The sequence below is a fragment of the Strix uralensis genome, chromosome 5, assembly GCF_047716275.1.
Source record: "Strix uralensis isolate ZFMK-TIS-50842 chromosome 5, bStrUra1, whole genome shotgun sequence".
NCBI lineage: Eukaryota > Metazoa > Chordata > Aves > Strigiformes > Strigidae > Strix > Strix uralensis.
In genome coordinates this window covers 71,625,774-72,191,792 of record NC_133976.1, presented here as the reverse complement: position 1 = coordinate 72,191,792, position 566,019 = coordinate 71,625,774, and the positions used below count along the sequence as shown (strand labels likewise).

General features: G+C 41.6%; 6 protein-coding genes and 3 long non-coding RNA genes across 25 annotated transcripts; 3 read left to right on the top strand and 6 right to left on the bottom strand.

Annotated features, from left to right (window-relative positions):
* Nucleotides 1-24,585: 24,585 nt before the first annotated feature.
* On the bottom strand, nt 24,586-58,136 carry SINHCAF (SIN3-HDAC complex associated factor). 4 transcript variants are annotated; one of them, XM_074871581.1, is made up of 7 exons: nt 43,107-43,217; nt 39,928-40,014; nt 32,617-32,764; nt 30,488-30,587; nt 29,389-29,515; nt 27,825-27,975; nt 24,586-26,939 (listed from the first exon to the last, which is right to left on the bottom strand). In XM_074871581.1, exons 3-7 carry the CDS (start codon nt 32,742-32,744, stop codon nt 26,777-26,779), a joined length of 669 nt encoding a protein of 222 aa, XP_074727682.1. In that variant the 5' UTR covers nt 32,745-32,764; nt 39,928-40,014; nt 43,107-43,217; the 3' UTR covers nt 24,586-26,776. The 4 variants fall into 4 exon arrangements, with proteins under 4 accessions (XP_074727682.1, XP_074727681.1, XP_074727679.1 ...); XM_074871580.1 differs by lacking the exons at nt 39,928-40,014; nt 43,107-43,217 and adding an exon at nt 58,045-58,136; XM_074871578.1 differs by lacking the exon at nt 39,928-40,014 and having other exon boundaries at nt 43,107-43,250.
* Nucleotides 58,137-62,156: 4,020 nt separating this feature from the next.
* DENND5B (DENN domain containing 5B) lies at nt 62,157-179,839 on the bottom strand. 5 transcript variants are annotated; one of them, XM_074871572.1, is made up of 24 exons: nt 179,668-179,834; nt 132,052-132,117; nt 125,319-125,428; nt 119,806-120,472; nt 107,502-107,689; nt 103,574-104,110; nt 101,936-102,167; nt 101,046-101,132; nt 99,689-99,839; nt 88,363-88,456; nt 87,259-87,369; nt 84,833-84,964; nt 83,873-84,025; nt 83,281-83,359; nt 81,367-81,448; nt 76,363-76,491; nt 74,929-75,050; nt 73,161-73,306; nt 71,382-71,500; nt 70,010-70,197; nt 68,278-68,360; nt 67,973-68,099; nt 66,986-67,160; nt 62,157-66,123 (listed from the first exon to the last, which is right to left on the bottom strand). In XM_074871572.1, exons 1-24 carry the CDS (start codon nt 179,777-179,779, stop codon nt 65,940-65,942), a joined length of 4,074 nt encoding a protein of 1,357 aa, XP_074727673.1. In that variant the 5' UTR covers nt 179,780-179,834; the 3' UTR covers nt 62,157-65,939. The 5 variants fall into 5 exon arrangements, with proteins under 5 accessions (XP_074727673.1, XP_074727674.1, XP_074727675.1 ...); XM_074871573.1 differs by lacking the exon at nt 132,052-132,117 and having other exon boundaries at nt 179,668-179,839; XM_074871574.1 differs by lacking the exon at nt 101,046-101,132.
* A 14,923-nt stretch (nt 179,840-194,762) lies between these two features.
* ETFBKMT (electron transfer flavoprotein subunit beta lysine methyltransferase) lies at nt 194,763-203,077 on the top strand. Of its 2 annotated transcripts, none has more exons than XM_074871569.1 (4): nt 194,763-194,818; nt 197,621-198,049; nt 201,300-201,430; nt 202,152-203,077. In XM_074871569.1, the coding sequence occupies exons 2-4, from the start codon at nt 197,730-197,732 to the stop codon at nt 202,514-202,516; spliced, it is 816 nt and encodes a 271-aa protein (XP_074727670.1). In that variant the 5' UTR covers nt 194,763-194,818; nt 197,621-197,729; the 3' UTR covers nt 202,517-203,077. The 2 variants fall into 2 exon arrangements, with proteins under 2 accessions (XP_074727670.1, XP_074727671.1); XM_074871570.1 differs by lacking the exon at nt 194,763-194,818 and adding an exon at nt 196,464-196,548.
* A 671-nt stretch (nt 203,078-203,748) lies between these two features.
* On the bottom strand, nt 203,749-230,187 carry AMN1 (antagonist of mitotic exit network 1 homolog). Its single transcript, XM_074871571.1, is given in 8 exon segments — nt 203,749-206,905; nt 207,543-207,654; nt 210,726-210,782; nt 214,809-215,026; nt 217,091-217,235; nt 220,890-221,022; nt 229,871-229,975; nt 229,977-230,187. Coding segments are annotated over 8 exon segments (897 nt in total). The 5' UTR covers nt 230,030-230,187; the 3' UTR covers nt 203,749-206,831.
* A 5,734-nt stretch (nt 230,188-235,921) lies between these two features.
* LOC141944643 (uncharacterized) lies at nt 235,922-246,799 on the bottom strand. Its single transcript, XR_012629296.1, has 2 exons — nt 246,608-246,799; nt 235,922-237,084 (listed from the first exon to the last, which is right to left on the bottom strand). It is a non-coding gene; the product is annotated as an uncharacterized LOC141944643 (long non-coding RNA).
* A 13,352-nt stretch (nt 246,800-260,151) lies between these two features.
* On the bottom strand, nt 260,152-275,654 carry LOC141943809 (uncharacterized). Of its 2 annotated transcripts, none has more exons than XR_012629061.1 (4): nt 275,565-275,654; nt 275,352-275,424; nt 265,406-265,545; nt 260,152-260,728 (listed from the first exon to the last, which is right to left on the bottom strand). It is a non-coding gene; the product is annotated as an uncharacterized LOC141943809 (long non-coding RNA). The 2 variants fall into 2 exon arrangements; XR_012629060.1 differs by having other exon boundaries at nt 260,152-260,715.
* Nucleotides 275,655-297,971: 22,317 nt separating this feature from the next.
* On the top strand, nt 297,972-336,055 carry RESF1 (retroelement silencing factor 1). Its single transcript, XM_074871557.1, has 6 exons — nt 297,972-298,187; nt 301,226-301,301; nt 325,485-325,568; nt 326,882-332,296; nt 333,581-333,655; nt 334,822-336,055. The coding sequence occupies exons 4-6, from the start codon at nt 326,923-326,925 to the stop codon at nt 334,962-334,964; spliced, it is 5,592 nt and encodes a 1,863-aa protein (XP_074727658.1). The 5' UTR covers nt 297,972-298,187; nt 301,226-301,301; nt 325,485-325,568; nt 326,882-326,922; the 3' UTR covers nt 334,965-336,055.
* Nucleotides 336,056-347,837: 11,782 nt separating this feature from the next.
* On the bottom strand, nt 347,838-373,495 carry LOC141944640 (uncharacterized). Its single transcript, XR_012629295.1, has 2 exons — nt 373,230-373,495; nt 347,838-349,852 (listed from the first exon to the last, which is right to left on the bottom strand). It is a non-coding gene; the product is annotated as an uncharacterized LOC141944640 (long non-coding RNA).
* Nucleotides 373,071-556,286, top strand: BICD1 (BICD cargo adaptor 1). 8 transcript variants are annotated; one of them, XM_074871559.1, is made up of 10 exons: nt 373,071-373,380; nt 468,821-469,033; nt 501,956-502,108; nt 505,648-506,085; nt 511,719-512,813; nt 521,325-521,476; nt 528,181-528,498; nt 529,458-529,648; nt 543,818-543,893; nt 550,446-556,286. In XM_074871559.1, exons 1-10 carry the CDS (start codon nt 373,168-373,170, stop codon nt 550,531-550,533), a joined length of 2,937 nt encoding a protein of 978 aa, XP_074727660.1. In that variant the 5' UTR covers nt 373,071-373,167; the 3' UTR covers nt 550,534-556,286. The 8 variants fall into 8 exon arrangements, with proteins under 8 accessions (XP_074727660.1, XP_074727662.1, XP_074727659.1 ...); XM_074871561.1 differs by lacking the exon at nt 529,458-529,648 and having other exon boundaries at nt 528,181-528,388; nt 543,808-543,893; XM_074871558.1 differs by lacking the exon at nt 543,818-543,893.
* Nucleotides 556,287-566,019: the final 9,733 nt, after the last annotated feature.

Sequence of the window (566,019 nt, the reverse complement as noted above, 5' to 3'; positions counted from 1 at the left end):
GTTCGAAACACAGGGCCCAGACACACCCGGTCACTAGCGTGGGTTGGGTGGCCATGGAACAGTAAGAAATGTTGGTCTGTGGCTGTTTAAACCAACAGAAGGGTTCCTCTGGGCCTGTGCAGAGCCCCTGTAGGAGATTTACAGGACTGTGTGTCATCTTGCGCAACAAAAGATGTATGTCCTGTATAAATTCAACCCAATCATGTAAACACTTCATAGCTAGTAAAAGCACTTAAGTCCATTGAACATGCACAATAAAATAATTGGAAACAAACTTTTGTTAACTTCTAATAATGGCATCAGTGCTGCACAAATTATCAAAGGTTGGAAGACTAGAGAAAACAGACCTTCCAAAGACCAGAGGACTAAGCTGGAATTATGTTTACTGTGTTTCTCTTTTTGTAGCCATTACCTCAAAAAGCAATAAATAATATAGCACGTTTGGAAAGATTTTGAAAGTTGTGAAAGTTATGAAAATAGAGGCATTTCAAATGAGACAAAAATGAGTCAGTAAGGAAGGATTGCAAAGAGAGGTTTTACAGAACACAAAAGGTGCTTATGTAGTACACAGGATGGATGAGAGAACTGGAGAGGAAGGGCTCATACAAAAGTATGCATTTAAAAGTAAAACCAAGCAAACAAGTGAGTCAAACAACAAGGAGAATTCACAGAGCGTCACAGGATCAGATTCAACCACATGGAACCACCTGTAGCATCCAAAATCTTGCCACTTCTCCTGGTTTAATTGCAAGTCTCAAAATACTCTTCTTAAAGCCCTAGCTCCTAGAATGAGGTCACTCTGTGGGGCTAGTTTTCATGACTGAGAAGAAATGCTAATGAGTAAGACAGAGCTTGTGTCTAGGATCAGCAATGTACACTGGAAGTCCTTCCAGTAGATTTCTGTTCTTTGTGTGGTTTTGATCAAAGCTAGGACTGATGGGCTAGATCCTTGCAAAGTAATTGTAAAATGAATAATCAATTAATGCATATATTAATAATAAGTCATAATTAATATGCAGACACCTGGGACTTCTGTAAGTCATCATTATGGCTCTCAAACTACTTCATAGTGCACTTTTACAATTAGGAAATTGTATAGGAGTGGAAAAAATTGAAAGAAAGTTTCATACAAGCCACATCCATATTTTAAAGTCAAAGGATATTTGAACTTCATTTTAAAACAAGTACAGAAGAACTATTTGAGACTGGTGCTATGTGCATTTACAGTATATGTATGGTCTCTAGAGTACTTTAAAGAGCATTATTAATGTGGCAAGGTCAAGCACACCAAAGTCAGGAAACGCCAGGAAGCCTAAATTAATTAGTTTTATGTCATATTGCAGATCCATTGTGAAATCATCTTTAAGTAGATGATCATAGGTTATCATAGTCTACGCACACATCGATCATAGCCACAGAGTCCTAGACTCTCAGCATTCCCAACACAGGGATCTGTGCCTTTTACTCCAGGATCAGAAGGGGATTGTACTCTAATGGCTAAAGAAAAATACGCTGTTCATTTTTTCACATTTGACTGATTCTGCTTACACCCTCCAACTGGGACTGCCCAGACTTTTCCCAGTCCCAGCAGTTTATCCCACTCTCATTTTTCTTGCATTCCTATTTCCACTCCTGAACCCCAGGCTCGGTCTTTCCACCCAGGTCTGCATGTTGTCCAAGTCCCAGGCTCCTCTGAGGACCAGTATCTCCTTTGCAGACAGTTCCAACCCTTTGCCTGACTACTTCCACTTTTCCACACCTGACTTTTCATCCAGCCTACCAAAACCCTTCCTAAACCCCGTGACATCCAGTGTCAGCCTGCCTCCCTCCAGCTACAGTGGTCCTACGCCCAGGCAGCCCTGGTGAAGACTGAGATCAGGTTCCCACTTTCATTCCCTGCCATCCCTTTTACTATTGTCTTGTGAAACTTCAGAAAGTAAATGGATGTGTAGAATAAGATCAGCTTCTTAATAACTTTAGGAGAGAAAGACATACAGTAAGCCTGTTGCAAAGATTATGCAGTGATGGACTAGAGAAGCCTGCTTCAGTCATGGAATGTCTCTCAGAAAGAAAGAAACCAACAGGGGATGAATACATTAGATCTCTCATAGAGGAATATTAGTCAGAATTACACGCTATTTACTGGAAGAACCTGAGGATCTCAGGAAATACATTGCTGCAAGGCTATGCTATGCTGCAAGGAGTTCTTTCACATATATACCCTGTGGCTACCTGTCTGCTGTTCATAACTCAGAGCCAATGAGTCTGGTGAAAGTGTGCTTCACCCAGCATTGCCTTACACAAGCTGCTGCACACCACAATGATTTCTAACCAACGTTGCAAATGTTTCTTAAAGATACAGTTCTCCCTCTACACTCCAGCTCCTTGTCTTCCGTGTTTTCTTCACAGGATCCTAGTTTCAGTTTCCTTCCTTTTTACCTCCGTGTTCAATCCTGCCTAGCAAACTGCTAACATTCCTGCTCTTCTTGTGCAACCAGTGCCAGGCACCCGTTCCAATTCCCAGCCAGGTTTAATCTCAGCCCTCACCTCACCAGAATTCTTGACTCTGTTGACTCCTTTCCATTCCCCTCATTTTGCTTTCACCCTCTGCCACTTTCTGCATTTTCTTCAGACATTTTATTCTTCTATAATGTTCAAGGAAAAGAAGAAAGGGAGCCATGAATGTAAGCAGAAATAGTTACGGTGCCTGGGAGGAGCCATTACAAGCTTAGTCAAATTTCACCTATGTAGCTCCAGGCCAAACAAAGTATGTTTAATTAAAGCCCATGTTAACGCTTATAAGATCTGCAAGAGAACTGAGTTATATTCCCTGGCAAAAGCATCTTTGGAGAATTTACAAGTTCAGCTGAAAGAGCTCTCTGTGGAATATGTGCCAACTGCCTGCATATAAGCATATTACACAAAAGCCACTCCTTGACAGCAAAGTTGAAATTCCTGTTCCCAGGCTTCAGGTTTCCAGAATTTCAGTGAAAGTGCAGAAAGGACCCTGTAGACTGCCTGTTTCTTCAGTCCTGTTCTTGAAAATGGCTGACTTAGTGGGTCTCAACTCAGTTTGAGGCAGACACTTAGAATGGAAGAGTTCCTCTGGAACTGAAAAAGCTGTTAAAGCAAAAGCAAATTAAAAAAATAAATTGGAAAGTCCTGGGCAACCTTAGTAATGAAAGGGACCAGCTGAGGAGAAAGGTGTTGTGGTCCAAGCAGTGCAAGCAGCAGCACCTGCTTCTGCTAGTTTCTCTGTCCTCGCTTAGGACCTCATCAAACCTCAGCTGCAAAAGGGGAAACATTGCTGAGCAGGCGTTCATATGGGATTTCTTTTTTTGTGTGTGCATGAGTGAAAATTGCAAAATAAATGAACAAATTACCAAGGGTGAGATTAAAGGGAATGTGTGCCCGTAAATGCTTTGCAATAGGGACTGGCATGTGAAAGTGGATTTGTTACTTGTGTCAGAAGCATTTCTTTCATTGACCCTATGAAAAAAGTTTGCCTACTTGTAAGTTGCAATTCACACCTGTGCATGTTAGGTGTTTTGGCAGCTAAACTCTCTCCAGAGTTTACGTGTAGAGAACATGCAGACTGTAAGGCTTTGAATGGCCGCTGTGCTCTGCTGTGAGGACTGCCCTCATTTTCAGGATGGGAATAGTACTTCTACGTTTCCTGTGTTTCTGCTATTGAGCACATGGGCAAGAAGATGCTTAACTCAGTTGCAGAGGAAATAAAAGGGAGGAGGATAATATATGGGACAGAAGAGTAGTCTGAGTGATAGACTACTGGGGAAACTTTGGAAATTTGGTGCTAAAATATTAGTAAGCTTGTAAAATTAGGCACTGAAAAGTTAGAAAATAGAAGTAAATTTTCCTTTAAAACCAATATTAATTCAGATCATTTTATGTATAAATTGATAAATTAACACATTTAGAGTGTTATTTTCTCCATGAAACCCCTCCCTTCTCCCTCTTTTGTTCTGTTTCTGGCATGGATGTGACCTTAGAACAAAACTGGATCATGCACACACAGTTGATAAGTTCAGGACTCATACCTAGTTTTTGCAGGATTTAGAAGACTTACAGTGAATGAGCAAAATAACTGCAGGAAAATATGTTTTTATGGATAATGCAAGTGAGCACTGACCTTTAAGCTAAATTTATCCCTATCTCTGCTATAAACTTCTGAAGAACTTTACATGAATACGATCTTCATTTTCTAGATGGCTTAGGATCTAGTTGGAGATACGGAGCATTCACAGCTGCAACTAGCATAAACAGGGGGGATAATATAGTCCCTTGCATACAAAGTATTCTGGAGAATGAGGCATTATATGTCTCAAATTATGCACTCAAAGTTAGTAACATCTGTGACTTTTGCCTGTAGAAAAGGGGAATAATCCTGCTTCCACCATTCACAGGGACACTGATAAAAAGCTACCCTATGTATTTCCCCATTCAAAACCAATGCTGTTTCCAAAACAGACCTTTATTATTTAGTTTTGTTAATTTGTGCAAAAATGTTTTATTTTTCCTAAACATAAAGGACAGTTCTGTGGTGGAAAGAGTTTATTATGAATAGAAACTGTAGAACTGCACCTGCTTACTGTTCTGCACAGGGAGTAACTACGTGATGCTGTGAGTGGGGCGTCCTGCCCTCATCTGCTCCTCTGGCAGAGCCCAGAGAGTCTAGTGCTTCTTTGCTTCCCAAGAAGTAGCTGTAAGTTGCTCAGAGACCCTGTCCTTCCATCACAGCCCAGAAGAGCCCTTCGATGCTGCAGGCCTCCATTAGAATATTATTCTTATGTTGTATTTCTCTGCTAGAGCACTTCTTTTGCTACGGTTTTCATCTCCATTAAAGTAGCTTCCCAACTGTTTTTTAAAACCTTTCTCAAATGTCTGGGGTCCTTCTTTTTCAGATTTCTGAGTTCTTACACAAACACATTTTCTTCTCGCAGAATTTGATTTGCTTGCTTGTCCACTGACTCAGCTGCTGGATCCTTAATCGCTAATGGCCCTGGTCTCTGTAACAGAGGATCTCCTGGCATCTCACAAGAGTGAATCTCTGGCTGGCTGTACCCTTATGACCATGGTGCATGGCTCAAAAATGTTTAAGTCAGATAGGTCTTAAAAATATAACTACAGCCTGACTTGGTTGTTTTCTTTATCCAGTTGGTCATTTTAGTAATGATTTGGACAGCTTGGAAGCTTTCATGCTTTTCATCCTATAACCAGCAACCATAACTCCTCCAGAGAAGCTAATGGCTTTTTGTTATTCCCAGGGAAATACTAATGACAGATTTATTTCCTTCTTATTGCCACCTAAACACCTTTGATCTCAGGCTTTTGAGGTAGACCTGTAGAAAATATTTTCACTTGTGTTTCTCTTTGAATCTTACTAAGTCACAGCTGCATTCTCAATTAAACTTAATTTTAAAGTCTGATTTCAGACCATCGCAGACTATCTCTGCAGTCGGGTACCTTTCTCTGCATCATTACCCAACATGTTGTGAGGAAAGACAAACATAGGCTTCACTTTCTGACTTTTTCTCATTAGAAAGAAAGGATGAGTGGCAGACAAATTGACATTCCTGAAATCTGTCTGTGACCTGAACTCAGGACTCAATTTCTGTGTCTTCTTTTTTTTTTTTTTCCTGCAAGTTCTGAGCAATTTCATATGCAAAATGTTATGCACTTGGATGTAATTGAATAAAAAGAGGGGCAAAATTGGGCAACTTCATGAAATGCTATTAAGGAGATTCAGTCAGGGGAAAAAACCCATCCAAAATCATTAGGGAACAAATCTTGAAGACTTTAGAGATTTTTATTATCAGTTAGCTTATTTCATTAACCTGTGTTCCTGTAAAAACTTAAAATTTACATGAGATAATATAGTATTTATGTGGAGAGCATGATAACAGAAGTTTAAAATGCATGGTAAATAGAAATTATAGGAAAAAATCATAAAGCAGAGACACAAAACAGCCCTTCGATAGCTTTAATAAAGTGGAGAGGTGTTTTCTAAAAAGATACATGTGTATGCTTAATTTTATGTTGCCCATTATCTCACAAAATAAAACAATACTGATCATATGAATGCAAATAAACACAACTTTAAGTATTTATAAGACAGGGCCTCTGTTTCTTGAAGACCTCCAATGATTCCTTGTAGAATGCAAAGTATGAAAAACAATTTTGATCATAGTCCTTCATTTTCCTACCTTTTAGTAAAATCCAGGCTGTTTATTAATTTGTATTCTAAACAGATCTTATATTTTTATTGCAACCATGATTTTCTTAGACTCACCAGCAAATAAACTGCTCATAAATCTATCAATATCTTTTAAAAAATAGCAGTTGATTTTTATAACAGATAGGAATATTGTTGACCATTTATAACAGGGCTAAAACCACCCCAACAATTTCATAAAACTCTTATTAGATAGCCAGCAGCATGCATTTATCTAGGGATTCTGACAACTTGGGTCTTAATTTTTTTATGCTATTAAAATGAATTAAGTATTGGACATTGTTTTAATTACCTGCCTCACCTAAGTCCCATTTTCATTTACTCTCAATACTTGTTATGAACAGTAGGTCAAACACTCCCTCTTAAAATGTCTGCATAGAAACTAATCTGTTTTTCTCTTACCTTATTAAGTTTTGCCATAAGAAGCAAGCTTTCACTTGGAACAATTTGATTAAGTACTTTGCATTTTTATGTTGGCTGTGTTGATATGAGTGCAGCCATTCACACAAGTGTCAGAACACAGCAGCCTGGAGCCACAGGGAGTATAGACAGCAGTTGAGCCTGCAAATTATTTTTTTCTTCAGGACCCTAATTAAACATGTGCATAAACCCATGCTTTGAGCATTTGACTAATCCCACTGACTTCATTAAGACAATATACTCTACAAATTTAATTTTTCTTAAAAATTCATATTGGAAAGCATGGGGGTTTTTTTGCATTTGCTGTTTTTCCTGCTCTCAAAAATTGTGATCTTAATGGAATGGTTCATCTTCTTAAAAAGAAGCAGTAAGTGCTTCCTTGAGATAAAAATCTTGACAGCTTTCCAGCACAGTATTTGTATGCTAATGGAAAAGTGACATGAAAGAATTTTACTTAAAGTGTTTATGAATAATTGTTTACTCTCTGTATTATTCATTTAATTCAGAAACATATGTATTATTATGTTTTAAAAGTTATGAATACTGCTCAATTCAGAGATCCTGATTAAAAAAAGGAAAACAAAAAACTAGTGTTTCTGCAGCACTTTGAACATGCAGAAACGTAGTTATGAAAAAGCAATTAATAATGTTGTCAAAAGCGTACCACTGTTATACCTCCTAGAGCCAATGGAATATGAGGAATGTTTTCTGGTAAGAAAAAACAGAACCAGTTCTGCAGCTTGCCAGAATATAGCAGAATAGTTTCTCTAAATTATTTACAATTTTCCAGTTTTTCAGTGAACCGTACACTAGCACAACTGAAGAAAAATCCTGTGAACCGATCAGAGCCGTCAGCCTCCAGTCAAGTTAATGGCAGCAGAGTGTTTTCAGGTCCTCAGAAAAGCAGATCAGTATTATACTCCTGCACCGCTATCACTGCTGATAAGAAAACAAAGAGCCATGGGTGAGCCTGGGAGAGAGACAGAGATTTAGTGACCATCCTACAGCTTGGAAGGAAAACCATAAAAACCACAACAAAGCACAACCTTGAAATCTTCTCTTACAGTAAGGCTGAAAGGCAGCATAAACAGATGTGGTTATCTTCATTTTTCAGTGATAAATAAATATGCATTAATTTCACAGACTAAAATGACCTAGATTGACTCAAGAGTCAACAGCATGATACACAGGATTGTTAACACAAATTGAAAAAAAAATTTCCCTTTTGAATGCTGCCTTGTCTTACACACCTAGGTTATGGCCACATTGTCCTTGCCACCAGCACGTCAACAAGAGCACAAAATCCTGGGCCACGCTGGATGCCTGGATCGTGGCCACACTTCAAGAGTCCTTTGAAACCACTTGAATTATTCAGTGTTACGTGTAGGGGTGTGAGCTGATGAGCGCTAGTCTGTTTTGCACTCGTGTTTCATTCCTGAGATAGCCAGTTGCACGCACCAGGGCGTAGGCTGGGCGCACCCCAGCTCAGGCTGTGTGACTGGTGAGTGGATCCGGTCTCAGGTGCAGAACCAGGATCCAGTCCATCTTAACACCTTTCAAGTCCCCTGGGGTAGGCAGGACTCCTGGTAGCCCTAGACCAAGTAGACAACTCTGTAGCTAAAAGCCTCCACTTCCAGAAATGCTGAGCCACTTACAGCTCCCTCTGACATCCATGGTAACCAGAAATGCTCAGCCACTCTGAAAATAAAGCCAAAAGCCCCTGGGTCTGTAAATATTTGTTCACAAGTTTATCTTTAAGTACATAAGTAATCCTGCAAGACAGCATCCAGCCTTCATTGAAGCCATTGGAAATACTGCTGTGGGCTTCTTGGAGGTCAGTATTTTGCCCCTCACTTCCACTGGGCTTCTCATGTATTCAGTGGAGGCCTAAATTTGACATATGTGCTCACAAAAAATCCCCCACCTGAATATTTGGTTATATTTTATGAGAGAGATTTTAATTTGAAGTCCTCCACATTCCCCCTTACCTTGCCATAAAGCCTACCCATGATGCTGCTGTTAGTTTTACACTGCCAAAGGTTTACTAGTTTCAGCTTTGCATTTTAGTTTGCTCCTGTCAAAAGTTTCTTTTGCTGTGTAGTTCAAATATATCATACCATTACAGAAAGGTCCCTAAAATGGTGCCTGACTGCAGCTAGGTGGATATTTCTGCTCTCTGCAGAGAAACAGAATAGAGAAATGTACAGTAAAAACTCAGAGGATCTTAAAAATCCATTAGAAAATTCATTACTCACCTTGATTTTATAAAGAAGATACTCAGATATGATGGCCATATGAAATGCCAATATAATTTATAACTGTTCTTATTTATTTATTTATTTATTTGTCTTACTTCAGTGGCTCGTGGGCTGAGTCTCAGTCTCAGCTTAATAGTTGTGGGGTTTTTTCAAATGACACAGGGGACCCACAGACCGGGAACATCCCCAAGTATAAAAGGGCTCCACACAGGGCAATACAGTCCAGCTCAGCTCCTCTTCTGCTCTTTGCTTTACATAGTGGGATGTAGCAGAGAAAACTAAACATGCCAAACCATAACAATTATGAATGACCCTCAGGGCAGAACCTAAATTAGTTGCCTGAATTTCCAATGCAACTTAAAGAAAATACCTTTACAAAACTTCCCCCTTACCTCCAGCCTCTCAGCAAATGACCATTCTCTCAGATAATCAGGATATGATTATTTACTCTGAAATTCTATATACAGACTTCATCTTCAAGTAGAAAAATTATAGCAGTTTACTGGGCTACAGAACATTTCTAACCTTTTTTTTTTTTTTTTTTTTTTTTTTCTCTTTCATGTTTAGCTGATGTTACTGTTGCAATTAAGAACACTACTCAAGCCTGCAGGTCTAGTGAACAGAACTTCACGTGGGAACTTCCCCTGAAAATCAGCACCAAGGATAAAAAATTATGTAAAGTAGCAGACTGAGTTTTAGCAAGTTGACCAGATGCTGTCTCAGCCTTCCGAACAGCCTGCCCTTCCAAATATACAGAGAAAGAAGTTGCTATTCTTTTACATTGCAATTATCAGAAGAGGAACATGTGCTCCACTGTGTGTGTGGAAGGGGGGAGCTATTCACATGTGGTAGATTGAGAAGAAACAAGGTTATTTCTGAGTAGATGATTTTATGTGATCACTATGTTGCCAGTCCAGTAAAGCACGGACTTAACTGCACAAGAAATTCATTGACTCCAATTTAAACACCTTTTTTGTAAATTTTAAGTGTCTTTAGACTTTTAAAAAGTATACTGGTTAGCTAATAAGTGGATTGTTAGGCTCATGTTAATCATTCCAGCAAATCCTGTAAGTGCAACATTCAGGAGCTCAGTTAATTTTGTCCAGCACCTTTTATGGAAATCTCATGGTTGTCCGGAAATTTCCCACCCTGGGAGAGAACGCTTGTGGTGATGGGTACCATCCTGCTGAGGGAGGGAAGCTAGACTATTCTTTTTAATCATCTGTTGATTAGTTTTATCATGATTCCTTTTCTATTCTCCAAATATTCCATTGTCCTTAGGGAGTAACACCTGTGTTCAACATTTTTTTCATTGACGCTTCTTCTTTCTAATAGCCTCAGGCTACCTGCTTCCCTTCTTCATCAGACAATTACACAATATGAAGTGTGTAGCATGCAGCTGAAGTGTTGCAAAGGAAAGGATGTCTTGAACTCATTATTTGGAGAGATATGTAACAATGAATTATTTGTGATGCTGTTGGAATAACATATGAAATAAATTAAGTGGAACTGACTTTGCCATTTTGCATATGATAATGGAGAGTTTAAAAGCAATGTCTTAAAAAATTATGAAGTTGATTGAAATTATTATACATTTATTTTCTACCTCATACGTTAATAAGAGAGTTGTGACAGTGATTTCTAAATAGATAATAGAGAACAGTGAACTAACACACATGCTTTAAAACCATGGTTTGAAAATTTCCCACTCTGTTGCATAGTCATGAGGCCTGTTACTTGCACATTTAATTTCCTTTGAATACTTTTAGCTCAGTGAATGATTATAATTATTAAATGAATGTACTGAAGACTGAATCATTTTTTATTTTTATTGCTATCTAGATACTAAGGCAGGTAGAAGTGATGATGAATGTGTGGTTCTTTTTAAAGCCACATGTTTTATTTATTCTGTTGGGAATAAATTTTCAACTAATTTGAAAATTTAAATGAATTTACAGCTTACAACAGATGACAGAAAGACAGTCCTAAAAACAGAAATCTCATTTTCCTTGTGTTAGGTTGCTTACAACAATGTATTTAAAAGGACTATGGCTAAAAGTATGCAGAAGTGGTCAGCTAATATCCACAATTAATTTGTATGTTTGTTTTGTTGTTTGTTTGTTTGTTTTAATTTAAAAACCCTCAAGCTTTTAGAACACCTGAAACAGAAAACAAATTTTGAAATTAGGTACAAATTCCAAGGGTTCCAGAGGGTCTCAAGTACTGGATGATCCTTTACTATTTAATCTCACATTACTGCCAATAGCTGTTACTGACAAGCCATTTTACTTATGTTGATTTTAAGACATTTCCATAAATATTTTAAAGCGCTGTGCTAGACAGCTCTAATTCTGCAGATATTTAGAACTGGGTATGAGGCCTGACCCATGATTACACATGGAGGCTATGATGTGTTTCGAGATTCAAGTCCTAAATTTGGTAGCTTTAAAGTTAGTTGTTGTAACAAGCAAAATACTGGAAAAGTCAGGACAGAAATGACAGTACAGTGTCAGTCAGTCATTCCTGTGATTACCAAGCCAGAACTGGGATGGGACCTTCTGTGTGTGCTGCCACTGCTGGGTTTCCCCTCCCACAGCCTTCTCCCGCAGTAGCCTCACCTCCGGCAGATAAACCATGACAAATAGCTTGTAACAAGCTTGTAATGACTTCCCAGGCAGTAACATCTCAACTCATCTGTTCACCAATGCACATGCATCTAAGCCCTAACAAAGCTGTAAAAGTAAAAATACATAATTAGAGTGTACAACCTACCAAGTATCTGCTTGCTGTGTTTTGGTGGGCTTTGTTTGCATGGACGTTATGGAAGTGGCTAAGACAAACTGAAATAACTCATTCTTGTAACACAGCAAGAATGCTCTTTCAGTGGGAAATGTCATATTGTTATAACTCTATTGTATTTTTAGATATGTTATCCTAGCCCTTGAATAACTCATGCTCTCAGACATAGATGCAATCAAGGGCAAAGGAACTAATGAGAAAGTTCAAAGTTGGGGGGACAGCTTTAAAGTTAGCAAGGGCCCTTGATAAACTCCCATCCTGTGCATATATGCATATAACTTACACCATTGCTGCATTGCAATAGTGGGCCCTGCGCACATAAATACTCATTTACTATCTGTAAATTTTACATGTACATTTACAGCTACTTTAAAGGCTGTGTTGTCAGTACAGGGTATTGTGACCTGAGTATAAACAGAAATCAGATTCTTGGTCTTTCTTGACTTTTCAAACAGCTATTCATCTTCAAAGACTGTAAAAGGAGACAAAAATGTGAAACAGAAAGAAGCAATTCTCACTTTGTTTCAGTTTAGACAAGGGCAGAGGTTACAGCATAATTTTTGAACTCTCTTCTCAGTAGGTTTGGCCAATAACTTGGCAGTAACTGGCCAAACCACTCTCAACAAGGAGGCAGGTAATAAATTACAGTTTAAAATCCCATCTCTGGTCTCATTACAGAATATAGAGCTGGGAGGGATGTCCTGGGTCATGGAGTGGGTTCCCCTGTAGCCACAGGCAGCCAGAAAGCATAATCCGTCATACAAACACTGCCCTTTTATTTTGGCCAACTCATAGGTACGTAATCTCCAAGTTAGAAAACTAAGAGAAATCTACCTCATGGTTCACCGCTTGCAAAAACTGCTGCTTTTAACCTAATTCAAGCAATGTAGGAAACCATAAAGAATTAATGTGAAAAGGAAAGACTTGACTTTCCTGAGATTTCTGTATTAGAAAATCAAACCTAATCTAGCTACATATCAGACTGCCAGAACCATCTTCCAAACTCCATGGCAGAAATTTCACCTCTGTAACTTCTCCCTTGCCCCTCAAAGACTACAAAAGTCTGAATTACACTTTCCTGCATGGATATTAAATCATTCCTATGTAGTTTTAGTTTCTTTCTGTTTTCCCTGCAGGTAAAAAGGGGTCTGAGGAATCTACACAGGTCACTGCGGATAGAGATTTTGCTCAAGGGGGGACATGTGGGAAGCCAGCTATCTCCGCGCTGTTACTCCAGTGGATCTCTGCTCGGCTGGGTGCCTTCTCCGCAGCCGTCACTGCGCAGCCGTCTGCAGCTCACAAGCTTCCCATCTAAGCCTCGGAGCCGTACATCTCGTTGTACAGAGCGCTATTCACATAGGCACAAACAATAGCTGAGGGTTAGCTTGTATAAACGATGAGAGGTGATGCAGAGGGGATGGGCTCTTCACTCACCCGCCTTCAAAAGAGGAGAAAGTGCCTGCCTAGCAAACAGCCTGTCTCACATGGAAAGCTGGTAATACAGATGAGCCGAAGCTCCTGCTTCCTGTCTGCTGACAGAGGCCTTCCAGAAGGAAAAGAGACAACAGATGGTTACTGTATGTTAGCTGCTGAAAATCTGTTCAGGTCCTGATATTTCTCAACTCTCCTTTTATTCCACACTCGCATGTATTTCCATATTCTCTCAGACCTTTCCTAAAAGGCACATTCCTCACCTGCAACAGCAACCTGTATTATACTAGTGCCACTGCTTACATTTAGAAAAATTTTTCCTTCACTTAGAAAACTTACTTTTTTCCATTTCTTCCTTAAAAGACATGTTTGCTCGGTCTTCCTGTATTGAAATCCACTTGGATACTGTCTGTTCCTATTTTCCATTTGACCTTTGTCTTAAACATTCAACTCAAATCAGGACTCCTGTCTATTCCCAAAGGTGCAGAGTCAGCCACAAAACCAATATAATTAGTTATTACTCAGACTCCAAACATGTGTCCAACAGGCTAGACAGAAATGACAGAAACGTTAAAAGAGACAAGGTCGAGAGAGAGAGAGAAAAGGAGGGGCGATCAGACTAAGAAGGTAATGTTACTTAAGGCAGTCGGTATATAATGTGATTAGATTTTACTCAGTTTTTCTTTCGAGGGTACCTTGACCTCTGTTCATGACTGTTTTCAAATTTCTAGAAGCTCTGTAACTTCTGAAGATTAAATATAGAAAAAGGAGCAAAGAGGTTCCCATATTCCTGTTTTATTTCAGTCCAACATAAAGGAGGACTAAATCTGCTGCCCCTTCAGGACATAAAATGGCATGTTAATTCCAGTCGTCTCTACACTACAGCAGCCTCAGGAACAATTGCTGGTCTTGTTTCCTCCCCTGTCATTTCTATCCCTATGGCTGCTTCAGCAGGAGCCCGTGGACTGGCTGCATGGCACTCGGGGCACGTACAGGACTGCTGCGCCCCTGGCACGCTGAGGCGTGCACACACATAGCGCATTCCCACAGGTGTACCCTGTCACACTGGTACACTTGCCATCTGCACAGCCGCCATCCCATCCAGCACTGCCTTGCAGACCCTGCCGAGGCCCCCAGCGTGGTTCTTTGGCACAGAGTCCCCTGATCCCCAGGGGTGCAAAGGGATCGGACCACAGGGATTTTGAAAAATCAGACATAAAAAGGAGGCTGCATTCACTGTTGATTATTTACATAGATCAAATTAGCTCCTCATGAACTCGCCCTGTGCCACCATTACAAGGTGGTAGCCTTTCTGTAAAGGATTCTGACCATGGTTTGCTCTCCAGTTGCTCACAAGATGGCCTTGCCATGAAAGCAGTCCTTGCAAAGAGACATCCATGACTGATCTGTGATGTTGCACCTGGATTCAATCCACTGAGTTTTTCCAATTACTTAGGTTTCTCAAGCAGGTGGAAGACCTCCTCATACTGGATCAAAACTCTGCTTCGGTATCAAACTGCTGTGGAATGCCATGGCCTAATTAAGGCAGCATTAACAAGTAGCCACAGCACATGGCTGTGAAATCTCGTTGGCGTGGAACAAAAGTTGTTGATCCTAGTTATATCATGTTTGAGAACCGGTGTAAAATTCACAGCCATTTAATTTTCCTCTGTTCTCAGATGAAAGAACAGGGTCTTTTGACTCAATTGAAACGGCCTGCATTCTTGAACAGGATCTGGCCCTTGATGCTTAGTGGACTCTACAAGCGATAAATGCCATGTGTGCCTCCTGCATGTCCTACACTTTCACTTCTTGAAGATAAAATCACAGAAGGTATACCAGCAGTTTAGGGGCAATGAAGAATGCCAGAACCTCTTGATCTAGCAGCAAAGCCCACCTACTGGTCAATGTACTTGATATGTACTCTCTCTAAAGCAGAGTTGAAAAAAGACTATAGGTGGGTGTAAGATCTGTTTCTCTCACTGTTACAGAAAGTGGGGCAGAGGTCATGGTGCCTGGTCAGCTCCCTTTCAGGCAGAAGGGAAGCCCAAAGATCATCTCTTGGAGACAAACACCACGGGTCAAACTGTGCCAGGTCAGGCAGAGTCATCAGGGAGCAATTATTTCCTGTATGTCAGAAGGTGAAACACTCATGAGATGCAGCATTGCCAGTCACTAGGGCACCATACTGTTTCACAGTTCAAATACTTGGGAACAGACCTGGCAGCAGGGAAGCATGTCTAGCATCTCTAGCCCAGCTTCTAAGAAAATTGCCCATCGCATGTACCAGCTTGCAGCGACACTGGGACCGTGGCCTATTTTGCTGTGGAGGATGGCCAAGTGGAGCACTGCTCTCACAACCTTGCAGGGCTGCCACATACTGAGAACAACAGCATCAGGGGCCAGTATGACCGTGAGCATAGCCACTGTTCTTGCATTGCAACACAGCACTCTGGCAGCGATGAGAAAAGACAAACATGAGCATCACCTGCTGAGCTGCTTTTCCTGCTAAATGATCCTACTAGCAGTAATTCCTCTGCACCCCTTATAGTCTCAAACTACTTTTAGTGGGCCAGATTGTTAACTGGGGCCACCTGGCTTGGATGAGACAATGACACCAATTTACACTGGCTGACAACCAAGCCCACCGCTTCTGTATTTTGAATCTGTATCATATTCTGGGGCCTGGTGGTTTGCCAGTTGCCTGCTGGGGGAGCACATTTACTAGCACGTGCACCGTTCGGGAGGAGTGCAGTCCCCGTGCTGCTTCCATCTCTGCACTCTGGAAGCTTTGCAGGGGAGTGTGTTAAACCATGCTCTGCTTCAGGTTGAATTACCGTTTTGTTTTTTTTTTTTCTGTAATGATTATTTTCTAGCAATAAAGAATATACCCCTGGGAATAGTAAGGGTGCTTTGTATCACTATGGCAGTGTAAGATTCCTCAAGATCAATGCATAGGTAACAATCATCCTAAATTCTGTAAACTAGCCTAGAACAGCTGAAAGTTCAGGTACCTCCATAGAGTTTCTTAACCAGAGTCTTTCCTTTTTCCCTCTCTTCCTTTTCATCATATGCTAGTAAACTCATAGGACTAAAACCTGGCTGCTTTTGACATAAACCCATAATTTTAAATACTGGCAATATAAACCTTTACACCTTAACAATTACCCACACTACCTTTCAATTCAGCAGAAGGACATTTGGGATGTGATTCTTCTGACTGGTTTTAGATCTCAGGATAATTCAGCTTGGAAGGAATCTCAGGTGATCTTTACTCCAGGGTCAGATGTGAGGTCAGATCAGGTTTTTGAAAGCTTCGTCCAGTCTTGTCTTGAAAATCTTCAGAGATGGGGACTGCACAGCCTCTCTGGGCAACCTGTTTGACTGCCTAGCTGCCCTTATGGTGAAACAATTTCTTCTTATTCCCAGCTTGTTTCAATTTATGCTTCTTACTTCTTACCCTCCCATCACACACCACTGGGAAGAGCCAGGCTCCATCTTCTTGCTAACCTTGGGAAGGCTGCTGCTAGGTCTCCCCTCACCTTTGTCTTCTCCAGGCTAAACAAGTCTAATTTCCGCAGTGTTTCCTCACAAGGAAGATAACCATCTTGTTATTCCTCTGCTGAATTCGCTCCAATTTACTCATGTTTTTCTTGTATCAAGGGGGTTCAAAACTGCACACAGTATTCAAGTACCCATAGAGACCTTTGTGACCATGGGCAGAGGTCCTGTGTGCTGCCTCTGGGCAGGACTGCCTGGGCCCAGGGTGACAGCCGCCCTTCCCTGCCCCACCTGAAGCTGCCAGTCTCAGCGTGTGCACAGCCAGGCACCAGCCCAGCCCAAAGGAAACCAAATCAGAGCTCAGTTCCTTGGGACCAGAGGACCAGACCAAAAGAGAAAACATGGCAAAGAAGGGACTGGGATATGCGATCAGTGTTGCTGGTGATTTTTTAAAGGGATCCTTTTTTATTTAGACAACATCCCATAACCATCTTCTCATCTCCCCCCAAACATAGCATCTTCTATTTTAAACCTGTCCCCTGTGCTATTTCTCAAGCCCTTGTGGTGCCTGAGGAGTACACCCCAAAGCAGCGAAAACTGTAATTATGACTTTTTATGTCCTCTTCTGATTTATAGGTTTTCAAATTACGCTACATCCAAAACTTTTATTTCACTTGTCATAACAAAATGGGAAGTGCTATCCAGCTTAATAAGAGTGTCATTTCCATTCAAAAATGATTCCTTCCTGTTTGAAGAGGTTATTTCAGAAATGAACATCATTGGGAGGTTTTCAGTTTCTCACAGGTGACTGCGAGTCAGGAAGGAAGGTTGCAGTGTTTGAGTCTTCTCATTCAAGGCAGGTTCGTGGTTGGATCCAAGAGGTATTTAGAAAGTAATTTCTTGACTGTTTTCAATACAGCTTCATTTTTGGACAAACATTTTCAAAATACCACAGAAAGAATTTAAAAAAATGTATATAAATGTCTGTCCATCAGACTGCTGAAATGATTTTGAAAGAGACCTCACACTGGAGAGGGGCATCAGGGTGGCCTCTGTTTGGGGACCTTGTGCATACCCAAAGGAATCCCAGTCTGGTGCTCCTCAGTCATTTAAAAGTTATAGCTGGGATTTTCACAGGGACTTGCTAGAGCTTCCCAAGGCAATGATCCCTTTGTAGTTTTCAAACTGGACTCTCCATGGCCTGGGCATTCCCTTACTCAGATTGAGCATTTTCTATTCCTCCATGAGGTGAGACCCTGAGAGCATACTGAAATAAGCACAGAGGGGGTCCTCTAACCAACTCCACCAATCTAGGCACTTTCATTGCTGAGGTAGCAGGCATGGGGTGTTTTCAGGGTGGCCTTGATTGATGCCATACAGAGGTTTTTTTGAAATGTACCTGAGGGGTGGACACCCTTAAAATGTTCCCAAGATGGGATTTTTGGTGTATTTCCTAGAATTGCCTCCTTCAGATAACAGTGCCTAAACTGAGATAGCTATAAATGAAGTCTAGCGTCACAAGGAAATGTGCATGTTGTAGAGCTCTGCCTTTAAACAAATTAATTTTATCCTCAGTTTCTTTACAGCACAACTAAACATGTTCATCATAATCCTTGTTCTCTTGGGATACTACAAATACTTCACTATATGAGCTTTTGAGGGAAGCAAATAGAAAAATTTGCCAGGAAAAGTTTATCTCAAGCTATGAACAAGTGTGCAAACCCCAGATTTGCAATGGATTTTCACCTAGCTGCAAACATTCTTTGTTAATGGTCTTTTTGTTTCATGGCTCTCAATGTTTTTTGTGCTAGCCCTGTACATCTGTCTGTCCTATCTCCATACCCTTCCCCTACTAAAAAGGCTTTCCTATCATCCTGAAAACAAGAGGCTGGGCTTCTGGTGGCTCCTCATCATCCATCAGGATTAGATCTGTTTTAAGGCAAAAAAAAAATTAAGGTACCAAATCAAATATACTAGTTGTCCATTTGCATTGAGTGTGCACATTATAAATAATTTCACTCAACCACTCTGTAAGGTGCAGACACTGTGGAGGGGAAAAAAAAAAAAAAAGCAAATTCAAATTAGAATATCTAGGAGGATTTTTAGGACTCTGCTTTAACCAGAAATTTGATTGACTGAAGTGCTGATAGTGTTAAACCTTAAGTGCCTGGTGTCAGCAAGGAGGTGAAATTTATGGCTGAGTTTTACAGTCTGAAAATAAAGAGTTTATGTGAAAACATGCGAGAGGTCCTTAATGAAAGTGTCATTGCCAGGCACTGTTATAATAATACTAATGCTTCTGTGTTCTTACTTTTGAGCTCCCTACTAGTTAGACATAAAGGTGCCAAGAGAGAAGGTTTGGTACGGCACAGGAATTTTGGATGATGTCTCTCAAAAACGATGGGGTTTTTATAATAGGGCCCCTGGTCCCTCCAATTTAAAAAAAAAAAAAAAATCTGTGTATTTCTTTTATCTATCATCTCATACACATCAAAAGCTAGATTGTAGATAGGGGCAAAGAGTGCTGTGGTGGCACCAGCCTCTTCAACAGCTTACCTCTGGGCAGGTGACAATCAGGAGACAGTGTCCAGGGGAAGAAAGAGGCTGCCCAACTTGTGCCCTGTAACAGGTAACAGCCTGGCAAGGGTGCCAAACCAAGACCAATCATGCAGATGACCAGGGAACTAAAATGGAAGGAGAATTTATATCCAAAGGAGAGGGAGCCTAGAAGGGTGGGAAGGGCACAGGGAATGGTTCTTGGAGAGTTTCAGCTGGTTTACTTTTCTTGGTTCCTAAGTGGTCATTTAGCAATACCCAAGCAAAGGGTCTGTGAAGGTGTGAAGTCTGGAATTTTACTCTCCCTCTCCATAGTGGAGAAACAACCTATAATTTAACACCCCTTTTTCTAGCAAGGCATTTAAGGATAGGCATCTCCATTTCCATACAAAACACAAACCCCCTCACCTTAAAGCGTTCTTAAGCCCATCTCATTCTGCCCCAAGCTGCCCTCTAGAAGTGGGAGGCAATGCTGGGAAGGTGGCGCAGGGAGATAAGAGAGGGGTTGAGGAGAAGCTGCTCCATATCCACCACACAGATCAGCTGAAGTTACCCAAACAAAATATCCAGCCACTTCCTTCCCTGACACACAAGCTTTTCAGTCTTTTCAACAGACTGGAAGAACTGTTCCTTTCCTCTCCCCCTCACCATGTTCTAGTTCTTAAGCTGTAGGAAAGGGATGAAGGGCAGAGACAAGACCAGGCCAGCAGGAGCATGCTCAGGAGGGCATGGTGGCTCTCTGACCTGCTTACCGCTACTCCAAACACCTGCACGTCAATTAGTCAGAGCATGCAACACTGAGCCCGACTGAACAGTCAGCATCTTGTGGTGTCCAAAATCATGCTGGCTAACTGGGATCAGCCCTTGATCTGAGCACTATCTAGGCTCATAATGCTTTCTGCTCCCTCTTCACCTCTACTCAAGAGCCTTGGAGCAATGATGATGCTCGCAATAAAACCCACATAAGGCACAACTGACCATTATTAAAAGAGAATACAAAGAAACAAGTAATTAAACTAGGACGTGAACAGTTGTTTTATTCTGCTGATGTCAGGTAAAATCTCTGAGGCAACAAAGAAGCATCTCCCATAGACTTGAAGCTGCTGTCAGAGCTTCTTAATAGCCACCACAGGTGTATGTATAACTCTGGCAATATTACCTATGGCCACAGTGGAGCCTTTCTGAGCCAGGCTGGTACTCTTGGTGATACAAGTGGTCTGAAACTCCCTGTGGCCAAAGAGGCTCAGATGCTGCCTATTCCTTGGCCTCTTGCCCTCGCTCCTTGTGTGCCGAGCTCTGGCTGGCTGCCCCTCCTCAGAAACGGGCCTCACATCCAGTACCTCGCCCAGACTCCCCTCTGTTTAAGCACACCAAGCGGCTATTCTTCACAGGCAAGAGATTACTGAGACAGATTAAATGCTTTGCTGAGGCATGCTAATCCAAGCAAAAGAAGAGCTGCCTGTACCTACATGATGTTCTGCCTCTGTTTCCCCATTTCTCTTCTTCAGGGTTTGGCACGCAGCCTTGCTGGGATGCACTCTTGCATACTTTTCTTAACCTGGTCAGCAAGGAATAGCTACAAACAGCCAAGCTCAGCTTTCTGCAACTTCCAGCCCCATCCGCCAGCTGATTTGCCCAGTTGGCTTCAAACCGCCATGAAGTGGTTGGAGCCCCACAACGGTACGATTTGCCAGCCAGTTCTGAGCCCAGCCATTACGTTTTCCCAGGCAAAAACACTTTGACTTATTTGTTCATCCACTAACTCATCACTGAGATGGAAAATATTTAAAGAACCAGCCTCATGTGCTCCTGCCACGGCAGAGAGGAGCACCGGCTCCTGCCTGCGCACACGAGGGAGGAAGAGGAGGAGGTGGTTGATGCTCATTTTTTGTGTGTCTCGCGAGCAGAGCTGGCAGCCCGTGTAGGTGCAGTATGGAGAGCTCAACACTACCGGGTGACTCCGCTTTTGCCAGCGCCCGCGGACGCAGGGGCCACGGCCGAGCGAGGGCAATAGGAGCTCGATCCCCGGGGTTGAGCAGGGCACTCCCGCAAGACGCCGCGGCGGCCACCCGGGAAAGCGGCGCTGCCAGCGGCGGCAGCAGCGGGCCGGGGGCGGACCCGCCCGGCGCTCAGGGCGGAGACCCGGCCCACGACGGCCGCCGCCCGCCCCAACGGCCCCGGCGGGGCGGAGCCAGCGCCACCTCGCGGCCGCCGGGAGGGGAGGGGCGGGGCCGCCCCCAGCGTGGGGAGCCGCCGCCCCGCCGCCTCTGCCGAACAAGGAGAACGAGCAGCGGCTGCGACAGGCCGCTGCCCCCTCCCCGGCGGCGGGTTGCCGGGAGGCCGCTTTGCCCCCCCGCCGCCGGGGCAGCTCCTTTTCCCAGCTGGGGCGCAGCTTTGACTTACCCGGGCTGGGGAGAGCTCCCGGCAGTCACGTACTTGGCGTAGCAAGGCCCGGGTGAGGCGGCTGCCGGGCGCGGGGCTGTACGGGCTCAACAAAACCGACGACGGCGTGAGGTAGCGGCTCTGGCGGCTTTGCCAGGAGAAAATTGTGGCATGAGAAGGACATAACTGCACTGGCGAGTTGTAAGGGTCAGGTGTTCCACAATGCCTTTGGGTCCTGAGGCTTTTAAACCTCCTCCTAAGCATCAACTTTTTCCCCGGTATCATCAGACCACCTTGTAGAGGTCAGCAATAAAAGCCACCTGCACCACACCTCTTTGCAGCCCCCAAAGTGCCCGATTCCCCCTTTCTAAGAAGTCTCACCCACAAGCACGTTCCCCAGTCCATCTCCAGCTCTCCCAGCACTGTGTTGGGCTTCAGCAGAGACCCCGGGGCCAGGTTCTCGCGGAGGCTGAAACTGCTTGAAACAGTGTCTGTGGTGAAGTCTACAGCAATGGCAAGAGCAAGGGCTGAGCGGGATCACGAATGGACCTTTCCCATGCCCAGAACTGAAGGCTTAGGACACCTGGACAGTCTGTCCCTTTCCAGTCAGTCTACTGGGCAGGAGGATAGGGCAAAGCAAATGTCAGTGTCGCCCGTGGTGATAACCTCTCTCTCAGATACATTAGCAAATATCCTCCAAATAACTCTAACAAAAGAAAAACAAAACCTAAATTTTTTATGATAAATGGCATGAAATGTTAGTGTCACATTCCCTTCAAATATCTTCAGGATTAGGAAGTACAGAAGTGTTTCGCGTACCCCTTTTCTCCCAGGATACGTCACTTCTCCTCTGTAGGCCTGTAACTTAACTTACCTGCTCCTCACCAACAGAATTCAAAGCCATTGCAGGTCAACACAAACACAACTGCAGCCACTCCTCCAAACAGCAAAATGGGGTTTGCTGAAAAGGCTAGATTTGCTACATGATACCCATTGCAACCAAATAGATACCTCACCAGCTTTACAAACCCTATATATAGTTATCCTATATCCCAAGGGAGCACAGGTTTTGTGTTTGTTTACTGTGGACTGTTTATATCGAGGAACCCAGCAGCAATTCCCTGGTGCCACCTCCAGTGTCTGAAAAAGTCGACCTGAAGATGTGCTCCCTTTCCCTCTTGTGATCAGATTCGCACAGGAAGAAAACAAAACAAGAGCCAAAAGGGAGCTGCCTCTGATATGGGCAATCACAGGACCAGGTCTGCAGAATACACAGCAGACTGCTCTTACTCCTCATCTGGACAACCTAAAAATGACATTATGTGCCACAAGAACCATTTAGAAGGAGCTTCCGTTTTTCTTACATTATATTGAAACTAAATGTTTATATAACTTCGGAAGAGTTTTAACTGCTTAGTCACCGGGGCTGGATGGCACCATCATCTGCTCAGAAAGCAGTTTATAGGTTCAGTGTTGTAGAAGTCACAGAGAAAGAAATTTCAACGTACAAATCAGAACTACTCTTCATGGGGCACTGTACAAAAGCAAACAGAGTCTGCCATTGTGTGCTTCAGCAGCAGCACTGGGCACTCAGCTCAGGCTTTGGAAATCATTGATCTGCTCCCTGTCCATTGGTGACCTCAGCAAAGTACCTTGTCACAAGCCTTGTTTTCTCATCTTTTGAGTATAATACGATCCTCTGTAAAGCATCTTTATAATCCTTGCACTGTAAGGTATTTTAATGTCATACCCATCATTGTGACAGCTGATGCAGGTGAAGCACAGGAGGGCTTTAGCCAGGATTTTGTCTCCTGATTTCATTTGACATTGCTCTGAAGACAGCAAGTCCTGCCTCCCCAATGTTCAACAGGAGCTTCCTCCTTCACAGCAGTAGCCTCTATTAGGTTATCTGCCCCACGAAAAAAAGCCCTCTGTCCATCAACATGTGTTCTCAGCACCCAGGGGTTACCCAGACAGTATCTATAGTCACCAGCATGCTGCAGCAGTTTAAGAGAAGAAAAGGAATTCTTTATTTGAAAAAGGGTGGAAGTTGTGAAGGGTGGGATACACTGTAGGTTACCTGCTTTAAACCACCTTTTGGTGCACCTGTTTCTCTTCAGTGACTTTACATAGTTTTTAATTTTAGGTGAACCGAATCATGCAAAAGGTATGTTTAGGCATCTACAGCAGATAATGTAAATATGTGCAAAATAGATGCAATTGAACTAAAATCATGTGGTCTTACAGGCTATGCAGAGCTTTTCACTGAAACGATTTCTACATGAATCCCTGGATATCATCATGCTCAATTTAGAAGAAAGCAGCCAGTACATCAGCAGGAATAAATCAGTCTCCACTAAAGTCCAAAAGTCTCTTGCAACAAGTCATCATGCTTAAGGTTGCAATGTTTTCCCTATTATCAGGGAATAGCCTCATATTCTTCTAAACTCAGTTATTCACTGCCATCTCCTGTCAGAGACCTTGCTCCCACCATTCTGCGGGAACTTACCCAGCTGACTGTACCTGTCGTGGGAAGAAACACTCCAGGCTCCAGCTTCAGTAGAGGAGCACTAGTCTCTTCCACTGACTCCACCAGATCTGGAGAGGGATGTTTCCACATGCTGTCAGCACCAACCCTTCAACACTGTTGCTTCAGCTGGCCTTTGCTGAATGCCGGTGAGCTAGACAGAGAGCAAGCTCCCTGGGAACACCAAATGTCAGCATCACCCATTCCCAGTAAAGGAATGCCCGAGACACACAGTGCCAAGGGAAAGCCTGCCCTGAGAGAGCTGCCTATCATAATAAACACCATCTCTGTCTCTTGCTCTGTGCTTCTTTCCAAATTAAATAGGAAGATAATTATCTCACCCCCCCAAACAAAGGTCTTGAAGTCTTGTTCAAATAGAGACATGGGTTGCCTGGGCTGGGTTCAAATATTGAGTCTAATTAACAGAACAGAGCTGAAATAAACAGAGGAGAAGTTGTTTATGTTCTAAATAACTCTAAATTTATTCATTACCCTAGTAAAAAAAAGGTTGGATTACAAGTGTCTGAACAGTATAAAAGTACAAAACAGGTTCCATAGATTTCTAATACATTAATACAAAGTGCATGACTACATACAGTTCATTTTGCATTACTACTGGGAATGGAAGAGGTGGGAGGGAGTAGGGGAAGCAGTTGGTGGTTGAAATCTAGTAATAAATAAATAAATACAGAAGAGATGATCCGTATCAGAGCACATCCTACCACCAATACTGCAGCCTTAGGTGTACAGAATTACTGATGCTGAAAACACAAATTCAAATGAAAGCAGATGTCTGCAAAAACAGCTAGGACTCTTGCTCAAGCCCTTATTAGACATGACCAACCTAGTTAAGCTGTTATACAAGCAAGTATCCATTATATCTGCGGTTGCACTCAATGATCTTAAGAGGTCTTTTCCAATCTAAATGATTCTATTTGGTTGCAGATGAGAGCAAGGTAGGCAGCTTTGTCCTCCCTTTAGAATCTCAGAGAGTTTAAGAAAAGTAAAATAAGACCAATGAAAGGGAGGAAAAAAAACCCCAAAACTTTGAGGATTGAGGCTCCTCTTAAAACCTGCATATATTTCCCTACCTATATTTTCATTTGCTAAGCATTCCCATTTCAGGAAGTGAGATTACATGGAAATCCAGTCCTAAGCCCTACCCACCACAGTATTATGCCAATGACTCTCACAGAAAGGAAAGCTTGTAGCAATCCATTGTAGAATATCCTAGAAGAGTAAGAAAAAAAAATCCCCCCTCCCCCCAAAACCAGAAATAAACAAAAAAAAGCAGAATTCCCAACTTACACAAGTTAAACCTTCATAAAAGGAACATGAAGCAATTGGGAGCTAAAACTGCAGCACACTCTTCCAGCAAGCTGCTTCCACCCTACAAGCAAAGTGGAGTTAGGAGGAGTGTCACAATGGTTTGCACGCAAGTTTGGGAATCCATGTAAGAAATACTATCTTTTGATGACGGATGCAAACAGAGCTGCCTCAATTCAGTACAGCACCATTCTTAACAAAACTTTTCATACTCAGAATTCACAAAAGCATTGCTTTGGTGGTTGTTTAAACAACCAAAACCCAAACAGAGAAGCACCGCAGGGGAAGGGTTCAAAAATAGCAATCATGAATCCAGACCCCAGGCTACAATCAGATTATGTCCCTGGACCAGAGCCTGATTTGCTTAGCAAGGGGTTTGGTTCTATGTCAGGTCCAAAACCAGCAGAAGTCTGATCTGTGGTCACATTTCAGCTGCACTGGGCCAACAGATAGCAGTTACTCTGTTTTGGCCATCATCTACACCTAGCTTGGCCATAAAGATGTTTTCTTGGTCCATCTCTAATCACCAGTCAGTTACTACATGAAGCCCAGGGTGTCTGCTGCTGGGTTAAAACATAGTCGTCCCCCATTTCACTCTCTTCAATTCTTAGGTAAATCTTCCTCCTTAGCTAAGGAGGAGAGCTCTCCCACCCCTTCTGAAGAGCACTTTATGTTGAGGGCCTTCTTGGATAACTACCACTTTTAGTAGAGATGTCTGCAGTTTACCAGTCTGTGTCACATAGGAGGGATGAAATACTTGTCTTTGTTACGTCAGTAGTATAGGGTGAAATCTCCACACCTTTAAAAAAATATATATTTATATAACTAGAGAGGTGACTTATAGCATTTCTATGTATTAGTTCATCTTATTGACTCATACATGGCTAACAATGAAATATTTTCTTGGGGATTTAAGGAAGGTTACCAACCAACTTTGAAAAAAAAAAAAAAAAAGCCTTACAACCACTGCTTCTTTCAATACAGAAACATGAACTACATATACTTTAATATACAGAACCCCATCCTCATACTCACTTGTGAAGCAAGTGGGGGGCAGGGAGGGGTAGAGGGAAGATTAGACAACCTTGCAGCAGCATTCAGCTTTGCTAAGTGTTCCATAGCATCTTAAATATTATGTACAGTCTTTCTGAAAGGATACAAACTGGCTTCAGAGTTTGTGGAATTGTAGCAGTAAAACCCAAAACAGTTCTAGGGAATAGTCTTTTGGCAGCATAGCAGGTGTCCAAAGTGAACAGTCACTTTTCTAGTATTTTTCCAGAGAATAAGAGGATCTATATAACCTTCTGCAGCTATCCAAGAAAGTCACCACTCCTCCTGGGTGGAGATTGCTGGAGACTGTGGTCCTTCTTGTTCTGGCTTTTCAGTGGCAGACTTTTTATTGCTACAGCAAGGTTTGAAGAGATGAGTGTCTATGAGGACTTCCCCAAAACGCCCTTTGTAAATAATTCCACAGCAGACCTTTTGCCTGAAACAAATGGCAGGGAGAGAAATAGTTTGTGTGTTTAGAATATACAGAATTTACAGAAATGCAGAACATCAGTTTGACCCAAGACGCTACTTTTCTGAGCCTCCAGCTCAGAGGATAGGAGGGAAAAGGCTGCTCAAAAAGAGAAAACAAGTCTGTGTCTAAATCCACAACACTGCTTTAAGGGAAGGGGGGAAAAAAAGAAAGAGAAAAAAACCCAACCAAACCCATGTCAATACAAAACTAAGTCTCCCATTTTGCTTTACAGAGAAGTTTCAAATACACAGCTATCTGGGCTGAACTAACCTTGACAACAATGCACTTGCAAACACTATTTGAGAGGAGGCAGCAAAGTCTCAACAATTTCAGTAGAGCAATTAGCTAAACAAGGCATTACTGTGCCACAACAGGCAATACAAGATAACAAGCTCGTCAGCTCCCAGAAAACCATGTGATTTTCCTCCCACTCCAGATTTTTTATTTTTTTAAAATTACTACCATCACAGGTCAACCAAATCAAATGCTATGTTTTGCTGGCAAGCTGAGAGCACTGTTGTACTTGGTAACATATCACATCTACAGAGTATAGTTTTAAGACAAGATAATGACAGTCAGGAATATTATCAGTTACTCCCAAAAACGTAAAAATATTTTCTAGCACCTCTATTAGTATTTAGGGAACTGGAGAGAGATAAGGGAAAATGTCTTAAACATATGGCATTTCTTTCCAAAAACAGACAGATATTGTATAATACCCCGTGACTTAAGTTATATCCTTAAAACAAATTACATGCAGCAGCAGCAAATTACTGAAGAAGCAGAATCAATCACTGTGTACATGAAGAGAACTGCTGTCTGCACAGAGTGCATTCTGTTGCTTTTTACCTTTTCCAATATGTGAGATCTAAAAAGGAGAAAACTGGTGTTCTGCTGGACCCAGCGCTCATCTCTGTGTCAGAGCCATCGTCAGACTGGTTACTGTAACAGGGTGACTGAGCTGGGGAGGCGCTCGAAGTGGTGCTGTGGGCATCGGAATCTGCAAGGGAAAGAATAAATGCAAGATCAGGACATGTATCCAATGACTTATCCTCTTCCTGACTTTTTACAAGTCACATGTGGATTGGAAACAGAGTGACAGACTATTTTTAATTAACAAGAAAAACCTAACAATGACAACCCATTTTTCACTTGCCTCTGCCGATTTCGAGAGAGATTATCTGTCAGCATTTGGGAGACAGACCTCAGAACTGGAGGGGGTCCTTGTACACGAGGGACTGCAAAGAGGTTCAGGATCAGCTTCAGTTACCGTCTCTCTAACATAGCCTGTACAGGCCATGCTTTGGACAAGATCCTAGTCCCACTTTGGAATCACTGGCAGATCCTTGAGGACAATGGGGATCTGTGCTTCAGACCTAGTACCTTCCCCCTTACTGTAAATCTCCTTTCTTACCCTTCCAGTTAAAGTCTTGCAAAGCTCTTTTCATTAGTGCAATGGGTTAGGTAGTATTGAGCTTTTGCTGGATTGAGACTATGAACTATTGACTCAGTACAGACACACACCTTAACAGAGGGCCTACTAGCCTACCTTTTTGTTATCATCTCTAGCACCTACAGTTACACAATTAGATTAACTATAGCACACTGAATGAGGAGATACATGCTCTTTGGGTTAGGGCCTTTACTGATTCTTTGGGGAGCTTTTCCTTCAGGTCAGGTAGGATAATTGAAAGAAGACCAAGTCAGCAACAGTTAGGAAGGTTTGCTTTAGAGGAAAAACCGAAAGTGCTGACATATATTTAGAGCATAACTGACAGATGGCTTTGTTGGAAAACTATGGTCCAAATCTATTTGAAGAGTCTAAGTGCTAGTGAAAGGAAATCACTGAGACCAGCAGAGGAATGTGTAAGGAAACTATCCAGAGGAAACATGTTAGTAACTTAAAGGGGGGGAATCATCTAAGCTAAATAGGTAGCCTAGATTTTTTTTTTTTTTGGTTGAATACATGTATGGAAGAAAAAGACCGATAGCGGTATCAACAGAACAGTGCTTCTTGGGAAAAGAAAGCTGAAAATGGCCATAGCACGTTACTGAGAGCAGAGGGAAACCTTTTAACTTCAGTTTCAGTGAGGGTCATGCCCAAGAAGTTTTTCTTTCTAGAAACATGTCATTTAAGCGTAGGACATAAGCTACAAGCTTTCAAGCCAGGTTCCACACTCCCCCACACCACTTCCCTACATCTGTCTCATAGCCCACCCTGCACACCAACTCTTCCTCCTCATTCCACCCCCTCCCCAAGTCCTCAGAGGATGAGAGGTTGTGAAAACAGGGAGCGCTCAAACGTGTGAGTGTACAACTGAATCTAGATGGTGATTCAGCTTGGCCAGTTAACAGTAAGCTATGTTAGGGGGAGGCCAAAGTTTATTGCCAAAATCTCTTTGGATCCACTTACTGTGCCGCTTGAATTCCTTTTGCAGTTTGCTGATTTGATTGCTCTTTATTCTGCTTCCAGAGAGAGTTTTCATTTTCTTTGGTTTCAGTGTTGTTTTAAGACTGGGTCCAGCCCTGGCATCTACCACCTAGAACACAGAAAATGCATGCATAATACTTCCGCATCATGCCCAGATACTGCCCTAGTCAAGGTACCTGTACTGACTTAGCTGAACGTGTTCCAGTTTAGTTAAACCAATGCAGTTCTATGCAGACACTCTTATGTTTCATTTAAATCTGGTTTGTAAGAGTTTGTAGGAACATTGAGCAAACTATTTTAAAAAGCACATTCAGTTCAACTTTTGCCGCCTTTCTATTTTTGACAAATTGTTTTGTAGACAACAGTTGTTTAAGCCCATACAGGTTCAGTTAAGAGTGTCTGCCAAGCATTTGCCTTGAGTTTTGGTTGCTTTTTTTTTTTTAAATGATCGGTTTAACTTCTGAATAAAGCTAGTGGTAGTAATAACCACAGTTCTGGATTCCATTACCATCAAGGCTTCCTGAATAAAGATTATAACATACACAAAGAATCCTGATCATCTTCCCAGCCCTAGGCCCAAACTAAATTAGATGTATCAAAACAAAATATATGAGTGGGAATAGCTGCGAGATATTAGTATTGTAATTATCTGACTAAATGACATTGATTTATGTGTTGCTTGAGCAAGTCACCTTGCTTGTTCAAACTCTTGAAAAAAAAACAAGCTAAAAAAAGAGCAACCAATTTTGGATAGAGGCCAAACTTGAAATGTTTTGAGTGTCATAAGAGACTTTTGGACAAAGTTATGAGCTTGTGAAAACAAGGAATTACAAGGTAAGTTAGTCTGTGACTCCATCCCAAGCTTGCATAATCACCATTTGCACATAAGCCAAAGAAAAGACAGGTAAGAGCCATGTAACAGGAAGTATTCCAGGAAGGATTTAGAGGTGCTGAGGGTGGGAAGGGAGAATGTAGGGGAAATATCAAACCCCAAATTCTTGCCAGCACCTCCCCTCTCTAGCAGGATGGACTAAGGCAGAGATGAGTTAGTTTTGGGGTGGAGGAGAAATAAATGACTAACATGATTCCAGTTTTTTTTGGATCCCGCTGGCAATTTTTTCCATCTTTTCACCAAAAGGACACAGGCATTGCAAATATCTCCTGAGCGGGCCTCATGGAGCCTGGTAAAAACAAAAGCAAAAATCACTTGACAACAGTTAAAAGCACCCCCCCACTTGATAACAAAAGAAGCATAAAAACTGATGGAAATGAAGGGTTCTCAAGTTCTGTTTTTCAGGCATTACACTTCATCTGGGGTGCTCAAACATTGCCGTTTAAAGACCAGGTCTCACTTTCAGAAAGCACTCTTCCATATAGAAATAAAAGGTGTTGTAATCTGCCTCCAGAGGGGCACTAAACCAAACAGTCCCATCACCTTCAGTTGGTTTTGTTTTTTCTAAAAAAAAAAAACCCCAAACACTAAAAACACTAAAAAACAACACACAGTTCCAGCAGGTTGGTTGGTTTGACTGGAGGAGGAGGGAAGAGGAATAATCATATTCCTCAGATGTACATTTCGGAACAGACCTCAGAGGTCCAACAAAAGCTTATTCAGTTCTTAACTTTCTCACAGAGCTTCAAGGATGAGTAACAAATACCACCTGAACACACTCCCACATAAGCGTAGGATAAGGTTTCAGAGACAGCAGTTGCTGGAATGACAACAATACTCACTCCCTTTAACCAGCTTTCTTCAGAAATCATCTCTACTGCTAATCCATGCTAAAAGAATTATAAAGGAGATACAGCGTAGAATTTTTCAGCTGTTTAAATGGGAAAACTTTGAAGCAATTTACAGATTAATGGGGCAGGCTCAGATAAGCCCTTATTTGCTCAGTGTTAAGACTGCATTTTTACCTTGTCAAACATATTTCAGATAGCACAAGACCAAAGGCCCTGGTATACTGCAAGCTTCTTTACTGCAGTTAACAAAAAAGAAAAAAAGGCAACGGGTCTTCACACAGTCTTTCCACTGCCAAGGACAGTAGCCAAGAAATATGATAAGGAAAATTATCATATCAGCACCAGATTTATGTACAAAAATCCATGGTAAATACAAAGCACTATAAAGCTGTATGTGAAAGGAGTGTTTCTAGAAAAAGTGAGGGGAAAGAGGGAAATACTTCTAAAGATTGCAAAGATGTACACATACAGTTAAGCACTGGAGTCGAGAGTTGCAATACTGATATGTATATATAGTTTTTAAAATGATGCATGAAGGTTCCACTTGGGCCTACAATTTTGATAAGAGGTAATCCAACAAGACTGGAAAAAAAAAAAAGCAGAAAACATCTATCGACAACACAGACTTTTCCCAGGGGAAATAATTTCATGGACAACTACAGCATAAACGAGAAATTCTTATTGTCTCAGAAAAAAAATTCAAAATAAACAAAGTAAAAAATTACTACAAGCTATCACGGAAGAATATGCTTTGCTGACAATTCAAGGACACAAGTTTATACAGAATTTCAAAGTTCTTAAGAAAGTATTTCAAAAAAGCTAAAAGGTCACAGCAGCTGGTACAAGAAATCACTGGTATTTATAGCTTTGCTTACCAATGCCTTCAAGTAACATTACATGCAACATTATCTAATTGGAAGGCTAATTACTTGATGCTTATTTTCCATCAGAATGGGCTTCCAATGAAAAGTTTTATTATTTAATAATAATTTGAACAAAGGCACCAATACCTGAAACAGGGTACTCCGCATAAACCCGCCGGAACTGCTAAGTATTTACTCATCAAGTTTTGTCCAACATTCTTGAATCTTCAGAGCCACAGAAAACCTGTTTACCATCTTGTGTGGGAATGTACACCTCTAAGGAACAAGTGCAAAACGCACAGTCTGAGAGGTGTCTAAATCCTTGCGTGTGCTGTGAGGTAGGAGACACACAAGCCTGACCCTTCACTGGCATGAACTACAGCAGCTCTTCATTGGCAGCAACAGCAGATCGACAACCAAATGGTACCATACACAGCAGCAGAGGGTCCAGACCCTCCTGGCCTGGCCAGAAAAGTGAGGAAGCTGAAGCCAGCCTTCTCCCACCACCCACCTCTGCTAACCCAATCTTTCAGTCTTTCAGAGCAAGAAGGACGGCATGTCAGGTTCGTGGCTTGCACGATGTTGACTAAAGAAAGAATCTTACCCAAAACAATTCTGGAAATCCTTTTCATAACGTTTGCTGTCAGTGAACCGAGAACTGGAAGACTTAGCTCTGCAAATACAGCAGCCCTCTATACTCCGATACATCTTCGGTTTGTGAAAGCCAAACATCTTTTCCTCACGGCTGTAGCCTGTGAAAACAGACAGAAACTGGTGTTACTTACCACTGTTAGATACTGAAAGAAAAACCCAGGCAATGCACTGGGCAGACCAGAAGTAAACTATGATTCAGGATAGGAAACTGCCAGATTAGGCCATAGCTTTAACCTGCATTGCTTCAGAAGGGCAGATGCACCTAGAACGCGCTTTCTTACTAAAACAAAAAAACCCCCAACAGCTGGAATATTAAGCAATACCCAGCAGGACTCATGACAAGCTCACTTCTGCACAATTCTACTCTAAGGGCACATCTGCAACAGCACAACCCAGAGGTGTGAATGCAGCTGACTTGGCTAATGCATGTATGTGTATGTGGCAAAACAGGCTGCAGAACAGGCCGTGTGAACCTGCCCGAGCCCCTGGATAAGCAGGCTAAGTAGTTGGCAGCTGAACCCTGGGTCACTGGCAGTACCTCGTCATCATCACCGGCGTTTGTTAGAAATATCCCTGCCAAACTTTGTTGAAAGTGAGTAGGAGTCATTTTAAATGAGCTGCAGTCATACCTCTAGGGCTGTAGGGCAGACATACCTGAAAAGCTGCCCTAAAAACAGCAGGGTGGAGTCCCACCCAGCCCTCAATGGCCAGGTCTGCACTGCGGGACCCAGGAGCACTCCTCAATTCTCAGGCCTGGGTGCGCATCCCAGCCACATCCCAGCTCTGTGTCAGCACAGGCTCAGTTCTTGCACTCCCACCTTCCCCGCCCTGCTTTCCATGGGAAGGAAGCCTAGAGAGAAAAGGCCAGGGAGCAGGATCCTGGGGCACATTTCAGCATGCGCCTACCATACATCCCAGCCACCGCCAATGACGCCGGAGCAAAAGGTACTCCGTTTACAGGGAAGTTGTTTCTTCTTAACCACCAGCTCTGCAAACTCAGCGCCAGCTCAGAAAGCCAAAAGCCAAGCTGCTTTTAAGAGGTCTGTCTATCCTTTTCAGTACACCTGGGCTGGGATTTGCTATCAGAGCAGGTAACACACAGTGGAGGCGTTTTCCAGGCAGAAACTTTTTAAGTTAGTTACAAGTGGATTTACTGCAGTCACCACAACAAAGACCCCTTAAACACATGACGTCCCCACCACCAAATGAGTTCTCCCCAGGCACCAGTTACTCCCCAGCGCAGACTCCTGTTATGGACGGTCTGACATAGCATGAAAAGCTGTCAAAGCAAACAGAGCTCCCACAGCGCTTCAAAAAAATAAACCAACAACTGAACAAAACTGGTGCTTTCCTGGTGCTGGGCCCAGACAGTGGCACCACAAGCCCTCATAGGACACACAGCATCTGTCTCGTAACACAGGGGGGGAGGGTTCCAAGACGTTCTCTTTTAAATAGACTACGGTGCAAGGTTTGCCTCAACCACCTGCTGCAGGGAGTGAGCAGCCATCCCTGCTGTTTATCACACACTAACTGCTCAGAGAGGGCACAGGCCACTTGCTGCAGGAAGCTCCATAGAAATAGGCTCCCACTGCTGAGAACTTCTGCTTTTAAAAAATTAAAATTAGATGGAGCCACACAAAAAACACAAGATTTCCCCTTCTTCCCTTAACAAAAGGCCAAGTTGCTATATTCTTGCATCTCCACCACTTGTGAGCAAGTCTGGTGAGAGGGAATTTCCAGTCACTTCTCAGTCCCAGGCATTGCCAAGTCACAGCAACCAAACTCGGGTTACTGGTGAATGTATGTGGCATAGGGATCTGTCCCAAAATCTTCCACCTGTGGGAAGGTAAGGAATATCATTCTAATATCCAACAGAGGGACAGAAAAAATTAACCTGAAATCTTCAGTCTATAGCACCAAGACTTGCCACATCATTACAGCAATAAAATAATTTGAAAAACAGGTTCAGGTGAGGTCAAAACTATGCTTCCACAAAACAACCATCATGCTTACCTTACTGACAAAGATTGCATGCAAGGGAAAGAGATCCCAGGCATTTTTGCAGGACCACAGCAAAAGCTAGTGAACCACCCAGGCGCAGTCACAGTCCTCCACACAGAGGTAAAAATATACCCCCCCACCCCAGAGGGGAAGACCAGAGCATGATAGAACTGCAAAATAAACACACAAGGCTCTGCCCAAGTTTCCCAGGCTCCTGAGAACAACAGAAAAGCAAAAATCTTATCTATTATTGTTGGTTAATATTCATACACAAATCCATGAAGGAACCCATACCCAGCTGAAAGCGTGCATGTTTATACATTTCAGTCCAGCATACTATAATACAAGACCACTTGGTGCCCACTGTCTCCCTGCAACTGCTACTGCACAGACATGTAGAAAGGCACAATTCAACTCTCCAAAAAGCTTGTCTTGACCAAACCCCTCGCACAGAGCCTGTTGATGGCAAGGGACTTGGACAAGCTGAATGCTAAGGAGGGCCTCCAGGCTTAGGACAGAGATAGAGGGGATAGGTCTTTCCTTCCCTCCTGTCCCAACTCACACTGTTTGCCACAGGCTTGAAGTGCTGTATTCCTTTCTTCTTCAGGCATATTTGCAGCACAAAAGAACTCACCGAGGGCTAGGATCTCCCAAGGATGATTTGTGCAAATATCCAGCACAGTCACCCCAAATGCTGCCAGGCTTCTTAGAAGGTTCACTGCTTCCTCTGTTAGCATAGCATTGGCCTGGAGGCCAGGAGCAGCTGTAGCAAGTAAAAGGTATCCAACTAGTGACCTGCTGAATGGGCTTGTTGAGGGACAATTAGACTCAGAAGTCCTCCTTTGCTTCTGCTTGGGTATGTTTTCAGGGACACGTAGCAAGTGAATGCACGACCAAATCAGGTTAGTATCCCTGGACTGTCAAGACAAATAAACAAGAGTGTCTACACAAACCCTTAAGAGTATGTATTTTGTTTCTTAGCATCCCATGTGCTTCTTCAAGAGACAGTCTCTTGAGGACATTGTTTAACAAGCCTCTGGAGACCCAACAGCATGTTCACCTGGGAAATTTTCAGCTACCAAACAGCAATTTTAGATTTTGACTACCCCACTGTTAAATCCGTGGTCTGGTGCTTTTCTTTAGAAAGTCAAAGACTAACTGCAGACACTTAAGCAGCAAGAACATCTTGACTGTTACAGGGCAATACACAGAACTGCTATCAACAATGTGATTTACTTTCTAACCTGGTTTCTTCCAGAAATCCAGATGCTGATGAGATGATCTCTGTCACCAGCTGGTATTTATACCATGGTAGAACAAAATGCACGTTTTACAATTAATGTTCTGGCAAAGACTGGCATCAGACACATATTTTGAAAATATTTTGTTTTGCATCATTGCTGCCATTCGCACAGGAGCAGCCTTTCAACACCATCTTTCAATACAAGGGAAACTAGTGCCATCTGTTTCCCACTTGATGAATGGTCAGCAACAGTATTACCATGTACGCCTGAATGGGGAAGAGCTAGACGCAAAACCACAAGTGAAACAGATTTCTCTGACAACTGCATCGAAGTGCAGTTATAAATGGAAGGCGTCAGTCCAGTTACACATTTAATCCTAAACAGTTGCCATTTGACTATTATACAATAAATATTCTGTCAGCTGGAGAGCTTAATAGCCAACATGTACTTAGAAGAACATATGACTGTGCCCTTTAAAAAGTTTTACTTGAAAGCTTTGCAATTTAGATCTCAAACTAGAACCAGGGAGTTAGACTGCCAGTACTGTAACACCTGAATCTTAGCTGTGCAAGTTTAACCACATGAAATTTGGGACAGATAAAAAGATGGCAAGTAGGAATGAAGTAACTTCCATAGAAATTAAAAAGCATTACACAGGATAATTTTGCCAAATTTAAGCATGTTATTAATGTTATTTAAGCATGTTATATTTGCCAAAAATAAGCATGTTATTAAAATATATGACATCTTTTAAATCAGCAGTTGCACAGAAGTAAAAGGGACGGCTCACCATCAAAGAAATCAGAAATCCTAGTGGAGGGTATCTGTCATTCTGCAGAAACGGAGATTTACCTGCACTAGTAGGGGAGCACTATTCCCCCAAGTCAGGGGAAAAGCAGTCCTTCTCCATGGTCTCCCTGCAAAAGGAAAAGTTGCTATTCCTCCGAGTTCTACTTTAAACAACTGCTTTAGCAACTTGAATGGTCTCAGAAAAGACTGCAGGATAAAGCTCTCTCCATCCCCTCTGCCCTCTCACTTTTGGAAAAGCAGCACCAAAAATAGAGACTCATCTTGCAAAAAAAAAAAATTGGAGTCAAGCAGAGAACAGTAAAGTAGGTGGGGAATAAAAGAAAAACCACACACACCCTGCTTATTACATTTGTGAAAGGCTGATACAAAGCAGCATGCATCATATGTGTGTGAAAATGGTTTCGTGCTTTCATTACCTGTCAGGACTAGAATTTGGTGCTTAGTTTTCTTTGCAAAATTTAATCTAAATTCAAAGGAGGTATTGCTTCAGATCCTCATTAAGTTTTCAAGTTAAGGAAGAACTTCTGAACTTTTAGATTTTAAAATAAGAAAAGCTGAGCCACTTTCATTTGCTTTTCCAGATTCCTTCTGCATTCTTTCTGATCACCCAAGAAGAATGAAAACCCTTTATAATAGAAAGGAAGGAATTCCTAGAAGGCAGGCATGTCTCCCTTTGTAACACAATTATCAGACCAGTCAGGAGAACATGCTCACCTGCTTCTCACAAAGCTGAAAAAGAAACATTCCCCGGGGTTATGGGAGAGCAGAGGGATGCCAGTCCAACTACTCAATACCTTCCTCTCTTCCCATCTCCTCACTCTGACCCTGGATCATCCACCCTTTGTGCAACCCAAAACTGTCAGTACATTGTCAGAGAGGAGGAGAACCACTGCAAATAATCTGATTTCCCCTTCTGTGTATGAAACAGCCTTGGCACAGCCTCCCCGAATTTGGGCTACAGAAAAATACGATCTAGCCTGCATATGTTGATGCAGCCGGTCCCTGTCAGTAACCATCTCACAATGCTCATCTCTACAGCATTTCATTGGAACTAAGAAACATAGCCAAAATGGTGAATTTTTTTTCTTTTAAAGGAAAAGAAACAGATGCCTTAATATAGAAAGAACAGATATGCTCTAGCTTTTACATCTGCAAGTGCATACACCCAGGCACATGCACACACACGAAAAATGCTTCCAGAGCTGTCTATGGCGCCAGAAGCAGAGTTGCCTGTCTCACTAATAAATTCTTGGGCCTGTCCCTCTGCTGAATTAAAGTGCAATACCTCTACTGAAAATCAACTGTAGGACAGAGAATTGCAGAGGAGCTGATCTACATCAGAGACTCAATGTAAACATACCTCCCCCCTGAGTTTACATGCTGCAAAAAGAAACTTTGGAATAGAAGTTAAAATTTGACCCCAGAAAACCATATTTTAACATGCCCAAAGCCAGAATATTCCAAGGAAGTAAGAGACCAAGCTAATTGGAGTCATCTGAAAATGCAACTTCAGTATCTGCAAAAACATCTTTTACACTGTCATCTGTCCTTATAGCTCAAGACAGAGTGACTAATTTCCAACAACCATAACCTTAGAATTGTGCATACTGAACACTCTTCTGGTCCCCTATATCCTCAGATTTTCCTTCCACTTCCCTTCCTCTCTCCACCCAGAACAACTTTACTTGGAGGAAAGCTGTATTTGGCCACTACAGCCCAGGCACAGCATCCTGTGGAGTTTTCACTTGATGAGCTGAGCAAAACCAGTAAAAGGTCAAAACTACATCTTCAGGAATCTTTCCTCTGCCAAAATAAGTAACTTGCTCTTTTGCTGGTAGTTGTTCACAGCTACTGTCGTGCTCTCAGTGCTCCAGTGAAATCTTAGCACACCAGATGCAACTGGCAGCCACAAACAAGCACATTATCAAACTGGACACTTTTTTTCCCCACGTTTGAGCCTCCACAGCATCCTGGCTGGGTCAGAAGCAGTCAAGTCACCAAGGAGCATACTTACCTGCTGATCTTCAGTGGGAAATAAGTACCTAACCCATTTAAACAAAAGTAGTGAAAGGCTAAGCCACTTGGGTGTTCCTCTAAACTGCCATGTGGTTAGTGCTCACAAGGGATACGCCAAAGCACGAAAACAGTAATCAGTAAGATTTGCATAGGGGAAGAGAAAAAATCCCAAACCTGTCCCACCTGCAGACATTCCATCTTGAAAGAGGACTTCCCTCCGCCCCCCCGAAACTCCTGTTGCATAACTAACACCATGCTCAGCCTGATGAGAAGCCTTGCAAGGAAAACCTGGGATCCTCTCAAGCAAGTGCTGGAGTTCAGTCTGCGATGCTTATCTGAGTACAGTCACTGCCGTTGTTATGATGCTGTTTGCAACCACCTGCTACTGAAAAAGCATCACAGACACCAGAGATCATGAGACACTGAACAGTTTTGGTTTGGTCGGGGTTTGTTTTTAATTTTTTGTTTTTTTTTTTTCTTTTAAACAGGGTAACGCACCTGATGGGGACTTGAACAGAAGTAGTAGTAATTATTTGACAGAATAGCTGAAGTGACTCAATTAAAAAGGATAAGTTTCCATGTCCTTAAGTAATATTACTGGTCATTTCACTTGGACTTTGGACTGAGTACATTCTACAGAAATGCAAAGGCTTGAGTCATGAAATGGAGTCCCGCCCATGTATTCTGCTTAACCACTCGGTTTTCAAGCCCCAGCTCACTAGCTGCTTCTTTCTGTTAAAAAGCAAGTTCTACATGGGGTGCAAGTCTCAAGAAGCTGGTTGTCAAGGACTGTGCCCGTCGTTCATTATGAAAGAGGTACAAAGCATCAGGTGTTAAGAATCAATGCAGAGAGTTTGATAACACAGAAAGAGCTGTTTAGCATGAATAAGACAACTAACAGTCACAGTTTTAATATTTTTAATGTTTTTAATCTGTGTGAATTTCCTTCTACTAAGAAGGATGTTTTCTTTTTAAAGAAAAGACTGCAAACATAGGCAATTAGCTCCTCTTTGAGGATCTCCCGGCTGGAAGAGAGGAAGAATTTTTCCCAGAGGCTCTGGCACTCAATCCCACCTACTTTCAGAGGGAGCTGGATGCTGCATGCCTGTGGGTGTGTTTGAAAATCCCACGACTTGTTACTTGCAGATTCTCTACCATGGATCACAGATCCCAAGAAACCTGGAATTTACCTGGGTGCCAAAGGAGGTCAGTGTCCACTGGTGTCAGCAGGAAGGTCTCCAGTTCACTGTCTGCCCCTATGCTGCAGTTCTTGCAATCTTTTTATTTAAAAAAAAAAAGCTGTGAACTACACCATGAAGCCTGGCTATGTGCAGACTGGGGTGAAGGGGGTTTCCACAGCACACGCCCTGCACGGTGCTGACAAAACAGTCTCACCTTTGGAAACAAGCACATGGTATTAAAGGGGTTTGCTGAGAAACCATCACCCTCCTAGCTTGCCTTATAAAAGGGGTTAAACAGATGTCTCTCCATGGCTTCCACCCTACCACCTTCCACCAGCGCCGGATTAAAATTCAAAATGAAGAGAGCACTGCAGTTAGGTTGTGCTCAAGTATGTCACTCAGCCTCCACCACAGACGTGATGCTGTTGAAGTTATGCGCTCAATCCAGGACACTGGGTCTTCTCCCCACCCAGGAGGGGAGGGTGGCAGGGGCCCTGCCCTCGGCCCAGCCAGCACACACGTGCTTTAGGCACACAGCGGCAGGCTGAGGGGCAGCATCCTGCGCCAGCTGCCCAGGAACCACAGCGCCGGGGCGCAGCTCCGAACTTTTTTTTTTGCAGTTGTAACGATTATTGAAGAATCTGGGTCCAAAGAAGTGCCCGCTAGCAGACTGACAAGGACAAGGCTCTTTCCTGGCGGGAAAGAGCCTCTGGGGGAGCGCCGGGGCAGGCAGGATCCAGCCCTGCTCCCCACGCGAAGGCACAGCCGGGTAAACACCGGGTCTGGCAGGTCCCTTTAAACGCCTTCAGCCACACGCAGCCGGAGACGAGTGTACGAGAGAAGACGGCAACTTTTCTCTCATGAAAGGGAGAGCGCGACTGGGAGCGTTTCCCTGGCGCAAAAATAAAAGTTGAATTTTTTTTTTTTAAAAAAAGAAAAAAAAAACACAAACCACAAATAATAGTGATAAAAGATGCCCGAAAAGGCAGAGGCTGGTCGCGCCGCTGCCGCAGCCCCCGGGACCGGCGCAGTGCGGGAGGCGGCGGCCGCTTTTCGCCGAGCACCGCGTGGCGCGGGAGAAGCGCCGGCCCAGGCACGGCGGGGCGCCCCGTTACCGCCGGCGGGGCGGCGGGCTCGCTCCGCTGGAGGCGCGGCGGCGCCGGGAACAAAGACCCCCCCCGGGGCGGACGACCTACTTTCGCGGGCGGCCCCGCCGGTCAGGTGGAGCCGCGGGAGCACACACAGGCGGGCGGCCGGGCGGCCCCGGCTTCCCCTCCCCGGGGCTGCCAGGCGTTCCACTTGCCGAAAGACGAATAAAATTGAAAATAAATTAAAGCAGCGCAGGAAGGGGAGGGCGGCGCGCCGGGGAGGAAAGCCCCGAGCGCGGAGGTGGGCGCTGCGCAGCGTCCCCCGCGCTGCAAACACCGCCCCACCACGCGGTCGCGGTGCAGCCGCCCCATCCGGGGGGGGGGGGGGGGGGGGGGGGGGAGAGCGGCGGGAAGCGGGGGTCGAGCCCCGGCAGCTCCACCGGGCACCCCGAACCCTGCCCCGGCAGGGTGACGGCCACCTCCCGCCCCCCGGTCCCGTGCCGTCCCCCCAGCCCCGCGCTGGTTCCTCATGGCTCGGCCCTGACGTAATTCAAACATGGCAACAGTTGCACTTCAAAGGGCCGTTGTAGACCTCCCGGCAACGCGGGCACGCCGCGGCGGGGGCGACACGGACCCCACCCCACTCCCCCCCAACCCTGCGGCAGCTCCGGGAGGTGGGGGGGGGGGGGGGGGGGGGTCCGGCGGGGCTCGCCTGCTCGCCCGCGCACACCACCGCTGTGCGCGCAGCGCGCTGCCGAGGGGAGCGCGTGTGCACCCAAAGTTTCCTCACCCCTCCAAAGTCCTCCCAAACCGGCAGCCAGCCGCTAAAAACCACCACCCCCCCCACGGGACAACTTTTACCCCACCGAGCCCCCCCCATCCCCCGCGCGGAGGACCGCGTTCCCCCGGCGCCCGCAGCACATGCGAGCCCTTTGTTTTCCCCGCAGCCGGGCGCTGCCTACGTGCCGCGCCGGGGGCACCGCCGGCCGCTCCGCGCAACCCCCCCGCCCCGCCGCGCAAACCCCGCGGAAGGCGGGAGTTAAAAAACTTGTTGGGCGCCGGGCGCGGGCACAGGCTGACGGGGACGGGAGCGACTTTCACTCGCGCTGCGAGAGCGGCAGAACGCCATCGGCGCCCGGTCCCCGCCGCGCACCGGGGCCGGTGGCAGGGCGCCCGCCGTGGCGGGGAAGGCCCCACGCCGCGAGCCGTGCGACCGGCAGCACGTGTGGCGCCAGCCCGCAGCCGCCCGCTTCCACCGCCTCGGGGCGTGCACAGACCCCGACCCCTCCGCAAACACCGGTGATAACTACAGATAAAAACAGCTGCCCCCTCTCCCCCGGGGAAACGCGGCGGGGGGGACCGCGGGCCCTACCGGGCCCCTCTCCCCTCCGCCAGCCCGCTGGCTCCAACTCGTGCGCGCCGGCGCTACAGGTGTGCGGTGCGGGGCTGCGGGGCGCGCCGGGGGCCGCACCTGCGCTCCCGCGAGGCACCGGCGAGGCACGGCCGGTGGGGCCGCGCCGCCCTTCCCCGCGGGACCGGCGGAGCCTCGCAGCCCGCGTGGCGAGGCCGGGCGGCCGCGGCCCGGGAAGGGCGCCGGGCAGCCCGGTTTCCCTAACCCGCTGCGCAGCGCTTCTGGGAGCTAAATCGTTTAACGTGGCTGCGCTTCCTCCTAGAGACTTGGGGCTTTAACCTCGCTCGGAGTGGAGGTGGTGGGGGGAAAGTCAGAGTTCTCGGGATGGGTCTGCAACAACGCGGGAGGCGTTCGTTGCTCCCCACCAGCACCTCCTTTTAAACTCCACTAATTGAAGAAAAGGAGAAAACGCCGCGCACAGGAACCATGCGTGTCAAACTCTTTCAGGCGGCAAAGTCTTTTCGCCGCGGCAGAACAGAAGACAGGCTCCGGGATTAACTTGGGTTTAACAGAAATCACCGACTGCTGCAAAAATACCCAACAACAACAAAAACCCCCGAACAAGCAAAAAAAAAAAACCACCCCAAAACAAAAAACCCACCCCGGTTTCCCGGTTTAAACCTCCCGTTCCCTGCCGGCTGTACTTTTCTTTCCTCCCCCCTAAGCCGAAAGAAGAAGAAATCACTCACCGCCGTACTGCGCTCACCAACAGACGTGCGGTGCGGTGCGCGGCGAAGCCCCGCCGCTGCGCGCCCTCCCCGTGCCTCCTCGTTCTGCCAGCCCGCGCGGGCGCGCGAGCCCGCACCCCCCCCACCCTGCTCTCTCCGCCCCCTCCGCTCGGCGCCCGCCGCTCTGCGCATGCGCCGTTCCCACGGCCCCATTCTCCTCAATCAAACGCTCCGGCTTTGCGCGCCCCATTGTCCTTTTAAGGCAGAAAGGCCGCGCGGGAAGCCGGGGCGGGGGGAGGTGCTGCCCATTGTGACGAGCGAGGTGACTTCACGCACGCGGCCCCTGCCCCGCCCCGCCCGGCGGTGGGCGGCTCCCGGCCCCAGCACCGGCCCCCGCCAGCCCGGCCCGGGCACCTGCCTCCGCGGCGGCGCCGCGCGGCGCGAGGGCGGGGCCACCGCCCGCCCCGCCCCGCTTCCCGCCCCGCTTCCCCCCCCCGCGGCGTCCGGCGCCCCGCCGCCGCCGCCCAAACAAAAACAAACGGACAAAACAGCGCCCGGCGCCGCGCGGGCACCATCCGCCGGTCCCACGGCCCCCCCGCACGGCCAGCGGGAGCGGCACCGGCGCTCAGCCTCGGGGCGCGGGCGGGCGGAGGGGCGCGGCCTCCGGGAGGAAGAGGGCAAGTCTTTTGCTGGCCCTGGGTTGTTTCTTCGCTTCGTTTTAACGTGTTTTAAAAGTCATCAGCGGCTCATACAATTTTTCCTGCTGCGTTAGAATGAGTGAAAAATTCACATCATCGCAACTTTTGGTTCACGCTCTTCGTGCAGTTTCGGAAGAGCTGCTTCACGAAAACAGCTGGTGGCTTATGGTGAAATAGATTTCCTTTAAAAACAAACGATGTCAGAAGGCTTAGCATGCGGCACACAAGGTAGCAGTTACAACAGCACCATTACAGCCTGTAACTGCAATAACGCTGCCAGCCGCTCCCTCCCAGGCTTACACTCAAACGAAGCCCGAATACTGAATGCCTTCTTTCGAACTATTTAAAAAGTTTCACACCGAATTGACAGCAGCTCAGGCACAGCGTGCACTTGTTATTTAATATCTAAAATACTAAAATAACGAGGAGGAGTATTTCTGTTACAAATTATTTTCTCCTGGTAGGGATCTTTTCGGTCTAAACCCAAGTTAGACACAGATTTACCAGCTCACTGAGAACTCTTGCTGAAATGATCCCTCTGCTTCCAGCAGCAGCGCTAGCTAACCTCGAGGGATTTCCAGGAGAGCAGGACAGCCTGCTTTTCCTTGCCTTAGTATGAGCACCTCGCATCACCTCTACTTGCTTGTAAATCCTTGGTAATTCTACACCATTTCCTTCCGCAGTGCTGCCAAACCAGTCAATTTGGGCACAAAGTGCAGGAGGATTTCTCACAAGGAAGCCTTCAGGTTTATCTGTGGGGTTGTTTGATTTTTTTTTTTTTTTTTTTTGAATGATCATAGTGTGCTGCCTTTGTTAACGGTGCTTCCTTCCAGACACAGCTAAACCAAATCACATTCAACTTGTGAGACAGGAGTGTATAATGCTGAATAATAATGCTGAATAATTTCTCAAAATACATATAAAATTTTCCAGTCTAGGGAACTGTAGCAGCTCTTTTGGCAACTCTTGTTTGCATATAACATGTGTCTGGTTTTATCTGCCTATTTCTTTTTTGGTTTGAGGGAGTGATTCTCCTGGATTTTCTCCTATTCCCATTTTTTCTTCTCCATGCTTCTCAAGGCCCCTCAGTGACATTCCTTTTAGTCCAGTGCCCTCTAGTATCATATTTAAATCCCCAAATGAGAATGAAATGGCATTTTCAAGGAGAATCCTCACAGGTATCAAGCAATGTGCTGCTTCAGTTGAACAAAACTGATGTCCTGGTGCCTGTCAGTTGCTGCCCTCCCTTACCACCATGCTGAACATTAACAGAATGGCTCAGGATAGGCTTAGTCGCCTACAAACCAGGGTCAGGACAACTGCTCAGGTATTTATTTCACAGCTTTACATCCTTACACTTCAAACCTCATGCAAGCCCCAAAGCTCAGTGGAGAGCATAGGTTTCTAACTTACAATAATGAAAACAACTGATGCCATAACCTGGGGAACATTTGAGTTTCCAAACACTGTACTGCTCTGGCCTGCAAACAGCTCGGCTGTTCCTGCCTTCGCAGAGGAAAACAACTTCTATCCACAGAAGTCAAAATGGCAATGCATAAATGAAAAACACAGTCAAAACCTTCATTTCTGAAATGTTTCTGGTTTCCTTGAAGCATCTGCTGATGACATTTCAGGGCTACCTTGTAACTCAACAGTGGTTTGAGTTTTCATTTTTGGCCAATATCCAGCCTGCAAATAAAATGAAAAGGCACTTAAATAGCTAACAAGCTTTCATCAAGGTTCCTCTAGTCCCGTCCCCTTGAGCAAGCTACTTGCACGCCCCACACCATCAGAGGGGCACCTTGTCTGACCTCACTGTGTGGAAAGCGGGTGAAGAAAAACAGCCCTGAACCTGGAACAAGCCTAAGGAGTTTAATTCAGAAAATGCAGAAATCTGAAAAAATGCATGCACATTTACACCACAAGTAAAGCCTCATTTGACAAGGCTCTGTTTTAAAAAATTAAGCATCTTCATTTCCACTCAGAGCTTGGTATAAAGGAGGAATATGGGATTTCATGGAGATCACAGGTGACCTGGAATACGAGCTTTAGACCAGAGGATTTGTTCCCATCCAGGTCAGTTCTAAAAAACGTTTACTTTAAGAATGCCTGCGCTCTCTGAAAAACTAATGGGACCATTGCTGTGTTCCAGTTAAACTTTTTAGCTGGGAACCTAAATATGTCAGTGGTGTAATAATAACGCTAACCACAAGGGGCTTTTAAATATAAAACATACATGTTTCATGAATGCTGAGGCAGAGGCGCTAACACAGAGGAAAAGTAGGGCATTTGCCAGCTAAGACATCTGATCCTATTGTGTTATTTTTCAATATTAATGAATAAGTAAACACAAATAGGCTACTTGTTGTTAGGTGAAGAGCAGCTGTCAAAACCAAACCCAGGCAGCTGTTGTTGCTTTGAGAGTTCACTGTAAAATGTTTTTTACAACTGGAGTAATTTGAAAGTTTGCTTTATTGGCTAAATGCCTGGCCAAAGGATTTTGAAAAAATTACCAGGAGTTCTTTCAAGGAGAAAAATGTTGATTGACTTACAGTTGTAAATAAGATTTTGCCAAGGAATACAATTTCAGAGGGAGATATCACCAACAGATCTGTTCCTTAGCTCCTGCTTGCACCTGTTGTCCATACAAGTAACAGTGTATTAATTTTTTGAAGGTGCAAATGCTCACAGAACTGGTAGTTTAAAGCAAACAGGTTAATAAAGAAACGTGATTTCCCCCTCTGTTTTATGTTTTAGGCGAAATGACAGATGGCTGCAAATAAACAGTCACAACAAAGTTTGATGATAATAAAAATAGATATACTATGTTATTCATGCTGCCAGAATTAAGTACTCAAGTCATGTGGCTCAGAGAGACAGGACCTGGAACTGGTTTACTCCTAGAAACAAGGCAGATCATTTATAGCCCAGCCTAAGAAAGAAATGCATCAGGGCTTAACAGAGAATAATAACTTTTCCGAAGAGTTTTTAATTGATATTTCTGATTCCTTAAGAGGAAGATAATTCTCTTAAATTCTTAAAGATTGCTCAAATTCTATAGCTAAATGATCATTTTCTATTACTGCTTAAACACTTTTAATGCAGCTTCTCAAGTGCTACTAATTTCTTTGCAGCACTATTGCTTTCATCCCTATTAAAGCTGATAAGACTATGCTATGAGGATTTATATTAAGGTGATTTGAAGATGTCATTAAGAAGATCAGCCCCCTCTGCCTGACAGGCTTTTTCCTGTCAAGAAAGTTATCCCCCCCTTATTTTGTCATTTGGGACAGCGCTGAAAACGGAGACCAAGTATTTGGAAAGCCAAGAGATCGCTCCTCTAAACCAAGACCACCATCTTTCCCAACAGTGTGGGGAGAAGTTCCAGATTTTATACTGTCAATTTCAAAGTAATCTTTTAGGGAAGAGAAAGTTATGAACTTCTTTGGAGAGTGTTGTCTAGGCTTGGTCTCACACAAAATCATTTAGGGGACAGAATTTCCTCTTTGAAACTTCTTACTGAACCTAAGAGTCCTGACCAAGTTCATCCATGCCCCTAACCCTGTTTGCCATTGCAGGGCCCTGAACACAGGCACAGCTGGCTAGGAAAGAATAAAAACAAGGGTAGGTAGTTGGGAGAGCATTCATAGTGGCTAGAAAGCAATGCTTCAGCATGACAGGCTGCTTCTCTTGACCTCTTTCTCATCAGGAATCAAGCAGATAAATATGGATTCCTGGGAATAGAAAGTCCTAGGGAAGCTAATTGATTTTTGTCATGTTTCAGGAATGAGGTCATACCTTGAAGCCTGAAATCCTCTGCTAGGGAACAACCAGCATGGTCCACATGGGGGGCAACAGGACTCCTAAGGAGAGCTGCCAGGAAGGGTTTTCTTACAGGTGTAAACATTGCCCAGAACTCTGCTAAATAAAAACAAGCAACCTGAGGCAGCATCTTTCCAGGTTAAAGCTTCACCCACCACCATTCTTCTTTGGAGATTTTCTAGCCTACAGGTCTGTTCTCAGTGACACTGCTCTTTAATCTACAGTACCAGCAGACACAACAAAGGTCCACAGGTTCCCTTTTTAGTAAAAAAGAAAAGAAAAGAAAAAAAAAATGTTCCCAGATCAAGGAGGAGCTAGCTGAAGAATTAGATCAACCTAACAGTGAGATAGTCTTGGGAAGAAAAAAGGTACTTTGAGGAGGTGATAGTGTTTCAGATTTAAGACTTTGACTGCAGAGAGCCTCAGAAACTATGGAGAAAAGACGTCTCTCTGTGGGCAGAGATTTTACTCAGCCAAAACAAGACAGAGGATAGTGATACAAACCTCACCAAGCTCAAGTACAAGTGATTAGTCTCATGAGGAGATAGCATCTTGCTGACCTTACTGCCAAGCTGCCAAAGACAAACACGGTACTTACAAGTCTTCTGGCAAGGAAGAAGAGCTGTGGGCAGACTTGGCTAACCAGGAGAAGGAGGCGGTGGGAGGAGGTGGTCCCTGAAGAAAACCTGGAGTCCTGATCACAGACTTTGAACAATCAGCCAAGAACTAAGTGGAAATCTACCACCAAGATCTGGAGGGAGGAGCTGGAGGCAAAAATTTTTGCAAGGGTAAGAGGGAATGGAGTTGGCTAACAAAGTCACCACATTACACAGATAACTTCAGATAGCTTAATTGGATTGAATCAGCTAATTGGACTGCAACAAATCAACCAAATTTGACACTCAACATCCTCTAAAAAAACAAGCCAAAGGCAGATAGAGGAAAAGGGCAGGCAGGGAGAAAGCAGCACGAAGGGAGGAGGCAGTAGAATACATTTTCCTTCCTCAGGGCAGAGGCACCCCATTCTGAAAATGAAAAGAAGATAAGGAAAGGTGAAAGGCTTTCCAGAAGAAGCCACGTAGTTAAGGGGAAGGCAGAAGCAGGATGGGCAAGCTTCAGGTACAATTTGAGCAGATGTTAATCACAGGGATCCCCAAAATCAAGCTGGGTCCCATAATGAATGTTCATGGTCAGGAATTAACTCTACAGGGTGATGAAAGAAACTCAAATAAGCTCAAACCAGGACACACATCTGACCTTAGTGACTTCCCTCAAGTCTGACTGCCTGTTCATATTGCAAATTACAGCATGCAGAGGAGTCAAGGGACCCAGATGCTGCCTCCAGGGCAGAATTCTGTGGCAGAGCCCGAGCCACAGAGCTAGTGTGCAGCACATGCCCTGTGCTACACAGGCAGTGAGTGATCTGATAGACATCTCAGGGCCAGCAGGAAAGTTCCTCTGTCTTCACTGACCCTGTGACACAGAGACCACCAAGGAAGCTAGCACCAGTGCCATGTGGGTGTGGGAGAGAAGGGATGCAGGAGGGTACTGGCCCTGCAGGGCCATAGGAGATATTTTGCAACTTATCTACATCACCAGGAAAGATATATGAAGCCTCTCAGCAAGGAGAGGACAGTTTTTGAAGCAGGAGGGTTTGGGACTTCCATGGCATATACTTCTCAGCTCTTTGGTTAGAGCCACAGCTGACCTTCCTCCTTCCCTCTGGGGCGACTGGGCTTATCTGGGAGGGGTTAAGGCTGAATATGTGCTGTGGGAGCAGAGATACTCCAGCTGGGACTGAGCTCACCTGAGCAGCAGTGTCCTGAAGCATAGGGGATGTGTGGAGTGCCCAGCCTCCGTGCAAGAAGGCAGGTGAGCATGTGTAGGGTGGCTCCTTGAGTGATGGCATCCCTGAGTGATTTCCTGCTCCTTTATGAGTCCCAGGAGCTCCTTGGGAAGCTGAACAAGAGCAGCTTGCAGGAATAGCAGGGCCATGAGGAGGTGCTCTGGGATGGCATTGTCCTTCAGGCATAAGCACTTTTTGAAAAGCAGCTAAATAAAGTGATTGCTATTTATAAAGTAACGAGCTGGCCAGTCAGAGACTCTTCAAAACCTGGCCTTTCTAAAACCAGCTAGCAGTGTGGTTTTTGAGATGCTATTTTCATCATGCTGTCAAAACAAATCTCTATCCATAGCTGAACTGACTGACTCTTCTTGTCAGGACAACTACCCTTAGCAGTGGCTGAACCAGTCCTAACTCAAGGTTTCAAAAACAAGAGCAATATTTACTGGTTGATTTGCCTTATCTGTAGGAGGGAAGTGGGAAAACTGGATAGCTATGAAAGTGACCTCTTGAGCTGATCCTTCTTTGTCCTGCGAATGCTGGGGCTGAGTATTTGCACTCAGAGTTGCTGGGGAATCACGAACATCTAATTCACACCATGTAATTAAAAAATGAAAAGTTGGAGCAAGGGCTAAATGCCTCCTGCTTAGGTCAATTGCTAACTGCTTGATGGTGAGCAAAACAGGTCAAGTTTTCAGGCACTTTTCTCTGTGATATCTAGTACTAGCCATGGTCCCAAACAGAGCCAAGTCTTCAGGTCTGACTGACCTGGTGTCTCTTCTACTTCTAGATGCTTCAGCTATTTCAGAACAGAGAGGCCCGACACATTTAGCCACACAAAGAAGGCAGGAGGAGTGGCTCAACTGCAAACCACAGATGCAACGATGTTGGTCTGTCAAGCAGAGATGCATGTGTGCTGTGAAGGCGCAGGTCTTCCCCAGCTCTGTGTGTAAGTGTTCAAATGCTTCTCACTTGAACAGTTGGGCCAAGTTTACCCTCTTATAAAACATATCCTGCTGTAAATTAGAATAAGTAGCCATTCACAGGAGGCCTGCAAAACAGGAGGGGTTTTGTATATGTCATTCTTTAAGGCAGTAGCAGCCCTTTAAAACCTCTTTTATAAGCTGTGCCAAATCAGCTCCCAGCATGCTCCTTACTCTGAGTCAGCATGTAGCCGGTGAGTGGGCCACTGGAAGCAGCATTTTGGGGGTGTGCTGAGAGGTCTGAGGGACAGATACCAGTTGCTATGCTCAAGAGTCCACTTCAAGTCTGTGTCACCTTTCTATCTAGCCCTAGATAGATGGGGATGTCAGGTGTGAACCTTGTGCAGGCACAGCATGCCAGGGACTCAGCTTCTTGGGGACTGACTCTGAAATACGGTCAGTGCCATAGTTCACTTTCCTTCAAGCCTGCTGCATGGGTCCCCATGTCCTTAAAAGCAGACTATTTAGCTCTGGTAGATACCACATTGCTTCGTAATCTCTGTGCCATGACAGCCCCCTCCCATGCCCATGGTCCCAGGCTCTCTCTGCCCTTCCCTTAAGTCTGTGATGCTCCTGTGCTGGCTTATACCCCCTTCCCACCTCCTGTGGGACAGCAGGGCTCAGCTATGCCTCCACAACTTTTTGCCTTCCAAATATTTTGGCGTGTCTTCATGCTGGCCAGCTTCTGCTCTTCAACAGTACACGTTCCTGCTAGGTTTATATAATCCACCATTATCACTGCTTCCTGCTCCGTGTGTTTTTAATGCTTTAAATGCAGAGAAAGACACAGACTCCCCTCCAACAGGTACATGCAGTCATGTTTCAGGCAAGCCCCACTCTAACTGATCCAGGTCCCTTTACAAGGCAGCTGTTACAATAGCAGTTATTCATTTTCCGTTCTCAAAGTCTGTCATGGTAAGTAGACAGGAGCAAAAAATGTCATCTGCCTGTGTGAAATTCATATAGGGTCCTTTCCAAAACACTGAGAGTAGCCAAGCTACAGCATCTTAAGAACATTCCTCATAGAAATTTAGACTGAGTTGCTGGAGTGCAATCTGTTATTGTCAATGTGGAAGCCCTACTATGAGGTTAGTCTGACATAGTGGGGTAACAGCTGCTTTAGACTTGAAAACATCCGTAAACCTGTTGATGAAGTATGATATGTTCTCTTCACTGCTAATTCTCTGTTGGCGTTGAGGGCTTCTAAAACTCACTTATATTCTATGTATGGTCCTAAGAAAGCAGGCATTTCCCTCTCCATAAAGGAAAGGGGAATACCCAACTTATCTGAGATCAGTCAATAACCTGTTGCTGGAAAACTCTAGTTTCTCTCTCAGGTAGGAGTGATAATGCTCAGAATAACACCAGCCACAGGAAATTAGAAACAGTATTGAGATCTAACCAATCGCGTAGTATATGTACCATAAAATGATCTTACAACAAAACATCTTCCAAAGTATTTGTCAAGTGAGTGACAGTATGCATTCCACACAGTTGTCAGAAGAGCTACAGGATCACACACGGTGTCTGAAGCAGAGCGAAGAGTCTCCTGTCCTGGGAAAGTAAACTGCATCATTGTGTCCAGCAAAACACCCCTGGTCTCTTATCAGGAAGCTGAGGCTGGCACAGAGGCCATCCCTTGTTCTCATGTTGTGGGGTGTCTCTGACCAGCATGACCACGTCTAGGGTGGCTAAAGTCAACAGGGATTAGCTTCTGAAGATAGAAGAAAGCAGTACCTGTACATATGCAGATCAGTGCTAGCACAGAGCAAGCAAAGTGCACTCTGGTTATTCTCTGTTAAGGAATTGGAGACTGCTCTGGGTGAAAACCACCTGGTCTAGATTGTATTGGGTGTAGCTTAGTAAGAAGGCCATAAAACACTTGCCAGCTTTTATGTCTTGTCTTGTTCACCAACACAGGATGCTCAAGGTGTGATGGAAAGTGAGAGTGATAGAAAGAGCAAAAGTCACTGATAACTACTACCTGATATGCTTCTGGACTGTGCAGCTTGTAGCTCCATGAGCAGCTTACTCTTTATGGGCTCATGTTGGTTGTAGTGCAAATTCTGAGCTCTAGACAACGCTGGATTCAGACCAAAAAGTAACATCTTGGACCAAAGTTTTTCACTAGACACAAAGACAGAATCTTCTTCCACACTAAAACTGTGATTCTTGATTTGACAAAGGAGTACAATGATATCTTTGGCCCTGGTCTGATTGCAAGATGGAAAATATATTGACTCAGTAGTACTTTGTATCAGAGCCACAAGCACTGTTACATTGGGACAAGTAACTTGAACTGAAGTCATATGATGAGATAAACTCCTAGGTGATTCAAAGAAAATAAATTTTAAAACATCTGTTCTTGTGTTTAACTTTTCCAAATCCTTTATGAATTATTTGTTTCCAAAAGTGTGCCAACCATAGGAGCATACAGGCTCACATTTACCTGCCTGCACAAATCCTGCAAGCCTGTTCAAAACAGAGAGAAGTTGCCTCTTAAATAAGTATGTGGGCTTAATGTTTGTTAATGCTACAGAGGCTGATGCTAGCTGTCTGCTACCATCTTGGAGACTTCAGTGCTTTGGGTGATTAAATGCTTCCTATTCAAAATAAATGATATGAAGTTGAATCAACCTATCAGGACAATAGCAGAAGCCTAACCCAAAAAGCCCACAGCTGAAGGGCTGCCAATCTTCTCTCACCTCCCAGCTGGTAGCAGGTGTCAGAGCAGCACCTCCCTCACTGATGATGTGACTACCATTAAGAATCTACATGAGCTGTCTGTACTGCAGGGTTTTGACACTGGCCTTTCAGCAGAGTACAGATCTGGTCTATGTTACTGATTGCCCTTGTGACAGACCATGTCACATTGTGATGGGAAGAATGAAAACAAATGGGTAGTAGGACCAGGAAGTTCCTTCCATTAGAAGCTCCTCTTCTTCCTGCACTCTTGGGTCAGCTGAATTGTGAAATGATGCTAGCTCTAGTACAGACTTAGTTATTTCAAATGTAGAGTAGCATGTGTGGCTCTGAATTTGAGGGGGTAGAATAACCTTCCTGGCTAAGACTGCAAATGTGTTTGTTCTGGGCTGAGCTCATGGCTGCTCTGTAAGGTTGAATTACCCCCCCAGACTCCCAATGAGCCAAAGCATTCCAGATTCCTGCTTAGTCACCTATTGTCTTGGCGGACTTTTAAGTCTGGTTTTCTCTTTGCATTTCAAAGGTTTCACTTACATGCTGTTCTGCTGCTCAGCCATTAGGAAAGAAATATAAAGGTACATTCTCACTCCAGCTCTCTCTTCCTTCTCAAAGGGGCCGCCACCACCTCTGTTGACATGCTGTTGTGGTCTCTGCTGCACTGTTGCAGCTCTCAGCAGTACTGCTGAACAATGAGCAGCACCGGGGGTGCCATGACAGACCCTTCTTCCCCACGGCCAGGCCTCTGGCTTCTCCTCCAGCCACACCTGCCTTCACTGAGGTCTTTGACTCACGCTTCAGCACAGCAGCAGAGAGTGAGCACCAGCGTTTTGCCTGCTCTCCAGGCACCGCTTTGTTGCCCCTTGCCTTTTTCACCTTAAAAACGTTGTGGGAGAGTGTTGATTGTCCACCTGTGAGCCTTGGCTCCCCACAAACCCCAGCCTCCTCTGTGCCATCCCACTAGCTCTGACAGCCATGTTGGTCTCCAGGCCACACCGTGAGGCTCGAAGCACAGCTCACCTATCACACTATAATGTGAGATGGCAGGACCTTTTATCAGATGGAAAAGGTTTTGTTTCAGCTTGACAGGGCAGTTTGCTAGCAGCCTTAGTGGGTGGTTTCTTCAGGCTGGAACAGGGCCTGGAGACCCCCTGCTCCACTCCCCAGGGGCTCACAGGTTATCAAGACTGTGGCCCCTTTGCTACCTTGAAGATGTTATGGCTCTGCTTTCCCCCAAGTGTTCACATAGTCCCTGTCATGGCCTCACAGGTGTCTGCTGGCTGAGGTGAGCCAGTGGAGTATGCAGGGCGGCATTCGAGGAAGAGGAGGCAAATTCTTTGTGTTCCATTTGTTGTTTTGCTCACAGGCCCAAGCTGCTGCCCCCTGAGCCTGCGCAATCCTCTCTATCCATGGCTTGCTCAGCTCTCCTTCTCTTACTATTTATTTTTATCCTGTGCCAACCTCCAGCTTTTTTTTTTTTCCAATTTTTAAAAAATTTTATTTTATACCTTTGATACCTGCTTGGCCATCCCACTTCTTTTGCAGCCCTTCCTCATAATATTGTTGGTGAGCCACGCTTAAAAGCAGAACCACCTCTCTAAATGTCTCCATGATTTCCATTTAAGGAATGAGGTGTCTAGGATTGCCACGTTCCAGCCCATGCTGTTCAGCTCAGCAAAGCTAAAGCATGCACTTGGCTTTACATGCTCATGTAATTCCACAGAGTTCTTCATTTAGTCATCTTTAAAGTCACTTTTAAAGGTTTTACTGATGCAGATTAGAGGGCTCAGAAGTTGGATCTAATCCTTTCAAGCCAGTCTGGCATTGCCGCAGCTGGAGAAGAATTAAATCAGGCCTGTTCTGTAGCATCTTTATCAGGTGCAGGGAGCAATCAAGAAGTTTCACTTGCTTGTTTTTACCCCAAGGGTTCATTTTGTGCTTGTACAAAACATGCTTGGGTTTTGATATAAATGTGAATACAAAAGGGCTCTGTGTCCTTATACTGGACTCAACTGTTCTTGGCTTCACATTCACATTTTGTCCTTTTATTTTACGTTATGGCAAATCTGCTCTTGAACACGCATTGTGCATTTAGCCAGAGGTGCAAGAACAAACACTCTCCTGTCTCATCCAAGCTTTCTTCTCCTGCTTTAATGTGTTTTGTCTTTCCCTTTCCTTGCTACTTGTGCTAAGAACACAATGCCCTTGGAAAAATCTTGTTTCGCTGCATATACCACACCCTTTGTATCTGTGCTAACTCTAGAGACAGGTAAAACACAATGCAAAGGTGTTCAGACAGCTTTGGCCCTTGCCAGCTGTTTGTCTTTGTGCATTTCATGCATTTTTAATTGTACACACTTCTGTTTGTCCCAATCTTAATGCTTTCATGAAGCAAGCATGGCATTCACTTGATTTGCAGCCATCAACTTCTTCACAAGCAAAATCCTGTTTCCTAACAGCCTTTCTGTAACTTGGGTGCTGGTTATACCACAGAACAATGTTTTAATAACTGTGATTTACATTTTTCAGGGTAGCTAGAGGGGTTTTGGTTTTAATTAGTAGAGTAAGAGAACCATGAGTGATTATACAGACACAAACAGAGCTGCTACCATCATCTCCCAGCTCCTTACACGTGGTCCTGTGCCAACATAGCTAAAACAAGGGGAAAATAGTACAGGTCCTTGCAGGCAAATATTTTTTGAAAGAGGAGGAGGAGAAAATTGATGAAAATGTTACAGTGTGTATTGTGCCTGGAGTCCTCAATAGTTTTTCCTTACCTGATTAATTGCCTCAGCCAGTGGCAGGAAGTCTCTTCTAGGTTTGTGTGGAGCGAAGGGAGTGTCAGCCATCCTGCCATCCTCCCCCAAGCAGTACTTTGGCAGGGGGGAATCAGGAGGTTCTTGTATGGAAACACTGCCTGCTGAGAACCATTTCAATGAACTATGGGCTCCTTCCTCCCCCATCTTGCTGCTGCTTCCCTCTCCTTCCCTTCCTAACCCTTATTCTTAGCAGAAAAATACAAGTCACTCAGAATCCCCCTGCTTATGAAAGGAGCAAGGTCCAAGGGGTAGAGAGGCATGCCAGAAAGTTCTTTGAGGAGGGACTTTGCTCAGTAGCTCAGCTTAGGACATCGCCAGGAACATGGCTAGCTTGGATGGCAACAGAACCAGACAAGGCATTGGGCTTGCAGTGCTTGGGAAAACTTGCTAGTAGCCCTGCATCATTTTTTGGATGAAAACTTCCCAACACTTTGGACGTTTGCAGGAGCTGGTCCCACTGCAAACAGATTTAACTTCCAATGTCAAAGGAAAGTTTCATTCGTCTGCAGGCCAAGTGCGAGTAAAAGACTGATTCATGCAGGCTCTATCTGGCAAAGTGCTTCTGGTAACTACAGCCTGGAGGGGCTGTGGAGGGAAAAAAAGGGGCATGCTTATACTGTTGCCTTGTACTGCTGGGTCCTGCTCTACCGAGGAGAATGGGGTTTCAGATTTCCCCACAAACATAATCTGTGATACTAGGCTCAGCTGAATCTATCCAGGACATCCTGCACTTAGTGATAAGACAAACCATGCTGTTCACAACTCTACCCAGAGTCAACATGGGCAATCTTCACAGTCAATCTCCTGCTTGTCAGACACTGTGTATTGCCACTACTCTCTTCCAGGCTATCTCTAACCAAAGAGATGAACACAAGGCTTTTGAATATCTTCCCTAGCACAAGCCTGTCCCTTCACAGAGATAAGCATTTGTACTTAAAATGCTGAGGTCACCTAGAAACAAACTCTTATGTGTAAAAGTGAGACTGGCTTAATAAACATCGTGTGTTGAAAAGCAACAATAGTCACTTTATTATTTTCCCAGAAGAGAGTTGTTTCTCTTTTGTGCACAAATAGGTTAGCAGACTACAGTGCTCATGAATGCCTGTCTAAACTCATCACTTTTAGGAACTTCCACTGACTTCAGCAAGCCATGGTGGATCAACTTGTATTTGCACTTCCTAGGACACACATTTGAATTGAAGATCAGCTAGTTCATTCCTCACTTCTCAGCATTGTGCCAGTTAAACACAAATGACTAAGCCCAGAACAACTATTCTATTTCTCACTGATCACAGCTACCCACACTACCCCTGTCTAGCACAAAAACCTGCTGACATCTGAAATTCTCTTCTAACAAAGTCCATGCAGAGGATGAATTAAATAGCTTCTCTGGTCTGCAAGTTTTTCCTAGTTCTCCTGTGTTCCTGTTACCATGAATGGAAACCTTTTCCACAGCTTTAAGAATGTGAAAGCTGAGTAGAGCCATAGGGTGATGTTTCCACTTACATTCCCTAAATGCAGTTTTTCTGAAAGTCACTTTTCGGGGAGCGGGCAAATGTCCTGTGCACCACACCCACTTTCAGCCAGCTTCATACTATTTATACAGTCCAGAACCACAGACCATCTGCAAGAGGTTTAGATCTCAGGCAAGCCAACAGCCACACTAATTCCAAGCTGGTGGGTTCATATTACATGGTCTGATTTAGGGTACATCCTATTTATCTCATGGGGTAATGACAATTCTAAAGCTGCATGTGTGCAAGCAGGTAAACTTAATTCAGGTGAGAGCATTGAGCAGAACAAACAAGCCAAGGAGACTTAATGGAAGAGGTCACAGCTATCTCTAGTCACAGGAGTCTTTGGGCAGACTTCCCAGTTCATCTGAAATTTATTCCATGCCTTTTTAAAATAACCAACCAAACAACAACAGCAGCAAAGGTGATTCTCGGGTATACTGACCATTTCTGACTACTCTTGGAAATCTCTTGCTAGTACTTCATATGTCTTCCACCATGTGTTTTCTGGTATGGGTGATGATCTATTTGGGCTTGCAATGAGCAGGGACAGGTTGTGGGGCAGAGGGGGCAAGATTACCTTGACGTTAATGGATGGCTGTACCTCCTAGCAGAGCTTTGGACTCGGGATGAAAAGCCAGGGAGACTTGCTCTTGCAAAGCATCCATTTTCTCTTCCTTCTTTTGGTAGGGAATCAGTTGCCATCCTCACACAACAGCCAAGCAAGTATTTATATGCATTTCTGTAGTGCTTAATCACATTGCAGATAGTAACCATAATCATTGTATTGTAGTTAAGTATGAAGAAAGTCTGTTCTTCTGTCGCAATGGTTACAAAACTCTCTAACCATACACAGCTAGACAGACTTGCATATGCCCACAACACCACAGATCAAACAGGTTTTGCCAATGCCTTTAAACTGGAATTAACCACAGATGAGACTGCAGGGTACTTCTGTCACAGCAGCATTGAAAAGTTGCTCTTAGTCACACACCAATGGACGCTGGATGAGCAGTTGCTAATCCCCAAGACTGAACAGCCTAGATTTTTGTCCTGGTTTTGGCTGGGATAGAGTTAATTTTTCTTCTTAGTAGCTAGAGTAGTGCTGTGTTTTGGATTCAGTATGGGATTTGGTATGAGAAGAATGTTGATAATACACTGGTGTTTTCAGTTGTTGCTAAGAGATCAAGGACTTTTCAGCTCCCCCTGTCCTGCCCGTGTGCAGGTGTTCAAGAAGCTAGAAGGGAGCAGAGCCAGAGCACCAAATTGGCCAGTGGAATATTCCATATTGTGTAACATCATGCTCAGTATATAAAGGCAGGGTGGCTGGGAAGGAGGGGGTTCTCTCTTGCTTTCAGGATCGCTAGCTGGGAACAGGCTGGGTATCAGTCGGCAGGTGGTGGGCAATCACATTGTGCATTACCCATTTGTACTTTCTATTATTGTAGTTGTTTTATTCTATGTCAATTATTAAACTGTTTTTATCTCAACCTACGAGTCTCCCTTTATCCCTCCAATTTCGTCCCATCCCCCTGGCCAGGGAGGGTGAGTGAGTGGCTGCGTGGTGTTTGGCTACTAACCGGCTTTAACCCATGACAACTGGCAAGGCAGAGAGAGGCCGAAACCAAGTCCCATCACTCTGTACCTCAGCTCCCTAGCTGCAAAATGGGATACACAGTAAGCAAATTGCTTAAAGGTCTCAGTGGAAGTCAGGGAGACCTAGAAATGGAAGCCACATTTTGTGGTCTCTATTCTGTGCCTCTGTAAGTCAAATAAGCAATTATTAATATATTGTAAAAAATACAACTACCTCCATTCATCACCCTTAGATTTCACTTGTAAACTCTTTAGTTTTTGATGTGTAAAGAACATGCTAATTGGATGCCTTTGAAGACATGAACTGGGTATAGAAGGAGAGTGCTGGGGGGATATTCATAAAGATTCGTGCTAGCTTAGCCTCCACAAGCTGCCTCTGCTGGACTTCTCTAGGCATAATTAAAAGCAGCCAAGTGAGGCTTCTCCTTGCAAGGTCAACTGAAGGAGCCCATCTCTTCCCTCTGGCTGCAGAAGCTGGATAAGGAAAATGGTTTTCGTAGGCTAACACCAGCCTTTGTGAAAACCTGTCATTGAAAGCAGGAGAAGGCAAGGATTGCAGAGCACCAAACCCAACATCTGGCTGCTCTTGAAGGAGGAGTTTAATTTTATTTTAGTTTAGGCTTGTATCAGCTGGCTGTGGGAATGGAAGAGAATCTGGCACTGGAAGTGCTATGCAAAGATTGGGATGTCTCTTGCATTCTCCATGCCTGCCTCTTGCTGGGAGAATAGATGTCCTCTGATAAGCGTTTGAGCTCCTTGCGAATTACATCTGCTGCACAGTCCTCCAAGTGCACTTTGCAAATAAAACTCAATTGTTCATTTGCCACGTATACTTGTTTAGCACTTCACCCTACAGCAGGGCTTGAACACTCGAGGCTGGGTGAACAGATCACTCCACAATTCACCCATTTTAACTTGCTACTCTGACCAGGTCTAAAAGTAAATAGATCATTCAGTGAAAGGGTCATATAAAACTAAGGGGTCTGTATTGGGCCAAGGATAGTTATTTTCCACAAAGAGAAAGAATTATAAGTGTTGGCTATCTTCTACATTTACCCCTTGTGCAACACAAATAGATTGGATAACCACTGCAAGCAGGAGGAACAATATCTTACAGATTACTTTATTACTTGTATTAGAGTAACTGGTATGAATACTTAAGACTCTCTAAACCACGATTATCTTACATTTATGGATCCCACTGAATTAATTATTGAATAACAAGCTTGTCACTAGATGACACAGCAGTGAGGTCCTTCACAGCAATGTCTTTTGAAAAAAGATGCTGTGGGTAAGGGTCAGGGGGGTTTTGGCTGTGCTTTTTTTCCTCTTTTTCTTCCCTCCTCCCCCTTCAAGACAAAGGTGGGCTTGGTGAAAGGAGAAAATAATTTGTCTGGTCACATTCCCTTCTGACAGAAGTTCTTTCAGAGGAGCTGAGATGCTCTGTGAGGTCTGTGGGAAATACAGATGGGCCCATTAAAGTGTCAAGCTTTCCTGTAGAACTACAGCTTTCCACTGACAAATCAGCTCCACAGTGGCTTCAGCAGACAGTTTACCTTAAGCAGCCACCAGATAAGCAGACCTGTACAGAAATTTTCCCATTCCCTTCACATCCTGTGCTGAGCTCAAACCAGTTTATAATGATACATGTCTGATGGAATAGCAGGAGAGAAAACAGGGATGTCAGCAATGAAATGCTCCCTGACTGCAGTGACAGGAGCCTCAACCTCTGAGCTGATGAGGTGACAGACAGGGAAGCAGCTTCGCTCTTGAGCACAATTTTTCCAACAAGCTTACCTGAAATGCTGGAAAGGAACAAAATAGATCTGTGAGCTATTTCAACTCCTAGCCATGCAAGTTCTCAGACGGTTTCCTTCTACCTACCCTTTGCAGAAAACACTGTAGTGTTCCCAGACTGCAGTCCCCAGTGCAGTGGAGAGGAAGTTATTTGCACTTCCTCATCTGGACAAGTTTAGTCCTGCTTTACAAGTACTTAGTGCCTTCAATATGTCAGATCCCACTATCTCTAATTTATATACTTAAGCCTAACACATTTAGTAAGGAGGTGTATGAAGTATGGCCACAAGTCCTACTGAAATTTGACCACAAGCAGCTCTATGGTTTTTATTCACATTCATGGGATCCTGTCATTTTGCTGCTACACTGTTGATAAACATCAGTATCATCAAATGATGTATTTCAGGATTTCCAGATATATGGTCCCAGGCTCTGAGACTTTCAGTTCTCTCCTGAGATTCTCTGCATTTTCAAAACCAAGAGTTAAAACAAATGAACAGACATGCCCCACCTCACACACACCATGCACACACAGGTGCAGGGAACTGCATTTCAACTATGCAGTTTTCAAAAATTCTCGTATTTTTGCCAATTCCAGCAGAGCTAGAGCTGGGAGGGACAGGGCGGGGGGAATTTCTGAAAATCCAGTCCAACTTAGAAAAGCCTTTAATTACTAAGCAGGGAATTTCACTATCATTCTCTTGCACCTTTTTTTTGCTGCAGGCACCCATCTCTCTCTTCTCTATCAACCTCTTATGGGATGTGCTAACTGACAGACTGGAGGGCATGAGCTTCATTCCAGCTTTTTAACCCTGAGTTCAAATATCAGAGCAACCCATGTCAAGAGACCCTCGGCTGCAGTTAATCCCACGCTTCCCATTTTGCTGCCAACAGGATCCCAACCCCCTTCTCCCCACGCACTCCAGATACTAAGGAAGAGCAACCCAGGCTGCCTAGCAAATGCTGCACCGGTAAGAGCTAAACTTCACCGAGATCCCATTTCTTCCCTTCAATCAGCCATGCTTCACACCTAAGCCTTGAAAATGAAGAGCTGGTCAGGCTTGGTGCAGTCAGGCTTTTGTGTCAGGGGAGGCAGAAGGACAGGTTTTGAGAGCAGAACCTCATGCCCTCCCTCCCCCTCTTTGCTCCAGCAAGTTCTCAGTACAGGAGTCACTAGCAGCTGAACCATTTTCTTCAACTTGTTCCCTTGATGAGACATGCCCTCCAGCTTCAGATCAGCTCTTTGGCTTGAGACTTGAATCCCTTGGCTCCTCTGCAAGGAGAAAGTGACACCAACCATTATTCTCAGAGTTTTATTTGTAAAGGACATAGCATGAAAAGCTGTATTTCAATGTACTTCAAAACCTGAAAAACCCATGTCAGTTTGTGGTATGTATGTTAAAGTGCTTGATATTAACAATACTTTTACTAATGTTGTCTTGAAAATAATCCAGTTCTTATTCAGTTAGTAATAATGTAAAGTCAAAATATACTTAATGGAGACATTTAAGGATTATTTTAAGCTATACAGGGCACATTTGTACATTTCAAGTGTAACATACAATATTTCCCCTTAAGATGGACACCTTCATTTGATTGAAAGAAGGAATTTTCTCAAATATGCCGTTGCACAACTATTCTAAAAAGACATTTTTGAACAATGATATCTAATTACACAAACCAACTCAGAATAACATGAGTAGATTTTTCACTAAACAGCAGAATTTCATTCGTTTCAGAGAATTATAAATACACATTTTGTACATAGTGAGGCATTTGATTCTCTGACTCCCTCAAGTTACCATGCTGGATGTTAGTATAACAGGACTCAGACATCTGCAGACAGGTATTGGATAGGAAATTTTTTTTAAAAAAAAGCAGATACCAGAGAGCTTTGGTCTTTTCCAAGATTCCCTTTCTCAACCAAAGAAGGTGCTTTAACACTGAAGTTAAAAACTGCATTAGCTTAGAAGAATCCTGATGCGTTTCTCACCATTCTAGTGGGTAGAATGATTTCTGTAAACCTTACAGAAAAAAACTCACAGTTTCCAATAAACAAAAGTAGTCTACTAAAAAAAAAATAAAATCATACATGGTAGAATAAAAATTCACTACCAAGAACCGTACTCCCAACGTTGTCGAATAACGAGACTTCTGGGAATTTGAGGCACTCAGCTGTGCCCCTTTCAACATATCTTAGGGTGTTTTATTGCCTAGAAGGAAATATTAGACATACATAATTTTTATTGTATTATTATTATGATGTGAAACCTGACAAAACAAACAAGTCAACGCTTGCTGAAAAAGCTGATGTGAAGTTGTGTTCAAGTTAAGTGCTAAAGGTTCTTTAATGTAGTTTGAAAGGGGGGAAAGGGTCTGTTTTGAATTTTAAATTTTCTCAGGGTTTGACTTATTTTAACTTAAGAAAGACTTCATGTAGTTATTGCCCTTTTCTCTGTGTGTGGTTTATTCATCTATGCTTGACCTTTAGAGGTGCCCACATTTCTACTTTATCCTGCTTGCACTTAACCCGTGCCATGTTGGATAACATTACGACTGCTTAAGTCATAGTCTTTGGAGAAGTATGCAGCAGTATACTTTTGAGAAGTATCCAGATAGCAAATGCAGATGATGCTGTGAAGAAATCCAATGACTAAAGAGGTTATTATTTCAGTAAAATGAAAGTCACTTAGACTGGGTTGGGCGTGAAAAAATCATGTATAGCAGTCATTAGACATAAAAGGCCTGGGTTGTAATAGAAATCAAAACATCCTAAGCAGTCATTACCAAATAATGCTGCCACATGGTTTCTGGTGCTAAATGTATAATTTATCAATAGAGTTAAGTACTAGGGATGCATCTTCAATTGCTGCTGAAGGGTTGTCACGCATCTTCTGCTGACTTTAAGCAGACTTGCCTGGCCACACAGAAAACCCGAACACCCCAAATTTCACATTTCTGGAAATGTAAGAGATGTCACACAGCTGTGGGCTCTGGCTACTAATTCATGACACCGTCCACAGCCTTTACATTAGTTACTGACACCCACAGTAGTGACATGGCAGTGCTGCCTACAGTATTTGGGCTGAGTTTAGTCAGTTTAAGGATGTACAAGCTCAGGAGGAAAGAATGGTTATTAAAAGCTAGAACCCTCATTAAAGTCAACAACTCCCTGACAGCGTTATTTTACTTCTTTCTTAGAAAAAACAAAACTTCTACAACATAAAACTCTCCCTTCTAATGAAACAAAGTCACATAAAGAGTTTTCTTCTAGCTGGGAATATCACATAGAACTTTGACACTAAAGTGAGTGCTGTTATAAGAACTGGACAGCAGAAGGACCACGGGAAAGTAGAGAAGCTTGACTAAAGGCAGGTGAGAAAGCAAACCCTAATTATCATCCTCTTTTCCTTAGCTCTCATCCCTCTCTCCACCACGTGCACACTATTGTGAGACCTGCTACTGCCCACCATTCCCAAGTCCCTCCTAATGCCCCTTGGGAGCACAGGGCAAGGCAATACACTTACAGTACCAGTTAGGGGCCTTTCCCAAGCCACAGCTGACAGTGAGACATCCGCAGAAATCCGCTGACGAAATGGCCAAGATCACAGGGAATAAACAAGTGAAAGCAAACACCTATATTTAAACTAACCTCCAAAAACTAAAACCAGATGAAGCTAACTATGCCCTCAGATCCTTCCAACTCCCATCCACAAGAATGGAAAATACACTCCATATTTGCTGCATGGTATCCACAAGATGATTTTAATGTTATCTCCTGTTAAAATTTTTAGCATACAGGATTTCAGTTACTCCCAGTTCATCTTCAAGAGCTGTATCTATATATATGTGCTGTATTACTAACACATTAACTGGAAAGAGTGTAGGAGAGGAGCCGTGAAATACCAAAGTGAGATTCTTTTTTTCCCCCTGCTTTTCCTTCTTTTTTTTTCCTTCTTATAGCTGGGTGATTTTTTTTTTTTAAAAAAAAAAGTAATCAAAGATGCTGTACTTCCTAGGAACAATCATTCTGTGGGATAAAGGAAGACTCATAACCTATCAGCATTTCAAAACCAGCTGATACAGTTCAGTAGCACAGCAACGTTGGTGTTTGTGGCTCTACAGCAATGATTCTTCTCAAGAACAGCAAGAATTTGCTATGAACCAAATTCCTCAACACGGAGGGAAAAAAAAAAAAAGGCATCCACAACACAAACTGGCTGGCTGAGGGCAAATCATCAGAACATCTAGACAGGCAAGGGACACATCGAGTGAGTCAAGCAAGCCATCACTGCCCATTTCAGGCTGCAGCAGCACTGCTTAAACAGGTCTCTCATACTGTCAGGCTCCGAGGCTGACAGCAGTCCTCCTCTCCAGTGTTTAAGCATTTCAACACTTGTCTCCCCTTTTTGAGCTCAACAGAAGTGACACAAAAGACCCTACAGAAAAAAAATTACGACTCTCAACTTCTGTGCATGGAAAGGGTTGAGTCTTCAAACAAACAAAAAACTAAGAGAGACCATGTACAATAGGGTAAAACAGCATATGCTTACAACATTCCCAAGAGTGAAACAATCACAATGGCTACATAAGGATATTTGCTGTATTAATTTGCAATACCTGAAAAAAGCCCTGCTGAGTTTGCGTTGTATTTACACATTGATTGGCTTTTTCCTTGCAAGCAAGTAGCGGCATCCCTTCCCACCTCGGTCCTTCCCTCCCCCCAGTCCTTCCCCTGGGTTTAAGCTACTCATACTCAGAACAAGAACATTCAGTCTAAGAAAAATTTCTTAGAGCAATATAATTTCTTAAAGAAGATAGCATATTTACACACATCTAACACATGAAAATACTCTATTTTATACTAAATTTCTGTTTCAAATAAACTACAATACTGCATCTTAGCTTTCTGCAGCTTTAGAAGACAGTCCCCATTGGGCACAAACTGGGCTTCCCACTCCCGCTTCAACCGGCAGCTTTGCCTTACAGTGGTGCACTACCATCACGTTCAAGTCCTGACAGGTCTCCAATTGTGGTTTGCTTGCTTGGGAAAGGAATAATGAAGTTCTCAGCAAAGCCATGCTAAACATCCACTCCTTTAATGAGTGATCCTTCTAGGATGATGTTGAAATCTTGCAATGTCTGTAGGACTCGGATAAGGGAGTTGACAGTCATGCGGTCCCGTAGGAGAGCATTTTCCTCATACATCCTTGTAATGGGCGGGCACTCTGCCAGCAGCGGGATCCACTGAGAGAGCAAGTGGTCCCTGCAAAGGGGATGAAAGGAAGTATTTTAGCACCAAGTACAACAGATCTCAGACAGAAATTCTTCTCCAAGAACTAACACAACCCAAAACATGAAGTCTCTTTTTGTGGGTGATGCATGTTGTCTGCACATAAAAATTTCCTGTGTCATCATAACCCTTGATTTTGTTAGTAAAATACAGGTAACTTAACATACTGTAGGAATGAAGATGGAAGGATATCAGCAGAATTGGACAGCTGACTTTGGAAGAATTCAGCAACATTCTCAGATCAGGAAAAGGTAAAGTAAAAGTCAGGAAAAATCAATAGACTGTTTTCCAACTGGTTTTCCATGTATCCAGACAGACAAGACAAAAATGGTACTTATTTCTAGACATACTAACTTTCACCCTCCAAAATACAACTAAGCCACCCCCCTGGTCCCTCCCCAAGTGCAAGACGGAGAGTATCCTATTAGGAAATAAAGATTCATCTAGAATAGTTTTGTCAAAATTGTAACAGACATCCCATTTTCATAGGCAAAATGATTCAATGAGGATTTAGGAATGCACCAACTCTTGAAAGGGAACTCTGCATTCCCAAAGCCAGCACTTCATCAAAAAACAATTTCAAGACAGATTTCATACATATAACTGTCAAGCTAACAGTTATAAAAAAGCTCAGAACATTTTTAGCAGTTTAGATACTAGCCATGTATCATTACAGCTTCTTTGCTCCAATTTTTCATATAGTATTAAAGCTGCCTAAAATAGGTACTGGATAATAGATAGGTATGAGATGTCTTAAAATGGAAAACTAAAGGTAATAACAACAGCGTAAAAGTCTAATGCAAGAGGACACATATAATGAAGAGCAGTTAGGTACCTTGTCCCCAGGCAAACCAGAATTTGGAATTTGCCATCCTTTCCAATGTTCCTTGGAGCTGTATTGATGGCATTCACATAATGACAGAAGGTTTTGCATGAAGATCTCTGAAGCAAAAGGGCCTCCTCATTGTCTCCAATCTGGTCAGTGGTTTCAAAATAAGCAACAGCTTTCTCTGTGGTAGGGAGAAAATCAGAACCCAGTGAGCAGAAGTACTTCATTGTGACATAGAATCACACAAGGGAATCCTTAAAAAAACAACCTGCTGAGAGCTATTGCAAAGTTTATACATGGATTCCTCACTCTGAAGACCATAAGTAGGTAGTGATCTCCACCTTTGCTACACAGCAGTGGTTGGCAGACAGGTTGATGTCTGATATAGTTAGGTAACACCAAGGAGCTGCACCAGAGTACCTACCAATGGTTTCACTGTAAGTGATATCATCAGCTTTGATTTTTCACCTCCTGTGAGTAAGCACTTACCCTCAGGCTAAGTATCTCAACTTTTGAGCATGTTTTAAGGGAGTAAGTACGTCTTAAATTACCGCAACATAGGCCTACAGATAAGCATCACCAGAAGACCAGTGCAGTGATTAGGAGAGTTCTCATAAACAACTAGAAATCTAAACCTTTCACTCCCTGTCCTTTCCTAACTCTCTCCCCAACACCAATTGCTACTCTACCTCAACCTCCAGCCTACCTTCTTTCTGGGTAGAAAAGCAGCTATTGAACATTCATTCATCTATAAATAAATGACTAGTATTTGAAGTGTTTTTAAATTTCTGCACAGATTCACACTCAGCCCTTTATATAGAGTTTAGTATTTCTCATCTTCCATCTTGTTTCTCATTGCCTTTAAGCAACCTGGAGCAGGTGCTTGTCAGGAACAAATAGCACCCTAGCTGATGAGAATCCAAGGTCTGTGCATGAAGAGTCATTTTGCCCTAATCTTTCTTCTCCTGTCTCCAAAATCACATACCAGCTTACCTATGAAATCCCAGATGAAGACATTCTTATGAAAAATGCGAGCTGATTTGAATCCATGGTGGAAGACCTGCTCCAGTGCTGCGACCAGACCATTTTCTCCACACAGCAGAATGGTAAGGCTCCCTCTCTGTGGGAAAGGGAGAGTCTGTAAGTACGACTTGCCTTGTTTGTATGCCAGAAGCTTCAAATCTAAAGGTTAGCAGTCTCTAGTGATACTTTATCTAGTGATACTAGTTCCATTTCTGTTTATAAAAATATTTACATGCATTATAGATACCAGGCAAATAACAAGAAGTGGGAAGTACCTCTTTCTCTGGCTTGTGGAAGTGTTTCACAATATTGTTCACAGCTTCCCCGATTCCCTCTTGGATCTGTCCTGCATTAGGCTCTGTGAAATGATGGAGAGCATACTAGCTGGGGATACCAACTTTAAAACATTCATCAGATTCTCATGGTGACATAGCTTGAACTGCAGGAAATATTCTGTATCTTTAACAAAGTTCAGGCAATCATTTGTCTTGGGTAAATCTGAGCCTTAATTACAAGCAACTGATGATCAACCCTGGAATAGTCAAATAAATCACCCTACTTAAAAATGCACAACCCGAGGATCTGGCTTGATAAATATTTTATTTGAGTTAATCACATCTTGCTCATCACATAAGAGTAGAGCAACCCTCACATGAAGAGACATGGGCTGAAAGGTTGTAGCCCAGTCATTTGACTCACTTCTACATGACAGAGGCCAGAAAACCCAGCACTCATTAACTCCTGACTTGAACCCACAATGTTTTATTGAGCCAAAATAGGTATCTATTTTAGGCACATGTCTAGTCATTGTACAAGTGTGAGGGGCCACAGGCAGAGAATATTCCTTATGAATGGTTCCAAGAGTAAGTAATCTTCTGTGTTAAAACGTATGCCATGTTTCTGCTCTGAATCTGTTTAGCTGTATGCCTCTGCTACTAAGTCATGCTATGCCTCTACCTCCTATGCAGATACCTGCAGAAAATTATCTAGTCCCTCAACAGAACAGAAAATTATCTAGTCTCCAGCCACTTTCTGATTAAAACAGACTGAACTTTTAAAACTTTAAGCAGGTGTTTTCCAGACTTCAATTATTTTCATGGTTTTTCTGAGTCCTTTCTAGTTTTCAAACATACGTAGGTTACTATTAGCTTGTCCTACAATTGTTATTTTGGAAACATGGAGTAACTCAGTATCATTCTAGTATGTGACGACCTCCATAGTCTCCGGCAGGTCTAACACAGAGCCTCACAGAGCTCACAAGATAAATGAATTATTGGGCCTTAGTGTTCTCAGATCTAAGGAAATGCTCTGGTGCACACTTCTCCAGCTAACATGGACTCACACATGTGAAGAGCTGCAGTGGTCCTGTGGTAGCTTTTAAATGCTGCATTAGTCTTGGAGGCTAATCTTGCCCTGCTTGACATTTCAGCAGTCATATTCTCTAATTTTATAGGAGCTGGACAGATTTATGAACAGGATCTACACTGTGCTCATCTGTATGCTTTAGCAGCGAATGCCTCAGGTGGCCCTTACAGTCCCATGCCCCATTGTAGCCAGGTGCACTTACTCATAAAAGCTAATTTTAGGGACATGAAGTTGATGTCCCCTAGGGTCCCTCTGGGAGAGATACTCCTATCCACATCAGACTCTGAACTGCCCTTCAGGGAGGACTGTCTTTCCACCGACTGCAAAGTGAGCCGGGAAGCTGAGCAGCGTGAACTACTGCACATTCTGCTGCCTCCTCCTCCCTCATCTCTTATCTCTGTGCTCCAAGGAAAGAGATAATTATCTCTCAACTGTCAAATGGGGACACTGAAAGAGGCAGTGTGTACAGTCACAGAGCAAGCTGCAGACACACAATCCGGGGCAGGAAAACCTCATCATCTCACAGCTGTTTCTCTGCACCAAGCCTTGCTTAAGTAGGAGCTCTCCTGTTCACAGGAGCTTTATTTCTCAGCAGTTGCTGCCCCCTTCTCTAGGGCCCTGGGAAGAAAGGAAAGGACTTACTGGTGTTCTTCCCTGTGAGGGAAGTGATGCTCAGTCGTCGAGCCGTGGTAGGAGATTTCTGCTGGGGTGGGGTACGGCACTGCTTTCCCAGCTCTTCGTCAGACGTGGAGGACACCAGCTCTCCAATGAGTATTCGCTCCAAACTGCCATCGTCAACGCCCTTTCCCAGCCATCGCCCACAGGGAAACCTGCAGCACAAGCACAGGTCAGCCACACAGATAGTCCAGCTTGATCTCAAAGTCAGAGGGACAGCTAGCACCCATAAACACCGCTAAGGGGCAGGGAATGCTCTGAAGCCAGAAACTTCACAAACCAGAACTCAGCAGGCAGCATCCCCTGCACCACAACCGATAAGACTAAACCAGAGAACTACATTCAGCTCCATCCTTAGGAAAAGGGAAATATGCAAAGCTTGCGTGAAAGCATGGGACAACAGAAAGTGTTACACACATATATTTCATGGGCCACATCTTGCTTTCTGCCAGATTATTTTTCACTTGCAACTACAACCAATTATTCAGCATTCACAAATATTGTGATGATTAACAGCTAAATCTCCACACAGAGTTCCCATCCAACTGAAGCTGTGACATCTCCTCATACTCAAGCCTCACCTCACATTTTATTGCTGTACTTTTTGACTCCATCCACAGTCCTAATGAAATCCATGCACATGTCCACACCTCCAGTGCTTGTACTCCATTTCCTCCTCCTTTCCCCCATACACTGTGGTCAACCCTGAGCTCTGGAGCTCACCTCTCTGAATTATAGTTTTCTAAGTCCACATTTAGAAAAAAATTAAGTCTGCTTAGCCAGCTGTTTTGTAAGACCAACGATGAATTAGGAGATCGTTTCGACACAAGAGGTATGTATTCAACAGATTAAGAAATCATCAAAACCTTTTATTTTCTTGTAAGATGAGTTTCTGTACATTTATTACAGTACTTACACATCTGAGTATTTTTTAAAAGAAAAAGAAACCAAATATTTGCCCTGAACTATCATTCCAGCTCTTGGGGGTTTAAAGAGTTCATTTGTGCACAATTTTACCACACTACTTTAAATTGAGAGATTTAATTATTAGACAGAAACATACCATCACTTCTTAAGTATCCATACTGTCTGTCCTGTCTCAGAGAGATGCAAAGAAAATCCTACATTCAAGTCTCATTTAATATTTATTAGATTATTTGACTTCAACTAGGGCTTCTGAAATGAGAGCTGGGGGTGGGGGAGACCAGCCCAACCCTACTGGGTACCCAAATCAGCCCACAGCGCTCCGTCAGCTGAGGAAAAGACGAATGCCTTCTTGCTTTCTCTAGATTTAACAAGTAGGGATTTCAGACAAAGAAAATTAAAACTTGTTGCTTACTTGTACGTGTGTCCTGTTATTTCATTTCTGACCATGACACAATCAACCAGCCACTTGGCTAGTAGCCCTGAGTTGTCATGACCAATCTGAACAGTCGTCAGCTTCCCTAAATTCTGGCACTGAAATGAATAACAGTTTTTACTTAATTTAAAAAACAATAGACAACACACACCCCCACCACATGCACACATATGGTCTCAAATGTATGTTTTTATTCAGTTTCCTTTGATTTATACAGCAAGTATTTTCAATGAAACACGCAGAATGTTTTGAAAAGCAGAATAATTATTTCAGAGGAGAAAATAAATACCTTGAAATTAAAAGCTTGTGAAGAGATTACATTCTTTGTTGTGAGCACTCACTCTGAGTATTTCTGAGAAATGTTAATTACCAACTCCTGAGCTAAGGTGATAAAAAGGTGTGCTTTTGTAGAAGAAATAGATCTTCAGTACAAACAACTAAAAAAAATGCATTTTGAGCAGACTGACCTTCAGCTGACTCACTCCCCACTACGAAGCAGTCCCTAGATCCTTTATTATCGATTTGCTTTTTGTTGGGCAAGACAAAAATCACTAGCATGAGACTCTTAATGCCACAAAGAGACAGAATAAGGGAAAGAAGGGACTGTGAATTCCAGTGCAATATGTAATTGTAGGTGGGGCTGGCAGCAACATCTATTAACGTCACCTAAACACTTCCTTTGCAAGACCTTGGTTTTCATTACTTCTAATACTGCCAAACAAGCAGCTTGGGTTGACATTTTCCATAGTGACTGGCTACCCAAGTTGATATTTTAGGAAAGCTTCAATCAAAGGAATAATCCAGAACAGTGTTAGTATGGTCTTTAGAAATGTCTAAATATATTATTTCGCTTGTTAGAAGTCTGGAGATCTTTTCTACAAAATACTAATATCTGAATGAGAGGCAGCCATTGTACCACAAAAAATATCCTCTCTATCTCTGTCAAAATCTATGTTCGGCAAGAGGGTTTTTTACTATTGTTGCTGAAGACCAGTCTGCATATGCTTAACGGATGCAACTTCAGTTTTACTAGCAATTTTCCTACAAAATCACTCCTTACTTGATATGGTAGAGCCTGGAGCTACAGGAGCCTGATGGGGCTTTCCCTGCAATTCCTGCTACCAGCTGCTTTGGGTCGGCACCAAGCCAACCTGTAACTGATGGATGGGAAAGCAGAGGGGAAAGCCAGGTTGTCAAATGCAAAGAGAAAATCACAGCAAGCATGGAGAAGAGAGACCGATGGGGATGGCAGGTCTATGGTTTCCTGGGAGTAGCCCCTGAAGCTGGTAAGTTGAAGGGCTCAGGGGGTTAGACTGGCTGGTTGGAAGGAAAGTAGCAACGCTGGACAAGGAGCTGGAGCGGGAACTGGACAGAGGTAGAAAGGGACCTGGGTGGTGATAAGTGGGAAAACAGATTGAAAGAAGGGGAAAGAAACTTGGAAGGGAAATAAGGAGTTGGAAAAGAGCCCTGAAAGGTCTCAGACCTGGAAATAGACTGGCTAGGTGAGAAGAGGCGCCCTGGGTTGGGACAGGGACAGCAGTGAAGCCTGTGACTAAAAGTGGTATGTGCTCACAGGAAATCTACCTCTAGCACAGGAGGGGCAGGCAGCGCTGTTTTCCTGTACGTATTTGAACATACAGTGAACCTGGACAGAATCTTAAATTCTGTGATGTTAAGGCAATAAATCCTTACCAAATTAATGGTCATTTGGAAGCATGTTTCAAATTGACAGGTAAAATGTAGAGAGCATGTACTCACCTCAAACGTCATTTCTAGGTGGTTTTTAGGAATCTGCATTACGCCTGTATCTCCTAGTTCTCCTGATACACATATCCATGGGTTTGATGTGGTTATTGCATTGCTTAGTTTTTTGATGGGAATTATCACTGACCTATAAGGGATCACTAAGAACAGGATGGGGAAAAAGAAGTTAGTCCTGACTTTCCCCCCCCGCCCTTTGAGTAAACGCAATTTCTGGAGTAAACCACACCTCTCTCTTGAAGGTAAATTCTCATCCCATGTCTCAGCAAGCTAACAAGGAGAACCCCTCCTCTGTGCTCCCCACAAAGGCCGGGCTAACCTTGCCGAGGGCCGGCCTGGCCGTGGCGGCCGAGGCGCTCCCCTCACGGCGGGGGGGTGCCCGCCGCCATTTCGCGGCCCTGCGGCGGCCCCTGCTGCCGCCGCTCCAGCTCCAGCGGGCGGCCGGGTGCTGCCTGCCCTGAGGCGCCCGCCGGCAGCGCGCGGGGCGGGGCGGGCAGCGGTGCCGCACGGTGGTGCTGCAGCCCCGCGGCGGGACCGGCCGCCGCCGCTCCGCAGAGCCGGGCCGGCGCTAGGACGGCCCCGGCGCCTGCCGGGGGACCGAAGGGCTGAACGTTCCCGCCTGCGGCAGGGCCCCGGCGGGCCGGACCGGCGGGGGGTGCGCACGGAAGGTCAGAGGGAGCAAGGGGTGTCGGAAATGGTGACGTGGCTGGTGGCGGCGGGGCCGAAGTGTCAAGTCTGACGTGGACATCCCCCCATTAAAAATGATTATTAGCTTCAGACAAGGCCTGCCACCCACCCCGATTTGGATGGGACTCCGATACAGCACGCTAGCACTTCGAGACACTCTGAGGTTTCACGAGCTGCCTTTTGGCCTGGGTGAGATAAGGCAGCCTTTCTACTATTTGTGTGCCAGACCGTGATACTGCACTTGAGAATATACCCTCAAATTCCTAGCGCTTGTCCTGCACGGGAAAGCTGTCAAGCTGGATGCCCCGCAGAAATAAGGTAATCAAGGATGGATAAATCTCTTTGTGCTCTGCTAGTTCTGAGGGGATTTGCTGCTTTAACAGGAGAAAAAGTAGAATGAGTGCCTGTTTTGACAGCCACGTAAAACTTGGTTCACTTCACTCTGAACAGGCAGGGAAATGAAGACTAAGGGCTGCCAAGGTGAACCCAAATAATTAGGTCATCTCATGGGGTCCTGCCTTCTCCACATTGCCCAGCGCTGGGGAGACAAAGATTCATTTTCAGATCTCAATCCAATTTTTGCTGTCCTTACAAAGAGACGAATGGAGAGGGAATCCTTTTGGCATTTAAGGAGAGACAAAAAGAGATTTAAAATACACAGCAGAGCACAAAGCGCCTTGTATTTCATCCTCCAAGCCTTCCATCTCCTCAGTCGGCGGAGAGCACGCTGTTCCAATGTGAAGGCCAGAAAGAAGCATTAGGATGTAAAGGACTTGTCAGAGAGGAAGATGAAAGACACTATACAACTCTGTGAGGAAAACCAAGTGCTACAGAGGCACTCTCTGCTGATTACTCTCCTTTGTTCAATGCTGTTATCCAGAACAACTCCCACACAACCTTGGCTCTCCAGCTGGTTTCCCAGAGCAACACCCAGCACCCGTGAGCCCGGCAGCAACAACCAAGATTTCCAGATAAGGACTCAGCTACTCAGGCACCAGCAACAGCAACATTGTCTCTTACAAATCATGACAGCAATTAATTTTTATTCAGGGGGAAAAAAATCGATTCTCCAACTCACTGATTGTGGTGAAGACGCTTGTGAAGCAGAAGTAATCCACAGCGTTGAGTGAGAGCAGGTGATACAGAAACTGTTCCCGTTCTTCTTCACAGCGCAGGAAAGCATAACGCTTGTAAAGTTTCCTGGTAGAAGCAAATATGTTGCTTTTTTTTTTGTTGAAAAAGCACCATGTATCTTAAAAGATATTTGAATCTCAAAACATCAAATGAAGAGTTGACCTTAATGGGAGGTATGAAAAGTGAGATTCCCCAGCTAACACAAGCCCCTAGAAACCCACAGGGGGCATTTACCCCCTCTGCTACACATGTGTTTTACAGATCACTCTTGGCTCCATGCTTCCATAGCAAAGCTACAGAGTTCATCTCATTAAAGGATCAGTTTTGGTTTTGCTGCAAAGCAGAGATATAAACTAACACTACTCACAGCAGCAAACCTGAACCAACATACAGCAACCTCATTTCTTCCCTGTAACTTCCTACTGTGGAATAGCCTCGTGTAATAACCTAATCTTCCTTCTGCTCCATACTGCGACAGAGAAAAATAAGCAGAAGGCACCAAACCAGGGAAGGCACCAAGCAGCAGGAGGAGTCCTCCTACCACTCCTTCAGTTCAGTGAACCGAGGGTACATCACCCATTGCCCAAAGCAGTGTGAAGGCACACCAGGAGTTAACCTGCCTGTCTGAAGGCAGCAGACTCCCAAAAAGCTGCTGAGGTAAGACAGATGTAGATGAAACTTCAGGAAAAGATAGGCCTGCCACCTTTCAGCCTTCAGCTGATCACCCAGGAGGTGACTGTCTCCAGCTACTCCTCTTTTTTCCTGTTAACGGATTTGAGTATTTGGTAGCTTCCAGCATGAATCATGCATGTAACACCACAGAGCCAGAACTGCATGCAATAACTAGGACGTTTTCTTTTCATAAGGTTTGGGGTTTTTTTCTAATTGCATTGCTTTGAGAAAATGAAGCCAGGGAACATCTACCCAGGCAGATCCTTAAGTGCCTGTGTTTGCAAAAGGAGGCCAAGCTGGGGGAGCTGCTAGTGACTGGGAGGGCTGGCCTCTAACCCGCCTCATTGGCAGTTGGGATGAGTCAACGTACTGCAAGGCTGCTGCGATAAAAGGGGCATTCCTGACCCTGTTGCTTCATTTGCACAAGGTATAGTATTGTAGGGCCGTGAAATGGCTTGGATCAATGCAGTGATCTGGTCAAAACCTAACACCTTCCTCCTGAAAATTGTGATCCTTTTTCCATGCAAGATGAGCAGACTTCTGCCCTGCTGGGTGGGCAGCACCTCCTCCCCCAGCTCCCCTCTGCCCTTCAGTCACTTCTAGCTGGAAACAGAGTGCCTGGTTGCACCCCAAGCCTGCACAAGCACCTTGACACATCACTGAAGAAGATGTAAAAGTGAAGCTTTGAGAAAAAGAGCCAGCTTACTTGGCAAGTGCCTGGTTGGAAAGCAGCTGCTTCAGGTGCTGAGACAAAAGCTTCTTCTCCAGAGAAAGCCTTATCCAGGCTCGGGCTCGTCCCACATCAGTCTTTATCTCACTCATGTTCTGAACATGCCTGAAACAGGTGGGAAAAAAATAATAATAGATGAATCATAAACATTCTACATGCTTCAAATGGCAACAACCAGTGTGATGTAGCAGCTGAATTGGAAAACATCTCCTGACAACATTTCTAGAGAAAGAGAGCCCCAGGCTGACCTGGGGACATGGGGCAGCCCTTCCCGGGCATGTCAGGTTGCAACCCGGACACACTACAGCCCATATCAGCTTCTCTGTATCCTGGCATTTGCTTGGCCAAGGTGAGCAGGGGTAGATCTGCTCATCCCTGCATTGCCGGAGGTAGAGGTCCTCATGGACACTGCTAACAGTTAAAAAAAGCTGCCGCCTTGTGAGACCCAGTTATACCACAGTTGTTTCCTCAGGTGTGTCTGGGAGGGCAGAGGACAAATACATATCTTAAGAGTTTCTCCAAGCCACAATCTACTCTGATGGCTCTAACAAACCCCTTGATGTCAACAGCAATGGGAAATCTGAGAAAAAGGGATTTTTTTTTGAAAAAACAGCAACAAGCAGTCACAAGCAGAATCACATTTTCAGCGACATGAGAAGCCCTCCTCTAAGTGGTAATCTGAACAGCCCTTCACATGCTTGGTCTGTAGGAAAGCAGAACTGTTCCATAGGGGCTTTCTTCTATGGTTTTGCTTTTCTTTTTTTAAACTTCCCATACTTCAGTTTGGAGAATGCCAGAAACCCTACTTTTAGAGCACAGGGAGCTTTAGAAGAGGAAGAGAACTGTCATGGCAGGGCAAAGCTACTTCCAAAAACCCCCCACTTGGTTAAATAAACAGCAAGAAAAATGAGTAACAGTTTCCAGCAGGGGAAAGAAAAGGCTGCGATTTCTTAGTTTTCACTCAGTTTGCATGTTAAGTGCACAGGCAATTCAGCCCTCCAAACCATGGCAGGCTCCAGGTACCATCAGCTGAGTCTGAACTGATCCTCTGTTGCAATTTACTTTCCAACTCCTGCATCTTCCTTAAGGACCCTCCACGCACTTCTGAGTGTTACGGAATGTGGCAATGTTTACTCCAAAGAAAATCCAACAAAGTCATGCTGTGACTGATGCTTTTTACATTGACTAGTATAGTCTCACTGTCTCGTGCTTTCCCCCATCTGTTATACCCAAGCGCGTGCTTTGTGTTATATTTAGACCCTGCAATATTTGAGAAAAATACTCTCCTGTTTGTAGACCTTCTAACATAACAGGACTAGGACCTTAAGGGCAAATTTGCCAAGTACAACTTAGTGCTGTCCAGAAATATGTGTTCGCTCTGCACAAATGAAGTGGACACCAGACATAGTTCAGCAGCACCATTCTCTGCCAGGCTGACCTGCCCAAATTCTCAAAATACACGTCTACCTTTGCAGCTGAGGTGTCTGTATCACATGGCTCTGTGCTATATGTGCATATCTGAAGCACCATCAGGAAGAAACAGAGTAATGGTAGCTTGCCAGTGGCAAAACCTAGGTTACTTAAAACCTTTTTTAAAAAAAAAATATTTTTTTTTAAAAAAAGAAGCTTTCCTTCTGTTTTCTAATGTGACACATGGACCAGGTGAGAAGTACTAACTCTCAGTGAGCTGTAAAACAAACACAGGAGGGCACATTACACTCACGTACAAGTCCTTGCCCTTTGTAAGCAAGCTCAGCAGCCTCCCTCTGTCAGCAGCGATGGGTACTGGCTGAATCGCTGCCGAGAGCCTTGCTCTTGGTGCTGGAAAGCCCTTACTGGCTCAGAGCATGGCAGCCAGCGTTAGACCTTCCAGCCCAGACAGCTGGGCACATGATCTGGAGTCCTTGAGAAACAGGGTACACACAACACCCAACTACATGGTGTTGAGACACTCTCCTCAGACTTTTCAAGTCTTTTGAGATGGGAAGATCAAAGCACAGACTATCATCTCCCTTCTCTTCCCCCCCAGTGCTCAGCTTGAATTACATCTAACAGGAAACACTGAGTAGAATGTTATTTTACTGTGAGAAGATTTAAGTCCAGATGGACTCAATCTTATTCTGTGCATGGTCTGTGCCTCTTCATTACCTGTTTCTGGTTCAGACCAGATTGGCATTAATTGTGGATTTGGGAAAAATAAAGGTCTGCAACCATGTGGCTTGCCAGAGACATTAAAAAGATTCAGTAATCAGTCTTGGTGTCAGCAAAAGCAGAGTGTAACAGAACAGAGCATTCAGGAACTCAAATTTATTTCACACTCAGCTGTGAGAGTCAGAACAGCTCTATTTTTATCGGTGACCTAAACGTAAGCACAGTATTCTCACCACCGCACAGCAAACTCTTCTTGTCAGATCACTGAACAGCAATTTCAATACAACTCCCTAGGTTGGGACTTGCTTTTAATCCCATTAGTAATAAAGAAAAATCTATTTACCCTGTCAAATGTAAGCCTGGGGTATGGCGAGACATACCCTCTGCAAATAGCAGTGCTGACAGAAGAGGTTACAGCTGCTCAGTATCACCATGCCCCTGAGGATGGTGTGTGCATGCTCCCCATCCCAGCACAGTCAGAAACGTGTCATACTAGCTTGCCCCACATAGGCAGCAGATCTTTGCTAACCCAGCTTCTTTTGACTGCAGCAGGTTAAGCATCACTGCCGTGGGCCCAGGTGCCCGGGAGGGGAGGCATGATGTGGGCATGAAAGCAAGCGCTGGTAGCAAGGAAGAGCTTGCCTGAAGGGGAAGGACCTGAAACTTGAACCCAGCTGGACCAAAGGTTTCGGGGAGTTGCCTTGGTGCTGACTGGTCTGGCTGGACAGAAGCAATGTGCCTGAGGGGTGAGTCTGTGCTGGAGGCAGGCTGCAGCAGGAGTCTGCTGGGGAGCTGGAAGAGGAGTGGGAGAGATGCTGCAGATCCTTGCCCAGGGGAAAGGCTGAAGGGCATAACCCCAAACACACTTGTGCAGAGACTCTCCGTGCAGAGAATCAAAATAAACATCTTGAGCATCTTCCTTACCACATCTAAGATGCCTGGCTTTGCGATGGAGGCAGAGGACAGACCATGTTACCTGTAGCACAGGCTCATGGCCCATTCAGAGTGTGACTGTGATTCAGCCCTGCTTTTTAAGTTGTTGACATAACCTCGCTTGAGCCATCAAAAACAAGTCGTGCTTAAGGCAATGCTTAATCCTCTAGCCATTAGTTCAGTTAGCACCACAACCCTGGCAATTTAACAATTACCCATCCTTCTAACTTCAGCATAAATCTATGTGTGCAAGCAAATACTAAGCAGCATTCCTTCCAAGTGGGAGAAAGTATGCCATGAAATTAAAGATGACAAATTCAACTCACCTTCTGCCCAGCATTTTCTATGACCAGACACGTTTGTGGACAATCACTAATACCCAAGATATTACAAAAGGTGATGTTCTGCTTCTGTACTTTTTCTCTGGAAAGCAGTGGAAACACTCTTGCGATTCAAGCAAGAGAGCTCAAATCTGTGCTGGGCTTTCATTACTCAAGTGGAAGTACGCAGAAGACAAAACCCGCGCACGCAGCAGTGAGTGCATATAGCCTCCTCTGTCAGCAGTCCCCTCCCAGCACGTGAGTTTCCGCTCCAGATCCTCCTTCACCCTTTCCTCAGACTGACCCCCTACATGCCTGTCAGCCTTGCAGGACTGAATTAAGTAAATAGCTGCCACATCCCATGAGAGGGATGCTAAAATGACAGACACATGTTCAAAATGACCTCTTGGCATTATACTCCTAATTACACTGTATATATCCTCCCCTCCCTTTTTCGCATGCTGTTTTAGCCTTATGTGGCATGTCATATTCTTCGAAATCAGAGCACAAGACTCAAACTACATAGCATCAAACAAAAAGGTTGCACACTGCAGGTGGGAAGTACAGTAATTTTCTTTCAGAAAAGTCTGACTAATCTGTGTGATCTCACATCAGAAAAAAGCGTATCTGTAATATAGTAAAAATCACATCACTATAATCATGTGAACAAACTACAATTAATCTTATTTCTACCATAAGATTTTTTGCCATATTTTTACGTGGAAGAAGCACATGGTATTACAAGAAACGATACTCATGTTGCCTCACGCATTAAATTGCTAAGCAATTGCTAGCAGCTCTTTACAGATGAGCATTATTACATTACTCCTCCCCTCTTTTCATGGCACTTTTACCCCACTGCAATCCTTAGCCATGGCAAGCAAAGTGTCAAAACAGTGGCCTGACCTGGCAGTGGCTTGATCAAGGAGATGCCCTGAAGAACTTCCTGGTGCTGTCACATCAGCCTCCACCTCTTCTCACTCTCTAATCCTTCCCAACCAACACTGCTTACAAAGCTCTCCACAGCCATGCTGTGGTCTCCTACAGAGCACCTGCCCTTACTTCACATCCCAACTTTAAATTCACCCAAATATTGGGTTTGATTACATTTCTAAATTTGTACATTTATTACTATTTGCTATAAAACGCTAACTTGAGAAGAAAGAATATCGCTCAGGCATTGCAAGCAGGTTTTTATATCCCTTTGCTTTGTCTATCAACTGTACTTGCTTGGTCAGTAATTTAAAATAAACAAAACGAAACAAACTCAAAGTACCAAGGAATTTAACATATCCACTGTTATCTGTAGAAGATGGCTTTATCGCTAGAACCTCCCTGGGAAAACAAAAACCCCAGTAAAACTTATGTGGTTTTCATTGTCTTTTAGCTAAAATAAATCAAGTGAATGTGCAAAAAGTTTTGCAAAATAAAAAGGCAACGCTTTGTAGATTTGAATGCAGACTAAGGAGAAGGTTTAATTCTCCTTAGCCTTTGTAGACTCAAAGCCAGTGAGGATCTTCACCTTATGCTACACAATTAAAACCACAATTAATGCTTTAGGAAACAAATTGCGTACCTCATATCTTGTATCAGGGAAACCCTCAAAGTAGGCAAAGTAATTCCTGTATCAGACTTTCGTCTTTCTGTTCCAACAGCAACTGCAGTGGAGAAAATGTATGAAGTTAATACAAAATTACAGTAATGGTCTGCAATGCATTTGTTTTACATCCAGCTGAAAACAATCTTAAGTGTCTGGTAACTGCAATGTTTCTGTGCATTATCATTAGCTCTATCCCGGAAATGTAGAAGCAGACAAAATGAAAAATGCTTAATACATTACCTATTCCTTCCTTAATCCAGCATTGAACTTGGAGATTTAACAGCTTCCTTTTTCGTATGTGAAATACATTAGCATAAATCTGTATGGTGGTGAGTTTTATTAGTAATATGTTTTTATAGAAAGCTCACAACCAAGATGGATGAGATAAAATTAAGCTACAGTAGCATATCCGATGCTAAGGATGCCAAGCATTTCTGTGCTCCGCTACTCTGATCAAACTGCTTTGTGGTGACACATTTTGCTCTCAGGAATTTGTGCCTGCCAGCCAGATTGCTTAGTGCATTACTCATTGAAGCTTATTAAAAAGCCTTTTCATGAGCAAGACTAGTTTGTCCATAGATGTGTCTTTGAGGACTGATCATACAAGTTCCAAACTGCAGGATCTGGAGGATTGGAGAGTCCTTGGAAGATGACCCACTGAAGTTCAGAGACTTCTTCTACAATACCCAGCAGCAGCCTGGGGGCAGGGAGATCTCAAGGTCATCAGAAAACCAACCTCTCAAAACACAGATGTAATTTAGTGATTGTAAAGGGCCAAGCCAAATCATCAACTGAGTACCTAGATTGATGGATAGAGATTAATTACACAACTTCTGAACTGTACTGTCCACCAGTATAAATATTTATTGAACATGGAGTTATTCACATTGGGATCTGGGAGACAGATTATGCTCACTGAAAGAAAAACATCAGCTATATTAGCCACAGCTCCACACCTTCATCTCCTTCAGAAACGTGTGCTTCCTCTTGTGGAAGCACTGCTTCTCACACCTCACTCAATGCTGGTTAAAAGGGGATGATGGTAGTGAACAAACATCGAGTGATTTTCCAGACAGGGATGTTGTGGTTTAACCCCAGCTGGCAACTAAGCCTGACACAGCTGCTCACTCGCTCTCGCCCAGTAGGATGGGGAAGAGAATCAGAAAAATAAGAGTGAGAAAACTCATGGTCCGAGATAAAGACAGTTTAATAAGTAAAGCATAAAGCTGCACACACAAGTAAAGCAAAACAAGGAATTCATTCCCTACTTCCCATTGGCAGGCAGGTGCTCAGCCATCTTCAGGAAAGCAAGACTCCATCACACATTAACAGTTACTTGGGAAGACAAACGCCATCACTCCGACTGTCCCCCCGCTTCCTCCCTCCTTCTTCCCCCAACTTTATATGCTGAGCATGACATCATATGCTATGGAATATCCCTTTGGTCAGTTGGGGTCAGCTGTCCCGGCTGTGTCCCCTTCTCAACTTCTTGTGCACCCCCAGCCTACTCACTGGTGGGGTGGTGCGAGGAGCAGAAAAGGCCTTGATTCTGTGTAAGCACTGCTCAGCAGTAACTAAAACATCCCTGAATTATCAACACTGTTCCCAGTACAAATCCAAAGCATAGCCCCTTACTAGCTATTATGAACAAAATTAACTCTACCCTGGCACAAGGGATAAGTATGTTCATTTGCCTCCAACGATGTCAATCTATTTTGTCCAGACATCAAGGCATCTTTGTAATGATTATGAAAGTTCTCAAAATGTAAATGTGATATTAGCAAGCAAATACACTGAAAATCCTGCATAGGTTTTGTTTGGCTGCACTGTTCCTCCCAGGCCCAAGTTCATTCACTGTGATGGACGTGGAGTCAACTGCCAAGTACTCACCTGGGGACTCTGCACTGTGCTCTTGCTTCTCTTCTCTCTCCTGGTACTGAAGTAAATGGGACCACAGAGCAGATTTCCCCTGAAAATTGAATATGTAGAACATAGCTTTAAATAAATCAGGCAAAAGAGGCCAGTGAACACAGCAAAATAATGGGATGGCATTTCAATTGGCCAAACACTCAGTCGTAAGAATCAGTCCCTCTCTCTTGGACCATGAGACCTCAGAAAGAGGAGAGGACCATCTCACTGACCTAGCAGTCACATCACCTGCCTTGTTTCTTTGTCCTCTCCCTGGGTTTCCCTTCTGAAGGTTGAAAGAGAAAAAGCCAAACACCTACTTGACACCATCATTGCAATTTCCAGAGGTACCTCTCAAATAAAAAAAACAAAAACCAACAAACCAAAACCTCCCCAAAACAAACCCCCAAACTACCCAAGCCCTCACAAGATACGAACCAGGGACTCTGAGCCCAAAGATACCTCCCACCTCAAGTTGGAATGACACCACTGAGTAGCAGTTTAAAAGGTAGAGATGGCATTCAGTATTTCTAGAGTACTGTACACACAGAGTCCCGAGTTTCCAGTTACCAACCTGCTTGACCTGCAGACCATGGCTCCAGATTCTTTCTAGCAGATCACAGAGACTAGCAATCAACGTATTTTCCTCCAGACCTGTTATGTTGGCTTCTCCATGTCCCAGCTCAACTGCTTCATGGCCCATCTTCTCTACCAACATGCGTTTAGTCTATAAAAAAAAAATCCCCAGAGGTTTCTAAGAATGTTATTCAACAAGGGGCAGAATTTATAGATGAGTCTACTTAAATATGCTTAATCTAGAGACCATGGCTAATGGCTTGACCTTTGAATTCTTTACAGAGGTTGTAAATTAAAAAGAATAAGTAAAAAAAGTTTGCCTGATTACTCCATACTGTCCTATTTCTATACGCTTTATATATTGTCCTATTCCTACGCTGTTGATCTATTACCAACCAGTATCAAAACCAGAGTACAGAGCTAGATACATTTTCGGTCTTACTCAGTATCTGAAGTATCTAAAGTTTAAAACTCAGGTAATACAGTATACCAGCAGCTGCAACTGACACAAAGAAGTTATATTTCTATGGCTATAAAAGCTTCTTCAACATTAGAAACTGCTGTACTTCATTTGCTCTGCATGAACAGCAGTCACACGTGCTGAACGCTTCCTTTTTTGACTGTGGGTCTCAAGCCGGTTATGTTTAGGATACACTTACATATGAACAATTAAAGGAAATCCTCCCTAAGATGTCTGATCATGCTGATCTTTCTTCCCGTCCTTTTAACTCATTTCACCAACTTTGACTGCATAAACAGAAGAGCGATCATACGTTCCTTTCTTTCCTAGCAGTTGAAAAATGGAACACTAAAGGGACATCCACCCTGCAATAGCCTGGTACACCAACAGACCAACAGCATTCCTGCTGAAGGACTTTCAGGACACCATCTACAGATGCTGTTTAGGCTCAGTCTAAGAGCAAGGGGACAGCAGGCAGCGGGAAGAAGGAGGACCTACCTTCATGCGACATTCCTTCAGTAACCCTTCCACAAATTTCCAGTTGGTTTGTGCAATTACAGCTGGAGAGAGGTCTGAGAGTTTGGGCTGCCTTAAATTTTTTCCTAAACTCCTTGCCTCCTGCATGTATTTCTAAAAATAAATGGAATAATTTTAGATATTACAAGTCAGAGAGATTCTCCTCGTCCTAATCCTAGGCAAGCAAATGCTGGTGAAAAGGAATGAGCTAGTGTTAATCTAGGAACAACATCATGATTTGTCTGATGCTTAGGTGTCATGCTGGAGAAGTGGAATGCTCCCTTTTGACAACAGAAAAAAGAAGATATTTTCCTGCGTGGAACCAAAACAGTCAATGTTAGCTAGTGAACCGTGCTGTTAAGCACTAGCACAAAGGTAGCCACAGCAAGTGCATGAAAGTGTGATACCTTCATTCAGCAATAAAATCAAAATATCAAGTAAAATTTTCTTCCATTGTTATTTGGTTTTCACTTAAAAAAAAAAGTAAAAATTTAAAAAAAACAATTTGTCTAATTTGTTGCAGACTGTACATGAATGGAAAAAGTCCTATGAAAAGAAATCACAAGAAATACACCTAGTGAAGGAGAAAGATTTAATCCATTGCTTTCCATCTGTACAGTTTTTGTGAGGGGAAAAAAAAATTCAGAATTGATTTTATTCTCAATTAACTTCTTAACTACAAGTGAAGTTCATTTTAAAGGAAACTGACATTTAGGGTCATTCATGTTTTTACTGCGGGGTGGTAATTGAGAAGTATGGACAAAAATTGGCCATGCTCTTTAAAAAAAATGGATCCAAGCTATAATAAAAGACTTTTAAACCTTCCTGCTCCATTGCCTCACTGTTCAGGGCTTTTTTTATTGTTTTGTTTTGGGGGGGGGGGGGGGGGGGTTTGTTAAGCAAAAAACCACAGACCAATCAACAAACTGTCCTCTACCCCCAACATCAGTGAGAGGGCGATATGCTGAGCAAAGCTAAGTAGTCGGCCACATTTAGGTGTGCAAATATGAAGCCTGTCAAAAAGTTGCCCAAGCATTATTCATAAAGTTTTTGTTAAAAAGAGTGAAATAATATAATGTTGTCAGATAAAACAGTCCTGAAGCATAGTGCTCATAGCCTGGTGTGGGAATGCTCCATTTCCATAGCGGGTTTTTATCCAGTTAATGCTGCCTCTCTGGGGGACGGTATGTGAACACGACCGTTCTTCCCCTGAGAGGAGCTGATCACACCTCTCCAGTGACTCAGCGCTGGTGCTGGCTGGGATTTCTGGGGAACTGAGAGGACACTACAGCTGCTGCATCCTTAGAGCTTTCTGTCTGAGGAGAAAATAATTTATTTCATAGAATCACAGAATGGTTTAGGTTGGAAGGGACCTTAAAGATCATCTAGTTCCAACCTCTCTGCCATGGGCAGGGACACCTTCCACTAGATCAGGAAAAGCAAAAGCAAAATCCAAACACACTGAAGTTAATTGAAACAGCTCACTCTTTTTATGGGGGAGTACAGTTTTTCCTGACACAATTGGATTTTTTCAATACAAAATTTGAGCATGAACCACTTAACATCAGTCCCACAGGTCAGACAAGAACGTCAGATTCTGCCATGGAAAACTGTGTTCAGCAAAAGTGCTAGCTAGGTAATTACAGTTTCACTGATACTGTAAGGACTTAAAATAGTTGAAAAACTACATGTGGGAATAAAAAAAAAAAAAAATCACAGATGATGAAAGCATGTTGTTCAGCAAGCAATCTCACAAGTGACTTCCATCTAACTCAGTGCAAAAATTAGCAACAAAACCAGTGAAAAAGTAATACAGAGAATATATAGTTAGGAAATCTAATATTTATTTTTAAATGTAAAGGGATAAATAAAATGCAAAGTGCGGTTATAGTCGGAAGAGTACAAAACATGGATAACCTTACTTTATTCATTGTATGTCTTGTTACTATACTAAAATAAAAATTAAAAAATTATTAACTCCTGTAAGTTCAAGAAAAGAATAAGGGTGGGATGAAAGATCCAATTGATTGCCCTTTGCTGCTCATCAGCATCCACACACCACCAACCTCTTCCACACCAGGATGTGACAATCCAGCAGTCAGAAAGCAATGCTTTTTTGGGTTTGACACCCTAAGCTGAATTGCCAGGAGAGCAACATGGGGGAAAAAAGAAGCAAAACAAAATTCTCATCTTTCAGCCTTGGAACAGTCATGTTTGCCATGAAGCTGGTATGGGAGCCTAGAGCTGATTTCCAGCTGCTTTTCCGATTATAACCACACTTCCAAGTGCTACAGGGACATGCTCATACTCTACAAGAAAGGGAGAGGTTTGAGATGCAGTGAAGACAGCAGTTCCTCACACTAATTACATCTCAAAAGCAGCTTTCAACAAGAAAAACTAAAACATACCAGGCAGCATTCAGAGAAGGATTTTTTAGGAGGCCGTGCAGGAGGGGGTGGTCCCTGATCCCACTCCCAGAAGGCCATTGAGTTCTGACGAAGCAAAAGCTCCTCCGATGGCTAAGAGGAGGCAGATGCCCCAATGGCAGAATAGCCAGAAAGAAAGAGGAAACAAAGCAAAAGAAGCATGCATATGATCCACAGCCAAAAAAAGAAGAAAGTAAATACATGACAAAGTATTGAAAAGGCTCTATTGAGATATACACACGAGACAACATTTAAAATATACTTGCAAAGCCACGTTAGCAAAAATAGCAACAAACATGGACAAGTGCTGTTTTGCTGTGTTTCCATGAAACATCATTCAAAACTGTGGCTCAGGAGTCCACTCATCCCTTTGGGTTCTTTCAGAGTGCAAATGCCAACACCAGCCAACATTATTCAGCAAGATTTATCACAAAACAGCATGAATGTTTTATTTTTGCTAGTGATATACAAAAGAAGCACACGGACATCAGTAGAAAAATATGGTAGAAAACATTTAATGAAGGATGAGAAACTGAAAAGATGGGAAAGAAATGAGTGTATGTGAATGACATTTACAAGATGCATGGGAGTTTCCAAGCTTTAGGCCCCTAAGTCTTAACCTTTCAAATAGGCTTACTCATGTCAGGAATCTACATAAGAGAGAGAGAAAAAAATTCCTTTAAAAAAAGAAAGAGCCCTACCTCATTCACCTCTACAACACTGACATTTATTCAAGGACTCGACTTTTCCAGAGACCTTCACCCTGGCCAGAGCTCAGCAGCCTCACTCAGGTGTGTGCCAGACCTCTGCTCTCTACATGCAGTAACACAACCAGGGTCTAAATCAGCAAATAAGCCATTTTCCTGATCACAAAGGGGCTGTCTTATTCCCGAATAACAAAAGCATTTTACTTATGTTGTGTGCTTTGAAGTTGTACAACATCTGTGACAAGCAGCATCTAAATGGCTAGAGACCCTCGCAAACCTTAGAGCAGCCACAAAACTGCCCAAAGTAATAACACATCGTTTCTCTAAATCTCACCTCCTGGATCACAAGCTCGTGCTGCCCGCAGATGATGCCACTTACCTCCCTCAAATCGTTGTCCAATCCGATGTGTTCCGAGTGCTGTCGCAGGCGGTCTTTCCTCCGCTGCGCAGTGGTGCTGCGACTGGCCCAGCGGCTGGGAAGTCAGAGAGAGAGAGAGAGAAGACACATGTGAGTGGCAAAAATAGCAGGAGGGAAAGCCTGGGTCAAGAGCCAGAGGACACCCAATGGGTCTGCAGCAGGAGAAGCGAAAGCACAAACTTGGACCTTGCAATATATACGGGTGCAAGCTGGTGCCTGACCTCCTGTGGGAAACCGCCTGGCAGGTCACAGGCCACCATGCACCCAAGGGACAAAAGCCCTGATGAAAGTGTGCCTGCTGCCTGCCAGGGTCACCAGTGAGAGCTCCTGTGTTACCTGAAATGCAGGTCATGCCACAACACTGATGCCACCACTAGGTAAATCATTGTACTTAGTTACCTAACACCACTGTTTGCTGCATTTCCTGAAGTTTCATAAAAATGGTGTCTGTAGGAACAAACAAAATACAATGATGTATTCTGAGTAGCAACTTCTAAGATATTGCTCTTTTGTGAGAGGTGGTACTTCTCCTTTCTCCACTTTCTGTGGTACTTCCAGGAATTATTTCAGAAAAACTTCTCATTGCGATAGTAAGTATTGTGATATTGGGTACACCTGTGTCTAAAGGCTATAAACAATATTGATGTTCCTGGGATTAATCATGTTGCTATCTTCACCATATCTTTTTTTGCATTGGCTTTCTAGGTACCACAGAAAGCCTGTTTTTTTTCTACATGTTCATATATGTCCAGTTGAATTTTTTCCTCATCTGAAGCCGTTGTCTGAAAGCAGCCACTTGGTAACCAGGTTTGAAACGAAGCAACCTTAAAGCTCCCAAGTGTCCAAACTCCTTTATGTCAGGTACTATAACATACCACAAAACAAGATAATTTTGTCCCAAGGAATTTCTAGTCTGATTCTAGAGTTTCTAGGAATACCATAGCCTTCTGTCAAATCCTTGAAAACAAAAATGCTCTAGTGGTGCAGAGAATAAATAAGTTAATAAATTATTTATAAAAGAAAGCTGAAATAACACTGTATAAAACAAGCTACCAAGCATTAAAAATAAGTATGTTAATGCACATGAAGGCTATATCTTCAGAATGATATTACTTAATTACTGTGGTTGTGTTTATTAAAATTTAAAATATCTTTCAAATACAGTAAAAAAAAACAAAATCCTTTCAGTCACTTCATGAAGTCATCTGTTCTGCCCCTCTCCTGCACTCAGAAGTTAAAGAGCAAAACCAAGGTGAAGCAGAACACAAAGCCTACCCAGGGCAGTGCTTCAGCTCCAGTGCCTGGTGGGATGTATAAATAAGGCTCTACCTATGGGAGGAAACTGCCTGGAAGAATTTGAAGGGATAACCTAAATCTGTAAGAAAAAAAAAGAAAAAGAAAAAACCCACCAAAAAACCCAACACTCCACACTTCCCAACCTCAGTACTTGAGTCAAAGGGACCGTTCAAAATCTGTCTCCATCCTGGCCCCTCTACTCCAGACTAAAGTGCCCATGCTGGGCACCACACCAGAACAACTGCTCTGAGATGGCTTTTTCTACAGAAGCCTGATAACAGGCAGAGCCCCTGGAGATTTGGGTGCTCTGCTTTTGATAGATATATACAGAGGGAAACCTAGAGATGCTCACATCAAAGACAGAAGGTGTGTGCTTGGTGAGCCTCTCCACACAGGTGGTATTGGAGAGGACAGCAGTCTTCAGATCCCAAACCCATCTATTTCTGTGTGCACCCCAAACAGGAGTATATACAAATAGGATCTGGGATCTGAACTATTTGGGCGAGGAGTTTCAGCTGGTGACACATAGGCAGATGCATGCCTGAAAGACAAAACCCTTGCACAGAGCTGGATTTGGGTCCTGGCAGGTCCACAAAGCCATTGTGGATGCATAGGGAGGGGAACCTGACCCAGGAGAAGTGCAGGGATGTGAACCCTGGTGACCAAACCCTCCTCTTTACAGAGAGAAGGACTTTGCATACATGTACCTAACTATGTATCATCACCAATTCCTCCAGCGGGTCAACCAAAGACCAAATTTTGACTAACTGCACAGACAAAAAGGAAGAAAAGTCACAGAAACTATATTTTTTATAGTCAAAGTGTCTTCCTACCTCCCAAATAACATCGAGAAAACAAGTACAAAGGAAGAAATAAACATCTGTGTCTGCACATAATTATGGTTCTGCACCTCACCATCCCATATGACAAGAAATTTTTTTTTAAAGCAACATAGCTTCAAGTCTCTGGTAACTAAACAAAACAGTCCAATAGGTGTCTGTACAGCAAACGCCAATACCTTCTCAGAGGAATACATTACTGACATAAGTGTCTTTGCACCTCCTCAGAAGTCTTAAAAATATACAGCCCATGAGTTTAGTAAGTCACCACTTCTTTTTTTTTTTTTTAGAAGCAACACCCAACACCTCATTAGATGTCTGAGAGGAGGGAAGTAAACCCCTGCATTTTAATAATCTCAACAAGTAGAAATGCAGCAGAAAAAACCAGCCCCTCAAACAGAGGATAGCGGATGCAAAAGTGTCTTTAGCTACCTGCCTCTGGAGACCTTCCATTTATTGCAAATTAGTACCATGCTTACATTTCACATGATAGAATGCCAATAATACACTGGAAAGTTAAGTTATAGATGAAATATTACCCATATAATATTTTTCTGCTCCAATTTATATGGTATTTTCTGAATTCTAGGCTTGGATCCCTTTCCACCTGCATTTCTGCAGTTACTGGAAGATGCAAGAATTGCTAGAAGCATTCTTTGAGGGAACATGTGTCACCGAAGGTAAAAGCAGACTAAAAGCCACAGAATAATTACAAGTAATATGCCATCATTAAAGCATTTTCAGTTAATTCCAGCCCTGTACTGCATCTGGGAGAAGGCACAGACCATTCTCCAGATTATTGATCAGAACTATTTGAACATTTTAAGCATAGAAACATAAAGATCATTGGGCATTTATGAAAAAAAGACTGTTGCTCATTAGCTGGAGCAATTACACACACAGCAAGCTGTGTGCTCCCTCCTCCCCAACCTCTAGGCTGAGGAAGAGGAGCTGCTGGGTGAGGTCTGTGCATTCAGATACTGCTCTGAATCTTTCCGGGAGACTTTTTAAAGATCTAACAGCAGATAAACAGAATTAAGCAGCTAAATCTTTCAAAGCCTTTTCTTTAATGGGCCACATAGAATTTTCCCAAAATAATGTTTCAATATTATAATTACTCCCTCCCCTCTTGTCAGCAAAGATTGCATTTTAAATTACTCCTCCTCTCCCTTCAGTCACTCAAAGTGATTTTAAGGGGAGTAAAAGCCCTCCCCAGGGGCCACACCACCTCCCTTGGGTTGCTGAAATCCCACGTGGGTGCCTCTCCTGGCCCTGCCATCAGCCGCTGCCTTATTCACACCTCAGCCCTGCTGCTACCAAAGCAGCAAGGAAAGCTGTTTTCACGTGGGCAAACGTCTGCTTGTCAGCCCTTAGTCGAGCTTTTCACCTATACCACTACTGCCCTTGTCCCTGTGGAGCAAATGCCAGAGCAGATGAAGCCCTCCTGGCTGGTCCCTGTCCCGGGGGGATGAGACTCAAGCTGTCCGGCACCTGGAAGCACACGCAGCACTGCTGCCCAGCCTAAGTGCTGCCCGAGTACTCTCTAACCCCAAAAATGCCCTCTCCCCTTTATTTTTTGCCTGTAGAACCATGAGCATGGACTACTGGCATGTTTCATTTATCCTCGCAGCAGAGGCATTGCTACAAGCACCAAGTCTCCGGGGACGGATGTTGTGGAGAGCCCAGGGACAAGCTGGCAGCTTGGAGAAGGGAGCAAAGGCTCGTTTTGGTATAGTCTGCCTGTATCTAACTCCCATGTTCAAAGGTGAACACTCTTCACCTCCAGGGACTGCAAAAAAGCAGTGATATTTCAGAGGAGAGACCAAGGAAGATGGTGCTCTGTCCAATATAGGGAAATGAAATGAAGACACCTCCAGCTAAGACCCTTTTAACATGATGACAGTGAAGTCAGTATTGTTTAATATCAAATTAGACCCAACGAGCACAGGAATAGGTTTGTTGACATTGGAGGAAATGTAAAAAATGACACTTGGAAAAGATGATGCTTAACCTGTGATGCTTAATTTCTGTAATAAAAATAGTAAAGTAGTCAGCATCAAAGCTAAACTGTCAAAAAACAATCTAACAAAATAGGAGCCTTACACCAGGGACTGGCCATACTGTACTGCAACCATGTGTACATCTATCTCTCTCTCCTCCTACCTTTCCCCCTCACCCCCATTTTTAAAGGTCCATGTAGAAATGAAGATGTCTACCCAAACTAGACATGGGTGTAACAGGCAGGATATATACTGCAATACATGCAGCATGCTGCTAGAGAACTTCATTCACAGACAGATTTAACCAATATTGCCATCACCATGAAAATCACTATTGTAATTTACAATCTATTTACAGTGATAACAGAGAGAAGGAAGGATACAAATGCACTTCTCTATAGGACAGAAGCTAAATCTCCTCATATTGACCATCTCCGGAGGGAGACCGCTATTTAGGTCTGCAAATCATGACAATACCCTTTTTACCTATATACTTCCATCAAAGGAGTTATCTGACTGCATTTCTGTATTCACAAATTTGCACAAAGCTGTACTACACCCTCTACCAAATCCCCCTGAAGCACTCATGCAGCCTGCACACATTAAATACACAGAGACTGCACATGTAATCTGCTTGGGTTCAGAAGCGGTTTGCATGGGACTACACAGAGATTCCAAGTCAAATACACATCGGAGCGAACCAATTAAAAGGAAGGTCGAAACCAAGCTCCACCTGATCACGGATGGGTTGACAGGGGAGGGGGTTTGCACTGTGAATCTGCTCTGCACACACTGCTCCATGGTAAGGAGGATGAAGGCTCAAATAGAGACTAATGCACCATTTCTGTCTCTGCTGTAGGGCTGAACAGGAAAGCTTTTAAACTGCTGAATGGGTGGACAAAAATGAGCAAAATGCCTTGAGAGAGTGGTCTTGCACTGACAGGCTGTCTCATCAGATTATATGAAAAGAAGTGATTTAAAAGGCTGGTACCCACAACCACCATCCTCTGCAAGGAACAGTGGTAGCAATTTGCCAGCATCACTCCTTAAGCCCTGACAAACCACTGTCTTAAGTGGTATTTAATTTGCAAACTCCCTTGAGACAGTAACACTGTTCAGGGGAGAGTAAACAGAATAGAGGATGCAAGGATTTGACACACATTTTTCCTTGTGAACCTTAATTCTGCACAGCTATTTTAAAATGATATATTATCTGAAAGAAGTTAATTGCCCTTTTACCACCTTGCACTAGTTGAGCAGAGGATCAGTACTCATGAGACTCACCCATCAGGTTCCAAGTCCCCATAGCACATAGTTCCTTATTTCAGAAACCATTTCAAAGCACAGATTGTCAGTCACACTTCATTCTTGAAAATGAATGTATTTGAACACAAGTGGTTAATATTTTCATTGCACCTGTCAGTGGTTTGCTGTATTAGATTACCTAATGTATAGTAACTGCTTGTTTCAGATTTTCATATGTAAAAAGTGAGCTTTTACTACTCACAAAGTTTAAATAATATCAGCGTTGTGTGTGTGTGGCTCATTGCTGACTCATTTCTTGGTCATTTAGATGCACTGCAGAGATGCTACTCTATACTACTTGAAAATGCAATTGTTTGGCTTGATTAAAAAAAAAGCTTAATTGAAGACAGACAGCCTTAAAACAGTACCCAACAGATATGGAGGTAGAAAAAGCCCATTTAATATGAAGCACTCAGTACAGGAGACAGACATTTCCCATACAAAAAATAATTTAGTTAAAACCAGACTGAATTCCATCATCACATAGAGATTCAGCAACAATTTTACATTATATGTATCATATTTTCCTTAAAAATGTTAACTGATGTTAAATGTTAGCAAATAAGCAAACAGTAGTCCTATTTAAAAATGAGGAGAAGCAGAGCACCAGGCAGATAAATCCTGGGCAGTTCACAACTTGAAGTGGGGGCCAGTGATGGAGGCCACAGGACAGTGCCCCCACGCAAGTCCTGCCATAAACTGGAGCACAAAACTGAACCAATTTTGTATACTCCTAATGCATGATTTTTACAAATAAATACTGACACATCGGTGAGGTCAGCAAAACATAGCACAGGAACAAATGCCTGGAGAAAGCAAACAAATTCTTTTGAGATCTGCTTCATGGGTAAGAGTAACACATCACTTAGCTAAAGCCCGAGGTTAGAAGGCCAAGTATAGTGGGATCTGTGTTTGATGACATGGACTGCACCCTCCTTTGGGGATCACTGCAGGTCAGGCAGGACACAGAGGACAGACAAAAGCACAAGGCTCACAGGAAGCTCAGGGAAGAGAAGCGGCCAGGGCAGGAAACAGGCTGGTCAGGGAATGAAGCAAGGAGGAAAGTGGGGCTCAGATAAAGAAGGTGGCAAAACCAGGGCTAAACAAAGAGAAAGGCAAAAAAAGGATAATTTTGTAAACGTGTAACAAAGCAAAAGCTTCCTTTGACAAATTAAAGAAATTAAGAAAAAAAAATTAGTTCAGTTGCTCTTTGCAGGCTTTCACTACAAATTGCCAGAATACAAATATATTCCCATGCTTGGTGTGCAATCAATGTTTCCCTCTGCAATATTTAATCTCATTTATCAAGCTTCTTAGTACAAATTAAGTTACAAGGTAATCAATTAGGTTGAAAACACAGCTTGTTTCATTGTTTTAATTTTGCACTGTAAGCATATTCACCCTAATTTAACAATTAGCTAATCAAAAACCATGAAGTGTTTATGTAGCTTGGCTTTTTGTCATTCAAATTCCTCTCCTGGATCATTGCAAACGCATCAGCCAGTGGAGTCCCAGCTGCAATTTTAAAATCCTCGCAGAAAACGCAAGTGGGGAAGGAAGAGGGGAACATTAGAAATCACAATGTGGTGCTGGGGTTTGAAAAAGGGAAGGAGGACTCTGGAAACCACTGCTCATTTCTAGATAAGTAGACTGACTGCCTAAGGGACTGCAGCCTGTTTCTCCTGGGATGCCTTCTAGGAGGACTTCTGCAGAAGCCACTGTTTTACAAGGTTAGAGCAGCATGGACAGGCCACTTCTGAACCCAGAGGAAGCTGCGGCTGCTGTCTGTAGATTCAGAAGGTCTTCCCATGATGTGGGAGATGTATCAAGGGCACAGAGTGCAGAGGGAGTCCCTCCAATGGAACATTGCTGCCTGATGGGAAAGAGGATAGAACTGGGTGGGGGGTTTTTTGTTTTGTTTTTTAATTGCTGTTAGATGAAATGAATTGCTCTTTTCTTTACAGAAAAATACTATTTCTATTGCTTTCTAGAAATATTTGGATAAAATAGTTATTATCTTTTCCTTAAGTTGAGACCTGCGTATTCTGCAGTTAATGTATTCGTATGTTATGGCAGTTTTGGTCAAAAAGATAATTAAAGAAGCTGTATACCTGGGAGCCTATTCTCCACTTTTCTGGAGGTGGGTGGGGGGTGTTTGGGGTTTGTTTGGTTGGTTAGGGTTTTTTTGTTTGTTTGTTTTTTAAACTTTTTATTTCTTTTCAGTAAAGTGCAGTTTGGCATTATTTTCAGTTAAGTTCTTGCTTCACTGAGCAAGTCAAGATTTCCTGACCACCATGGAGGAAGAGGTACAGACCAGCCTCAATGACACCAAACATGCACCTGCAGTCTGAGTGCACTGGCCAGAATAGGAGCAAATGTAAAAGGAGTTGCTCTTCCGACCCACAAATGACTGAGCAGGTGAGAGAAAGCAGCAAGCAGTGTGACACTGGCTGGGGCCAGAGGAGCACAGGCTCACCCCCTCACCCAGCTCCTGGGTGGGAAGAGGCAGCACAGTGAAAGAAATGCGGCAAAGCATGATGCTGAGCATGGCCATGGGTTGACAGATGAAACATTATACTTGACTTCTATGACAGACCTTGGTGTTTTAACATTTACACATGGCATTTGTTTCCGCTGTGTTTAGGTGGAAGTGATCCAATATGACTGTCAACTGTCCCTCTGTCCCCAAGCCCTGCTCTCCACACCCAGCAAGCAAGAGCCAGACACTTCCTCTCCCAAACACAATTTCTGCCTGTCTAGGCAACGTGGTTTTCTGGGATCACATATAGGATCTAGAACTAAAAGTGTTAGCATTATATTTCTGATTCAAATATACCATATTATACATATGACAAACAGCCCAGTAACTGAAGAGGTGTCTTCAGTGCTCTGCATGGTTACAGGAAGGGAATAGCTAGATAATATTATGAGCTCCAGTTATATATTTGTTAGTTTATCTGCCCAGAAAGGAAGCAATAAAAATCTGATTGCTGGCCAATGAGAAAAGGTTTTCATCAAAAAAGTTTTGAATTCGTTTATTTGCTACTGTCCAGAACCAACTGACTATAACATGGGAATGATTATTCAGGACAAAATTTGCTAAGTAGAACTGAAATCTGCAAAAATAAGTCTCATCTACACAGCAATATCCTTTGCATTAACATGCAATAGCTACATTTGAAGTGCCTGGGAATGTAGCTGAAATGTTCTCATCCCCCATTCCCATACACAGAGGCCCAGCCCTGTATGCAAGTATAACTAACATATCTCCGAGAAGCATACACTGGGAAATTTAAATTAATGGAAGGATATACTTCAATTGATTCTGTGGTCAAAAGAATTATGCTGTATTTGCAGAGAGCATGAAAAGGCTGTTTTATATGTGGGTGTAAATTCAGCAGAATTACACATCTTAAATGAGAGAGAGAGTCCTCTCAGCTGCTCACATAAAAAGCCAGGAAGCAAAAAGATATAAACAGATGGTCTTAAGATTTTCCAATTACAAACCTTTCTGGCAATACACAACTGGAGGAATTCCAAACATTTGTCACTTTGACACCGCTTTGCAGCGAGTAATGGGATTTTGGTACTTACAATTCTGAAACATGCTATCTAAATCAAAATTATCACTCAAGGAGTTAAAGTCACATTTTAGACTAGGTACCAATGTAACGGAAGCATCTCGAAAGGCACAAGGACAACTATTTTTAATGTGATGCTTATTCATAGATTCACTAAGATTCTGCAATAGAGCCAGAAGATATAAGCAACTTCAAGCAGGCTGGGCACGCTCACACTGTTGCTGACACTGTAAAACTGAAACCCACCATAAGGATAAGAGGCAGACTGCTCAACACAGCATCCCACAAGATGAAGAAATCCTCCATTCCTCAAGGAAGCATTAACCGTAAACTTTTGTCTTGGTTTGCAAGAAGATTGCAAACAAAGGAACTTTGAAATATGCATTCCTTCTTTTAGTTGTGGGTGGTTTTTTAAATTTATTTTAAAGAATTTCAGTTCTTTAACATTCAGTGTTTAAGGATATCTTATTTCATCATTTGCAAGTCTTATTCCTAGTAGGTTATTAAAAAGGTATTGTAAGGGACTGAAGGAAGTAGTGCCTTAAACATTCATCGACACAGAAAACCTTAAGGACAAGCTGTGGCCTTTGTGATTAATCTGAGGAATGTCACCCAAGGGAGCTGGAGTGTATCGAAGGATGCACCCCCCCACTGCCTTGCAGTTGTATTGACAAACTCCTTAGATAAGCCTCAAAGGGGGAGACACGGACTGAATGAAACCAAATGTTTCCCCTAAAGCACAAGACTGCTAATCACCGGCTCCACTGGGTAAGCCCGATACTTTGTGGCTCTATTGTGTAAGCCAGACACCAGGCATGCCTTGCTAACGACTTCGCGCCTTCACCATTGAAGAGGTGACAAGGACGGATAAGAGGTGATCATTTCTGCCCCAAGAGCCGGATGACTGATCAAGAAGCATGAAGTCAGCAACATTATGGGAACTGAGAAAAAAACCCAAAGTATGCTGATCAGCTGATAAGATGAACTTAAAAGGCGACAGAAACTTTGCTGTGTGGTGCAGCCACCATCCAAGATTACAGGACCTGAGACAACACTGGATCCAGGGGTGGTGATCCGGATTTGTTTGACTCTCTCCTTTTCTTTTTCTTTTCTTTCCTTTCCTTTCCTTGCTTATTACCCATTTCCAAGTTTGAACTGCTTTCTACCGCAAGTAAAACATTTTAACCAGTCGTTTGGTGTTTCACCTTAATTTAACCCGGGGGGATCACAGAACCCTTGTGACTCTCTGGGCTTCCAGTCCGGGTGGTGACAGGTATTAGCTAGCACTGGGGTGCACAAAAGATGCATAAATAGAATTCAGGAGCTCAGAGCAGCATACACATGTCTAAAGAGCTAGCTTTAATGTTTGTACAGTCATAGCTTTTGCAGCTCTCAGATTTATCTGTGCTCCTACATTTTGACCTACCACAGAAGTGAGGGCTTGAGCTAATAATTTCATGAAGTAGTAATCACTGATGCACAAATCTTCCATTTTTGAAGGGGGAGAAAACCCACCTCATTCCTGGGTTTTGAGGGAAGAAAGAGAAAAAGATGTAACTTACAGCACTTACTTTATATTGTAACTGTTATAAATGTAAAATGTATCAGTACTCCGGGTTCTCATTTACATTAGGTACATTAACTATGTAATGACGTGCTCAATTCCACAGCTATCAGTACCCCTACCTTCCCATCAAAGTGCACTACAGAACCTTATCAGACTCAGAAGAGAAACACAGGTACAGAACCACATATTTTCCACCCTCACCAAATTATTCTTCCAGGTTATTCCAACGTGGAAACTGAAAGAGAGCTATAGAAGTTGCTGGGTCATGTAATAACAGCTAAAGAAAAGAGAGGAACATTAATTTTATTCTGCATGATGGTGCGGAGATTTCAATACCAAAATTTCTTTCAGAATCTGAATTTTGGCTCAAGCTTCCAAATTATCCTATTCAGTGCAAAATAGTGAAGACATGAACTTTAAATTTATTACGGCAATGATAAAACTAAAAAATGTGTATGAGAAGACACAGTACTTACCACTTAACAGAAAACAGTACTGAGGAATCTTCCCAAAATCAGAACTAACGCTTTCTAACATAACCCAAGCCACAGCTATAATGTCAAAAATCGCAGCCCATATAAACCAGAAATGGAAAGAGTTGCTAGGGCTCATTAGACTGGTCATAAGCCATCCAAAATTAGGACTTCTGTCCAGTGGTGTGAATCTTTTATAAATTCAGAAAAGAAAACCTGTGCTTACTTGTTATTGGTGGGTCCCGTTGCCAAGACATCCGATTGCAACTTCGGGAAAAATCCTTGTTCATATTTCCCTTGGCCAATCTTCATATCAAGTAAGTGCGGGTGGATAGCTGTGTGATCAATCTTCAACAGCCTCTGCTCGATGGATTGGGCTGCAAGTTACAGTCACAGGTGAACCACCATGTTAGCGGACCACCTGAAGACACATGCTACAACAACAGAAGTGGTCATGCTCCGATCCCTGAAAATGCTCTAAAAAGTTAAATAATGACTTTAGACCCAGAAATCTATCACTTACAGAAGTGAGGAAACATCTGCGCTGTTATTTTGTTATTGTGCTTTTAGTTTCTTCACCCAACACAGCCAGTATTGGCACAAACAAGTTAGCTGTTAAGCAAGCAGGTATTTACGGGAGCCTACAAGATGGGTTATGAATCAACAAGAGCACTTCAATCTTTCCCTGAAATTCAGTGTTTGGTTTTAACGGTCCTTCTGCAGGATGGAGACCTCTGAGGCTGGCTGCAACTCTCTGTGGGGTAAGGCACCTCACTTTGCCCCAGACAGGTCTCCCTGGGCAGACGCATGGGGTGGCAATACGCAAGTTTTGCAAACATCTGGCACCTATAACGATCCTCCTCCTGAAATTAGATATGCCATTACTGAATGACAGGCCTTCAAAAAGCACAGCTAACTGTAGCAAGGCCTGAGCAGCATCAAGAAGATGAACAGATGCTTGGAAACACGGGAAACTATGGCAAGACCAGAGAGGGCTCCCCAGAATCTCAGCTCCATTGAGACTAATGTGGTTCAGTTGTTTGCTTCAAGTACATGAGGATTTAATCTCAAATCTTGAGCAGGATGAAAATAAAAGCGGTCACCCTCTCAACGTTGAGTCAGATGCACTGTGAAGGAGAGGGGAAAAGAGGTGTATGGGGGAAATCAGCATTTAATTAGCAACTTTAATATTCATCTCTATAGTCTATCCATTAACAGGCAGGCCTGTTCTTTTCAGCATATTACCACTAGTGAATAAATATGCAAAATGTGGAAGTTAAATCCATTTTCCATTTGGTAAGAACAACACAGAACTCATTTCCTATGTTATGAAACTGTGATGGGAAAGAAACTGTCATAAGATTTACATACATTATCATTAGAAACTCAGCAGCTTTTTTTTTTCCCCCCTCAAAAAACACCCCCATGCTTTGTATGGTTTTATTTTGGAGAAAAGGACTGGGTAGTGTGGGGTCAGAGGGTTTGAAGGGTTCCGAGAATGGCAGGTTAAGCAAACAGGTGCTGGACTGGTGGTAGGGTCACATATATTGTGAATGGTAAATATGAAGGAAAGTTGGTATTACTATCAGTTTGCTGCTTTTCACAAGACAGAAAATGAGGTTCCGGTGCCACAATATCTACCAAAACTAGACGCTGAATAGACAGTCGACCTGCAAATTAGAATTGGTTTTAGACAGACAAAGTTAAGCAGACACAGGATTTCTATTTTTGCCACATTTGTAACAAGTAAAACACTCTGAAGGAATTAAACAAAAAAACCCATGAGAAATGTGTTTGCCCCAGTTCATTAATATGTGTCCCAACAAATTTAAGAGTATAATTTCCCTGTATTACTTGGAAATTAAATAAATACTTGCACAGTAAGAAACTCAAGTATAATTTGAAAATGCATCCTGTGACTGTAATGGAAAAAAAATCAGTCTTCAGTACACAGCATATTGTTCATTAACACTGAGCATCTATTGCTGGAGCTACTAAATATGCCACACAGGATTACATCCCTGGCATCCCCCACTGCTCTAACCAAATGGCATAAGGCAAAAAAAAGTCTTTTTACGGGAAGGGGGAGATGAGGCCAGTGGAGCAGACACCGGGACTCGGCTCCTTGGTGTGGCTGGCACTGGTCCCACCACCACGGTGAAGGAAAGCTCTGCTGGCAATGGAACAGGAGCTGCCTGAAATGAGAAACAGCAAGCCCAGCTCCATGGTTTGGTTTGTGTTTATTACAGGCACCAGCCTAGGAGAGCTCAAAGGGAAGGTAAAGGCTCCTGCTATTCTTGGTGTTTAAAAGCATGCTGAAGTTTTTGCCTAGGGAAAATAAGGACACCGCTGAGTCCTCCGCAGGTAGCTCTAGGGCTCTCTCATCAGCTGCAACGCTCAGATGACTGAGGACATATATTTCTTGTGGCTGACATTGTACTTTTGAATATTTTACTAGCCCGTCTGAACGTACCTGCTTCTTTCAAAGTGCTGCATTTCTGATAGTTGGATGTCCGCAGTGCAGGGGCCCTTACATTATATAGCCTTATTTTCTCAATTCGGGAGTCAAAAACTCGCAGAAAAGGGTCCTTCTCTTCCCACTGGGATATTATCTTATTGTCTATGAAGGTTGCAAACATCTGTGTTTCGATGAAGTGTGAAAGGAATGGGAGGTAAGGCTCGGGTTGGTCCGAAAGGAAGGAAGCCTGAAATACAGAACAGCTCGTTAGTGTCGTGTTCCTGCCCGGTGTTGCCACGACAAGCCGTCCTGCATCAGAGGACTGATCCATCAGCCGATGGGAAGGCTTGGACAAGGCTTCCCCACCACAAAAACCCCTCTCAGAGAGGTGTGAATCCATCTACAAAGGGCTTTTGTTCACGGGTCACCTCTTCGGTCACCACTGTGAGAAATAAGCAGTCGGGGAGGCTTTGTGACAGCTAGAGTAAAGGGAATATGGAGTTACTGAAGTAGTGCCCGTGCTACCAGCTTTATCAAAGCAGCCTAGCAGCTACCACCTGCAGGAACGAGCCCTGTGCAACCCACAGCAGACCACCACCACGTGCCCACTTGGCACCTCTGGTCTGCACATCCCTGCTTGGGACCACATCACTTATTAAGGTGTTGTACATATTCAAGGGATGTACAGTGCTCTTCAGCTAATGCTCTTTTGTGAAGTTATGCAGGGCAATTAATCAGAAATCTCCAATTAAATTGAGCAAGTGTCTAAATGAGCTTTGAAAATCCTAACCTTAGCAGCTCATTTTATTGTAGCAGTACTAGCAGAGATTGCCTAAACCACTCCCTCCTTTTGAATGCTGCACTGTTCAACACCTGAATACAAACAAGACCAATAAAAGGCATGGCAGCATTTTTTTTGATCAAAAACTGACTCAGATCAATAGTTAGTCTGTTCCCGACTGTTTATCCTTCTACCATTCTCCTTAGAGAAGGACTTGTAGCCAAAAAAAGCTGATGGCTAAGAGTGCTATCTAGTTTGCAGAGTCACTCGGAAATAATAACTGTGCAAGCTTCCCAATATTTCTCATTCCTTTTGCTAGCCCACAGTCTCTTTATTTTCCCATTTCTAATCTTGGCTTCCTTTTCACTCTTGTGTACACACTACAATGGAGTCATAACAGTACTCTTCTGCATAATGATGTGATAACCTTCTACAGAACAACACTACCCATTAAGAAAAAGTTCTACTGTGAGATTAGGAAACAAGAAAGGCTGGATTTGGTTCCTGTCTCCTCTGTGCACCTCTCCTCTCAGAAAAAAAAAAAAAAAAACAAAAAAAGAAAAAAAGAAAAAAAGTCACTTTTGATTGCTACCCTTCCACTAAACCCAGCGGAGAAGCTCCATCAGTTGGGCAGAAGCCTGCCAGCTTGGTTTGTACAAGCCAGGATGTCTCTGACCAGCTCAGTGGATCTGCACCGATTTACTCTGCCAGGCAATCTGGCACTATGTAATCAAAACAGACAAATATCTCAGTGAGGTAGATGAAGAACAACGGATTAAAGAGTATTTAGGCTATATTTACATAATATAGCTATTCTCCCTCCCTCCCAAAAGCACTTTCAGATGGAAAAATGAATACATGGCTATCTTTACTTTGTCAAAGTTTTGCATTTGTTCCCTGTTTGTCAGCCACGACTCCATATCAGGGGCAGCCTGAATGACGAAAGCCTCGTAGTCTGCAAACATCTGCGTGAAGCGGTTGGCAAAAACTTCACGAAGCTGCACATTCAGTTTGTAGTCCCTCAGCTCCACCTCCTCACAAGGCAATTTCCCATCCTTCTCCTTCTCCACAAGGGAAGCTGTGATGGTCATTTTTTCCATCGTCACACCGGTTCTCTTGGCAAGGGCTTGCAGGCGGGCGATCGTCTCGTTGCCTTTCAGTAGCTCGTACATGTTGAGGGCATTACCGGGGATGTTCCCATTCTTCTTGTCGTTCACCAAGTCGCTAAGAACCAGGTTCTTGAGTTTGGTGGTGCTGTCGCTGCAGTGTAGGTTACCCTCTGGCGGGATCCCAAACTGCAGGAGAACCTCAGAGATTTCCTGGATAAACTCCAGCTTGTTGGGGAACTGAGGGAATTCTTCTGGCAGTTCGATGAAATGGTTATCGATGTCTACAAAGCACAAGTTTGCCTGAAATACAAAGAAAAGTTTCAAAATGGACACTCAGCACTGAACTGGCTCCTCTGCTAAGTAGCCCTATCTTCCTGGGGTCCTTCCAGGCAAAAGGGTAAGAGCACACATATGCAGGAGACTTAAGCTGTGTCATCCAGCCTGTGACATTTCAGATTTCAGTAAAACTGGGGGACAACTGGATGGCAATGACTTAACAAATAAATAAAACCTCCTGCCCCCTCCTGTTCTCCTGAGACTTGCAGGTCCCAAACTTCCTACTACAAAGATTTGATATGCCCTCCCAGACCAGCCAAGGACACACCAGCAAGTAGGATGCACAGAACCACTTTTCATCCTATGTAAATACTATCTGTGTGAATTACTGCATCTCAAGGGCACATTTATTTTACCAAGAGCCAACTACAGAAAGCCTCTGTAGCCATGCTACCAAGGAATTAGTTGTTCAGTGAGAAAAATAACGACGCTATGAGCAAAGCTACAAAAGAGGGCCCCATGCAAATCCTTTGGGATCATGTCTAAGTATAGCTTGTCCACTGGAGATCAAGTCCTATTTCCCCTCTTCACTGTAAGCCCCGTTTCCATAGAGGCTTTCAATCTTGGTGATTCCTCTGCCTGAGATTTAAACAAAGTGCTCTTAGGTTTGCTACAAATGGAGATGGATCTCAGCCCATAAGATTAAAGCTAAGTGAAGACATGAATCTAGCAGAGCTGATACTTTTCCTAGGAAAGTGACAATGGGGGGATGGAAAAACCCTCCATAAAAATTAATTACATTGCAAATGCACCCTCAGGAATAATAGAAGAATGAAAAACAGTAATTGATCTTCTGAACTGCAGCTTATATCTGAAATTCTCTGAGTGCACTGTGCTGACTAAAATCTTAAACCAGGTCAGATTCCCAAGATGCTGGGCTCTGACAGGTTTTACCCTGGCATAAAGCTGCAGAATGGGAGTTGCAGAAACCCACAGGGCAGCAGCAGGTCTTTGTTAGCCTGACTTGGCCATTAGCACAGCTCCTCTGCCTCCTCTAAAGCACTTTTACTGCTCTTTACTTCTCATCAAACACTGTAGACTGATCTTCAGATTATGTGAACAGAAAGAACTTATTTTCCTCCTTTTCTGAAAAGGTTATTTTTCAGCAGGACAGTACATTCCACAGCAAACATGGTTATAATAGATTGGATATTTCAGAGACATGCTTGACATTAATCACCTTTCACACAGATACTTTAAACGGTATTAGGATTCAACGGGTAAAGCAGAAGTGTCCCTTCAGCTCACTTTTTCATAATAAATTTGGACCGCACAAAGAAAAGCATTTCTTGATACAAAACAATTTGCTTTACTTAACTATGCAGCTATTAAAGAGTTGTGATGTGCGTTGGTACAGTTCTTCAGCTCAGGGACTGTCTTCTTATCTATCAATATTTCATTTCAAAGGCTTTTTAATTTCAGCTCTGCATATCATTTACAAAATTTGAAAAATGAGATTTGGATTCAGAAAACCCTTGGGGAATTGGTCTCACTTCTCTCTTCAAAAACATCTGATGATTAAAATTAATGCAGAGAGATTACTAACCTTAAGACAGCATGATGGCCAGTTGTTAGAATTTTTATCTCTAATAAACAAATGGTTTACATTTAGAGCAAGAGCTTGAAACAGCTAGCCCCTGGCCTGAACAATAAAGGAATGCTAAAGCGAACAGCGCTTCATCACTGCTCGCATGTTGAAGGATTTTCTATTTTTTATTGTCTAGAGGAATTTAAGATTCAAGATCTTCCCTGTTCAATACCTCTTCTTTTTTTTTGTCTCTCCAATAGTTACTGGACCTGTGGTGTGCATAAATACTGATATTTTTCACTCATTTGTTAAACATCTTAAGGGGGGAGGTGTTCCACCCCGCTATTACTCTTCCCTCAGTCGCGATATTTAATTTATTATTCCAGTGATACTGCAAACCCATCACATTAAAATTTTAATTTAAGGAAAATGACAGCTTAATCTGCTAACTAAAAGCATATGACTAATATGCAGTAATTATGTAATATTAGCATGGTTTTACTGAAAAGCGTAGCTAGATACCAGCTTCGTTTCCACACCAATGCAAGTTTCATGCAATTGGGTCATTGCACCCACGAGGTAAGGCTTGATTTGCACTGTTACATGCCACCAAGGCTACGACTCAGTCCCCTCCACCCAATACTTAATTAAAAAACATATTTTCCTTGCCTTGTGTTTATCCCTCCACTTCCACATAGAAACCCGCTCTCCCGCATACTCTCCTCCGCTGCTGCTCCCCGCTGCCTTCTCAGTAAGGGCAACTATTTGCAAGCCCTAGGGACTCTGCCCTGGGGAGAGGTCCCCACATGGAGCTGAGCACAGTGCTGCCACCGTCACAAGATGTTACAGTCATACAAACAGTTATTCTCAGGGTTCCCACTGATTTTTAAGAAGAAACCCAAGTTAAAATGCATGGTACGCTCAAGAGATGGGTCCAGTCACCATCTCAAATGCAGACAGGCTAGCCATATCCCAAAGACTTTGCAGTATGGAGAGTGATCATTGGCCAGGTTAAAACGTGAAGCAGTTTTAATAATTTTGGTCAAATTTTGAGGAGAAAAATCTCCATTTCACTCTCTACCACCAGTGATTTTAACACCTAGATTAGGAGGACAATCTTTCCTTCCTTTTTTCCTCTGTCAAAAAGTGATAGACCAGGCAAAATTTTCACTTCCCATTGCGTGGGAGGACAGAAGATCTTCAAAAGACCATCACTGGAGTGACTCAATATTGTGAAAGTACGTACACGAGTACACCTCTAAGTGGGTCACAGGCACAGTGTTAATGCAAATGTGGCTCATTTGAGGCCAGGACGCTGGTCTAGTAATAGACCTTGACCCAGGCAGGAACACATGGGCTCAACCAAGGGTGGGACGAGGCTGGCAGGATGGGGTACGCTTCTCAGCAGCAGCAGGGGGACAGGGACAGGTTTATACTATCTAGTAACTGCACACAAGACCCAGATTCATAAAGACCATCCCCAAATGAAATGCTCTTCAGCCCTGTCAATAGGACCGTGACACTGACAAAGTGTATCAAAACCTGGTGAAGCATGTGATGTAGGGAAAGCAGAGAAATGTTCAACATCACAGCAAGAAGCAGGAGTAGAAGCATTTAGAAGTCTATACAATTAGTGGCACTCATTAAATTCAGAAATGGACCAAGAAGCGCTGCGAAAACTTCCCTTACTATCTTACTCCTGCTGGCAAACAGTCTTCACAGTGCCAGAGAAGCCTCCTAATACCAGGCATGGCATTTTCCAGCAGGGATTCACACAAATATTAACAATGTGGTTTCAGGGTAGCAACCCCAAACGTGGAGACTGACCTCCTGAGGCAGCTCCAGCTTGGAGCGGTCGGTTCCCTCCTTGGACTGCAGCCCCATCAGGTAGGGAACGGGAGCATCCAGAAAATGCAGGAGAGAGGCAGGAAGGATGGGGACGTACACATGCTGCCACTGAAATGGGAACAGCAGCGTCGTGATCCCCTCCGCCACTGTCATCAGACGCTGATAATCTAGACAGGGAGAGAGAGACAGACATTGAATTATCTTTCTGTGTTTTGCTTTTGAAATCAGGTTGGCAAGGACATCAGTGACAAAACAAGACAGAAACCATGTTTATATGGTAAGATGTTATTTTGAAAATAAGACAGTACTTAACCTTAAACATTATTTAATTCGTCAAAACCCATTACCCCTGGAAGAAACTGCTCAGCATAAATATTCATATCTTATCTAGATCTATGCAATCATTAAATTCATTTATTAAAAGGATACCAAAAGTTCTCTCCATAGTACAGGATAATAATACTCTAATTCTATAAAAAGCAAGTATTTTTACAAGGGAAAAGGAGAATAGAGAAGTGAACTTCAAGGAAACATTGTGGTTTCTTGCTTGTTCCTGCCTGCCTGCTCCTGCTGCACTTGCTACTACTTCTAAGGCTGAGTGTACTTTCCAGAAGACTCACCTTGGCCACATACCAGCAGAACTTTACAGTCCTGAAGTATTTAAAAGCACTGCTTATAAGTAAAATCCAACAGAAGCCTAATAGAAATCTAGTTCTCAAAAATATTCTGTATAGCGAGCATATTTATATTGCATTATTTTCCCAAATTTGTATTTAATCCACTAGTTCATTGCTTTGCAATGTTTTGGTTCAAGTAAACACATCATGCATTATTTTTAAATTAAAATTTAATTCAACCCAGCTGAGCCGCAAGAATATTTCAGAATTTGGATAAGAGCAAATTATTTCTTAAATATCCAGCTGGCATGATGCAATACCACAACCAATTTATTAATACACTTGAGGGAATCTAAATTTGAGAACACAGTGTTTTTAAAAAATAAATAAATAAACACATCACATGGTGTTAAAGAGATGGTCATCCTTACAGTGAATCTCAAACTGCAGACAACCCACCAGGAAACAGGGAAAGACCCCTGGGTCTTGTAAGCTGCTGCTGAATGTGAAACCAGATGATTGCTTCTACTTCATATTACAGCAGCTTCTGCATTAATAACAAATCCCCTCAAATTTCTAAGAACATGAATGTAGTTAAACCGAAGTTCCTTAGGAATCTTAACTTATCATGAAGAAGCAGCACATCTCATTTAACAGTAGTGGTTGAAGACAGGAACACCAAAGTGCAAGTTTGTAATTAACTTTGAACTTGCACGAGGTTCATAGCACAGACAAGAGGGGGAGTTAGTTCCGATTCCTGTCCTGGGCCTCTGCTACTTGTGAAAGCTGCTCTTCACTATTTGCAAAAGGATTTGTTCCCCACAGCTTGAGTGCATGGTTATGAGGTCAGTAATCAGCAAGAGTGGCAGAAGGAATGTCTCCTCTATGGCTGTACGCAAAACCAGTTCTCATCAGTGCCAGGTAAGTCTCACGAGCTTTGGCTTGAGCAACCAAAAGATTTTGACTCTCACCAAGGCCAGACACAGATCCTTGGTAACACTTGGGTTGTGCCCATCTCTTCTAGCCCCTCTGCCCCACTTTGTGAAATTAATGATATATGTATGAACACTCGGGTTTGGAGTCGACTAAGAAGGCTTCTTTCCTATAGCCCCACTGACTGCTGTATCGTGGATAGGAACCCTGCCTGGCCCTTTCCCATTTCCTGACCAAGCCAGCCTGATACCCTGGCAGACATCAGCAACAGCAAAAGCGCTGTCATCTGACACTGCTCAGCTATTAGGAGGTCACTGGGAAGATGCACTTGAATAAATATGCAAATTAAAACAACAAATTGCATAACCCATTCTCCTTCTTGCTAGCACCTCTCTGTGGAAAACCAGCCTCGATCTGCAGAAGGTCAGCTGGCAGGGCAAAAACATTTTTCATCTTGTCTCCCTAATAGCTAGTCACTCAATCTTCAAAATTATTTTCATGCATACAAGTCAGTCTCAAGGTTACACCTCAAAACCATTCACAGCTACAGATCAGCCATTTATGAATCCCTCCCTGTGCAATGGTCTACAATTATACATGTCTGTTGGCTGTCTGGTTGAAGAGCACTTATACAAACTCAACTTACAACCCCTACTGGTGAAGCTTGGGCATATCATAACATTTCATAACTGAAAGCTTTAAAGGTTAAAAAAACCCCAAATACAGAAGGTAGCATGTCTTAGTATGCATGAGATGATTTCAAAGTCTGTTCTGATCTGCATAGCCATGTGAAATAACAGGCTTTCACAGCAAAGTTGCAAGTATCTTTTTGCATAAGGGTATTCAACTCTGGAAATGCATACTTACTTCTCTTTGACGCTACTGATAATATTTAACATGGCCACTAGCACAGGTTTTGTAACCAATTTACTATGAGGAAAGCTGTTCTTAAAAAAACCCTAGTGATGACCAAATTATTAGGCTAATTGTTACCATCTAGCAATGCTTGTTAGTGATTAGCAGAGATAAAAAAACATTTATGTACCCAGCAGTTTTCACTGAAGAGAAGGAAGTTCCCAGGTTCCTCCAGAAAAATAGTATTAAAAAAAATGGAAAAGGTTCTTTTAATATTTGTTTAATGAAGTAAGAAAGTCTAGTTACTTTGTATTTACTTTCAAGCCTGTACAAAGTTAGACACCTATCCTGTAAGGCATAAAGCCTTTTTTGATGGAGAGCTTTTTGTACCTATCAGCATTTGAGGGAAGCTTATGTGGTTACTGAGGACACCCTGGAAATAAGGGATTCCTCCATTTTCCCAAACCAGAGAGGAAAGGGGAGGCAGAACAAAAAAAAAGGAAGGAGGGAAAGAATGGAAGCAGCTGGAAAAAACAGGGTTTGTATAAACTGTGTGTGCTTGCATCAACAGAGAGAGTGTTTTCAGATCCTATCCCATCATCACTACTAGACTTTGATAACAATCTCCAACTGCAAGCCTATTATTTTATGAATGACAGGCCCAGGTAGCAAAACTATTCTCTGATCCTGCTCCAACCTTTAAAGCTAGAATAGGGGATTAGATAGTATTTGCCAGTTTAGGGAGTGTCTTTTGAGAAAGGCCTGTCTGTTGAGCAGAGTGGGGACACAACAGTCCTGTTTCCTATCCATCTGACATCAAGAAACATCTGGAAAAGATACAAAAAGTAAAAACTGTCTGGGTGATATCCACAGAAGGTCACAAACTCAGAGTGATGAATGGCTCGAATCAAGGCAACTTCTTGAGATCTGTGAAATAAATCACTTCCTCTTCTTGGGGCTTATCCACCTCATGTGGTGTATGCCATGCTGGATGCAGTGAAAGGTCCTGCAATGCCAACAAGGCTAATACTGACTGCTTTAAATGCATGAGCAGAAGGTTACAGTCCATGGGGATGGCCACAGCAGCAGCTGCTGCCACCAGAGCAAAGATCTGATCCATGCAAAATCTTCCCTGGGTACAGAAATAAGTAACAGACAGCGGAGACCTAAACCTAGGGCAGTGCCTTCCCTTCTCTTTGCTGTGCAGTCCAGCACAGTGGAGAAAGGACCCAGAAGATCTGGAGACTTACTGAATGTCCCAAACACCAGATGCATTTCTCTGCAGTGTGCAGATGAGCTTTTAGCTTTAAATTTCTCTTACCCTGGATCTCCTTTCCATCTGATTGCTCCACCTCTCTTACATGCATTTCTATATCACTCTCTTACTTTCAGTTTTCACTTCTCCCCACTCCCAAAGTGACGATAGCTTATACCACGTTATTTATTTTGGTTGGCACCTATACCTGCAGCCTGCCTTCTTGGGACAGAGAACCATCCTATGTTCTCCAGGACAGGGAACACCACTGAGCACAGTCCCTACAGCAAGTTCTTTGTGTTCAGAGTTAAATCTCTAATTTGTACACAGGACATTTTCCAAGAGAAACTGTTCAAGGAGGATAATCCCAGGGCAAAGTGGCCCCTAGGGGTTTCTATTGCGACGGCTGCCTTCTAACAACCACCTAGCTGGATTTGGCATGGGTCTGTCTCTCACACTTAACCTTCTCCCTAAGTGAAGAAGAGGGCAACAGAGTCAAGTTCAAAGACTCTGGATGAAAACCCTTTTTCTGGCAGCATGTGCTGGGGGCCTTTGTCCAAGTTCCTGCATCTCACCTCCCTGCACAGGACAAGTAACTGCAGTGGGGATCTGCTCTGCTGCAGAGCGGCAGCTCCGCTGTGTGAGTGCCATGTTTTAGCCATGCTTTACAAAGGTCTGGTGACATCCACATGGCTCACAAATAAAATGTAAGGCTTAAAATGCAAATCCTGAGAGATTCCTGTATAATTACGAAACATTATTTGGTGCTGGAGATAGAAATGGTTTCAGCATTTGAACATCAATTCACTATAAATGTTTTTCTGAAAGAGTACTAGATTTGACAAATATTTGTCTTGATATCGATTCTCCATAATACAATAACCAAGAAGCATGGTATTACAACAGATACTGTACATGCAGAAATATATATCCCAAAGAGCATAAAGTCCAAACATAAGCAGTGACTGAGAAAACAAAACAATCATTCTCCTTTCATTTTATAGATTGGGTATAGAAGCTCTGAGATGTTAGGCAGTTCACAAAGTTCAACATAAAAATTGTTTTTCCTGCTGCAAAGGAGTCTGGTATCTCAAAATCCTTCCCATGCTGCAGCAAAGCAAAACCAAGATCCTTTGACAGGGGAAAGGGACATCAGTATTATTCCTGCCCAGAACAGCTAAGACCTCCCTTCTTCAGGTGCTACCTCCAAAACAGGTTCAAATCTTTGGTCATGAACAGAAGAGAATTTCACCTGGGACCTTCTTGCAAATGCCCAGCCACACAATTTTTGAGTATAAGGCATGTGTAAGAGCACACACACACTCATTCAAACCAGAAAGGGCGTTCTTGCTGTGATCAGTACACTGTTATTCTGGTTCCAACATACCCAGCCTTCCTGATGAAAGAACAAGTTGGCAGTTTTCCAACTCTCTGTTCTAGTAACCTACCAAAGGGAAGGTAGAAACTGCAGAGCTGGAGTCTCAGCCTGGATCTTCTAAATCCAGTATAATGCTTTAAAAATAGACTGTGTTTCCTCTTTCTTTTCTTTTTTAAGTCCCACTTTACATACGATTTGAAAGCACTTGGAAGCATTTGAAAAGATGGGTTACCTGGACACCACTTCCTTTCCTCTACTGCTTTTTGAACATGTATAAAGTATAACCGCAGCTTTGCAAAGTCACGTATTTAAATATGTATCCTGGAAGGTGATAATTGGATGACATTCTCAAAGAGTACCTTATCAAAAGGAACAAAATGATTCTAAGCAATAGTTCTAAACAAAACAAAGCCAACAACAGAGGAAAAAAAATAAAAATCAATGAACCTTAATAAATAAGAGCTAATTCTTCAGAAGGAAACACCTGAACCAGCGTTAAAACATTCTTGCAGTTTTTCCACGTGTTACCTCTTCAAAGTATTATAAGCAACTGCTCTTCAACTGCTACATTCTGTAACAAGATATGGATTAGCTGAGCCAAGTATATTAGAAAAACTGGAAAATAAAAATTCATATTTTGCTTTGAGCTCTGAGTGTGAGTCAGGAACGGCGCACAACAGTTATAAGACCTGTCTAGGGGCTTGGCACCTTCAGATCTGTAATGTTTATATATAGCATACAGCAGATGAAAAAGGAAATCTGAAATTCACATCTGAGACAAAAATTGTTTATGAAAGCAGAGGTTTTCAAATCAGATCTCAATAGCTTCACGAAAGCAATGCATATAAGTGTCACAGACTTCAAAGCGCCCTCGAAGCTTCCATCTTTCATCTGGTTTGTATACTAGCAGCTGCAATGACTGACAAGCCAGACCAGGTGATTTTCAAGAGCTGTTCAGATAAAATGCACAAAAATGCTTCAGGAAATGTTTATGCACCATAGAAATCACCTTGCACCAGTGCTGCCTTCAGAGAACTCGGACAGGTCAGTGACGTGGGGTTGTAACCAGCAGACCGTCCTGGGAAAATAACCCATGGTATCTCAACACCCTTTATCCCCAACAGAAGAGTGGATTTACCAGAAAGTGACACAGCACATGAGTTACAAGGTAAAAGCAGAGCGGCAATTTATGCAAATCTGAAAATACATATTTTTCTTAAACAGGATGATCAAAACGAGCCTGCATCCAAGTGCTTGAACTAAGAATTAGCCTCTCAGACTGGGGGTCAGCTCTGCCCCAAGGAAAACATCTCAAGACTGATATTCACCAAGGCCAATTCTTCCCATTTTCCCTTGTTGGCAAACGCTTAATGGAAAAAAAATCACTTCCACTTCAATAAATTTCCATTTATGCGATTTATCCGTGTCACAGCCTGCCATCAGTGGTTCAGCATAAATTAGTTTATGATTTAGAGCCACCTTAAGAATTAATTCACAGGAAAACTTGAATTAGCTCCCATTACCAGCATGGTTAAGCCTCCAAGAGCAGGGCAAAAGTCTGTGACAAAGCTGACAAGGCAGCAACAGGACACATGAAGATGCCCCTGACAACACAGGGAGCCCCTTGCTGGTCCCTGCGGCTGCTGGGGCCGAGCAGCCTCCCCCCAGGCAGCAGCTCTGTGCCAGGGCAGCAGGCTGGTGGGGAGGGCACGGACTCCAGCAGGCAACAACTTTGCTCAAGATCACTTCTGAGTGCCATGTTATTTATCTTACATAATTGGAATATAAAGGCCTAATTTAACTTTCCTCCCCCCGTTCTTAAAAGGTAAAAATGTTTTATAATGGAAAACAATAATATCCCATTAAAAAAGTGAAGAGGTGGTGGATCCAGTGTGTGTGTGTGTGTGCGCACCTCCGTGGTGCTGTTGAGGCCCTAAACCCAGGTCTCTTTCACAGCACAGACACATTTTGTCCCCATGTAAACTGTTCTCTGCAATAGCTTCCCATTGGTTTTGATGAATAATAGTGTGGAGGGCAACTATTTAAGTAATCAGCAGAAGAGCAAAGGTTTTCTATGTAACTATTTGGTGTAAAAATGCTTTAAAAGGCAAACACATCATGAATGTACTTGTTTTAAAAAATTTCCCCAAAACAGACTTTGTAAGAAAGATCTTTCAGACATTACCTTTTTATGATATGATGATATCATAATATATATGCAGTGATTTGTATTACAATTTCTAAGATTGAAAAAAAAAATGTAAAGAATATTTAAATCTTTGAGGAGCAATTACTCAAGCCCTTTAGAAAACAACTTGGGAAATGCTCAGAATTATAATGAGTGAAAACAGCCTAAGCTCTAAGAAGTTTATCTTTGTCTCATCCACATGTTCCCTCTCATGTTTAAATCCCTAGAAATGCAGACATACAAAATGGATTGCCGAGGTTTCCACAGAGCCCACAGTTTAATTCATCTCTCCCCAGCAGACATCTCATGCCAGTGGCTTTTTGTGACCAATCCTTGGGAAATTGTAGCAGCTATCGCAGAGTGTTATTAACTTGGACACTGCTGGAAGCCTGGACATTCACAATATCCTTACATCTCCATGGTCGCACAGGAGAGCTGTGCTCTGAATAAAGTAAAGGGCACTTGCAAGAGTATTCATTTCTATGATTGAATAAACTATAATAAAACTATAACAGCAAGTCTGCTTCATAAATGAAAGTCTGTAAGACCCAAGCTTACACAACATTAGATGTATGCTACACTGTGTGCCTTGTTTAGTGACAAGTATGAATCTGTATCAGTTTTTTCTGCTTTATTTGGAGTCTGGCAGTTCTTACAACCCTTCCTTTGAAAGTCACAGGAACACATCATAATCCAAGCTTTGATTTTTAGAGGATGAGGTTTATAAGGCTGCAATCCAAAGACTGCACCCTGAAGAACTGCAGGGAAAAAGTATCTAATCCCTCCCCTCGGTCTTCAAAGCCCCATTGTTAAAATTTGGCCCTATTTAAACTTAAAAGTATTCTCTATATGCAGGAAGATGTAACCTGAAGCCACAGGAGTTCTGCTTCTAGTGCTTTCAGGTACAGTTTTCTGCACTACCTTTGCAGGCCAAAGCCAGCACTTAGAGCAGTCTATCACATCTACCCACCGACAGTGATTTTGATTAACTCTCTGGAAGTCCACACTGTCTCCATTAACAGTAAGGACTTGTCTTTTCAGTCTTGTCATTTAGGGTACAAGCACAGGCGTCTGCCAGTTCCCAAGCTATCCTCGCCTTGTTCTGCGTTTTGCCCTAATGCTGCCACAGCACTATTTGCTGCTCCCAAGCTGCACAGACATTTCACATCTTCAGGCTGAAATGCTCTGGTCATAGTAGCTTTTGCCCCAGAAACACATAATTATCCACACCAGTGGTTCTCAAACTCTGGTTTGTAAAGCTATGGTGATAGCTCCTTAGCATCAGGCTGCTTTAAAGTTTAAACCATAAATTGAGAGAAATGGAGGATTAAGGTAGTTGCCTGCAGTCCAAAACGTTTTGGGAGCAAAAGAGCTTAAAAAGTGAGCTCAAAAAATTAGCTCATCATGTTTTCACGTCAGTCTCTCCACCACTCTGCTTGACCACCACAGCTGCAAAGTGAATTTACAGTCCACTGCAATCCCTTAATTTTCTCAAGTGATGGGATACTACTCACCCATAAAACACCATGAACAGAACAACTAGATGGCCAAAGCTGACAGTAGCAGCTGTGGTACAAATAGCTAGTAATTGGTCCTGTCCCCACAGCAGAGCTGTGCCAGACACTCTCATATCGTGCTGGGAATGCAGCTGGGTCAAGCTGGGTAAAGTCACCCAACACCCTCACCTCTTCATTTAGTTGGATACCTTTGTTCAGGCTGCTGGAAACCTTATGCCTCAGCTACAGTGTTAAAAATAAACTTTTTCGTTATCTACTCCTAGTTCACTAGAGAAAAAGCACTCCAGAAAAGCCAGTAGTCTCTGTGCAACCTTTCTGTCAGGCCTTCACTGCCATTATCACCAACTAGACGCAACTCCACTTGATCACTATCCTTTCGCCAGGCAGACCACTGCCCATGCTTGCCTATAAAGTTTGGAACCAAAGCTGTTTGGCCAGTCACTCCCAGAGTTTGCAGTCTTCATATCCCTCCTGCTCTTTCTTGGCTGCAATAAGCAATCTGCCTTTAGTGGAGAGATGTTCAGTGAGAAGTTTCAGGTTCTCAGCAGACGGCCAGTGGGCTCATTGTACTGTCAGAGTTGAGCAACAATTTATATTTTTCACTCAACTTTCCAGAATAAGTCTTTATTCTTTAAAAAGATGAACATTTTTTTTTGCAAGCTTTTCCTTCCAAAAAGGCTAGGAGAACCACAAAAAAAAACCCCAACAGATTACATTTCCCATGCGTTATTAGCAGTGCTCTCACTGAAATAGTTTGGTGAACTCAAGTTGGTTTTGGTTCAGTGCTCTGATTTCTTGGGTATGGTAGCATTTCAGTAAATTCTGACTTCGGGCTCATAATGCAGTCTTGCTTGAAATTGCACCTTCTGGATGCCAAGACCATCTTCTATTAATCTCTTGTGGAGTTTGGGAAGGTTGCAGCAAGGACAGGCCACTGCAAACAGTGCAGTGAGTCCATCCTCTTTAAAGCAGAAAGGGAAAGAAGGACAAATTTGCAAAATCACTCATTCGTTACTTTGGAACAAGAGATACATAAGCCAAAAGCTTCTTTTCATCTTTTGCCTTGCAAGAACTTTGGAGTTAAGAAAGCATTTCTCCCCGGTGGATCTCAAAGCTTAGAGAAGAGATGTCAGTAGTATCTAGGCTGGTTATCTCTCAAATAGGAAAAGAGCTGCTTTGTTTTCTTTTTCAGGAATCACAAGACTGACATTTAAAAGAAGCCACAGTGCACAATTAGTCAAGCACTTGACTATCAGGATATGCCAAAACTGAGGCTTTGCACTTGACCTCCACTCCACATTCCTCACCTCTGGGAATCAGCATTACGATGCTATTTACATAATCACAGAATTTCCCTAATACAACTGTATGCTTTTCCCCATGCACCATCAAGTTGTATCTACATTAGGGAAGTAAAGGTCATGTCAAACACATTCCTAGATTCACCAATAATAGAGGGAGAAAAAAAAAATCTGAATTTTGGAGGATGGAGAAAATTAATTCTCACTATCTCATTTTTATTTAAAAAAACCCCCACAGTGAAAACAAACAAAACAAATAAACCCTTAAATTATAGCCAGTAAAACACTTATCACAGAAAAACACTTACTTATCTAATTTCTGGTGACACTGAAAATAGAGTCAAAGTTATTTAGTGGGTATTTTGTATCTGTCTCAAGGACTATTACAAAAGTAATGCATACGCAGGTTGCTTTCTCTCTGCACAAAATATTACTAAAATGTAATCTGACAAGCAGATTTTTCCTAATGCTACTAGCTTACAGTAAAAAAACCCCAAAAAACTCAGTTCTCATTGAGTCCATAAGCAAGGAATGACAAGAAGGGATGGGGAGGCATTTCAGCAGTGCTGCTGCTTAACATGTCAAACCCTGGTGTCAAGTGGGAAAGGCAGCATGATTCAAATCGAGGAAGAAAGGGGTAAGAACACATGCACACAGAAGCAGAAGGGAGGGGAAAAGCAGCCTAATCAAAACTAACAGCAGGATTTCTGCTCACACTTCAAACTGAGAGCAGATAAAGCCCTTCATTTTCGGTTCTTGAAAGCAAACCCCAGGAGTCCATGTGGAGAAATGCTCTGCAAAGAACTGACAATCCTTTGAATTCAGTAATTTTCAGAAGTACCACCCTCCTTCCACCTCCCTGAACATTACTCCCTATTCTCAGTCATTTATTCACTAGTATTACTATTACACACTTACTGACCTTTTCTTTCATATGACAAACCCAAGATTCACTTTTGGAGCCTGAAGGTTCAATTACCCGTCCTCATTTTAGATGACTTCCTATCCTCTCTCTCCTCTCCACTTGAAGCTGTCCATTGTTTGAACCACATTTCTTGAGAAGTCTAGGTATTCAGCATCTTTTCTTCTTTTTGTTAAAAGGTATGCATACCTCCTGGCTTCACGTTGTTTATTCTAGTCTGAAGATCATTCCCCTCCCCACCCCCCCACCGCTTTTTTCCCTGAGACACATTTTACTAATTTAGGGTCAGCATCACAGAAGCCATTTGGGAACCTAGACAATACAGACAGGCATCCAGTGAGACAGAGGAACCTCCGACAAGTCTGGACAACCCCTCGAAAGTCAGCAAGAAACTTGAACTTGACTTGTTTGGGCACTCTGGTGCATTGCAACAGTTGCAGCACATACCTTTTGGTACCTGAATATCACCAGGGCCAGACTCACAGCAACCAACATCATACAGAAAACAGTGATTGGGGTGTAAAACCTCAGAGCATGCCAGCACTAAGTCAAGATTCTCAAAACTTGTAGCAGAGTATTTCACCATTGCAAAGACACAACCAGAAGAGAAAAGGTACGGGCCAGATTTACAAAAGCTTGCTGCCACACTTCAGCATTGACAGGCCCTGTGCAAGCAACTTCTGCCAATGTAGCTAGCCTTTGCCAATTGCATTCTTGAGTGTCTTAAAAAGATGTACCAGCATCCTTGTCAAAAAAGTTCCCAAATATCTCAAGTAGGACTACAAAGGCATGCCCTGTAACTCCACTCAGTTTCAACACAGCATTAAAGCTTCAGCTTCTAAGTGCTAAAAAACTCTCAGTGCTTTAACCAGAATATATCCATCATATGGGAGGGAGGAAATCTCACCAGACTTCAATATGATGCTGGGATTTGAAAAAGAGAGTAGCAAGAGTAGCTTCTGCAAGATGTATTACTTTCTGCTGGTATTTTTGCAGAAGATGAGGATTAGTTTCATGCTGTCTTGCAGCATGATCAAGGGCAATGTAAGGATAATAATTAACTGAATTCTATTGCTAGCTGTCACAAGTGATAAATACAACGCATAATTAAACAAGTGGCACCTAGACTGCCTGGAGGAAACAATTATTTAGTGCTTTCATTAGGACAGACTCATTTCTCTCACATTTTTTCATTACATTCTCACATTTCACAAATCTGCTGAAAATCAACAGCTTTATATTAGCTCCTGTGGCTGCAGCTGCCCAGGAGCTGCCACTGGGAACAGACCCAACATGTATTGCTGGACGAGTGCCCACCTTGTGAGTACAGAAGAATCTGCATCTCCAGAAGAACGCAGGTGAAAACTTGGACCAGGTTCTCCAGGCCCAGCAGCTCGAAGACCTCCCGCAGCGGGTAGTCAGAAAGCGGCAGCTCATTGGGCCCAGGCCTCTGGCAAATGATGGGCTCGTAAACCCCATAAAACTTCAGTGACCTCCCCGGGGGTGGTAGGGGCACCTCGTAGAGGATGTTGTGGATGTAGCTCTCCAGGGGCAGAGGTGGCGGCTGCTGGGAGGTCACTGCTTTATAGAGCTGGATCAGGAACTTCTTGCAGGCTTGCATGAAGGGCAGAGGGGTGATGAGGCATATGCATTTGGAGACATACAGTGTGTCTCTGCTGATGTCGTAGGAGTTGTACCGCTGGAGCTTGGCGAGGGAAGTGGCGTCACCCTCATCAATGCTGCTGGCCAGGGAGTCCATGCTGCACGAGGAGGAGGCACAGACGCTGCTGTATTGCTCTGCATTGTGCATCTGGTAGAGTGTCTGCATGGCTGTGCAGATCTGCTTGCTCGTGACCTCCTCGTAGAACGTGAGCACAAACCCGTATGTACGGGAGCCATCTTCTCTGGTGATGATGAACGAATGGAGCTGCGGATCTCTGTTATCTGCCTGTGTCCTGAAAGACAGCCCTTTGGGCATACACAGCTAGGAAAAGAGAAAAGAAATAGATAGAGTTATCTAAGCTATAATTTTATTTTGTTACTTTTGCTTTCATGGCACATTCTTTTTAGCCACCGCATCATAACAAGCCATTTATCATTAAACATAATCCCTCTGAAAAGTAGCCCAAGAACAAACAGCCTAAAACTGATGCTACTTAAAAGAAAAGGTAGACAGAAAGGGAAACACCCTCCAAAACAACCTCTCTATTAAGTCATTACGACTCATTTTCATTACTTTGAGATTATTTTCACTACTGTCTTTGTCTCATTTACTTAAGCATCATATAAAAACAACCAGTTTTGTTCTCATTTTAGAGTATTGTGGGCACAATATATGTGAATCAGAGAGCCAATGAAGCATCTTATACCACTGAATTCAAATTACACAGACTCTTGAAATTCTTTGATCTTCCCTAATTTTCTTAAAAGAAAAATACCCCAATTGACTGACAGCTATTACATTTACTTTCTTCCTTAAGTGCTACAAAATAGCTTAGAATGGAAGAAGGCGGCAGGAGGGACAGGATGGGGAGGGGAGGTAAACACCCAAAATGTATGAAAACCTCGTTTTTTGATGCACCACTCAGCAGAATCTTTTGCAGTGAGTCTACTACACCGGGTGTTTCCAGGCATTCCTCAGGAATTCTATCAGCCATCTAATACAAAATAACAAACATCCAGCAAAACTTGTTTGAATGTGTGTCAGCATGAAACTCCTTATGTTCTAGCTAAATCAGTATGTTTATAAACTAAGAACTAAAGCTTCCTTTGTACCTTCCCTCTGAAGAAATAAAAGGAAAGAAGAGAGGGAGAGCCTTCAAAGTGCTCTTCCTGTTCCAAAAGGCAACACTAGAAGCCAACTTTCCCAAGGGATGTGAACCTACACACGACTGAGTGCATCCCCTAATGTCTCACCTTGACCAGAAGTAAATTCTTCTGATGGTGGAAGAGGTCAAGAGAAATAATTACAGGTTTTCAGGTACATCCTACCCTGAACTTCACCACTGCACCTTGCAGAGACCATCTGACAACCTGATAAAGCCGGTTAAGGCTTCTCCAATAAAGAAGTAATAAAAAAATCCTAGTTTCACACTTTATTTAAATTTATTCTGCACAATAAATATCTCTTAACCTCATTTTTGACAGGTTTGCTTAATAAAAATTTATTTCCAGAATGTGGACATTCAATGGTGGCTACAGCCTTATCAAATCCAATCAGGCTGAAATCATAGGTTTTTAATGTCAACACTATCAAAGACTATATTTTATTCACTTGACAGAAAAATACCTGGATAAGCAAATTATATGTACTGGTACAATCAAGAATGGATAAGCATCAGGGAAATTCAGACCAGCTGAGACAGCTTCAGAAGGCTGTTTTAAATAAATTTCCTCCATGTCTTAATTATTATTCCCTTGTCCTTTATATGCTGAGTATACACTCGCAAAGGGACACCCATCTATTAAGTTTCAGCCACAGCCTGGCATATGCAGAATATCAACATTGTAAGACCCTGGCTGCAAACCCTGGCCCAGAGACTGCTGCTGTTGTTAGACCTACAAGAGAACACAGGGAAAGGCAGAGAAAGAAAGAAGATGGGAAAGCACCGATGCAGGGAAGAGCGACCAAGAGTCACTTAAGAAGTTAAGATCAAAGGGAACGGCCTGTGCTCATTTTCCAGCAATACAGAAAGCTTCAAATTTGCAGTTAATGCATGAAAACTTTCATCTTGGTGCCTTGGACATCAATCACTTCCCATCTCATCTGTGTTTGCCACATGCACCACAGGAGAGGAAAGCTTTGCCTGCTGGTGAAGCTGGCTGGCTAACAGTAAGAAGGCAGTAAGTCACCTTTATCGCATCTTTGTATAAACACAGAAAACTATCTAAGATTACCGATCAAAAGACAGGATTTTGGTTTTCAGAGCACTTTACTATTTATATTTAAACATATCCATCAACAGAAAAATATGGAATTAAATCATACTTGCAATAAGGTTTATAATCAACATGGTTTGTAAAAACAAAAGGAAGCTGCATAAAGACAGGCAAAAAGGTATCAGCTAATCCATACCCCAGCTCTAGAAGCGATGAGTAGGAGATACACTATTCCTAGACATGGAGGCAGGACACACACACACACTGTAATCCCTCCCTCCTTCCTCCTCCCAGCCATAATCAGTTACAGATATTTCTGAACCAAAGGTCCCCTCCGGGCCACTGCCCATTAGCACTGGTTCATCTCTTCTCCAATAGATCCTCTATTTCACTTTTTAAGTCCCTGTATATTTTTCATGCTCACAACATGCTGTGGCAGCAAACTCCATACCCAAATTGCACTGTGGGTGAGGGGATGGAGAGAAAGATGCTTTAGCTTGTACTAAAGCCTGCTCCTTCGAATTACACTGGGGAACCTTTAATTCTTTTATTTCAGTATATGAGATGTTAAACAGACAATGCTTCCTTAAGACTTCAGAAATACAGGCAAAGATTTATATACCTGAATGAACCAGCGGGCTAAAATAGGAGGTTTATTTCCTAAAAAATTAACTTTCCTCTCTACTGAGAACTTCAGCTTAGTACAACTTAGTTACTTGCAGAATGGCCACAGAAGATAATATGGGACGTTGGGCAGGGATAATCACAAAAAGCAGTGGGGGGAAAGAAATACTTCCCTATTATAAAGAGAACTCTGCACTTTGATATATACTTTGAAAGGGAGAGAAAACATGACTCTGTAGGCAGAGTGATTGCTTGGGACTTCAGGGGTTATTTTTAAAGTGACAGGATGGCTTCAGGAGGCAATTGAAATTCCTTAGGCATCCAGCAAAGCCAGAGTTCTCACAAGTTAACCTTCAAGGATTTATGCATTTTCTTCTCTGAGGAAAATTGCTTCTGGAAGCTCACATAAAGCAAACACATAGGCAGAACTAATACAGCAAGGCAAGATCAGAAAGGCCAATAATTGCCTCAAGGGATTCTGTGGAGGTGGATTTTACTTTAAATAATGTTTCAGATCAAAACAATAAAGAAGTTTTCCAGAAGATTATTTAAAAGACCATTAAATACTGCTGCTGTTAGTAAATTTTTTTTTTTTTCTCCAAGACACATTGCAAATGAAAGATGTGTTCTTCAGCTATATGATTTCAGCGGAATGCAGTTCAGTTCAATCATTTTATTTTAATAGGTCTCTTGCTGGTTTTAGTATTCCATTTTTGTCCGATAATATGATCACACTTCATGAATACTAGACATTTTCAACTGTAATGTGAGAGACAAATAATGCAGCAATTCCAGCTATTACCTCTTGCTGCCATATTCCTGCTGCACACCCCCCATCACTTCTCCTCTGAACACCCCCAATTCAAAGGTAGAACTAAATGGCATAAGTAGCCTTGGTAGCTGAGTTATTATCATCTTAATTGTGCTGATGAAGCATCATTCCGAGTCCTTCATGCCTTCTGTATAAGCACAGTGATGTGGAGGCCTGCCCAAACACTGCACCACCTCCATCAGTGTACATTTGGAAGCAGAGGACAGGCATGCCCAGCTGTCAGTGGGCAGAGGGAGTGATCAGGCTCATCTCTGCCTTCCTATGGACGTGCAGTACCACAGTATCAGCTATCACTGCTACTTCCAGCCGGTGTGTTTTCATGTTAAATATCTGGCACAATGCTAAAAACTAAAATTCAGTGGAAACTGAGATGAACTTCAGATTTCTACTTCTTCACGATTGCAGAGAAGTTCCAAATGCAGTTTTGCATTTGCAAAAGCCACTTTATTGTGGGTTTTATGTGTTCCCCATCTCTCCATCTCTTGGGTGAGGGCCAGGAGGTTCTCTTGACTTCATACCTGAACCATACAATAAGGTTGGTTCTATTCTGAAGTAGCTAGTATGTAGTCATACCCTCCTCAAATGCAAAGCACATCCAAACTAGACTGGGGGGAAGGGGTTCCCTAATTTTCCAGTTTTGAGTTAGACGTGATACATTTTTCTGAAAACAGATGGAAGCTGTAATATTGTTCAATGTTATTATTACATCAACTGGTTACTTTTAAGTTATAAAACGAATAGCCTTTTCTGTACTGGGAAGCTCAAATACCAGTAATCTTGTTGTCTTTGTCAGGACATGTTCTTAACAAGTGCTTTGGTGATTTTGGAAACATCCTTTGAATAGCAACTCTTTGGGAAAATTTCCAGTGGATCATCAGTCTTCCAGTTGTCACTTCCCCCACTCCAGAAACTGCTTTCTTCTCCCTCCCCTGTTCATGGGACTTAGCCACACAGACATTCACATCAAATTTAGCTAAGAGGAAAGAGATGTACAGAAGATGCATTGGTGCAGGTGCCATTAAAAGTGACTACCCAACAAAAGCTTTGGTTTAGGTAAGTTCCAGCTTCTGTAAAGATTCCTCTTTCCCTTGCTATATGTAGCACCAAGGTTTTTTGTACTCAAAAATTTCACATGGATATTAGTATCTTAAAAATTCCTTGGTTTGCCTCCTTCCCACCTGTGGATATGTATCCTGGGTGACTACACCCAGTCACTGAGATGATGGTTGGACTTGTTTCATCATGTAGTAGACTTAACTAGAACTAATGAGGGAAATGTGGCATTTTACTTTTGTTATGCCTGAAAGTATTTGGTATTTTCACAACACTACCTCTTCCTCTACAGCTTTTCAACCTGCATGCCTAGCAGTTACTCTTAGTCCCAGCAGAAGCACCTTGTTCATCACATCACAAGGGCTGGTTGTTAAAAACCCAGGAACCACTTGAGAGTTGAAGTTGTCAGGAAACAGCCTGAGAAGAGAGTTTCTCTACCTACCATGTTGACGGCATCTTGGTCAAAGGGGTTCCACTCAATGTTCTGAGGATAATGGGCCAAAACTTTGGACTTGAAGGTTCTTCTTAAGGGACTCTGGTCGAAATTCTCTCCTGCAACAAATGAAGAAATAATGACTTGTCTCAGCAGTGAGACTTCAGAGAGCTGGCCTGGGCAGCTTGCTTTCACTTTTTTTTTGGTGAAATCTGAAGGGAATTTTCATTCTTAACAGATGTACTACTTTTAAAAGAGAAACCAAAAAGATGCACATTCAGACTGATCTTACTCTCCTTCCCACAAAATCTTACTACAGTTGCAACACAGCTTCCAGCTTAGTATTTATGGCATCGAAATTTATTAAGAGAAAAATTACTGCTGGAGTTTTATGGAAAAAGACCCTGCAAACAACTGAATTCTCCACCTTCTCCTATAGCTAGAATATCTAGAGACGGCTTTACTTAGACACTGAAAGAGCACGTTCCCTCAATTTTGTTAGAAACTGTCTTATGGTCAATAAAAAAGTATGAGCACCTTCCAGCTATTATTAATTGTTCAGTGATTCATTATAGATATTTTTATATCACAAGTCCTGTATGACGGTTAAACATTTATTTTTTCTACATCAAATTTCAAGGACAGACTTTTTCCACACAAAGAATCCAGCAAGTGCAAAGAGGAAGACTGAAATAAGACTTCAAGCAGAAATGCATCCAGTTATCAGCATACAAATAGTGTATTTCACAGTGATATTGTTAATGGAGTTTCCATCACTGGATAGCTTACAATATGCAACACAGTAATTGTATTACCATCTACTACACTTTTCTCAGTTATCAGGTTACTAATTTCAGGCTTTTTGCTTTAAAGACTACAGGTGGGTCTTTCCTGTTCAGTTCCTTTCTCACCTGAGATATGAATGGAATGAAAGCCTTAAGTTCACAATGTGAAATGTTTTTCACCAAACCTTACTTTGCACTCACAGGCTCCTTTTGGGACATCTTAGTGTTACCTAGATACTTTTAAAAATATGTTACTGAAATAGAATTGGATCTCTTTTCTTAAAAAAATAATATTTCTCTTTACACTTAAAGAGAGAACCAGCATTTCATTAATGCTTTTAATGAGAGGTTATTTTGGATGAAAAAATAATCACTTGGCAAGCTCTAAGGGCAATCCACTGTTCCTGCAGAAAAGTTGAACTACAAGTCACTAACCTCACTAACCCTTCTCTGAAGGCAACATGGACTGGAGCATAATTTGTGCTTGCTGAGTTACATATGACAACTCAACCTTCGCACAGCTAGCGGCCTCTGAGTGATGTTGCAAAATTCACAGTTCAGCAGTTACCTGAAGGTTTCTGAGGCCACAGCCATGTGGCACGTGCCCTTTGCTCCTTGCAAAGCACAGTCTGAAAGCTCAGAGTGAATTAATCCAAGGCAATTTCTGTACAAACTGATATTTGAAAGCAGAGCTGCTCGGTCTTTGCCTGGCAGAGCTTGGGATCTGCAGATAATTGCAGGGAACACAAGATGACGGAGAAAAACACAGCGGCATTTCACAAGGTAAAAATTATCCAGGCAAAGTTTTAGGAGGGTTGAAAACCATTTGTTGTGTGAAACCCTTAATACATCTTCACTGTGGAGGAGGGCAGAGCCTCTCTCAGGGGCTGCAGTGCCAGGGGCATCCCAGTGGCACCTGCACAACAGAGGCAGTGGGGGAAGAGGAGGTGAAGGTCAGGCATTTCTGGCTGGTGTTGCAGCCGCCCGCTTGGTGGGGAAGGGGAAGCAGAGGCTTAAGGCAGAGCTCCCCTCCACGAGGATGTGTGCAGGCAAGTGGAAATTCCTCGAGATGCACGAGTCAGCTGTGGGACTGAAGTTCGCCCGGCTGTAAGTGCCGCTGCACTGAGTGGGCTCAGGAGTCAGGTACAGGAGAGCCAACCAGCTCTTCCAACAGCGCTCGCTTTCAAATACACTCAGAGAAAGGGGTTAAAATCTTTTCCTTCCCAAGACAACTCCAAGATTTTAAAGATATGGGTATTGTTATACAATGGCTTATTTTAGCACAGGATTTAGACACATTGCAGCTTTTTTTCTTCCTAGCACTATGTCTGTCTCTCCCTTGATTTTGCTGGGTAACCCTGGGGGAGAAAAGCAAATAAGCTTCCACAAGGATGTATTGTGCTTGGGAGGAAAAAAAGTGCGAGATGATGCAATGCTGCAGCCATATTTCCTGGGGCAGGAATAAATGGAAACGGTAACATGTGAGGAGCTCTGGCAGGGGAATCCAACCTGCTTCTGGAATTGCTCAAGGCAAACCAGAAATCCAGCAAAAGTGTATGTATCATAGAAATAAAGAAAACTGAAGGCCTCAGCTAAACTGTATCAAATTAAAAGACATGTCGGGATTTAGCTGATTAGCTCATCACATCTGCCAAGTTGGATCAGACTTGCCACTAGCTGCTATGGCAATCCAGAGCACAAGCCCTGTGAAGATCCTCTCCATGCTCGGTTACAAAGCTCAGACTGAAGTTCACAAAACCAGAGACCATTACTCTACTACAGAACATGGCAGTAGAATAACCTCTTATTTTGGTCCAGAAGTTCTTTGCAGAGGCATTAGAGATAAAGATATAGTGTCATCCACCAATTCTTAAAGTTTCACAAAATAAAAATCCCAACAAGCAAAGCCAGCAAAAATTTTCTCTCCAGGTATGCACTTAAACATACTTGGCAACATTTTTAATTCATAGTATCAAACAGTAATTAATGTGCTTGTATACTCAAATAAATATGCATGAGGTTGTTTCCTAATTAGATCTCCAATCTTTCTCACATCTGACAGAGTTTACCTTACAACTGAATTAACAGAAAGGCAGATACTTGATGCTAAATTTGTTTGGTTGCTTCCACTAAAAGTTCAAAGAGCATCTGGATGACTTCATTAAGTTCTCCACTGCTAAGAGCAAGTCATTGCTGGAGTCCAAATTTCTTTAAAGGTTTTCTTTTTCATGACAAAAAAAATGCTACTGTAACCTGATGCTAACTGGGTAATTTGTCCGGTTCAGAGGCACTCATCACCTCTACAGTTCAGTGGTTGAGCCCTACACAGGATCTTTGGGGGCCAGTTTTCCCCTCTACATTGTATAGGTGTTGTAAAAACACCTTTTGCTTGAAAAATAGCCCACAGTGATGACAGTCAACAACTAAATTGATTAATCATCTGGTATTAGCACATAACTGTAAATGGGACTCCAGTAGCCATGCACATTAATTACTGCATTTACTGTTTCTAATGACTGTGTTCACTTATAGGCACAAAAGAAATTGGTGCAAGCATTGCCCTGTGTGCTGGGCATACTCGGGAGAGCCCCAATTCCTACACACCTAAGACATGTGGCATCTCAGGGAATGTGGCTCTGTGTTGCTTATATTGTGTGGAACAGCAAACCACCCAACTTTCACCTAAATAACTTCCACATGCACCCAGAAGCCTAAGCTTGTGGTGGAGCAGAGAGGGCAGCTGCTGCATGGTGCTAGGTGCTGTCCTGCCTTTAACCTGTCCTCTGGTGTTAAAGCAGCACTAGCAGACTCTGGAAGCATGTCAGACTGCTCAGAGAGATTTGGGAAGCAGTCCTGGAAGATTTCTCCATGGGAAAATATCCTCCTTTCCTAGTTTGGTGGCTCAATTACTAACCTCACCAAATAAAGTTGTACTTATTTCCAAGATAGTCCAAAAACTACATCACTGGCAATGTAAGAGTTAGGAAGGTCTTGATTTTTTGCTGTTCTTGTTTTTGAATATCCTTCTTCTCATTTTCCTATAACCATGCCCCCCAAATCTTGACAGGCAATAATACTCTGGCAGCATCTGAAACCAGTGGAGAAGAACAAGGCATGTTTGCCAATAAACCACTGTAATCATGAAAAACTGAGGGTTTCAATCAATTTTTGGAAATGACCATAATTTGTATGCTGCTGCAAATACTCATGCAGTTGTTTAGACAACAGACACATCTAAAAAGTTTTGTTTATGAAGCACAAGCATTGCTTTAAGAAATCCAGCTTCCCAAAACCAGCAGTAACAATCTCCTAGTAGGCTGACAACATGGATTTATTTTATCCAGAAAAGTAAATGGCACAAATAACTTACCTTTGCAGAGTGTCTGCAGGGTTTGCATTTTACTACTCCAGTAGTTTTTTAAAAATATAAATTAAAGGTAAAACACACACACAGAAAATGCAATTATCTCAATCAGTGATCATGAGACAAAAGAGAAGAGACAAAAAAACCACACTGGAGTGAATCAATCAGTCAATTAGCTGGAAAGGACACGACATCACACTCTCCATACAAAGCTGCCTCCCTGGAAGCCAGGCAGGGTAAACTTTTAGAGAAGATATATAATTTAGAAAGAAACAGTACAAGGACATGACAGAAAGCAGTCCGCATGTCAGGGTGAAATGTCATCATTTGGCCAAACTAGCAGGAAACACCTCGACTCTCACCAAAATGAGATGAGAGACATGGACCATGACAGCCAGCTCCACACTGACAAGCAGCTGGAAGAGAACCACAGGGAGAAAAACCTTCTTGGCAAACATGAGGGAAGGGATCCGAACTAAAGGGTACCTGATATTATCAGCTCTCAGCCTTGGTAGTTCTGAACTGCTGAGTCACATGTAGCAAATAAAATTTATTTAGCTGTTATTCTAGGCAAACTGAATTTTCATTAAATCTACTATGTGCTTTTAAGTGCTTGCTTGCTAACTTCCCAAACAAGATTAGCAAGGCACATTAAAAATGAAGCAAGTATCAAATGCAAATGTAATCCATATACTAAAATATTAATGGCCAGATAACAGTACTATGAATACAGACAGAAACGTTGTATTTGATGTATGATACCCATTCATGCAAACAGTATCTCTCATGGTGTAAACTGCCTCTCAGAAGCAAATTAAAAATTTAGTTTTGAATGGAATCCTTTTGCTTTCAGGATATTGAAAAAATAATCATTCAAGTACTTTTCAAAATAGTTTAAAATGTGTCAGACCCAAGTTCCATTTCAATTGGATACTATATCCTATGTAATGGCACTTGTAAACAACTTGTACCTTCCCTTTAAGGCACTAATTTTTAAAGGGACATTTAGTTTCAAATTAAAAGCAGATGGTGAAGTGATGGATGCTAGATCAAGAAAAAATGTGCTAATTTAATTTCAAAATGAAAAGTTTTCCCCAAATTAGAAAATAAGCCTGATCTGTGTTTTGGATGAAGGATACAATTGCTAAGGAAGTGTAGCTACAGTTGTGAGGTTGTCAGTCATGATGGCCTTCATATTAGTGATCATATTTAAAAGTTTAGTGGTCTTAAGGTTTAAGCAGATTTGTTTTAATTAATTATCACAGCTATAGAGACAAAACAAAATATGTACCAAATAGGCAGAGGCATCCTCCACGCACACTCTGGCCCAGGGAATGCGAGCTATCTGTCGCTCCTTCCAAGCTCTGGAACGCAGACAGGAATGCTTGTGACCACAGAAATAAAAATACCTTTTATTCCTTTAGAGGAACAAACTGGGAGCACAACTATGTACAGTACTGCACCTCATGGTGACAACCTCTTTGATAGCTATTTCTAATTAAAAGCATTCAGCACATCCAGTTATGTTCTTTCCCTGCAGACTGAACTTTATTAAGCTTATTGGATAACTGGATGACCCTGCACGAGAATCAAGTAATATATAACGTGCAAGTGAGAAAACAACATGGGAAAAGGAATAATAGTGCTTGTCTGGGGAACAACTAAGATGTTAGTTCTCAGGTTCAGGAACTAGTTAGTTTAAGTAGTGCAGAAACTGGGCTCTGCTGCTTTTCTTCTGTGCCTTACCAGGACACTAAAGTGGCAGTGGTATCTTGTCAGAGTTCAAGGACCTTAACTCAAAAGCATGATTTCTGACCACGTATTCTCATAATCTTGCAGCGGAGGAGGGAAATTATATGAAAGTGAGAAGTGGGACAAGGCAGACAAACCAGCTTTCAATCCAAAATTTTAAAATCTGAGTAGTCTGTAAGACAATGGTGGCTTGTGGGGGCAGGGCTGGGGAGGGGGGCAGGGTCTAACCTACCTCTTGCATGTCAATATGTAAAAGAATTGATGTATCATATTTAAACAGGAAGCCAAGTGGGTTGTGTACCCTATCAATACATCTAAATGATTTTGCTTTTTGGGGGAGTGTATGTATCTGTGTGGACTTCACTAATACTACTATTTAAATCTAGACTGCAAAACATGCTTCCTTGAGGTGTCAGGAACCTTTGGGTCTCTGTAGCAGAAAATGGTGAGTTGGACCTTCCAGTACCCTTTGTTCACAGATCTACATAACAAGCCTAGTTGAATTTCTGGATAAGTGTCCTCTCATACAGCCTCACACAAGATATTACTCAGTCTTTAATCAAGCACACAAAGATCTAGCATATCATATATGCACCAATATACCTGACACCACTGGTGACATTTTGTTGGAGAGTGGAAGTATATCTGCCAAGAGAGCTTCAAGAAATAGAACAGAATTTTCCAGATATTGATTTAAATTAGGTAAAAGAACGATGAAGTCCAGGGATCTTGGTTTTGCTTTTGAACTCCGACCCTTAATTTGATTCAAGGGGAGTTGAAAGATGAAAATAAAGAGATAGAGAGGGCCTGGTGATTGTTTTGTCCTTAACCCCTCTTTTACCTGAGGTTTTGTCTGCAGTATCTGAGCTCTTGCCATGGAGATCTGCTTCTAGCCATTTGTACAAGACTACACAACATAACAAACAGAGATAAAAAAAGTAAATATGAACAAAATGAAGAAATATACAAAAGTACTGGGGAAGGGAAAAAAATGTGAAGCAGACATTAAACATGCCCCCTTGCAAACTCTCTTCCCCCCACTACTGGCAAAGGGTAAATCCACATGATAAATAAAACCCTCCACGACTGAATTATTATAAAGGTGTTGAATGCAATGAGAGACATTGTAGAAATACTTGTCAAAATTAGTAACAAGATTAAATTCTCAGTACTTCAAACAGCATGCTGCCATACAGCTTCCCTGTTATGAAAGACGTCTTTGTTCATATATTGAGCCATTCCAGAGCCTGTGAAACTTAGGGGGAAAACCCACCAGTTCTTTAACTGGTGTTGAACTAAACCAAATAAGTATTCTTCAGTATAATACTGTTAGCTATGTTGTTACACCTTCAATGCTGTACTGCATGCCATTTTTAGGACTTAGTGAAGTTACCCAATAGCTCTACTCATCATTTGTGTCTCATAATAGGGTGGTTTCAGACTAAAATTTGAATAAATAAACTATGTTTAGAACTTGGATGAACAATTTTAATCTCTTCCAGTACCAGCTACCCCAGCAGGCACTTCTAATGGAGAAGCTTCCTGATAGTATGTCTAACTGAGGTTTCTTCCAACTGGTTTGCTCATCTCTTGCAGAAAACCAAAAGTGTTTTCACAGATGCCATGGCATTCCTTTGTCAAAAAAGTCCCATTCGTACGCTACGCAAAGCCATTATGCAATCCTCCTCAAGTTGAAGTGTATTTTTATAAACCTGGAGTGTATATTAAAGCTGCAATATCACTGACCTGCCTGGTCATTCAGTTTCTAGGTGTAAATTCAGAGTATTTCCACCACTACCTCCTACTTGAGCTGTTAATCCAGGCATCAGTTCAGAGGACCCAGATAATTCTGCCAAGGCTGTACTTTCTGGGAAGGCAGCCCTTGGCAGAGGGCACAGGATTTCTTTCAATACAGATTTTCAGATGTGAATTTGTATTTTAAGTTAACTTTCTCATTTCTTTAGGAGGCACCTGAAGATAACCCACATTGAAATCCGCAGGATGATGTTTTTCCACTCCAGGTGTCTTAAGCTATTTCATTCTACTTTTGAGCTGTTTGAACTAAAAAGTTGCATAAATGTTTAAATTAAAGGAAACAAAACAAACAATTGTCAGAGCTGGGGACTCCCCTTGCTAATGGCCCATACCCGAAAAGCCTTTACAAGCCTCTTTGCCAGGCTGCCCTGGCAGCTCTCCCCAGAAGTCCTTTACAACTTTATCATTCAAAGAAAATTTGGCACCAAGCTTCCACACACTTAGCCACCACCTCTGCAATGGGAAATGTGAAAAGGAAAGACATAACTTGTGAAGGGGTGTGTAGCCAGGTGCACTGGGAAGTTTCTGGTTTTGCTACCCATTTCTGTATTTTGACCATTTATCATCATCAGTCGTATGGCTAAACAGTCACAGAAGTTATGTAAACACTCCTGCACAAGAAGTCAAATGACAGATCACTGAAATACAGAGCTACCAACACTGTTGTACAGCCTAATTCTGTATGCAATCACAACATAATGGAACACAACTATTGCCACAAAGTAATTACACTTAGAAAAGGCTCAGTATTTCAAAAATCCTTTAAAAAAGGAGATGTGTTCACCTAAAAAGTTATTGCACAAGCCTAAACAAAGAGAAGAAGGCTCTAACATGGGTAGTTTGCCATCACTCCTTCCTTCTGACCTTGATTAAAATATGTAACTATCTGCCTACAGAGTAACATTATACAGCACTAACACTGTCAGCTGCTTAAAATAACCCCAAGTCCCAGCTGCCAACAGACCACAGACATCCCACTACACTAGCAAACAAGTATGAATTATACCATCTCTTTTACATAAAATTTCATCATAATCTTGTCAAATCCAGAAAGTCATGTCTTAAATTATGTCAGTTTGGGTGATTTTTTGCAGTAGGGTCGGGGGAGTTTAATAACCAGGTACCCGAGGCACAGTGCTGCTACATGATTATCTTGGAATCTGTCCCCAAAGGCTGGAACTTATTTAGCAGGAAACAGTGGAGCAGGTATAAAACTGGACCTATACTTATATGATATGGAGTTATTTATGTCTCAGGACTTTATTTTCTCTAGAAATCAAGGTTTGTGGAATTCACTCATTCTGTTTGTGCTGCCACACTGCCTTTCCAAGCATGGGCTCCCAATTCATGGCTAGGCAGTATACAGAAAGCGTGCCCCAAAGATCCTTGGTCCATCCTGTTTATATACAGTAAGTAGCATATTTTCTTTTTTATTGCACTTTAATATTCAAATCTACTGTTAATTTTGAATACTTGATATAGAATGAATGTTTTTACTAATAGAGAAAACAATTTGAGCAATAATTAAAAGTTAATTTAAATTTAAGTTTCATACATTATTATTCTTAAATTGCCTGCTAACCTTTTGGTTAGTTACATAGCAAATGAGCAGTGTACATAACCATACGAAACTGAGGGGTTTGAAATTCATCTCAGTTCCCAGAAGAACATTATCGATGGCAGAGTGAAAACTGTTCAGGCAAGAGCAAGACACCAGCTCAGGTCCTTAAATGCCACAGGATGCCAAAGCCCATCTGGCGAGGGGGTCCCTGGCTTTGGAGCAACAGGCACCTGACTGCAGGCTTGGGCTGAAGTGCCAAGGAAGTGAAGGCATTTTAGATGCCATCACATCCTCCGCAAAGTTTGGACAGCTTCCTGCTCATCGCAATGCCTGTTTCTCACTCCCTGTTTCAAGGAGTTCACCTCCATCTGTGGACTGAATGCAGAAGGAGGCATCCAGTCGCGCCTTTTCCACAGGAGCCCTTTCACGCTTGCATTTCCTACTCAAGGGCAGGAGCAAGTTCAAATGTACCTGATTTCTCGTTAAAACATGATGCTGCATTCTCAAACTGGTTTTGGAAACAGGCACTCACAAACATAATTTTCAATTCAAATGAATCTTAAAGTAAGTTTTGTCTACTCCACTGGGACAGAGGTAGTACAAGAGTCTTGTCTCAAGATCTGCTTTATTACAGTTGGTATTTCTGGAGATGAGAAAAGGGAAAAAAAAAACAAACAAAAACCAACCCACAAACAACGAGAACTTGTCATCCTAAAAATCCCTGTACTACTACTGTTTAGGTTTGTGTGCAAGGATGCAGGAAAGAAAGGGGAATTTTTCAGTAAATTTTACTTTGGGGCTTTTTTAGTACAAGAACAAGCAGCTTTATTTTTATAATTACAGTGCATTCAGTTACCTTTTAAACCAGGCTTTATTAAGACAGGTTTTTAAAAACCACTCTGCAATGCACATAATATCATGCACCAATATTAGTCTCCCTTGACTCATCAGGATGGCAAGTTTCAGGTGTTTTGTTACTTGAAGTTAGAAGTAGTTTCACCAAATCTGCTTTTATATAACAGCAGGGTGTGAATAAATTCATTGATAACACCTTCTGCCACCCTAATTAAGCTCGGCTTGCAAATCAGTACAAGGAAAGAAAGAAGCTTAATTTGGCCTGGACCATTTTCAGCACTAATCAACTTTGATATAAACAGAGCACGAAGATGCCCGTACCGCAGCTCAAACAGTCAGCTATGCCTGATTTGGGGTTTTGCTTTTTAGTGGCTTTCTTTTTACCCATCTTGCACAAGCCTGAGGCCTTGCTCCCTGGACTTAGCACTGTTATGCTGCGCAATAGATTTCTCTGGTTTAAAGAAAACCCTCATTTTCTGATGTCCCCAAGAGCTGTCCTTTGGTGTGCTGAGCAACAAAGATGATCCAAAGGACTCGTGGTTGGTTTTTTATCAGCACTCTGCAGAAGCACAGGCTGTGGTGACCAGAAGGAAGCTAGCCCCAGTTTCTGAAGGTTTTTCTTCAAACAGCACAATCCACAACCCAACAGTGGCACTCAAGCTGGCTACTTAAAACACCCTGAGCAGGGACAGCCTCTTCATGCTCCTCGAAGAGCCAGCACACACCTGCAAGGTTTAGACAACTGGTTTTATCAGTGGGGCAAGAAGTGGATTTAGAGAAAACAGACACAGAATTACCTCCTCACTGTACTGTTACTTTTTTTACATACCCTTTACAAGCAAAGGGTTACAGCAAGGCAATGCTCACTTGTTAGGCTGCAGCTGCTAAGCTTTATGAAAACTTAGTTAAATGTGGTTTTGATGGGAAAAGTCTGGCAAATAACTTTGTTTCTTGTAGTCAAGAAAGCTCTTTCATCGGCATGAAGTAGAAACACTCCCTTGTGTAACACAAACTGATTTTGTTTAGGGTTTTTTGAGAAACTGCTGTTCAAGCTGCTGCCAATAAAGAATTGTCCTTATGAGAGTTTCCAAGAGCCAGTCTTTTGGCAGTTTACAAGAACTGAATCCTTTTAGAAGGAAAAAAGACAAAAACTTTCTGCACACCGAAAAGTCACAAGAACCTGCAGGCAAGGCTTGAAGTTACCAGAGCTCCTGGATGGAGAAGGGTGGTGAGCAGGAACAAAGATGTGGGCAGATGAGGATCCACTGCTCACACAGCCATATTGGTCCTTAGAGCTCATACTTCCACCTAAGAGCTACCTGAAAAACCATTTCAATTTGGAGATTACTCTCAGCTTCTTCAACCCAGCTGTGCTACAATAATTGGAGATCAGCATACTGCTGCAAATGCTTCTACTATGGACAAATCTACAACCGAAGGAACAAGACATTTATACAACATGCTGGATGATGCAGTTCTTACTAACTTTTAAAAACCAACAATGGAGTTCTGTCAATTAAAAGTGTTAGAACATTGTTAAGAGGCAAAAAAAATCATCATATTGAAAGAAAGATCAGTTCTTGTAACTATTCAGTTAAAATACCTCTTCTGCCACGAATATCTTTGCAAGAACATGCATGTCTTGGTCAACACCACCTGCATTTAGAAACTGTTTGAAGAACAGGCTGCTGCCAGTGAGTTTACATGAGGGATCATTAAGAAGCTATCAGTGCACAGTAATTGCACATCTAAGCCACATGAAAAATATTCTCTATGCTTAAGTAAACCATGACTAGTTAGATACAGCTTTAGTTGTTTTTCATTGCAACAGAACTCTATATATTTCAGACAAAGCATAAACAACTAGATTTATACTTTATCACTGCTGACCATTTTGTGGCCGGTTTCCAAGTCTACTGAAAATACAGAAAGCTGAAACCAGGACTCAATCACCATGTTACAGTAAAGTGTCAGGATTCAAATCCAAAGGCATGGACCAATACTAATTTCTGGATCCAAACTAGAGTCGAGATGGAAAACTCAAAGCACAGCAGCATTTCTACCATGCCTCTAGATTTAGTTCAGATCCCTACAAAGGGGAGCCCAGAACGGAGTCCTTTGGCTTCCCTTAACGCCTTGGGAAGTATTAGGTGCCAAAGCATCTCTGTAAAAGGTGGATCTCCATTGAGAAGGCCAGAAAAATAATTGTCTCTGAGTTCAGCTCACAAACGCCCCTGCACCTCAGACCTTTTCTTCCCTTGTCCCACTTGTCCCCACAGATGTCTGGAAATGGAGGCGATTCTGCAGGTCTGGTCCTAACCTTCATGCCCCAAAAATACCACTTCTATCAAATTTCCTCTCCAGTGTATTTTGGGGTTGCCTTCTCTCCCAACAACCCAGCCTTAAACCCCAGGATATACCTTCCACTGTCATAAACAAGATCTCTTAAAGAACACAGGTAAAGTCCCACGAAACAATCAAAAGGGGTCAGTGCAAAGGACTCTGTATCCTAGAAGCCTCTCTTTTGCCAAAGCCCAGCAATGAAAACCAGTGCCTTGTCTCCTCTTCCCTCAAATTTCCACTGTCACTACAGTAAAAATCCCTCTCTAGAGCAGTAGATACCTGTGCAAAAACAGTACATGTTTCAGGGATGTTTTTAGACCCTAAAGATAAAATGACTGTGGAGAGTCACAAAAGGGAACAGGGAACTTTTCCTGGCTTGAAACAGTGTTGAAAAGAGCCAGTGAGACTCTGAAAGAGGAGCTGGAGAGACGCACAAAAGGGTAAGAAATTGAAGTCCACTTTCACCCAAAGTGCATATTTTGCCTATTATTTTAGTGCCCTGCTAGTAGAGATGGAAGCAGCAGAGAACGGAGATCTAAACAACCTTAAAATTACTTGGCATTTAAGCAAATGTTTCCTCTTTACCACTAATCCACTAATCTTCTAGTGCCTGGATCCCAGGTTGATTGGCACGTAGGTAGAAGGCATGTAATTGCTGCTCTAATTTTTAAATAAGTGTGAGCTGTCACCGACTACAGAGAGGCTGCTTCAAAACGAAGGCATTTAGAGCCACCCCAAACAGACACGAGAGCCCTCCTGGCCATTGCACACAACTCCTGTTATTTCTCTATGAGATATGTTATAGTATTTTACACTTTCCTTTCACATAAAGGGGAATTTCATGGAGTTAAATAGAATGCTTCACATAATGGAGCAAGCCACACCATGCTGTTCTGAAGACCTCAGTAACTGTTTGAACATACATCAGAAATGGAGTATTTCATACTGAGCAGATCAAGGCTGAATTAGGCACGAGCCACAGCATAGATGAACACACTTTAGTACCTACGGTCTCTGTGAGTGTACCAAGGTCTGGCAGGTCTCATAAATACAGGAAAGTGCATGCAAAAGGAAATGGCATTAACAAAATGTATGGGTATAGCAACACAACTCTGAAAATGATAGTGTCGTGGTGTGACAGTGTGGGACAGCTAAATTTGAGCATCCTATTACAGAAAACAAGAGCATAATAATTTTGCATGGAGAAAATTGTTATTTCTTCAAATCAAGACAAGAGAGAGTTGTTTATGGTGTGTAAGGATGGGTTTCAATAGCCCCAACTCACATTCCCTATAAAACATAAGCCTACCAACTAAAAAGCATTATTCTATGTAGGACAGAGCACACGTATAATGTGTTCACAACCATATATGTGTGCACACTCCCTCTCTCCCAAAGAGAGGGAACTGGCAGGAATGCTCCATTACAGGTTCAAAAGCTGTCCCCTGCAACTGGGGCTCCTCCCAGCTCCACAAAGTGGCCTGAGCAACAATAGTGACAGTCCTTAAACCTGGAGACCAGCTGGCTCGTAATTCCTCACAGCACTGCAGCAGCGTCAGGAGTGCCTGCATCGCTCCCACGGGATTAGAATTCCCATCTCAAATCAGACAGGATACACACATGCCAGATTAAAGAGACGCAGGCATTTGCATATCTCTTCGGGGTTTGACAGGTTTCTGGTGATTTATTCTGCAACATGCAAATACACCAAGAGCATCCCTGATGGATACCTCCATCAAAGGTTAACAGGTCTCTGTGTTGGATTAAATATTTACATTAAGGAAGCAAATTTTTTTTTGATACTTACATAGGAAGCACACACAAGAGGAAAGACCCAAACTATAAATATTTGTGACAACAAATTATGCAGATCTCAGAAGTTACACAGCTGTTGGCAATAAGCTAAGCAGAGGATAGCTGAGCACAAGTATTACTGGATATTTGCTTAAATAAAGCCTGCAGTTTTATTATCAGGCTAAAAAAAACCCCTTCTTGTAAAGGACTGTAAAATGATTCACTAATATTAGATTACTGCAGACTATAATGAATATTTCAAGGGCTTCCCACATATACAGCAAATCAGTTCAACAGGGCTGGTCTCCGAGTCGTCACAAGAACAGGCAGTGCATGTGGGGAACAGAATTCCCCTTTGAAATCAAAAAGACTATGTATGTACATGAGATTAAAGGAATCTGAGCGCTCACATATCCTACAGCTGCAAATTCAAGGGTCATGAAAGAATTACAAAACATTCAAACTTCTAGCTAAGCTTATTTATAAGCCAAAACAACAAAGCTTCCAAAATATATTCCTTTTGCCTCTGAAGAAGGCTGCTTGTTAAAGTAGGACTCCACCCCAGGCTTTGAATTCAGCAAGGTTTATTCTCTATTTATACCAATATGACAGCCTGAATACAACTTATTTTAATACAGAAATATGAAAATTCAACTTGAATCTGTATTTTGTGGCATCAGAGTATCAATTTATAAACAGCCTGAGGAACTGTGTGTTTTGGTGGTACTTCTGGTTAACCCCTTCCCAAATTAATCCTTCCCCAAAGAAACATCCTTTTGCCACCTGTCCCAGAGATCTGAACTCTTTGGTGTGTTTATCCAGGTGTCTCCCTCACCTTTTCTGCTCCCTTTCTTATACTGGTGCTTTCCAACAAAGCTGGTTTAGGCTGCAGGTTAGTGCTGAGCCTGTTTCATGCAGGTCAGTAACACTGTCCGCTTTGCTGTGAGGGTGGAGGATGCACTTGTAACAATCCTGCAACAGCAGTATCCCACATCACCTTCCCACCTCTCCATCGCTTCCTCCAAGCCTAAAGAGACAATGGATTTCGATGCAGCCCGCAGGGGTAGATCTTGAGCCACTGACAATGGCAGCAAAACCCAAGCCCCATATAGGAACAGCTCCTTCTCCAGTTTAGATCAAAGTGCAGTCGCCCTACCCAAATGATAACACACAGACTCACATGACTTCGCAGTAGTCATCCAGGTGGACTCTGACAGAGGTTTGCACTTAGGCAAACGACAACATTGCTTCATCTCCCTGAACTGTCAGGGCATGTTGAAGAAGCCATGCAATCAACATTGTCTAAAATAACTTATGTTTCCTAAGCCTTTTTAGTTTCTGCTTTGAAAATACATTTAATCACAACCTTGTGTCAACCTGTAGAAGCAAAAGCATTTATTTCAATACATGTTCTGTCCTGACAGAAGGTCAGTTTTTCCCTTTCCCTAATCTTTCTTTTACTTAATATTTTGGAAATTGTACTCTATTGAGAAAGATCGTATCTTATGTGGTTGCAGTTCAGTAAGCAAGCTACAGCAGAAGTGTACTCCAATCACAAAATAGCACAAAGCTTTGCAAAGGTCCACAACAGAAAACTTCTGCAGTGGCTTCTAAGAACAATCTACACCCGTAATTAGCAAAAAAGGGGGGAGAAAATTGCATGAGTTCCTCTGCAGCTTTAACTTCAGTGGCTACAATAGAAAAAAGCTGTAATGGATTATTTCTTAACATCAAGCCTGTGTAACCTCAGCCCCAGACAATTCCCAGGTTGTAACTTGGTCATTGCTACTCATCTGCCACCTGGCCTTTGGCCACAGGGCAGGTGCTCCACAAAGCTGAGACCCAGCAGCCACAGCGATGCTTCAAGAACCACAAGCAGCTCCCAGCTTCTCCTCTCACCTCTCCTTATTCCCAGGCCAGCATCCAAGCTTTTGGTTTACCAGCTCAGGCATTTCCAGTGGGGAACCCACACAGGAGAGCTGAGCCAGCTGAAGGATAGCTGGGGGAGGGATGAAGAATAGAGGAGAAAGCACTGCTTTCCACCGTCCAAGCTGGATTTGTCTCTCCATCCAGTTTATCACATGTGTACAAAGACTGTAGGAGGGTGGGAAACAGTAAGTGAGGGAGAGCAGGAGGAAGGAGGACTGCACACGCTGGCACTACTACCCAGAACAAGAGAATACATTCAAGTCCAACAAAACCCACAATGTCTCAAAAACTGAAAAAACAAGCGGCACATCTACAAAATGAACTTACAAGCACCAGCCCATCTGGCCCACAAAGAGTACAGGCAAAGGTAGGCAATACAATAGTAGTGCACTATGGCAAGAAGCATAAATGTGCATGTGTGTCTATTTTTTATATATATACACGATTTTAAGCAGAAGAAAAGCTTTTGACTACAGCTTCTTTTCTGAGCACTATTCAGAAAACAAAACTCCCAAGTCAGATCATGAACCTGGAAATCGCTGCACCTCCAGGCATTTCAGGTCTAAGCTCTCCCTTTCTTCAAACCCCTGGTCTTATGCAAGCTGGACACATACAAAACTTGAAACCCACACATGGTCCTTAAGATGGAGAAAGGAGCTGCACCAGGTCGAATTTTCCTAAAGAGCCCTTCTCCTCGAAGATGAATAATTAATTCCCTGACAACCAGAGCAGCTCTGCACTTCTCACAGGATGCCCTGAGGCAGAAGAGGCAGCAATGCACTGCAGGATACTTCAGCTCCTCCAGGACCAGCTCGGGAGTTGCTGCAAGGTAAACCCGAGCTGTGAAAAAGGGGGTTTCCATCAGGGACATCACACAGACAGGCTCCACAGGATTTCAGCCTTGTTTTCGCTAACTGTTCCTTTACATCCTCAACTCTAGAATATCAAGGTGCCTTTCTGGTCCGTTAAGGCAGACCTTTTCCCGTCTTAGAAATGCTACCTGTTTTTCTCTCTCCCATCTTCTTACAATTTCAAAAAGGTCACCAAATGCAAAAATCCCCTTTTAGTAGACAATCATGACATTTGGAGTTTTGGAAGGGGGGGGGGGGGAAGGGGGGAATAGGAAGACAAAACCTCACAAAACTAAGAAGTGGTTGGGTTGGTTTGACATTACATGGACAAGCTCCATCAGAGCATTAGAAATCAACAAACGGATCTGGAGAGGAGGGGAGTCCTGGACGTAACAATCAAGCAGGAGAGCACAGGTAAGCAGGTAGGACACCTCAGACCACAGCACTAGCCATCACAGGGAGCATCAAATCCCTTCCACATTTGTGGGCAGGGGATCTGGTCAAACATATTGGCAGAGTCTTGCTGCTCTCTCCTGAAACCTGGTTTGTCATCATCAAGGTAGGAGTGAAATTGTTCCAGCATCCCTTTAGCTGCCATCTGTGCTCCCACAGGGAGGGGGCTCAAACTTGTCAAATGCCTTGAATTAAAAAAACAAATTTCTTGAATTAGAAATGGCAAGAGGTGGCAATTTCAGGGTAACGGCCTGAAGCCACTGGTTGTCAGCAGAGCACACTGCGTATGATTAAGCATGAAAAATAATCCCCCAGAATCCAAGTGCAACAACTGCATTGGGGAAAGTAATTTTTGAAGATCCAGAGACTAACAGAGAGACTCTGAAAAAGCAGTAACTTGTTTAGGAAAAAATACCAGTCTTTAAGGATAGAAGATAAAAGGGGGGTTGGGTTACAGCACATCTAATTTCTGTTACTGGCTATCTCTCTTTTAAACAGCTATTTTCAGTCACTTTTGTCAAGAAAGAATGAGACATATCATTAGCATGAACATGACAGGTAAGAAGATGACTAGGGAAAAAGAGAAACCTGAGAGGAGGCATGCTCAGCACTGCACAATCCAGTTTGCCCCACAGCGTGGGAGGTGAGAGTGACAAGGGACCAGATCCTGCCCAGCCTTCCCTGTCTGCCCTGACCACCCAGCGTGGGCAGAGCTCCCACACCAGCCAGGTTTCTCTTGCCCTGGACTGCCAAAAATACCCCAAAACACTACCACAAAAAAAAAAAAAAAAATCATCAGAGATACCAGAGTTGGAAGAGTTGGAGAGGGTCATAAATATTTTCCATACACACATGTGGGCACCAATGATTTCAGTGACTATTCAAGGATGTGCATTGGAGACTCCTTTGGAAGCCCATCCACTTTTGTTAGTGCCTAGCTGGATATCAAGTTTTCAAAAAAAATTTTTTTTTTGTTTGGTTGTTTTTTGAAACCTTTTACTCCCGCTTACGAGTATCCCCCAAACTATTTCACTTCCCTTTAGGAAAGCTGTGTTTCAGAAGGCACTGCTGGTAGATGATACTCCGCTGCCTAATTAATAACCTCACACCCACTAAATGCTCCACCCCATCAGACACCACCCAAGGAGACCTCCACGGAGAGGCATTCAGGCTTTACATGAGCTTTGGTAACACAGTGTTGTATCTTGTCACACCCCCACACCCAAAGCAACTGGAGTCTTGCCAAGATCCCCACCAGTGCTATCTCACATATGAGTAAGCACAAGGCAAGGCTGGGGACTTAGGTCCCTTCTTCACTGAGGCCTGAAGGATTTTTTTAGTGATGAGAGCACTCAGAAAGCTGCTCTATTCCTGGGTCTCCGTTCACTCATCTCAGAAAGGTTTGTGGCTAATGATTCTTCCCTAAGAAGGAGGATTTCTTACATTGCATAGCTTATAATTAATCGGGGCATCTTAGACCAGAAGGTCTGCTTGCTGACTCTAAATGAGCTTCCTAAACAACGAAAACATGTGGCAGGGACATGGTTCAAAAGTTCATGTGGGCTTAGCTTTGTACTAGAAAACAGTTTTGACCTGTAAATTTAGGCAGATGCAGATTTATCTAGAGGTTTAGGAGGCCTAAAAGGCACTTAGAGTATGGCCATGCCTGCTGTGGATAACAAGAGCATACTCATTTTATGTGGTTATACAGTGAACTGTTATAGCTACAGTCAGAGAAGGGATGACTAATGCTGAGCAGATACACAGACGGGCCTCTAACAGAGTCAGAGGAAGCTGGAGAAATTTAGGTGTAGGATCTCCCAAAACATGTACCTGTGAAATCAGGGGGATCAGGATTGAGGGGATCAGAAAAATCAGGTCAGAAAGGACCTCTGGATGTCATCTGGTCCATGCCCCCATTCAAAGCAGGGCTGACTTCAAAGCCAAATCATGGTGCTCAGGAGCAAGACAAAAATAATTTTTGAGATGAAAAACTGCAAAGGCAATTCAATAGCTGTAGGGAGGGGAGAGTCAAGTAAGATGTCAATATTTCAGCATCTTTGGAGCAAAAGCCGAAGTTGAGATCTCTCTGATTTAATGCTTTTAGTGCAAACCAGGAGGCACTCTTGAACCTGCAGTGTAAATACCAGGAAGGAAAACAGAGACTGTGAGGCATTAGAGCTATGAATCATCCCTTGCCAAGCCTCAGGTCTTCTCTCAGAAATACTTCTACCTCCCAACCTTCATGTTGTTGAGTACTAACACATCTATTATGGTATAACATATGACTAGCAGCAGCATCACTAACATCATCTTTTGGCTGGAGACCACACACTGAACTTACTCATTACCCACTGCCTTGCTTCTCCAGGAGAAGAAAGCCCAGTATGCTCAAAGGCACCATTTGTATCTCCTGGCTATTATGGCTCCATGGACACTGCACCTTCTCCTGGCTTCCATATTTATGGTCACATACAGCAAATCATGCTGATTTCTCACTGTGAAGCCACTTTTTTTTGGCAGTTGGCTAGGGACTTTCACAACAAGAAGGCCCAAGAAAAACACTCCGTACAGTTTCAGTGCCTTTCCTAGCACAGCTGCATCCCGGGCAGGACTTAGCTAATCCCTCCTGAACAGCCTTGTTGCTCTTGCCTTGCTACAGGGCAGCCTGCTACAGCCCTCCTGACATCGGTTTAATGCTGATTAGTCCCGACACAATGCTGGTGCAGGCTTCCTGCCAGGCGAGGGAATGAACAAAATTGGTTTGCACACAGACCAGACGACAGCTGCAGTCACTCCAGCTCAAATCTGTTGAATAAGGACCCTTTTCTTGTTTACCAAGATGAGGCTAAATTAGCCCAGCATGAGACAGAAGGACAGAGCAAATCCTAAAATCCAGCAATACCAACCTGGCTTGGAAGGTGCAAGATCCGACTTGGTCAGGTCCCTTTGCTTGGGTTCAAATAAGCCACAGGGCAAGCATAAGCTTTGTGTAAAGCGAACTCCCTAGCCCAGGTAAGAGCTAAAGGTTAAAAAGAAAGGTTTCTGGAGGGAAAGATTACAAGCAGAATGCCCTCAGATTTTTTTTCAGAGACAGTCAGTGTATACTTTACTTGGAGCATATTTTTCTCCATCTCCTTTTCTTCCAGCTCCAGGAAGAGAGAAGCCTCCTGCCTCCATAAGCCCCCTGTCTTCTCAGTGCCCTTAAGGCAGCAGCAGGCCCTAATTTCACTACCACTTTTTCCTCCTGTTCTGCTTTTCTCCTGTGCTGAAAGACTGGAATCAATCTGCATTTATCCAGCTAACTTAAGATGCTTGTATTATGGTATTGGGCAACACCATAAAGCTCATCAGGCACACAGGCATCTCCAGACTGTTGCCAAAGCAAAACTCAACATGCCTTCTAAAGTCATTCTGGTATATATTTAAGGACAGATGGTCTTTAGGTGCAAAACCATTACGACTGACAATATACTGTTAAGGCCACAGAACATAACTAAAATTAGGCTGCATCAAGATTGAGAGAAGCAGTATAAGTAGAGACTCATTTAGATGATTTCTGCTCTTGGTTTAGATATGGAGAAATAGGGAAAGAAGAAAGAGTCGAGAAGATTCAATCTGAAGAGAAACAACCAAAGTATTTTTTGACAAGGTGCTTATATCTTCCTCATTCACCTGTTCTCTGGTTTGGTTAAAACTGCATTATGCGTAGCTGCGAAAGCTGCCTTAATAGCAAGAGGTTAAGGCTACGCTTTTTGTTTGTTGGTGTAGTCTGAAGGGAAATTTCTGTCATCACTTAATCATACACTTCCTTGTTCCCCTCCTTGGGGAGCACCTTGGGCTACAATGGCCTGGCTCTCCACATGTAAAAGATACTCACCAACCTCAGAGATGCTTTAAAGAGCACCTGCGAAGCTAAGGAAGTTTCTAAAATAAGATGCCCTTATCAGCATGCTGACAGTTAGTACCTGTATAGCAGTATTACCTACAATACTTTTTAAATGCAGGAGGTATCCTGTTTGGAAGGTTTCCTGCTCAGAAGTGATCTATTGATTTGATCTGAAGCATCATGTCCGCTTGTAGAATGAGGCACAGATCTCTTGACATGAATTACAGAATACATCATCTTCCCAGAGGCAGCACGTGCACAGAGGCAACACTTGCATGTGAACTGCTTTCACAAACTTAACATTAGCAAGGCTGGTATTACTCAGGCTCTTACAAAAGGGATTTAATGGAAAAATAACACACAGCTGAGCTCTCTGGTCTTTGAAAAACTTTAAATTCATATCCAAAAGTGGGTATAGCACCACAGGATTTTCCTTCCACATATATAAAAAGCCTGGCTTTTGGCACTTGCAGGGTTGGCTGACCACTGATTAGGGGTTTATGGGTTCATTAAATAAATCCTCCTTTAGCCTGAAAATTCCTTGGCCACCTCCAGATCTGCATGATGCTCCTTCCCATCGCGTTTCCTCCCTCAGCCACCAGAGACAAAGCTCCCGCCCACGTTAGGTACAGTTCAGGCATCACTTTGTCTGGTTTCTAGTACCTGCGTGGCCTGATCCAGCAAGCAAACTTCAAGTGTTTTACAATCATATGAGGATGCAAGTATCCTCACAGAATGCAGCTATAGCTTCTTTCTAAATGAATAGCAAGGGTCTGATTAAACATGGCATAAGAGGTAAAACACTTGCCTTCAGGCATGAAAACTGTTCAATTTGGGGTTTTTTCACTTGCTGGAGTGGGAAGAGGCTGGGTCTAAATTTCCCTCTCACCTTCCAGAAGAGGTGATACCAACCAAAAATGGCTTACTGCACAAAAAAAAAGAAAAAAAAAGAGAAGTGCACCATTAATACGTTGAAAGGAGACATGCAAGAACGATCTCAAACATAACCCAGTGGTCCGGATTTTCAGTCAGTGCATGAACACTCCTGCGGTCTGCTCCCTGCCCAGCTTCACGTGCATGGGAATTCTCCTAACCAGCCCTTAAATAACAGTGTGAGAGCAGGGACTGGCACACAGACAGCTGTGGAGAAGGCTATGAGTGGTAACTCCCAAGTGATGTGTCTAGCCAACAAAGGAGATCCTAAGAACTAAAGGCATGTAAAGAAAGATATTCCTTATTTTAGGTTTACTTCATATGTCACCTACAACACTCCAAAAGAGCAATATGCTGTCTTAATTATAAAGTTCATTTTAAAAAAAAAACCCAACCTTTTTTCCTGTTAACAGGATTTGAGTCCCATATGTTCTTGAATGGCAGAAAGAGCAAGGGGAAAAAAATGTCATCTCTTCAGTTCATTTTGTTCAAGATCACCAGAAGGAGGGCTGAGGTAGGGGAAATGAAATTCTGTCTTTGAAAAAGTGAAAAGAAAATCTATCAATTAACTTTTCTTACAAGTTTAGTAGCAGCTACAGAACTTCTGTTTCACATATACTAACCATAAATGAGTAAAAACACAAAGCTTAATCTATTTTCCTACGTCCTACTCATTTTAAAAATGATTGTCCCTCCTCTCCACTCAGGTATGGCACCGACATTCTAGTACAAGGGTAGCACCTTCACTAAAAAGGTGACTCCTTTCTCCATTTTATTAAGAACAAATAAAGCACACACCTGAAGGACTCTGGCAGCTATCTTCAGCAAAAACCAGTATCTTCCAATTATCTGAGTACCTGCAGAAGAAGGCACCACATCACCCTTTGCAGAGTAGGACTCTCAATATCACAACAAGGTTCCCAGAGCTACTAGTTGCTACTTCATCAACCCCACAAGCAACTACCATCAAAATCCTGCCAAAAGAAGGAATTTCACTAAACTCTTTGCTGGCCTGTCATAAGGCTTAAATCTTGCCCAGTGAGCAAATAGAAGAAATTGATATTTCTCAGTAGTTCTCAGTGTCTAGATGTAGCCCAAAGGAACTTTGCATTTAAAGCCATTTGGGGAACTCTGTGCAGAAGGACCTGGCCATGCAGAAACCAGCTTCAGGTCACAATCTAAACACCTTTCCCTCATCAGCTATTCAACAGACAGCTTCTACATTCACAGAAGAGAAAAAGGCAGTCTTACTGATCATGCTGAGAAATAAAAACAGAAACTTTGTTAAAAGACAAAATGGGCACAGAAGGAGAGGGGAAAGTACAAAGTGAACTTCTATATGTCTATATATTGACAAGACAGAAGTGTTACTATTTTAAATTCAGAATGTATTCATGCAGTTAACAGCTTTTCTGAAGTTCCCCATTTTACCTCCAAGACTTACCATGTTTACGTAAAGATAACCATATCAAAGACTGAAGGAGATTTTAAGCATCTCAGGATGAACACCAATAAACCACTAGCTTCTGGAACAATAATTTCACTTCCCTGGAAGTAGCAGACTGGGGAGACATGCCAGCCTCTTAGCAGACAGCAACCCTCACTAAATGTTTCAGTAAAATTACCATGGCAGAGTTATTTACTGCACCAGTGCTGGAAATTCACCTCTGCTAAAACATTATTACAGATGAAGCTTAGCAGAAGTCTCAGATCCAGCACTGGACAAGCAGTGTGTTCATCATTCCATCGTCCCTCAGAAAGGAGGCACTCAAATGCATTTCTGTTATTCACTTTGCTACACTAGTCCTTATGACTAAGTTGCACAAGTTATCTTCAAACCAACCATCACCCCGAGTGACTGACTACAGTCATTGCTGGTCTCGGGTGAAATTTCAATAGCATGCAAGGTGCGTTGATCACAGTTACACCCCATATACACTTACAAGGTTCATATGTGATTTGCCAACAGCCCTCTAGCACATGAGGCTTGACGAGATACCAGCACACAGCCTGATTCTTGGGTAGGTCAGGGGGGTTAGACAGATGTGAGGATCTCCCCAGCACACAGCTGCCTGGTTCCTCCGTAGAGCAGGGAGGGACAGCCAGCTGTTTGGCTGGCAGAAGGTAGTCCAAGAAATGATAGCTCTAGTTTTCCTTTCATCCCTGTTCACCTGTTTACCTCAACTTTGCAGTTATGTGTTGCATTTCAATGTTGTGATTTATTTAATTAGGAAAAAAAAAAAAATTCATGTTTACCTCAAGCTGCTTAACAGTAGATAAGATTTCAGGCCAAGTGATGGACACAAGATACTCCCTTTCTTCAGGGTGGCTATCCCAGAGCACCATCACTATGCCAAACCCTCTATCCTCTGGATATTCTGGAGACAACAGCGTGGCACTGAGGAGGTGGCTCCTCCTGTGTTGTGCATGGTAGGACACAGCCAGGCTGGCTCCCTGGCAGCAGCAGAACAGGGGATGAGAGCACCCAAACCCCCCCAGGGAGCCCCAAACCCCCAGTGCCAGGTAACATCCACAGGTCAGAACCAAGCTGCTGACTCAAAGGGCAGAGTCCACCACCAAAAGCAATTAATTTATCACAGTCATGACTGAAAAACAGGTATATATTGCTACAGTTTATTGATTTGCTGCTTTACCTCCCAATGTCCCAACAGCTTGTTGCTATTTCTGACCCCACTGGCCCCAGGTATTCTTGACACTGTACCACTGAGATACAAGCAAGGATTGCTCCAGTAGGCACCATGCTATGTAATACAGCTTGAAATTATTCAGAGCAGGAAGCAACCCCCTAATTCACAATTTGTAGTCCTGCCACTTTCCCTTCCATCCCTCCCAAACCATCTCTATTACAACTCTATACTTCTTTACTCTCATTTTTGTTTGACAGATCTCACAAATGACTTGAGTCACAAACATGTTATAAAAGAGAAAGAAAGCTTGCATTATGTGATTATTGTCTGATTTTTTCCCTCCTCTTTACAACAATCTAAAAAGCAAGGCAAACTCACGTATCCAGAGAGCAGCTAGAATAAAGATGCTTCTGTTTTAATGTGTCCTCAAGTGTTATTTATATAGAGTCTAATTACCCTGGGCTTTTTGCAGTACAAAAGCTGGCTTCAGCCTGCTGTAGTGCACAAGGGCGAAGCTTTTAAACAGGAACCAGAACAAGCCCCAGGAGGTCATTTCCCAAGCAGGTAACATGCCTTCCCACAGGTACCATTCACTTTGCTCTCCAGTGGAAACTCTGCGTTCACCAGTGTTAGTGAGATAAGAGAAACGACATCTCAACCTGCTGCCCAAGGAAGGTTAGGCAAAGGAAGGAGCTCTCTGGGAGAGGCAGCTCAAAGCAGACGCAATGCAGGCAGGTGCTGGAGGGGCAGCCAGCCGCCTGCTTGGCACCACCCTGGAGAGATGGAGAGGGGCTGATCCAGCTTCTCACTAACATGGGGATGGTTAAGAGGGACACGGGGCAGTTCCAGTGCTTACTGATGAACGTCTTCTCCCTTGCACCCCTTCAGTGGCTTCCCAGGTCCTGCCGTGTCCTCTCCAACCTCCAGGCAAGAGAAGCCTGGTGCCCTAACCTCTCCACACACCTCTCCAGGGAGCCCAAGCAATGAGTATGGAGTCTGCAGCAGTGACCCGATACACTCCTGTCCTAGCAAAAGTAGATGGCAAAACTGGGTAAGTGGGGAGACCCCTCTGCTCCAACCCAAAGGTGGGCATAAGGTGGGGATGAGAGAGGGAGGAGGACACCATAGTTCCCACCAGCGCTGCTGTGTGAGCTTTCCCCTGGAGATGCGACGTGAGGGAAACACCACAAAACACCCCAGCTGTAAGGAAAGGCTTGTGCTCATTCTCAGACAGTAAAAATCAATCATGCACAAGGCAAATCCACAGGAGACCTGGGGTCCATTTGTTCCAGCGCTCAAGGGACTGCTGGTTGTTTGCTTTAAATATGTATTATTTCCCCACAATAGCAGTTAACATACCGCTTATTACTCCCACCATCTGATAGAAAGGTGTACATTGACACTGGTTTGTAGTTTGCATGCAAGTCACCTACAGCTAACCCAGGAATTATCTCTTAGAATTGCACATAAAGAGTGCTTTGCAATTTAAGTTGACTCTGATAGAAGGGGGTAAAAAATAAATCCACTTGCAAGCAGAACAAAAACCTGTTTCCTGGGGGGCTGTCTCCATCATCTACTAGCTACTGTTTTCCAACAGTAGCAGCCACTAATCCTCAGAAATATACACTTTCACTTAAAGAAAAAATATTGCAAAGGAAACAAAATAATAAATTGGAAATTGTAAAGTTGCAATAATGATAGCAACTGTTACTAGAAGATTTTCTGTGCTCTTCTGGCTCCTATTTAGCAGGTTTCTGTTCCAGTGTAACCATAGGAACAGCAGTGAAGAGTCTCATTTAAAAGCCTTTACTTCAGCTGGTAGGTTAAGTTATGAGACTGCAGTGGGCTTGAATATTAAAAACATTCAAATGGCTCTAAAAAAAGCTCAATTTGAATGGGAACTGTATGACTGCATTGTAGGAGACAGACATCTGTGTTGTAAACATACGCAGTGCCTCACCAATAAATTGGCAAAGGAAAGCCTGACACAAGCCACCCTAGAACAAACAAATCCTACTGACAGAAAAAATCGGCTCAATAAACAGGTTAAGAACACAAATCATGAATTGCTTAACACATTGTGCCGCTAAAACTGAAACCATATGTTTCCTGTAGCTGTGGTTTTGTTTAACCGACCACAGCATGACGACTGGATGAACAGCGACGGACCTCGGTAATACAACTTCACTGCAACATTCACCCTAACCAGTAAATCTAGTGTCCCAAATTTTACTTAATCCTTCAAAGTATAAAATGACTCAGTTCTGGCTCATCATCTTTCTTTCAAGAAAGATGAACAAACACAAGTTAGTTATCTTAAAAGAAATCCAGTCACAAGAACAAAGCCAACCAAATACATAGCCCAAGTAGACTAGAGATGTTAAAGGGAACACTCAGGAGCAAGTGAAATAAAAAGGTATGGATCAAAAAGGTGTACCTAGGTGCCCTGTATCTGTGGATTTACACCCTTCTCCTAAAGAACATTAAGATAGCTGCCACCCTAAGGCATCTGTTACTTTTCACACTAGCAATAAAACTAATCTGAAAGCATATTTGAAGACACATTCAATTGTTCAGTAACAGCTATTTAAAACACTATACTACAATAAACAACTGGACAAAAAAAGATGGGAACATGTTCATATTGCATTCATTAAAAGGGACAGGCCTGTACATAATAAGAAAGCATAATGTCCCTTTTTTATAAATTAGCGAATACAATAACTTTTAAGCAATTATTATGTCCACAATCTAAAGAAAAAGTAAATAATCTTTTGGTACTTATCTGCACAATTTGCTGCCTTAATTCAGAAGGAGCACTGAAATATTTCAAGTAGTTGCAAAAATTACAGGATCTCTGTGAGGCCACATAAGGGATGAAGCAGAATATAAAATGAAGCTTCAGTAACCATCTACATACATTTTAGGGAACAGGATTTGCTGTCCTTAAAGTGGCTGCAATCTTCTGCTTAATTTCTCATCTGTGTCCCTGCTCTGCAGGCTCAGGCTGGGGAGAAGGCAGGAAGAGATGAATACTCTGTTCTCCATGCTGCCTTAGCATCACTTGTTAAGTATTTAGCAAGGATCAGACACATCCATATTCTTTTTCTTATAACTTTAATCATTACCATTTCCCTGGCCCATTTATGATTTCCTATCGCTACTGCTCAAACAAGCTCTCCAGTCTGTCTTACACACATTCACTTTTAACCAACGCTGTGGCTTTGTCCCCACAGGCCACTATCTGCTTTGCCTGTAATAATCAGATTTTCAGCAATGCTTGGGACCCCACAGGTTCCTGCAAAAGTACAGCTGATGTGGTAAGTAACGTGGAAAATCCCCAGTACTTTTATGCTCTGTATAATGTTGGTCACCTCTAATTGCCATCAGAGCTTTAGAATTATAATCTCTGTAGCATTACAGAAACCAAATAAAACGTAGACTCGTGTCACTTCAAGCTCTTCACATCCAACCCAGAGCCAGCAGCCTTTACATCTGGACTGTTGTCAGGAGAAGACTACAAGTGATCTACCAAGAAGGCTTATACTGGCTAGGAATAGGCACCACAAGCTGTGCTTGTTAGTTTTGGCTTTACGAGAGAAATTAAAGATTTCTATTTCCTGTGTCCTTGTTGTTCTAAGCACCTGTGCAGCTGAGTCAATTTATTTTGCTACTAGTGCCACAAAAGGATCTCAGACATCTCTGTTTCAGATTTTCACATTTCTTTTGACTAACAAGTCTCATTATTATTGCAAAGCCCTGCCCCTGTTCTATTTACAGATTGTAAATAATGCTACATTCAGATCCACATATAAAATTTTCATGTTAAACATCTGCAAGTTAATTACAATATAAAAGTCTCCACAAGCCCCAGTGCATTGCATGGTAGGCTAGTGATGTCTCAGAGATGGTTTCAGTCTCATGTTAAAAAGACACCTGGAGGATGGGGAGGATATGGAGAAAAGGAAGCAAGCAACACCAGCTTTAAACAGTTCAGGGTAACCACCTCTGGTTTCACAGACAAAAGGAAGTTTTAGATTTCTGAATAGTGGAAATTTTTATTTAAAGGAAGAAATATTTTAATGGGCACTGGTTCAAAAAAATGACATAAAAGACAGACATTCTCTCTAGCATTTGAGACTCCAAACTTGCAAAAGAAAACTGTTAGGACACAGAAGAAAGGAAAGGAACAATTAAACATGTGAAAACCAACCTGAAATGTAGGATGATGAAAAAAATTTAATTACCTCTTTTTGAAAGAAGGTTCTCATAGCTACCTTACCAAAGAGTGGCTTTACAAAGTGGTAATCCTGGGGTTTTCCAAATGTGTAGCCAGCGACTTCCTCTTAGGAGGATACTGCTCATTTCTGCCCTCCCTCCCACTCTCTCTCACACACATTACTGCAAGGCAGTCTAATAATACGCTGTTATTCAGCATGACTGCATTTATAATTTACACCAAGGCAACTACTGCAGTGAGAAAAGCCTGCACCTGAAGAGCCCGAGGCTCTTCACTGCTTTGGAACAGTGAGCTAGGGATATATTTTTTTTTAAATGTATTTGTTATTTTTAAAGAAAGGATCAAATTAAGAGAACTACCAGTTTTACAGAACCACTGAACCATAATTGCTGCAACTAAGAGCAAAAGGCCCTCTTAGAGATGTATGCAACAGCGCTCGAGTTCTCTGTTTCAGAGACATGGACCACCTAGTTGCAAACGGGGTGCTCCAAAGCACTGCCAAATCAATCATTACACACAGCCCTTCAGAGCCTACATTAAGGATTATGCATTACTTAAAATGGTGCCATGCCATTGACAACTCTTTAGTAAAGGAAAAATGTTATGCCTGGCTAAGCCAAGAAGCTTGTAAAATGACCACAGACAAGACCCATAAGGTGACTGTAACTCCATAGTTCCCTGGTGACGCCACTCATCTGACTGGGATGAGCTCAGTGTTGTCAGGTGAAATACCTGACCAATCCTCAGCTAGACAAAATACAGGGACAAGTCCTGTAAGCATGGACAGGGACTTCCTCTATCTCATGATGAACCTTGTAACTTCATTATAGAATCAAAGTTCCTCTTGCGTTCTGCAGCTTTCATTAGGTCAGGGAGATTTATGGGCCCCATTAAGGAGACTGTGACGAACAATTGTTTTTTACTTCCCGGGGTAAGTTTATGAATATGAACCTAGTGACTTAAATCCATGCAGATTCCTGTAACTGGCACTGCTAATGTCATACCTTACTTTCTGATGCCTCCTCCCTACTATTTTGAAGGAAAAGAAGGGCAGGGAAAATCCTGTTTCCATGCATATTTCAGGATAATCTCCTGCTTGAACTCACATACTGAACATCAAGTTCTAACATTTTAATGAGGTGTCTAAACCATGCTTGTTGTAATGAAAGTTTAACAAGTTTTTAAAGCAAGATTTTAGGATCTACATTAATATTTCACAATGTGCTGCATTACCTTGTGCCATGCTGTACCAAATAGTTTATGCAACCTGCAAAAGCTTTTGATTCAGACAGGTACTGCGGTTCTCCAAAACACATCAAGGCAGTGCCCTGTGTTCTGCCCTAGGAGGATGCACTCCCTCACACAGCCTCCTAGAGCCACTACCCACCTTGCAATACAACCAAAAGCTTTGTCCTTGTAAACCAAAGCTGTGACAGGACCTTGGAATATGAACCACAGGATCACATTTAAAATATACATCAACTTATGTTTTATACTGTAAGGATATTTAATCTTCTCATCAATGACAGCTAGTCCAGGAGCAGCTACTCAGAGTCATACAGCACCCAGTCCACCCATGTCAAGTGCTCACACAACTCTCAAAGACATTTCCCGCCCTCCCTTTTCTTCGAGAGATTTGTTATAGGCAACCACTTCTATGAGAGATTTGTTATAGGCAACCACCATAAATAGTGGGACCTTAAGCCTTTCTTAAATATCCAAAGTACTTCACATCCCCTTTGTGAGGAGAGTTTTAGCAAGAGGACTTTATTCTTCCTTGACCCCACAGATATTGTACATCAATTCTCATCAGAAGACAAGGTTTTGGTATCTCTACTTCTCCTGAGGGACAGCTCAGGGATACTGCCTAGAAAGGAGGTGGGAGAAGGGAACAGCAGGGAAGAACATGCAGCCTGAGTGCAGGACTCTGGAGGGGAGCACCCCCAAACCTCTTCTTTCAGCTTGTGCCACTGCTTCCCATGTGCTCGGAGGTGCAGATCTGCTGAACCCTCAGCCAACCACGACATAAAAACACAAATTAAAATAGGACCTAGAAGCTCTCTTTGCTCTTCCTAGAAGGGTTCTTGGGGCTCTCCCAGGAATTTTCTATAGGCAGGCCCAAACATGAGGCCGATAAACAACTTCATTGGCACGCCTGCAGTGAGCAAACATGCTGATAAACTGAATCTCGTCAAAGCAAGTTGCCTCCTATGGAGGGCTGAGACTGGTGAGAAATAATAGCTACATAACAAATGAACTGGATAAAATGAATACATCAAAGAGCAAAGTATTGATGGAAACATTTGCAAATGAATGAAATCCATATTGATAAGTCCATTACTTTTGTTTCAACTGGTTTTGTGCTAAATAGCAGGGCAGTTTTGATTAACGGAGTGATTACATTGAACTTCAATCTGCTTAATATTTTATTTCTTCATATTCTTGCCTCTGTTTGAAGGACTATGGCTTGTTGAGCATGGGTAACCATGCACTAAGAGGCTGCTGTACCATTTGAGACAGGGTTCCAAAAAGGCAGGGTGCACCAGCTCCCATTCAGGGGCAATGCACGCACTGCTGGTACAGTTTCTTAGACTACGAGAGGGGTCCAGCATCTTCCTGAGCCAGAATAGTTTCCTAATACTGTGTAAAAGAGCAGTAAGCATATTCTTCAAAAACATCAAGTCTGCCTGCACTGGTACAGTCTTCAGAAAGTCAATCTAGCAGCCTCAAGGAAGCAATCCAAATAGCTACATCCTCCTCTTTCTCACTTTCAAAAATATCGTGTCTCAAGAAGCTATGACTCCCCCTGCCCCAACTGACTAAACCATTTTCCAAAATAAGGTTAAAAGTCGCAACAGAAGTGTAATACAGTGATAGGGATAAATCCCATCCACCAAACAGAACAAAGTTATACAGGCATCACCTGACTTACTTCACAGGCTGGGGATGCTCATGAAGAGAACTCTGGGTACACAGGAGACAGCAAACCAAAAACTCCCTTCGATGTCAGTAGAGGATGAAAAGCTGACTGGCCATTGCCCATGTCCACCCACCCCAGTGCATTGGGCTCAGCAGAAGGATGCATGTGTACACACACAAGCTCCCTACTATTTCAGTATGTAAATCAGCCTTTCCAAAGGGTAACCATGAAGATGTGCCCCCTTAGGGAGAGTTATTTTATAACACTGTCGATAAATCATACTCCATAGCAACAGCACATACCAGCTGTTAGACAAGATGAATAGTACATCTGACCAGGACAGGAATTGCCATGCAGGTTATCCACCATTACTGTGTAGTAGGAAGCACTCTGAATCCTCTTTGGCATTAGGCTGACCCTTTGGTGACATGGATACACAGCATGGAACAGCATTTGCAGGTCAAGCTACTTAATCAACATGTGGGATTGCCTGAATGAGACAAATTAGGTTTTAATGCAACCTTCCAACTAAATTTAACCAAGCAATAGAACATATTTCAAGATAGTCATCTTACATTAAATTGGTATGTTTCAAAAAGGAAACTGCTTTTCTTTGGAGATGTAGCAAGGTAAGACAGACAGCAGAGTTATAAGACCTCTTTCCTACTAGACAGATTAAGTATCATGGAGAAAGACAAAGCCTACAGAGCAGAGGACTCTTCTGAAGGGTATGTACTGCTGTCAGAACAAGTCCTCTGAGGCCTATTCCACTGCATTCCCTCTTGCAAAAAAAGTTTACATGCCCTCAAGATAATCCTCTTTTTTTTGCTAATACTCCAATATAAGAGTCAAAGATTGAAGAATAAGAAAACTTTGAAAATTGTTTTTGAAGGAAAGAATTTCAGATATAGGTAAATGGTCTCTGAAAACTGTCAAAATTTGTTCCATGCTCCCACCCACGAGATTTTTAGCATGATAGTTCAGCGAAGTCTTTTTGTGCAGTGAAGTGTCACCAGACAGACCAGTCCCGATCAAATCATACATGTCCCTAAAATTTGTCATGAATGGTTGCAACTCTTCTCTTCATCCAGTCACTGCTTTGCCAGTGGTGCAGCAACTGTCACCACTGCACTGAAACAACTAGCTCAGTCTTCACTCACTGCTACAACAGCAGGACAACTTTTCCAGCCCATTTCAGAAGCTGCACATCACCTTGCAGAACTATGTGATACCTGCACTGTAGGGACAAAGACCATGCAGCCCCCAAAAGCACTACCCTGGCTGATAACACCACCTGCTACCTTCAAAAGAAACAAACAAACAAACAAACAGACAGCTGTCACCCATTAGTTGCTTTGAAGACGACTGAACATTTTGGTGAATGTGGATGTAACTGAGCTTGTGCTTTTACACAAGCAAGGCTTCTGAATAAGCCTGAGGTAAATGACTGTGCATCAGAGCCATATCACAAGAAAAATGTAAATGCTGTACCCATTTAAGCAATACTGTGATTTGGTCTGTCAGAGGTTTAACATTAGTTGATCTTGTAGCACAAAAAAATGTATATATGGGGTAATCCCTGTACATCACCTATCTCAACAAATCCCCTTAGAAACTCCCATTTATATCTTTTTACTTCTTACCTCATAGATTTTGAAATATGGATTTTATATTCAGAGTCCTAAGGAAGTTAAGAACACTATCTTGACTCATCATGAACACATACACACAAAAAAAGATTGATTTCTTGTTTCATGTTTCCACAACTTTCTGTTAGTGAACTGAGGGACAGAGTGAGGGAACCAGATGTCAAAATTTCTACCATTAACATAAGTGAAAAGTTTGGAGAAATTCAGAGGATCACTCCTGGTAGAATAACAGGACTTGTGGAATAATGAGGCTCTTGAACAAGCATTAGAATCAGTTGTCATGTACCATAAAAAAAAGCCACTGCACATTCTTCATCTGCAAGGACTCTTAGCACCAAATGAAGTAGGCTTCTTTCCTCAAATCACTGACTGGACACCCCATGCAAAAGATTATTACAGTTATTTAATTCTCAGATCTGGTGCAGAAAAAAAAAAAAAATCACACAAGCCGCCATTAAGTTTCCATGATTCTTCTTGAAGCTGTACCCGTTGGCCATCAAGATCATAGTCTCTCGTTTAGGATCAGAAAACTCCACTGAATTCTCATCTAGCAAGGGGAAAAGGGTCAGAGAGTTGTGAGCCTGCAGAAACTCCATTTTCTAACAACCCCGGTTATTTGGGCTCCCTTCAGCTGTGATGGAAGAGAGGAACTTGATCTGCATATGCATCTGTACACACACACACACACTCACACGCGCCCGCTTTCCCACTGACGTGGAGAAAGAACAGCTACCACCACCCTCAGCATCCCAGGGATTGTGTATCTCTGCTTTAAGGATTTTTTTTAGGGTTGTAAAACTATCTGACTTTCAGCATCACCAACTTGTCACTCTTCTGTCTGATAATCTTTTTTCCTTTATAACCTGGAAAAACTATCAGGTTTCTTATTGGTTTTGTCTGCTTCTTAGGTTACAGACTTCTCCTCCACAAACTTCTGCAACTTCACGTTTCCAAATAGTCTGTATTCCTGTTTTAAGTGTACTTTTTCACCTCAAGCTTTGTAACTGAGCTATTTTAATGCAGTGCACCAAACAAAAAACAAACCTAAAAGACAACCCGAAGTTAGGAAGAAACTCTATTCTTCACACACACACACACACACACACACCCCTACCCCAACACTATTCATTGCACTTAAAGTCATTTCCTCTGGGTCCAACAGAAGCACACACCATCTCCCTTAACCCAGGGCAGGAATCTCACACACCCACAGAGGCACACCCACACCCACAGATAAACTACATCACTCTCCCCTGACTGCATTAAATTCCTGCTTTTTGTCAGCACATCTTACTAATCAGTATTTTGGATAGCTCAGACAGAAAGCTCTCATTCTAGGACTGAGAACACAAACCCAGCAGCGAGACTGTCTGTTTTCACAAGGAAGTTACATAGTCTTCTGTCTTGTTCTGATGGTTGAAATTTGGCTCGCTTCTAAGAAGCATCTCAAATATATTCAAATATTATATTCAAATATATCTGAACAATTAGAGGTCTCTGCCTTTTTACCTTAAAAAACTTTGAAGAGTTGGCATTCATCCTGAACCAGAGCAACATGCATTTTACAAGGTTATTAAAAACTCCTTCGTGCTCAGGCTTGAGCCTGTGCCCTCCAATTTCCTTCTCCACCTCAATTTATCTTCCTCCACTTAAAATCACTGTTACAGCAGATGAGGGTTATCAAGTTTATCAAACAAAAACAGCAGCTCCTACATCCACGGCTCCAAATGAACTCAAATGGAAGGCATTCATTTCCACACTGCTCCTCCCCTTCCCAACAAAAGTAACAACTAATTTGGTAGGATGTTAGTCCCCTATCATCTCACCAGGCAGGCTGAAACCACTCAGCATTGAACTGGTTCAGAACTGTCCAACTGTACGTGAAAATAACTGCAGCTTTCATAGCCAATGCTTTCATTGCCCTGTACAAATAACACATTTTTTCCAGTAGACTGCAGGAAAGAGAACATAAAGCTCCTTGGGACCTACTGTCAATGCCACATCAGGATTAAAATTCAGGATTTAGACTCCTTTACTATACCCTTATTCTTCCAGGCACAAATAACTCTCCTGTGTAATGGGATGTGAAAACTCTTGGCTTCCTCTCACAGCTCCCAAGTAATCTCAGTTTTCCTTCTCCATAAAGGCTTGATCAGATCAGACGCATTCTCCAGAGCAGAGCTTGTGCAGCACCTGTCCGGACAGCGCTGAGTGCACACACAGACCTCTGCAAGGAAGAAAATTCCTGCAGTGACAATCTGTGCTGCCTGCGGCAAGCAATTCATTTTTGTGTGTTGGACACATGCCCAAATGTCCCAAACTGCCTCAGAAGGAGGAAATGACCCACCACCACCACTAGGTCAAGAAGGCATTTCAGTGCTGACTCTCTAGTTCACACAGCATTTGCTCAGCGTTTTTCATCACCTCTCTGCAGCTTTGAATGCTGCTGACTAGCAAAGGCAGGGGTTGAAACTGCTATGCCAGGGCTTGTTCCAGCTTGGCAAATTTAATTAAATACAGCAGAAAAGTTCTCCTCTGATAGAGCCAAAGCTTCTTGGGCTAAACCAGCTAAATCAACTGCTCTTTCTGCAAATGATGTTTCCATCGTTTTTGTCCTCACTCTTAAGTATTTTATCCCCTGCCCTCCCCCATTTTTTCTTTTTTTTTTTTTTTTTTAAGGTGTAGATCATACAAAGGCCACACAAAACGAGAAGATACAGAGAATCATATGGCTACCACTGCAGCAAGTTCAATAGCTCCCAAGAAGCAGTATATACACATTGCCAAAAGCTTGAAGACCACAAATGGACCATAAAGAGCATGTTGGTTTCTTTAACTCAACACTCATTTTAAATATAGTGATAACACAACCACCTAGAAGTACTTGATGCATCATCATTGACTACTGCATCCCATTATGAAAATTTTTCTTAAACAAAACTCTTTCAATTTTACTCTGCTCCTCTTAAGCTAATGAAGCCACTTATGTGAAGCTTATGTCACCCTGTATGTCAGTGGAAGAGAGCCAAGAGATTCTCAGCTTTGGTAATTTAAAGTTAACTGTATGGAAATGTTTGACTTCCTTGAGCATATTTCCAAGGTCCCATATAGGTGTTAGGACTCAACACCATGGCACTGTTGCACCTAAAAGGAGACACCAAATTTTTCTGCTGTTTGAAAGAAGTTAGAGGAAGCTGGATGGGCTCACTCCCGGGGCACATACTTGATGGCTGAACTACCACATATCTCCAAAGAAAATCACCAGCATCAGCTATCCTGAGATGGCTAGATTACATGGCAGGACCTGACAAGCCCTTCCTTGGCAAAATATTTCAACTCCACAAAATGACCAGGTAGAGCACCTAGGAGCCTGTATTGGTAGAAGCAGCCTGTGATCAGACTGCCTACTATGTATCAGCTCCGGTCTTGATGGAAGAGCTGGGTACACTCTCATTTAAGTTAAGCCCATTGACCAGGACTGTCACCTTCTCTGGGCCTCAGGTATTTATCTGGAGTGTTTTCCAAGCTTCTTGTGCTACCCTCTGCACCCTGAAGACCTCAGCTCCTCAGAAGCGAGACAGGGACTTCTGCAAGCAGAGGTGCTCCACACCAGCTGCAGAACCGTCTCTGACAAAAATCTTCCTGACATGTTTGAGGGTGGGATCTCCAAGGAATATAGATGCTGTTCTTCACCTCTCAAGATGAAGCCTGAAGAGTCCTATACCCTTGAGGTGTAAACATGAAGGCTGGAAGAACTGACCTAGGCAAAACCACACCACTGGTGTGGTTTCCCCAGGCAGTCAGGGGCTGCTCTGCAGGAGCCATTAACAGACTCCAGAGGCAAATCTGGCAGAGGGGCAGGCTATCACCTCCTGAGGCAGAAAGCTTGGTACAGGACTATGCCATCATGTCAAAGTCACTCATTTTATTCATTTAATTACCTCAGAAAAATCTTCCTCTCTTCACAGATCTCTGCATGGAAGAAAAGCCCTCCTTGCTCAAGCCATGCTGGCTCAGGTGCAGAGCTGCGAGGAAAGCCAGGGCAGGGAATCAGAGCTGGTTGAGCTGCTCACCAGCTGATGGCTGTGTTTCCATCCACCTTGCGGCAGGCAGGGCAGGGCAGGGCAGGCAAGCCAGCAGCCCCCTCTCCTGCACCAGCCCCCAGCACCACACCGACTCGCCAGTGCTAGAAGCAAGTTCCAGGAATGGCCAGAAATACGGCACTCCAGCAATGAGAGCATGAGTCCCCACACGGCTTGCCAGCTTTCTGCTAGTGGCTGGCAACTGGCAGAAACAAAGAAAAAGTGTCGGTAGCAAACACTGGTTTGCAGGAGGGTGCCGAGATTCCTGGGATGGCTACGCAGGCAGGCCTTCCTGGCACAGTACACAGCTGCAGTGTTTGGGGGTGAGTGGAAGGTGCCAGTTTCTTTTGGCTGCCACCACAGTCTTAATGTGACATTCAGCAGCAACATATTAACTCACTTGCCGCAAGGGGAGAACTGCACTTCCAGCCCATATTCAGCGATGCACATGTGTACCTGCACAGCTACAGCAGCCACACCAGTCACTTCTCTTAATAAAAAAGAAAAATGCACCATAAGAGTGTTAGGAAGGACTGGATCAACCCCCCACATATTGCATCAGGAGAGCAAGCAGCTAAATAAACGGGCAGGACAGGACTGTGAGCCAAGACCTCTTTATCAGTGCTGGCAGTCCTGTTCGTCTCCAGCTGGAAAGAAGAAAACTGCAGAGGCTTTACTCATTATTTTTGCTAAGTCCTGCAGCAGGATGTTTTCCTACCCTCCAGACCTGGTTTGCACAGGTCTGTGCTACCTCCAGTAGTTATACATAGAAACAATCCATTAACAGTCAGGTTAATACATGGCACATAAATAGATAGTACTTGTCAGCATGTCTAAGCCCTACAGGTTGGTTGGCCATTTTATTTAAGAGACTCTGCAGTGGAATCACCGCAGCAAAGCTGGACCTTCCAGTCTGATTATAGGAGCAGAGTACGATCAGCTGTTTTTCTGTTGTTTTTAAAAAAGCACAAGACAGAACTTCAGCACAAGTGAAAAATCAGATGAAGGCTGAACATTGTTTCTTCTCCAATCTGTGCCTTTTATGCCTATGTATCAGAATAAATGCAAACAACCTGAATGCAGCCAGACACTGCATTTCAGAGAGCTTGGGTGGGGGCTGGAGAGAAGAATAGAACACACTTGGGGGATGAGCACATGTATTCTAAAATACAAGTATTTTAGAAGACATCAACCCATCACTGATGATATTTGGATGTTCAGCTTGCCTGGGGGAGGGCAAAAGGGGAGTCCTGCTGTTAATAAACTGTGCTTAGTTTTGAAATTAAAAGCTCAAATACAAAGGCTCAGCAGTTCTCAAGAAAAAAAAACAACTTTTTCAGCATGCAAGCTGCATCCCTTCTCCACAAAAACTTGCTTTTAGAAACAGATGGCAGCCTGCAAGACCTACAAATCCTTTGTCTGGAGTAGCAAACTAGTCCCTATTGCCCATCAAAGTCAACCGTCACATTGTGAAGCACTGACCCTAACAAATCCATTATGTTTCTTTCTACCACAATGCTAAACCAGACAAAATGAGTCAGGCTTAATAGGAAAGGGTGAGGGATTTTAAATCCCTTTCCCCTCATCCCCGCAAAAATAATGACAAGGGGGAGAGTCTGTGTTGACCCTTCACTTAGGAGCCCTGCCAAACCCTGCCATTAGGGCTGCCCATTTGGGCCAGGCTGCCCAAAGGAGGATGGATTCGGGTTTGAAGCATTTATGTGGTGCTGTGCAATGGCTTTGAAGTCAGCACACTATGTCAGTCAAACTACCCACACAGTCAAGAGCAAATATCCCGAGCAGGAAAGAAAGGCCCTTATGCTAGCTGTATAATTAGGTCTGATGTGCTTTGTAGTTTCTCAGCCCTCCCTCCCCAGCTCTGCCGAAGTGCTACGCAGATACACAGCACAGAGACAGGGAAAGCTCTTCACAGGTAGCTGCAGGGAAGAGAATATAATGGTTTTTCTCCTGTGTCAGCTGAACCCAGGCAATGGAAAGAGAAATGTGAATAAAAAAGAGCTCATATCAAAGACCTGCTGCCCTCAGTCAAGGAAGGAAACAACAGAGAAGCCTGCTGAGTAGGTGACTGATGGTGTGGAAAGGATAGAAAAGCCTTTTCCCTGCTATGGGTATTTGGTGCATCTTGACACACAAAAGGAAACACCCATCACTGGTACTGTCAGCAGGCACCTCCCAGCAAGGAATACCTTTGTCAAAGAAAATCTATCTCAATAACAGTGGTCCAGTTTATGAATGACCCAATTACTTTCATCTTGCATATTTAAAAATGAGAAACAACAAAAAAGTCAATGTCCTCAGAGCAACAGATTGGTTGGATTCTTCACACTCTCGCAGAAATTGCATCCCATCCCCCTTTACTGGTTTTCTTCGGCATAAAACAATCTCTCAAGGACATGGCAACGACGCTGAAATTCAAAGCATTGAGATCAAACACACGAAGCTGATGCTCATTACGGCTAAATCATGTCACCTATCTGAAGGCTCAAGCTTATTATTTAAGACAATACAATAGTCATTAATCACAGCCATTGTGTATGGCTCGGAAGGCGTCTAGAAAGCTAAAGAATACAATGGAGATTTATTATACTACAGTGCCAGATTTAATTACATGGTTTTCTCCTCAGTATCTCGCCACTTGTAGTTCACCACCTGTTTGCACCAGAGGACCTGAAATAAATACATGCTGGCCCTTGAGGCTAGGCATGCAAGAGAGGGCTTGTGCTGAGCTTTTGCTATGACTGTTGTAGCAGAAGACCAGTGGGCAAAGAGAATTACCCATTTTGGGGGCAGCTGACGGCAAAACACTTGTGCAGAGCTATTGTTTTTCTTCTGAAGTTTTAAACTTCCAGTTCATTTTCACATATATTTATGTGCAGAAAAAGTACACATTGAGCCCATGCGCAAGGAGAAACAACTTGCGGTCTTCCTAAAGCTGCAGCATGAAGATTCACGCCCTTACCAACACAACAATGTATTTAAGCAGTACGTCTGTCTGCTGGCAGCCTTCTGAGTTTGCATTTTCTTCTATAAATATTTAACGTAGAAGAACTGTTCATGTTACCCACTTTGCCCGAAGTGTTTTGACAGCCATGCTCACCACATGACAATGATGCTCTATTTAACACTGCAGCTGCAAGACAGGAGGATTTGGTTTCAGTTTTATACAATATTGTGAAACTGATGACCTCCCACAAAATAAACCAGATAATATATTTTTAAGGAGTAGAATTTAAATACATTAGCAAGACAATCATGAGTAAGCCACTGCAAGAAAGGAAAACAGAAATTTAAGTCCTGAATGTGAGAGTTTGCTTAAATTTAGCTGCAATCCTTTTTTATTAAACATATTCAGAAAGTGAAAATAAAAAGACAATCAACCCTGCAAAAGCTAAGTAGCCTCCTCACATGGTTTCTCTTAAGGCTAGAATAATTTCCAAACTTTCTGGACCACAAATTATCATCAGCCCTCAGAGACCTCTACATCCTTTTACCAACCAGTTAATTGAATCTGCTCAAAAGAAGAAGATGGCTCAATGGACCGCTTGCCTGGCCCTGAGGGAGGTTTGGCCTCAACCTCTCTCTAATGTACTAAGACTCAACATAGTCTAGCAGTGACTAACCAAGAGTCAGTCTTTCACATCTGAAGATCACATTTTTTTAGGTAGAGAAAGTTCAGGGAAACAAAAAGGCTTAAATAACCCAGCTGGACAAACCCATACAAAACAGCTCTGCTGCTGTTAGCGACAAGGAGAGGCATTTTAAAATGCTCACTTTAATGTGGAATCACTTAAGCACTGCTTGGAAAAAACATGTAGAGAAGAAAGAGAAACTGAGTCAGCAACATTTATCCTTTCTGATTTCCCCCCTGGCCCCCGAGCATAGTCTCGGTTACCCAGGGGCTCATTAATGCACTCATCTATTACAAGCTTGCTGGAAGCATGGAGCGATGCCACTTCGGTATGAGCAGATTAATCAAGCGTGGATTGCCAGCCTCCCACTGCACTGCAAGGCAATGCCATCGCCTTCTAGGCCATTTCAGTGGACAGATTCAGCTGAATATTGCCATTTACTTCCAAGATAGCAGAGCAATTAGCCATCCTTTGCAGTGCCTTTTACTGGAGTTACTCAAAATTTAATGCATTTAATACAGTTTTATGACTCCTTATGCATCATTAGCACTTTAATACATCAGAATACAGTTCTTGGTTCTTAACAATATTATAAGAAAGGTCAGAAGAGCTTTTTAAAACAATAATGCATGAGGATGAGCTGGTTTGTTTTTAAATGTGAGAAGGGGGAAGATTAAGAAGGAAGAAGAGAGAACCCCTTGCCAAGCATATTCTGCTGCTGATTCTCCCATTCAGTGCATTGAGGGGGGAACAACAAAAAGTGCTTTGCTATAGACACATCTCTTGGATGCAATAGCACCAACACAGCCAAGCTCCTACATCCTTTCATGGAGCTTGAGGAGGGACTTGGACCCAGCAAACAACCATCCTTACATTGCTATTTATTGCCAAAAGTAGCTTTTCTCCCACTGCTGTTATCACACTGTAGGAGCTGTAGCAGAATTGCTCCCCTAACAAATACTCTTCTTTTGAGACTGAGAAGGAAAGACTAAGATAGATGGCATTAACGCAGCTGTATGGTTTCACAGGTATGGATGAAGAGCACTGGGAGTAATGTGACAGGACACCAGGGCAGAAATCATGGTCCTCTCATCTGTAGCTCCTTTTGTTCACATCAGCCTGTTAGCTCTGATCTTCCCTCCTTCCCTGACCCACCAGATGGGCAGGAGGCAAAGCACGCTCTGCTGCAATCCCAGCTATGCGGCTGCCAATTAGCCTGCCAGGATACCCACGTGGAGGGGCCTCTCTTGCTTTATAAAGTGCTGTTACTTTTCCCACAGCCTTTGTATTATTGGAAGGTTAATTAGGAACTCTGCTATAGCTGCAGGGACTTCACCCAAAAAAATCCCATATCTTTTCAATTTCACCTCTGACAAAATTAAATTGACCTATGGGCTCAGAAGTTGGTAGATAAGGATACAGGTTGTTTTGGGGGTTGGTTTTTATTTGACTTTTTTAAAAAAAGGAAACAGGTCTAGTGTGATCACATTATCAATCACACGAGCTGAGTTTTGGGTGTGATAACACTACACTATGAATAACACAGATGGTCTCCTGCTTAGCATCAGCTTCCCTTTTGCAGTGCACCATGACCAATGCCGGGACACAGTCAGAAGTCATTGCCACAAAGTGCTGACAAAATATTAACCAATAACTGAAACTTAAGACAGATTTTTGAATTGCAAATAGTTTTCAGATCTTCACCACTATCAGATATGATATATCTTGGACACTCCACTGTGATAGTTGCTCTGAGCAATTCGTTCTCAGCTCTGGGACAGACTTAAATCTGTGCCTTCTCTCCCTGACTCCTGAACAAATGCCTCTTCCAGCACTAGCACAGACCTGCAGGCAAGGAGCAGGGATACATCCAGGCCCCAAGACAAGATGTTTTCTCATTCTTATTCCTGCTGAAAGCACAAGAGCTGAACTAATCGGGGCCCCGAGCCCCAGGGTCACAGCCAGGGCACCCGCGCCAGGGACCTCAGCTCTTTCTCACCTGCTGTCAGGGACAAAGCAGGGCTGAAGGGTCCAAGCTCATTAAGGCAGAATTTTCATGGGAAGTTCAGTCCACATTAAGCTGGGGGTGGGGGGTGTGTTTTTTTAACAGTGTGTTAGACTGAGCAATTTTCAACAGGGCTCTTTCTTTGCCCTTCCAACTCACCACCCTGTGGGCAGCTCCAAGAAGAAAGAAAACAAAGATATGGGCATAGAAACGACAGTAAGTTATTAACCAGAACTGCTATTGTGAGAGTTAACATCTCCTATCATCATTCCCCTTTTGCTAAGTATGACAGCAGACCACAGCTACAGCTGCCTCACCCTATGCAGATGTTCATATTTATACAGGGAAAAAATGATTACTTAATAGCATTCCTTACACCGTGATTCTTTAGCTCTTAGTCATTCCTCAATTTGAGATAGAAACACTAGACTACACATCCCTGCTTGAATTAAGAGACTCAAACAACATCTGCTATCACACTAAAGCCAGGAAGAGTCAACATATTTGCAAATGCTAGTAAGACAAACCTATCTTGAATAGCATCATCTTGGGACACCTAATTCATCTGTGCTGAATAGCTGCTATCCTGATTTCCAGAGATAAATATTCTCCCTTAATAGATTCATAACAATAGTCCTTAGAGACAAAGGTCAACAATCCGAAGAAAAGGGGTGCATTAGAGACACCATAGTACCATTCTTCCCGGCCTTGACATTCTTGAAGTGTTTACGAGGCAAAATGTAGAGTCCACCCTTCAAAGCTCTGTGACGGAGCATACACCCACCCTCAGTCATTTTGCAAAGCACCTAGCAGTTTTTAAGCATTGTGAGTTATGGCCAGCCATTTCATCTTCATATAATTACACAAAATTTTAGGGATTTGGACGTTTTTGGTGTTTTATTGGGTTTGGTTGGATATTTTTTTGTTTGTCTTTTAAATAAAATGTGAGAATACTGCCCCAAATACTTGGTGCTATGTATTTGCAAATTGTTATACGGGAAGAATAAACAAAGTGAGAAAGCACATCATCTATATTACAAAAAGTCCCATTCTAGAAACTGAAACAGCCCTTCATCTCTCCCACACCAGCCAGCGTCACAGCTGAGAGAAAGTCTATGTTAACAGAGCTGATGTTTTGTTTTTAAGCATAAAATTGTTCTTAATTTTAAATTCATGTCAGAGTATTGCACAGCATAAAACAGACAAGAATACCAAGTGGGAATACTGATGGAAAAATAGTATTGTGTGAATAACTAACTAATCAGCAAATCCTCCCCTCCCTCAACAATGAAAAGCCAAATATTTACTCATTGTATATTGCATTCTTTGGTCAAATACTTCATAGTTTGAATTTAAGAAAATAAATCTCAACTCTTTCCCGAGCATCTCATGGGAGACCAGAGGGCCCAGCAGAAGGTATTTACACCATCTGACTGGATTAATCTCAGCAGCAACCTGGAAAAAACAAGCAGGAGAGGTGGGGTCTTAAATCAGGGATTTGGACCCTCCAGACAGCCTCCAGGTCAGCAAGAACCTGGAGTCCAGAACCCATCAGACATCTAAAGTCAGCATAAGCAATACCTATGTGGACCGTGACAGCAGGATCCTCTCCGAGCAGGCTCCAGCTCTGCATCCCAAACGTCAGTCAGTCTGAAGCAGTCTGCTTGGCCCATTTGATCAATATTTCATTGAGAAATTACCAGTTAAGCGAGCGCTTGGTTTCATCATTTCATTACAAAGAGCTCAGCCCTCTTGTCTTTCAGTCACAAGAGACTCGAAGCACCTCTTACACCTCGGCAGCCCCGTGTAAGGAGCATCCATGGTGACACTTGCTTTTTCCTTGTAACTATAGTTACTGCTAATACAGGTGACACTGCATTACATTGCATACCACCGCATGCCAATTAGCTTGTACGTGAAAATAGCTATGCATGGAAATGAACATAGGTTTATATAGATGCTAAGAAGAAAATGCAAATTTATACAAATTATTTCAGTCATCCATGAAAAGCAGCAGCCACTACACACCCATGACAGTTGAGCTTTGCTTTTTTTTTTTTTTAATCCTGTTATTGTTTACACAGAATGGTGTTTCAGATTAAGTCCCCTTACCCTTCCACATGTTAGTCTTTAACATGACAAGAAAATACCAAGAAGGGGGTGGACAGAGACAGAGGATTCTTCTAGCTTTCATGCTGCACAACCTACCACTCACACAGCTTCAAAGCACGATTTGACTCCATTTGATATGAACCTTGGGTTTTTTGTTTGGTTTGTTTTGTGGGTTTTTTTTAAATGCTACTAGGTCCCAGCATTATTATTGCAGTTTGATGAATTAATATGACTGTAAAGCAAAGCCAAGTTCATGCTCCAAGGGGGAGGGGGGGCGGGGGAGGGAGCTCACTCTCCAATACTGACATATTTACACATTGTCTCTGAATGCAAACCAAGAACTGCTGATATTTTTGTATGAAATTGTGAAGGCTGTTCTCCAGTGAGATAACAAGTTTTCTTTACAGATCCACCAAAACCAGACTGCTCCCCCCAATATTATATTCTACTGAGAGTTAATTTTTATACTACACTTGAAGCAGGTCACTGAGATCCTTCAAACCAACCCTACAGAGTGTATATTAGCATGGGAATACTATTTCCATTTCACTCTTTAAGCATCTGTTTGGATGTTCTGATGTTATTTTTTTCCTGGATTGGGTTGGTAGGTGGGGGAGGGAGGAGGAAACAAAACCTCACACGTTGAGGAAGCATGGCTTCACGTTTCCAGCCAGGGACCTTCATCAAGCCTAGGACACCCTAATAAGAAAGCTTTCAGCTAAGATACAGTGATCAGACAGCTGAGTAAAACTATCTTTGACTCCAAGCAAGGAGCACAAACCGAGTTGTTTATATTTTCATAGTGGTAATGCAACAGAAGCTTCTTCCAGCTATGCCAGTATCTGACACCTCAGCAGTCTGTCACACATTAGTCATCTCCCCAGTATGTGTCTATTATTGTGATGACCCATCACCATTTCTTCCCTAATTACTTTTGAGACTATCAATATGGCTAATGTGACCAAAATACCACAGTGAAGGTCTACTGTTTCCTGACCAAATTTGTTTTTCCTCAATGTAACTTTTCCTACTATACATATTTTTTTGCTATTTTCTGATCAAGAGGTAGATAATGAAAAAAAAAAGTGGGTTATTTTAACTCATAAGCTTTGTGAAGGTTCACATATTTTGGCTGCTACAGTTCCTCTGAATATGCACAAGAGATGGCTGTACAAGCTACTTGTAATCTCATTCACACATATGTTAAGTGGTCCTACATGATCTCAGATAGCACCAGCCAAACACCAGAGCATTAGCTGGATCAAAGTGCACATGCTGGGTTTTTTTTTTTCCTTCATTCACATTTCTCGTTGACTCCAACCCTCATTGCAACAGATCAGCAACTGCAGCGGGGAGCAGCGTGCCAGCCACGTATCCAGCGTCAGCCCACGCAGAGGCTTTGTGGGCTGTACGTTTGCCAGCATGTTTTAGGGACGAGCTGGCATTAAGGACAACTTGATTAGTCCATGACAAGCAGGTGAAAGAAGGCAGGCGAGAGAGCCCTGACACCCTTGTCCTGCTGGCTTGCATGCATCTCAGCCCCTCCTGAAGCAGCTCATTTTGGAGGTATTCCTACAGTGAGCTCCACACTGGCATGGGAGAGCCGCGGGCAGGGTGTCAGGGTGCTGGCACAGCTCCTGCAGCGCTGGGAAATTGCTCTGGCAAGGACAGAAAGGCTTCACAAGCAAACAGCTGAGCTGAGAAATCAATACTAGAGTCACGCACAGCCCTGAGCAATTCTGACATATGTACGGTTTCTGCTCTCCCATTTTCAGATGGGCAGGTATCACCATCCCCAAGATGCCGCTATCCTCCAGCCCCGCGAGGACTGCCACCGAGGCGGATGCTGACACGGGAGCATCTCCACTGGCAACAGGGACCTTCACCTTCAACACAGGCTCAAAACCACCATCTCTCCTCACGCTCCCTACTGACACCCAGTCACGATGAGGCCTGATCCAGCACTGCCACTCAGGATGTGCACGTTTGCCTTTCAGAGCTCTTCACCTGAGGCAGGTGGCTGCAGTCCTGGGGACCCTGGGTCTCCCCAGTCACCACAGCACTAAGCCGCTAGGATGGAGCCAGCAGTGACTTCAAGCTGATGTGTAAGAACAAGATTAGGGCTGGATTTAGGTCGTTCTTATAAAGGACAGCAGCTCAGCCATTCTGCCTGCCAGCACGTTGATTACTACTGCGGTTTACGCTACACGAAGGAAAAATGCTACCTACTGCAATATTAACAGACCATTTACTAGGATTTTCACTGAAAAAAACCCATCACGTAGAAGTCACACCTTCTTCTCTGTGCTACCGCAACAGCTGCTGTGAAACAGCCTCCAAGAGTGAAAGAGGGTTTAGTCTTTCTAAGTGGAAATTAAAACAGAAGCTTATCTGGCAAAAAAAGTACAAGAAATTCTCTTTGGTTTAGCATTAGTGGGTCAGTGCTATTGATAGGAATAATGATGTTTTTTCCAACCCAGTCAATACCTTATTTTCAAAGGAATACAGTATAAAAAACTTAGATGAAGGCAAATGTATAACAGACTAGTCACACAAGGATTGGGGAAGCATTTAAATCCAGTGTCTCTCTGGCATATATAAAGACAGAGAATGAAAGCACTATTACTAAAGCGTAATAATATGTCACAGCCATTAGCAATTCTGCAAATGGTCTGTTATCCAAGTAAGCAAGAGAGTTACTCCTTATTAAAGGTTATTGTAACTGGAGATGATACTTGTCAATAATATTGACAATTCTTTATAAAAAGCAGTGTTTTCTTTGGCTGCAGAAATCCTCCTACAGGAGCTAAATCTTTTATGTATAATTCAGACATCTGTTGTAAAAAAGAAAATGATCTGTGTGGTGTTACAATAGAATTCTGTTTCTCCCCAGTACCAAAAAAAACACCCCACATTTAAGAATAAACCATTACAGCAACTATCCATGCCAACACCTTTAAAGATGTAGAAAAGAGCAGAAACATAATTTCTATTTCAGCATTGAGTCGAGGTTGCAAGGAAGCAGGCATTATCTCCATTCTCCCTTTGACTAGAAATGTAACACTTTACTTATGCAGACTAAGATCAAAAGATTTGATTTCACATGAACAAAATATTAACCCATCTTAGATTTTTATCAAACTGGTTTCCTAAATGTATACCCAGCATTTCCTTGTTTATTATGACAATTTAAAAAAACCAAGTTACTTCAATAAGTCAGCTACTGCAGCCAATCCCTCATCCACAAAACTTGCTTATTCCAGCCATAAAGTCAGAAGATTTAGTGCTGCATTTGAACATCCCTTCTTAAGGCGAGCAGGAGAAATGCTTGAGTCTCATCCCTCCCACAAGCCCTATAATGATCAGAAATCCTAAGCAACCTACTACAATTGCTTCTGAGGAGCAAGTGAACAAAGTTGTACAGCAGAAGCCATCTTGTCCTCTACCTGTACCACTCTCGTCCACATCCGGGTTACTTAATCTGGACAATACATCCAAAAATGCTTTGTGCAATTCTGGACTGTACTTAAAAATGAAAAGCAAAGCTCCTGTGGCCCACTTTTCATTTGTGGCAACTAAGTCATGAACAGGAACCGCAACTGTTTAGATATTTCTTGGTCAAGGGAAATTTCTCAGCCTATTTCCAGTAAACTAGGAAAAAACCCAATTACTTATTTTCAGAAAAGCCATGTACACAAGAAGGTGTATGACTGCAGTAATGCCACCAAGCTTTCTGGCACTGCAGGGTGACTTGGCACAAAGGAATCGCAATGGAGAACTGTGCGGGCTGCAGCAAGACTCTGCAAGGCATGAGCGCGCAGGTGCCAAGCACACACAGGGACGAAAAAGTCTTTTAGCTTTCTAAAAATAAAAGCCTACTAGATAAGAAGCATGGTTAGCCAGACTGCAATGTGCCCTGTTCAGCTTTCAACTTTATGAACTGAAGTAACATTTCATTGGGGGGAAATTAATTACCAATATCTGGATATTTGTAGGGAAACAGCATGAGGTAGAAGTAGTGTTTATTTTCCCCAAGACACTCAACATTTTCAATGAGCATGAGCAGTAAGCACTCTCAGCTTTGCCGGTCATAAATAAAAATAATAATAATAAAAAAATATCGATCCTAAAAGTAGAATAATGAAGCTCTCTACGGCTTTAAAGTACACATTGAACCAGGACAATAAGATAGTGAATCTGTATGCAGTGGCCGAAACTAGACAGTGCAAAATATGTTCCTAGACAAGATACAATAACTAGAATGTCTCCTCACTATAAGCATAGTCTTGAAGTAATATGTGGAAAAAAGCTATAAAACTTTTCATTTCACACAACAAGAGGGTGACCACAACTCCACCAATATTCACGTTCTGAGACGCAGAAGGCACCATCCAACAAGGTTCTTCAGGCCCCAGTTCCCATGCCAGCCTACCACATCCTCTCTTCCACCAAACCGCTCTGGCAACAGCATCCTCAATGGAGCACAGACCAGGCCTTCCACTTGGGAACAAAACATCCATCCCTAATTCTCTATCTACTTTCCTCCAGAGCACTAAATTACTTCCCCGATAAAAGATATTTTTCATTTTCTTTTTGAGTCATATGTATTCTGGATTTTTCCAAATTGTAGTCTGCGACACCCTGGTAACAAATTACTACAAAATTTAATATGGTCTCAAAGCAAAATGCAAAAGCCACTACAGACAGAAAAGTCTTGTGCCTTGCACAAACACTTATAAAGTTCATGTAGTATGACAAAATATGTAATAGAAACCATTTAATGAACAATTAGGTCTTTTTGTTTGAGGCAATGTTAAATATTTACTATAAGGAGTTTAAGCATGTACAATTCCAAGGCTGATAGTCTCTAAATGGCCTTACCTGAAAGAAGTAGGCATGAAGATGAAAGCGAACTGAAATATATTTTCCATCAGTCCTTAACACGAGAGAAAAGCTCCCTTCGTCCTATTTTAGTGGAGTTTAACAGGGCACAGAAACCAATACTGAAATTGTCATGCTTTTCAAGATATTTCACATCAAATACCCCACTTTTCTGACCTCTCTCAGTGCCAAGAAATCCTTAGTTTCCTTTCCTCCCTCAAGTCCCTAGAAAGATTTTTTTTTCTTCTATCCCTGACCAAGAGCTTTGTGATAGTGCCACAAGTGTTTTGACAGCATTATAATTCACACGCTACTCTACTGTGTGCCTGGATATGCTATCAAGTTGAGCAATAGGTAAACAGCTTTTTACTTTTCAAAATTAACTTAAAAACCCAAAAAGAATCTATTTGAAAAGCCAGCTGTGGAGTAATTTCCTATTAAAAAAAAAAAAAAAAAAAAGGAAAATCTGTACCAGAAATAACATACATGCAAAAGAAAAAAAAAAATCTAAGCAAAATGAACCATTTGCATGGTGGAAATTTCTCATGTACCAAATTTATTTTAAGCACCACAGGAACAAGAATTATAAAGCAAGTCACTTTTCCCTAAAAGCATGTCAAGACCTTATACAACTTTAAAACCTTGATTTTATTTCATTTTGTGAACAGACCTAACCTACACTAAGAATTAAAAAGTTAGTTCAGTTCTTCACCCTGCCTCCAAGAGCATCATTGAAACATTTCACTTCATGCCTGATATAGCAGATGAGGTTTTTTTGGTGTGGTTTGTTTTTTGTTTGTGGGTTTTTGTTTCTACTGCGGAGGGTTTGCATGCAAAGAGATTTAGGGCTTAAGCCATCAGGCAAGGAAAGCCTTCACGTGGGGATGGGTCCCAGGCTGTCCCCAGAAAAGAGAGGGTGCAGGACAGGCAGCTCCAGATGACGCCAGAGCTGACTCACTGGCAGCTCCTTAACACCCCACGTACCCCAGTGAGGCGTCTGTGCCTCAGCTATCACCAGCGTGTCCATCTGGAAGCTGAAAATCCCTCGAGGATTTTGTAACTTCTGCTCCTCTGTTCACAGGAGAGGCCCCAAGGCCTCCAGGCTGGCAGAAGAGCTCCTCTCGTGCTCCTCTGCTCAGCCCTCGCACAGCTCCATTCCCTCAGACCCAGCTTGAACAAGGCACTTTGTGTACCCTAGCTGTGAAGGGATTCAGGTTTGGAGATAAGCAGGTTCCTGATCATTTTTTTTTTCGAAATTGGGGATGATCTGTGCAGCGGCTTAAGTCACAGCAACTTTTCACTGGCACCGTGACTTACCTCAACAAGCTCTTTAAGCACAGGGATAGCAAGATGGAAAGCTATCACAGCTACATAATTTGGTACTGAAAGCACAGGATCATTTCTTTCTACAATATGTTGTAAGAGCATTTTTAGAAACAAATAGCCTTCATTTGTGGGTTTCCTGTGATATAATAGACTTTCTGTTCCCTTAAGCATCTTTCTCCCCAGCTATTCTGGTAATGAATTCAATCCTAGTAGTTTGGATTCTGAAACCTGTAACACAGACTTCTAGATGGGATCTCACCACTGCCTGCCTACAGTGGCATTAATACTCCCCAAGCTTTAACAGAAATGTTCTCAGCTACATCTAAAACCAGAGTTAATTTTTCCACTGCTGCATTATATTTGTGGCTCACAGCCCTCCCTGTTCCTCCCTAACATTTCCAACTGCTGAGCTCCCAGCTGATAGCAGAAAGCTCTTGTCACGAGTCCCTAAAAATATAACATTGCTCAGTGGCAATATTAAGTCCCATCATATTTCTGTTACTCCACTTCTTCCTCTATCATATTCCAACCCTCCCAGCTATCGAGAATGCCTCCCAAATTGGCATTTCCAAAACTTTTTGTATGCTCAAAGCATACTGCTGGACCTTGCCTAGTTTAAACCAGTTACAAAGATATTTCCACTTGTTATTTCCTCTTGGGGGGAAGATAAAAAAAAGGAGCCCTGCTTGCTTTAAAAGCAACTACCTGTGGTAATTTCTCTTTGAAATTATTCATGGTTGCATTATATTTTATAAATGGGCATATCCCACATGTGCCAAAATATCTTTCTTTCACTGAAAAATGAAGGAGACTTCCTTTAGCTTTGAAATCTGCTGGAGCAGTTCAGCTAAACCTACTGAATGACCATAAAAGATGAGCCCTGTAGCTGAGCCTCTACACTGCATGAACCCACTGTGCTCAGGCTGTCCTTGAGAGAGAAGAACATGCCTGTGCATCTCACTGGGAAACGGAGCAGAAATCAGCAAAAGACAAGTTTTAAAGTCTGGGTACTCCTCAGGGAAGGCACAGCCTGCCAGTCAACTCTGCTTTAAAAATAGTTTCTTTTCAGATAGAAGAGTTAGAGATGACTCAAAGTTTAAGTAGCTGAAACCCCAATAGGTCATATTATGCAAATCAAACCCTGTACACCATCAGCTGGGAGATGGCTCACGAGCCAGGAGTTTTCTACTAAAAGCAGCAAAACTGAAAACATACAATTGTGGTCACTAGTACATGTGAAAAAGCAAACAGAGATTAAAGCACATCTGGCTAATGCTTCAACTTGGAGATCCCAGGGCTGCCTCCAGCGTGTGCTCACTGCGAAGGAAAAAGATTCAGGTACCCCGTGTTAAGATAAAGCTCCTTGGAACATCAAGTTTCCAGCCACGCCTTTTACAGGTGACAAAAATATGAACTTCAACCAGGGTACGGTGATCAGTGACGGAGATCAGCGAGTCTTTCTCTTACAGAGGCAGAAGGTGAGGTCCTTCCTGACGCAATAGCAGCGGGGACCTCGCCGGGATCCCATCGCCAGGCAGAGGTGCCCACCGTGACAGCCACAGCTCGTCCAGCTTCGGTCCCGTGCAGCTCGTTCGCCCGCAGTGCGAACGCGTGGGAACGGTCAAATGTATTCGCTTAAACGCTTCCAAACTCGTAACTCGGTGAAGAAATGTTTCACTTCCATGCAGTTAAGCCCCGTTATTAAACTTAGAGTAGATCTCGTTTTATGTGTAAAAACTGACTTAAACGGTTCCTTTTATTTCAACACAACTGACATTTAGCAAAGAATACTGCCTTTTCCCGACATCATCAGCTTACATCCCCCAAAAATCAACATTTTAGAAAATGTGTTAGATCCCACAGTCATAATTTTGTTCTTTGATTCTGTAGCATTTTTGGGGGTGGAGGGGAAAGGAAAGATGCAGGAAGACTATTTCTGAAGACACGTAAGATGTGAATAAAGCAGCATAATTAAAGATGCGATTCCATTAATTTATTCAGTCCTTCCCAGCTCCGCGCCCCCCCGCCCTCCCCCCCCCCCGCCTTTTCAGTGCAAATAGGGAAGAAAATGCCTCTGCCCGGACAGAAAGCTCGGTCATTCCGCTCCCTTCAGCTCCGTAACGCCCGGTACCCTCCTCCCGGCACTCGCACCCCGCTGCCCCCGGCCGGGCTGCTGCACCCCCCCGCCGAGGCCGGCCGCGGGCCGCCTTTCCCCTTCCACCGTCAGGGACCAGGGCCAGCGGCGGGGCCCGGCCTGCGGGGGAGGGCGCAGCCCGGCGGCCGCCAGACAATCGCCCCTTCGGGGGATGCTCCGCCAGCCCCCGGCGGGTGCTTTATCCTTCGGCGTTGCTCCCGCCGCGGCGGTTTCTGCCGGCTCGGCGGCTGCCCCTCACCCCCCCTTCGCCCCTCCTCGGCGGGGGGAGCAGACATTTTGAAGCAGCGGATCCCCACCGGGCCGCGGCGAGCCGCAGCGGGGTGCGGGTGCGGGCGAGGCCTCCCCGCCGCGGCCGGCCCCGCTCACCTGCCAGCTCGTCGGGCTCCAGCCCGCTCTCCGCGTCGATGCCGCACAGCACGAAGTAGTGGGCGAAGCGGCAGGGCGCCGCGCCGGGCCCGGGGGCGCCGCTCCCGCTCATCCCGCCGGCGGCTCCCGGCGGCAGCGCGGCTCTGCGCGGCGGTTCCCGGCGGCGGGGGCGCGCCCGCGGGCCGGTCACGGCGCGCCGCCCCCCATCCCCGGCGGGGGCGCGCGAGCGGGCACCGGGCGGGCACCGAGCGGCGGCGGCTCCGGCGGGCGGGCACCGAGCGGCCCCGCTGTCAGCTGAGCGGGGCGGGGGGAGAGGAACGGGGCGGGCCGGCCCGCCCCCGCGGGGCATTTAAACCCTGCGCACCGCGGCCGCGCCGCCTCCCGCCCCGCTCCGCTCCCGCTCCGCGGCCTTTCAGCGGGACATTTCCGGCCCTTAGGGGCGTTTTGGGCGTGGGGATGCGGGAGAGCCCCGGGCGGCTTTGCCACGCGGTTTTTTTCCCACCATCCTCGGGATATGTGATTAAAGCTTCCCGCCCCCCAGGGTGTGAATAAGGGAAGTCGGCTTTTATTTCAATAAAAAAGGGGATGGTGACATTTCCTATGGGGGATGTTCCCTCTGCACCCCCAGCCGGAACGGGCCCCCGCGCCCGGGCCAGCGCCCGGGCCGCGCTTTGCGTTTTCCGCGGAAATCCTACCGAGAAAGAAAATGGCTTTTTCTTCTCCCGACACGAATGTCGAAGCAACAACCACCCCCCCCCATGGCAGCGAGGATCTGCTGACAGAGGGGGAGGGGGGCTGAGGGATGGCTTTTGTGCGGGCTCCATCCCTGCGCCGCGATTGAGGTTAATCGTACCACCTTAACGTCTAGGACGGGAGAACTATTTCCTTGCTACATGCACTCTGTTCCAAAGCAAAAATCTAAAATGTTGCTTTGTTTCCAGTTTATTTAAGATTTACTAACCATTGTGCTGCGTCCAGGAAGAAACCAGTATTATTTTCTCCCCGTTGCTAAAAACCCTCCCATTATTAATACCCGATGCCAAAGTACTGGCAGATCTGTTCGGGAGTGGCACCGACTTTTAAAGGGACAGAAATAACACTTTTGAAGATCTGAGATTTTCTTCTCCAGACTGATGAGATCCCTGCTGATGCCAGATAATTCTGTCATCTCCATTTTAAGGAGGTTATCTGCAGAATTCAGTATGCACTTTCATCCTTCTATGTTTATCTGTTTACTAGTCTTGGTCCATGCAGTCTGTAAGAAGTACAGTCTCATCCTTTGCTTATTGTGGACTCTTATGACCTCTTTTACTTACCTCTCAGCAGCATGAGACACATTTTTTCCTCTTTCTATGATTTATGTTTGTCCTTATTCAACAAAAGCCTTTGATAAAGAAATGCCTGCAAGGAACTTGATATTTCATCCAGCATGGGTCATTTTATGGAGGTATGTGGAATAACTGTTCCTTCCTACCACGAGGCAACCTAGATCAGCATCTCTCTCTCTTCTTCCCTTTGAATTAACAAGTTTTATACTCTTTTACTTCTCAGCTTTCTGTAGCGCTCTGCTGAAAGTAGACACGAGCTAAACCAATTTCCTCAATTCCCAATATCCCCAATATGCAAGAAAAAAGCAGATGAGTCCTCAATTATGATCACTGATTCTGGTGGTTGCAGCACTCTGTATAACAAACTGAGCCTTGCTATATCCACATAGGAATTTGCCAGGAGACCGGATATTTTCTTGACTTTGCACTGAGAGATAGGTTATTTTATTTAGTTTGGTTTGTTTATTAACTTGTATGTATTTGCTTATTCAGCTCTAGGTCAGATGGTATGAGCTAAGTCAGTCTCTGACTGTCATTCAAAACTAATTGTTCTTACTGTGGAGAAGAACCATCTTGTTCTCTTATTGTAGGCTTTTCTTTTGAGGCCCAATGCATGGGTGTCTCCAGGCAGTCCAAGATAGAGGCTTCGCCAGCCTCTCTAAAGGATGTTTGAGTTAGGACTGCTTCTAAGATTAACCCAAAATTTCACACAATGGTTCTGACCTTTTTTCCTTGGGCAGCAGGTGGTTTTAGATTGGTTTGGTTTAGCTGCTTTCTGTACAGGACAGTATTTTTTGCTTGAATAAAGTTCAGTGCACAGACACTTCAATCTCAATAAAATCAGTAGTACATGTAGTGTTAAACAAGGGGATAAAGCACAACGCATGAGATTACAGGTATAAAGTCTAATAAACTCCTCTTCCTGGAACAGATGTGAGGTTGAGCTCCTGCTCCTGTACGTGCAGCTCCCACAGACACTCTTGTTGAAGTTTCATGGGGTCGGTGATTTTTTTCCTTACAAGATGACTGATCTTCTGGGCAAAAATGTCATCTCAATGAGGCCATTCACCTCCTTTGCAGTGCCAGCAGACCTGGCTGTGCCAAATGTGTCTAGGCTCTGGTAAGTCATGTTATGTCCCTGGGGCTGGATTTTTCTCATCCATACCCCTCTATGTAAGTTGTTCCAGGCTTTCCCTCCAAGCTGGTCAAGCTTTAGACACTGCATGCTGCATTTGGGTAGCTCTTCTTCACTCATGTTTTTTCCCTCCATCCTGGCTCTCATCCCAGGGAATCAGTAACCTTTAGGAGATTTTAACAGTGAAAGCAGGCTTGAAAGTTAGCTCACTGGACAACCAATATCAATAATAATAAAAAAATTCAGAGCTCAACTGTGGGATTTTAGTTACATCAAGACCCTTTTCTTCCTGCCCAGTGGCAATACTTTCCTCCACTCCAGGAGGTGGGCTGGATACTCATTTACAGCTCATTTTTCATTTGTCTTCTTTCATTCTTCAGCTACATTTATGTCAGCACAAAATGGATAGGAACACAGTCAAATCCATTGTAAGCCACTTCCTTTTTCTATCTGGGTATAAAGAACAGCTCCCAGGAAAAGGCGGCAGAGGCCTTTGCTGTTGGCTGGAGCAAGCCTGCACAACAGAGCAGAGTTGGCTGAGTTGCGTTGGCTTGCAGCACCCAGGAGCACTTTGTGCCCACCCAGTGCTCTGCTGTGCCATGAAGTACTCCCCCATCAGGTGTGTGAGTAAAGTGCAGTGGCACCTCTCTGTATCACATGCCATCCCTGATGCGTGTTATCCTGTGATGTATGGCACAGGAAAGCACTGAGGTGTCCATAATTGCCTTTTCTCCATACTGAGATTTTTTTGCACTATTTTTTCCAGAATCTAGGCATTTTGCTTGTCTTTTCACCATCCAAACCCACCCTGCGCTGGTCACAGTGTTTCTCTAGAAGGCTCTACTTGCAACATTGATTGCTTAAATTTCACAGCTGTCTCAGGCAGATCCACAAAGGGGTTGTGGAGCTTCTTGCAAGAGTGAGAGGATAATGACGATGAGGCCCCAAAGCATCATGAACTGCTGCACATACTCACTAATCAGCTAAATGCCATGGAAAAGCATTAGTACAGCCTGGGAAGAGGCAGTGACTGATAGGATTGTGCTGTGAAGCACATCTGGGACGATCAGAGGTAACTGGGTGGGATTATGAGTATTTTTCCCTTTACCAACAAAGGGTGTTAAAGCTCCACAAGGGGCATGGATGGGCCAGATGTCTACTATTCAAAACATATTAACAATAATCCTGGGGAGATAAAGCTTGTCCCTGGCACAGCAGAGCATAAAGCAGTGTCAGAGTACTAGGAGCTTCTTATGTGTTCCTCCAAGGAGCAGGGATAAGGTAGGAATGAGAATTTCAGACTGGAACAAGTGCAAAAAAATTACAGGAATAGGCCAGATCTGCCCGGGACCTTTCACTTTGATCTGCTCTCCTGTGGCAGCATCTTCGTCCCATCACCAGCTGGATTGCCAGTGGTGAAACACAGCAAGGGAAGATTTTTGGCTTGGCAGATTTGTTCTTCTTCCTTAGGTGCTTGCGTCTTCAGTTGCAGTGAATGTTTCTCTTGATATCAAGTTGGTTCAGCTTTCCTTCTCCTCAACCTCTCAACAGTTCTTTGTTTCTCAAAACCTGTTAGTTTAAACTGGGTTAAATGCTGATGTGTCAGAACCCCCTGCCCTTAGGATCTGCCATAAAAGATCAGAATACAGGCCCATCAAGCTCTTTGCCCTAATTCTGCAAGGAGCCAATGCCCAATGCCTCAGAGAGGTGGGAAAAGCCTGCTATTTAAAGGTTACATCCCTTCTTCCTGTGATGCTGTTTCTTCACTTTTTATTTTCTTCAGTGTTCTTCAATGAATTGGAAATCATGCTGCTGGCGATAGATTGCTCAACTCCTTCACACAGCTCTACAGTTCCCTGTAGAAGATCTTTCACCACTTGCCAAGCCACATTGATTTTCCATTGAAAGCCTCTCCTGTTTTGCTCTAATATCTATGGGGTCATGAGATCCTGTAGAGTGGAAGAGAGGGAAAACAACTAAGATGCAATACGAATGTTTGTAATGCTCAGAAGAACAGTTTTTGACTTTTGTCTGACTTTCAGTTGAGCAGTTCACAGTGCTGTGAGTTACTTCACGAGAAGCTAAGTGTCAATAGTCAGCTGAAAGAAATGGGATAAGGATGGGGTAAGGATGGACTGTAAGACCAACACTGAAGTAATTCTGGCACAAAGCAGAGAAGAGCATATAGCAGAAGTGGGAAGAAAAACAACAACAGCAGAAGATTTTATAGCAAGGTTCATAAAGAAAGCAATTTTTATTCTCTAAGCTTATGCAAGGAGACTGCTTAAACCATTGGAAAAGTATTGGCTGCCTTAGGGTTTAAAACCAAGTAAACCAGATCACTAGCCATAAGGCATAAAGCAAAGAACATTTCCTCCAGTGCAATTCATCGTTGCTTAGAAAGCAGATACTGCAGGCACATATTCTAATATTAAATCACATTATAATACCATTAAAGCAAGTAGCTTATTTCTATACTGGCCTCATATCTATAAAGATAAAGCTTGAATAAAAGCACATGGCTTTCCTCTGTCACACTGTATAATTATTATTCATACAGCAGAATTATAGATAACGAAGTAGAAGATGACTACTTTCCTGCATCTCTGCCATAGGATCTCTGAAGCTTCAGTGATTTAAACTTTAAAGGTTTAAAATCTCTAATTCCCTGTTGTAGCTCATTGCATTTTATTCATTTTATGTATATCCATCATACATATGCCCATGCATTGCAAACACATATAGACACATTCCACTCTTATCTGCTTTCAGAGAGGATCCTTGAGGGAGAGGTTTCAGGAGGCAACTCAAATGATTTAATAGTTAATTGCACCTTCTTCCCCCCTCCCTCCCAGGACTGGCCCTATGTTCCTGCTGCTTCCTTCACAAAAATATCTGTAGCCTTGTCTGCTTCCTTGGGGAGTGCATCCAGATCACCATCAGAAAACAGATCCTAAAACATGGGCAAGGATGGAACTGTGCTGCCTGTCTTCATTCTCATGGTCATCATGCTGCAAGCCAGGCTTCACAGCACATGGCTCAGCCCTCTGTTGAGAAGGCACCTCCTCTTCAGGGCTGGCATCATCTCCTGTGTTTCAAACCTCCCCCCAGCCTTCTCAGGGGTTCAGATCTTAGGGGGAGAGTGGCAATGACACCCCAGGTGGATAGGGCACATGGACTTTGAACATCACCTCAGAAACAACTCCCAGGCAAGTTCCACAGTTGCCATGCCCAGTTTCTGGAGGCTTCTGTTCTTTGCCATCCTGCCCTTTCTTCTCCACGTGTTCAGTGGCACGGAATGGGAAAAATCTGTGATGACTCCTGCCATTTCACTCCACTTCTGCCTGTGATTTTATACAGAGCTTGCGAGAAGCTCCTCCACCTGCTGAGCTACCAATTAGATGGGCTTTCCTCCCCCCTCCCCTCCCCAAAGTCAGGAGAGAGATCATATGCAACCATTACCTTTTGTATGATTCAGTGCCAGGACCCTGAGGTCAAAGACCATATTTTGCTCAGTGAGGTACGCCTTCTGCTCTTTGGATGTAGGAGACACACAGACTGTTCCAGCCGCTACTGAGATAAAACCTAATCAGCAAAGTACACTGCTTGGATAAATCACTAGCATGTCACGCACTAATGGAGGTGTTGTGCTGGGACCATCAAGCTAAAACACCCACACAGAGATTTCCATCCATCTCTGACATCATCACTCACTCCCTGCATGACCTTGGCCGAATTGCTCGTAGCCTGACTTGCAGAAGCACCAGCCTCCTGAAAATCAGGTCAGTGTACTCCCTGTGCTTCAACTACCCTCAGGATAAGAAAGCAAATACTGCTTCTGCTCTGCCCGAACATCTGCCAGGCACAAAGCTCTATTGTTCCCAAAGCCAACACCGGTGGCGTTGCACTGGGAGGCAGATGCACCTCTACGTGGGCAGCGGCCCAGACACAGAGTCCTGCCAGCCCACATGTCCCAACGCCATCGGCTGCTGACAGATGCCCTTCACACCAGGCCTGACACAAGGTGGGTATTTGGTGTGGAGAGCAAACCTCTGTTATTCATTTTGAAATAATTTTTGCTCTCTGCTGAGGGTGCTTGTTTCCCTGCCTCTAAACTCCAATTCCTTTGTTTTCAGTGCTCCAGGACCCCGGTACCTTACAATCTGTCTGCTTGGGAAAGACCCAAGGAGGTAAAAGATTCTTGCAGCATAATATACCTGCCCACATAAAGCATGAGGAAAGGGCTGTGGCCTTTTTTTTTTCTTTTTTTTTTTTTTTTATAGCACTAAAGCTTCATAAGTACATATTGTGGCAAGGAGAAAGGCAGGAGGAGATCCCCGCCCCACATGCCCACAGCAGTATTGTCTGCGGTGGAAGGGGCTCGGGCAGAGCTGTGCCAGTGGTCTGTGCTCTCAGTTAGCTAATCTCTGGCACTGGGAAGGCTTCCAGAGAAGAAACACTCGTGCTGTCACGTCTACCCGAGTAATGGCATTGTGTTCAAAGCCTAGTCACAAATATTTTCCTTTATCTCAGTTTCCAAAAATCAGGCAGTGCCATGTCTGCCGATACCAGTGGGAGCGTGAACAAACCCTACGTCTTCATGTGCTCTGAATGAAATCTGTCCATGAACAGCAGGTAAGCTCTTTGTCAAAATGCCTTTGGCCTCTGTACAAATGTAATTAGAGTCTGATTTCAACTTCCCTGATTTCAATTTCCCAACTTCCCTTTGAAGCCTTATTCAGTAAAAGTGCCAGACACCCCGCATCTACATTACAATACATCCTAGCACACTTGAAAGCCCAAGGGCATGCTAAAGAAATCCAAATCCACCGAATCCATAGCCAATATACAACATGAGATCAAGGACAGATGAAAAGTATTTCCTGCAATAAATATGCATTGTGAATTGTTTTGTTATTTAGCAAGGACTGCTGCTTTTCTGTGTGCTCTGTTTTAATACATGTTCACATCATTGCAGTGATGTTATTTTATGAATCTAAAAGCAGTTCTTGCTAATGAAAGCACTAAAGGGTCTGTTTCAATTTCCCTACTAGTGTTTCTAGCAGAAGTCTAAACATTTTTGTCCATAGGTTAAGCCATATCTCTGTGCCACTTATTCTTCATGCTGGTAACAGCACATCACCTTGAAGTACTTGCTTCTTAGGAGACTTACTATTGATGACAGCTAGATTGTAGGTTTTCTGCATTGGCTTACTGCGCTCATGCTTTACTGGAAATCAGCTCTGAGCTCACATTGAAGAGAAGGACAGAGATCAAAGCAGTTCACTTCTCCTCAAGGATCACGTTTCTTAGCGACTTCCTTGCAAACCAATAGCCACAACTTATTTAAGCCAGGATCCATGCTGAGCAATTCCAGCTATTCCCATCAAGCACATCCTTTGGGGGTGACAGCATGTCTCTGATGTGTGGATGGGCTAGCTCAGCACCTCCCTCCAGGCTGAAATGCAACTATTACTGGGAAATCCCAGTAAAAAGTATTTCCCAGGCTAAATCAGAGCCATTGACTTTCTGGTGCTCAGCGCTACCAGGCAGGGGTAAAGGCAAGAGAGCAGAAGCACTCTGGTGCCAGGCACTGTCAGTGTGTCCAGCTGCTCTGACTCTAATGTCAGCCCATGGGTGGGGACCAGGGTCAGGCCCAGTGAGGGGAACCAGGCTGGGAACACAGCCCTGGGATGGCCATGGGGAGAGGGATTGCTGGGGCCCATGGGCAGGCAGGGCAGGGCTGAGGTGAGCTGGAGACCAGTCCTGCTGTGACATCGCTGGGGCAGGGACTGACAGCCTCATGGGTGCTAAAATAGGATGCTGGGCTGTGGGCAGGGTTGAGGGAGCCCCAGGGGGTGGAGAGGGCCAGTAAGACACATTAGTGCCCTCAAGGCCCTGACACTCAGTCAAGATGTGCTGATTTCAGTCATGGAATTGCTTACTTTCTTGTTTGGAAGATGACAGAGCCTGTCTGCTCTGTCATCCTTGGGCCATTTATTTAGACTGAGAATTGGGCTTCCTGCAGATGTCCCTGCCCTGGCTCCCCCAGCACCAGTTCATGGTGCTGCAGCCAAAGAGCAGTGCTGCAGGGTCACAGCAACACTGCTGCTTCCGCTTGAGCTGGATGCAGCTGCTTGTATGAAGCTTGACACCTCAGCTGCTAAAACCCAAGATGCAAGATCACACGGTGTGAGGTTGGGGGTTTCTGGGGCTGCCTTCACTATTAGGAGCACTGGGGCTGTGACAGGGAGGCATCCAAGCAGCTCCATGTGCAACCTGCCCAGCCTTGCAGGTAACAGGTCTGGCTGGAAGTAAGCCCGCTCCCAAGGAGCCATTCAGGTGTTGCTGTACCATGCCCTCTGCTGCAGTGAAGGAAATTGCAGTGTATGGTGCAACGCACCAAGCCTAGCGAAGCTTGAAATGCACAAAGACATTGTATATGGGCTAATGTCTGTTTAAGTTGTATAAGCAGACCCCATAGAACCATAAAATCATTTAACGTTGGAAAAGACCTTTAAGATCATTGAGTCCAACCATGAATCTGGTCATGTGTGTATTTGAAACCTGTTGATGTACAAGTGACAGGGTTGCCTGTATCCTCTGGATAACACCCCTCTGGAGGGTATGTTGCATAAGTATGGATGGGAAAGCCAGTGGACCTAACACTTTGTAGGATACCACTGAAAATTGATAAGAGGTCCAAAAATCAAGTCCTTTTCCAGCCCCTTGTGACCTTCCCATGCCTCCATGTGCATAAATAGTAGCTATTCTGGCCCTGGTCACATTGAACTTGAGCTCCAGCCTGTTCGTCACGTGAGGGAGCTGGCTGGTGTTGCAGGGGAGCTGTGTTTCCATTCCCCTGGGCGTCCTTGCAGTTGTATCACTTGTTTTCCATGCCCTCTGGACACTAGGGCAAAATAGTGAAGAGCAGAGGTCCTGACATAGCATGACCCTGACTCACAACTAAGTTGCTTGAGGACCCTAAAACCCTCCCAGGATGCAATAGCAAACATCAGCCAAAAGAGGAGGCACATATTGTACCAGGTCCTTGGCAAAGAGCTTCCTCTAGGAGCTCTAGAGAGTAAGCACCACCTGCCTATCTTGTCTGTCTCAGATCTCCATTGTTTCCTCTGTCCCCAGGTCCCTGGAAGAGTCCAAATGTTTGGCAGACTACCATGTGGAAGGCAAAAGGAAGAGTTCAGCTGGTGCCAGGCTCTGAGCACTGGTGGGGAAACTAAAAAATTTGAATTACAAAATCAACTGGCTGCTGGGAACTGATGAAACTCCTTGAAAACTTGTCTTGATTACCTTATCTCTGGCACCAATGGCTGTTAGCACATTCCTTAAAATCAGATGACCAAATGTACGATGTCTTCAGGCTTTACTTCTGGAGCAAGCTGGAGCAATTGCTCTGCCTGGAGAAAAGAGAAGGAATTAGTCATAGGTTTAAATCCAGCCTACCTGGCAACAAAGAGCTAAGCTTGGGAAGCATCATTTGAATTAGAGCCCCAACTTGTGGTCGTGGTCTTATGCCTCAGACTAAATGTTGGCTTTGGCCTGTTGTTTGACACTGTTTCTGCCTGTTGGGGAAAAGCTAAGGTCTAATAAGTGTGCTGAAGTCATGAGACTTGCGTATCACCCTTGGTACATCACACATGGAGGGGATGTGCGACAATGACATGCGGGGAAGGCAGAGAGGATAGAGTTTCCTGTCACAGGAAGTCAGGAGGGATGAGGACATAGAGAATGTCTCAGTTTCATTTAGGAAAACTTAGGCAGCTACAGACTGTCTGGAGACCAGACTGGAGAGGCTCCATAGTGCGTAAGCAGCCCCTTTCCTTGGTTGTTCATTTTCACTCAGTTTCCATTGTCTTTCTCTCTCAGGGCTTTTCAGGAAAGCACAGAAAAAAAAAACCAAAACAACAACAAAAAAACTCAAACAAGTGCTGTGACACCAGGCACAGCCTTTGCTCAGCTCTATTTACAGTTTTTCTTTCTTCCCCAGTGCAGCTATGTCCCACCTTGGGCTGGCTCCAGAGCCAGCCCAGACCTTGGGGATACCTAAAAGCTTCCTGCAGACTGCTGTGACCCCAGACCCCTGGTCACCCAAGGTAGGACACTGACATCCAGAAAGCTGTTACAGATGACCACAGTAGCATCACAACAGTACAAAAAGTATAATAGGAATAGTTTAGTTTGGGGAAGACCAAAGGGAGCTATGAACAAAATCCTCTGCAAACAGCCCACCACCACCTCTTTCAGTGTACTAATACAGGTAGCTGTATCATCAGAAGTGGCTGTGCCAATGTGGTGGCTGATTCCTCTTAGTTACTGCCTGTGCTGCAATCTTCTTTCTGTGCAACTAAAACCACCAGAGCACCTGTTTTTACAGGACACATCTCTGGGCATGTTCATTAGCAACAAGTATGTTCATCAGGCTGAACTGCTTTCTGTCTGATTTTCCTCCACAGTGAGGCTTCACTTATGCTAGCTGATTGTCACAAAATATCTCTGGGACCTGAAACTGGGGAGCCTAAGTGTCATTACTGTAAGAGATATGTGGGAGTCAAAGTCCTACTAGTTCAAGGAGACTTCAACTGTTCCAAAACAGGGCTTGAAAATATGTACCCTCTAGTTTTAACATCAAAACAAACATCCGAACAATACACCAAAGAGAAGCACAAACCATCTGACTCAGTGTATCTTTCCAGTCTTCATCTATGCTACAGAAATGCTCCCATGTCTGACTGTGTGTGATCACAAGCAGCCAGCTAAGGCCAAGCATGCTTTAATCACACACATGGACAAAAAACAAAATCAAGAATGAACTCAGAGATAATAACTTTCAACTTCTTGGTTTTACCATAAAGGATCCTGGAGGGACTCCTTGTGTCAGGAAGACTGAATCTGCAGTGGCACAAGGGTCAGATTAATAAAGCTTCTCATTTCATCACCCCACCACCACACCCCAAAAAAAGCTGCACCTTACAGGTTCCCCTTCTTGCATTCACTCTGCCAGCTGCTGCTCATTCCTGCTCCTCACCTAATGTAGCTGGCAAGGCAGAAGGGAAAGTTAATCCTGTGAAAAATATATCTAATGCTTTTGGGACACATTACAGGTAATGTGTGATTTTTGTTATGTTAGGATATCTATTCTTCAACTGCAAAGATGTGCTGTGATTCTGAAATGAGTAGGCGTGGATTGTAGCTGAAGGCACAACAGAATAATTGAGTTGCCTCTCCCTCACCTAGCCGGAGCTCTCATCTTCAGTTTTACCTTAGCTACTAGCTAATGTGCCAGCTACATTTTGATAATGACGCTTCCACAGCCTCTGGGCAACCACAAATTGATCCTGATGTGCAAAACCCCTGACTGTGATACTGAGTTGTTGGGATGCTTTTTAACATCAACACTGCTCTGAATCCATCCATCTTCCCTTCTGTGAAATGGCACCGAGGTCTTATCACTGCAGCAAACTGTGGGAGCTGGCCTTGCAAAAAAAGAGGTCTGGAAATTGGGGCTGTAACAGCTAGAAGAGATGGAATGAACTGGGGTGATCAAGTGTCTGCCAAACTGCAGGCCTGCTTTCCTTTGAGTTTAACCTTTGTACCCCTGAAGATTCATGAGTCGTGGGCTCGTTAATGCAAAGGTAGCTCCCCTCTGCCTTCCACTTCTCTCTGTCCTTGTGCAGTCCCTTTTCTTTGTTGTTAATTGGCTCAAGATTTCTCCTGAGACTTGGGAAGTTGCATGATCAGCCAGTAATCCGCTAATTCCCTTGGACATGCAGGAGTCCCTTGTGTGCTACTCTACAGCTGAATTTTGCAAGTGTTGCGCTCCTCCATGGTACGTCAAATCGATGTTATGTTGTGATCAAAGACGTCCTTGTCCTCAGAGCAAATTCCAGCACAGTTATGGTAGTTGGCTGCACAGTATACCATACATTTGAGCAGCAGAAATTCTCAAGATGTCACCATCTAAAGCAAAAAGCCTTTGGAAATGAAACATTTTTTTTTCATGGGGCAGTCTTTGATATTTTGCTGAAGTAATCAGCACAAAGCATGTCCTGAAAGTCTAAGTGGTTCACCTAGACTTTCACAAGAGTGATGACAGCTATCATTGGTATCAGAGCTTTCTTATGTCATGCTAAGAGTCAATACAATAATAGCTAAATATTTGTAGTTAAATAAGAAAGAGTGGATTTCTGTTTTTAGCATCCTAGCCAATGTTACTAGGAAGCAAGGACTTCACCCCTCCTTATTCACCTAAGCAATCTCTTGGTGCAGCCAGGGAACATTTCTTTTAATTGCCTCAGTGGGATGTTGGTCTATATTAGACAGCAGTGACTTAGTAACTGAGATTCACATAGCTATCGAGTAATATCATATATCAGGAGTTCAGAAAAACTAGACCTGAGAAGTCACTAGTTAAAATACCCAATCAAAGAGGCTGAAGATCCAAGTGAAAAAGCTTTCCTGTCAGATTTCTCTGAGAACTTTCTCAGGCATAAAATAAAATGTGCAAGGTAAAGGTGTATCATCACCTGTCAGGTATGCTTGAAGCTGTTACCACATCTTACATGGCATCCTGAGTTGATGCTGATAATGATTTTCTTGTTACATTACTGAGTTCTTTATTCCTAGCATGGTGGTGAGTATCTAGAGGACATAAAGACCTGGGTCCTGAATTGAACATTTTATGCACAGTTTTGGGTATTATGAGTGTTTTCAATGTCTCCCACCTTGGAGAGGACCAGCAAGAGCTGCTGAAAGACTCAAGACCTTTGAAACTTCATGGTTCCCCTAAGGGCTTCAAGAAATAATGTCCTTCCTGAGCCTAAACCACAAAGATCCACACCTTTATATAAATTTGGGGGATCACTTCTAAAAAGACTGAGTGTGAGTCCTGCTTTATAAAAGGCATGCAAGTATCCCTACAGCTTAATGTGTGTGTGGACTTCAGGCTCCTTCATATGGCAGGTGGCCACCAGCTTCTGTCCGCGTCGTGACCTCCTCCCAGTGCATTACCTCTATCCTGGTGTCTCTGCAGCTCAGCACAGAGGGGCCACCTTCTCTCTGGACACTGGGGATCACCCGCGATTAAAAGAAAGGTCCGGCTTTATAACCTGGAGAGCACATTTTAATTGTACTAAGCCAGGAGATCACTAGATGGCCTCATAATCTCAGAGATATGGGCAGATCCAGATTTAGGCTGTGCAATCACCATTTATTTTCAAAAACCTGCACTCTAAGTGCTGCAGGATTTAACGATCATCACCTCAGGCAATGCACGGAAGTGTTTTCAAAACACAGTGTGTGAAATATGGGACACTTTGTCCCACAGGGACAAAGAAAACCACATTTGTCAGTCTTGTCAGAAGCTGCTTGTATTCCCTAAATCCTGGCAGATAGGACTGGAGATGGGGCAGAGACCCGGTGGGAGCTGCTGGAGAGCTGCAGGTGCCTCTCCAGCCTGCCTTGGCTGGAGCCAGCTAACCAACGCAGCAAAACCAGCCCTGCAGAAGGACAGCCATGGGATTGCAGTTTAACGGTTGGACTAGATGATCTTCAAGGTCCTTTCCAACCTAGATGATTCTGTGAAAAAATTCTGTGAAATCGCAGCAGTGGAGCAGCCAGCAGAAAACCCAGGAACCACCTCCAGCCCCGGCCTGGCCTTGGTGCACCCTCAGGAGGGGCTTGGCCCTGGCCCTGGCCCTGGCCCTGGGCGGGAGGCGAGCCCCTGGCCGGGGGGATCTCTCTGTGGAGGACAGCAGCTGGGGAAGGGGGGAGATGCAGGAGGGTTTGGTTCCTTGTCCAGCCATGGACAAGTCGCAGTCGCTGCCTAGTGAAAATGCACTTTGTGGCCCCAGAGGAGACACCACTGTTAGCAGGTTGTCGGGTGCTTCCCTGTAGCAGAGCTGTGCCCTCCTGAGTAACAACAACAAAATAGTGCTGTCAGGGAAGACCCTCCCTTCTGTCCACGCGGAGGGGGTTTGGGGAGGAGAGAAACGAAGGGATCTTTAAAGCAACAGAAATATTAAAGGGACAGATGGAGCATGGGGAAAAGAAACACAGAGAGGGGAAAACAGAGGTTTGGCTTGCCTGGGGAACAGACCCTGCACTGGGGCGCTGGATGGATGGCCTTTTGGTGGCCAGTACCTTCAATAGTTGTTGCTGTTTCAAAGAGATTCGGAAACCTTGGTTAGGCCATAGCAGATTTGATAGAGGCCTTGATCTGATATGCAAAGGAAGAAAAAAAAAAAAAAAGACTACCTCATTTTCACTGCTGTCAAATTTGGATACGTGCTATTGTTCTTTTTCCCATGTGGATTTTTATTAACATTTTAAAATACAGAGCTAGTTTACACGGATGCAAGTCTTTTAAAAAGCATTTTACACGAAGCAGGAACAGAGCAAGCACAGGACACGGATCAGTGGCCTGAGTTTAGAGAGCGGCAGGCCCAGGCCGCTGCCCCGAACCGCCGCGGTACGGAACAAACCCACCCCAAGCACCAGCGAAGGGTTCGGGGCCGAAGCTGCCGGCACCGGGACCGGGCCGGAGGCTCCGCGGCGCTGCCGCTTTAAGGGCGGGCGGGGATCCCGGCCCTCCTCGGCCCGGCCCGGCCCGGCCCCGGCGCAGCAGGGCGGAGCGGAGCGCAGCAGCGGCGGCGGCGGCGGCCGGGAGCAGGTAGGTGTGGGCCGGGCGCTCCCCGGCCCCGGTCCCGCCCCGGCGGGGGGCGGGGGTGGGGGTGGGCGGCACGGACAGGCCCGGCCCGGCGGAGCGGCGCGGTGGCCGGAGCGGCGCGGCCGGGCCTGCGCGGGGCGGGGCGGGGCGGCCCAGGTCCTGGTGCTGGCCTGCCCCTGCCCCTGGCCCCAGCCCTTGCCGCCACGCCGCTGGGGCCGTCCGTGCCCCTCGGAGGCTGGCGGCCGCTTTGCAGAGGGGTGCGCGGCCCGGGGTGACAATCTGGGGGCGTCTGGGTGGGAGCGGTGTCTGTCCCGGTGGCCCGGGGCTGGGCGGCTCTTGGCCGCAGGGCTGGGTGGCGGCGCGGTATTTGCCTCCCTGGCTGAGGCGGGCGGCCTTTGGCCTCGAAGAGGTCTGGATTCCTCCGATGGGAAGCGTGGGGTCGGTGTGGTTATGCTTTGAAAGGCACCTGCTGCTTTAAAAAAAAAAAAAAATATCTTAAATTGCACAGGAATTGGGGTTTTTTTTGTTTGTTTGGGTTTTTTTTTGGTTGGGTTTTGCTTTGTTTTGCCCCCTTTTCCAAGTTCTGCTCGCCCACTGATTCCCAGTAAGATGGGAGGGCCGGGAGTGTCAAACGCAGTGATAGCTATTCTGACGCCTGCCTGCACTAAGTGCTTAAGCTCGATTTGGCATTTTGAGCACAGAGCTCTTGGCAGATATTTCTCTACCAACAATTAGTTTAAAAAGAGTAACCATCGTGACAGGCGATGCAAAATACATGCTACTGAATATCAGCACTACTAATTTGCAGCAATTCATGGGGAAAAACCAGCATACAGCATTAGCTGACAAGATTTCTGCCTCTGATTGATTTCAGTTAACTTCCTGCTTCCCTTAGGCAGATGAGGATTATATAGCTCTGCCTTCAGGAAGGCAGGCACTCGTTAATTACATTCATTAATTACATGGACTCTGCTGAATGGCATTCTCAAATGTGGAAAAATGCAAAATGTTCAGTCATGTGTATTTATTTATAATAAAAATACAAAGCCTTTAGCCAATGATTTAAACAAAGACTTAACTGGACTATTAGCCTAAATAGCAATGTGTTACAGGAGGGAAGTTCACGGCTTAACATTTTAGTAAGCAATCAAACTAAACCCCGTACCTGAAGCAGAGGCCAGCACACAACAAAAATGCCACTAAGCACGTATGAACTTCTACTAAAGATACAGACAAATAAAGAGAAACTGAAGGCATGAAATACAAAGTGTTAAGACTGTTTTATTAGCATATTTTTCCTTTGTCCCTTTGTCTAGCTTTTTTAAGGACAACCTGCACAGCTCTAGGTGGTGAAGCTGGCCACAATTCTTCTGTTGTCAAAAAGTGGCAGGGGTGGGCTGAAGTTGCTTTTCTTCATGCATCATTCTGCTTTTTCATGAAAACCACTGTGGAAGAAAGAAAGCAATCACAAAATAGTGCAGTTTCTCTTGTGTCTCTTTGTACTTGCAGTCTTGCTGTTGTGGAAGCACAGGCTTTAAATGCTTCTCTGGTCATCAGTTTAGGGGAAGGTTCAAAAGCTGTGCTGTGAATCAAGTAAGTCAGTCAGAGTTATCGAAACAAAATTAGAGAGCAAGACAAGGAAGGAAAAAAGATATGAATTCAAGGATGGATGAAGGAGGAGATCTGACCAGGAAGGCAGGAAAACAGTTGCTTTCTCTTCAGGCTAACACTTGGTAAGTATACACGCAGCATCAGTGTAAGAAAGACTCAGGGGCTGCAAGAGATGGTGGGTGAGGAGAGTATGGTGATGAAGCGCTGAGAGGTTCTTCCTTCACCTCTCAGCTGAGTGCTCTGGCTCTCCACTCTCCATTCTCCTCATTCTTAAATGAGTCAAACCTCTGATGTACCAATCTTTCATGCTCCTTTTCTTCACTGCTGGTGACCTGAAAACTGGCCTTGAGTAGTGTCAGAAGGCCTTTGAACGTGAGCTCATCCACTCTGAATGTCTCACCTTTTAAAAATCTTATTTTTTAAAATGTGTTGAATTCAGTTTCTCTCTTTAGACATCTCAGAGATGTTTACGTAGTTTCTCATGGGAAACGGGCTACAGTGGTGGAGGTCTGCTTTCTTCTACAGCTGCGAGCATCCACATGAGACAATTGTACCATAAGACTAATCGATTCTCTAAAATACAGACTGAAATGCAACAAATTGGGAGTATTCTGATTAAGATAAATTCTTGGGGATTTTTTTTTTTTTTCATTTTGGACCTGGCAGCCTGACAAATCTGAGGTAGAAAGAGGAAAGTCTTTTGAGGAAAACCTTTAATGGCTTCCCTTTAAAAAGATGCTTTCCTAAAAGACTCATCACCATTATAAAACTTGTAATTAATGGCGTCTCTCAAACAACCTACTGATATCCTTTGCTATGTCCATAGGCCCTGCAATGCCAGAGCCCTACTGCAAAATCTTAAGATTCAATGGAAGAACCTTAAATGGGAGTAGCTTACTGTGTGTATACCTTCAAGACAGAGGGAGATGTTAAATGGCTGCATGCTTAATTTTTAGCTCTATCAGCTGGTTGTTTCTCACTGGGTATGTTTATAGCGCTCTCCTGAATGGGTCTCTTGAGAGCTTCTTCCTTAAATACCACTTCTTTCAGACTTCAGAGGCTCTTTGGGCAGGGCAAGGCACACATTCCTGGTGACACAACAGCATGTTGACTTCCTCTTCCTAAAGCCCTGGTGGTGCCTACCCTTGAAGTCACTGAAGAAACATCACTTACGTAGCATTGTTCTCCTTTCAGGACCTGTCATCCATCACTATGAAGAACAACATCCTGTGAGTTTGTTTCAGGCTTTCTGCCTCATCACCTGCTTCAGGTAAGCTGTGCTCCAAGCTCTCCTTGGGGAGACATGGCCTTCCGCGGCTGGAAGCGGCTCCTCCTCTTGGGCAGGCAGAACACCTTTGCCAAGGCTTGGAGGAGCAGGAGGGGAGGCCTCCCTCTGCGCTGGAAGCGCTGCTGCCATTGGAGTGCTGGCAAGTCTCTGGACCCCGAGGTGAGAGCGTTTTTGGAGGAGAACACGGAGGTCACCAGCAGCGGGCACCTCACGCCAGAGATACGGCTGCGCCTCCTTACCCCTCGCTGCAGGTTCTGGAGGGAAAAACCTGACCTGTGGCCTTATGGGGACCCATTCTGGGCAATTTACTGGCCAGGAGGCCAAGCCCTCTCCAGGTATGCAGCATGCGTCACCGAAGTTAAGTCCAGTCTGCTGTGGGCCAGGATGTCAGACCTGGCTCTGTTTGTAGTGATTCCTAGCAGTGTGTATTTGCCTTGTATGAGAGCACATTATCCATACTGCTCTCTGCTTATACAGGAGAGATGCAGTGTCTGCTGGCTGGCAGTGAAGAATCAGCACCTCCTGTATATAGAAAAACTTACGGCTCTGTCATGGTTTAACCCAGCTGGCAACTAAGCACCATGCAGCTGCTCACTTGCTCCTCCCCCTCCCAGTGGGATAGGGAAGAGAATCAAAAAAAAGTAAAACTTATGGGTTGAGATAAGAACAGTTTAGTAACTAAAATAAAATAAAAAATAATAACAACAATAATAGTAGTAATGGAAGATAACAAAAAGAAAGGGAAATAAAATGCCAGAAAAAACAAGCAATGCACAATGCAATTGCTCACCACCCGCTGACTGATGCCCAAGCAGCGATCCGCCCCTCCCAGACCACTCATCCCAGTTTATATACTGAGCATGATGTTCTATGGTATAGAATACCCCTTTGGCTAGTTCAGGTCAGCTGTCCTGGCCAGGCTCCCTCCCAGCTTCTTGTTCACCTGCTCACTGGCAGAGCACTGGAAACTGAAAAATCCTTAAGATAAACGCTACTTAGCAACAACTAAAACATCAGTGTGTTATCAACATTATTCTCACACTAAATCCAAACCACAGCACTGTACCAGCTACTAGGAAGAAAATTAACTCTATGCCAGCCAAAACCAGTATGAGCTCTTAAGTTGAAATCTATTGTCTTCAGTGGTGATGCATGTGTTGACAACAGGGCTGAATTTGGAGCTGTTGAAGGGCTGGGCAGTTGCCATCAAAACCTAGTGAGGTATTTAATTCTATCAGTCATTTTCGTTCTGAACAGGAGGATTTCTATTTTGTTGTAAAACATGGTTGGTTTTTTTTTTTGTAGGAGATAGGAGTGTGCATGTGTGTCTGGTCTGTTGAGAAAAGCAGGTTTATGCTGATGCACTTGGAGTGCTGGTTAGCCTGAATCACTCTCCTCATTTAGGACTTCAGAAGCATTATTGTCAAGCCTTATTGTGGCTGTCTTTTAGTCACATTAGAAGCCACATTTTGATTTTGGCCACTTACTGTCAAAATGTCTTTAATGTTCTTGATTCCCAGGAACTAGTTAAGAGTTCTTTTATTCTGTAAAATCAATTCTCTCACTTTGAACAGCAGAAAAAGTTCATAATTGTTACAGCAAAGAACAAGCTGTCAGACATTCCCCATGTAGATGAAAGGGAAGGATCTGAAATGGGGCTTTGCTGTTTTTCTACAAGAAAGCATAAATAGGAAGGCATTTGTGACCAGGAAAGGATGAATCTTACAGTTAAATTGTGAGCTGATTAGCCTGCCATGTAGCTGAACTAGAGTGCTCCTAAACATTGTGTAATTAAATTAGGTAAGGTTATCTCTACATTTTGTTATCATATGATTCATATGCCCAGATATTTGGGTAGCAATAGTAATTATCTGGCATTTCACCACTGTATTGACTTATTATTTATGCAGTTGTATGATGTATTGGGAATGTCAGAAATGAGCTGCATAATCCAGAAAAGTAGAAAGGGACCATGAAAACATGCTGCTTCTGTAACTGTGCTCATTTCACAGGTGGCATTTCCCCAAGATCAGGAGTCTCCTCTTTCAAGCTATTCCTCTTGGTGTAACGTAAGACACCTCATTACCCCAGCATGGCAGACAGCAGTCTCCAGCAGCAGCATAAGGCACTGTGTCCATGCCAGGGGATATAGTCGGTTCCAGCTGTCCTAAGTCACCACAGTCGTTAGCTGTAACTTGAGAACCACTCAGCTGGAAACAAGGCACTTGCAGCCTTAGGCCAGATCATGCTCTGCACAAGTTACTGCTGGGAAGCCATCGCAAATCCAAGCATAGCCCAGAGAAGGGGAAAGGGAGAACTTTCTGTGGAGGTCCCACCCCTGTCCACCATGCTACTGGTAAACTGGGGGCTGTCCTCAGAGGCCTGATGGCCTCAGGGGAGTGTTGCCAAACAGCCCAGTCGCTGAGCCTCTGCACAAATGTACTGCCTGAGTGCCCTCAGAAAAGAGAGCATTGGTAGATCTTCAAAGTAGCAAATAATGCTGCAACATTGTGCTAACGGTGTAACAAAGCTAGGTGCCAGACCTCATAGGAGAAGGTGATTTTCATTAAAACTGAGCCAGTTTCACTCCTTGGATTCATACCCACTTACTCCGAAGCACCAAGCTGTCCTGGTAGGATTCCTTGTGATGACATGTAGGACAAGAGGCATGGGATGTCAGGTCCTCCTCATGTCTCCTGAGGTTCTGATGTGGGCATTTTGTATCTTCAGTCCTGGTCTCAACTTTCCTGCTATTGACTCTTAATGGCTTGAACTGTTTATGACGACAGTAGGTTGTCTTTTGCTCTCCCAGTCTGGGCTCCTGGGAATCTGTATACAGATGTGCTGGGATCTAGGTGCCATCAATGCTTGACACTCATATTAGGCCTCCTTCTGCCATTCCTGCTGCTGCTTCGAGGCCCAGACATTCCCATCCATCTGTTCGCCATGTACACCAATCTTAACTTTTCCATTACAGTTCTCTGCACTGGAACCCAGCTGCAAAAGCTGTGCTTACCAGTAGCCCTGCGTGAAGAGCCAGCCATCATCTTCCATGCCAGAAGACAACACAAATCTGTGTCTGCGTGGCTCAGGAAAAGAAAGAGAAGTTCCTCTTCTTCCAAGCAGTTGCATAGGCAGTATTTTAGGGCAATGAGCAGACCTTGTCTTTTGATGGGTGCAATATTCACTGCAAATACATCTCCATGTTTCTTCCGTCAGATTGCTTTTAATTTTTACAAATCCTTACTTTCCTGTTTCTGATACCAAGCATTTTAATCACCTTGCAGTTTGTATCTGTTTATTAGATAAGCTCACCTGTCAGAGGAGCTGATTGAAGTAAAAAGTTGGCTTACTTGGCTGGATTTCTTTTTGTTTGGGGGATGGGGGAGAAGTAAGGGCGAAAGATGATGGTTCTTGATTTTTATATCAGTAGAGACAAATAAGGAGCTATGTACCAGCTGCACATGTGGAATAGTGTTAAGATACCATGCTTCATTACACTTATGACAAGAACTCTTATGCAGTGTAATGCAAAACAGAAATTTGCATAATCTTGTTCATTGCTTTAACAGCTTTTCTTTTCAGGTATATTTTAGATAATCCACGTGTTGTTAAAGGACGATCGGTTCTGGATCTTGGAAGTGGATGTGGAGCAACAGCAATAGCTGCTGTGATGAGTGGTGCATCACAAGTCCTTGCTAATGACATCGACCCTAGTAAGGCCTTTTTCTTCCATCTCTGTGTAAAGATACTATTTTTTAAAGCATATTCAACACTGACTTTTCTTTGCTCCATTTGGGAACAATTCAGGTTCCAAACAGAATTCTAAGAATGCTAACAAGATGAACAGATTTTGCCAGTGTTAGAGCGGGGTTGTACCAGCCTCTCCTGCACTGAGAAGGTCTCCATAGCTCCTCAGAATGAGCAAACAGTAAAGTTTCTATCAAGTGTTGCCTGTACACCATTGCGGCTGGTTTGGAAGAGAACTCCAAGCGCAGGCAGCGAGTTGGCTTCTCTGTAGGACTATTGCATTTTCCTGCACTTTCATATGTTGGGGCCCAGATTTTACCTTTTCCTCCCACACTTTGTTTTCCCATAATTGACTTATGAATTCAGTTTATTCATAATTAAATTACTCATTGGTTAGGAAGTATATCCGTAGATTAAGGCAGCTGGATATTCTGGTTTGATTCCATGATTGGTTTCTTTCGTATCCATTCCAGGAACAGTTTTTTTCTGTGTCATGGTACAGTGAGGATAAAATTCCATCACTTTATGCCAGATTTTGACCTATAATGAAAACTGTGGAAGTCCCTAGATAGGATAAACAAAAATATTTAAGAGATGAAATTGAAAGATGTGTCAAGGAAATTTGTGAGGGGGCTGAATGGCAGAATCCTAACACATAACTTTCATTTTACTTTGACTTTTCTTCAGTTGCAGGCGTGGCGATGATCTTGAACTGTGAACTGAACCACTTGAATCCCTTCCCCATCACCATTAAGAACATCATTAATTCAGAGGCTGGCAACTGGGACCTCATTGTTCTAGGAGATATGTTTTATGATGAACAACTTGCTGATGGTCTGCATCACTGGCTGAGGAAATGCATCAGGATACAGCAAACTGAAGTGCTGATTGGTGACCCTGGCAGGCATCAGTTTTTAAGCCACAGCATTCGCAGTCAGTTGCACAAAGTTATAGAATATTCGCTTCCCGAGTATACTAGACAAGAAAACAATGGATTAACATCAAGTATCGTCTGGAGTTATCAGCCCTCAAATAGCTTAGAAAACTGTTGAAGCTGGCTTTCTAACGAATTTTTGTCTCAGTTGGCTTTTTTTGTAAGTAAGTATGTAAAATGAAAATAGTAATTAAACACAGAACATATCTGTTGATGCAAAGTAAATTACTGTACCTTCAGCGTACTCATTTCAGTCACATTCACTGAAGCTTTCGCTCCCTTTGAGGTACAAGCTACGTGCAAACTGTATTCCAGGGGGCCTGCACTGAAGTGCAAATCCAAAGAGAAGTTACATGTAAGAGTTTGCATGCTTGATGTTTTTCATGTATATTCATGTCCTGCTCTCTGACACTATTCTGAAATGGTTTTGGACGTCCAGCATACTGCTGTGGGGAGAAGGCGGTGGCTGAAAGATTACGGCACTGCTTTCACAGACTTCTGCAGATATGTATAGAGACAATTATTGCTGCCCTTCACAAAACTCTCTGCTAGATTATTAGCTCATACTATGCTCCACTTGAAGTGCCTTGCTCTTTTTCTGGATATCTCTTCTGAACGTCAAAGTAACTAATTTGAGTCTCCCCTTTCCCTCTATAATAAAAATCTACCCTTCCTTGAAGCTGCCAGAGTGATTATTTAGGAGTTGCACACAAATCTAGAATATACTTCTTGAATTCTAGCCAAAGTAAAAGTTTTTAGTAAGTGGAAAGTGACTAAATAGTAACAGCTATAGGGTAACTTTATCCCCTAGAGAGTACGGTGAAATGATCTACATTCCCTAACTTTGCAGGGGTAAAAAAGGCAATCTATCACCATGGGAAGCCGGTGGGGGATGAAATCTTTCCTTCTGTGATGTTTCTGAACAGAAGGTAACTACCTAAACCAGGGAATAAAAGTTGGGTATAATAATTTTTCTCTTCTCTTGAGAAGATGCTGGACAACAAGCTCCAGAATCATTCTCAGCTTGTGGGGTTAAAAAAAAAAGAAAAGAAAATTTGATCCACAGGTAGGAGGCTGTAAATGCAGTCATTTGAAGAAACCAACATTTTCAGAGCAGTCTTGCAGGAACTGTCACCTTTAGCAGTTAACTATCAAACAAGCGGTGATGGGCAACTAATAACTGCAGAATGGAACCTAATACACCTACAAATACCAGGTGATGTGGTGGAAGCTTATAAACATTAGGAAGTATGTAGTACTCAGAAAACCATGGTGTTTATGAAATGGGAGGTTTAGGAGCACATTCAGATGTACGTGTTCCTAAGATATAATTTAACAAGTTTTCAGAACTATCCAAACGGAAGGCTTACAAACTTTAATCTTCAGAACAATATGTGAATATTCACCCAACAATTTACAACAATAACAATATCCAAACAATACAGAATATGAAGTGATAAATGTATACACAATGTTGTTCTTCCACTTCACCCAGTGCTTGTAAACAGTTGTTGAAGATGGTCTAACCTGAATCAAAAAATATTCCAGTAGTTATGCCAGTAATAAACATGTAAGAGGGCAGACTTAAACTCTCACAGTAAAGGATTTAATGTGACTTAACATTAAACTTCCACACCCAAAATTAAAGTGTTAATTCATTGCAGTGTTGTACCAATTTTTAAGCACAAGGTGAGGATAGACCACTAAGTTACACATTTAGAAGAGGCTGTAGGAAGGAGAAGACAGTAAATCTACATGCACATTTAAGGACACAGTGTAAGCTGCGTTTGCCTTCATGACAAATCCAAGGTTACATTAGCAAGGGGAAAAAGGACAACCTTGCCAGTGAGGTTAGCAGTAGCACTGTTCCACAGATGGAATTTTTTTTAAGCGCCCTTTGCTGTTACAGATTTTGGTGGTCTTCCATCTTTAGCTGCTTTACATTATCTTCATTAATAATTATCTTTCTGCATGTAGCACTTGAAATGAGAGTCTGGCAACCATCACCACACTATGTTATAGTTACATGTCTTACAATAACAGACTGAGGGAACTGGGCTTGTTCAGCTTGGAATGGAGAAGGCTTCAAGAGACATATGAGCAGACTGCCCATTCATGAGAGGAGGTTGTCAGGATGACAGCCAGGCTCTTCCAGCGAGAAAGGGTGTACGCTGAAACAAAATAGGGTCAAACAGGATAGGAGGAAAAATTTTTCCACCATTATTGCAGTCAAGCAGTGGAACAAGTTGCCTCAAAAGGTTGTGAAGGCTCTGTCATCTTCAGTTTTTCAAGACTTGGCTGGATAAAGCTCTGACTAAGCTGGTCTGAGCTCTGAGCTGGCCCCACTTCGGGCAGGAAGTTAGACTAGAAACCTCCCAAGGCCCCTTCCCACTTGAGTTAGCTTACAATTCTACTGTCTTCTGGCACCCTTCCTGAAACCAGGGCTGGCAGCCTGACCCTTATGCTTTACTTATTTGACATGATTACTGAGGTGTCATTGCTGCCACCTAATCAGCTAGATGGATCAATACGAAAAATAGCACAAAATAAGTTTATTGCCAAGTCATGTCCAAGAGTTCAAAGGCATAATGGGCCCTGACTGACACCAGGGATTCCACAGAGCAAAACAATAAACTACTCTTTAGCCAAAAAAGGGAATAAAACATGGTAGATTAGGTTCTTAGGCCTCTATCCGGTCCAAGGATTTGCTGCAGTTACAGCCTTCAGATGCTAGTTGCTAATGTAGCAAAACCAACTTCTCCTGTCTGCAGAAATGGTTTGTACTGGTGCAGCTATAGGTATCAGGAACACATTCATCACTGGGCTGAGCCATGGTACTGCATGCAACAAGAGTTAGGGATTTAGGCACTGGCGTTTGAAAATTATGCTTTCAGTTACACTTGAACAAGTTTTCTAAATGGACTTGCTCTTCCATAAACCATATAATCAACAAAAGAAGAAAGATGACTGTCAGATGTCATAATATACTTTAATATTACTGGATGCAACATGTATTATATTATCTTCCATGCAATTTGACCTGAACTTTAAATAGATTCATAGAAGACTGGTTTATTTCTGCAACACTTAAAATGAGTGTGGCTATGACAAGTGTTAAATTGTAAAGTAAGCATAGTCCTTATGGTCGCCTAAACTCATGGGGTTCTACGTGTCACCAGATCCATGTAAGACCACCCTAGATAAACCCTGCTACTTCCAGATGCAGAGTCTCAACATAGTGTGCTACCTGCCCTGTATAATGCAAAAATACTAGTATTTTAAAAAGTTTAATGTTTAAGTCATAGAAGTGTCACAAGAGGTTATACTGTTTCAAGAAAGCCAATGAACATGACTTGTAATTATGTGACCACTGCTTCACCATGTAATAAGCTCATTCTACAGTTCTAATTTTTTTTTTCTTTAAATTAAACTACAGTTGAACAATATATAAATGGTTATTTTCAGCTTCTGGGGGCCACTGGAGATGTAATAAACTGCATACAGCACAACATTCTGCTAACTCTACCATCCTGAGATTTATGTACTCAGACAGTAAATTTGGTCCTATTTCACTCATAGCTATGCTTATAAGGATCAATGTTATGTTCCCTAAAGGCATTTTCATGCAGGAACACAGGCAAAAGCCAGGGCAAGTAAGTATTTGTCCATATATAAGGTTCTTTTATTGGTCATTACTACTATTCTGAAATTTTTTAAGTCACCACAAAAATTTCAAAACAAGTTTATATTCACATGTTCACAGACTGCAGTTTTGGATGTGTAAAAATCCAGCAAATATTTGATGGTAAATAAAACCAGGAACCTGCAGCATCAGTAACATCGAAAGAAAGGTACCTGCAGTTTTTCTTGAAGACCTAGCAAATACATGGTGAAAGGAGATTGTCTGTTACAACTTAAAATACATTTGCCTTGCTGTTAATGCCACTCCATTTGTCAGTTGTCTGTTGACTTGTCAGATTGAAGTCCCAACTTTACAGACACTTCTGCATAAGTGTTAATACTATGTTTAGGCTTGGTACTTTTAGTTGCAGCTATCCTCTCAGACTACAAATTCAGAACACAGACTTACTTAAATTGGGTTTGTATATGTAGCCAAGATGCTAAAAGATGCTAAGTAGTAGCCAAACCTGATACTTCAAGGAGGCTGAGCGATTACAGTGCAATATTAATTATGGTTTAATTTTCCTCTTAATGAATATTATCAGCCATGCGAAGACAGGGCTCTAAGCAGAGACAGTGGGGAAGCCCAGACTCACAGGCAAGGACTGGAATGGCGACGGAGACCTCTGGTGGGAACAAGGCGGGAAGCAATCTGGTGGTACAAAAGTCACCAGCTGTTTCTCCAAGGTGCTTGTTTTCCGAAAGAGCTCTCCCATCTGTAAACTTTACACTCGTACGTACACAATAAATAATCAGTAAACAGTCCATGTTACTTGCTTGATTTTGTTTGATATGATTAGCTGCTCTAAAACATCTCGGGAACGATCTGCAAAAGAACCAAGGAAATTCTTGTTATTCATTCAGAATATATATAGGTGGTATTTAGAAATCAGATAAATGGCAAAACTATTCAATTATAGATCTGCATTTACACTTATCTTGCTATTACAATATCACAGTTCAGATATATCTTTAGTAATTCAAAACCACTTGGTTCTTTCTGCAATCACGTAGCTGTAAAGCATCACCAACCAATCAAACTTAAAAAACCCAAGATAGATCATAACCTCTCTTCAGCTTGTCTTCCAGGCTGACCAGTCCTACTCCATTCCACTGTTTCTTGAATGGATGCTGTTCCATACTTTTGGAATAAAGTAGGGGTTTAAGATGTTAGAATATTTTTCTGAAGTCTTATCATCAACTTTGGATTTTCATCAGCATGTTGATGGGGGGAAAAAAAAGGAAAGAAAAAAACTCCAAAACAAGAAAGAAATCCCACTCTGAAGGTTGCCATGTTTCAAAGCAAAACTCTCACCTTGCTTTGAAAATCTCAGTGTACAATTATTATTTTATCTAGTAAGTTATTATTTGTTTTGGATTATTTACAGTGTGCTTTTCCAGAGAGCAAGAAGACACTATCAAGAAGTAATTACTCTTCTTACTCCCTGCATGATTTGACCTACCTGTTATCAGTGGGCATCCATGGAACAGAAAAATGTGTATCTTTGGACAACAAGTGAGGACCGCTTCCACAGCAACATCTGTCAGATTCACACAGCGTTCCATATGGATCTCCTGTTACGAAAATAGTAGTAACAAAAGCCTGTCAGAGCACCCACAGTTTTGGAAGCGGAGCTTTTCTTTGCCCAACCAATTTTCAGAGATCCCCACCCAGAAGAAAGTATGATCTACTGCTCCTCTGTGCATTGACCCCATATGTGATCCTGTACAGAGAAGGAAAATACCCTCAGGAAAATAAGACAGCTTTTCTATGAAGAGTCAACACTAAAAACATAAACCTGAGTTTTCCCACAACATATTATCATTTGAGACAACTGAGAAAACTCTTCAGTGAGATTGTATAGTGTATGAGTCCCATCAGTTTTCCTATGACACACATTCTCCTAGCTATTTCTTGTCCAGGAGAACAGAACCCAAACTGAATTCTGGGGTTTCTCAAAACAGGCAGGATTCATGAGTCTCTGCCGAAGTTCCTAATGTCTATCTATCTATCTATCTATCTAGGTCCTAAAAGAAGTCTAAGAACTTATTCCAAGGCTAGACTAAAACCTGCTCTCCATTTCTGTGCAGTTGCAAAACTAGTACTTCTTGTACATGCTAGAGAAAGAATAAATTCAGCATTAACAGATTACTACCAACTCTTTTTCTTCCCCTCTAAACTGCCTTACATATTAATAAATATAACATACAGGAAGAAATGCAGAAAAGAGACTATCAAATCTAATGCAAACAGGATTTGGGAAAATATACTTTAGGGATTCTGGGGTAAAAATAAAAAAGCCCCATTGTTTTATTGTGAAAGAGCATCTTTCCAGATTATAAACTCCAAGGATCTTGAAAGAGCACAGAAATGAAAGGGACCTTTTGTAATAAATGCAACTTTTTATCGAATGATGATGGAGAAAACAAGAACTGTATTCAGAGAAGCAAGATAAACAAAAGCTGATATATGTATAGCTTTTAGTTCACTTTAATAAGTAAGTGAAATGTGGAATCTGAATACCTCTGAATGAAGTAAGATTTATAAATCTGCCTCCTAGTTACAGCTTGAGAATTTTAAGACCCTACTTTTTTCACATGTACCTGACATTAGATCACTGTCTATAAATTTGCACTTTGATGATATGAAACAGAGGTAAGAGGACTGTGACACAGACAAGAAAAAGAGCTACACTGAAGAAGAGATTGTAGCAAATAACTCCATATTCTCTACTACATTTCTTTTTCTTACTGCTTGTAAACCAATAGACCTAAAAAATTCTAGCTGTTCATACTGATAGGACACAACTTTTGTTTTTAAAATTGGTGTTCCACACAAACCCATTACATTTTGCCTTAATAAAACTGTACAGACACCACCCCCACCACCCCCCGCCCCCAAGAAACCCATCCAAAAAAACAAATGTAGTAAAAGCACTTAAAAAAAGCACATGGCTTTTAAGAAAGCGGAAACAAGTATTGAGTGCAGGAAAATGAACAAGCAAAATCCATACCACTATTCAGTCTGGCATGACTGAAATTTCCCATTAGTTCTTCTGAAATCAAAGTCCACCACCTCAGCATTACTTTCTTGAACACTTACAGATGAAGCAGGTCTTATGTAAGCTACCTAACTTGTTCTTCCTGATCTAGTACAGCTTCCACAGGCTTCCATGTGCAGCACACAGAAAAGAAAGCCTATGCACTTTCAAAGAAATAGTAACTACAGCAATGTGACCAGGAAACACCAAAGGCCACATTTTGCAAGTGGAAATTTTTATTAAAAATAAATGGAACTACGTTGCTATGGTTTGAAGAAAAAGGGCTTACATACAAGAATATAATTCTCTATGAACTGTGGGCAGTAATAATACAGAAGAGGGAAGGTAATACTGACAGAGCAATTATACCAACATTGCTGGAAAATAGGTCAAAACCCTCTAGGAACCCTCTAAGAACCTTACAGAACCTTGCTCTACTCAATAGCAAACCCAAAACTTATTACAATATTTGTGTTTTAAGACATATGTACTGAAGACTTTTGAGAGTAACCTAGACCGAATGACCTAATCCAAATCACAGTGATACCCACTGCTTTACATTTGTAGGCTGGATACGAGGTGTCTTATGAAGACTATCTGCATAGACTCAGGGTTGTTTAGAGAATCTGTAATCAATGTTTTGCTACAGCTAAAGGTGTAACCAGCCAAAAGACAAAAATATTTTCAAGTCACTTCTAGTATACAAAAATAAGATCTCTCATTGCTATGGTCTGAAAAATAGTAATTTCATCTTGTTCCACAAGACTCATCAAGACTAAAAAGATTGTCCAAAATAGACAAAATCAGCTGGAAAAAACCAAAACCAAATCTAACTGTTCACCCTCCAAATAAAACAGTAACAGTTATATTTTTTCCAGGTTATTAATACTGTCAGTTGACCCAGATTTGGTATTTTGTTTAGGGTTGTTTGTTTTATTAAACACTAGAAACTAGCAAAAGTATGACCTGTTTCCCATCTTGGTTTCTAGATGAACAGTTTGGATTCAGAAACAGCCTTCATGAAAACAAAAACACACACTCAGATAAAAATTTACTATATAGAAAAGTAGAAGATCGTTTATGGTAAGAGGTATGGGATGTCTCTTCTCCTTTATTTTATTACTGTCTCAGTGCCTAGAGAATCTTTATGCAAAGACGCTTCACTTTCACAGTTGCTTTCATGAGTTAAGAGATTTACCTCTACAGAGGTGCTAACTGATTCTTAAATCCACGGAATTATCCACATTACAAATCCTGCCTCAGTGTGCAACAGAATCAAGAAATAACTCCAGTGAAATAAAGGGAAAAAATTAAGCATTCATCTGCATTTATTATACAACTCTCTAAAACAATGTGAGTTAAAATAAGCATACTACATTCAACAGAAAAAAAGTCATATTGAAAAGACTGAGGTTCTCAAAAAGCTGGTCTGGGACATTGCTACAGAGAGACAGAAAATATTCAATTCATAACCAAAATCAGAGCAAGGGTGTACACAAACAAAGGCAGTCAATAAAAACCATCCCTCAGAAGTAATACTGATAATAATAATTAAAATTTGATGGTATTTGCTTTTGTTCATTTCTTTCTTATTAAGTAAGTTACCTTTAAATTCTTTGAACATGTTCCACTCACTAGTGCTACAACGCCATCATCTGTCACCTAGAGAAAAAACCACATTGTTATTAACACAATGGATTAAAGCTCATCTTTTTCAAACACAGCTATTTGGGGGAAAAAAAAATAAATTATTCACTCCTTGCAGTCATTGAATACACTTAAAATTACAGTATTTTCTTCCCAACTAAGCTTGTAGAGAAAATTATCCATGTGTTTTTTTTCAGTTTATTAAACACTGTTGCATTTTAATGCCATGTGATCCAGCCTGGCTTTCTACCTGGATGTTTTCAACTGTGTAACTGCTATTTCTGCAGCTTCTTTATCTCATTTACCAGTGAGTACACTATTATGGTCAGAGCATGGCACTTTTCATTTATAAGGTTTAAAGTACTTCTGCTCTACCTAGACCAATTTTTCTCCTGTTTTCAGGACTGATGGAGATGTTCCTGAAGGAAGTTTCTTGGGTTGGGGAAAAAAAACGTAATCACAGCAGTCTTTTATCTGATGTCTTGCTTTCACTTATCTCGAAGCAAACCAGTTACATACGACAAAAATCCCTCAAACAAGCAGTCTTAGAGCAGTCATCATACACTCGTATTAAAAGGTTTATCAAAGTGATTGGCTATAGCCAGCCATGAAGCAATGATTACCTGCAAGAGAGGAGAGACAAAAGACATTCCTTACCTTAGAAAGGCAAGAAAGGCCAATTTATTAATTTGCTTCCAGGAATCAAATTCATTAAACTTCCTCCTCACTTCAAAAGCTGGATTGGGTATCAGATCCGTCACACAGGTTTTTTCATAGAGCTTGTATTAGATGGCAGGAATAGTAGTCATCAAATACATACAGTCAGGCTCAGCCAAATTTGACAGCTAGAATCCAGAAACCACAAGCTCTGTTTCTGTTTAAAGATTTGATTATTCCCATTGCACAAATTGTCTTATTGCCTTCTGGCCCTCTATTGCAAATCTACTGCACAGAACTGTAATAGAAAGGGTCAGACCAATGCAAATGGAGAGTGGACAGGAATGTCCCAGCATGGAGGCACACAAAGGCCTGTAAGAATGGCTGGTATTGTCAGTACCTAGCTTAGGAGGTCAAGATGACAGCACATTTAGCTCCTCAAGACACCCAGAGCAGGAGACAAAAGGCAGTAAATGAATAAATTCTAGTAACTCTCACAGGTGGGACAGAACGGAGAGAGTAATCACTGTCAGTTCCTAAAGGGCACATCCAAAACTAGTGCAGGGTCACCAATCTAAAACCAATCCAAGTACAGTGATATAGATTTGATAGCCTGTGTCCCTTATCCTCCATGTCATCAAAACAAACCTGGACCAGACTGCCTCGTTGGTGACTGAACTCTGGAGAGACCATCTGAATGCTACTGTCATGATGCTTGTGACTACATGATTATGACGGCGTGTTCTCAGTTTTGTATTAAAACAAAGTCCCCTCACTTCCCTGGATGAGCTCACAGTAACCACCGCTATACTATTACTACAGTGTTGCAGTAGTTTCCTACTCTGCTCTCTGCTGATCTACGTGCATTGTCTGTAATGCTACATCTGCCCATCCTCATCAAGGGATACACTCTAACATTGGGGATGTAAGGGATACACTCTTACATTGGTACCTGCTGACACGGAAGTCCCGGACACAACTTATACGACCAATGTGATCAAGTTGATGCCACTTTATTAAAGGCTACACAGCAATTTATACACTATCACAAGCTTCACGCACCGCTATCTTACTGCTAATAGGGTAAAGCTACTTGTTCATGCGCCCTTTTGCCCTCTATGATTGGTGCCGGTGTGGTGTCTACGCGCTGCTCTCCCACTAGGTAGGCATCCTGTTTTCGACAGTCCAACTTCTTTATCTTTTGGCCAGGAATGTAGTTTCTCAAGCTATCTCGGCCTTGCTTATGTCCTTGAACACAGCTGCAGCTTGTTGTTACAGTGAGGCCCCTCGGTCTGGATCGCTCATAATACGTCTGTTGTTTTCCAGCCATTCCACAGGTACCAAGCCACAAATACATCAGCTTCTTGGTACAGACCAGTTGTCACCAAACTCTGTATGTATCTCTCGCAAAGGCTTACATAGCCCAGTACCAGCAGTTAAGTACATCAGCAACCCAGCTTTGTCCTACATGAGAAGTGTCTGCACAGATAAAACAGCTAACCTGCAACTTGGCTTCTGCCAACACATTTTGCAGAGAACTAAACTGTCCCACACCCTACACAGAAGACTGTTGCAGTCTGCACAGCACTTTCAGGTAAGATTCTTCCCACAGTTATTTGCCATACACTGAGACAATCAACATTAAAGAGGAAATGTACTGTTTAATTAGTGCAGGGATTTGGACTCTCGAGTCTGTATTTCTACCTGTTAACACTGCTGTGATTTAGAGCACAGTAGAACTAGAGCAGTAAGTACAGGGCTTATGTATAAAACCTACCTCCTCAGAATGGTAACATAAGCATACTGATACATAAAGAGAAACAGGTTTCTTACATGGTCCTGGGCCAGTGTAGCAGAGTTCTTCAGGCCAAGCTTCCACTCACACTCTCTGTGCATACAGCACACAGAGCTACAGCTCCTTCTTAGTTCAATCCTTCCCTGGCCTCACCTGACCCATTTCTTGCTATTTTGCACCACTTCTATACCTTCTACTTATTGTACTTCATCTCTGTAGACACCAGATGAACCTATTTTTAAAATGGCCAAATCACCTTGAGGCATTTGGCTCCTCTAGTCTAGCTCATATCTGCTTCCTTGTTCCCACAAGTGCCTGTTCATTTATTTCCAATGCTCTCACTGTTCACTCTTTCACACAGCTTTGCCAGTTGATATTTTTACTATGCATTCTGGAACTCAAACACAAGAATATGGTTAGGCCTTGCAATCTCTACAGGCATGAGCCATCCATAGTTTCTCTACTTCATCTTAAGATTACTTTGTTTATATCTAGTATATGTTTCCATTTATTTTTTAGTCAAATGAAATTCAGAATTCTAGTGTATTAGCACCATATGATTATCAGAAAGGAATTAAAAAATATGGAAAGATTTAATTACTCAAGAAGCTTTCATCTCATTTAAAACATACAGGGAAACTCCACTATTTCCTATAAAGGAAGAGAGAGGCAAGGAAACAAAAAAGTAATGAAATAAATTTGAAGAAATAAGAGTTAAATGATAATAATAAAAATCACCAAAGAAAAGATTAAATTACTTTTGATGCCCTACTTCTGGAAAAACTGAAAGAAGAATAGCACCTAAAATAAGAACCTGCTACGTGTTTTCCAGATCTGACACTTCATTACGAATGCTCTGTGCTTGACTCACATGCAACATAATCACTCACCATCACAGACAACTGAATGCTATTCTTACTGCAAAAAATCCTTTCCCTCACTTCTTTATCTTACTGTAATTATTAAGTATGCTACAGTAGTGCTGTTGCAGCTGATTTCCCCTTTCTCATGCTAAATACTAACTTTTGCTAAAACCTCTTACCTGTCCTTTCTGACATTTTAAATGTCATTCTTTCCATGTTGACTCCATAACATAACTCCGACAAGCTATGCAGAAAGCACAGACACTCTTGAACTAGAACTAATTATGGAGTGTTTACTTGTACTAGGGGCTTATATTGCTTGACATCCTGTACTATTACTATTCAGGTCAGTTTGTCCTAACTGAAAGCAGACAACAATCTGTCCAAGATTCTACTTTCTTTAAATGAAAGATTTTGGATTACTTTACAGCTTGAAGAAAATTATGACACTAAATAAAGATAATGAACAAAAATCTCCAATATTAGGTAGATTCTAATAAAAGGTTATCTTTGGTCCACAATAGATGCTCTAATAGCAAAATGCATATTTTTCTGGTTACCAAGACACAAAATATGTCTTTTCTTTTCCTTGAAAGGAAGAAATTGGAAGTGAACTGTGGTCCTAAATCTTGTCAAGAGTAGAGTTAAAAAGATCCCCTTTCAATTTTATCATGACAATCCTAAAAAATAAACAAAAGTCAGTTAGCCAATTGCCACCACAGTTACCTGAGTAGATGAAAAGTCTACACTGTGAAGAAATTTGCAGTTTTCTCCTAGTGCCTGCAGAGATGCATCCATGATGCCTGAACAGCTGCCCAAGTTCACAATTTGTAGGAACTGGCAGTTGAGCGCAAGAGCAAGAATTCCACTGTCAGTTATATCACAGCACCTTTTAAAAGACGCTTCACGCAAGCAAGGACAGGATAAGGCCAGCGCTATGACACCTGTCAAAGAAACAGACCAATTTAAAGAATTATTCCTTTTATAACATAATCACCATGCTGAATCCAATGTCTTCTAGTCCTTGACTGTTCAACTTCCATCTCATGCTGTGGCAGCAAGACTCTGTACAAGGAAGTAATTTTGCAGTTGGTTTCTTTAAGTCAAGGATGAAAAGAAGAAAATGACAATGAACAGTGCTAGAGTTGATAAAAATTTCTAAATGCTGAATTCCCCTCCACACTGCAGAGGGATACCTGAGGGATATTATATACATGAGGTATCACCTCAGTGAGTACATGAAAAGAAGCCGATGGTTTGAAAGCAGACTGATGACAGTGCTAGGTCCCACTGACAGTGCAGTGAGTATCAGGCCAAAAGCAAGGTAACAGGTCATGTCCGAGGTCAGTTCAAGAAATCAGAACAATAGTTCAGAAGCAGGACAGGAACAAGGTACACCTATGACACAGCTCAGGTCAGGACTGAAGGTGCATTTGGGCAGCTGGTGTAGGTGGGCATGGCAGGTGAGACCAGTCATGGCCATTAGGGTCTGCTGGTGCCCTCAGAGCCCTCACAGTTAGTAATAACCAAAATATTTGCACAGAAGGAGATAGTCAATAAAATAAAAACACATGAACTACAGTTGCAACACACGAAAGGAATGAATTTCAAGGATGATGGAAATATGATGATTACAGCAGTACAGAAAATTACATCACTTCTGGATAGACAGAAATAAAAAGTTGAATGTCATTATGTTACTATGTAAGAACTTCAAAGAAACATGTATAAAATAGTACTTGCTTGAGTCAGAACCACTGAGCAAATGTTTCCTAGTAATGACAAGGCTCAGATTTCTGGATGTTGTAGCCAGCAGGTTTCTTAAAAGAAAACCCCACACAAAAATCCTGCCAGCCAAACAAACCAAACAAAAAACCCCCACCTGTTACTGAATTAGTAAAAGGTAACACTGCTTTAAAATGGGGTGGTTTGGGGTCTTTCTTCCTGTATGTAATTGAGATGAGTGATAAAGAACTGTTCCAGCTTAACTTAAAGGCTTCATAGTTGACTCTCAGTTTAAAAAGGGCTCAATTTATAAGTAGGAAAGTTAGTAAAGTTGGATGGACTAGGAACTTGCCAATAAAAAAACAGTTTTCCCAGTTTTAATTGCAAAGCAATCAGGAATCTCTATCCAAATAGATGAAAAGTATACATAAAGAGCTCTAGGCTTAGCTGGTACTTTAAGAACTGTACTAGAAATCAGCGGACAGATGAAGGCATGGAGGGAAGACCATCGCAAACTGTATCTTATGGGTCAAAAAGTATAACAATGAGGTGACATTTAAAATAAATAAAATCAATTTTTAAAAATTCAACCAATTACTTAAGCAAAAAGATAAGTATATCACTATGCAGTGGTAAGAAAATACAAACCAAGACTCATCTAATGTATGGTACACATTAGCTCAATACTAAATTAATATTTTGCCTCAATTTTCAATAAGGATGAGTTAATGATGGAGCAAAGGAGTAAGTGTAATCAAAAGACAAAACAAAACTTGTGGAAATAAAACTCCACAAGCTTAATTCTTTTAACATAACTTGAAACTGAAGGTTAAAATTAACAACTGAAATCCTAAAGCAAGTCTTTTAGGTCAGAGAAGATGCTATAAAGCTGATTTATTAACAAATACATTTAAATAAAAAAGGGGAAAAGAGTCATTTAGGAAATCACAAGCCTGAACTTTCAACCCCAGTGGTACTGGTAAGGCTCTGGCACAGGTTTTGAGGAAGGAATAATCAAGATGAAGTGGAAAATATGATCAAATGTAGCATAGTTTTACCAGAAACCTGGCATGAGAGTAACCTTACAGCTCTCTTTCATAAGATAATCAGTGCTCTAGACCTATAATTGACACCACTGTAGTGACTTTTGGTTAGTATTCGTGTGGCATTGGGGATTTTTGTAAGCAATTTTAACCCTAGATATTTTTTTGCAATTCCCTCCACTCTAACAAGAAGAATAAAAGAGAAGTAAGATCCCAGTTATCGGTGCACAGATAACATACCTTCTGAAGTGATTCCGAGTCTGTTTTCTTTGCAAGAATTTAAGTTGATCTTTTTCAGTTGCTTGCAGTTATAAAGCTGCAACAATGCATTATCCGAAATATCACAGTCTCGGAGGTCTAGAGACTCTACAGCAGGGTGCAATATCTGTAAAGAAAACCTACCATTTCAGTCAAACTCTACTACATCACAGAACTTGCATATTTTTATCTAAAATACTTGTAATGCTAGACATCATATAGAACTTCTAAAAAATATTCACTAGAGGATGGGTTTAGCAGTCCTAGGACCTAAACTCCAAAGAAAACTTGGTGTATTTGCCACAACAGTTCATCTCCTACAGCATGAACGTTCAGTTTCTGTGATCACGTCTAGAGTAGAAGCACATTAACACTACTATTTAAACAGTGGAAGTACTATTTTGACTGTACAGTTGCTAACACTAGTGCTTCTGTCAGTACAGCTGTGTTCACCGAGTGTAATACCTTCAAACTTACTAGCACAATTTTGATAGCAGAAATCTGAAGTATAAAAAAATACTGTGATCAAAACTTAAATCTGCTGAACAGGTAAGGGTAATACTTGAAAGATATTCTGCCCCAGAGTATTTTTCTCACCTACACACTCTTTTTTCATAAACAAGCACTCTCATTATCATACCATGAGGAGGTATCAAATCCTCATTAAATAGGCTCTTTCACTCCCACAAGACCATAGGTTGGAGTTTTTGTGAAATCTTCCCCAAGAGGACATTTATGAAATTTAGACCCTAAGCAATGGAAGGCTTCAGATTTTAGTAACAATAGCCATATATCTTACCTCTAATTTAATTTTCAAGGATTCTCACTACATTTCAATAAATACTATTTATAGCCCTCTCTTCTGCAAACAAGCTATACCTTTGCTGAGCCATCCTTCAGACCAACAGGCAAGTGTTAAGTGTTAGATCAGGTTTTCACATTACCTTATATTGCTCCCTTCAGTTTGTCATTCCCTGACTTAACTCACAAGGATTAAAGCATATGGTAAATTTCCAAACACAAGCAAAGATAACAGCATAGCTGACAGGCTTGTTAAAGGTCTATTCCTTTCTCAGGTTCACCATTCTAACAGGTACAATAAAGATATTATAAGGAATACCATTTTTCTGATTTGCAAATATATAAAATGCTAAAATCTTTACTGACAAAGTCTAATAAACCTTCAGAAAAAAAAGCAAAAACTTCTAGTAGATTATAATTGCAACCTTTCTGCAAAATGAATGGCAGACCTCAGCTTTTTCTCCCCAAATGCTGAAAGCCTCAAGTATGTCTCTTTATGCCACAAAACCAGCAATATATCCCACAGTACACTTGTGAGTAGTTTTCACAAGACAACATTCAGCTCTTTTTTCACTCATATTTCTGAATTCATATCTAAGGAACTAAACAAGCCAAACTCAGAGATGACATACTTAAAGCCAAAGTGACTATGAACATTTATTCAAGATGTTTTCCCTGACTGCTAGCTTGTTTTCACAATTCCAAATTGCCTAGGACACAACAAAAGTAAGCAAACTGCTGGTTTTGAACCCAACTGAGAAATCTATGAGAAAAAGAACCATTCAATGGAAGGAAGTCTAAATGAGAAACAACAATACTATCAGAACACTGCCTATTTAAAGTAGCTAGAGTATTAAGCTTCCCTAGCTCATGATTCTTCACATGCTCAGGTATTACTTAAGAGGTTTGCTTTCTACTGTTATTCACAGATTCATGTTCACTGAATGTATATACTAAAATCTAATCTGTCTCAAAGAAGATGGAATTTTAGATAGAGTAAGGATTGTTTGCATCCAGAGTACAGGAGATTGAAGTATAGGCTTACATCCTGTGGACACATGCTGAATGACTTTATAGATCTTTAAGGTAAAAGTGAGTTGAAATAAGAAGTTTAGCATGCATGTCATGGAAGGCTGCTCCAAGCAAAAAGCAGAGTAAGGAAAAAAAATGCATGATAACACAAATCTGGGCAAGAACAGGAAAGTAAGAGATGAAATAGAAGTTTATACATAAGCGCAGGTTAACAGAATTTCAACTGGAAGAAATCTACCTTTAAGCAAAATGCTTCAATGCCACCAAAGAAAGGACATGCATAAAAGTAAATGAAATAGCATAGCCTGGAAAATTCCGAGAACAGATCTAGCTGCAATACTGTGGAGACTATGAAAAAAAAGGGCAGGACAGAAGCAATAGCAAAGAAAAAAAATTACTTATCCATATGGAAGACTGAGACATTGCAAATGTGTCACATGTAGAATACTTTGGCTATACATGATGTGAACAAGGAATAATAAGAGAAGAGCTAAACAACATAAGCTATTTTTGCCTCACTGAGCAACAAGAATATCTGCAAGATGAAAGAACAGGAAAACTGAAGGGCAAAACGGTATGGAGAAACAGTATGAATTCAGAATCCAAGAGGTGGCTAGCATTTTTTTAAAAATACAAGTGAGATAAACCTGGAAACTGTTAGCAAAGAAAACTAAGGTATAACATGCCCAAGAAAAGTGATGACAGCTAAAGATAGAATCACAGGAAATTGCAGGAATGGAGAAAGGAAAAACATATGAGAAAAAAGAACCAGAACAGAATATCCCAGTGTAAGATGGAAAACAGGCTTCAAGAGAAGGCACTGATCAACTGCTGAATGAAGACAAAGACAGATGAGATTTTACAAAGAGACAGAGGAAAAGGTTGTAGCTTAAACTCTCTGGTTTATTTCCAGACTAAAGATATCCTAATAGGTTTTGTGCATTGATACACACACAATCATATGGTTTCAATTATATACATCTTGTAGGATGCTTAGACAGGATTACTTACTGAAAAGACAGCCTAAACCAAATTTTCTCAATTCAAATTTTCCAAAATAAGATAAATGAATCAGACTTTGATTTTTACTCAAAGCCTTATTTCGTGCAATCAGAAAATGGTGCATACTAAAGATAAATTTTTTTGTTCATAAGTTTTCCCCAATACTTCTAATTCTGCCTCTAGTCTTGGCTTCACTATTCTGACTCTGAGAAACTGATACTATTTGCCTCGTCTGAGTTACAGGTCAAAGCAGAATGAACAGGGCACAATTAATTTTCTGTTTCACCAAGGCCAACCTTTAGCTTTCCTCAATTCTCATGCCTCCCTTTGAGGCTAAACAAGATAACAGTAGATAGATACCAAAACAGATGTGTCCCTGAATTTACAGCTAACAAAAAGGAATTAACTGGTTTCATTTTGAAACACTGACACACATCAGTGAGCAAAAGGGATGAGAAAATTTGAACTACTGATTTCTAGCCCTAGTATCATCACATTTCAAATAATCAATACTTAAATAAATTATATGGAGATCACGTGCATAATGTCAATAGAACATAACAGAAATCTAACAAGTTCCTGAAATCTTTTCATTACTAAATTATGCACTAGCTTCTTGAAACATACTACATTCAGGAACAGAGACCGGTTTGCAATAGAGCCTAGTTTCCCCATACTGAAAAGGGATAATATATGTCAGTTGATTACATAGAAGTCAATTATCGCTGAAGGGAGAATGTTTTTAATTTACTTGTCACTACAAACATAATCTTATTACTACAAATACAGGACTATTAACATCATGAAGTTTAAGAAAAAAACCTGTAAAGACATAGACAGAGTAAGCAGGCCTGAAATTATCTGTTGTCTCATGTAAACAGTTTTAGTTTAGTTCATCCTTGTGTATTAAGTATCACAGACAGAATAGTTTTGAATGTGTTCTTACCTCACTGATATTTGAATCAGTTATTTGCCCTTGCCTACTCATTAATTTAATCAGTTTATCCTTTATGTTGGGTGGCAATGACTTAATATCTGCAGCATATCTGGAAAGGTTCTTTGTCAAACATTGAAGGCATCTGAAATAAAGGAAAGTTACAGTACAGTCAAAAAGAGGCATTACATATTAGAACTAGAACAATCAAGCCATAAGATGTCATCTTCTGCATCCAGCTATGCTACTTTCAAACCTTATCAATTCCAGCTGTTCCATGCTACCACTAATTCAGCTGTTGCCCTTTGAGGCCAGTCATCTGATCCTTCTGTGCAAGCATTCCCCAGTCAACCGCAGGCAAAAACTGTAGCCTCATTCACTGCAATCACCAACCCAGCTCACAAAATGAGTTTGCTGGTAGTATATTCACAAACTCTAAGAAAAGCCTTTTTACCAGCTAAGCCTCCACTTGGCAGGCAGCAAAATCTTTAGTTGGGACAGCTAGTTCCAGAGAAGGGACACTTCTTTCACCGCAGTTAAAAACATTAAGGAGGTATTTTCAGATGTAGCATTTTGTTCACTGTCTAGTTTGCAGTATTCTTTTCATATGAATTGTGCTGTGTAACCCTGTGCTCAACCTTTTAACTTTGTGCTTAAAACTAGATCTGATCACAGATGATTGTCACTTGAGGCAGAAATTTTTAGTGGGGTCCAAGAAATCTCAGATCAACAAGCTCGTGGTCCTGCAAAGTAATTAGGCAAATAAAACAACGAGTGGACACGTAGCAAATATAATATATTGGGGAAAGTGAACCCACTTGGATTTTTACAAGGTATTCAAAAAGCCTCATCAACAATGGTTCTTCAAGAAATTAATCTGTCCTGGGATGAGAAGGAAGGTTGGGTGAAATCCTATCACAATCAGAAACACTGATCGGTTTGACTCATATAGTCATTCCTTTTCTAATAGCAGTATTTTAGGCCTCCTTCCTCCAACATGTTTATTCATCAGAATGATTTATCAATCTGAAGGAAAGCCTGATTATCGTATACACCGGGCTAGGGATTTTGAACTCAATAATGTCAACACATACTGCATTTTCCAGACATCATGAACACCCTGCTCTCTGGGCACCTTTTGTACTAGGGTAAAAATTGTTTCCTGTTCTGGGCAGTCTGTTCCCTTGGCCAGATACTGAAACTTGACTTGCACAAAGTTTCCATCATGAGATACTGTTGCATGAGAAATTGCAAACAAATCTCAAAGACACACAGGGCTTACATATTTATCTGGAAAGGAAGGACCAAGCAGAAAAGTATTAATAGGCCTACTAGAATCACAGAATAATGGGTGATGCTTTAAGACAGACTTTGAAATCGTAGAATTTTATCTGTGTGAATGCAAGAAAAAGGGATCATTTCAGTCAGAATACATTAAGAGACTTCAGAGGGTGTTACCGGACTGGGAGCACAGAGAGTAGTAAAGGTTCTGTGACTCTCTTGGGTTAAATTAAGGTGAAACGACACCAGACGACCAGTTAAAATGCTTTACTTGTGGTAGAAACAGCTTAAACTCAGAAAAGGATAGTAAGCAATGTGGTATCTTATAAGAAAGAAAGGAAAGAAAAGAAAAAGGAAGGAGAGAAAGAGAGTCCAGATCACCACTCCAGGTTTCAGTGTTGTCTCAGGTCCAGTAATCTTGGGTGGTGGGTGCACACACAGCAAGATTTTCTGTCGACTTTTAAATTCATCTTATCAGCTGATTAGCATATTAGTCCAAGAGAGACAGATATTTCATGAACTTATTTCCATGAGAGATGAGGAAAAAGTGGAGCATGGGTTCTGTGCATGCATTGAGGGGGAATGGGGTGCACCAACTCCCTTGTCCAAATTAGTCAGTGATCATGATCTCCCACAGCTGCCACAGATTTTTGCTGACTTCATGCTTCTTCGGCAATCATCTGGCTTATTCTGGGGCAGGATGCTCACCTCTTATCAATGTTATCACCTCTTCAACGTTAGCAAGGCCTAGATCCTATCAGGCTTACACAATACAGCCACAAAGCATCAGGCTTGCAATGGGGCTGGTGATCAGCAAGGCCTGGATCATATCAGGCTTACACAGTGGAGCCAATGATACCCCCTTTGAGGCTTATCTAAGGAGTCTGGCAATACAACTGCAAGGGAAGGAGGACCTGCGTCCTTTGATACACTCTGCACTTCCTTGGGTGGTGTTCCTTAGACTAATCACAAAGGCCACAGCTTGTCCTTGAGGTTTTCTGTGTGGATGAATGTTTGAGGCACTAATTCCTTCAGTTCCTTACAGAGGAAACAGAGCTTTTTGAGAGAAAAACATGAATAACTTTACTTAAGCAAAATAAAAAAAGAGATCAGTATTATCCAGATATATGTGGAATAGTACCCAGGTAGAACACCTGAAATAATGCTTTTCAAGGTCAAATATACAGAAGAGTATTCACTTATGCAATAGTAAGTACTATAGAGGGACACTAATGGGGCAATCCTGGTTTTTTTAAGATTTCTAAGGCACTTTAATGTATCATAGGATACACAAAATGTTAATGTCCCAACCTCTGCAACTTTAAATTACAATCACAGGCTTACTGAAACACCAGAGGCAACTCCGGGAAGAGTTTATGAATAGCTTCTAAGCATCCTGACCTTCAGAGCAATCACCAGTCATTAATATGCTAAAAGACAACTGCTGGTCCTTAAGGAAGAAATTGCAACTCTCTGAAGGGAGATTTTATTATCAAAACCCAAAGTCCCTAGGTAAATGAGGAACATAAACTAGAGCGAAGCTAACCAACATCCAGAGATAAGTGAAAAGGTAATATTTTGTTGCCTAGGAAATGCCAAGACTTTAAAAAGCATTACACTACACCAAAACTAAAATGGAGAGAGTTGAAATGAGGGAGGAAGGGTAACCCCTCACTGTCCCTCTCTTGCTTAGAAACCTAACATGAGTTCACATAAGTACTTTGAATTGGAGGTTCTATTATCTATTGATCATAGCTACCTGAATTAGATTCCCTAGGCCAACTTTTCCTTTTAAATCCTATCCAAAATGTTAAAACATTACTGTCCTATATTTTGCTTTTGTAGAATCAATATTTTTGCATTAAGTCACCCCACTAGTAAACTCAGAGCAGCTACTGTAACTGCACAGTAACTTTATTGTAGTTGGCACCTAGACTTTCATGTGATCTGGATACACACAGCAATAACTAAGATTGGTAAGTAAAGACTATAATGCATTCACTTGGCAGACAGATTCTGTCCCAGTCTAACTTAATGAAAGAAACCAGAATCCTGTTTTTCATGGACAGGGAAAACTGAGTAGTGCTTTACTCCTGTAATGACCTGATAAAATACCATTCCTTCTTGCAAAACCCCCAACTGCTTTCTCCCTGCTCCACATTATCACATTAGTTAGAGCAGCTGTTTACAGTTCAGAGTTGTCTACAAACTGTAAAATGGCATAACTCATGTGCTCCAAATGTATCAAGAGATGCAGAACAGAAAAGGCCTATGATCTTTAACCTTAAGCTTTATGACAGGGTTAGAGTCTCATGACAGGACAAATGTGTATATTTCCAATACATAAACCAGTGAGATGAGGAGCTAGGAAATTAAAATAGGATATAGAAATTAGGCACTTAGGAAATGAAGATATAACTTAGTTGAAGATATAACTCAGTTTAGAGATACAGATGAAAGACTTAGCGATTAGGTTAGGGGCTAGAGGCCCATTAGTTAAAAGATAACTAAGATTAAATAGGATAATAGATCATAGTTGATGGACCAGAGAGCAGAACAATATGGAAACCTTGATTAATGGAAGCTGTGAGGGAACGCTTCCTGATGGAATAGGAAGATAGCATTAAAAACTGGTCAAAATCAACCCCAGGTCTGGCCTGAGTCCAGGAGGCTACAGAGACTGAGCAAGGAACAGAGGTAAAAAGTTCAACAGTGAGGAAGAGGAGCTACTTCATCTCTGCGATCCCAGCCCATGACCACCGGGACATAGTGCGCAGACGCGACTAGGAGGAGACCAGGGCGGAACATATGAAAACGACTTTCAGGCTCATTATAATATGAAGCGGGGAGATGTCATGCATATGTATAGGCATATTATGAATATGTGATGCTTTGTAGCATAAAGCCAAGACAAGGTGCCACGAGAGGCGCACACGTTTGTGGTGGAGCAATCCCCCATGCGCCTCAGCGCTGAATAAACATACCTACTTTATAACCTTAGAGGTTGTGGAGCCGTGTTTCTGCAAGTCACCAGAAATTAGATATTTATGACTAACTATTCTACAAATAGTCTAATTCACATCAAGGTGAAGCTTATACTAAGTTACGTCACCTGAAATAGAATAGCAGACAGATGTTAGAAGTGGGACACATCGGAAGGAGAAATGAACCAGGAGAACAGATACTAAAATACGTTTAATGGCAAATAACAAAATAGACACACCTTCCTGCATTCTGTAGGGTTGGATAATTTATATTTATAGTAAGACCATAAAAGGAAGCTCTGTTTTGAAAGTGATGCTCTACTTCTGTTCTCAGTTTCGTTCATGCAGATGCACCCATCTGCAGATCTTCTGATGCCTTTGTAAGACCTTAGTTTCCCAAGACACTGACAGGTTAGATAATGCACTGGTCTGCAATAGGCTGGCTCCCTGTTAATGGTATCTGTTACACAGGAGCTATCTATTAATGACACATGGAACAATCAAACCTGAGCAATATCTAACTACATACTCTTGTAATGACTTACACTTCTTTATCATGTAGTGACAATCTTAATTAAAACACCTTTAAATTTGACATTTCATTTGTGTTGCTCTAAAAGTCTCATTTTTGATGGTAGAAACTCTCTTGGTTCTGAGCTCATGTCTGGGCATGAGCATGTCAGCTTAAAACACCTGCTGGGGCTCCAAGAGATTTGTAATAGCAGCCTCCTAGAAGTATGACAGCTAAAGCTGTTACCTGCCCAGCTGCCTTCTCCACCTCTGCAGCAAGCGTTGTTGCTGCCAGGCATCCACTCTATTTGGTAGGCCCTGCAACTCCTACACTCTCAGCTTTCAACCAAGCACAATTATGTAAACCAACTACAAATGTGGCGTACCTCAATAGGCTGGCCTTAAAATTGCATCAGCTAGGAGTGCATGTGTAAGTTGGTCATTTCTCATGTTGGGAACAATAACTTCAGGGAACAGAAACTAATATAAGATATAACTTGAGCAAAAAAAATAAGGTAAAAAGAATGTTTCTAAATATTTCCAGTATGATGGTCTTGTGCATGTGACCTGTGGAGTGCTAATTTCTCTTTTGGTGTAGAGGGCAAAGGTCAACAAGCAGCAGACAAGCAGCACATACCATCAAGCAGCAGAAACACATTAATAAATGCACTTTCTGTTAGGTTTGGAGATCTTCAAAATAACAGCCTTGTTAGAAGGACCACTCCATACACTAATAGATTCGTTTCAGTTTTTAGTTTCTGCTGTAAGTTCTGCTAGCTAAACAATAAGCCTAAAGGTTAGCGTAAGAAAGAAGTTTGAAGTGCAGCCTGGCATAAATAGATGGCCATCACCCAATTTGTGTAAGACAAGAAACAATACACTAAAATTACACAGATTTGTTAAAAAGTTGTGTAATTATTAGTTTTAAGTATTAGTCTTACCAGTATAACAATATATCATCATATTAACATAGAAAATTGCTGCAACAGTACTAATAAAGTAGTGTAAAAAAGATCAGTAACCAATCAAAAGTAGAAATTGTTTATGGTATCAAGCACTACAGTACATGTAAAGAGAAATTACTAGGTCTAAGATCTAAGGTTAATCATGAGAACATAAGCATATAGTGTAATACAGATCTTAAATATCAACAGATGAATCATGCACAACAGAACAACTATGGGCACTGTTTTAGTTTTGCAAAAAAAAGAAAAGTTATCAGCAAGACAGAACCCTTGTAATTAATTTCTATTAGAGGTCCAGCTGTCATTATACACCACTTTAACCAAATGTAAAGTCCAAAGAGAGGTTGAAAAGGCTAGTTCCACACCCCTCTTGTCTCCTCAACCACTTTTTACTGCACCTTCCTCATGCTGCCTCTGAAATTCACAGCTGCAGTGTGAGCGGTTCAGCATCTGATCTGAATGAAAATTCCCCTGACTAAAACTGTGAGGTAACAGAAATGATACTGCCAGAACAATGGTTGAGGGCAGGGGGCAGCAGCAGCCTAGAGTTAAGCCAAATTAGATTTAGCATACAAGCCACAACTCCCGAGTCCCTACAGACAACTTTTTGGAACAGAATCTTGTCTGGCACCAGAATGCCACCAAATCACAGCAAATTAAATACATACCAAATACAAACTCTTGAGAGATCAAAATATTAAGGCTCTATAATCTGAAGTGTACCACAGATTTAAGCAAGGAAAGAAGCAAGATTTCCAGTGTGGAAGCACATTAAAAAAAAATCACTAAAGTAGCACAGTGTAATAAGGACACCTGTAGCAGGTCTCTGCAGAAGACACTGTAACGAGGAGACATCAACTTCAAGCAGAATCTGGGCAGAGTTTAACCACAGGCCTTGCCTGCAGAGACCCATCTGTTAGCACAAGTGACCATGACATAACCTGAGCACACACTGTAATCGCCTTTAACTCATTCCTCTGGAGATGTGTAAGAATGCAATGCCTTCACCGACCCTTGGAGGCTGCTGGATGAACTTTGCTGACTGACTGTGAATTAAGGAACAGAGCTGAACATGGCTTGAAGGTTTGCCTGACACATCTAGGTCGCTCTTACGAGAAGTACGAGTTAGTAAATACTGGGAGTTCTTGTTTTGGCTAACTATAAACAGGGGCCTAACCCTCTGCAAGGGTATGCTATATACCGAGACAGTTGCCTTTAGGCAGTATGCCTTGCTATCTAGGAAACCATAAATTTTTGTAACCAGACTGCTTACTTATCAGGGATTAACCACAGGATGTATGGAATGTTTGATAAAATTCTTATATAAGCTAACTGAAATTCTGCCTCGGTGGAGGTGTATTTTGCAGGGTGCAGACCCTATGCTCTCCCTGCTAGCGAAAATAAAGGTGCTTTTGGCTTACAGTCTGTCTGTTCCTTTGAATCAACTGCAACAGAGAAGCCTGTGCTTGGCTCCAACTCAGTACAAGTAGATTACACCATCCACAGTCTTTGTCTTGTTGTAAGATTAAACAGCATATAACATTCCTTTACTTGACTGCAGAAATGAAGAATAGTTGTTTACTTATAAAAAAAAAAATCTTATCAAAGATCTAAAGACTATGAGTGCGAATGCACCACCGACGGGATCTGTGCAGCATGCTGATCAATGTGAAGGGGCTTCTCTTATGCTGCAATAGCTGGGGTTCTCAGCATCAGAAAGGATGCAAGATTGCTATCACATCTTCTACCACTACTATTCTTTATGCAATAAAACAGTTAACTAGCCTTGAGAGCCCATGTCTTTCCTACTGAGATCCCAAATGAACCAGCAGCTCCTCGATGCAAAACAGCACCCTACCTTTGGCTAGGGTGAGTCAAACAGACTTTCCAAGCCCTCTGGGGGGCTATGTCTGCACCTACCATGTGACTGTTCTCTCTTCTCTGATGGACGCCTATTGAGTCATGTGAATGAGCAAGCAGTCCTTTGTCATACAAGGGCACACACTTCAGTTTTGTGCTAAATACATATTTATCATATGACACATACATTTTGGTCACTGGGTAAATGAGCTTTTCTGGCAATTCGTCCTGAAGGAGGCAGATTGTCAGCATATACTGTAGTACATAAAAATAGTTGCAGCTAAAAACTTAATACAGACTTAAGATTAATTTTTTTCTCTTGAAGATACTAAGTGGCTAATGCAGCCATGCTTGAATAGGGACCTGCAAATCTAGATTTAACTACTTAGTTCAAATTTGCAGAAAATACTCCAAACCCAATGCAGATACATGGAAATCAATGTGAGCTATGCCAAATCTCCTAGTTAACTGTCCCTTGCCACAGAATTTTAAATTTAGCTTGAGAGAAAAGCTTATCAAGATTAATCACATTATTTTCAAAAAGCTAGTTGACATTCTCAGAGTACATTACTGATCTGCAGCTTAAACAATCATTTAAATTATAAATGTTTTCACTGTTCCTGTACTTTATAGGAAACAATAAAACACTTTTGGCTACACCAGGGCAACTATAATCTTATCTTCAGTGCTTTAAAAGAAGAATAAAGGTCTAAGACTAACCGTATTGTTTGCTAAGCTATTTTTGTTTTATCTTGTCAAATCAAATACTTTATCCCTATGCTGTCTCTATCTCCCTCCTAAACACAAAGGAATTTCACATAATGAAAAACTCAAAGCAAAACACCATTCAGTAGATTCACTGAGGCCGGATGAAGTCAGAGATCCCTGACCATCCCTCTACATCCAGATCTGTCAAGGATCATCCTGTTACCTACCTGTCAAACCCTGTCACCCCAAACCCTGTCACTCCTGTCAAACCCTGCCACCTGTCCTGTAACTCCTCCCAAACTGTCACCTCTGCCAAACCCCATCACCTACCCTGCTACCCCATCAAACCCTGTCCCCTCCCCTATAGCTCCTGGTGAACGCTGCCAAACCCTGTCACCACGATCAAACTCAGTCACGTACTCTGCCACCGCTACCAAACGCTGTCACCCGCTCTTCCACCCCCGCCAAAGGCCTGCCAAACCCTGTCCCCCTGGCCAAACCCTTCCTCCGGGCTCCCCCATGGGAGGGCCCGCGGGCTGCCTCGCTGCGCTGCGTTTACTCGAGGCCGCGGCCTCGCTGCGAGGGGAGCGCTCTGCCCCGCCCGCCCGGCCCTGAACCCACCGGACTTCCCGGAGGGAAAGGGGGCGGGCGGGTACAGGGGGGAGGGTGGCGGGGCGGCACTCACAGGTCCAGGAGGAGCTGGGCTTCCTCGCCGGCGCCGTCCCAACCGCCGCTGAAGCGGCTCATGGCGGCGGCGGGAAACGGAGAACGCGGCGCCGCCGCGACCCAACAGCTCCGGGGGATGGTGCCGAGATGGCGGCGGCTCCCTCCGTTTGGCGGGCATGACGGGAGATGTAGTCCCGCTCCCGGCCCGCCGTGGGATCGCCTCAGCCGTTGTGGCGGGAAACGGCAGGAGTGCCTCATGAAGCTGCCTGAAATATTGTGAAAAACACCAAATCCCGCACAAAGGGGCTGTCTCCCCCCTCTTCCAAGCCAAAACGTCTTGCTAACACTTTTTTTTGTCTTGCTTTTCATCTTGCTAAACTTTTTTTTACTGAGAATAAAGTAGGCCAATGTCAATTTAGCTTCTGGAATGTGTGGACACAACTGAAAGTTGGTGATTTCATGAAGAAGAAAGGGCTTTGAAGATAAGACAGTGATAAATAAGGCAGTTGGGGCCTATTCTTGAAGATAACAGGAACAAGAATGTGACGAATTAAAACAAACCAGCTCAAGATTCAACACAGCTGCACCACACCTCCTAAACTGACCTTTGTGAGAATGCGTGAGCACTGAGAGCAACCAGCAGACACGGTGAGGAAGACTACCAACAACCACCAGGGACCCCTCGACACCACCACCCTGCAAGAAAGTGCATGCATAATTAGGATGCAGATATTGTAATTAGTTCCAGGAAATCTAATGTATATGAAACTCATTGCTCAGAAAAGTTATGAATATGCACTATCTCACTGTATATTAGCTGCTGCGTATAGATCTGGGGCTCACTCACCTTTGCAAAGCTATTCACATGTGCGCCCAGCACTGCAATAAAGAATGTCTGCTTTCTAAAACTCCAAAATGAGTCTTAAGAGAGTTTCTCTGATGGTTTCTATGGTAACACCAGCGCTTACTATTTAAGACAGAGTATCTTCCCAAGCCTGGAAGAAGTACAGGGGAGCTTGGGGAGGTTCGGAGCCTTCAGGCAAAGGGGTACAGTTGTTTTAACCACTGTTTCCCTCATTCCTGCCATCAGTGGAGGAAATGTGATGCTTGTGAAGAGGGTGACAGGAAGAAGTTTCACAGAGCATGTGTGCAGGCTGTGGCTTTTTACTCCATTACATCAAAATCATTCATGGGATTCTTGACAGTTTAGGAAAACATTTTTCCAACAAAAAACATTTTCAAATAAACACATTAAAAAATATTTATTTTAGCATTGGGAAGGCAGAAACTCCCATGTCAGTGGGAGGTGCTGGATTGAGTAGGGAGTACTAGCAGGCCTCCCTGGAGATCCCTTTCCTGGGGTCAGGAGACATGATAAAGCTGCAGCAGACTGTGTGGTACTGGCAAATTCAGTGTACCTGTGTGATGAACCTAACCAGCAGACACCCCTGGCTGACAAGCAACCAATCCTCTTGCTATTTTTTCACAAGATTCAGTTTACCACATTTGCTTCTCCCACCAACTAGTCTGGCAGTGGGTAAAGGCTAGTGGGTAGCAATGAGGCTAGGGTTGTCCTGAGGGTCAGTTTACTATTTCTCAGCTTGTGGGCTGGAAATAATTACTGGCCCGTTGACAGCCTTTAACTGTTTAACATCAGGAGTTGCTTCTGAAGCAGCTCATGAACTGCCAAACTTCACACATCTGTCCTGTATCTCAAACTGAAACTGGCACCAGGCTATCTCAGGGAGCAGTTACATGCTGTTCTTACACTGATTTGACTGCAGGCAGCTGCAGAAACTGCTTCGGTCACATCAGCCTAAATATGGTGAGAAACTACTGATAAAATACCAGGCTGTAACCAGTGATTCAGGAAGTGCTTGAGCATAGGCTCTCTGCAAAGCTGCTTTTAGCAAATCAGGCCTCAGCTTCTATTGGTGCGCAGAGTTATTCCTCCCCAGGTGCAGGACAGCACTTCCCTTCGCTGAACTTCATGAGGTTGCTCTTTGCCCATTTCTCCAACCTGTCAGTTGACACTGTTCAGAGGGAGATCATCAGGTACATCAACCGCTCTTCCCAGTTTTGGATCATCTGCAAACTTGTGAGCATGCACTTTGCCCCATTGTCAAGGTCATTAATGAAGATATTAAGTGGTATGACCCTAGTATTGACCACAAGGTCTCCAGCTTCTCTTTGTGCTACTGATCACAACCCTTTGAAACCAGAAGTTCAGGCTGTTTCCAGTCTACCTCACTGTCCAATTATCCAGCCCATACTGGCCTGAAGATATCCCTGCTCATTGCAGGACTAGATGACCTTTAACGGTCCCTTCCTGTGGGGACGAAATCCTGTGCAGGCCACAGGAGACAAGACCACTGACAATCAATATGATTGGAAGTCAAGCTGAAACTTTATTAGCAAGCAAGCCCTTATATACTCTTGTGCCTTCTGAAAATAACAGCAAGCCCTTATAAACTGTTGTGCATTCTAAAAATAGCTCCCCTCAGTACTTTCCACAAACATTGCTACCCGCACACAGCCAGTAGATAAGTTCCTGCTTTTGCAATTCCAAAAGGTCCCTTCTTTATCAGTTTCTTCCGTAACGAGCACATTCTTTTCTTCTGGCCTTCTTGTAACTATTTCTTGCTTTTAGACGTCGCTAATCTTCTGACCCGAGTGCTGGTTGTACTTTTACATTGTCCGTGTGGACAGAAAGTTCAGTAAACCCAGCATACGCACCCACACCTTCCAACCCAAATTATTCTGTGATTCTATACTTCATCAGCTTATCTATGATGTTATCAGAGACTGTCAAAAGCCTTATTAAAATAAACATCTCCACTGCTTTACCCTCATCTGCCAAGTCAGTCATCTCATCACAGAAGGCTATGAAGTAAGTGAAGCACAATTTCACCTTCATAAAAGCATGCTGACTACTCCCACTGACCTTGTCTTTCATGCGTTTGGCAATGGTTTGGAGGAACTCCTCCATAATCTTCCCAGGGATGGATGTGAAGCTGTAGTTCCCTGGATCCTCCTTATTGCTGCCTTCTCTTAGGAACTTCTTGATAATCAAGAGTGGCCTCACAGTGACATTAGCCAGTTCCCTCAGTACTAATGGATACATCCCATCAGGTCAGATGGATTTATTTATGTGTGGTTTGGGCACTCCCTAACCTTATCCTGCTCTGCCAATACCAAGTCTTCCTTGCTCTAGACTTCCACCCCAGTCTCAGAGACCCAGGATTCCTAAATGCAGGTAAAGGCAGGACCACAAGGCAGGGACTGGGGGAGCAAAGTCCCTCCCACTGTAAGAGAAGATGAGGTGTGTGACCACCTGAGGAACCTGAATGTACATAAGTCTATGGGACCTGATGAGATGCATCCCAGAGTCCTGAACTGGCTGATGTTGTTGACAAGCCACTCTCCATGATATTTGAAAAGTCATGGCAGTCAGGTGAAGTCCCTGGTGACTGGAAAAAGGGAAACATTACATCCATTTTAGGACCATGGGAACTACTGACCTGTCAGCCTCACCTCTGCACCTGGGAAGATCATGGAACAGATCCTCCTAGAAGCCGTACTAAGGCTCGTGGAGGACAGGGAGGTGATTTGAGACAGCCAACATGGCTACACCAAGGACAAGTCTTGCCTGACCAATATAGTGTCCTTCTGTGATGGAATGACTACATCAGTAGACAAGGGAAGAGCTACAGGTGTCATCTATCTGGACTTCTGTAAGGCCTTTGACATGGTCCCCCACAACATCCTTCTCTCTGAAGTGGAGATATAGATTTGATGGATGGACTGTTTGGTGGATGAGGAATTGGTTAGATGGTTGCATCCAGAGGGTAGTGGTCAATGGCTCAATGTCCAGATGCAGATCAGTCACAAGTGGTGTCCCTCAGGGGTCTGTATTGGGACCAGTACTGTTTAATATCTTCATCAATGACATAGACAGTGGGATTGAGTGCACCCTCAGCAGCTGACACACCTGAAGGACAGGATGCCATCCAGAGGAACCTGGACAAGCTCAAGAAGTGGGCCCATGTGAACCTCATGAGGTTCAACAAGGCAAAGTGCAAGGTCCTGCACCTGGGTCAGTGCAACCCCTAGTATCAATACAGGATGGGGGATGAAGGGATTGAGAGAAGCCCTTCAGAAAAGGACCTGGGGATACTGGTGGATGAAAAGCTGGACAAGAGCTGGCAGCATGCCCTCACAGCCCAGAAGGCCAAAGGTATTCTGGGCTGCATCAAAAGAAGCATGGCCAACAGGTCGAAGGAGGTGATTCTGCCTCTCTACTCTGGTGAGACCCCACCTGGAGTCCTGCATCCAGCTCTGGAGTCCTCAGTACGGGAGAGACATGGACCTCTTGGAGCAGGTCCAGAAGAGGGCCACAAAAATGATCAGAGGAACACCTCTCCTATGAGGAAGGGCTGAGAGAGTTGGGATTGTTCAGCCTGGAGAAGTGAAGGCTCCGGGGAGACCTTATTGTGGCCTTTCAATACTTAAAAGGGGATTACAAGAAAGGTGAGGACAGACTTTTTAGTAGGGCCTATTGCGATAGGGCAAGGGGTAATAGTTTTAAACTGAAAGAGGGTAGATTCAGACTAGATACAAGGAAGAAATTTTTTACAAGAGGGTGATGAAACACTAGAACAGGTTGCCCAGAGAGGTGGTAGATGGCCCATCCCTGGAAACATTCAAGGTCAGGTTGGACGGGGCTCTGAGCAACCTGATCTAGTTGAAGATGTCCCTGCTCATTGCAGGGAGGGTTGGACTAGATAAACTTTAAAGATCCTTTCCAACCCAAACTATTCTATGATTCTCTAAAGACTAAGGCAAAGGCGGCATTGAGGACCTCAACCTTTTCTCTGCTTTGCAGTGTGAGGTTCTGGTTCTGTTGGATCTCAATAAAAAGGCATAAGATGCTGTCCTGGTTTAGCTAGGATAGGGTTAAGTTTCCCCAGCAGTGGGGGGAAGCTCTAGCCGGGTTATTCAATACCATGCTGACATCATGTCCAGGGCGCCCAAGCACGGGAGAATTGGTGAACGCGTGTTATTGTGCGATCGCTCTCCTCACTGCTGTATCAGTATATTTCTTGCTCTGTTCATTGTTATTACTGTTATTCTTATTGTTATTGTTGTTGTTTGTTGTGTTGCTGTTGCACTGTTGTATTAAACCTCTCCTTATCTCAGCCCCGGGGCTTTGTATTTCACTCCCTTTGTGGGGGAGGGGCAGCGGCCGCATGGTCTCGGACCCCGGCAGGGCCTAAACTACCACAGATGCTTAAGAGAAAAAGATGGTTTTAAAAGTTACAGTGAGTCTTACATGTCTCTTCCAATGCTTGGAAACATGCAATGATACAGCATTGGACAGTCCTCTCTGGTAGAGCCACTGCTGTGCAGAATTCTCTCTGTGGTGAGGTTCAATGGCCTATTGTTCATCACATCTTTACAGTATTCTTCCAAGTAAAACAAAGCCATCAATCTCTTGCTTGTACAATACTGGACATTCTAGAGGGTACACTGAGGTTTGCTGAAAGCATTATGCTTTTACACGTTGCCGTGGTAACAAGCTCTTACAAAGAGTGCAAGCAGGTTGCATTGTTTATGGCAGCACATACTAATGTCATGTTGTATGCCCAGGTTTAGCTTTCACTCATGCTAATATATGCATCTCTACAATCAAAATCTACAGTTAAGCTCTGCCTAAATTCTGCTTGAAATTTGTGATGGTCCACTACAGTATTCTTTTTATGAGGTCCCAGCCCCATTCAGGAGTGGGCCCACATTTTCTCTTATTGAACCACTGCTTGTTGCCCTTCACATCCCTCACCAGATTCAACTCCAGATGGATTTTGCTTTCCTAACCCCCATCCTTGCACACTTGGACAGTGGCTCTCTTCGTTTTGGGTCACCTATCCTTGCTTTCACCTCTTGTATGCTTCCTGTTCATGCTTGAGTTCAGTCAGGACCTCCTTGTTCATCCATGCAGGCGCTACTGCCACCTTTGTAGGTTTTCCCTGTTTTGCTGATTAAGGATACCAATTAAACTCGGACACCAGAGTGAAAAGAGTAGGCATATTTTACTGGAGATAACTAAATAATGTAACAGAATAATACAGAAAACAGTAAGAGAAGACAGAATAGTGCATTTAAATAGGAAAATACGGGGTAATGCATCAAATCATTACTACCTGAGAGAGAGAGAACAGTGATTAAGAAAGATCCATCACCACTTGCATACTTTACCATCATCCAGATCTGCAGACGCTGGGGAGCCCCGGTTCCAGCGAGGATTTGGAGAACCTTTTCTGGCAAGTGGGAAATCCTACGGGGTGCGTCCACCCATAGGTGAGGCATCCAAAGTCACTGCAAGCTGGTCCAGCCTTATATACCCAAAAATCAACAAGCCAGAATAACTGGCACCTTTGTTTTAAGCGGAAATATCTGGTTTCAGTCTCACATTAGATTCCCCCAGAGTCTGGCCAGGGCTCAAGGAAGAAGCTAAGAGAGTTTCCCTGCTTATCTAATTGATTTATGAGCAAGATCACACATCAGGTCACAAGGCCAGACAACTGTCTCTGTGGCCCTGTTATCTTGCCCACACACACAAAGAAAGATAAAGATATATTCTGGATAGACATGTTTTGTGATGTTTAAGATACATCTTCTATACATATTTCACTAATGACTACCTACTGAGTTAGCAGTTTCGGCTCAGGGCCTGTTGCTCAGGCTTCAATACTTCCACCTTTTACATCAGAATAGGTGGTTTGTTATAACCTAGTACAATACCTACTAGCACAATGGTTATCAGTTATAAAATATACAGGATTCATCTATTGGTCAACACTGGCTTGGGCTTATTGTCCAAGCCGTAGTACTTCATTCCTGCACACCAGGATGGACTATTCTTGAGCTTGTAAGAAGTGATTCTTTGGGGAAAAAAACCCACAACCAGGTCTCCTGGACTTCTCTTCAGGATCGTATAAAATGGATTCATTCAAGTAGATCCCTGAACAGGCTAAAGTCCATCCTCTTGAAGTCCAGGACCATGATCCTAGTTTTTACCTTCTTCCTTCCTTTCACAATCCTGAACTCCATTTCAAGGCTGTCGCAACCTTCACATCCCTGACTAGGACTCCAACTTGCTTGTACGATCGCTGCCAGCAGAGCATCTCCCCTCATCAGCTTCTCAATCTCCTCTGTTAAGAAGTTGTTAAAGTACTGTGGGGTAATAACAGAAGACTGGCGAGAAGGGTTATAAACATGCCCAAGTGACCTGCACCTGGGTGTAGAAAATTACCTATATCATACTAACTGTTATTTATCTTTGTGTGCTTGACAGGTACAACATCTGTGTTTAGATAACATAGGCCTATGATAGGCTTAGAAGTGCCCTATTGGACATGCTTGAAATTCCTGCCCTGTTACAGAGAAGATCAAAGCACAGGGGTAAACTACGCCTGTGTCAATCCTTGATAAACAGATGAAAACATCAGGGTCGGCGGACCTTCAGCATTGACTGAGCTCAGCTTGTGTCCCTCTGTCCAGGTGCTGCTTCAGGGATCCCCCAGTTGGTGAGGTAACAAAAATAAATATCCTCTTTGTTGTTGTTCCTGTGTCCTGCCTGTGCTGACTCACACATTTGGCGTAGTCAGCAGGATTCAGGAACAGCCATGCCATGGCCTCCATAAAAGTCTGTGACTCCCTGTCTTCCAGGATGGCCCAGTACTGGACTCCCATGGTCACTTTCCTGGCTACATTGTCTCTGCTGGAAGCATGGCCTGGAATAGGTGACGGTGTGGTGCTTACGCCTCAGACAATTGAAACAGCTACATGTGGATTGCTATGAAAAGCGGCATTAGCGTCTTCTCACAAGCTAGCAGGGAGATTGAGATGGTTATTTGTTATCGGCCTTAGAGCTCTTGACCATGAAGTTGTAGCATTACAAAATAAAATGATAGCATTGGAAAGGGAAGTTGGGACTTTACAAGATGCGAAGGTGATCACGCAAGAAGTAGTTACTACTAGTGGTACCATGGGCTGCAAGGTACTGCAGAGTGGTTGGTAGCACGTGATGCCAGTAAAGGAAGGGACAGATATGGAAAAAGTAAGGTTTTGATTTTGCAAGTTTGTTCTCTCACCACAAAACCTTCATGGCGTCCTGAGGAATGGGATGGAAATATTTGGAGTGTGTCCTCAGACTCCAAGGTTAAGTTTGAGTTGGATTTAGAAGGCAAGGAGGTGGTAGAAGCACAACTCCTCATACAAATGAGAGGGCAGCAGGAACAAGCAGATGGGGGAGTGCAGGTCATGTGTACTTACACCCTGAAAGAGTTAAGGGAATTTTTAGAGATCTATCAGCAAAAGAGTAAGGAAGGCATACTGACATGGGTTTTGCAAGCTCTGGATAGTGGAGATGCATCTATCCATTTATTAATGGGTGAGAAAGATTTATTAAGCCCTACAGCCAGTGATGACCAGATACAACTAGGATACTATCTGTTGCAAAATATTAGAGATCCTCATGGGCAAGATATTATTGCAACTACGCTATATCAATGGTTGTGTGCAGCATTTTTATCAGCATATGCTGAACATGCCAAATTAGGATTATCCTTTGGAAATGGCATTCAGTGGAAGAAGGTATTAGTTTGGTGCGGCAGATGGGGATGGCTCAGGTATTGATTACAGAATCCAATCCAGACAGGGTAGCAGTAATAAGAAGTATTGCAATGCAGCTTTTGAGAGGAGTACCTGCCTCACTAAACCCCTTGATTATACCAGCAGTCATGAATGCTACTGGTAATGTAGGCACCCTAGCAAATACTGTTGGAAGTGTGGGAAAAGCAAAACAGTGAAAAAGCTGCAAAACACACATTTTCTTAACACATGGTGCCCAGAACAAACACAGGATGGGTCGGAGATCCAGTGATTTGTGTTGCCATGGCACCAAGGAGGAATGTGAAGCGAAGTGGAGGCTGCCTGGTCCTGTTCTTCCACATTTCTCAAGGAATATTTGACACAACTATACAGATTTGTCTCCTGCTCTTCTGCTTTTCTCAAGGAATGTTTTGCACAACTCTGCGGACATTATTTCCCATTCTTCCCACAACAACTGCACCGCATTGCACTGAGGAATGTGCTGTGTCGTTACTCGAGAAACAATGGCTTGACCACAGTCCCACCCGCTCACACATACACACTTAGATAAATACTACCCCGAGTTTGTCTCTAACTTGGAGGGACGATAATCCGGTACCAAATCAGAGGGAGAGATTGACAGGTTTGTGGTACTTGCCCCCCTAGAAGGGATGCCTTTTGGTGAGATTTGGGCCCTCGGCTATGCTGAGTGATTACCTGGGAATTAAGTGTGTGTGATTGCAGTCATTTTTTGTGTGTAGTGCTATATCGCCAACCTGCAGCTTGTGCATTTATCGTAGGCAATCTCAAAGAATCCGTAGATGTTGCATAAGAATAAACCGTACTATTCGTGTACCTGACTGCTTCTCTTGAATGCAACCAGACCTACAGCATACGGGCTGTTCGTGCATCTGGTGTCAGGCCTATGGTTACGGCCATAATTGGCATACCTGTTAAGAGATAAGTCCAGCTGCCCCTAGCCCCTCTAATCTCTGAGGACCGCCTAGAACACAAGGAGATTAATCTCTTACCAAATTAATTCATTACCTTAAATGCAACAAATACCTTGAGGGAAACGGGCTGTAACTTTGGGACCATCTGTGTAGATGGTGGATAAAGGAAAGCCGTCAAAACTGAAACGAGTTACATGATGTGTGACAATGAAACAAATGTGGAATGATCTTGTACAAACTGGTGTCCTGTGATCAGAAATAAATGGGATCACAACATCAGAAATGTTTCGCTGATGGCAAAAGTTAGCATCTAAACAAAAGAACCATCAAATACCCTCAGGCCCACCTGCCACCTCAAGTCAAGGCATTACCTGACAAATACCAAGAGAGCAGAAATTAAGGTTTGGCAGGTCTGCCAAAATTGCTGCCACTGTAACCTCTTACCATGAGGGGGATGGACACCCCTATGTTCCTTTAACTATAAAGTGGTTGTCTGGGAGGATTTTACATGTGTTAGCTCTGGTGGATACTGGAGCTGAAGCTACTGTATTACATAGTAATATTAATAATAAAGAAGCCACATCACAGATCTGTGAATTAGAGGGAATCCAACCTCTGCCCTCCGAGCTAAGATTGCCTTAACAGTAGGAAATGCCACTCCATTTACCACAATGGTGTTAATTGCCCCAGTTAAAGAATATATTTTGGCTATTGATGTGTTGGTAGGATGAACAGTTGAAACTTTGAATGGTCACTTCTGCTTCGAGACTTCACAATCAGGATTCTCTTCAATCTATAATTGTCTTGCGTGGATTCCCCAAGTGGGATCCTGTTGTGGTGCCCATGCCTGCCAAGGTAGTAACTGTAAAATAATATCGTATTCCAGGGGGGGAAAGAAGGAAATTACTCAAACCATTCAGGCACTTCAACAAGTGGGAATTGTTAAGGAAACCATGACTGCTTTTAATAATCCTAATTGTCCTGTTTGAAAACCAGACGGCACTTGGAGAATGACTGTAGATAGAGGATTGAATAAAGTCACCCCCCCACACTTGCAGTTACAGTACCAGACACGGTTACTCTTATAGAAAAAATTATCAAAAATTTACAACCCTAGAAGGTGGTGATAGATCTTGCTAATGCAATCTTGCCTTTCGATAGTCATTGCTTCAGAAAGCCAAGACTAGTTTCTCTTTACCTGGCAACAAAAGCAATATACTTTCCAAGCATTTCCTCAGGGGACTCCTGCCACAGTCCCTCCATTTGCTACCAAATGAGAGCAGCTGATGTAGCATTATGGTCAGGTACCATGACTGTTTACCATTATATTGATGATCTATTTATTATGGCAGAGTTACAACAAGAAACTGAAGCAGCTGCTTGTCAAAATTTGGTCCTGCCAGAGTTCTGAGGTTCTTTTGTGGATCACTAGAGATGGAATTACGACACAAGTGAGGTCGGATATTGGTTAGGACACTATCTGTATTTTATTGTATAAAAGGTCACAGTAACCCTTAAAGAGGAAGAAATAGGAAAGTAAGAAAAATGCAAGAGTTTGTTTCAAGCAGAGTATAGTCACCACTGTGGAGTTCCAGTGACGTCTCACCATGTCCATCTTCTTCATTTGTGGTGGGGGAGCTCTGGAGACAGCTGCCTCCTGTTACTGGGCTTCGCCTTTTATGCCACTTTACCCCAGTATGTTGCCATAGCCGTTTTACCGCAGTATGTTGCCATAGGATGTCATCACAGCCTGTCGCTATGGGGTACTGCATGTCTGTTGGTTATCACACGAACTGTATAGTCATGTTGGGAGTGCATGCTCCCTAGTTCTTGCATTTCACATGCTGGTCACGTGCCCCCCATAGTTCTTTCCGATGGTGTGTAAAGTTTAACCGTTGGAGGTGAAAGTCAGCATTCCAGGAAAAGAGAGTGTTGAGACAAAAAGTTTTCTGTGTTAGGTCTCCACATTGCTGAATCACTGAAAGTGCATTTACAGGACCAATGCTGGGCAATTAATCCAAAGAAAATATGGGGCCCTAGTACTACAGCACAATTTTTGGTAATAGTTCGTTATGGACAGATTAGAGAAATACCAAATATGGTCCAACAATTTCCTGTGCCAACAACAGTAAAACAGTTACAGACTTTTTTTTTTTTTTAAATTTTTAGAGTACTGGAGAACTCTTAGCCCACATCTGGGGCTATTAATGCACCTCTGCAGAAATTAATTAAGAATGTGGTTCGTTGGAAGTGGACCAAGCAACAACAAGAAGCCTTTAATGCCTGCAAAAATTTTTAGATTGAGCATGCACTATTATACACTCCTAGGCAAGGGCATTCTTTTGAATTAGAAGTAACAATTATAGATGATATAGTCTTGTGGGGATTGTGGCAGTTGACTGGGCTGAAAAATCAGACAGAACCTATTAGCCTAGATGTGAAGATTCATATAATAACTCCTGAGGATGCCATATGGTTTTGTACCCCAACTTCTCTGATTTCACATCCTTTGTTGATATCAGATTCTCAAGTTCTTGTATTTCAGGTATCTTTGATGAATACCTGTGCCTTATCTAGAGGAGATACCAATGGAATGGTGTTATTGGTGTCGCAAACCCAACACTGAACTGAAGTTCAATCTGAAAAAAGAGCAAGCCATAGCTCTCCAATGTGTGTGGGCAATTACCCCCACATCAGGTTATCAAACCCAGAGTAATGTTAACTGAAGGATCTGGAGCAACAGCAAGCATATGTATTACTGGAAGGAGATGACACTGTTTTCCTCCCCTATCATAGGTTGGCTTGTGCTTTATAGTCTTATACTACAAGCACATACCCTGGACACATTTCTATGAGATCAGCATGTACATGTTTAGATTTGGTTGGCCTTTACTGTAACTGACTCATCTGCCTTTTGTATTAAGGGAAGATTAACAACTGCAGATCTTTTGATAACGTGTTTCTTTGGCGTACTAACCCCAGTATCTGCATTACAAAATTATACTATGCTAAGTGACTTTGCTATTAATGTTTCTCATTGCCTTTTTTTCCTGCGTAGGTAATGGCTGTATGCCAATGAGCATCACAAAATTGATTGATGGTGGACTATCTCCTCCTTCACTGCTTCAGTTTTGAAGGCATGTGTTGCTTCAACATCACTGATGGATCAGCCAGTGTAGAGCACAACATTCAATATCTCTAGGATTTGATGCATCAAATGAAACAGTCCACTGATGGTGCCTGGTTGACTGAGATGTTTAACTCACTGACAGGATGAATGGGATGCCTGATCTAAAAGCATTATTGTAACGATATGTTTATTCCTTTTTTTTTTTTTCTCTTTCTTTATTCTATGCATGTTTATTGTGTGCCTCTGTACATAGCTCTGTGCTACACCCCGCAAACCCAAGTGAACACCTCCAGCTTTACCAGCCCCAGCAGAAGTGGTCGCTTGAGTGAGGGGGTGGAATGTGGGACTACAATGGAAGATTGGCAAGGAGAATTGTAAACATGCCCAAGTGACTTGCAGCTGGGGTGTCGAAAAACACATATATCATACTAATTTTTGTTTACCTCTGTGTGCTTGACAGGTAGAATATCTGTGTTTAGATAACATAGGCCTGGGAGAGACTCAGAGGCACCCTATCAAACATCCTTGAGATTCCTGCCCTGCTGTGGGAAAGGTCAAAGCACAGTGGAAAACTACACCTGCAAAAATCCCTGGTATATACAGGAGAAAGCAGCATGTTCTTTTCTTTCTTCTCCTCTTTCTGTCTAGAAAGGACCAAGCGCCACGGTGCCTATGTCCCCGCTTGCATGCCTCTGCCGAGGTGCTGCTGTGGAGATCACCCGGGTCACGAGGTAATGAGAATAAGTTTACTCTGCATTTCATCCGTGGTTTTGTGGTTGTTCCTGAGTCCTGCCTGTGTCAGCTCACACACTGCTACTACCAACGACCTAACCAAATCTGAATGCCACTAAAGTAATCTTTATCAGCCTTAGGAGCAAGTCAATGGCTCCTATCAGACATTTTCCCTCATTGGGAATGAATTGAAGAAAATTATCATCAATTAATTGTAAAAGCTCTCAGAACAACTCAACATAATACCTCTCTTGCCTTGAGTTGTATCCAAACACAGTTGTGGACACAGTCTATAGTAGCAACAATTATTAGAGAAGGAGGGACCCTACCCACTGAGATTTGTAAATTGATTTGGGACAAGGCCTCCAGATTTGAAAAGGAGTTTCAGTCGTGGTGACAATTAGTCAATTCCACATATCCCACAGAAAGTGATAAGGTTGTCAACTCTGTCCTCACCATACGCAATGCTTCTGTACACAATATATACCCAACCATTGCATTTGGACTGAATAGCAATGGAACCATACTCTATCTCTTAGAGCCTGGAGTGTGGGCCCATCAAAATGAGGGAAAGTGGCAAACAATTGATGCAAATGCATGCATTGTACAAGAACAACAAGGTTTCATTTGTTAAAGTAATACTTTTGAAGCTCAAGACATCTGCTTGGACACGGAGCAAAACATTTGCCACTTTGAAATCCACCCAAACAAGGTTCCTGAAACTGTAGTTATATATGTTGGAAAAGGATGTGTCTGCATGCAAACATTGCGTAAATCCTTATTAATAGATTACTTTGTTTACAACATAACCAATCAGTTCAATCTATGTGTACGTAATTTCTCTATTAGTGGTTGTGATTTTAATCGCTCTGTACCAATAACTACTCATGATGACATGTCTTTTGCTTACATTCTATATCACAAGCTACAACCTGCACCTATCAGAATGAATCTAACTAATCAAACAGCTCCACCAGCACCCTGATTTGATCAATCTTCTACAACATGCACAAGAAACCAGACAAAAGACTCTTATCAGTTCAGCATGATATTAAAGAAATACATCAAGTATAAAAAAGAGTCAAAAAGGGTGGAGAACACTGATGGTTGGAAGTCCTGTTTGGATGGTCTCCAACAGGAACTGGGACACTGAACCTGATGTTGCATCCCAATGTGATTTTATTGACTGCTGTTATACTATGCTTGTTGTTAAACATTGTGTTATATGCTAGAGTTTGGAGGATCGCTAAACGAGTTACACTAATACAAAAATTTTCATGCACATATATTCCCCCACATTCATCATATTACTTTAAAACATATTTAATGAAACTCTAATTGAGGCTAACCAAACACAAGTTTCCCTCAAATTATAATTGGATTATGGTATTATCTGTTTATGAGCATAGAGGCAAGAGGCAACCATGCTGCCACTCTATCGACGAGATGAATTGACTTTAGTCACAGGGCAGATTGTGGTGGTGCAACTCCCCCCATCCTGGACCAATCAGTGCTGGGTGCAATTCCCCCTCCCTGGGCCACATACCAACCTAAGATGGATTGCAAAAGGCAGTAGACCAGAGTGTCAAGGCACCCCCTTAACATACCTGGCTCCTGTTTCCTCTATCGCTTGGGAAGAGTAATGATGATCAATCACCTCCTGACAGCTTAGTACATCTGCACCTGGGTCGTGGCCCAAAGAGGCTGATACCAAGCTTCAAAAGGTAGCAAGTTTTGGGCCTGTGCAACTGGTTGGAAGTACCAGAATATTGCGTCACCCAAGTTGGGCCAAAATGAAGAAGTACCTGATGGAAGTCAATTATCTCGGGCCCTATAAATAGCAATCCTAAGAGAGACCCTTCAAGCTCTCTTAGATCGCAGCAGGCTATGATCAACATGTCCCCTGAGTTGGGACACCTCTCAGGCACCGAATTCTCGAGGTATTAAGACTGTCTACTGACAAAGCCAACAAAGGGCCAGGGCAAAGTCAGACTTCTTGAGGCTCAATTATCACCCATTGAGGAATGCCAATGCATTGTGAGTATTTACTCAAATTACTACTGTTTACTCAAGAGGGAGATTTTAACTACAGGCTAGCCTCTTCCATCCACCTCTCTACCTATCTATGTGTGTGAATATGCACATTTGCCTTCACAAGTGTGGGTGTCTACATATTTCACTGGATCCAAATATTTCTGTGTATATGTTCTATCTTTATACATATATATATATTTATTTTTTGATTTAGGGTACCTTGTAGTAAGTTAGTGTGAATCTTGTCATTCTCGAATCTGTAATTAAGTTGCTTAATGCAAAAAAAAAAAATTAGTTATAACATATTCTACCAAATCACCTTGTTAATGTTTAAATTGGTCAATCATTAAGTGCTGCTAAAATTCAACTTTTTGATCCACCTCACACCATTAATAAATCTTGAATTGCTGCTAAATCATAACCATGTCAAAAATTTCATCCATGACAGCATGTATTTGGGTGACCCCACTTCAGCTCTATTTAGTTGATGATAAAGTCCCTTCTGTTCACATGAGCCCACACCCTTTGCTTGATAACCTAATCCGTCACTTCCTCACTTGCTGGTCATCCTCTTTCCCCTGTCACTCCTAGTTTAAAGCTTTTCTTAACAGGTTGACCATCCTGTTGGAAAAGATGCTCCCCCCTCCCCCTTAGTCCAGTGGATCCCAGCTCTTCCAAGCAGTAGTCAGTCCTCAAAGAGCATGCCATGTTCACAGAGACCAAAACCCCATCTTTGTTGACCAGCAGGGCTGAGGAGACACCAGATGGGCCCTTATGCCCTTGACCATCACCCCAGAGCTATATGTATCATATTTGATACTTTCCATGTCTCCCTGGCAATACCATTGATGCCCACATGAAAGCAGCAGGGAATAATAATCAGAGAGCCAGAGAAACCTCTACAGGCTCTCCATGACATCATAAATCAGAGCCCCTGGCAAGCAGCAAAGCCTCCCAGAAAGCAGGTCAGCAGACAGGCCCGTTCCCTACAGCAGAGGGGTCACCATCTACCAACTCTCAGTGCTTCCTTCTGGTGCTCCTGCACGGCTCAGGCTCAGACAGCTCAGATGTTTCACCTGGCAGATCTCCCAGTCTCTTTTCTCCAACTGTGGCACTGAACATATTTTGTAGTTACGAATCTTCAGGCAGAGCATGGAGCCTTCCTCTTAGTACCAGGAGTCACCATCTTCCACCATCCTGGGAGTCTCTGCTTCCCACCCTGATAAACTCAGCCTGCCCCTCCTTCAGTACATACCTCCGTGGTTTCTTGAAGCTGTAGTGTCTCAGAGAAGATCCAGTCAGCCTCTTTCACAATCTCTGATGATGCATAGTGTGCTGACCTCCTCATGCAGCTCTTAGGTTTAATAAAACATCTCAAAAACTGTGTATGTCCCTTCAGGCTAAAGGAGGATCTCCCCCTGCTCCAGACCAGCATCCTCCTTCTGAAGCTCTGTCTGGGTTGAAATCTCTAACACTACAGGGGAAACTTTTCCAACGGCTGCCGAGGACAATGCCTTGCAGTACACCCCCAGCACTGCTGAGGAAGCATGTGCTGTTATGAGATAAGGCACTAGCCCTTCTTGCAATGTATCATAATCCAGGCCTCAAGAGCTGGGTACTAGATCCTACACAAGCATTGTGGTTTGTTTTCTTTAATGATAGCAAGATAATATTTGCAAATGAAGCATTCAGGAATGACAGAGTGATTGATTCTGCATTCTGGTTCTGAAACAATGACACACATAACTAGTTCATTTTGTTGCAGCCTCGTACACAATCTAAAGATCATGCTGTTTCCTTTGGTTGTTATAGTATTGTTCTTGTTCAAAAGTTATGTGACTCTTGCTTTTCCTTAGATGTGCTTCAGGATGTGCTTTTCTGATAACATAAACAGTGTTTTCCAGATGTGGCATCTTGACAACCTTTGCACGTGCTACTTACGCACAGCATACATTCTTGTTCTAGGGTCAGTGAATAGGTGGTGCACACATTCTTGTCCAAGGTTCATTAATATTTTTTTCTACAGAACAATGGTTCATTAAGAGAATATATATATATGCAATGCTTTTGCATTATACTTGTTATTACTATTTGTCTAATTACGACAGTGTTACTGTCACATTTATCTATCAGGTTTACTTAAATGTATTCAATTCCCTTCAGGTTATGACACCAGATGGACCTATGTTGAAGTGAGTAATCGTAAATCTTACTTCACTTGCACTTCAGAGGTCTGTTTAGTACTTAAGAAGCCAGAAGGTCACAGAACTGTAAAAAAGGAGATTGACAGATGAGTTTAAATATCAGTAAAACAGTTTTATAGTTTCTACTGTGTCTTGTTTGACCGCAGTTTTTTTTTTCACTTAGTGATGCAGCATTATGGCTTGGTTCTCCAGGCACAAGAGATGATGGGATTCTCTCAGTGAGGACTTTATTTTCAATGATTTTGAACATACATGCTGTGTTGAAGAACATACCAGAGTATGTTTCCAAAAATGTGTCCTCTACATGAACAACTCTAGCAGAGTCATGTATACCTGAGTAAACAATTGAAAATTCCCTTTGTTTTTCTTTTCTCAAAACAAATGGGTTTTGTGCACACAGCTACTACCTCATCCCTCTTGACCTAAGAAGCAGAAAAGAAAGGAAGACTGCCTTAATCATAAAAAATGCCTGTTTGAGTTTAGAAATGTTTAGGGGTAGTGACAGATAAGTAGCATCTTTCAGAGTTGAAATTTTAACTTGATAAAATTTGGACAGTCTCCCACAACTGACCATATCTATCTTCACCCCAATTCATTGTTTCATATTGTTATCCAAAAAGCATATTCATGCCCTGCATGCAATAAACCAGTCCTAACATGCTCAGGAGACATATTGTATTTATTCAGGCCTGAGTGCTTGGTAGACTTTTCCACAAATCAAGCACCCCAACAGCAAGTTTTCATGCTCCTTTTATACAAAAAATCAGAGGTTAGTACTTTTCCAAACACGCCTGTTAGATACTGATTGGTTAGTGATTAACATACAATTATAATAGAGCTTACATAATGCTTCTACTACTCCTCATGCTCAGGGGAAGGGTCTTAACCTGGGCAGGGGTCTTTTTGACCTGTGGGTGTGGTTTTTAGTATTATAATGAAGGTAGTTTACTTTCAGGACACTCAAAAGTTAGTTTCATTGCCAAGTTAAGTAATCCTAGACATTCTCTTTTATAGTCCAGGATGTTCTGCTTATTGTCTAGAGTTTGGAGATCAAAGCTTGTTCTTAACAAACTTCTTATCAGTAATCAAGGTTATCATCTCGGCCACTATTCAAAGACTTGTTCAACCAGGTTTCGAAACCTCATAATTGTCCCCATATGTGAGGTAACTGTGGCTACTAGCACCATTGTTAACCATGGTTACTAGCAAATGTGAAGTATACTATAACACAATCACTCATAAATCTTGTGAATTATAACAAGGAGGTAGGAAATAAGGCTTCACCACTGAGGATAACAGTGTAGCTGCCTGTAATATAAAAGGAGAACAAATCTGAGGCAAAATGGTGTAAATGGGACAGAGGTGAGAAGGGGTGGCATGGAAAGATGAATATCTATGAACATTAGAAGATTTGTGGTGTCCTGTGAAGACTTGGAGCTGGTTGACATGTAGCTTCTTTACTCTGTGTGGTCATGGAAATGCTGGGCTTGCAGTGCCTGTCACCAGGAAAGCACAAGAGGATCAGCTCCACAAGACACTCTTCTCCCTGCCTTCAGGAAGTGGCTTGGGTCATGAGCCCAGCTGGTGGTCATAAGCTCCCAGTGTTGAGCAATAAACGAAGTTTTGTGTGCTAAACTATGGTCTAGATGTGTCTAGGTGCTTCCTAATTTTTCCAGTGGAGTCACAGTATGTAAAAGTGCATGTCAGTTTTTTATGAAGCAGGATAACTTAAGGTGTTTTTTGAATGACAGGAGGTAGCAGTTAAGAAGCTATTTGAGGCAAATATAGATCTTCTGGGTGGTTTTCAAGTCTTAAACACAAGCAAGGGAACACTGCTCACATTGTATGCAAAATAAACATCTCCTGGGAAAGGACATAGGCTATTGCTAGGAACTGTGCAAACAAAACTTAAAGATGATTGAATAGTTTCACACCACAGAGGCTCTCAACTGAGTTAAAACTTGAAGGGCATACCATATAGATATGTGAAGGAAGTGGAGAGTAATTGGAGCAATGCAGGTCTTAGGAGATGTAATTGTAGAGCAACATGGAAAAGCATGTCTGAGAACAATGTTGAGGTCATGATATTGATCAAAATAACTCACCTGCGACCAAAGCCTTTGTAACAAATAATTTATTTATTCTGCTCTTTGTGCTTAATTTGGAAAGGGTCAAGGATGACAAAGCTTGAAAATCCCTGCAAATAAAGTTCTGTTCTATAATTAAACTTAAAATTAATATAAACCAAACTTTCTCCAAACACCCTGGGGTTTACAAATGATTGTAGGGTAATCACTGGCAAATTCTGTCAGCTGACCAAGCCTGGGATAGTGGATGTGCATGTGAAGGAGAAACATGCTTTTCAACTTCACTGCTTCTCTGAGGGGGGCATCCATCAGGAGGGGATGCACTTGTCTCCACTCCCCTGTTCTCTGCTTTGCCACAAGAGCAACACTTTAAGACTATCATGTCCTTGTCCTCCCATTCAAAATCTGATTAGCCCACATGTGTTATGTAATTGAGAGAAGTTGCATAAATATCAATCATACTTCCAGACTGATTTGTTTCTATTAAGTTGGCACAAAACTTGTAACACTTGCTGCTGAGGAAATAACATACCAGCAAGACAGGGAGAGATGGATGATCCTGCCTATTCATGCCATACAGAAGTATGTATTCTGCATCAGATATTAATACAAACATTTTTAAGCATTGACTGGTTTCTGGGATATTCTGTTTAAAGCAAAAGAAAGGCTGGCAGAAACAGCTTTCATGGGATGTTTCTTTAATGGTTGATGTAAGAAAAGCAGTTGGAACATGCTTGTCAATAATCATGTATGTCCTACACCAGGAAGGAGACAACAGTAGAGTGTGTCACGGGAAGAAATCACAGATGGTGGACACTTGAGGATGAAGGTCAGAGAAGATATGATTTTGGCTGCTTACACATCTATGAGATCTGTAAGAACTAGTCTAATCTATTTTAGCTTAAATCAGGAGGAACTGCATAGTTACACAGTAGTGAAACTTGAGAAGGATTTGTTTCAAATGTTTTCATCTTTGGTGTGAGGAAAAAAAGATGAAAAATTTAAGAACTAAATGTAGCTTACTAAAAACTAACCACAAAAAACGGAATGGAAAAAGGCTACTTCTACTTTAGAGTATATTTGGCCAACCACGTTTTAGAGAAGTCTGGTTTATGACTTGGAACCACCCACAGACTTCCTCATGCTTTGCTTTATCTGCTGCCTAGTTTCTGTCTTGTGCAAAGCTGTATTACCTGTTACAATGCTTTGTGGCTAAAAATTAGCAGAAATATTGTTTTTATTGTATTCTTAAATTACAAGAGCATAAATATAGTATACTCGATATTCTCAGGTTTATCCTGCAGCGGTGGGAGAATGTGACAGATATACTTGACTCCTTGCTGTATTTTGTTTCAGGCTGACCAAGAAGCAACACACCTCACATCCCTGGGGTACACCCGCAAGCTGGAAAGCCCCTGGCTCACATACAAGGGAGTGAAGGTGTTTTGAAAAATATTTTGAAAGGTGATTTCAAAACCCAAAGGTACAAGATAACCGAAAATACAGAACAACGTATCAGAGCTAAACCAAGACATCTGTCTTGTCTATACTATTGACTAGCAGCCAACTACATTACAAACATGGACAGCCTGTGGAAAACTTTGAGCTTTCCTTGCTGAAGCAGCTGGCTGCATGGCAGTGATCTCCCCTTGAGCAGGGATGCCTCTCAAGGTTACTCCTCAAGGTTGAGAGACCCCTTACCTGCAACAGAACCTTGTAAATTAACTGATAGCATGCTGAATTGATACTATGAACTATTAATAATCTATGTAGCTACTCAGGTGTTATAGACATTGTATGAATAATTCCATTAGACATGAATCATTGACCAAGTCTCAGTCTAAGATTGGATCCAGATCACCTAGACTCCTAAAAGGGGTTTAGAAAGCAAGGGGGTCCACTCTGAACCTTGTGAGTCAATGGGAGGGTCCTCTTTGCTCTTCATGCCTCCTGTATGAACCATTCTAACTCAATTTTTTCTTTGTATATTTCCTCCATGCAGCTGAATAATAAGATGAACCTCACTATCAAACATTGTCAAACCATTGTTTTACCTCAGTAAAACATATTACTGCTTCTCTCTTTTGAGTGTAGTGCATCCCTCTTCCACAACAGAATCTTCCAATGTTTAACTTAATCTTGGAAAGTGGACCTGATTTGCTAGCCAGTCTGTTTCTAAATGGATGTACATGACACTTATTGTGAGCAAAATAAAAGTAGTGGGTGAAGTTAGATATTTTATTCACCCATTAAAAGGAAATTATTCTCCTTTGCTGAAAAAAGTTTTGCAAGATTAATCAATAGAACTGTAATCAATGAGTTGCAGAGCAGAGTTTATTCGGTGTTTTTTTAGTCCTTTTCTTCTAAGTCCTTTTCTTCTTTTTAACAGTTATTACATATAGTAACAAAGGCTAAAAATGGGGAGTAATTTTTCAGTTATGTTCTGTAGGGCCTGGGTAACCTTGAATCAAACAACTGACACCTGGTAATGTGGGGAAGAACTAGCAGTTTTATTGATTGTGTCTCAACTTTATCGTATGAGCACACTGAAGTGATTTAGTACTAAGAATCCATCTCCTGATATGCTGAGTTCACTGTAAGATCAGGGATGGATTCTTTTGACCTTAGCCTCTTTCTCTGGCTGAGAAGGACTTTTATTTCATCCCACTGTTATGTGCTAGAAAGAAAAGTTTTACAACTAACATCCCTATTAATTGTTTTTCACTGTAGCTTGAAGCAGGTATTAATAAAACTACCCAGAGAGCTTAAAAATTACCTTTCTCCACTGACCCAGCCCCCATTTCTAGATCCAGTACTTTGAAAAGTGTCTGCTGCTTTTAGTTTCTCATTCAGTGTTGGTGGCCAGCGTCACGTGGGCCCCAAGAACTTTGCACATTTGCTTGAACACAGAAACATTGCAGATAGGCCAGGTCTATATACTTCTCAGTGTCAGTTCTCCATGTGAAGTGCTACGGCTTGGACAATAGGCCCAAGCCAGAGTTGACCTATAGATGAATCTTGTATATTTTATAACTGATAACCATTGTGCTAGTAGGTATTGTTCTAGGTTATAACAAACCGCTTATGCTGATGTAAAAAGTGGTAAAGTGTTAAAGTATTGAAGCCTGAACAACAGGCCCCGAGCCGAAGCTGCTAACTTAGTATGTAGTCATTAGTGAAATATGTACGCTCATTAATGAAAGATATAGCTTAGATATCATAAAACATGACTATCCTGAATATATCTTTATCCTTCTTTGTGTAGGGGCAAGTTAAAAAGGCCATGGAGCCAGCTGTCTGTGACCAGATGTGGACCTTGCTCATAAATAGATTAGATAAGCAGAGGAACTCCCTTAGCTTCTTCCTTGAGCCCTGGCCAGACTCTGGGGGAATCTAATATGAGAGTGAAACCAGATGTTTCCACTCCAAACAAAGGTGCCAGTTATTCTGGCTTGTTGATTTTTGGGTATATAAGGCTGGACCCGCTTGCAGCGACTTTGGATGCCTCACCTATGGGTGGACGCACCCCGTAGGATTTCCCACTTGCTGGGACAGGATCTCCAAATCCTCACTGCAACCGGGGCTCCCCAGCGACTGCGGATCTGGATGATGGTAAAGTATGCAAGTGGTGATGGATCTTTCTTAATCACTATTCTCTCTCTCATGTAGCAATGATTTGATGCATTACCCCGTATTTTCCTATTTGTTTGCTTTAAGTGCACTATTCTGTCTTCTCTTACGGTTTTCCGTATTACTATGTTACATTATTTAGTTATCCCCAGTAAAATACACCTACTCTTTTCACTCTGGTGTCTGGGTATAATTGGTATCCTTAATCAGCAAAACATAAATTGGTGGCAGAGGTGGGATCCGAACCCCTAGCACTTCACCATGTCTTGCCAATTGTTCGCTAACATCTAAAATTAGGTTTTAGGAAGGGAGCTACAGTGTGCAACAGTGCACTGGAATCTGCAGTTTTCCAGTTGATGTGAACATGGGGTAAATATATGTATGAGGAGAACGGAGATCACCAGTTGGAACAGAATGAAAATGTAACTAGTGCAAACCCATTTGCTAGCTGTGTAATGGATAAGTCTTTCTCTTCATGCTGAATATCAGGAAGTAGTCAGCTCCAGGTTTCCGAAGTCTTCTGCTGATACAGATTAAACTGTTATAACTGACAAGTCATAGCTCCAGGAGTCATCATTACTAACAGGTGGTACGTGCTATACAAAAGTAGGAGTAAAGAGTAAATTAAAATATCACCTTTTTCATATCAGTAGAGCTGTCTGATTGAATATAAATGGTTGTGATGTACAGGCTGATTGTCCTTGCATCATTCAAAAGCAAGAACTCACATAGACTGAGTATAAACTTGCAGAATACCTTTTATTTTCCCTCTTTCCTTCTGACCTTGACTTGTGGATGTGTTGTCATATGTTCATAAGACAGAAATACTAAGTGAACCTCAGCATGGGGATACTGAGGAGTCCCCCAAAACCTGCTCCATTCAAGTGTCTTTCATGCTCAGAGCTCTGTTGATACCATGGCAGATGTTCCTGCTATAGAGCAGCCAGGTTGCCTGTCCACAGAGAGGCCCCCAGATGCCAAGGGTGGTGGTGGTATGCCTGGTGGATGGAGGCCTTGCTGGCCAAGGACAATATATTAAATCTCTGCCTTTAAAAAGTGAATGAGGGCTAGAGCAACCTTCTTTTACCTTGCTATGTTTGGCTGTTTTCCTTGCAGTATTTGTTAACTGGTGTTGACAGCTGGGTATCAGACTTCTGCAGTGGTGGTAGTAGGACTACTGATTCATACTTACAGTGATTATTTCTGCATCTGTAAATGAAAAAGGAAGGAAGTGGCTTATACTTCTAATCTAAACACCACTAAAATCTTCTTTAACCTTTCAGAAGGTCAGGTTGGCACATAGACTTACCACTTAACGCTTGTATACTGTGAACTTGTAAACTTCTGCTTTGCTGATGTGAAACCTTGACTTCTTGGTGGGTATGGAGCTCTTGTTATAGAACACTAAACTCCATTTATGACCAATTTTCCTACTATGATGTCATCACGGGGCTACATACAGAAACTTATCACTGATCATGTAATAGCTGTATATTTGAATACAGAAGTTAGCATGTAGGTAGCAGGACACTAACAATTGTAAGAAAAGGGGATCTCCCTAACATAGAGCGACAGAAGTGTCCATCGAAATTCTTCCTCTGCCACTGAAAAGAGGACCATTTCGCCAATGTCTTGTTCAACTCGGGGGAATCAGTAAATGAGTGTATTAATATATAATGCACCAATTACAGCTGTTTGCTTGAATTTGGGGCACCTGCTAGGCACACTTCCTTTTATTTTCCAACTTCAGGTTGTCTTCTGTCAGAAAGCAGGTCTTTGGGTACATAAACTGGAGGCCAATAAATTCATTAGTTAAGTGGAGGCATTCTTCTTTGAGAAAGACTATTTTACAAGTAAAAAGGAAATGTTGACTGTCTTTTGGAGTGTGTTTTTTGAAGACTAAGTAAGAAAAAAACTTATTAAAAGATAAGGCAATAATGCCCTTTATGTATTTATTCAGAGTACTCAATAAGTATTATCAAGTACTTAAGTGTGGAAGTATTAAGGAAACACTGTAGTATGAAAAATTACTGTAATGAAACATTTCCACATGAACTGATAGAATTCTAGTAGTAATATGTTTTGAACATTTTCTTTATTCTTAATGAGAAATTCAGAATTATATCCTCTTTCTTCCAGATGTCTCTATCTCACAGATAATCTCTCAAAAGAATCGAAACATACTTGTGGACAGAGTGAAAAACAAACCCAAAACTCATGCCTGTGTCTTATGTTAAAATAATACATCAGTTTTTTTCATAGCCCTTCAGTCTCCTGGGTAGCTGTACCCACATTTACTGCTGAGTAGCTGGGATTTGCTATTACACTGTAAACATTATTTTTCTGTTAACCCATTAAATACTTCTATTTTTGAGCCTTCTGCTTTACATGGATGTAAGATAGCTGCCCAGTCACTATAGTGAAGTGAACAGGGTGGACAGTAGAGGATTAATCCTGTATTGCTTGCCAGTGAGCCTGTTTTTAATAGCCCAATGTAGACTAGGCAAGCTAATGTCCGAGCTATCCATACTTATAATGCTTATATGCTCCTATGAAATATGTTTTTAATTCCTCTCCTTAATAGCCTTCTTTAAAGATTCAAACACACATGTGACAGAGCTTATTTCTTTTATTTCCCTATAACTGGATTCCAAGAATTGGCAGAAACTAGTGAGCCTCCACTATACCAGGAAAAGTGATTCTGTCAGTGTTATCCAAAAAGTGGATTTGTGCCTGGCATGCAACAAACCAATCCTAATGCTCTCAGGAGAGATATTGTATTTATTCAGGCCTGAGTGCTTGGTAGACTTTTCCACAAATTAAGCACCACAACAGCAGGTTTTCATGCTCCTTTTATACACAAAAATCAGAGGTTAGTACTTTTCCAAACACGCCTGTTAGATACTGATTGGTTAGTGATTAACATACAATTATAATAGAGCTTACATAATGCTTCTACTACTCCTCATGCTTAGGGGAAGGGTCTTAACTTGGGCAGGGGTCTTTTTGACCTGTGGGTGTGGTTTTTTGGTATTATATTGAAGGTAGTTCACTTCCAGGACACTCAGAAGTTAGTTTCATTGCCAAGTTAAGTAATACTAGACATTCACTTTTATGGTCCAGGATGTTCTGCTTACTGTCTAGGGCAGTGGTTCTCAACCTGTGGTCCGTGGACCCCTGGGGGGGCGCAATGTTGTCACAGGGGGTACGCAAAGGCTTAAAGAAGAGGTGGGGAATGTCCAGCCCAAAAACATCTGGTCTGGCCCGTGGCAAACACTGCGCCTCCTTTTCCCACAGCCCTCTCCCCTCAATGCTTCTCTCATACTCAAGCCCCACCCCCACAACCTGCCCTGACTCACATGAGAGGTAGCAGCACCCTCATCTTTGCTGGATGACTCTCCCCTTGGCCCTCAGATTCACCAGCAAGTCCCTCCGTTGCTGGAATCTTCAGAGCTGGCTTCTGGTAACAAGTGTGAAGGTGCTCTCCCAGTCCCAGTGCTGCCCCTTGAGGAAGTCTAGTGCTTTAAATCTTGAATTAAGTCTTGGTGGTCCATGGCCACAAAAGGTATTTAAAGGGGGTCTGTGGTGAAGGAAAGTTTGAGAACCCCTGGTCTAGGGTTTGGAGATCAAAACTTGTTCTTAACAAACTTCTTATCAATAATCAAGGTTATCATCTCGCCCACTATTCAAAGTCTTGTTCAACCAGGTTTCAAAACCTCATAATTGTGCCCATATGTGAGGTAACTATGGCTACTAGCACAATTATTAACCATGGCTACTAGCAAACACGAAATATACTATATCACCAGCATAATTATGCCACTTGAAGAAGCCTATAGAAACTGTATATAATTGTCTTCAACTTGTTTTCTTTGTCTTTCTCTTATTTTTGTTATTTCATAAATTCTTAGGTATCTGTCCTTGTTGTCACAGCTATCTTGTAGGTATCTCATAGCTATTTCACTTTAACTACAAGATATCTATGAGATAATGATACTATAATAGTGCCAAGACATAATTGTATCTGCTGTTGTCCTTGAGTTATCATACTTACATGTTATAGTCTACATAAACTATTAAAATAGTCGTGGTCAGTCTCCTTCCTCATTCAGTAACACTGTTGAATGACCCTGTTCTTCCCAGCCAAGAGTTTGGTGGAGAATATGAATGCTAGTATAACTTTGTTCAGGTGGAAACGCTGAGGATGAAGGGCTGTAAACTGGGGTGTGACTCTGGTCAGAAGAGAGTAGTGTTGTGTTGATGGTGGCTCCCCTGGAATCTGTGAAGGACTAGTGGCTTCTTGTTCTGCTGCCAGGCTGAGATATGCATGGGCAAGTTGTGATGTTCCTTATTGCCCAAAAGGAGAGATAAGAAATGCTGTACTGCAGCAGTTGTTCCTTCCAACAATAATAGTACAACACACATGTATGTAGTAACACTGATCAGGATCCGGAGTTTTGCACACCCAGTTCTGAAGATGACAGGAATCCAAGCGATGTTTCTTGCAGTCTCATACCCACAGTGTAGAGGTGTTTCCACCTCTGCTGTGAGAATGATTGGTTGATTTGTTCCCTGGGAAGTGGGTGTCTTCTTTAACCTTGGTATCCTGTTTATTTGTAGATCACCCATCAAGGTAGCTAAGTCTTCATGCACACTTACTAATCAAGATAAGTTTGTTTACTTCAGATGCTGCATCATGTTTTTTTAAGTGTGGTTCAGATAGTCCTGTTAAGTACTTTGTTTTGTACACATTTACAGTTTAGAGTTCTCAAATTTCTCAGGGTTCCTATTACACAACAATGGAAAACCCCTCTCTACATATGCATACACACAGAGGTATGTGTTTAAAACGCCTTTAAAACTATTTATTATTAACATCTATTTGCAGCAATACAATTGATACGTGTTTACGTTTGACTCTGAAGGGTTTATTTTCAAAAGTTTTGAACCTTGTCTGAGGAGGATGTTCAACACCATGGCAAATTAGATCCAATTTGAAGTAAACTTCCTGAACTGGAAGGAATGAAGAAGTGAAGAGCCTCAAGGCCGCCATAATTTTCTGTTCCTGTTGTGTTGACTTCTTTGCTAATGTAGACAAAACCCAAATCAACACCACTTAATCTCCTTTAGGTCATTTCAGCCTATTTTTAAAGCTTTCCAAAAGAGAACAAGCATATTTTGATCCCATTTGAAAAGAGCTATTAGAGATCCGTTGATAGAAGTTTGTTGCTTTAAGTGCAGAGATTTTACTGTCAGTTCACAAGATTTTCATAACTGACTTTTCATTCAAAACTGAAAACTAAAACAATTTTATCCGTCTCACTGGAGCATCACTCAGCAGCACATCTACTGTGCACAGACAAGCACTGCCAGGAAACAGGCCTTGTAGGATCTGTGTGGGTACTTCTATACAGAGCATGGTCCTCACATTAAGTAAGAACATAGGCAGGGGTACCAGAGGGATCACTCTCTGCCTGCATGATAAGGGTGTGATGTTGATACACAGATCAGTACGTATTTCTGGTTCAAGATGCCAGACTCTTTGAAATGCAGTGGAAGATAATACACACCACCTTTCATCAATGTATAAAGGAAGAGCAAATAAAACTCATAGTTTGTGTTGTTCTTGCTAGAGGCACACAAGTGTTGATACCTTCTTGAGTGAAATGTGTTAGTGTCTTGAAGCTGGCCAAGTGCTTGCCAGCAGAAAAAAGCTCTAGTTGTCCTTTCTGAAGACCAGCTTTGGAGTTTCCTGGCAGTAATCCAGTGGTGCTGAGAGCCCTGAGAGGAATGTTACTCCTTGAATTCTGGTGCAGGACACCCATTGTTATTAGAGACAAAAAAGAATGGCTGTTGATTTTTCTCATTCTTGCTTTTATTTTTAGTATTTAAGAGTCCTTTGCAATGCACTTAATTCAATGCAGCTGTTGCTACCAGCTTCCAGTTTCTCCGTTGGTTTCTGTAGAGATTTCTCAGAAGTGTGTGTGGTGAAAGCATTTTTGGAATGAAAGTGGCTTTCTTTAGCTACAGTACTTTTAATGCTCCAGATTGTTTAGGACACAGAGACCAAAAAGAGCCTTTAGAGCTAGCAACGCTAGTCACTGCAATAGGATGAAGAGTAGATGACAGATGGAAGTAGCACTTGGTGCATCTTTTAATTAAATATTCCTTCATAAAGTTAACTTGGCCAGTTTCTATAACTGTCATTCTGATTCTGTATCAACAGAAGTCCCTGTAGGTTATTTGAGTCATAAATTCATATCCTTGTAGCCCAGCAGATATGGTGATTTATTCACGAGTTACAGGTCACAGGCTTTGTATTAAAATAACAATGCAGGTCTCGGGACTCGTCACGCTTTGCCTGCACGGGCTGTGGCTTGCCCAGAGTTTTCTATTAGTTTTTTCTAATATGTAACAACATTTTTCTAATGATCATTTGGCTATTGCCCAATTTGGTTTTGTTTAGCTTTGTATAATTGTGCAGTATAGCCATAGTTTTTAAACAGATAGTAGGAACAAGTATTCATTCAGAGTGGAATGAACTATTTATGACTAGCCCAAAGATCTAGTTGCACAGTGATAACAGAAGCTTTGTGCATGGGTCTTGCGCATGTGCATGGGATAACAGAGGCCTTGAATGTGTGCACAGGATGGTGCTAAAACTACTCACCAGTGGCCAGTTACTGATAGTTAAAGGAATGACCCCTTGGGAGCTGGGTAAAACTGATCTTAGGGGTGACAAAGAGAAAAAGGAAAGAGTATCCATCAAATGTAAAATGGAAAATTCAGTCCTAACATAGAGATGCTGTCCCGATCCAATGTCGGGGAAGGTTTCGATATGGTCCCAAGAACAAGATTAAGACACAGACAAGGTCAAATGCCATACAACATTTCAAACTTTATTTCTATAACAAGAGGTAATAGCGATAGGACAGAGAGAGCAGAAAAGGTCAGAACAACTAAACAAGCAAATAGAATAGGTGCAGCAAGATCAGTTACCATGAATTCAGCGGCGTCCTGTTGGTTCGGTCTCAGTGCAGGTGATGGGGACTACCCCAAGAGAAGAGTATGCAGTCCTTTTATCGTCCCAGTCCCCACGATTTCTTTGAAGAGTCCGCCCATTTCCATGGAGCTCATTATCATACTCGCCGCCCTGTTTTCCTCCATGTGCGCATGCCCAGGTGTTTATGCTGGTTGTAACTGCAGGGGAGTCAACCAGCGATGCCTTCAGCCTCTGCACGTCTTCCTCACCCTGACTTCCCCTTCACCCGGCCTTGTGTGCAAGCGCTGCTTGATAGGCATTACGAAAGATGTAGTTGCTTCAGCTTCAGGTGGATACTGTGGTTTCTTTGGGAACATTTCATCTTCTTCAGAGTGTACTTCTTCACGACAACAGGATGTTGAGGCCAAGTTCAGGAAGTGGTAGTGATGCAACAGCAGTGCTGAAACAGACAACTGACACAGTCCAACACAATCTCTTACACCACCCCATGGCTCAGGAAGTGGCAATGTTGCAACAGCAACGCCGAGACAAACAACTGACACAGTCTCTTACAGATGCACACCCAGGAAAGAAGAGCAAGTTGCATGTTAGAAAATGTATAAAATAGTGCCAAGCAGACTGTAGGATGAGGAGGAAGAAACCGTCAACATATTCACCATCAGACCTCTTGTCCACCATCAACATCACATCCTTCCAATGAGAGGAGGGTCTGGAAGGCTGACAATTTGCCATAACCCCTTCCCATGCTGAATCCATCAACCTTAGGAGCCAGATGGGCAGTGAAAGGGAGAGCATAACACCAAAGAAAAGGGCTAAATGCTTGGAAACTTTTGTGTAACAATATTAATTTTGGTGAAAATTTAAATGGCATTCTTAGACTTCTTCCATACTAAATAGAAAATGTGGACTATGCATATGAATATCATTGTAATTTGGCTACATTAATAATAACCATTTGTTGTATTTTGATTAGATTAAGGATTCATTACATTAGAAAATAGAAAAAAAGTGGCCATTACCTATCACATGACCTTGTGACTTTCTCCCATGAACCACTTTTCACACTCAGTCCATGATGTTACTTGTTAAACACTGTAACAAGTTTCCATAGATAGTTTTCATGAATGCTGTTACAGAGTAAGAAGGCAGACTCAGCACCTAAAGGAACTCCTAACTGAAGTTACAAGGTCCTCAGTATGTCAACAGACTTTTTTTCTGTTTTCCAATGTACTGAGGCAGAACTACAGAGAAAAATTTTATTGAGATTTCTAAAATTTAGGCAGGGTTGGCCCCCCCCTCCTCAAGGAAGGAAATGCCCCTTTCCTGTACATGTATAGGCTGTATTCTCTGCTTGTGTCTTATCCTGACAGGCTCCTTGCAGCTCTCCTCTGATGTTGCAACAATCTCAGAAACTTGAAAATAATTGAATGGAATCCACTCATGCCATGATGTAGGCTCATATCATCCTGAAGAAAAAGGCTAACCATGTGTCATGGGAAAATCCAGGCACAAGCCCAGGGAGAGATAGTTACCAAAGTTTATGAAGTGATGTTTGGGAAGATAATCACAGCTTTCCAGAGATGTGCTTACTTATCTGTCTTCTACATGGGAAGGTCCCTCAGACTTTAGGCAGCAAAAAGAGACTCAGCCCTTTTATATGATAGTCCCTTGACCTCTGTAGGGATCTGAGGGACAAACCCATGCTGGTGCTATGTCCATCTGTCCCATTCCTGTATGGTGAATGCATCTGTCCTTGGAGGAGGGGTACCTTGAGATGATTCTCAAGTGTGCTGCTTGTCTGTGAGGCTCTTATGCTAACAGCTGTATTTGGGGCAACCTCACCTCTCAGGGTAGAAGCATGTCTCTCACTTGACCTCAAAACAGCTGACAATGTCTTCTGCCTTCTTGTGCACATAGGTTGAAGCATTTGCAGTACACTGTGCTAATGCAGCTCTCAATATATCCTTTTATATATTCCCACTGTAAGATGCAGTAAGAAACTGCACTTGTAGGGAATGTCCAGTGACACCTTTCTAAACTGAGTCTTCTTACCAGAGAGGAGAGAGAACCGGGATCTCCTCTTGGGACCTCCTGGTCACAGTGGTTAATAAGCTGAATGAGTCTGACATGTGCCTTCCTGGGGATTATTGCCTCTTTCAGAAAATGCTTAAAGCATATGGGGGATGGAGGTATTCAAGCCTGTCATTTGGGTAATCCAAGTAGAAGGGAAGATTTTGGGAATTATCAAAAAGCTTTTGAGGACTGATGTCCTCAACAGTTGTTGAGGACAACTGTTTATGGTGGCAGCAGGAAAATACAGTACTACTACTTCCTTTCTCTAGAGACAGAAACTGTTTTACTGGCTTCCAGTGAAGATTTCCTTGGATTTCCCATGGAGAATAGCAAACAGGGCCTGAACATGTTTCTCTACAGGAGAGGAGACAACAGTATATATTCAGTCCAGAATGTTCAAGACAAGGCAAAGGCATGATTTACCTGGAACAGGTAACTCAGACCAGTGTAACTCTGGCAAACCAACCAGGCAACACAGCAGAGTTGAAAAGGCAGATGGTGAAATATCTGACAGAAATTGATGGCACTGTGTTTTTTTTTCAAAATTAGATATAAATTGCTGAACTTGCTGTTACTACTTATACAGGCATGAACCTGTATAAATCCATAGATTTTACTCTTGAAACATATCACAGCTTTTCTATGTCTTGAAAGTTCAGCCTTGAGAAAGGAAGTTCTATTCATCTGCCTTCTATTCAGTGCTTATGTTGCTATAAAAACATGTAATGCATCTTTGGGATAGATTCTTTGTTTGGTGTAGAGAATGCGACTGTACAGCTGCAAGTAATTTTGCTTATTAGTTAAGTGAGATAGTAAAGGACTGTGAGAATACTGTCTATACATAGATACATTTTAGCATATGTGCCAGGCATACTGGCAACTTATGAAATTTGGTTAACAGGGTGCAAAAGCTTTAGATGGATGGATAGACAAGTAAACAGAGTTTAGCATAGAGTAATTGACTAGTTAACCTACATTTAAATTGTTGGGCTGCTTCTCCTTTACACCAGATCTCACTAAATGCTCTTTGCATGAGAAAAATGGCCTGCTACTGATTTGTACTAGTTACAAATTATTGTAACTAATTATCTTCAGTGATAATATGTATCCAGGAAAACACTGGGATTTTATTAGTTTGTTCCGATGAGATACAATAAATAATAGGCTGTGTGACCTTGCCTCTCCACCTTGTTTTTCTTTTATCCAGGCAGGATGGTTTACACTGTGCTTTGAGATAACTAATATAAGGATGGATTGTGTTAGCTGGCCTTTAATAAGCTGCTTATATTCTTGCAAAAGAAGAACTATTCACTCATTAAAAATCACAGCCAAGACCATGGCTATCTCTAGCATTATAGAAGACATGAACTCAGTAAGAGACCACCTCTGACAGCGAGTGGTCCCATCAAATCCTCAGATCTCTGTTTTTCCCCATCAGATCATCAACTGTTACATGTAGGGCTTTTGCATGTAACTAAGAGCCACATGTACACTCAGAGAGTGCAAAAATGAAACTGGCTTTGGGAAATTAGTTCAAATGTCCCATATTTATGTGAGAAACTTACACTGATTCTTACAGTCTTTTCAGATTTATATGTGTTAACACAGAGGAGCTCTTCACTTTGAAGGGGTGTTTGGGGCAGCACCAGCAGGGAATAGGGGTTGCTGTGAATCCTGGGCTGAGTGAGGAAGTGATGAACAAAAAGGAGACACCAGAAAGCCATTTCCTTGGAAAGGTCACCCAGGACAGAGGGACCAGCAGCTAACAACTCTTCCTAGCTCCAGGTACTTCCCCCCGAAGGAGATTGTGGTACCATGCCTGGAAGGAGAACTGCACCATGCTGCATCCCCAGCCCATGCCCATCACAGGTGCTGGGATCCCTGAGCTGCCAGGGAAGAGGGTCCAATTGATTCAGAAGCACTTGAGCCTGACTGCCCATCCAGCCCATTTACTTTCTTTATTGCCAAAGACTCCTGCCCACTCCCTCTCAGGCAAGGCTGAGCAACGCTTTCTGCTTAACACTTGCTGCTTTAGATCTGACCTTCTGTGAGTCAGTGGACTGTCTGGGAGCAAGTTGGAGCTCTGCATTACACAGAAATTGCTTTCATCCAGGGGTTTTGTGGGAGTTTTTTTTTCCCCTCCAATAAGGTACGTCAGCAGAATAATGTTGACAGGATTTTCATAATTTCTCGGTTCTTTATTTATTGACAAACATTTGTCACCTGATCTGTGTAGCCCAAGTATAGTATTAACCTGGTGTATTTAGAATCACTTACTTTTTATATTGCATTATCTGTCCTGGCCCTAGTGAGATGCCTGTACTACTGTGAAGGGGCAGAAAGATGCACAGTGCCAATAAGATCTACAGAAATATGTACTTATGAAAAGTGGTCTCACAGCTTTTTACTCATGTAACTAATAAGCAAAACTGTTGGCAGTTGTGAAGTCTTGTTCCCTATACCACCAAATGAAGAACCTAGCCCAGAGTTGCACTATATATTCTTACAGCAAAATAAACCTAAAATAAAAGGTGATGATGAGCCTTGAGATTGGCTCAGCCCTATCATGCAACTTTACTTTTTGGCTGTGGTTTCACAAGCAAATGAGCTGATAGGATAGGAGTAAGTCTTACTCCTCCAAACCTTACCCTGCCTTCTATCTATGTGGTGCCAACCCCACCCATGCACTGCTGTTTCTAGTTTCAGTGGGAGCTGATGAAAATAGCTAGTGAACTTATGTTTGGCATGTTATTTTTGTTGGTGCAAATGCTTCCCTCTGTATTAAACCAATTTCCTACAGTGGATTTTAAAGTGGAAACTTCAGTGTGCATGGGGACAATGAATATACAGTGCTCCTGATGGTATGGAACTGAGACACAGCTGAGACACAGCTGAAATCCACATCAAGGGCACAGGAATAACTGCAAAAGAAATGTGCCCCACAAGGAAGACAGTGTCTAGAAAATTAGAGTTATGATGATGTTCAAAGGAGAGTGAGCTCAGAATTTATGCTGCTGCTTAGAAATAAATAGATTTGTGAGAATGAGGATACTTACCTGCGAAAAATATTGTGGAAATGGTGGAAGTGAGACTCTCTGGATTTGCTTTTGATTCAACAGGCATCAGATTCAGATTCAACTGGGCTGCTGAACTATCAGGTCTGCAGAAGCAGTTGTATCCAGCTGTTGACAAACATCTGTGAAAGGAAGGTTTTTAGCTTGCAATATCCAAGGTCCATCATGCTTTAGATGTGGACCACATCAGTTAGGTTTGTACTCATTCATTTTCAGTACCTCAAGAACCATGGTCATCACCATGACATTTGCATCACTTATGCAAGGTTCCCACAAACTACAGCAAGGGCAAATAGCTATTTACTTGTCTTTGTCAATATAATCAACCAACTTGACTGAAACTCTCTCCTAGAAAAGGATAGCTTGAGGTTTATGCACTACCATATCTGACAGAATATGTGTGTGGTGGTTTGACCTTGGCTAAATGCCAGGTACCCACCAAGTCGCTCTATCACTTCCCCCCCTTTCCCCTTTTTTTCTCAACAGGGCAAAGAGGGGAAAGAAAATAAGATAGGAAAACAAAACAACCCTTGTGGGTAAAACAACAGCAGTTTTAATATAAGAAAAGCAAAGCAAAGGTCCACGCGTGGAAGCAAAAAAAAAGAAAACAGATTTATTCTCTACTTCCCATGAACAGGCGATGTCGGGCCTTCTCAGGAAGCAGGGCTCCGATACGTGTAGTGGTTGCCTCGGAGGACCAAGGGTGACTCCACCCCCTTTCTCCTTGCTCCCAGCTTTATACTGAGCAGACGTCATATGGTCTGCAATATCCCTTTGGTCAGTTCGGGTCAGCTGTCCTGGTTGTGTCCCCTCCCAAGATCTTGCCCACCCCGTCCCACTGGGGGGAAATGTTGGAAAGAGCCTTGGTGCTGTGTAAGCACTACTCAGCAGTAGCCACAACACCAGTGTGCTATCAGCACCCTGCCAGCTCCCAACATAAAACACAGCACCATGAGGGCTGCTACAGGGGAAAACCAATTCTGGCTCAGCCAGACCCAGTACAATGTGATTTCCAAAGGAGGCACTTCCAGTGTCATAAAACCAAACCATACTTCACAGAAGAATTAGTTCAACTGATTTGTAAATAACAGGTTGTAAAACACACTTTCATGGTACTAGATAATCCCCAAGTTGATGGGAAAGCAGAGAAATCAAATCAAACCATTATAAAAACCTGAAGAAAAATGATAACTATAACATTTAAATTACCACAGATCCCTAAGGCTGAGCCTCTACAAATACTTCAGTCAAGCTTAGTCTATTTGAATCAGTGACTAAGTGGCAAAGGTACCCTTCAGAGGCGGGGTACTCCAGACAACCTCAGACTCTTCTCGAGAGAGACCAATTTGCAAATAAACTAGGCTGCAAGCTGACCCATGTAAGACAGCATGCTGTTTGGCATTGAGGTAAAAATCAAGTATGTTAAAGAGGATTTGTATGCAACAAGGGGCAGATCTATAAGTTACCTCAGAACCTAGCCCTGCACAGGCAAGGTATTACCAGCCTAGCTTTGGGATGAAGTATTTCCATCAGACTGTATGGTGACTGGGACTCTTCCATGTGAAAATTAAGGAAACCCAAAAGAGGAGACGAACAAATGGTGACTGGGGCTGTTGTAGCTGATAATCACTGGCTTGGTTTTGATCTTGTTTTGTCACAAAACATTTTGTATGCTTTTAAGTTCTCTGCAATGTTGTGCATGACACACATGTTCTTCAGCGGGATAAGCCAAGAAAACTGTAGGCCTACTTTTAGGGCATTTGATAAGCTTCAGTTCTTAAGACACTACATGATCCTAGGTTGATAGGTCCACAAATACTGAATATGCATTAGCAAGCTTTATGACAGTATATTAGCATATGCTGAAAGCATTCTTACTAAAAAGATATAGAAGAACTGGAAGGCGTAACAGAAAAAACACACGAGAAGCAAAGAGCTTTCCTATGGTAAGTCCAGCTAGGACTTGTCTGACAACAGAATAGGTAAATAAAACTAGATTTTAACTTATATACATTATGTTAGTGATCGATAACGTACAAAAAGAAAGCAACTTGAATTCCTAATCTGCAAATGAACTCCAAACTTTTATTTGGAATTTACACAGACATTTGCGTCATAAATACTCAGGTTGTTCTGAATGAAGTGAGAGTGGAAATGTGCTTGGGCAAATGGAAACATGAGAAGCAACAGTAGAACAAGGACTAAAATAATGGCATATCTTGTTACCTAAGGTCAGCAGTTCATCTGATCACAGTGCAACCTACGCATGGTTTCATTCAATAACCAGATAACAAGAAAATGAAACCATAAGATAAGGTGAAGAAAAAGGAACTGACCTGGAGCCAGAAGATAACTAGATAGGGAAAACAATAGCACAGCACTGACTCAGCAGTGTTGCCTAAGACTCACATGGAGTGAAACTAGATATGGATGCAAAAGATGGGAGTAACTGTTGACTCTTAAAGGCTATATAAGGCCTATCCAAAAGCAGTTTGTTCTCAGCAATGAAGACGATCTGTAGAGAGGATTCAGTACTGGCATGTCTTGTCCTACATGTCATGCACAAGTCATCCTGGTCAGATTACTTGGACACACATACTGATACTTCTATTGGTGAAAATATGAGTAAACAGAGTCAGATGATTTATAAAGTTTAATAAAAATCACTTTCCCTATCTGTATGGTCTTGTAGTGAGTTTTGTTTCATTAACTGCTGCATTAGTTGGCAGAGAATCCAAGGTGGGAAAGCAAGAGGTCATCTTTCCACCATTGCCTCTTTGTTGTGAAAGGAAGCAGTTGGATCTATTCATTGGAAAAGAAAAAAGGTGGGAACCACACAACCACACAGTGATGCGTAATTTAGATAGGAAAAAAAAAAAAAAAAGGCAATTTCTATACAGTGCTTGGGTCTATTGATGCAGAGATCTGTAATAAAACCATTAAGGTTGGTAAATACACATATGTGTCCAAAAGCAACAGCAGAAACAGTAATGAAGGGTTTAAAGAATGGTGAGTGTTGGTGGCATAGAGACGAGATTGTTACCAAGGTCCCAGAACATCAGTGAGCATACTGGGAAAATGAAGAACAGAACTGAAGATGTGAAGAGAGAATGGCAGGGAGATAAAGAACAGGATTTGATCCATAAAATATCCAGAAAGGGATACAAAGAGGAGTAAATCAGCAAAGTTAGGAAGATTGGACAGGATGAAAAGAGAAAAGATTGCAATCACTGTCGGCTCCAGAAGTACCTTGAAGAGTGAAAGGCACATTCAAAAACCAGTTCATTTTCCCCAGTCAAAAGAGATATGATGACCACTGTCCAGCCGGTATTCCTCGTCCTCCTTGCATATGACTTTCTTAGTGGTCTGGCCAAGATGACTTGAATGTGACAGGTACTCTTAGTGTTTGTAAGTTTGATGGTATAAAAGCATGAGTATGAGTGAAATCAGTATCGTTGAAAACAAAAAGCACCTTCTCTTTCTCATTTTGCTACATTACCAGCAACATAGACTTATTGCATAAAGAAAATGATAGCTCTGGGAAGACCAGCTGTAGGTGTTGGGTGATAATAAATAGATTCAGAACTAAAGAAAAGAAAATGGAAGTTATGTGGTGGAGCACCCATCCATTCTCCTACAGATAATTCAAGAGCAGGACCCTAGTCATTGGACTGATAAAACGAGACTGGACAGTGCAGCCCTACCTGACACTGAAAAAAGTTTTGATAGATATCATAATTTATACAAAATAAGTGAAAAAGAAACAAATAGCATCTGCCTTATGTCATCCAGAAGGGTATCCCCTCTCAGAGGAAAAGAGCATGTACTTACTCTCAAAGATGGAATAGCCAAATAGGAAATACAATATAATAATTACACTCTGCAGGTACCAAACCAGGGAATACAAGATGAAGTTATAGACTCATAGGTACATTTAACTGCTGTTGCACAGAGGATAACTGAGTTGCAAGAGTATCAGAAGCAGGTGGCAAGTCTGCAAGTTTTGACTTAAAAAGCTGACCATAGAAACCCAAGATGATGGCACTACAACAGATAAAGCTCAATGAATTTTTGCTAAACGAATTATATTATTGTGTCTGATTAAAGAAAAAACATAAGCTATAAGGAGGCTGATATCTTACATCAGTTTCACCCAAACCAAATGAGTCATTAGTCAGGTGCTGGTCTCTCTGTAGTGAAGGGCAGTTTCACGATGAATGGTTCTTCTCTTTCTTTTCTCTCTTCAGGGATGTTAGTGTTACCACATATTCATTAACTCCTTTTTGCTAACTCACTGCATGAATAGTCTTCTCTGTCAAGACAGTGCCATATTACTTTCATATCAAAGTTTTCACATCAATAGCAGTTTATTTTAAAAAGCTAATAATTATTTTGAGTCAGGAGGTATCAGTTCTTTGTGGTTCCCAACAAGAAAGGCACAAACATGCTCAAGAAAAATAGTTATTTTATTAATGTCCCAGAAAAGGTGATAGCAATTTATAAAATCTTACATCCCTTCTGCTGCCAGGAACCCTGAGATGACACAGCATTGGATGAGCCTCTGGGGATGGCTTGTCATGCTGTGCAGATCCCATCCGTGCTGAGGCTGGCCAGCCCTGTGCTCACCTGCATTCTTGTAGACTTTGCTCACAATACAAATTCATCACCGGTGATAGTAATTGGGATGTGGACTTAGCTTTGAAAAGTCCCTTGGCAATACATCCTAATATCCTTATCACATTAATAAACCTACAGTTCCTAGGATCAATATATGCAATTGGTGATCAAAGACACACAGTATTTCAAGTGGACAGAACAATATATTACACATGTGGTTATGATTAAACACATTGATTAATTACACAGTGACTAAATACACATCTGTTAGGGTTGAGCAACAGTCACATGGCAAAATCAGTTGAAGCCCAGTTAGTGTAGATGAATGTCAGATGATTAGAAATACAATTGTTACATCAGAAATGTCAAACTGTAAACCAAACTAAAACCTTTGCGTGAAATGCAAGCTCCTGTAGGGGATTGCTAGGAATGGTATTGGGAGAACTGCACCACCAGTCTGCACCTGCATACTTCTAAATATACGGAAATAGCACAGCTGCTAACACAGTTGCTAAGAAAGGAAACAGAGTGGGAATGGGGTCCAAGGCAGGAAGAGGTTGTAAGACAATTAAAATGGGCAACCATGGAAACCATGTAAGAACTTTATTGTCTTAAACAGACTGCTTGATACAGCAACCCAGACCCTGCCCTCAATGGTTGCAACAACAGGATACAGGCCGGCAAAAATTGACTAAGCAGACCCAAGATAGAGTCTTGTGACATACAACTTCCTTGACCCTTAGCCTTTACTCAAGGTGAAACACCAGTCACCTAGAACTCCCACCATCCTACGATCCCCCAATTTGATTTGCGCATATCTAGGCCTCTTGGAACACAAGCCAAGTGCGTGATCAGACTCCTGGCGTCTGATAGTTTTCACAATGGCAACTCCTCCCTAACATGAGGGAGGAGATAGGGTGGAGACTTTTATGCTTAAAGGTTTTGCACTGGTGTGTGTGCACCTATCACCCATGGAAGACCCAACTGTGCAGGATGCTACTGGATTCCAGGTTGGTGAACTCTCTCTCTCTCTTTTTTCTCTCTCTCTTTTCCCTTTCTCTCCTTTCCTTCCTTTTAGTAACCTCAGGCACAAGGGTAATTGTTTTGCTTTATTGCCAGAAAATTAAATCCTCAGGTGATTCAAACGTGTAATCAATAAATTTGTATTGAGTTTGACCATTTGGTGTAATTTCACCTTAATTCACTCCAGGGTATAAGCTAAAGAATCTCTCATTAGCACCTTCCTCTGAGGCTGGGACCCAACAGCAATTTTTTAAGCTGTAAGGCTAAAAATGCTGGATTCAACATATCCTGCTTAGCTACCATGCCAACAGCACAGGTAATAGTCTTGCCATGAAACACATCAGAAAGGCAAGCTGGTCCCAGCTACAAATGCAAAAAAATAGTCAGCAATGATCAGATGATACAGTCCATGTTTGAGCATGAGCCAGCAGTGTGCCCAGGTGGCCAAGAAGGCCAATGGCATCCTGGCTTGTATCAGGAATAGCATGGCCAGCAGGGACAGGGAAGTGATCTTACCCCTGTACTCGGCACTGGTGAGGCTGCACCTCGATTACTGGGTTCAGTTTTGGGCCCCTCACTACAAAAAGGACATTGAATTATTTGAGCGTGTCCAAAGAAGGGCAACGAAGCTGGTGAAGGGTCTGGAGCACAGGTCGTACGAGGAGCGGCTGAGGGAACTGGGGTTGTTTAGTCTGGAGAAGAGGAGGCTGAGGGGAGACCTCAGCACCCTCTACAACTACCTGAAAGGAGGTTGCAGAGAGCTGGGGATGAGTCTCTTTAACCAAGTAACAAGCAATAGGACAAGAGGTAATGGCCTCAAGTTGCGCCAGGGAAGGTTTAGCGCCAGGGAAGGTTTAGACTGGATATTAGGAAGTATTTCTTTACAGAACGGGTTGTTAGGCATTAGAATGGGCTGCCCAGGGCAGTGGTGGAGTCCCCATCCCTGGAGGTGTTTAAGAGTCAAGTTGACATAGCGTTTAGGGATATGGTGTAGTTGAGAACTGTCAGTGTTAGGTTAATGGTTGGACTAGATGATCTTCAGGGTCTTTTCCAACCTAGATGATTCTGCGATTCTGTGAAAATGTTTGGACAAAACAAATATTCCAGGTATGTATGGTCAGAGATCCTAAAATCCCCTTTAAGGCATAGCTGATCAGGATCACTGACATGATCCTGGCCTGAACCAGCAAACACTCCTGAAACCTCATCTCTCAGCTCATTGTTGTATCCGTGTTACAACAGGCTTCAAGTGAAAGTAATCAGAGGCAACACAAACATCAGTGGTATATTTGCCCTTAATAGGATAAAACTGAAATATGTAGCACTGTAGAATGGCAGTGATTGATTCTGCACACATGATTCTGAGGCAATTAGTACCCATGCCATTTATAGTTATTATTATATTGGAGTTACAACCATTAACCTGCTAGTGCTGTGTGGTTTTTGTTGTTGTTGCAGTCTTAGGTGCACATCTAAAGATGGTTCCAGTTCTGATACCAGTTACATGCATTCTCAACAGATTCTGCACATGAATAAATAACATGTTCCTTATGCAATGTTTGAATCACAGGTTTTTGGTTTTCTTCAATATTGGGCTGCAACATGTACCATTTGTGTGGACTGAAGAAATACACTTTATTAGTGATATAGTATACTTTACATTTGCTAGTAGCCATGGTTAACAATGGTGCTAGTAGCCACAGTTACCACACATATGGGGACAATTATGAGGTTTCGAAACCTGGTTGAACAAGACTTTGAATAGTGGGCGAGATGATAACCTTGATTACTGATAAGAAGTTTGTTAAGAACAAGCTTTGATCTCCAAACCCTAGACAATAAATAGAACATCCTGGACTATAAAAGAGAATGTCTGGGATTGTGTTGAGAATGCAGAACATCCTGGACCATAAAAGTGAATGCCTAGGATTACTTAACTTGGCAATGAAACTAACTTCTGAGTGTCCTGGAAGTGAACCACCTTCATTGTAATACTAAAAAACACACCCACAGGTCAAAAAGACCCCTGCCCAGGTTAAGACCCTTCCCCTGAGCAAGCATAGTAGTAGAAGCATTATGTAAGCCGTATTATAATTGTATGTTAATCACTAACCAATCAGTATCTAATAGGTGTGTCTGAAAAAGTACTAACCTCTGATTTTTTGTATAAAAGGAACATGAAAACCTGCTGTTGGGGTGCTTGATTTGTGGAAAAGTCTACCAAGCGCTCAGGCCTGAATAAATACAATATCTTTTCTGAGCATCTTAAGATTGGGTTATTGCATGTCGGGCATGAATCTGCTTTTTGGATAACACTAGCACAAACAATTTACTGTTTGCATAACTGAAGTCTTAACAGCAAAGCATTGTTATCCAACATTATTTGTGCAATTCATGTAATTATTACAGAAAAAGCCACATTAATTAGCAGTTAAAACAGTTGTACAGAAAATTCATCATATCTACCCCTGTTCTCTAGTGTTAGACTTGTCCTTCCACTGGCCTCTGGCCCCAAAGATTGACAGTGGCAACTTTTGAAAAGGAGCGTTATGGTGATTCATTGGTGTCCCTTGTTCTTCACTGGGAGGAATATGATGTTGATGGTGGGGAACTTCTTCCTCACTCTAGGGTCTGTGCTTGGATTTATTTTTAAGAATTTTGTAACATGCACCACATTTTCCTCTCTCTTTACTGCTTCACAATTCCTTATTATACCAAAACTCACTATCTGTGGTTAAGTTTATATTAAGTTGGATACTTGCTCTTTGCTCTCTTTGTTATTCTTGAAACCAGTTTTATCCAGCTTTTAAGGCTGCATTCCTTTAGTGACAAGTAATTGACCACTGGTGATTTATTTATCACCCTGGGGCCTCTGGTATCACCTGGTGCCTGTACTTTCAAGGCCTGTGCTATCGTTCTGCACTTGTACTCCTCTACGGTTCTATGTCACAGACAGTTCCTCCTACACAGAATAATGACCTATTTTCACTAACTATAGCTACAGAAATACATCAAAACTACTATAACAGTATAGCACACAATTGCACAAAGCTAACTAAAGTTAAAAGAAGGTAGGTAACACTATAGGTAATCTGATTCTTAGGCAACAGCTGTTACAGCTCAACAAGCTAAACCAAAGCCCCAGGCAGGCCAAGACAAGCCCAGACAAAGCAACTGTTGACAAATCCCAGCCTTGAAGCAATACAAAACTAAATCACAGCCTCTGACCTCTGTACCAACAATGGCAACACCACTTTACCTGGGCTACTAGGCTACACTGTCAAGATATAGTTTCCTGACAGCATTTCCATTAGTGACTCCATGAGTTTCATATCTATCAAGATATAAATCCTTGGTAGCATAGCTCATACTTTTTCTCATGTAGCTTAACATACTTTAACATATAGTATCTTGATAGTATTATCTGGGTGTAGAGTCCTAATAGTCTCAGCACATTCCAGTATGGTCCTCTTCTAGGGTTAATGACTAGATACTTTCCTGTTCTAGCAACCTTCAAAATTCACTTTATACATTAATGGTAAAATAATACATGCATACAACACTTTTTTCAACTGCTTGTGCTTAATATGTATCTAATTATGGCATATTACTGGTATGAGTTTAAATCTGATTCTCTTCAGGTTATGATATCATGCCCTTCGTAATGAAGGACCAAAATATAAATGCCCAACCACTGTAAAAGAATACCCTATGGAAAGAAGGCTTTGAAGCATGAATGCATAATTTCAGCAAACGCAAAATTTGGTTCACTGCCGTTAGTTCAATGTTAAGTGGCAGATTGGATGTGCAGCCCTGAACATCTATGGGGACAAATCTCTGGGCAGGTAATCCCAGTATGCAGACCTGCAAGTGATTTTAAAGATCATCAGGTGATAAAAGGATGAGTGGTTTGAGATTCAGATTATTGTGTACAGGGAATATAATTCTGGATATTTACTTGAGCCAAAAGGTGGTGGAAGTCAGGAGGTGGGAAGATTATTTCAAACAAGAATCCATATAAAGAGATTGATAACTGGATGAGTCAGTCTGGGAAACATTTGTGGATCAGATATGTGAAACCTTATCAGAGGAACAGGATTGGGAAACTGAATGGAAGAATGGTGGATAGGCCCGTTAGAGAAATTACCAGCCTGAGGCATGTGATACAATCAGTAACAGCAAATATCAGTGCCCAACAGAAACATGAAGATCAAGAAAACAGGAGAGGGAAAAGAAGACAGAGTAATAAAGAAACATACAATGTACTACACGATAACTGGAAACATACCTGACATGTAACTCGACAAGTCACTGAATCACTGTTCTGCCGATTGACGGGGTCAACAGAAAGGACACAGACACTAAGTTAAAAAGATAAGCTTATTTTACTTTAGTTCAAAGCAGCAGAACGAATAAGCCAGGTAATGTACCTGATCATTACCACATAGAGTTAGCTGTAGTGATTCAGACAGATACATCACCAGTTGCCCTAATACTTTACCATCATCCAGATCTGTGCTTCAGCTGGGGAGTTCCATCACAGCTAAGGATCAGAGAACTGTTCCCGGCACTTGGGAAGTCCTACACAGTGTGTCCACTTGTAGGTGAGGTCTCTGTCTTCTCTGTGAGAGGGTCCTGCTTTTATAAAGTCTAACAAACAAATCATATTAAAAAAAAAAAAAAATGGGCACGGAAGCATCTGGTAGATTGACTTTGCCTCGCTCAGGTGCATCTCGGATCTGGCCAGGATCCCGGGCACATCTGAGGAGTTCCTGTTTTCCTAGGAAACATCTGGTTTAGGGTCCAAAAATATATGTTCCTTATTTATAGTTTTCAGAGGATATTACCATGGTCATATTTCATGCTGATATGCTGGTCAGGAGGTTCAGTCAGAAGTCAACTTCTAGGTTCACTCAGCAGTCAACTTAGGTTCAAGGCCTATGGTTCAGGCCTTTTCATGTCACTCACCTGGAGGCCTTTGTTTCAAGGGTTTAGTGACCACAACTAGCCCCAAGGTCTGAGGATGAAGCAAAGGTTGCAAGTGCTGAATGACCTTCAGTTGTCCTGACTGCACAAGTGGTGCATGAAAACCAAACCATTACAGAGGCATTATGGAAGATAGTGAATAAGAGCAGGAAGGACTGAAATTATCAGTTTGTTGCAGATGAAAGTATTAACATGATAATGATTTAGCAGCAAATCAAGATTTATTAATGATTAGCAGCACTTAATCGTTAACCAATTTAAAGATTTACAAAATAGTTTGGTAAAATATGTTACGATTAAAATAGCGACTTAACTACAGATTCAAAGATGACAAGATTCACACTCACTATACGGTACCTTAAATCTATACATATATACAGCACATTCACAAATATAAAGCATACAAACACACAGACAGAAAAAAGTATTTGGATCCAGTAAAATATGTATGTCCCCACACTCGTGAAAGTAACTGTGTATACCTAAACATATCAGTAAGCAGAGAGAGCGTGGGTGAAAGAGAAGCTAGCTCAAAGTTAAAATTTCCCTCTTCTCGAGTTTAGAGTAAATACAATGCATCGGCATTCCTCAACGGGCAATAATTGAGACCCGAGGGGGTCGACTTCACCCTGGCCTTATGTCCGCTCTATCAGTGGACGGTACCTCGAGGAGTTAATACCTGAGAGGCATCACAGCTCAGGGAAGATGCTGGTCAGGGCTGTGGTCCAGGAGACTCAAAAGGTGTCACTTGGGGCTGCTGTTTATAGGGTCCAAGATAATTGACTTTTGTCAGATACTTATCACTCTGGCCTAGCTCCAACAATGAGGTGTTCTGGTGTCTTCCACCAGTTCTGCAAGAACTTGATGGGTGTGGAATTCTGTTATTGTTCTCCCATGTGGTTAGGAGGTGATGGGCTCTTATCACAGTTTCCAAGTGATAAGGAGGGCTGAGTCAGCCTCATCAAAAGGGGTCTTAATGCTTTGTTTACTGCTATCAGCAGTACTTAACTCCTCAGGTTGGTATGTGGCCCAGCAGTAGGGGGGGGGGGGGGGGGGGACGGGACTGCGGGACAGGACGGAATTACACCACCACACAGTTATCCCTGATCTTGACAGTTTTAAGAAGATCCAGTTGATTGGCAACTGGGATTTCGTTATTTCAAACCCTTTTTTTGAATGAAGATGCTGTTCATTATGTCCTTAACTTTACTAGAAGCTTCTTCAGAAGGAGATATTTTAAACTGGATTACTGAGATGCATCAGGAATGATCAGAGATAAAAGAGAAAATGAAGTAGAAGATTGAAAGAGTAGGAATGATAGAAGTGAATGTGCCACTTCGAATATGTATATATGCAGAGGTTGGGAACACAGTTTCTTATTTGAAGTTGTTGACATAAAACAAGGTCCATCTGTGACTATAAATAGGATGGGTCCTCTGCCATATCAAATCAATGAAATGCCATAATGAAAAATGCGTCACAGTTCAAACTTATGGACTAGTAAGAATATTCTGCTGTTATATATCCTTTAGACAGCAATGTTATTCATTGCAAGGCGAGGACTTGGAAGATTGGTGAGGAATCAAGGACGTGGCTTGGTCTGCATGATCTACTCTCAGTTCACAAAGCGAACATCCTGCCCCTACTGATAAACATCAGTTCACAGTGATCCCAGCTTCTAATTACTGCAACACTGAATTGTTTGGTGTGCAACCACATAGAGCATGATAATACATAATCTGCTCTTGAAAAGAGTATATAAGTGGAGGCAGGGACATCAGTGAGCCGAGTCAGCCAAGTCCCAGCTGGATGTCTGCCCTGACTGCCTGCTTTTCCCATGGGCAGCAGGGCAGGGCAGGCAGCCGGGGCTGTCCCACCACCCCAGCTGTGGAGCAGGGCAGCCAGGGGCAGCCCCAGCCCCAGCACTGGGCACCACTGGAACATCAGCTCATGGATGGGGGTCAGGGTTAGGCCCAGTGAGGGGAACCAGGGTCAGACACAGCCCCAGAATGGCTGGGGAGGGCCCTGGGGATGGGCCAAGGCTGTGCCAGGACACTGACTTGTGGGTTGACGCAGCTCAGTGGGGCCCACGGCCGGTCAGGGCAGGGCTGTGGGGAGCTGGAGACTGGCACTATTGCAGTGTCACTGAGGCAGGGACTGACAGCCCTGGGAGGGACCTGAAATGGGGTTCTGAGCCATGGGTAGGGTAGGGCCCCCAGGGAGCTGAGCAGGGACACTCAGGGCTGCTGATGCCCTCAGGGCCATGACATGGATCTAGGTAATAAGAAAAAATGGATCCAGTTTGACAGTATCTCCACCACAAGCGAAACTGGTTTTTTTTCAGTGAAAATAGATTTTCCACCTATTATTGGTCATGATCATAGGAATAATGAGTGCGTCTGCCTTCACTACTCTGAGAATTATGGAAAGTCAGTGCAATGGGTCCATAATGTTGTTTGTATTTCAAGATTCTGGGAACAACACTGTTGCTGATGGAGGTTTTTGACTGGAAGAAAATAGACTCTGTGTGGACTAAAAATGATAGTAACTTGACCTGGAGAGTTTATTCAGACTTAATCTTTTTAAAAACCAACATAACATAGAGCAATTACAATGGAATCTGGACATCTAGATGAGCTGAAACACATTAACAAAACATGCCATGGACTGAGATTAAAATGAGTGTGAGACCCCAGGACAGAGTGGAAATTGAAACCAGGACATGTACATCCATTCTTGAATATCACCATCGATAAGCACTCATAGTCCTAGGCCAAAAGTTCCCACCCTTCTTTGTTCTTTACCTCGAATTATACCTAATTATCCATTTGCTCTTTCCCTGAGCCCACCTTTTCACTGTCCCTACACATACTTGCTTGTCTCTGCCCTGATTCCTCCCAAAATAAACAACATTCCCTATACTACTTCTTCCTCATCGTCCTTAATTCTGCTACTCCTGCTCCTCAAATTGGTGTTTCCAACACAGTTACCTAGACAATTTTGGCCTAATGCAGTGTAACTGATATAAATGCTAGATTGTATCAGCCTTCAAATAGAGCAGGCTTGCATCCTGACACTACCTTCCAACACTTAATTCATGGTGGTTATGTTTCACTTATGTTATAAGCTTTCTAAACAGAATGATTTCACTTTATCCTTGACTCTCTTACTTTTTCAGAGTGCTCTCCTGTCTGTAGTTCAGCCACACACCAAGGCTCATTACACCCCGTTCCTGTTTGCATCATCCTGCTGGTCACACCTTGTTATAGGCAGCCCCTGTTTGCATAATATGTTCAGTTCTTGATCAAGCAGAGGCCATCCCTGACAGTGGAGGAAGCGGGCAGGGGTGCCACACAAACAGCACTAGGTTGGGAGGCTGTCCCGATCCAATGTTGGGGTGACTTGCGGAAACACGAGTCCACAACCTAAAGGTTATAAAGTAGGTATGTTTATTCAGCGCTGAGGCACATGGCGGATGGCTCCACCACAAATGTGCATGCCTCCTGTGGCACCTGGTCCTGGCTTTATGCTACAAAGCATCACATATTCATAATGTGCCTATACATATGCATGACCTATCCCCGCTTCGTATTACAATGAGCCTAAAAGTCATTTTCGTATGTCCCTCCTAGTCGCGTCTGCGCAGTGTGTCCCGATGGTCGTGGGCTGGGGTCGCAGAGATGAAGTAGCTCCTCTTCCTCACTGTTGAACTTTTTACCTCTGTTCCTTGCGCAGTCTCTATAGTCTCTTGGACTCAGGCCAGACCATAGGGTTGGTTTTGATCAGTTTTTAGGGCTATCTTCCTATTTTATCAGGAAACATTACCTCACAGCTCATATTAATCAAGGTTCCTTCATTGTTGTGCTGTCTGGCCCATCAACTTTGATCTATTATCCTATTTAGACTTAGTTTATCTTTTAACTAATGGGCCTCTAGCCCCTAACCTAATCTCTAAGTCTTCTATCTTTATCTCTAAACTAAGTTATATCTTCATTTTTTAAGTGCCTAATTTCTACATCCTATTTTAATTTCCTAGTTTCCCATCTCAGGGGGAGGTTTCGATATGATCCGAAGAGCGAGATTAAGATACAGACAAGGTCAAATGCCATATACCCAAACCAGGTTTTTATTATTAAAAAAATGAAGAGGGGTAGCGATAGGACAGATGGAAGGAAAAGACAGAAATAAAGCAAGCATGCGGGATAGAGTCACAAGAATAGTCACCACCATGGATCCAGTGGCATTCCATTGGTCTTCAGTCTTCAGTTCTTTGGTAGTGGGTGCACATGGATCTAGCTTTGATGGTAGATGCACACCACACGGAGCAAAGTTTTCTGTTGCCTTTTTAAGTTCATTGTATCCACTGATTAGCATATCTGCACACCATTAGTTTTTTTTTTCTTTGGTCCTACATGTTTTTGCTGCATCCAGCTTCTGGGCAGAAATGCTTACCTCTTACAGTTCATTAGCAATGCATGCATGGGGTCTGGCCTACACAATAGAGCCACAAATGGCTACAGGATGGGGCCAGGTCAGTACACATCTGCCCCTTTGAGGCTTGTCTAAGGAATTTGACAATGCAACTGCAAAGGAATGGGGGGTGCATCCTTCAATACACTCCCGCTTCCCTGGGCAACACTCCCCACACCTATCCACAGGCTGCAGCAGCTTGTCCTTGAGGTTTGCACAGACACAAGCAAGCTTTGAGACAGTCATATGTCATTTCAGTCTCTCACAGAGGCATGCTCCAGTAGCTTGGAATCTGGAAAAAGCAAAGGTCAAGGATTGCCAAAAGGTTAAGCAGTGAGTGGCAAAGAAACCATAAAGCCTTGGGCAACAAGAAAATCAATACCCGATAAGCACCCCAAGCCCACCTGCTGCAACAGACTTTGGATCTCTCTACTGTAATGGGAAGTTTTGAAGTGCTTGTGAGTGTGTGTGTGAGATGAGGAGCTAGGAAATTAAAATAGGATATAGAAATTAGGCACTCAAGAAATGAAGGTATAACTTAGTTTAGAGATAAAGATGGAAGACTTAGAGGTCAGGCGAGGGGCTAGAGGCCCATTAGTTAAAAGATAACTAAGATTAAATAGGATAATAGATCATAGTCGATGGGCCACAGAGCAGAACAATATGGAAACCTTGATTAATGGAAGCTGTGAGGAAACGCTTCCTGATGGAATAGGAAGACAGCCTTAAAAACTGGCCAAAACCAACCCTATGGTCTGGCCTGAGTCCAGGAGGCTACAGAGACTGAGCAAGGAACAGAGGTAAAAAGTTCAACAGTGAGGAAGAGGAGCTACTTCATCTCTGTGACCCCAACCCATGACCACCAGGACACACTGCGCAGACGCGACTAGGAGGAACATATGAAAAACACTTTTAGGCTCATTATAATATGAAGCGGGGATAGGTCATGCATATGTATAGGCATATTATGAATATGTGATGCTTTGTAGCATAAAGCCAAGACAAGGTGCCATGAGAGGGGTGCACGTTTGTGGTGGAGCAATCCCCCATGCGCCTCAGCGCTGAATAAACATACCTACTTTATAACCTTAGAGGTTGTGGAGCCGTGTTTCCACAAGTCATGTGTATGTGTGCAAGGGTAATTAGAAACATAGCATGATATTGAGCTTGTCTTAATAAAGAAACAAATTTGAATTCCTCATTTACATTAAATCTGTTTGGCTCATGAAATCTGCTTGGCATATTGAGGAGAAGGATATTCATTTCTGTAGCAACTGATTTTCGATCACAGAATCATAGAATATCTCAAGTGGGAAGGAACCCATAAAGATCATCGAGTCCAACTCCCTGCTCCTTGCAGGACTTTCTAAAACTAAACCATATGTCTAAGAGCATTGTCCAGATACTCCTTGAACTCTGACAGGCTTGGTGCCGTGACCACTTCCATAAGGAATGTGTTCCAGTGAGTGACCACACTCTCAGTGAAGAACCTTTCCTAATGTCCAACCTGAACTTCCCCTGATGCAGTTTAATTCCATTTCCTCATGTCCTATCACTGGTCACCAGAGAGAGATCAGCACCTCCCCCTCCACTGCCCCCCTTGAGGAACTTGTAGGCTGTGATGAGGTCACCCCGCAGTCTTCTCTTCTCCAAGCTGAACAAAGCCTCAGCGGCTTCTCATAAGTCTTGCCCTTGAGTCCTTTCACCATCTTGGTGTAGGAGACAACTTGTAACTCCCCGAAACACTGAGAGAAAGATAAGAGATGGGCGGGAGATAGAGGCCCTCTGAGCCTTTCTGAGGAATGTCTCAAACACTTGCAAAGTACCTTAAAATGAATTTATAGTCACAGGGTGGATAAGGTGGAGTCTGAATAATGCAGACTTTGTGCTCAGTGAGCTGATAAGGTTGACACTTGCTTATCTTTTGTGTGATCCATGTGGGAGGAAACTTGCCTGGATAGCACGGGATGCATCTGGAGGAGGAAGCCCAGTGGAGACAGGACGGTTCTGCTCTGGTGCATCTTGTAAAGTTTCAGGGCCATCTGTCTGGTGAATGACCTTTGCCTCATTATCCATGAAATGCACATTAAAGTTGACACCCCTGCATATGTTAATGAAGATTAACAATATTATGCTAGTTGCGACATCCCAAGAAGCAGCTTAGTCCTCCTCATACATATGATACATCAATATGTAGGTCAACCTGGGGGAGGGACCCAAGGAAAGTGCGTATAAATTGGGGAGGGGCCAGGATAACAGTAGTGAAGAAGATGGATGCATCCTTGAACCCTCATTTGTGGGAGCAATGCAGGAACCCGGACAGGTGATCTCTATCCCTATCCCCATCTCTATATCATCTCTCTTCTCTTCTACCCTCTTTTTCTTGTTGTCATTAAGTAACACAAGGCATATCGTGCCACTTGTCATAATATACCTAGTCAATTATTATGAATCCGATTACCACTTGATATAATTTGTTATATACTTAGTCAATTATCATGCATTCAATTAATACGCTATGGGAAATTAATAAATGCTTATGTATGCACTTTGAGACTTGTCTCACCGTTGTCCACTCCACTGAGGATTTACAAATCTAAGTCACTTGACTCCCTCTTCTCAGTGGGACGTGACGCTTGGTCACCCTCCTCTGGACACACCCTAATAGTTTGATGTCCTTCTTACATTGAGGCACCCAAAACTACACACATTACTTGAGGTGGGTCTGCACCAGTGCAGTTTAGAGTGGGACAATCACCTCCCTCAACCAGTTAGCTATGCTGTGCTTGATGCACCCCAGGACATGGTTGGCCCTTTCGGCTGCCAGGGCACACTGTTGGCTCATATTCAACTTTCCAGCAACCCAAACCCCCAGATCTCTTTCCACGGGGCTGCTGTCCAGCCTCTTGTCCTCCAGTTTGTACGTATAACCAGGATTACCCCATCCCAGGTGAAGAATCTGGCACTTGCTCTTGTTAAATTTCATACAGTTGGTGATTGCCCAGCTCTCTAGTCTATCCAGATCTCTCTGTAGGGCCTCTCTAACCTTGAGGAAGTCCACAGCTCCTCCTAATTTAGTATCAGCAGCAAACTTACTTAATGTATATTCAACTCCTGTGTCCAGATCATTTATAAAAACATTGAGGAGCACTGGCCATAAAATTGAGCCCTGGGGGATCCTACTGGTGACTGGCTGCCAGCCTGATGTGACCCCATTTACTATAACCCTTGGAGTCTGACCCATCAGCCAATTCTCTCCCAATGCGGCAAATGCACCCTCCAAACCCCCCAACCCCTGACAACACTAGAAACTTCTCAGCTGTTGAAAAAACTAGTAGTTGGGACTTGGGAGCCAGGCTGCCCAATCAGCAGGATGAAGTCACATAGACTATGGCCAGGAGATGGGCCCTCAGCCAATGAAACACCTGGGTAGAAAGAAACTTCTAGACTGTTAACTATATATGACCACTGTTGCATTTAAGGTGACAAAATAATTTGGTAAGAGATGAATCCCGTTGCGTTCTAGCCAGTCCTCAGAGATTAGAGGGGGTAGGGGCAGCTGGACTTATCTCTTAACAGGTATGCCAATTATGGCTGTAACCATAGGCCTGACACCAGATGCACGAACAGCCCGTATGCTGTAGGTCTGGTTGCATTCAAGAGAAGCAGTCAGGTACACGAATAGTACGGTTTATTCTTATGCAACATCTACGGATTCTTTGAGATTGCCTACGATAAATGCACAAGCTGCAGGTTGGCGATATAGCACTACACACAAAAAATGACTGCAATCACACACACTTAATTCCCAGGTAATCACTCAGCATAGCCGAGGGCCCAAATCTCACCAAAAGGCATCCCTTCTAGGGGGGCAAGTACCACAAACCTGTCAATCTCTCCCTCTGATTTGGTACCGGATTATCGTCCCTCCAAGTTAGAGACAAACTCGGGGTAGTATTTATCTAAGTGTGTATGTGTGAGCGGGTGGGACTGTGGTCAAGCCATTGTTTCTCGAGTAACGACACAGCACATTCCTCAGTGCAATGTGGTGCAGTTGTTGTGGGAAGAATGGGAAATAATGTCCGCAGAGTTGTGCAAAACATTCCTTGAGAAAAGCAGAAGAGCAGGAGACAAATCTGTATAGTTGTGTCAAATATTCCTTGAGAAATGTGGAAGAACAGGACCACGCAGCCTCCACCTTGCTTTGCATTTTTCCTTGGTGCCATGGCAACACAAATCACTGGATCTCCGACCCATCCTGTGTTTGTTCTGGGCACCATGTGTTAGGGAAATGTGAGTTTTGCAGTTTTTTCACTGTTCTGCGTTTCCCACACTTCCAACAAGCACAGATCAGACTTGACTAGGGTATAAATAGAGCACTGCCAGAGGGACATTTTGAGTCGGTCCTCCATGGAGCAGCAGGTGTGCAGTTGAGGACTCTCCCCTTGGGTTGGGATGACACCTAAGGAAACTCTTTGAGGTTGAGAGCCCTCATCTTAAAGGTGAATGATTGCACGCTTTGCACCATTGTTCCAAGCTTAGGATCCTAAGTCAGCAACCTGAACCTGTGGTTTACTAATATCTGTTGAAGTGTTGGGCAATTTTGATTGGAATGGACTTAATTTCTGTTTTGTCACCTGTTAAACAATTTTGGTTAAAATAAATTTCCTTTGAGTTTGTCACTGGTCTAAACTGATTTTGTAAGCCTCGGCAACACCCAATGTATTATGGACTTGTCTAGTTTTGTGCTGTGAAAGGGAATGAAAGGGCTCAAACAAACGAATTTCTGACAATTATTAAGACTAAACTGTGATGTGATGTATGAAAGCTTTGTTTGTGCTTTGCTTCATTTGTTTCAAAGCTTTGCTTGTGTTTTGCTTCATCAGTTTCTCAAGGAATCCTGACTTCTCAAATGTTTTCTTAGGTCTCTTTGTCTGTTTAGGTAAGACTAAAATGCTCGTTAGGCTCCCTACATAAATCACTGATAGCAGACTCAAGGCCTTCAGTGGACACTTGGGCAACTCCTAGAATGAGATAAGGGGGGCTCTAACAAAGAGACACAGAGACTCTATTATAGGGAAAATGATTTTGCTGATTTAGGAGGGAGACACCTGGACTTTACTTCACAGCACATGCTCCAGAAAGAGGGTCAACTAGTGAACACTGTGGAGAAGACTACTTACTTCCTCCCTTGACCACCGAAGACTCTCACCCTATTTTCACTACGCATGCCCAGATTATGTAAATGAATTCTGGGAACTCATTATCATAAAACACCCCTTTCTAGGAAATCTAATGAATATGTATGATTTGTGTGTATGTAAACTGACATCCCTTGCTAATTCTTGGGAGCCCTTATGGTGGACAATCCCCAGGGTGACTCCAGCGCTGCTAATAAAAGAATACCTGCTTAACAGTTACATTGGATTCTGACTGTTGAGTTAATTTCTTTGTTTCAGTTGGCGACCCAGATGGGACCCTTTCTGTCCAGCTGCAGGAGCCGCTGAGACGGAGGACTCCCTGGGCGCCCCGGGGACTTCCCAGAGGGACTCCTCCCCTCACTGGGCTCACTGCAGGGACAGGCAAGGACCATCTTCGGAAAGGTATTCTTTTAAAAATTTTTTTTTTTTTTGCTTGTTTGGGTGGCATGCCCTTATAAAGGTACCAATAAATCATAGAAGACGTTCTATGTTGGGTGCCGTACACCTGGCAATATAGTGTGAAACACTTGATCTGGTGCATACTTGGTCTTGGCTTGTATTTGTAACTTGTAGTTGTAATTTGCCCAGTGAATCACTGTGCATTGGTTTGTGGACTGGATTTATCGTGTACTTTGACTGTTGGCACCAATATTGACTCCGAGACTTGGAACTTGTATGTATGGTGTTAAATTTGGATTTGTCATTTGTCATAATTGTCCTAGTGGTACTTGTGGTTATAAGTGTAATTCTGTGTTGTTTGTGTAAATGGTGTAAGGGAGCTCCTTCTGTAGTTATATAAGATCAGTCTGTGTAAGAGTGTGTGCGAGTGTGTGAGACACGGTACTACCGCAAAGCGAGTGTGGAGTCCCAATCCACAGTTCTGTGATCCTGCCACGGGTGTGACTGGAGAAGGACGAAGCGAAAAAGCTATATGAATGTGAGTGAAAACTGTCCAAAATACTTAATAAATAACTGCTGTGATCTTAATATGCAGTTTTGAATGAATGTGGGAACCTGAGTGGTGTCTGTTACACCCAGAAAATGACTGTAAATCTTTGTATGTTTTAGAATGTATGTGGTGTGAGCCAAGGCTGTGCGTTGAGTTTGGGCAGGATATTGACTGACCTAAGTGTCAGGTTTGGAATTCCTGGGAAAACAGAGAATGCTGTTTGTATGTGATAAGGGTGGTTTGTGATTGGAGGAATGTGAGACGCAAGCAAAGTGGGGGAATTTTAAAGAAAAGTCCCCTGGGATGTATTTTGAAACATTGGAAGGATATAGGGAGTTCCACAGGTGGTGTAACTAATCTCTCTTGGATGGTGCGTTTGCACAATCAGGGAGCAGCAGGGATAACCCTAGATGCAGAAGATTCTGAAAGGTTTTTGATTTTAAGTTCAGATTCTTTTGTGCAGGATGCATTTCAAAACAATACTTGGGATATTAATTTGTTAGCATTGGCTGCTCTGAGATGTAATACCAAATATCCTACAGAGAATGATTGGCTGGCATCTGACTGGCAGTGGTATACTTTGTGAGACTATATACAGCAAATGAAAGAGGAAGGGATGAAAGCAGCTATTTTTGTAGGAGATGCTGACTTTATGATGTGACATCCTTTGTCGGTCGCTATGAGAACCAGAGTAATTAAAACCGCTCCACTGGCATATAAGAATGTAATTATGACCCTCCTCATTAATGAAACGGGGAATCCCCTCGATGAAGTAATTGAAAAAGTGCAACAGTTACGTGACCTTGGAGAGTAGGGCCCCCGAGGGAGTGCAGGGAATCGAGATACTCGAGACAGCCCTAAAGGCAGTGAAAACAGGATTTTTCGTAAAGAAATATTTACCGCTTTGTTAAAAGACAAAATGTCTCGTGAAAAAATTGATGGTGTTCCAACTAATGAGCTGTGGCAAATATATACACAGGGCTGAATAAATCTAGCAAGAGAGTGCGGAGTTACAATTAAAGATTTATTAGATTTAGGAGTTTTAAAGCCAACGACCACAGCTTGGAACAATCTGATATGGCCTATCAAGAAAAGTGATGGATCCTGGAGAATGACAGTGGATTTTGGAGAACTAAACAAACATACTCCACCACTCGCAGCAGCTGTGCCAGACACTGTCACTTTAATAGAAAAAGTTCAGAAACATCCAGGAACTTGGTACACTGTAATAGATTTGGCTAATGCATTTTTCACTATCCCGATTGCAGAAGAGCATTGGGACCAATTTGCTTTCACGTGGCAGGGCCAGCAATACATTTTCACTAGATTACCAGAAGAGTGGTTTCATAGCCCCACTATCTGTCATAGAATTGTAGCTGAACACTTAGATGAAATACAACTGTCCCCTCACAACTATTGTCTCTCTCATGTAGTAATGGTTTGATGCATTACCCTGTACTTTCCTATTTGTTTGTTTTAAGTGCACTATTCTGTCTTTTCTTACTGTATGTTTTCTGTATTATGGAGAAAAATAGCCCAGGAATGGTACTTTAAAATATGATACTTTGCTGCAGTTGAAACCATCCTGAGTGACAGCGGGAGTGTGGCATTAACTTAGCCCCTCAGGATCCTCTCGTATTGGCACTAGAGAAAGAATAGAGAAAGAACCAGGGCAGGTTAAAACGGTGTTGTTCGGCATGTAGCATAGGGCAGAGATGCTTGAAGTTGAAGGAAAAAAGGTAGAGGAGGTGGACGCAGAGGTTGGGGGGGGGGGCTCTTAAGGGACATTGGGTCAGAATCTTTGGGAATCAATTGGCCCGGGAACTTGAAACCTGGATGCCTCCCTCACCAGAAGGAGCTTTACTACAATATATAGATGACCTTTTAATAGCTACAAGGACAAAGGAAGATTGTGTACAATGGACTGTCAGTTTGCTTAATTTTCCGGGACTTAGTGGATATCGAGTCTCTCAACAGAAAGCTCAATTGGTCCAGCTGCAAGTGACCTATTTAGACATTGGGATTTCGGAAGGACGATGAAAACTGGGAACAGAGGAAAGAGGCCATCTGTCACACGCCTGAACCCAAGACGGTAAAAGAACTCCAAACTTTCCTTGGGATGACAGGTTGGTGCTGATTGTGGATAAATAATTATGGACTTTTGGTAAAGCCGTTTTATTCCTTGTTAAAGGAAAACCCATCAAGATTAATGTGTACCAGAGAGGCTAGAAAGGCATTTGAACAATTAAAGAAGGAATTGATGAGAGCTCCTGCCTTGGGCCTCCCTGATGTATCTAAACTCTTTTGGTTGTTCTCACATGAGAGACAAGGCATACCACTGGGAGTGCTGGCCCAACAGCTGGGACCCTATAAGCGGACAGTTGCTTACTTCTCTAAGCAGTTGGATGAAGTGAGCAAAGGATGGCCTGGATGTTTGAGAGCAGTTGCAGCAGTTGTTCTCAACATTTAAGAAGCCTGAAAGTTTACTATGGGCCAGAAGATAACAGTACTGGTGTCCCATACTGTCTCGGCTATCCTGGAACAAAAGGGGGGCCATTGGCTTTCTCATTCCAGATTTCTAAAATATCAAGCCATCCTGGTGGAACAGGATGATGTAAACATTGTGACCACTAACATTGTGAATCCAACCTCTTTTCTCAGCGGGACCACATCAGAATCTGTGACCCATGACTGTCTAGAGACCATGGAAACCGTTTACTCCAGTAGATCTGTGAAGTGCTAAGGCTTGGACAATAGGCCCAAGCCAGAGTTGACCTATAGATGAATCCTGTATATTTTATAACTGATAATCATTGTGCTAGTAGGTATTATACTAAGTTATAACAAACCACCTAGTCTGATGTAAAAGGTGGAAGTGTTGAAGCCTGAGCAACAGGCCCTGAGCCGAAACTGCTAACTCAGTATGTAATCCCTAATGAAATATGCACGGAGGATGCAGTTACCTTGAATGTATCTTTCCCTTCCTTTGTATGTGAATAGAATAACAGAGTCATGGAGGCAGGTGTCTGTCCTCAAGGCTTGATGTGAGACCTTGCGCATAATCCGATCAGATAAACAGAGAAATTCCCATAGTTTCTTCCTTGAGCCCTGGCCAGGCTCTGGGGGAAACCTAATGTGAAATTTAAACCAGATATTTCCGCTTAAAACAAAGGTGTCAGCTATTCTGGCTTGCTGGTTTTTAGTATATAAGGCTGGACTCGCTCACAGCGACTTTGGAAGCCTCACCTATGGGTGGACGCACCCCGTAGGATTTCCCACTTGCCGGGACAGGATCTCCAAATCCTCACTGCAACCAGGGCTCCCCAGCGACTGCGGATCTGGATGATGGTAAAGTATGCAAGTGGTGATGGATCTTTCTTAATCACTATTCTCTCTCTCAGGTAGTAATGATTTGATGCATTACCCTGTATTTTCCTATTTGTTTAAGTGCACTATTCTGTCTTCTCTTACTGTATGTTTTCTGTATTATTCTGTTATATTATTTAGTTATTTCTAGTAAAATATGCCTACTCTTTTCACTCTGGTGTCTGAGTTTAATTGATATCCCTGATCAGCAAAACAATCTGATTTAAAAGAAGAACCGCCTTAGAATGCTGAGGACACCTGGTTCATGGATGGAAGCAGCTTCATACAACAAGGAAACCGCTAGGCATGATACGCTGTGACCACCACTTCTGAAGTAATTGAAGCTAAACCATTGCCAGTAGGGACTTCTACTCAGAAAGCTGAAATAATTGCCTTGACTAGACCTTTAGAGCTGGCAGAAAGGAAAAAGATCAATATCTGGACAGACTTGAAACATGCTTTTGGAGTAGTACATGCTCATGGTGCCGTATGGAAAGAACAAGGATTACACATGGCACAAGGAAAACAAATAAAACATGTGGAGGAAATTTTAAGGCTGTTAGAGGCCATAAAACTCCCCGAAAAGGTAGCCATCATGCATGGCTAAGGGCATCGAAAAGGCAACACTGAACAGAAAATTGGAAAAAATTTGGCAGATTGGGAGGCCAGACAGGCAGCAGAAATGACTGAAACCATAGCATTAGCTTTGGTCCCAGACAGTAAACTTTCAATCCTAAACTCAGATTTGAAACCTGAGTATACAAAGGAGGATCAAAAATTGATTAATGATTTGAAGGGTAATAAAGAAAAAGATGGATAATATTATTGTCACTGAAAAAATGGGATAAAAGAACTTATCGACACCAATTTGATGAAGATAAGCAGACACTTCTTTATTGATGGCCAGGTGCGCGGGTGAGTGCTCTCACCAATGACGCACACCAAATATGAGAATCATACAACTTATATAGTATTCAATCATACATATTCATTAGGTATTCATACATAAACATAATAATTCTTGGAAATCATTATCATATTCCCCTCCTACTTCCGATTCTGCGCACTAAAGCTTAGAAATCTCTAGAAATGAGTCTGGGGTGTAATTTGGGTCGGTGGCCCATGAGTCGGTGCTCGCAATCTCCCCCTGCCGGAATTACCTATTACCTAGTTTCACTGTTTCTTGGCAGGGATCTGTAAACTGTTACAGCTCATTTTCCCCAGTTCTCATTAATTTTGAGTTGTGGTACACCTAAGGCATTCTTCACAATGTATTCTAGGTAATAAATTACTTCTGTCTAGACATCTCTATAACAACTTTAAACAGAATTATTTTCAATTATAAATCCAGTTACCTAAGCAGTACCTAGGTGTACCTAGCAAATGATTACTGACCAATTCTTCGGTCTTGGTACAGGGCTATACAGAGGAATTCATAGTAGCATTGGTTGTGGTTGCTGTGTAATATGCTAGATAAATGTAAACATATAATTTCTACGGAAGTATCTCTCATAATTCTATATTCATATTAAATCAAACAAAATTAATTCTGATTAATGAAATTAATTCTAATTAGTGGCAAATCAGTAACATTATGTTCCAGATGGGCGAATAATAGTGCCTTCCAACATACTATGGAAGTTAGTTTTGGACGAACATAAGAAAACGCATTGGGGAGCGATGCTCTATACAAGCAGTTAAATCAAAAAAATAGTAGGCCAAAATGTATACACTGCTATGAAACAAGTAACCCAAAGATGTGAAATCTGTTTAAAAAACAACCCAAATACATCAAATAAAATTCACATTGAAGTTATAGGGGAAGGTAATAGTCTGGGACAACACTGGCAGATAGATTTTTCTGAACTCCCAAGAAAAGGGGGGTATTGATACTTATTGGTATTAACAGATACCTTCTCAGGTTTGCCAGAGGCATTCCCATGCAGAACTAATAAGACAAGAGAGGTTACCAAAGTATTATTGAATGAAATCATTCCTTGATTTGGAGTGCTGACAGTGAGACATGATGTTGGCCTCACATGTGCACAGTTGTAAATTCTAGTTGCTGTACATACATAGATGAAACAGGAGAAATAAATGTAGATTTAGGAATAATAAAGCAACAATTAGATATTTTGGAAGAGATAAAAGGACGACACTTCCTTAAGCTTTAAAGAAATATGGAACAAGCTTACTTCATGGCTGCCAAACTTTAGATGGTTAAAACAATTACTTGTATTGATTATAGGGATAATTGTGATGATTATAGTAACTTGTTTATCAATTCAATGTTGTAACTGTTACTCACGGTATAGCAAATTCATTTAAATGAGGGATAGAGCTATAAGCACTATGCCCTCAAAGAAAAGGGGGGGATGAAAGGGAATGAAAGGGCTCAAACAAATGAATTTCTGACAATTATTAAGACTAAACTGTGATGTGATGTATGAAAGCTTTGCTTGTGCTTTGTTTCATTTGTTTCAAAGCTTTGCTTGTGTTTTGCTTCATCAGTTTCTCAAGGAATCCTGACTTCTCAAATGTTTTCTTAGGTCTCTTTGTCTGTTTAGGTAAGACTAAAATGCTCGTTAGGCTCCCTACATAAATCACTGATAGCAGACTCAAGGCCTTCAGTGGACACTTGGGCAACTCCTAGAATGAGATAAGGGGGGCTCTAACAAAGAGACACAGAGACTCTATTATAGGGAAAATGATTTTGCTGATTTAGGAGGGAGACACCTGGACTTTACTTCACAGCACATGCTCCAGAAAGAGGGTCAACTAGTGAACACTGTGGAGAAGACTACTTACTTCCTCCCTCGACCACCGAAGACTCTCACCCTATTTTCACTACGCATGCCCAGATTATGTAAATGAATTCTGGGAACTCATTATCATAAGACACCCCTTTCTAGGAAATCTAATGAATATGTATGATTTGTGTGTATGTAAACTGACGTCCCTTGCTAATTCTTGGGAGCCCTTATGGTGGACAATCCCCAGGGTGACCCCAGTACTGCTAATGAAAGAATACCTGCTTAACAGTTACATTGGATTCTGACTGTTGAGTTAACTTCTTTGTTTCAGCTGGACGTTTTGTACAGAAGGGTACTATGAGAGAAGGGGCCTTCTCTGTTGCTGGTGCCACCTTGGTCTTTCAGTAACCTTTAAATGTTTTTTTTTTTTTTAAGTTTCTGTGGCCCCTTGTACTTCCTTATATCCTTTAGATTAAATGCTAACTGTCCCTAGCAAATCACAATTTGTATAACCAGTCCAGAGATAATCAGACATAATTTGTCACTGTGCCTTCATCCTGCAGCTTTCTTAAGTGCAGCATTGTTGCCTTGCTTACCCCGTTGCCTTACAGATGTTAAATCAGCAATCTTCTAAATGTGCTAAACCAGCAAGTTGGTCTGTGTCTCACCACAAGATATGCTAAATGAATTTGTGTTGTGCTGGGAGTGTGGTTATGGTCCTGTTGTGGCACATGGTCTCATTTCCCTTACTGTGGGTCTCTGGCTATTCTTAGATTTCCTCTTACACGTGCGTCCCAATCCAATGTTGGGGGAGGTTTCGATATGATCCCAAGAGCGAGATTAAGACACAAACAAGGTCAAATGCCGTATACCCAAAACAGGTTTTATTATTAAGAGTGAAGAGTGGTAGCGATAGGAATGGAAGGAAAAGACAGAAATCAAGCAAGCATAGAGTCACAAGAATAGTCACCACCATGGATCCAGTGGCGTCCTGTTGGTCCTCAGTCTTCCATTCTTCAGTGGTGGGTGCACACACAGCAAATTTTTCTGTTGCCTTTTAAGTTCATTGTATCAGCTGATTAGCACATCTGCTCACCTTTAGTTTGTCCTCTGGTCCCACAGGTTTTTGCTGACTTCATGCTTCTTGAGCAATCATCCAGCTTCTGCGCAGATATGCTCACCTCTTATCAGTTCATTAGCATACACAATAGAACCACAAAGTACGGGGCTTATACGATGGAGTCAGTGATAAACATTTGGTTTCACTCAGTTCATGTCTCCCCCTCTGAGGCTTATCTAAGGAGTTTGTCAATGCAACTGCAAGGCAGAGGGGGGTGCATCCTTCAATATACTCCTAATTCCTTGGGTGACATTCCTTACACTAATTCAAAGGCCACATCCCTGAGATTTGCACACACACAAGCAAGCTTTGAGACAATCATTTGACATTTCAGTCTCTCGCAATGTGGGAACACAGAAATTTGTAAGAGAAATTTTGAGGTTGTTTTGAATAAAATGGGTATGACGCATTGTTACTTAAGGTTGTCAGTTCACCTGGATCACAGCACAAGCTACGCATGGTTTCAGTCAATAACCAGACAGCAAGAAAATGAAGCCATGGGACTGGTACCCCCTGCTCCTGACAGCTGGTACAGGATTGTGCCAGGACATGGTGACACCCATCATGGAACACTGAAGCGTATGTGAGATATTCTGGATGGTAAAACCTGTGATCCCTGGTGGACAGGGATGCCTCCTGTGACTGCTCACTCAACTCTTGCTCAGATTTTGTCTAACACACAGCTCATGTTAAGGGCTGATGTATGCTGGGAGCAGCACCATTAAGTCAAAGCCAGAGCAACACCAAAGAGCTAAAGGTCATTGTGCAGACATTACTACCCACAGCTTGCTGTCTCTTGCAGCCAAAATTCTTTCACATTGATTTTCTGGCAGACTTTTCAGAATCTACTACTTCATGGAAGTGGTAAAGACCACAATCCCAAATTGAGAGGTATAAATAGATCAGCTTATCCAAAAGGTTTTTGAAGCGGATCCAACAGCAGCTGAACTGCTAAGGCCTTCATGTTTCCCAGTGTGATACAGACACAGGTGTTACCGAAAACTCCCAATAAAGAACTTATCGACACCAATTTGATGCAGATAAGCAGACACTTCTTTATTGACAGCCGGGTGCACAGGTGAATGCTTTCACCAACGACGCACACCAAGCACCAAAATCATACATCTTATATAGAACTTATTCATACATATTCATTAAGTATTCATGGATAAACATACTATTTCCTGGAAATCATTAACATATTCTCCTCCTATTTCTGATTCTGTGCAGTAGAACCCAGAAACATCTAGAAATGGGTCTGGGGTGTAATTTGGGTCGGTGGTCAATGAGTCGGTGGTTGCGATCTCCCCCTGCCAGAATTACCTTTTGCCTAGTTTCACTGTTTCTTGGCAGGAACTTACAAGTTGCTTCAGTCGACTTTCCCCAGTTCCCATTAGTTCTGGATTCTGACATCTCTATGCATTCTTTTAGGTCATAAAATACCATATAAGTAGACACTATATCCAAATTATCTTGAATCTTAAGCCTGTTATCTAAAGTTCTAAATGTTCCTACTAGGTGATTTTGACCAATTCCTTCAGCCTTGGTACGGGGCTGTACAGGGGATTTCGTAGTAGCATTGATTGCTGTATAATGTGCAAATGCAGAATAAAGGTAAACATATAATTTCTATTAAATATCCCTTATAATTCTGTATTCATGTTAAAATTAAACAAAATTAACTCTAATCAATAACAAATCAGTAACAAAGGGAACGCCGGCACGCTCACTGCTGGCTAGAGTATTGGCCTCCATTGTTCTTCTTCCCTGGAGGGTTGACTGGGTTACTCATGTACTTTTAAATTCAGAGTCTAGATTATGATTACTATATCCCACACTGGTTATTAAGAATCTGACACAATCTGTAGAGGGGGTCCAGGTGACTAGAGAGTCTAGTTAACTGAAATTTTATGTAATAGGAATGCTATGTGAATGCTAGAAATTCTGTGTTACAATAAGCTGTGCTGATTGTTAAAATCTTTACATAGTAATAAAGCTCTAATTATAACTACAAACTTGCGGTCAGTTTTCACTCTACCAAGTGTAATAAAACATATATGGTATTTGTTATTCAAATCTCAAGGGGAAAAAGAAGTTGTAGTCAGGACATCCACCTCCCTCCCAACTCCCCGGGGCTGGGGAGCTCCCCCCCCCGGGGCATCCTTGCCTTCGGGGTGGGGGCAGCTGAACTCCTCCCGCTGCTGGCTCCAGCTGGGAGAGGGCTTGTTCCCGGGGCGCCACCGGCCAGACCCGAGCAGCGTGCCCAACCCGAGCCCTGGAGCAGTGTCGCGGAGCCTGACCCAGCGGGGGGAGGGGGGCAGAGCTGCCCCCTCCCCAGCCGGGAGGGCCCCTCCCGAGCACCCAGTTGCCCCGGGGGGGTTGGGGCTGGGGCAGGGGGCACCGAACGGCCCTAGTGAGGCTCCGTAATGCCAAATTAGCGTTTAGGTTTCTGCTCAGAGACAGGCTGCAGTAAACTGTCTCGAGGGGGCTCTGTGCTGAGCCCCCCCCTTCTAACCCGCTCATACTTGTAACCACGTTCTGTTAATACCAAATTGCGTTGTACCTAAACTATGTTGTGGCCGAACAGTTTTGTAATTCTCTTATGTAAATAAGAAATAAGATATATGTATGTAGTTTCTATTGTTAAAATCAGTTGTTAGAAGGGAGCTAAAATGGCCCTCATCTTCAAGCCACTACAAAAACACCTGTGCTGAGTCATCCCCCCTTCTATGATGGAAACCTGAGAAAAGCCCGCGAAAACCGGAGAAAAGCCTGCAAAACTTGTTTACAACTTTGCAGACCCCTCAGGGTACGCCCATCATGAATATGGATGAAGCCTACACTATAAAGGGACTCAGTTCTGTCGTGTAAGGTGTGTGTCCTGGTAGAGCAGAAACTCCCGGCACACCCAGCGCTGTTTTTGCTCACTCGCTGCTTGCTAATAAAATTTTATTGATCACTAAAAATTGAGAAGTGGTTATTTCCCACTAAATTACAATTAATCAATAACACAAGGATTCTTAAAAGAACCTGACTGTCACCTTAGGGTCAGGTGACAAATGACCTGGAGCCAGAAGGTAACTAGAAAGGGAAAACAAAAGCACAGCATTGACTCAGCAACGTTTCCTGAGACTCACATGAAGGCAAAAGAGCACAGTAGCTGTCGACTCCTAAAGCTTATATATATAAGGCCTATCCAAAAGCAGTTTGTTCTCAGCAACGAAGAGGAACATGGGACAGACAGAGAGGATTCAGCAGTTGCCATATCCTTCATCACATGCCAGTCCCACACCAGCCTGCTTGGAGACACACATCCCGAAACATGAGGGAGCAGAGTCAGCTCATTTATAAAGCGTAATAAAAATTACATTCCCTGACTCTACAGTTATATAACGAGCTTTGTTCCCCAAACTGCTACTCGGGATGTATGACTTAAGGTAAGATCTATTCAGTATAGGCTTGTCACCTGTTTTAAACTTAGACCTTTTAAACAGATCATAGCCTTCTGGTGATTTTGTGATGTGAAATTTAAGTACTGTACTGCTTACATATATTTTCTTCACACATTAAATAGTTAACTTTTTTTTTCATCTACCTAGTTTTTACTACAGAGCCTTTGTATTTATCAGTCACCAGTTCCTCTAATTGCAGGCTCTCCTTAAAGTTCCAGCTGGTCCTCAAGTCATGGTGTGGGGTGTATTTTTCTTAGAGATTGTGATGTGTCTGAGGCGGGGAGCTGCGGGAGTTCTCTGGGGACCTGGGAAGGCAGGCAGGCAGGCAGGGAAGGCAGGCAGGCAAGCAGGAGGGGCTCAGTCTGGAGTGATTTGATAAGCCGAAAGCCAAATCTGATCGCGCTGCACAGCTTCCTGTCAGCAGCCCGGTGAACCACAGGCAAACTTCTGCTCCCGCGTGCCGAACCCGCCCTCCTAGGCGGCACCGGGCAGCAGCAGCGCCCGAGCTGCAGCCGCTGCCGCCGCACCGCTCCCCGGCGGGGCTGGTGCGGCGCGGCCTGGCCGCCTCAGGCCCCGGAGGTCCCCAACCCCTCGGCCCGGCCGCGGCTGGGCGGGGCTGGGCAGAGCGGCGGGGCTCGGCGCCGGCGGCTCCGCCTCCCCTTCCCGCCCTGCGGCGGGCCTTGGCGTCCGCCCCGCTGGCCCTGGCCGCCGGCGGTCGCGGCAGTGGCAGCGCCGGCGGTCGCGGCCTCCTTCCGCCTCTCACCGGAGCCAGCGGTTGCTGGCTCCGCCTCTGCATGCGGGACGACTCGCCGGCCGCGCCGGGCTCGGTGAGGACGGGCGGCGGCTGGGAGGGGAAGGGAGCGGAGCAGGGCGGGAGGGCGGCAGTGGGGGACCCGCGGCGGGGGCCGTGCCTTCTTCCGCCCACGGTGCCGGGGACCCGGCGGCTGTGGGGAGCCGCTCCCCAGGCGGCCGGTAAGGGCCGCGCCGCCCCTCTTGCGGGGCTCGGGGCGGCTGCCGGAGCCTCTTCCTCGGGCTGGGCCGGTGAGGCCGTTCCCGGCTCCTCGGGGTAGCGGGGGAGGCCGCGGGTGGAGCCGCCCGGGGCCGGCAGCAGGCGAGGACCCCCCGGGACCGCGGCGATTTGCTGCGGCGGCCGCGGGTCTCTCTGGGGGTGGCCGGCGGTCCCGTCGGGCGGGCAGGGACAGGGCCGGGGGTGCCCGGTGCGGAGCGGGACGGGCACCCTGACGCGCGGTGGCTGGCAGGTAGTTTGCAGCTCATCCCGCAGAACTGATTAACATCAATTAAGCGTCCTGCGAGTGGCTGAGCAGCCACAATGAGACCTGCAGGCGCGCTTTTCGGCCGAGCTGTTTGCTTCCAGAAACATCTCCCGCCCCGGTCACCTTAAGCAGAAGTTTCTTTACTGCCTTTCTCCGTAGGGTATGGCAGTCCAAGGAGATAGGACTGAAAGGTATGGTTAGAAAAAGTAATAGCTTTCAGGGTTGTGGGCTCGCAGCGTGGGGAAGACTGGGTGTTTTAGGTCCCCTGTGTTTAAGCTCTGCGATGGAAATCCAGAGTTTGTCTGTGATTTTTGCTTCAGCCTTTCACGTAGGCATCCTAAGGTACACGGTAAGGAGCCAGTGCTCGGCCCCTGTGTGAGAGGGACACCTGCAGTCGAATATTGTTGAACTGACAAACCTGTTTATATAACTAAAGAAAAAAACCGGTTTTAAAGAGTTATAGGTTGCTGTTTCTGCTTTGGGTTGTCTGAGTAGTGTAGCTGAAAGAATTACCTAGCTTATTCCATCTGATAAGGCAGATGGAAAGGTGAGAAAAAAGGCAAGGACCCCATTAACACTTCTTTATCAACATTCTTCATATGCTCTGGGAAATAGTTTCATGTGATCTTGGTATAGGTGAGAACTAGAGGGATCAGGTAGAAGGTGAGTAGGTTTTCCCCTGAAGCCATATGCTTCAGAAGCCCATAGGAATGCTAGAAGTTGTTTTCCTAGAAGTTGTTATGACGTTGACTCTTTCTAGGAGCTCTGTGGTAATGTTGGGCCTTTCCCCGCTCTTAACTAGCCTCCTGGGACAACACAAAAATAGAACAAAACAAACCCAGCTCATCATGATTCCTGGTAAATATTTTCTAGCTCTTGCATCTGAGAATGATGGGAGTAAAACTTGTCACTAACATCAAAAGCTCTGAACAGGGCTCTTATCGCCCACTTTCCTTGAGTTAACAGCCAGTGTCCCAAAACATTTAGATAGATAGTTCTGGCAGAGAAAGCAGACTTGTGTTAATGATCACTTCCATATTACTGTCCACAAAATTAAATCCTTTTCTCTGGCTAGCTGTGCCAGTATAAAAGTTCCCCTGAGTCTCAAAGCAAAGCCTGTGTGCTGAGGTAGTTCTGAAGGTGTTGTATCAGGACCTTTTAGTTCACTGTCTTTGGCTCACTGCAGCGAGTCGGGTGGTGCTTCAAAGTGAAAGGCTGAAGTCCTCTTTGTAGTTCAAGCTTAAATAGCTTTTTTTTTTTTTTCGAGGAAATAGTGTCTGATGTTATGGTAGGAAAAAAAACATTACTGCATGCTTCATATCAAGTCTGTTACAGTGTGTTTTGGTTTCATGCTTAATAGTAGCTAAAACCATTTCTCCAGTTCATTGGTCTGCCAGGTTTTTAGAAGAACTTTTACTTTGTTGTTCCGCTTCTGTTTTCTACTTAAAGCACAGATGCTTTTTCGGTCCTCCTGCTTCCTACCACTCCAACAAAAATATTTGTAGATAGGTAAAATACTCTGATCTGCAGAATGCTGTCCTTCAAACACGGGCTTTTTAAAAAGCCAGAAAGTTACTGGTTCATGTGTTTTCTGCAGGTAAATGTGTTTTGGTAGTAGAATATTTTAATATCTGTTTCTAAAAATTATACAAAACAATGTTTCCCAGCTCGTTTGTTTGTTTTGTTTGGGTTTTTTTGTGAGGAAAAACTATCAAAGGGGGGCCTGTTGTGTTTGCGTAGTCACCTCTGGTGGAGCAGAGGTGTGATGGTGCACCTGGCCAGATGAGGGTGTGTACTCCTTAGGCAGTCCTTCTTGACAGGCTTTTTGCCCATAATGGACCAGCTGAGCTGCTTACTATGACCTTCTGAGCCACCACCTGTGTCTATTGACTTTTGGCTGTGGGTTGCAAACAAGGGAAGTGGTTTCTTAAATCCTGTATGTGCTGAGCTTGCTCAGTTTCATATGCTGCAACCATGAGCAACATATTGGAGATGCGTGACTTTGTCACAGTGTTTGTGGTCTCTCCTAGTCCTACTCAATGCAATAACTAACCTCTTAGTTTGATGTTGAGGCTTTCTTCTCTTTGTTTTTGACTAATAAGTGGGCACAGGACAGAGATCAGTACTCCCCACCCCCTAATTTAAAAGGGGTCAGGAGGGGAGGCTGAAGACAGCAAAGAATGAGTGAAGGGAGCAGAAGGCCAAGAAGGTGCCATTTAGCTATCTTAATTCTTAGAGCAGCTCATGCTTTACTAAGCCCGACTGAGGGCTTGTGAGAAACTGTAGAGCCTGCTGGTGACTCTTAAGAAGAGGAAAGAAAAGAAAAAGACAAGGAAAGATGGTGAAAACACACATTATAGTTGTTAGTGTTAGGCGATTGCTGTTCTTTGGTTTCATGAACTGATACTGGGCACTAATAAAAGGAAGCTGTTTCTTCAGAGCAAATTGTACTTTAAAACCTGCCAGGAGGTATTCTGATGTATTATTAGTAATCAAGGACATAGGAGATTGTCCAGTGATATTATTGGTATAGGTCATTGCAACTTTGGTAAAAGTAGCACTTGCAGCTTAATGACTATTGTCTCTTCTAGGAGCAAAGACAGTAAGGAGCCTCCTGCCTTTCCAGTGCGTGCTAGACTTCTGAGACACACTAACAAGATTGCTGAAGTAAGTGATCTTTTCTTAGAAAAAATCAGAAATCTGGAAGCTATTTTATTATCTGTAGTTGGATTCATACTGAAGCACTACAAGTAGCATCATTGGTGCAACTGAAAATGTAGAAATGGGGAAGAAAATGGGGTTGGGAAAAATGTAAACTTCTCAACCTATCTTTGCCACTCAAAGTATTTCTAAGCTATACTTCATACTGTTACATCTATAGTTTTTTAAAGGGCTTTAGTACTTTCCCATTGCTGACAGGGAATGAGTTTTTGCTTTTTCACACATTTGATTGCTAGACACTACTAGGATCTTTCTGACTATTATGTGCGTTTCTGATAAACATGAGAGTTGTAAATTCTCAACAGTTTTGAAACTGCAAAGGGCAGTGAAAATGTAAAGCAAAAAAGCTGTAGTATTTTATACTTGGAGGAATTGCAAGGAACATCATTTGATGAGTGGGAATGTTGATAATGCAACTTACAGTATACAGGAAACCTCACAAATCAGCAGAGCAGACAGACATCACAGCTATACTTTTTTTTTTTAAAAAACACTCTAGTGTTTTAAAAAAGCTAGTAATATGCCTTGTTGTTGGTATAAATAGTCTCCATAAAATGCAAATATGCCAAAGAGCTCTTCTAGTATGTGCTTTTGAAAGATTACTATTATTCTCTATGGCTGAAATTCAATTAACTTCTTAATTTGCACTTCAACCAGTATTCCATACATAGATTGCAAACTTTTCTCCAATTAGTCATTAGGCGTTAAATGATTAGAAAGCAATACTTTTAAAAGGAGATATCTACAACTACTGGAGATGTAAGACAGTTCTTTGAATGTGCCTTAAAACTTGGAGGGAACTTGGAAATTCTTCAGAGACTGAACCACATTTCTACTTACCACACTTCATGGAAACAACAGTGAAATGCAGAGACACCATGAAATCTGCAGCTGTAGCATAGGGGTGTATGTATTTTCTAAAAGATCATTCCATCCAAGAAAAAGCAACTTTGGGCTCCACTTTATCATTAATTGACCTCTTTCATCACAGTAATGCTCAAAAGTAGAAAAGCATGAACTGTAGATGTATATTTACATGTATATATATTTCAATTATGTGCATGAACTATATAGTACAGAGGCAAGGATATTCCCGTATAAAGGAGTCTGATGCTAGTATTAGAAAAGCTTTCATCTCTAGGTTTCTGAATAGACTATTAGGAGGTGATAATTTGTGTGATGAATCCAATCCCTGTTACTAATGCCTTTTCCCTGCAAATTTTCTGATTTTTATGTTAAAAATTACTTTCTCACGCTTATGGCTATTAGTCAAAAGTGGACATAATTTTTTCCTGAGGAGCATAAGTGATAAATGCTTGGTTGGATACCATCAAGCGGTCAAATACAATCTCGAAGATTTTGTTTTGTTCTGAACAGTGACATCTCTTTTGCTGTTGGTGGTGTGTTGCTTGATATCGTGGAGAACTAGAATTTTAAAACTCCTTGTGAAACATGGCTCTTCCAAATGTCTGCAGTCCGTGGTGGTTGCAGAAAATGTACTTTTATCTTACAGAATAATCTCTCTGAGCTCAGTTTGGATTCTGCTTATGACAAATTCAGATTTTTTTCTGTATCTAGCACTTCCAGTTGTTGATATATGGCATGGTGTTTATCTGTATTCTCTCATTCCTAGTGAGAAGAATAGCCTCCTTCCTGCTGCCCTTCTGACTGAGACTTCAATTCTCATGACTTTGGTGATGGTGTTGCTGGGTGCAATTCTATAGCTGTAGGACTGTGGATCAGGTTCATTGCCAAGTGCCATGGAGTGCTTTCTCCTTTTTTTTTTTTTAAAAAAAAAATTGTTTTTGTACTATCTCTGAATAAGTTTTAAAATTGAATTTTATAGTTTAATTTTTCAACTGCAGAATTTCCAAGCTCCCTCCAAGTTTTAAGGCACATTCAGAGATCAAATTGCATTTCATGGTTTCTCTGCATTTCACTGTTGTTTTCATGGAGTGTGATGATAAGTAGAAATCTGCAGCTGTAGCCCTACCTCAAATATCCCCATTGAAACATAGTTTTAGATTTTTAACACAAGTATTAAAATTGCCGTGACTGATACGTCAGTAGAAACGTGTGAGAAGGCAGCAGAAATAGCAGCAGACCAAAAGAATGACCTGTGTTGGCAGTGAAGGAGCACCATTTCCAGGACACTGTTTCCAGCAATAAAACTGGGGAATGTCTTGAGTGTAAGGGTATGTGAAAGGTGAGAGCATCTGCTTCATTAAGGTTATCTGCTCAAGGACCTTTTCAGTGCAAAAGGAAACAGTAAGGGGGAAGGAATAAACCAAATGTTCAGAACCACAAACCTGGTGGACAGACAATACTGGGGATAATAACAGGAAGCAAACCTTCTCAGCTATGCTAATGGATAAGAGTGTGTGGGATGTGAGAGTGTTTATTTCAGCAAGGTTATCTGATCATGGACCTTGTCAAATGGGATTACAGGGAAAAGAGGAAAGCAATAAAGAAAGTTTAGAGAGACAAACCTGACAAGCAAATGTGAAGGAAACAGAAGAAACAAACCTCATCAGTCTCACTAATTGATGGGCCATTGTGAAACTGTAGGCAAATCTAGACTTTTAAACTGGTGAGAGTGTAAACCTGGGAGTCCCAGCTGTGGGTGGGAGGAAGAGGATGGTGGAACTATGCAGAGGGAGACACGACAGAAGAGGGTATAAAAGGGGCCAGTCATGTCTAAACCGTGGCTGGTCAGGAGGTTGGTCTGACTGAGCCCTATGCCTGATCCCTGCAGCCAGTCCTATCTTCTTAAGTCCTTTCTTCACTATCTCTCTGCATAGTCTCACTCTATATCCCCTGTGTGTGAGTGCTGCAAGGGCTAGGTGCCAGCTACTGAGGAGACCAGTGTGAGTTGATAACTGAGCCAGCAAGTCAAAATGGAGGGGTAGGAACCCCTGGGCCATGGTGCCAGCAACTGGAGTGAAAGGGTGTCTGTGTCACTACTTGGAAGGACCATATCTCTCAGGAGCGTTTCCCCAGGTTCCACAGACTTTCTGTCTGGAGTGCGAGCTACTGGGGGGACAGACGTGAGTGGATTTGGTGCCAACAACTGGGATCAGACAGGAGGTGTAGGGACCCCTGGCCTGCGGTGCCAACAATTGGAGTGAGTGTGGAGCCTCACTGGTGTGAGGGCCTCAAAGATGGTGGCTGGAATGGGACTGTGGGTCACAGCCTGTGTGCCTGGTGCTGGCTGCTGGTGAGGGTATGTGGGACATATCTTCCTCAAATTGTGTGTGTGGGGTTTGCTTGTATAATTTGCTAGCAGACTTCAAGGTGGACTGGCGGGTAGGAGGTCCTTGGTCCAGGCAGGGGTAGAGGGGTCCATGCTGGTGGTTAGGTGTGAGCGTGGAGTGCTCACGAAACAGGCATATGAGTGTGTCCATCTGTTTGCTAGTTAGCATCGAGCTGGACCAGCTGGCAAGTAGGAGATCCTTCAAAGTGAGTAAGAGGGCCTGAGATCCATGCACGGTTATTGGATGGGCAGAGGGGCTGTGCTGGTACTTGACAGATCTGTGAATGTGTGTGTGCTTGTGACTGTAGAGAGTGTGGGGGGGTGGTTTTTAGAGAGACATTCAATCCTGACCAGTCAAAAAGGAGGAAAGGGACTTGTCTTGTCTATACTTGTTTTATGTGAGTCATGTATGTAGGTACTGTTGGAGGAAGCACCGTGGCTGGCTGTGTCAGTGTCCTGTGTGTGTCTCGGATACATACTCAGCCTTGCTACTAGTTGAACCTGCAATCAGGAAAGCAGCAGCAGCTGTGTCCATGAGCCTTCAGTGGAGACACCTGGGTCTCCAGGCTGTGCTCCAGCCTCAGGGCAGGAGGAACCCCCAGGCCACGGAGCTGCTGGAGGTGGTCACTTGAGGCATCCCTTAACAAGCACTGGGGCTATGCTAATGAGGTAATTTGAAGAGGAAAATTTTGATGGGTTTTATTTTAATGGCTGTTGCTTGAACTGAAAAATCTCTACCCTGTTTCTTCATCTGTTTTGAAAAGGTCCTGCTTGTTCTAAGTGCTCTTCCTGCTGTGCTAGATTTGGGCCCTGAGGACTTCGAGAATGAAGTGTGTTCACTTAAAAAAAAATAATCCTCAAACAAAAAAACCTGCTAACAAACTGACTCAGAAATACTGCTTGATAATACTGAATACAGTCATGTTAAAAGTCCTGGTGGTTGGAGGAGACAATGCTAAGAACACAAAGAAAGGCTGGGAGGAAGAGCCTCATACAACATGAGATTCCTGGGCATAAAACTAAAACAGGCCCATCCAATAACCATTTTTGTAATGCTCATCTGTAGCAGCAGATGGCATTAGGACAGCAAAGCCGATAGGTGAAAGTGGGAAATACCCTACTGGAAATGGTGGAATGGGAATCTTTGAAGAGAAGTGACAAGTCTTCATATGCTTAAAGTTATTGTAACTACCTTGTGATTGACTGTCCATGAGATATAGGTAATTTCTAACAAATTATCTCCTACATATCTGTGAAGAATCCTTGTGGCAAGAAAACCCCTGTGTGCTGGTGCTGCTGTGACATTTAAAATATAGTTATAAACTTCAGAAAATGAGAATTCTTTATGTGTATGTACTCTTTCCTTTGGACATATGTTTGGTTGATTCTCAGGCCATCTTGTACCACAGGTGCAGGTCTGCCAAGCTGCTCTAGCCTTTCTATGATTCTGTATGTCAAACATACTGAATTAATTTTAAATTATTTTGGTTATCTGAAACTGGCTGCTAGAAGTTTAGAAACAGAAACCAGGGAGCAAAGTTGTGTTGGCCTGTAGCTGAACTTCTGTCCTTTCAGTTCTTGGAAGCTTGTGTTTGCTGAATTCCATGTCCTGGAGAGGTGGGAAACAACTGAGATCAGAGTGGCTGGCGTTGAAATACCTATGTTTGGGGTTTACAGTTTTGGTCCAGTTAAAGGAAGCTTTTAATAATGAATAAGAATATTTTATAACTATTGTGAGTGCCTCAGTTACACGTGTTGCAGGGGAGATTTAGGCCCCTTAAAGAACCACCACCAAAAGTAGCAGCAAAAGTGGTTTTATTGAAGCAAGATGTTGTAAAAGTGAGGCTTAATGAAGTCTGATGGCAAGGTTTAATTATTATTTACTGTACAGAGGATATAATAATAATTAAAAAATACCAATACAAGATCTCAATGCCCTATGATACAAGGTTATGCATGGTATCAGTCACTTACCAAAGACCTGCAGTTGGTAAGGCGTCTCTCAACCTCGAGGAGTAACTTTGAGAGGTGTCCCAACTCAAGGGGAGATCACCACCATGCAGCCAGCTGCTTAGCAGGGAGAGCTCAAAAGAGGATTACTTAGGCTGTCAAATTTATGGAATAAAGTGGTTGGCTTGTAGTCAAATTAGATGCAATGGGAAAGGTAAGCATGAGACTCCTTGTACTCACAGCTTAATTTGTTCCTTGATAAAGTAGTCTTGGAAGAACTACCTGCTATTCATGCGTTAATCGCATGATTGGTGTTCTGGTTTCCCAGCTCATACACATCAAAGCTCACCATGTCACCCTGTTCCTGTGTGGGTTTTCAAAGAAAATCTTGGAACTAGGGAAGTTCTTGACCTAGGCCTTTACTTCCTTGGAAGCCTGAACCAAACTATCTCTAGTTTGGTCAAGGAGTGGAGTGCATCCAGCACACTCTACCCTATGACTACAGTCAATCTACTTCATTGAGTGGTAGTACAGTTACCTCTTGCCTCTGTCATAAATATGTGGCATATTGCAGATCAGTGCTGAGGGTACAGTTACTTGATGAATTGCTTAGCATTACAATTAAAGCTAACTATATACCATTGCACATACAGAATCAGTTGATTGCATATGTTTTACATATTGGATTAACATAATTTGTTTCGGTATTCGCCCAACTTTGATATTAAACACCATAAAGTCAAAACTAACAAAACTGCACCTGAATGTAATGTCAAATTCAAAGTGGTAGACAAGAAGTGGGGTATACTGAGTTCAGTCTAGATACATCGGTTAGCAGTGTTAACTCTGCCTGTTTTAAGGACCAGTTAGGATCAAGTAGCTGTTGCATATGATTATTCCAAATCACGTAAGTGTTACCATAAATTGGTCTCAACAGAACCCTCTAAGACTTAGTTTGAAGTTTTACAAGGCAGGCATTCTGTATTGCAGCGCTGGATGCATGGGAGATCATTCTACCTAATGTGCGTGTTGAAAGACAAAGGCACACTTATTATATACAATAAAAGAAATTAATATTCATGTAACTTCTGAGAAGTACACACCTATTTCCAGAGAATCTAATGCGTATGTTAATACATTGTGCAAGCTTGGGGAAGGATCTCTGGCTTCCATGGGGGTTTTCAGTGGTCTGTGGTGGTCCCTAGTGGTTGTTGAAGAGGTGTCTCTTAGTGTCCTTTCCATGTACTCTGAGTCTTTTTTCACATAAGGCTCATCACTCTGTCTGCAAAGTTTCTCAGCTTTCATATCTTTGGTTTCCACAGGTGTCTGCTGGTTTATTTACCCTCCCCCGGTTGTATCCATCACAGTTACAAAAATTATGTCCTTGGGTGCGTTCTTGTCTAAGGCACCTTACAGCAATTAGCACCAGCTGCTGGCAGGCATCAGCTAGCAGGCATCATAAAGATCTGTTTGTCCAGAGGAGAGCTGTGAAGATGATCAGGGGTTGGAATGCCTCCCCTATGAGGACTGGCTGAGAGAGTTGGGGTTGTTCAGCCTAGAGAAGTCTCTGGGGAGACTTTATAGAGGAGTTCTAGTAGTTAAAGTGGGCTACAGGAAAGATGGGGAGGGACGAGGGGTAATGGTTTTAAACTGATGAAGGGTAGATTTAGGTTAGACTTAAGGAAGAAATTCTTTACTGTGAGGGTGGTGAGACACTGGAAGAGGTTGCCCAGAGTAGTTGTGGATGACCCCTCCGTGGAAGTGTTCAAGGCCAGGTTGGACGGGGCTTTGAGGAGCCTGGTCTAGTGGAAGGTGTCCCTGCCCATGGCAGGGGGGATTGGAACTAGATAATCTTTAAGGTCCCTTCCAACACAAACCTATGATTCAAAGCTGTACTTTGGTAATGATGGAGGTTGGAGTTGAGGGTGAGTTGGGAAGAAGAGTTGGAGGGTTGGCTGTGGCGAGCTCAGGAAGGTAAATATCAGTGGGACTCAGACAAGAGAATAGTATTAAACTTAGAGTGATCAAAGCCTTAACTTAAAGGCACACAATGTCAAAAGGGTGAGAAGATATAATGGACATGTGACAAAAGGGTTGGTAGAGGCATATGGCGCATTGATCATTGGACCAGTATAATGTCTGATAATATTTCCGTGGGCTGGCTGTGGGTGGCTAATCACTGAAAGAGAGCAGTTGTCCCCCACTTGAGCCTGTGTGATACTTTGTACTGTGTCTGAGGGAAGATACATTTCATAGTGTGCTGCAACCCTGATTAAAGCAGGATGACCCCAACACTTGTGCAACCATAGAGTTACCATGGTGGTTCAGTGGTCCAGGTTGGAGGCTTGGGTTAAAGTTTCCTCAGTTTCATCTGCTACTGTAGGACTGGAGCTGGCTTCATCATAGGTGTCAGTTTTTGCCACCGCTGCCACCCGTCTGATCACAGTAGTGACATCTGCTTGGGCATTTCATATGGCCTGGGCCATGGGACAAGCAGAATGGGAATCAGCATGACTGACAGCCAAAGCACGTGAGCGGGCATAGTCCTGTATTTCTTCACAAAGAAGTCAGGCCCAAATTTCTCCAGTATGGGTGCAGAAGGCATGTGCATTCCAAGAGGGAAGCCAATGGGTGCACCCAGCAAAACCAGCCCAAATGTCAGTGTAGACCTGGTTGTCAGAGGAGCGAATGACTAAGCAAAGGGCCAAGAGTTCAGCTGTCTGGGCACTATCATGGTAGTCTGGTGCAACAGCTGTTGTGGAAGGTGGCAAAGGGGAGCTGTATGAGCTGAAAGAGATGTAAACAGTGTATGGCAATAATGGGATTAGATTGTGAGGCTATAATAGGACAGGAATGTATATAAATTATAGAGGCTGTTAATATGTTTTGGAGGACTTCAAGGACTTTGTTTAACTGCTTAAAAGTAGTTGTTCATGATAAAGCAGAGAACATAGCTTGCTTAATGCTTTTGCTTGATGTTGATGTATTGTCTAATTGGAGGAATGAGAAGATTCGGAAAGCCGCAGAACCAGTTTGAGCCAGAAAAAGGAGACATGGCAACCACTAGCCTAAAAAACAGGAAAGAGAAAGAACCTGCCTAGAGATGAGAAAAAGGACCCAATGAGAGGGATAATGACCCTAGACCCAGATATTACTATTGGACCAGACTATGGTGTGAGGGCAGGAACTTTATAATTGCATGGGGATTTCAGTGTTTGGGGTCTCTCTGTGGATGCACCCAGTTTGAGCTGTCTAAATTTGTGTACCATAGAATAAATTATGCTTTGTATTTTGAAGACCGAGCTGACTAAAACCCAGGCCTTGTCAGGACAAAAGTTTAAAGAGCCTAGGAGAGTCTGATGTTTGCATTTGGAGGAGGGAGTAGGTTGGGTAAAGAAAATAGATTGCAAGACACTTTCAGGAATATCTTTGGTGCTGGTATACAAGATGACTCCTTTAAAAAGAACCCGAAGACCTTACATTCTGGGCAGGACCCTGGCATTTACCAGGAGGAATATAAAGTTCCTGGTGTTCTTTGAGGGCTGAAATTGGGGGTCATATCTTGTGCATCAGATTCCCATCTATGTCTGCTAGGAAAATGTCATCAGTATACTGGTGATGAAAGACATCAGGAGTGGGAGAAATTTCAGCCAGTGTTGATGCTAAGGTACCATGAGCAAGGGTAGGACTCTAGCAATAACCTTGAGGTAAATGAGTAAAGGTATAATGAAAGCCATTCCAAGTACAAGCAAAGTAAGCTTGGTCGTTCACATGGGTGGGACACTGGAAGAACATGTCTTTAATGTCTAAATCTGCTATACTTAGGTAAGAAGGAAGGTAAATGGCATTGATTACTTGGGCAGTTGTTGGGACTGCAGTATGAGACAGAATTTATGCCTTGGTAGTCATTGGTCAGATGCCAAGACCCGTTGGGTTTGTGCGCTGGCCAGATGAGGCTGTTAAAAGGGGAGTGGGTGCAAGTGAATACTCCTTGTTTTTCCAGTTCTGTGAGAAGGGATGTGATGAGTTTTGGGGCTTGCAGGTTCACAGGGTGTTAACAACACAGATCACTGAAGGTAGGGGAAGTGCTTCTTGGTACCCGAACTAGGGGCAGTTTGGTTCAGAAGTACCGGGCAACTGTCCCTTCTTTGAGCATCATGGTATTTTGCTGATTAAGGTACTAATTAAACTTGGACACCAGAGTGAAAAGAGTAGGTGTGTTTTACTGGTGATAACCAAATAATGTAATAGAGTAATACAGAAAACATCTTGTAAGAAAAGACAGAATAATGTACTTAAAGCAAACAAATAGGAAAATACAGGGTAATGCATCAAATCATTACTACATGAGAGGGAGAATAGTGATTAAGAAAGATATATCACCACTTGTATATGTTACCATCATCCAGATCTGCAAATGCTGGGGAGCCCCAGTTACAGTGAGGATTTGGAGAACCTTTCCCGGCAAGTGGGAAGTCCTACGCAACGCATCCATCCGTAGGTGAGGCATCCAAAGTCTCTGCAAGAGGATCTAGATTTATATAGTATTGAATAAACATGTCCACCTGACTGTGATGCGGTAAACATCTGGCTTCACTCTCCAGTTAGATTCCCCCAGAGCCTGGTCAGGGCTCAAGGAGGAAGCCAAGGGAGTTTCCCTGTTTATCCAATTTTGACCATGTTCCTTTCAAAACAAGGCCACACATCTGGTCACAAGGCTGGACATCTGGCTCCATGGCCTTGTTAACTTGTCCCTACACAAAGAAGGATAAAAGTATATTCAGGGTAAACATGTTTTTATCACATTCATCTTCAGTAATGAGTATATGATATCTAAGTTACATCTTTCATTAATGAGCATACATATTTTGTTAATGATCACATACTAAGCAGCTTTGGCTCGGGGCCTGTTGTTCAGGCCTCAGTACTTCAACACCTTAGCACTTTTTACATCAGCATAGGTGGTTTGTTATAACCTAGCACAATACTTACTAGCACAGTGGTTATCAGTTATAAAATATACAGGATTCATCTATAGGTCAACTCTGGCTTGGGCTGGTTGTCCAAGCCTTAGCACTTCACATGGAAGGTCTGGTATCTTGAGTAGTTCCATATGTGGAAGTGTTTTGCCAATTGTCGGGGTCAACAGAAAGGACACAGACACTAAGTTAAAAAGATAAGCTTATTTTACTTTAGTTTAGAGCAGCAGAACGAATAAGCAAGGTAATGCACCTGATCATTACTAAATAAAGTTAGCTATAGTGATTAAGAAAGATACATCACCAGTTGCCCCAGTGTTTTACCATCATCCATATATGTGCTTCAGCTGGGGAGTCCCATCACAGCTAAGGATCAGAGAACTGTTCCCAGCAATTGGGAAGTCCTACACAGTCTGTCCACTCGTAGGTGAGGTCTCCATCTTCTCTGTGAGAGAGTCCTGCTTTTATACAGTTTAGCAAACAAATTATATAAAAAAAGGGCATGGAAACATCTGGTAGATTGGCTTGGCTTCACTTGGGCACATCCTGGATCTGGCCAGGATCCTGGGTGCATCTGAGGAGTTTCTGTCTTCTAGGAAACATCTGGCTTAGGGTCCAAAAATATATATTCTTTATCTATAGTTTTCAGAGGATATTACCATGGTCATATTTAATGCTGGTATGATGCTGGTTGGGAGGTTCACTCAGAAGTCAACTCTGGTTCAAGGCCTATGGTTCAGGCCTTTTTATGTCAGGAAGTAAAATAGCTAATGCCTCATAGGCCTTTGCAGGCCTCTAGGTAAAAATATCTGCAGCATTACCCAATGGTCTCACTGAGTAAGAGCAAACCAGTTATTGGAGTGACATACTTGTAAAAGGATGTACTGTCTGGAGCTTATCTGAAGTAATCCATATGTTACCATCCTGCTTATCTGACACATAGCTGTAGTTCTGTGAAAAACAAGTAATATAACCCAGATACATAATATAGTCTGTCACTGCCCCAGCTGGGCAGAGTTCGCATCAGCAGAGGCTGTCACTCCACTGCTCTGTGTTGTACCCTGTAGCTACAGTAATAAACTGTTGCTGTTCAGACCTGTCCAGAATTGTGTATGGGTTACTCCACAGTGGAGATTAGAACTTCTCAAAACCTGCAGATCCACAGGCTGTCTGTTAAGGAAGTCGCACTTGACTGCCTGTGGGAAGGACTGAAGGGGCTCCCGTGAAACCGTGGACTACTGCAGAGGGGTGAGGGAAGTGGTCCCCTCCAGAGTGATCAACTGAAGGCAGAATTTTGAGTTCCCATGGGGACACACAAATGATGGTACATTGGTGGCATCTCTCTCTGGATGGGAAATCCCTGTAAGCTGCACCTTCTGTGCTACCTGAGAGGGATCAGTAGGTTCTGACCAGCTCCCCTGGGGTGCTAATTGTATGTCTGATAAGTCTGGGTAACCAAGGGCTTGTGGGTTTTCTGGTTTCCAGCTGATGAAGTGGTGGGAGGAGCATTATGGCCCTTGCTAAGGCTCTGGTGGGAAAAGGTGTGGTATGGAGGGGTTCTTGGCAAAAGCCAATAATACAGATGTTCGTACTCTGTGGGCTACCTGTTTGGGAATGCCTGGGGCCAAACAGGCTTTTCATGCTTCAAGATGCTTTGGATCAGGGCCCTTTTGCACAGGTTTAGGGGGATTTTTTAACTAACAATACAAAGGTGTTTGGTGGTAACTATAGCTGCATCTTCACAGTGGAGGGAGGCTGACAGAATGAGCATAGCAGAAAGTAACTTTACTAATGGTTGGGACCATGTGGTGCTGGGCACTGTGCTTGGAAGGCTAGTGCCTGTTGATATTGAGGGGCTCTGAGTGGACCAGGACCCTCTTTGATTAGTGGGTGTTCCTGGGCTTCAGAGGGATGACAACCTGATAGGGCCCTGTATCCTTGGCTGCATCAAGAGAAGTGTGGCCAGCAGGTCGAGGGAGGTGGTTCTGCCCCTCTGCTCTTGTGAGACCCTACCTGGAGTCCTGTGTCCAGCTCTGGGGATGGACACATCCTTCAAACAAAGGACATGGACCTGCTCAAGTGGTTGAGGGCTCAAGGGCCACAAAGATGATCAGGGGCTGGAGTACCTCCCTTATGAGAACAGACTGAGAGAGTTGGTGGTGTTCAGCCTGGAGAAGAGAAGGCTGCAGGGGGATCTCATAGTGGCCTTATAGTAGTTAAAGGGGACCTACAGAAAAGATGGGGAGGGACTCTTTATCAGGGAGTGTAGTGATAGGACGGGAGGAAACTGTTTTAAACTGAGAGGGTAGATTTAAATTAGATCTAAGGAAGAAGTTCTTTACTGTGAGAGTGGTGAGACACTGGAAGAGGTTGCCCGGAGAAATTGTGGATGCCTCCTCCCTGGAGGTGTTCAAGGCCAGGTTGGACGGGGCACGGGGCTTTGAGGAGCCTGGTCTAGTGGAAGGTGTCCCTGCCCATAGCAGAGGTGTTAGAACTAGGTGATCTTTAAGGTCCCTTCCAACCCAAACCATTCTATGATTCTCTGATTCATCTGGTGCAGGGGCTACATCTAAAGCATGATTGATAAGCAGCCTACCTGTGCTTCATCCCAAATCTGTGGGACTGGCCCAGAGAATAGTCAGGGGGCCTCAGTCATCTTGAGGCATTTATCTTTGAACATATTCTAGTGATGCCTGAAAGATAGAGTCTGTATTTTCTGCTGGAGTTTGTAGATTGATTCCAGACCCTAAATGAGGGTCTGGACTTCTGATTCTGAAATTCAGATGATATCCCCCTGTCATGTGACATATTTGCAAGACAGGTTAAATAACCCACAGTAACAGATCTGCAGGAGTGCCCACTTGTTTTGACTAGGTCTGTGTCTGTGAAAGAGCACATAGAGACACAGTTGCGATGCCTCCCTTAGCATCATACTCAGTTTTAATAGTTGGTCTGATTCCTAAGTCCAGTCAGGCTTCAAGAAGGGAGGAATTTGACATATAATTGTCTGAAGTCAAATTGGATCAAATATTTCTGTCCCAGTTTTCTTGATTAGTATATAAAGCTTTAAGTATTTTTGTTTCAGAAACTCCCTTTTAGGCAGCAAGTTTTTCCCGGGCAGATACTGCCACCATGGTGTCCATGTGGCCCTCTCATTTCTCCACAGTCACCTGAAGGCTTCTAACACAGGCAGTGGCAAGAGTCTTATGTATCCCAGACCAAGTGTTCTGCTGGGCTTGAGATACTCCTTTCTGTAGGGAGTCAACTTGAGCTTCATCTGCATTTGAAGGGTGTTCAGCATTTCTAAGACCATGAGCTAAGAGAAATAGGCAGGGTAACTTTCCCTTCATGCTTTTATCTTTCTGACTTTCTTTAATCATAGAAGGGAACAGATGGTTCCCCCTGTAAACGCATCTGGTGCCCACAGGCAGGGCAAGGCCCTGAAACAGTTCAGGTACCTGCTGCAAGGCTGGGGCCAGCCATGAGGCCATGTACTGCATCTTTCTGTTGACTCTGCAGTGGAGGGGGCTTGAGGCAGCCTGGTTGAGTTAAATTCAGGATATGGTAACAAACCAGACCAACAGCTTTAGGGATAAACCGTTTATCTCAAAATAACAGTACAGTGAATATCAATCAGCAGTACACTTATCTGGGTCAAAATGACAGTAAATCCATAATTCACTAACACTGGGCTAAACTTAATTCAGTAAGTCCAACTTAATCCAAAACTTAATACTGGGGTCTGCAAAGACTTGCATGAGCATGGTTATCTAGCAGGCCAGCAGGAAGCAGGGCAGGGCTTTTTCAGATGAACGACTCAACCAGCCTGCGGGCCTGGGAATTAAAAATTTTCTGTTCAGGCTGTCCCACTTTTATTGTTGAGTCATGGAAGCCCTATCTGAACTTGCTGACCAGGCATCACATCCTACCACTGCTCCCTTCTGTGTTGCTTCTTTCTGTGCTAGGAAATACCATCTAATACAATACTAACCTCACATTTCCACCCCTTCCTTAAGTGACTCAGTGGGGGAAAGTGTGATCAACTGTGCAAAAGTGTGTCCTGGCTGTGCAATGCCAGGACTGATGTCTATGCCACACACACCCCTAAGGGTGTCAGGTGCAGAGAAGAGTTTAGTGATGGTAACAAAACAACAGTAACAATAGGAAGCCCAAAAGGGTAATACACAATGCAGTTGCTCACCACCTGGTGACCGGTAAGCAGGCTACCCTCTGGCAGTGATCCTGACAGAACGAAAGATCCTGCTGCGCTGACTGGAAGCCAAAATGAGAGAGAACCTGCCTCCCTTGTATAGCGAGCATAAGGTCACATGATATGGAATACTCCAATGGCCAATCTGGGCCCGGCCCTCCAGCTGTGCTCCCTCCCAGCTCAGGGAAAGGCTGAAACCAGGACATTGTTAAATCTCAAATGACTGAAACTGAAAAAGTGTGGAAGGAGAGTTTGTAGGGTTAAAACTGGATGTATGGAAGGAGAGTTTGTAGGGCTAAAACTGTGCGTTGCCCCAGAGAATTGATTTCTCTCCTGATTGTGCTACAGAATTCGGGTGGAAAGATAGAAAAATGATGCAACTAAGTGCATTGCAGGTGTTTTTAGCCCTGTATATTTTGTGAGGTTTTATGCAGAGCTTCAGCTGGCTCCTGGTCCACTGACTCACAGAAGGTCAGATCTAAAGCAGCAAGGGTTAAGCAGAAAGCGTTGCCCAGTCTTGCCTGAGAGGGAGTGGGCAGGAGTCTTTGGCAATAAAGAAAGTAAATGGGCTGGATGGGCAGTCAGGCTCAAGTGCTTCTGAATCAATTGGACCCTCTTCCCTGGCAGCTCAGGGATCCCAGCACCTGTGATGGGCATGGGCTGGGGATGCATCATGGTGCAGTTCTCCTTCCAGGTATGGTACCACAGTCTCCTTTGGGGACAAGTGTCTGGAGCGAGCTAGGAAAAGCTGTTAGCTGCTGATTTGAAGAGAAAATACAGGTGCCTCGGTCATCTTCCTTACTTGGGATGCTGGGTGAGGATACTTTACTGGGAATTGAGTGATACCTATTAGGTAGATTATAAGGAATTTGGAGTAGAAGCAATATAGTCCTCACTCGCAGGGTGGTGACAGTTACCTACTCAGGGAGTGCCTTATCCCAGTATACCTTACTTTGTGCCTTGAACCTTATTCCTTCAAGGGGTAGATAGCAGCAGCAGGTCTGACCATGACACCATTTGAACTAATTTCCCCACACCAGTTTCATTTTTGCATTCTCTGAGTGTATGTGTCTCTTAGCCATGTGCATGAGCCCTATACGTAGGAGTAGTGCCTAGAGAGAGACTGGTTTTTAAAATGCTCTTGGACTGGGTGTTCAGGCTAACATTTTACATGAGTAAACTCAGAAAAGTTAAGTTGAAGATGCTTAGTTTATATTACTATTTTTTTTAATATGTATGTATAAACTTTTATGTCCATTTTGATTTAAGAAAAAAAAGTGGAATCTCAAATCACAGTTTTAACTTAAATTCCCACATTTAAGTGAAATGCGTACCACCATTATCAGCAAAGCATATTGGCTTGAATGTGATGCCATGTGCAGTTATTTCCAGGCTCAAGCCAGATGGACAGCTAAAAACCCAGAGCAAGCTTAGGTCAGTCTCAATACCTACATGGAAATTAGTATGTTTATTAGTTAACTGTTACATTTAAATTGTCATCTTGCAAACTCGAGGCAGATGAACTACTTTTATTCACAGTGCGTTCTATGTCATGCACTGCTTCCTGAGTATTTATGTGCCTGATTAATGTATTTATATTTGTGTGGTCTGGGGAGATTGCTGTAGGACAGCCTCAGTGCTGTCTGCATTCTCTACCAGCTTGTCCCAGGACAGTCATGTTGCTGGAGCACAGGGATCAATTTGTAGCAGTCAATACTGTTATAAATTGGGGAAAATAACTTTCAGAAGCCAAATCAAGTGACTTTTATAAAATTTATTAATTCAGCGAGCGGTTGAGCAAGTAAAGCAGCGCTGGGCGGCCAGGGAGTCACTGCTCCGCCAATGGCGCGCGCCCCTCCTCTTTGGCAGTCTCCTTTTATAATCTTCAGGTTCTGGGCTGACGTGGCCTTTTTGGTTTCATCTGCGGCTGCGCCTTTTGTTGCTAGGGGGGTCGTAGTCTTCCTCTGCGTTATCTTCTGCTGACCCTCTCGGGTTTTTCCCTTATATGGCATAGCTCATCTCTATGCCTACTTTACAGGATATCGCTAATTGCAGACGGCATAAATCACATCAGACAGACATGCCCACACTCAGGCCTTCACCCTTTGTAAACTATCTGACCAACAAATGCCATTTGCCTCTTATCGCAATCGTAAATCACATCAAGCAGACATGCACATACCCAGGCTCCCACCCGTTATCTGATTGACAAATACCATATGTCTCTTATCACAAATACCTTTAATGCCTTCAGCATGCTGAATTTCATCATGGTGTGCTGGGACAGTCAATTGATAAGCATGGAAGTGGTTATGCCAGGGAAAAAGATGAGCCCTTAATTCAAGTATCTGTTATCTAAAACTAATAAAATAAAACAGTAGTTCTAAATAAAGCATATCAGCCATGAACTTTACAGTTTGATGCTGTTTGCAGCCCTGTACTAGGTGTTGCTGGGATGGAATTAATTTTCTTCACAGCAGCTGTCTGGTGCTGGGGTTTGGATCAGTGTTGGTAACTCACCAGTATTTTGGTGATTGCTGAGCAGTGCTTGCACAGTGTCAAGGCCTCCCTCTGTTTCCCACTTGCCTGCCCAGCAAGATGGGGTGAGAGTAGGTGTAAGGAACTGAAGGAAATAATGCCTCAAACATTCATCGACACAGAAAACCTCAAGGACAAGTTGTGGCCTTTGGATTAGTCTAAGGAATGTCACCCAAGGAAGCCGGAGTTTCTAGAAGGATGCACCCCCCAATCCCTTGCAGGTGCATTGACAAACTCCTTAGATAAGCCTCAAAGGGGGGGAAATTGGGTTGAGTGAAACCTAATGTTTCTGTTCAAGCACAAGTACCGCTAATCACTGGCTCTATGGTGTTAGCCCCATACTTTGTGGGTCTGTTGTGTAAGCCAGACACCATGCTTGCCTTGCTAATGACTGCACCTTTGCCATTGAAGTGGTAATAAGAACTGATATGAGGTGATCATTTCTGGGATGACTGATAGGAAGCATGAAGTCAGCAAAAATCTGTGGGAACAGAGGAAAAACCAAAGGTGGGCAGGGTGAGTATGACCACCAACTCAATTGGAACCCATGCTCCACCTTTTTCCTTGTCTCTCATGGAAATGAGTTTGTGGAATACCTGCCCCTCCTCGTCTAGTATGCTAATTAGCTGATAAGATGAATTTAAAAGGGGACAGAGACTTTGCTGTGTGGTGTACCCACCACCCAAAATTACTGGACCTGAGACAACACTGGATCCAGGGGTGGTGATCTGGATTTCTTTGACCCCCTTTCCCCCCCCCTTTCCCCCTGCCTTATAAGAGACCACATTACTTATTATCCTTTTCCAATTTTAAATTGTTTTCTACTGCAAGTAAAGCATTTTAACCAGTCGTTTGGTGTCATTTCACCTTAATTTAACCTGAGGGGATCACAGAACCCTTGTGACTCTTAGGGCTTTCAGTCCAGGTCATGACAGTAGGCAAGAGGCTGGGAGGGGGCACAGCAAAAAGCGATATTCCATACAACATAACCTTATGCTCACCAATAAAAACAGGTGGAGGAGGAAGCAGGGTTTGTCTTCCAAGGTGGCTGTTGCTCAGAGGCTAGCTGGGCACTGGTCTGCTTGTGGGAGGTGGTAATTTCCTTTGTGTTGCTTGTTTCTACCCCCTGTCTCGCCTTTCCTTTACCTGTTAAACTCTCTTTATCTTGACCCTCGAGTTTTCTCACTTTTTGTCCTTCATTTTTTTCCCCTGTCCTGCTTGGGGGTGAGTGGTTGCATGGGTGCTTGGCTGCTGGCTGAGGTCAACCTACCACAAGCCCTGCTACAGTTACACTACAGGAATCAAACTCCCATGGACCTATCTTGAGAGGTAACTGGGGGGGAGGCCAGCCCTATGTTGGCTGTCACACTGATAAAAATGAGGTTTTGTTGACCACAGTTCAAATGAGGGTACAATGCTAGTTTCTTCGTTATCAGTGAACCTGGATGAAGTAAACTTCAATGTTTTTAAAAAGCAGTGAGGTCTACTGGTGGCTGTTTCTCCAGAGTGATCAAAGGATCAACCACAGGGTTGGGTTTGTGCTGAATTTATATTACTAGTCTCCTGGTCCCAGTGTTACATGGGTCATCCGATCAAACACTCCTTATTTGTCATCATTCCTCTCATATTCTGTTGCTGGTTACTTCTTAGTGGTACTTTTGGGTTACTTATATCACTAATCTCCAGATGAAAATGGTTTACTTCCTTTGACTAATCATGCTTAAGGTCAGTCTTTTAGCAGCAACAAATATATAGTAGTGTTACCTAGCGGAAGATAGAGGCCATGCCTATGCAAACATTACAGTGATAATTTTTTTTAATAGCCCAAGCACTACAATATACAACTGCAAGAAAAAAAAAATGCACAAATACAGTAACATACAGTTATGGTAAACTAGCAGAGAACTATTCTGTTCATGTAGTTTATTCAAGATTGAAGCAGGTTATATAAGAACATGCAGTTAACTGGCTATCACTCACCTATATCTTCAGAAGGAAAATATAACAAATAGACCACAAAATGTGACACTTTAAAAATGTTAAGCATCTACAGTTTCTGGAAGTACCCACTGTTTTGAAACACCTTTCTTTTATCTCAGAAAGTTCTAATCTCTCTGACATGCATCCCTCTCACTCCACTTTGTGACCCAGATGTGTGGGTTACAAGCGCAAGCCCTCTTCTTGCACGCACCTTCTGTGGGAGATGGGGTTGCTCCAGCTTTATGTGAGCATTGACTGTTGTGGAATAATTACTGGAGGTGATTTAGAAATCAAACCCATATTAAAGGCACAGCATTGTTCATACTGTGAGAAACTGTGGACTAAGGTATTGTTTATTAAGATTTATGTTAAGCTCAATGTAAAATTAGACGACAGAAACCACTCATGCAAACAACCACCGGACACCGCCTGTGTGAGATAAGATAACTGTAATCGCTCACACAAACTGAACCAGATACTGCTCATGCAAGATAACCGCCAGATTTCCAGGAAGCGACAAGAAACAGGACAAGACAGCCCCATATAAGGATATAGGAGTGAAAGGTCAACTATGAGACAAAGAGGGAAGACTTCTTACTTCAGCCTCAACAAATACCAGGAGGCAGGAAACGACCCCCCCTAACAACAACTGAAGCATGCGCGGAGTACCTCCACTACCTCATGAGCACGGAAGTAAAGATGTATAAAAAGGGGACTGTTTGAACTACTCAGCACGGCAGTTGGCGGAGCGCAGACTCCCCTGCCGTCCAGCGCTGTCTTTGCTCATATTCTACTTGCTATAATTAATAAAGAGTGAATTATAGTCCATTGTGGTCTCAATTTATAACAATACGTTAAGGAAAGGTATAACATCAAAGAAGCTTCCAGGGTGGAGTGCAATTGGTATGCAAGGAATCTATTCTACAGTGGTTCCCTGGACTACGCTGCCTGCAAAATAGCATGGAGGGTGCAGCGGAGTGAAGGCTCCGTGGCCAGGCTCTGTGAATCATGGCAGAGATGGGAACTTCATGGTACCATGGTACTGATAAGCTGCATATTTGCCATGCTGGGCCAGTAGTCTGTCATATTCTGACAAAATGCTGTCCTTTGTGTGAACTTTGCTCTTTGTAGTCTCATTATAATACCAAAACACACCTCCATCCCAAAGGCTACCCACCTCCAAAGTGTAACTACCCCTCACTGAGCTTGCACCCTGAATTTTTGTTAATCTATACCTTTAAAAGTGAAGTGAGAGTCTTACACGAGTCATATTAAAGGTATGTATGACTAGAATCACTCAAGTTCCACCCTGAAGATAAAAAATTGCATAAAAATGGCCTGAGAAAGAGGGAATGTTGGGGTAAGATACCATTGTGAACAAGTCAGGGAAGATAACTGCCTCTTACTCCTGGGATTAGTTGATGGGCTGAACCTCTCTTTCCCCCCCACCAGGGACACCTTTGGGTAGGATCCAGACTATCCTGAATACTTGCTTGAAAAACTTGGAAATCTATATGTATAGAGAGAAGTTTTTAAATTTCAGATGCTGTATTATTTATAATCTCAGTATTTGCATGTGCTTTTGCAGACAGTATATTTATCACCAACAATCCATAAGAACCTGTACTTCTGTTGCTTTAATAAGCTGCACAAGTTTCTCATTGGGTGCCACCAAATTCTCTTAAGTCTGGCCGTGTGAGTCCATGGAGCGTGACTAAGCTGGAAGTGCAGTGTGCTGTTAGTGCATCCGTAATTGTGATAGTTCAATAAGTTGAATGTGACTGGACTAATAGTGACAAACTGGATATCACTCAGAATCTAAACCTACCTGCCCCCAGCCACTCTGACATCTGAGGATAATCTGGAACGCAAGGGGGTTTATTTTCTGCCAGATTACTTTACCCTTTAACGTGACAACTGTTCCCTATAACCTGCTGATCCCCATGCTGATGAGAAGGCATCCCATGAGTTTGCATGCAAACAGCTGAGGGGTGAGTCCCTACTTGTTGCACCCTGCGCTGTCAGTCCCCTAGCTGCATACAGGCTGGGCTTCTTACAGCATCTGATGGAGAGGATGCTCTGTTTGGCAGAGGTAGAGGTTGTGATGTTGGCAGGATGACTTTGGGCAGTGTCACGCGGGTCTTGACTACTGCTGTTTACACTCCAAGGTGTTTTCCTCTTGTTAAAAAATTCATGCTGCTTTTGTACTTCTATTGAATCCTTTTTTGTTTCAAAAGTGTCTTTGAACTTCTCTGTTTATTGTTTAATTCAGGTCATGATTGTACTGCTCTTTAACACCACCAGCTGGTGGTTGATGACCATCTTCCCGTTTGACTTGGTCAATTTTGGACAGATGCCATCCAGATAAACTAGTCTTCAGCACACACACACAGAATGCACACTTTACAATTTTACGATAGCTTTGTACTATTAACAAGTTGGGAACTATCATCTATATTAAGCTATACCATAACAAATTGTGAGCAAAAGCTAGACTTGATAGGTCCCTAAAAATTACAGTACTAAAAGTGTTTGTTGAACCACTGGAGTTTCTTTTCCCCTGTCATTGTGCTATATGATGTCTGCCAGCCCTCCCTTATCTATAATTTACATGTATTATGATAATGCAAGTAGGCAAACTGAAGAAACTTATCATAAGGCTACATGTGCTGTGACTATGCAGTAATGTAGGATATAAGGCAGGGGACAGAAGCCATTCTTTGGAATTCCCTTCAGCTGGCTTGAGACCCCCTGCTGTTTACCACCCTGATCACTGGACAGGCCACATTATCTTTCTTTAACCTGTGCTCCCTCTCTCCCTCCCTCTCTCTCTCTCCCCTCCTCTTCTTTATAATTAATTTTTATATCATTATGTATGTTTGATATGTATTGTTATTAAATTGTTAAAGGACATTGGATAAAGAAAGAGACTATTAAAAATTTGGTTTTGATTTCCTCTGTATGACTCACCTGACTATTAGTGGTTAGTGAACCGTGCTGCTCTAAGGGAGGAGGGAATTATTGTCTCCCTGCTTGCATTTGCTTGGGAATGGAATATGACAGGAGAAACCCCAGAATAAGTTTTTCAAGCCTGTAATGGTTCACAAGATCCTTGTATTGGCCTTTAAGAGACCATGCTCATGGCATGGCGGCTCCAGCAACAGCTATCCTTGTGTGTTGACATGTTCTGGAGAAGGATGTTTGCTTCCATAACTGTTGATTATTCAGGTGGTGGGGATCTTCAGTGTTGTGGTCCTCTGCTGTTGGTCTTAGCCCACAGCTGGTGAGCTATCTTTTTATACCCATTAATTTTACCAACTTGTTGCCTTCTGCATTTGCTTACTACATTTGAACTGGTTGTCTGTGTTCCCTGGTGAATCATAGAAACTGACTGTCTGGTCTTCATATAGATGGCCCAAATTCTCCTCCGATGTCTCTGTGAGGTGAATGTGAGGTGTCTCCACAGTGATTCAGGGACATTACATAAGATAGAGGCCAGAGACATGCCTAAAATGATCTGATAGAGAAGTCTAGGTGTAGGCATTTTAGTTGCATGATAGATTTGTTGAAGAGCTATATTGTTACTTACTCCTGCATTCAGTGGGGATGTATCTCCATTCCCTTTCTGTGCACTGTCAATGAAGAATTGGCAGTTGCCTATGTAGTAGTTAATGATGATTTCTGAGGCTTGCGGTCAGGGTGAGAAAGTAGTATTTGAAGAAGTGAAGCGGGTACGTATGAGAAATAGTCTTCTCTTTGTCTTTCGAAGCCTTGTACTGATACTGAACTTCTCAGTACTGATACTGAATGGTTCTTCCTAAGACAAGTGCTTTCTGCCAAATACCACTTTCTAAAGTACCATGTTTTCTTGTATTAAAGTTATAAAAAATTTTAAGGTTGTGATTGTGTTGGGTTTGTGTGTGTGGCGGGGGTTTTTGGTAGCGGGGGAGGGGGCTACAGTGGTGGCCCCCTGTGAGAAGCTTCTTGAAGTTCCCCCCGCTCCAAGTCAGACCTGCCTCTGGCCAATGCCAAGCCAATTAGCGATGGTGGCTGTGCCTCTTCAGTAATGTATTTAAGGGGAACCTGGGAGGAGGAGTTGGAGTTGGGAGGAGATGTTGTGAGGAAGACACCTCTACAAATACTGAGGTCAGTGGAAGAAAGGAGAGGGGGGGAGGTGCACTGGCGCAGAGATTCCCTTGCAGCCCATGGTGAGAGGGAAGGCTGTGCCCTGTCACCCATGGAGGTCCACGGTGGAGCAGATGCCCACATGCAGCCCGTGAATGACCCCAGGCTGGAACAGGTGGCTGCACCTGAAGAAGGGTGGGACTCTGTGGTAAGCCCCCATTGGTGTAGTTTGGCGCTGGGAGAATTGCAGTGCATGGGAGGGAACCACACTGGTGCAGTTCAGGAGGAGCTGCTGCCCATGGGAAGGACTCATGTCAGGGAAAGTTCGTGGAGGACCCCATGCTGGAGCAGGGCAACAGTGCATGGAGTCCTCCCCCTGAGGAGGAAGGAGCAACAGAGACAACGGGTGATGAGCTGACTGCAACCCCCATCCCCTGCCCCCCTGTGCTGGTGGACGAGAGGAGGTAGAGAAATTGGGAGCAAAGCTGAGCCCTGGAATAAGGGAGGGGTGGGGGAAGGTGTTTTTAAGATGTGGTTGTACTTCTCACCGTCCTACACTGTTAAGTGTCATTAGTGGTGGCATTTGAATTAAATTGGTGTTCTTTTTTTTTTTTTTTTTTCCCCTAACGAGTCTGTCTTTTGCCCATGACCGTAATGGGTGAGTCACCCCTCCCTGTCCTTATCCCGCTTCCCGAGGCTTTTATTGTATTTTTGCCTTCCCATTCCTGAGGGGAAAGCAGTGAGCAAGCAGCTGCATGGTGCTCAGTTGCCCTCTGAGCTCAAACCACAACAGTGATCACAGTTGCAAACTTACTTTTCTTAATCCAGCTAATAATGATGATGAACTAAGATTGTACTCATTTTTATGGTCTTGGCAGTGACAAGAATTGGGTTTTACTCTTGGCTTAGTTGTGTGTTGCATGTAGTCAAAGCTTCTCCACTGTTTAGCAAGGATTTTACAATTACTGCTAGTTGGCATCTTAGTCTTGTTTACATATCTCAATCATGTTTCTGAAACGTATGAATGTCTTAAATTTCTTCAGCAGTTATCGAATTCATAGACATGATTATTTTATCCCCTGATTATTTTTCAGGAAATACCCAGTGTAACATTACCAGTCTGAAATCTGTAGCTTGGATGCAAAGCCTGTTTCCTCATCTAAGATTCCTGCATCACTGTAAGTATTGCCTTAATACTGTTGTTGATGTTTTTTACAAATTTCATGTGTGACTTTGTTTACCTGTTTTGTTATTGGTGTCCTTTGAGAGCAGAGAAAGTAAAAGAGAGAGGGAAGGAAGAGAGAGCCATCTTTGAATCTTGATAATAACACCTGGAAAATTATAACTTTGTAGCTTTTACAGGCTAGATCTGAGTGATGCTTCTAATTCCTAAGTTTGAAATCAGGATAGTCTTAAAATCTAGAAGAGCCCATGAAAGAAAGTCATCTTGGGAGAAATGACCTGAAATATGTTCTTGAGAGATTGTCTAACCCCCACAAAAAGAGAGGTGTTTGTTGTGCCCTAGGTGGTCTTACTGAGAGGAACTTACCAAGATACAAACAGCATTCTTGCTTGTAGGTTGTCATGGGTTTTTTGTTGTTTTCCATTTTTGAAGACTGAAGTAGTGTTTGGCTTTGAAGATGTTGTCTCTAACTTTCAGAAGTAACATGCTTACCCAGTTGGCCTTGTTGGTAATCAGTGTAAATTCTGGAATATAACACATCCAGAGTTAGAGATTTGTGACTTTGTCACCTCCTGGAGGTGTACTTACTGCAATAGCAGAGGTCATCTCCATGCTTCATGCCTTCAGCCAGCTGAGTAAGTTAACACTACCAAAAAGAATTAGGAGTGGTTTGCTTGTAGCTACATGTGCTGTTAACTAGAGTCATAGACTTGTGTTTCTCAAAAGTTAGTAACTGCCCACAGTATCAGGGAAGAGCAAATGACATGTGAAATAAAAACAAGTGGGCCACATTATTATGAGAGATTTTTACTGAACCCAAATTAATTTTCTCCTTTCTTTTGTTGTATTTGAAGGTATCTATGAAGTTGAGTCTTCTTGTCTGAAAATTCTGACCTGTATTATATTCTGTAGGTGCTTCTTATGCTCAGCTCTTAAGCATTGCTTATTGTATCGTGTTATACAAATGCACTGGATTTTTTCCATTGTTTTGGGATGAGAAGGTAAATATAGCAACCTATTGTTAAATTGAAAAAACGAACAATGATAGAATTACCAGAATAATGTGAGGGTTTTGTTATTCATTAGACAGTCAATAGAATTGTTAGTTGCTCCTCTTTTTGTACCTTAATAATTTATGGAACTTAACATTGACAACTTTGATGTCCATGGGATGTGCCGATGGAGTTGCTCTTCTACCCAGCAATTTATGTTCAGTGATTCTGTTTATAATGCATTCTAAATCACTTCTTGGAAAGTCAAAAACATTTTGATCAAAAGATTAAGGTTTGATTATTATTTTTTTTTTAGCGTTTTGTTTTTTTGACTGAAGAAAAAGGAGTCAAGAAAAGATGGACTGGAATGTAAGACCATTCCAGAATGTTGACGCAGAGAACAATCTGCAAAGTGAAGAAGCGTGTTACTCTCAGTTGCTTTCTAATGCACGTGATTTTCCTCGGACAAATGCCTATTCCTCAAAAAATGCATGCACTTATGCTGGAAGTAACCAAATGGTGTATGTGCCAACTAGCAATGTTACCTTCCCTCATGTAAATGCCGAAGGATTCAAAACTTCAGATCAAGCCTTACCAGGAGCATCTGTAGCTGGTAATGATTTTTTTATCTCAAAATACGCAGTTGATCGACGTCCACCATCCTATGTACCAATAGCTCCAAAACCTCCCAATCAGCCGTCACGTTTGCGGGCAGAGATGACTCAGACTTCTTGGACAAACTCTAATGCCTACAATTATTCCCTTAGAAGGTTACCTCCCCTGTCTTCTCAAATGAACACTGGAAATAATATGAGGAATGTACTTCAGGAACCTCAGTATGTCATCCCAAATGGTTACACTGCGCAGCCACAAATGCCGCATCATAATTCTGCGAGAACTACAATGTTATATCAAAGTAACATTTATTCCCAGACTAATTCTATGTCTCTTGGTACATCTGAGCAACATGTCCAAAACCAAATATATCATCCCAACACTCAGTTTAAACTTTTACACTCACTGAATCAAAATACTGAATCAAATGTACAGCTGCTACAATATCGACCAAATCAGATGGGATCAGAAGCTTGTAGTGGATGTTTTGCACCGTCTTTGCTGCCTGCCAACTGTGATTCAAGAGCTGCAGCACAGTCTTCAATAGGTGTACCACAGGCAGTTCAAAACGTGCCTAATGGACGCACCCATAGTCAACAGAGGAGCCCATCTGATCCAAAAACTGCTTCTGGTTTTAACAGTGTTCAGCAACACTGTCAGAAATGGCAATCTGGAGAAGGCAGTCAATCAGTTCGGAATGTCTGTAATTCAAGTGGAAATGTGACAGCAAATCAGCCTTTTAATCAAATGTCTGTGCCATCCCCTGACATTTCCAAACAGCTATATGATGTTGTGCAAGAAATGGAAACTGTTTCTTCGGTGGCTGCTTCAAAGCCACTGAATGATCCTGCTTCAGTTCAAGAAAGCCAGAGTAATAGTTTGATGGATAGGCCTGTTAATTCTCAAATTCCTACAGCAGCAGCAGATGGAAGAACACTTACAAAGGACAGATTAGCTTGGGAAGCTCAAAAGCTGCTCGCTATTAAAAAAAAATGTGTCCTGCTTGAAAGGTTGCATCATTATAGAAGAAAACTCTTAGCAGCTTCAGAACATGACAAAAGTACTCCCCCACTTCCTTCAAGTTATCAAGCTACTCTTGCTAATTGTCTTCCATCGGTGCCCAACCAAAACGTACCACCTTCCCCATCTGAAACAGCGAAGACAGAGTGTCCAATACTTAACTCTTCACCTGAAGAAAGAAATGACAAAAACATAGCTAGTGCTGATAACAGAGGATTAGAGGTGACTCAAAGCAACCCTCAGGTGGAGCAGGGAAGTCTTTCAACAAGCTCTGCTCCTGTTCCCTCTCAGAGCAAACTCCCAGCTCAGTTAAATAATCCTGAGATCACTCCTGTCCTGGAACAAAGGGATGCATATGCTGTGGCCTCTTCTCAAACAACTGAGACATCCTTGAACGATGCTTCATGTTTTAGTCAAGTGGATAGCTCTACCAGAATTGCATCAAAAAATGTGCAGACTTACCCCGAGAACTCATCATTTTTACGGTTTGTATTGAGCAGCACAAATGTATTGAAAGAGAAGACAGCTGGTGCTACTGCTGATAAAATACTGACTAGTCTCCTATGTAGTGAAAAACCGCTGACGGATACATCTGTCTCAGGTGAAAGCTTACTAAAAGACACTAGTGAGAAGAATGTAGAAAATTTGAAAGGTGAGCAGGCATTTATGGTTCACAGAAACTCTCCTGTATCAGAAACAACTGAATCTAGTGAAGCTAAATTGCAGAATGATGTACCGCAGAAAAAACCGCCATTTACTGAAAATACATCTTTTAAACAGAGCAATTGTAGTTACTCTGTGGAAGAGCTAACTGCATGCCTTGGCTTGTGGAGAAAGCATCCATCGGAATCTGTAAGTGTGCAAAACAGCCAGGCAAATGAAAGCCCCACAGCGAATCAGATTTCACCTTGCAGCCAAACCACAAAAAATAGAGAACAAAATAATGTTCTGGTTAGTACAGATGAAGCAATTTTGCCAGTAACTGCTTCTGTAGCACAAAAACTTGATACGTTGACTTGCAGTTTGATAAAAAGTTTTGAACTCCAAGTTGCAGTTGTCTCTCCTTTAGTACTTTCTGAACAGAGAACACAGAGTGAGCAGGCAGACAAATGTCCAGCATCTGTAGGTAAAAACTCTCCAGTGATTGACTCGGGAAGCACATGTAGCTTGCAAGAGGAGGGGAAAAATGGTTTAAGTGTGGTAAATACTGATAAAGGAACAACAGAAACTGTTCGGTCGTCACCCAGTGATTGTGTTCTGGTACAGAAAGTGGATTCATGTTTGCAACAGACCAAATCAGCTGATGGAAATGGAATAGTGAAAAACAATGTGAGCACAAATGGTTCATGTGACACAAAACAAAGGAAAGTTAGTCAATCTGCACAAGATACCAAAGAAAATCTGCAGCTTGGATTAGAAAACAAGCCTTCTGTTCCTGAATTGGGCATAAATTCTTCTAGTCAAATCTTTCAAGAAGGTATAAGAAACCATAAAGACAAGCAAGCTGCGTTAGAGACAGGAGATACATCCACAGCTGTGTTGGAAGAACAGATGTTTTATATTTCTAGTGTATGTTCTCTTGTTGAAGGTGATACATTTTATAATCCACAAATAGCAAGTATCTTCAGGTCAGTCCCTGAGACACATGCATTAAACGGTACCTCATCAGAAGGAAATGCATCTGACCCAAGGCAAAAGGAACAACATCTGGACTTGCATAAAAATGAGCTGAGCAATAACACTCCCCAAAGAGAGAACCTGCTGCATAAGATGGAAAAATCATCAAGCTGCATGAGTAAAGCAGGTAAGATTTGGGATGGTGTCACAACTAGACATTTGGAGAAAAAAAGCAGTGGCAGTCCTCTTAAAACAATTTCTACCTCAGTACAAAAAATGTCATTCAATGCATCTTTTAAGCATCCTAAAAATAACTTGGAAATTGTTGCTAGTACGAACCAGCAGTTACCTCAAAATTCATTAGATTTCTCAATCTGTGTAACTGCTAAATCAAATGCATTCACTGTTCCAAGAGGCAGCAGTAAACAAAACCTCATGTCCAGTAAAAATAACACAAAAAAAAGGATGAATCTTTTGGGATCAGAACCTATTAAATGTCTAAACAATCAGCTGTCTGAACTAGTGAAAGAGTTTCCATATGGCATTGAAGGTGCTGATATGCTAATAAAAGAACCAGTACAAAATGATTCTGTGGCTGAGCAGATGGAGAATCAACCTCAGAAAGAGACTCAAATTTGTGGCAAGAATTCTCATTTGAAGGACCCAGTAGATCAGATAAAAATTGCAGTGTTAAGCTCTGATCAGATGCAAGAACTGTTTCCTGAACACAACCGGTATTCCTCTAGTGACAGCAAGAGAGTAACAGATCAAGAGCCAGGAAAGGCTTCAATTTCAGCTGAGAGGAACCTTGAAGGCAGTATTCAGCTCAGTCAGAGACTATGTGAGAAGAAAAGAACACGACGAAAAAACTCCAAGCCCAGGAAAATAAAAATAAATAGTTGTCTGTCTGTAACACACAAAATGCCACAGTGCCCCTATAGTCTTGCAACGTCTGATTCAGAGAAAAATGATGATCAACTTGCAAAAAATGAAAATACTGGCTCTGCAGAGAGACAAGAAAACAGCAGTAAATCTGATGCCATAATGAAGAGCTGTGCAGTGGGAAACCTGCCAATTTCTGAAAAAATCCCAAACAGTGTTAGTAAAAATAAAGAAGATACTTGCGCATACATGTCTGTAATGAACAAAAAAGCTAGGTTAAAAGTGAATAATGAAAACAAAGTGCTTACAACACAACAGGAAAAAATTGGACCACTTAATTCCTCTGAAAACCAGGATATTGATAAATCTAAAGGGAACAGCTGGAAGGAAGAGCTGCAAATCGACAGAGGAAACCAGCTGTTAGGCAGAGAATTTCATTCTGTCAAAAAAGAACATCAGACAGGCTCAGAAGAGTTGTCAGAGGAACCTGGTCGTACAGATGTAGACAACATGACAAAGTCATCTAAAAAGAGAGTTTTCAAAGAGGGCCCCCTTTCAAAAGATAAAACCAAACCAGGTTTGGCCGTGAAATCCAGAACAGATGTTCACAAATTTGCAAAGTCAGAAACTGTTGAAATTAAGCATGCTGAAGTCAATCAAGGACAAAAAAATAAAACCTGTGAAGAGAACTCAGCTGAAGAACAGGACTGGAGGAAACAAAAGGAGATACTTGGGCAAGATGTAGGAATTAACGTAAAAGAGAAAGCCCAATTGTCAGTGGAAACAAAAGATAAAAAGCTGAAGAGTTATTGTGCTGATGCTGTAAAGTTCCCAAATTTTGGCACTGTAGACTTAAAGTCAAGAAACTCCAAATATTCTCAGCATAAATCTATGAAAGTTCATCCTTCACAGGAGCAGTCATACAAACGAAAGAGGAGGGAAAATATGATTGGGAAGAGAGATCTTAAGAAAACAAAGGTGGAAGAGGAAAGACTGAAACAATCTGAAGCAAAGAATTCCAAGGAGCTTTCACATAATTGCATGATAAATACTGACAGAGGTAAAAAATTGAATGGAGAAAATAGCTGGAAACCAAAGAGTTCATTAGCAGATCACTCTGTGCTTAAACTACAGAGAAGAAGGGCTCGATCTTCTAACATCTCTAAAAACTACTTTTCTAACAAAGAGAGACGTCTCGATAGTCAACACAAAGACAAGTGCTCTGAGAAAATGTTTCCTGATAAAAACCTGCTATACTTAAATAGAAGAAATAACAGATTAAAATTGCATATTCAAAAGGAACCGAAAAAACACTACCTGAACAGAGTTGCATTTAAGCGTACGACACAGGAACGCATATATCTGACAAAATTAGAGACATCGCCTGTCAGACCCATCTGGCATATGAAGTCCACAGCATCACAAAACAGCCCAGATGCGAAAAGAGATGCTCCTGTCTCAGAGTCTGAGAAATCATGCAAACTGGATGTACTTGAATTTAAGCTGTGTCCAGAGATACTGTTCAGAAATCCAACCACTGATGAAGAAAGCTTAGGTGCAAAGAATTCCCTGGAAAGAGAGAAAGTCATTGTGGCAGGTATGATGCTATCTTGATTATTAATTTGTAAGTAAATTAATTTGCAAGTAAAAAGTATGTACTTTTTAAATTCACGTTACACACAACTACAGACAGTGAAAAGATGGAACTGTAGAAGCTGGAGGCTGAAATAACTTAGCTTTCTGACAGATTGTAGCTGTGGGTTAAGCTGAAAAAGAATATGAGACTTTGCCTTCAACTTTATGTTTTATTCTTTTTCCTTAAGTTCTACAGAATAAACTTAGAGTAGTTTAGATCATGGTGTTATCGATTTACCAATAAATAGAAGAAACTGTGTTTGATTTAATAGAAATATAAAATCATAAGAAATATTTAGTAAAATTTTTGTTTGTTGTGGTTTGTGTTGGCAACCGATTGCTGCTTTAGAGTCACCTATACAGTCCCATACCAAGGCCGAAGAGATTGGTCATAATCATTTAGTAGAAACGTTTGGAACCTAGGTAACCAAATACAAACTGATCTGCAAGTTGATTTATAATATATATATATAGGACCAGGAGAATACAAGTAGTTGTCAAAGTCTAGGATTAATAGAAACTTGGGGAAACAACCGTAACAGCTTACAAGTACTTGCCAAGGAAACTCTGTTTGTGTATGAAACTGTGTCCTTGGAAATTGTATATGAAAAGTTCTATATAAGATGGGTGATTTTAGTGCTTGGCGCGCTGTTGGTGAGAATACTCCCCTGCGCGCCCAGCCGTCAATAAAGAAGTGTCTTCTTATCTGCATCAAATTGGTGTTGATAAGTTCTTTATTCTGGATTTTCGGTAACAATGGCAGTTTCAAGTAACTTTGCAAGAAGGCTTTCTAACCTACCTGCAGGAGATAGCTTGGCTTGTTCATAGAAAGCAGATTCCCTTGATGTAGTTAGCAAAGGTGATCTGATCTGTATGCAGTGCTCACCCGGTTGTGTGTAAATCTGGCTGGGTAGACAGCGGAGGGAGAGATATCTTCTGCAGCATTGAGGAAGAGAGGGCTTGGGCCAGACATACACTGCACATGGTCTCCATAACCTTTGCCATCTTTGCTTTAAGCTGCCTTTTTCCTCCTCTTCTTCCCTGTCCCCAATCTTTTGACATTTTACGTGGCGCTTTGTGAAGCGTATTTGTGTCAAATGCTGTATTTGATTTTAAATAAAACCAAATCTTAAGTTGTACATACCAGCCCTTGCAGTCATTTTCACACCTAAAGGAAATTTCCTTTTGCATGTGCTAGTGTATGTGTTAGGAAACTCAAAAACATTTTTTTACATTTTCTCTTTAGGTGTCAAGAGTAAGAAAGAAGATTGGTTAAAATGTGATCCAGTGAAGCAAAAAAAGCTGGAAGAGATCTATACAGGTGAAATGACTTTAGAAATATAAGTTAAATATTCTTTGCTTCGTTTTAACTGTTCCTTTACGGTAGCAAATCTTAATAAAGTATTCTAACTTATTCTTTACTAGCTCTGCTGCTGAAATGGATACTGTAGAGTAGACATACAAGCTTCAAAGATTTGTGGAGATTTTTATTGCCATAAAAATACATTGTTGGAATTTGCCTGCATACATGTGTGCAGTTGAATCGGGGATAGCACTGGTGATGAGATTCAAGTACAGTTTTAAACTGTAGGTAAAGACCAAGCTAGCTCTTTCCCACTTCAAAATGTAGGAAGCGACGTAACAAAATCTAGTGTGAGACTATAAAACCAGAAATTGATGTTTTAAATTTATTTGGCTTTCACAGTAAGTTGATGCTGTCCGTACGTAAACCCATGCTTACAAGTATCGGGACCTGTATGTCCCAGTAGTCTGGCAGGATTACTTGTGTGACACACAGAGGAAGAACGGTGCCACTACTACATCTTCCTTGTTTCTCTTGATTGGCAAATTACTTTTTGGATGGTCTTTTGTACCCTTTAGGAGTCAACAGTTAGAACAGTGGCATATTTCATCTCAGGATCTTGGTTGTTCCATCCTTTGTAAATCTTGGATGAGGTTGCTCCTCGCTGTCTTTGTTTCTTTGCTTTAGGTGTCTTTCTAGCTATAGTCTTGTTTTCCTACTTGTCAGGAAGCAAGATGGTACATTCAGCATACTGTAACCTTGCCATCCTCTTCTTATCAGGGTGCAAGTCCTCTGCTGACAAGTTATTTGTGTTGAGGTCTTGATGCAAACAACACATTTTGCAGTGTTTACATCTTTTATTGCCATTGAATGTGTCCTTGGCTATTGGTGTCTGACATTCTTTTAGCCCTTCCTCATGTTTCTTCTCTTTCACAAATGCAGATTTTCATTCACACCTTTCTTAATATTCTTTAGAAATATCTCTTACTAAGACACCCAAACGACCATTTGGTGCTTAAAGATGCATTGGAGATTGATTTAAATCTGAAGTGCCTAGTGCTTTAGGAAGGAAATTTGTGGCATCCTTTTTGACAGTGGGTGGCCTTAAGTACCACATGCATAAGAAGTAGAGTCATTTGAGACTCAGACTTTTGCTTTAACCTGCTTCTCTGTCTGTCTTTCAGCTGAGGACAGTATTCCACTTGATACAGCTATACAGATCCTGGATGGAGATGGCAAGGATCTTCACATTCCAATCAAAGACTCAAAAGAGATATTTCAGACCTACAGGAAAATGTATCTGGAAAAAAAGGTGCAAAAGCCTTGATAGCACTCCTGTATCATAGGTCTTATTTAATATCACTGGGAAAAAAATTCCAACACTAAAATGCTTTTTCCTGTTTATTTCATCTTTCTAAATAATTGTTTAAAAAAAATATTTGAGTGTTGGCAATTTTCCCCCCTATTTGCCTCATATTTGTGAGTGATTGAGATCTTATTCTGTATTTATTGCACAAATACGCTTTGGTGCTGAGAATGCCATTGTCAAATGTGTTGTTTCTTTTTGGCATATTTGAATCTTTTTTTTTTTTTAAAGATACAGGAGTTAGTTGAATCTTGACCAAAAAAACTCGAAACTTATTTAAATTGCTGTAGTCTGTTTTCTGATTCTGTAAAACTTCTACTTGTACTTTCCATTGCTGGCAGTGGAAAAATATTCCTACTGGAAAAAGATTGCAGTGGATTCCAAAGCATTACACCTTTATTTTCTACTTACACTAGTCTGATTGCTGTGCTTCTAACAAGGCTTTTTATTTTTGTAGAAACTTTTTTTTTTTTAAAAACTGGGAATACAAATATAGAACGCTCAAATTAAGCATACAGTTCAGGGGATACCGTGACGTATTTATGCTGCTACCCAGTTTTCTTACATTTCTTTTTGTGGAACTTGTGCAAATTGAACTCTTGAGTTCTTCATCTGAACACAATGCTGTAAGCTGATAGTTAACTGAAGACTTGCCTTGTTTTTCTCTCTCTCTCTCTGCTTTCTTTACACTTGAAAGAAAAGTGTGATTGTTGAAGTGCAGGGAGTTTGAATTCACTCTTGTCTGGACTGTGTTACTTGCTTTAACCAGACTGTAATTAGTTTCTTTGTTTATAAGGTGTTAGATAATGTTTGACTACACATTCACTGTGACATAAGAGTTATAGTTTTTTGCTGGATATCCTGTTAATGCGCCTTTTCACTGTTAAGAATTTTGAATTTAATCGTATTTTTCAGAAATTTGGTACTTGATTCTTTCTATCTGTTTAAACCTTTATACTGAAAGTAAAAACTCTGTAGATACTTCACTGAACGGTTTTTATACTTGAAATAAACTTTTAAAGGCTATGCCTTGACTTTTTTTTAGTTTAAAAGTATAAAGTTGTGTTTATTTCAGTTAGTTAAATAGTCATTGAAGATGAGATGCAGCTTTAAAATAAGTGCCACATCTCCCTTCTTAAAAAGTTTCATAGCTGCAAGTGAGAAGTGGACTTGCGTCCAAGCTTTTTCTAATGAACTCATAACAGCATGTACTTCAGAAAACTTATCAGGTATGTTTTTCTCCTCAGCATCTTTTTTTCCTTTGTTTTTCCTGCTCTGACCTGGAGTTGAGAATTGGTTGGCATGAGTACTTAAAAAGCCTTCAGTACTACTCCATTCCTGAAGATGTATGCTTGTAGGCATCTTGGATATAGTTACCCAGTGAAGCATGATGTTATAATTTCCTAGCTCTATATGTATGCTGAATTAAAAATTGGCTTTTCTGGGAGAAAGAAGTCCTCCCCTTCCATCATATGTCTATTTCTTCTCTCAAACTAGGGAACTATTCAGGAGGTTTTTAACTACCTTCCTGTCTGGCATAGCTATCCTAATAACTTAGATTTTTTTTCTAGCTGGATGCCCAACTATTAGTCTGTGGGGAGTGTTGCCACCGGAGAATTTTGTAATAATGTTGGCAACTGCAAGAAGGTTTTATTTTGCATTTTCTTGGGAGTTTAGCACCTGTATTTATACTTCCTGCATTAAGGAGGAATCATTGTAGCCTTAAGTGTACCCAGTACAAACAACACATAGTTCCTGTCAAGAATTTACTTTGGGTTTTGTTCTGCATAATGATACATGAAGCTGACTTAAATGCTTGAATGAATTCTTTTCAATGGGAAATTATTCAATCCATTGACCCATGACAATTATATTCTAAATAGTTGGAGAAGTTTAGTCCCTGACCCTGTGCACCCAGTAAGTCAGACTGCCAGTTTTGAGTCCCAGTGGATACAGCTACATCTTCTTCCTCTCTTATACCAAGGAATGAATCTTGGCTCTGTGACCATGTTTACGTGGTGACTTGTGCCTACGCTGCTTTGGTATGGCTAGGATCTTTGGGATAGACTGGCCACATCCCTTCTACTTGGTTCACGTGTTGGCTCAGTAACTATGATGTAAGCCTGTGCACTTAAAGTACTTTGTGCTTGCTGCTGGCCTCTAGCCATCGCTATGCTTACTGCATAATTGCATACTAAGAGGACTGTGCTGGATGCTCTTACTCATTTGCCATTTCTCCTGCTGCTTATGGTGCTGACTGAAGCCATGATACTACAGCAAGCCCTTGGCCTTGGACAGGCAAGATGCTGACATCTACCTAGATGTGGCTACTGTGAAAAAACTAGTGCTGTGTGGCTTGAAGTGAACTGACAAACGTGGGTGTGTGTTGCCTGTACTTGAAAGGACTTGTAATATGAATGTCACCAGTGGGGTTACTTTGTACAAACCAGAGATCTTGTCATGGCTCTGAGAGCACTAATAGGTCTTAATGGTCCTGATCATCTATATGTGGGACCTCCACCCACACCCCCCGCTCATGGACTGAGGAACTCCATTTAAGATCCAGCCAGGGCTTCAGTCCCTGCCTGAACGATGTTCAAGGTCTAACTGTCTCTAGGTCTGTTACAATCATGCTTGTGTGTGGATATGGAAATTGCTCATTGATCCAGACCCATGGATGGCCTTCCTGCCTGGACTCAGATGTATGTCATTACTATGAAGCTGCCTGTCAATAATGATTGTGTCTGACCCTAGTTACCGTCACCGGATCTGATCCTGGCCTGTAGATTGACTTCCTGGTTTCGCATTGCCTCTCCTTCATCACTACAAGCTTGTCTGGTGATCTGGACTCTGGCTTGACCATGGTTACCATCCCTGTCCTGCTTACTTTGCCACTTGGGTGCTGTGGGGATTGGGCCTTGGCTGGTGAGGCCCCTGCCTTGCCAGTCATGGTATCTCCTTTAGCTTCTGGTCTCTGGCCCTCAGGGAGTCACTGGTCTTTGCTGAGCCCTGACAGATACAGAACTGTAGGATGTGGGTGTGCAACATCCTGTCTTCTTGGTGTCTGTCTTGTTTCTTCCCATTCTCTTCTAGGAAACTTCCTGTATCAGTAGGAAGAGATGCTACTTCTATCATTCTCGCCTTTGTGCCCCAAGAGAGTCAGGATGAGGTTCCTGGTAAGTGTAAAAAGGTAAATGTCATTTGCCACCCATTTTCAAAGACAAGAGGATGACCCACAGAACTACAGGAGACTGGTCAGCCAGCCTGACCCCTTTCTTTGGGAAGATATAGAATAATCGTTCTTGAAGCCATGACTGCCCAAGTACAGTAAGGATAAGGTGATTTGGAACAGTCAGCGTAGATTTATAAAAGGTAAATCACACTTGACCAACCTGATGGCCTTTTATGATGACGTGGCAGATTCTGTGGACAGTGAGACTGTAGAAAATGCTGTTTACCTTTAACAATGCTCTTGACGTGGTTTCCTCATAGTATTCTTGTAGCCCAATTGGAGAGAGATGGTTTGGATAAGTGACCTACACAGTGGGTGGAAAATTAGCTGACCAGCTGGGCTTGGCTTGGAGGGATACCGTCTGTGATCAGTGATACAAAGTCAGCTGGCATCTGATTACTACTGCATTCTTTAGCAATTGATGCTGGGACTGTCATTGTTTACCATCTTCATTAATGAATTGGAGAATGGGATGTAATGAACCTTGGCAGGTTTGCGTGGAGAAATGGGATCCTCAGGAAGCTCAAGAGTAACTTACTGTAGAAGTTCAGAAAGGGCACACAGAGTGTTTCCCCAAAACACTTGCCTCTTCTCACTTCCAACAGGTGAAACTAGAGATACTCACAAGAACTGGTTTCTAATAGTGTGATGAGGCCGTGGCCCCTAAGGATGGCCTGTCCAGCAGATGCCTATCTTCAGCTTTGGCAGCAATGCCTATGTAGAAACTGGGCTCACATCTGCTCCAGGACCTGATAAGGACCCCCTGCCCTAGCCATCTAGTGAAGTGATGTTTGAGAAGATCAATAAGGTGGAAGTCTGTGTAACAGCAAGATAACAAATTTGACATAGTTACCCACAACACTCTTTCCTTTGACCAGGTATGAACACAAATGGCATAAATTCAGTGGCCATTTCCTTCACATAATTGTCATGACATGCTGTAAATCACACCCACTGTCTTGCCACCTGTCCAGTCACACAGTGACCTGGTCCTTGCAAACTGACAATAGAGCCAGTCATCAAGGAAAAAAAAAAAAAAAGCAAGCAGGAAAACATGCATTACAAAGTGCTGGGCTTGGGAACTTGGAAAAATGTTACCACTACATTTAGTGTTGACAGTATTTTCCGTCCCAGGTGTTGTACATAATCTTTTTTCCTACTGATGCTTCATTAGCTGAGTGCTAGACAGGTGTGTGTTCTGATTTTCTTGGTGACAGATGGGTCCATTGTAATCTAGAATACAGCCTTTATTCTAGAAACCTAGAATAGTTCTTTAAACTAAGTCTTCCTTTAAACTTGGCTGTAGTGGCTACACTTATGATCTCCTTGTCTCAGTCCTTATCTCTCTGCCTTCCTAGACCTAAATATTTTGCCCCTCCTTTTGGAAACCTTGCCTCTCTTCTTTTCCCTCCTGGGACTTGTTGAATTTGCAAGGTTGCCACTGCAACCTTGATTTTTAAAATATTTTCTGTTCTCATCTTCCTGGGCCCCAACTTGTCATCTTCTGCCTGCAGGCCCCCAGCCTGTTTTCATCCCAGCAAAGCTCAGTCTTGAATCTTTTCCTGGGCTCTAGCTCTAGTGCTACCAGCTCAACTATGCAAAGGCTACCTCATGTTTACACTTCTGCATTTAAGACAGGGAGCTTTTTATTTTTACTTTGTTTGCTCTCTGTTCATCAGTATTAAGACTACAAGGGAAAAATGGTTCCCTGCTTCCAGCTCTTGGGCTTATTACTGTAACATCTTCTACCTGACAAGAAAAGCAACTGAGAATGTTCACTTCCTCCCTGCAGGCTTGGGCTGAAGCATGTCCATGGCACTGGAGACTTTGGAGCACTTAGCTCTGAGTCTCAGCAAGTCCCCTTGGCCCAGGTTTCCAGCCCTTCATTGTCAGTAGAAAGATGCTGAAATTTCCCAGTGAATGTGGCACAGTTTTTTAGCCTTTTCTTTGAAATGACTGATCTATTTCTGAAAAAACTTTAAAAACAACCTGAAGCTTATTCCATTCATGTGGCTTTTCAGATGAGACAGTTAAAGTTTGGTAGTTTGTGGTGGGTTGACCCCAGCCATCAACTAAGTACCTGCCAGCAACTCTTTTGCTCCCCACCTCACCCCAAGTGGGATAGGGAAAAGACAAGGAGGAACAAAAGCAAGAAAACCCATGGGTTGAGATAAAGACAGTTTAATAAGTGAAGGAAAAAAAAAAAAAACAAGTGATGCAAAGACCTTCCACCAGCAGACCAATGACCAGCCAGTCTCCCAGTAACAGCTAGAGAAAGACTATCCTCCAGTTTTATTGCTGAGCATGACATCATATGGTGTGGAATATTCCTTTGGTCAGTTTGGGTCACCTGTGCTGGCTGCGTCCCCTCCCAGCCTCTTGCCCACCCCCAGCACACTTGCTGTGGGGGCAGAGTGGGAAACAGAGAAAGCCCTGAGGCTCCGCAAGCACTGCTCAGCAGTTGCCAAAACACTGGTATGGTAACAATGCTGTTTTAGTCACAAATCTAAAACCTGGCACCGTATGAAGAAAATTAACTCCATCCCAACCAGGCACAGTACATAATCAAAGATGGACTGAAGTTTTCAGTCCAATGCTATAACATTTGTCATGGGAAAACAAAGATCCATGTGGCTCTCTGCAAGCACCTTAGTCCCAGTGCTGACTTTGTGAGGCCACCTTCTTGTCATTAAGTCTGTGATGATGGAAGCTGGTGTCTGTTGAAGTTCAAATGAATGTGGGCCTTGCAGTCTTCAATGTTAAAAGTAAAATTCGCATCAGTCTTTTCATTTAATGAACAGTAGGAAGAGAAAATACCTGCCTTTGTGGTTATGTCATGGCATAAAGTGAAGGACGTTCATACAGTGTAATAATGGTAGAGTTTGCCAAGGTATCTGGTTTCTGTAATGTTGCTTTCTATGGCTGCATGCATAAGGGTTTTGCACTACTGATTAGTTCATATCACTCCTTGTGTGTCTTCATGCAGTGCTAACTGATGAACATTGCTTGTTTGATCTTATAAAGCTGTCTTAGATTATTAATAAAATTTTTTTCAGTCTAAAATGTAAAATTTTATACCTCAGTATAAATTGACAGAGGTTTCCTGCTTCTGTTTCAGTTTTACATTGCTATGGCACTAATAATTCAAGTGCATGGGAAACAAATCTGTGTCTGAAAGGGTGTTAGGACTGTAAAACAGAGTCTGCACCATCGTGTACCTCAAGCCCTCCCATTTCCCCTGGGGGACTATCCTCTTTCCTCCAATCATAAGTGCTATTTTAAAAGTCATAAATGGCATTCTTCTTAAAAATAAAATTAAAAATTAAAGTCCCTCTGCCATAGCAACACTTGTTCAATAGACTACAAGCTGAAAGCCAGGAACAATAATCTTTGCAAAAAAATGATCCCACAGTAAATCACCACAGAGGATGGTCTTCAGACCAAAATGTGGAGAGATAGCTAATAAGAAGTAAAAAAATACTCTGTATGTTGATTGGCTCATAGTGCCTTTCCCTTACATCCCATTAGATATTTTTCAGACAGGAATCAGCCTGCCACTGTGCTCTCATCCAGTAACTTTTGACTCTGTTGACCAATATCAAACAAAAACCATAGAAGATAACATTGATGGATGGTTTGAGATGAGAAAAAATATGTGTCCTTCCTTCCACCAACACTGCGGTAAAGGCAAGGAGAACTCAGCCCTCAGGTTAGCCCACAAATTATCATATGTGTGGTTCCCACCTAGCCACAAGAGATGCTGACTTGTACCCTACTAGAAAATGATGTGGGAGGAAGTTGGGGTGCTGTATTTGAGTCAGGGAAAATATGGGTCTGAACAGGGGATACTGTAGAGAGCTGCTGATAGCAGCGGTGGGGCAGCATCGCTTTGGAGGTGTTGGATGCACTTTGTCAATCTCACTGCTTACAGTACTTCTCTGCCTGTCTGATTCTTTAATGATTTAACTACATTGATTAAAAAAATATATGTCTCTTCTGCTTTAGAAGTGCAAAGACTGTCCTGAATCTCAGGCACTGCAGAAACAAGATGCAGTGTTGCCAGAAGCAATAGAAGAAGCCTAGGCAAGGAGAATTTATTGCAGGATTAACCTTTAAACTGAACCAAAATTAAGTTTGGCATAGGGAGGTGCTTGTTCATACTCAAAGACATAATGAACTAGAAAGAGCAGGACCAATACAAACCTGAAAGATGTTGTTTAGTCCGTAGTGTTCTCTCGGGAGGACTTCGACGGAGAGACAAAACAATATAGACTGGAAATAACAGTTTATAAATACAATGGATATGAATGAAGACTAAGATAAATACCTGTGCATGCAATCATTCTGCAAGTAACAAGAGAAAAGAATGCTCTTCTTAGACCCCAGCAGGAGATAGATTGTGGCCCACCATGCAAATTCATCTTCTAGAACAATTAATTAGAACGAAAAAATTAAAAATATTTGATAGTCATAGCAGACATATTCTGTAGGTGGGTGGAAGTTTTTCTAATACAAACTAGCAGGACCATGACAACAGTTCTCAGAGAATGGAAGAGGTGTTTTCCTTTAAAGAGTTATCTGCAGAATCCTAACTGGATCTGGCAGTACGCTTTACAGGAAACTTTTGCAAAACTGTCCATAATTATAATGTGTAAGAGATTCATGTTCCTTGCTGTACCCAGTTCTTAGTGCAGGAAGAAAAGACAAATGGAATCATCATACCAATATAAGAATTGTCAGTAAACCAGTAAAACAGCAAAGATCATCTATTTGCAAACATGAGCAAATATCAACACACTGAGAAAAAGATGACAGCAAGACAACAAAAATCATATAGGTAGAAAAAAATGCAGATTTTTTTCTGTTCATTGTCACAACTGGCTTGCCAAGGCATATTGACAAAGGGAAAATTGTCTGATCTTAGCAACATGGAATAATTAGTTCAGTGACAGTTATCCTCGAGATATGTCAGGGGTTGTTATACATTTGTAATTTGTCAAGCTCCATAAGCAAATGTCCTTTAATGCAATTTACAGTTTGGGTTCAGTGATGCCATATTCAGCAGGTTGCTGTTATTTTAAACTGCTCTATGCAGTTCCAGTCTCCAGTGTATTAATTTCAGAGTGATTTTGCCAATATTGGAATCTCTGATAAATTGGCTGTTGTCCATTCAGACAGCTGCTCAGAGGAAAATACCTGCAAGGAGCAGCATTATGGCTACAAGGAGTACCTACAGGGAGCAGCATAAAAAGCCTGAAGACCATCTGCTCCATAGAAGAAGCTGTCTGGATACAGGCATAAATGTTACATGTTAACATCAAACCTCTTATTGTGTTCATGCAGGCTTGGCAGAGACCTGCATAGCAGAGGACCAAACATGACTGTCTCTGGTAGGGTCTGCTTCACCTGGGGGCATTTCCAGTGACTACAGTATAAATGGGCAGCTCAGCAGAAGAGCCAACAAGAAGAGCTTTCCGTAGGTAAACCTGATCTTGCTCCTTAGCATTTCTGCTCTGCATGTCATGCAGCTATAGTTGAACCTGTTCTGATGTACAAGTACATCCAAAGCAAATTAATTTTCTGGTAAGACCTTAAACAGCTACAGACAAGACTTAAACATGCATAAGTCCCTAAACCTTAGATTTTAAAATGTTGTTATGACAAAAAGATACTCTTTATAGAAAGACTAAGGGAAAGAGAGATCGAATAAAGCACAGAATTATGATATGCTTTAATATTTTGGGGGTGACTATATATAAAAATAAGGTTAGTTCTAAGGGTTTAATGGCTCTGTAAACTTTGTTAATTTTGTGGTGCCAGTCTTGGACCAGCCGGGATTGGGGTGATGTGCTGAATCATGACAAACTCACTCAAGTTTGCTGAAGGGTGAGCATTGCCAAGAGCAAATGCCGCCACACTGTATGCAATTTATTACCACTTGTTGACATAGGTTCGTTTTTACTTCTGCATCCTACTGACCTTCAGGTTTTGTCTGTTTACTGCTTACACTCACCACACTCTGCAGGTGGTGTTTCTTCCTGCTGTTTCTCACACTCACAACACAGTGTTCCGTAATGTTGCCTCAGGTATCCACTATCATTCTTCTAACCTCAAGGTCAGTTTACATTTTGCTAACTACCAATTCTTAATTCCCAGATTGTGGTATTAATGTTAAAAGACATCTTTATACTCTGCTATAGGAGAATATTCTGGGTAAGTCACTGCTGTCTCTCACATAGACATATTTTGAAAAAACTTCACCCTGATATAATGAGCAATATGAAAGAGATGTTTAGTAATGACTGTATCCTGAGGATACCTGTACTAGATTTATTTGTGAACACTAGTCCCAGAATGCTTTTGATTTGTATCACTGAGATGATAGGTTTCCATACACAGTGTAAAGAAAGGCTCTCAGGGAAAAAAAATGGAGTAAGATGAGAAGTCCCATTGCTGTCTGGTGGGGATGAACCCTGTGCTGGGTTAGTGCAAGTGGTTTTCAGCTTTTCTGCACTCCTGGGATGTTTTGTTGCCAGGGAGATAAGAAACTGCAGAGAGTTGTTCTGCAATACTTTGATAAGAACCTCACTTACTCCATGGTCTGTGTGTTGGGAACAGAACGGTCGAATGCATAACTAGGTGTATGGATGCTATAGCTGCAAGTGCTCTTTCCTGTACAGAGCTGGTCAGAGGACTTCTGGAATTTCAGCAGAAGAAATCCCTGCTGTCTTTCTGTAGCCCTGTCTGCTTTGTAAGTATTTTGTGGTTGTTATACACATTCATGATTAATTCTGATGTGGATACAATTTGCAGAAAGCACAAAGTGGATTGAAAATGTGCTGTTAGAAGTTTGAAGCTTGTCTTTTGAAAGATCAGCGGTGACTGGGAGGTCAACTGCTTGATGAATGAACTTGAAATTAGCAAGTAGATATGTTTTTGGAAGGCTCCTTGGTTTAGTCAGGCTGAGATGTCCCTTTGGTTCTGACTAGGCAATGTCTTAATGAGAGAGTCTGGGAAGAAGTCTGAAGGGTAGAACATCATAACAGCATGGTAGTGGTTTCTTATTTGGTTAATAAGATGCACATATGATTTCTTTTTCTGATAATAGGTATATAAATCTGTATTGGGTGTCAGTGGCAAGGTTTTGGCGGTGGGGAGGCTGCAGGGGGTACCTCTGTGGAAGAAGTGCAGGAGATGCCCTGGCTCCAGCTGGGTTCACAATGGACCCATCACAGGACACAGCTGAGCCCACCACCCAAACTGGTGGTGCCTCTGGGAAAACATATTTAAGAAAGGGTAGAAAACACCAAAGAGAGAGAGGAGGAGAAAACGAATGAGAAACAGCAGAGGGAACACCAAAGTTGGAGGCCCAAAGAGTTGTGGTGAACAGAGTTAAATCCGGTTGGCCGCCGGTCATGAGTGGTGTCCCCCAGGGCTCGGTTTTGGGGACACTCCTGTTTAACATCTTTATTGATGATCTAGACAAGGGGATAGAGTGCACCCTCAGTAAGTTTGCAGATGACACCAAGTTGGGTGGGAGTGTTGATCTGCTCGAGTGTAGGGAGGCTCTGCAGAGAGACCTGGACAGGCTGGAGCGATGGGCTAAGGCCAACTGTATGAGCTTCAGTAAGGCCAAATGCCGGGTGCTGCACTTGGGCCACAACAACCCCCAGCAGCGCTACAGGCTTGGGGAGGAGTGGCTGGAGAGCTGCCAGTCAGAGAGGGACCTCGGGGTGTTGATTGACAGCCGGCTGAACATGAGCCAGCAGTGTGCCCAGGTGGCCAAGAAGGCCAGTGGCATCCTGGTTTGTATCAGAAATAGTGTGGCCAGCAGGGACAGGGAAGTGATCTTACCCCTGTACTCGGCACTGGTGAGGCCGCACCTCGATTACTGTGTTCAGTTTTGGGCCCCTCACTACAAAAAGGACATTGAATTACTCGAGCGTGTCCAGAGAAGGGCAACAGAGCTGGTGCAGGGTCTGGAGCACAGGTCGTACGAGGAGCGGCTGAGGGAACTGGGGGGGTTTAGTCTGGAGAAGAGGAGGCTGAGGGGAGACCTCATGGCCCTCTACAACTACCTGAAAGGAGGTTGCAGAGAGCTGTGGATGAGCCTCTTTAACCAAGTAGTAAGTGACAGGACAAGAGGTAATGGCCTCAAGTTGTGCCAGGGAAGGTTTAGACTGGATATTAGGAAGCATTTCTTTACAGAAGGGGTTGTTAGGCGTTGGAATGGGCTGCCCAGGGCAGTGGTGGAGTCCCCATCCCTGGAGGTGTTTAAGAGTAGAGTCGACATAGCACTGAGGGATATGGTGTAGTTGGGAACTGTTAATGTTGTGTTGATGGTTGGACTGGATGATCTTCAGGGTCTTTTCCAACCTAGACAATTCTGTGATTCTGTGACATGAGGTGCTCCATGGTGAAGCAGATATTTCCAAAGTAACTGCTGCCCATGAAGAACTCACACTGGAGCATACAAAAGAACAGCAGAGAGAAACTGCTATGTTCTGACCCCAACCCACTGCGCTGCCTGTTGCCTTAATGAAAGGACTGAGTGTACCCTGCAGTGGTAACAACGTGGGAAGAGAGGTGCTGGAGTGGTGGAGTGAAGCTGAGCTTGGGAATGGGGGAAGAAAAGTGTTTTGCACGTTTATAAATGTTTGTTTCTTTTTTTGAAAGAAAAATCCAAATCACTACTCAAATATTTATATTGTCAATGAATTAAATGAAATTCCCTGAGACAAGTCTGTTTTGTCCACGACAGTAATTGGTAAGTGATCTCTGTCTTTATCTCAACTTGAGTTTTTTGTTTCTTTTTTGCTATTTCCTTCCCCAACCCACTGAGGAATGAATTAGCAGGCGGTTGTCCACCACAAATTTAAAGGGGAAAATCACTACACCTTGAGGGAGCAGTAAAGTTCTCTGTCAGAGTAGGGCACAAGGAGGTGAGGAGCATAAAATCCACTCCTTGCCCAAGGCCAGGATGTTACATTACCATGTAGTCCCTGTCCTCCAAGCCTAGGCATGCTTTAGCTCCCAGGATGCCCAGAAGCTGTGACACCAGTACTCAATGTGTAAAGTTACCTATAACCATAGAAAAAGGGCTGTTTATTCCCTGAAAGGGAAACGATAGCAGAAGCACAGATGCAGAAATTCATCATGTGATTGTATCTGTTCAAGGGTTGTTGAACTCAACTTTCACAAGCAGAGCTCAGAAAGCCCTCAGTAATCCCACACACTGAGTTTGTGTTCACACCCTTGAGGGTTTCTTTGTCATGTAGCAGTAGAGAAACCTCTACCAGGGGAGGGGATGGCAGCTTCTATTCCTGCAGTTGACTGTCCATTTTTCCAGCAAGCAAAGAGCCCAAAAGAAGTATCAGGTCTTGGTTTCTTCTCAAGGCTGTGTTCACCACTTCTCAACTTTCTCAGTGATTCCATTCTCCTATCCCTGTGTGCAAAGCATTTAAGTTTCTTTCGTTAGCGTGCCTAAAATAGAGAGGTTTCCTTTTTGTTTTGTTTTTGTGGTATAAGCAACACCTGTGAAAAGTAATGTTATCCAAAAAGCAGATTTATGCCCAGTGTGCAATAAACCAATCTTAACACGCTCAGGAGAAATATTGTATTTATTCAGGTCTGGGTGCTCGGTGGACTTTTACATAAATCAAGCACCCCAACAGCAGGTTTTCATGCTCCTTTTATACACAAAAATCAGAAGTTAGTACTTTTCCATACATGCCTATTAGATACTGATTGGTTAGTGATTAACATACAATTATAATACGGCTTACATAATGCTTCTACTACTATGCTTGCTCAGGGGAAGGGTCTTAACCTGGGCAGGGGTCTTTTTGACCTGTGGGTGTGTTTTTTAGTATTACAATGAAGGTGGTTCACTTCCAGGACACTCAGAAGTTAGTTTCATTGCCAAGTTAAGTAATCCTAGGCATTCACTTTTATGGTCCAGGATGTTCTGCATTCTCAACACAATCCCAGACATTCTCTTTTATGGTCCAGGATGTTCTATTTATTGTCTAGGGTTTGGAGATCAAAGCTTGTTCTTAATAAACTTCTTATCAGTAATCAAGGTTATCATCTCGCCCACTATTCAAAGTCTTGTTCGACCAGGCTTCGAAACCTCATAATTGTCCCCATATGTGTGGTAACTGTGGCTACTAGCACAATTATTAACCATGGCTACTATATCAATTATGCTTTATAGCAGAGTGAATTGGACATTTAGAACTCTGCTATTATGATTTTTACTAATGATAATTTATAGAGGCAACACTTTTACTAAATTAGACCAAATCATATCAGTTGGAAATAGTGCAGTGGGACAGAGCTCAGAAATGAGCCATATCAGAATTGAGAAATGGAACAAGACTTCCCCCCAAAAATGAGCTTAACTACAAGTAACAAAGTAAGAATATCCACTTGCCTTACTTGGGAGACTTGGTCTGTGTATTCATGATAAAATTATAGAAGGACAATTCTGCTCTGAAATAATTTTCTCCTGTCCTGAATTATGTTACTCCAGTGGTCCTTTCAACAGGGACAGATTTCTAGTAAAGGGCCCAGTGGCGGGGCAGGTTAGCCATCATCTCCAGGGGAGCAGCCACCTGCTAGCAAGGTCTAACACAGACTTAATTTCCAGTTGTATCTAGTACATACACCAGTTTCTGAATTCCTTATGTCCTTTGTGCATCATATCCTGCTTAACTTACTTGTTATCATTAAAGTATGTCTAAATTCTTGAAAATTAATTGCTGAAAAAATCAGGTTTCTCTAGAGCAGGTTGCCTGAACTCTGCTTTTCTGCACACAGCTTTTGTCTAGGAGTCAGCCATGAATGTGACAATGAGTCCCTTTCCCAGCTAGATCAATGCCCTAGCCTCTGGAACAGACATTTTCTCAGGAGTTTTTTGGCAGAGGGTTGTTAAAATCATTAGTAAATTGGAGATTTCTATTACAAATGAACTCAGAATGCACTCAAGCAAAAGGTTTTTGATAGATCCTCTGATGTGAATGCAGAAGCACGGTTTTAGAGAAGAAAAGTTTGTCTGGACTATTAGCTTGTGGTTTGTAAACTGTTAGACTAAACAATTTTTAAAGTCTCATTCCCCTTTCTGTTGCATGTCAATGGCCTCATATTCCTCCTTTGCAACTTCTGACAAGTCATTTTCCCTTTCTCAGTTTTTGTATGAGAAAAGCTGGAGGCAGTGGGGGGGTCACAAACACTTGCTACAGAAAGGAGACCATTGAGCCGAGATGGGCCAGTGGCAAAATTGCCAAACCAGCACAAACATATTTAGCATTTCTTCTGTTGGGACAGGGACTGGCCAAATCACTTAGTATAACTGTAAAGAAGCAGTAATAGAATTGCTGACCTGGCATTAGTATATTTAGGGAATTGCTGATTTAACATCTGGTAGTCCGTAGGGTTGATGTTGTAAAACCACTGTGGTTAAAACAGCTGCAGAGCGAGGGTGAAGCAGTTGGTTGTCTCTGGGTGAGCTCAGGGAGCTGACTCCTCAGGAGGGCAGCTGCGGGGTGCAGATGGAGTGAAGGGTTGCTTTTGAATGGATTCAGAGCTGACTCCCCAGGGATGATGAGCAATCTGGCTGCATAAATAAGGAAGTACAGAAGGTCACAGGTCACTGAAACTGAGAGGATTAAAGGGAAAATTAAAGACCTAGAGGTAGGCTCAGCAGAATAGGATCAGCATTGAAGATCCCACTGTCTGGGAATCCACAGCTACGAAGGCTAACATCTTTTCCAGGCCACCTTGTTGCATGAAGTGAGACACCCTCATGAACGTGGACCCTAAGGGCCAACAGCTGCATCTTGCAGACCTTCTTGAACTGGGAGAACTTGGGATTTTGGGAATGATTGTGCTAATAACACCACTTTGCTAACATCTATCATACCTGCATACTGCTAAGTTTGTTGTAGTTACATACTTGTTATGTTTAGGCAAACATAGCTGGCATAATTGTATGTCATAATTTCCTTACCCCTGTAGTACTTGAGTTTATTGGGCAGTTTCTCAGAGTAGGAGACTGCAAACAGTGTGGGGCTGGAGCCTGGAGAGGCAGGGATGCCATGTGAAGAGACAGACACCCTGTGTGTTCAGCCTGTAGAGCTGTCTTTGAAGACTGGAGGGGGTATCAAAGGGCACCTACACCACTTACAGCAAATCTATAAGGGGATCCATTCTGTCTTTCACAGACAAGAAGCTTATTCCTGCCTTCCTGTAAGGAAAAGAGATACTTTCCTAAAAGAGAGGAAGGAAGGCATTCTGCAGTCACTGGTTGACAGTGAGGAACTAGCCTGCCTGGGAATTAAGTAAACCAAAGAAAAAGGGATTATTGTACAAATGGAGAGAATGAAATTATTGTAAAAAGGGGATTCAGAAAGGAGCAATTCCCACAGAACTGGATGAGAAAAGGCAGAAACTGCACAGAAAAAAAAAGAAGTGTTTTAGCTGCAGTGTGTCCAGTGAAATTACAGTGTAGTACTAAGCTTAGCTCTGGATATCACTAGTAAATCCACTAGATGACAGTGTGGAGACTGCATTCATCCCCACAGCAACATCTGTCCTTCACAGGCCTGTTGGCATTGTGTCGCTGCTCCGCTAGAAAATAAAGGTTTGCGATGTGCCTCTGATTGTACTCAGGGGTTTCGCGTGTGTCCACGGACAAAAGGCGGTCTTGGTCAGTACTAACAATAAAGGTGACAATGGCATGAAAGAATCAACTGTCACTTCTCCAGCACTGGCTGTTTTTTCCTTAGCCTAGATGTGTGGGGGCTTGGATTAAATCGGGGAGTGATGATGGAAAGTGAGCTAAAGGATGAAGGAACAGCCACCATCTCTCTGCTGGGCCTTGCAGCCTTGCAGCCAATCCTGCAGGGGGACAAACTTTTTAGTAGAGCCTGTTGCAATAGGACACAGGGTAATGGTTTTAAAGTAAAAAAGGGTAAATTTAGACTAGCTATAAGGAAGAAATTTTTTACGATGTGGGTGGTGAAACACTGGAACAGGTTGCCCAGAGAGGTGGTAGAGACTTCATCCTTGGAAACATTCGAGGTCAGGTTGGACGGGGCTCTGAGCAACCTGATCTAGTTGAAGATGTCCCTGCTCATTGCAGGGGGGTTGAACTAGATAAACTTTAAAGGTCCCTTTCAACCCAAACTATTCTATGATTTTGTGGTTCTTTGCACCCTGTGAGCTCTTCCCATTGCTGCCTCGGTGCATTCCCACAGTGTGTGGTGCCTGGCCTAGCCGTCCCCCCGGGACTGCCAACTGCTACAGCAAAGAAAACGTGTCAGGAACAGACTAGAAGACAGCAAGTTGACAAGGATTAGATGCACGGTACAGTTTTGGCTTCTGTGGCTTTTCCAGTTTTGTATGAGATAATGGGCAAAGCAAGGTAAGAACACCTGGGGAACACAGCAGGTCTCCCTTCATAGCACTAGTTTCTCCACACAGTCTCCTTCCAGCTAGGATACGGTGTGACCCAGTGTATAGATATTATCACTGTAGCTGCAGCGTGAAGGACCACTAAAAGTTATGACCGACTATTTAATACTCAACTGGGATTTACACTACAAGAGAAAGAAAACTGAAGCAAAGACTGTATATAAATCAAAATCAGTGCAAACTAGTTTAATGTAAATAAAGCTATATACATATATGGAATGTAATTTTTATGACAAGACTGTTCTGAAAATGTGCCGTCGTATATGGGCAATATATAAGTTAATGAGTCTGCAAACCTTGGTTGCTGAGATTAGCCTTGCTTTAAGTTGATAGATGTGATCTTTATTGTTTAGTTCTCCCAAATATCCTTCATTTTATAGGACAGGACACATTTTCACCCCAATATTCTGTATGCTTCACACCAGTTCCATGGGTTGCTCTCCCCCTTTTCTTGCAACATTAATGGTTTTCAGTTGTGCTCCTGCAGTCCAGCCCAGACAAGTTACAGTGGTGTCTTCTTGCAATGGCTTCCCTGGGGCAGGACCTCTGGGGGGGTACAAATTGGCCAGTCAGAGAGCACAAACCATCTGACTGTGGCTGTGGGGCTAAGGGGATCACCTCCTTCCATTCTGCTCCACATCTCTCCCATATTAAAAAATGCCTTAGTTTAAGAGACGTGAAATATTAATCTGTTGTGCCGTTTATTGTAGTGGAGTTTACCATGCACTGGACTCCTAAAGTGCCCTGAATCTTGTCTCAGCCTGATACAGATGCCTTGAAACTGGCACTTGGCAGTTGTCCTGGGGATTTTATAACACCCAGGGTTTTAGGATTTTTGATTCATGTGCTGCAGAAACCTGTCCTTATATGGGCTAACATGAAATTCCACGAATGAGAATGGATGGATTTTCTTTTGCTCTGCTTTGTCTTTCCACATAGGGGAAGATTTGTCAGTATAATTTTCCTTACCACCCTTTCTGTAACTAGAAAGAGGAAAAGAAATACTGTAAGTGATCTTACTTAATAACCACCGACCCATGGGCTTTCATGGCCTTTGGATCAGAGAGTTGTGCAGAGAAGGATTTAAAATCAGGATGTCTGTGAATCTTCATTTTCTTCTAAATTAACCATATATTGTAATTTCATAAACAATTATTTCAGTCTCTTTACTTCTCAAACACAGTATTATTTATCATTAAAGGCCACTTTGTACATAAAACTATTAGATGCCCTTTATTAGAGTGGCTTACTGCAGCTCTCTTTCTAATGAATCTTTTCCTTTATGACTTGCTGGCTGAGTTTGGGCTCTTACTTTAAATCACACAATTGATTCAGTGTTCAAAGTCAGTTTATCAGACCGTATCTTCATGAAATTGCCTGCCAGCAGAGCAGCCTAGGCAATGAAAAATTAGAATGGAAAACAAAGTAGCCTCGTTATTTTTTTAGATTGTCAAACGTTTGGGGTCTGCTTCTGCAACCCTTAAACTGTGGAAGGGAGGGGAGCTTCTGATGTCAGCCCAACAAAGCCAAAAGCAAGCAATGCTCTGGAGTGACACTGCTTCCCTCCAGAAGGGGCAATGAACAGCCTGGGACTGCAGCAGCTTTCCTGACGGGTTCTTCTTGTCACAGGCTCCCTCTTCCTATTTTTCCAGTGAGATGCCTGCCAACGCCTACACTGTAAATTCATTTTGTCAGTGCAGTGTACAGGGAATGTGGTAGGCCCCAGGAAAGTTTGTGCTATGAACGATGCATGGTGAGTTATAAATATATGCCTGTCTTATAAAACTGTGTAGCAGTAAAAGACATTTTACAAGATACTGTAGTTGAAATTATGGTGAGAGACATCATCTGAGAGGAGGTTATGATAGATGCTTAAGGAACAACATTTGTCTGCTTTTAGCTAGCCTGGTCTTACCCGTGTTGAAGGAGACATCAAGGGACACTAGGAGGGGGACACTTAAAACTGTACTGGACACAGAACTTGGAGTGGTGTGTATATGAGATATCTGCAGTCCTACAGTCAAGGGTAAAAGCACACCTGCCTCCGGATTAGGCAATCTAGCATCTCACCACCTGGATAATCAAGTTTATCTGCTTTTATTTTTCAGTGCATCAGTCACAGCAGCTCGGCTGGGCCAAGGCCTGGTTTCATGCACACCCCAGTGGTTTGTAGGCAGGAACAGAATTTGACCCTTTAACAAAAGACAATGCCATGTTGTAAAACCTCTTGGTACTTCTGGATTAAGAATTGTCATGGTAAGTACTTCCTGAATGTGCACATGCTTAATTCTGGGTAGTTGGACATTGCAAGGAAAGACGCCTTGTACTGCAGTGCAGTATAAACTTACAAATACTTCTTGACCACACAATCCTGCCAAAAGAATTTTTAATTTGCCAGCAGAACAAAGAATTAAATAAGTATCCAGAAAATCCTGGTTTTTGAAGAAATATCTCATTTTAGGTCATCTTCTTAGAGAAAAATTATTCATGTTAAGTATGCATCAGATCTTTATATAATTTTTAGTCAATTTTTATTGATTTTCTTCTTGTTCTTTTAGAAATATATTGGTTTGTTTAATAAAACTGCATGTACTTCGGTTCCTTTGTGCTGAAACAAAAACCACTGGATTGCTATTTATGAAAATAACTTTATTTGTAAGCCACAGTAGAAGGAATAATGACGCAAACTGTGGTAAGAAAAGCAGCACTATAACAGAGGAGGAGTCCCATAAAAATAAGTTGCTCTAGTGAAGAGGAGACCAACAGCTACCTAGGATCTCAGGATAAGTATTTTACTCATCAGTGGAGCCTCTGAGGCAAATGTGCAGGCAGAAATGTTGTCAGTCCCCTAGTCCAACTCACACGGCAGGCTTTGAGACTGCCAAGAGGTAATTTCTAGAGCTGGGTGAAAGAGAGATCAAGAAAACTTGGTAATGCAGCATTAGTTTTGACCTAAATTGGAATGCAAATATGAAATGTTTTCCCCTCAAGATTTTGTACTAGAAATGCTGAAAATTTGCGTCAAAACAAAGCAGCCTGACATTCCTGAAAGGGAAACACATTTTGCTGTAACTTCTTATGAAAGTACAGTAACACAGACAAAATTCTGGTTTTAGATAAGCTAGTGCAACCCCACTTAAAGTCATTTTGTTGTGACTGATAACAGAACTTGGGTATAATAACCATGTGAATAACTTCAGGGCCAAGTCATATTACCTGAAAAATTGTTCTTGATTTTAAAAATGCTTTGCTTAGAGTAATTCATCACATACAGCTTTTCCAATATTGTGCATTGCATCTTGGATGTTGCTTTTGAGCAACCTGATGCTCACTATAAAGAATTTCTTGGTCAGACACATTTTCCATAGCACTATGAGAGTCCTGTGCCTCCCACAATGCACCATCCATGTTGTTTAAAAAAAGAACACACTGAATTATGTGAGGGAAACCAAGACATTAAGAAAGAATGGAGATTGGCATTCTAATTTGTATCATACAATGCACTGCAATGAACAGTTGCAGTTTATTGTAGAAATGCTTCAGAATGAAACATTTTGGGTCACTTTGAAGAATATTGAACTTTTCTTCAACTTTAGTATATTCTGCATTGAGTTCCATGAAGATAATCTTTCATTTCAATGATTCCAATTGTAAACTGAAGTTTTTCCTAGTGGAAAATTTTAATTCTGCAAAAGTTGCTTTTATATCAGGAAATAAGCTAACTGTTCAATGCCCAAAAGACTGCAGTTGACTGTTCCTGTTAACAGTAAAGGGCCCATAGTGCAGAAAATATGAGCTGTTGTCTTTGATCTTATTTGGGTTTCATCAGAAAGAAGGAAACACATGATCACAAGTACTCTGAACTGTAATTAAACTTTGTCCTCCTCTTGACCCAGTTATCAAAAGCTAATTCCCCATGCGAACTGGAAAAATCAAAGTAAGGTTGATATGACACAAATGATGCAGCTGGGTTCAGAAAATAGCCTGTAGTAACTATGCTATTCTAATGGGCCAATAAAAAAAATCAGAAATATATTACTTGCCAGTTTGATGGCGCTTGACGAAAAATGTACACCAGCAAAACTAGAAAGAGTCATAATGAATTATTTTTATCTAGAACCTTAAATCTTTGGGTGTTGCTTTAATATTTTCTGAAGAGTAAATAAACAAAGACCTAGTTAAAGTAATCAGAATAATTTTGACTCCTATCTCAGAAGCCTATCCAGTTATCTAATCTTGTAACAAGCCTTGCATTAACTGGGAAGGCATGAAAATCCTTGAGGAAAGCCATCTGGTAGCAGAAGACAGGGAATTTTTAAAAAGGATTTCTTTGATGATCTATTTCTGGAGAGAGTAAGAAGGTGGAGATCTAGCCTGGAATCAGGTAGAGCAAAGCAGAAGGTGGCTGCCTGGAAGGGTGAGGACTGGAGGGGTGGAATGTTGAAAAAAGCTGAGGAAAGGAATTGCATGCAGGTCTTGCTATTTTCCTTAGCTTTGTATAATTTCTTGATCAGTCTTTAGAGTAAAGCTTGTGTTTAGATATTCCTCTGATGGCTCTGTGAGTAACTTACGCTATCACATCAGCCATGAACATGAAACCAGACACAGCCTGGGGTACTCCGGCTGTGGAGAAGCTGCAGGTAAGATATGAATGAGCCAATACTTGTTTTCTGGGTTAGGTAGCTGAACTACATCAAGCTGTTGGCTACAGAGCATTTATTGAACATAGGAACTAAGAGCCCTGGATGCAAAGGACACAATGCTGAGGAACAGCCAGCCTTATCTGCATATGATACAGGAAAATCAAAGTTTGGGGTCAGCATCATAGCTTCTGCAGATGAAGCTTATCCAGGGCTTCACCAGTTGGATTAAAGTTTATTCATTCTGGTAAGAAACTGTGGGAGTAGATGATAAATAAAAGAAGAGACAGGAGATGGCACAGAACTATTAAAATCTGCAAATCATTACATGGGTGCCTGTTCTGGATTTAACTGTGTTAATATAAATTAATTATGAACTTGCAATCCAAATGAAAAGATGGAGTATTTATGGAAGGGGTACAAAGTGGTATAATCTAAAAATAAACTAGTTTGGGTTGAATAAGAGAAAAATCGGAGCCAGAAACTTCCGGTGATCTATCTCCAGCTTCCATGTTTTGATGATATTTGACTGAGTTTGTTCTCCAGTGCTGCAGAATATTATGAGACCAGAAAGACTGACCCATATCGAAAATTCTGATGGAAAATAAAACCTGATCACGCTGCTTTTCTGACACCAGTGAGGTTTGATAACAATGCAAATCACAGAAGCAGAGAAAAATGCAGCTGGAAAAAACTATTTGAAGAGAACATCTTCCTTTTCCAACACACCTTTCAAATATATGTATAACCCTTCTGTCAGGGCACTGTCACCAGGGATACAGGTCTATGGGGGCAGGAAAATCACATGAAAAGAGGCAAATGGAATCTATTAGGATTCCCTAAAAAATGTGTAAATGACCCCCCTCCCAAGGAAATATGCTGAAACACTTCATTTGAAATATGCTGAAAGAAACCCAAATAAAACATCTACCACCTACTCCTAAGTTTTAGATTCTGAAAGGATTTCAAGAAATACAGACATTAAATGGAAGCAAAACTTTCCTTTGTATCTAGGCCAATTAAGTGGACATTGCATTGTATCAAGATACTACTTTGATCTCCATACATGGTAATGTGATTAAGTTTCAGTAATATGTGTAATAAGAGATAAATAATCACCCTCTTTAAACAACTTTCTAAAGTTGCAAGGCTCAGTGGGGATATAAAGAATTTCTAGTATGTACCTGAATAATCTGAAATAATTTTTAGATTGAAATAATTAATCCTAGGTGTCCTGTGAATGGAGATGAATATTAAAATTTTTCCTATGCATGTATTATTTGAAGAATATTTTCTCTAAATCTGTTATAGAGACACTGAGGTAAAACAGTTTATTATTTTAGCTGAGGAAATAGACTTCTCTTCTAGTAATACTAATTTCTTACAGTACCTATCTGTCAAGATGGTCCTATTAATTATCATTCCTTATCATAATGGAGATCCAGATCTCTTGTTGATCGATTTCCTAATACATCTTTGACATTGGCTGGGATGTGAGCTGGAAGGTAAGTTAAATACTGATGCATAAGGTAGTACTTTGGTTTAAGTCTTTCTTAAATTCCTTGGCATCAACTTTATGGTGATAGAACAATGTGAAGAAAATGACTAGGTGTACATGGGAGCTCCAGTCTTTAATTCGTCTTATCATTTCTGTGCATTTCCTCAGTTCATATGATTTATCTATCAAATTCTGAGTTTAGTTGGTTGTTTTTTTTTTTTTTTAAATAATTCTAATTTTTCCTACCTCTGGTTAGGGAGAGAAATGACAGATCTGTTGTCATCATTTTACCATATTGACTCCTCACAAAATGTAATCCTTCACGTTAAATCCTAGTCTTGCTGCAAACAATGGAAAAACTCACAATTTCATTGGAGTGCGGATTTCAACTTCACAGAGGAGATCTACTTCCTTGTGTTTTCTTTTTTTCCCTCATTTGTACAGATTTCTATTGTTCTCATGTCTCCACCTCTCCAACTTTAAAATTTTGAACTGCTTTATTCAAGATACATAGATTTTCTTTAAAGGAAAAATAGTGTTGCTTCTGCATGTTTGATGGTCTCATTGAAACAATCAACATAAATTATTCTAATATGATTTCCCATTTCTGACTATATAGTGTTTGTAAATAGTCATTCTGACCAAATAGCAGACGAACAGCTGTGCTATATCAGAACAGAGGTCCATACACCCTATCTGCTATATTATATCTCTACTATAGCCAGTGGTAGATAGTAAAGAAAAAGCCATAAAACCAGGGCAATCTTGGATTCATATTTTTTCCAAGATACTCCTCCAGTTTCCAGTAATTTCTGATTTAGAGACTTTCTGATCTACAGATTGTATCTACATCATCTTGTCCAGCTGTCCTTGACAGACCTTTCTTCTATGAACCCATCTAGTAGCTTTTGGAATTTATTTATACTTTGAGCATCCAAACAAAACAGGATGTTATGTCCTGCAATGCAATTAGGCGCTGCATGTGAAAGTGCTTTCTTTCATTTGTCTTTGACCTTCTGCCTGATGATTTCATTTAGTGCCCTGTAGTTCTTGTCTCATGAAAAATAATGACTAATCATTCCCTCACCACCTGCTCCACGTGATTTATATCTTTCTAGACCTTTATCATGTCCTCAGTAATCTCTTTTCCAAGCTGAGGAAGTCAAATCTCTTCACTTTCTTTCACAGTGGAAATTGTTTCCTATTTCTGACCAATCTGACCCTCCTTATCTGTATACTTTCTAGTTGTAAAATCTCATTTTTTAAGTGATGAGAGCTTCATACAAGATTGGGTACACCATGGCTTTATGGAGTATCAGATGATAGTTTCTATTCCCTTCCTGGTCTTTTTGATGGTCGGGGAGTAGGAAGCTTCATCTTCCAAAGAACTATCTGTAATGAGGTAGGAGAATACCTGGTGATAAAAGCTGACATGAGAATTCGCTATTTGGAACATAGAATTAGGGTCATGCTTCACCACGTGCTGTGCTTTGCTTTCATCAGTGCTGCATTTCTTCTGCCACTTTGTTAGCCACACAGTACTGGGAGATCTTTCTGTAACTCCTGGCTAGCAAGTTCAATTATGTCACTCTGAAACACTAGCCCTTCAAAAAAAAAAAAACCTAACCCCCAGAATTATAGAGATTTTTATGCCACATCTCACAGAAGTTGGTTTTTTTCTTGTGTTTGCTTCCAGTTGTTAAGCAACCTAGACTAAAAGAAACGAAGATAAATACAAGAATTTTTTTTCTCAACTTACTTTGCCTCCCACATTGTCAGGCAAACCATTTCCTTCTGTTATAAACGGAAGGCAGAAGCTACAGGTAGGTTCCCTGACTGTGGAGTCTACATGAGTAAAATTTTCGAGAACAGGCTAGACAGACAGCTGTAAGGAATAGCAGAACAACTGCTGTTGTGGGGAGGAGATGTATGAGAGGTCTGAGATATCCTCTGATGCTGCGACTAGAATAGCTTTAGACGTGGAATTGATACATTCACAATGAGTCCTTGCTGGCTTTGGCACGTTTCATTATACTGAGTGAAAAATTGGTCTCATTGGTATATACTTCTTTTATATGTGTTTTTAAGGATGGGGATACATCACATGTATATTTTATCAGTGTCCTGTCAGTACGTAGCAGCTGAACTCAGCAGTGATGACAGTATTATTTAGATTAGAGTTGATATATAGAAATGCTGTGAATTTTCACTTTATTAACAGCTTTCCAGGAGACAGACTTCTTGTCTTTTATTTTATGCAGTATAAATATGAAACTAAATTATCTGAAGTATAGCTTTTGTAGGACAACTAAGTATTGTCAGTGGTATGGCAGCAGGACAAGCCTGAGGAAACCAGGGAGTATAAAGGGGAAGGAGAGAGGACAAAAAGAGGAGGAATATTCAGAACAGAGCACTACATAGTGTCAAAGGGGGATTTAAGGAAAACAAAGCTGCTCAAAGACCAAACAAGCAGATTTTTTGCCTCCCAGGGAACCAAATGAAGTTGCTTGGGAACTTTCGACATTCAAACCCACGAGGATGAACAGAGAGCAGAAACATAAAGCATTTATGCCGATGGCAAATAATTCTGGCAGTAGGCATGAGCTGTCCCTGCCCGCTGCTACCTGTTTTTCAGAAATGTCTGCAAATGATGCAGTGGGAAGTGCAGAAACACATCTGGAATTTGCCACAGAAACCTACCTCGGTCTTTTGAAAGACCAAACACTCACCCTGGGCATTGTACAGTTCTGCTGTCCTGTGTGTCAGCATGGAGCTGCTTTAGTGGTTGAGATGATGAGTTATCCCGTGGTCTGTGGAACAGGTAAATGTGCTCTTTCACATGTATCAGCAGGTCTGCAACATTCACTATGAGGTATTGTGTAGAGAAGACTTGATTTATTTCAGACATCGTTCCTAACTCAAGGAATAGACACCATTAATACAGGGCCATCCAGTGAAAACATCAAATCTGTGTGATGTGGAGAAAATGAAACAAAAGGCAGCAGAGACATTTATCTTTAAAAGCTTTTTTAAAATTCACACTGCCAGTCAGTACCTCACGTTCCAAAGATTTAAGTATTTAGTTGTGTAGAGGTTAACTGCAGTCAGAGGAAGCAGTTTAGCCATGCTAAACTAATCCTGAATTGGGACAGCCTGTCAGGTTTGGATAGGAGGGTATTTGGGGAGCGCCTGCTCCCAGAGTCCCAGCATCCTTCCTGTTCCCTGAGCCAGCCTGGCAGCTTATGATGCTGTGCACTGAACAGGGTCAGGGAAATGATCCACTGGGAAATTCTGGTCACCTGTAATATTTTTTGCTTTTCTCTTTAAGCAGATCACTGGTTAAAAAGAAAATTGGGAGTGTCAGAGCAGCTAATGTAACCTCTACCTACATTTATTGCATCCAATCATTAGAACCACAGCTGATTAATAGCAATAGTTTAAAAGAAACTTTTCTTAATAGTGAGGTTTCTTTTCCCCTTAGGCTGCCTACAGCTTTCCCATATATAATCTAATTTTTTAAGATCAAGTTTTGTCTACCAGGCTGGCTATAATAAGCCTCTCACTTCATTTTTTTTTTAGTGCTTAGTCACCTAAGTCAGTTTTCTCTTGATATTTTTATTCAAGTCTCTCTATTGAGACGGTAGAATCTGGAGCACATGAAGGCCCAGACTGAAGAGAGAGCTGCACACTGGAGCAGGCGGCTGGCTTGTCATCTCAAGCAGCTCCTTTCCTGACATCTATTTCCCGTGAGTGTGGGAGCAACAATGTACTGTTGGCCACGTTTCCTGAAGGGCCAGGAAGGGAGGACCCATTTCAGTCTCCGGTCATATTGCCAGACACTGCTGACAAGGATCAGATGGCAGGTTGCCATTCCTGAAGGTTGTGCTGGGTGGACAAATCCCTACCACCCTCAGTTCTATCTCTGATCTGCCAATTCCCTTCTCAGCCAGTCACTGAAGTCTCACAAATTTCCTATACATTTTCTGATTTTATTTTCTTATTGTCATATTGCCAAAGTCATCCTCCATCCCTCTTTCTCTTTTTCTCTATTTTTCTAGTTCCCATCTGTCACAGGTTGAGAAGAAACACCAGACAACGTGATACTGCCAAGCTCAACTTACTTAGCTCACCAAGCGAGGGACACGCTGTATCAGGAAAAGCTACACAGACGGGCACATGCATGCAGAGAATTAACCAAGACCTTCACCGTGCACAGTGAGTTGGCACAGTCAAGCCCAGGGGAACGTGACACTTGCTCTGTCCATCCTGTCTCTGTGTCAGGCTCTGGGCAGCAGCTCAGCGCCAACACGTGGTGGTTCCACCTTGAGCAATCTGCTTCCATGAGATGTTGGACATCTTCAGAGCAATGCCCCCCCGCCCAGTCTCTATTACTGTCTAGTGCTGGGAGACTTACAGCCAGATGTTGACACAGGCCACCGGCCAAATCTGTCTACAGCGATACCACTTTCCCAGCAGTTTCAGATATTGTTCTCCAGTCACTTGTTGATCCATGGCCTGTCCCAGGGCTCATCACACTCAGTCATTTGCATTATCCTATCAACCATAGCTCATTATGCTCACTAACTCAACCCTTGATCAAGGCAAAGTCATGATGCTCCTGTAATATCATTATTTACAAACAAGTATATAAATAAATGTGTGCCTGTGGGTGTTTAAGTCTTGTTTTGTATTTACTTAACACCAAATCTCAACTGCCTGGTGTAAAAGATGGGAAAAAAAATATTCTGCTTGCCCTTTTCTTTGGATAACCTTGAAGCTTATGTGTGAGTGTGCATCTCTTCTGGCTTTGCATGGATTGGGGTCAAAGAACGCCAGCTAAGGGCTGTAGAGGTCAGCCAAGAGATATGTATCCCCTGACCATTCCTATGAGCAATCCCACGTTCAAAACAAGTCCCTTATCCTACAAATTCATTTTCAAAACATGTTTCTACTCTGACAGATCCCTTGCAGAGAGAATGTGTGACAAGTTTGCAAATTAACCTTCCCTTCTGCATCTAACATCAGTAAATTGCCAAATCTCTTAAAATGCAGCAGCTGCCATTTTCTTACAATATTAAGGAGTGGGAATGCTCTTAGAGAAAAGTAGGGAGGAGAGGAGGGTAAGTATTTGATTTTCTCCTTTTAGCTGGGTGCTTGTATTGTCTTCTCCATGGTGGTGAATTTTCTTATTGAAGAATGTTCCCTATTCATTCAGTTGCCTGTCAACAACAGCTTTCAGTGATTGGCAGCATACATCAGAGCAGCTGGAAGTCAGGCGGAAGCAGGAGGACGATCAGGTGCCCACATTTATTTTCCCATGGTTGTACTTAATGCTCTAAAGTACCGTCTTGTTTTCAGTTAAGTTTATGTCTTTGTGTTTGCAGAGCTTGTTCCATTCATATCATACAGATAAATGTGGTGATAACAGCTGCCTGAGTTTTCAGACAGCCTGAAAACCAGAAAGATTGATGAACTTATTAATCATAAAAGGAATAATAAATGGTAATCATCAGGTGTCAGTGTTAAATAATATCAAGATATATTACCTCTTTGCTCATGAAAGCAGGCAAGAATGAGAGGTGTGATCAAAGACGATGTCAATAGCAGAACAGAGATGTTCTGCAGGACTATAGAGGCTGGTACCACAGCTATAGTATGATCTTTGAGTGGACTTTGCTTTTAACTAGGTTTTCAGAAGGCATTATCACTCACGTGTATTCAATGTGGGGCATCAGGGAGCAGTTACTTTGCATGTTGTCTTATATAGCCGAGTTGTTTCGGCTTTTCACAAGCTTATTTTGGGACTTACTAAGAGCTGAGCAGAAGTACAGCTCCCCTTCTTGTCATGTCACCTTCCACAAGCAGAATTACACTCTCTTGCATCTTCTCCTATACAACCCACATTCACATTTGCCATTCACAGGCTGTTTCTGAAGCTTTTCCACATCATATCTCCAGGAGCTCATGGGGAAAGCAGTAGCAGATGCATACCTTGCATCAAAGGAATTACCATCTGTTATTTCACTTCCCAATTTTGTGCAATGCTGGCAAGAATTTGATTGTTTCTCCTATTTTCTCTTGATCCTCTGCTGCCCAGTTGGGCAAACAAAGGTAGGCAAATAGCAGCACTCCTCTTGCCTTTTCCCTTGGTTATACCAGGAACTCCTGTAAGCAATGGTAACATTCAGCACCCAAAGGTAGTTATACCACCGTTTCACAGACTCCCCATGCCAAGCTCCATCTGCTGCACTTTCAGAAACTCCTAATCATCCGGGAAGGAATGAAAAAAGCCTCAGGAGACAACCTCGCAGAAACTCCCAATTAACTTTATCTCCCTGCTAAATGGTAGTACGTATCAGGAAAGGCTCTGGCACTGTGGGATTGATTTACTCTACTCTTACACCATATTATTGTTTCCCAGCTAGACACATTTGGACAGCTATTGTTAAAATACAACATGATACTTTTCTACAAATCCTCATTGACAAGACTTTCTTTTGAAAGAAAAATGCTTCACCCAAAAGCCTTAGCGTGTTTCCCACTGGGAGAGCTCTAGGAATTCAGTTGTGTTTTCTGGTCTGTAAGGTCAGGGTTGGCAACTGCTTCATTCTCATTATGTCTTGCTAATTTGCAGGTTTAGTTACAGTCCATCTCCCCTGGGCCCAAAGGTTCATTCAATAATCTGTTGGGGATTTTGGGGGGGTGGGGGTGGGGGTGGGGTTTTTTTAAATAAAACTCTTGGTTGTAAGGAAAAGCTGGAACCAAGTATGAGCCAGTTTTGACCTGGCTCAGAAACCATAAAGAAAATGAAAATAGCCCAAAATATTGTGGCAAAACAAGCCACAAAGAAAACACCCTTGCGATTTTTTATGGATTTCAATTTTTTTTAAGGGTCAGATTTGACAATAGAGAATTCACATGAAAAAATTTTATTCAGTACTTGTTTCAGCTATTCCAATCCTTGTCTGTGTGTTGAATAATGTGATTACTATAAGAAGAAGAATTTGTAGTATAAATTATTGAAAAAAAGTTCTCTAGAGGTTTTTAAGTAGTTAAGCTTGCAATACCCTGCTTTATGATAGACCAATCATTTCATCCAAGACACACAAAGTACGAGTGGGAAAATTCACATTGAAGTCAATCTCCAGTTCAAGATCTTAATCTCCTAATTGTGCTTTGACTGCTCTCTTACTTGAGGAAAATCATTGTAGCTTTGATCCAGATGCCTTCTTTGTAAGCCTTTATTTTAGTGTTTTGAATACACACCACCTGTTCTGTATTAGGTTTTGACAAAAATCTAATAAAACCCAAGTCTATAGGGTAGTGTCATAAATCTGGCACCTTTCCCAAATGCCACACTCACTTAATAGAAACATAATGTAATTTTCTTTGTGTTGTGTGTTCTGCATTCATTGCAATGTGTGTTTAGTAGCTGCATTTGAGAGAAGGCCACAAACAACCTATTCCTGAGTGCTGAAATATTGGCTTATAGCTCTTTTTTAAAAAAGCGAAATCATATGGCTTTTTTAGTATCTGGATCAAATTTTCCTAGTATTATCAACACAGCATTATAATTAGAGTCCACATAAAAATTTCAGTTTCTCTCTCAACCACCATTGTCTGTAAATGTTTTTAGTCATTGATGCATGGTAAGGAGTCTAAGGCAAATGCTAACTTTAGCAGAAATAAGTGCTTTTTGAAGCTATATTTAATAGGTGCACTGCAGATCCTAGTCTTTCAATTTCAAGACAAGGCACATTATTAAATACAAATTCATACCTCTCCCAAACCGATCACTTTTGAGGAGCAAAATCAGTTAAAATGGGACCAAAAAGCTGCAGTTTGGTTCTTATTTCATAGTCAGCCCCCATTTCAACCAGGGACTCTACCTAGTAATCTCATTTTGCCAGCTGTTTTTGCCCATGCTGTGGTGGTAGGAGGAAGCCTGGGAATTGGGCAGCTCTGCACATCTACTAGCTCCAAAGATATTGGCAGGGACTTGATGTAGTAAAAGGAAGAAGGAGACTGGAGGAATAATGTATAGCCTCATTTCACTTCCCAGAAAGACACTAAAGATGATTGAGCAATTGATTTGTGAGAGTCTGGAAAAAAAAAAAAAAATTGGTTTAAAAAGTGCCAGGGTAGAATTGCCAAGAAAAAAGGGCATCAGACCTGTCCCTTTCTGCTTTAAGGAGAGCAGCTGGCTGAGTGGGTAAGCGGCAGCGGGAGGCTTGGGTCGCTGCTGCTGGAGGAAAAAAACGCAGTTGTGTGGAGGGACCAGGTGCTCCGGATGGCAAAGCCCCTCATTAATCTCCACAGGTACTTACCCATCTCGGGGGTTGTTACTGTTGGCTCGATGGCAGCGTGACAGCTTTACCCGGGGGTGCTGGGAGCAGTGGGTGGACTGCCTGGGAGCCATGGAGAGGACCCCCATGCACCCAGGGCACCGGTCGGGGGGGCACCAGTGAGGCAGAGCCCCTGGCCCAGTGCTGGGCTGGTGGGGACTGGGGCAGCTGTGGCAGGAGGGAGGTAGCCATTACTGAGCAGGGAAAGGTAGGGACTGTGGCCAGCAGGCAGGCCCAGAAGAGTTTGAATTACATGCAGGTTTTGGGGTATTTCTGCTTAAAAACCCCTCAGCTGTTGTGATGGCGAAAAATTAACATGCTGTTATCGTGCTGGATTTGAGTTAAATGTGGCAAACTCAACTGTGTGTAGTGAAGAAACTCCCTGATCTGATCCTGCTCTCTGGGAAAGAAAAATTTTTAGACAAGGAGCAGTTGATGACACATTTGTATGACTTTGTTAATGCCTCTGTACAAGAAACAATTGTGGGCTATTTGGAGGAGGATATTCAAATGAACTTGACGTACTGAATAAGTAATCCAAAATCAACAGGATGAGCCTCAGCAGAGATAAATGCAAAGAGGTAAGTAGCTGGAAAAGCATCAGGGCAAAAAAAGATCCTGAAGCTATGGTAGACCGCAAAGTACATACTAAGTAATAATGTGTTGTGGTTTCTTAAAACATAGGATGGAGTACAAGGAGTGGTACACTGGCAATGTGGGAGATATTTGACCCATGTTACTCAGTAGTGGGGTAGCCTTCACCTTGAGGGACTATGGTCAGTGTAAAAGAGCAGGAAATAAAACAATTCAGAAAAGGCCATCCAGAGCTCTGGTTGGGATTAGAAGGGATGATTTACAAGGACAGACTGAGGTCTCTGAGGAAAAGCTGGAAATTTGCTTAATGAAGAAAAGAAAAAACTGAACAGCCTTCAGACATTGAAGAAACTGATGAAAAGGGCATGGTGTCTACTGAAGGATAGGAATAGATCATCTTGATATGTAGCGTAAAAAGTTTAAACTCTACATTAGAAAAGTTTCCATTTGTGAAGGTGGTGAAATACTGGAAAAGGCTTTGTAGACATTTTGTTATATATCCGTCACTGAGGGTTTTAAGAACATATTAGGTAACCTCAACCACAAATGGTCTAGATGCATTTGGTCCCATCTACAGGTGGGATTGGATTTGACAACCCTCTAAGATGCCTTCTAGCCTTCTATGTCTCTAATGCAGAGACAGAGCCGCTTGGGACTTCTCGGGAGTGAGCTGCAGGCGAAGATGCTGGGGGGACCATACAAGGGGGCAGGAAGGTGCAAAGTGCAGCCAGCTAGCAGCGGAGACTGTCCTGGTGCTCTGCTGAGTCTCAGAGAGGGGAAGTGGAGCTGAACTTGTTGCTGCTGGAAGGATCCAGTCTCCCAAATATAAGCTGCCTTGCCTCTCCACATCACCTGCCTCTCGGTGGATGCAGCAGTGGGTGCCTGGGTTTCCGAGGCTCTGGCAAAAGTAAAAAGGCATTTCAGGATACAGTTATTTTGCCCTCATCTCTCATAACAATCTGCTGCCCTAGATGACTGGCTACTTTTTAGTTTGCCTGAGCCCAGATTGTAGTGGTTCTCTTGGCAATGGGTGTTTCTGCTGTTCATCTGAGATAAACCTTGTTCTCCCTTCTCCTGGTTTTAAATCTGTCTAGTAAGGAACAGTTTGCACTGTGACACTGATTTACCTAGGCTAAACTGCTGAGAAGCTGTTTGGACAAAGTATTCTAAGTGGACAGGTCTTCCTTGTGTCACAGGAAAGCGCCTGGTAGTTTAAATAGGCATAATCCTTTCTGTGCTTCTTTTAACCATTTTTTTTTTTTTGTACTGTAAGTCTCTGCATAGAGTGGAAGAGCTGTCCTGGGTCTTGAGCCCGGGGGCAATGCTGTCAATTAAAAGACTCAGCTGACGTCTGTGGAGCTAAATCAAGACCCATGTGCAACACTTGCTGAAAGCAACATCCTTGCAGGCTGAGGTGATATTGTTCAGTTTAATAGAATAGTAATTCACATTCTTTGCTATATCTGTAGTTCTTCTATACTGCAGGTATCAGTTTGCCACTTAGTTCTTGCTGACTGTGTTTTCTAAATGTCCTTACACTTTATTTTTTGGTAGTTTTCTTGTAAAATTCATTTTTGATTCTCTAACCCCTGCTTATTACACGTGAAAGAACCTGCCAACCATTTATGTCCTTTTATGTGATTTCCTTGTTGAAGTGTTCTGGCTTATCCTGTTCTGACTTTCAGATTCTGTATGTTCTACATGAGTGGTTTTCAACTTCCTTGGGTTTTTGGGGCCCAGAATTATTCTGGTGGGGTTACAGGATCCTGTACAGCAAATTTAAGTACACCTGACAACAGGCTTTTTTAAAAAAATGTATTTATTTACCTTTTCAGATCCCTTAAAGGTAGTTCAGAGGACTCACATAAGGACACTACTGTTTGAAAGCCTCTTTCTGAATAGTGACACTCATGTTAATCAGTATAACATCATTACTTTTCATTATATGCATTATTGTTTATTAGCTCCTACGTTTAGTTTCTCTTAACGTTCCCTATAAACTAATTTTCTTAAAACCTATTACCATTTCTATTGCACTAAGATCTTGAAATATCTTTTAAAATTTCATTTTCTTCTCACTGCCTCCCTTTTATCTCTAGGCTGGTCATTCATTACAAATGTGGTGCTTATATTCAGCACTCGAGAAAGATGAAGCTTTGGCAGTGTAACAGCCACTTGTTTCTTTCCAAACCAGACCCAGCACAGTTACCCTACTGCCTGCCTTCAGCACTCTTCCCCTCTTTTCACTTCCATGAAGTCAATCCCATTCTTACTAACAATGACAGATTGGTCCTCATACCCTTTTTTTTTTTTTTTCCTTTGGTCACTCTGGCAAGCCTGCCAAACACTACTAATTAGCAGTTGTTAGATTTGGGCTCCGGTCCTCTGAGATGCTCCATACAAATGGACTCAAAGTGATTTCTGTGTATGCTGTGGGTGCGGGGATTCAGCCATCTGCAATATATGGTAGAGGGTGGCTTTTATAGCTGCGTTTCCACTATGATGTAGAACCAGTAGTTCATTTCATATAGGTCTTTAAATGCTTCTTAAATGATCTGAAATTTAGATAATATTCTTTTGAGCAAGATTTGAACTGTAACATTTTGGCTGTCCTTGAATATCTGATTGTCTCAAAAAAATGTGTAATCAGAACAGCATTTTTTCTTACTGGAACCTACTATCCTTAGTTTAAGAGTCCACTAGTATCACATGCCAGGAATTCAAAGGGCAATTTCTGCCCATGAAATGGAAGCAATCAGGAGGCTTGTTTTATGAGGGTATGTTGAATGTCACTAAATGACTATAGACTGGTTTGAAATATTCATGTGAAAAGGGTGCAGCAGGGCAAAATGAAGGAGAAATAACAATGCAGGGTGATATGCCAACCTTTAGTCAGATCAGGGCATCCTTTTTGAGCTGGGGGAGGCAGAAAATGTAAGAGCATTGTAGCAGGTCTTAAACCAATGTCATGTGATGCATACCTGGGCAATGAAATTATTTAAAATGCCTGTATAATTGTTTAGGGCTATTGCACTGACAAGTAGGCTCCTAAAGGTACCAGATCTGTGACTGAGGCCAGCACTTTGCTGGCACCATTGTACAGTCACTTGAATCCACACATTATTATAGGCACTCCAGAAAGCATGAGACTTCCATCAAAGGAGGTCCTGTTGCTTCAGCTATGAGCTCCTCCCTAGGGAATGACCACCTTGGGGCCATGCTGTAACACGTCCTTCTTTAAGGATGTCTTTTCCTATAACTGCAATGCCATTTATAGGGCACAATCTATCTTTTCCCATCTCCATGGAGTCAGGAATGTTGTGAACCAAAGCTCCTTATATTGGAGAAATGAGCTTGATTATTTTTCAGATCCATCAGCAACCTTAGTAATCCATTATAAATACAGATGGAGGAGTCTTGGCAGTAGAATGTAGGTGCTAGTTTAAGACCTAAGAAAAGATGTAGATGCAAAAGGTGGGATTCATTTAATTAAATGTATATGTCTGAATGTATACATCTGTGTCTGTGCTGGCCACCCCAGGTCCTCTGTAGTCAGTGGAGAGAAACTGACAACTCTGGGGTCTTTTAAAAGAAGACTTTTAAAGAAGTAGACTTTTAAAATAAAGACAAATACCACCAAAGGAGCCAGATTTGACATTGCATATGTTTAGGAGGCAAGCTGCAGAATAAATGGGTGTTAATGGTTGCATATCATGGGCATGCTGTGTGCTTTTAATTTAGAGCAGCTACAGGACCTCCAGTTTATGGAAACTCCACAGTCACTTCTGCACAGTGCACAATATCTGGACTGTGCTCCTCCCCAGATTAACCCCTCTGGGGTGCAGATGTTCAGACGTGGTGAGGCTGCCCCTGGGTTGTGAGAGAGATTGTCAGTGAAACAATATAAGTGGAATTACATGAAGGCTAGATTAGGTATAGGCATCCAGTTGCTTCAGTCATTTTCCACGCTGTCCTTGGCCCAGCTGCTCATTTTCAGCAGGTCTTCAGTTGTTTTCCAATCCATTCCTGAATGAGTGTTCATGAAAGGCTTGCTTGCACAGCAGCCTAGGTCAAAAGCTGAGGAAGACAGCTAGACTAGAACTTGTAAAAGCTCTTGAGACATTTTGTTTCCAGTTTGGGATTTGGGTTGTTCTTTTTTCCTCTGATTTGTGAAATCTTTCATGCCCTTTTAAGAAAAGGATTCTGAGGTTAGGTATACAGTTGGAATTACAGTTGGAGTACTGGTGTTTTCCTCTTTGTTCAGTCATTGATGAGAGCCACTCTTCTTATTAATATTCACACATTTCTTTCCTATTAATATTCATGCTTACTTCTACACTAGAATTTATTAAAAATGTGCATTTTGGAAACTGCTTTCAAGCTAAGAATTGACAGAACATCTATTACTTTGCTTACTTCTTCCATTTGTGTTCTCTAGGCAACAAGAAGATTATGCAGGCTAGATTACAATGTGTCAGTTATGTATGCATGCACATATATATTTATAAAATAGATATATACTGTATGCATAAATTGCATAAGTAGTGTTAGTGCTTCCATTTGCAGATCTCAAGGCACTTTCCTGATGAGTCTAAACATTTTAACCTCTTTCTTAGGTGTGGGGAAGCTGAGGTAGAAAGGGGATGTGGCTTGTTTAAAACCATATTAACAGCTCAGCAAGAAAGGGAATCTATGCCTTTGATTTCCAATACAGTGCTCCATTGGTGGGGAGAGATATCCATCTTATCTATGTAACTTACTTTTCTTAAAAAACCCCTTCCTTTTCCTGGAAATTCTAACTCAATTGTTAAACTTTAAAAACCTAATTTTGCTAGTATTTTGAAAAGAAGAAAAAAAAATATATTTGTAAAGTGTGAAAACCCAATCCTGTTAGTACTTAGGGCAAACTTGGTCTACAGCGATAGGATCAGGTCTCTGTTTACAGGCCAAAGTTTGAAGAAACAGTAAGTTTGGGTTTAAGACTCCTACTACCAAACAAAATAGGCTGTGACATGGGACATGATGACACTGATCCAGGATGAACTCACTCTTCCAGTTCAAATATGTAAAACACCCATAATCCGGTGTTAACTTTTTACTGGCAGGCTTTGTATGAGATCAGTTACTGTCTGTCTGCACCACTCTAATTTTATGCTAGACAAGTAGCATCTGTCTTTCTGCAGCCAGCATAAAGCCAGCATAAAACTGACATAATCTATGCATCAGGTCCTCCAGTTAATTTGACAGAGAAACAATGCTGTGACCGCATCTGATCTGAATCGGTTTTGTCCTGCTGTCTAACCAGTAGTGCAGAGATCTTGCACGAACGGTGATGGAAGCGTGGCCTTAGCTCAACGCCCCGGTCCCGCTGCTGTTTCACACCCGGGTTCCCTTGCCCGTTCCCACGGGCATTCACCGGGGACAGGGAAGGGACAGGGTGGCTCTTCCTTCGCGGTTTCCCGGGATGGCAGGGGAACACTTGAGGCTGTCCTCCCGCTCCCGCAGTGTACTGGGCTGCATCTCCCCTTCTGTTTTTCACCAGCACCGCCGCTAACGTGTGGCCATCGCTGCGACACGCTGAGGGAAACCGAGAGGCGCTAAACCCGCACCACGGCTGGCCAGCCCCGCTCCGCTGCCAGGAGCGCAGGGAGGGGGACAGGGGAGGTTCAGGGAGGGGGACGGGGGAGGTTTCGGGAGCGGCCCCGCACACACAGCACCGCGGCAGCGACCACCAGACGCGACACCGCGGCGTGGGGCGCAGCGGGCTCCGGCTGCACCCACCGCTCCGGGTGTCCCTGCCCGTGCCCCCGCCGCTTAACGCCGCCGGCCCTCTTCCCCGGCGGCGATGCCAGACCTGAGGACGCTGTCATCTTGAAGGGCGCAGGGGAGGGACCGTGCGGCAGGGAGGCGGCGGTGCCGGCTCCCCGGGAAGAGGCGGGCGCCAGCAGCAGCATCTCCCCGGCAGCCGCCGCACGAAGGCGCGCTCCCGGCCGCCCCCCCCTCGCCGCCCCGGCCTCCAGCGCGCCACCGCCTCCCCGGGACAGCGGGGGGCTCGCCCGCCCGCCCCAGGGGCCGCCGCAGGGCCGGGGAAGGCGAGCGCGGCCTCGCCGCCTCCCGGGCGGCCGCGGAGGGAGGGCGGGAGAGAGGGAGGGGGGCGGGCGGGGAGGGGGGGCGCGGCGCGGCTGCGGCGGGGCGGCCCGCCCCCGCGCTCGGCGGCGGCTGCCGCAGGCGGCCCCGGCCCCCATCGCCGTCGCCATCCCCATCCCCATCCCTATCCCTATCCATCGCCAGGCCGGCGGCGGCGGTGCCGGTGCCGCCCCTCGGCCGCGGCCGCGCCCGCCCCCCGGTGCCTCGGCGGCGCGGCAGTGCCGGCGGGGCTATGGCCGCGGAGGAGGTGCTGCAGGGCGCGGACCATTACAAGAGCGAGATCGAGCGGCTCACCCGGGAGCTCTCCGAGACGACCCACGAGAAGATCCAGGCGGCGGAGTATGGGCTGGTGGTGCTGGAGGAGAAGCTCACCCTCAAGCAGCAGTACGACGAGCTGGAGGCGGAGTATGACGGCCTCAAGCAGGAGCTGGAGCAGCTGAAGGAGGTGAGCCAGCCCTGGCTTTTGTCTCGCCCCGCGCCTCGCAGGGGCGCGCAGCCCCGCCGGGTGCGGGGAGGTTGCGGGGGCGCCCCACGCGTGTCCTTCCCCGGCGCCCCGGGCCAGCCCCCTGCAGGCGGGCGAGCAGAGATCTGCGGGCCCTGGAGCGGCTGCGGGGATCCGTGGGGTGGGGAGGAGGGGTTTCCCGGGGCCGGAGGATCAGCCGGGACCGCGGAGCTGAAGGACGGATGACACGAGATTGCAGCCCCCCCGCCCTGGGAGATTTCCCTGGAGCCGGGGCCGCGCTCCAGCCGCTGCCGCCGGGAGCCACAACTTCTGGGAACAGGCGTCTGCCGCGGTGGAGGGTGCCGCCAGTCGTACCTGCATCGTCCGGGGCTGGTTTTTTAGGCAGAGGAAACTGAACAGCCCATAGGATGAGAGCTGAGCAAACCTAGTATATAGGGACCCGGAATCCATGTAAACAGTCGCCTGCAGTGCGTGAGGAGGGAGACAGTTCCTTTTGAAGTTATTTATAGACCTGCTTTATTCTGCCAGGGAGGGGAATCGCTGCCATTAAGGGGGGGGTGTGTGGGTGAAGTGGCCATACTATAGTCTCGAGGTCACCCCCCCATCAGTGGAAATTAAACTTCTGCGTCATGCTGAAAAGATAAAATAGTTGATTGGAGAGGTGGTTTTGGTTTATCTTTCAAATGTGTTTTTGTCACATCCAAAGTATAAAGTAGGTGAGTGCTACACCCTACCTCCTTTCAGCTTTGCTAAACATGACTCTCAAAAATCAGCACTCCTTCTATGTTCATCATTAAGGGAAGTAACTTGAGATTGATACAGTGCACATACACGGGAGCTACAGGAGGGGTGTGTGTACACACATATGCAGAGCTCATGTCTCTCCATTTTATGGTATTTTTGTACTATCTTAGAATGTAACTAATTACATATTTTCTAAAGAGAAGATAAAGTATCAAACAGCTAATCTCCCAAATTTAAAAGGTATCTTTTTGTTCTACAGAAATATATTGCTATATATGATGTGCAGAAATTCTGTTCAGTTAGAAATCATGAACATACTCCATATTGAGGGAAGCCACTTAATAAACTCAGATTATATATGCATATATCCTTTTAGAATATTAATTGATGCACTTTTAGAAGTATTTTTAATAAAATAAAGGTTTCATTTTACTTGCAGGTAAATGAGTTATGCTACAGACTTGGTTCAGTGTCCAGAAGAGTTGAAAAAATTATATTTTCAATAAGAAGAATAAAGCTGTTTTTCAGAAAAACCTACTGATCTCCTTAAACTTGATCTCTGCCTCCCCACCCCCCCCCCGAGCCTATGCAGTAGGCTCAGGACTTTGAAAGCAGTAATCACAAATTGAGGGATAGAGACACATAACTTGCACTGGCATGAGGGCAGTGCTATTTGAAATGACCTAGCAGTAATAGAGGAACAGAAATAAGTGGGAAAAGTACAGTGCAATTTCTAGGCAAAAAAAAAAAAAAAAAAAAAAAAAGAGGCAGAGCTGCAGCTAGCTGTTATCCCATCATAATAACATACAAAAGAAGACTGATCAGAAACCAGGATGACACATGGGTGCATATGGCCACAGATAGAAGGGATAGTGCAAGGAACTGAGTTGAAATTATTAAGTTAGAGGGACTGGTCAACATGATTAACTGAAATCAAAGATGGGCACAAATTCTGTTTACCTCCCCTTGAAGTCAATGGGATTGCATGCTCTGCAGCCCAGAATGTCTCCCGTGGGGCCATGCCTTCATGCTGTGCCAACCACAGCATGGACAGAGGATATCCACGGAGAGAGGAAGAGGAGAAATCCTCTATCTTGCCTGATGCCAAGCAAGAGCGGAGCCTCTCCAGTTTCCAGTCCAGGCCCAGGGCTCTCAATTCCAGAGCTGTCCTTAGCTGCAGGTAGGGCATTTCCATCCCCCACCTAGACTGCAAGAGATTTTTTTTCTTGCTTCTAACCTTTATAGAAGAATCCACACTGATTCTTACTGTACATACAATCCTGCAAAGCAGAATTTGCTCATGTCCCTTCCTGTTGCTGTAATTTGTTTTCTAGCTTCTCTCCATCGTGACTGTTCCCTGAGCGCAGATTGGAGTTATAACTGTGAGACATAAGCAAACAGTGCCTCTGACGACACCAGTGAGGCAGAATTCAGGTGGTTCAGGCAAACTGTCTTGTGTAGACTTGGGGGCATAGGTTTTGGGGGTGTAGGGTTCTGTCTGAAAGCTCTCAAAGTGGCAAAAGTCCAAAGACAGCTTTTTTATTAAGGCTCTGACCAAAATGTGTGGAGGAGGGTCTTTGTGTGTCATCTCCAGCAGGCCCTACAGAGGATGTGCTGGACAATGGCCTGGGTGGGGTCTCAGTGGCAGGACATCAAAACGCCGTGACCGACTAACAGGAGCTAGGAAGGCTCTCATAATGTCAGCAGGGATCTGTGCTTCTGCTCTCACCTCGCTTCATCTGCAGCCTCTCTGAAGCTGTGTTGACTATGAACAGAATTTATATACACAATAGAAATATAGGATATTAGGTATAGAAATTAGGCCTCAGGTTTGCACTGAAAAAAATAGTTTATCCATTCATGAGGAAGAGTAGGTGCAAGAGTGTGGGCAGGATTATGCTTAGGACTATTGTCTCTGAGGGCCTTCTCTGAACAGATTCAATTACTGGCGTCAAATTTTATTGAGTCAAATCTTCATTTTTTAACTGTTTCATTATTAAATTCTTGTGTTCTGTTGTTAGGAGTTCATTGTATTTATTGCTCAGCAAACGGAGCTGCCCATCTTTAACTGCTCAGCCATGGCTTAGCAGTCTAGGATCTGAAGTCTTCTCCCACGCTCCTTGGCAATTCAGAACTCCAGTGAACTTCAGCAGGGCCTTCTCCATATAGACTGCAATACAGATACAGAGTCTCAGCTATATGATAATTTCCATTGTTGGAGAGTGAGATGAGAAAGTAAGGCCATTATAGGATGTTGAAGTAAAAGCCAATTGCAATACATTACATTAAATATTAATACTTGTATACAGGATGTATGCTATCCTCCATGCAATATGAATTGTTTTAGTAACCTCTGATGTTTCTGGTGCTGTATTCAGAGGTCTCTGCTTTAGCCTAAGGCTTTGGTGTTTTGGGCCATGAGATTGATGTACGTTACAAAAACTTTGAAGTTTTAATCAGTGACCTAATAAGGACTTCTTCAAATGAGAGCAGTTATCACACATGTAAGCTGTCCAGGAAAGACTCAAGACATCTATCAGCTACCAACCTTACGTTTTCAAAAATGAACTGAATGGTAGGAAGGAGAAAAGGTATACTCTGTTGTGTTGGCTTTAATGGCTTTCAGTGTTATGAGATGCAGTACTTGTGGTCCCAATGTTAGGCAAGATTGTAGTGTTAAACAAAACATTATTATTTTTAAAGCTTTATTCATTTTCATAGGTTTTTTTCAGTCTGTAAATGATGTTTCTGTGCCTCACTCAATTACATCTCAAACTAGTGGAATTTTGGGCCTTTGGTAAAAACACTATAGTTTTAGGGTCCCTGTTCAGAAAGTTACTTTAGCAGATGTGCCTTTTAACCTGCAGTCTGTAAGAATGTAGAGAATAAGACTCATTGCTATTAGTCAAGAGATTGAAGGTAGACTGTATTCACTGTCTTGCTGAGTTGAGAGTTTAATTACCAGCATATTTTATGGAAAACATTTTCCAGTGGTTTTAGTATCTGTGGTCTCACATGTTTACATTGCATTTGCTGTAAAGATAATGTTTGTTGTTAGCTTTCCTTCTCTTAATGAAGTGGCTTCACACTGATCTTCTTGCCTGGCCTGTCTGCTGTAGCTGTTCCTGCTTGAGCAGGAAGGATGGATGATATGATCTCAACAGGTCCCTTCCAACCTCAACCATTCTGTGACTCTGTGATTAGTTACTGTGCACTGGTGGCCTGTAACATTTTTAAAGGGCAGAAATATCAGTCAGTCCAGTCATGATAAAATGGGGATGGAAGGCAGCTTTGGTGTCCAACTCTGCAAGACATTTAGGCCTGGGAAATCTAAGCAGAGATTTCTTTTGGGGAATCAAATCACATACATAGCAGTTGAGTAGATCCTCAGGTCCCTCTCCTTGACTCCCTCTCTGACTAATTTAGGCAATATCTCACTTGGCTTCTTGACTTTTATGTATTTTGATCTATGGAGACAAACTTCCACTGGACTACACATAGCACTGGCTATCTGATTTCCAGGTTGAAGATGCAGTTCAGTGTTTGCTTTACTTTAGACCCAACTACCCTTGGTAAATTACTGGAAATGAGGCTATTGATGAGCAGCCCTGTCCTTGGCAGATCAAAAATTCTTGTTTTCTTTACCTCACAGAGATGTTGTATCAATGATTATGAAGTGCTTAGTCAGTTTACTGATAGGGCTTCCACAAAAAATTCTCAGTCTGTGATTAAAAAGGGTTTTTGAGGAATAGAGCTGAAGGTCTTTCTGACAGCTTCTTTTCTGCTCTGCTTTTCCCTGCACTACTTTAACGCAGGTGACTCAAGCTCCATCTCCCCCCTTTTCTGACACGGTGCTGCCCCTCTGGCTTCCTCACTGTTCTCCAAAGCCTCTCACACACCTGCTGCTGGAGTCACCTCTGCCGCTTCCATCTTTGAAGTGTACAGCTGGGGGAACTTCTCTGGATCCAAAAAGGGCAGAAGAGGGGGAGACTCCCTATCCTAAATACAGCGCCGTTAAATGGGGATTGCTCTACACACTTGTCTGCATCACATGATGCTTAAAAAAGTGTGAAGCGGCTCATAAATACCAATGAAATGTTCTGGATTCTCCCCAAAGATGAATGTGTCCCAAATACATAACTAGAAAGCTGTGAACTGATGTCATCTCAGTATATCTTTACACCTTCTTCCAGTTACAGCGTTTGTGGGCCTGTGCTGGATGAGGCTGAACATTTTCAGCATCTCATCCTGATCTCAACACTTTTGTCCTTGGTGTCTGTTCACATTGTGTCACTTGGAAACACTGTGCTGCCTAGCACCCAGCTCAAAGATGAGGACAGGGCAAGGGTGAGTGAGCTGGAGGGACTCCACTGGGATGCTCTCTGCAGTGCTGTCTCCTCTAGAGCCCAGCCAACACTACCTCTGTCTCTAAGGCATACACTGCTAATGGGAGAGTTTTTACCCAGTTCCCTTTCACAGCTGGCCTGGTTAGGAGAAGACAGCAGAGCAGTATGGAAAACTGTTACACACAGAAAGGAGCATGTGGAAGGCAATCAAACTTCAGTGATCAAGCTGTTATGTAGGGGCTTGCACAGCAGCTGGATCCAGAACAGCCCTAAGTGGCTCTCATCACTCTGCACTTTCCTCATAAGCATAGGTCTGCAACAAAAAGAGTGAAGATGCTCTGAGCAGTTCATTTTGGGAGGTATGCTTACAAGGAATGCCATAACAACATCAAGCAGCAGCTTGCAAAGCTTTCATTCAGCTATTACAGGCTGGGGACTGACTGGTTGGGGAGCAGGTCTGTGGGAAAGGATTTGAGGATCCTAGAGGACAGTGAGCTGAACGTGGGCCAGCAGCGTGTCCTGACATTGAAAAGGACTGTTATTAGCAGAAGCATAGCCGGTAGGTTGAGAGAAGTGATTATGACTTTCAAATTGGCACTTGTTAGACCCCATCTGGGAAACAGCATCCAGTTTTGGGCTCCCCTAATACAAGAAATACATGGATAAACTTGACTGAGTTCAGCAGAGGACCACCAAACTGGTCAAGAGCTGAAGCGCTTGCCCTGTGAGGAGAGACTGAGGGAGCTGGGCTCATTCAGCCTGGAAAAGAGATGGCTGTGGGGGATCCAGCAGCAGCCTGCCCATACCTACAAGGAGGTTACTGAGAAAGCAGAGCCAGGCTCTTTACAGTGGTACATGGTGGGAGGACATGAGACAACCAGCATAAATTGAAACTAGAGAGATTCAGACTGGATTTAAGGAAGAACTGTTTCCCCACGAGGACAGGCAGTGCCGCAGGTTGCCCAGAGAGGTTGTGCAGTCTCCTTCCAAAGGGGATTTCGAGCCCCAGCTGGATAGAGTCCTAGGGAACCCAGTCTGATCTCAGAGCTGACCCTGCTTTGAGCAGGAAGTTGGACTAGAGAAGAAAGGAGGTAGACAGCAAGGGACCTTGAACAATGCAAGGTCTCTGAGGGTGCCCACTGAGCCCAGTTAAATTCCAGTAGCAGCCTGCTGTGAGTTAATACATAACAGCATGCTGCCTGGAAAGAGTGACCATTAGCAGAGCCACAGCCTCATTGCCTTGAAGCCCCAACCTTCTTGCTTGAATTTCATTTTCTTTTGCTTGTCATTAAGCCTGCATTGACCTGGGGCTACTGAGGGTGTGCTCTTCTTTCAACAAGACAACCTTGCATCTCCCTTTGTCATTCTGGCCCTCTGCCTCTCAGTTGTGCAACTGTTTATACTGTCACACCAGGGTAGAAAACTGACCTCAGTTAAAAATAACTGAGGAGGGGGTGTATGCTATCTGTAACCCAGATTGGTTACATGATGTGGTTCACAATACCTTCCCTAAACTGTTTTACCTGTACTGCCAAAAAATTCAGCACAAGGATAGGAATGAATGCCAAGGAAAGAGGGGGACGGGATGAACTGCTTAAACAGGTACTGATGTTAAAAGAGATGCTCATCAAATTATGGCAGGATTGCTTCCTCTAAGAGGAAATGAATCCTGTGCATTAGCCTACAGAAAACATAAGCAGCTGAAATAATTTTAGGGGAAATTAGGGCTGTTGTTGGAGCTTTGGCAGCATGCAAAGAAAAATGTAGATGAAACTTTTTTTTTTTCCCCAGGGACCTGTATGACCAGTTGCTCTCAGTAATTGTGTTGTATCCTTATGAGCCAGTGCAGATAAACGTGATTTTAGTCTTCCTACAATAGCCAACCCTTAAACAATGATAGTTAGCTTTAAATGCTGCAGGCTTACATACTCCTAAAATAAATCTAAATAGAGTTCAATTTTCTCCCAATAGTTAAATTATTTTCTTACTTTCACTCTTTCATCTAAGAAATCTAAGAAATTCCTCTCTAATCTGAGGGATTCTGACCAAATCAGTCATCTGGCCTGAACTCCTCAGAGATAACTGGAAGTTACAACTGGATTTTATGTCATGGAAAAGTTAATTTTCCATAGATTTTCTAGAAAATATTGGATTAGTACCAAATCTAAAATGACTGTCTGAGGTGTTAATGGGTGAGCCAGGCATTATCATTGTGAAGTACTTCCTGTCTAAATCTTGAGAATGTAAAATTAGGGCTCACTGAAGAGATTTTAATCTAAAAGTCCACATCTGTTTGGAATTAGGCCTTTTGCAGTGGATTAGAAAAAAAATGCTACCATCTTGTCGCCTTCCTTTAGGTGAAATATTTTTCCTTTCCTTCTGTATTGCATTGTGGATTTTCTTTCTAAGGGGTGTGCGTGCAGTCTGTATGCATAACAGCAGTCAGTTGAACACCTGGCCTGGCTTTACTGAAAGTGCAAATAGGGGCAAAACAGTGGTGGAGAAAATAAGATTTGGCATAAAACAGTGATTTGTGAACATTCATCACGGTAAAATGAGGAGCATTCTCAAAGTCAGATGGATAGAGTAAATTTGCACCTGGACAACTTTTATATATCTTATGCAATTGGCAATTGGAGGAAAATATGTGCAAGATCATGCGTTTTTCTGACTGTATTGATGATTTATAGAAAAAGAACTTTCTTCCTGAACAACCTATTGAGTTTTTCAAATGAGCATGAATATGTTTGTTCTTCAGCACCTTGTTTTCTCTCTTGGTTTTGCATTGGTGTTTTGTTCAGCATATGGACAATGGGAATAAAATCTGATTCACCGCTTGCTCATGCATCCCTAATGGCTCTGCTGCGTTATAGGGCTTTGCTGCTGCACAGTTGCCTTTCCTATGGATTTCCCTTCCATATTTGTCTGATACCTGAGGGGGTAATGTTTAATTCAATAAAATTCTGTACCATACATTTTTTCTTTGGAATTATTTTAATTTATAATGGCAGAGACTGAAAAGCATGCATTCATTTCTGCTGAACTGTCTTACATTTGTGGCGTCACTTTCATTGCCCTCTTCATTCCTCATTTCCTTGTGAACTCAACAACACTCTATATTATGGGGGAGGAGGGAGGGTATTTTCCTAATTTAGAGGAATTGACATGGCATGTAGAGACATGAATGTGCCCTTTGTCCCTTTACCCACTTGCATCACTAGCAGCAGATGATTATGAGGAGAAACGAGCAATTCTCCATACTGTACTGTGAAAGCAGTCCATGAGTACAGACCAGCTCAGATGGAAGTAGTTAGGACTAGTTAGAAGGTGAAAAATGCACCTTCAGCAAGGGCAAGTGCCTAAAGCTGAAGTAAGCAGGTAGAAATTAAGCTAGATTGCAGGTTAGTGTTTTGATGGAGACTCTACTTCTCTGCAGGGTGTAGTATTAAAAATAATTTTGGGATTATATTTGTGTTTCTGAATTTCTGTCACTATCCAAGTTGAATTAACTTAACAGTTAAAAGAAAAAGCAGGCCACTGTCCTAAATCTATGGTTTTGGGACAGACCTATGAAAACTATTAACACTAAAAAGCTTTCACTAAGGCTGAAACTGGTCCACACACCCATTTTCAGCATCTCTCTTGTGGTTCCTCCCTCTCTGCAGCCCATAATTTTCTGCTTCTCGTTCTTGTACAGCATTCGTCTCCTGTCCATGATGGTTTATGTACTTTTTAATCTACTTTTTTTCAGTCTTTGCCCTACATCTTAATTAGTGTTGATTTGCTGCTCTGTAAGACATGGAGCTGACTTTTTTTATATTAAAGACCCTTTTTATCATTGTGTGACTGTAAGAAATCTGGATATTTGTGGCAGACTAGACCTTCCATACTGTGCAATGACATATTGCAATGACATGAGGGAATCCTAGAAATACTTACAAATGTTGTTTTAACATGGACTGAAAATGAAACAGCAGCAGGTTTGTCAGCTCTGCTTTGTAGCAGCTTCACCATTAAAATCATCCTTTGAAAGATCACTTTTAAGGCAGCTTTAAAATTTGTTTGGCTGAAGTAGTACACAGGAAGAAGATACCTTTTCATAAGGTGTTGCAAAAATCAACCCTTTTTTTTATATTATTGTATTGTATCTGGAGTTGTTTATTTATTTAAGCCCAGACAGGAAGATTGATGCCCAGTGAGGTTAAATAATACACTCAGTCCTTGTGATCAGTGCTGGGAGTGAGGCCCATTATCCACACAGTCATGCCATACCCTCTCCATCGCCCCCGCTCCCCTGAATCACACCTAATTTGCCTCTGTGCTGTACAGCTGTGTTCAATCCATCTACACAGCAAGTAGTTTTCCAGTGCTAGCAGTAATATATACAACACTGTGTTTAACCAAGAAGCATAAAAGATGTCATCAGTTACCGGAGTTAGTCACCTTTCACTTCAGTCAATCACTTCTGGGGACATTTCAACTAAATTATATAAACTTCATCTCTCTCTTGTGTTTTTTTTTTTTGTCTGTGTTTGTTTATTTTTAATTTTGTGATCTCTCAGAGCTCACAGGTGACACACAGTTAGCAGGGGCAATGCTATGCATTCAGTATGCACTCTGGGAAGGTTATCAGCACCAAACAGTCTTTCCTTGATTTCCCTAGTCACTCTGGATGGATCTAAATGTCAGTGAACTGAGAAGGAACTGTGAACTGCTCTTTGTCATCACTGACTAATGGCTACATCCATGGAGGGAAGCTGGAAGTTGTTAACAGTTGCAGTTTTAACTTTTGTTTTGGTTACCTAGAGGAGGAAAATCAGTTCCTAGTGGTTGGAAAGCTCAGATACAAAGATGGAAAAAGATCAGCAAGCCTGTAAGTATAAAGATAGGAATTTGGGTCAAGCAAAGGGAACAGGTGGCTTGGTGAAGTAATTCATTTATAAAAGCTTGGCAATTGGCCAAACATGAGCACAGCATGATTTAGATTTAGGCTTGCTCAGGACTGGAGTCTTGTCTACTCACATCCACAAGGCAAGATGCAGGATGCCAAGCTGCACTGAATCCTGGCCCTGTACTTCCAGCAAGACAGAGCTCTCAACCTTCTGGCATTCGAGTTTCCAGAGAGCTAGAGCATTTGGTAGGGGGATATGTGGTGGGTTCACAATTGGGTTGAACTGTCTGTGTAGGCATAGCCTCTGGTTCCTAATTTGATGGCTAATCCAGGATACTTAACAACTATGGTCTGACTTGAATCTATGATTCCTCTTATTAAAAATGTGCTCTCAATAGCTTGTAGTTTGTATAATTCATAGTATTAATAAAGACAAGTTGGAGGTTTTTTAGGTGGAAAAAGTTTTTCTCATACCCTGAATACCTCACCGAGTTTTTACAAAGCATTAAAAGTTTGCACTGTTCTGGATAGTTCCAGGTGTCTGCACAGCAATGGCAAACATGCAGAGCTTGTCCGAGTTTAGTGGAGGGACACATTTGCATTCAGTCCTTTCTTCCTTTGATAACTGCATGTGATTCTCACCTACAAACAGTTAGGAATGGTTTTATTTAAGCATCTCGTGAAGAATGCTGTCTCTAAAAATATATTCAGGATTGAGCCTCAGGGTCATTTATAGCAGGTATGACTTGAAGACCAATGCTGAAGTCCTGGCTACGTGGGTAAGTCAAAGATAAAATGGGGCAATAATTTAATTGTTGAGCCTGTGCCCACCACCTGCTGGAAAACATCAAGATGCAAGTATTTATTATAAACTGAGAATTCAGATTTCTTCCCACCAAAGAAGGGAGAACTGGCATAACTACAATTACTAGGTCTCAAACATGATTCCTGCAGCTTAATGAATTGTCGTAAGTTTGCTGAGCTTCAGTAACTGATCCTGTGCATGCACTTGACTAGCCCCAAATGTGTAAGGGCAAAGTAATGAAAAAAACCCAACAAACACAAAGCCCAGCAGAAACCTGAAGGAAAGAGTTTTCAGCTGACGTGTATCTTCCATCTGCAGTAAGCTAAAAATGTGCACTAGATCAATTACTAATCCATAAAATCTCAGTCATAAATCTGGGCCCTTTGTGACAAATTTTTAAGTAAAATGTAAGGATGTGGTAACAAGGACTCCTCTGTGAAATAAAATGTATGATATATAATAACTATAAGAGAAACAGTAGTTAGATGGAATATAATTGTCTGTGTATACCAATATGGGAGATGGAGGAACATGATGTCTGCTAGGACTGCATTACTTTGGGCATTAGGTAATTCCATTTCTTGGGCATTAGGTAAGTTTTTATTTTTACTGCCAGTTAAGGTCTGATGGTTGGCATCTGATAATAATTAAACTTTCACTTAAGATGCTGTAAGCTCAGCTGTGTAAAAATAGTAGCAAATCTGGAACAACACAGTTGAGTGATAACATTTTTTTCCAAATGTGCTGAATTTGAAGTTACAATGATGCTATATATTCTTAGATGCTTACTATTCCTAAAACCAAAGCCATATGAAAGTGATAGAACTGAATTATCTAATTTGGATACCTGGAAATTTGGAGCCTAAAGTCTGTATTTTAGTTATCATGGAAAACATTGGGTTTGCCTTATTAAGCAGGCTGAGCAACCTTGTATTAAAACCTACATGACTTCTTTTTGCTCACATGCTTTGAAATTACAGATCACACTTGTCTGGGTGACTATATGTAGATTTTGGGATACACATTTAGGCTGCTGGTTTTAAACATTTTTGCTGTGATCTATTTTAACACTGCTTCATGATTTGTGATTTCAAATATTTTCTGTCTTCTTGCTTGTGGAGAGGTATTTGTTCTAGAACGGAAAATGCAGTGACATCTTGAGTATAGTTTTAGCTCTTGGTGTTTGAAAAGTACTTTACTCACGGTTCCTTGGGCTGAGGTTAGAGACATTCAGAGTCATGCATGTGTTTTATGGCTGTTGAATTTGCTTTTGTAGCAGATTAGACTGATGAGAAGACACTTAAATCTAAAATGAGCATATAAACCTTGTTTGGGTATAAATAACCCTTTCCCTGGGTATAACAGGAAGAGTTGCAGTTAAAGACCATGCTGTGTATATTTCTTATTCTGTGAAGATCTCTTATTTGCAAGATTCTTCTTGAAATGTGGCTCCTGGTTTCTTTACCGGTGAGAACTTGAGTTAGGCATGCACCAGTGGGAGCTAGGGAAAAAAGTGCACATATATTATACTCCTATTACTACCTGCTGTAAGTCAGATACAATTTGAAAGCAAACTTTGGGCCTTCAGAGAAGGACTTACCAAGAATAAGTCCTTAGACAATATAAAAATTATTTAAATGAACAAGAGTATGTCACCTGCTTGTAAATTATTTCCAACCCAGAAGTGGGTTTGGAAAAGGGGATCCTGAATCCTGCCCCAAAACCCTGTGGCAGAGACTCTTCTGCCAGGTTCCTCAGCTCAGCTGTTCCTACTTAGGAAAGCTCTGTGGTTAAGACTGAGAGGCCTCTATTTCAAGTCTTTTACCACTTATTTTTTCAGCAGAAAGTAATCTACCACTTGAAAAGGAGTCCAAAATCTGATAAGCAGCATTTTTAGGAGCTTGCAGTCCAAGGCTTTGTGCTATCTATGAAGAAAGGAATCGCAGCTTTGCAAGTGACAGTGTTATGAATAGTCAACCACTTACGGGAGCACTGGCACTGGATGGATTCGGGGGAAAAGCCAGAGGGAGTGAGTCAGCATGACCTTGGCTGCTGTCAGAGGGATGGGTACTGCATCCAGCCTCAACGGTCACTGACAGTGGTTGGGGTCTTTAGGGGGAAGAGCCTCTGGTGAAATAAAATTCATGAGAGTAACCACCGCTGGTATGTGTCTGACAGATGTCACATGTATATAGTAGTAATGAAAGCATCAGCACAAAGCAGTTTGTAGTTATTAAAAAATAATTTTGTTAGTAAACAGGTCTGGTTCTTTGTTACCCTGTAAAAGAACAGACAGGACTTCCTTAAGGTGGGAACATTCTGAAAAATCAAAATACTGCTTGTTTCATGAGCTGCTGTTTGCCCACTAGGTCTCAGCAAGGTGGGATAAATTGTTATTTATTGCATGACAGTAGTACCAGGGGATTCTGCAATGCCTGGCACAATGAGTTTCATGCATATAAATACAAGGTTGGGGATTTTACAGTGGAAATAGACAACCTTGTCAGGGATTTGCTATTAAGGAATAATAAGAGAAATTTACAGATGAGTAATGAAGGCCCAGAAGCTGTGGAGGGATAGGCTGCCAGAATTTAATAGGAAATCTCTGGCTAAATCACAAATAAACCACAATTTTTTCTCAGATCTAGTCCAATCATTTATCTTCCAAAGATCCTTCCATTTTAAAAAGCTGGTGAACCAGAAAGCCAAAGCAATCGACTGCCCTGTACTCACAGGCCAGTGTGTGCTGGCAGTACCTCCCACTGGTGCCAGTGTGACCAGTAAGGACATTTAGGGGTTGGTGTTGCTGGTAGTTTTGCTACTTTAACACAATCAAAAGTTAAGGAAAAATGAGGATGAAAAACTTATGGAAACCTCTTCGATTTCTTAATTCATTATTCGGCAGCATTTCAGTGGTGAAGCTCTTGTCATTAGAGATCATCAATAGCTCTTCTGCTGCCCCCTGTGGAACTGTCCCCTTCACCTTACCATCTTTATGTGGTCCCTCTCCCATGTACTCTGGTGATCCCAGAGCACATGGAAAGTACGTGGGATCCCAGAGTACATTGCCATCTCTCACCCCCAGCTGCCCTTTCTGCTCTGTCCTCTCTGCCTCTGGAAGCGGACTGCTCCTGGCTGCCATCCCAGTATTTTAACAGTCTTCCTACCCCTTCCCACTTAGCCCTTTCTGAACCCTGACTCTTCTCTGCCTGTGACTGAGATTTTCATGTCAGCATTTACTAATCCTTACAGCTGGTTGAAACGCTTCATTTTATTTTGCTCTTTCCCCACATCTAGTTGTTCATTGCGGGGGAAGACCAAATTCCAGCCGCCTCTCTCTGCGAAGAATGCATCTTGCCTCTCCTCGCCCGCTGTCTCTGGGTAGCCTCACTCCACAAAGTACCCCTTGTTCCTCTTGCTGCATGGGGAAAAGTTAAATGACATGCTTTACTGTATTGAGCTCCAGCACGTGGGATGCCTTTTGTAATGAGAATATGTGGGAAATCTTCATTTAAATCTGTGAGGTGTGACTTTTGCAGTTCTTTGGAAGCTCAGGCTGGCTAAAATCTCACAGGGTGTGTTGAGCACTAAATCAGGCTTCTTGCAGAGCTGGCAATGGTTAATGTGGAGCTTGGACTGGGAGTTTGTAGAAAGTGAGCTCTGTGGGGCAAGGCCTGCCCTTGCCCTCCTGTTTGTATTAAATGTAACACAATAAGCCTCTATTCTTGGCTGGGACAATTAGGTTCTATGACAATATGAGTAATTAATAATAATAATCGGGCCTCTTCTGTGGATGGGCTGTTAGAAATAATTTCCTTCTGCCAGTTGCTTCTCGAGAATGTGGTTTTGAACTCTGAGATCCTGAAAGAGATAATCGAAACACAAGCAGCTGTCACAAACCTTTAACTTTGTTTGTGTAGGCAGCGGTGGAAATTCCCAAAACTAAATTGTTGGATGGCTCACTGGTTTGTGCATCTTTTGTTGCAGCATTGAGCTCTTATGCAATGGACCCTTGTTTGATTAAAGACCCTTCTCACTAAGAGTGGGTTTCAACTGTCACTATTTTTAACAAGGGGAAAAGAAGCAACATCACACAAAGCAAACCACTGATCCCCCATTGCTCTGCACCCGATTCACTTATGGAGGACACAGAATGAGCTGTGCTGTGCACTGCCAATGCACTGCCGTCAGGATGATCCAGCTGTTGCAGCTGCAAGAGGTAGGCTCTTGTTTCCAGATGTCATTTATGAGATGGTGGTGACTGAATCCAGCCTTCATCCATGTGGCAGCTTGGGCCTAAAGGCAGGATAAAGCATTTGCTCGCTTTGGCACATCACAGTCCTCCAGCAGCTTTCTTCATCCCCTTTGCAGGAGGGGCAGCATCTGGCCCACTGGCTGCCATTTAGATGAGCCTAGTCAGTGGTGGTAGTACAGTGTAAGGAACAATGTAACATGGGTCCTCCTGTCCACAGGGTTCACTGAAGTCTGAAAACTCCTTCTGTCCATCTTCTACCCCATATGTAAGAGAAGATGAACTGTAGAGGCCTTCAGAGACCTCTTTCACAACCTTCTTTGTAGCCTTTGTTAGAACTCTGCCAAAAAAGGCATTAATGACTCTGAAATTTAAAGATAGGCATCCAAAAGATACTTTATTCCTCCAAATTTCCTACTACTAATAAAAACCTTAATCCTTCAATGAATGTAAACCTGACTTTTTCAGAAAGATGACAGCTGGTGAAATGATGGTGAAGACGAGTATGACTGAGAATGTCCCATTGTTATTCAGGATTTTATAGTACTAGGCTTTCAGTAAGCAATGCAAGAATGTAAGTGTCCTCAGTAGATTGTTGCTAATGAGGAGAATAGTAATTTCTGAATTTTTTTTTTTCAATCCCTGTTCTTTTTCTACTCTGGTAACCACAGTAATTACACTATAGTTTTGTGGTTTTAAGATATCCATGACCAAAACCTCTTCTGGTGACCAGTTTGTTATTATAAAGATTGTGTTGTAGCTTGCAGCCAAAGGCACTAGTACTAATACAGAGTGTGATTTTTATCTGTTCTCATAAGGTATGCAGACCCAGGTACAGCAAGTGTTTTTTCAAATTTTTTTTTTTAGATAAAAATATTGGGCTCCATGACAACACTGTGAATTATGATCTAAATTCTCTGCTGCTGCACCTCTGCTGAAATCAACAGAATTATGCTAGCAAAGAATTTGGTCCTTCGTAGTGTTAAGTCACACAACTCTAATAGCGACTGTCGTAGTGACATTCCCAGAACTATAAAGTGTTTTGATGGGAGCTTGGTAGCAGACTGGAAGCACTGGTGACTCAGTGGGCAATGCTCTGCTTTCTGAGTCAGAAATGAACTGGTACCCCAGTAGTGCAGTTTGTAGTTTGGTTTTTTGTGTTGTTCTTATGAGATGTAAGCCCATCTGTTTTCTTAAAATTATTACATACTACTTTTTCCAAAGGAAAATTAGTATTCTTGTTGCTATTTTGTAAATTTAGTATCAAGATAGCTACCTCTGGCTGGCTGTTTTTACAGAGCTGGTAGGAGAGATTAATCACCTTTGCAATCTTTACCCTTCAGTCAAATTTGGTCATAATTAGCCAACAGATTCCAAGTTATTAGAAAACATGAGACTTTAAGAGCCCATAGCAAACAGGCTAAGACTTGCTGCTTGTTGTTCACCCTGGATAGTTAGGTCTAAATTTGTGTTACCAAACTGGTCACCTTCCATGCTGAAATGCATCCTAATGAGGTTTAAAGCCAAATTCCTTTCTCATTTTCAGGTTTGTGACCTGTTGCAGAAAGGAGATTTTCTTCTATGATAGATGTAAGAAGGCTTTTGCCTCAGTGCAGTGTGGCATGAAAAGGGCAGCAGTACAAGTGTCAGCTTTTACAAACCAGGCAGCTTCTTACACCAGAACAGATAAGAACAGAATCTGGTCCCCATGGCTAATCTAGAAGTTGTGCCTTTTTGCAAATGTTAGCTGAAACATTTAGCTAATATATTTTAAAACTCCCTTCAAGTGAACAAACGGTCTGCCAGCCAAAATCCTAACTCTGACATAAAGAGGAATTGTAGGCGCATCAGTCCCCAAGTTAATCACCTCTTAGTATGTCACAGAACATCTTTCAGAATCTGTTCAACATAACTTGAACTAAGGGACCACCAGAAACATTTTATAGCTAGTCTTCTTCTCTAATACTTATATTGAGAGTTATTAGGAAAATACTAAAGAATAATTTAAAGTTCTGCAAGCTGGGGTGGGGAGCTAAGGAACTTCTATTTTATGTAGTTCATGAAAGATTATTTTACAGGTTATGTCTGAAACCCACTGACTGTAGAAGCAAAGAGGGACAAAATGTGCACTTCAGAGATCCACTTTACCCCCTAAAGTCTCAAATAGATAAGGTTCCTTTAAGATTCTTATAGAAGCAAGGCCTTTTAAAGCAACATTAAGTTAGCAAAGAAGTGTATGGTCTTGCTCAGAGTTCTATGTGGCCATACTTGAACAGGGGTTGGAACAGATGACATCCAGAGTTCACTTCCCCCTCAACCATGCTGTGAGTCTGAGCAAAGGAGTTCTTAAAACTGGCTTCGAAACTCCAGCTGCACATGTGAAATCCATGGAAGATCTTTGCTTCTCCATTGGAATTCCCTCATCACTTTCATAGAGATGAAATAAAGGAAAGTAAAGCAAGAGATCAGATTTATAAAAGGAGCATCTCACCAGAGAAGGCTGCACACTGGGTTGTCCCCAGCAGAATTAGCTTTAAAAACCTGTGGAAGACCTCCTGAACTAGCTGTAACTGGGATATAAGTGTTAGATGAGCACAGTACATTCGTTTGGTTTTGTTTGTATGATCTAGTTGCTGAAGATTTGTTTAACCATATCCTTGATGAAGTGTGCTGGGCTTGTTATTTTTCCGCTTAACTTTATCCAGTAATAAGTGTAATCTAAATATGAAACTTGTATGTATGCAGGATCCCACAGGAGCAGATAACATTAAGAGGGTAGATAGATATTCATGGAACAGCAGGACTCCTAAAATGTGCATCTGCTCCACCAAGCTGCACAGGATTGTATCTGCCATGTCTGTAAATAAAGATCTTCTGCAGGGTCTGTGAACCACAACTACCAGGAGCAAAGGGAGAGAAAATGGAGAATGTTGCTTCTCTTTCCCTCAAAATCAAACAGCAACAAATAAAAAGCAACTCCCCTGTCCTCTCTGTCTCTGTGTACAGTGAGTTATATAAGTATATAAACATCAGCAAGAACTGGAATGAGATGGCATCTCAAATGAATGCAAAAATCTTAGTGTTTGCAGCAATCACTTGTATTTGTGATCACAATAATTTTGGCTGTTATGTAGAAGTTAAACTTGCATCTGTAACTGGCTGAAATGAAACAGTTTCTAAATTAAGCTTAGAACAATTTAAAATAAATTGCAGTATTTCCTTTCAATTCCAATGGAAGCCTTTTTTATTTCCCAGGCTGTCTCAATTTTGTTTGTATTTCTATGTCATTCAGAGTAGGCAGGTTTTTTTACCTTCTTTGTAACAGAGGTACGAAGTAGTTTGAGAAAGCATGGGGGAAAAAAAGTTTGCAGCAATTGTTCATTTAAAATTAAAATAGGATTTATATCTTCTGCAACAGGTTTTCTTTTTGTTGTTGTTTTGGCTATAATTTCCTGATTTTGGCCATAATCATATAAAATATTTCTAAACTATTTCTCCTGTCTGGAAATATTTTTAGTGACTTGTGAATGAAAGTGAACTGCATTGCAAGATTTTATTTTTTAAGATAGTCTTCATAAGATGTGCAGGTAATTGTGCTCTGTAATGTATGCAACAGAGGACGAGAGAGCAGCAGAAAAATAGTTGTAATTTACAGTTGGTAAATTACAACTGTCAGCACCAAAAAAGCTATGTTGTTTTGTATCTGCTAAAGTCCTTGTCCAAAATAATCCAATCAGTTATTGCAGGCTTTATAATATTGACATTTTAGTAAGGCATTTTTTAGGTAAATATTGCATTTCTGCATAGTGCTATATAACTGTAGTAACTACCCTGGCTTAAAGAATAGTCTTGTTCATAATTTATGAATGACATGGACATTCCCACAAGTTCTGACTGTTGAAGTCTTTTATTATAGGTATATGCACACAATCATGAAGCAGCTCATTTTAAATTCATATGGATTCAGTATTGCATAAAGTGACAGTTTTTAGTGCCAAACACGCAATGAGATGATCAGGGCAATATGCCTACATGCGTACATGAAGTCTGGTTGGTGGCTACTGCTGCATTGCTGAATGCCTCACTGGAGGTAAAGTCATTCATGTGCTGTTAGGGCCGGGTCCCCCATCTTCTGGATGAAGCAATATCTAAAGAACCATTGAATTTGACAGCACTTTTTCTAGAGGGAGCACGTCAGGATAAGAGGTGGGTTCAATGCATTTGAAGAAAACCAGGCTGACCCAGTTTTTCTGCACAATTGGGGTTTACAGAAATGAATTTACAGCAGTCCAGAGAGACCAAGTATTCTCACTCTCCCTGAAATCCCACCACAAGAGCACAGGGATAATTAAGCCTGCATTCATATACATTATCCTGATGTTGTTTTACCAGAATAAGGGATTACTGCCTTTACCGATTGATCTTCCCTCCCTCATTCCTCACTGCCTGCTACTGATTGCCTGATCACTCCTTAATGCAGTTCTGGAAAAAGCATGTGAAAAGGGAAGTCAACAGTCCTTAATCATGGAGTTTTAGTAATACTGTGTGGAAAAGAGAAATGTAGGGGATTCCATTTTTATGGGCTTGGCATAGCAACAGGATTGGGTGAGAGATAAAGTAGGCTGTAAAGGAGAAGAGAAAGGAAGTAGGTTTCAAAGGGGTAGGGATGTCCTGTGGTCATTACAGAGAAGCCATGTGCATCCTCATTAAAAGGCTACAGATTGATCCTAAGCAATATTCAAGGAGCTATTTCCCTGCTTTAGTTTTTACACCAGAGTTGGTAACTCCTGCTTTGACCTGTATATTTCCAGTGCTATGCAAAGTAAAGAGCAGCTGGTTTTGACAGCTTTAGGCAGTCAGTCTGATGCAGCTCTGCGTCCCTGAAGTCTGGGCCAGCTCAGTACAGGCCAGCTGACAGCACAGGAGCTCTGAATAGGGGTGTGCTTCGGCTCAGGGGCTGGTATGTTTATTCTGGAGGTTTTTGATGCTTCAAGGAGGTTAAAACAAATAAATAAACAGTCCTGCCATGTTTGTAGTAAAGAAATGAGACAGACTAACTACCAGCTGCCTCCTCTGCTGGACTTTAACCTCCCCATGCTGAAGTGATGTTACAATGTCAGGGAGCAACACTCCAAGGCCTTGGCTCCTATTACAGGTGAAAATGGATTTACACTAATGCAGTGAGTTGAAAATTTTTCTGTCTCTTACAGGGAAGGTTGTTAGGGCTGCCTGCTTTTTAGTGCTGGTCTCCTGGGGCTTTTAAGAAGGTGGTGCTGCTTTATTAGTACTGGAACTATGACGACCCATTTCCCTGTAAGAAAAGAAGTGGGGCTACCCAAAGAGAGTGGTGGGCCAGGATTTTGTTTGCAGCTGGGTAAGTGCCAGAGCAGTAGGGGTTAAGTGGGTGGGATGCCTGGGGAGTCATTTTAGGGCTGTGGCTTCTGTTTACCTTGGGAGAAAATTTTGCATTTTTATCTGTATGCATTGATCTGGCTTTCTATCACTTCCCATGTGGTCAGAAATCCTCCAGGTGCAGGCTGCAGGACTGTGAGAGCTGCCTAATCACGAAGGGCACTTCTCTTTGCTATGTGTCTTTGTCTTAGCTATATAAAATGTGCTGCTTCTCCTGATGCATCCTGAAAGGCATCAGAATCTTCTCAGCCATGTTTGGGTAAATAAGGTCTTAAATAATGCTCTTCCTTCAGTTCTGCAATTTTAGTAGCTCAGCTGTGGAAATATAACTGAGGTGGTAACTGAGCTCCTGGAATACTTTTTTCTGAGGGCGTGTGGGAAGTGGTGAACTCTGTGTGACTTTAGATCTATTGGTAGATAGTTGGGAGTGACATTTAGAGAAGGCTTATTTTTTCTTTTAAACTAGTAGCTCTACCATAAGATTTTAAGCACAGAATCCTAAAACGTCACTTTTTCTATCCTCTTTTCTGAGGGGCAGAGAGGTGGCAGTGGAAGAGAAGACTAGTTAATTCAGCACAAAACTGTGCCTTTATTTTGGTTGCATTCTTGGCTGATCCCACGGGCTAACCAAGTGTCAGACACGTGGTAGAGCTGAGAGAGACTTCCCTGCTTGTTAGCTGATAATTTAGTAATGTTTCTGTGTCAGACAGTGCATTAATTTGAACATTCATAGCCCACTGCACAAGAGTGAATGTACGAAACTAAGTATTTTGATGGGTCAGTGTTTCCTTTTAACTTTCCCTTCTGTATTTGCCTGCCTTAATCTGATAGATGAGGCTTCTGTATTCTGTATTCCATCAGGTGTCGGATGAGTTGGTCAAAGAGACTTGAGCTAATGTTTAGTGTTATGGGTTTAGGGTTATGTATCTCTCCTTGGCCAAACAAGGAGCTGGATGCAGCTTTTAGTTCATCATGGACGGTCTTCAAAGAGATTCCCACTGATAGTTCAGGATAAAAAGTCTGTTATAGCTACAAAGTAGTCTTGTTTCTAGGCTTTAACATTTTATATTATCTGTAGCATGATTACATTTGTTTCTGCCTACTTGTATATATTAAATATGTAAGGCTTGCCTTAAGGACATCATAGGCTGTTCATGATGGTATATTTAGAGTTATTGCTCAGCTGCAAATCTCTGTACTAGTGGCTCTGATTAAATGGAAAATATGCTGAAAAAACTGTTTTCTGCAGTCATATCAACACCTATTTTTATTAAAAATTTGTTGATAAAACAGGGTATTATTCATAGAAATGATACTACCAGGTTATGGCTTTGTCTCTTTTTTTTCATTAATTAAACCTGTGCTTTAGACTAGTCTGTAGTGAAGCTTGAAACTTTAGTCCTGTCCTTACTACTTGCCTGCATGCATCAAACTGCTAATAGAAACCTAAAATGCAATTGTTCTTCCAAATTATTGTTTAGATTAAAATGTCAGTGGGCACTATGAAGACCACTAATACTGGAGGTATGAATTAAATGTGAATTCATGCTGTTTTCATTTCTATTATAGCAGGTTTTGCTAAACACCAGTTAGAAGGTAATTTTTCTAATCTCAGGCTTGTTAGTATTTCAGCATTGTTTACTGCATTGTCTGAATTTTTTTCTGCCACTCAAAAGACAAGAGGAGAGTTCTTGGAAATTACAAAATGCATTTGTAGCTTGAAAGGACTCAAAGAAAAAGAATGTAGAAAATTTTTTTTTGTGATTGTGGTTTGTTTTTTTCTTATTATTTTTCTTTGGGTTTTGCCTCCCCCCCCCCCCCCCCCCCCTTCAATTGTAGCTGTATCCCAAAGCTCAGGGGCTAGAATTAAAGGAGCCGCTCCCTGCATGGGTGCAGAAATGTGTCCTCAAAACCAGATGTGCTGTGACTGTTAACAGACCTGGGCTTAACAGAAAACAATAATTTTGAGGTTTTAAACCTTGCTTCACTTGTCTCTCTTTGGTCTGAGGAAGTTATCTAGCACGTCCTTTCAAACTTCTGATGCCCTATATCTATCTCTAATGATCACATAAGACATGCTTCTTAGTTTTAGATCTCAGATAATTGCTGAGGCATGTGTGTTATCTGCCCTTTTTTCCTGCTATGTCACTTTAGTCGCTTAATTTCTTGTTCTTTAGTGGCTCTGTCCTCTTTTTCCAATTACTAGGCTTTTCTCTCTCAAGTGCTTGGAGAAAATTTCTGGAAAACTGCATCATGTACAGCTGTCTAGACTTTCCAAAATACTCTTTGGCTTGTATTCAGAGAATACTTTAGTGGCAAATAAATTTATGGGATTATTTTAGAAGAGAAAACATTTATCCACTAGATTTTTTTACATATGTAAAGGTATATTTAAAATTTTGCATTTAGCTTCATGAGTTCTTACAGAAATTAACACTTTAAGGCAAGAAACAGCAAAAGGGGGGAAATCACATGTCTTCTCTTGTTGGATCTTTTTTTTTTGGAGGGGGATAGTTAAAAATAAAAAAGTGTCATCCAGTAGATAAGCTGGAAATCTGTTCTGCGGTGATAGTCCATCAGAAAAAGAGCTGTCATCTTGCAGTGTTACTATAGATTACTTCTGTGAATTTTCTTGGTAAGGAGGCACTTCAGTTCAACTGCACTCTGCTACATGTGTTAAATATTTAAATCTCTCATTGAAAAAGAAAATAAATTTTCATGACGGTGAAGTATTATTTTTTCCTTAATGGGTAATACCTTGTAAAATGAATTCACCACATGCATTTGGGAGAGATATTCTGTACACGTCTGTGTAACATGTCTGTGTAATCTCATCATCTTCCCTTTCTTTTCATACAGCATTTCTTTGGAGTAATGCTGGTGCTGCTTGATGAACACTATGTCTAACACATCAGCAGTCAGTTCTGACAAATACTGTCTGGTCATTTCCCTTTGCTCCCCAATGCCCCCACGTATCTCTCTGCTAGTTCTTGCTCTGGACTCTGAACTCCCTGGAGCAGGGCTCTCCCTTTGCGCTCCGAGGAATACGCAGCCCAGTTGGATCCCAAGCATTGACTAAAAGACTAGTAGGTGCGACCATCATACAATAATTCATAATAGGGACAGAAGTCCTAGAGTCGCTGAAGTCAAAGGCAAACCTCCTCTTGACTTAAGCCAGGTTGATATTTCATTCCCAGCATCTGAGTAACCAATTTGTTCTTTTGTCTTTAATAGTATCACATACTGTCATGAGATCCGGATTCATATTGCTGATCTTCTGCCACCCAAATGTTAAGCATGTAGCCTTTGGGGCTCCCTCCTAATAGAGGGAGAAGGACAGACAGACAGTCAGACTTCAAGAGGTCACTTCTAGAAGTGACTCCACTGAGAGGAGCTACTGGCGTGTTTAGGTTGGACAACAAACTTTTACATGACTTGATGTTAGGGAAGATAAATCCCATCCAAAGTGCTTACAGCTGTACCACTCAGAGTTGCCCTTGGCTTGGATGAACAAATTCATAGAGTTTAAGGGTAAAAAGTGCTTATGGTTTGCATAGTCTGACCTTGTGAGTAACAGATGGAATATAACTCTCCTATTAGCTCTGTGCTGAACCCCATGGTTTGCATTTGTCTTGTGGGCACCTTCTGCAGAGGCATCCAGTCTGGATGTAAAGACACCTAAAGGCAGACTCTACCATTTCCTTGGCAATTAATTTTAGTGGTTAACTTCCTCTGTGATTAAAAAATCTTTACCTAATCTCAGATTTCAATGTGTTTGGTTTTAAATTCCAGATGGAAGTTCTTTTTAGGCTTTTCTCTGCTTGAAGAAAAAACCCTAAGAACATACAAATTTCTGCTCGAGGCGAATTTTTTTTTTTTTTTAGATGTCATAGTCAAGTCACTCAGCTGTTGCCTTTCATCTGCTAAACAGAGTGAGCTCCTTACCCTCAATGCTGAGTTTTCTTATAACCTTGAGACAGTATTGTAATTCTTGGCATCATCTCTAAATTTTCGGTGTCCTTTAAAAGTAACAAGTTATTGGAACTCTCAGTTAATCCTGCGTCCATATAACTAATACCTTACTTGGGGAGAAAAATTGTATTATTGCTCCCTAATTCCTTTCTATACATCTGAGGATTGCATTTGCTCTTTTCTGACATAGAATCATATTGAGATATGTGCTGAATTGCTCATCCTCTACTATGTCTCAGTTCTCTTTAGAGCTTTTCTAGCTGCCAACATTATTCATAAAAATACTGAACAGTGCCAGACCTGTACTTTGTGATTTAGAAACAGTCTCTGCAGTCTCTACTCTTCAATAGAAAATGGTGGTGGAAGTTTAATGAAAAAGCATATTTGACCCTGTGTTTTATCTCTTGTATACCATATCATCTGCCTGCGGTTATGCAATTTTATCTGGATAATACTGTAAAATTAAGAAAATATGAAGATTTTGACAGCTAATTTCTAGGATTTTTAAATTGCTCTTCAAAAGGATGAATTATGAAAAAATTAACTGCTTCATATCTTTGAGATATAATGGGATGAGTCTGGTACTAAAACCTTTCAAACAGCAGCATGAAAAATACTGATTCATATCTCCATTCTTGTCACATAGCTGCATATAATGATTTTCTTTTTTTTTTTTTCAGAGTTTTGCAAAAATGCTGTGTGTTCTAGAGAATTCCAAGGTTGCAAAGTTTCTTTTATAAAGGTACACGATAAATTAAAAAAAAAAAAAAAACCACAACAAAACAAACCAGCAGTATATTTATCTTCACAATCATATTGCTGAAAGTACAGTACTCTAAGCTGCTTAACTAAGCTAAGAGGAAAACAGCTTTTTGGGTACTAAGGTACTTCTTAACCAAATCTGCTTTAAGATGGGGGTGGTGGTGTGTGTCTGTGTAAGTCTGTGTGTTCATGTAATGTATTTGGATGTCAATCCAAAACATTAAGCAGGAGTTAACTAGGACTGTTGGGAAAGAAGAATTCAATTTTATGATATTGTAGCTTAAATCAGAACAAATCTGAGCTTTCTGAGTAATTAAGTTTGTTTTGGAGGAGGGAAAAAAAAAAAAGAAAGAAGAGGTGTCAAATGAGCTAATACTGTAATGGTTACATCACTCCCACGTGATCTGAAAGGTTTGGAGTCAAATAGTTATCCAGGCAAAGTTCCAGCCTGGACAAAGGTCTCCAAGTGCTTTGTGAGTGTCTTGACTGGTATTCAGGGTGGGCCTTCTGCTCTCCTCTTTGGGTGGGAATCATTGTTTTCTGAGGAGGAGAGGAGATGAGGTGAAGATCAAAAATGGTTCTGACAGCTCTTTCAATGAGCAAGTTTGTGAACAACTTAAGTCCATCAGTGGCCCTAAGGTGCAAAATAATGTGATATTGAAACCACATCTATTTCAAATCAAGTCTGCCGAAGTTGAAAATTATGGTAAATGAGTGTGCAATTTCTTAAGCAGCCATTTTCTGTTGTTCTGAGAAGAAATGAATAGGAGCAAGACTTGCATTATATTTGCCCTGAACTTCAGCATGAAGCCTCAGCATTTGGCTCTTAGTATCTTAGGGAGGTGCAGCGCAGCCTTTGCTCTTTTTTAAGGACCTCAATCTGACCAACCTGGGGTACTTAAGATTAACAAGGTAACTAAGGTGATCAACAGGATGCTACCAGATTTTGAGTGGAGGGCACTTGTGAATGTTACTGCTAGCTAATTAACTGCCATTATACCTTTACTGAGTCTGTTCTGGAGTAAAATCTCAGGGCCATTTCTACAGTTAGATATCACTTGGTGAAACCAAAAAATGTGGTAGTGAACAGGTGGTGGAAATACACACTTTTGCTAGTGAAGACGATGGCTTGGGAGTGGCACTTCACATGGCAGCAGATGCTTCTGAAGCTCCTCTTGCCAGTTGGTGGGGGTCCAACATGGCACTGGCTTCCAGCAGTGTAATGTCATTTGAGTGGTACAAGTTGGCAGCTGAGTGATGTGATCAGCACTTGCTTCCCTACAGCTAAATGTGTTTCATAGACCACTGTGGAGAGGGTGAGGTAGCTGCTCAGCCCACTGCATTAGCTGAGTGCTTGTGAGCTCAGTATGGCCAACCACGCAGTTTTTCTGAGGCTGAACACATTACTGCTCTAATGTTGGATCATCACCTCATGAAGGAGGTGCCATTACTGTTCTGCACTTTGCCTGAGGATTACGAGCAGGATGTCAGCACCATGACAGGGCTATTTCATCACTCTCTGTGTAAAGATTATCTAATGGAGTTAGAGGTTGCATGAGTAGGAGGTCACCAGCCTCCTCTGTAGGTTAGCCCATCTCCTTATTTCACACCTACCATTTTCTGCTTGGGAAGGTATGTGTTATCATCGCTGTCCTTTATTTGTGTTGCTATGGCCCATGTGATTCTTGGCATTGGAGTAGCACCTCACTGATCTAAACGTTGTGCAGGCACAGAACCAGGAGATTACTTTTGTCCCTGAAATCTTGTAGCTCTTCACGGTATGAACTGATGGTGAAAACTGTTGAGGTAACTAGCCATTTGGGGTTTTTTGTATGAAAACATTTAAATGTTGTTGAAATACTTTTTGCAATATCGGAGAAACTGGGGGCTGAGAAATCTCTCATTTAAAAGGTAAAACTGCTATTTATTTAGAAACAAATTCAAACATACATTTGACTTTAGTAAGAGAATAAATATAGTTGTACAGGCAAGCACACAGATGTTAGGTTTGGGATTTTGTTCAAAGAGCTTTTTCATTTATTCAAACCGATATTTTAGTTACAATTTTACTATTTACCCCTCACCACCATCATTTAGTTCTAGATATATCAATTGCTCCCAAGAAGTGAATGTAGGGCTCTAGGAGAATCATATTTCCTTACAAGCCATCAGAAAGAAGCTTCTTTTTATCACAGGAACTTCATCAATGTGTCTTTTTTGTTTGAAGACAGTTTACATGGAGAGGGGTGTGGTGAACTTGTGATACCTACTGTGACATATATAGAAAGGAAAAGTTTTTAAAATAGAAAGTGCTGTGCAGTCTGATGCAGGAGGAGGAAAGATAGGAAAAATCTCAGAAATTTAGAATACAGTTGTTCTAGGGTAAAACGCCTGTGGCCATCACTAGCCAAGGCATAAGTGTACTTATGGAAGTGAACAACAAACTTGCTCAGGCTTCAGGGAATTTCTATTTGCATATAGTGGAGGCATAAGAACACTGTGCTGTTTTCTGTCAAGAGATTGCACAGAAGGAGAGAAAGAATAGTGCAGCCAAGGTCTACTGTTTGGCTCAAGTGGAATTTGCCTGTAAGCTTGGGATGGAACAAATAATTGGGAAGTGCTAAGAGTTCTTTGGGAAGATCTTTTTCTAAGTGACTATTTGCACTGGAACAATTGCCTCCCTGCCTCAGTTGCAAGGGAATGTGCTAAAATGTAATGGTCTGTGGTGTCCTACCAATCTAGTGGGATCTCTAATCCACTGAAAGCAAGTGCTGTTGGTGAGTGTGGGTGTTGCTGCCACTGTGCATCGCTCAGTGAATGGTAAGACGCACAATCATTCTCCCAGAAGCTCAGCCTGCCTTTACTGAGCACATATGGCTAGGCTCTGGAGTGGCTAACCTTGTTGTTAGAACAGTGTATTCAATTCCAGTATCGCCTTTTTCTGATGTTTTGTTTTTTTCGAATGAGAATCATTGAAGATGTTACCAACCAGGTTTATATGTGGGTGCAGTTTAGCCTGGGAGTCTAAAAAGATAACTGTCTAATTTGTTAATATACAATGTGGAAATCCTAGTATGTCTTGACCTCCGTAGCTAATGAGCTTTGCAATCAGACCATAGCAGGTTAAATCACACAGATATGATGCCTTGTAGGTATTTTGTGTGGTGGCTGTGTTTTTGTAATCTGGCATTCAAATCTGACACTGAATTAAACATGCAATGTTAACTACAGTGCCTCTTAGTACATCTTGTTAAGGGTTATTTCTGCTAAAACAAGATAAAATATTGCAGTTGTTTTTCTTCAGAAAGGACGTAAACATTTTAATTGGAAATTAATTAGTTGTTTGTTTCTGGTGTCGTGCGCTGTTGATCAGTTAGAAATTTAAGTGTCGCTGTTTCTCTGCATTTCAGTTTGTTAGTTCCTGAAGGTTAAGGGTAGGTGACCCAGAGTACACCTTTCCACACCAGTAATGCTGTATGTCTTCCCCAGAATACTCCACCATTTTCAAAATGCCTTTTACAGATGTGTGCATTTTGTTATATTGTAGAAAATGTTAATGTTGAATGGAAAAATATTCTTTTCCTATGCGTGTGCATTTTTGTGAAGCAGTTTGATGTATAACAATGCTTCAAAGGGTTTCACTGGCAACACAAACAGGAGACATATTGATACATGTATAATTTTCATTGCAAAAAACAGGAGGTGAATTAATTATGTAAATTGAGATTATCGCAAGTGGAAGTAGCATACTTCCTCCTTCAGTTTGGTTCAGCTGCAGCAAAAGTGGTTTTCATCTTAGCTGGTTCAAAACTTCAGAATATTCTGATTCAGTTTTGATTTGCAGAGATGTAGTGGCTCCCCAATACTAACAATAAGCTTTCTTTAGTGCTTTTAAAATGATATGGTTTGGTCAATGATTAATAACATTGCACAGTATATTAGTGGTAACACCAGACAGTTGTGATTTTATTTTTTTGGGAGGGGCAGTTTCAATGTTTTTGTTTGGAATTCCTTTTTTACTCAAGTGATACTTTTGTTGCTAACAAATTTTGCTGAATATAGATATTTTTCTTGCAAAACTGTTTCATAAAAATCACTGAGTGTAAATGTAGCAGTAGTCTGGGTCTGATCTGCATATATGTTCACTACATTTCACCTATATCATGGAATGACTGACTACACAGGTAAGATGCATATCATCCCAGACTCCTGCAGAACAACTGATTTTATTTTTTTTTAACCAAAAAACCCCAACCAAACAACAACAAAAAATCCCTCCATACAAACCCAAAACAACTATTCTCAGTAGTTGAGTAAACTTAGGACATCTACTCTTCGTGGTCCAGAAGACCATCAGAGAGTAGAGAACAAAGGTTACCCAGAAAAAAATTAACTCTGAAGGCATTTAGGGATGCCAAGGTGGAGGAAGCTTGTATGAGCTTTTTGTAAAGGTTTTCCTCTCTTGAGCACAAACTGTTTCTCCCATGATCAGGAGTAAATCACATATTGGTACCTTGAAGACATAATGCTGCTGAATGCCATTGCTCCTACTGAAAGGCCCAGCTCTGCAAGGTGCAGTGCCCCTTCTGAATTTGGCTTGTTTTGACTACAGTGACAACTTGTCTATGGTATGGTCCCTGTGATGCTCCTGGAAAATGTCATTATCAATTGGGTAGCCCATATTTTTCCTTAGAAATGTTAGCTGTAAAGGCATGTTCTTATTTTCGATGGTACTGGCAGTCTCCTCTCTGGTGCAGCTTAAGCTCAGAACAACAAAAACTGACAGAAAACTTGCATTCTGAACAGGCTGGAGACTCAGTGGGTAAGATCATGGCTGTCAGTCCATCTTCTCTACCTTGTTCTGGTGGCCAGCTCTCTGGGTTACTACCTCTTAAGCTGCACTAAGTTATGTTAAGGTCTGACTTGAATGGAAGATGAAGCCAAAAAAATTGGTTTTAATGTGCCTTCTCTCTAGAGTCCTGTTCCCAATAACAATTAATAGGTAGAGCAGACAGGGCCCAGCAGGACTTGAGGAATGAGAAGCAAACAGCACAGGCTGTGCAGAGATGTTTAGTTGACCAAGAACCAAGGGGAAGTAGGCACCTGAAATTAGAGCTGTGGACATTTTTGTGATAGAGAAATGCTCTTCTCCAGGTCTTACTTTCTGAATAAAAGAAGTGCTTGGTTATGCTTTGCAAGCATAGTTAGTGTTAAGAATGTCATTAATATTTTAGTTATTGCCTCAGAAATGTCAGTCCTGCAGCCAGGATTGTAATAGATTGTTTATGGTTTGGGAAGAGCAGTTGACTGAATTTTTATACCTGAATTTCTAGATCGTTAGTGCAGCTCAAGGCGAAGGATATCTGAAGTATACCGCTTCTACAAGCAGTAATTAATTCCTTGTCAGTGGTTTTATTTTTTCCATACAATGTGCAGCCATTGATTTTCTGCATTTACTGTCCCATCAGTTTAACGATTGAAGTCAGGGAGAGACAAGTGACAACGAAAAATATTATTACTTCATAAAGCAAGTCTAACTATTTTTTTTTTCCGGTATGGAAATGTATTTTGCTTATTAAATGATTCAATATGCTATTAAGTACAGGTTTCTATCATCATGGCTGATGTTACTAATACTTGTTAAGCAAAACTATGTGAGCTTACACTTGCTACCCTGCTGTGACAAAATTGCCAAAATGTCCACATAGAACTGCAAGCTGTTGTGGTAAGTTCTGTTGGGACTATTTATCTGCTTAAAGGTAAGCTTTTATTTAAATCAGCAATGAATATACTTTAAGCAGAATATAAACAGCTATGGAAATAAAGTATTAAAGCAACTGCATGGGAAAGTGTATACTACAAATTATTAAAAATACACTGCAGAGCAAACGTAGACTTTCCTACTGTGCAGTGATGGATCGCCAAAGGGATCAGGTGGTGGTGGTGGCAGGATCTGTATTAGCAGGTTTATACATAACTCCAGACTTTCCTTCTTCAGGCTTCAGTCAAAGCCAACCTTTTTAGCCCATGAAGACTGTGTGCTGTTGTCATCATCATTTAGGTGGGAGTCTCTGTCAATACTAGAAAAGACTCTGCTTGGTGAGGCTGGGCATTGACTCTGTTTTGAATGGTAGTGTGAATTGAGTCAAGTGGAAGATAACAGGACCAAATGATGAATGCTTTAACTAGTTTCTAGTTTTTTCCTTCATCAGGACAGGTCATAAAGATGTTAATTTTCTTCTTTGGTGATATTGTATCACTCCTATGCTGGAAGTCCTTATGCATCTGTGCAGAGGAAATGGCTTGTAATGTGTACGTCTCCAGTCAGACACTGGCTTAATGGGGTATAATGAGAGTCTGAGTGCTGCAGATTTGTTGTGGAAAAGGCAGAATCTGTAACAGCTGTTCTTTGAAATATAACTTCTCCTTTCACCAAGATAAGAAAGAGATAAGGAGATAAGTATGTGGAACTATAACCCCCGCCAGTCAAATCCCTTCTCTTATTGTAGTTTATTCTACTTTTGAAAGTGTGGATGCTTTATTTCTCCAGCTGAGGTGAACAGGACGATTTCTCTTTGATCAAGCTGTGCAGTTTTAGTTAACCAGTGGGGTGATAATTGCTCTGCCTGCAGAAATCCCTGTCCTGAAGGTGAACATGACACCCTCAGCAGCCCTACTCCTGGCTGAGGGCAGAGGGATTTGATCTCCCTTTCGATGAATGGTTTGCTGTTCTTCTAGCACAGGAGCTAGTTCTGCCAGCTTCGTGTTTGCCTGGGGAGATCGTAATAGCTTTGTTGGTTATCTTTGTGCGTTGGGGAGGAGGTGGTTCCTCTCCCTGGAAGCGATGGTGCACACCTCATGGTGCTTGCCCCAAATCCACACCTGGGTATGGTGCCATATTTGCCAGACTCTGAGGTTCTGTGTTGCTCTTCTGCTGGTGACATCTCTCTGTTCAGAGCTTCCACTTCCTCCATGCTCCTCTACAAGGTTGCTGCTCCCACCAGCGGGTCGTTTAACCTGTTTGAAAGGCTGGGATTTCAGGGAGGGGCTGCAGACAGATCTGTTATCACAGATACGTCTCAGGAAGGTATTTTCTCTGAGCTGGGTTAAGACATAGCTCTCTGACCAACCAAAGCAATGCTGGTAGCAGTAAAGAGATGGGCTGGAGGGGCACAGCAAAGGCGCCTCTTCACTTTTCCATTTGCTCCCCAGGACTGTTGCTCACTCCCACTCCAGCAGGAGGAACCCTCTCTGCCTGGGTGAGCTCCACGCTTGCTCGATCTCCTCTGTGAAAGTGTACCCATCTCCAGCTGTGGCTGTGCAAATGATACTGGAGGTATAAATCAGAAGGACAGCCTGAATTCATGAGCAATGGGAACAAATCTGCTTACAGCTCTCTTAATGAAGCTGCAGACTGTTGTGCTGATGCCTGAGCTAGTGGGTTTGTGTATCCGCATGAGGCTACAGAAATGGAGGAAAGTAAAGGGATCATGGCAGCCTCCCCTGTCTGTAGGTTTTCTATTTTTGTATTTCCTGGATCATTACCTAGCCCTGCCTGGATCTCTTTGCTCATCATCCATACAGCTGATTTCCTGAAAAAGGTTCCTGTTTGATTCCAGCTACTTCCAGCTCTCTTGTCTGAATGTTTCTGGAGAGGAGCCCTACCCTCAGCAAGCATTGAAGGACTGACCAAAGTGCTGGTGGCTTCTTGCTGACGCTGGAGCCCTGAGCGGTGACTCATTGCTTCCTGTACCTTCAGCAAGGTTTTGCTATTTTTTCTGCTGGACAAAAGGCCGGCTCCATAATGGTGTAAACCAGATACAAGTCTTTAGTGTGGGGTGGCACAGTTACTCTAGTCCTGTTATGTCAGTTGAGAGTGGTCACAGGATTACATGCAGAAATAAGGCAGCTTCTGTCTCATAGCAACAGCTTGTTCTGTGAAGTGTGGCCTGTTTCTTTTACAGACTGGCTTTATGGAAAGGAGGAGAATTCAGTGATAACCTCCTTTGTTTCTAGCATTAATAAAAAGTATGCCTGTATCCACTTATTTGAACTATTTAGGAACAATCTGGTGAGTGAACTGTTTAAAGGAGGATGATTAATGTTTGCAAACTCCATTGTCCAGCTGAAATTTGTTTACCACACTAAAATGTCAATATTCTTATCTGCTATTATCTTGAAGTGTTAGTATTTCATCTTCAGACAATGCAGCATTGCTAGAATACCAATGAGGCAGATGCAGTGAGGAGGCAGGGGACTTATGAAGCTCATAACAATTCCTTATGTAAATCTGTGGGCAAGATTGACTTCATACCTGTTATTTTGGGCAATAACAAGTGAGGTTTTGGTGTATGTTTCTCAAAATACGTGATTTTCTCTTCACTATTTCAAGTGTCTTTATCAACATAAGCAGGAATAAAAAACACTATGGAACTTGAAAATAGTTCTTATGTAGTAGATACTAGGATGTTATTTATGATCTACAGGTGGGAAAAGAATCTGTTTAAAATTATGGCTAGTACTTAAAGTGCTTAGGGTCAAAAGTGGTGTGTGGGCTTTTTTATTTATTATTTTTAAATTCGGTCTTTACCTTGGTTTTAGTGACAAAATGCTACTCTGCTTCTTAAGCATAAGCCATGAAGGTCAGGAAAACAAATTGGCCAAATACTTGTTTGTAGCAACAGAGTGGGTACTTGTAGATACCTTAAGGGCTTACTTATTTAAGGGTCAGCCAGTTTGACCTGTCAACACTTTAAAACTCTGACCAGAAATAGTTAAACTATTGAATGTTTGGTCACAGAGGATGACAGTAAAATCCCAGTATGCATCAAAGAAGTCGCTGCAGTTGTAACAAACTTGTCTGCCTTTGTGGAGGCAGAGGGAGGCAGGACTGGGTCTCCATTGGGATCTGCTGACTGCTGGACCCTGTGACGGGAGATGAGAGCTGGGCACAGAGCAAAGACCATGTGCTACTTCATAGCCCAGGTCTCTGTGCTGGTATGTGTGGCAAGAAAGTCACTTGAAGAGGCAGAGGTTTTTGCTTTCTGGTTTTGTACCTTGGCGTAGAAAACTGTGAAGGAGTGTTTGTGCAGGGTGGGTGGCGGGTGCTTGCTGCTCATTACCAAATAACGGAGGCCAAGAGACAAATGTGCCAAGCCCTAATGAGACAGACACATAGGGAGACAGAAGGATTAGTGAGAAACTGATTTGAAAGAGTATTTCTGGAGATGGGTGAGTTTGGAAGGATTGAATGGGAAGGGGAGGGTAGAGAGGAAGCATCTGAATTAGTTGGGGTTTTCTGTTGCTTTCTGTTCAGTAGCTTTGGCTGTTCCAAAGTGCTCTATAATTTTCCAAGATCATCCATTATAATAAGGAATTCTTCACTGTGTGGTATTTTAGGTGACTTTTAAACAATAACAGAAATTAACAGGAGATATTAATGGCTCATAATCACTGCTAATTTATATTCCCTACAAAAGCCTCTCACACTAGATATTTTGAATCCTAGTCACCCTCTAACATGTCTTATTGCATATCTGATTTAGAGGATAGATAATAATTATTTGTGCCCGAAGTTATTATTACATGCATATCTCCCAGCCTGATTTGGAGGTGAGAATCAAAGTTGTTTGGAAGTAACACCTAGTTGCTGCAGGAACTTTGTAATAAGGATTTTTGAAAAAGAAATCCAAATCTTAATATCTGAAGGCTGAGCTGAAAATTTGAGCCCAGTCTTATCTAACAGTGTAATTTAAAATCTTCTGAGTTGTTTACAAGAATTATTTGCTCTGGTGCAAAAGGCTGTGCAAGGAAGGCCTTTAAGTGCTTGGTCCTCTGCCTCCAAGTCCTGTACTAGGGCTGCAGCGTGAACCTCTGCCAGATGGTAATAGCAAATGCCTGTAAATGAAGGTAACAGAGAAAACACCAACCCTCAAAATCCTGCAGACAGTGTGGCTCCTGAATTGTGTGGAAAAGCCCAGGTATTTCTATTGCACGATCTCATCCTGGATGGGGGTTCCCCTGTGTGCGCAGGGCATGAGATGAGCCTGGTGCTGGGGAGGAGATACTGGAGTGCTGAACTGTGGTTTGAATTGCACAAGCCGCTCCTACAGCCCTCTTCTGTTCAGTCTGCTCCTTAGCAATTGCTCCGAGGTGGCGAAATATGCTCTGCAGCCACTGCTGAACCACCTCCAGCCAGACTCAGCAGTTTTAAAGCCCCCGAGGGTCTCTTGTAGTGCTTGCTAGCTGTAGAGGGGTTTGCTGATTGCTTACCTCTCTAGTGCCCTTGTACTCTTGATGTCTCTAGGAAATTTTCTACTCTGCTCATTCTAAACTCGTAAATAGAACAATGACAGGGTAAGTCACTGATTTAAGAGTGTTGTGATCAAAAGAAGGAACCAGGAGATAAGGGAGTGAGTTACTCCAACTTTGTATAAACAGTGCATGTCTGGTTAACGCTAAAAAGATTGATAGGAGGGGAACATCCTACCCCAGGAGGCGCCACAAGATGGATGATTGTCTGAGAAGAAAACTGGCAGAAAATGGGGAAAAGATAACGGCAGCAGGGGGAGGCTGCAAGCACTGACTCATTTTAAGATCAAGAAGACGTGCCCACCCCCCCTTGAGTTTGCACACAAGAATGAAAAGACACTGTAACTTTAAATAGAGATGAGGCATGTTGTTATCCAATGAAGGACAAAGTGGTAAGAAACTAACCAATGGTCACTACAGTAAAGGTGTGTTCATATAGTCTCAAGTGTATAAACACACTGAAGTTCTTTTGTGCGGTGTGCTAGCTTTGTGGAATTGCCACCTAGCACTCCACTCTGTGCAGACATGGAATAAATAAGTACCTCTGCTCTGTGTGTATATTGGGGTATTGCACACCAGGTAAGTGACCCTTCTTGAGGGACAACACTCAGGCCACAAACTTCACTGAAAGGACAGAGAGAAGGCATGATATAGCGCAGTTAGTGAGTTAATTTTAGAAAACCCATTTTTCAGAATGCTAGCTGTCAGCAAAACGTTTACCTTTTGGAAAAATTTATTTGCAATCTCCCTGAATTGCCATGTCAAAGTATTTCCAGGGTTTCCACTCTGATTTTGTTCTACCAGTAGTTAAACATCAGCTCCTTCAAGACAGCAGTTTGCTCATAGGTGCTTCCATGGTCACCAGACAACACTCAGTGTGTTTGAAATCAGGTGTTGCTATGTGCGGTAACGAGAATTATGGGCATAAGTGCTCAGAAAACAGCAACTTTGGTCTAAATATGAAGATTCAAGGATCCTTCTTGACGATCTTTCTTGGATGGAATGTTGTTACTTTATTCTCCCTGTCTGCCTATATCTATCTTTTGATAACTTATAATGAAACATGGGACACTTTGTAGTTTTGTATTTCTAAATAGCATCTAGAACATAGTGAGAGTTTCTTTGTGTTATAGTGATCCAGCTAGCAGCAATTAATAAAAATTCCTGAGCATTCCCCCTGCTCCCCCCTCCAAATGCCCTGAGATACTGAGCCTTTCAAAAACTAGCATTTATGTCTCCTCCTTCCATTATTGTTCATATAATATGCCTTTGCAACTAGTGACTGATTGTTGTTGTTGTTGTGGCTATAAAACAAACTATTGAAACTATTGAAACATAACGGTTGGACTAGATGATCTTCAAGGTCCTTTCCAACCTAGATGATTCTGTGATTTATTCGGATAGGCTGTTCTGTATGATCTGCACTTTGTTCTTCTCAGGTAAGAGGTTGCTATGCTGAACTGAAATATGTAATACCTACCCATCAAAAAAAAGAGGCTTGGGGATGGTGGCACACTGGGATTTAGTTTGCTGTCTAAATCTGAATATCTGCAATATTTGGGAGTTTGGATTTTAAGGTTTAATATACCCTGGTATTTTAAACTAAAAGACAGAAAACGTTAAAGGGAACTAAGAGGGAAGCTAATTATAAGTTAAATCTGAAGCATACTGGTGTGACTAATCCATCCAAGATGTGCATGTTTGCATTGTTGCAGTGACTTTTAGGGCACTCTAAGGGCAATGAATATTTGAAAACAATAAATAAAGCTTTATATTGTGATTTGGCACACCTAATATACCTTTAGCTGTGCACTGACTATTCCAAATGAGCTACCTTCTGTGTTATAAGCCAAACAAAGCTTTCCATTGTAAAATTTTCTCTACCTCATCTTCCCTGTTGTCTTGCAGATGTTTTTTGAATTAGACTAGTATTGGGTAATTTGTGTCAACAGTGAAATAGCACAGCCAAACTACTTAAGGGCTGATGGTTTTCATTCAATGCAACTGTGTGTGGCAAACCCAAATGCTTGTTTGGTGGATGTATGTTAATTTGCAGCAAGTGATGTGGTCTATTTGTGCATGTATTCCATTATTTATTTAAGAATTGTAATAAACTGAATGAAAATTTATAAAATTCCTCTACTTTTCAGGAAATGTTGCAAAGAAATTGCTACTATGAAACTAAAATTAATAAGCAGTCTTTAAAAAAAAATTCCCATAAAAAGTAATGCATATGCTTCTGGGATTAGCCAGGTATGTGCTCTCTATATCCTAACCACAGCAGTATTATTGGATTTGGAAGCTACAGAAAAGAGTTTTTAACTTTCAGTAGGTTTTCAAAGAAGGCTGTCACAGTTATAGTCACATTAGTAAGGCTGGGAAGGAAATGTGATAGCTCTTTAATTAGAGCAAATGAAAAAGTGGTGAAAAGCAAACAAGCTTTTAAAGACCCAAGCCTTTACTCAAGTCTGAAGCCAAAGCATTAAGTTCAAGTAAGCTACTGACTGGGAACAGTTGTCTTGTGTGTAATTTAACTACCATCTCTTAGCATCCAGTCATGCTGCAGTAGGAGTACTGGGGGATGTGCTCCTTGCAAACAAGGAAGATATTTGTAGCATCTGGCAATATTTCTTACTGGTCTGATAAAACAAGGAGCTGTGCTGTACTCTGTATTGTAGAGTGCCTTCACGTGGCATTGAATTTGTTGACAATGTTGGCTGAACACCCACATAACTTTATCTTTTTAAGAATATGTAAACTTATTAAAGTGCATTCATTTCATAAGAAAATTGTGACAATATACTTAGGAAGTTTTCAGTAAAGTTTATTTTTACGTCTGTTTACACGTTTTATCATGTTTGTCAATTAAATGGATAATCTACATTATGGTTAGACATGTGGTTAAGTGGGGAACCCCAGGACTGGTCCGAATAGAGACTTTTTAAAATGAAATTTTAGGATCCAGCAGAAAACATTCTTGCTTACAAGTATGTGATAAATCATGGGCAGAGAGCAAGTTGTACTCCATTTTCTGGCTTTTGTAGAGATGATAAGAAGAGAGATCTTTAAATTCCAACGGTTTACATCTCTGCCATAAATAAGTGTAACTTACGAAATTGAAAATTTGCCAGTAAGACCGTTCCTAGGCTTTTCAAGCTGTGTCACAGCAATCTACAAAAAAGTAGACTTCAGAAAAAGTGCGTTTAGGTCAACATTGGAAACACCTTACCAAAGACAATTTAATTCATTTGATTTAAAAAAAAAATATGTAAACAAAAAAAATTTCCGGTACCGTGCCTGCAACTTCATGTGTGGAAAAGTGTAGGTGCAACTCTAGTATGGTTGTTTCACATGTGCAGACCACTGCTGTAAGTAAGTTTAGTAAGCTGAGCAGAAGCCCCTGGTAAAATGTGGTTCAGTCCTTTTATAGCCTTTGTGTTTAACACATCATGATAAATGTATTTGTGGCTGTTTGTACGGGAGTGATAAATGGCTTATTGGATCAGAGGTCTGGGATAAATCGATAAGGAAACTTCTCCTTCAGTACACATGTATCTGCCGATACCTGGAGGGATATTAGTGAATATCAGAGATGAAGGAAAGAACTCTAACAACTGGCAAACTGCTGTTAAGCAGACAAGTCTTGGAGGAATAAAAAAAATTAATTCTAAGTAATTTAGATGTAAAGTAGATCAGTAATCACTTCTTGTAACATCTATCAAAGAGTAAGACCTCTTGCATATTTCTGAAAGCAGAAGTTGGGTGTAGCTAGTGGAAACTGGAAAGGTTATCATCCAAGCAATTACCTGTGTCAGCACCTTTTTCTGCACTCAGTGATATGAATAATTTAGTTCTTTGTTAATGTCAGTAAGAACTGTTTTCAAAGCTTCCTTTACATTAACATTCTAGTCTTTATATATGGGCTTCCCCCCTGCACCCCAAAATGATGTATACAGAGCTGAAATCCTTCCTTAATGACAGCACCATTGTAGTGGAGTTGGGGAGAAAGGCATGCAGTGGTGGTGAAATGAAGTCCAGCTCCCATGCTTATTCTCTGAAGTGCTGATGCTAGTTGAGGGACTGTGGCTTCTCTTACAGCAGTTTGACTTTTTGTGTACAGTGCTACTCTGTATAGCTTGTGGAAGATGTGTTGCTGTATATTTTTAGTGTGGTTTTATGTTGTTCACAGTGATGGAATGCTCTATAATTTTTGTGAAAGATCCAGCCCAGAGAGTCGTTGGAGATTTAGGAGTATCAGCTGCCAGGCTTTCCAGATTCACTGAAACATTAAGAAATCTTCCCTGAGTATACTTACTGGGTAAAACACTGTCACTAAAGTCACATGTCTTGGTGCAGGAACGGGAGAGGAGGAAGGGGGGAAAAAGGAGCTTTGTATTAAGGGATATGAATCTTGTTCAAATTTTGAATCAGTGAATATTGCTCAAGGGAACAAACATGGTGGCAATCAATCTTTCCACGGTCCCAAGCCAGCCAAGCTATGTATCTACATTGTAGTATTCCAGCTGCAGTAACGTGATGTCTGCCTCTAGCAGCATTGTTTTATTAAGCAGACCTAGGCAACCTGTGGAGATGGTGTCAGTTCAGCTGACTTCAGTATTCTCCTTCCCACTGTATGAAGTTCAGGTTATTCTGCATCTCAGAGACATAACCCAACTAGAAAGCCAGTTGAATCCAGGTATGTTGCATGGTCAAAGGCCAGTAAATTCTCACTCCCCGGCATTGTCAATGAAACATGAAAAAATGTAGCTAAAAGGATCATGTATATGCAGACTAAATTAGCAATGGTCCCCTCTAAATAAAATGCAGGCAGAAGGCCACCAAGAGAGAAATAGGTTCTCAATTTCCTGCTCTGAGTTTCCAAAACATGGTTTATCTTTGCCTCTGAGAACAGCCAGGGCTCTCAGAGCCCAAGCTCTTCTGAGTTGAGGGTGGCTGAACTGAAGTGGGGAAATGAAGGGGCTCACTGACACCGCTCTTATAGGGCAGGTTTACTTTTAACTGAGCAATGCTGATGTTGCTGAGGGAAGGGGAAATGAGGCAGAGAAGCTCACTGAGGAGTGTGTCGGGACCTAAGGATAGCAGCCCCATCTCTAAAGTAGCAGCCCCAGTCTAATACCAGGAGGGCAGTGACGTGGTGGTGAGGAAATTGAGTGTAATAATGAGTCCTTCCCCTTGTAACATGTCCCATTGCACTGAAGATCTCCTCCCAAGCCTTTTGAAATAGGAGGAAATATTAAATTATTATGAGGAATATATTAAAACCAGGTTCTGCTATATAAGGAAGGACTACTTGGTGACTTGTTTGCTGGGCGTTGGGCTGATGGTGGGCATCACAAGGTGTTTGGACAGGTTCCTAGGAAGGAAAGGAGAGGACCCAGTGGTCAACATATCTTGCCTGTATCCTTGGCACAGTGAATCCAGAGGTTCTGGGAACAAAACTTAAGCAGTAACTCCTCTGCCGTGCTCTCTGTAAGTCCTCTTTTGTCTCTTAGCAGTAATTAGGTAGGAAATAGAAGGAAAGAGTGGAACCAAATGGAGTGTTACTTAAACATGCACAGAGGAAAATAAAACCAAAACATGGTATATGTATTTCTGCACTAATACCAGAAACCTAAGTAGAAAAATGCAGAAATAAATGCTTTCCTTTGAGAGGATATTGACATAATATGCATCTTAAATGTGGTAGGAGGCTGGCAAAGGCTGGGATAATGTGGTGTCAAAGTACAGAGAAAGTCGGAACAGACTGAGCTGACAGAGAAACTGTGTTGTATGCTAAAGCTTAAAGTCAAGTCAGATCATCAGCCTGCCATAAGTGACATAAAATCCCAGTGAGTTTAGGCAAAGAAAATTAAAATATGGCAGTAGGACTGTATTATTGCCACCAGTGTGCTTATGCCAACAGTGCTATGGAGGAAGATGGGAGAGACTGTACCTCATTGTACCTCATCCCATGCACCTTTAATGTCTGTCTGGAGTGAGTACCTGTCATATTGGGATGGAAAACTGAAACTGAGCTTTAGACACTGTCAGTGGCAGCTTCATGGGCTAACTAGTGAAGGGGATTCATAAGGGAACAGGCAGCATCTGGTTCCTGAGCATGCAGTTTCAAAATGTCACATTAGAAAAGCTGCCCTGTGATGGTAGCTACAGCATGTGTAAATTCAGCATCTCTGCAGAGAGCTGGCAGCATGAAGCATAACTGGTAGTGTTGTCCCTCAAGTGGGGTCGTTTACAGGTGGAGTCATTTGCAATACCCCAATATACACACAGAGCAGAGGTATTTATTTATTCCATGTCTGCACAGAGTGGAGTGCTAGGTGGCAATTCCACAAAGCTAGCACACCGCACAAAAGAACTTCAGTGTGTTTTTACACTTCAGACTATACGAATACACCTTTACTGTAGTGACCATTGGTTAGTTTCTTATCACTTTGTCCTTCATTGGATAACAACATGCCTCATCTCTAAAGTTACAGTGTCTTTTCATTCTTGTGTGCAAACTCAAGGGGGGGTGGGCACGTCTTCTTGATCTTAAAATGAGTCAGTGCTCACAGCCTACCTGCACCCTCCACAAACCCCCGCCCCCGCCCCCGCTCCCCACAGCTGTTATATTTTCCCCATTTACTGTCAATTTTCTTCTCAGACAATCATTCATCTTGTGGCGTAGGATGTTCCCCTCCTATCAATCTTTTTAGCGTTAACCAGACATGCATTGTTTATACAAAACTGGACTAACTCACTCCTTTATCTCCTGGTTCCTTCTTTTGATCACAACACTCTTAAATCAGTGACTTACCCTGTCATTGTTCTATTTACAAGTTTAGAATGAGCAGAGTAGAAAATATCTTAGAGACATCAGTAGGCTACAGATTCAAAGCACATGAAAGAAATCCTTTTCGGTGCAATGTAGTTCGGCTGTGGAGCTTGTCACGTGGCACTCTGTGTTGTTTCACAGAATGACAGAACAGGTTTCAGAAATATCTGTTGAAGGCTGCTAAATAGAAAGATAGTATTTCTGGCTCAGGAAGTCCCAGATGTGCAAGCTAGTGTGCATTCTGAGGCTGTCTTGGTGCATGCTTTGCCTCCTTATGAGCAGCTTCCCTGGGGCTCTGCTATTGCTGGCTGTTGGAGAGCATAGGTGGGTTTTGCCTGGCTTGTACAACCTTTCATACCTCACTGAAAATGGAAAACAAGTTTGTGTATGGACAAATACCTGTAAATTACACTAATATTCTGTAGACTTAGGTTTTTTTTAAAGAACATTTACAAATCCTCTCTTCATCCCTTATATTTTTAGGGCTGCTTTTAGAGCTGCTGCCTTGAAAGAAGTAGTCAAGAGCTCTAGGTAAAGCAGGTGGGACTCTAGATCACACCTGTTGACCTAGAGCAAGCTTACCAAAGAGTAGACAGGATCATTGGTGAGCGAAAACTGAATTAAATGCTGTTTTGTTTGGGTTTTGTTTGGAGATGTGTAATGAGATGGCTTTTTTGGGTCCCTGATCTGCCAGTCAGCACAGTTGTGTGCATCCTAGTGCTGATGGGAGTGTGAAAGCGGGAATGGGTGGTCAGCAAGAGGAGGAAGACCAGGGAAGGCTGTTCATGGAAGCAGACTTGGAAGTGCTGGACTTGGACTGTCAAGCTGTGCACCTTGGCCTGCTCATGGAAGGCACGCACACCTAATCTTTGGGCAAAAGATGCACTTATTCAAACAAAATTGCTTTGCTTTTTGGAAATTGGTATAAAATCACAGGTAGAATTTATGAAATTCTACCTGTGATCCTCTGAAATTCTCTGTGATCCTGTTAACAAATAGATTAGCTTGCATTAGCAAATAATATCTTTAATTTAAAAAGTTGTTAACCATAACCAAATTATTATTAATGACAAGAGGTTTTACAATAGGATTTTTTAACAACGTAGTTTGTAGGTTAGGCTGCAGTACTTTGTTGTGTCTGTATTATTATAGGGCTCAGAAGCCTCAGGAAGGCTTCTTTAGAAATCTTTCATGTTCTTTCATTGAGAATGTGACCCAGCAACCGCTTAAAGAGCTGGACTCTTTAAACAGATTTCTATTTTAGGTATTTTCAGGGCAGAACAGAAAAATAAGGCTGGCACCAGGAAATATAGGAAGAGACAGGCCATTCACATCATACAAAATAGGTCAGCATTTCCCCACCACCTGGGGTAGGCTTTCGACTCCCCAGAATTTGTATCAACTGCAGATGGGGGGTGTGTAAACTGCATCGCCCTCTTGCCCGAGGGAATGAAGTGACTGAGAAACAGGGTAGCACATTGTGGAAGTTCACGGGTTAGCTTAAAGAAAAGTTGCACGATTTGCTGAACCAGTGTTTAAAGAAAGTCAGTGCTGAGTTAATACACGTTTAGTAGTGTGAGAAGAAGCTTTAAATAATGCAAATATTGCCAGAAGCTAATTACGAATGGTGATCTATGAAGTCGTGTTTTTCATAGCAAAGTGTTTTTCAGTACAGCCTTGAAAAGCATATTGTCTTTCCTCAAATATGTGATAAAAGTCTGTTCCTGTTGTTGGATCATCCTCTTTTTTTTTTCTGACCAGTATCAATGCCTTTGATCTCTCCTGCTCTCTTCATATGGTACATGGGAGTTGGTGTCTACAGTCCCTAATGATTTAGGGTACCAGAAACTGGCCTGTACAGGGTATGTATGTGCAAAATGGATAATCACCATAATACCTTTTTTAAAGGAAAATAATTCGAAATGATATGTAATTTTCAAAAACCAAAACTTTTTAAAGTATTGTAAAAAATGCTGATGATTTTTTACTTAAAGGTGATATCTAATAATGAAGACCTACAGAAAAAAATTATTAATTGTCCAGGTTTAAAGCAATTCATAACACTAATATTCTTAGTAGCTAATCTAATTAGCTTTTTGTAGCAGTTTTTCACTAATTCTCCTAGTCTAACTTTGTGTATATTTAATTGAGCTAGCATGGCTAATTCAATTTCTTTTATCAACTTTACCCATGGCAAAGGTCTGTGAAGCTATTTACATTGTTGAGCTGGAATGTGAGGGAGACCCTTCCCTCTCCGTAAACCGATCGGTTCCTTTAGTGCTGCAAGGTGCCCTGAAACCCATTACTTGTGCCACAAAGTACCTCTTGATTGAATTACGCTGCTTACATTTTTGTCTGTGCAAGCTCTTTTGTTCCTTTTCAGCTGTCCTATGAAACTACTAGAAATGTTTTCACATTTTGCTTTTTGTTTCCCCTTCAATTTCTGATTTTTTTTTAATCTTGTGGTTGCGTGTAAAAGGGGGAAAAAATATCTAAGGACTGTGTCCCACTTCCTGCTAAGCTCCTTCACATGCTGGATGGAAATCATCAGTACTGTGCATGATCACAGTTTGGTAAAGCTCATAGCTTAAACTCTTACCATGATATAATAATTTGAGGGGTTACTTCTGTCTGGAGCAGGACCCTACATGCCTGTTAAGAGCCAACACAGCTGGGAGCAAACTGTTCACAGAGCACCTGGGCATTAGCACTGAAATCCTTGCCCCCAGGACTGTATTCTCTGGGCTTTAGAGAAGTAAGTTTCCTGCCTGCTTGCTTAGCTTCTGTAGCATCATTACTGTTCATGGAGAGGATGAGAGGGACTTGTTTATTTTTCTATGTAATGTAAGCTTGAAAGGTGCCAGAAAGGTTGGAAACAATGAAAGCTCTGAGGAATTAAAGAGCAAGAGTGAAGACTGATACTGCACTACATGATTTTTTTTTTAAATTATATTTAAACTTCCTTTACTGTGGAAGCACTGTGACTCAGCTTCATAAATCATGAAAGGTAGAAACTGTTTAGAGAATCTTCTCGAATAAAGGTTCTTGTTTTATGATGAGTGAATTCATTTCCCTATAGGTGTTCTGGCTCTGTGATGACCCAGACAAAGTTTTGTACAAAATATTTCAATTATTGTTCTTTTCCGATGCTCGCTTCAGTGAAAAAGGAACGGACTCTTTGGCACACTCGAGTTGTGATACAAAACAGGAACACATCTGACTGACCTAACTAAAATAAATAATTAGAGTGCATCTAAGGATTCCCTAGTAGTATCTCCCACACAGACATGAAAAAACCCAAACCAAAGCACTAAACCATTTTAAGATAACCACAGACTTTAAGTACTTGGAAGCAGAGACGGTATTTTGCAAATTTTAGTGTGTGTTTTAGATGTGGGGCTTTTTCTGAGAAAAATAATTGCAGATAAAGTGATGAGTAAAACGGTTCAGTAAAATAAATGGGTTTTATTTCTAAACATCACAAAAATCTGTGGTTGTCATACATAGGATTGCAGGTGTTATGCTTGGAACATAAACTTTTTTTATATGAATCTTCCCTATAGCATCTTCAGTTCAGTGATAATGTAACTATTTGGGTAGCATTTAAACAGCAAAGTAGATATTTTTTTTATCGATTTCCTAAAGTAAAGAGTATCAATATTACTACTTTTACAGTGGAAATTCCCAGGATCAACGAAGATCTGATGTCCACAAGGCTTTCTTTGCAAGAGAGCATTTTCCTTCTTTAAAAAAAAATTAAAATCCAACAAAGCCTCCAAAAAAACTTCCTTGTGATAACACGAAGTCCATGTCCTATACATGAATGCATGTTAAAGCTTGACTGCACTTGACTATTAATCTTAAAAATTATTTTTCTGCATGAATATTTCTGAAGAAAATAGGACAGCTTATGAATGGCATAGTTTTTTTAATGTACGTATAATGTCTACAACAACTACATTTGCACAGTTAACTTCCCTCAGAGGTGAAATGTATCTAACCTTCATTTTGACCATCTGGCAGAGGTCCCTTTACTGACAAATAATGATTACTTTTTTTCTTCTCAGGCTTTTACCTGTTTGCAGCTTGATAAAACACAAACTAAACAAAGCAATCCTTATTTGTAGTGGGGCATTGTCTAAAAATAGAGCGTTCTGAGCCAGAGAACAAGGCAGGTTACTATTTGAGAAAAGATACAGATTTGGCAGGAGGATTTGTCTGAAGGAAAGTTGTATGGTTTCTATATAAAGTTCCCAGCTTTGTGAATCTGACAGATGGGGGTGTCATTTTTCAGGATTATGACTGATCTTGTATATTCCAACTACAGTTATAACATTTTTTTGAGAGGCATTTCATAATTTATTCACTGACAGGAGTTTTCGCAGCTGTCTGCAGGATGAAGATTTTCTCAGCACTTCAAAAGTGGGGCAGCTACTTCTTTAAGTGGGATCCGGCTCAGAGGCCAGCTCTGGATTTGAAAAAAAAGGGGTAGATGGACCAAAAGTGCATTGTTACAGCTTTTCTCATTGTGTTAGCTTTCTAAACCTGCTAAGGTCCCTGCTATTAGCAGAGGAAGCAGTGAGAGGGGTAGCGCGTATCAAACGTTGAGGAGGAAGAGGGGAATAGCCTCAGATACACCATACTGAGGTGTATGAGATTATTCACCATGTTTTCTGCTTAATGAGTTCATCTGCCTGCAGTTATGATATAAAAGGCAAAGATGATGAATAAGCATGAATGTTGCAATTTCGAAAACCTGGACAAAAGACAGTTGTTTAGACACCTGGTAGGGTTGCAGTGCCTCCATCCGTCCTGTCCCATGTCGTCATCATCGTCCATCTGTCGTGTCCGTCCCCACCCCCCCACCCACCCCGGAAAAGAAAGATGCTTGTTACTTCTCTTTCCCTTATCAGAAACATGATCCTATTAATCATTATGATAGGAGAAGGTGTGAAATGGCAGATGAGAGGTGGCTGTGATTTGAGGGAGGGAACGAATGGGACCAGAGTGTGTCCCTGTCCTACAGGGGATGGGGGAGAAGAAAAGAGCAAGATGATGTTTAGGGTTTGGTGGAGGAGTCCAGTAGCAGAATCTTTCGCCACTTGAATTCCCCTGATCACCCAAATCAGTTCTGAGTTTCCTGTGTCTGCAGCTTGGTAACAGAAATGATATAGCTCTTCTGAAATCAGTGGGAACTGGTGAATGTTCAGCATATGAGTTAAAATGGGCACGATCTTGACAGATAGAGTGGGCATACTGTTAGCCATTGGGGGAGGGAGGGGGAATTGTGTTTGACTCGCATAGTGAGAAGAGATGGAAAAAAGAACAAAACCTCTGACCACACAAGCCTTTGAAATGAGCACTGAGCGATGAAATGTTGATTTAGTGCTGCAGCACCTTGTTCTGTAACTCCCACGGCTCTGCCAGCCTTGCCTGCTTGCTTAGGACATGACTGCTATGTTGAGGTGTCTTCTCCTTAGATGATGTAAGACACAATGACTGGAAGTAGACATGACCTGTTTTCTGCCCAGTGCTAATAACGTTAGTGACTGCCTTTGAATGCAGAATTTTAAGCACCTTTTCTTGCTTGAAAAAACAAAACAAAAACCCCTTTGTAATGATATTGGCTATTGTACTGCATGACCCTGAGTGTAGTTTACTGTATAACAAAGAGGTATTTTGCTTCCAGATGACAGCATGGAGGAACATTAGCAGAATCAATATCACATTAAAGATTCAGGCTCCATTAGGTTGATATGACAGATTATTTTCTCTGAGTGCTGACATCATTCTTGGTTATGTCCATTCCTGGATCTTCACGAGGTAGCAATAGAGCTGACTCAGCCCTACTGAGAATTTCAGTCTCTCAGGAGATCCTCCCTTGTGCCTCCTCCTGTGGTGCCGTCCCTCCCGGCGCGGTTGCCTGGTTATCTTTCCGGAGGCTGCACAGTGCTGCAGCTGTCGGGATGTCCTAGCACTGCGGTCTGTCCTGGGCTTGGTGCTGGCTGCGATGCTCAAGGCAGTCCTTGCAGGCCTTGTCAGGTGGCAGAGTTATCCAAAAGCTGAAGGTAGGTTGGAAGTGGTCTGTAGAAAGCCACCAAAGGAAGGGTGATGTTGGGGAGGACAACAGGAGAGTGGATTTCTTCATTGTCGTTTCTGTAATGATTTGCATGATAAGGTGTGGTGCAATAGCAGGGTACTGGAGTGAGACCAAAGACCCTCAGCTTTGCTCCTTAGTTATGTCTCTGGCTCACGCTGTGGCCTTGAGCAATTTGCTGTCAACTTTCCCTGTTAGTAAATCAGGAAATAATACTTATTTATCTTTTTATAGTACTTTGAGATGCCCAATGGAAAGGTGGTGAGTATTATTACTCATAGACTTGGTTTTTTCCCATTTCACTTATTAATTTTTATACATTAAAATTAAATATTTACATCTCTTACTCTGGGAAGATTAATTTCTCACTTAAATATGATGTTTCATACTTGCCAAATTATCGTTTTAATGACTATTATGTCAGTGTGCTGTTGGAGAGGCTACATCAAAGGGAAATGACAAAATAGTTTGAATTTCAAAGGCACAATGTTTCTGCATTGTGTGCAGTGGCTTGTAGGAAGGGACTTCCCTGATTGAGTATTCAGCTGTGTTTCCAGGAAACTTGGTCTCCTTTAACACAGTTCCTTCAAAGCACAGGAGTAAAAATTTGTGAAGTTGTTCAAGCAGTTAAAGAGTTTTCATAGTTATGTCGGCGGGTCTTGTACAGCTTTGCCACGTAGGGATACGAGTTGACTAAAAGAAGCTGCATAAACTCTTCATCTACAAATAAGAGCAGTGATTTAAGTTATTAACTATAGATTTAGATTGTCTATGCTCTTAGTATTTAATTTTGAGTATGTCATTAGAAAACTTCACTTTAAAATGTGATTTCAGAATGTCTAATCAGCTATGCCTTCTTCAATTCGATTCTCCATCAATGCAGAATTACATCTTCCCCTCGCTAATGAAGTAAATAAATCGATACAAATGACTTGCAGTCATAAAGTCTACTGAGTTATAAGCTTATTCAACACCATGAAGTCCACAAATGCATCACTTTAGTGCCTCAGTTCTGGTTTATGAAGCAGCAAGTTGGCAGGGGAGGTAATAAGACTGGTGGGAAAGTTTCCAACTTTGCCACAAAGGCAAAATTTCCTTTCTGGAATGGTCCATTTGGGATTCTTTCCTGCTATTCCATTTGGAACGTGCTCTATGGGCTTCCCAGCCGCTCCTGTCCTCCTCCGTCGGGAAGCATGTGAGCTGAGTCTCCCAGGTCCTATGGTTGTGCCCATGGGGACTTCCCAGCACCCTGTGCTTCGGGCCTCTGCTCCCACTGCTCATGTCGTGAGGCGCTGGCGCTGCTGAGAAGTGCAATCAGTGCCGTTGTTTCTCTCCTCTTCTTTTGGACTTTCCCATCACTTTCTACTTCTGGTACCCTCAGTGTTTTACCTTTTGAAAAAGGATTGTTTCTTTACAGAGAGATGAATGTAACTGTCAGGAGGAAGCAGGTGACCAGTCACCATTCTATACTATAAAATATATATGAAGTATATGTATATATGTAAATTTTATAAGTTATATAATCTATAATTTTATAAATATTGTATATTATATATGTGTAAAACATGAGTAAGGGGTGTGTATGTGTATGTATATGTGTATATATATACACCCATATATATGCACCATATATATGTATATAAATAAATAAAAAGTTTAAATCCTGTATAGAAAAAATTTAAAAACTGCTCAGATGAAGGCATGTTCTGAATCTGATACAACTTGTCATTTTATTCCTACTGATGTGTTTATTTATCGTTAGAGCCTGAAGGCTATATGCAAGACTATAGCACTGTATAAAATACGTAGTAATCTCTTCAAGACAGGAAGCAGATAAACAAGGTGAACTGAAGGTAGAGGACAAGCAGGCATGGAAGAGATACCTGGACTCTGCTGGCCTTTGTTTTTATCTACACATTTGTGTAGGTAAATTTTACCTGCACATTTGTATAGGTAAAAGCATTAGCTTCCCAAAATCAGGATATAACATAATTATATGTTGTTATAACAGGTGATATTATGAGGTAATGCTTGGTGATCTTCAGTTGATTGATTTTTTTTTTTTTTTTTTTTTTTTTGGTGTGTGTGTGTATCTTTTTTTAGGTTTATCAAAATTGTTTACTAAAATTTTTCTGTTGTAGTGAAAACTTTTTTTAAAATTCAAATTGCCTGTCAGTAAAGGAAAAACTAATGTAGTGCTTTTGGAGAGCAGTATGTTATTTTTATTGATACTTCTGGCTTTAAAGATTAAATCACTGGGAATTATGCAGTGCTCTGGAGGAATTTATAGCTAGCAATAAACAAGCAGAGACTTAAAACCTCCCAAGCAGTTGCACACCTGCATAAGGAAGTGGTGCAGTGCTAGAGGTGGAGCCCAGCAGCGTGGCTGTGGCAGTGCACACTTGATCTGCTAATTGGTCATGGTCTGATGGATTTCAATTTATGTCTAGATCAGATCAGCGGCAGAGCTGGGAAAGAAACTGAATTTTCAGAATCATTCACTCAGGAAGCTTCAGCTTGATGAATACTAGAAATAGTTTGTCTCTAGGTGTTGTGATTCAAAAAAACCATTTGATAGACTCGTCTGAAGGCAATTTCTTATTGCGTTTAGCATGATGTGTGCCTAGCAGAGCTTGTTCTGTGACTGCTGAACTACAGTGGCCCTGCTCAGTCTGTCTGTCAATGAGCTGTTGACTCCTCTAAGTTAAATTACAGATTTTGTTTCCTAAAATGGATGTTCCCTGACTTCCTAAGACATGGCTCTATTTTTGAAGGAGTTGGTAAGAGACGCTTGTGTCTGACTGCCCTTTGAGTTTCTTCCACAGTGCAACCCAGGTCACAGTATAGACAGTTATTTCCATGGCCTTTTGTACCCTGCCACAAAAAACAACCCAAAAAAACAAATTGGAAAGAAATGCTGATTTACTGAACCCTGATCAGGAAGAAGGCAGCAAACAACTGATGCAAAGGCAATTGCTGACTACCTCCCACCAGCAGACCGATGACGAGCAATGGCTACCTTGGGCTCCTGTTTTATCATGGAGCCTGATGTTATGTGGTGTGGGGTACCCCTTTGGCCAGTTGGGGTCAACTGTCCCCACTGTGCCCCCTCCCAGCCTCTTGCCCACCCCACTTGCTGTGGAGGGTCAGAGTGGGAAACACAGGAGGCCTTGGCACTGTGCAAGCACTGCTCAGCAGTCGCTAAAACACTGGTGAGTTATCAGCGTTGGCTTAGCCACAGACCCAAAACCCAGCACCATACAGCTCCTGTGAAGAAAATTAACACCATCCCAGCTGCACCCAGTATACCAGGATATGATTAATTTGAAGATACAAATTGCATCAACATCTGTAAGCTAATATTTAATTGAGGGCAATTTTAACATTATTGAACTTCATTTAACTTCTTGTAACTGTGGAAAGTAGGAAGAAAATAAATACTTTGTTTATTTTCTATTGCTCTCTGAAATAGAGAATTGGGGAAGATGAAATGTAAGGAATAGAAAGAAGAAATGGTTCCTTTTAGTAAAGGCAAGCATTATACTTTTCCTTTGCCAAGCATGTAACTTTCATAGCTGGAATATTTTTCCATTCTTGCTGTCTTAGATACAGACAAACTGTTCATTGCGAGAAATGAAATGTCCATATGCAGCATATCTAACAGACAAATTTGGTTCAGATGGCTTTGTAAATTAATTTTATGTGGAAAGGTTCAGATGAAGGGACCCTGTAACACCTTCTTTAACACCAAATTAATTCACCAGGATGTGAGTTTGCCACATGTAAGCAGATATAAAATGAAACTCTTTCTTGGGGTACACTCCAGTGATGATAATACCTAATATAATGGGTTTCAGTGACAGCTTTAGTGGGACTCTGTTCCACTCTTCAGTTCTCTGATGACTCTGGATATTACAGCTCTCTGCATGCTTTAACCAAGAAGTTACACTGCTGTGGTCTTGGTCTGCTTCATTGGTTAGACATTGAATAAGATTAAATTGGTGTTTATTGGTGCAGAGGATATAGTGCTGTGTTCAGCAGCTGGATAAACATCTATTTGGAGAATCAAAGGTAATATTTTCTGAAAGATACCAATATTTTTTTTTTTCTCCTTTTGTTGTACTTTCTTCTATTTCAATAGAAAAGGGAATTTGCACAAGGCTTAAAAAAATTTAAGAATAGTTCAGAATTCATAAGGTGAGAGCAGAGGGTAAAGTTATTGGCTTTTGCAGATTTAACCTTGCTTTCAACTGGTCCTCTTATAGATGTTCTTAAATGCAGCAAGCACTATGTCAAAAGAAACATATTACACTATCTGATCCTTCTGTTATTTATGCACTCTTTTTGTTTCTGTTTAGACATGTCTTCTCAGGCTACACTAAGGTAAACATAATTTTGTTTGAGGAGAAGGAAAAAAATTGTTCGTATTTTATTTAAGCTCTTCAAGAGAAGGCTCTTACCCGAGGAAGCAAGAGGAGGTAGTTGAAAGGGAGCAGGAGGTGTATTTAACCCCTCTCGCAGGGATTTACAGCCTTGTCTAATGAGGGGTGCAGAGCAGTCTGAGACTCTGTGGATGTGAGAACCTGTTCTCCATAGCTCAGCATCTATTTCAAATTTTAGTAGTGTTTTCTAAATGGTTATAAGAAAGAGGAAACATTTTCATTACCATGGCCTTGAAGGGAAAAAGTGAATCTTGTAATTGAAAGAGAAGCAAACAGATTATCATCAAAATCCTAGTACTGGGCTGAAGCAGACTTGAGAGAGCACAAAGCTGATTTTCATCTCTCCTGCCTTTTTTAATCAAAATTATTTTTGCTTGAGTTCTGTCACAGACACTTCTACAAAGAGAAGGACAAAGTGTCAGGACTGAGACTACTGTGGGGAGCAATAGCTGAAACAGCAGAAGCACTTGAGATGTCCTTGTGACAGGAGAGAAGTCCTGAGGATTGGTAAACTTGCAGGGCGGGGTTCAAACCCAGGCACAAGCTAAATGCAGATTTTCAAACAGTGCAAACAAGAAATATTGACAGCACCAGGAAGGGTAAAGGCGAGGAAAGCCCTAGCATATGACTAGAAGGACCCAAGGGATGCTTGTGTCCTCATACCCAGGGATGCTTGAAGCAGCAGACTTAACATTACCCAGGGCTGCCAGCGCAGATCTAATGTCTTGAAAACATACCATGCCTGGATTATCTTGTCAGAAGCCATCACTGCAGAGCCTCAGGAACTAAAATTAAATTGGCATTTTGTCTTTAGTGATATTACAGGGTTGCATTCGGTATGAATGTGAAGATGTCTGCTATTTTGGGTGTAGAGAATGGTGCAGAGGACTGTTGCTCAAGAACTAAAAATAAAACAGTCCCTAAATAATAAAATGGCTGAATTTTAGGCTGGGCTTCAAGATGGTTTTCCATGATAGCGTTAGTACCTAATTAACCTTGTTAGCTGAGGGATCAGCAAAGAGCCAGGTGGAAGCCTGCCCATGTCATTGAACAGTCCTTGGCAAGGCATTTTGACTTTCCTTAGTCTGATTTTTATATGCTGTTGAGAGAAGGAGTGCCAGTACAGTAAGAATTTGGGAGAAGGAAGAGGTGAATTTAAAAAAAAAATTAAAAAAAGCCCTCTAAGTGCCAAGTCTATCATCTGCTTTATTAGTATGTCATTTGCTGTGTTTACTGAAAACTCCAGTCATGCTGGGAGTTATCCATCTGATATGATGCATGTGCTGTGACCGTTTCTCCTAATAAAAACAGATTTACTGGCTCTGTTTACAATATGGAACGTTGTGCAACTTACGCTAAAGCCTGTACTTTGAAAGAATGTCACAGTTAAGGTATACACTGGAAACATCAGTTCTGAGAAGAACTTAAGGATGAAAAGAAAATATAAATTTTGTCCTCTGAGTAAGAGGGAAACCAAGTCATCAGAGCTGCAGCTGGTATAAGTTCATGCATTTCTGTCAGATAAATTAACTGAGAGAGATAAAATATAAGAGGACAACAGTAAGAGAAAGGGCTCCATCTTCAACAGACTAGAAACACATTAATACTGCAGTGGAAAGGATCAGTTTAAGAAAGCAACAGGCTAGGAGTAACTTCAGGTATATTCCATTGCCATGAGCCCATGAAACATCTAGCAGAAGAGGGGATAATGAAATACCTAGCTCCTAGTCCCTAAACTAACAAATAGAAGAACAACTTGGGAAGGATTTTTGTGTAAGGAACTCCTGGCATTATGTTTTATTTCTTCTACATTACTCCAAGTTTAAGTATTCAAGGACAGTCTTTCAATTTCAAGACAGATTGGGCTACAACCTACTTAAGGCAGAAGTTTATTCAAGACAATATATGTGAGATTAGCCTGTCAGCACTATAATTATAGAAGCGAATCCTCTATCGATCAGCTGCTCCATCAGCCGCTGCAGATCTGTCCCCTGGATGGAAACTGCAGGGCTTCTTCCTTGCATGCTCAGTTTTGTGCTATTCAGGCTAACCCAAGGATCTTTGCTTGTGCTATGTAACCCTTACTGCACTGCTTCCCTCTTGTTCAATACCTGTGGGTTTGTTGGACGTGTTTCAGTTTGTTAAATATATGACTGGGTAATAACTGTATTAATCTCACTGTCAAAAACTAGGTAACAGAAAAGCTCATTATTCAGTGTCTTATCTCCTGTCCTTCCAGACAGAAGCACTATCTATCAGTTCCTCATTTCACATATGTGTGCTTTATCAAGGTTTATGGCTGCATCTGGTAACAGGGCTTTGGATGCTGTAATCAAAACCTTTTTCTTTGTGACAATGAATTGCGTTTTCATCTTTTTTTTTTTTTGCCTAGTGTTCAGATCTGTCACAGGAAAAACTGTCAGGCATGAGACACTTGTTTGTTTGTTTGTTTGTTTTTTGTGTTGGTTGTTTTTTTTTTTTTTTTTCAGGGAAGCAGCAAAGTTGAATGCAGAAGGATGCTGCTAGCCTCCATATATGCACCATCCAGCCCAGGTTGTGTTGCTCATAGGATTTACAGCATGTTTCCATGCCATGCTTGTTTCTGCAAGCTTTAAGGACCAATTTAGATACTGGTACTAGGTCAGTAGCAAGAAATCTCCCTTGAGAGCGGTAAATAAGTCTCTGATTAGTGTCGGATGGTGGAGACATTTATTCCCATAGGTGCACCAATGAGTTCTGTAATAAAGCTAGTGCTGTGGGCTGTGTCAGAGATGCAGTTGTTTTAGCCACTGATTTCTGTCAACATTTTTGCCTGCTCAAAACCCTTTATTTTGTTTTGAGTTTCTTTACTTGTCCTGGATCATCATTGAATCATTTAGGTTGGAAAAGACCCTTAAGATCATCATCGAGTCAAACTGTTAACCTAACACTACCAAGTCCACCACTAAACTATGTCCCTAAGAGCCACGTCTATGTGTCTTTTAAATACCTCCAGGGATGGTGGCTCAGCCACTTCCCTTGGCAGCCTGTTCCAGTGCTTGATAACCCTTTCAGTGAAGAAATTTTTCTTAATATCCAATCTAAACATCCCCTGGCACAATCAGTGTGATTGCTAGGCAAAGTAGTCTTTGAGATGTGTTCAGTCAGGTTAGCTGGGGCTTCTCACACCTGAAGAAACTCTCAGGTGATGACAGCCACTGTTCTTGGTTTTGTCAGCTGAAACACCTTATGCAAAGGACCATCACCTGTACAGTGCTGCATCTGGACAGTCTTGTAGGGCATGACTCCAACCAGATGCAGGTTATGAAGCCACTTCAGTTACACTGAACATTTAAATAGTCTTTGCCAATTCTTGGAATCAGGGCAGTAAAACAGACTTCTGACTGAATTTTCTCGGTTTTGGCAAGCTGAACAGTAGCACAAGCAGAAGGTCTGGTATTTGTGCAGCTAGTGTGCGGATTGGGACCAAGGCAGCCTCAGAGTATCCTGACAGTGTTCCTGTTTCTATTGCAAGGTAAGAAGCCTTCATGACTTCAGACAGCCACAAAATATTTGATGGTTCGAGAACCACAGGAGATCTGCTGAATGTGTCCTGTCAGGAATTCATGCCTCTTCAAGTGGCTCAGTGTAAACTTCATCATGTCTCTTAACCCAAAGGTAGTGATACTTAAGTATGTTATGAATACTTAGGCAATGTTAGAAATAACTTTTCAGGCTTTAAGGTTAGCGGGATGGTTATGTGTTCAACTGAAAGATGCAGAAATTACATAGTCTCTTCAGCTGGATGGATGTTTTGCTTTGGGCAGGATTCTGGAGATTATTTCTCAGGTTTTTTTTTTTGTTTTGGTTTGGTTTTTTCCCTCCTTCTGGGGTATTTTATTGCTTTGTAACTGTAGAAAAAAGATTCTGACAGAGGACAGTATAAGTGACAAGCATGAGTGTTGCTCGCTGAATGTTCTTGGTAGTTTGTTACATTTTTTGCAATTATAGGATCCAATAGGTTAGAAGTTGTCCTGAAATCTTTTGGTTAGGGAAAGTTATGAAATGCAATAAAAGTTTGTGCTCACATATCGCCACTATGTTTTTGATAAATGTTTGTTATATTGTTTACTTTCACTCCAGAAATTCCAGTTTTCTCTTCCAAAGTGTTTGCTGCTGTTGTTAATGGTTGTAATTGAACTCTGTCATTATGAAGTAACTGTGATGAAAAGGAATCTGTGTTCCTTGTGATCAACAGGAGCCATGCTGAGCATATTTCATGCATGGTATTTTCACAAACAGAATGTAGTTGCTGGTTGTTTTTTTTTAATAATTTCATGTTACTAGCATCTTACTTGAAAGATTAACTTTGTATAAGTTTCTTTTGCTTGTTAAACTGACTGTTAATACATATGTGGATCGCTTCAAGTACAGAAGACTTTAGTTTCATAAATGTATAACACATCTGAGTTAATTAGCCTTCCTCACATTGAAGTTAATTTCTGCTCATCCCCCCCTGCACTCCCCCCCCTCCCCTAAAAAAACACAACAACCACTCCACCAACCAACCAACCAACCAACCAACTTCAATTCTGTTTACTAGCAAAAGGTAAGATCTCAGTTGCTCACATGTTATCTCAAGAAAGTCATCCTACAGTTTTTAGTCATGGTAAGTCTTGAGGGCCAGCCCAGTGCCTTTGCTGGAGCTGACTGACTGTAACCTTAGGTCAGAATTTAAAAATTAGGCTAAGAATAATTTTAGTATAGACTTTAATTCTCTTCCAGAAGCCATAGCAGCAATACTACATGAATATTAGTTATGTTAATAATAACTGAATAAAACATTTGAAACAGAGATTTCTGTGAATTGGAATGGTGAAGCTTGCAAGAATATTTGAAATATAATAGGATGCTTTTGGAGAGCATGTTACTTCTAAATGGGTGGAATACATACATAGGCAGCAACTGTAACTCTCCTGTTACTTGTTCTAGGCTCCTGAATTAAAGATACAAAGTAATCAGCACGTGCCTCCTTGGAAATACTAAGGGACAATGATTCATTAAGTGGTTTCTGAAAAGAAAGCTTTTCAAATTAGGCCACTGTCAAACACATTAAATCTCTCCTGAAGGAATTTGCAAGAGTTTGCTTTCATTTGTATATTCTGTTGCATTTTTAATAATGGAGGGAGAAGGGGAAACATAGACATGTGCCCAAAGTATGCAAGTTTGAGTGAGACATCGTGCCAGCTGACCAAAGGCTTTCTCTGATCCCGCTGAATGTGTATTAGTAAAATCAGTGCAAATATGTCTCATGGAATTCTACCTCTTAGCCTCGAGTTCTGTAATTTAGCTGACTCTAACACCAGAGAAACTGCAGTGGAATAAATCAATTTGGAAAAAAGCTCTCATCACAGGTAGGTGTTAAATAACTTAGAGGTGCAGTAGAGAGAATCCTTGGACTGTGATCTCCAGGCAGTGGCTGTCCTTTATCCTCTTCTCAGCACTTTTAATACCCTTATTGATTCATAGATCTATTACATTTTCCACATTGCTCACTTTGAATCTGCTATAGTTTGGTCTGTATGAGAGGTAAATGGATGATTGTATCAAAACAAGGAGCTTGATACTATTCTGTATCTTATTACAGGAGAATTGAAATTGCATTTCAGGATATATACAGAAAACAGGAAGTTTCACTGAGATAAACAAGCTTGGATTACGTTAGAAATATAAAATATTCATCAGCCATATTGATGTGGCTTTTATTCTAGGCATTTATTCTGGATCCACTCTGTAAAGACATAATACACATATTAAGTGCTTTCCTTTTTAAAAATAATACGTTGGAATTGGTTTTGTCAAATACAATGCTTTAAAATAATTTTTTGCTTTATTAATCTACCTTATGAAAATATTTTTATTTGGTTTGTTGTTATCACTGGAAGAAGCCAAAGGGGAACTCTTAAGCTGTTCTCTCAACTATTGAGGGCAAAGTATAGAGGTTAAAGTAACCTTCTGTGTGTCTAAAGAGGCAAGCTGTTATAGACTTCAGTTAATAACAGCTCTCTTCAGGAAAAAAAGATGGCCCATTAGTTTATTTTCCTGGATTAACAGTTAAAGATAAAAGGATGATGACAGCCTGGAATGATGTATCTTAGACCGAAGCAATGCCCAGTTATGAGTTATGCTGTGGAGGAAGGCATGGGGACCCACTACGTTCCGCCAGCCCCAGTTCCTGATTCAGCGTGCTTTTGCTGGCCGGGCTGTAACCAGCCTGGCCTGACACGTCTGAATGCGACATGTCAGGTAAGAGGGATGCTCTGTTGTGGGTGTCAGTCTGTTTCACTCTTGTTTCCATCTTGCTTATCTGCTCTTAGGTAGTTTGTGTAAGAGGACTGTGTGAGGACAGCTATTTGGGACTGCTCAGAAATCTGAGGACCCCAAAATAGTACTTGGCTTTGGCTATGATGGCATAGTGGGATAGATTGAGTAGAAACTTGAGTTCATGTTTTGCTCAGGATTATATGTTTCCTAAATTTGTTGCTGAAGCAAAACATGTTGGTTTGTTTTTAATTTTTATGTTTATATGACTTTAGCTTTTTCTTTCAATTGAGCTGGACTAAGTTACGCTTTTGATACTACTGCAGATGGCAAATAAAACTCAATTAGCCAAAAAAGATACAGTAATCTTGTGAAATCATCTAGCATTTCAGTGATGCTATTAAGCTTGATTCTAACGAGCCCTGCAGTAGCAGAACCACAAAAACCAGCTGAGGTTACCCGGCAAGTATAAACTTCTCAATATGTTGCAGTGTGATGCCAACGATTCAGCACATCTTTAGAGGGGTCTGTTACTGGTAGAAAAGTGTGGAAGAAGTCGGCTTTGGCAATGGATACGTGGCTGGCTGAGATAAATTCTAGTGTTCATGAGAAATAAATCTGTGGAGCAGGGATAGATTTTGTGATTCAGATTCCTATTTCAACAGGCAGGGCTGCCCACTCAGAAAGGTATTTACTTTCCATGCTTTACAAAGAGCACAGAGTTCTTTTAAAAAGCAGGTGTGTATTAATCCTGTACTAAATTGAACACTAAGCCTCACTGGGGGAAACAGACCAAGAACCTATTTCTTCTGTGAAATATTCATCATGGTATATTACTGTCTCTAAAAGATACTTGGAAGATTAGCTGTTTTGAAATAGGTTAAACAATTATCTGATCCTTACAAAATACTATTGAGGGGAGACTAAATATAATAAAAGCACCCAGAATTGTATTATATCACCTTTTATTTAATGACTTAAAAAAGGTCATTTATAGATGATAACAGTATTACGTATATTGCATATTTAGAGTTTATGAAAGTTTCCCTGAAAATTGAATAAGTGAGAAATTTTCAGTTTTAGGATTGTGAAATAAACCCAGGACAATATATTGGTCGGTATATCTGACTGGTCATTTTTTCAGGTAATAGTGAATCAGCCTGTGAATATCCTAGACCTTAGTCAGCCTGCAATAATTACCTGAGTAGCTGCAAGAAGACAATAAGGAGTTCTGGCCTAATCCAATGAAACATATTATTTGTTATGAGTGCCATGGAAACCTGGAGGCCTATTTACATGCTAAGGTTATCACGTGCTTAAGTGCTTTCCTGGATTGAGCCCTCGTTTGCATCTTTATTGAAAATCCACTTACAAAACAGCTAGATCAATTTTGTTGCCATTTTGGCTCCTAAAACAGGGTTTGCAGTGCTGCTGTTTTTCCTCTACTAATGCTGAGTCTCTTTTGCACTGCTTTTATTCTTCATGACTTGAAGTGAACCTGCTTCCTTTTTTTTTCCCACCTCTTTTAGGGTGAAACGCCTTCCTTACATTTAAAAGATTATGATATTGATGACAGTGTCAGTACATGGAGCTTGGTAACTGTGTTTTGGATGTTTACATTCATCTTGCATGCTGAATAAAGAGTAAATCACCAGCACTTCATATGACCGTTAATTTTGTATATTTTATAAGTTAGGAGAGCAAATCTGCATTGTAAAACATCTGTTGAGATGTCTCAAGCTTCCATTTGAGTTTGGTAGGGCTGAAAGTTATAAAATCCAGTTTAGACCTGAGTATGAGATGCTTCAGTGTAGTTGATATGATCCAGGTCTAGATTAAGATAAAAATCATATTTTACAGAAGCATTAGCTACATTTGGAAAAAAAAAAAAGGGGGGGGGGAAGGGAAAAGGAAGAATTATTACATTTAATTATTACATTTTCTAACATGCAAAATGGTGTTCTGAAGAAGCAAGATTAATGAGTACATACTTATTCTTACATCTTGAGCTGCTAGGGACTTGAGCATCCATTTCACTATGGAAATTCAAAGCATAAGTAGAGTTCCTAGTCAAGATTTCTGAAAATGTGTATGACCTCACCTGTGATTAATGATAGGCTTAAGCCAGTGGGATGAATCCAGCTCCCCCTAAAGACTTTGATCAATGTGTTTATTTAAGTGAATACAGTAATTGCTACATCTGACTTGCTTTTGAAATGAGGTCTCTGTATCCACAAAAAATTTTATCTGCGTGTCATGTCTATACAGTGTGTGGGAGTAGTGGTTTCTGTAGTAGAAAAGGAACGTCTTTAATGGAAAGTTATCTGATGGGAGGGTGGGTTTTTTTTGTGGTTGTTTGGTGGTGTTTGGGGTTTTTTTGGGGGTGGGATGCTCCCCCCACTGGTAGACCATACCTCTGGGAAAGAATTAATGATACCTTTAATTGTGTCACCTGATCTTAGCAATTATTCATAGTCAAACTTTATTTCATGACCTAAAGGAAAACGTAGCAAGATAAAATTCTGTAGAGCCCAGTAACTTTTAAAAATTTGCGTAATTAAGTTTCATGTAATCCAGCTGTAAATGAGAGCTTGTGAGTGGTTTTCAGTGCATGCTCTGGTGATGCCTAGCAGCTCTGAAATGACTGATTCTCAGGAATCTCCAAACCCTGTGGGTAAACCTCCTATTCCAAGACAGCAATATATAGGGGATGGTAAAAAGTAGTTTTGAGTAATAAATGAAGATATTTAAAACAAGAGCAGATGTTCTCTTTCCTTGTGTTCTATAAAGTTCATATGAGTGTGAAATCCCTTTTTTGGCAGGGATATTTTCTCTCATAGGAACAATAATTGCCTGGCTTAATTCTCACCTTCTGTCTTGCCTTTCTGCAACTAGTTAGATAAGATTTCTTTGAAACACCATTAGAAATTCTCTTTTCTTTCCTTGCTGCTACATTCAGCTCCTCTGTCCCACCATTTATTTCCAATGGGCAGATGCATTCCCTTTTCTAAGATGAGGTATCTCACAGTCTGTATATCCCTTACCCCGACCCTGTAAGAATGTGGGCTATAGGTAGCAAAAACTGTACAATTTTATCATTCACTTTAAAACTACTTTACCCAAGAATCTGGAAACATCTGTGAGTATGAAGGGGAATAATACACCAAGCAAAGCTGGAAGTAGGTTATATCCCTATTTTTTTTAGCAGCATGAATGAAGAAGGGTTCAGGTGTAGCCATATTCAGCGACTGATTGTTGTACCTTGACAGAACTGACTTTGTCAGGGCAAGCTTTGCTCAGTAGCATCCAAATGACCGAAGCAAAAGCTTTCATAAGATCCCCAGAGACTGAACAAAAGTCTGGATTTTGTTCTTATTGCTTTCCTTGAGGTTGTCCACTGGTAAAAATCGAATGATTTGTACATCAGCCATTCTAAATCCACATCAGCTCTCTGGGACGCTTTTCTGTGATACGTGTTCATGTAATGATTTAAGATAGTGAATGCGACAGCATGGGGAAAACGGCTGTCTTCATAAGCAGTCTCATTTTATGGCATGTGTTAAGTGCCCTCAACTTTTAAGTACATGGATGATGGACATGCTTTTGAGCATCCTTGGAGGTGGCTTCCTTTCCACCATGGTTGTCCATGGGGAACTGTAGGTACATCTGCACAACAAAGTGGCTCATAGAGAGATCCACATTGACTGAAAGATTCTCATGGATCCTGGAAGCAGCGTAATACACTGATGTGGCACTCCACCAGGCAGCTAATTCATAGTGAGCTCTGAGTTGTGACTGGCCCAAGCTGTGCACTGTGCCAGCATGCTTGCCCTCATTCTAGTGCGTGAACTAGCTCATTCACAGGTAACTGGGTGCATCTATATGCACTGGATGGTGCTTTATTTCTCACTTTGTTGTGTGCTATCAGAGTGATGTTCTCATGGACCCCATCCTTCTGGTGGAGGCTGCTACAAGTTACAAGTATGTTCTGTCTCTCTGAGCTATAGGAAAGGCTTTTGTGGCAGTCACAATGGATGTCTTCTGGGATAATCTAAAAAATAAAACCCCAAAACAAACAAAAAACCCAAACCAAAACAGAAAAAACAAGCCTTCTTTGCCCAGACTTCTTAGCAGAGAGCTATATTTTGAGCATTTTCATGTCATGTGCCAGATTTTCATCTGTGGGTGGCACTTCATGCTCATTCTTTTCTTGGAGCCTGAAGGATGTTCTTGGTGGCTGTAGCTTTTCCCAGTGCAATAGGTTAATTTGTTCCTTGGTCTATGGATCTCCTGTAGCCACCTGAGCAGGTATCTGACTAAGCTGCTTTTGCTTCAGTGACTTGTTCTTCCTAGAAACACTTCTTTTCTTGCTTGAGATCTGAAAAGCTGAGCTAGTACCGTCTCATCTATGTGCTCCTTAGCTCATCCACGGTCAAGGCATCAGCGGGGAAGCTGGGGGCTGGCAGGTAGCACAGGCTGACCTTCCTCCCCCCAGCGGTGGTAAGGCTGTACTCTATCTTCCTTTAGCAGGGCTAACTGCACAAAGACATGTGGTTACTTTTAGTCTGTTTGATTCAGGACAATTGGTCTGATTTTTTTTAAGCCATGCAGAGCTCCTTTTTATTGAACTACTTGATTCATTGAGGTATCAGGTTGTCTTTGTCACCTTATTTCTGTAACATTTATCAGTAAGTAAAATAATTTTCTTTCTGTCTTGTCTTCTTTCCTGCAATTTAGCAGGAAGGGCATTCAGTCAGATTTGGTTCTGATGACAGCCACAATTCATAGCTGCTTCTTTTTTTTCCTTTTCCTCTTGTTTCCCTGGAGCTGGTCTGTGTTACTGAACAGAAGGCTGATAATTCCCTGCTGAATTTCCAGGACTGCTGAATGAATAGAGTGTGTAGGGGAGTGAGTGGGAGGGGAAACACTTCTTCTCTGTGGTGGCTTTTTTTTTTTTTTAAATGAAAAATGTATTTTCTAAAATAATGAAGCAAATCAACAGTGAGCAGCACCAACTATAAAATTAGCCTGAGTATGGTGGCTCTGTAGATAAGCCATATGATTTTTTTTCAAAAAAAGTTAAAAGCAATCCATCCTTAATATATGCATAGAAAATAATCTTTAGGGTTTTGTTAGGCTAATTTGTATCACAGGCTGTCAACTTGGACAAAATCCAAGCAGGGAAGGAAGTTTTTATAAGCAGTCCTTCCCCCGTCTCCCTCCTCCAGCTCAATAGAGTGCAAGATCTAACTGCCTAAATGTGTTTGCATGCTCTCATTGCAGTAAATATCCCTGTTCTTTATAACCACTACATATACTTACATATCCACACACATTAGTATTTAGAAATATTGAAAAGTATTCCTTACCATTGTCATAAAACAACTACTTATGCTGTTACAACTTGGTTTTCCTAAAATGGTGCTGATGTATACAAGGAACAAAAAATAATCCCTGAACTCTGCAGAAATTGATGCTGTCAATTTGATGCTATGAAAATACAGGCTGTGCAGGCATGAAACCTCCATGGAATAATAGAACAGACTTTCTGAAGTAATACATAGAAAAGGATAGGTGATGGAAAACAGCCTGTTTAGTCAGGAAAGATGAATTCAGTCCCAGACCTTTATAGAAGATACTGTGAATAAAACCAGAGGGTACCTGCAAAAGGAAATTATGTGTTTTCTGGCTGATAGAGTAAGTGGAGTAATTAGGTGTGAAAGTACACTTACCACAAAGCAGCTTGAAAATGTAATTGATGGGTCTCTAATTGTCTCCTAGAAAATAAAGAAGGGACAGAAAATGGAAGGCAAAATAGCTGAAAAATTTGGGGGGGGGTGGGGAGGGGCAGAGATTTTTTTTTTTTTTTTATTAGTGTTAAAAAGGCAGATTGCAGGCTTACTTGTCCACTGTGCTGACACTGTGGGCATGTGTTCTGTGTGATTATTTTTCAGCTGACCCAGATGTCAGATGAAGTTTTAATGTAGGGAAATGATCATCTTTGTGGGAGCTTTTCATTTTACATAGTGTGCTGTGAGATTCCAGATGTAGGTTTCAGCTACATATAAAGTCCATGACATGCAGGGAGTTAGTGGCATTTTGTAACTGAAAGCAGCAAATTAGCCTGCAACTGTTAGAAATGCACTTGGAATTACTGAGTGGTTTTCTGTTTATTTTTCCTCTCATATGTTTTCAGAAATGTGTTTTTTCAGTTCCTTTCAATAGGCTAAAATGAAAGTCAAAACCTAACCAGCCTTGAAACTGCATTTCGTTTTGGCTGTCTGTCAATATCTCAGGTGTTCATAAGAGCTTCATCTTTCTGCAGAGGTGAGGATGCCTTTGTGGATGAATAAATGTGACTTTAAATGTTTAAGCTTCACTCCTTATTCCACTTCAGAAATTATGAGAAATCTATGCTAAAGAGGGTTCTGGCATACTCTGCATTGGTTGAACTTATTTAAAAGACACAGTTCAAGATGTTTCTTACAGATACCGTTTTGGAACGGACAGCAGCTTTGTTCAATAAAATTGATCAAGGTGTTAAGATGCACAAATATGCTCCTCTCTCTGCCATGTCAGTAGATGAATTGCTATTGCAGTGTAACTGTGGATTGTGGGTAAGCAGTTTGCTCTTCTCGCAAAATGGATGTTAGATACACTATTAGTGAGAAAATGGAGAATGCAAATATATGGCCTTTGTAAATTCAGTGAACCTTTTCTTCCAAAGTCAAAGCTTATTTGGGGTTCTTACAGCACCATGTGTCTCATGTACTCCAAAATTAAGACCAGTCTTGCTCAGAGCAGCTGTCACAGCAGTGTGAAAGTTAAGGATCTGGAAGGATCTCTGTCTTACAATACTGAAGTTCTTAATTTCTTCTCTTCGCTCCCATCTCCCATAGCATTTCCTACTTGTTTGTCTGTTGTCCTTCCTGCTGCCTGATGTTACAACCAGTACAGCTACATGATTTCCATGGGACCATGAGATCTGGGTTCACTTCCCATGGACACACTAGTTGGGAAGAAATTTGGCCCAATGTTATTGCTCCTTAGCTATGAAGAGATAGAAACCAACAGTCAAAATGTATATACTTAGACAAGCAGTCTGTTTTAAATATAACTCATTTATCTACAATCCTAGTGAAGAAAGTGAGGGAAGGCTCTAGCTGGCAACCCTGGAACTCTAGACTGTTAATGGGTTCAGGCTTTTGGCATAAACCTTTTTGCCTTAGTTTCTGCTTCTATAAATGTACTTACATATGTGTTTGTGTATGTTTCTCTATATATACTTATATATATGTTGTAGTAGAATTATCTAGCTTTTAAACCAGTGAGCTACTTTTAGACTCTAATTTTGTGACTCCTGAAAATATGGCAAAGGTTTGTGATATAATATTCAAGTATAAAATATAATTTATTTTCTCCCCATTCTGCTTTTGTCATTCTCCTTCTGAGTGAACCACTTGAAATCCAAATAAAGCATGCTAATACTAGAGAAACTTAGTAGAAAAGAAGTCTGTATGTTACTTTGCAGAATAATGCCCAAAGGCCAGTGATGGAAGCTCCACTAACTGGTAAGTACAGAAGTGCTCTAAAAAAAGTCAATAGGAAAAAATCTGCATAGAGCATATGTAGCTCCTTGTACTTGTGTTAAACTATATTTTAGGGAAACTGACTGGGTCTTCCTTACATGATTTCTGCATTAAAGGACCTACCTGTGAATAACAGTTGTGTAAAAGCAGGTGAGACCACACTGAAAAAGCAGAAATAGCATAATTTTTTTTCTGTCCCATTCCAAGCTTATGTTTGTTTTGGATTTCTATTTTTGCACCAGTTACTGATTGTGCTTGGACATATTTTTACACGAGTTATGTAAGAATTTTTGAGAAGCCCTGTAACTTCAACACTGTCCTTCACAATAAACCCCAGCTTGAATGTCACCAGCACTGGCTTTTAGTGAACCATCATCTGCTGATCTTTCAGTGGCCATTGTAAAGTACTTTCAAATTGCACTAATGCATGTTCCTTATGACAGGTAGTGTCTTATCTTAAAATGCTTCTAATAATATACTGTTATTAACATAAGGGTTTCTTTCTGGTTCAGCAGAAATAATAGGGCAAGCAGCCAGGCCATCACTCACTGTCAGTGTTTTAACAGCTCAAAATCTAATTAGTTTATCTCAAAACTGCTCTCTATAATAGGGATTTGCCATTTTAAATTCTGTGTACAGAAATGCACTAACCTTTATGGTTTGACTAATAGTCACAGTTGACATCCAGGGCACTTAGGGTGAAAAACGTGGATATTTTCTGCAAATCAGGAGTCTATTTCAGCAGCATTAAAATTGACTGTGTAATTTTACTGTTATGATTTTACCTACTTGGACCACAATTATTTCAACAGAGAATTGTGGTAGCATTTCTGTCCTTCCTGCTATGTGATTTACCTTAAAATATTTATGTGGGTTTCCTGAAGCATTCTGACAAGTCAGTAAAAATACACAATTGCAGCATCAACTGATGATTTGTACACATACAAACTACTTACGAAGTAAAAAGTTTTTGTAATCGGAGAGAAAGAGGGAACATAAAGTTTCTGGCTTTTTTTTTTTTAAGCTAAATTTTTCTGTCATCTCACTTACAAAGAACATATAACTGTTCTTTTAAAGTGTAAACATTTGTAATTTCCTGCCATTGCCATTAATAATGCTTATAGCATGTGTCTATTTAAAAACAGAATAAAAACTTTTGTTTCGGGACTGTCCTTAACAAAAGTTCCATAGAAAATTAAAGCAAACAGTTGAAGACAGTAACACTGCCAAATCCAATTTGATAATTTAAACAACAAAATCGAAGTATGATAAAGAGTATCCCCTATTTTGAAAAATAAGAAAATCTTTACACAGCCCTGGATTGCCAAGATGAGTGTAGGGAATGGATTTTGATTCTTTCCCTTTATCAGATCCCAGACTCGTTGCTCTTCAAACTGAAAGGTTAGTATGTTTTTCACATTTAAAAATATGAAATGTCCTAGATCTAGAGAGGGCTTTCTGCTCTATTTTTGAGGAGAAATACTAACTAGAATTAATCTTTCCAGGAAGCTTCCAAAATAACAACAGTAATAAATTACTTAGGAATGCCCAGTTTGAAACTACATTACAAGGGACTTGATATTTAGAAAGCACTGACCTCCTGCCTTTTAAGATTCAAAGGCCTTTGAGGTATATAAATATAGGTACTTGATATTCTTTGAAAAGTGTTGGCTAGTGTCTTCACTTTGGTATTGAAAAACATTATGAAAATGATGTGGTGAAGTTTAAAGCCGTGATCACTCTGGTATGTACTTAGTGTATAAAATGATCTATATCTCCACCATCCTTTTGACCAAATGAATACCATATTCCTGTCAGTATGCTATTATTTATTCATATTGAAGTGATATCTATAAGTCCCAGCTATCTAGGAGGAAAAATAATCTTTATTAGTGAATGAATAATTAACTTAGTCAAGTAATGGAAAGGTGGGCTAATGCACACAGAAAAGTAATGTGCACTGAGCATGGTTACATAGGAAGTTTTCCTGAGTTTCTTGGTTTCTTTTATACTTAACTTAGACAGGAGTTACTTCTTTTAACTCTCTTCTGTGAAGCTCACTGATGATATCTGATCTCTACTCAGGAAGCATTCTTTGCTTATGACTTATGCTAGTATTTAAGCTAAAAGATAGGCTTTTGAGGATAGTGACAGTGTCAGTATAATTATGATATTAAACTACTGCTTTCAGTTAATTGGAGTCAGCTCAGTAGTTACTAGCATAGGGTTTTCAGTGTTAAATTTATGAAAAGAGAAAGGATAATGAGCTGCTTTCAGATGTGTTTTTAAAAGGCCAAGACTATTAAGAGAAGAGTAAATCTGAAGGCCAGAAGGGAGCATTATATTAACTCTTAATTTGCTATTAATTGCAGGCTATAAAATTTCATAATCATTTTTCTGTTGAGCCCAAGAGCTTATGTTTCACTAATGCATTTGTTGCATCCAAACTTTACCACCAGCCTTCAAAGGCCAGGTGAACAGACTAACCAGGCAAACTTAGCCCCAATACTGGAAATACATATCCCTTTCAATGGTAATAGGACAATACATACATACGTAGCAATACAGACCAGGATATCAGAGTACCACACATCCAGTTCTGATGAAAAGGGGAGACTAAATGGTGTTTCTGCAGTCTCGTATGGACAGTTTTGAGGCAGCTCTGCTTCTTCTGTCAAAGTGGTCAAGATGTGATTTCTTGTTTTCTTTTCTTTTTCTGGATTTTCAGGATAGTCATAATATCCTGTTGATCATGTATTCATTTTGGGTTCCCAAATTTCTTAAGATAGCTGGAAATTCATCTTACATAGCAATGATAAAAGGACACCTATAATACCTCTCTATTGACTTGTTGTTATCACCTGTCTAATTACAGCAATATTATTGACATGGTTTTAAACTTGATTATTTTCCGGTTACAACAATCTCCTCTTTGATGATGGCCTATTCAGATAACCGTCGTCTTAAAAATCTGGTTGATTGAATATTGTGCCTCTGGCCTGCCTAGACTGTTTATTACCACTGTCCTCTTGATAGGGCACTCAATTTTGAATACTATGGGCTTGCTTCAGAAAATATAGATTTTTTTTTTTCAATGATGGTTTGCAAATAATATATAATGTATATTGCCACAATATACAAATGTTCCCGTAAGCATCAAAACATTTATAGGTGAGGAAGTCAATTTTTTAGTTTGAAACAAGATTGACTTTATTCACTCACACTTTCATATCCACATTCCTACAGGCACCAAGACAGGTGTGTGTTTAAGTGCTCTGTCAAGCTTCCTTGTTCCTTTCAATGACACAGAGGACAAAGGATGCCCACCCTCAAGTTCTCAATATGTCCTTAGGTTGATGATGTGCTGAGTTCGGCTATACATTTCATATCTTTTACGAACTGTGGCTGTGAACTCTAGTCTATAAAATGTTAGGATTTCCATGCTACCCTTTGCATCGTTATTTGGGTGTCTTGAGGTGTCAGTCCCACCTTTATCAAGCCATTAGGCTCAAGTTCCCTGTCTTCCTGAACTATGTGTCTTGAGAAGTGGCATTGAAAGGAACTGGGATCTTGATGACCTGCTGTCAGCATGTGCCTTTCTATTGGCCTTCCCCTGCATCTTCAGGTGCTCCCACTCCAGACATTACCATTTGTTCTTCCTTTGCACCAACCTTATCACTTATATTACAGTTCTCCACAGGTATAGTTTATCAAGGTGGATAGTTCTATATTTAATTGACTTAGTTTTGCTGCTTGTAATGTCCAAATACTCTATATCGTAAAAACCTTTTCCTGTCAGCGCACCACATAGACCAGGTCATTTTACAAACATTCTTGCTGTTTAAAGCTAATGAGGACACGGCCTATTCAAGGAGCAGCAATTCTGCTTGGTTACATACTAAGACTTGAAACTTTTTCCCCTTGTAAGAAAGCTTTCAGTGTATGAAAACCTTTGCAGTTCAGCATTGATCACTTACTCCAAATGGAATTGAGATCTATGCTAGTTAATGGCCTGCTGACAACTCTCAAGCTTCCTGATGAAGAATTTAGGTCTCCCTCTCCATTTTGCTTTTAGGTATGTCTCAGTCCACTGTGTGAATAGGCCTTGCCTGGCATTTGTTCCAGATGAGCTGTTTGGAGACTTAAGTTCAGTGGGACTGGAGTTGATTTGTATCAAGTATAACCTATACTCCAAATGTGAGACACTTCTTAACTCTCCACAGTGGTTTTGAGTGGCTGTGTTCTCCAGTAAGTATTTCATTCTTATAGCTTCATTGGACACTGAGGGGTTGTGGCTACTGTGTAGGTTGACCCCAGAGTTGCTACCCTTGATATACTAAAACAGGGAGTTACTTGTGTTACTACTCTATCTTCAGTCTGTTTGAAAGTGTTTTGCCATGTAACACCATAATTTCTCTTTTATGCCACAAACAATGCAGGCTGTTCCCTATCTGGATCTTGCTTTTTAAATCAGAATTTCCAAGATACCTTCATCAGTTTTTATGGTCCAGTTAGCCTATTCATCTTTATTTTTAACCACCTCTGAATATTATGATCTGGTATGCTGGGTGGGTATCACTTAAAAAGTTATGTGTGTGAGCGTAATTGTAGCATGGTAGGTAGACAAAAAGCAGGTGCGCTTGGGAAAGCCTGCGGCACATTAATGAGACAGTATTCCCTTGGAACATCAAAACAAACTTACAGTGGCATTATTCTGCTAAATTTTCTGAGTGTACTGCTGAACACCATTTTGATCCTCCAGCATTCACAGTGTTTAAGCTGCAACTGAAGCTGTTTGTGGAGTTAAAAGGTTTAGGGCTCATTCTATTGGGTTTGGGACTATTCTGTGTATTTAGGATTCGGTCTACTGCCTGCTGCAGTACTGGCCAAACTAGAGGGCTGTGTGTAGCACAGGGCTGCTGCACAGGGATACACTCCACTTGCTGATCTAAACCAGCACTGATGAACTGCAGTCCCTCTTCAGCTTCTGTTTGATATCTGTACTGGCACTGTGGGACTAGGGCTGGACCAGTAATAAGTACTTTCACTTGCCTATTCCCATGCCTGTTTTTCTTCTGGGCTGGGCGCTCTTACTGCCTAGTATGGGTGAATTGTGGAAATTCAGTTCTTGCTAACCTCATTCATAGACCTCTGTTAGCTAAAGCAGCACCAAAGTATTGTCCCTTAACAACAAGCTGCCTAGTATGGCTGCTTGTGCTTCTTTGGGTCCATCTTCAGTTGAACACACAATGGTCCTTTTCCTTCCTAATTACTTATTTTTCTGCCCTGAGCAGCTGTAACACCAGACCCTTCACATGGTCTGCTTGTGAACTACATCTCCTGTCTATGTAGTCCCTTTGATTCCCTTTGGTACTCAAGCCTGTTAAATACTGTTTACTCTGGCCCTGGAATCAGTTAACATGAAGGGGTGGTTCTGGCTAGGGTTTATTTATAGTTTTCCTGCCCTCCCAAAATAACAATTACTGCTATCCTAATCTGATCACAAAGGGTTTTTTTTCCTGTAACTGCAGGCTTGGGTACTTCATTTCTTTCGTATTTTTAACTGAGCCGCTTTGCTAAATCACTGGTTTCTTATCTCAGCTGTACCTTCTCTCCATCCCAATTTGGTTCCTGGTTTTTGCACCACCCACTCTTTCTGGTATCCTTTAAGGACATGTTTAGTCATTTAATGCAGATTACAAGATATCCACTTCTTTTTATTTTGGTTTCTTCCTCATCCATGAATTTTGCTTGACTCTCTAGGCCTTCATTATAAAAGATTATCTCTTAAATAGGCTCTCTTCATCCTTATTAAAAACGCATGCAAAAGTTTATCTCAGTCTTCCTGAAAAATGTTTCAGTCTTTCAAAAATTATCTACAAGCTCACCCAAACTAGCTGCTGCTACCTGGTGTGTCAATAATCACCTTTAAGAGGTGACTTAATCCTTCATATACTGTTAGTTTGAAGCTATCTTCATTATAATGATGTTCCCTCTTGTTCTTGAGCACATATGCAACTGCAGCTCTCATTAGTTGCTTCTTTGTGAAGAGCAGTAAGAGAATGAGAGATCTGAGGGATGTATAACATTAAGGCAATCTTGATAATATAGCAAAGCCTTTAAAGCACTGCAAGAGTCATTAAGTCCATCTTATTAGCTCATTTTTAGTTATTGGATTAGCTTGCATTTCTGAATTAAGCACAACCCTGTCATCTACTATTCTGGTTGCTGGAGCAATTTGGTTTTGATCTATATTTTACCCTTGGATTGCAAATCATTCATATCTCCCTGTTTAAATGCCTAATATAATTTGGTATGGTTCTAACTTGTCTGGCATCTAATTTCATTTCAGTAATAATTTGCTCATTTTTGCTTTGCTTGTGATCCCTGGCTCTCTGTGTTTAATAATGTGCTCTGTCACAAAGTTTTTGCATTTGGTTTGTTTCTTTTCTAATGAAGTGCAGGGAGAGCATGTACTATATTCTCTAGGACACTCAAAGTCCTGCAAAACGTGAATTACACTAGATGTTTCTGCTCCAGTTTGAATTCTTCCCAACTTTTGTGGCTGTCACTGTACTTGTTTTCCCTGCTAAATTTCTGAAGCTGGTGTTTGCTTATTACCCAGTATGTGATCAGCAGTCTCCTGATTTTTTTTTCACCTCCAGCATTACTTGAATGGCAGCCTGTGCTTCACTTTATTTTTTTCTATTTTATTCTTGTGTTCTTTCTTTAAAAAAGATGGCTACTCCTTTCTCTGCTGAAGCCTACTTTTTCTGGACATCTCAACACAGTTGCTCTTCACAATCTTTGTGCTATTGCATTGCATTCCTTGGCTTTGTATTCCTCTACCTACTGTTGCAACTTCCACAACTCCTGATCTAGGGCTTCAGGTTTTTTGTTTTTAATACAGTTTTCAGACTTTTTAATCTTATTTTTCAGCTCCTATTTTGGCTCCTTTTCTCATACACCACAGTGTCCAAAGATCTCTCCAAAACATCTAATGCTCTTCAGATGCTCCTAACTTAACTCCCCATTTCATGTTTACTTTAATGCTCTAAAAAATTATTCTGCATTTCTTAACTGCTATTAAAAAATATCCTCTGTCCATGGATTGGGACCCCACTGAGAGCCCCGTGCTTCTGCCCGAGAATTTATTTTGCCCTGTTCTTGAAATGACAAGACAAAGAATGGAGATCCTTTCAATCCGTCTTTCCTGGGTATTTCCTGAGTATTACTGGTCATGTCACCACCACTTAGGTAATTCCATAGCTCTCAATCATGTAGATTACTTGGACATTTGAAACTACCTTACAGTGAAACAGTGAAAGCAAAAAAACTTCCCTTCCATTAATCACTTAAGCTGTTGTCAGTGCTGGAGACTGACAATGAGATGGTGTTTTTCTCCTCCCCACAGACTTTCAGCAGTCCTTAATTGCTTAGACTGCCCACATTCTCCATCAGTTGTTTCATCCCAGCTTTACAACTAGTCTTCAGAAGTACATAACAAGACTAACCAAATGTAAACAGCAAACTTAAATGTATTTCAAGTATTTGATCTTTCCTTTTTCTGATAATAGGACAATACTTCATAGAATCATAGAATACCAGGTTGGAAGGGACCTCAAGAATCTTCTGGTCCAACCGTTCTTGGCAAAAGCACGGTCTAGACAAGATGGCCCAGCACCCTGTCCAGCTGAATCTTAAAAGTGTCCAATGTTGGGGAATCCATCACTTCCCTGGGGGGATTATTCCAATGGCTGATTGTTATCACTGTGAAAAATTTTCCTCTTGTGTCCAGTCGGAATGTCCCCAGGAGTAACTTGTACCCGTTACCCCTTGTCTTTTCATGTGACTCCTTTTGTAAAAAGGCAGTTTCCATCTCCTTTGTAGCCACCCTTTAAATACTGGAACATGGTGATAAAGTCTCCCCTAAGCCTTCTTTCCTCAAGGCTGAGCAAACCCAGTTCATATACTTCCATGTATACTGATACAGACCAGGAACAATTCTGTGGACTGAGTTCTGAAGAAGAGCAATGAAGTGGTGTTTCTTGCAGTCTCTTATGGGCAGTCTAAATGTGCCACCGGACTGGTTGATTTGTTTTGTTTTGTTTTTCTGTTCTTACAGAGGTGCCTATTCTCATGAGCTTGTTTATCTGTAGACCACCCATCACAGTGCAGGAACTTAGTGTAGCAAAACTCAATGAGAGACCGCATTGGAAGAGGAAGGTGACATTTATTTCACAAAATTAACTTAATTGGTTGAATAATTAACTTAATTGGTTAAATAATTAATGCATTTGCACTCACTTTTTAATAATTATAACTCACTTATGCTCTCATACCCACGTGATGGGTATACCCAGATGAGTGTGGTAAATGTTCTGGCCAGGACTGCTCATGTGAAGCATAGAAGACAACTGACTCCAGCTATTAACTGCGTCCTAATAATGTCTGTTGGGTTCTTTATGATTGGTGTCAGCAAATGGGTTTTTAGTCAGGTCATTTATTTGTTTATTTATGAGGTGATATTCCTTTGTTCTTTGGGGTTCTCGGATTTCTCAGGTTCCCTTGGAAATGCATGCTACACAGCAATATTAAAACAATATGTATGTATGTATGTGTATATATAGACAGATTCTTCCTAATAACTTATTAACTTCTATTCAAATACTGCTATGACACTGGTATTTTTGTCCTTTTCAGGTTATAATACAGTGACTCTACAATTTAATGTTGAAGAAGCTGCTGCTTTTGCTTGTTATTTGTTCCACTGCTGTCACTTTTTAAAGCATTCATCCTATTTCTCATTTGCACTTGTCTAACTTAATATCTTGCCCTTTTGATTAAATAGTTCCTGTTTCGTGGTATTTTCTACCCTTGAAATAGCTTTGCTTCTTTAGGTAAATGACATCTTTTTGATAGATGAAGTAGATGAGTCACCTTGAAGTTGAAATTAATTGGACTAGTGTATAAGTAATCGCTTCTACCAAAGCAGAAATTAAAAGGCAGAAATGTGTTCACCTTTGGTTCTTTGTTTCTTCTTTCATCCCCTCTTTAACATGGCGGTAGTCACAATGCCGTTGAAAAGAGGCCACAGGAAGAAAGTCTGGGTTTCTTCCAGAGGTGTGATAGACAAAGAAGGTGGCCAGTCACAGGACCTGAGTGACCTCCTCAGTCCCTTGGAAGAGGCTTGGCCAGGTGCCTGCTGAAACAGGTAGCTGATAGGAAATGTTTTCAGCAACACAAGTTACAAGTAAGAATAATTCAGTTTTTAATAATTGTTACAACAATTTGGTTTAATCTCCTTGATAGTGCAGGACATATAAAACCTTGCTCTCTGTTGAGCACATAATCTTAGTCTGAATAGTACCAAATTTTATGATGGTATCACAAGATGAAGTCTGGCCACTTTTTTCTGTGCTTAGCCCATCAGGGCTTTCAACAAATGCCATTACTCTTTTTCTACAGAAAGTATGTCTTCTTATTCCAACCTTGCCAAAACCCCAGACCTTCCTCTGTGACATTTCACTGAAGTTAAAAACCCTGTTTTTGTTTCCAAATATACGTATTCTTTGTCACCAAGGGCTGCTGTGTGCTGTCATTCTAATATTATTTGTATTCTGCATGGTATTGCCAGGGTCAGCAATGAAACACGATTATCTTGGGATCTAATGAAATAGTTTCCTGCCTCCTGTAATTCTCGCAGTGGCTCAGACATTTAACCTTTTGACCCACTGGGACTAGCATCCTAATAAATATACTGCTATGACAGCAGAGCTGTCTCAATTGTTTGCTGTATTTCCAAGAAGTCAAATATTTTAAACACTTTTAACATTTTGCACTTTTACTTCTCCCACGTGATGGATTTTTTTTGAACACAGCTTAGTAATATGTTCAATTTGAGTCTTGCATAGTAGCTACATGAATTTTATAATAATAAATTACAGCATGCCAGGTAATATGTGGAAGAACTTTTAAAGGCAATAATTCAAATATTTTTCCAATACTACATAATTATTTCTTTTTTTTCCATTTTTCTTTACCCTTATCATGTCTCTATCATTGGCACATGTATTTAATCAGGACAGCGTAAGTAGTGGACTTCACCCTAACCATGGCTATGACCAGATACTTGATTCCTCTCATTTTTATTACCATTTCTCTGATCTCCCTGGGCACAGTTTCAGCATGTGCCTGTGTTTCTCAGCTGTGAGATGGCATGCGACATGTGGCTGGCCCAGCTAAGCTGCAACACTGCTCCTGCTAAACGGACGTTCGTAAAATTGCTTGGAGCATCTTAGCAAAAATGGTTTGACTAGCCCTGAAAAAAACCTTATGATTTGATATTTTCAAAGCAGCCTAAGGGTTTTGGACAGTCTTTTAAATCAAAAATCCATCTTCATTTCCTGGAGTGTTCTGAAATCATCAGCACTAGTGTGTGGTCAGGTGCATGTGCATGGAAATACACAACACAGTGTCTTGGTGATATTTATGTAATAAACACCAGAGCCATGGTGAGTAAAGTTGATCTTTTTTTCTTTGAACTCTGTCCTAATCAATTTCTCTCAAGAGGATAGCATTATAAATCTCTGGATTCCAGACTTTTCTAGTTTGCATTGGGGCAGAGATGTACAGTAGCATAATATTAAGAATTTACTAAAAATATTTCATTCCATTCTCCTTGCCCTGATTTTTTTTCTTCCAAGCCATATTTTATGAAATCTTGTCACAGCTCCGGGTGATATGTTAGCAGTTTATGGAGATTTGCAATTCATCCTGTAAAGGGAAACCAATGCTTTAGAAACTCTTGGAAGTGGCTTGGATTTACTGACTCAGAGTGTCTTTTGTGCAAAAGGGGCAACTCCTGCCATGTGGGGCCAGGTCCAAAACCAGTATTGTGGGGCAACATGGCACAGAGGCAGCTGACTAACCTTCTACAGAGGCAGCCTGGGTTGGCTTGGCTGGTGTTGGACTGATGTGAAGGAAATCCTGCTGTCTTTTGCAGAGCCTTTTGTCTGTGCTCTGCCATCTGAGGGCATTCGTCAGCTTGAGTGCAACATCACACTTCATGGACCTTCAAAGTCCAGCCTTTTTGTTTCTCTCGCAAGTCTGTGGAAAACCTGAAGTGCTGAGAAACATGGTGCAGAACAGGCTGGCTGGAGCTGTAGTGGTCAACTCAGGTCTGGCAGAGCTGGTTCGTTCTTGTTCACTGCTGCCCACATCCCATCCTGGCTGATAGTGCTGACTCTTGTGAGAGTGTCTTCTCTGCCCTCCTAGGGATCCTGGTTAATAGGGCACTGCACAGCTGTGTAGAGTGTGGCAGTGGTGGTGTACACACACCTGTATTTACAGGATTTTCAAAAGTGTGTTGAGATGTGCACATCCTTCAAGTTTCCTAGGGTCATTTAGGTGGGGTGGCTTTTGTTTGTTCTGCAATGTCGCCCTTTGGGTACACAGAGATTTGAGAGCAGTGAAGTTTGACTTAAAAGTCATCTGCATAGATTTTATATAGTCACCACTGTCTTTAAAAGGCTGGTTTATAGATTCCCAACAGTAAAGGTAGTTATAACTATATTTTGACACAAAGGAGTATCTGACTCACAAAAGAAATGTGTTGTTTGATGACACAATGTCTTTTTCACTTTGTGTATCTTTTTCTATTGATGTGTGTTTCCTACAAGTGCACTTGCGGATGTACTGCAGTTCAGAGGTTCAAGTTCAGGGTTTTCTGTGGATATGCAGGCTTAAAAAAAGAAAGAAAAGAAACCATCAACCGCCTCAACAGTTGCCTCAAAGTGGGAGTCAATAGGGAGTGCTCTGTCCCCTTCTAATGTTAAAATACTTCAATTAACTGACATATCATCCCAATGTGGATTTGTCTGACACTCTCCAAAGGCTCTTTGTCTGTAAAGCAATGAATGGAAAACGAGCATCCCTATAGGCAGCTTCATCATCTGTCAGATGTCGTGTTGTGATAGTATTTTTTCATCTAATGAATCATCAAATATGATTCAGAGTAAATTGCAAATGTAGATTAGAAATGCTCTTCAGGTAAAGGAAATGTTGAATAACAGATTACAAGAAGGTAACAACAAATGGAAACTGCTTCTGCTAACTTGTTTTGCACTGAGGGGTCCTGTTACTTTTGGGATCTCAGTAAGAAAAGCACAAAACCCGCATAAAGCTGGTTAAGTTATTCAATAGAAGATAGAAACTGTAAAGAGAGTGATAGCAATCTTGCATCCCTCCTGATGCTGGGACCCTGCCTGCTGTGGCATTGGATGAGCCCTGGGTGGCTCACAGCACGCTGGGTTGTTCCCATCCATGGTGAGCATCACCAGCCTTTCTGTTCATGTGGTACTCTTACAGGGTCTTGATCATAATACACGTTCATCAATCACTGATAGCAGTCATGCTTGGAGGCTGGAATTAGCTTTGAAAAGTCCCTTGGATAACATGCCCTACAACCTTATATAAATAAAATTACAGTTCTATATAATAAATAAAATTATATATACAGGTGCACATAATATTTCAAGAACAAGACAATGCTCTATACATATACTTGCAATGGAGTATACATTGTATATATACATATTGATTATCTATGCATTGATTATGTGTACACAGATTAATTTTTCTGTGGTGTAGAGTAGTCACACATTATCTGTGATATGGAGGCATACACTGGAGAAGTAGTCATGGCTACTCTCCTATGGCTGGTTGGTATCACAGGCTACCCAGAGCACACCTGCATATGTGAGAGGGAAGCAAGGGTGTGGGGCACTGACTCCTTGTACCACAGTCTTCCAGCTGCATCACTACAACATTGAAGGATGAATAAAAACTTGTGAATCATGATGTATGCTTCTTGGCAAAATATCAGCTGTGTTAGACTCATTTGCCTAGTGAAACCAGTGTAGCTCAGGTAATACGAAGAGGTCTTGTAATGAATTGTTAATGTTGGAGAGGTATACTTTTCTATTTTAAAAAGCCATCTCCAAAGTGGGCAAACTGTTAGTGGTTATGGAGCGGGTAGGTGATACTTGTTTTACAGAACCTCTAAGATGCCTGACTTCTACCTACCCACACTCATTCTGTTATAGATTTCATTCACTCACACTTTCATATGCACATGCTTTCAAGAACGAAGACGTGTATGTGTGCATAAGTAGTCACATCAGGATCATTTGTGTGACACAGGACAGGGGACACTGGGTACTCATCATGTGTCTTGAGTTCTTATTGACTGGTAATGACAAACTGGTTTTTGATTGTATGCATTAGGAGTGGATGGTGGGTTTGATATTGAGCCTCACTTTTGTTTCATTCCTCCACAAAAATCCTGAATTTCACAGTTCTCTTTTTCCTTATCTGGATATTTTATGGCTCTAGTCCTGTTCTTCATTATCTTGACACACTACCTTTAGGTCAGTTTGTTTTTCCTTTTCCTTTATATGAAATCACATGTATAGCAATCTGTAGCTAACTTTCCTTTTAATCCCTGTTCTGCTGTTAATTATGGTGAGCACACGTGCAAACATACAGATATATTTTCTTTTGTACTTCATTCGTACCAATCTTAATACTTCTGTTTTAAATCTCTTCAGAAGAGTAGGAAATCATTCACCTTAATAATTTGTGGAAGGTGTTGCATTCATTTGCATTCTGATGTTGCAACTGTACAAACGGCCGTCTGACTCATACGGGAATACATTCCTTTACAGTTTGCTAAGTATCAAGTTCAGAGACGTGTGAAAGCTTCCTTTCAGGAAAAGAAAAGGAAAGCTCCAGCATCCGGTGCTGCGACAGATTTAGCTTGCTAGCTAAGCACTCCCTCGCTGGCTGCTGACTGGGGTGTTCTCCTGTCTGTGTCGCTGATCCTCTGCTCTGAGGGAGGACGGGCATCGCTCTCACGGACGGGCATCAAGGGAGGAAAGAACAGTTATCATTCCACGAAAACTGCTGTTGTGAGAAGGAAGTCTCTAAAGGGAAGATTCTGATGATGCTGGTGAAGTAGTTTGAAAGCCTTTGTGAAAATAGGACTGCCTCTGAAAGAGCTGAGATTGACAGGCTTCGCTGATTTTCAAGTGTTAGTTGTTTAAACTGTTTGCAATTTGCTTGCAATTTCCACATGAGCAAATATAGTGAATCGGGAGCCAGAATACAGTATATCATCCAGAAATAAATACCCAGGGGTAGAAATCTGGGCTTCACTGAAGTCAGTGAAAGCTCTGGTTACTTTCTCAGTAGAACTAGATAAGTAATGGATGCCTAATTTGCATATGCTTATGCAATTATTTTACAGTCTGGAAGATAGGTCACCCTGAAACAAAGCTGCTGACAAAGCAAACGCATATTATCCTCTTAAATTTGTTATCGTTTGCAAATTGCTTACTGGGAGACAACTTCTTTAATAAATGGGAGTTTTCATCATCAGGCAGCATTATATATTTAACACTGGTTCAGAGAGCAACACTGATAACTGCGATTTTGGCTGAGGCCAAGACAGGCTCATCCTATAAATGTGTCTGCAACTCTGGATGTTGCCTGCTGATTTCTGATCTTACTGGTTCGTGTGTGGTTTTCAAATCCCATCCTCACGTTAGTCACCCTCCTCTGTGTTCATCCAGTAAAAGGAAGACAGCTGAGTCCTTAGGCGAAAGTGCTGGGAGAGCTATGCCTGGACAAATGGCTTAGATTGCAGGTTTATTGCTTATAAAGCTAAATCTTGGTTGGACTGTTGCCTTTTGCTTATGCTGGTGTGACACATGGGAGCCTGAGCGGTCTGGAACCCTGCTGCACTAAGACAAGTAGGTATACAAATGCACAGCATGGGGCATGGTCTGCCTTCTTCAATTTATTGTCAGGTTGGCTTTAGACAGACACGGTTGGTGTGAATGCAGGAGTCCTTGGAGGAGTGCCAGGCCATCTACCTTCTCACGCAGCCTCATATGTCAGACAAGTCCCTCTCCTCATTAGTAGATCTCCTGGTCATCAGCATACACCAAACTCCTTTCTTCAGTCTTTACCTTGGTTGAATAAATAAGCAGGGTTTTTTGTTGGGTATTTTTGGTTTGTTTGGTTTTTTTCTTCTTACCCTATACAAAATTAATTAAAGCTCCCTAAGGATTACAGTGGAGACAATTTATGACAATCCCATTCTTTGAGTTTCACTTTTTTTTTTTTTTTTATTAAGCAGACAAGCTGTTGTTGCTGTAACATGATTATCAGTACTACCATATGCCTTAAAAATCTCACTTGCTCTGGAGGCATGAGATTATCCAGCACTTGCAGTAAGCACCCAGCTGCAACAGCATTGTGTGAAACAGGTGTGTGTGCTGCACTGATCAATGCTAATGGAAGCATAAATTTCACCACGGTAAATCTGTGGCTGGCAGCACTCTAAACCTTTGAAAATAAATGAGAGCTCTGTAATTTTGGCCTCTTGTTCTGAAGGGCATGCTTTTATTTAGAGATTTTTCCAACTTAAATTTTTAAGAGGTTTTAGAATGCCTGAAGCAGTAGAAATCTCTGAATCATCTTTCTCCTTTTAAACCTTTAGTTAAAAATTGTTTTTCTAAAAGCTAATGTGGGCCCCCCTGCCCTGGAACTTACATACTCCAGCTCTAGGAACTGGAATGTGGAGCTCTTTCCTTGCACTCCATTATCCAAGCTATTTGTGCTAAGCCCAACTGGTTGCCACATGCTGACATTAAGTATGACATGTGTGGTCACAAGGAGAGAATCTATTCTTATTAATCACCTATGGAGTACTCAGAACTGCTGTGCTGATAATTCACAGAAAGAACTGTGGAGAACAGGAATATAAGTTAAATACAGTTAAAATCACAAGGGTCTTGCTTTTGTCTTCATTTTTAGACTGGTATTGAAGATACCTAAGAAAATGGCCAACCATGAGTCATAGCTTTCAACTGTATGGTCCATGAGAAGCGTAGTGCGTACCAGTCCTTCCAGCATATGAAGTTGATCCCTTATTCATAACATAATTTAGTTTGGAAGAGGTTCCTTAGGATGATCTTGTCCATCCCCTGCTTGAAGCTCAAAATTAGGTTTTGCTCAGGGTCTTGTCCCAGACAAGTTTTGAAGGTCTCCAAGGATGGAGATTACCCAGCCACTCTGGGCACTTATTTTCGTGCTGTGCCACTCTCAGGATGAAATTCCCTTTGTCTTGTGAGAATTTCCTTGGTTTCAGGTTGTGACCATTGTCTTCTGACCTTTCCCTGTGCACTTCTGAAGAAGGGTCTGACTCTGTCTTTTTCTATCCCCTTTCAGACAACAGAACTATGCAGGTAGGTCTCCCTTTTCTTAACCTTTTCTACTTGTGCTGAACAAAACCTCTTCCTTCAGCCTTTCCTTGTATGCCTTGTGCTCCAGATCCGCAAACATCTTAATCTTTGACCTACCTTAATCCAGGCAGTAACACATGTACTTCAGCATTAAAAGTTTCAGACTCCAAGCATCAGTGATGTCCTGCTTTTGGCTGGGGTAGAGTTAATTTTCTTCCTAGTAGCTGGTATAGTGCTGTGTTTTGGATTTAGGATGAGAATAATGTTGATAACACACTAATGTTTTAGCTGTTGCTGAGCAGTGCTTACACTAAGTCAAGGACTTTTCAGCTTCTTATGCTGCTCTGCCAGCAAGGAGGCTGGGGGTGCACAAGAAGCTAGGAGGGGACACAGACGACCTGAACAGGTCAAAGGGATATTCCATACCATATGACATCATGTTCAACATATAAACTAGAGAGGAAAGCTGGCTGGGGGCCACTGCTTGGGAACAGGCTGGGCAGTGGTCACTTGGTGGTGAGCAATTGTTTTTTATTTGAATCTCTTGTTTTTCTTGGGTTTTATTTCACTCTCTTTTTGCTATTTTCCTCTTCATTACAGTTTTTAAAAATTATTTTTATTTTATTTCAACTATTAAACTGTTCTTATCTCAACCAATGAGTTTTCTTACTTTCACCCTTACGATTCTCTCCACCATCCCACTGTGGGGGGGAGTGAGCAAGTGGTTGTGTGGGTCTTAGTTGACGACTGGGGTTAAACTAGGACAAGTAAACATTGGGATTAATCTAAAAGTTAGTTCTCTCTTAAGCAGAGGTCAGTTGTAGACATACAGAGTTTTCTTCTCTAGAAAACCTTTCAGGCACCCCAGCAATGAAACTTACATTGCCTTCCTGACTACTGCTCTTTCTGGGCTGCTTGTTTCACAGAGTTATAGACAATGAGTCTTAAACAGGGCCCACTGCTGTGCCTTTAGAGTTAGGTCTGCTCTTTTTACTCCCATGTGTTGCTTTGCATTTAATAACATGCTTTTAATTTACTATTTGATCACCCAGGGCTGCAAAAGCCTTCTGCGAGTCTTTACAGTCAGCTTTGGCTCCTACTTCCCCAAATAGCGTGCTACTGGATGACTCCGTAGTGTGATCCGTTGTGCATGCTGGGAACGGATCTCCTGAGAAGCCCATCTGAATGCAGTTAGCTGGGCAGATCTGTGCTTGGGTCATCTTACAAGCAGGATAATAAAGCACCAGTCATGGCCAGTTTGGTATTTTCCAAATGGAGCTGTTATGCTCAGCCTGCTGGGGAGAAGGGAAAGGCATCAAAAGAGATGCTTCTTTCTGAGACAAGTAACTGCCCTGTCTGCTCCCATTTCATTTACAAAAGCTATAGAAACCAGTCTCTTGAGAGGCTCATGAAAAAGTTCAGAGGATTGCAAATTGTTAGAAAAAATAGCATTTATGAGTATTGGGATGTTAGTGTTTACCTCTGCACGTGCTGATTATAGTCAGTTCTCTTCTTCCGCTGCATTAGGGGACCCCATCTAGCTGGTGACTCATTGAGATAGACAAGTGATAAGGACATATTTTGAAAAAGTTTGAGAAACATGAAGAAGGGTAGAGCAAGTGTTTATGCTTGTCTCTGTCAGTTCAAGGATAAGATTCTGCTGCTTTGATTATCTGAGACTTTCCTATGGGTCCAAAAAATATCTTAAAGGAGATAAGTTTTTTCTTCTCCATGAAAATGTGGAGAGCTGAAATATCCATTTTAGCTTCTAATTTCTTTTGTTTGTATGACAAAGAGAAGTATTATGAGCATAATGACTTCTGCCTGGAGGGTGACATTTTACAGTGCTTTGAAGACAAGATTGTACCTGTATTACTTGTTTTCTTATTCAAGAAGAGGAGTTTCCCGTTCTTAGAGAAGAAAATACTTCATTCTGCTGCTTGGTAAAAATACTACCACTTACTATACACTCAGAATGTGTAGTTTTAGATCCCTGCTTTTTTTTAATTGAAAGAAAATAGTACAAAATTTTAAAAGAGGAGTATCTACTGAAAATAGATGTTCTATTGCTTCCAGGATATATGTAAACACAGTTAAGTGTTTTGCAGTAGAAGAATACCATTTCCTTCTGAATTAGAGATGAAACCTCAGAATCCTTCCTCAAGTGAGGCCTAGATAGTTTAAAGCTTTGTGGTCATTCAGTAAGCTGGTAACCTGCAGATGTGTAAGTAGTTCTGTTCTTCAGGGGTTGTGTGGGAAAATAACAATTAGTTATTTTTTAAAATTGCATGAACGTCACCAAAACAGCATAAAAGAACTTATTGACACCAATGTGATGTAGATAAGCAGACACTCCTTTATTAATGGCCGGGTGTGTAGGGGAGTCGTCTCACCAACAGTGCACACCTAACTCATGTAGCATGCTGACCACATAGGGCACAGCAATACACAACAAACAAGTTCTCACAGATAAACATGACAGCTCCCGCAACTCACCCTCCCACTCCTACCTCCTTCTGGCCATGTGTGCCCGAGTCCTGAATTGAGTCAGGGGGGCCGCCCCCGCCACCACCATGGACCACTGACCTGAAAGAAAGACCCTCCAATGTCCCTGCAAGGACCCCAGCTCACACTGCACTTCCAACATGCCTTGAGGCCCTTTCACAATGCATCCTCCACAACACCTGGTCTACAGGCCAACAAATCATCCCAATGGAACAGTCTGACAATGGTACCTCGTCATGCATCTTATTCTTTGAATAGAAATCTAGTTAATAATTATTAGTAGCCTATGTGGCGTTAGCCTGGGACTTTACAAAGGACTTTGTAGCAGCATAACTGGTTGTATGGTTACTCTAAACTAAATACAATATTTTCATGACTGCTTAAAACATTACACTACTATCTTTTTATAAAACCAATACTCCTGTAAAATTCCATTTAATTGATTAGGCCTAATCATTCCTTATGAAAATCACAAAAAAATCATTAAAATCAGCTCAAATTAATAACAAATCAGTAACATGAATGTACTTGAAATTTAGCACAAAGGTAATATTATGACAATAAAATTACAGTTTTCCACTCATCATTTTTTGTATCTATGTTGAGGCATACTCCTTGTATCTGCAGCAGACATGGATACAGGATTTCTCCATTGCTTTTCTTACTCTAATGTGCAAAGAGCTTATCTTCTGAGGAACAGCTTTCTCCTTCCTTGCTCCATCCAACTTCACTGGTTGGTGTGTACCTGTGTCTAGGATGTGGTTGTGTCCCTACTCCTTGTTTCCTCCCTTCTTTTCCAGAAGAGGTGTTCTGGGCATGCAGCCTCTATTTCCTTATATGCTGCGCTGGGATAGTACTGATTTGTTGTGATGAGTCTTTCGTCTCCCCCTTGTGCCTTTGCAGCTGGAAATAATCATTCCCTATACAGTACTATCATTGCAACTTCTCTCCGGCAGAAAACTACTGCAAAAGTAGTAGCAGCAATGTAGAGTGTAGTTGGTATTCTTGCATGGGTTGTTTTTATTATTCACTAACAACATGACTTTGCTTAGACCACTCCTAAAATGTGCTAGAAATGTGCTCTCACTGTGGAATGTGAGTTTACATATGGGGAGCTAATGTGAAATAACTAAGAGTTGTCGGCCTGCTGGGACATTCTAAAGAGTTGAATTTTGGCACACATTCTTTGCAGCTTTATTCAAGCAAGGGCAGGAGAAGGAATTGCAATTATCTCAGCCATTTCACAGTTAGAAAAACAGAAAAAAGAAAAGCAGTCAGAAAAGAAAAAAAACATTAACCATGGGATTTTGCTGTTTACTGCAAAGGTAATAGAGCCTACATGGAAGGCATATTCCATCTCAGATTTCAGACACAATTTTTTGAAAGAAAGAATATCTTTGACAGTTTTCTGTGTTTGTTCTGGTAATGCTTTTATTGGTTTTAATTGGAATTTTGTAATAGCTGGAAGTTGGCATGATAATAGTGAGAACTCATATAAGCACCAATACAGACATTAGTGCAAATTTTTAAGCCACTTAATGTTTCATTAATAATGTGTGAATTATTTTGTTTACAGAAATAATTTAATCATTGGCCATATTAATTTTGAACAGAGCTGCTTTAAAATTACCAGCACAAACCTAATTAGCTGTGTTGTAGGTAAGTGGTGCTCTTTGTTACAAGCTTCCTCTTTCTTGTGTTTTCCATGCCTGGAGGGAATGCTCAGGACAGAGAATTTAAATCCTCATCTAGAGTGCTGTTAAAGGCAATTAAATGGAAATTCTTATTCACTCCCCTCTTTAGTGGCTTGCTGATAAAAAATGGAGGTTAGTATTGAATGTTCATTTTCATGGTAGAGCTTTCTTCTTCTTGTCTATAAATATTTCCTAACCGTCACATTTAGGAATATTTTTGTTCCTTTTTTATAAAAAAGCAGCATGGTTGTCTAAGGCCTCACACCGTAGCATATTGATTGAAATCAGCACAATATGTACTGGGACTGCAGAAGCACTGCTGTGTCTGTAGCTGAATTGAATGTAAATGCTCATTTCCCCCAGTACTTCCTGAAGGCTTTGTTGATTAGCATCTGATAGATGGATTTCAACAGGCCTGTAGACACTGTAGGGATATACTGAGAACAGACAGAAGACATCCACATTATGCACACTTTTATCCAAGCTTCCTTGGGGAAAAGACGACGAATTGTTGACATTTGTCCTACTGCTCTGCATCTGTAAACAGTCTCAATATTACTTATGTTTACCATGCTTCAGTATTTCTGGCATAGATAAAAACCTCCAGCACATTGGTTTGCAAGTCTTTTTTTGTAAGTTAAATCTCTCATGCAGACATTAACTTACATGACTTTGCCACTGCACCAGCATTTGCATTATTATTGAATTGAATTAAGTAAGCTAGTATTTGGAAATAAAGTTAAATGCTTTTTGCCTTTAGGAGGTAATAAAATAACTTCTTCAAGTAACATTTATGGATTTATCATAGTTACCTATACTGTGCTCAAAAGTATAGTATATTGCATTCCAGATTGTGAATGGGTGTCTCATAACAGTGCTTTCCACTGCACAGCAGACACTGTCCTCTGTTGAGGAACAATTTCCTTAAGGTCGTATCAAGTGTCTGTAGCAAAGCATGAATTGAAAACAACTGTCCTTTAAAGTTTAACTTCCACCTTTTTCTGAAGGCAGACCGATCTCATGAGAACAAAAAAGGAAACCCCAGTTTGTCAGCTTGCTTCAGACTGAGTACAAAACATTTAGTGTTTTTTCTCCAAGACAGGGCATATAAAGTAAAAGGCATGAAAAAACCCCAAACAAACACACAAAAATCCTATTCATATTGTGTGGCATAGAGCATAAAACTGATCATCTTGCATCTGGAAATTATGAAATGACCAATGCTTAGACAGTTGCTTGGGTACAACTGAATTTTGATCAGTTATCTCATATTCCTTTTGACCTGGGGGACTAGTTACATCTAGGAACCTTGCTTGCTGTTCTGAGCTGAAAGAGGAATTGTCACTGAAATTGAGAATAAAGAAAGTCCTTAACACTAATGCAGTATTAAGAAGCAGGCATTCTTTATTAATGGCTGGGTGCGTAGGGGAGTTGTCTCACCAGCAATGCATACACAACTCGTGTAAAACAGAGATTATATAGGATACAGTAATACATAACAAACAAGTTCTCATACATAAGCATGATAATTCCTGTAACTCATTTTCTTATTCCTACCTCTTTCCGGTCATGTGCTCTTGAATCCTGAAATGAGTCAGGGAGCTGCTTGTGTGACCACCATGGACCACCGACTCAAAAGAAAGAGCCCTGAGGACTTTGGCTTGAACTGCACTTTTAACATGCTTCAAGGCTTCTTTGCAATGTGGCTCGAAAACATTCTGATCAACAAGATAATAAATCGTTTTCTAGCAGGCACCTACACAATGGTGTTTGTTACAGAATTATTCCACAAATAGATCACCAGTTAATGATTACTTTAGTTTAAGATTATACAGAAGTTGTTAACATATAGCAACTTCAAAATTTTATTTTATCTGCACATTTCTTATCCTGTATCAGAATTAGTGATGGGATTGAACATCTTTCTATTCTCTGCCTCTCTGCAGGAGACTTCAGCATCCTGCTTTCTTGAACACAGGAAGAATCAGACAAATGGGATGCTTCTGTAGCATCAAGCTGTTTTCAGCTAGCTTGTCAACCCAAAAGTTCATGGTCTAGTTTTCTTGCCTGTATGCCCATGCTGATTCAGGCTGTGTTCTCAATCTGGTTTTGAGTTTTCAATCTGCTTCGCTGCATGGGCTGTCCATCTCGCATGCACTATCCACACAGTACCTATTAATATTTTTCTCCTGCCATCATTAAGCATGCATCTGTCTGGGTTTTGATTGCAATATGCCTATTATTTGCATTTGAAGACTTTAATCACTTCAGTATTGGATTCCAAAAGCGAACCTATTGACCTCTCTCAGCTGTCTTAAATGAACATCAGGAGGTCATGTCACCTACATAAAGAGTTAGTCAAAATTACGAATACATTATAGAGGCATAAAACTTTCTCACTTTTTAAGAAAACAGATATATGATGGAGCCCATTAGTCACTTCTGCAAGGACATCGTCATTTGCTGTTGCACTGCAATGCTGCCAAGAAACACAAGTCAGGTTTAGACTCAGTGCTACCTTCTGTGCTCTTCAGGAATAAAACACAGTCCTTGTCCAAGACCCAGGGCAATCTGTGTACCCAAAGTGTGAGGGAGCACGGAATGACAAACAGTCAAGTGATCAGAACCGAGCACTTGAGCATAGGCCTGTAAGATAGCCCACAAAGGGAGATTCCCAGTTAGGCTGAATGTTGACCTGGATTTAGTAGTGATTAAACTGCTGCATGCAGGTTGATTTCAGCAGCGTTGAGGTGAGCAGGGTGTGAAATACTGGAGGAAAGTTAAGAAAATAATGTGTCTCAATGGAGCCGTATCACATTTTACAGGGGGGCCAGTTTTGTACCAGCTGGTTTTGAGGGAAGGGCTAGAGCCTGCTCAGCCACTCACTCCCCTGCTCCGCCTTGCCTAGAGGGGATTTCCTCACAGATCTGTGTCTGCCACTGACTGCTCCTTAGCAGAAAAGTGTTAGAGAACACTGGGCTTTGGTTAATGAATTGTGAAGAAAGAAAAAAAAAAGAATAGTAAGCTTAAAAAAACCCAACAAACACAACTCATCTGACAGAGACACACAGAATTGCCAGTGACTAAGGGAATATTCAGTGATAAGTGGGCATTCAAGTTGTGCCACAAAATAAAGCCTGAGTTTAAGCCCAGTTAGGCATCTCTAGCAAAGATTTCCATCTGTGATGCCATACTGACATTTGCCTAGGAAATATGCTACCCTCTTAGATAATCCCAAACTGTTTTTTTCCTACTTTTGTTTTAGGAATATGGAGGTAACTAATACATAATACATTCTGTTTCGCAGCAAGTTAGAAGCTGAAATAGGTAATCATTTGAACAAGTTCAATGGTGTTGCATTATGCATCAGAAAAACTACATTAAGTGTCAAAGCCATAAAGGTAGGCTGCCTGCTTGCCCTGATAGCAGTCAGGTCATGTTTTATTGCTTATTAATCATCACAGACTAGAAGAGTGAATTTCTGTGCAAACACTTTAGAATTCCTGCCCCAGGAGGTGGCTAGTAAAAATAAAACTGAAACTCAGAAATAGCATCCTTCATTACCTACTTACATTTTTTTGTTGCTTTTTTGCATGTTTTGCTGCTTTCTACATCTAAATTAGACATCTAGCTTCTCTTTTTTCTTTTTTTTCCCCCAAGTACTAAACAGAATTTTCATTTTACAAACATCATTTCATGTCACTCACTGCACATTAGCTTTCTATTGCTGTTTTTATTTTTCATATACATATTCTTACATATGTTGTTTGGAACAGTCATATTTTTCTATTGCTCTTTTACAAATCTGTGCCAATTTTATTCATTGCGTTATTTCTTTCATGCTAGTTTGCTTCTGACACTGGAATTTCCACCTGGGGTTATTTAGAGTTCAATGGCAAATGGCCTTTTCCTCAAAAGTTACGCCTTTCTGTATGATCAGACTGACCTCTTATCTGTGTGTGCCTGCTGTTGGCATCCTTTATCATACACTCAAACAAATACTGATCATTATTTTATTGTACTCAAAGTTCAAATATTAAGAGACCCGTAAAAAGTCATGATACTGTTATACAATTTTCAGGTCTCAATATATAGACAACATTTAATAGCATCTTGTTACTCAGCTTTTATTACCAACTTACAAAAAAATGTATCTCCTGACTCATTCAAGAGCATTCTTTCAAGCAAAGTCTTGAGTGAAGTGATGGGACTAGTATAAGGTGAAATTCAGACTGTTCTCTGCTAGGACAGTCTTTGTCAAAACAGTAAACCTGCCTCAGTCTTTGTAGCTGACTTAAGCTATTGTGCCTGCACTGGGAGGGGGTTTCTCAAGGGAATAGAAGCCATAAAGGGCTATACACCCCCCTCTGAGTCCCAACTTGAATTTGGAAGATGATGTGCTTTGTCAGAAAAGCTCTGCAATGGATTGCTGAAACTAAGAGCTACCAAGGGACAAGTAGTGATGATTTCGAAGTGATTTTAATGAGTAGTCACACCAAGCAAGGCAGCACCATAATGAAAAGAACTGTGGTAATTAACTAATACGTCTGAAAGATATAGTGCAGCACCCATCCATATACCATCATAGAAATAATGCAAGTGAGCGAGCTGGGCACCATTCCCACAGTTACAACTACAGATCTTTGCTTCGGCAGTTACTTCTTCACAGCTAGGTCAGAGAACTCTGTAGCATATGTTGACGTACTTGTATTCCAGTTGAAAAGATGCAATAGCGTGGAAGAGCCTGGCCCTGCTTATACCATCCTGGCATCACCTGAAATTTGTTTTAGAGAGAAGCTGGTATGGTACTAATATAGATGACAAAGTACTCTTAGACAGGAGCAGCATGCCTCCAGGAGCCAAACTATATGACTTCTCTATAAATATCTGACCAAAATATTGGGATCTTCTTCAGTGGTGAACACAGTGAACACTGCTCCGCATTTGCATGGTCCTTCTTCCTCTCCTTCCGTGTCATGTGGTGTCAAAGGAAAGCTATTTTCCCAGTCAATTTTCCACAGCAGGCTGTTTTTTTCCAAATATACAATATGGTATGTTCAACAAACTGGATTGTATGCAACATTTGACACAAATGCAAGTGAACTTTCTTTAGCTTGCAGTCCAGGTTGCCACCTTCTCATGTTTTGAGCTTCATCTGCTGCTTCTTTCTTCCATACCTGATGCCAACACCAGTTGCATCCAGTTCTCACATAGGAATGCCTCTGTTTGTGCCAAATGCTCCTCCAGTTTGTATCTTGTACATTACTGGGTTCCACTAATACTTATTTCCCAGCTCCTGGGGACCTTTTGACTCTTTACTGTCCAGCATGTTCAGGAGGTAATCGTGAGGGCTGAAGTGGGCTGTTCCAGCTCTCCCAGGCTGCAGCCTGTTCATGCTGTTGGCTGAACATGGTGTTCATGTGAAGCAGTGGTGTGAGGTGTATTGTTACATCCAGGCCTGGAAACCAGTAGTTGTTGGAAGACAACTGTTGCATCTGTTATAAGATTAGTTGACCTGAAAAGTTTTTCAGGTAACTAACTTTTCCCACTATAGGGATGGCTTCAGTGAAATAAGTGAGCACAGTTAATTATTTATATCATAGCAAGGTTATAATGTTTTATAAATAAGTAAACATATTAGGCAAATTATTAAAACAAAATCAAAATAGAACAAATTATCTGGCTACCAGCTGAAAAATATTTACGTATGTCTTAATTTAAAAGTGATCAATCTCATGGAACACCTTAAGTGGGTATGTCTGGAAAGTTTAAACTTTTTGGTGTTCTATTCAGATCATGAAATACGTAAGCAGGACTTTTTGCTTGCTTTTTAATTAAAAGGCATTTTTTATTCCTCTCCTTGTTGCATGGACCTGCATAATTTCCATTTATATGGAAAGAGAACTATGCTTCCTTTCTTTCCCCTGATTTTTAACATATTGATAGGAGTTCAAGAAGAAAATTGAATAGTATAATATACAGTAATGTTCAAATTTGATTTCATAGAAAAAAAAGTTTAAATTATTTTCTCTGACATTTTCTGTAGTCACAGGTACAAGGAAATGTTAAGTGCCAGTAATCTTCTGTTATGCTATGCACCCTTCCCAAAATCTGTATTTATGGCCATTTTCAAACATCACACATGCTAAAATGCACCTTCAAAGTACATTTGAGGAAAATATAGTATGCACCTGGAAGACCATCATCACTGTGTACTGGTATTTACCCGTAGTGCTTTAACTATAGTGTTCTGGTAGAGAGGGCTCCAGCTCCCATTTCTTCGTGAGCTTCTGCAGCCCTGTCAGTCCTGCCTGCTGTTCTGCTGTGGTTTAATTTTTCCTCCAGATATGTGGCCTTTACGTTTGTCTTGTAGGGTTCTTTATTAGACTGATGGTTTTTGCTCAGTCTCAAATTCGGAACAGTGAGCCTCTGAATATAAGTATGTAGAGTAAGATATAATTTATTAGCAGTGTTCCTGAAACAGTCATCTTAGATTCACAGATATAGTGACTGAATCAGTGCTTAACAGTTTCATTAAATTGAATCTCTTGTTATTTGGAAAATCCTATTTGGCAAGTTGCTGATGCTTGCTATTTCAGTAACTTGCAGTCTTTTGAGAAGACAGCTGGGTTAATACATTATTGAATATTTTTAGAATCCTTTAATGCTGAGTTCACAGGATTCTCTAAGTGAAGTAGACTTAAAAGCCAAAAAGTTTTTGAACAGGGTTTCTCTTTGAAGTTTCTAAGGGGCTGCTTCAGTTCTAGTGCCAGTAAAACTTAAATTGTGTTCTGAAAGGCTAGAAACAGTGGCAGTAAAACAATGGATTTGGCAAATAGTTCTTATCTGTGGGAAGGCAAAGGAGGCTATTGCTTACAGTGGGTACAAATGTATACTCTGCTTTGTGTTTTCATAGGACTGGGTAGAAATTAAGCTTTTGGGGAGAATTTCCCACTGAAAGGACATATATTACTATGACTTACATCTTTCTCTCCTATATTGGGGAAAAAATTTAAAAATCATGGTCTTTCAAATACACTGTCTTTGAATTAAGATATATGAGAGAGCTTTTGCATATGTTGGGCTAAATATTCTTAACATTAGAGACCTTCTAAATATTCTTAACATTAGAGACCTTTTGACTTTTTTCAGAATTAGGCCATATCATCTTCAACCAAATGTCTGTTTTTAAATGTAATACAAACAAAACAGGTTTTGATTTTATTTTACTTTATATATGATTTTATTACTATTTTTATTTATATATTATTTTGTGTTATTACATTATTTTTTAGGTTACTATATTATTGCAGGTTTTTCCCCTCTGTCTTTCATAGCTAAATGATGTCTCCATCACTTCTACTATCATGGCTTGTACTTTCCTTTCTTCCAAGTTGTTTCAGAGCTGTCCAAAATAACATCAGAAATTGTCACTGAGAAATACTGCCTCATTAAATTGATCACTTGAAGCCAGTAACAAGAAGAGGATCACTGAAAATTACCTGTATATTTAGAAACTTCTTGAATATTTAAATATTGTTTCTTTTCAGCAAAAGCAGAAAACACCAAGTACAAATGAAATAAAGGGGTGGTCAAACTCCATGTTTAGCTTACCAGTGGTATAGATGGCTACTGCTTGATACTCAACTCATTTATCTTTCTTTCAAGGTATGGGAAGCTTTTTTCCACATCTTGAAGTCAGCTCCTATGATAAAAGAGTGTTGAAAATGGAAAGCGATTTAGAAAGATTTGTCAGGTATTTATGCTCTTTAAAGCAAAACAAACCACACATTCATTTTGCAGAACTAGAGAAGAAAGGAATTGACGAATTATCAGCTGACCTCGTGCAGGAGAATTAAACACTGGCACTAATTAATGGCTAGTTAGCAGAGCACCATCTTGATCTCAGTGGAGGTCGCCTGGATAGGGGCCATAAATCCATACTGCAAATGAGAACAGCTTCAAGATGCTTCATTTCAGCTAAATGAGATGTTGGCCCTCAGCTGCTGGGAAGCTGCTAAGGCAGTATTTATTAGGTCAGAGTTTGGGACTTAGAGATCCATTTTGTTCCCGCTGGCTATGCAGCTGCTCATTATCATTGATAATTTTTCTAGGGCTTCAGTAGTTTTATATTGTGCATGTTTTCCTCTTGCAGGCATTTGGACAGTCCTTCTCGATTCACCGCAAAGTGGCTGAAGATGGTGAAACACGTGAAGAGACTCTCCTCCAGGAGTCTGCATCAAAAGAAGCTTATTACCTTGGGAAGATTTTGGAGATGCAGAATGAGCTGAAGCAGAGCAGGGCAGTGGTCACCAACGTTCAGGCAGAGAATGAGAGACTCACTGCTATTGTCCAGGACTTGAAAGAGGTAAATGGGGGTGTGCAGGGAGCAAGAGGCTGAATTTTCTTGGAATATCATGGATGGCATGGCTCTGACTCATGAAAATACTACAAGAAGTAAAAATGCTCACCTACCACCAGTCTGTGATCATCCCAGAAACCACCTGGCCTGAGAGGGATATAATTTAGAAAGGAAAAAATGTAACTTTGTTACTATTTTTAAACAGCAACAACCCTCCCCCCCAACAAATACAGTAAAACTCAATTCAGGAAGCTATCATTTCCAAAGCACTCTTAGCATTTTCTATTGTGTTTTACAGTGCCTACATATAAGTGAGTTTTACATAAACACATTTTCTGTATGCTTCTGATATTCATGTAACTCCTCTCTTTCTCAACATTCACATAATTTCTCAGGTATTCTGGATTGGCTAGAATTAGATAAAGCTTTCACCATTTTTTTCTACTGTAGAGCAAAATTGAAATGCATGCTCATGTTTAGGAAATTTACAAAAGGAAGCCAAATGTAGTTACTGGCCATATGGGACACAGTGGTTATTGATTAATTTCAGTAGAGAATTTAGTAATATTTAATAACTTGTCCTTTTTTTCTTGAAAACTGGAAGTTTAGACAGAAGGGGTTTTTACTTATTATTGTTTCTATATCCCAGTTAGTGGAGGACTGATATAATTTTACTGGTTTATTCTTTCTGTATTGATGGTTAGTTTTCACAATTCATGTAGCAAAGTTCAACACAAGACCATACATGAGAGGAAGGTGACTCTGTTTCCTTCAGCTGTGCTAGCAAATTGACTTTTGCTCACCTTCTTAGACTCTTAGACTAGCCATTTTGGCCAGCATTAATTATGGAGAAATGGAAGATGAGGAATACTGGCTATCAACTCCTGGGTTTCTCATAGATTTGTGACCATGTGCTCATTTTAGACGTACCTCTTGTGCTCTTAAGAAGTTGACATTTATTGAAAACTTTTGTCCTTTGGCTCGTCCCTCTCCTGTGAGTCCCTGTGCAACACCGCTGATCTATTCATTGGTCTCTAGTCTCCTTTCCTGGGTGTAGGCTGTTTTTGCAATCTGGGTGTCTGAGAAGTTGCCCATGAGTCTGCTATGATCTTGATGGTCTGTTTGCCAAGGTGCCTTCAATGCACACTTTTCTTTTATCCTTCTGCCATTTCTTCTAGTGCTTTCATGCCCACATTCATACCTCATTTCTACCGGTCTTACTGTTTCTCTTAAAAATCTCTACAGATTTAGTTTTTTAAGCAAAGCAACTACATGGAGGGGAAGGCAGCACTTGGAAGTAACCCCACATCCTCCCTGCTTTCCCCAGGAATGCTTGGATGTTAGGGGCTCTCCCCAGTGTCCAGTTGCTGGAAGAGATATTTCCTAGGTGGTTCTGGAAAGTGATTCTTTCATGTGAATTTAACAAATTAGCAAAGATTATCATGTTTTCTGTAGCTGAGTGGAACGGCATCCTTTTAACCTACAGAAACCCCTAGGACAGGGTCTCACTGGAACTGGGTCTTTTACCCCCATTGAACATTCTTATTTAATGGTTGCACTGGACTTGCCCATAATACAAATTAGGTTTCAGTTAGAAGTAAATATATGCTATTTAATTGCAAGTTTCAATTAAAATATGCGATTGTAATTGCTGTTGTGATGGTTATAAAACAAAAAAATCAAGTTTATATCTACTCATCCTAAAATATTCTTGGTAGCAGGCAACCAGCTGCTGACACACCTACCTAACCATTTGATTAAAGCTCACAGGTCCTGATGACCTGGGGTTCAGTCACAAATGAACAACTAAGAGAAAATTACACATTTGCCTTTGTACTCTATTCCTTCCTCTGGGGTCTCCTTGGGATTCCTACAAATGCAAATCTGCCTTCCATTTTCTGTCATGATTATTGATCTGTAAGTTATTCAGGAGGCAGTTTCAGTGCCTGTCCTCCCTAGAATATTGATTGTCCCCATTTCTTTGGAGATAATGGTAACCCCTAGTGTGAGACCAGCTTGCAATTATTTCCAGTTCTAACACTAAATAGAAACAAGCCCTAGTAGTTAATTAAAGTGCAAGAAAATAATTTACTTGAATAAAAATAAGGCTGATAAACTCATTGTTATTAATAAGATGATGTTGGACCCTGAGTATAAACTCCTTGACTGTGTTGTGGAGCTACAATCAATGTATTGAAACATAAATGGCATTAGTGCAGTCAGTTCATTACCAAGCTTATACCACACACTATTATGATTAATGACTTGAATATAATAAGAGATAGAGTGTGATTGACACCTACCTTGGGCTCACCCTTGCACCGAGCTCAGTATACCTTGCTCCAAACACATAAATCCTAAGGCTGTAATGTCCAAGTGTCTGCAGAAATGAGATGCCCTTCTACTGTAAGCGTTTATGAACTTTGACTGCTTGGTTCTGGGTACTGCTAATAGGAAAAGGGATACTTGGCTTACTTCAAATCTTGACAGCCACTAAGGTGGGAAAAAGAAATATGAAATGTCTGGTACATTTTGGGGTAAAGAGAGTCATTAGTAGTTGCCACAGGTAGATTGCTACAGTGAGAAAATAATTTGTCTCTTTAACCAGTGTATTTGAAAATCTTGTTAGAGGAAAAAAATGGAAGAAAAAAAGGATAGTCTTTATGTGAGCAACTGTACAGAGTGATGTGCAGAGAGATTCTGGATGTAAGTTACCTGGCTGTACCCTGTCTCTTCCTTTCCCTGCCCACCCCCGCCTCTCCCAAAGGAATATGCTTTATAGTTGTTTTTTAAACCTCACTTAAGATATCTTATAAACTAAACCAAAAAGTAATCACTCCTTCAGACTTAATATAAAAGGTTTGGAAAACTGCTGTGTGGTCCTGGAAATAGCATTTTTGCATAGATGACAGAAATTTATGGTACTTCATCCATGCACTCAGTCCCTTACGATACTGAAGACTGACAGCTAGGTTTTCAAAAAGTGACCCCTGTTATTGGTCCACATCCCTAAATAACACAGTGAGTGTTTCTCCATTCTCTAGTCTGTCGTGGGAGTCCTCTTCCAAATACATTCTGCTTTCTGCATTTGCACAGAAATCCATAGTCATATGAATGTGTATGAGCATTTTGTGAACCATCAGAACACACTCGCATGAATGCTGATGGCTTTTAGGAATCTTGGGAATTCCGTAGCCCCAGAGTTTAAAAATTCATGACTTTTTACAAGTATCTGCCATATAGTCACAGCTGATGTCTGCAGGGCAGCTTGACCTGGATCCCTTTTGCTATAAAAGGGAATATATCAGGCTCGGGTCTCTGGAGGTTATGCATCTCAGTCTGGGAAAGTAAACAAACTAATTTCAGTGCTCATTACTAGAAAAAGACACATTTCTGAAGAACTTGAGCATTTGTTTCACCCTGATGGTGAAGGATGAACCAGGAATCTCTGTACAGATGGCTTTCTAGATTCATGTTAAAATGATCAAAAGAGTAAAACACCAGCAGCGTTATTTTTGATGTAATAAAAATCCCTAGCGGTTTGGATAGGAATATTATTAACTTATCACCTAACTAAATAAAATATACATTTTGGGAAGTAGGTAGCCCTTTTCATTCTTTTCTCCCACCCAGAACTCAGACAGAGGATGTAGAAGGTTGTTTGGAGAGTCTTAAAACTGCTGTAATCTGAACCAGAAAATACACAGATTTTAAAACTGAGGCCAGAGAGACCAGATTTACAAAATCTGTATGTTATGAATCACACAGTTTATGGAAGATGGCCTCTCTGTGTGGAGAGATCAGTATGGTTATTAGCTTATTTAACCTTTTCTAACTGCATATTAATTGCCTGCCTTTATTATAAATATTAAAGAAATACTCTTTTAAAAAACATATTTTAAAAATACAATCTTGTATAATTTTCTAATTCCTCAGTGTTTGTTTTGTCCTATTTAAAAACTGTGTTTACTTGTAGTCAGGAGATGAGTGACTGGTTCTTCCATTTGTGCTACTGAAAAATCTTTCCTTATGGTAACAATAAGCACTTTATAAATGGGTACAGAAGATGAGATCACTACCTTGAGAAGTTGATAACTGACAGAGGTGGTTATGCAAGCACAGATGAAGTGAAGTCCTCAGAAGTTGGAGCAGAAAATTTTTGTGACAAGATCATACTCCTCCTTCATGAGGAAGCTGAATGCCTTGGAGCTAGGCATTCGAAACAGGTGACAAGTTGAGGGGAAAGAGCATGAAGTAAAGAGGGAAAGCAGGTGAAACTGTAGAAAATGGAGATGAAAGATGGTGTTTGAAAGTTTGAGTTGCGTAGGTGTTATGAGACTAGGATTAGGAGTTGTGTCAAGTGGGTAGATGAATGCTTTTGTGATTGAAGAGGCTGGCAGGTATGGGTCAGCTCGCTCTTAAGAAGACTAGTGAAAAGGAGGAGGAATAACATAAGAAAATCATGGACCAATGGGTTAAAACTCCTAGTCTGTGCTACTAAATGTCACTGCAGCAGCTGCTGGCATTGCAAAAAGAAATCGGCACCTGGGTACCTGCAGTCCAGGAGATAACAGATTAACAGGGAGGTTTATGTGGTGGCAGTGTTAATGGGACATGGCAACAGCACACACCTGAGCTTCCAGAGGGCAAAAGCAGAGATGAGAGCAGTGAAAAAGTGTTGGGGAGAAAAATACAAATTGGTGAGACACTATGTGTTGAAACCAGGTGAAAAAAAAATCTAGGATGAAGTTGTGCAGCCTTGCTGCCCTTGAAATCAAAAGCTAAACTTTTATTCACTTCAATAGTACAAAGGTCTTGTACTTCATGCTAATCAGGAAACATATGGGTGTCACAGCCTGGACTTTTTTTGAGGGGAACCTATGTATGATGCAAAGCATGAGCACTTCTGCTGGGTGAATAATTATAAGAAGTTTTGCTGCTAGCTATGGCCATTTCAGAAATGTAACCTCATGCTAAATGCATTTCAGAATGCACATCTGCATTCTGAAAATACATGAGAAACGGAAAAAAATTACAGGCATTATATTCACGTTGACTTTTATCTAAAAAAGTAAGAAGAATTAGTATTTCTATACTAAATATACCTTCAAAAAATTCCTATTTGGCTATTTCCTATTAAGAAATTATAATTTCTCAGTCTAAAGAGTTAGGGTTTTTCACATTTTTGATGATTCAGAGTAAAGCCTAAAAGCTTTAAATGTGAACACATATCTAGTTAATACCTACACCAGTTTCAGGTTCTTGTTTTGTTGCTCTAGGGTTAGACTGTAACAGGATTTGGGTACATAGTGCTTCCTATTTAATGTAGGATGTGGTTAGGTCCAAAACTGAGATCCTTAATACGTTCAAATGTCATTTACTCCTGGAGGTTCCTACAGTCATTAGGTGCCTAAGTTTCCACCTGTAAAATTTTCTGCCCATGTAAAGGTCCATTTCCAGACACGTTCAGGAACACGTCTGGCTGGGACTGAGGTCTATTACTATGCTGCTACTGGAGATTGAGCACTGCTGTAGGTGCTACTGGGGTCCTCCAAGGAGAAATTTCCCTAGCTGACCTCATCACATAGTGATGTCCTTCCACTCTCTGGTTCTGATTGTGGCAAGGTTTGGGGCTCCAATTTCTTCTCTGCCTGAGGGATTATGAATCCACTTCTCTCTCTGAAGAAAGTGCCTTAGCAGTCAGTTGGCAGGCTCTTCATTCCTTCAGATGAAGCTGTTCCATTTTGTTGGGGGATGGTTAGTATTTTGTGGGTCAGGGAGAGCAAGAGTGAGCCAGCTCACAAGAATGACTGTAGCCTAAAGGCTAAGACATTCAGCTGGGAATAGGGAACTATTTCTAGTCCCTATTTCCATTAATGTTTAATAAGAAATACTTAAATATCAATTGGGGCAGAGACCAGAACCCTGGCCTCTCCTCTGTGAGATGACAGCCCTCAGTAAAGGCTGTCTCCATCCCTCAGAGAGAGTGTAGTCTTCAACCTGTCTCTCCTGTGGCTAGTAGTTTGACTACTGAGGTCTTGGAGGGAGGTAGCTCTAGGTTTCCAAGTGAGGTAGCTTTCTCTGACTCTGTGTTGAAGAAAGATGGAAAAGATAAGTCCATGCTATGAACCATGTACTGCAGGAAGCATCTTTTAGTGTCCTGGCCATAGTGACAAAGCTCTCTTAGAGAATAGTGAACCCTCTTCAATGTTACTAGCTTGCTTTCCCTTGTGGTTGTCTAATTTTCTTCATGCATAGAATAGGGAAGCTGTGATTGTGCTTTGAGGATTATCCTACACAGTGAAGCAATTTAAGTGACTGCACTGTTGACTGTGACAATGCATACAGCATTCTTCCATGATCTCACCTGCTCCCTCATGGTCTTGTCCTGTGCTTCCCAGTGGCCGCATCAACAGACTTATCCCACTCAATCTGCTGAAGAATGGAAGTTTCTTCTGGCATTTACAGTAATTAAATAAAGTCTGCATTATAAATATATTTATCTTCTTACTAATATTACGCTGGTACTTGCAGCAATGGCTTCATTTCTAGAGGGAGAATGAGTAAGGAAATACAGTGAAGCATTCACTGTGGCCATTGATAATGCTGTCTTCATCTTAAGGTACCTTCATGCAAGCACTGCTTTTTGAAAAGAAGCTGTAGGAATGTGATGCCAGAGCAGCCCACGGAGATGACTGTGGGGGTCAGAGCTGCCTGAGAAACCAAGTGCAGCTGAGGCGTGCTAGAGAGGTGGCAGAACTGTTCCTCCTGTCAGGAAAGCTCTCTCATCACAGTTTAGGGTAGTATTAGCATAGTCAGTCTAATTGACTATATTTACATTCCTTTGGTTTGGAAGCTTCCTTCAACTGGCTAGAACCAGCTCTAAATTAGGCTTAGAATATAAATTCGTTACTTTGCCCTCTGGGAAGTGTTTTTCTTTTCTCTCTCCTGTTTTTAGAAAAGCCTGCTGAAGGGAAATTTTCCAGCTTGCTGGTGCCTAGCTACCCTCATAAATTTTTCTCCCTACTTTGCTGACAGTGCTAATGGGTGGGGTTTTTTGTTGAGAGGCTGAAAATTTTGCTAAAAATGTATTGTTTACTTCTGCTTTCAGGGAAAGTTTTCAGATTGACCTTAATCCTAATTATCATATAATAGCATAATGTTCTGTAACATAGGAAATTTTATTAGATGTTTCTGACCTGCTTCAAATCAAACTCCAGTATATACTTGTGTCTTATCTGGACCTCTTTAAAAACATGTTAACCATTTCTGTAAGTGGTCAGGTGTTAATGCTTTTCCTGTGAAGGCACTTACTTGTCTGTGCTCTATCTAGAGCCCTGCTCTGGGGGCTTTAGCCTGCATAGGGTGGAGAGTGACCCTGTCCTTGCTCCAAATTCCTGTCCTCTTGACACGTCTCTGGAAAATCAGCAGTGCATGTTTGTAAGTGAAGGCCACTGGTGGGTCATCATTGGATTGACTGCAAGTGATGCCCTTCACTATCACTGCACGCCATTCCTTTAACCCTTGTTCTGTTTTTTTTTTCTGACACTTATACACACATTTCCATTCATCCTGTGTACATATCAGTCTCACTATTTCTTGTAGAAGTGCCTACATCCACTCACTTCAGACTGATATGGACCAAGGCATAATCCCTGTAAAAGAGGTCCACTGCAGAGTTTCTCCTAACAGGCAATAAAGATAATGTGTAGATGGGCTGTGATGGGAAAAGATAGCAGCAGACCACACTGAAGTGTAAAACCTGACTTTGCAGCATGAGGCAGTCTGGAAGGTACAAAACTCTGGAGGTGATTCTTAATGGTGTTTGCTGACAAAGGTTTTTTAATAATTTTCACATAATTTGTACAGCGGTTTTGTGAGGGTGTTATTTTGTAGAGTTAGATACTGATGCTTGTTAAATGGTTTTCTCTGCCTTGTGCATTTACTTTCCATGTTCACAGGACTTTACTTCTGAAAAGAAATAAAATGGCTCTATGTCTTGGAGAAAGACAAATAAAGCAAGCTACGACTTGTAATCCCACCAAATCTCTCCTCATGCAGTGAAAGGGATAGATATGCTAGCAGCTGATACTGTCTATCTGTCAAAGAAAGAGCTTTAAGTATATGCAGCAAGACCTGTCCAGCATAGACTGCTTCTGAGTGTCCTTATTAACAGATAAAGGTTTAATTATAAATCTGCCATTCAACTTCATCTACTACTTAGTTACCACCAAACACTTTCTTGTGGTTCTTGTTTCACATGTTGACCAACAAACCACTTGCTCCTGCAGGTGAAACCAAAGGTGGCCATGTGAGATTCAGCCTTTTATTTCCTGAAATACAGTTTATAATCCTAAATTGTTGTAATCCTATAACTGCTTATAAAATGCTGATGTCTTTAAGAACATACTCCTCATAAGCACCAACTGTAATAGAATAGGAAGGTCAACAGTGCAGAATAAAGGCATTTTGTTGTGGCACTGTTTTCTCAGGGTAATCTCCTTGTTCTGCTGTTCTCACCCTCGACTATACCTGCAAGCTACCAAAACCAGCTTTGGCTGGTTGTGTTTCCTGTTAATGAGCCCAGAACAATGACTTAGGATGCAAACTTGTGATCTGACACATGCATGACACTGTTTTCTTTGGCAAGGTTCAGGCATTTAGCTCTGCTGTGAATAACAGAGTCAAACAATGGACAGTAGGGAGGTCAAAAAAAGGCCAGGCGGGATAATGGGGCATAACCAAGGGACTGTTGCATAAATACATGTTGTGGTTTAACCCCAGCTGGCAACTAAGCCCAAGGCAGCCGCTCACTCACTACCCTTCTGGGGGATGGGAGAGAGAATCAGAAAGGTAAAAACTCATGGGTTGAGATAATGACAGTTTAATAAGTAAAGCAAAAGCTGCAAACAAAGCAAAACAAGGAATTAATTCCCTACTTTCTATCAGTAGGCAGGTGTTCAGCCATCTCCATGAAAGCAGGACTCCATCAACCTAACAGTTACTTAGGAAGACAAAATGCCATCATTCCAAACGTCCCCCCCTCCTCCTTTTTCACCAGCTTTATATGCTGAGCATGACATTATATGGTCTGGGATATCCCTTTGGTCAGTTGGGGTCAGCTGTCCTGGCTGTGTCCCCTCTCAACTTCTTGTGCGCCCCCCCAGCCTGCTCGCTGGTGAGGTGGTGTGAGGAGCAGAAAAGGCCTTGACTGTGTGTAAGCACCACTCAGCAGTAACTAAAACATCCCTGAATTATCAACAGTTTCCAGCATAAATCCAAAACATAGCCCCATACTAGCTGCTATGAACAAAATTAACTCTACGCCAGCCAAAACCAGCACAATACAGAATGTCTTATTATAAACACTCAAATTTTCAGCTTCTTTCAGAAAGGGTCCTTTGCAGGGCCTCAGATAGAAAATGAAAGAGGGTGTACTTTCAGCTGTGCTTCATAATCTAGGCAGTAATTAATCAAATCGGTGTCTAGCAGTGCTCATTCTTACATAAGATCTGTGAAATAATGACCCTTTATTTGTGCTGAGGTAGTGTTACAAAGCCCTTTAAGTACACCCCTGTACAAGGTATTGTGTGAGAATGTGCTGAGAGGACGGCTATGGAGGCCAGAGCTATACCTGGGTTTAAAGAAGGGTGAGACAGAACTCATGGAGGTTGGGGCCATCAGTGCTGCTTATACCTGAAGATCTAGACTCAGCGCCCAGCTCAGAAAGTTCCTCGACCCCCTGATACAGGGGGCTGGGAGGGGACACCAGGGAAAGCATCATCATATAATATCCCCATTTCGTGGGTGTTACCCACCTGTGAGTGGCCACTGCTGGAGGCAGGGTTCTGCACTAGCAGCTCTCTGAGCTGAGAAAATGTTAGTTTTGTGCAGCCCCTACTTTTTTAAAAACACATAACTGTGCTGACTTGTTTTTGTTTCTAGATGAGAAAGCCCTCATAAGAACTGCTTGTGCTGACTCACTCTTTTCAGTATTAATTTGCTGGTTAAGAATAACTTGGGCTTTTGTCTATTCAAGTGGTGTGGAATAAGATGGTTTTTGGCAGTGCTGGGATTGGCTGTATTGCCAATTTTTAAAGAATCCTTGCAATGTGATCTGGACTCTCAGGAGCAAGAGCCCAGGAGCTGTGGTGGCTTGTACCTTGTGACTTCATTCATTTGCCTGGGATTAAGCGGGAAAGGAAGAATACCCTGGGTGCTAGACTTTCTGAAGCTAGAATCCAAAAGCTTAAACACATAACAAGTAAAGACATAACAAGGAGAAGGAGAAATTTTTGCTGGAAGTCCTCACTGCCTGAGTGCACAAGCAAATAGAGCATAAGTTTCAGTGACATGTGCCACTGGAAAAGAATATTAAACAAAGAGTGAAAGTAAGTTTCTTGTCTGTGTTCCAATTAACTCCCTTTGATTTTTTTTTTAAATATCCTGAGCAGTTTCCAATTTAAAAAAGAAAAAAAAAGAGTCAAACCTTCTCTGAGAGACTGATGCTGTTCTTCCCAGTCATTCAGTGTTAGAATGTGCCTGGCAATTGTTGAATGTTTTATATCTTCAGGACTCATTGGGTTGCAGAACAGTAATCTTGAGGTAGTCCCAGTCATCAGTACACAAGCAGTACAGTTGTATTTCTCTTCTCCTGGGAGTCCCCATGTGCATTGTAGTTCTGCCTGACTTTACCGTCAGTTGTTGGCTTTCTCCTGTTCTCTGCATACAGATGCATCACTGCCTATTTTCCTAACCCGCTTCTTCCTAAACTTTTGACATTGCTCATGATTAAGCAGTGCAGTAATGATGGCACTGAGGAGTCATTCATTGACAGATGAGATCAACCAAACAAAGCTGAAAAATGTAATGATCTCTTCCAGTGCTAAGCACTTGGACCTTAAGAGAAACTCCTGCATGTTGATCACAAGTGGACAATAATTACAAGCTAAGGTACTTGAGCTTCCACATCTGCTCTTACTTGTTCAAAAAACGTATTTATTTTCAGTGTATTTTTCTTGTCCTTTAATCAATACTGATTTATTTGTAATGGTTCCTTCTGGGATTCACTAGGTAATCTTGGGAAATGGGATTTACCTTTTCCTAGGAATATGTCTTAGATACCAGGGCATAGAGCATTGCTGGTGACCTGACCCCAGAAGTGGATGATTTGTGAGTTGCAATCAGAGTGAGACTGAGCATGACACATCTAATACATGCCTTTGGAGAGTTAGCAACCAGTAAAAATTTCCCTGACAAAAAAACCCCATCAAACAAATAGAAAGAAAGACATAGAAGCAAAACCTATGAAACCCTGAAAAATATGAGAAAATCAAACATCTCTGGGGTTTATATTTTTGTGCTCTATGTGTTGGCATCCTCTCATTTGGATTCATTCAGACTACATCTTACAAAACTGAAGTCTGCTCTGTGTGGCAATGTGATGCCATCCTTAGGTATGGTCCTCTGTGGAGTAGGTTCTCCCATTCAATTCCCTCTTCTGCCTCAAAACCTCAAACTCATTACCAGTTTGGCATTGGTATGAAATCATTAATAAGTTCTTGGCTCCCATCATCTGTGCTAATTGTGTTTTCTGCAACAAACTCTGTTCTCAAGGGGAAAAATACAAGAGGAAGATGACAGGAGGGTGAACAGCAAGAAACTCAAATAAGCCACCTCTTTTTCTCCCTTTGCCCTTATTGCAGTATGTGAGACAAGCTGGTTATTTTTAGTTATTCTCAACAGTCAGTGCCAGTCAGCATCCAGGAGGAGGGCAGCAAGTCAGGCAGAGGTCAGACAGTGTTATCACCCTTTCATTGTGATGGTCAAATCCACTTTTAAGCTTCAGGATTGAGAGAAATGCACTTTTGCAGGCAAATGTTTTAGATGTGTACGTGCAGATGCACATACATAATCACAGCTTGTCTGCTTCTGTGACGTTATTGTTCCAAAAACCCATCAAATAGGTAGGACTAGATATGAATGCAATTTTTGTCTTCACTGCTCATTCATTCTGCCTGTGCAGCCTTTCCTCTTCTTCTGAAGCACAGTACGTTGACTCTTTCAGCCAAATGTGCCTTGAAGGCATCATCATAGGTATGTGACTTTCACTTCAGTGAAACGGTCAGGATGTCTGTTCTGATACTGTCTGTGAACTATATGTGAAGAATGGATGTGGCATTACAGTGTCAGCTTTAGAGTGAGGTGGGTTAAAAGTGGGCCATTTCCCATCAGTCCTGCATACCTAGTCACAAAAACGGGATGCAAAAACAAATGCAAATTTGTTCACAAATGCAATGCTGTGGGTTTTGGCTAAAGATATGGGGTAGTTTACATTTGTTGCTCATATTCCCTCCCAAGGAAGGGAATTACTTTCCCAAGGGAAGTGGCAACACAACAGCAGCAAGAAGATACCAGATTCTGATTCTGTGCTTAGTAGCTGTACATGATTAAAATGGCAAGGGCAAAATTCTGGTCAATGTGGAGAAAGGAGCGTGATTCTTTCCAAAACATTCTCTCTCAAGTGGTATTTCACGTGCAGTGACTACCTGTCCCTCTCAAATGAGGCACATAGAGAGCTCAAGACAGATAAGAAAAGCAGGGAAGAAAAAGTAAAAAATCTAAAGAATAGGTACAGTCAAGGGTTGGTTGTCAAGTAATTAGGAATATACTAAAGAGAGAAATTAATTTGTCCTATATCAAGTCAGCAACCAGGTTTCATAAACTCACTCTGCCTTAGCTTGCTCCAAAAATCTGAGAGGAAAAGGATGACCTTGGTTTGTTGTCCAAGACTTCAAACACAGCGAGGAAATAAGACTGAATCTGCAGACCCCTTTGCAATACGTCAGAAAAGAAGTTCCATTTCACAAAGACATCTAAGTGTGTTTTGAAGCAGAAGCATAAAAAGTATCCAAGGAGTTCTATGGATAGGCTTATTGATGATACTTTCAGACATGTTTGTAGGCACTTTGCAGAACTGGTGCTCACCTTGTTTTGGCAGCAGTTCTCATAAGCATTTTACTGTGCAATAAGTTGTTAAGCAGGTAAGAAATAGCTATAGAAGTAGATTTATGTGATTAGTGTTTTAGACATTCATTCTATTACAGATCTTCAGTCATCACCAGAATATTTTTGTTTTGGAGGCTAGGAGGTACAGCTGATTTTTATACAACTTAGTTTGCCCATGCTCTCTAAATGTCAGTGGTGATTTGAAGTCAGTCCCTTGATAGCTTTCAGTGGTGATTTGAAGTCAGTCCCTTGATAGCTTTCATGTATTAGATTTTTGCATTGTTTTATGTTTTTATCCATTGTAAAAATTTTTAAGAAGCCAGTTACGAATTTTCCATTACCACTTTTCTTGCCCTCTAAAAGTTACAAATGACTCTTCTTCCTAACCTGACTACATAATTTCTTCTCACCAAATTTGTTATGAGAGGGAGTTATGCACCAGAGCCATAACTCTGTTTTGAAATAAATCATTTTATAGGCTATAAATGAAATTGAACCTTAAATTGCTAATAGAATTTAAAAATACTATTACACTGTTAGTCCACTTGAAATTCTATTAATGTCTTCAAAGGAAAGAAATAATGACAGTGCATGTTCTGAAGTTTAAAAAGTGAAGAAGCTTTAGAGCACTGAGAAGGAAAAAAAACACCAACGTGAGTCTGGAAACTTAACATAAGAATCGTACAACCCTGCTGGTGTTTCAATTTAAGAAATCCTCCTCCTTCTAGCATGTTATCAATGGTAATAAGCTGTTCTTGTATGGTCAGCTCTAACACAGGGCAGCTACACCACCTGCCTCCTGCTGAATTCAGGCTGTGAATTGCCTGGGTGAGCTAAGGACCAGTTTGCAGGAATTCAATGAATATTATTACTGAGCTTCTCACTGCAGCAATCAGAAAGGTAAGGCGAACCAACTACCAGCTCAGCTTCAGCAACATTTATGTAGATTAATCATTCTTTTATACCCATTTACTTTGGAGAACCATATTTCCTTTTCAGGCCCAATAAATGCATGTTACAGACTGAAAGTCTGAAGTTCCTCTAACACAGTCTACATTTTTGTTCTTAGCTGAACTCAGAAATATCAGAGATATTGATTCTTCACATAGTCAGAATAACCAGTGCTACAGCCTCTGTAACTTTGCGCCTTAAGGCAGAAAGAGCCATGATCATCTATTTAAAGGCAGGATAGTTAGCAAAAATGTTGTTCTTTGACTAAAACTGGAAAGCTCGTCACTTCCAAAGGTAGCAAATTTTTGGAGATTGTTTTCAGCCCTGTTGTCATTTTATTAAAAATCACGACGGTAACTTAAAGTGAATCATAGAGATAATCTTTCTTTCCATCGAGAACCAAATGCAAAGACTGGATTATCATTATGTTTTTCATATCATATTGCACTGACCTTCTCCCCAGGGGTTGTAAACAAGCCCAGGACATTGAAAACAAAATAGGCTGGTTTCTTCTTTATTACATGCCACTACTTAAGGAAATACAGCCGTGACTATTTCTTTCCTGTCCACCACTGCGGCAAAATTCTGGTATGAGCTACACCATCTTGCAATGTTTGAAATATCAAGGCTTGTCTTATTACTGAAACCTAAACACACAGTCAGTTTTTCTTACATGTATTTTAGCATTTTTGTTTAGCAGGCTTTTTTTACACCGCACTTCGTAAGGAAACTCCCTTTCTTAGTTGTGCCTTGAAGTAGTGGGGGTGCCCCTAAGCATCATTCCCATCCGAGGTCTGGAAGGTCAAGTTATTTTTAAAGCTTGTGCTGCAGCTGAAAAACAGTTCAGGCCCTATAATCATGTTGTTACTCAATGGTGTGGTAAAATGCATTGTGAAAACAGCAGTAAAGTAAAATAAACACATGTCACTTCCTCCACTGAAGCACATAACTCAGGGGCTGTTGGGGTGCAGACCCATGTGCCGCCTTCTCATCTGGCTTTCTGCTTTCCATCTTCTGTCTGTAATCCATTAGAAATTTTCATCATTTCAGCATGACTGGGGTTAACTTCTAAACATGATTTATTGCGGCCTCCTCTCAACTATGCTGTTCTCCAGCTAGATTCAGAGTTTTTTCTTGCTGTAATTTTCACTTTATAGTGTGGGCTTTTATTGCACAACCTTGATAGCCTATTATTGTTCAGCCAAGGATGGGGAAGAATAATTTGGTCTGAGACTGTATATGAAGTAGATATTTTGCTTTCAGTTGTTTTGGGAGCAACTTTCATGTTCTCCAGAAGCTAGATTTTTCATTTATTTAGTGTTTTCCTAGAGTTTTCACTACTTTTCTTTTAGAAAATAGCAATAAGCACTGAAGCACTAATTTGGCCCTTCATCAAAGTGCACCTGTAATATGAAGTCTCTCTCTCTGTCCCACCTTCCACCCCATGCTGCAGTTTCTGCTGGTGCATGTGGTGGTACCCTGTCCTTACATTTGGCCAGCTGAACAGCAAGTCCATGCAATACTGGTACCTTGCATTTCACATACCTTGGAGTGAAAAGCTTCACTGAAAAATAAAATTGTAATTTATTTGAAGAAATTTTGTGATGTTATGCGGAATAGGTAAAGAATAGACAAATTCTTTTAATAGCAGAGATAGTTCACCCAAGGTGAACATTCTTCTATATTTATGTACTTAATTTTTTTCAAAAGAGGTCTCAGACTTCCTTTAAAACAAACTATTCATCCCATATTATTGTTGCACAGTCCAAGCCATGTCTTACTCCTTCTCTTAAATCCAGCCAGATTTAAGATGTGTTTGTACTGGGAGGTTTAAAAGTGATGATGGAGATGTGTCTGGGTGTGTGCTGAGCTCCCTTGTTCATGACTGGGCTTTCAGAGGGCACCAACTGCAATAATCATGGTCTTAGTGGAGGTTTCCTGTGCTGCCGGGTAGCTGGCTGGCAGCTAACGATAGCACTCCGGACTTACTCGAAGAGGATTTTTCTCCCAGAGGAGATGGATGGATTTCCTGTGGCTCCAGCGTGGCTTTTCTGGGAGCAGATAAGTAGGACAGCAGTCAAGTTACAAGGGGACGTGGATACGAAAGAACAACCAAAGCACTAATAGAGCATCTTCCCTGATTAAGATAATGAACATTAAGGGGTTGTATCTGGGCCTTGCACAAGTGCACTTGTCTCTGGATTGATGGGTTGGTAGGCTTTTGTTTGATTGCCAAGATCACTGCTGTATAAGGTAAGTAGGACTGGTGTTTGTGTTTTAAGAAGAGGTAATAAGGAAAAAAACGTTCAGAGCTGATACCACCAGGGTTTTTTCCAGGCAGGAAATGGCTCTTGCAGATCTCACTCACTTTGTTTCTGAGTAAAGGGAGAACTCCAGATAGGTCCTCTCTTGTGTACTCATAAATCTTTTCTGTGCATCACCTCCCAGGAGGACTGTATTCCTTTTTTACCTGTGCAGTACCGACTTTCAGTATATTTTGTAGCCTTATACTTTTAATAATTCTGTGTCTTACTCAGGCCAGACACATGCATTTCAACTAACCTCAGTGTAAAAGTAGCCTGAAGGCAAACTCGGGCTTGTATTGCATCTTCAATTAAGTTAAGAAATCCCTTATAAGATTCAGGGAATGCAGTGGTTATACCCTCCAGTACAGTGCCATCTTAGAAAAGTCACCAACCCTCAGCTTTATGCTCTTGCTCTGATTCAAGGACATTAAACCTCATAGTTACTGTGAAAAAATGAATGCAGGATTTGCATTGGAATGAAGTTCTGCAACACAGAATACATTTCCAACCTTCTTACACTGTAAGAGTTACCCTAGGAGGCTTTTTTCTGTAAGGTACAGACAGCTGGCTACAAGAAGCATCATACTTAGTGCCAGATCAGACTTTAGAAGCTCTGTTCCAGTCTGTGGCCTAATTTGACTTGCTCTTTTCAATTGCTTATGTGAGGGACAAGTTTCTGAGACCTTAAGTGCTGTGCTTTTTCTTTTATTTTTCTTGCCTTTTTTTTTTTTTTCCCCAGAGCTCGTTTCATCTAGATATCAAGAGGCATCAAAGACCTGTTTGTCTGCATAGTATGTTTATAGACCTTGGCCAAAGTTAATCCCTAATGCATCACTGCTGACCACAGATGAACTGTATCTAGTTATATTTGCCTCATTGTTCGCAAATTGATACTAAAAATTGCTAAATGTTTTTGTTTAACTATTTCCATACTGGCATGCAAAGTGAAAGGAAAAAAACCCCAGACAAACCCTAAATACAGACCCACACTGCTCTCTTCCATTCCGTACAACTGAGATAATTTTCTTGGCCTCAGTGTGCAACACTGCACTTTAAACTTATTTGTGAGCTCTAGCTGTTAATGAAAATAGTGATATAAACAATTATTTTTCTGAAAAGGCTCTGCTGTGATCTGTAGGCAGGGAAATACTCCAGTAACTCCTGTAATTAAGACCTTTGTCCTTTGCTTTGGAACCTATAGCAGGATGGGATAAATGAGCAGGAACAAGGAAGCTTTGTTTCTCGCTATGACCAAGGTATTGTTTTTCTCTGTGTGTTTCATATGACTGTATAAAATCAAAAGTGCCCAAAACCAACCATGATTTGCCTTCTGAGGGTAAGGGATTGACTCCCTATAAATGCTGTCATGCATGTTTTGGCTGGGCACACTAATTGTGCTCTAAACCAGTCTTCTGGTTCAAGATAATCTTATCCAAAAAAGCTCTGCCTACAAAGAAACAAAATAACCAGCAGACTGCATGTGGTTCATATACATTCTGAATAAACATTTTCTAATAAATAAATCTTTATCTTTAAAAAATAAAGCCCACAAATTAGCAGAAATGGGGTATCTCTGTATGTGATTTCCTTTTAAAACTACTAACAATATAATGCTGATGTCTAGACAGTCATTAATCTTCTGTTCAAGGGGGAGAAAAAAATAAGGAATTTTTCTGCCTCGTTCTCAGAACATTGTATTTCATAGGTGAGTCATTTTCTAATGTTATAGAAATGATAAAGATCATCTGGATAAGCAAGGACTAGTGATTCCTGTTGCTACCTCAGTGGTGCTGCCATCTGTTCAGTTCCCTGCCTACTTGGTGAGATAATTTAACCAGTCTGTTCTTATAACATACATTAATCTTATTCATATGAGAAATAAAATACTATGGTAATAAATTCTGTTTGCAATAAGACTTTTTTTTTTTAAACCAAGACATGTTTTACAAATTTCCTACCTCTTTATATAAATGCCTGTATTGTTATATCTGGTAATCAAATTTTTGCATTGTGTTTTAACTGTGCTCTAAATTCTTAAGGTGTATAATTTGCACAAATTTCCTATAATTAGATGAATTTTTTCCCCTAATTGTGGAAGTTGAGGCACAGAGACTGAGATCCCAGTTTTTAATAACAGTCTGTCCTCTTGCATTTGTTGATTGCTGTGACTCTTGGCGAACTATGTGAGGTGGTGGAAGAAGTTTGTATTTCCTCCTAAAGCTAGGAAATTCCGGGGATTCTTGGATCCACAGTTCTGACTGAAATATACTGTTTTCCCTACACAAGGTTCTAATATTGTAATCTTTTTTCCAGTTCTTTTGATATGCAAGAGCTTCTAACAGCGCTAGTATGAATCTATTGGGTGGTTCTTGGTTCTTTATGTCCTGCAAAAGAAGACCTAGATTCTGTCATGTAGCAGCTGTCTTTCACATCTATTTTGTTGTGCTTAAACAGAGAAAATATTAGCAACATTCTGTATTTTCCCTGATGGAGTATTTAAAGAACCTACCATCCTATTTGGTTTGCTATTAAATTGTAGGGTATTACAACTGGCTTTCTCTTTAAAGAAAGGTTTTTTTCACTTTCAGAAATCCCTTCTTCTGCATCAACTCTTCTCTCCCATTTCCGAGTTACTCTCAAAGCTGTGTGCTGGTGCTAAGTCCAAGTTTCTAATTGAGATTCCAAGCAGGAAAAATTGCATCATTTGCTTTTGTTCTCCGTTGAAAGCCCATATTAATGGAGACTGCCTTATATAAAGCAGTCCCCTTTCACCTTTGAAAACAAAGAAGAGTTCCTGTCTGAAACAAGTACTGTGGCATTTCAGTGTTTTCAAAGAGCAATACTGAGCTTTATCCAGAGCCTTGACTGTCCTCCTTATCAGCACAATGCACAATCAGCACCAGTTTTTGGTGTGATGAAATACATGGTACAGTCAGCAGCAGCTCCATCTCTGAGCCATTCCCCAGGGCTGGGAGAAGGGTAGCCTTTGGTCTTTGCTCAGAGCCTGGCAGAGAGATGATGCTAGACCTCAAGGTCAGTACAAGAAAATAGCTGTGCCACAGGCCGGTGTATGCTTTGTGATCTGCTGCTTTCTTACCTATCCATTCCAGTCCCATGCTGGCCAGAAACATGGGATCCTGTTCAAAGCTCACCAAACTGTCAGTGTCTTAAAGTTACCTATCCAGATTCTTCCCCTGATTACCCTGGATTTGAATCAGACTTAGGATTTCTGTAGAAGAGAAAGGGGCTGATACTCGGACTTGTGGAAGCCTGTTACACTGAAGTAAAATTTGTGAAGGTAATTCTGTAGCAGGAAAAAATTAAGATTCAGGCATGCTATATGTATGTAGGTACACAACATCAGGAAGATGCAAAGTTGATTCTGGTTGAGATGCTGGGTGAACTAAACCTCAGTATAATAATTAAGAGCCCCAGGAATTGTTTGCAGTTTGGGTCATCTTCCTTATAGACGCTGGTAACAATATTTCAAAGATGAAGAACATGTGAATGGCCCACAACTGTGTAGGTATATGACATGGTATATATTGATCAATTAACGAAGGGGAGTTCATAAATCTCATTCCTGTTTCTTGTCTGAATTCTGACCTACTTCAAGTGTGCTGTTGTTTTTCCTCCCCAAGGATGGCTGTCGTTTTACTAGATTGATTATTCTGCTGCACTTTTTTTGCAGTGTATAACTGAATTCAGTTGTGCTGTATCAAGCCATTGGGCATACAAGAGAATAAGAACTGAAAAACTTGCATTTAAATAGTCATTTGCTGAAATTGGTATTGGATTTCATTAGTAATGTTGTTACATCAAGGTCTTGGTTGAGTACTTTAAAAACTCAGAGGAAATTTAAGAACACTGTAATGAGCTTGGAGCCATCCTCTAGTGTTTTGTTATATTTTATAATAAAAATCAGTCAGAAAAAAACAAAGGGAGCATGAGCTATCAATCAGCAGTGGCCTGCTGGGATGTTAGAAAGCAGAGGGAGCAATTAAGACTTTGGACTGCAATCCTTCACTGTCATATAACTTTCTTATCAGTAGCTGGAGATTTACAGTCCAGCACTCCAACGTGATGCGTGGGTGCCCTTACACCTTGGGGGATTGCTGCTGAGGTAGCCCTCTCCAAGCCTGACAGGGCCAGGCAGGGGGCCAGTCTGGCACCCCCATTTCACCCAGCTGTCACCAGCAGGCTTGAAGGCTTGAGCGAAGGCTGAGTTCAGAATTTGAAAATGCTGATATTGAGGTAGATAAGGCTTAGGCAAACATGTCTTTGAAATAAAATGTTTTCCCCTTTACTTCTCACATGGGCATGTTTTTTTAGATTTCCATAAATCTGAGAAAATAGTATTCTTGGTTTATCAAGGTCCTTGAGCACAACTTTAGCAAGGACAAGGAAACTGCTTCCCTCTCTTGCTGAACTCGGGACTTTTTCAGCCCAGCTCCGAGAGCTGCCAAGTCCCGTTGCTCGCACGTGCTTTAATGATCGCCGAGATCACTCAGTATTTGCCATGAGATACTGTCTACCTCATGCCACAAGGTGTTTTTAGAAGATTATCAGTCCTTTAGTGAATATTATCTTTAGGTAACAAAGAGCTGTTTTAAATTTTCTGTGGGTGTTCCCAGTTCAGTTTTTTAACCGTATCTTAATAATTCAACAATCCATTTCAGCAGAAGGCTCCTGTTATCAGACCAACACCCATCATGACTTGGATGGCAGTCCAGTGGAAACAAATAGTGAAAGGAAAACAGCAGTGGTTTTAAAGGGGAAATCAAGAGAATAGAAAAAAATAGATTTAAGCATCATTTTAATATCCAAAGTTGAACAATACCGTAACTTAGCTGATATTTTACTTCCTGAGTAAATACAGCATTTTATGGCATTTTTTTTCTGTTTTGATGCATTGCAGGCAGTGAATAATATTCAGTGTTTATTCAATTTCCAAAAGAATAATTTAATTTTAAGGCTGTGCTGCCATGAGCAACGTGCTTGAATAATCTCTGTGAGGGTTATGGCATTGATAGTCAGCCCTTGCACTATGTTCTTATGGCATGTATTACATTTGTTTTTCTGTCCTGCGTGCCTAGCAGCAAGAGTCTTGTTTGCTCAGCCTTTTAAGGACAAGATAGAAAACTAACAATTTAAAAATTACTACCATTGACTGTAATATATATATAAAGTAAATCTTTGAAATTTGCAGTCAGTATTAAAATAAACAATGGGAAGGGCAGATTATAAAAGCCAAGATCAGGTTTCAAACCAATTTATGTTGAACAGTCAAGAGTACTACAGTGTTACAGAGTCACTTTCTGAGTACAGGTATTTTCACTGTCCATATCAATAAATTCAAGTAATCTTTAGTGCAGTTTACTTTATCAAATCTTCCATGTAGGCATTCATATTCATGAATTGCCATGTGCACTGTAATGAATAAAAATTATGTGTAAAATTCACTCCTAAAGGATGTAGTTTACAGATAGATGAAGTACTTATCTTCAGCTATATTTGCCACCTAAGTCACTCAAATATATTACCAAAATTAAAAATGCTAAGTCTTTGAGGAAAAAAAAAATTAGTCATTGAGACATTTTAATCTTTTTAATATTAACCAACTCCTGTTTCTGAATTGATGTTCCTGCTCATGCCACAGAAGAATAAGCGGGCGTGGGTGGGTGTTCTGCACACAAGGTCAAATAAGCTGCCGAATGCCATGCTTCTTGCAGCAGATGGGTAATGCTAGATGGATTTTAATTATTGAAATTACGCCTAACTTTGAGGAAATACTCTCTCTTAATAATGACAGAATTGGCCGCATGAGAACATTTGAATTTTATGGCACAGATGTGTTTATTTAAAGATGCTATGTCTCTGTCCTTTTGGAGAAGAAGGAGAATTACTGATGTTTAACTTTCTTGTTGCTCCTCATTTCTTAGCAACCTTTTTTACCATGCTGAAATCTTTTAAGGTGAACTTGAAATGGGCTGTTGTCATTGGGAAGGGAAGTGGGTGCAGATTCAGAGAGCTTTTAACACCTCTGCAGCTGACAATCTGCAAGAATAATTTTGAAAGGGAAGATCTGCTATGAGCATGGGTTTACAGAGCTGCTTTGATGCTGAGCTCTCACAGCTCCTCTGCAGCACAATAGAGTATGTCCCAGCAGATGACTACTTGAAATAGATTTGTACCTGTGAATACTTTCTTTGTATCCTTTAGCTATTTATTCACACTACTTGCTAAATAGTATTAATGTTTTATTCTTTGTTTCTTCCAATATATTTCTTCTCTCTTGATCCACTGTGAGGAACTGGGTACTAGAGGGAATGTGGAGTGTTATTTGGGGTCTCCTATTCTTTTCCCCCCAACATCTAGTTACCATTGTTGTCATCATCACCCATCTCCCTACATTTCTGCTGTATTTCATGCAAGGACATCTAATGAGTTTTCTCTGTGGTGGGAGAGATCTCAGAGATCTTTCCAGGAGAGATCTATCTGGGATCCTCACTTCTCACATGCTCTTTTATTTGTAGAGAGAGATTGCTAAAGATCGGTACGGTGGGTAAATGGAAGACTCCTGCAGAGAGGAACAGATGCATTTATTTTCCTGCCTTTGGTGGGTAGAAAAAATACTGTTTTCCACTTATAGTGTGAAAGACTTGGGTTCAGATTAGGCATTCAAAAGAGGTTTCTGACAAAGGCAAAAGTGAAGTCAGGAAACAAGTTTCTGGGAAAGGTGATGGGATCTGTCATTGCAAGTCTTTAAGAAAAGATTAGACAGATAGCAGGAATGACATAGATGTAGTTACCCCTGTCCTGGGAAAGACAAATGGACTAGATGATGCCATGGGGCCCCTTTGAGATCCATTTTTCTATGATTTTTATGATCTTTTGTGAGCTGAGGATCAGGATTAATTACATGTCTGATTAATTTGAACTCAGCCCCCTACTAATTTAGCTGCACTGTCCCAGGGACCAGATTTATTAGTACTGCTGCCCAGCCCTGGGTCTGTGTGTCGACATGCTCTCAGCTTCCTCAGCGCTAACACTGTGCTGCAGCACAGTGCTCCCACAGCGGGAGAAGGCAGAGGCACTTGCTCACAGACATCGATATTGCAATGTCAAGCTGGTGTTTACAAGACCAAAGATTGGCTTGGCATGCAAATTAAGAAAGCAGAACTTGGATAGTATTGTAATGCAGTGCAGAGCCCTGGTCTGGCACGTGCATCCCTTGACAGCACGGCTTGATTACTGGTGTAAGGAATATAAGGAAGGTAGGACTGAGCTAGCAGCGAACTGTAATTAAAATAGCTCCCAGTCCTAAGGAGGGGAGACAGTTGCTTATAAGAAGCCTAGCTCTGTGCCTGTGAAACATGGGAGAATGGAGTTGCTGCCCAGCACACTCGGAGATTGGTTACCACAGGGAGCTCTGAAACCATCCTGACATCAAAAGTTAGACAGCAGAAAGCAATGCAAAATCATGCAGTCAATAAACAGGGACATATTTTTCCATACCAACCAAGCATAATGGGTGCTAAAATACTCAAGCCCACCCCTCTTATTTAGGTGTTTTGGTGACTTTTCTCTTTCCTCCTTTCCATCCTCAGGAATTCACTTTACTGTTCCCTGCTCCTCAACATTTCAGTGCATACAGTGAAATCTTAGTCCCGCTGGAGGCTATACAAATTTTTACAATTTTCATCAATAGTGCTGGGTTTCTGCCTCTGGTACTTGGAGTAGATTGTATAGATGTTGCTGGGCAGCAAACACATCCAAAATAGAAATGGCATGTCTTCCTATTCCCTACCTCCTGCTAGCACTAGTATGACCACTCTGTCAGCAGTGTCAGGGAGTATAAATACCATTAAAACTGTTTGTTTGTTTTCTGGGATGGCTTGCTGCCCCTGATCTGGCTGCTGATATGAAAGCTAGTGCTGACCCAAGGGAGGGTCAGGAACTGGGAGCAGCAGCTGTGGGACTGCTGAGCTTAAACTGATCACAGACCCACACCCTGTTAGCACAACTTCTCTTTTGTTGGTTAGCTGGTGCCCCTTTGGGTCTAGAAGGAAATTTGGCACTTTGCACCTGACAGATGGCCTCTCAAAGAGATATGTATAACTGGCAGATGCCTCTCCCAAGTGATCAGTTAGGCTTTAAAACCAGCTCTTAGTTTCTTGATGAGCTTGAAAAGGCCCGTGTGAATCCTCCATCAAAAAGCCTGCCTTGAGGCATTGTCATGTAGAATCACTGCTGTTGGCTTCTTAATTTGTGGATAGAAAGCAACAACCTTTATAGGAAAGGTTGTAATTGGGGAAAAAAAAAAAAAAAATTGCCATTCAGTCCAAAATGTCCCAGACATTCTCCCCCCTCTTCTTTTTTTTTCTGAGCTAATCTGGCAAGAGCAGTTTGGGTTTGGTATCTTCATAATTGTACCCAATCAGCCATGGGATAATCCGTGATGTAGAGTGGGCAACAGCCCCACTTCAAAGAGTGCAGTCTCAAGTGTTTGTTACTCAGACACTATTCAGTGCAGTGGGAATAATGAGGATGTGGCAAAATAATTCAGCTAAGTGTGATGTTAAGATGTAGTGCCCTGTCCACCCCTGGCTGCACCATGCTCTTCACCCTGACCACAGCGTGGGGGTTCAAGGGGAGCCCATTCTGCTCCTGCAGCAATGGTGTTGGGCGGATGGCAGCAACAACACAGCATGGAGGAAGGTGGTGAAGGGTCTAAAGAACAAGGTGCACCTGAGGGAACTGGGGTTGTTTAGCCTGGAGAAAAGGAGGCTCAGGGGAGACTTATAGCTCTCTACATCTACCTGAAAGGAGGTTGTAGTGAGGTGGGTGTTTGTCTCCTCTCCTAAGTAACAAGTGATAGGACAAGAAGAAACAGCATCAAGTTGTGCCAGGGAAGGTTTAGATTGGATATTAGGAAAAATTTCTTCACCAAAAGGGTTATTAAGTACTGGAACCGGCTGCCCAGGGAAGTGGTTGAGTCAGCATCCCTTGAGGTATTTAAAAGACATGGAGATGTGGTGCTTAGAGACACAATTTAGTGGTGGATTTGGCAGTGCTAGGTTAACAGTTGGACTCAGTGATCTTAAGGGTCTTTTTCAACCTAATGGTTCTATGATTCTATAAGCAGGAGTGGGACTGGCCTTTGGGCTGTGGCTGACCCCTGGGTGGACATGGGTTTGTCCATTGGTTCCTGGAGAAATTTGAAGGCCGGTATAGGCCTGAATGTACTGTGGGAAGACTCTTTGTGGAGAGTGCTGCATTTGCAAGATGTTGTTGTCAGCCTGCTCCAGTGCATGGATATGTCATCGTATTTCTTTTACCCAGTCAGTGTGGTATTTAGAAATAAATCCTCCCACTTCTTAGAAATGTTTAATGCCAATAGAGCTGCAGGAGACAGATGAGTAGCAGAGTTTTAAGTTTAAATAAAATGACTTCCACAATGCCCTTCTCATGGCGAAACTTTATTCAGCCAATTGATATTTTGATATTTGCAATGATCATATGTTAATGTATGACATCATTCCTCAGATACGCAGAAGGATCATACTAACTGAACTATAACCCTAGAGTCTGAATTTCCTCTCATACTGTTTTAATACAGTTTAGTTCAGTAAAGTTTCTCTTCCTTTGAAGGAATTAGGAATATTACAGCAGTGTTTGTTACAGGTGCTAATAGTAATTATAATTAACTAAATTAATTAATATATAATTGATACATGATTAATGCATTAATACTAATGCATTAATTGCTATAAGTGCAGTCAAATCAAACCATTATTTTTCAGGTAAATGTGTATGATTAGAGATTTGTAGTTTATATCAGTTTATAAAGAAGTCATTATAATATGTGACCATAATACTCAGCAGAAAGATTAAATACCTACACAACCAGAACATTCTTTAGTTATATCTTTATATATATACTTATATGTGAAAGTCAATAAAATAGATATTTTACAGAGATTTATATGTAGCAGGATTTACAGTGTTGAATATTATGAGTTTCAAATTCTGTGATAACTGCATAAATGGGCCATTTAATTGCCCTTGATAGAAATTCACCTTCTTTAGATTTAGCAATTCCAATTAAATGTGTTGAGCATTTCAGATTATTAAATTATAAGATGTATTGTCAATGCTTTATTTAAGAGCTGTTGCTGGTGAAGGAACTTGAAACATACAGTATCTCGATCTGTCTTCTATTCAGTATGCTATAGCTAAAAAACATACAGCTTTTCTCATCCTTGTCTTTGATAGTGCTGTCATTCTGTATGTAAATCCATGGAAGGGAAAGATTATAGGTTCCATGGAAGGGAAAGATTATAGGTACTTATGTTATTCTACAGATATAATTTCAAAAATATCTTCTGCAAAATAGCATGTCTGCTTTTTTTCTGGGTTTGAGACAATGAATGATATATCAAAAGCTAAAGAATGTCAGAATCGTGCATCATTTCAAAAGTTAGTGGTTTCTGGTTTTGGACAATAGAAGCTGTATTCATGCTCTTAAAGTGCTATGCCAATACAGCTGGTTAGATCAGATACAATATCGTGAACTCTAATAATGCCACCAGAATGAAACTTTTTGAAGGATGAGATCAGATAAATTCATATTGAAAAGGAGGATTCAGACTTTTAAGAGTGAGGAAAAGGAATCTTTGAAATAAATTTTTTTGGCGATACAGAGATACCTGTGCCTTGAAAGGGAAGGAGAAATGGTTCTGCAAGAGATGCTTTATCCTGCTTAGTTAGACGTCTACATTATGAATCAGGAGGATTGGGCTGTAAATTCTGCAGAAGGGTCAGACCTGGTCACACTACATCATCCACAAAATCCCATTGTGGTTTTAAATATATTTGGAGACATGGAAAATGTCATTCTTCCAGTTTAAGGTGAGTATTCTTGTATATGAGAGAGGGAAACTTTAAGCCTTTAAGAAAGGACCTTCTTTGGGCACTTAAAACAGTTGATGATAAATAAAAGAAAATGGTCCTTGCTCTTCTATTCCCCCTTTCATCCTCTCTTCTTTCACCTTTCCTTATCCCTTCAGAATGAAAAATCAGGGCCTGCCAGGACAAGCTGAGTATCTCTGCAGATCAGCCGGTGCTCCCTGGCCGCCTCCTCCCTGCTGTGGCAGGTCTCTTTCCGGGTCTTTCTTTACCTTGTACTATTTTCCTCTCTGGATTCTTCCATCAGTAGAAAGGAGGAGGGGTGGCTTTCCAGTGGTGTCCTTGTGTCCGGCTACATCGTGCTGGTGAGAAGAATTCTCTGTATGATACAGAATTAGATTTTCCATTGTTTACGGAAAACAAAAAACGTACCCATAATTCACATTAGAGACTTCTAAAGAGGAGGTATAATTGGGCTTTAAAGTTTCTAAGGGTATATTTGTATATTTCAAAAGTAATAAAAAAAAGATACTTTAGGGTTTGGTTATTTTTTCATCATGAATTTCTCATTAATTTATTTATACTTGCATGTTGCCAAGTAGATACAAACAATATATTTAAAAAGAAGCCAAAATCATTTATAAGTGGGGTTAATTTTGTGACAGAAAGATGCTGAAGTAAGTCCCGAACCTGGTTTTGGCCAAAGTTGTGCTGGTAGTGCTTCCCCATGCGAAGTTAGCGTGTTTGTAATTAAATTTTAACCCCAGTTAAATTGTATCTTTTATGATATGCCTATTATTGTTCTTAAAAAAAACCCCACACCTTTTATTTTCCTCTGCAGAGTAAAGTAAACATGACATACAAGCTTGCAGTAAGACTTGTCAACAAACACATGAGATCATGGATATTAGTCTGAGTATGAATTTTCTATTACATTCAGATTACATTGCAAGTGCAATAAAATTGTCATCAGATCAAATGGGATTTTATACAGCATCAGCTATAATACAATGCCATTAAATTGGAAGTATATAAATTTTCCATTGTTCTCTTACTCATGAGTTATGAAAATTAGAAAGTTACGCATAGCATCATACTATGGCTTGCATATTCCAACAGATAAGTAGTGATATAGTCAGGGCAGTTTGGGGCATATAATTAATTTCTGATTATAAGACTGTTTTGCAGTGTGAAAACCAGTCTGTTTTACTGCAGTAAGGACCTGAAATCTTTTCATGAAAATCTGTATGAAAAATATGTAGGGGAAAAGCCCAAATGCTAGTTCCCCGATTTTGTCTGGGACAAAACCCAGTAGACAAAAAACAGAAATAAAAGTCCTTTATGTACTCCAAGAGAGGGGAGAACCAAAATAGTTAATGGAACTGCATTCACTTTAAAAAGAAGCCTTCAAAACACCACAAATTTCCAAGAAGTTCAGTTTATGGGTCCACAGTTTAGGAAATCAAAAACCACCAGAACTCACTTCTCACCTTGGAGATGAGACTACCTAGCTTCAGGTCACCATCCCTTGCCCAGTTTGCTCTCCTTAGGTATATTGATGGGCCATAAGGGTATAATAAGTGGCTGCCTTGGGCAACACTGAGAGTGTTCTGACATGAAAATGATCCTGGGGAATCATATATTTTTTCATAGTTCTTTCTCGGCGTTTTTAACATTAGACATTTCCATTCTTTCATTTTAAAGCACCTTCTCACTTGCAATTATTTGATATTACACAATGTATTACAATGTATCTGCACACACAATTAATATAATGTGCTCTATATGTAGCATATGGAATACAGCATTTAAAAAGTCTACACTGAATCAAAAATTAGTATATCCACATATATCGCATTTAATTTTGGTATGAAGTACAAAAGTTTATTATTTAATATTTATGTTCCACTGCTGTCAGGATTAAAGTGATGGTTGTACTATACAGATATGGTCCTTGACCCTGTAAAACTTAGAGATGTCTTTCACTTTTCATATATGGCAAGTCTGAAAATATATCTAAATACTAGTGGATAGGTGACTTGAACAGACTTTATCTCAACTGAGCCTTCTGTTTTTCATTTCTTGTGGTCTGTTCCATTATGTGTAGGTTCATTAGACATGCTATGTGACTGACATCTTCCACAATTAGTGCTCACTTATAATTAGGTGCAATGCTGACAAGGACTCTGTTGTTTTCTATAGTTTCACAGAAAGGCCTTTTCCTTCTCCTTTGGCACAGATCCATTAAAACCATTGCACCATGTTCAGCTCTTAGAGCCATTAAAACATTGCTCATGTATCATTAGCTCCACCTCTTGGATTACTCTGTTTTTTACAGATCCAGTAGTTAGTTCATAGAGGAATCCTCTCTGGAAATGTAAAAAGTCCTGAGACAGTGCCATAGTAAAAGCATCTGGCTCAATCTGCTATATCCTGCAACTTTAATGTTCAGTGCTTGATTACCAGTAAAGTTTAATTACAAATTATTTTACTAATAATTTGGGTTACATTGTCCTCTAGTGGCTCATATAGATAACTGCCCTGCTGACAGACTCGTTTTGCCTTGTGTTTTAAATCCTCTCACACTGTTTTCATACAAGTCCAGATCACCTCGGGAGAGGACTGATGCAATGGTCAAATAAAAAGTTTGAGTCTTACTGCCACTGTATTTGTACAGCAAGATCTATTCTCTATAACTGTGTATCATCTGCTTAAGAAATACATATTTGAAATAGTTCAAAATAACTGTAGAGAGTTCTGAGAAAATACTGTATTTAATCAGAGCATTTGATGGAAACATATCCTGCTCACTGACAGTAACAAAGAATGAACTCAGGATGAATTTTTGTTTTAATAGGTTGAAGACTAGTTCACTTCCACAAAATGCATAGAGATCTCATAAAAAGGAAAACAACAGCCCTCCAGCATGTCCTGTGGCTACTCACTTGTAAACCTCGATAATGCCAGGCTTTTGTCCTGTAATGTGGCAGCATCACCTTTCACAGGAAGCAGTGAAAGCACCAGAGCCTTTGCAGCTGGATGTTTGCCAGCATCATGCAGATGTTCGAAAATAGGAGGAGGGACCTGGGAGCATGGAGAATAATGCCAGGGTGTTTGCAGTGACAAAACACACATTTTTCGTTACTTTGAAAAGGTGATACCATATTCTGTAATGTGCTGAGTTTGTTTTGCCCCTGTGGCAGAGCAGTCGGATTGCTTCCAGCAGAGGCCTTGGCCCTGGCCAGGGGAAGCACAGCAGGCAGCACTGTGGCAGGCATGGCAGACGGGATGTTCTGACTGGCAAGTCTTCCCTTTTCATACTGTTTCTTCCTTGACCAAATGCCATGAATAATGATGAATAGCGGTTGCTGCGCAGAGATAGTTTCTCTGTGTTCAAGAAGAGGAGGAGCACTATAAATGGCTCAGTTTATACCTCCAAGATTATGTAGGAGACGCAGCCATTACAAGTGGTGAAGGAATGTGGTTTCTCTCTTCTTAAAGAAATGGTGATGCACTCCAGCAAGATGATAGCTCATGTTTTCTGTTGCTGTTTGCAATACTAGGAAAGACAAAGGAGTACTCTGACCTTACAGAGTTAATTTCTGAGGCTTTTTCAGAGTAGCACGCCTTGTACTCTATTGGGGAAATAATGTATCAGGATTCAGTAAAATTTCTTTGCTCAGGTCCTCCATCTCTGGCCACCTTTTTCCTTCCTCCCTTTTGGAGAGGCCCTCCTTTCACCAGTGTGGATGGCAGAGCCCACTGGGACCATGAGCGGACCCTCGGCAGCCACCTGTCCTGCGTGGTGGTGCTGAGCTCACCCCAGTGAGGTGCCAGCAGCGCTGCTGGGAACGGTTCACCGCTGCACTGGGAGCCGAGTGGGCAGAGCTCCTCTGTGCAGCCTTCTCCTGCTCCCAGGGCTCCTGCCAGCAGTGTATGGATGTCAGCTGGTTGCTATTCATTCCCTGGCTGATCATCCTCCAGACATCAGGAAAGTTGCAGAGTAGCTTAATTATACTTGAAACAGCGGAGTAGTGCGTTTGGAGTTGTCCATGTACTGCCTCAGACTCGCACGTGTACCCACACCTAGAAAGCATCAATAACCGACATGGCTGAGAACGTGCTGACAGACACGAAACGTATAAAGGCAGCCCTGAGGTATAAAATGCCTTCACCTCGTGAAATCACCTGCTGTGCCATTCTTACAGTTCACTCACAGGTTTATTAGACAGTGAGGGATGCAGGAATATTTGCAGAGAGTTACTTTTATCTAGTGGTCTTTGACCCTTCTGCCACTGGGGATCATTTAAATCCAAGGCATGCCTTCAGTTAAGAGATCACGTAGGGTCTTTATTTCTTCTTAATTAGCTACCAGGAGGCAGAAGGTGATGATTTTTATTTTTCTTCAACAAAAAAGCTTCATTTTAAAAAGTGCTTTTGTAACTCTTGCATCAACATTTTTTTTCATGCTTTGCAATGTTCTTTTCCAGGGGTTTGTAATTGTTTGTTTAGCCTAGGTGCTCAGCAAACTTCTGTTTATCCTCAATTCAGAATGTGTGGTTTTATCCTTTATATACTAGAGAGTGAATTGTACAGATTGATCTATTTAGAGTTCACTGACTAAAATCTCTGCTGTAATAATTTTTTAAACATTTGACTTTACCAGGTAGCTATCAGGCCAGTGATCGCCCTCCCTCCACACTGGAATCTTTTACAGAAACCCATGACTGCTTCCCAGGTGTGGTCTTTCTGACACCCCAGCAGGGAGGGGGCTCTGCCCCATCATTCAGGTCACAGTAGTGCTTTTCTCCACCAGCTGCTGTGGCAGTGCTCAGGTTCCTCCTGCAGGCAAGGAGATGTGACCAATTACATCTGTTCCTATTAATTGGGCAAATGCAGGCTTCTCTTCAAAGCAGAGGGGGAGGCTGCTCCTACCAACCGATTAGGTCACTGTTCTCTTCCAGCTGTGTGTTAACTCCATCTTCCTGTAGTGCATTTTACATTGGGGTTACGCCAGCAGAGTCTTTCCAGAATAACCTGACACTTGATGTCAAACTCAGTCAGAGCTGGAATCTGATGGAAACAATTTTTGGTGAAACTGATCCCTCGTGACCTCTCTCATAAGGCTGTCTGAGAACAGTTTGTGCTAATGGGAAAAATAAAGTGGTGACCTTGTGTGTTCTCAGACTGCTGGGTGCAATCCTGCTCAGCACAGCAATGCATTTGTCGGGGTCAGGTTTTTGACGAGTGCTTTACAGCCGTCTGCCTGGCAGGTCCCCCCACCTACCTGTGTGCCTCTCTAATGCCTGAAGATACAAACATGTGAGTGCACCTTGCTCAGTAACAGATGTCTTTAACAGAACACATGCCGTTACTCATTGCTTTTCTGTATGGGCATAGAAAGCATCTTTTGGTGGAAAATGGGTGGTAATTTTATTTAAATCCAACTGTATCGTAGAGAAATAAAACTAATGAGATGTTAAAGCCTTGCCAGGTTTTCCATTTCAGTAAGCATCTAATCTTGAAACTGTTTTAATCAAACTTCCTTTTCAGATGTTCTCATTTCTGCATTGCCAGCACACACCTGAAATTACCGCTTGGCCTCAGATTAAAAGGTGATGCTGTTTTGATTTGCACTGTTAAATCATTTCCATTTGAGGATTAATTTTTTGTTTGGCCTTTTCTAAAGGCAGCGTTCATCATTAAAGTGGCCAAGCATGAATGGTAACGTACTTGCATTTTCTCTTCTCAGAATAACGAAATGGTGGAACTACAGAGGATACGAATGAAAGATGAAATTCGAGAGTACAAGTTTCGAGAGGCAAGACTCCTACAGGACTACACGGAGCTTGAAGAAGAAAATATCACTTTACAGAAACTGGTGTCCACACTGAAACAGAATCAAGTAAGCATCAAAGGATTCTAGACACTATGCTAAAAAATTACACCATTTTCTCAAATGTTCATAATGTGATCCCACAGAGCACTTTGATAGAAGTTTCTTTGTGTGGGGTTTTTTGTTTGTTTTTGGTTTTCTTTTTTCCGGTTGGGTTTTTGCTAAACACTTACTCTGAAACAGTGTTATTGGCCATTTTTGATGTATGAGGAGGCCCTTACCTCACTTTTAGGAAAATTCTGGTGGAATATTTCATTACAGAACTTTGTAATAGCAGAATAATCATTAAAGTAAAATAGATAGAATTACATCTATTTGCTTCCTGCTTTTCCTCTCCTCCCTCCCTGCAAGCTGAACTCAATGCCCAGAGGCAGAGTTCAGCCCTCCATTTCCTTTCAGTTTGTTTCCTGCATGACCTTTCCTCTTCTGAAGTCGAGAAAAGAGGAAATAATCTTTTCCCTGGTCTTTTTTTTCCCTGCTTCTCAGGTTTTCCTGTATCGGTGTTGCTGTCTTCTCAGCCATGCTAACCTGCAAGTTTAGCAAGTTTCAAAAATAAGTGAAGAGATGTCAGATGTTCCTAGTTTGCGTTTTATTTTTTCGCCATTACAGCAATCTGCAGCTGACGGCAAACCAACACACTGTAATTCTCACTGCAGTGCTAAATGCACCCTGAGGAACCACCTCAACGACAGCCCCATTGCATCCAGATGTAAGCAGTCATGGGGTCTGTTCTCCCCCCCTTATAAAAGCACAGCTTCATTTGCTGCTGGATATATATATACACCTCTGAGGAAGCAATCAAGAACACAGCTGTCCTTTAAATTGAACAAAAGAGATTTGTTCTCATGTTAGAAGAGTTAACTTGCCATGATCAATATTTAAGTATCCAAGTTGGATGATGTAACACTTTATGCCTTTTAGACACCGTCCAGACGAGCATACCATGGCACTCCATAACTCCATTTCTTTAACCACTAGCACATGGTAACAGCACTGTGTTGCAGCCCCTGGTTTATGGCCTAGCCTACTGCCTGGTTCAGTTAGGGTTTTTCTCAAATAGCCAAGACTGTCACAGTTTGTAATGGCAGCCTGGTAACAAAGCTGCCTTATTCCTGTAGGAATTTGCAACACTATTTCACCTATCTTTTACTGCTATTTTACCACTCTAGTACAAATGCAATTGAAACATTTAAGACCATGGAGCTGTGCCACAGGGAATATGCAGGTAATAGAAATGGGTACATCGTTTCTTTTTTCATGAAGATACCCAGACCTTCACACTTCTGAAGCTGAATTTATAGCAGATCATCTTTGTGTCAGAGTTATTTACAGAGCCAGCAAATTCCCCCTTTGAGGCATGGATTTTTTCTTCACCAACCTCGTAGGAGGCATTTTCACACTACCAGAAAATTAAAGACCCCTTTGTGGACTGTCCTAGTTTCCCCCAGAAGAAAATCTGTTTGCAAGTGTTTATATTTGTTGTAATATTTCATTCTTAATGAAATCGAATGCCAGCATTTTTCTCTCTGTGGAGAGAAAAAACATCACCACATTTTGAATGGCTTTAAAAATCAGTCATTTTGCATCACGTATCCATGCACAAGTGATTCCAAAAATAACTTAGATCTACAAGATAGAATTTCAGGAGCATTTTATACTTTAATACTTTAATTTACAAAGCCATATGTTACAAGTCTTAGTGCTAAACTGTCATTATCTGGGTTGGGTTTTTTTGTAGCTTTTGTAAGCAAGCATCCATGACATGGTTACATATAGATAACGTAGACTTCTGGTTTTCATATGCATTTAAAATTTAATTTTTTTTTCCATATGCTTGAGTTATAGCTACTTAATGGGATTTTCTAATTTTTCAGATGGACACCTCTCTCCCTCCAGTCAGAAAAGATATCAAGTTCCTAAATGTAGATTTCAAAATATCATGGATTTTCCTTTTCTATTTGATATTTCACAATACGATTTTGGAAGTTTCTTTGTTCTTTGATATGTTTCCATTCTCTGGGTTTGAAGAGTAGTGCTTTGTTTTTTAAGTTTGACTTACAAGTACAAGACTTTTGACTTTCCTACTTCAGTAGGAATGGTTGGTGTTTCTATTTTCACCAGAACCTTATTATAGTTTAATATATGTCAAATAAAAAATATTCTAGACAATGCTTTAAAATTGCAGATAGTAATACATATTAATGCATAAGAATTAGAAAAGCCTCAACTGAAAAATTCAGTATTTCTTTTCTTTTTCACCAAACTATTAAATTATTTTACCCAATACTGGGAATTTTTTGCATTTAGAAATGAAAAGGTGGGTGAGCAACATGATGAGAATGAAATTAAAAGCAAATCATGATTGTTTTTACCAGGAAAGTTGGTCAAGCATGGACACAGACCTTTACAAACAAAGCTCTTCCTTTTCATTGCTGTGGGATTTTTCAACAGTGAAAAGGAAGATGAGGAGGACCAGCAAGGGAAGGTGTTCTGCAGTGGGGACCTGTTGCACCATCTAGATATTGCTGAGCAAGTACTTTCAAGCTAGATTGGGTTTTCCTAGGCTTTGCATCTTGTTAGGTGCAATAGAGAGGACTTCATAAACATGGGAGCTGCCTTTAAAGAAGAGAGAAGAAGCTGTTGTTTTCCTCAGCCCACAATGTCCATAATACCTTGATGAAATACTGCACCTTGGTGTGGGGTGGGGAGCCTGCCCTCTGAGAAGAAGAGAGACCAGTGAGTCCCTTCCAAGCCTGTCAAGGCTGCCTGGGACATGCTTCAGGCAGCGCTGTCAGAGTGAGACGTTGACAAGTGCTCCAGAATGGCATCCCTGTATGCAGTTCAAGAACTGTGTTGCTGAATGAGCTGTTTACTACATTTTTCTGGTAGTTTAAAAATCTAACAATTTGGGGCATTTACAGTTTAAACTGATTGTATGAATAGTTTGCTGTTTAATTTTTAAAATTAAATGGTTCTTGAATAATGGAGAATCTTGTATGACACAGAGAAGAGAGTTGAGGCTCTTCTACTGTTTTTGTACCTTCCAACCATATTTTTGAAAACTACTAAGACACCAAGATACTTGGGAGTATCTGTACCTGAGTGACTTTACATCTGATAAGAATTTAGATATGAAGTCATCTTGGGAATACTTGCATTTAATAAATCAGACTATATTAACCTGAGATCTATACACACCATGATATACCAACATTGCTTATGGCAATTCATAATAAATCTATGGTTACCAGGACATCTGCTACTAAACAGCCTTCTTTCCATTAAATACGTTGTTTATCTTCATAAGTTTCTCAGAAAAAGGTGTTATATTTCTTGATTCTCTCATGCTGAAAAAGTGAGCAGTGGAGTATTTAACAGAACGAGCTCCACTTTTGTTTTCTGTGCAGACAGTTCTTCGCAGCTGCAGGCAATGTCTGGTATTTCAAACTGTAGTTTCTGTAACACCTATTTCAATAAGGCTGATAAATGGCAGGTTTTCATGACTCAAGTTTTAGTATTATGAATGTTCTTTGTCTTGTCTAATTCAGGTTGAATATGAAGGCTTAAAGCATGAGATTAAACGATTTGAGGAGGAGACTGTGTTGCTTAATAGTCAGCTAGAAGATGCCATCCGGCTGAAGGAGATTGCTGAGCATCAGCTGGAGGAAGCCCTGGAAACTTTAAAAAATGAAAGGGAGCAAAAGAACAATCTGAGGAAGGAACTCTCCCAGTATATCAACCTCAATGATAGTATGTATAATAACCATATTAATATATCAGTAGATGGATTGAAGTTTGCAGAGGATGGGGGTGAGCCCAACAATGATGATAAAATGAATGGACATATCCACGGGCCTCTCGTGAAACTCAACAGTGACTACCGGACTCCCTCGGGTAGGAAAGGAGAATCTCTGCACCCTGTCTCTGACCTCTTCAGTGAGCTCAACATATCAGAAATACAGAAACTGAAGCAGCAACTCATGCAGGTAAGAGATGAATTTAATCTCCCAAAACATCTAGACACACATCCTACAGACCCTAGTGCCAGCTTTTGTAATGATCTTCCCCAGTGACGTTCTTCACCACATACGTCTTGATCTTGGACTTCTGCTTGCTTCATATCCAGATTTTGCTAGAAATACCCCTAGAAAACAGAGTATTTGTGAAAAGTCAGTATGATCTGAGCAAATGTTTAGTGGGACCTAGTTGCTGTGGTTGCAGATGGCTAGATTCTTTTTTCCTGGTTTGATGATGGGAAATGTCCCTGAGATTGCAAGTGGAATAAATTATTCTTCAGTATGACCAAAGCTATCTGGAAAAAACCCCACTAAACAGATTCGATTATGCTCCCTTGCAAGTCAGGGGGAGTTTCTGCCATTAAATTCTGTTTGAACAAGATTTGGCATACCTTCAAGAGAGAACAAAAGGAGAGGAGCGCGCCTCTTAATAACTGTGCAGTCAGAGAGCATGTGGCATGTGAGATGTCATGGAGTGCCCTTGTCCATGCTGGCAGTCCCGGCGGATGCGCAGGCTGCAGGGGCTGCCGTGGGGACCATAGAGAGAGCATTTGTTCTCTATTCATCCAAGCCCAGCCCAGGCATAACCAGAATAGGAGCCTGGGATGCAAGCCAGATAAAAACTCAAGCTGCTGGTCCCGATGCTGACATCATCTCAGGAGGAGTACAATGCCACACAGAGAAAGGGTCCCGCTGCCCAGGCTGTTGAGCATCTTCTCTGCCACAAGAGCTTGAAAGGTTTTGGCACCATCAAGGAAACACCCAGCATTTTCTAGCTGCAGGCTTCCAGAAAGTGCCTCTTCTAAATAGAGTAAATGTAAATCCTTTACTGCTTAAAATGTAGAAGGCGATTTGGAAGTCAAGTAGAGCAAACCCAGTTTTCAGTGCTTGCTGGAGAACAATAAATCCCTATGTGGTCTGTCCTATATTTGCTGAAGAGTTAATTGTTTTATTTACTTCATTGCCAAACTCAGTGTGGGAAGTTTTGATCTGAGCTGTGACATGGCAAACACTGATGACATCTAGTGCTTTGCACAAATAACTTTGATGCAAGACATACATAATTTAAGTGTGAAAGCTTGAAATTTAGAATTTTATTTATGTGAAAAATTCTGTCAAACTTTTCCAGTATTAAGATGTAAACAGTGTGTGTATTTTGTGTAAATATGCACAAATATAAATATGCATATGTATGTACATATACATTTATGTATATAACATATGCACATATATATTATATGCAGCTTTTGATTTCATTCAGAAATACAATGTTAAAAATTAAAAAAACAGAGCTTCAGATGAAATGCTTTGAAATGTTCACATTTTAAAATAAGTGTAAGCATTTTCAATGAAGTTTATGCAATATAAATTTGGAGTGAAAGCTGCTTGGAAATGAAAGAAAAAGATTGTTTTGGGTATGTTTTGTCTTGATTTTATTAAATATTGAGCTTGATGAATCAGCAAACTTCTACTTCGAAGATACTGCAACTGTTTTTATCATCTCTGACTTAAGAGGTATAAAATAAATACATTTTTAAATGCAGAGGCAGCCTTCTGACAGTCACTAGCCATAAACTTAGAACCTTAGAAGGACCCTAGAAAATAAATATAATCATTTTTTGCTCCCAACATTTTTTGGTGCTGGGCCGCAGCACCCTCACACCAATAGTTGCCGCCATTGCTTGGCATTCTGATCTTGTTGAAAGGTTTATGGTTTAAAAAGAAAGCCTAGAACTAGCTGGAAACCTGATTTCTTTGGATATTGAAAAGGCTTACTGCAAAATGCTGATGTGTACTTTTTATAAAGTGATCATCTTCTCTGTTCATTTGCATCAGCTCGCTTGGGTCACACAAATCAAATGTGAAAAATCCCTCCAAAAATTTTCCTCATAGTAGATGGGAGATTTAATCGGGTTCAAGCTCACAAAAGGTAATTCTTCAGCAAAATTGGATTTTTTTTCTCCTCCACAGTGTCTTTGCCATATGGTGTTCATTCAGCCATATCTCAATATTTGGTATGTGTTCCTCTTGTTTTCTCTGAAGAGGCTATATACTATGACTGACTAGAATTGCTGAAGCAACTGACCCTCTCTTGGGAACTATTTTTATGTCTGTAGGACAGCAGGCTCCTATTTTTGCAAGAAGCAAACTTCAGATTTGCCATTTTGTACATGTGTGGCAAATTTTTTCCCTCAATCACAAAAAGAAGTCTTTACTGAAGCAGTTACTATAACAGATATAATTCCTTCTGCAGCTTTAGGATGCTGCTGCTCCATTATCTGTGCTGGTCCCTAGGAGAGATTTAGTTGTAACTGTTTACTTTCCATCTTTTAAATGCACTAGGTAACAAATGTTGCTGAAAATTCTCATATTCTGAGATTTTCTTGGAAAAGCTCAAGGCTTTCTACTCTTCCTTCATGTTTGTTGTCCAGTGGAAAGAATTGTCTATCTCATCTTTAAAGCCTAGGACTCCTCTCTTTCTTCCATGGTGATGCTTTCCCTAGTCCTGAGGCCAACATCATATTTGGAAAGCTTAGATTATGTTCTCTTAAAAAAAGAATTTAAAAAAATATGTCATGCAGCCCAGTTTCTGACACTCTTCTCCATCTGGCTAGTAATCTCTGACAAATATGATACAGCTGAGATTCAGGGTTCTTGAGCTTAGTTTTGCTGTTAATTTGTTCCAGTCTCCACTAGGAATTGTTCACAGATATTCTGATGTTACTAAAAAAAAAAGGGGGGATAAATAGCAATGGTAAAATTGGTTTCCATAACTGCAAACTATGGAGCAAATTGGGAAGGAAATCTCAAACTGAAATATTTGAAGGGAAGGATGCATCGCAAAATAGGTACAGCTACTTTTGAATTGCATTTATTTTCATTTTAAGATGATAAAGATCCTTAGTGCAGGTACAAATTTCAATGTCAAAAAAACCCCCAACAGCTGGACTGAAAAATAACTGCAATTCCTAAAAGTTTGCTGTGGGTGGAAATAAGATTATAATATTGTCTAGAACAAGAAATATAATTGCCGTACTAGTATGCAGAAGGTGTGCTCAGGGCTGAGTTGGAGCTTTGGGATTTTTTTCCCTTGGAAGTAGGAGCATGTATTTATAACTTTAAAGAAGTCGATTAGCTTAGTCCACAAGTACTAGACCAGAATGAGTAAAACCTACATTCAGCAGCAAAATGATCATAAAGATCCCAATTAACTCTGTTATAATTTTCCTTCATGATAGAATATGGCAGCTGAGATCAAGTTATCTGGCAGGATCAATTCTGTCTGATTAATGTAAGCAGACACTGAAACACCATGCTGCTTTAACACTAAGTTGTTTTCTTGAAGGAAAGGCTCTCTGGCTGCAAGTTTATTTTTACACTAGTGCAATCTACAGTTAATTGCCTGCTTTGGTGTGAACATACCCGCAGTGGGACTCATACATCTTAAAAAACCAACAGACTTTGGTGTGTAATGTATAAATCATTATTACCCACATGACTTCTCACCATCAGGTAAGACAGTTCTTTAAATTAACCAAAACTCAGATTTTCATGTACATGTGTACCTCACCTTACCAGCCTGAAGGAATAAATACCTTCATTATCTGACTAGGGTAATGCAATTAGCACCTAAGCCTTCTATACCAGGTGGTAACAACTAGAGTTCAGCTGAAAGTTTCCAGGGAGAGCAGATCTGGGACAGACTGCTTGACGGAAAAAACAGAGGAAAGCTAGTGAAGAGGCTTGTGCTGGGTTGCTCTCCGAGGCTCCCCAGGGACAGGTCTGATCGAGACATCAGTGGAAAGCAGTCAATTTTTAAGAAGATGCTCTTGACAAAGGGGAATGTTACCTTATTTTGGATTTTCTCAACAAGAATGGGCTGGCAGAGGGTGTGACCAATGAGGGTGATGGCCAGCAGACTGAGGCAGCAATGGGGGAACATCAAATGGAAAAAGGTACCAATATACTCATGGTACTCGGCTGTCCTCTGCTGCACAGACTACATAGTGTCTAAAATGGAGCGCCCTTTGTGTAAGGAGAGAGACTCTTCCTGGATCATAAAATAATGATAGAGTTTGGCCTTGTTTTTTTAATTCTTAAGCCATCAGTCACCTGTACACAAGAAAACTAGGCTGGGGTTTTTTTAGATGTTTTTAACATGGCTTCTATTTTTATTCTTACAGGTTTTAGAACCTGCAGTCAATAGAGGCTGTGTTTTGAAAGCCTGTTTGTAAAACGAGGGAATCATCATATGCTTTAGTGCCTTAATAATTCTGAGCAGCAGCCACTGCTCAAAAGCCTCATTATGAGAAAATAGGAGTTTGAAACAGTGCTTGGAACATTTTGTGAAATGGTATTAATACTCCCTTGGTCTCTAAAAGGCTTTTCTTTTCCTTGAGTATGATTCATGGTGGCTGATTTTACTCTCTTCCAAATACTACCTGGGAGAATAGTGATAGGGAAGGAAGGGTTTTTTTAAAGTGTTTTTCCAAACTGACAGCTTTGAATTCCCTGAATTAGTAATTCAGTTACTCATAAAGTGAATGTGGAGCATGCCATTTTCACTGCATGTGTAAACACAGGGCTGAGACTGCAACTGTGGGAGAGAAAGAGCAGTAAACCTGGTAGGCTCAGGGTTCTATTGCAAAAGCCATGAAAGTAAGAAGAATCCTGTCTCTGTGTGCCTTCCTCTGCTTCCTAATTCACAACTTGGAACAGGACAAAGTCACAGAAAACAAGTTGGAGCATTACACTTAAAACTTGAAATGGGAGTCTTTTAGAGGTGTTATTGAGTAGCAAATGCCTGAGCAGATCAAAGCTTGTTTGGTTTATTTGCTTTAAGATGCTATGCAGTAAAACTTCTAGAGGATTCTTCCATTGCTACCTCTGCTGTTCAACATCCACATTTCTCTGTGGATATTCAGAAAGGAACTTACTAGGTCAGAACCAGTGTTTTTTCTGCCTTGTCCTTAAAAGGATGGATTTTGCTTACAGTTAAGTGCTGGGGATGGGGAGTCCTGGGAGTTGCATGTGCTGTCTCCTGATCTTTGTTACGTTCACCCACAGTGGGTTATTTAATCTCATCTGTGGAAGTGTACACAGCCATTTGTTTACTGTATTTGCATTCAGTAATCAAGCCTTAATGAAAGTTTGCAACAGTCCAAAGATATAAATAAATATTGTGAAGGATTGGTAGGGCTATTCATGAGAAATGTAAATTTAAACTCCATTGAGAAATGTGTATGTACCAATGGAGTTGCTTATAGTTGACAGTGATGCAGTTCATATGTTCGGGGAACATATGTTGTAATAAATCCTGTATCATTACTCTAGCTGACTAGGCACTTAATGCTTGGGCACTAAGTAATTCTTTGGTGGGCAAAATGTAAAATCGTGACAGAGTGATATTGCAAATTGTAACAGAGGCTGGGACTTCATAACCCTCTGAGAGTTACACCTATCTCTCTCTGACTTAATTTTATGGTTTAGGTGAACATGGCTAAAATCTCTTGGAAGCCCTCAGGCTGTGTACACAGAGTGGGAGAGTGGAAGAGATGAATGGAATTGCAGAGTTTGGGTTTCTTACTTTGACTCTGTTGCAGGTGGAGAGAGAGAAGGCCATTCTCCTGGCCAACCTGCAGGAGTCTCAGACACAGCTGGAGCACACCAAGGGAGCCCTGACAGAGCAACATGAACGAGTCCACAGGCTCACGGAGCATGTCAACGCCATGAGGGGGCTGCAGAGCAACAAGGAACTGAAAGCTGAGCTTGATTGTGAGAAGGGCCGAGACTCTGGTGAGGAAGCACACGACTATGAAGTGGACATCAATGGCTTGGAGATCCTAGAATGTAAATACAAAGTAGCTGTTACTGAGGTGATAGACCTTAAAGCAGAAATCAAAGCCTTAAAGGAGAAATATAATAAGTACGTGGAAAACTACACTGAAGAGAAGGCCAAGTATGAGAGCAGAATCCAGACGTACGACGAGCAGGTAACAAGCTTGGAGAAGTCAACCAAGGAAAGCCAGGAAAAAATGGTCCACATGGAAAAGGAATTGCAAAGGATGACAAGCATAGCAAATGAAAACCATAATACCCTCAACACCGCCCAGGATGAGCTGGTGACGTTTAGTGAGGAGCTGGCTCAGCTCTACCATCATGTCTGCCTGTGCAACAACGAGACACCAAACAGGGTCATGTTGGACTATTACAGGCAAAGCAGAGTCACCCGCAGCGGTAGCCTGAAAGGACCAGATGACCCTCGAGGTCTCCTTTCCCCACGGCTTGCTAGAAGGGGGGTGGCATCACCTGTGGAAGCCAGGACCCCAACCGAGCAGGTGACAAAAGAGGCCACGGAGCCTGGCAAGGAACAGAGCCCAACAAAAACACCAACCATTTCTCCTGTCATCACAGCCCCTCCTTCCTCCCCCGTCTCTGATACCAGTGACATCCGCAAAGAGCCGATGAACATCTACAACCTCAATGCCATAATAAGGGACCAAATCAAGCACTTGCAGAAGGCTGTCGATCGGTCGCTGCAGCTGTCGCGCCAGCGTGCTGCAGCTCGGGAGCTGGCGCCCATGATCGATAAAGACAAGGAGGCCTTAATGGAAGAGATACTGAAACTGAAATCACTCCTGAGTACGAAGCGGGAGCAGATCGCAACCCTGAGAGCAGTGCTGAAAGCCAACAAGCAGGTAAGATGCTAATAAAGCAGTCAGATGGGAAGGTCTGTTATTTATACAGGTCACTTACAAGCTTTCCCAGGAGTATTTCGGAGGAGAGATTTTGCTTACAGGTTATTTAGCCTCTCACTCAATCATGGCAAGGGCAGATCTTTTTTCCCTCCCTCCCCGCCTCCTCTTTAAGCTTTTTAGCTCCGCTTTCCTCAACACCCACCACTCACCAAGGGCAGAGGCAGAAGAGCCTTTCCTGTGGAGCAAAGCAGAGGGGCAGGGAGGGATGAGCTGCCACCCAGCCGGATGCACAGTCGTGTTGCTAGTATTATTGCAAAATGGTGAGATTTCCAACACTGGAAAACAAAACAGAGTGTGCATGGAGAGGTTCTCAGGGGCATGCTGACCCCTTGCAGGGGCAGGTACTGCTGGAGCAGTGAGGAGGGCAGGCGTAGGGGAAACCACCTGGGCCAGCACCTCAGCAGCTGCGGGTGGTGGCATGTAGTGCAGCAGATGCTGCAAACAACCCATTGCGCTCTTCCTGGCTCTTGGTAATACTCCACAGCCTGCAAAACTTGAATGCCCCTCAGCAAATTTAAGGGGATTAAGAATAAATGCCACAAAAGTTAAAGCACGCCACAGGAAGAGAATGGCAGGCGTAAGAGTGTGACCAGCAGCTTTGGACTGTACAGAAGTTCAATATTTCTTTGATAAGACAGCAGGTGTGTACTGGGTCTGGCTGAGCCGGAATTGGTTTTCCCCTGTAGCAGCCCTCATGGTGCTGTGTTTTATGTTGGGAGCTGGCAGGGTGCTGATAGCACACTGGTGTTGTGGCTACTGCTGAGTAGTGCTTACACAGCACCAAGGCTCTTTCCAACATTTCCCCCCAGTGGGACGGGGTGGGCAAGATCTTGGGAGGGGACACAACCAGGACAGCTGACCCAAACTGACCAAAGGGATATTCCAGACCATATGACATCTGCTCAAGTATAAACCTGGGAAAAAGGTGAAAGGGGGGGGGGTGGGGTGGCTAGGTGTCACCCTTGGTCCTCCGAGGCAACCACTCAACCACTACACGTATCGGAGCCCTGCTTCCTGAGAAGGCCCGACATCGCCTGTTCATGGGAGGAAGAGAATAAATCTGTTTTCTTTTTGCTTCCACGCGCGGACCTTTGCTTCGCTTTGCTTACATTAAAACTGCTGTTGTTTTACCCACAAGGGTTGTTTTTTTCCCTATCTTATTTTCTTTCCCCTTTTTGCCCTGTTGAGCAAAAAAGGGGGAAGGGGGGAAGTGATAGAGCGACTTGGTGGGTACCTGGCATTTAGCCAAGGTCAAACCACCACAGGGTGAAATGCTGAGTTATTTTCATTAGAGGTCATTGGAATTGTTTTTAATGATTTTTCTTTTCAGTCAGAAACAATTTCTCCTGCCATTGTCACATTTTTAATCCTTTAAGAAATCAAATCAGGGTTTTCTTTTTTTTTTTAAAGAAAAAGGACAACATCACTACATGATAAAGCTGACTGAAACGGTATCTGCAATTTTTTATTTTGAGAAGGATTCATTATAAAGTTATATTTTAAGAGAATAAAAAATTTCAAATTATTATTTTAAAATTTTTCACAGATTAAAAAAATCATCAGACCACTTTATTTTTGATGTTTTAGAACTGCAAATAAGATGAGAATTACTGCATTTTGTATCAAATGCCAAAAAAGAACCATGTAATGGTGTGTTTTTCAAGAGTACTGTCAATTTTTTTTTGCATAGTACATCCTCCCAATCCCTTTGTATCCATTAGAATCCAGGTCTGCAATCACTTCAAAAAGCTAAATTTACACATGCAAATAGTTTTATTTACTTTGGTACATCTCCTTATGCCCCAAATTAAATCTGAATGCAAAAGGCTGCAGTGGCAGAGTCATCATTCCAGATTGCCTGAGACTTTTCTCATTTAAACCCATGGGTGCATCACATGATGGCATGATCACAACATGGGGGCATGAATCCTGGTTAACAGCTTGGGATACTATTACCTGATGACAGTGATGGGATTTCAGTGTTAGAATTCCCAATAGTTAAGTAGTCTGAAGTTACAGTTTCAAGTTTAATTGATCGTTGGATCTGTAACTGCATTTCTAGAGTACTGGGGATTTTTAAATTACAGCAATATTTCAATATACATTGAGTCTTTTGTAGCATTTCCCCCCCTCCAATACAACACATGTTAAATATTAATTCAAGTAATTAAATACCATCTCTAGCTAAGCAATAATAGCTCTGAGCAATTATATGTGGATTTTCCATGTAATTAAAATGTAATTAAGATGTAATTGAGGTATATGGGTTTAGATTTCAAATTAAAGATTTTTTCCATTAGCATAGAGCTATCATTTATTTTTTGATACTACTACAGAATCTAGCTCAGTCTTGCTCTTTTCTTGCTGTGAGAAATAAAGCATCATCCTAAAGCGTGCTCACTGAAATGGGAAAGATAGATTTGCCAAGTAAGGAAGTGCTATTAACTAAACTTTTATTTATCGGATAGCAGTATAGAATCTTGCAATACTGTTCATGCAAAATATCAACATCCTCAAGCTTCCACGTTAAAAGACATAATAATACAAAAGAGAAGGAGATAGGGGGGATGAGTTTTATTATGTGCTATCAGTACTGCCAGCCTCAAGTGATGGGTATATCCCAGGACCCAAAGCACATCTCGTGTTCAAAAAACAGGAGTCAAGATTCACCCCTTTGGTTTCTTCCCCTCCAAAATAATAAGTTTTTAAGCACTATTAGGCTGGGGATATTTTTCCCTTATGGGCTTCAGTTTAGATGAACCTACAGAGGATATCTGGTTGAGTTTTTCACATTTGGTCCAGAACCACAAGAGCTAGAATTTTTTTTTTTTTTTTTTTTTTAAAATCCTTCCCCAAGCCCGAATGAAGCTGACATTAATACAAAACTATGTCTTTTCAGCCTTTATGTAGCATGGTAAGACACTGCTGGTGCCCAAGGTAGCAGGAGAGAGCTGAGGGAAGCCTGCAGCTGGCGGGGGGCTGGATGCCCTGGCTGGTCATCAGCCTCCAGAGGGGCCACATCACATCTCATTGTGCTTTGTAGCAATACTATTACAAAACACCTGTATTTGTTAGCACTCCAAACAGAGACACTTTAGGTGAGGCTTTTTTGGTTGGAGTAATATGGGAAAGCAAGATGAGCACAACCAAGTGCACTGTAAAAATGGCAAGACCTGGCCTTCCTAGAGCATCTCACCATTTGCATCCAGGGTGAAGGCTGGGAGCAGGCCTCTGGGTCTGGTATTTCGGCTTGTATTTCAGTAGTGAAGTCACACCCTTAACCAGGGAAGCACGGGTGCTATCTAGTGACCACCGGAAGTATTGCAAAATTAGGTTAAAATGAGAATTGTACAGTTTTCCTGGCAGTACACTTCCTTGCAGTGCACTGACACCCTCTGTTATCCATCGGAAGAGAAGAAGAGCAAATGGAATTTCTGTCTCCAGACATGAATTGCATTCACTTCTCTTCATAGTGACTTACCCGACTGCAGGACAGCCCCGAAGGAGTCTCTGTTTCTGTCCCCTTTTGTTGCAGTGGGCCTGGCACTCCAGCAGTGCAGTTGCCCCTTTTTTAAATCTTTAGAACCATACAGTAAACTTGTGTTTGAACCTGACAGACTGTTGTGTAGTTTAAAGCATTTGGTAATGTTGATATTTCTTTTTATTAATTTTATTTTTGATTGATTATATTTGTTTTTATTCTAGCTGTATTTTCTTTAGTAATATTTTCAAATAAGCATTTTACTGTTAGGCTGAGCTGCAAAGAGACTACACAAAACTATAACACAAAAACCAGAGCAAGATTTGCTCTAAGAAGCTGCAAACCTAAGCCTGGGAAAATGAATTATTAAATCAATTGCTCAAGATAGCAAGGCACATATATCTTGCTAGCTTGCTTGCTTACATCTCGATTTACATACCCATTTATTCATAGCCATAATTACTGTGTCAGCACCAGTTTTGTGGAGCAAACCCAAGTAGCATTAGCATTAACAAGTAGCATAAATTGTAAAGTAATATCAAATTAATGATATAATAACTTTTAGGATCAGTTCAATAATGATTTTGATTTCTAATAACAGAAAGCAAAGTTGTCTCTGAGGGGAATTTAATATCCTGAAGTTCTGATTGAAAAACTATCAGTTGTTCCTGTAGGTAAATGGTTCGATGGGAAGGAGTTGAATCAGCAAGATCTTTACACCTGTATTGGCAGTAACTATGGTGTCTCCAGCTCCCATAACTGAGATAGCCATAAAAGTCCTTCAGAAAAAATAACTTGATAACCCCAAACATACAGCACCTTACCTATAAACAAATGCCCTGATGTTATATAGACAGAATACAGTAGAATTTCTGCTGGGAAAGTGAGGCTGGGTGGAAAGATCCAGTACCACATATGATTTCTGCACTAAAATAATAGGCTACTGTTCTGCTTTCTTGCGTAAAAAAATAAAGTACTTGTCACTGTAGGACTTAATATTCTTTCAGCAACAATTTTTTTACTCAGTTTGTTTCTCACACTGCTAATGTAAACTAAAAGGGATACAAAGTCATCTTAGAATGTGAATGTGTAGAGAATGTGAGATTTGTTTATGGATTAGGCATCTGGATCTGGGCAAACATGTCTTTGGATAAGGAGGGGGATGTCGTTAGTTCTGGCAGTGCCTCGGACCCTGGGGCTCAGGTGTGGGCCCACCTCAACCCGCCTGGCTTTGTGGCTGGGCTTTGGAGGCAGTGAGGACAGCGGTGGGGGTGGGAAGCTGAGTTCTCTCTTCCTAGATAGTGTTTCACACGCCATAGGAGTCCAGGTGTTGGAGCTCTCGGCTCCCTCCCAGCCTTGCTGTCAGCTCCAGGTGATGTCCTCTGCACAGCAAATGCTACATGGTCTGCGAGTGATTAATCCTGTGTCTCCAGCTGGCTTACTGAGTGGCTGGGTAGTGCATTTGCCCAGTTCCTCTGCATGACTGGTCCCCTGTCAGGAGTGCCATTAGCCCCTCTCCTGTCTTACTGCATTACTTACTTCACTGAAGAGTAGTCACACATCTTTCTACGTTTTCATCTTTTTCTTGTGCTCTCCATTTCCATGTGTGTTGCTCAGAGGTTTCATTTTTGTGTGTTTATGTTTTTATGTTAACTATAGCTTAAAACCAAATGCTTCACAAAAAGCTGTTAAACACAAAGCCAGGTCTTGGGCATCTGCTTCCTTCTGGCACCCACTACTTGGAGATGCAGGCTTTTATTCGCCTCATCCTTCCTTTCAGAGCACTCTCTGAATGCACCATTTGCCCCACTTCTTTAAAATCTAGATTATCCTGCAGAACTGGTTTCAGGCACAAGAACACATTTCTGGCACAGTGAGTACAATTTTGGAGACTGGCGGAGAGGGGGAACAAATAGAAATAAATTAGACTAGAGCTGATGCTGGAGGAAGAGGAATGTGAAGCTATGGCTTCAGTTCACTTTGTCCCTGTTACTCTTGGCACAGTCTAGCAGTACAGCTGAGGTAACCAGACACATAGGTACCTCTGAAAGATGGAGTCCAAGTTCCCCTTCTCCTCTCAGCCCTGTTCCCCATCACACATTCAGGCTTCGGGGTGCTTCAGGTGGGTTTTCTGCCTCTTCAGGCTCCCCAAACTGGCTCACAGTAAGCTCAGAAGAAAACCACCAGGTGTGCAAACGGCAGGGATGGGGAAAGGCTATGTAATTATTCTTTTGGTGGCAGCTAGCCAACGTAGATCGACTTAGCTGCATTGTAAAATGGCATCCCCTGAGCCGAGGAGTCTGACAGCAGTTGGCTTCAGTCAGCATCCAGGTCTCAAGCTGATGAGCTGTAGGTAACCTGAGCATCTGCAGCATCCAGTGCCCACTGGCCCTTACAAAGACCTTTTGAGCATGCTGTGCCTCATGCTTAAAGCAATGTACTGCTGCTCTGCTGGCCCTGGCTGCAGATTTCCAACAGAAGCTTCCCAGGCTTGCTTCCCCCTTCTTTCTCTTGCCTATTCAAAACACGTTTTTGTTAGTTTTATTTACTTCTCTAGTATAGCACTTGTACCCCTTTGTTCTTCACTTAGGAGACTTTCAGAAGGGAGATCCTTGGCAGCCTGGTTCAGAAGCTTGTCTTGTGCGTGGAGAGCCACCAGGCACTTCCAATAGGTTTTGCAATTTATGCTTTGTTTTCTATGTGTTGCTTTACGGAAAACTGTAATGGGAATTAAAAAAAGGTTTCAACATTTGTCACAGTCCTTCCTCTGTTACCTTTATTCACCAAGTAAATTATATTTCCAGGTTATTTCTCATCCTGTAGTGTTACATGTCCATTTAACTTACCCTGACGTCCAGACTAAAACATAATGATCACAATGATCTGTCTGATCATTGTGCACAGTTTCAATGATGTGTAAATTATTGGGTTTACATGGAATATGTAATCCCACTGCTGAAACAATTTTTTTAAAAGTCTAACATTTGGTGGCACATATCTTTAACTCATTTTCATTCCTAAACAGAGGAAAATCTTTACATGAATTTTGTATTAGAAGATGAGGTATGATAGGTTAAGGGACATGGGGCTGTATTTCTCTTACAAAGCAAAGACATGTGAATTCCTGCCTTAGGGGCAAAGCAGAACTCAGTTTGAGCTATAGAGCCTACCTGTGCTCTCACAAATCACCTCTGCCTCATTAGTGACCTGAAAATTCTTAAGTAAATCTGATTTAATCACAGCTGTTAAATAGAAATTTGTCCTCTTATGCACTATTTCCTAGATTTCCTTTCCAAAAAGTAGTTTTATTAAACACAGTTAATCCTTCTTCTCCATGTTAATTTATGAGTGCACGTTTTTGCTCATCACTGAAAACAGATAGAAAGCTGATGATTTCTGCTTTATTCTGCCAAGGCATAGGATGGTGTCTACCATCCTACATGTTACCAAAGCATATGCCAGCAAGGTTGAGAAAAGCTGCATGTATTTGAATATATCCCTAAGTGGTTGATTTTTTTTAACATGTATTGCTGATGATTTCAAATTTGGAATGGAACAACCCATCTGTTTAAAATGACAGGTAGTTACTAGTGATTTTTTAAAATCTCTCAGTGAAAACTAGTGTGAAAGTAGAGAAAGCATTATTGGCGAGTGTACAGTTCAAAAAAAATTTGAATTATTTTAATGCTGCCATTTTGGACTGTGCTGTTTCCCCAGACACAAATGAATAGAGTTGTATTTTAGTAGGAGATGCTTTTATGTCCTTTTATTAAGAGACATTGGTAGTGGGAAATGTGTTGAGTTTCAGAAAACTGAGTTTAAAATACATTTCCAACTGTTTGGCCATTATCATCTTTTGTCATGTCCCCTTGCTGGTTGCTTTAAACTAATGTTCTTCTACGCTTCTCTCCCCTGGTGATAGCTCAAGAACCCACAAGATCAACAGGGGAAATTGATTGCCTGTATGAAATGCTGCAACTTATTACGCACTAAATGAAGTGAAAAAACAACCATAACCCCCTCTGAGTAAATGTAAAAGGAAACATTTTCTTCTTCATCTCATTCAATGGCAATAATTTTAAATGTCTCATAGCAACAGTAGGTATAAAACTATGTAGCTATAAAACTATGTATTTTGAATAACTTCAAAATTATACTAAGCTTCATAGGTAAAGCAGAAGGTTAAACTCTTGCAAAAATAAGACAAATGTAACTATTAAAAGCAGTAGGGCAGTAATTAAAGAAATTTAATGGATGAAATAATTGAAAAAAGAAAGGAGGGAGTGGAAGAAAATAAAGGAATAGGATGAGTACAAAGCTTTGCTTTTCTGTTAAGTGAAAATTGTAATTTATACTTTTTTTTTTTCTTTGTTTGTAGTGGTTAAAACTGCCAAAATACTGCTGGTTTGCACAACAGCAGGCATTGCCAGTGCTCAGACATAAAAACAACCTGTCAGGTCCTGGCAGCCACCATGCCCAAGGAAAGCCTCAGCTGGCTGGAAGTAGGAGGTGAAACACATGGGTTAACAGCCATGTGGCTACGGAGGCCAAGTCTCAAGTGCTGTGTGTCCTGTTTGCAGTGCGGTCAGGGGACACACCTGGTTGTTTACTGCAGCTCAAATGACATGGTAGCAGCTCCTTAAGCTGTAGCAACCCCTTAAACTGTAGTAACTTACTCACTTGCCTGAGTCCTCAACATACAGCTGCACAGTTTTGCAGAAACATTTAAGGTGTCGAGTTGTTGCTAGTGCATTGGAATTGGCTTCATCTTTTCAACTGTGTTCTCCTTTTCCTGGTTTCATGGAGTACAACTTAAAAGAGGACTTTAAAGGGTGTAGTGCAATGAAGCTCAGCTCTAACTTCTTTTACCATGTGAATGAAGAAGGAAATCAAAAGTAAAATCAAACATGGCATGTTAGCTGTTATCAGATATCTGTCTCATAAGCATATATCCTTGTCTGTGTTTTCAGACAGCTGAAGTGGCACTAGCCAATTTGAAGAATAAATATGAAAATGAAAAGGCAATGGTGACTGAAACCATGACCAAACTGCGGAATGAATTAAAGGCTTTGAAGGAAGATGCAGCAACCTTCTCATCCTTGAGAGCAATGTTTGCAACCAGGTAAGGGAAATGGTTTAACCGTCTGGCTCAGTACTGTAAAAGTAAATATGTGTGTGCTAAGTGAGAACAGACTTAGCTGTGTGTGTTGAGTGCTTAGGAGGAGAGACAGAAATTATTTTCTGCAAGGTCAGAGGTTTGCTGGATGAAGGTGAATGAGTCTTAGAGTGCACACTGTGCAAAACCTGCAGGCTTTCAAGTGCTACTGAGATGCATGTCTTGGAAAATAAAGCTGGAGAATAGCAATGTCAATACAACCTTGAGTAAAGTGTTATAAATGCCAATGTATGCCTCCAGTATATTTGCATTTATAGGGCTTTTTAAAGTGGAAATCAAAGAGTAGATTTATGTGGCTGATTTTCACATTCAGAAGTACGCAGTGATTCTGTCATCAAGCTATCGTATGGTTAATGATGATCTTCAGAATCTCATGTTTTCATTATCGTGAGATTTATTACTTACCACTAGTAAAATCTATCTCATGAATCAGCCTATGCTGTAATCCAGCACTAATAATTGTGAGGCCACTGCAATTTCCCACTCCGGCATGAATTCTTATTTTCTCCCGCGGTGATATTCAATTTATTATCTTCTTCTTCACAGGATAAAAGTTTCACTTATCTTCTGTAACACAGTTCCTCCTGGTGGGACAGTAATTAATCATCTCTCATCTTTCCTTCTCCCACACCTTCTTCAGAAGAGCTTTTGGTTTTAACTGCTTTTTACAAGTTACCTAAAAATATTTTTTTTTTAAAGATCCATTGTTTTCAGCAATAAAATCTTAATTCCCAAATACACAAGGAAATTACTACCCTCAGGAAATTATTCTGTTATATCAAGGGTTTTTTTTCACCTTAGGGACAAACACAATGGAGATTTCTTGCTTGTGCTTTAGTCCATAAGTGATAAGATGTCTTCACACCCCATGCCAACATGTCTCCAGTGCTCCCTGTGGTATATAGGTGCCATCTCACCTCTTCCAGCCTTCTAAGCTCCTTTGTTGCTTAGTGACAGTGGCAGCAGCAGCAGCTGGGAGAGGTGAGAAGGAAGGAAAAGGGACATTTACATGCCATGACATTGGTGCTGTGTACAAATTCATCATAGGTTCATCGTCAGAAGAGTACGTGTAGTGCCATAATGGAAATGAAGAACCAGTTCAGCAGGTGGTGTGAACCAAGGTAGCTCCATTGATTTCACTGGCATCTAAAGATTTTCTTCAAGAAAGGAAAGTTGTGTGTGTGTATTAGAAATGCGTGTGTCAATCTTTATTTGCAAATTCATTACTCTAGGAGATACAAGAATGTACTAACTTTATAAGACTACCTGGAAGGCTACTAACTCCAGAGTAGAGGAGTGGCATCATGACCATAAAGCAAATAAGGGTCTTGCATGGAGCATAAATCATCAACCTAAGAGCTAATAGAAGTTTGCAAAGATTTTGAAGTTGTTACTTAAAGGGAATGTTAAGTTGTTGGTGTACTGAATGCTCTTTACCATATTTGGGTGTCTTGAGCACACACTTCTGTTGGATTTAAGGCATATCCTAAAGCTGGTGGGAGACAACAGCATCTCTTCTTTGAGAATTAGCCTTGAATGATGCCATTCATCTAGGTGCCTTTTCTATATGTCTTGTGTGTAGGATGCAACGAAGCTTCTGTTTCTCTTCTATGAACTAGAAAGGGAATCTGGGTGACTTGCTGAGTTACAGATTTCTACTTTGTAAATGTCTAATGTTAGTAGAGATAAGCCCCACCCAAAGCATCTATTGCTGTTGGTAAACTCCATGCCGTAGTGATTAAACACTCAGTGCATGGCCTATGGAACATGTCCCTGCCCTTGAGGTCAGAAGTTTTGCCCAGGATTTTCTGAGCACAGTTATAAAAAGTCATTCACTGCAAGGTCTTGCACATCAGTGTGCTCCTATAGATTTTTCTGTTGTAAAATTTTCCTTTTCCTTCCTTACTGTGGAATATAATGGCCTTTATAATTAAATCAATCTTCCTAAATGTTCAAATCATTGACTCATTCTGAATAGTCCATTTGGAATAGCATTTGTTTAAATGACAGAGAGCTGATATACTCTAGATGTCTGTTGAAGAAGAGAAATCTGTCTGAAAACAAGACTGTAAGATTTTTCATGCAGTAACATGAGATGCAATAGTAACCTTCAGCACAAAAAAGCAATTGTTTAGTCTTCTGTTGAATAAAACAGTGGTTTCCATGGTTATCCTGCATCACATGGTACTTCTGAATTTTTACTGTAGGGAGAACATACAATACTCTCCTCTGATAACAGAGTTATATTAAAGATCTGAAAATTATTTCATATACTGTTTGATAGAGCAATATCCTTTCTCTTTCATAAACCATCCTTTTCTGTTCATTCGGTCCCCAGATGGATGTTCATTCTGGTGCTGAACTGTATAGTTCTTCCTCAAATGCGCTGGATGAAGGTCATACCATGTTGTAAGGAGAGCACAACACACCTGTTTCTGGTCTGAACAGCAAAGATGACACTTTTCTCCAAAGCTCCCCTATGCAGAAACCAGGAGTCATCCTTTTTCTGTGTCTTCCCCTGACACTTGTGCATCCTCCATTCCTTAAGTTCTTTCTTCAGTTCTTCTCTCCTCCCCCTCAAAAGTCCTTCTGTCCTGCTTGTATCTCTACTTTTGCTCTTTTTTCCTTCTGGGACTGGTTTTGTCCCAGTCCAAAATTTCTGTGGTTCTGATCTCTACAGTTTCCTCCTTCACTCTTAATTAGTCTTGTGATCCCTTTCTGAATTTATTTCAGACCTGCAAAGGATATGTCCTCAGTACAGTTCAAACTCCCTTTCCCCAAGTACCTCTCTTAGAAAAGAAAGCAATAGCATATAAAACCTTCTTTTCTGTGGGATGCATGGGGTTGGTCGAGCAGAGTTGAAGTTCCTGTTTGATGCCAGGGCCATGTGCTGCCCATCAGATTTGCAGGTCCTGCCTTTAGCCTGCTTATTTTGTTCTGAGCTGCTTCTGGTAGTCCCAGACCAGAAAAAACAGTGAGAGCCTTTCCTGCCCCTCTTGCATTTCCCCTCACTCCAACCCTGAGTCGCTGACCCAGGCAGGAGCTGTGGGAGTGGGAAGCAGTGAGGCTGGTGGACAGCACTCATCCAGAGGGCAAATTAAAAATATACTCTTTAAACCATTAGTTTTCCCATCTAGAGTAAGGATTTCCCTGGGAGAGGAAGGAAGTCTAGTGCTGAAGGAGAGAAGGAACCACTTTTAAAGCAGGATCCTAAAGGGATTCAGACAGTTTTACTGAGTCCCTACACATGCTTGCTTTCCCAGCCTAAATAGAGATACTCAAAAGGAGAGAGAAAGAAATATTACTTTTTATATTGCCACGGTCCTGACACTGCATGCACTGATTTTATTCTCCATCCATCAAGGTGTTTTCTTGTGATTAATATTTAAAGAAAAAAGTGTGCTGAAGAGATGGACTAGGAAGTTCAGACAGGTTCTGGAGCTATCCTAGATGAGAAAACATTTATGAGCAGAAGAGAATTATGCTTATATGGCTAGAGCAGGGATCTGTCACTGTCAGTGTCACTGGGTTTAGCTCAAGCTCTACTATCATTTATGTTACCTAAATTGCACATAAGCCTCGCTTGGTATTTGGGTTGCATTCCTAGACAAGAGAGATAGATGGAACTAGAAATCCCTTAAACTCCTACATAAGCTTCTTGGATCAGTTCATACAAAATAAGCGGGCTTATGTGTCTGTCTGCTTCCTTTCTGAGACAAGAGAAATGAGAAATAGGTGAAATCTTGACTTTTGCTCTGGCAATAAGTAGACCAGCAGACAGCAAGATAACAGTGTTGTTTATTTAATAGTCACTTGCAGCTTACACCTGTCCTGGGACAAGGAAGAAGTTGGGAAAGAGCTCTGACTCAGGAGGGCATAACCTAACTTTTGTTATTCACTACTATTTGAGTACTTCTGAAAGACCCGTTCAGAGCCCTAGTACTTTCTGGAGCCCTGTTTGGTCTGCAGTGGTCTGTGCCATGCCAGAAGTCATCTCTCTTAGGAGCTCTTAACCTTTTTCTTCCTTGGTATGCTGTGAGACTTCACGAATGTTTGTAAAACGTATGGGCTAAAGACAATATGGATGTCTGTAATGCTTTTTTCTTTTTTAATTGAAAACACTTCTCTTTTTATCCTGCACTTTCACATAGCGGGGAATATTTCAGTGAAGTGAAATGCCATGGCTGCAGTCAGTAGCTGCCTCCCACTACATGGAATAACCTTCACTGCTGCAGACTTCAAGGAGATCTGAGACTGTTAATTCAGCAGTTTCTAAAGTTAATTATGGCCTTTACTTGACTGATTTAGGTTTAACCTTTCTGAACACTTTTTCTCAAAAAAAAAAAAAAAAAAAGATTGAGCAACTAAACACAGAGACAATGGACCATATGTTTGTGAAAAATAATAGGAAACTTCGAGTTGTGGTGGAGGTCAGGTGACTGGAACCACCCAAACACTGCAGTGAACTCCCAAGAATGTGGAGTTGCTATTACGGGGAGACTTCTAGGAAGGGCATATAATTAATCAGAACAGTTGGAAAATGTTGTATTAACAAGACTGCTTTTGTCTCAAGTATGAGGCCAGCTAATAGCATCTAGAATATCCAGGTTTGTCTCAAGTATGAGGCTGACTAACAGCATCTAGTATATTCAGATTTTTAGGGCTAGGGTGTTCATAGCAGGTAATGAGAAGCTGGTTTATCTAAATGTGCTTTAGTAATATCCATCTTCATGGATCTTATATTTCTTAACTGCTCTTAGCTGCTTTTAGAAAGCAGATGCCTAGATACCAAGAACACATCCTAAGGCCTGAAGAAAACCAATCTTTTTCCGAAAAGAAAGTTGGCTTATTGACATACTAAAGCAAGGCAGTTCATTCCTCTAGTGGCACTGTGCTGCAGGTGTAGCTGCAGATGTTACTTTTTTAAAATTTTCAAAAGAAAGCATGTTTGGAAAAAAGAAAAGGCATCTTCTAGACAAAGAGGAAAGCAGGAAAGAATAATCAGGATGGATACAGGATCTATCTGTTTACAAGAAATGAGCCTTTAAAACTCTGATAACACAGAAATTCTAGTAATTCCTATTTCAAATGAATATAGTTTAATCTCCAGAATGGTGATTTCATTCTAATGTCTCTGTAAAAGAAACTGGCTAAAGCATCAATAGCCATTTCATGGCTTGGAGCAGAAATAGGTGTGCAAGCTGTAAGCTGTCTTTCAGTCAACCAACACTGCAGAAATATCTCTCTTCCTCAAGGCTTGAATAAAGACAGTCATGCTTATTAAGGTCCTGTAGAAGAAAGATAATACTGAAACTGTAGCTGAAACTATGGCTGACTTAGTAATTTTCCTCCAGTATCTGAATTATTCAAAAGGAGACTGCAATATGTATATGTGTGTGTTTGTGTGTGAAGAATAACTATGAATTTTTGAGTATACTTTATTTCTGTTTCCCCAGGAGAAGATTAAAGTTTCAGGGAAATTAGTTTCATCTCTCAGTTTGCCATAATTCAAAAGTTTATGGTCACACATTTTGAGAAGGAAAACTGAAATTATTTTCTATGCTTGTTTTTTGTGAGTGATACTGATAAAGTTAAATCCTCATCCATTACACTACTGTAATTACACAGCAAAACTATTTAGATTTATACAGATCGCATGGGGAGGAGATTTGATGAAAGCTGAATCATTTAACATGAAAAATTCTTGGATGTTGCCACAAATGTCTGATGGTCAAATAGTACTGCTACCCATGAATCATTTCACTACTGGTTCTTACTGATCAGATGGTCTGTTTTTAACAAAATGAGCTATTTCACTTCAAAAAGTGACTAAGACCATCCTGAAATGCCTTGCTTTTCCTGTTAACTTTAGGAATCATTGTTTAAAGTGAGACTAAATTGTATTCAGTCTTATATGCCAACAAAATCATGGGAAAGGTGGTTTTATTTCAAAATCTGACTCAGAGGTCTAAAGCAAATGAAAAGGATACAGTTTTTCATGCAGATAAAAGAACCTGAGGATTAAAAAGGAGTGGGTGACTGTAGCAATGGATACCTGAACACACCTCCAAGAGACTCAACAGTAAATGTGAAGTAACTTCCAGGTGTGGGTTTTCCTGAATAGTACCTCTTTAATCAGTTAACAATGACAAACAGCTGAGGGCCTCTCATTTCACAATCCGAGGTGTCAGGTGTTCAAAGTGCTTGCAGTCTTTTTTCATAATGTTTTGTAATATTTTGATTAAGTAGATATTACTGTCTATGAAAAATAGTATCATCTAATTAGTAGACATTCTTATCCCTGGTGAGTTACTAGATGAATCAGCCCCAAAAATTGTTATTTGTGGGCTAACCTGGGGATAATTCCAAACTTTTCCTCCAATTCCTAGTTATCTGCATTAGTTGTAATAGACTGCTCTGATATTCTAGATATAGGTTCTCCTGCTGAACAGGAAGTGTTGGCATTCAGATCCAAGTCCAAATTTATTCAAAGTGGGAATGGAAGAATTCAGGCTGTCTGCTTCCAGGATTAGGTTTGGCAAAAGCTTGGATCTGAATCTGCCCCTGTAACTGCAGCCCAGAAATGTGACCACCAGTAGGGTTGGTTCTTGGACTGGTTCCCCAGATATCTGCCTTGTTTGTTTTCCCAGGTGTGATGAGTACGTCACGCAGCTGGATGAGATGCAGAGGCAGTTAGCAGCTGCGGAGGATGAGAAGAAGACCCTAAACTCTCTGTTACGCATGGCTATCCAGCAAAAACTTGCCCTTACCCAGCGACTGGAGGATTTAGAGTTCGACCATGAGCAGTCCCGACGCAGCAAAGGCAAGCTTGGAAAGAGCAAGATCGGCAGCCCTAAAGTAAGTGAGGAGGCATCAGCCACCGTGCCAAGCATAGACACTTTCCTCCTGCATAGTCAGGGCCCACAGCAACCAAACTTACTGGTCAGCAGTGGCACTCAGAGGAAAAGGTATGCATGCAGTGATCTTTACAGTACAGTGCAGTGGCCAGACTTTCATTAAAGTCGTTCACTGAATTGTAAACATTATAATTCTTTTTTCTTTTTTTTTTTTGTACTTTGACTGGGGAGAAGGAGGTGGGGAGGATATGAATATGAAATTCAAAGCCTGGCAACATGTGGTTCTGATCCACCTACTCACTATGTTATTTCCTCTTCCTTAATGCAGTGTTTTGAACTATATTCTGTCAGTGTCCCAGTGTATCTTGTATGTCTTTAATATTAGTGTGAATGTATTTTCTTTAACAAGTTTCCCTTAAGGTTTTCCGTAATTAGCATCTGAAATAAAAAAAGGATTGTGCTCTGTGAGCATTTCAGCGGTTAACACAAAAGAAACTGCATCTCTTTGTTAAGCTCTGGTGCTCATTTGTTCTTCATCAGTGCCAAAAGAATATGGATGTGTTCACTTGGATCAGTTTTTCTACATGGGAGCTAGCAACCTTTTGAAGGGGGATGGCTGCTATTCATAACCTAATGCAAATATTTCACTGTTCAAGCAGTGACTTCTCATCTTGTCTTGTGACTGCCCGGCCAAAGCTTTATAGGTGTGGGGATCTCCATGGTTCTGGAGATGAAGAGGACTCTCTGTTAGAGAAGTCCTAGATAGTCATTCCCTTTTCTTGTATGTTCTAGTCCCAATGCAAAAACAAGAGAATATTCAGGGAGCCTTGTACATGTCGACTCCAGGATGCTGAGATATAACTCAACCTCATCTCCTCCTCCCCTAATATGAACTAGGATTTCCAATGCAGGCAAGGTGCCCTGCTGTGGAAACGACATGGGGTGGCAACGCTAGTTGGTTTTTACCTGTTAAGCAAATTAACATGATGTTGTCATTCATGAGGCTTTGAAAGGTAATTAAAGTAAAACTCTTTTGTTTCCATATGTATTTTTCTTGGATCTCCTGCAAGACTATTCTCACCTTCCCTTTGTGATCAGAGCCATCCCAGGACTTCAGGGACCTACCTCCAGAAATTATTAAGACCCCCCCCTCATCCCGCCTCCACAGAATCATATCTTCTGAGGGGTCCCCCTTCCATGAGTGAATTCATCCATGGGCACCGTCTCAGCAAGGAAAAAAGGTTAACCGTGGCCACACCAGGTAAACATTTTTTCCTTGGGTGCATGTGGTGCTGAGTGGTTAGCAGAGCAGGGGACCCTTCCAGCACTGCAGATGCAATCTAATTTGGGCATCTTCTTGAGACCTGAAAAGCAAAATGTCTCCTCCTGCGTCACCTGTGGCAGGAGATGACATTCTGCTGGCAGCAGCCCAAACTGGTTCCAGATGCAGTGGGGAAAGTCCTGCTGTGGTATAGGTGGTTGCAGTCCCACTGGCATCCACAGAGGCTGCACCCCTGTGCCTGGGTGGTGCTTAGTCTGGTGGCTGTGTTGATAGTCCCCATGGAAGACACAAAACCAACAGGACAGAGGAGTCAGATGTGTGAGGACCAGCAAGGGAGTGACTGGCAGTGTGCAGGAGCCTACGCAGGATCTGTCTTCTGCTCACCCTGGAGCATTCAATCAGGTTTTTCTAAAGGGTAATGTTAAGCTCACAGAAGGTTTAGTTTATATAAATTGAGTCATGAAGCTTATCTTTGCAGGAAGCTTTTGTTCTTCATTTCCTGCCAAAATGTAGTATCTGCTTCAAACAAGGCATAGAAAGGAAATGCAAACTGGAATGCCATTTCAGAGGTTGTGACATCTTTCTTCTCCTGACAGACAAGCTAATAATTACTTCTCTTCTGCTCCTGAGCAGAACCTTTAGCCTTTTAATGTGCACACTCTTGTCTGGTGGTAAATGTTTTAATTTTTTGTTTTGAAATTTGCTATACGCAAAAAGCATAAGTAGAAAATATAAAAGCTAAAAACCCACAAAGTGACTTCTGCTCAAGTTTATTCTGAAAAGCTGAGCAATACCCTATAGTATGCTATATCTCTCACTCAATGCCAGCAATATCACAGCTGCCTTTGAGTAGTGCCATGCAAGTAACACCCACTCAGGACTTGTAAAACTGCAGAGAGTCTAAACAAGACATTTTCCTAAGGAGTGTTGCAGTAAATAAATCAAAGAATTGGCTCCTGGGGAGAGAAAGGTGGGAAGGGGAAAGAAACAAAGACTTTAAAATGTATAAAATAAAGGGTACTGATCTTTCAGCAATTCCTTTGTATTCTGTTGGCAATGGAAGACCATGTGCTCGTTTTCTACCCGATCAACAGGAATCTGCTTCCTAAACACTGGTGGTGTGTCTTGTATTCTTGCCACTTCATCCGACAACAGCATAAGGATGTTTCTTTCTGATGGACAATTACATGTCTTTAAAGAACCAGATTTTGCATTTTCTGTGTAGTCAAACTCCCCAGTTTGAAAATGTGACGATCTAGGCCAAAAACCATCAATCTTCTAACATACAATTTACAAGACTCTTCTAATCGCAATTGTACTTCCCATGTACAATTTACAAGAGTGCCAAGACAAGGAGAAACAGATTTTAATCCAAGGACTGGATGACCTTTGTGTGAAGAACCCTGACTATATTACAAATGCCATTCAGTGACCGGAAGAAGTAATGATTTTAAAAAGAACTGTGCTCAACAATAGGCAAACATAATTTGCTGTATTGCAAAATTGTTAGTAAAATGGTAAAATATGTGATATGTTATAATCAGGTTGAGGATTAGGTACAGAATTTTTCAGCACTGTTCTTACTAGTTTCTGGAAGGTTTCTTACTGTTGTTAACAGATCGAAGGAATGATGTACCAAGTAGGATTTTTTTTGCCATCTGTCTAATTATATGTTTCTGCTGCTTTTATAGGGAATGTTTAAAAGCCTTGTATCAGAAAGAGTTTCTGTTCCCAGATGATTTGTGCAGTCAAGCAAGCCAGCAAGAAACGTAGCAACCCACACCTGCTGCTTTATCAGAGAGGATGCGAAAGAACAGCATCCAAACTCAAACACTATGGAGTAGAATATAGCTTGGCTTGAGGCTGTGTCCTCAGAAGTGGAGGAGCAATGAAGCCTAAATTAAATGCAACCAGGTTTTTGGTTTTTTCTTTTAAATTTGTGAACTATTTCCTTCACATGAATATTTCACCCATATGATGTGCAGGCTTCCCTATACTTTCATTAGACTAGATATTAGGAAGCATTTTTTTGCAGAACTGGTTGTTAGGCGTTGGAATGGGCTGCCCAGGGAGGTGGTGGAGTCCCCAACCCTTGAGGTGTTTAAGAGTCAAGTTGACATAGTGCTGAGGGATATGGTGTAGTTGGGAACTGTCAGTGTTAGGTTAATGGTTGGACTGGATGATCTTCAAGGTCTTTTCCAACCTAGATGATTCTGTGATTCTGTGATTAGCTCCCAGTGTTGTGGGAACTGGGAGGCTGTAGCTGGGAATGCATTTGATGGAGAGCAAGAGCCAAAATAACTGAAATTGGTAGAGGGAGAAACTATCAGGTTTCCCTGCCCCATGTTCCCCATGCAGCAGCAAGCTGTGCCTGTCTTTTTCTTGCATCTTCTTCTGCACTTGGTGCTTGGCAGAAGAGGCACCATGCTCTGGCCCCAGCTTTGACTGCTGCTGGCTACCTGGTAGAGGAAACCTGGGATTATTTTTTGCTGCCTTCTTCGAGGAAGACCCTGGCATGAAGACTCACTAGTGAAGACCAGCTGAATTAAAGACCTCTCAAGAAGAGGTTGTTATTTCCTACCTGGTGTCCATTTGACTGCCCTCAACTTTAAATCAGCATGCATGCCCCTATGACATCAGGTTGTGGCAGTATAAATTTGTGTGGGCTTTCTAACTGAAGTAATAGCTACTAACGACGTTAATTTCCAAAGTATCATGTTCCATTTCCCCTAGGTAGTAATATGCATTTAGCTTTGCTGTGTGCTTCTTCTTTTCTTCTGTTATTTTGTATCATTTTTACATTTTAAAGTCTTTATTCTTCTGATAGGTAGAACCAGCCGGTATGTGTCCAACACAATTCCAGCCCACTTTTGCCTGAGGCTGTTTTCATAACTATGTGAAGAAATCAGGGCATATAGAAAGCCTAAGGCTGGATTTTACAGTGTCTAACACTGTATTAGAAACTACCTTTCCTTTGCAGTTGCGTTCAGACTCCTTGAATATAAAGTCACTAGATGTCTCTTAATATCCCACAGTCTCAAATATGAAATATGCTTCTCTTGACTTTTTCAAGGAAAGAACAAGACAGAAAAGGTCTGCTGTAGGTACCCCGATCCTGTTCTTTTCTCTGTCAGTTATTTTAGCATGGAAATTCTAAAAGTTGAATATAAAGTTCTGTAATTTTAGCTTAAATCAATCAAGATTCTTGTGTGGATGATACATCTGAAGAAAAAAGGTTTCCCCACAGGCTTATAAGATGGAGAGTAACTAATGGCTGCAGCATTCTCCCTTAAACAGGGGCGGTTAAAGGGTCACCTGTGATCTGCCTGAGAGTCTCTGCTTTGTTAAAGTGCCCCCCAAACAAACTGTGGTAGATGCTTCTTTTCCATATTGTTTACACTTGTAGGTACCACAGGGCAGATTTCATTATTTAAAATCCCACATAGGAAAACACTTTGAATAGTAAAGTATTTCATATTTCCTAGGAATTAAGATCATAAGAAGCTAACCTTTCCCTTCTGTACAGTCATATATTTTACTTTATTAAAATACAAAAAGGAAAGGTAGCCTTAAAATGTGACACATTTATCTCAAATTCAAAGCCCAGCTGAGGTCAGATGCTTAGTTGACATAACCCAGGCTGGCCCCACGGATTTCAACAGAACTATGCTAGTTTACCCCAGTCCCAAGTTTCTGTTTTATAGGGTTTAGATTTTATTGTTCTTCATGTGCAAAACCACTGCAAAATTAGGTAATTTTGTGGAGTTGCTCACTTCTGAAAGCACATTAAACCCAAAAGTTTGCTTGCTTTTCAGGTGTCTTTCAAGACTGATTTACAGAACAGCATTTGATTCTCACAAGAGACTCATGTGGAAGATAAAGACAACACAAGGAGTGCCCATATAATAGTACAGCAACTGCTCAAGCACTAAGCTCACCACCTATCATACATAATTAAGAGTATATAGTATATACTCTTAATATAAAAGTCATCCAAGATTAATTTCTGCTGTAGCTCTGTGCTTATAGGCAAATCAAGTATGAATAACAACTCAATATAAATAACTAGCTTTTGTTTGTGGGCTTGCTTTTTTACCATAATATTTAACTTAATATACAGAACTTCTATGCTGAAGGAAATTCCTATAGAGAGTTCCTAGAGGCATCTCTAAGAGCTAACTTACAGCATCTGTAGGTAGAAACTGTTTGTTAAAGCTAACAAGGAAAGTTATAATTAAAAAACTCAGTCACCCAAATATGGAGGTCCTAAGAAGTCTTCCAATTAAGTCTTTAAACTGGGACTCAAGAGGAATTGCTTAACAGTTGCCTTTGTTACTTGCCATTTATACTGAAAGTGGTTTCACCTGTGAACAATGGGTTAGAAACCTCAGAATACATTCATCTGATGTAGCACAAACACAATTTCACACAATTAGGAGCAGAGAGTCAGCTGAGTAGGGTGATCCTTAGTGTTACAGTGAGTTAAGGGCTTTTGATAGGCCATATGAAGTGTTAAGTAATCTCTCCTGGCTCAAGGGATGAGGAATATGCTGTACTGCTATTTTAATTTTTTCTTTCTGGATTTTGAGCTTTTTTGAAGTTTAGTGTTTAGGATATGATTTTCAGAAATATTCTGTGAAAGGTTTTTCTCTGTGTAATCAGAAGGTCATGTTCCTTATATATTTTTCTTAAAATAATGTTAAAGTGGAATTTATCATACGGGGCAAGATTCTTGGCTTTGGCTCCTCCTTCTTACTTCTTCATCTTGTTTAGGCTGTGTGAAGATATGGGAAAGTATCTTAAAAAGGCATATTATGGGTAGAAGCCCTTGATAGGAAATGAAGCTGTCTTTACCCTTCCCTTTCGGATGAAGGTGTTGGGAAAATGGCTGAGGGAGGCTCAGGCTGACACTACACTCCACAGCAGAGGCTGTCTGCAGAGGTGAGTGTACCTCACAGCATTAGAAAGGTAGGGAGAATAAATTTTTGATAGCAGGTTTAGGTCTTATTTCATTGTGTGGTGAAAAGGGTTTAAGTTCAAGGGCTTTAGCTGTGCATGCTTTTTGTTTGTTTAGGAATATTTTGCCAAAAATAGTTCCAGCTTTGCTTCTGAGCTTAAGTACCAATGCCAGAAAGCTCCTCACAGATTTCTAAGCCTTGCTGCTATAGACACTACTTCAGTATCTCAACTTTACTTTTTTATGCACTTCTCAATTTTGAAACACAAGGACCATTAGAAATCTGAACACAGAGGAAAGCACAGCTTCTTTTAAAAGCTGGCTGAAGTCCTTTGAGGAACACAATCAGCTCAGATCTGAATTTTGCTAGGAGGGTGCTTTGTAGATCTTCATGATTGCTCAGGTCACCCAGTGAACAATTTTAAATATTTCTTACTTTTCCTTTGTGAAGGAATTTTATAGATTAATGAAAAGGAAAATCAATATAGCTAGGATCTTTTTCTATGCTGATTTTGTGTTAATGAATTTTATTCTGAATTCTAGTTCATGAACAGTAAGGATTTATCGGTACATCAAGTGAAACAGTTTATTCTTGAAAAGCAGGGTAGGCAGTTAACTGGGCCACCACTACTAAATAAGGTATGCAGCCATGTAATATTTAACTAGTCAGGCTAGTCTGCTCTGAATTGTTCAGGCAGGTAAGTTTGATTTGCTTCATCCAAGCAATGCAAAGCAGCTGGAGCATGAAAGTTCTTCAGAACCATTACTTTTTAAAAAACCCCACAACTTTATTCTGACAACTCAAATTTACAGTCCAAGTGCAAATTACCCTTTGCCTCATTAGAGATCTATGGATGATTTTTCTGAGTCCTTGGCTATGAATATGTTGCATTTTTATCTACTGAGAATGTACTTGTATTGATGGTGATCCTATACCTGCAAGATGTCTCAGCTTGTGTAATCAGGCAGGCTACTGGCTACTGTAAGACTCATCTGATATTGGTCTAATCTGTCTCTACTCTCCATGAAAAATGGATGTTAGGTGTTTTTAGTAGGTTTGGGTTTTTTTTTTTTAAATCAGGTGTAGCATTTTTTACCTGAATATGATGCCCTTCACAAAAAAGATAATTCAGTCATTATTAACTTATCTGTGTTCACTTTTTTGTTCTGCATTGTTCTATTTTCTGTGGGTTTTGTAAACATGCCATATTTGTGTATATATGTGTTCACTGTTTAAGGAGCAGTATTAGTGCATATATACAGATATATGTACATATCTTCCTGCTCTCAGGGCCATGTCCTGCATCTGATATGCTCATTTAACTAAGTTTAATGAGCATTGCATATTTATGCCATTTCAAGCATGGTACATTGTCCTTGTGGAGGCCGTTTTGAATTTGAAGAACAGTATCCTTGCCAAGGACATTAGTTGGCTGTAACTGGTGAAGAAGTCAGCTGGCTAAATGTACTTTTACCTCTTGGTGCCACTGTGAATAGGACCTTTTTGCTCTGTGCTTTTCCTCTCTTGTATTTAGCTTTCTGGTTATCACCGATGAGACAAAAACCATACATTTCATGCTGATCAATATAATTTAGCTACTTCAATATAATTTAGCTATTATGGCATGAATTCACTGCAGTTCTACAAGTTTCATTTAATTTCTATTTGTATTTTTCATTATATAAAGAAAACAGCTCCAAAATAAAAACTCTTTTTAATAGAAGCCCCAATCTGTTTGTTAAAACATTAAAAAAGAGAAAAAAAGAAAAAAAGATTGCAGTGGAATCCATGCCTTACTGTTGTATGTTTTGATTAAAAGGTTACTGACATTTTTCTCTCTGTAAAAGTTATGATGTCATTGCCAGATGGAATGGTTAATATTAGCATCATTTGTTGAAGTTCTCCAGTAAATTCTTATTAGACTTCTGGTTGTTTCTAACTAAACAGGTATGCAGATGACACATCATATCTTTAAGGTGTGTTGCCAGATATTTGTTAACTTTCCATGAAAATTCTGGGCTTTGGAATCCAGTCTTATCAATTAACTAAAACAGCTATTGAAATATCTTGACAGTGTTAGTAACAAAAGCCATTCATCTTTATCTTCTCTTATTACAAGGTTTAATGTGGTTTCATGACTTACTGGTTTTTGCCATCAAATATACAGGAATATTCAACGTTGTGCTTCTCATCTCATAAAATAGGCAAAGCTGAAGTGAGTCTCTGTTTAAACTAGACATGCTGATATTTTAGCTCTCTAATAGAGCAGTTCCCTGGGATGTTGTGATGTATGGAGTAAGCTCACCAGCAATTCTTTAATCAAGACTAGTATCCCTGATTGTAAGTATATCCCTGTCTGCATTTTTTAGGGCTATGAAAAATCATAGTTGTACCTTATGTTGATTATTCCAAAGCCTACTAAAGTTACTGTTCCCACCGACTTTAACTTTTGGATCCGGCATTTCTTTACCCATAAAATAGTGCAGGTATTTTTTGGTTTGGATGTACTTGTGGCCATCTGAAATGTATCCTAGACACTTATGTTTCTGTGAAAGATAGGTAACAACAAGACAGAAGTATGGTGATTTCTGTGTTTTTAAGACCTTTCTTTTCCTCTTTTAAAATGTTTAAGATGTGTGTCTTTTAGTAAGTATTTCACAAATCATCAGACCTTTCTAAATGTGCTTTTTATGAACTGTATATAAAAGAAAGGAACTGAACATATATTTTCACCTTCTACCATTTCCATTTCTGCTATTTTACTAACCCATTATTTAGCTTCTCAGTAGATTTAATGAGGAATTATTTAAAGCATTCACAGAAACCATTTGAGAAATAAACACATTGTGATATAGAAAATGTGAAAAGGCCTACAAAGCTGACAAGAAACCTCTTAATGTTAGTCTGTAACTGGAGAAAAATGCATTTCACTAATTTTGTTAATGACTAGGTATTATTTATTTTTAAAAAATTATTTTTAATATGAGCTACAGCAAAGGGCAAGGCTGGGATATAGCTTTATCAATATAATTTGAGCTAGCAGTCACATTACCACTGAAGCACATGGATTGATGGGGGAAGAGTTCTCTAGGTTGGGGGTAATTCAGGTCTAAAAAGAAAGTAGAAATCAAGTCATGCAGAATAAGGAAATAAGGGGGGGAAAAACACTCCATATAGTGTAGCTGTTGTATAGATGAAAGAACTCACTAGAACATAGCCAAGAAACCTGACATGTTCTGGAAAACCACTGAATCAGTGACCTACTAAACCATGTCCGTCTGTGTTACGTGTCAGGCAATGCATGAAGTTGTTAGTGACGCTCCACAAGTTGGTTTGTAGAAATCATCAAGACAGATAACATGTCTTTAAATGCTATAAGGAAATAGCAATTAAATCCTCTACCTGTTCTAATAAGCTCAATCACCTGCTCTTACTCCTGAGAAGCATTTAACAGAAGGGTCTCTGTTACATTTACTCTGTCTGACCTTGTCCTGAAGGTAAAGAGCTGAGAGGAGGAGGAGCAGCAGGAGGCAGCCTTTGTCAAGAGCTTGGGAGTGTAGAAACAGTGGGACGTTCCCTGGTACCTTTGCAAGAAAAAAAATGGACACGTGGAGATGAGGATTTTGGATGCATCCTACTGCTGGCCTACTGCATCTTAGTGCAATATGTAGATATTTCTGATGCCTCCAGCTCTGTGTGTAAATGGGAGTTCAGCAGTATACTCACATCTCTTAACCTTTATTCTTCAAATAATTTTTGAGAAGACTAAGAAATAAGAAGTGGAAGAACTCATTGTTGTTGAAGCTTTTCCAGCCAACAATTATCTAAGATGCCGAGTTTCTCTGAATAGCAAGCTTAAGATATGAGTTACCTGGGTATTTGCAAGACTTGACATAGAAATTTCATGGTAGATCAGCTTTACCATGAAGTAAGTCAAAACTGATACTTGGTTGATAAATTTGTCTATCTCCAATCAACGATCCATTATTCAGCTTAATGGGAACAGAGGTAAAACTCAGACAGTGGGAAAACTCAAGAGAATCTGCGTACTGGAAAATGTCTGTGCAGAAGCTAACATGCACCTGGTTAAGTTTATTAGGTTGCCTGCATGCTAGATGTGCCAGAGCAGGACTGGCTCTCATGGACCTGTACGATGGCTCTGTACAATGGCTCAGCCCCCCCCACTGGTCATTTTGGTCCCAGGCCAGGACAATCTGAGCCAATCTGGCTTTGAGAGAGCTGGGGTTAATATAAGGCCGGTCAGGCTCCATGTAGAACCCATGTGGTTGCTCCACCCAGGTCTCTCTCCTTCCAGGGACAGCCTGCAGAAACACGGAGCTTCACCCAGTTTGCAGCTGGCAGACTGACCAGCTGAGGCTGTGCATAGGGCAGTGGTAACTGTGTTATTTCCAGAGCCAAACTGACCCTGGAAGCAGGAGAAGGGAGAGACTCTTCTAATCTTTGACCTGTACCATTGTTTGTGCTTTTTTCCAAAGGTAAGCCACAGCTGTCTTCTCACCAGCTGTTCTTTGCGATAACCATTACCACTTAAAGTTCCTCTTGCCCTTGAGGAAGGTCAAAGTTTTCTTGGCATCCATTAGAAGAACAGAGATAAGTTTATACTATTATTTGACTAGCTGGTTTAACTTATAGTTTATGTCCCCATCACCCCTGGATATAAGCAGTTTTGGGACTTTTCTCATCCTGTCAGATTACAGTTTGAAAGCATCTCTACAAATCTCAACTCAGCAATGTGGGTGAGTGTTTTAGTACCCTCTGTCCTGTTATTCTTGACATCTTGCCTTTGTCCTTTGGGTTTGGAAGTTTTCCTTGTTCCCCATGTTCGAGTAGAGAGGATTGATTTATTGTCTTTGTAGGACTTGCTGTGTGATGCAATGTGTTTCCGTCTTTGCACAATTAGAAGACCACTGATTTGTTCTTTGCACATACTTTCGACTCATGCTGTTAACCATTCATTCTTTCCCATTAAATTGTCATCTTGGGAAAGAAACCAATTCATTATCATATAAATGGAGACATCTTCTCTTTTTCAAGTCAATTGTCAGTAACATCTTCATAGACATGTTATCAAATTCCTCAAGCTATGGAGCAAGTCCAATTGACATTGGGTAGCATGACTCAAAGTGAGATAGCTTGAAAAATGTAGGTAGGAAAGAAGGACTTTCTGTTGGCCTGGAGTGGTCAACAGGATGCTAAGGAGACCTTGTTTTAAAAGACTGAAAAAGCCTCAATCTCACATTTTGTCATAAGCATTTCTTGACAGCTTTTCTTTTATCAAGAACAATTTTTTCCCAATGTTTTTCCTATCATAAATACCAAACATTTAACAGTACCTGTAAAAAAACGATTGGTTTGTTGTTTGACTTTCAATTTTACCCTTTCCAATAAGAGAGAAAAAAGCTCTCCATTGATTTACTGAACTAGATGCAGTTAAAAGTATGTTATATATCAGTTACTCATTCACAGCAACCCAGTGCTTATCTTAGGATTCTTACTAGTCTTGGTCTTTGACAGCACTGTGTAGAGATTAGTAATTTACTGAGTGTCAAAATGTGCTGAAATGTTCCATTGCAGTATGCTGGGTCCTGAGCAGGTGGGACTGAAAATGCTTGCATATAAGTTTTTCACTGAGGACATTGCTGATGTCAACAGAAGGCATGCCCATCTCTTGGACACTAATAACCCAGTTAAGCAGGCCTGTGTTGATTAGAGTCACCCAGTTCACAGACTGGAGGGCAGAACGCACCTTGTGACATGAGGGAAATGCATTGTTTTTGTGGCTGAGCCAAAGGGAAGCACAGGAAAATAATTTTTTTTTTTTTTTGGTGGGATATGCTCTCAGCAGATAATTTATAGCAGCACATTCAGTCCTCATATGAGCAGATGTAGCTTCTCTGAGCTTGGTATTTTTAATGCTCTTACATCAGGAGCTGATTAGCCCAATGAGGACTAGGCATTAGATTCCAAAGGAAAATCAGCACTGGCTAATCTGTGAGAGAGGAAGTCTCTGAGCCCTTTACACCACCATTGCCAGCAAATGGCTAAAATGTTAAGAACTGGAAAATGTGAACAGGCCTAAGGTATAGCATAGTTCAAGACTCAAAGCTCCAACAGATGCAGTGGTGAACATTGTCTGATACTGCCACAGGACTCTGTACAGACTCAAGTCCTGCTGAATTCAGTGAAAACTGGCATATGAATTTTTGTGTACAATAGCTCCTCTTTGCCTTTTGTGGTTGAAATGGTCACTGACCTTCATTTCTTGGTTATAGGTTCATAGAATTTTAAAAGGACTCTTAAGAGATCAGCCAGCCCAATCCCTGCCCCCAATGGTTTATTTCCTCACAGCAGCTAGAGATGATGGAGAAATAAGTCTGTATTTAATAACTTCATTAATCATTGTGGTGGTGGTGGTCTCAGAAGATACACCAAAAAGTATAACCTGTGTCTGTTCCCCAAGTGACTTCTACACAAATGATAAATTGTCCTTTCACTCTGTAGCTTGACTGATACTCCCTGAGATCTGAAAAATACTGGGAACAGGCTTCTTCCAATGTAATTTTAAAATTTATTTTTATTTTTTAGTAAAAGAGAGCGTGTCTTTCTTACTTTGACTTTATGGTATGTGACATTGACCACAGAATCAGTAAAGACATCTTTGAAACTTTTAACCTTCAGCAGAGTATTTCAGAAAGAAACAAACATTTACTTGATATAGACAGGAGTTCCTTAGTAGAAAGGATGGACTAAATGCTGTCTGCTAGTTTTCACTTTTAAACACAACGTAACAAGAAGTCATTTTATGATTGTCATAACATTAGAGAACAGCATTATAAACCCTCCAAAATACTTAAAAGGATTAAATATAGAAGGAATAAAGTTAGCCCTGGCAGAGCTACTTGGACATAAGTAGATAAGAGCTCCTTTGAATTTGAAATGTGTATATGTAAGCCATATGCATTCTGCTTAGCTCCTTCCTAGCATAATCCTCAAAAACTTCACTCCTGGAGACTGCAGGAGGATGATTCAGCTGTTTTAAGTCATGTGGATCAGTAGATTTCATACTGATGTGTGAGCCAGATTGTACCAGATTCTACCTGGTGCCAGGTAGAGTTGTTGTTTCACATGAAGTCGAGGGAGTTTGCTTACATTGAATAGTTATTATCCAGCTCGCATAATGCTTGCAGAATCTGGCGCTCTATTCACGCATTCTGCCAAATCTGGCAGATGAAGAAGCATCATAAAATATTTGCAGGATGTTTGAGATATTAGAATAGGATCATAAATCAGGCATTTGCATTGTTCTGGAAGACTGTCAGAACAATTTCTTCTGTATTTATGAAACCTGTCCACACCTTTTCATCACACAACATTCTGTTCTGTATTTCTTTTTTCACTGGCTACCTCCTATAAGCTGTCAGGGATGACTTTGCTTTGGAATTCTGCTCAGTAGTTTGTTTAGAATAAGACATTAATTTTTAAAAAAAATTTTACAATCATTTCCCATCTGCAGTTAGCCTGCTCTGTTTGTCCACCCAGGCACCTTTTCTTTTAATTGAACTTTGTGCTGAAATGACAGACCCTTCTATTCATGGCTGAAATGCATTGCAAACTCTTGCACTCCTCTGCTAAAAGATTAACTGAGGACTATAGTGACCATCCCAGAAAATGAGAGAATGGCACAGTATCCTTTCTCATTCCTTTTCTGCTTCCTGACACAGTGGTGCCAGCAGTAACTGTGCATATATTTTTCTGATGTAGATACTTGTGCACTTGAAAATAGGTCCAAACCCCTCTCTTGGCTGAAGCAGGAACAAACTAGTGATTTGGGTGCACTTGCTTCCACCCACTGGAGGTCAGCACAGATCTTCATAGGAAGTAGGGAAAAGCACTCTGGGCTTATATGGAAGGGAAATGTATAGTGGATACAATGTTGGGTGTTGCTAGGGAGGTGAGCTTCTCTGCATTGTACCTGATGTCATGTCAAGACTCTTGACAGCAAATTACTTACATGTTCTTCCAGCTGATTGAGACAAAGTATAGAAGTGGGTTTTGGAAAACATCTACATTATAAAGAGAAATAATTACTGGTGTTAAGCTTTAAGTAGCAACCAACTGATAAAAACAAGATCAAATTCTTTCCAAGTACACGAAGTCCAGTTGTCTCATTTTTAAGGTTCAGGGGAAAGTAACTCCTTTCACTGAAGAATCAGGTTAAAGCAGTCGGAGAGGATGATAGGTCTACAAACCCTGCTGGAAACAAAAAGTAATCTCCAGTAGTTTTCCAGATGGTCACAATTTTACCCATAGATTTTAATGTTCGAAAGGACCCTGATGACAATCTGAATCACACAGGCAGTGGAACGAAAGGCCAGACTGCTGCGGGGAGAATGAGTAAATCTTGGTAGAAACTAGTGAGCTAGAAAGCAGGGTTGTCTTGTTCAACTACTTTCATGAAGTCCCACAAATACTGAGTTTAAAGCTGTCTTCATATTCCAAATGTAAAAACGTAGCAACAAAGGATTATTTGGCTTTACTGTTGTTTAATAAATTAAGAACTAGAATACAGTTTTGCAAGTGATTAATGTGGAAACTGCTTTGGCAGAGAATTGATAAAATAATCTAGACACAACAGTGAAAACCAACTGTATCAAGTTATCCCTTTTTCCTACAAAAAACAACCTCACAAGCACTATTTAGAAGTTGTGAAGACTTTCTTGCAAGCTTTTTCTCAAAGGCCATAATGAGATGGCATCTGTAAGTGTTGTTATATGGATGTAAGTTCCCTGGGGACATTTTGAGTAGCTTTGTTGACACTTTTTATATTAGATGTAAGCAAAACAACTTCATCACCAGCAGAAGAATGAGAAGTAAAGATTTAAACCCAGATCCTGAATACAGCCCATTATTGCTGTCTGTTTAAACAAAAATTTGCCAGTGCTAAGGGGAGATAAACAAAAAATGTCTCCACTGCTGCTTCTGAAAAGAAAAAATGAGGCAACAACTAATGTTATTACTATCAGGAAAAAAGGTGTTTCTGTCAGATAAGGAACCAAGATCACATTCCTCACTAAATCTCTCCATCAGATGCATAGCCTGTGTACTACTGTTACTAACCCTTGCTCTGTAATCTCTCTGTATATATGTCTAATTTATCAGTTTCTTGTAGATTGTCAGCAGCCTGCTGCCTCCATACCGCCACACGGCTCACAACTAGCCAGGGGGCCAGATTGCCAGACTGTCAGGTAAAATTAACAACTCTTTTTTCTTTGCCTATAGCTGCATGCACGTCTGCAACTCCCCTCCTCTTGCTTATACAAAAACTTTTCACTCCACTTCTTCACTAACAGAAAACTTTTAACAACTTGAGGAACAGTGATAATTTCTGCAGCGGCAGTACAAACATGAATCATAGCATTCAAGCACTTATATCCATGTAAAAATATGGAAAAGAATGCAAAGTTGGATTTTGCAGTCCTCGTTTGGTCTTTTTATGCAGTTTCTCAATGATTTCAAAATAGTAATGATTTTATTTTGTTTATTATTTTTTATTATATAAATTTATGTAAATAGGGGACTTTTAATTTTAGGGGTATGTGTAGGCTTCTCTTTTTGTAAGGTGGTATTTTAAAGGCATTTGTGAGATCTGAGCCAACACTTTTCAGAAAGCTCTCCTTGACCTGGAAACTCGGACTCACCGCAGTCAGTTCTTAATCTTGTTGTTAAAAGTAAACTCCTGGTGTCCTTGCTTGTAGTTGGTGCAAAGGCTAAATCATGCTTCTGAGACAGTTGAGTTAAGGCACAAAACCAAACCAAAGCAAAAAGAGATTACTTTTCTGTATCTGTTCATGGTACATTCTGTGCATATATTCACTTATGCCTATACTCTCATAGGTTACATTATTTTTAGGTCTTAACCTGATCTGTAGTGAGCAAATTGATCTATAGACCTGCATATAATGAAGCTATTTCCCACGCAGCGCTTAACTTCACATGTGGGGAAGTCTGCAGTGATGCCCACTGGGGAATGGTGTGGTACAGCTTTCTGACTGTACATCAGGCATTGCTGAGCACTAATTCTGCAAGTCACGGGGGGTCTCTTGGTGGCCTTGGAGCAGCCGCTTATTTGTGCCTCTCCTTTATTGCCTATAAGGTGGAAGTATTGTTAACTTCCTTATTATATAAGCGTATTACAAAAATTTTACTGAGAAGTTGGTGAAAGCTCATTATAACTGATAAGTACCATTTACTGGTTTGCAGTTTGGAGTTTTACAGCACACTGAAAAAAAGTTACTAGTTCCATTTAAAATCCTTAAAATCCCAGTCAAGTTGTTTCTGCTGTACTTAGATGGTACAGAGAGTATCATTAGGTGCTTTGGATACATGGAAGTTTAATGCCAACAAGTCTTATTTTAACCCTGTTTAATTTACCATCACAAAACCAAAGCCTATTCTGTTCCTTCCAGAGCAACTCCCCTGGTGGAGAATGTGCTTTAATACCATCCCTCTCTAAATGCTAACAATTACTGCTGCGATTTTAAACATTCTTCCTGGAATGGAGGACCTACCTGATCTACTGCTATACATCTGTCTGCAAGCATTACCTTGTTCTGCAAACAAACCCCCAGGAATGGATAAGGTCCAAAGGAAAGTCTCAGGGTGTTCTGGTTTGTCCCTTAATTCTTCCTCAGTTAGGAAGACCACATTAGCTACAACCAAAACTGGAAGTGTTCAAGATGCCTTTCTTGCCACATTTCCAAACCAAAACCATGGTATATGGAAAATAATAAGGATAATTTAAAATATGGTTAACACTTCAAAAAAATCAGATCAGTCGTCCCACAAACACCACACTGTATACTTTGCTGAACTATTGACTTTCCAATGACTATAGGTTGATACTCTTCTGGTGAAGTGAAAACAACACATTATTTTGATATATTAACACTGTAGCCTTGCTTGTTTATGCCTTGCCACATAGCTGCACAGCCTCATAAAGCAGTGAAGTGTAACAACACATTTAATGCAAGTCAGCATGATAGCATAAGTTGCCAAGTGCTTTAAATAAAATAATTGAAATCTGGAGTAAAATTTGAAGGCACTTAAAGAACCAGTTAGACTTACTGAGGTTCAGATTTTCTAAATCCAGCAGAGGAGGAAGACAGGAGCTTGTACTGCCTTTCCTCATCCTCTAACAGTCTCTCCTGGAATGGCACATATACTTTCAATCACATGGTGATGCCAAATGAGGCAGATTAAAGGTGTGCCCAGGCCTGAAGTCACATTTTAAGAGAGGTAGGCTTGTTTGTTAAGCCTCTTAACTTTACTCTTGCAGTGACCTCTCCGTGGCATTTCACCCAGGATTAAACAATAGCTTGTTCCGACTTGTAATTCACACAGATGTTTTCTGCCTCCTGCAATATGTCTAATCATGTTCAAACTGGTTAATATGCCTGACCGTAACACTCTGAACTTTAACATCAAATACAGTTTTCCCTTATCCATACGGAATTTTAAGTGGACTTGTGTAATTCTGGATTTTTCTAGTAATTGTGATTCCAGTGCATAGCCTTTGGTGAACCTCACTGGATAAGCTATGAACAGATTCAAGCCAAATGAAACTCCAGGACACATCTAGTCAATTTATTTAGCTATACATCTGTCTGTCTTTTTTCCTAAGTCTGCATATTTCAAGTGGAACGTGATCTGGAGAATCTGTGAGAACTTTTCGCAAGAGACTTTCTAAGCAACTGATGCAGCAATGCATGAAAGGCTCGCTCTGCCTTCCATGCATAACTTCAAGGTCCAGGAGTATGGGGCAAGCAATGAAACCTAGGCCTACCCTGAAAATTACTGGATAATGTTCACCCTTCCTGGCATCTGTAGCTACATGTCTCATGGACTATATTGGACAAAACCAAAATACTGCCATCATCCAATATTAATAAGAATGTGTCTGTCTTTGGATCATGTTCAGGTTTCTGTTGAAAGCAGTGAAAACCTTATTTTCATTATCAGAGGCCAAACTCTAGACCCAAGTTATCTATTAATAGAAATAAAAAACAAACCCAAAAAACCTGATACTGCAAATGAAATTAATATTTATTTCTAATATGAAATAATGCTTTTATTTCATATAAAATAGAAAAGAAATTAAAAATAAGGTAAAATATTAATGCATACAAAATGGTTGCATTCTGAAAATATCACTGGTCTGTTAATATTTTTCCATTGCTGATTTGTTACAGTTACAATTAATGCTAGACAATATTGCATGCGAATGGCATCTTTAAGAGAGAAAACAGAGTACTTACTAACACCAAAGGGCTTTGCATGCTATTTTCCATTGATTTTAGAAATACATGATTAGCATTTTGAGTGCTGGGGGAAAAAAAGAGCTGCTTAAAAACAGACAATAATACTAACACAAAAAATGACACAGACTTCATTCATCAACTGAATGAATAGATCCCCAAATGATACCAGCCTTTAAAGAGAGGTTTACAAAAATGTCTATTAAAACCAAATGTTTTAAAAGCTGCACATATCCCATGGGGAGAATGTAACAATGTTCTTCCTTATTTTCAGTTAATAGTCTACAGCTTCAGGTCCTTCCATGTCTCTCTATTGCTTTGTGTTGTTAATCTCACCTGCCATCCTTTCCTGTCTGCAACTGTCAATGTGCCTGATAGCTCACCTCCGGGACCTGCCACAATCACCTATACTACCATAAAAAGCACACTGAATGCCATGTGTCACTTGCTGATTCTGATGTAATTTTGTTTATATAGTGCTACAGTAATCGGCATTAATGAACTGGATATATTGTTTTTCTGAAGAGAGGTTGGTGTAACAGTAGAGTTTTAGGAAAAGATTCAGATCTACTGGGACTGCAAGTGATGGGTGTATATATGTTGCTACAAAGGTGCCTGATAACCTTGTAAATTTTTTTTCACTTCCTAATGACCCTAATATTTATTATTGGTTGAAAGGGGAATGGTGAGACAAGTTTTATGTTTCTTCTGTGCATAGAACTGTATTTGTAGTTCAAAGTGAGAAGCAACGCAGAATTACCATGAATAGAAAACGGATGTAATTCTAAGCACAGTGCTTCCTCATCTGAGAATAGTCTGGGATAGTTTGTATTACAGTATTTGCAGTCAGGGCTGACTCTGTACAGAAGGTCTTGCCAAAACATTATTATGGTTGTGCATATTTGTGTAGAGGAGAATCTTATTTGTCTCAAAGATGTCCTCTTTCAGGCCATTGCTGTATATAACAAATCTTAACTATGGCCATCTTCTCACTACTCTTCTCCCTCAGAGCATGAACACCTTGTGTTGCTTATTTTTAAGGCTGGGAAGGAAGCCCCAAAGACAAACACATCTCTGCTAATGAGCAAGGAGAATGTCTGTCAAGTTTCTGTTCCTTTCTGACAATTATATAAGTCCTTTGAAAAAAGGAATGAAGCAGCAATGGAGGAGAGTAAGGCAGTCTTTGTAGGGTAGCATGATCACCTCCTTGTTTGTCTTCACCAAATGTGATGTTCTAATTCACTTTTATTTCTCTGAAGGACTTAAGACTAGTGCTTCTCCTAAGCCTATCTTGAAAACTTAAGAGGCGCTGAAACCAGGAGCCTGGCTCTTGATGATTGGAGAAGTTTGAGAGTAAATGCAGACCTTTTGGGTACATCTGCAGTCACTCCTGACACAGGCTCATTTGAGGGGAGTAGGCAAAGATCTCACTGAGATCAATCTTTAGATGCTGTATCTGCACCCATATGTGGCAGAATATAGCAGAAGAAAAGGATAGTTACAGCCATGGAAGGAAGACAGGTTTGGTGTCTTCTCAGAGTGTTTGATTAAATAAGTCCAACTACTAAGTTTCAAGAAAATATTTTAGATTAAATATTTGTGCCTAGGTGCTTCGGGTTAGACTAAATCTATAAGTAAACTGAGGAGTCATAGTCCATTAACACTTTGGGACTGACCTTCTCAGACAGCTGATCACAAAACAAAGCTTGTGAGGAGGTACTGAGCTTCTATAACCCACTCTCACCAGCCATTTTGCAATCTGGAAACTCACCTTCAGGAGCATTAATGTGAAACAATCTAACTTAAGACATGCAAGTCTATGACTTCAAATAAGCACAGAGGTGCAAGGACTGTAGCTCCTACTGAATTGTAATACCTGTGGATTCATGGTCATAGTCTTCTAGGCTTCTCTGATTTGAAAATGTGGACATTGCCATCTACTTTCTTAATGGTGATGGTGCACACTTGTTTCTGTCTTCAAGCAAGCCCATTGTAATTTCTTTGTTTCCCAAAGTAAATGCTGTATGTGGAACTACAGACATTTTCAGTACTACTGGCATTTCCAGTGGCAGATTTTCAAATACCTCTGGCATTTCAAATTGATTCATTTCCAGCAACAGACTAATTGCATTCCTTCCAGCCAACACTCCAGTAGTCTGTGCTGCAGAGATAATATGTAACAGCACAGTTTCTAAAGAAGAAAAACAGAAAAGGCAAATTTTCATGAAGACAGGGACATAAATGATTGTGCTTCATCATATATCACACTGTTGAGCTTGGAATAACTTCAAGACTGTAGAACATTTGAAGCACTAGGAAAACAACTCTTCCCAGACACATTAATGAACAGGTTTTTTGTTTTTTTTTTTTTTTTTAATAAATTGCATCTACTTGCATTCTATTTTGGTATCTTGTTTTGCCACATGATTTCCTTGAAAGTTTAATGGCTGTCACTTATCTTGAAAATGGCAAGATGAGCTGAAGTTCACCCTTTTAAAACAGGACAGACCAAGGCTGAGGAATCATATGGGATGCACTTAAGCTGTGTCCACATTGGCTACTGCAGTGTAGCGGAGACTGCTGAGCTGCCTTTAAATGAGCAAACCTGATTATCTGAAGCTTTTCTAGCAGGAGCACCCTGGAAGTTTGCACCAAGAAGTGGGGTATGTTTGTGCTAGCTGCCCCTTATCTTTGTACTGCCACTGCAAAGCTGCAACTCCAGCCCCACCTGGTTTGCTGGAAGCTGGTTCAGACCTCTCTGTGCTATATGACAGTGTACACAATAAATGCACATTTAGAGGCTGAAGGGGTGAATGCTGTTATCAGACAGCTTATGTACATGGAAAACAGCCAAATGGCAAAAGTATATGACAGAATTGAAGAGGCTTCAAACAGCACAAAATCAAATGAAAACAAACCACAAAAACACCCACCCTTTGGAAGTGTTGATTACAAAATATGTGATGCTTATGTTGCCTGACAAGGAAGGTTACACCGTATTTGTACAAATGTACTACTAAATAGGTCACATTCAGTAAGAGATCACGTTTGCACAAAGTGGTGAAACCTGATTTCCAGACTGGCACTGTCCTTCATTTCATACAATTAATCAGTTGCATATAGAAAGTCTTTAATGCTCACTTAAAGATAGCACCTGTATTTTGTCCTTCAAATTTGCTCCCCCATTTCTCATATGCATTCATTTCTTCATACAGCATTTTTCATCAGACCATGCAAACAGCAGTTGTGTACGTGAACTGACATCCAGGATATCTGTGCTGCTTCATGTATGAATCCAGGTGTCACTGAATGCGTGCACACTGAGGATTTTCTTTACATATCCTGCGTATCTGAGGATACAGATTTAGAGATGAGGCTTCATCCCCTTTTAAAGTTTGTTTCCACCCCTGTACTATTTATGTGCATGTAAAAAGTTTGCCATGTATTTTAAGCACTTTTTCTCTTTTCTTTTTTGATTTTCAGTCCTAATGCTCTTCCAGCAGAGCAGCCACATTCCAGCTCTCAGTGTGCCCCTCTCAACTGTCTCTCTAAGCCTCCTCCTTACCCCTAATCTTCATATGCAACGTAAGAGAAAATGCAAACAGAGTGGTGTTCATGCAACAAAGGTTGGGGTTGTTCCCAGAAAGCGGGTAGACAATCCTGCCTTGTTGCTGCATTGACAAGTCTGGATTCATATCCTCTGCTCTGGCGACTGAGGGAAGGTTGAGAAGAAGAACACAAAGCACAGAGCCCAACCTATCAAGAAGACTTTTTATGGTTCCTCTGATTGTATTCTAACTTTGCTATCACGACTAAAGTGTAGTGAAATTTAACATCTCGACAAAAATGTTCCTCCCAGCTGCTTGGCTTCACCTCTGAAATAATGAGAAACTTAAGCCAATATTAAAAAAAAGTATGTTACAAAAATCCTACCCTCACATCCTCTAAGTTCAGCCATAGGAACCAGTTCAAATTTCCTTTTGTCATTAAGGGTGTGATATTTATTTCTTACTTTATTTGCACCAGAATTTTGTGTCTATAAAATACTGTCTTTTTTTTTTTTTTTGAGAGAGAGAGAGTTCTATTTAATTGATTTTATTTTTTAAAAACAAGCAGAAATAGCTCAAGTGAAGAATGACCATGTTAGTATTAAAAAGAGGCTTGTTGCATTGGCCAGCATATGGCCAATTTTGATTGCACAAAAATGTTGGAAATGGGTTGAGTTGGAATGTTAACAATGACTGTATATTTTGCTGCTGCACTGATATTGTTTATGCACTTGTATTTTTTTAATTCCTATTACACTAGCTTCTGGTTTTGTTCTAGCTCTTCACTGAAAAATAATTATTAAGCCTAAGAAGGAGATGAAAGGATGATTTGTTTTCAGTTGTTTGCTTGCATTGTAGTTATATTTTTGCATTTCAGACAAGTAGATGAATTGGTGCTGATTTTTGGAGTTACTTTCTATTTGGTATCTGAGAAAGAAAATCTGAAACAAGTAAAATGCTGTGTGCTAATTAAAAACATTCTTTCTTCCCGCTCCCATATTCAGGATACTAGCTTGAGGCCTTACCATGAAAGGCTAGTATGAATGGTGAAGTCGTATGCATTTCATGTGAAGTATTCTGTGGTGAAAGAGCTCATGGAGGTAGGGTTAATGGTGTGGATCAAAGTTAGTAGGACTTTACTGTAGTGCATTTTTTCCTTGCCAAAAATCAACAAACACAGAACCTTAGCTCATGTCAGTTTATGACAAATACTCAGGTGATCTATGCTACACAGACTCTATTGCAACAGTGCACAGTGTTCCTAGTTAAAGATTCTTTCCTGTAAAAGCTGAGTAAGTCTGGGGTTTTTCTTAAAAAGTTGTGAGTTTCAGAACAAAATCAAGGATAAAGAAATTTATTTTGCACAGTACCTGACAGCAAGGCAAACAGCTAAGTAGGGGGTCATGGTTCAGCATTTGTGGGCTTCCTGTTTGGTCATCAGCTAGGAAAAAAAATTTGCAGTCCTGCCTACCTGCCTACTTGTTGGTAACTAGCAGATTCCTTGCTTTGTCAGGTGGCCTTAATTTATTTACAGAAGAAAGGCTTAGATATTTCCACATGTCTTTATTCCTCCTCTGCAGCATACATATGACCTACAAGCGGGAAACACAGTACAGCCTAAGGTACAGAGCAGCTGGAGAAAAAAAATTGCTGCAGGTGTGGTTGGAATAATTCTTTCATATTCTGCCTGAATCTGAGAAAATGAAGTCAGTCTTCTGTTATTAACAGTGCTTACCAAATGTTACGATACACAAAACATCAGCAGAGGAAAGAATCGGTGACCACTCAGTGTGCCTAACAAGTCATTATTACCATAGTACCAGTAACAAAGGTGCTGTAAATAGAAATACTCTATGTCATCAACAACGTATGTCGTGTAACCTTGGCAAAGCAGCTGAGCTATTGTAACAAAACATTCAGAGTCAGAGGTGGAGAAAATAAGAACAAACTGATATCCAATTCTGATCAGATCAAACAGACAACACTCAGCAGCGTTTCGACTTCGGTTTCCATGCGGTTCGCATGATTCTTCTTGTATACATTCACATCGCTCTTCAGTATCATACTTAACATACATGTTGTCTTGTCATAGAAAAGTCAAGTGAAACCTTGTTCAGCTCTATCATGTCTGACACTGAAATTAGCTGCTATTTTAATTTTTATTTTTAAAAAACACAACATTTTGTCTGAGGCAAATGCTGCCTTCAGAAAGCATCTCAGAATTCCTGACCTTGTCAGACTGGTGTATAAATATCATACAGTGGCTGTGTCTGTGTCCAACAAAGACAGCTACTCTATATTGTTAAAAAGAAAAAGAATTTGCATTGCACTTTGAATACAGTTACTTCAGGCTGCACTTGAAATAGTTTTTCCTATTTTCATATCCAAATCAAACACATTTTCCCTGAATTTAAGTTAAATTAAACAGAAATTCAGTGAAATACATTTCCTTTCTACACAGATACGAATTTATGGGAAAAAATGTTGTATCGGAACAGTTGTTTAGAAACGTATTTGTTTTCAGTTGTGATTTGCAGAGCAGCTTTGGGAAATTGAAACATTGTAGTGGTATGTCCATGTGGATTAAGAGTTACAAAACAGCATCCAATGGCATAGAAATTGTGGCCCTGTTTTATAGAAATAAGTGGGTTTATTAAATTTTTTATTCTCTTAAGCTTTAAATTCTTCATTTCAAAGGTTTCAATTTACATTTTTTATATGTAATAAAACTTAAGTGTTGGAAATGTAAGAGAACTAGAAACAAACCAACTTAAATGTACAAATGGCTGTAGTTATTGTATTGTAAGTTATAAAACTGTGTAGGTCCCTGGGACAACTTTTGTCAGTTAACCAGTACAAAATAAAATATATATCTTGAACTTGAGATGATAAACTCTTCTTTATTATATAGTGATTGATAACATACAACTTTGTGAGAGATTTTGTAGGAAATATTTACATGCAGACAAAACCAGAAACAAAAACCTCTTTTTTTAAAGGTTGCAAAATATTATATTTTGCCCATTTCAAGTTAATTTATGATGTGTGTCTATATATTCTGATTTTTAAAGATTAAAAAAACCAATACGTATATTTTGTAATGGTAGAGTATACTCAGAAAGGCTGAAATGTGTTCCACACAGTAAAGAAGCAATTCAAATTCTGCTCTGACTTTCGTATCTGAAATACAGCTTTCATTCTCTATGATGGCATTGAAATTCCTTTGGATTTGGAATAGCCTATTCAGTTCTAGGGCATTTTGGTTTGGGTTTTATTTTCTGATGTAGTGAAAAAATATTCCTTATTCAGTGAAGTGATTCACTTCTGGAAATCCAGTTTATAGGAAATATGTGGGAAGAAAGGAAAAAAATAGAAAAAAATCAAGTATAAGGGGAGAAAAAGATGAATAAATAAATTGTAAAATGAAATAGTATGGAAAATATATTTTCTATCAGGAAGAAGATAAATGGAGGTTTTACAGAAAGAGGAAATATTACCATTTTTCATGCTAATCGTATAGAAGTTTCTGCCTTCTAGATGGAGGCAATAGTGGTATTCTTTCTGATTGATCTGGTTGACAGGTTGGCATCTCTGCTTTCTCCATCCACATTTTTCACAGTAAATTAATGTTATCATAGCTATACAGTAGGGTTCATAGAATGAAACTGTAATTAACACTGCAAGTTTTAAGGCCAAGGTGATTTCAGTTTAATTTTTATTTTAAAAAATTGTGAACTTGTTTAAGCCATTTGCCATATTTAAGTGTGAACAGAAAGGAGATTATGTTATGAAATATAACCTCACTTATGAAATACGACCTCACCTATGACAGCTGCTCACGATAGTTATGTTGGAAATACTTAAGTAAGCTGTTAGTAAAATATGACCCAGTCCTTATCACACTGGGAATGACACCCACAAGTCTGGGCCCTTATTTTGATACCAACCTTATCGTTCAGTGTGCAATGCCAAAGTCAGTAGTTGTTCTACCAATTCCACTATAGCTGGACTGATCATCATCATAAGGTATAGATTATATCAGCCCTTCTGAGGTCTGTTCCTTTCTTGGTGGAAGATGCTTATCCACTGAAGTTACAGCAAATTTCTTTCTTTTGTACCTCAGCAATCTTTGTTTGAGAACGGCAGGCACTGATATTTTACCTTTGAAGTATGATGATTGCTATAGTTATCTCTTTGAAAATTCCAGTCATCATTTTTCTTCAGTTTTCCTTTGCTGTGTGTGCAGTGAGTCTGAAAGGTATATACAATATTCAGACTTTTTTAGCCATTAAGGGTTTTTTTTAGTATAATTAAGCATCCTGTGGAAAAGAAATAAAAAAGCAATTGCCTTTCGCCTTCAGGCACAAATGCATCTAAATATGCAATGTAAAATGCGTGCATGAGATTCCTAACATCAGGTAGCTTTTCCATATCCATAACTAGGCTAGAAAATTCTTATTTCTTGTGCGAGCTGCATATTCCTCCTGCTAGAAGGGCAAGAGGACTATCACAGAGAGTCTGTATCTTTCATTCTGAGGTGCATGGCTTAAATCTTTATTGGATTTTAATCTGTTTCCTGTGGAGTTCCTGAAAATCCCCTTCGTGAAATCTAATGGCAACCATGTGACAAACTGACAGAAGGTAAAGGAAAAATCCTATATTCTATGACTGGAGTTAATGTGCAAGCAGACTCTGGGTGATATGGCCTTGTGTTTCAAAAATGTCTTTCTACAAAGCTCTGTATTTGTTTTGATTATCATGATTTGCTGTAAAAGAAAGAGTGAAGAAGAGTGTATGTTTTTGCTCAGTATTAGTAATCTGAGTTAAACAGGTTTTTTTGAGTATATGGATTTAAAAAATATTTTGGAAATCAATAAACACAAGCAATTGACAAAAGTTTCAAGTACACTGGCTTACTAGCTGAGTTGTTATTTTATCAGCTATGAAGAAGAAATAAGAGTAATCTAGCTTTTTTTTTTTTTCCTCCTGTTCACAGATATGGCTATGTGTGCTATGCCAGTGGATAAATTAAGTCCATTTTATTAGTTATTGCCCTATTGATTTTCAGCCCTGTGGTTTGACTGTTAAAGGGTTAATTAACTTGATCCTTTGTAAACAATTTTAAAAAAAAAAAAAAGAAAACTGATGTTTTGTGACTTTTGTAAGCTATTGAATGTTTCCATTTGCATGATGTTCTGTATCTAATGAACCATACAGATTGCTGTGTTCCTTTCAAAAGAGTTTTAACATTGGTGAAGTTTGTGACAAACACAAATTTGTATACTGTATGTTTACTGCTGTAATAACTCAGCTACTCCTATGTTGAATTGACATTATGTTGTCCTGCCTTCTTGGGGTTAAATGATGGAGTGTTTCTAGGTGGTGAAGAATATAAAAGTATATATGTTCATTTGCTAAAGACTGAATATTGGAAACTCTTCTTGTTGCTACTTTATGCTAAAAGCAAAAAAGTTAAATAATTCTTGTTTCAAAAACTGCATCATTTGTTTTTAAAATTGAAGTAATGCCCATGTTAACTCTTCCTTGTCCTTGTAGACAATCTTAGATTAATGCCTTGTGAGGGATTCATAAAGTCTGTGCTTGTACATGTGTAATATGATCATGCAGTCAAATGGTTGGGAAAAACACTCTAGTGCTGAAGAAAATAATTAAAAGAAGCCAATATACTGATTCTTACATCTTTATGTTCCAATTAAAATTACAGTGTAATGCATAACTGTTCCAGTGAATAAACTGGCCATTTTTGTTCATTTAATGCCATGCTGTCTGGTCTACTTCTATTTACATCAGTTTGCAGTGCATTGGCTTGGCTTATACTTTCACATTTACTTAGTTCTTAAAGATCCAGCATTGTAAGTTTAAAAGGTACCAGACACGAATTTGAGAAGGGAAATCAACATTAAAGGAAAAGGGAATCAGAATTAAAGCAAAGATTTAAAGCAAAACAGCCACCTCTGGTTTTTGAGATTGAGGCAGATGCTAAAATACTGATTCCCCATATAGTGTTTCCAAAAGATCTGAGTAATCTCTGAAATGCTGCAACATCTGCATAAAGTCTCACTACAAGAATGCTTTGTATGATGCAAATGTCCACCCTCAGGGGATGTGGACACGAAGGAAGTGCTGAAGTCAGCATAAAATTGGCTTGGGAGTGCTGTGTACAGTACAGCGTACCATACCTGCTTTTTAAAGTAAGAAACATCTTTTATCCCTTGCGGAAGAGCCTTGCTCTGACAGCAAGCAGATCAAAATCCTCCCTCAGCAGCCAGTCCCACAGTGGTCCGGAAGCTCAGCCCTGGCAGGTCAGCAGCCGCTGCGGCTCCTCTGGTGAACCTCGCTGCTCGCAGGGTCTCTGAGGAGTAGCAAATGTCCAGTTTTTAGAAATGGGCCAAGAAAAAGGAAGAGCCTGGAGGAAGAATTGTGCCTCCAAGCCTGCTGTGATGTTTGACTTAGTGGGAACTATTGGGGGGCTGGCTGGCGGGTGAGGTGCTTTGGGTAGGAACAGGATTTGTGCATGGTGGCAGAAATGCAGTTCAAGAACTGTTACTTTTTTAAGTTCTTCCCACTTCTCTCTTTTCTTCCTTTTTTTCGTCTAGCAAGGGGAGGTCTCCCACCTTAGCTGTGTTCATTGCAGAAGTGCCTTTGGCAACAGTGGTGCATGATCATTTTAGCAGAAGGGTGACTACTCTGGATAGAATTTTCTTACATTGTGTGTTCCTCCCCTTTGATTTTAAATTAAAATAGTTTCTGAGAATTTAAAGAAAAGGGTAAAGCAGGCTATTCTTCCTCAGCATATTTGTTTTGCCAGCAGTTTCACACAGGGTTGCCTCTTGTGTGAATGTTTTCATGGCAAAGTTGATTTGAGAAACTTTTAACCTATATTGCTCCTTTCCCTTCCTCTGTATCATCCCTTCAGCAGGTCCTGTGCAGCTCTCAAAGAGGCAATGGTATGAGTAAGGTCACTGAAATAGTCTGGATTAAAAAAAAAACCCTCCAAAAAATATATCTTCTCTTTCCAAAGAAAATGTCTGGTAATATCTCCCTTGAGAAGCACCGTTACCCCTTGTTCTGGAGCAGAAGGTAATTTCTGACAAATGAACTATTGGTTTTCCTGTAGAAATACGCCAGATGATAATGAAAAAGATCCTGAAGCTAAAGTTTGCAGTGAATTTCCACTGCAAGTCTTTGTTTCTGGATACCTCTCTTGATAAATCCTGCAGTTGTGCCTAGAAAAATGCAGAGCACTCCCAGTGTTACCTAAAGGCAGCAGGAGCCATAGTTTGACTCTCTTAACATCATAAAACACTGACAGGCCACTGGCAACTCAGGCTGAGCACAAAAAATTACTGTATAATTTTGAACAATGTTGAAACCTAGATTTCATGAGACCAATAATAAGAACAGAGGTACTAATTATGAAGAGGGCCATATGAAAGGGCCCTATATCCATATCTTCTAGCAGCCTGTGGATGACAGACACGGAAGAGAAGATTTTATATATAGAACAGAATACAGAGGGAAAATGGAGCTAAAATAGATAATAATAATTATGTGCATCCTGGGAAAAAATATTTGGAATAAAGCCAGCTCTCATCTATTTGTGTATGCTAAAGGCACAGCTGCTTTCCTCTCAGTGGAAACTTTAAGTGATTGCCTGAATGAAAGAAGAAAGTCCTAACTTTGCACAAAAATAAGGCCAATACAATAGTTGACAACTCAGCAGAAGCTTAATAACCCAGTAAAAAATATTGACCTTTGCAAGAATGATTCCTTCTTGACTAGAGCAGTATACTAGAAAACACACACTTCACTCATTATTATTTACAAAATCTCTTATATCATATTGGAGGTATCTAACTTCAGGAATAAGGTTTGGTGACTGGTTTTAGAGAAAAAAAAAGTTTAAATTATTGTTATAATAATACATGATTGAGAAAATGTTATTTGTGAGAAAGCTCCATATGAGGAGGGGAGAGAAATCCTTTCATCTCCCTTAAGTGAGTTATCAGTAAACTTTGAAAATAAACAATGAGGCAATTGTGTCCCTTTAAATGAATTCATAGGATTCCCTACCTGGGGAGGGCTGTCATCTTTTTAAGTATTGATTACCTCTCTCAGGGAAATTGTTTTTTGTTATTCAATGCTGTCATATTGATTAAGGTATTAAAACTGAGGCTATTTGCTCAGATTAGGAATATGATATGAAAGGCTACATGAGTACAGAGCTCCCTTGAAGATCAAATTCCGAATGCAGCAGATTTGGGCCCAGTATTGTTCCCTCTCACAGAGATGGGAAAGGCCTATGATCACAGGAGAAAAAGAGGTACTGTTTTTGTAGCGCACAGGTCTTCTTCTATCCCCCTATACAAGACTAAATATCTTTGCTATAGTTGTAAGAAAACTCTGTTACATATGGATGACCTCTGTAAACAAACTCAGATGTCTCAATGCTGATCCATCCAAGGTAGCTCTTTCTACAGGGATACAGCTTGTTAGTGCCCTAAGATGAAGAGGCAGCTGTCCTTCGTGTCTCTATGGATGCTACCATCAGACCCTAGAACATAGAATTTACTTTAGAATCAGGTGGGATTTGACCCATGCCATTCACAGTTGGTTGGAAAACTTGCTTTGACCTGAATGAATGGACTTGCCATTCAGTTTGTTCCTTTGAAAATTGATTTAAAGAGATCCCTGGGAGCAACGCGCCACACACTTTAGTGAGATCCATCTGGGTGTTGGGCATTTACCTATGCGGAGCAGATGGCAGGAGTATCTTCTGCAATTTGAAGATGTGGCTGATGAGTGGTTGTGAGTTCTTTCATGACCAGCTTGTGACTCCACTTCAGCCATGAAAAACGTAAAATTAGAACTTATATAAATGCACTGCATACAAATATCAGCAATCTCAAAGTCCTACATTACTTAAAAAGAAAACACCTCTGTGAAGCCACCACTGCTTTCAAAGGTTTTTGTATCTAAGCCAAATGCAAAGTAGCTCCTTTTATCTTCAGAGCACTCTATGCATATTAATTAATTCCCAAAACATCTTTGCAAAATGGGTACTGTTATCTCTCACCTACAGATAGACAAATTGAGGTTGTTTGGATGGGTAAACATCAACACTCAAAAAGAGAGACAAGTTTCTTTACATGTAACCCTTCACCTCTGCACGTACATCCACCCTGCACACACTGAAATACCAAAGTGGTTTTAGATGCGGTAGCCAGGTGCTCTCAGCAAGGTGAGTTATTTAGTCCATGTGGTACATATCCTGCTCCAGAACCTGCATTGCTCAAGTGCTTGAGTTGGTTCAGAGCTCATTCCCTGTTTCTGCAGTGCTTGGTATTAATAGACTCTTGCTATAAATAGTTGAGGCTTAACATCCACTTTCTGGTTTTAGTTTACTTAGACCTATGCCCTCCTTCTGATTGTCTGCCAGGCCTGTAAACCAAAAAGGCAGTTTGACTCACTAGGCCCATGATGAAAACATTGCCTAAACATGGGAAAACTTTCTTCCCCCAACAATGTTAGCTCAGTAAAATACAGATGTTCTTTTTTTGGTAGAGAACTTGGATTTCCTTCAAAGTGACTACATCCCTGTAAAGACTGTGTTCAAAATCATGAATATAAATCTGCGACAGAGCTCAAGTTAAGATTCTGAAGTTTCTGAAGTTTCAGACCCTTATGTATGCAGTTATGCTTAGTGCTATTTATGCATGAATATAAAAGCATGGCATATTTCAGTATGGTAAAGTTACAGCCATTTGCAGTGCATAAAGCCTTGGATATATACTGTAAATCTTGTTAAGTTCCGAAATGAGACAATGTTAGATCTCTGGAGGTAAAAATACATTTTAAAAACGATAAATACGAATGGAATGTTATTTTTGAGATTCAGGATACAAGAGAGAGTTTAAGTGGAACAAGAGCAGCATTTATATCCTTTTCACACCCTTTGCTCCAAATAATCACATTTCAGCCCAGAAAGATTCAAGGGAGTCTGTGGAATGTGGAACAGAGCAAAGGAAAACAAGGGTGGGTGAAGCTAGCTTAGAGGAGTCTGCAAATACAGCAACAACTTTGAAGTCTCTTGGTTTTAAGTCACTATAAATTATTGAGAAGCATGCTGAAACTCCTGTGCATGTACCGTATGCCTCATTAGAAGTACTCTTAAGTACCTGAGAGCTTGGTTTTTACAATAAGGAAAAGAAACAAAGTTAAGGGAGTATTGCAATATTGAGACTGGTATATTCTCTCCCAGAGCTGGAAGTAATAATTATGCCTTTCTTTTCACAACATGTTTTATCAGGCAATTGCTCTCCAGGTGTGGATTTGTTACCAAAACATTTCCTTTACTGTTTAGGTAAGCATTCATAGAGAGACAATGGTTAATATTTATTGTATACAGCACCTAAGCAGTACACAGCTCTTTAAACAAAGTACAATCCGGTATGTCATAGTACCAAGGAAAGAGAGCAGAGCCCAGGCTAGGCATTGGGAATAAATGCAAAGTAATGGCAAAGAGCACTTTGTTTCATGGTCACACATTTCCACGAGGACACAGCCCCTGCTCCCAGCTGCAGCCCTTCCTGGAGCTTGTGAACTCCACGCAGGTAACATACCAGAGGAACAGCTCAGAGCATCCACCAGCTCCTTCCACACAAGCTGTCATCTTTTCCCCAGGAGTCACTACCAACTGTCCCATCACCTAAGCAGGCATGGGCCCCTCTGAGGAAAGGGAGAAGCTGCAAGGCCCAGGGAGATGGTAGCTAGAGGCTGGCTGCTGCCACCTTCATTAGCAGAGCCCACCACCAGCTCCCCAGCAGCCCCTTGGAAAAGCACTCCCAAGATCTTGCTGGCACATATTTTCCTGTCAGACTACAAGGAAATGGTGGGCCATATCAGGAACAGCTTTGCCTAATTGATTAATCCACAATTTTCAATAGTGATTTTAACTTGATCTGGAAAAAAGCTAGAGAGACTATTGATTTTGGATGTGGAGTACACCTAAAAGAGTTGTCAGTCCTGCCCTGGGAATCAGACCCCACTAAAGTGTCTCAAATGTGGAGCTTAGACCATGGTTTTTAAACCTGTTTTCATAGTGACTGGTGGCTTTCACCACAGAAGGAAAGAAGAAACAGGAGGCGAGTAGAAAATTTTCCTCAAGCATAGCTTGCTTTCTCTCTGCTTTGTACTAACATGACCTTATAGAAGTTTGTTTTCACCTGTAGTTAATCCAAAATTAAAGCACTGTTGCTAATGGTATCTAAATGTCTGACATAATTGGATAGTGGGAAACATTTCATTAACCTGTGGTAGTGATAATGAAGAATATTCTGACTTCTAAAAGCAATTGGTCTTTTTTAAATGAATGCTATTCTGCAAGATTTATCTAACAAAACTGATTAAATAGCAATTACTCTCTCTAAGCAGCAATTCTTCAGTAAAACTAAGGGATATGTGTGATAGCTTTATCACAAAGATTTCAATAAATTCCAAGAATTTGCTTGCAATAGGCAAAATGCTTCTGTGCAGCAAAAAAGCGCTAAGACAAAATTAACATCAAGGCAGTATGTAGCAGGAATGTTTCTTCCTTTGATTATCACAGTGCTGTTCTTGCAGAGCTACGTGTTAGCATGCATCTGGTGGTCTTCTGTGTGGTAAGGAAAGAAATCTAGGCTGTCAGGGGGATAAATGGGATTCTTTATTACAGTGACTGGAAGCAAACAAAACCTGCTGCTGGGTAGTCCCCATAACTATGTTTGATAGGGCCCAAAATGACAACAGGAGAAAACAGAAACACAACACTCTTCCCCCTTATACTATCAAGCAAGACAGGACAGAGATCTGTATTAGAAACATTATTGTCTGCGTGAAAAGAAACTGCCATGAATTTTCTTCTGAGGGCTACCAACCCATCCTTTCTTGTTCCAGCAGTTAATACCTAGGATTTGTCTAACCCCCCGCCTGGAGTGCTTGTCATGGGTTACTTCTGATGTTTGACTCATAATTCACACTGTTGACCCTGCAGCTCCTTCTCACGGGGAAGTAAAGACATTCCCAAGATACAGTGAGTTCTAGACTTTTCGATGGGAAGTAGGTAATGAAAGAGCTGGGTGCATTTTTTTGGTCTAAGCCAGCATACTACTATATGGTAGGTCCTCACCCTTTTCTGACACACACGCTGGGTGCTGCACAGGGAACAAGCATCAGGCTTGAGACTCTCTCATCTTTGTAAGCCACTCCTCAGGCTACGAAGTCAGAGTCTGCAGCCTCAGGCTGAAAGTCACTATGTCTCTGAATGCTGGATTCTGTGTTTGCCTGCTGATTTAACCGAGGTTAAGTATCTGCCTCGAATTTGCTTGCTTAGTCTGTGTATCTCTTGCACACACTGTGGTTGCTTTGTGCATTATAACTGCTGCTGCCATCGGAAGAGACTTTTCATCTGGAATGTGCATGAGAGCCTGAGATGAGTGAGATTCCTCTCTAATTAGTATCCTACTCTTATCTTTTTCTATATCAGTTCTTGTTCTTCATTATACTTCACTGCTGGCAGAACTGGTTTGCAGGTTATATATGCAGTTCACAGAAGATTCAAAATGTATCATGAGCTGTACCTTAACTTAGGCAGGACTTGGCTTGATTGGATATGTATTTAAGTATAGATTTTCTATATTGTAAGCTGCATTTTAATTTTAGTTTTTATTTGGAGTTTTATATCTAACGGGGAATGGCATTTTTCTGTCAGACCTCAGAGAAGGTACTGTCCAAGTCAGCTCTAAATAAGGTATTCTAAATAAGCTAATGTTTGTGATGTTGAGAACCATTATACATGTATTTTTGTTAGGTGCTGAGTTCAGGCATCTTCTTTCTCAGGGTCCTGCAGATTAATCCTCTAAGAATATGTTACTACACAGATTTACTGTGGGGTACAGGACAAGGTAGTACTCAGAGAAATCAAAGCTAGAGGCCATAAACTGAATCCAGAAACAGTTTTATTGTGTAAACTGAGAAGAAAATAAAGTTAAACTCCAGCAGAAATAAAGACACTTGACCAGAAGGAACAACAGAAACAGTCTCACTCAAGGAGTTAGTCAAAATCAAGTCTTCTGAAGGCTGCTTCCATTGGAAGAAGAAAAGGTTAATGCAAAGAGGTTTACTGGAGGAACAATGGTTTACATACAAAGTGAAGCATTTGTTTTCTCACAAACTAAACAAAGATTGCCTATAAAGTCCTGTTTCCCTGAATGCTTAGGGGCTCGAGCAGCATGAGATGAGCGCTTGCAAGCCTTTCACATGCCAGAAGCGCTCTTTCAACTTTTTCAGTTGTCCTTGTCTTCCTTCTACACCTCTGTGCTTCCACGGGTTCCTGTTGTTCCTCCTGCATGCAAACAGGTATGATTAAATCAAGTCTCCACCACTGCATTTCTCACCACTCCCACAGAAAGCTTTGGAGCCAGATGGCCCAGCTATTGCCCACACTTGAAGGGGTTAGCTGTGGCTTACTGGTTACCTCAGTTACCGTACAACAGAGAGGTATGTAACTCTTCCCGCACTTCGCCTAGGGTGGGAGGTATGCTGCAAGGCTTTAATTCAAGTAGTGTCATTTTTTGACCTTCATATATTTCAAGCAGAATCAGCTCCACCGTCTATTTTAAGCTTATTCAGTATTTTCTGTTCTTGGATCCCTTCTCCAGTTATTACACTAAATTTTTAATCATTTAGGGTGAGGTTTTCCAAGATAATATCTATCTCAGATTGACTTTTTACACTTAAAAAAATGTTTTTCCTCTTGCTGACATTGCCAAAAGACTCTCTGTCTCTCCCTGGAGATGGAGAACAAGAGAGATTGAGAGCAGCGTATAAAAAAGGAGGAAGGACATGCCAGAAGGAGCGACCGGTTGTTACCCTGTTAAAGCAGGCAGAACAGACCCATTGCTGGTGTACAGCAGTTCAAAGCCAGCTTGAACCAGCTGCTCCAGGTCTGTGCTGTGACTAACTGGAGAGAGACAATAAGCTACCCTGAGAAGCCTGTATCACACTGCAGTGTACAAATGCTCGTTACCATGAATTTACTGACTGCATGAATTTCTTCTATCACAGCCTGTCACCTCATTGCTTTAAATACATCAGTGTGCTTCAGGATGATTTTCTCAAGAAAATGAGATTTTGTGACCAATCTCCTAATGCCACAGAGTTGCCACCATTCTCTTTTCTGAGATGACCTTTATTTTCCAGAGTGACATTGTAATAAGTTACCGCTCACTGATAACATCGCAGAAAACAAAATTAACATAATTACTCTCATTTGGTTAGATTTGTAGGGTGTGTGCATTTGCCCTTGCTTCCTTAGCTGTTTTCCTTCCAGGAGCAGAGCTCCATGTTTAAAGAGGCAAGTACAAAGTTCAGTAATAAGTGATAATTATGCCTGGCTAAAGATTGGCAGTTGAGCAATCTGCTAATATTTAGGTTAGAGAAAGGTCTTCTATTTTCAACCTTACTTTTATTCCCATAAGCTAAAATTTTGTATTTTACCACTGTATTGACATCTTGGAAAACTCTGAACAGATCACTTTGTCCCACCCCTCATTTTCCTCCCCTGTCAAGAGAGACTGATACTTCCTCCTTGGTTAAGTGTTTTGAGAATTATTAATGAGGGGCTCTCTGCCCCTCTTGCTCTCTCCTTGTTTAAACTGGTAATACTGAAGATTACTCAGTACTAGAACTGGTCTGAGTCCAGAGGAAGATTTAAGTGCATACCAGTGTTCTGGAAGAAGATTTTTATCTGAATGAGTTAATGATTGATCCTTGGCACACATCCATGAACTATATGTAGCTAAAGTTTACAAGAATATCTAGCTTGTTGCAACAAAGTCAGCAGGTACTAGTGCTCTTCATAAGCACATTCATCTCCATATGCCCAGCCCAGGTCAGGAAATAAATCAGTCTTTTATCTGAGTTACCGCTTTTTTGTACGTTTGCAAAAGAAAACCTAATGTTTGCAATTGCAAGCACAAAATAATTTTTAGGGGGAAATGAGAGGGGAGGCTGTAAAATACCAACCTTCTTCTGGAAGAGAATGATTTCACAAAGAGACCAAAAGAGTGAGGTCCCTGGCATGTGGTGGCAGATGTCCCAGCTGCACCAGTTCCCCCCCGTGGGAAAGCAGAAGACCCCACTGAAAGCAGAAGAGCCACTCGTTTGACTTCCGCCTCATGATCCTTTGCTGCTGCATGTGTGCTGTGGGTAGCACCACCACTGTCTCTCTCTGCCACCATGCCTCCCCCGGGTCAGACACGGCTGGTGCCTCACACAGGTGGTCCCCTGACATCAGGAGGAGGTGTGTTACTGTTGGGTCCTGCATGCCCAGAACGCCCGCTGGAAAGGACTCAGCAGAAGCCTCACACCATAGCACAGGACTCTGGAGGAAGGTGATGATGCCCCTTCACGTGGTTCTCCCATGTAGATGTGGCCATGCTGCATGCATG

What these genes read in the sequence shown, in the direction of transcription:
- SINHCAF (XM_074871580.1), bottom strand. Translation starts at nt 32,744, where the DNA reads ATGTTTGGCTTTCACAAACCGAAGATGTATCGGAGTATAGAGGGCTGC. An exon ending in GATTTCCAGAATTGTTTTGG is followed by an intron (nt 30,588 to 32,616) that starts GTAAGATTCTTT and finishes TGTTTTTACCAG; the next exon opens with GCTCCATGAGGCCCGCTCAG. An exon ending in AAAGGAATTCAAGCGGCACA is followed by an intron (nt 27,976 to 29,388) that starts GTAAGTGGATCC and finishes TTTCCCTTGCAG; the next exon opens with ATTCCGATGCCCACAGCACC.
- DENND5B (XM_074871572.1), bottom strand. Translation starts at nt 179,779, where the DNA reads ATGAGCGGGAGCGGCGCCCCCGGGCCCGGCGCGGCGCCCTGCCGCTTC. An exon ending in ACGGGACCCACCAATAACAA is followed by an intron (nt 88,457 to 99,688) that starts GTAAGCACAGGT and finishes CTGACTTCCCAG; the next exon opens with CCGCTGGGCCAGTCGCAGCA. An exon ending in TCCCTGATACAAGATATGAG is followed by an intron (nt 76,492 to 81,366) that starts GTACGCAATTTG and finishes CACCTGTTTCAG; the next exon opens with GCATGTTCAGAACATGAGTG.
- ETFBKMT (XM_074871569.1), top strand. Translation starts at nt 197,730, where the DNA reads ATGGCCTTCCGCGGCTGGAAGCGGCTCCTCCTCTTGGGCAGGCAGAAC. An exon ending in GGAGGCCAAGCCCTCTCCAG is followed by an intron (nt 198,050 to 201,299) that starts GTATGCAGCATG and finishes TTTTCTTTTCAG; the next exon opens with GTATATTTTAGATAATCCAC. An exon ending in TGCTAATGACATCGACCCTA is followed by an intron (nt 201,431 to 202,151) that starts GTAAGGCCTTTT and finishes ACTTTTCTTCAG; the next exon opens with TTGCAGGCGTGGCGATGATC.
- RESF1 (XM_074871557.1), top strand. Translation starts at nt 326,923, where the DNA reads ATGGACTGGAATGTAAGACCATTCCAGAATGTTGACGCAGAGAACAAT. An exon ending in AGAGAAAGTCATTGTGGCAG is followed by an intron (nt 332,297 to 333,580) that starts GTATGATGCTAT and finishes TTTTCTCTTTAG; the next exon opens with GTGTCAAGAGTAAGAAAGAA. An exon ending in GCTGGAAGAGATCTATACAG is followed by an intron (nt 333,656 to 334,821) that starts GTGAAATGACTT and finishes TCTGTCTTTCAG; the next exon opens with CTGAGGACAGTATTCCACTT.
- BICD1 (XM_074871558.1), top strand. Translation starts at nt 373,168, where the DNA reads ATGGCCGCGGAGGAGGTGCTGCAGGGCGCGGACCATTACAAGAGCGAG. An exon ending in TGCTGAAAGCCAACAAGCAG is followed by an intron (nt 512,814 to 521,324) that starts GTAAGATGCTAA and finishes CTGTGTTTTCAG; the next exon opens with ACAGCTGAAGTGGCACTAGC. An exon ending in AGAGCAATGTTTGCAACCAG is followed by an intron (nt 521,477 to 528,180) that starts GTAAGGGAAATG and finishes TTGTTTTCCCAG; the next exon opens with GTGTGATGAGTACGTCACGC.